Raw genomic sequence first — 554,914 nt, 5'->3', positions numbered from 1 at the left:
CTTGTTATATTGGACAGGATTTAAAATTTGTCTTTATGTTTCACTGTTGGGTGCTTATGTTCTGTGTGGCTTATTTTTGTATTTTGATTTCTGTTTGTTTAGGCTATACAAACTTTTTTAATTGTCTGATGTTTTTAGACCCAAGATTGAACCCTAAGGCCCAGGTGGCTTCTATCAGTTGCAATAGTGGCTTAGTGAAGCACTCCAGTTAGAATTTGCCTAATGTTATGAAAAGTAATTTGCTTGTGTTAGCAAACAGCTTCAGCAGCTGGAAAATGTATTGGAGAGAAGATCCACCCATCCTTAAAATGAACAGGAAGCAGCTTCAGCTCTGACTCTTTGTTGGTGCCAGGTTAAAGGAAAACTCTATTTTCATGGTATTTTCCAACTTCTCCCTTGTCAAACAGCAAGCAGTATGATTGCAGTTCTCAAAGAGTACATACAGTGTTTCCTATTGTTTGTGTTGGAGCCCTCAGGGATTGGATTCTAACAGCCTGTTTGATCTGTTTTCTTATTCCACAGCTCCCCTGTCATTCCTACCCTGTATAATCAGTGTTAAGAGATCATTCTAATGTGCTAGCAAATTAGATAATGATCAATCCAAACGGCTGACAGAAACAGTGTCAGAGGGTGAAAGTGTTTTCTCTTGAAAAGAGTTTTTGTGTTCATGTTCACTCTTGGGTTGGGCATACTTCTTGTCATTCAAGACCAGGCAAATTGTGAGAGGATGAAACAATTAGGTTCGTACCCCATTAGTTTAACTATCACTTGTTCTAGGCATAAATTCATAGGACAGAACATGCATTTTTCTATTTCTCTTTCACGCGTATGACAAAGATCAAATACTTCATTTGTCCAAAATCCAGTTCTCTGATGTAGCTGTTCCTCTTCTTAATTCATTGGCTTATGTTTCAGTTCCTAGACAGTCATGATCTAGTTCACTTTCTCTGCGTTTTTCAGCTGTGTTCTTCAAGAATCACTGCAGCGCTTGTCTGCTGCCTGTCGCACCACCATATATCATCAGTGACCAAGAGTTCTGTAGAATCTTGTGAAATTACTACCAGATCATGTCACTTCTGTACTCATCAAATTTTTAGGGATGTTTGAGATAAAGGTTTCTACTGTTTCTACCGGTGCATCACGTTATTGGCTCATCATTAGTGAAAATTCAGTTACAGATGTTTTTTATTGCAAACTTCTGCACATCCTCAGCTGCTGTGGGCTTCAAGATCTTGGGTCTGTCTTCTCATAGCCTACTCTGCCATGTTTGGTGTTGGCTATAGCCTTCAGCTCTGTTCCAGAACTAAGGTGCTATTTCCCTACAAGATTTAGTTCAGTAGATAACTGATTCCATTCCTTGCATCCTCCCAGGGGATCCAAGTTATCCTTTATTCCACTGGGTTTCATGTGCAGGATCAAGTAGTTGTAGGGTATGCATCCTTGTGGAATTCTCATATCATCTGGTTTTGTTCTCTAGTGTCTTCATTCAGGTTGTCACAGCCACCACTGAAAACTGTACAGAGGTTTGGACGATAGAGATAGTTAGCCCAGGAAAGGTGATTGTCTTCAGAGTATCATTAACAGAAACAACATTCTTATATCTTTGTCTGGCAATTTACCAGTTAGTGCTGGCTTATTATGAAAGTAAGTTATTTTTTTTGTCAGTTTTGCAAGTCTCCCACCCGCTGATTTTGGGATAACAAGTTGTACCCAGTTGTAGCCCACGTCTTCTGAACTTCTTTGCATTGTATATTAAACGTAGCCAACACCACATCTGTAACTATGATGGCTTAGTAGAAGTATATCAGACATCTTTCCTCTATGATTTTTCAAATGTTCAGAGAAATGCATGTTGCAGTCTAAGACTTTTGAAGGGACGAGTTTTGTCAGCTTTAGGAGCAGTGAAGTCATGCATCCTTTGTCCTTGAAAACTTTTTCTTCTGCTTCCAACAAATGAAAAATCCAGAGATATCAAGACTGGTCCTTTACCTCCAGCCAAACACTTCATTTTTGAACTCCTGTTCAGCCTCGAGATATGTTAGGGCAGCCAGATCTTCAAAGGGAATGGCAGTATTACTTTGCCTTGGGCATCTGCTGATCCTAGCTCTGAGCACAGCTGCTGTTATCTTGAGAGCATGTGCAGTGATGCAATAGGGAATCACGAATAAATCCTGCAGTTCCAGCTTGTTATTTTTCCTACTTCCTTATACTCATCAGCCTGGAGTCCACATATGTATTTGTGCCTGCTGGATACTGTGAACTGAATGTAACGTATTTTGTCTCTTTGCAGGTCTCCTACTTCCATGTCTGTCTCTTTTCAAAAACCTCTCTCACAGAGTGTTTCAGTTAAGTAATTCAATAGGGAGGCATAAAACTGTTTTCCACACGTGTCGGAGAGAATGCATTTTGTGGAAAGTGTTTTCTGGTACAAGAGAGACGAAAGAAGAATGGCAAACCATTCTGAATTTATAATAGTTGCACATGAGGGGAGTAAAATTATATAAATTCTCTTCAAGTAGGTATTAGTTTGTGTCTCTCTCTGCTTTTATGACCCTTATATCCATCCCTGTGCTCACCAATGAGTTTCATCAAAAGTGCCTTTGTTTACCATAAGAAAAGAAAATTGCCAATACAATGCCCCCAATAATCATTCAGCATCTGCTTTGGTGGTGAGACCAAATAACGTAACCAAGGCATCCTCTTCTCTCCTACTCGGTGGTGTTGACATCACTTGTAAGTTACAGAGTCTTTTCCATGACAGACAATCGGGCTTGTTAGTTTTGAACGGAGTAGGGTGCACACTAGAGGCCAGAAGGGAGAGGTTCATACAGAGTTCATACAAGCCTTTTATACTGTGTTCAGGTGAGGAGCACATCACAATGTACATATTAAGCGAAGGATATGAGATGCTGTCCCTTCCAGAAGCAACTGACTGGTACTAAGTACATGATGTATTAAGCTCGTATTTAGGTTGTTCATCTTAGCCTTTACAACAGCCTATGGGTAGTGTGAGTGCCATCAGTGGGAAATCATGTTCTAACACTAGGTAGACCACTTGGTCTTAGGTGCCAGTGAGACATACTGGAATTTGCATTCACAAGACCAGATGTTCTCTCAGACAAGCATGTTTTGTTGGATAGACTCCTCATTCTGAGGCCTTGAAGGTCACCATACATATCTGTGATACTTTTTCCATGATGTGGCAGGAGGTTTTGGTATCAGGACCTCTGTTTGCTAGAAGGAATTTCAGTGCTGTGTCTATGGAGTCTCTGTATGTATGGATTTGAATGGCTGGCAGTGAGAGACCATTCCTCTTCTTGAGCTGTGAAGGAGATCATCAGCTTATAGATGAGTTTATAGAACAGCCTGGAATCTCAGCTTGCATTCTCTCAGGCCTGTACCTTGTACTAATATAACAGTTCCAGTCATTTTGGATTATTTGCTGGAAACTAAAGTAATCTGGCTGCTGACTTATTTTTGTTAAGGTTTACTTGATCAAACTGCCAAGGACTTTTTTTCTCAGTCTGTCCTACATTTGCTGCTCATGATAATCCTGGGCTTACTGTTTGAACCTGTATGGGTTAGTTGGTGCTATTTAAATAGTTGGATTTTTTTTTTTTTTTTTTGCTGTTGCAGTAAGTAACTGGCTGGTTGATCCTCTTCGTATTATTTCCTTCTGGACACATTATTCCCGTGGATCTGTCATGAGTTTCTTCCAAAAGAAACTTCTGAGCTTTACTTAAACGTGGGACTTGACCTCCTTTTCTTCTTTCTAGAACCTCATGTTTCTAGAGCTAAGACATCCCTGCTTATGCTAGATATCATAAATGAAACCTTATTTTATCCCTACAGAATTAGGTCTGTCAAAGAGTCCTTGAGATTGGTTATATCATGAGCGCAAAACTTAGCATTCATAGTTCTTTTCAGGTAGAAACCATTAAATAGGAAAAGATATAGGTGAGGAGAAGGTGTAAAGGGGAATGATTGTTCCAATCTTGCCCACTAAAAGAAGCAGGATCATCAAATGAAACTAGCAAATAACAGATTCAAAGAAAAAAGAAAAAAAGTGGTGGTGGTGATTTCTTTCACAGTATATAATTGACAGTATTGTCACAAGATGTTGTGGAGGCAAAAAAGTGTAGTTTGAAAAGGCAAGTAGACAAATTCATGAAAAAGAAATCTATTGGGGCATATTAAATATTAATGTCAAAGAACAAGCAGAACATTTCTAAGCCTTTTCAAATGACTGTTCTGGGGAAGTATCACAATGAAATTTTCCACTTCTTAGCTTGTCTATGAACCATATGCTGTTGACCACTGTCAGAAACAAGGTGTGGGCTAGATGGTCTTGTAGTCTGCCTTTGTATGAATGTTTTATTTTGTCTGTTGCGGTACAGCCTACTAGAATAGCCAAGTCAAGGCTGCCTCTCATGACAGTGGCATGCTCCACCAGCATTTGCTGTGGTGTTGGGCTCTCTAAGAAGTCTTTGTTGCCGACATCTGCCAAGTTGTCACATGCAGCTTGTCTGTGCCTTCACCTGGACTGGTGCTATGTACATTGCAGAGGCTTTCAGAATGGTGAAGGTCTTACTAGATCATAAAAGACAGCAATGTCCACTTCTAGACAGTTGTGATTTTGGAGGAAAGTGGGTTGCTGTACGGAAGTCATCCATAACATGACATTTGTAAATAGCTAAGCACTTTAATATGGAAAAAGAAAGTTAGTTACCACTAACTGAAGCTTTAAGTATATACACACATTCACTTCTTGCAGTCTTTGTCTTCTAAAGTGCTTGAGTGCAAAGCACCTTCAGGGTGAATGTGCACAGCACATCTTAAAGAATTACAGTACCTGGTAACTTTTCTTCTCACTTTAGAGCGCTACTGCCCTTTCCAAAAAATGAGATCAGGTTTCCCTGCTGCCTTAGAGATGAGTAGTTAGGAAACACAAACTGCAAAATTGTTGGATTCCGAGTTTTTTGAAGCAGCCTCTGTGCAGTTTCAACAAAGAGGACAAACTCCACTGAACTAAAGGTGACAAACAAGGCACCAAGCCTGCCACGAGGAGTCTGCTCTGTCTGTTACCTTACCAAAAAAGGATTTTATTGGCACTCGTTGAAAATGAGTTTTCACTGCTGTTTCCAATTTAAAGGAAAGAATCACTGATGACTGTGGAGACCCTGGTGTGAAGTCTTTGCCAGTGGTATTCAGTGAATCATAGTGGTTCCCTAGGGAAAAGAGTATACTTAACAGGGCCTCTTCTCTAAAAGTCCACGCCTACAGTGCACACAATGAACTTGAGAAATCTTACATTCTTTGAAAAGGGATTGCTTCTTTATCTGACCTATTGGACAAAAAATAAAAAATAATAAAAAAATTGAATTGGCCTTAAAAAAAAAAAGATGCAATTATTAAGAATTTTGGGGGCAGTTCAAAATCTATCTTTTATTACAAGAATTTTCATCGTTTACTTGGGGCAGGTGGAGGTGGTGTCATCTCTAAAAGGAATTTCAGCATTGTATTTAGCCTTTTGCCTACTGGCATTCTGGGATGTGCAACACAAGACAAACCCCAAACATTTGTTTAATGTGGTGTCCCTACGAGAGTATTTTAGAAAATATCATTTCACCATAGTTATAGCAATGGTAAAGTGTAGGCTCCTTCCCCCGGCTTAAGAGGAGACAGGTTACTGTGCTCAGCGTAGTTATGTTCAAGTCATAAAGTCTCCTTAAAAAATGCATTGGGGTTATTGATCTAATCACTGTGTCATGAGTACTACCATGTCAAAGTCGTGAAGGGATCTTTGAGAAGTTCCTTTACTACCAAGTCCAAATGTTTGGCTGTCATTGCTCTCTCATTCCACTATTTTCCTTTTTGTTAAGATGGGCGAAGAAAAATGAGAAAGGATTTTTCCCCGCTATTTCCAGTAATTACTATATAGGATTCACTTGATATATTTCAAGCGATTTTGCCTTATTTATGTGACTTTCTGAAAAGTGCATGCTGTATCAGATACATCTACTACATCTGGGGTGTCTGTGCCATTCTTTAAGGTGTGCAGATAGACAGCTGTGAATCTACCAGCAGGGCAAGTGAAGCTGTAGCCATTGCATTAGTGTCACTAGTCACAGATCTTATGCTTCCAGTTGCACGTTGTTTCCCCCATTCAAATCAGGGATGTCTTCCCTCCTGAAAGAGTGTTATCTCCACCATTTCTAATTCTAGAAATTCAATGTGTAATACATTTTGTCTTTGATATCATCCGGGAACTTTTTTTTTCTTGTCTACAGACATACAAAACTCATGTCTCTGTATGTCTACTGATAATTTCTCTTGAAAAAATATCTGAGAATAAAGACTGGTGGCTCTTCCTGCCAAATTGTGGCTGTGCAAGTTTTCTTAGGTCTTCTGAATGACTTGGGTGAGTTCAGGTGACAACATCGATGCAAGACTATTTCACGAGTGTAGCCAGCGCATTGTAACTGCTGCAAAGCCATGCTTTCCCGAGATTCTCTTGTCATATCCTTTATTTTCTCTCTGTTCTTTTTGATTACAGTTCTTCAAATTAGCACAAGAGAATGCTTAGCATAATAGGGGATCTTCAGATCCTAAAGTATAGAGATTTCTGTAACAAGTGTCCTTTGATGGGGAAAATATCAAATTGTGTCACTCAAAGCAGCTTGTTGCAAGCTGGACATCTTCCGTATACTGTTGTTGCAAGTCAGGCTGTCTGTTGCTGCTTTTTCCAAAAAGTGAAGTTTCTTACAAATCCTTGAAAGCAATGGAGATCTCCTAAGCGTGTAGACTACCTATAACAGGGTTTCAGCACTTCAAAAGACAATACATAATTTTGTTTCAAGAAATGCCCAGAACGTGGTTACTGAGACATTCCCCAGTCATTACACTACATGCATTGCACGGATTCTGTAAGTTTTGCACCTGGCTGTAGAGCAAATCTTTGCTTTGTCTGCTTCCTGAAGGTGTTAATAACCTCAGAAGAAACAAGAAATCCTTTCTGAAGAATGTCAGGAAATCTCTGGTTTGATATTACCCACCTGGCTTCTTTCATCAAATCAGGTACATGCAGTGGTCCTGACATATTATTATAATGCCTCGTGCTAATTTCTGTATGTGATGAATGAACATCTGTACACAGCTAGTGAAAAATGTCCGGGTGTTGATAAACCACAGAAGAAAGTCACTTTCGCTTTCTGCCACATGCATAGCCCCTATGTGGAATTACTTCTTGCATCAGTCTTTGTGGACAGCAATGAGGCATCGTCTTGCCTAGCCAGTTAAGTGGAATGAGAGGTGAAAACTATCACCCTGCACAAAGAACGCTACCCCCTTTAAAGGGGGAGAAATAAATCTCTGTCTTCAGAAGATGCTGTTTGAAAGATTGGTATTCCCTGGTGTAACTGAGCAGTGCCAGCATATACCACAGGGAGCAGAGCTCTTGCCTGAAAGCTGTTCACTAAGTCTGCAGGAAGTGGGAAACCATAATGTGTGTGTTTTTTTTTTTTTTTTTTTTTCTGCCACAAACCACAGCTGTAAAGAACCTCTATTCTGTACTAGATAACAAGGTCCTTATCCTTAAGTGCATTTTTCATGAAATCATAGCCCAGTACCGGGGAAGGACCGTCTGCTTGGTTGAATGCCTTCAGACCATCTCTGCCATCTTTCCTGTGCAACCTAGCCCTAGATAAGGATGTTTGAAAAGCAGATGAGTAACTGTTAAATCATAGAATCATAGTATACTGATGTCTGTAATGTTTGAAATTTAGTCTTTCCAGGAAACACGCTGTGACATCCAAAGTACTGTATAATGTTGTTTCTGAAACTATGGGCATAAGTGGTGTTTCAAGTGCAATACTGTTATTTAGAGAAGTGTGAGAATGGCAACCATTAATTAGCAATTTTCACTTGCTGTATTTCTCGCTGATGTGTCTGAAGTCATTTCAATGACAGTCTGTTTCCCAGTGAGTAAAGCTGCCTCTTCTGTTTTGACTTGCTGCATGATAAAAGATCTTACATTTGTACAGGGCATCTGAAGCCTCTCTTCTTAAGAAGACAAAGGACGCTGAGCTTACTTGTTTCTGTCTGTCAGTTGTGGAGCTGTGTCAAGAATGAACCAGGGCTTAAATGAAATAAAAAATGAAAGAAAATATTTGTAAATCAAGGACCTGAAACTACAGGTTCTTTTACTAAATATCGTAGTGCACATGCTAGTTATTAACTTTATACAGCTTTTGACCAATATATTCTAGTGATTTTTATTGTAAAAAATGTTAATAGATATTATTTTTAAATACTTATAAGGCATGTCTTCCTCCTTGCACTTTATTCAAATCTTTGCTGTTATTCTAAACCACAATTAATGTAGGTTGTAGGCAGCCCATACAGCCATCTATTTTTCTTCACGCTTGCATATCAGTATAGTTTTGCAAGTGTGTAGATACCTCCTGTTGGTTCCATGTGCAATGAAAACTGTTTTCTTGATAGATTTAATTGCCTTCCAGCCACTTATTAAGAGAAGACAACTCAGTACTATAGAGTTGATGATTTGCATGCTACTAGAAACACTTGCAGTGCGTAAGGAACCTTTTCTGTTCAACGGACCTGGCCCTAGAGCTGCATCCTGCTCACCCTGTGGTACTGAACCTGTCCTGCTCTGGACCCTTGATGATGCTGAAGACATCTGCACCATAAGACAGTGTTGGCAATGGATCCTCTTCTGCCGTGGAGTGGCTGTAGTGATTTCATTGACAAAAGTAATCTGAGCCAGGAAGCCTCCTTTATTTCTGTCCTGATAAGGACACCCTAGTCACAGGTAAGGAGTCTGCAAACTGAGAGAATGGAGATGTAATCATCATAACAGAAGGATCTGTAAGACATCATAGGACAGAGTAGAACAGAGCCACGATGTTACCAGAGGAGCGGACAGGTATGTTTGTCTTTTATATCTTTCATTGCTTTTGAACGTGGTCTGTCTGGTTTACCGTGTGTACTGACGCCTGTTGGATATGGAATCATGAAGAACAAAGCACCATATCCCAGTTCACACAGCAGTAACAGGAATGCGCTGCTGCTTTTTTGTAAGGACAGTGAGACAGCTAGAGACCATCCATCACAAAGACCAGGGGATAAAGACTCATTTAGTCTGCAAAGAGTGTATTATTTGCTGAAATATCAGTGTATGTTCCTGTATTTGCTGAAGCAGTGTTCCTTGCAGAGCTCTACGTTACACTGTAGCCTGAAAAACAAGGTGTTCAAGTTCAGGTCTAGGCCTCTGGCATGCTGTCAGAGTATGCCACGGAGAAACAGGGGCTACAAAGATGGCCATTTGATCTGCTGTGTAGGATCTTCCCTATGGCAGTGCAGAATTGTGGTTTTTTTTTCACTCTTTCTAACCATTGACCTTTGTTAAAGAGAGGGAAAGTGTGCTGGGATTGTTTTCATCAGCCTTTGTTTGTTCCTGGGAGCAACAAAAGGGAACTGTTGGGAGCTGTATTCATTGTTGACAGCGAAGAGCCCACTTTTCTTTTCCATTGTCTTCCTCAGTTTGCCACCTAGTAACAGCATATAGAGAACTGCTCTCTGCCTCTCCTCCTTCCCACACAAGTGTCCTGAAATGTTTTGGTAAGCCTGGGCCCAGGGGTGTGTTCAGTCTGTTATTAACCCCATATAGGTAGTAGAGTTTGTTGCTGAATTCGAGCTAAAACAGCCCTAGGGAAGTTATTTTGACTGTAAGAAAATGAATTGAGATCCTGTCTCACAAATCTAATTCTCAAATGCAGCTAGGAAAACTGAAGTCTGGAGACAGGAGTAACTGAAGGGAGCGTTCGACTTTGAGGATTACTGTACCCAGGAGGTTACCTGTGTCTTTACTGACTGGACACCCCAAGACACTTCGCCCCTGATCCCCCTTTCCCATTTTTTCTCCTTTCCAAGCAGCTGTTAGACATGGCCCCATCCCTCTGCCACCCCTCCCTGCCCTGAGGAGCAGCGGTGAACAAGGGCTAGTGAGACAGACCCACCTCAAGGGGCTTGCCAGGGTTAATCTGTGGGTGGTTCTGGCATGCTCCAAGTGCCACGTATGATTGTGAAGCTCATGTTCTTGCTCAGCTCTTTGCAGCTCCCCCTCCCTGTGTTTTTTTTTTCCCTTACTAGCGAGAAAGCCCTTCAATTGGATGGGCAGCAGAGCCAACCCAGGGCTCACGAGGAACAATGACCAAAGAACAGACTGCAGCTTGTAAACCAAAACCTCCCCAGGGAATGCTGCTAAAAGGAGATTAGAGAGAATTCCTGCGCCAATTGGCATCTGGATGTCTCCCCCCCCCCCCCCCCCCCCCCCCCCCCAGCGCAGCCACTAAATTTCTGGACTATCAGCATAGTAGTGTAGTTGCAATGCATTTATCTGCTCCCTCCTTTGGCAGGCAAGGGGGAAGCATGGGTATGGAGAGCTGTACAGTAATAAATTAGTGCTGCAGGACTGATCAGAGCTGTACATTTCGTCATGACACCAAAGACAGGTCAAGGAGCCCCAGAGAGATGAAAGGGATACAGCTGAGCGCTGGGGAGTGCCTCTGTCAGAGCACATGTGCCCCAGCCAAAATGTCACCCAGGTTGGCAGGCTCCCTCCACTGACCCACCCTTACTAATCTCTAGCCAGCTGGTGATGGAGGACTCGTTTAAGGTTTTATTAAGATGTTTGAGATTACATGCTACGGCAGCATCACAGTGAGGTGTATGGAAGCAGCCACAAACACGGAGGGCTGGATGGAAGGGCTGCATTCTGAGCTGCCCGCAGAGAGCCCTGGCCACAAGCTATTAAGCAGCTAGGTGTCACTTGACACTCAGCTGCTGGGGACCAGGAACTGGGAGGGGACAGGAAGGAACCTCTGTGGTCTTTAGTACAGGCCTTTAAGTAGTTGTGGTTGAGGGAGTCAGAGAGGCAGCCTCTGAATCTCACGTGACATGCAAGTACTCGAGATTTGTACTTTTGGGAATATCTGTGGCTGAAAATAACATACTTTTTGAAAAGAGTATATTCATTACTTGCCTAGGCCACTTCTGTGAACTTTTTATGAATATCTCCAATGTTTATGGTAAATCTGAGGGGGGTTATTTACCTTTGTGTGCAAGTCTGTGCTGGCAGCCCATATATATTCCACTGAGCATAGGGCATTCGTCAGCTGTGACAACTGTAATTCCCTGATTACTTAAACAGTACTGTTAGAAGTTTTACATTTGAGGGGAGCTTTATATGAGTCTATCAAAATCAGATGCCAGAGGTGATGTGTACATCTGAGGGACAAGGGAAGGGCAGAGCAGATGCACACCAGGCACTGTTTGAAGGTATGAAGGAATTTCCATTCTGGGGCTCCCTGGCTAACCTAAATTGTGCCCATTTCCTTGAAAAGACAATCTGGAAAGGGGAAAGATTTCACAGTGATTGAGTATGCCACAGCAGTAGCACTTTGAAAATAATAAACCATCTAGCCCTTCAACAAGCAACTTCCTTGTGGGAAAAAAAAAGACCATTTCCCCCCAAAAATATTTATTTTTTACAATGTTTTTGAGATTAATATTTTTTTAAGTCTTGGCAGGTGAGGCCTGGGCCACATTGAGATCATTGTGCAGAACAGGTGCAGAACTCCCCAAAGCACCTCACAAACCACAACAGACAAAAGATCCTCAGGATGTATCAGCTCATGAGCGAATGGGCCCAAAATTCAGGTACCCACAGACATCGCTCTTGCCCTGACCCAGAAACCATCATTCAGAAACTTCCAGGAAGGGAAAAGAGCTGAATGGAGACATCAGTCCTTCTAAAAACGGACTCAGCACCCTCTTTGCTTGTATTTGCCCACCCTCAGCAGGCTGACTGGGAGCCCTGCAGTTTGCATTCAGAAACCAATAGCCAGGATCTGCCATCTGATCTTACAGGTTTGGCAGAAGCACAGTGACAATTGCAAGACTCCTGGATCACAGCTCTGAGGAACAAAAGTCTGTGTGTATCTCTGAGTATCTCTTCTCTGAGCAGCTTCCCTTCTTGGTGCATTTTCTTTCTCTGAAGAAAATTCCAAGATTTTCTCCTGCAGGAGAAAATAATTCTTCAGGCCAGTGAGGAGGGCTGAGGTCCCAAGATAGCTACAGCTAGAAAAGGAAATGCTGCCCCATTTCCACTCCCCCTTTCAACTGCTCTTTCTCATTCCTTGCCTTCCCAGTTCAACTACCCCAGCATTCAAATACACAGCAGTTCCTCCACTCCGTCCTTCTCTTCTGCACCAACTGTCCAGCCATTTTGGAGAGTGTGGCCTTCGTGACACCAAAGTAGCTCCCAGAGGGAAGGCGACATTGCCAACAGGACTGAGAAATGTTCCAGAAGAGATTCCCAAGGGCTGCCAGACCCTAAGACCCAGGGTTTGGTGCTCGGCCCTCTGCATGCGTAGTCTCTGACCCCCGGTTCCTTTTGTGTTAGCCTGGGAGCAGGAGAGTGGGTGCTGACAGTTTCTCTCTTGGCTTTGGGCGGGCCAGGGTGCCTTTCAGCTGCACTTGCAGGATTTCACCACCATGTTGGAGAGCTGCTCCACTTTGGGGGTCCTCCCGACGTAGTACAAGATGGTGAGTGGCTCCAGGTCCTGGGGGACACAACAGGGCGAAGCAGACGCCTCAGGGTTCAGCGTGTTGTATAAGCCCAGCACCTGTGGAAACATGTAAATGTGGTGACAAAGCCAGGAATCCATTTAAAGTGGTTGAGGACAGGAAGGTATTTGGTCTAGGTACTTGGACTATGCTCATCAGAGGGCTTTTCCCTGAAATGAGTAATACTCTCATCATGTCCTGACCATGGCCTGCTCCTAAAGGATATCACCTACCCGGGCCTGACCCAAAGACATTTTTCTTTTTAACTTTAGTGTAGTCCCTGGCCAATGCCTAAGGGTTGAAAGAGTGCAAGGAGTAATTCACTCCTTTAATTTTTAATTGGCTATGGGGTATAGTGTCACAATTTTTGCTTATAACAAGGCTGGGTATAACCAGCCCGGGGCTGCATTGTCTTTGGTTCCACTACAGAAATCAGAAGAAAGAAACTCAGTGCTGCTTATTTCAGCTAACATCTCTAGATAGCACTGGATGGATGCCCATCATCTTGAGTATTCACAGTTCCCTCCCAGCTTTGAACTGTCTCATGCTCTTGCTCTCCACTCCCTCCTCCAAGTCATTACACTATAATGCTGGAGCCAGGACAGTGTCCTGTGGGACCGCACTGGATTCCTTCTCCCAGCTGGCCCTGTCCCACAGATGACTGTACACGCTGGCCATGCAGCCTCCACAAAAGAATTGCCATGTTTCTTCCCAGAGGTGGCCACTTTTCAGTGATATGCAACTTGCTGAATCATGGGGCCAAAATATGATCTCACCTGTGCTACTGTGGTCTCGTTAGCATTTCTCTGGGTTATATGACAAGGTCCAGCACCTTGGCTGTTAACTACAGTCCTGGGGGATCAGAGGTTCTAAGGAGGCATCCTGTTCTATCATCCAGATCCATGTAATTCCAGTTATTTTGGTAGAAGCTCTTTGGAATACTGAGCGAAGGCCCTGGCTGTACCACATGGGTACTACATCCTCTGGGGCTGCTGTACTCAGCAGAGTAAGTTAAACAGACTGGTGAGAAATCTGCTTTTTGCCATGTTTTTCCTAGGTGGTGCTGGCAAGCTGTCAGCAGTGGTATTGTTCTGAAGATTGCTCAGATCACTCAGCTGAACTTACTGCTTGAGCATTTCCTTTCTTGATCAAGATGAGAACATCAGGGACCATACTAAATTCTCCTTTCTCTCATGCTCGTTCATCCCAGTATCTATTAGGGAGTTTCTCAGGACAACTAGATGGTATATGTACCACACTGCATGCATATTACCCTTCCTAAATGTTCATTACCCTACCTAAATGTTCATTTACTTGCCCTGCCCAGCATCTGTCCACTCTTTCATTCCCTTAGATCAACTGCTCCCACTCATACCAGTCCTTTAGCCTTAGCGAGCCTTGCTGCTTTGCAGACTCTTAAGCTGTCAAGAATATGTTAACATCTTTCTTGCAATATCATCTTTACCCAGTTAATTATTCTTCTGCCAAGTCAGCATTTTTCCAGTGACTTTTTTAGTGAAACCTGAAGCTAAGTTTCAAGTGAGCTGTTGCATTCTGTGGACAGAAGCACAGGATTCTCCTCTGGCTTTTCTTGCTTTAGCAATGGACTGTCAGCTGATTAGTCTGTCTTCTCCTCTTAGTGCTTCTTCCATTGGCATGCTTTTCTATTGCCTTTTTTTTTTACGCTCTAGACAGTAGTGGGGCTCAGGTGGCACTCTTCCCAAAGACTGCCCAGTGTACATATGTTAAATAGAGGTTATGTGAAAGTTACCTGAAAATATTTGCTTTCTGCTAGTTATATATGTTAATTTCACTGCCTAGTGAGAACAAACCATAGGTCAGGTGGGATTTCTACAGCTGGAAAGGATGCCAGTGCAGAAAGGGGAAGCTTGCTGCATAGCCATGTTCACTTCTGGACATGGACATAGACTCCCCGTTACTTCTGGCCTACAGCTGCCCCTCTAGTAGTAGACAGCAGGTGTGTGCCAAGGCTCAACAGCTTTGCATGACAACCTGACAGAGTGTACAAAAATCCTCTATCCATTGAAAAATGCACGAAAAAATTAGGCAGAACAAAATGACCAGGGTTGACATTTGATTTGAGGGATTCAGTTAACACTCTGGCCCTTACCAAATAGGTACCCTAAAACTCTGAGTCCTGCTGTTTCCCATCTCATCCAAGATACAGCATACTCCTCAACGTTTGGCTGGAAGCATGGACTCCATATTGAGTCCATACGAAGAACATCCCCCCCGCTGAACCACCTAGACTCTTTCCTGCGGTTTCCTTGGAGTTTTTCTACAAGTATTAATCTGAACTGCTTCTGCTGTTTTGAAGAGACCAGATGTGATAAGACTGAGGAAGGAAGGGGGAGTCAGAGCCCCAAGGAAAAGACACTGGATGTACCGTGCTGTGAGTGGTGTCTGCGCTGCGCAGGTACGGACAAGGGCCCGAACAAAAGTTAGCAAAGTAGCCTTTAGGCTCGTGGACCCACTTCCAGCCCAGGTCCTGTCGGAAGTCGATGTAAAGAGGACGCACGCAGCAGTTCTCCTCCAGGTTCCTGAAACACAGCATCAGCACACAGTGAATCTAGAGAAGGGCCTTATATGTGCTTGCATGATGCAGCTTCCTGAAGGGAAGGGCTAGTATCAGCAGTACCCGGTGGGACGCGGTGCTGGCCTGCTCTGGGAGCGGAGGAGCGGCAGAGGCAGGCAGCTCAGCTGCCTGCCTCTGCCCACACACTGACAGGCAGCCCTGCCGCTGGCCCCGGGGGCAGCACCTCCCTGCTGTCCCGCACCCGGGGCTGGCAAGGGGCCGCTGCAACTCGGCCAGAAGCTCACAGTGACTCTGCTGAGCTGGCCAGCGTCCCCTTCTTGGAGGCCACGAGGAGCAGTCAGCTGAGCAGCGCTCCTCACATGGCCCCTGCAGCACCACGGTGACTCAGCACCCCCTCGGAGGACGCTGCCTTTCCCAGAGATGTGAAGTGTCACCACGCTTGCCAGCCTCAGGCCCGGGACCCGGTGACAACGGCAGGATTCTCACTTACCGGAAACAGTAGTTGGTATCCAGGGCCCGTTTCTTCCTCTGGCCCCCCAGCGTTGGGCTCTCCAGGCGATGCGGGGGTAACATCATCAAGATGAGGTGGGGATTATGCAAGTCTTTCTGCTTCTTCAGGCGCCCTAAGTCCCCACGGCCATAGTCATCCTCGTTGTCAATGCCTTCAGAGAGAAATGGGATCCACAGAGAAGATGTCAGTACGGAAGCGGATGGCACAACGAGGCTTTTCATTTAACGCTTTCATGCCTGCCCTTGGACCAAGGCAAAAGGGCACCACTTCCACTTATGCTTGGACTTCTTCCCTCCCAGGGACCCCTTTACTCCCGGTGAATCTGACTGTTGCAGGCCTGAAATAGAGTCTTGTGGGCCACCTGTTTTACCATTTGTAAACTGCTGGTGGGGCCATTAATCCATCCCACTCGCTCCTGGCTCCTGTCCCAGGACAGGCAGGAAGATGAATGGTTTAAAGAAGATGTCAGATCATTGGCACTCTTCAAACAGCCTCAGAAATGGAGCCTGTGGGGGCCAGTGGCTGCAGCCCAGGGCTGCAAGCCAGGAGGTTCCTACTTCTTAGGCCAGCCAAGCCACTGACTCTCTGGGCCACCTCACACAGGATGCCTGACTTCCTTGTGTTCCAGTCACCCTAACTGGAAAGCAGAGCCTCTGTGGAAATCTGAGAAGGCATCAAGCTGAGCTTCCTGGAGAGACACTGAAATACAAAATTACTCCTTTCTGCAGACATGCATGCAAACCCACCCAGCCGGCGCTTCCTTTCTCCCATTTCTAACCTATCTACAAAATGGGTATACCTGTATGATCAACATGCAAACCCAGAGCTGTATTCTTTACAACAAATGTTGTGCAAGGTAAAATCCTCAACTATGCAAAGGAAGACTTTTTTTTTTTCTTTAGACAATCCAGGCTTTCCCTTCTCCAATGGCCTCCCCTAATCCAGCTCTTTATCACCTTTGAATTTGATCTCCAAGACCTCGTGCAAATTCTCCAAGATGTCCCCATTGGGCTGAAAAGTATGGCAAGGGCAGTGTATGCTAATTTCCAGGCCAAGGTTGGACTCTGCAAAGAAAGAGAGGACTCTGTAAGAAACAGCTTTCCTTGGCTGGGGCAGTTCCTGTCACAGGGAAGCTCCACAGGGGACAAGGACTGTGCTGAACTTCTAGGCTGTGGGTCTGTCTCAAAGTGAGGGATGCTATCAGAGCTGGGGCACAGGAGCTGACTTGGAAAGGAGAATGGGAAGCAGAATCTTGTGGCCTCACTTGTGCCAAAAGCCATGCTCCTGATAACCTGGTGTTTCTGGTTACGTTTTTTAGTCTATTCAGCACCCAAAAACATTTGTGAGCTTTGAAGAGCTCCACTGGAAAATAAGTATTTTCAAGAGTTGGCCTGTGGTGTCTGTGTTGAATTAGTTTTGCCGTCCTCAATACCTGTCTGCTATCTGGCTTCTGGTTAGTGTCTGAAGGAGAGATCTGAAAATAAGCGAGGTGGATATGGACAAGTAATTTTACTGGAAGCATTTTTCTCAGCAGCTGCAGCCTCCTGTTTTGTTGAGCCACTGGCGGTCTCATTCACACAGACTTTCCAGAGGCAAGTCTATTTTCATAATAACTTCCTGGACCAGTCATGCTGTGTGGGCCTGACCCAGGGAACATAAGATTCTTATGAAAGCTCTTTTTTTCTATGTTGTGTCATGAATTGAAACATCTGGCTCCCTGGGGCATTGACAAGGTGCCTAGCACCTTTTTTCCTAAGCACAGCATACTCTGTGATGTCTGTCAGCCAGTGTGCCTGCCCAGAGCTCGCCGCAGTTCCAGCGCTGAACTCCAGCCATCGGGACACAACTGGGAGCGCTTCAAAAAGGAGGAGCCTACAAGCTCACAGCTTATCCTTCCAGGGAGCGGCTGCTTGCCAGTGCCTGCATTCCAGTTTTCAGTGGCACCTAGCTTCTATCTGTGAGGCCAATCCAGCTGTGAGTCACGGTGCCTATGCTCCAGCTGTGAATGGGGTCAGTGTTCTTGCTGGGAGCTGCCCCGTAACTATCTGTAGGGCTGCCCAGTGGTGGCAGAGGTATGTTCTGTCTAGGTGTGTCAGCCTCTGGTATTTCCTCACCTTTATACCTGCCAAGCTGTAAACAGCTAAAGAAATCAGGATCCATGCTGTTTTTCCTACTAGATGTGCTCTAGCTCACAAGAAAGTTAAACCAGAGCAATCCTCATTTTCTACGAATTGCAGACGATAGATTAGAGCAGTGGAGAGGTCCCCCTGGGCTTAGAATCAAAGAAACAAAAGAAGTTCCAGCATCTCTCAGTGAAAACAATTTCTTCCTCCACAGGATGAAACCTTATTCCGACTCAGCCCACAGAGCTGCACAGCGGGGACTCCAGGCCAGAGCTAGAAGGCTAGCAAATGTCACACACTGAGGTGGCTCTCCGGGGGAAGGTTTGTTCTCAAGCTGAAAGAAGCTGCTCTCTATTTGAGCAGTGCTCCTGCAAAACCAGGAGCAAATATATGCTCCTGCCAACACTCATCCATGTTTCTGTGGACATCTTGACACCCAGTCGAGGTAAGACCCCTACCTCTGTGCAGGAGCCACTCGCGCACAGTCTCGGTGACATCGAAAGACAGCCACTCAGGGGAGCCCCGTGTCTGCACATTCCTGCCACTGAGGTAGCGCTGCTTTGCTATATGCTCATCCGGCCGAAGGATCTGCGTTAGAAGGAGTGGTAGAGAGAATCAGCCAATGCCATGCATGAGGAAGGAACAGCCTTGTGGCTTTTTCTTCTTCCACAGCTTGCTACAAACAAATTCAGAATGTGGGGCCCAACACATGAGACAGCAGGAATACCCTGGCACATGTGAGAGGAACGTGCTTCACAACCAACCTGAACTCCAGAGATCTACACGGCATCTATTTCTGTGTCCTAAGCAGCTCACCTCTCCCAGCCCATCCGTGCTTCAGGATACATATCCAGAGGCAGAAGCATACAGCAACAGATGTAACGGGTGGTTTTATTTTTGTATTAATGTGTGGGATGTGGGTCTGGATTTCAAAGTAGACCCAGCCGTGGGTAACAGAACACCTTGCCATGGGTCCCTTGCCCAGCAAGCCTGTTGAGTCCTACAAAGTGGTGTTTTCATGTGTCCTCCACTCTTCAAATTCTACCAAAACACACCAGGGCTGATAAGGTTTGGAGAACTCCCCCCCTGTTCTGATATCCCCTGCCATTTCCAGACAGGCAACCATAGTCTGTGCAAGGTACACCTTGCTGCAGCACCCTGGGTTCATTCCACAGGACACTAAACCCATGGAGAAGCTTGGGGCTTGCCTTCTTGTCAGCTGTCTCATCTGGTGGAGAACTGCTCTGACTTTTAAAGCTCAATTCCAGGAAGACCTGAAGAGCTAACAGCCAAAGACAATTTTAGCTGTATTCCTCCTACAAAGTGGACAGACAGCAGCCTGTGGGAATGTGCTGCCTGGATGCTAAACTGTACCGTTAGCTGGGTGGTTTGGCCTGGCCTGAGATCACTTCCAAACCTGAACCAGGCCTTATCGTACCAGGGGAGCCCAAGAGTTCAAACCAAACTCGAGATAAGCATCTACATTAAGGGTGCCAGGAATTGTGCCCCCAACTGCTGGTGAAAGGAACATTGAAAGTGAGCGTTTCTTTTCCGGTAAGCCTGTGACAAGTCAGAGAGCTCCACCCGTTGGATTAGCACCAACTGCATTGTGCTGCGGTAGTCAGAGGAACAAAACTGCCAAGGGACCTACGTGTGCAGATGTGACAGGAGGGTCAGGGATCCTCCACTGGTGAGGGGTGCCTCTTCCAACCCCCTTCTCAGTGCAGCAAAGAGCTGCAGCGAGCACCACACCGGGGTGCTCAGAGCAGCTGGACAACGTGAGTGTGAAAAAGGACAGCACCACACTGTAACAGGGAGGAAAGGTGACTGTATCACCACGTGTGCTGGAAGAAGCCTAGGGCAAGGCATGGGGTTTCTTCTCTCTCTCTTCTGTGGCCTTGCACATGTCAATTGAGGCAGTGATTAAGGAGCCTCAGGCACTGGGGAAGGTGAGGAGGATACCCACCTGGAAGAGCTCAATGCGCTGCTCACTGCGTTTGGAGCTCGGGTTGGGCACACGCAGCACCCGGAACTCGGCCCGGAACAGGTTGGTGCTGTTCTTCTCTGCCGAGGACACGTTAAAGCGGAACACGTTGGAGGTGACACCTTTGGGGCAAATGCCCAACTCATCTAGGAGAAAGAAAGAGGGAAAGACTGAGAACCTCAGGCCAGAGGTGAGGGATCTCAAATAAACAGACTGAGAAAGAGCTTCCCAGCTGAGGCCTGCCACTCAAACATCTCACCACCTTTAAAGTATGATTATATGGTTAAAGGTAAGACAGGATGAATTCACTCAAATTTGCTCTATGTTTGGAGTATTTTGCAAAATCTTCCCACTACTGCCACCATTATTTCAATGCTGCAAACTGGAGAATCAGTGGAGATCAACAGTATTTTTAATTCTCTCTTCTAACTGTTCATTGCACATTGCTGGTACTCCTAAGTCTCCTGCATTCAAAACAACAATCCCAGCGAAGGCAACGGGGCAGCCTCATTTGCAGCTAGTAGGACCCATTCCCAGTCATCGTGGTGGCGTCACTCTGACCCTGTGCTCATGCTGGAGAGATGAAGGTACATTGAAGGTGATCCTGTTACAAACCTTGACGTTGTCTCCTAAAATGAAAGCCAGACAAGTGTCCACAAAGCATGAGGTGTGGAAGACTTCTTGGGAGCAGTGACTGTTCAGTGCGTACTAAAAGAACTGGGTTTTAAGGTCAGTTCTCACCCATGACCTGGAGGAGGAATTCATGGATAGTACCAGATACAGAGTTCTTCAAGGACAGAATAATAGTGCTGAGAGGCCTGCGGAGATCAGACACATGGGCAGGAAATAGCACAGCAAGTCTCTGCCTGGATGTGTGCCTGCTGAGCAGAAAAATCCACTTCGCGGATGCCCAGAAAGACAGTGGGTAAAAAACACAAAGTCCAAAAGAGTTCTCAAAAAAAAAAAAAGAAAAGCTTCTCTTCATTGGGACCATTTTGGTCCCATGGAGAAGGCTGTGATTCCTGTTGCTCCTCTCCTGTTGACCTGTTAGCCTTCAAGGCTCAGCATCATTAAGGCTTTAAGGTTTCTTGCAGATAAGGCACAGCAACTCCTGCTCTACACCCACATGCAGATCTGTTTGCAGTTCTACAAAGCTTCTCACATGACCTCTGGCTGTTGTCCAAGGCAACACGAGGCTCTCATGTCAGCTGATATTTGTGGTTTTTCTTTTCCTTTCTTTTTTATATTAAAAAAAAAAAAAAGAAAAACTATCACCTGTTCCCAGCCACAGTTCCACTCCGTGACAAATAGGCTGGAAGTCCTGGTAACCTTGAAGTTATATTCCTGGAGTTGGCCCCTCTCTTCATAGCACCACTGTCTCCCAAGGGAAATAGATTCTGAAGATGGACTAGTGTGGAACAGTGTCTGAGAGCAGAAGTTCACTTCCTGTGCCAAATTCTGCTTTGAGCAATGCTGTTGCACTTCTGGAGTCATCTCCATGAAGATGAACGTCTTCCTCTCGTGCTACACCCAGATTTGGCAAGCAGGAGCCTGACAGTTTACAAAGATGTGTTCTTAGGCTGCAAAAATTCTACTCAGTAAGCTAATGACCAGATGCTCCCCTTGAGATTTGATTGGTGGTTTTTTTTTGCCATTTCTACTGTTGAATGGAACAGCATTTCTGTACAGGAACATCTCTGCCTGCTATTAAAGACATGAATATTTGGTAGCCTCAGGAGACCGGACCCCATTGCAGCTGCGAGCTGGTATGCTCAGCCCAACAGCCCTGCAGCACAGAGAGTGCACCGAGCCATGAGAGGACACCCACTGTGGGGACTCCACCACTGTGACCACTTCTAGGTTTTGTGCCACAGAAAAGCACAGATCAGCAAGCTCTGATCTCATTAAATGTCCCAAAGCATCTTTGTAGCTGAAGCCTAACATTCATAACTGTTCTGAGTCATAGAGCTAGGTGGATGCTGCGTTTTAATACCCCCTTAAGCTGTTTTGTAATCCTAGCCCTATTAATAGTGCTGCTGACAGCCTGCCCTTCCATTGCAGAGCCGCCTGCCTGTCCAGGAGGGGTGTCCCAGTAACCATCAAAATGCCTTTCTAGATCAGACCAGTGGTCAGGCTAGCCCACTATCTTTTTACAACATTGGCACTTTTATCTGATAATCTACTTAGAGACTGCAAATCTGGTCCTACAGCACAGTGCAGATGAGAGACAAAGTGATTTATTGTTCATCAACTCCTTAAAATGTTTCAGCTAAGAGGTGAGGCAGCTGTGCTGGTAACAGATGGCCATCTCGTGCACTTCCCTGCTGTCTCCACACTGCCACCTACCTACTTCCTTCACCAGTAAGGCAGAGGTGTCTGTGGAGACCTTCCTAGTGGAAATGGTAACGGCTATCTTGCCTTTCCTAAGGAGAAGCTGCCTGTTGCCTTCATACCCTGGGAACCAGCACTCTGCGATGGGGCAGTAGAGCTGCATTCTGTTTCGTTCTCAGCACTGCAAGGTTGGAGCCTGCTTCTCACAGTCTGATGTCCAGAACACAGGTCTCACTCCCAGAAAGCTGTCTGCTTTGGGGAAAAGTCTTTATTTTAAGAGGTCACAGGCAAGTGCAGCTAGGTGATGTTTTCAGGGAATTTGGTCCAGTCCCAGCTCGTGGTGCGTTAACCGTGCTGGAATCTGGACTTGTCCAGATACCAGCAAGGAACAAAGCCTAGAGGCAATATTCCTGCAAGTCCACAACAGTCAGTGGCTGTAACAAAGCCTAGAGGCAGGGAATCCGTGACACCTGTGTACCCATGCCACTCTGTGTCTGACATAACAGGATGCATCCTCACGATCGGGCCCTGCTATTACTGTGGAGCCCAGCCAGCCTCAGAGCTGTTGACGGAACAAACGATGGGACCAGCAGCCTCCTGGAGCGCAGGGTAGGATGCAGGGAGCGTGTTCTTTGGGAAATCCCCTCTTCCTACAACTGCTCTCAGCAAGGTGCAGGTTCTCTATGTGCCACCAATCCCACACAGCTACTGTTTCTGGCCAGCCTCGAGGCAGCTGATCACTGTGTGGTTCCAGTTGGATGTCAAGGAAGGGCAGGCTGGCTGCAGGCAGGTGCTGCTTCAGTCTGTATCATAGCACTGGTACTTCAAGGTGCTTAATGTCAAAGCTGCAGAACTCAGGAGAAAAAAAAAAAAAGATCCTTCTGGAACTCTGCAGGTGGTAGGTTTAGAGGGAAGGGGTGCTTGGCCCAAAGACCCATTGCTTTAATTGCCTTGTCTCTCCTGCTGGCTTGGAAAATGGCATGGTTTTCCTTGGGAAGGAAAGCAAAGCTCTTTGCAGGACCGTTGCAGATGCTTTCTGAGGTTGAATCTAACCAGCAATCAGTGCTCAAGGGGGCCTGAACCCCCATGAGTTTTAGGAGATCCTTGAAGTGAATGGTTGATCAAGAGGGAGCTATTCTCTCAAAGAATATTCCTTATAATTTAGACAACGTGCCTGAGAGGCACAGCAGCAGGAGGACCATTCTCTGAATCACCAAACAGCTCCGGGTGGGGACAGGGACCTGCTCCTGAAAATCCCTCCTTCCTAGAAGGATCAGGCTCTCCCTGCTGCTATTTTTGCTCCTCAACTTTCCTCACTGTTGGGCCTTAAGTCTTGGAGAAGGATGACTTCTGTGAGCCAACAAACTGCTCGACTAATACTTTGGATCTAGAACAGTTTGTGTGCGCGCGCGCGCACATTTCAGCCTTGTCTGTATCATCTTCACAGTTCCCTCAATGGAGCCGTGCTCCCCTTCCCCCCCGGAGGAGACGGGCTTTGGCTCCGAACGTGCTCTGAGATCACCACCTGGCACAGTGACAGAGTCATGGGAAAGTTGAACATCAGCCACTTTTGAAGACACGGGGCCAAATTCAGCCATGGTGTACGAGATGAAACTCCCCAGGTTTGAAAAGGAGCGTGTCTCTTGACACCACGGCCCGTCTGCAGCTCTTCTCTCCTGCTGGGACCCAACTCCAAAGTTCCCCCTTTCTCTTTCCGCTGCCCGCTCCCAGGAATTTAATCTCAGCACAGCTTGGTGCTGTGGTGTCCTAGAGGGACATGGGGCAGGTTCGTTCATTTCCATAGGCATGGAGATGTTACTCTGCATGTGGTGGACAGTGGCTGAGCCTGTGGGACTTTCCTTATGGCAATGTCCGTGCCCACCTGCAGCACCCACTTCTATTGCCCCGAGCTCTCCTTGCACTCACAGACCCTCCCCACTGCCTCCCTGCTCCTTCCCGAGCGCATCTTCCTTCACCTTACCCCTCCACTTTATCCAAATCCACTCCTCCGACTTCATTTCCCACTGTTATGCTTTCCCAGTATCCTTCTCCAAAACACACCAGTTCGTAGTGCGGCTGTATTATTTTGCACAGACACTTGGTTTCCCCACATATTTTTAGAATTTCACTTTAGTAGGTCAAAAACGTTGAAATCTGGGTAAGCTGCTAGTACTCTGTGCGCTTTCTGTTCCTCAAGTCTTGGTGCCTCCTGAACTAAGAGCTAATCATATAACCATATGGAGTGCCGTCTGCTAGAGATTAAGTGAAATTTGTTGCATTACCACATTGTAGCTCTTATTCCAGCTCATCATATGTCAAGATTAACATAAACCTGGCAGAGTAACTGCATTCTGAGCCTGCCTGCACCGAGTCACAGCTCCTCCCCAGAACTGCAGGCATTCAAGCAGTGTCCCCAACACCGCACTACATCACGGGAGGACACCCTGGATGGGGGTATGACTGCATGCCCACCAACATCTTCCAACCCTAAGGAATCCAGAGCACAGACCAAAAGCATTGCTTGTGCCTACATCTGCTCAGCATCTGCAGTCTACTCGGGGTTCATGTCTGCTCACTCTGTCTTTGCATCTGCATCTGCTCAGCTTCTGCACCTGAATCTGCTTAGTGTCTGCATCTGGGCCTGTTCATCATCTGCTCTGCACCTGCTCAACATCTGTCACGTTTCCTCAGTGCCTGTGTTCCCTAGGGGGTCCCCTGTGCATCACTGTCTGCTTTGCACCTGCTCAGCATCCCTGCTATCTTCTGCTCGCTCTCCGATCCCTCGCCGCTGTCAGCGTAACATCCTCCACGGCGTCCTCCATGCAGGAGCCTTCCCAGCGAGTGCCTCGCCACCCTCTCTGGAGCCGGCTGACCGAACAGGTTGCCTGGATCTGCGGCAGGGACGAGCCCAGCCACCTGCCCGGCACCAGGGACCGGGCTCTTTTCCCTAACCCAATGCGCCGCACACACCCCAGGCCCCCTCTGCCTCCTCTCCTGCCGCCTTCCCACCTCGCCCTCCCTCCCCTCCCGGCCTTCCCTTGCAGCTCCCCGGCCGGGGACCCCTCTGGCTGCCAGCGCCCAGCCTCCTCCACCTGCGGAGGGCCGCGCCCCGCGCCCCCCGGCCCCTTTCACCCCCGCACCCCAGCGCGCAGCCGGGCGGGGACGCGCCCCAGCCCCGCCGGGACCCCGGCCCCGGCCCCGAGCTCCCCGATCCCCGGCGGCCGCCGCTCCTCGGCTCCCGGTGCGGCGGGCAGGCTGCCCCCGGGTGCGGCACCCCGCGCCGGGCCGGCGCGCACGGGAGCCCGGCACTTACTGTGCTCGGGGAGGCCCTGGATCATGTCAAATTTATGGATCTCTTTGGCATAGTATTCGGACTCGGTGTTGTCCTGCGAGCAGCTCTCCTCCTTCTCCTCCTCCATCTCCTCCAGCAGCTCCCGGGTGCTGTTGTAGAGGGCCAGGATCTGGTAGGGCACATGAGCCGGCCCCACGGTCTCCGGGGGGCTGGTGAGCCGCAGCTTGCTCAGGATCTGCCCCCGAATGGCTTCCACCCGCTTCTTCTTGATGTGGTCGAGGTCCAAGGTGGTGCAGGAGGACAGCGCGAGGCTCACGGTGGCGAAGCTCAGCAGCGAGAGCAGCACCAGAGCCCTTTGCACGTACATCTTCATGTGCGAGGGGGCGGCGGAGGCCCCCGGGAGAGCCCCCCGGGCAGCGGCGAGCGGGCGCGGGGGACCGGGCGGTGCTCCGGCGGCAGCCTCCCCAGATCCCGCGGGCTGAGGCTTGGCGAGGAGGTGCATGAACTCACCGCGCCGCGCGCCGCTCACGACTTCCAGGAAGAGCTGGCAGCGCTCCGCGGGGAGAAGCGGCGGCGGGCGCCGTGCCTCGCCGCGCCGGGCTCCTTCCCCATGCGCCGCCCCGCGCCCCGCGGAGCCGGGAGCGCCCCGCCGCGCCGCGCCGCCGCACGTGTCAGCAGCGGGCCGCGCCGCCCCGCCGCCGCCGCCGCGGGGGGAGCGCGGCGCCCGCCCCTCTCGCTGCACCATTCATGCCCCCGCCGCCACCGGCATCGCCCCGCCGCCGCCGGCGGCACCGGCACCAGCAGCCGGGCTGCCCCGCTGTCCCCCGGCCTGCCCTCCGCCGCGCACTGCCCCTCCGCCGGCCTCGCCGCCGCGATTTTATACCTCCCTCCCATGACGTCCCCGGGACGGGGCTCGGCCGGGGGGGGGACGGCACCGGGGGGGGAGCTCCAAGCCCGGCCTTCGCCCGCAGCACCGCGGCTACGGCGATCGCCGTCCGCCCGCCCTCCGCCACCCCCCCCCTCCCCACCACCCGCCGGGTCCCGCCGCCGCCCCCCGCACGGCCGGCGGCACCGGGCACCCCCCGAGCCCCGCGGCCGGGCCCCCCGGCGGCGGGGCGGCACCGGGCGCCCTCCGACGTGGCCGCCGCAGCCTCCGCGGCGGCGGAGCTCGGGCGCCCCCCGCTGGAGCCGGGCGGGCAGCGGCCGGGCCGGACCGGGCCCTTCGCGGTGGTCCGCGGGGGCGCCCCGCCCTGTAACCGCTGCCGGACCGCGGTAAAAGCGGCCGAAAGCGCCCCGCGGAGCCCCCCGGCGCGACGTCTGGCCCAGGGGGGAAGGCGGCCGCGGGGCCCCGGCGGTGGCAGCCCCCAGCACCTGCCCCGCTCCGCCCGCCGCCCTCCGAAGGGGGCCAGGAGACAAAATGTCGGCCCCCGGCCCGCCCCGCGGCCTGGGGCTGCCCGGAGTCAGCGCCCGTCCCCTGCCCGCACCCCGCTCCTGCCACGGCTCCACGGGGCCTCTCCGGGAGGTGGGACGTGCCCCGAACCCCCCGCCGGGCCTCTGTCTGCGGACATGCTGGGGGCAGCTGGAGAGGGTCCTGGAGAATTGGGGTGGGCTGGGGGCTTCGTGCCCGCTGGCCGCCTTCCCAAAGAAACTGGGGGGTGAGTTGTGAAGGTGCGGGGCTGGAAACACCAGGGCATGCCTGGGGTCCTGCTGTGGGGTGAGCACAGCCAGCTCCCGGTGAAGACACCGAGTGTGGAAGAGGTGCAGTGGAAGTCCACGGGGCAGCTGGGAGCGTTGGACGCAAGCAGCGCTCCCCAGGGAACACAGGTGTGACCCTTCAGAGAGGAGATGGAAGGGCAAGCTGGACACAGCTTGTGTGTGCTTTGCTTGCGAAGAGCAGTTTGGGAAGATGGTTCCTCAGAAGACTGCGCAGACAAAGGTGGAACAAGGTCTGGTGGCTCTAAGATGACTTCAGGCAAACCAAGACTGCAAATTCTGAGCACTGCCGTTAACTGTCTGCGGGATGGGGATGGGGATGGATGTTTCTAACGCTCATGAGGTGCTTCTGAGATGAATTCTGGATCCTTTTCCACTCTGGGAACTCCTCTAACCGACGCGTTACATCGCTAAATGCGGTAGAACTGATTGCTTTGGACTGCAGTAATCCATTTGCTCCAGTGCCACATGGTGAGTTATTAGTTAAGATGGAGATAAGTGCAGGAATTATAAGAGATTATGAAATGAGTTCCCCAATGGCTGGTCCTGGGCCCAGTTTTCATTAATGATTTTGGCATGCTGAAATGAATGTGCTAATGAAATTGGCTGCTTGTCCAAAGTCGGGAGGCTTTGTCAATACAGGGGAGGACTGGGATGTCCTATAGGAGGGGGTGGGTAATTCTGATGGCTGAGATGGAAAAAATGGGATGAAATTCAATAGCAGAAAATGCGAGATTTTGCTGCTAATGGCTGCGAGCTGACTTTGCTGTTGTGAATTGACAGTGGGGTCTTAGCGCTTGGGAATAGTAGCACAGGAGAAGGATGTGGGAACGGTGCCGGTTCCAGTATCGGGCTGCTCACTTCCCGCTCGGCATGTTACTCTGTCTAGGTTGTAAAGAGGAGGAGAAGAAACTCCATGGTCTGACACACGCTGGAACCGCTGCTGGTGGCTGCAAACAGCAATCGCTAACAGGTTGCACATCTTGGATGTGCTGGAATCCAGCTGGGCTGAGGGAGAGCCTGACAGGGCTACCGAGCGCGTGAGTGTTGGAGGAAATATTTCACACTTGGCAACCCTGCCTGGGGTTTGTCGGTCTGAGCTGGGGCTGATGTAACTCGAACAGCGGCTGTTCTCGTGGAGATCAAGACAGGCGAAAGCGTGGGCCTTTCCTCTCTACCAAAGGCCCTGCCTCCTTTCAGAGGGAGGAATCTTGTGTTTGAAGCTTCACAATGGTTAGGAGGTACTGGCCCAGAAACCTCTGTGAATAACAATATTTGTAGTTTTTCTCCTCCACCAAAAACCCTTAGAGATGGAGCACATATTTTCAAGAGCTTGGAGAAAAAATTGCAAAAAAAATCAAAGTGAGGTGCTTGGAGCTGCTAGGGTGGAGCAGGTCTGGCAGCTACCGTTTGCTTGGCGCTTTGCTTCCCAGTGGGAGCTTAACATTTACAGTGAACTGTCCTGTGCCAAAATCAGGAGTCTGGCTGGCCGCCTCATGCGAGGGGTGAGGAAGAAAGGTGCAGCGCTCTGTGTCACTGCTTGCTACTAGAGGCGCCCCACATCCCATAAATTCTGCAGCTGACTGTGAGCTGCTCGACAAAACCTTTAGCTGCTCTGAATAAGGTTGTCATTGTTCTCTCCCACTGTAGTGCTACCATGTGAGCTTTCCACCACGGCTCTAGCTTTAACTGCATGTGTGTGCACTTGCTTTAAAGGTGGTCTAGGACCAGAAGCATGTGGGAATGCTCAAGTGTGATTGCTTTCCCAGACTCTCCAGGCTTTCTCTTAGGCAGAAGGAGGACTAGACACAAGCTCTATTCATAGGCCCAGTCAAGAAGTAATCAACAGCAAACAGTGCTAGCGGGGGACTCTGTTAGTCCTATTCTGTGTGATTGGATTTGGGTTGAAACCAGATGGATGGAGTCCATGGTTAGGTGTGAGAACTTGTATGTGAAAGGAATGCTTACGTAGTTCTTACTTGCTGTTCAGAGGAGAGGGGGTGGCAGTACTTTGATTTATAGTGGGGACAAAACCGAACAAGTAAGGCAGGGTGAGAGTTGAGAATACACTGGAAAAGAGAAACCCAGCCACCACAGACCTAAGCTGAACAAAAAGCAAGTGCAGAAGGCGGTTTTAGACAGCCACAGAAGGAACAGAAGTTTGTCCTGTTCATTCTTTCTCCTTCTTGGTTGAGTAGGGGCTGGTCTAGGTCCAGGATCAAACACAGAGGAGAATTAGGCTGTTCAGAATGAGTGACACCGACGTTTAAAGCAAGCAAGATACATTTTAACCACAACACAGAAAGAGGGATGAAAACTCTTTCTCCTCTGTTGTCTCCCCCAAGCAGGCAAAAACATACCAGCGTGGGTGACAAAGCCCATTCTGAGGAGTGGACGTGTCTGTGTGGGAACACAGAGAGAAGCAGGGCAGGACAGATTTTAGGCTTCATTCTTTCTACATATCTGTTCTTCTCTCCCAGGGAGAATTTCTGAAGTCACAAGTCAAAGTTCTGGGGCAAGGCTCAGTTCCGCAACTGCTCAAGCGTTTTCTTTCCCGCGTGTGGACTGCTTCCATCACCTCCTTCAGTCAGCCTCAGACTGGTGCCCCTGCAGTGGTCAGCACCCCATGTCTCTGGGAAGGGCTGGGATGTGCTGGTGGGGTCGTGCCTGGGGTGAGGACCAGGGAGAGATCGCGAGGAGAGGGCTGGGAAGGGACAATTCAGGATGAGCGAACCCGTGGGTCCTGCTGTTTTGTGATCTGTCAGCTCGAGGTGGCACCCTTTACCGTTCCTGCCCTTCCTCCAGTAGCAACACCCCACCAGCTACAAGTTCGGGGTCACAACTGCGCAGGGACTGCCACCTAAGCAGATATTGCTGTGGATACAGTCACACTCCTCTTCGGGTGCCATTTTCTGAGCAAGAAGCCAGTTGTGATGGCACACTTGTACTCAGACATCCTGCAGTCGCTAATGCAACCCTGGGGGCTGCAGTCCCTTCCCTCTCCTTGTGTCTGCACAGCCACAGCTCGTCAGAGGAGTGGATGGGAAGTGCAGGGCCATATTCCTGTGTGGTGGAACACGGGGCTGGGTGAGAAGTGCCCACTCTACCTGACGGGTACCCGAATCCATAATCAAAAGAGAAGAGCCAAATATCTGGAAGATGATGATTTCAGAGAGCCTAACCAGCCTGGCTTCAAAAAAGGAAAATAACCTCTCACTTATTGAATTCTTTGAACATGTCAAGGTTTGTAAAGAGAGATAATATCTTTTATTAGACCAATTGATACAGCTGGAAAAAACAGACAAGCTTTCAGGCACAGAAACGCTTCTTGTATGTTTTTTCCCTGGTTATATCTAACAAAAAGTTACTACCTCTGCCTACAAATCTTACTTCACCTAATCCTTAGATCATCACGGTCACCGCATGCCTACTTGAAAGTGCCAGTGAGGAATGGGAAAGGGGAGAATTATTCGTCACAATTTGTTCAGACTTCTTAAATTCTTCGGCCAGACCACGAGCCTCAGCTGAAGCCGAGCAGGCGTACGGGGCGTGTTGCATTGCCTCTAGCACAAAGTATTCCTGCAGGGCTTAGAGCTGTAGGGTTGCGCTGTCACTCTTTGTCGCTGGTAACGGTACAATCAGGAGCGGCCCTGGCTGTGAGGAGCGGCAGCCGCGGGCCGCCTCCTCCCCGCCCCGGCAGCGAAACTCCGGGCAGGGAGCCCGGCTCCGGCCGCGGCCCGGTGCCGGCTGGAGGCCGGCTGGAGGCCGGTTGGAGGCCGGCGGGGCGGGCCGTCTGCCGGAAGCACCGGCGGCGGCGGCGGATGGAGGCCGAGCGGCAGCGGGCGGCGGCGCCGCGCCGGGCGGGGGTGAGCGGGGCCGGTAGCGGCCGCGGGAGGGGAGCGGCCGCCCCTTCGTCCTGTGCCCGGCTCCCGAAGCTGTCCCTGTCGGTAACCGTGTGCTCCTCCCGCTTCCCCCTCCGCCGCAGGTGCCGAGGATGGGCCGCCGGGCACGCCAGGACCTCCTTCAGGACGAGACTGTCAGCAGGAAGAACTCCTCTTCTGCGTCTGCCGGAGAGGTGGGTGTCCTCCCGGGGGAACCGGAGGCGTCTGCGGTCCTGGTCCTGTCGCCCCGGGAGGGTCTCCGTGCCGGCCGAGAGCTGTTCCCTCACGGGGTGCTTTCCCTGTTGAAGTCTGTCCTAAGAGCCGGTACCCAAGTGGCTGCCCTGCCCCTTTCCCCGTGTTTCCTTCCGCAGGATGTGTGGTTTTCACACAGGCTCTTCCCTGAGGCTGTGGTTTCTCAGATCCATGGAGAGTTGTATCAAACAGCCTTGGCGCCTCTCCCTCCCATACATGCATATCTTCCATGGGTATCAAATATGAACAGGGTCATCATTTTGTTACCAGTTTTGCCACCATCCATGGTAGCGAGGCAGAGTACAGGTAAGCAGATGCTTTTCCTTTGGACTTTGCTTTTGCTGGAGCCGGAGTACAGCTTCTGGTGGTCAGTATCAGGTTTGTGCAGCAACATTACTTTTCCTTTTGTCCACACACAGCCACAAACGTCATGCTAGGAGCCAACTTCGCAGCATGAGACTTTGTCTCATGGGCAGTCATGTGCAAACTCAGTTCCCACTTGGCTCTGGAGAAAGACTTTTGTTCAGGTTCTGTTCTGTCGGTACCTCTTTAAAATACAGAAGACTGTATAGAACCCCTCTTTCACGGGAGGGTGAAGCAACATCCCAGAATACCGAGAAAGATAAGATCTGAACCCTTTAGATTCACTCTCTTGCTTACTGCTGCAGGATCCTGAAATCCTGGAAGTTTGCTCTCTGTTGCTCCCCACAGGCATCTCCTGCTGAAAGGAGCATCTATCAGTCAGGAAATGACATGCAGACAGTTCTCCCTTACACCTTCAAATGGATAAAAGGGTCATCAGACTTCCAGCAAGTTGACAGTGGTATTAGTTTGTATGAGATAATACTTAGCTTTTTGCAATACCAGTAGTGTTCTCCAACATATTGCGTTCTTGGTTTCTTTGAACTGCAAAACCACTTTGCCCTGCTGACTACCCTGGCACCAACTGTACTTGAAGCTTCTGTGCTCCCAGCCCTGGGACGGTCTGTCTTAGGAGTGGGTACTTCTCTGATACTCCGTGTCATGACAAAACTCTCACATCGAGTAGTTGTGTCCCAGTCACCTGTGCCAAAATGTGTTTCTAGGGGTTGTTTCCCTGGAGTCCCTGCTATGCTGTTGAAAACACACTGTTACAGCTCCTCTTACAATTACACCTCATGTAGCTTTTTTTTTATTCCCCACTGGAGAGAGTATGCTGTTTTCGCTTTTAATAGGCATAACAGAGAATCATCTCCTCCCACCTATGCACTCTTCTTTCCCCGGTTATATTAGGAGCTCAGGAGGAATCCTGTGAGGGAGTTTCTGGAAGGAGCGAAAGGCCCATGCTCAGAGGTCACCTAAACTCTGTAGAGTTCATCTTCTTTGATGTAGCAGTACTTCTCTGCCACATTAGCCAAAATGGAGTGCTCTGATCTCTAGGGTTAAATCCCTTTCTACAGGCAAATCAAACCAACTCCTTTTGGCACAGTTGTGGGTACTAGAGAATGAGGAAGAGCATTTACAGTAAGTGGAGTAACTGATACTTGCCTAGATGTGATGCGCAGCCTCATCCTTTCTGTTTAATGTGACTAGCAGAAATTATACTAAAATTTTAGCTCCTGCATAGTAAGAAGTTGAATATACCTTCGAAGAAGTTCAGGAGATCTGAGGTGATCCCCCAGGCTGGCTCTGTGCCTCTTCAGTGAGCCCTGTGAAACTCCTGTTAAGCAAGGGACACAGGGACCCTGACAGCAGATGGTTTTGCCTTTGCTTTCTTCCATCTGTCCTTGCAGCACTGGAAAGACCTGATAGGAAATGCCAGGTCTGTGCAAAGCAAATGGAGCTCTTTATCCACATCCAGTAGTAGGATCTTTTGTAATTTAAGCAATTTTGTAATTTAAGCAATCAAATTAACAGTGGGGCCCATAGGTAAAGAAAGCCTTGAAAAAAACAGCCGGTGCTGCACGTGGGTGTTAACCTTGGTTAACCTCCAGATGAAGGCGGCTCACTGTCAGATTGTTCTCTGCTGGAACTGCCCATCCTCATTTATGGACCAATTCCCTGGTTAGAAAGCGACCAAGGCATGTTGTAGGGGAACTGACTGACTGTACCTTACTGCAGTTGTACTTGGTGCGTCTCACATCACAGCCATCCTAATAGCTGTGAAGAGATCATAAAGGTTCCAGTCTTTGGGCATCCCTGGAGAGGACTAAGAAATAGTTAGAATCTTCTGACTGAAGGCAGTGAGCTTTTCAGCAGCAGAAGGGTGAGGCCTTCCACGCCTTAAACGATTCAAATATGTTATTACTGGATCTTAACCACCAGGAAGAAATGTTTGTGTCAATATTCTCCCTTCAGACAGTTCTTTGTTGCTAAGTGTTGCTGTTAACTGGAAACCTTGGAGCTACTGGAGAAGAGACAAAATCTACTATGTATAAGCCTCAGCCTTTTCCTTTGCTTCAGAATTGGAGGCCTTTCATACACGGTCATATTTGATACCAAAATGAGCATTTAATAGATCTAAGCTTGCATTTTCCTTCACCATGGGTTGGCAGCCACCTTTTACTTTTCTGGAAGCTTGGCCTTGGCTTGCCTCCATGGTGGGGTCAGCCATTACAATGGATGTCTCATGCAACCATCTGGTCATCCTGAAACCCTTTCAAGGAACCTTCCCCAAAGAAACTCAAAATAAAATAACTAAGCAAAAAACATACTTTTTACTAGAACTGGCCATAGTGGCCAGTAATTAATTTCATCACACGAGGTTTTATTCCTATTAGTGATTTTGAAGACAAAGAGATTTGTCCTAAACCTTTGCCTATTGACACCTTCATGGGCAGTTTCACATTCAGGATAGTGATTCAGTTCTTGGTAGTTCCTCAAGGTTTTAAAACTATTTTAAGATTCATCTTGACTTCTTATTTTTTTATATTTCCATGTCAATCCACTCAGCTTCCGCTTAGCTCAAGCTTTTCATATGAACATCTCATTTGTCTTAACGTTATGGTCTTTTCTTGACAGTAAGAACCATCCTGGATGTGTTTTCCAGTCAGAGCAGCTTGCTTGAAGGAAGCAGAAAGTACCTGTCCGTCTATCTGCATTTCAACATTTGGGCTTATTACAAGGAAATCACTTTGAAGTGTGAACAACTCATTTAACATAATTAAAAAGATCTTTGTTTTCAAGTCAATATGCAAATCTTCTGACTTGGAGCGTAGATCTTATCAGATTACTGCTGATTTCTTGTTGACTTGGACTCTGTCTTCCAAAAGAGACCCCAAACAATGGTACATCTCATCACCTGTCTGTCTTCTTTCACAATTGTGTTGTGAAAACCTTTTTCCTAGGGCACAGCTGCAATCTCTTGTGCCTTGTAGCAGGCTATATGTCCCTCAAGCTCTATAAAAATATAGTATTTTAGTGTCTTTTGAGTGTCTGTTGTATACATATGGTGTTCACTCTCCCACAATAAATTCCTTAACTCTAGGGGTGTCTCTGTGGTTCCTCTGCCCATATCTCTATTTGATAATTCCCATTCCTGTGTGAAAGCATCTGCATTACCTTCAAATTCAGACCTCTGGCTCCTCAAAGAGCTCAGTGTCAAAAAACTCGTAGCCTGCCATTGACACACAGAGCATTCCTGCCTTTTCAGAAGTACAAGTACTAACAAACAACATTGCAGCTATGTATTATTTCAAGAGGCAAGAAGGAACATGATTATTTGCTGTAATTGGTGCAGTCAGCATCCTCCTGCAACAATGGCTGTGCGTGTTCCTGGCCTTTAGAGCTCCTTGGCAAATTAGCAGGCACTTCTCGGGCACCCTGGGGAATATGCCGTAAATGGGAATTCCTAGAGATAAATCTGCTAGCAGCATGCCAGAACTCTGCATTTCAAACATTCATTTTCAGAGGGGTAATATAGCCATTTTTCCATTGGGAGGCCTTTCCCATCCCTTGGCTTGCTGTGTTACTTTTCGCTCATCTTGATGCTATCAGGTTTCTGACAAAATCAGACAGACTCAAGCTGGCCATGTTATTTGTATAATGGGAGGGGCAGGTCACATAATGAGATCTATTGAAGATCTTTGCTCTCGCATTCTACCAGGACTTCTGGACGCTTGTCTAGAATAAAAGTCAAACCTTTTTCCTGGCTCTAGCATTGCTATGTCCAACAGCCTGGATGCTGGCTTGATGACATCCACCAAAGGAAGTTGTTCAGCCAGGTTTGGAGCTCTTGATGGGATTAATTTGGAAAGCTGAGTGGAAAACCCTTTCATTTAAATATATCAGGATTTTTTTCCTTTTCTGTGTCTCCTCTCAGCAAGAGTGAACTATTTGTTGTTCCATAAGAAATTAGTATGCAAAAACATTTTCATGTTATTCTGCTTCCAGTCAGTTTTCTTTTTATCCTACAGTGACGGGATTCTCTTGGGACTTTGTCCAAGACTTCGTTGGGTTTCTGCCTCTTATGAATTCAACATGGTGTTGTTGATGTCCCTCTGGCAGCACTTTGTAGATCCTCTGCTTTTAACAGGCAGTGTATCAGTCTAAAGGATGAGGGTTTTCCAGGCTATGCTGAGAATACCTCCATACAGGTAAGAGAGGGTTTCTTTCACTTAATATCATGGTTTGTTCAAAATCATTTAAGATCCCTGATGGGCTTCTTCCACATGTTTCACCAAGGCCTGCAGAAAGTCTCTGTGCTCTCACTTCTGAAAGTATGTTCTTCGCGTATTGTCCTACCTAATATCTATAAGCCTGCTTATACAGTTCTGGTCCATGGGTGATACTTAAAAATGATTATTTCTGTGCTGCAAAAATATAGGCAAGGTTTGTGCAGACAGACAAAAGCTCGAGGTGATTCCACTGGACGTTGGAAGGATGTTCCCGCAGGTAACTTTTGCAGAGCAGCTATTTGGATTTCTACCACCCAGCTTACAGACACTCATGGTAGTGACTTCTGGCCACGTTCCTGAGGCTGACATCCAAGCTGCATTTAAACAGTACTCTGGTTATCTAACCCAAGTGAACAAACAGCTACACAGCAGTTGCTGAGGGTGAAATCCAGATGGAAGATTGCTCAAAGAGGAGGTTATTTAAATGCTTTTATTTAAATGCTTTTTCAACACGTGTTGTCCAGCTGGATTTCCTTCAGTGCGACTGTGAGTCCTGTACTGCCTGGGTTCTGTCCACCCAGAGAAGTTTAGGTCATGTTGGGTCCTGCAGAAGCCTTTTTGCTCTCAGGTGGGAGAACGAGGGGCCCCTGGTTGACAGATACACAGTTCTGACAGATTTTACCAGTTAGGTGAATCCGATTTCATTTACACTGCTCACTGATACGGACACTTCTGTACCCCTGCTGCCCTAACCTGCATGTAGCCTCCCTCTGTTCTTGCCACAGTAAGACCATAAGGCCAAATGACAGCACAGAGACCAGGTGAACTCAAATACCAAAACACTTTAATCAGAGATACAAGGAATTTGTAAATTACATGACTTCCCTGTTCCAGAGGAGAGAAGATGCAGTCCGGAAGAAAGGTAGGTTAGCATAGTGGTTCCAGCTATGCTGTGCTTAGTTCTGGTGCAGGGTTGTGGGATACATTATAGTCTCTCCCTGAATGATGTGAATGCTGTTATTCTAGGACTGTATAGAGATTACCAGATTCTTAATTGCCTCCTCCTTGTATTTGGTGCCTAACAAGTGGTTGTTGCTGCTGCTGGTTCTGGCAGTCTGCTCATCAGAAGGTTCTCAACCAGCTCACAAGTTTCGCAGTGATTAAGAGGCTGCTTTACTGCAGTTACTCATCTGCCCCGTAACTAAGCTGCTCCCTTATACAATGGGGTTAACTGAAGTTCGTGCACTTACACAACACTATCGTCAGCTAAGGCTAACTTATGCTAACGGCTACAGCTCCTGCTCCCAGTGGAGGATCTGAATTTGGTCTGAGAAACAGTGGCTCCTGAAAATAGAGGTGGAAGCTGCTATGGAGTATAACCCCCAGCATGACTGGTCTGGCATCCTTTGTGGGCTCTGGCACGGTTGCAGTGTCTGTCCATTCAAACCTTTCTAGCATCCTATGTGACTGAAAAATCTGGGTTTTCTCATGCTACTAGAACTAAGTTTATTCTCCTCTCACTTTCATTTGTAGTTGTGTGGTTTTTTTTTCTTTTAGTATTCCTTTCAAGGATATGACTGCTGGCAGACTTTCCTGCCTCTGCAGTCAAACAGGCATGCTTTGTAGTATTACAGTTTGTATACGCATAGATGACTGTGGATATAAAATCTTACAACAATGGGATCAACTTTGTACTTCGTTCAAGCGATGAAGGTTGCAAAGTGTGTGCTGTGGGACAGCCGTTCACATCGATCTTCCACGCTATTTTACGTAGAGTTCTGTAGCTTTTCCTTTTAACTTCTTTCTCTCTTTTTCCCTCCTTATCCTTCTAGGATGAAGACTCTGAGGAAAAGGTTGACCATGTAAGACTAGAAGCTTTCTAGATAGATGCTGGCTCCTCTGAAGGGGACTAGTAGGACCACCCTATCCATGTGTCTGGAGACTACCTGAGGAGGGGACTCTAGCACTGGAGAATAAGAAAAAATCATGCCTGAGATGCAGTACCTCTCCTGCATCCTCTGTTCCTATTATTGACAGTTCTGTTGTTGTTGTTTTTGTTTTTAATTATCTTTCTAACAGCTGCTGTTATCAGCTGCTGCATCTTGTACTGAGGTCACAGACCTACACGTGGCCACTGGAAAGATGTTCTATTTTCATTTAAAAGTCAGGGCAACAATTAGCTAATGAAGTACAGAACCTATCTGAGCCTACCTAGATGCCCTGTCCACTATGTTTAGCTCGCTCCCATAACATGAAAACTTGTCTTAAGGGATTATGGAGTCCTGCTGGTGCCCCAGACGAGAAGGCCAGCTGGTAGTAATAGGGATGTGTGCTTGTCTATTTCCTGTGAGCCCTTCCTCTTTACTGTACCTGCTCTGGAATGCTTATACCTGTGGTTAATGGGATGGCATAGTGCTTCTTACTACCTCCCGCTACACAGAGGAAAGGAATACACTTATCCTCTCTCGTCATACAGCAAAGCTAAAATACATCTCGGCATTCATTTGGCATTAGGAGACAAGGTGGTGCTGTTCAGAACAAACTACGAATTAGTGCCTGTTTCTGTTAAAGTCTCTGTGCTAATAGTCTTCCACTCTTCTGAGGGATGGAATTGGTGTTGCTGACTTTTCCTGGCTAGAGTAGCTCTCTTTATATGTTAGATAGTTAAAGCATCCTTTCCCACACACTGATTCGTTCTGCTGAAGCACCAGCCCTGTAGTGGTAGTGTACTAGGTCCATTTGTGAAGTTTAAAGCCCAGAAAAGAAACCTGTATTGACCATCTCATTATTTCTGGCCTTGGTGGGGTATACTTATCACAAGGAGTTAAGACTATTCAGATATGCTCAGTTTTCTCTCGGTAGTGCCAGAGATGATACTGTAAGAAAGATCCACTGAGTTTATTAATCAGAGATGGATGGTTCACAACTATATCTAGAGCACTTTTTCATTTATCAGACAAACAGACCTCTTGCGGATGAGTCTAGTTTTGGGGACTGGTCACCCAATAGATTTTTTTGCTCATTTTTTTCCTAATTTTAACCTAAGCCTTCTTTTTTATTTTTTTTACCTCCCTGTAACCAGTCCTTACAGTCATTTCATTGGAACTAATTCCATCTCCTTGCCTTGTCCTAATTCATTGATTCCCAAAGTCTGCTGTACTGAGTGGTGGCTGGTCACATGCTGCAGGTGTCTTCTTGCTCCTGGCTGCTGAATTTCTTCAAAACAATTAAACTGATGTGACTTCTACATAAGCAATTGTTGTTGCTTCACGGATGTTGTGCAATGGTCCCTGGGAAGGAGATTTTCCTTGGTATGAAGTGATCTCCTCTTTGAAACCCCTCCTGTCTGAATAATTCCTGCACCCTTTATTCAGGCTTATGCTCTTAAGCAGCACAGTCACCCTTGAAAGTATTTTTCCACTTGTACATGCCTGTGAAGGGTAACAAAATGGTTAATGGAGCACTCAGAAATCTGACTTGTAACTTTTAATACTTATGACTTTAAAATGCTTCCTAACTTCTATTAATTGTATCGCAAGCCCCTTCCGAACCAACTATTAGTGGAACTTTATAATAAAAAGTGTGATCCAAAACTTGTTTAGTTGCAGTATATCCCTCCCTTAGTCATTGCCTGGCCAAGCTGAAATACTTGGCTTCTTGAATCATCTGTCCGAGGTTGGCCCCTCTGTCCCCCTGATGGCTCATGCAACCCTTTTCTGAACTCCCTTTGGGCTGTGCTGAGTGTTACAATCTGAACTCTTCCTGGATTTGGTCCCTTTCCTCTTGCTGCTGTGAAGATAGTTTGTGGCTGCCCGAATAGTAGCACGCAGCCCCATCTGTGCTGTTGATGTGAACGTACCTGCTGAAGTCCTGCCCTCCAGCCATCTGCCTGCTCTGAGACTCATTTTGCATCCCCTGGCAAACCACTCATCTTGCATCTGAATTTTTGCCAGCTGAATCACTCATTTGGCTGCACCTTCCAAAGGCTGTAAGGCTGATCAATGGTATAATAAAGGGTGTATCCTAATATCTCAGTTAATTTGCAGAGGCAGAATAAGCAGGAGGAGTATGAACGTGGCTGGGAGCCAAGATTTTTGCTGGGTTCTCTTCCTGGCTTTGCCACAGATTTGCTCTGGGGCCTTGGACAAGTCCTTTCTCCAGTTTACTTTAGCTCCTGCCTGAAAGGAGGGATAGAACTTGGTGCAGGAAAACAGTGGGGATTCCCTAAACACAGATCCACGGAGGGATTTAGATCCCTTACCCTAACAGCAAAATCCACTATTTTATCCCGTTTAGGTCCCCAAACTGTGTGGTATGTAGACTATCAGGATGGGACCATGGATCTGTTAAGGTGGTAAAGAGTGACTGGGGACTGCAGTGTGGCTGAAACCCTGCTCTTCTGCGGAGTCCTGGCATCTCTGTGAGAGCTGTAGGAGAGCAAGTCCTTGCACTAGCAAGGAGGGATCCTGGTCCCCATCCTGGAGCTTTGTAGCCATCAGCAGTGGAGCAGGACCTTTTTCCTCAGGGAGCACCAGGGATGGAGGTGTTGATTTTGACATTGAAGCCACATGTTTTATGCATAAACTCAAAGATCAAACACACCATCTCCTTTGCAGGCTGGAAGATACTGATTTTATTCCCCTCTTTCTCCTCCTGACAGATGTATCAAGTCATGTTTCCCACTTCCCTAGAGAATATTATGTCTAATGACAAACCTGTGAGCTGTTCTGGTCTGAGAAGGCTCTCAGTCCCTTCTCTTGAAGCTGCTCTGCTTTGCAGAAGGGAACTGAAAGAAGTTTTGGGCCGCAGGGAAGGACTTTCTTATCTCAAGGTAACAACATTTGAGCAGGAAGACATCTGGTTTAGTCCTAGTGAATCCAGCTGGAACTTTGCTCTATAGTTCTGTTTTGGCAGGCATGCCACAGGTAGCCTTGAGGTGTTTCATGGGCTATAACGGGCAGAACACCTGATTTCTGCCCCGTAACTAGGTGGATGCTGACATCTATGCCTCTTTATCACTCAAAGTTTGAGCGATGACATGCTTTAAAGCGACAATTGCAAAGAGAATTTGAGGATCTGACCTTTCCAGAGGGGCAGTGAAGTCCTTCTGTAGCTCTAGGTCCCAGTGGTTGCTTTTTAGGTTAAGAAGACATGTCAGGAGCAAATGCTTTCAATGAGTGGTTGTTGGAAGAACAGTCATCAGATGTTTAAGTCCCTGAAATGTGAAGCCAGTGGTGGGCTTATTTGGCGAGGTTTGTGTGTTTGCATTGTAAAAGACAGGGTAGATGACACGGATCCCCCGGTGAGAAGCAACCTGCACCAGCTGGGCAGTGCTGCGGGGTGGTACAAGCGTGGTTACCAGAAGCAACTCAAGCCAGAGCCTTTCCAGACTCGAGCTGACTCACAGGGATCCTGCCTGCAGGTGTGTCTGCACCTGTGGTGTAGACATGGCCTTGGGCTCTGTATGATCAGGGCCTTTAATCAGAGCGGTATTTTCCTGACCCAGTTCTTACCCTCGCACAGCGGTTGGCACCCAGCTCCAAACTCTCATTGCTTTGTCTGGTCTGGTCTCAATCTGCCTAGCAGCCGCTCCCCAGGTGATCTTCCCCACATTTCCTGCCTATGGCTCGGAGACGTGGGACGGAGGAGCCCGACACTGGATGCACTCAGCTGTGTGTTCACTGGGGGACATTATTTAGGCAAAAATAGGCACTGTCCAGCCACTCTAGTTAGAGAGTTCGTTACCTAAGAAGACCTAAAAGGACGTGTATAATACTAACACAGTCTCTTGTAGCCCTTTTGGGATCTATAGCTTGTGTGGCAGTAAGATCTAGGGAATGGTGGACAAATAGTTCACATCCCAAAGACGTTGCGGTCTCACTGTGTTTTCTCTAGCATCCTGTTCTCTCTTGTGATCTTCAGCTTGTAGAACAGCTCTCACCAGGGAATAGCTACTTTCTCTGTATGGTTTGTTGCCAGGGTTTGCCTTCTTAGGCATGCAATTGGGAGTGGGGTGGACTGGCAGTAGGTAGCTCTTGAAGTGACAGGCCTTTCTGGGAACCTGGGAGGGCTCTCTGAGGCAGATTTTCCTGTAGCTGGTGCACGTTTTGAATGCCATTTTTGCGTGTGTGTGTCCTGGGCTCGGCTGAATTTGTCCCTCCGTGTCCAAGAGTCTCTGTCCTCTGTTTGGATTCTGTTAATAAACACCCTCCACTGATGGGAACCGGCATCCAGGGAAGCACTGGCTTTTTTACCTGCTTACTTTTTATAGGGATTGCGTCTTTTCTTTTTCATTTTTTTTTTCCAGTGGTCTTCTGGTTGCTTGTAGAAATGCTGGACTCCGAGCCTGTTCCCGGGGACCGCTCAGCTGGAAGTTGGCCAGATTCTCCAGGAGGAATCTCAAAAATGCAGCTGAACTTTTGTTCCCTAATTAGGCCAACTTCCCCAGTGTGAGCCCCAGCACTGTGTGGCCCGGAGCTCCCCAAGGCCTTGCGCTGCCTCTCTCCCGTGCACCCCAAGCGGCTGGCCGGCAGGGCAGTTATTTTCAGCTTTCTGAGGTTATCTGCTAGACTTCTGATGACATCTACTGAAATAGCATTTCTGGTCAGCCATGTTTCCCAGCCTTTCTAGTCGTGTCCTTCCTGCTTGGCTACCTTGATGCGGATTAGGGACAGACCCTGACACTCGCATAGGAAATAATTTTATTGAAAGCTTTTCCTTTTCTTTCCACACATCTATTTCATGCTTTGAATTCTCCCAGACCCAACTGAAGGAAGTAAAAGAACGGTAGGAGTGGTGTAGATGGATGGGAGCGCTTCTGTTAGTAGGTAGCACAAGGTAGGAGCAAATTGGGTGAGAGATGTTTACATCTAGGGGGGATAGAAGGGGCATAGCCCTGTAACTGTGGGTTGTGAGGGATTTCCACCTGGTAATGCCCTGCTCACAGAATCAGATTGTTGTGTGACGCTGCGGTGGTTTCATGCAGGAAAGAGCAATAACTCTTGAGGCAGGTTAAGGTGTCGGATGCTGCAATGTGCCAACTTCTCAGCAGGTACACACGTAAATGGACTAGTTAGCTGGAGCTGACCATTGTTTTAGGGAAGAAACTCTTGACAACTGTTTAACAAAATGAGCTGCTCCATTACCTGCTGTGGTGGATGATGGAGAATATTTGAAGCCCCCCCAAGAAATGTTTGTCTCAGTAGCAGTTTCCCTTATAAAGGAAGGTCAGTGACTATGAAGAATGACACATCATGAAAGAAATGAAAATCCAGTCTTTTCTACTAGGCATTTAAGACATGCAGAAGTCCTTGGAGGGGGTTCATCACAATCAGATGTGTTATTTCTACTGTCTGTGGATGTGATAAAGAGGGCTAGCAGAGATGGGCTGCTCTTTGTAAGAAAAAACTGGGCTTGCCTAGATCTGGAAATTGAACCCTTTTTGATATCATTTGTGCTCTGAGATCTGTGTGGATTGTGAGTGTTATGTAGCTGCTTAGAAGCTATTTGACTTACAGCTCCTTAACTGGCAACAGTCAAAACTAATTAATCAGGCTTGTTTGTGAACATTTGCTTTTCCTCAGTCAGGGGAAACTCTGGCAACCTACTGGAGAAAAGGAAGCTCTAGTCTGGACGTACTCCTTTCTTTCTTTCTGCTCCATGGTCATGACTAGGTGAAAACAGGACACAAACCACACACAAATCTCACCGTGTTTTCATATGGGGCAGACCACAGATCCTACACATTTTAAGGAGATGTACAGCATGACAGAAAGATTGTACGTCCTCTGTTGCATACTGTCAATGTCATTTGAGTCCCTGTTTCCCTGCACAGGGTGCTTGCTGTTTCAAAGGAGTTGTCATGTTGATGAAGGTAAATTAATTCACATTTCCAGACCCTCCTGAGAATCTGAGGGACCCAACGTGTCCGTAATCTGCCTGCGTTGTGGTGGGTCTTAACAGAAACTTTGCTGGATCCTCAGGACCCACAGAGACACAGGTTAGTTGCTTCCGTGAGGGAAGCGATATCCGACTAGCACCTTCAAAACAGCAGACATGATCTGACAAGTATGTTGGAAATTTCTGTCTTAATGAGGAAGCCAAATTAGAATCGAACACCTGTCTGATAAGAAGGGGCCTGACTACAGATAAAGAAGAAGGTAGCGTTTCTGCATTAATGCAAGAGAGATGGAATTCAGGCTCACCGAGCAAGGCCAGTCATTTTTCAAAGGCAGAGATAAAACCCTGATTACGGTGGTAGTATGAAAGTGTTGGGAAGAAGGCTTGGGAAATCCTGCCTTCATGAAAATGGCACTGAACTGAATTTCTGAGAAGAAATAAAATAAGACCATGGCAACATGCCCATACAAGCAGACAATCTGCAGAAACTAAGGTACGGAAAATCTTCTGGAGATAACTGGCAAAACTTAAGCAGAAAAGCAAACCACAGCAAACAAGTGGTTAGTAAGTGGTGTGGTTGAGAGAGGACATGAGAGAGGACACTGTTGTCAGGAGCTGGTGGAGTCTCAGTGTTTTGAATGCTAAATTGCTTTGGGTTCATAGCTTTATATAATAAAACTCTTGCCCAAGATATAGCACATAGTACCAACAGGTGCTAATCATTTAAAGCCCACAGTCTTTTTCATCAGAAAAGTGTGTTCAGGAGCCTGTTTGCTCCATTACAGAAGAACTACATCTGCCATTTCTGCCCTGCTCCCTCCAGGCTTGACATTCTTCTCACTTTCTCCCTCAAGCTCTTGCTTGCAGCTGCAAGGCCCCTAACCATGACCATATTATCGCCATGCACGACGTTGCATTCTCAATTGTAAATTACATTTTAGAAATGGGAAGGCATATGAAGGTAAGTTTATTTACTTGACAAAAGTGCATGTGGCATGTGACCTTATTATGGCACTTTACAGGCAACCGACGAAGAAAAACTATTTATCCTCGGCTGACAGTTAACATTGCCTTTCCTGTTGCTAGTGCTCCTGTGGGCAGTTCAAAAAGAATTGCCTGATTTATTGCAAGAGGAATAGAAGGCCTGTAGGTATACGTGAGCTGTTTGTCAGGGTCTGACAGACATTCGCGGTTGCCTGATGCGTATGATCGATGGGAAAGCATTATAAAATTGGGAAGATGTTGGAATCAAGCCCCTAATCACAATGGAGCCATGTCCTGTGCAAGCACTGGGGCAGTCATTCTCAGCACCCTTTCATCTGGAGTGCCCAGCTTGACTTATCTTGGAGTTAAAGATTAGTTTTGGGGATGGGGTTTTTGAAATTCCAAGTACACGGGAGTGCTCTGGAGATGCTGTTTTCCCTCAGCCTTCTGCCCAAGCTCTTTGGTGGCATGTGTATACCTCGGTGTGCCTTTGCGAGGAGTTGTAAGGGAACATGGGCTGCTGCTGATCTGGGGGATGGCATGCGGGGAGGAGGGAGAAGGGTTGTTTGCATGGGAAGGATCAGCGTGGGAGGGAGTGTGTTTTTGAGGTAGGGGTGTGTGTAATGGGAATAGGGATGTTTATGTGGGCACGCACGCCCATATGTGGTGTGTTTTTCCCCTTTTTCCTGGGCTCTGGGTGTGTCCAGATCAACCGAATTCAAAATGCTCCTTTTTTGGCACTGCAGCCTCTTCTCTGGTTTGGCATCTTAAGAATCTGGGGGAATCATTTAAAGATCAGAAAACTCCATTCACTTGGGCCCCCGAAGGCTTCACATTCTGTGACATGGCCATTCCAGTCGGCTGAGCTCTGTCCCCTGCGGATGAGCCCATATAAGGAGGCTGTTTCCTGCGTTTCACGCTCCCTGCCTGTCCCTCTGCCCTCCTGTGCTCCCTTTGCCGAAGAAAGCTGGTATTTTGGGACTGCAGCTCCTGCCTCATTCCTGCTCCCTGTTTATTTTTGGAGAATGACTATTTTTGCTCCTATCAGGGAGCTATGCAGGGTCGTGCCCCCTCCCTGCAGCAGGCAGCGGCTGCCCCTGGCAGGCTCTCTTCATTTCCCACACTCACAAACAATGCTTCTGCTTCAAGAAATAAACACGGGAGACCCCTACCATCAGGGGTTAGCTCAGCCCCTTCCTCATCTGTGGCAAGAGACAATTTGGCTTTGGCTCGGGGCTGACCCCACCACACATGCAAGCTCCCCTCTGTCAAATCAGAAATCCTCAGGAGTCACCCAGTCTGTTCCCTTTCTTAAAAGCTGTGGGAGCCACATGTCCCCTCTCCATTTCTCTAGCTTAGACACCTTTGCATTGACCATGTTTTCCTCACTTTCAGACATCACTTTACCCAATTATCCCTTCTTCCAATGGTCCTTTCACAGGTCTGTGCAGCTGGGCACCATCAACTGGGAGCTACATAAACTTAAGTTCATCCACGGGGTTCACCTTGCTCCCCTGCTTTCACCACTGCCTGCCACACAAAACGCTGAAGACACTGCTGTACAAGGTGCTTCAGGCAGAGGGCTGAGCCCCAAACTGCAGAAGACGATGGGCAGCTCCCACACGGTGCGCCCAGTCTTTGAAAATTCCCATCGTAAGCCCCAAGCTGAATGCTTGTCTTCTCTTGCCATGCGGCGGAGTGCCACACAAGACAGTGCAAGAACATAGCAGGGAGTGTCTTTAAGCTCCAAATGAACTTTCCCTTTAGTGTTTCAGAAGTGGTGGTGGTGTTAGGGTTTGTCTCCCCTAATTTTAGAGGTCTTTGATATGTCTGTCTGTATCTGAACTTGTCGTCTAACTTCCTATTCTAGCCAGTGGAGAAAAGCAGACACTTGAGGGAACAATTCCTCATCTAAAATGAGTTGTCTAAAATGTGTGCTGACTGACCTGTGCCCTAGCAAACATGTAAAATGCGATGCTCCCAGCTGAAATGTGAGTATAGGTAATGAAGGTGTTCCCCGTGAAACGTGCCTTGGACAGCGCGTCCTCTGCAGATCAAATCTCCTTTGTGTCTTGGGCAAGTCAAAGACACACAGACCTGCAACTTGTCAAGATGTTGACTAGTGGTACATCTTTTGCTTACAAAGACACTTAAAAAACTGTCCTGCAATATATCTCTTCCTTTTATTTATGATTAAACAGCATCTTAACCATTGTCTCTCTGTTTGGTAAGTTGTTACTTTAGTATGTGTGAACATGGTGTCAGAAGTGGCTTGACTTTGGCTTGACTGGAGCTGGCTGTAACGTGTCTCTCCTCTTTATTAAAGGATCCACCACCCAAACCCCCACGCCGGCAAGGAGGCTGGGCAGATGATCCTGTACTGGCAACTACCAAGTGAGTACTCACCTCTTTTTTTATTAAGAGCTTAGGCGTGGATTAACTGAACATCACTGGTTGGGCTTTACTGCCACAGGCATTGGAAAAAAAATTCTGAATCTTGCAGATGGCTTGTATCTCCACTATCCTTATAACTCCTTGAAACCATTTGAAGTGTTGCTCTTGCACGGTTCCACTAGCAAATGCTCTTTATAATTTGACACTTCTGGATGGGCTCAGAAGTGTGTACACATCTCTGTCTGTGGGAGGCATTGTATTCCTCACCTGGTGTAGTAACTGGAAGGAGCCCAAGAACATAATGAGCATGTTAAATACAGGAGCTGGTGGGGTGGGATTTGACTGCCTGCGTCCTTTCCAGGAGAGTGACACATGACAGTGTCCCACTGACAAGTGTGCAATGAACAGTTTGGGATTTAGTGATTAGCCTTGACAGTAAAGGTCAAATTTGTCAATGTGTATGTGTGTATGGGGTTGTGCTATAATGGAGATGGATGGAGATGGTCAGAGAGAAGAGACGGAAGAAAAAACTGTACAAATTGTGCAATGTATGTTGAGAAGCCTGATGCTTATGAAGGACATCTAATAGAAAGGAAATATTCAGACATGCTAATAGAATGGGTATCAAAACTAAAAGATAGTTCAGACTAGGAGGAGATTTCAATCTATTAATTATTTTTTAAGCTGTGAAGTTACGCTGGTGTTATATTTTCTATTCACTGAACTGAAGGCCTCTGCCATGGAGCGGTATGAGATTGCTTGTATACATTAAGGCCTATAGTAAGAGTGTATATGTCTGGACATGTGCTTTGGAGGCACTCAGATTTCTGGAAAAGTTATATATTTTCTTTCCTGGAACCCTGAGAATGGGACAGAGCATCCAGAGACCTGTTACGTAGTCAGTATTTCTTAGGAGGTGAGAAAGGTTGTCAATATTCTGCAAAACAGTACTTTTCTGGGAAAATTATCGCTCTTTGTTTGTCTCCGAAGAATAAATCAGCTCTTTGTAGAACCAAGTAGAAGCTTTATGGAAATGTGATAGCAGAGAACAAGGGTGAATTGCATTGCTTAGGAAAAATAAATCATGTAATTGGTGGCTACGTGAGGGACTGGATAGGAGCTAATATAGTTATTCAGGACTGAGCCTAATGTGCCCTGAAGGACAGTGTGTGGGTTCCTAATGTAATGGCACTGTGCTGTGTGCTACTCTAGGATGTTTTCCATGGTTTAACTTCAGCCTCATCTGATAGATTGCAGTAGCTGTCAGTGATACTTGTCTAGCATCCCAATTGCATGGTTTATAGATACAGCAGGTGCTTGGAGTAAACGCTCCTACGAGGTTGGACACAATTCAGCTGAAGAAGCAGAACAGGAGCTAGGGGGCTGCAGACCTTTCTACCTGTATGACCCTGCCCAGTGGGATGTGAGATGAAGACGTGCCCCTTGCTCTTTCACGCATACAGTATCATGCCTTATCTGACAGCATTCTCTTCCTTTGTATTAAGAGCTTTTATGGAATGCATTTTATGATGGCAAGTCTTGTTATGACTTTCTTTAGGCATAGGAGGGATGAGACTTTTGTACAACCGTTTCCCTGACAGTTCTTTCCTTCAGCGGCGGATTCTCAACAGGGTGATCTCTCTCCCTCTCTCCTTCTCTTCCTCAGAAAAGTCTGAGATGCTGGCCTGTGAGGCTGTCTTTGTGACATATCCCAGAGTAAAGCCCTCATGTGAAAAGTCTGAGTCATCGGCTGATGTCATACCGATGTTGCTGCAGCTTTCTTGTTTCTGTTTTCTCAGGCTTTATCTCCCCACAGCTTTTCTACCAATTTGACTCAGTTTGGAAGCCCATCATGTTGACTTGCTCCAATTTCACTAGGGGAGATGTAACTACACTAGAATAACATGCTTCTCTTGATATATCTGGTGCAGCTATAAGGACTCCTATGCCAGTGTAACTGAGCCTACGCTTGGGAAGCATACTGCTTTCAGTAATTTTAAGTAATTTCAAACTGACGGTATTGAAATCCGTGATCTTTTGCTTAGAAAGGAAGGGTGAGCAGAGTGGCTGCAGTTCGATTTTCTGTGTTGTGTGAATATGTTGTAGGCCAGATGGGATACTGCAGCCACTTGTGAAGTACTCTTGTCACTGTCTGTGTGTTCTCTTCCCTATTTGAGGTCTAAGCTTTTAGTTCTGTTTCTGACAGATTCAGCCAGTTGCAACTGCATACTTGTTGCTTTCCCTGCAGGGATACTTAAACTCTTTTCTGCTGTATTTCTAGTTCAAAGTCTTATCAGTGTGAAATGATGATTTGAAATTGTTCTTTGTATTTCCATTTGGGACATGTTAGAGTAGAATTTCATTTGCAACGTGGTTTCCTGTTTTTTCTACCTTTGCTGCTCCTTTCTAGTCCCTTACCTGCCCAGATCTTGTCATACCTAGGTAAACTTGCAGATATTCTCACCATCTTGCTGGTTCCTTCCATCAGACTAGTGCTGTCTCAGACTATTGCAAGATAAGAAGAGGAGGAGACCCCTTTTTCCAGCCTGTAACTGGTTTTAAAATTAATTTGCACAGATTGTGTGGAAGTAAGATAAGGTAATTTTATCACCAGTCCCCATAGCATAGTGTCAGATATTTAAATTCCCAACTATTGAGCTATTAAAATGGTGTTGTTTTTTTTTTGGATAAATTTTCAAAAGTCAAGCATGGAGAGATTTCTTTGGACTTCCAGAACCTCTGTAAAACATCTGTCATTACTAGGAGTTCCATTTTGTAAATATGGGTAATAATGAGCACTGCAGATAAGTGTCTGAGCAAACCCTCAGACTTGGCCTCTGCTATCAGCAAATAAATGGTGCAAAATAGTGACAGAAGAATTTTTATTCCTTACTGAGAGGGCCCTCTGCAACTGAAGCTGCTGTACTTATTTTAATTTGTACAGAGAGAGAACAGCTCTCTGTGAGAAGAGGCAGTCCCCTCGCTGCCCCAGCAATATTGTAGCCACAGTGTTACAGGAAAGGGGACCAGCCAAGAACCTAGGCAGCCACTTGGGTCCTAGTACCCTGCTGAGATTATATAAATAACAGTAATTACATCAGATTTTTTCTAGAGAAGCAGCTCTCCAACCACTGGATGGAGCCCAAGTGCCATTCTGAAGGCTGTGCTGATGTCCTTAATGACATCAGTGTTGACACTTGTGACAAGCAAAGCAGAGGTTTTATTGTCGAGTTATCTCCTGCATCAGAAGGAAGAAACACAAAGTGCCTGCCAATGGGAAAAGGAAAGGGGAACTCAGTTTTGCACACTAGTGAGGATTTGACAAAGGAGAGGTGCTTCCAAGATCCGTTTAATTCCAGCTTGTGCTGATCTCATCTATCAGACTTTACTTATAGCTGATTATCCTTATAGAATTTCTTCCATTTTTGTCCCTGTTAGTATGTTTCTTTCTTTTTTTTTTTTCTTCTTTCTTTTCTTCTAGGGACACTTCCAGTTTACCTGGGTCCTTGTTCCCTTTGGTCTTGAAACCTCCCTGTGGTGAGCCCCTTAAATTTCATGCAGTTCTCCAGGCAGCAGCTGGGGTTGTTGTGGAATAAACACAGCTCATTTCAGGTGGCCCTCCAAGCAAAAAGCAAGTGCTGCTTTCAGGAGGAAATCCCTTCCAGCGCCTGCACGTGTGTCTCCTCTCTTCTATAGGGATCCTGGCATTTTAGCAACAGGTGCTCCAGCCACAGCTGAAATCTCTCCTTTCTGAGGGGTAGGTCATACGGAGTTGGAATAATCAAGGCTTGTTTAGGAGAATGACCAGAACAATTTGGAACGTGTGTTGGTACAGTGTCCAGGAATGCATTTCACAGGATATCAAGGCCCTGTCAGAAGGAAGTGGATGCAGTTGGGGTGACCTTTAGAGCGGAACAGTTTTGGTAACCCAAGCAATGTGTAGACATGATTTAGGGCTCTGGAGGGTGGGCAGTGGTGAGATTGCACCCTGGAGCTGGAGGAAAGTTATTTAAGAGATTAAGGTTTTTTATGATTCAAGGTCTCTAGAGGTAGCTAAAGTTAAAAACCTCCTGTTTCAAAAAGATGGGCTTAAACTATCCTGTGTTGTATCTATATGAAATGATCCTCAAGAGTGTCTGGTTTATAGAACCTCTGGCCATCCCTGTCTTGCAAGTGGGAGTAGTAAAGTGCTCATGAGTTTCTCTATCTGGCATGGCAGGGGAAAGCTCGTGTCATTGCGTCTGCCCTCTACTCCCAGTCCAGCAATGTTGAGATAAATCTCAGGCTGGGCTTCCTTGTGACACTGCCATGTTAGGAGCAGAGCCAGGCTTCTGCCTGTGGGGAAGACAGCAGCTTCCCTCTGCATCCTGCAGCCATCTGTGGATGTCCTCAGAGATGAGCACAGTAGAGGTACAAAGGATTGAGGCTACCAAGTGAGGGGGCACAACTTAGAAGGAGACGAAAGAAAAGGAAGTCTGATTAAGTTTTGTCTTGAAGTGTCTGTTTTTGGGTTTGTCCCTGCATTGATCTGCAAGGGAATGAGGCAAGTAATGGCCCCTTGGGGACCTTCAGGACTTTCCTCTCAATGTCAGCCGTCATTTTCAATCACCCTCTCCCTCCCAGCCATTAATTTTGGCCCAGGATCATGGGGACTTGTCCATCTATCACTCCTAATTGACACTAAATGATCTGTCAGTTTATTGATGAACGGCAGGAGTGGAATTGTCACAATATATTTTACTTTCTAACAACTCCTCCTGACAATTTTACCTTGTCCATCTCACTCTCCTCACATAAATCTCCATTGGCCTCTCATTCCTTCTCTTGGGCTGTTCTGGTGCCAGCCGCCTCCACACCATCGACACGCATCAAGGACATCAAGATGGCGGTAAGCTGCAGTGTGCAGGCCCAGGGTGGGTTTTTTCCTCTCCTTCTCTCTCCCTCCTTTTTTTTTTTTTTTTTTTTTTTTTTTTAATAAGCTGGATGTTCCAGGAATGCTAACAGGCTCTTGTCCTCTTGTCCCTCCATGTCATTGCTGGGGTGAGCTCTCCTTGGTGTTTCTGTTTAGACTCAGTAAAGATAACTGGCAGAAAAATGAAACTCCCTAAAAGACAAAAGAGTCACCTGAGAATCCCTCAGTAGCATGGCTGTGATGGGGGATTTTTTTTCCTTTTAATCCTGCACAGTGTGACATGCAAGGGTTTCCTGCAAAGGGAAAATGCTAGGCTTATGCCCATACTTGTGTCTTTGCAGTGCTCAGAGGAACCTCGAAAAAGAGTTGGGCTTTTTCCTTCCTTTTTCTTTCTTTTTTTTTTTTATAGCTATATTTCTACTGATGTTTTTTTTTATTAGTGAAGTTTTCTTTGGCTTTTTCCTGAAAGATACTAAGCAGCTGAAGAACTAATAAGGTTGTAAAGTCTAACTACCCTAGACAATGGAGTTTGCATGACAAAACTGGGAGTCGGACATTTTGGTAACAGTCCAGGTAAGCTGCTGAGGTGGCAAAGTGTGCTCACAGTGAAGTCTCTCTGATTTTCCTTCCTTAGTTCTCTGCATCTCCAAGGAATTTACCAGCACATCCACGGGAGACCATTCTTGCTCTCCCAAATATTTTGAGTTTAAAAAAGCAAAATCCTCTTGAAGACAACTTGCAACCAACCCTTTTGTATACATCAAAGCCAAGGCTAAAAATTTGGCCTTTGTAGGTCACCTCTAAATTGACTGTGAAGTCTGACTTAATGCAGTGTACCTGTGGAAAGAGACCTAAGATGATCTGATCTGCTGTTTTGACCCTATTTCCCTCTCTGTCCTCCCCTATCCCCATATCACCCCTCTACTATTCTGAAATCCTTAACCCAAGTTCTTAAAATGCCTTCTTTCAGAACTGTGGCTCTCAGATGATAGCACAAGGTGGCACTTGGTAACAAATACCTAGTTCTTTGGATTTTTTTTAAATTTAAATGTTTTCAGTGAGGCCAATCACAAATAAAAGGACTTTGGCCAGGTCCTACAGACTGAAGAGTTTGTTTTCTGTTGTGGGATTTGGAAAAAAAAAAAAAAAAAAGGCATGCAAGCTTGGGTTCTTTTTCTTTCCTTTCCAGTTCTGTCCCCTTTAGCAGTCAGTTTTTCTGTGTAACCATGGGGATCAGCAGTGTATGTTTCCCTTTAAATGGAAACTGCAATGCTCCTGTAACCTCAGAAGCCATTTGGTGTGAGAGTTGGCCCTGGTGGTTACTGGAGACCGAAGACGTGATCTCTTGGACAGGAGCCCCTGTTCTCAGGGAACGAAGATGTGTGGTGGATACCTCCAGAAACTGCAGCGCTGTTTTCCCACACAGCAGGAATTTGTATTGAGTGTTGTTGTTTTTCTGTTGCTCAGTGGGAGCTCTGAGCAGCTCTGCTGGTCAGCTCTTTACCAGTGAGTGAGTTGGGGAGCCCTGGGAACATCTGTTACGGGGCCGCTGCAGTGAGTAGGCTGAGGTTCAGTGACCCCTGTGAACTCCGTCTGTCCCCTTGTTCCCTTGTGCCAGTTCCTAAAGTCCTGCTTGCCAGAGCTTTCCTCCTTACTTGCTTCTGTTAAGCAAGCCTGTGTATTAGGACATGAGGAGAAAGAACATTTTTTGTTACAGTTTGAATAATGAGTGCCTCATAAGCTCGTTTCAGCTGGAGCTGGTTAGCCACAGCATCTATTGGGTCCTTCTTCCTCCCATGCAGTGCTCTGGGCAGTGTGCTCAACATGTGGGCCAGGCACCCCAGGGAGCCTGTGAGGTGCTGGAAAGTCATCTGTGGGACCATTGCAGGTTCCACACACGTGTGTCTGCCCAAAACCCCACTGAGGAGATGCAGACATACATCCGTGTGTCCCAGTGTCCGGAAGCAGAGGGCTGTGAGGTGCCACGCAGTGACAGAAATAAAGGCTCCTTGTAGTCCTGGCTCTGCTGAAATTGATGGCAAAGCCTGCCTTGGTTTTAGGAGATGTAGAGATTTAACTCCCTGATTTTATCATGACAAACCTGCCTTTTCCAGGCTGCCACAGCCCAGGGAGAGGGGGTATAAACTTGAACAACCAAAGGGAGCCCCAAGGAACGTGAAATGGAATAGGGGAGAAGACAGGCTGTGGTACTCCTTTCCAGCAGGGGCTGTGGTTCTGTACAGCTCTGATGAGTGTTTTTCACTCCCTGTGCCTCTGCAAACAAGCAGTGGCTGAGGCCCACACTTGGAGAGCTGGGAGAGCCGATCAGTTCGCGCCTGTGCGTCACTGTGGATGTGTAACTAGCTGTGCCTTAGGCTATTGAACAAGCTGCAACTCGTGGCTCACCACCCACTCGCTGCGGTGATGGGCACTAAAAAAATACTTGAGCAAGAGCGTACAATGTCCTTTTTTTTTTTTTTTTTTTAAATCATGTTTTTCCCCTCCCTCAGGCCTAGACCTGAATTAGTCAGTGCCCCAGAGGCAAAAGGCTTCGCGTCTCCCTGCAGACCGAGCCAAGCCATACCGGTGGGTATGGTTTGGGACGGAAGCACGCAGGCAGAACGCTGCCCAGAACACAGCCCCTCTCTGCTCTCCCTTTGATCGCCCTGCTCTCTCAAAACAAGACACATCTCCAACACCAGGACATTCCCCCCCGCCCTTTTTTTTTTTTTTTTTCCTTTTAGCAAGAGGGCAGCTTGAAGCACTTTTCTGGCTCCGCGTGATTCACGCCGAGAAGCGGTTCAGACACGCCAGGCCTTGTGAAACACCCGCACCCTCCGCCCTCGGCGCGCCCGCCCCACGGCAACAAGTCCCCTCACGGCCCCGGCAGCCGCCGCCGACGCCCGGCAGAGGGCGGCCGCGGCCCGCCTGAGGCCTCCGCCGCCCCCCGCCGCCTCACGGGGCTCAGCCCCGAGCGGCCGCGGCCCGGTTCTCCCCCCTCCCCGGGGCGCCGCTGCCTCCAGGCCTCGGGGCGGAGCTGGGGGGAACCCTGTGCGGTGAGGTGCCGGTGTCCGGCCCCCCTCAGCCAGCCGCGGCCCCCGCGAGCTGTGTGCATTAGGAGGTTTCAAGGACGTTTCCCCCCATTCATCCCAGTTATGTCCCCTGCTTAAAATAGGTTAACGGTGTGTAATTAAGCACTGCACATTGTCATGCCGCATAAAGATAGCATCCTGGCGGTTCTCTGAGCCCTGCTACTTTATCTCCATTTAGATCTCCGTGGTAGGCCATTAAATGAGAAAGAAACAGTTTAACGGAGATCATGTCTACATTAGACCTGCCTTTCACCCTTCAGCACGGCTCTAGGAAGCTCCCAGCCGGCTGAGCTGGGTGCTGGGGTGCCGCTGGGGGAAAGCCTCGTTTTTGGGACTCAGCCCCCTGGCATTAACACGGAGGGAGGATTCCTGCTGGCCAGAACTGAGCTAACTCAGCGCTCGAGAGTGAGATCGGATTTGTATCTTCTGCCGCAGCACACAGCTTGGAGAGAAATAGGTACTGCGTAGTAGGAGTTGTTTAGCAAGGTGAACTGGGGTTTGTCGGGGGTCTTCTGCCCAGTTTCTCAGCTGTTCGACACCCTGAAACAGAGAGGGGATCAGCAGCTGGCCAAAGCCTGAGGGAATACTCTAGGATTTGGTTCTGTTTGGGAGCACAGACAGCCTTGAAATGAAACAAAGTTTAAAGATGACAGAGTCAGCCCATGTTCTTTGGCCATCCAGAAGCAGTGGGTCTATCAGAAGGAATGAGAGAAACAGAGGTATCACTCTCGCAAAAACTGATGGTCGTTGGTATATAATACAGCGGACAATGCATTTCTGAGCACTGCTCACAAGATTGCTTTATTTTGTTTGCCCTTACGTGAATGGATGTGTCTATACACGCAAAGCCCTGCCATGGGAGGTTCAGGCTGGATGTAAGAAAAAATTTTTTACCATAAGGGTGGTCAAACACTGGAACAGGCTGCCTAGTGAGGTGGTTGATGCCCCATGCCTGTCAGTGTTCAAGAGGCACTTGGAGAATGCCCGTACTAATCTGCTTTAACTTTGGTTAGCCCTGAAGTGGTCAGGCAGTTGGACTCAATGATCTTTGGAGGTCCCTTCCAGCAGAACAATTGTATTGTGTTGTATTCTATAGTTCTTACACAATTGTTCATTTTGTGGATGCTTGTTGCTGCCTTCCCTGTACTGTGCCTCCTGCTGGAGCAAACAGACCAGGGCAGCGCACTTGCTGAGAGCACAAGAAAAAGGTAGGAAATCTATCGATATTGGCTTGAGTTTACAGTCTGGTTTCTTCAGTGCCTGCTTCCACTCATCACTAGAAAGCTGTGCCCTTGTGGTGGATGGGGAGGATGCTGTGTAGCCAGGCATGGTATTCCTACAGGATGAAATGTTGGTCTCAGCATGTTGCAGTTGGCATTGATAAGCTGAGACACTTCTCAGGACTGGGTACCCCACTATACTTAAAGCAGTGTGGTAACTTCACAAAGAATGCCTGCAGGGCTTTCAACAGCACCTGGAGACCAAAGGGACAGGCAGGTGGCTGGTTCTGCCAGTACAGTATCTCCCTCTACTGCTTAGCCCTCAGCTAAGCTTATGAAGTCCACAGGGTTGGAGGCAGAGCACATTTTAAGGGTCTGTTAACACCTTTCTTTCCTTACTGCCTTGAACGTTTTTAACTTTAAGACATGGGGCAAAGCTTGTCTTTTCTCTCAGATTTAGATGATGCAGTAGGGCCAAAAAAGCAAAACATTAGTCAGGAACAAACCAAAAATATTTTGTAATTGTTTTCCAGACTGAAGCAAGGAATTAAACAGTAACATGTCATTAAACAAAACAAAAGGAAGACTCTGTGTTTAAGGCTCCATAAAAAAAATGAAAGGAAATAGTAAGCTGGTTGGTATCTTCTTTACCTAGTAGCTTGGTCATCAAGGCCACATAGGGTTTTCTGCAATTTCTGCTGGCACTCCAGAAATTTCATACCATAAATCCCTGATAGTTCTCTACCTGTGAGCTGGTTTGAAATGCCAGTTTCATCAATTGATGCTGTTCCAAGTCATATATTAACAAACCTCTGTAGTGCAGGTGACTGAAAGCAGATGTCTCTCCTAAACAGAACAGCAGTCATTTCTAGCTCCTGCTCTACTTCCCCTGGTAGTTAAATGCTCTGTGTAAACCACGGTACTGTCAACACGAGAGGCTGGCATCATCCGCTGCCACCTTTGTGCCCTGAAGCATGGGGACTGGGGTATTCCCCTGGAGGGGCTGACAGTGGGGATTTAGTTCTCCCTGGAGAGAACTGTCCTATTTGGTAGGAGAGTATTCTAACACCCAGACTCAAGCATTAAAGCAGGCACTACTACTGTCCTCTCCTGGCTTATGACTTTATTCCCCAAATTACCATTTTCTCCAATACAATGCAGCTATTTCATAATAAAGTAAAGCTATTTGGCAAATCTAAAGATAGTTTTGGAAATGCTGAAACTACACTATTCTAGAATTGTGTAGAAGTCTGAGTGTATTGTACAAAATATGAAAATGTGAGTGAGGGCAGAAGATTGAACCTGAGCAAGGGCATTGGGACCTGCAGCAAAGCTGCCCAGATTTGGAGTCATCTAGAACAGTAAAGTGAATTCTCACTGTGTATGTTTGCCTATTGCCCTCGATGAATCCTTTTCTAACATAACCAGGAAAAGCTGGGAACGTTTTAAGTCTGAGAATGAGCGTAATAGTCTCTGCCTCTAGGACTAACTTACAACTGCCTTCCCATTGGGCCACCTGGATTTCTGCCATGACAGGGAGCTCAGGAAAAAGAAACAGAAATTGCTTACGGGGATAGCAAGGCCCTCTCCTGGGAAGTAGAAGCATCTGGAGTGTTGCACTCTTGCCTGGGGACAGGCAATGAGCAAGGATGTAAGAAGTGTGAGTACTGATGGAAAGAAAAGGGTTATTTGGGGCTGGACAATTATCAAGAGTATGGGATCATGCTAAGAAGAGGCTAGATTGAACCTCCAGGAAATGATCCCACTGTGAGGGCAAGGGTCTGAAGACAGGGTGTGGGAAGCAGTTCTGTGAAGGCAGAAGGGGGAGAGAGAAGATAAATCTTGCATCATCTTTTCATATCTGTCTTTTCAGATACCATCCACCAGCATGAGCTGGCAGTGGGCTCTCTAGAGCCATTCCTTCCTGTCTCCATAGTATCAGGGGCTTCACAAAACTGGGGAAAAGGATGCAACTGGACAATTGCTTCTCACTGAAAGAACGCTCCTGAATTCCCCAACTCCATTGTACTTCTGCCTTGGCATGAACAGAAGGGTGCAAATGTAGCTGAAAGCTTGGGTGCAGATGTCACTTATATGGCTGCAGTTCTGATCATAGCAGTGGATGTTATAGAGCTCAGATCACTGATTTGGTCTCATTTTTAGCTTCTCACAGACTGCAAGCTCCAAGGAGAGCAGTGGAGACAAGGGGCTTTCTCCTTCTCATAGCTAGATATTCTCTGTGTCCTGCTCCTTGCTCTTACAAGAGCAGACTGTTCACAGGAGAACTAGATGAGGATGGTGGCCTGCTAGAACAGAGAACTGATAAAAAGTCTGCCCCATATCACGCAACTGCTTTGAAAGGAGCTGTGCAAGGCAATGAAGCAGCTTCTCTTGCATCTTGGTGTGTCTTGGGACAGTGCATGTGGTAGGGGAGAGCCCCATGTATCCCTTGTCATGGTGCCCTGACTTAAGGGAGGGGAGAATATTTATTCCCAACACATAGAGATGAAACTTCACTCTGCAAAATGGCCAAAGCAATCAGCGAGTGATGGAGTATCTGCTAAAAAGAAACCTGGCATTTAATTAACTTTTCAAAGTGCTGGTTCAGCAACCTCCATGTTTTACATTTTGAATATTGAACAAGCGTTCCTAATCGGAACTGAATTACTTCTGGGCTTGCTGGGGTGGAGAGCAAGGGAGCTGCCATTTGCCAGTGCCTCCCCCCCTCAACGTTATTATTATGAACTCCTGTTAACTCAGCTGGATCAACCCTGATTTACTGCAGCGACAGCGTGTCTGACCTGAACTTGGCCGGCTCAAGTAGGGCTCCTAACCTGCAAAGGCAACCAGATAATCTTAAAGCACAACCAGGGGCAGGAAGAACCTGCCGATCTCTCAGGGGTAGGTAGACAAAGTATGTATTTTTCTTCACTCCTAATGTGCCAACCTCTGTACTCAGGTAAGGCAAGCTTTACCCACAGCTGATGGCAGAGAGGATGAAAAAGGATCTGAGAAACTAAAAAAAAAAAAAAAAGACAACAAAAAAACAGTGTGTGTTGCTCTCACTGTACCTGTGTCTGTCTGTCTTTGGGATCTAAATGTTTCAGCTTTAACCTGATGCATTCAGGGACTTTGGTTCAGTGGTTACTCAGAACTACTTTTTAAAGGAGCGTTGTGTGATATCAGACCCAGGTGCAGGAACTGTTTTGCACATTAAGAGTGATATAGGGAAAGGTGTGCTTTTTTGTAAGTTTTTCTAGCCTTTTCTAAACATAAGCATTTCCTTGTCTTACAGGTCAGGAAAAAAGCGTGCGGAAGAAGTAGAAGAGTAAGTTCCTCTTGTTGCTAGGACTTCTTTTACAGCGTTATATCTGTTTTCATGGAGAAGGGGCATGCAACTCTAAATTCATGTACACCAAGATCTGGAACATGGGAAGGATGCAGAACCTGGCATGAATTCATGTCTTGTGTCCCAGTATGGGTCAGGACTGGTCACTCTGTAGTTCCCTGGGTGTGGAGTAAGGTGACGGCTCTGTCACTCCCATATAATGGAAAGAGGGAGAAGCGTCTGCTTTCCCAGCAGATTCACCCCAGCCACTGCTGTCTAAGCCATGTGTAATAACCTAGGGGTTTGTCTCAGGTACAAGGCTTGTGGGGAAAAAGGGGACACAGGATGCTTTTCTGACCTTGCATTTGAAATTATTTATTTCCTTCTTGTGTTTTGCTGCAGCCATCGTCTCAGACAGCAGAGCCTGGAGGTATCAAGTGATGGAGGAGGTAAGGTATTACCTACTTGACTGCAAGAATTGCCTTCATGCATGTCTGGGGGTTCTCCAGTAAAGTGAGCAGAGACATCTGGTTAGAAATGGCAAGGGAATGAACCACCCTGGAGGGAAACAAATGTGGTAGCTGCTTAAGTTTCCCAGCTGCTGAAATGGGGAGAGAGAGCAAAGGAGATAGAGAGGAGGAGGAGGAAGTGAGCCTGCAGTCTAAGTCTGGCTCTTCATTAAAACAGAATAACAAAAAGCCTTGGGGAAGAAGGAAAGCATCAAGGGGACACTTTTCTCTGTGATTGCCTCCATATGGAGAATAGTGCACTGGGGTAAGAAGAGAGCTAAAAGACCAATAAAAGGGTAAGAGCAGGGATAGAAAGCACTACTGTCCCCTAGTTCAGGTGAGAGCAGGCTCTACTTAAAGTCCCTCTTGTGTTTTATGATAACACCCCAGTCTTGTGCCAGTCAGGACGAGTGCCTGCACAGTTCTCTTGGGGCCTCTGTCATGACAGAATTCTTCATTTAAAGAATCCACTTGCCAAATGCAATATCTGAGGTCAGAAGCTAAACATATGTACTGGTAGGTTATCCCACCCCATCCCTCTACAGGCTGCTGTGTAATCTACTGGACTCCTGACTTAGCACTAGTTTTCTTTATAGTTTATACCACTTACTCTTCTAGCACTGGATAAACCAAGAAAATGCTCAGGAAAAATCCACAGTATGAAGTACTATAAGACTACGGACATAGAAATTCTTTGAAGTCTCTAGGAGGTTCCTAAATTTTCAAGGGCTAAGAATTTTATACTGTGTATAAAACGTTGCATCTGTAAAATATCTTCAAGTGTTTGAAGAATTAGTAGGAGTCACAAAGGATCAGACATCAGTATGGTTAATGAGACTGAGTAGAAGGCTTATTTGGGTCTTCCAGACAAATTAAGCATTACAACATATGACTGCCAGAAGTGGCACCTTTACAGCACTGGCATCTTCAGAATAGACTTAATTTCCCCTCTGGGAAGTTTCTTGGGCTTCATAGGCTTCAGCATACATCACTGAGGCTGATAGTCTGTTCCAAATAGCTATTTGACTGTTTGCATATGTGCTGTCCTTCTCACTGAAACTTGGGCTTATATTCAGAGTACAACTTTCTTTGCTAACTAAGTGTAAAAACGCTTGCCATATGTTAGCAGCATGTGACTTTTAGTGCTCCCACACCTCGGGTAATAAGTACAGAGTAGAATTGATACAGAATGTGCTATGAAGACATGGTAAGTCATAATACACTTATTTATCTCTACCTAACCTATGGTTAATAGTTGATTTTGGATTGTTTGCTAATCAGAATTCATTTTTAGATTATATGTATGTGTTAGAAGGATCCTGCTAATCTTGCTGTGGTTCCTACCCAGGCAGTTTCCAGTACAGTCAGGTACGCTGGGTTGTAGATCTAATTTCCATATGGAAAATCTCTAAATGATCAGTGCATTGCATGCTTGTGGTCCTATTTCTACAGGTAGTGCAAACAGGCTAATTCTGGGAGAACTGCTCTCTGTGTGGGCAGTCAATAATTGCAGTCAAGAAAACTGACGTACAAACAAACTCCAGAACCTAATTAAAATTAATTTTGTGAATAAGCTGAGAGATATAAATAACTGCCCAGTGTAGAAGGCAGGGAGCAGCACTGCGCAGTTGTGCTGTAAATTGAGCCATATAGGCCTGCCTTCACACAGACCTTCCTGGTGTGGGGGTCCTCAAGGATGGGTCATGGTTATTTTGTGCTGCATAATGTGTTAGGTTGTACGCCTTAATAGGAACAGGTGTGGTTGCCTGCTGATTGCTGCTGTCAACCAAGACGTTTGGACTGCCTTCCTTTAACCTGTTAGAAAGGTTAGCTCTACCGTTCCATTAACATTGCTTGTCCCCCATCCAACCTTTTTATTGAAAGAATGAAAGACAAAACTGTGTGCATTTAAAAAGATAGCCTTATGTATCTGAAGTGTGCTCAGTTGTGATCATTTGTATGGCACTAATGACCAGAGGCTCAGAATTTGGAGTCTGTTGGAGGAAGCATTAAAAAAGCATAGGCCCTGGACAGAGCCTACGGTTCGGCATGTGGAGAACGGAGGGAAGGTCACACAGCCAAGTGGAGACTAGGTTTTATTATGCCTTGTAGTTTCAGAAGTAAAACTAGAATTCTCTCACTACCATTCGTACTGTGCATGAAATAGCATCTGATTACTCATCTCCATGGGATTTTGGGAGAGGACAGTTGCTTCACAGACTGTGGGAAGGCTGGGGAAAGACCAAATAACCTGGAAGGTCGTAAGCGGGTGGTCCAGACAGGGACACGCATGGAACCATATGCAGTTCTAGCCATTCCTTGCAGGTGCACAGAGAAACCCAGAAGGTGCAAGTTATCCATAATGCACAATACAGACTGTCAAAATCCTGCAAGTGAAGTAAGTACCTTGGCTCAGGCTTTGCTCAGAATTCATTTTCTTTAATCCATATTTTTTCTTCATATGGGAAGATAGGAATTCATATAGGAATTCTTCTTATCCAGGCCAAGAGAGCCATTTTAAAAAGGAGCCAGTTTTGAGTTTATAGGAAGCAAATAAATGTGTTTTACTAAAAGCACCATTTGCTCCTGTAAAACTCCAAGCTGGAAAGACTGATTTGAAAAAGTGCAGTGTCTCTCCAGCAACAGTTCTGGTGTGTCTAGTTGACGGGTGTTTGGGTTTCCTACAGCACCTGCTCTGAGCTCAGTGCCCATCCTCCTGAACAGACACTGGGACCTGTTAGTACATAGGCATAGAAAATGGATAACGTATTTTTGCTAGGCTGATATGTGTCCAACTGAACCCTGGCATGGTGGGGCCCAGCTCCTCGGCACCATGGGCTCCTGCTTTAACAGGATTTAATGCAGCACAACTTGAGGAATAATAAACCTTCATAAGCAACAAAAAGGTGTTTAATTCCTAGAGGACAGGCCACGTTGAGTCACTTTTGGCCAGGGGCAATTGGGGGCTTAATGCTATGTATGTAGCAATCTGGGCAATCTGAGAGAGAGGAGTTTAAGGGTAATTGCTCAATTTTCTGTCCATGTCAACAGGGAAAATGGGCAGCAGTGACTGAGCGCTGCGCAGCAGGGAAACTGCATGAGATGGGAGATGGGAGACTATCAGCAGAGTTTAAGAAGTGCTATCTGCAGAATGCTATTTCCTTTCCTGCAGCATTCAAGATCTGCTTCTCCCCAGTACAGACTGTTCTTTGTCATAAAGTGGGAGAACAGACAATTGAGTTCACGTTGAAGGGCTTTCCCCTCAATTTGCTCCTTTCTCCAGCAGGACAGTAGAGTCTCTGCTTCTGCTTTGCTTGGGTATTTCATTTGGCTTTACTCGGTTTGTGTGTCTCATTCTGACATGCAGCTACAACGGGCTGTTTCCTGTTGGGGTGAGAAGTATTGGCATTTTTCTCTGCCTCTCCACCAGCAAACTACTTCATCATGCTGGCTAAAAGCTTCCCCTTTGTTCCTTTCACGTCCACCTGTTCTGCACTGCTGGGTTGCACTCCCCCAACGCCTGTATCTTCAATACATTGCCCTTGGACTTTTCCCCTCAGCACTGCAGTGGGGGCTTGTTAGCTAAGATCGGCACCTCTCTGCAAGCTCTCCTTCCTGCACAGACTGTTTCCCCGTCTTCAGCAGTCCCTTCCCCTTTTCTGTCTGTTACTCGGGGGATGCACAGCTCCTAGTACAGGGCTTCCCTTGGAGGACTGGGCTGTGACACGTGCGATTCTCTGTCTGCGGGAACAACGGCTTGTTATTTTAAAGCAGATAGTGTGTGTGAATGAGAGAGCTGATTGAAATGAAAGCCTGACTATGCTATGCAGACAACCTGAACCTGACCTGCAGGTGAGGAAAGCTGCAGGGGGACAGTCACTAGATCTGTGCCCTCAAGGCAAAACCCCTTCCTGCCTGCTGGGAAGCCTCCTCAAGGAAGCAGAGCTAACGGTGAGACCTCTCTATACAATGTCAACTTTTAGAAGGACTTCTTACCCTTCTAGCATGTGGCAGTAGCTCCTTTGCATTTGAACAGAATGAAAAAAAAAAAAAGGAAAGAAAGAGAAAGAGAGAGAGAGAAAGAAATGGGCACATGCCATGGTCCCTGCATCCTCCTGGGGTGTGACATCTGCCTGTCAGGTGGGAGGCAGCCCTCACGGGATATCTGGCACTTGGAATAAATAGAGCCATAAAATACCAAACACCTCATGAACTGCATGCAGATATGCACCAATGATGAAATTGCTCCAAACAGAGCTGAGAGTAAGAGCATGGTGTGGGTTATTGCTGCCTGCATCATTCCTGACAAAGTTTGCTGGTTGCTTCCCCGGAGAGCTGCTGTTTTTACAGAATGCACCAAGTGCTGGTGGATTCCAGGGACTGTGACTGCAAGGAGTTTGTGACGGAGAAAGCAGCTCTACTGGCCAAGCATTAGGCAGAAGGGTAAGAGGAACTGCAGGAACTGTCAGGGAGATGGTGAGTGGGAGCTTCAGAGGCTCAGGAGACAGCACTGGGAACAGTTTGAGCAGAGCTAAATGGACTCAAAGCACTGTGCATCAGTGCAATGGAGACCGAGAGGAAAGCAAGATGTTTGGGACGTTGTGTGAGTGGGCTGAGAGGAGCCTGGGGCAGGGTGACAGAAACTGCTGAGTTTCTTGGATTCTGCACTGTGACTCTGTGTGTGGCGCTGTCAGCACACCGGCTGCTCCCCTTGGCTGCTCCCTTACAGCACTGCCCCGAATCTCTGTGCAAGGGCAGTGAAGGGCAAACTCAGACCAACCTGAAGGTTTCCCCTCTGCTGCTGGTCCAGGCCAGCCTGAACTCCTCCAGGGACTGCTGACAACATTGGGATCTAGAGCCTCTGGTGTTCGAGGAAGTCTCTGCCTTGGCAGGCACAGTGGATGGGGTGGAGCAGATAACATATCCCAAGGGATGTGGCTGAAGTGCTGTTTGGAGTGGCTAACCACTTGTCAGGGGGCAGTGGGCAGTTTAATTGCAAGGGAGCAAGCACAGCTTGTTTGGGGCTGATAAAGATGGTCTGGGTGAGCATCTTCCACGACTAAATTCTGCGACATGGTAGATACAGAGCCATATTGGTCCTGTGATTGCTGAGTCCATAAGTGTAGTTGATGGACTAGGTTTACCTACAACACCCTTTAAGAAAAAGCTCTTGAAAGATGATTACAGAATTGAGACACCATCATTTAAAACTGCCTAAGGCAAACTTCTTTGAAAATTGCAGCAGTGGAGGGACAGAGAGAGAACCGCGTAGCCCTTGATTGTCGTGTCGTTCCCTCAGGACCCGTTCCCCCTCCCCCTTAGTTTCTCATCTGATATGAGAGAGAGCAGCAGTAAGATTCCTCATCTGTCTTATGAAAATCCGATTCTGAGTGGCTCTGATCAAACCCAGCTGGCTGTCAGCAGCGGTGGCCTTGTGTGGAGGGAGGGAGGCTTCTGAGGAGTTGCTGGATGTGGAAATGTCATGGGTGCTGCCGATCAAAGAGGCATTTTTTAATAAATATATATAAGAAAAAATAAAAAAAAACTAAGGATTTAGCATAAAAGAAATGTAGTTTGTCTTGTTTTTCCAGCGTTACATGAAGAGGATGAAATAGAATCAGATACGGCTGCTCCTGAACGTACTTCCACGGGAGCATTTGAGAAGGTTCTTTCTCTGCCACACTAATGCTCTAACACAAAATCACTCATCTCCAGTGTTATTGGGGAGGATTTTGTGCTCCTGAGTTCACCAGACCCTCCCTCGGTACCTCATGCCTTCTCATCTGCTGCCCCACTACCTCCTAAGTGTGTTCCAGCGGGGGAATACTGCAAAGGAGCTGGGAACAGCTTTGAAAAGAGGAAAGCAGATGTTACTGGAAAGGAGGGCAGGGTCAGTACTCTGTCAGTGGGCTGTTGGTAAGGCTAGGAGGTGTCTGGCCACTGCAGATAACCTCAGGAATATGTTGGACTCTGGGTCCTGAGCCTGGCCTCCACTCCGTCTGTCCTATGCGGCTGGTGAAAAACCTGTGCATTAAGAGGTTCCTCGTCTTTTAAAGCTGCCAGTGCCTGGTCTTCTTGCACAATACAGCACAGGCTACTGCCTGTTGAAGCCCAGCACAGAGCTCAGGGACTCATCTGCCACGGCTCCTTGGTTTGCATTGCAGCGAACCATTCCTCGGTTTGCTCCTGGCATTGCAGCAGTGTATCTCTGCATCTCTCTTCATGCTTCCCAGGGGCTGAAACCGAGCAGAGGCTTTGTGGTGGTAGCAAATGTGCCTGAAACCTGTCCCAGCAAAGTGTCACATGAGGCAGAAGTCATATTATGCTGAGCAGTCTGAGAAAGCAAGGCGCTTTATCAAAGCAAGTCGGATGTCTCAGTGAACCACCCGACCTCCCAGGCAGTCCTCCATCTAGCTAGCAATATCCTCAGAGCGTTGTGGCTGAATTAAAAATGATTTTGTCTGATGCCTCTGTAAGGCAAGGCTGGAGGGTCATCACTGCATCTACTGCATGACCCACATACGTCCTGTGAATCCCCTGACAACTGCCCACTGGGTGACTTTTCCCTTCAGCTGCCTAGGTTGTGCTGTTACCGTTCTCTTCTCAAAAGGGTGTTCTGGGGCATGGGACAGTCAGGTTATCCTCTGCTTGTCTCAGCTTTTAAGGCAGCGCCGTGGCAGCTGTGGTACCGCCTGCTTTTTTACCCTGCTGTTTTCATCTCCCTGCTGGCTGATCAGGCACGTACACCATTCAGTATCAGCTCGCTGCTAGGGCAGTTTCAATCAGGGAAAGGTATCCCTATGAAATTAATGTCCCAGCGTCCAAAGATGTATTCTTTATCCTCTCCATTTGCCTGCTGCTCTCTTGAGAAAGCTTCCAAGAGGCTTAAAGCTTGTTTGTGTGTTCAGCAGAAGCTGTATGTGTCCCTTGTTCCTTATGTTTTTTTGAAGATTTTTTTTGCCTGTTGCTTTCCACTTTTTTCTTTAAAAAAATCCTTTTTTTTTTTAAATTCTCCATTTTTCCACTTAGAGAGAAAAATTATTTATTGCATTGAGATGCGCTAATTAAAGCCATTTTCTGGTATTTGGTTACTGAAGTGTTTGATGTCTCTCTGACAAGACCATGAAATGCACGGAGTGTCCACAGGGACAGAATTTGCTGAACACGGTGCTTTGTAAATGAGGGGACACAGTGTCGCAGCAGCTCATGAATATGAAACGCCCATGATGCTACCTCAGTGGACTTGAGAACACAGATGAATCCTGTCATGTGCTAAATGAGACCAATTTCTTTCACTTAACTTCATCTTCAATCAGACCTTCTTCCATTTGCCTGTTTAAAATTCCCCAAACGTGATGCAGAAGGTAACAGCGTTCAGTAAAACAAAGTTTTGCAGCAGCAGAGATATTGTAATTATCTCGTTTTTACATTTTAGGAGCAAGTAACTTAAACTATAGTTTCATTCTCATGCCTGCTTAGCGGCAGGGGACTGCCAGCTCCAGAAGCCGCTGCCCTTTTTGTTCTCTGGAGGTGGCAATGTGCAGACAGAGAGGACAGCTCAGTCCCGGCTGCAGGAACGCCTGCTCTGAGCTGGCCTCTGGAAGACTCACACGGCTGGAAGAAGTGGATCAGACGAAGTGCAATGGAGGCATTCTTTTGGAGGCATTTTGAGGTGTGTCAGGGTTTTGGCTCAGGTGACTCTTAAAGCAGCTCGGTGAGCAAGTAAGTGGCAGCCACACAGCTGAATAACTGCAGGCCTGACCCGGGACATGCTTTTTACACCGATTTATTGCCTGACCTTGAACAGATTCCGTCTGTCCCCACTTTGTCTCTAACAAAGAATTCGGTTCTGTGGGGCTAGGACCAGATCTTACCGTGAGCTTGCAGCACTTTGAGGGACCCAGCCTGCAGGTGTTGCTACTAAACCAAAAATCAGCTCAACCTGGGAGGGGAAGTGCAACTCCACAACCTGCAGGAGCAACTGGGCTGTAGGGTGGTACAGGCTCTTCCTTCTCCTGCTCATCACTTTCTGCCGTTGTTGTCCTCAGCTGTCAGTAAGTCGTTTGCTAAGGGGCAAAAAGGTGATGGTGTTGGCACTGCATGCGCTCTAGCATGAACACACAGAGCCCTGCTTTGTGTGTGACTTTAAAAATGGCTATTCCTTGTTTATTGTTTCGCTACCCATTTGCAGCGTGGATCACCCTCACTTTTCCCCTCCATCTTTTCCTCCTTCCATTTGTATACTTCTGCCTTATGCTATTAATGTCTCGCCATAACTTAGCCATGAAGTTTTTGGGTAAGATCTACCTCAGTCTAGCTATTGTAATAAAAATACTACTTTTAATTATACCCTGGGATTTAGATGTTTGAAGACAGTATATTACAGCTCCCCTGTTAGCCAATAATTGGTCCTGGTGTCTCCTACCCCACCATAACTCTTTGTGGATGCACTGATTTTGGTTTCATTTCTTGACAGTTTACTCTTGTTCAACATCATCTAGGGGACAGAGGGGAGTCTGCAATGGTCATCCAGCATTTGGTGCTCAGTATTTTACATCTCTACCATGAGCTGTTTCTGAAGCTAATATCTTGTTTATTTTTGGGCTGAGAAATCTGTGGGGGAAGGCTTTGTTGTATTGTGTTCCCAGTCATTTTGAGCAATAAGGAGAAGCCTCATCCATTTCTCTCTAAGGTCACTGTACACACTGTTACCCCTTCCACCTTCTATTGCATACGCATCTCTTCTGCTTCTAAAGCACTACCTGGCAGGTGTGCCCACCAGTTCTCCCCTCCCTTCAACTAAAATGAAATTAGGATACTCAGGGGGAGTTGAGTGCTATTTTTAGGAGCATTCTCTCTGTTATCTGCCATATGAAATGGGGATTCACAGTTCTGTCTGGGGAAGACCGTCTGAGGGAGGCTGCATAGGAAGAAGCATTCCCCTATAGCACAGGGCTCATAGGCCAGCTGGAAAACCAAGGTCAGTAATGTGGTTTGTACCCAGTTTGTTTCCCTATTTTAAATTCTTTACTAGTAACTCAAGCTTTATTTTAATGTTTCTCACTGTTATTATCATATCAGTTTGTTCTGATTTCAAAGTCTGCAGGAAAGAATGTGAAAGTGAGAGAAGAAAAGCTGGAGCTGTAAGATTTTCATGTGGTTTCTGAGATTTGCCTACAGTTTTGATAAAAAATAGTTGTTCAAAAATGATATGGAGTCTTCTCTCTTCTCCAAATGCAGCCAAATTGTGCAGAAAGAAAAAGGAAAAATAAAAGCCTAAGCTAGTCTGCAGAGAATCACCTTTCCTTTCCAGGTTTTGAAGCTATCCCTTCTTTTCATGTTCAAAACACTTCGTTTTCATAATGCCCAGGCCGTTTGTTCACTTGCTTGCAGAGACATGGTAGCTGTGAAGGTGTCCCCTTTTGCACACAGGCAGCTCCTTAACATGTAGGTATGTTGTCGAATCACTTCTAAAGCTTACGTACATGGAGACTGAATCCAGGCACAGGAGTCTGGCAGTAAATTGTGTGGTAAGATTCTACAGCAGAAACACAGGCGTGTCAGTGTTCTGGAGAATGAGCTGAAAGCCACGCACTCAACAGGAGGGAAAACAGTGGGTCACAGGGCAAATTACACAGAATGGGAGCTTGTAACGGGCCTTGTTTTTGGAGAAAGCCAAAACCTTTCCCAGCTGTATGCATGCTGCACTGCAAGACTGGGAGAACATGGTCCCGTGAACATTTCTGCAGGTACTACTATCACATGTAAGTAGTCTCACTACGCCTAATGGGAATATTAAAATAAAGAGTATGCCTATATTCTTGCAGCACTGTAGCCCATGTGGTACAGTTGACATAGTGCCATGACTTGAATGCGTTACCAGAAAAAGCTTACTGGAAAAAAAAAAAAAAAGAAAAGAGATGTAAACCCTTAGAAGAGTAACAAGAGTGATTAGGGGGCTGGAGACCAACTGAGGGGGAATGTTGTCTACTTGCTAATAAAGTGAGAAAGGAGACACTTTGCAAACTGTAAGGAGAGAGAAAGGAGAGGGAGGTGTGGCAGAGGGAAGGGGAAGTTATGAGTAACAAGTAAAATTAAGACCCAGATATTTCAGGCCTGATTTGCTATTGATAGCAGTTAGCTTAGGGAGCTGATATTTTCTTATAATTTGCCGTGTTTTTGTTCTGTTTCCTGTCAGTCTCTGACAGTCCTAAAGGGCATTACCTCAGCCTAGAAATGGACAAAATCGCCTGCACTTTGCAGTAAGAACAATCGTGCAGTTGCCTTTGTTGGAGGGGCTGGAAGGAGCCCCCAGAGCATTTCTACTTTTTCTGTCTGTAGTATTTTCAAAGAGTCTATAAAACATTGGAGCCTTGAATTTCTTTTGGAAAGAATTTCTATGTGATTGCCTGCATTTTGGTAATACAGAGTAGAGGATACTGGGCAAAGAGTTTGGGAATCTCTCCATGGAATTCAGTGGCAATGAGATAAAGTCAGCACTGGCACATCCAGGACTCTTCAGGAACCTGCAAAAATGGAGGGTGCATCACTGATCAGAACACTAACTTTACGGTTTTCTCTAGTTCAAAAAGAGATCAATAAAAGGAAAAAACAGGAAGAAGGGACCCCAAAAAGAGCACTGAGTGAAGAAATTCAGTTTGCTGTGAATACCTTCCACAGCTGTGCTGCCAAAAGAGGATAAGGATCTGACCCTCTCCTTTTACAGGAAATGCTGCCTGGTGGCTGAGGGTAGCTCTGCTCCCAGGTAGCTCTTCATTTACTTTTGTTTGCTGAGCAGCCTTCACAGTCTCCCGATGAAAGGGGTGAAATAGATCTGGAGAGATTAGGCTGTTTCTCACTCCCATGCTCATTTGCCTGCCCCTAGCAGGGCATGTAGGCATAGTGCTTGCTTCCTTCCCTTGGGCCAGCCTCACTGGTCTGCACCCTCCTTGGTCTTTATTGCTTATATACAGGGACTTTCTCCCACATTATCTCTGAGCAGCTTCTTCCACAGGTCAGTCTCTCAGACAATGGAGATACTTTCATCCTGTAATTGCATTTTGTTACAAATTTTATCCTGAGCTGGGAGCCCTTGCAGGAAAGAGCTGGCGGGACAGCAGCTTCTGCTGGGTATGTCCCTACATGCAGAGGGGGGCAGACCTATTGCAAAGGCACAGGGACACGCCGGCGAGGCATTTCTTGCACGTACCATCTAAGGGACAGCCTGCGGGCCTGTTGCTGCAGTTTTCCTTTAAACGTCTTTGGGAAGTTCGCCGTAGCCAGAAAGCCGCTTTGCAGGCACCTGTTCCTCGGGTGGCTGGGGAGCTCGAAGGCACAGCTCTGCTGAGATCGTCCAAGCTGTCACCGTCGTTCGCCTCGGCCTGGCTCTCACCGCAGCCGCTGTCCCGCTCAGCCCCTCCACCAGGCAGCCAATTAGTGAGAAATCCCACTGTGTGGCCGGCGCCGAACGGCCGCCGCGACGAAGCCCAGGCTGACCCGTGCCCCGTGCAGCTGGGCCACGGCTGCCTCCCACCCCGGCGGCCAGCGAGCCTGGGGGATGAAGAGGGGACGGCAGGCAGGAGAGGGCAGCTGAGAGCCTGCGGAGCTCTGACAGGCGGCCGGACAAGGGGCTCTTCAGCGAGACCCTGCCCAGAGCGCCACAGGTGGGGACGTCTCTCCAGCTCCTGAATATTCATCTCAGCCTGGGCTGCAGAACTGGGCAAAGTCAGGCCCAGCCGCCTGCTGTGGCCCGGCAGTAACACGGCCCCACGCTGCTGGCAGCGGCAGGAGCAGCCTGCCTGCCCCAGCGCTGGAGAGGCCAGCTTTGTCCCCACCGTGTGTGAGGGAAACCTCTTCGCAGAGCTGACCACCAGCATCTCCACGGTCTGAGTGCTCAGGGACCATGGAGAACTTTAGTAGCCTTCAGTCTTGAAAGGAGCTCTGCGCTGGCGTATTCTGTCCTTTGCTCCTCCAGTTACTTTCCTTTTTCTTCCTCTCTCCTTTTTTGCCCTCTCTATCTCCAAATGTTTACAGGACAGACCAAAAAGCATCTAGTGTTCCCTGAGCCTTGCTCTTTTAGCAGGATTCACTGTGCACCCAGTTTTTCCTGCTCTCCATCCTTCTTTTGTTTCTAGCATCCTTTTTTGGTGGAGCAGACATAGTCCTCATGCTGGGAATATCTAGTGACCTTTATCAGCTATTCCCGATTCACACTGGAAAAAAATAAAAGATTTATGACATTACAACTCGGTGAATCTTCCCTAGGCTTTGTATCAGCTGGACCACCAGCACTTCCTTCCTCAATTATCATGAAGATCACAGGTCTCTGCACAGTCTGAGTCCCAGCCAGCATCTCCTTCAACATGTAGGTTCACATGGCTTCTCCCAGTTTCTGTCTCACGTCTCATTTCTAACTGATTCTAGGAAACTGGTGGCTGAGCTGAGCAAACGATAACGCATCTCATAGGAGGCAAGTTATTGCCAGTCTTAGGATGATGGCAGGTAGGCAGCCAGCTTTTTTCAGCTTCAAGGTTGTCTTCAAATTCAGTCCGTGGCTATTGAGTTCTACCCAGCCTGAATCTGCTTCTCTTGTCAGATTTCTTTTGACTCCAAGCATTTATTACCTTCTTTTAATATTAAACGGTATATTTTTAATCATTGCTAAATAACTGCCTCATGTTTTCCTCTAATAAGAGACAGGCTGTTTCATATCTGTGAAGCAAGGGAGCCTTTGTCTCTAGTGAGAGGAGAGCACAACACTTCCCACTTACAGCTGCTGCTTTCTCTTGTTGCAGACATTCCTGTGATCCCCGACTTGGAGGAAGTCCAGGAGGAAGATCTGGCCATGCAAGTGGCAGCTCCCCCCAGGTAAAAGCACTGCCAGGTGCTCTGGAGGCTCTCATCTGCAGTGCGAAATGGCTGGTGAAATTAAACTCCATTTTATCTCATGTGCTGTGGGTGTCGGTGGCAGTGCCATTCAGCAGCAATTGATGCTGTGTGTTGTGGCAGTGGGGCTCCAGGCTGAACAGGGGAAACTTGTTTCCTACTACACAGAGATAGAAATTACTGCATGTTCTCTCTCTATATACAAAAAAATACATTAGAGCAACACATTTGATATTGCAAAATCTGACAGAAAAGTTATGAGTTGCTTGATTTAAGGTTGCATGTGTAACGAATGCCTCTGGTACACACGTATTTTCACGAACATTTTGTTTACACACTGTTTTGCCCTCCACAGGATATCCTTCTCACTCAAGTGCCTGGTTAATTTGCAAAGTGCAATCCTGTTTGAAGGTGTTATCGCAGTAGTCTTGGGATTAGCTCTTAGGAGACCAGTCAGTTAAAAAAAAAAAAAAAAAAGAAAAGAAAGTTTGGGGTCTTTTATCTTAAAAGTATCAGGAAATTCTTCTTTCTCCTATTGGGCCTATGGCCAAGATCATGGCCTAGGATTTCTGTTGAGCTTTGTCTGGAGAGGTGGATATCTTACTCCTGACCACAGATGCCTCTCTTACAAGTGTGGAGTGGGTATTGTAATTAAATAGCTGTTAATATAATTAAATGACACTTTACAGTAGTGAATCAAAAATGACTTTTTCTCTCACCAGAGTTCATTTATTTGTTTTCTCTCTTTTGGATAATCCCATCTGTTCTTCCTGTATCCATAGTCACTCTGCAATAGAGGACAAGTAATTTTCACGGGCAAACATAAGCAGAAGATAAATTAATACAGGTCTTCTCAGCATTGCATAACCTGCAAAGGGAAGCATGGCATGCCAGTATATTGCTTTCCTACCCCCTGACTGTCTTTGGAGCCTACATTTTAAGAAATTGTATATGATAGCTGTTACTCAGCTCAGACATGGAAATTTTGAAGTCCCTACTGTTCTATAGCTTGTATGGCGAGGCTTTTAGGAAATGCTTTACTTCCCAGCTTTGAGAGTCATTTTGGCTGTTTTGTGCTGAGTATGCATATTTGAATGTTCACTACCTTTCTATTTTCTTTCTGGCCCTTTCATCTAGTTTGTGGATTTTCTCTCTGGCATGCCAGCTTCTCCAAAGAAGTCCTTGTTTGCTCCACGTCCTGTTTTTATGCACGTGTACAACCCAGCACTCAGATTTGTCAATGACTGTTTGTTTGCTGAATGAGATGTGCTTCTGTCTGTGGACACCGACCTCAAGTGTCCATGTTGGGTGATGAATTTGAGATGGGTGTCCCCAAGACTCCTGTTCAAGCCACCATTCTCCTCAGATGTGATTCCACACTTACCCAGGCTTGTGTTTTGCCTATATCTGGTTGCAGTGTGCAGGTGAACCGAGTGATGACCTACTATGACCTGGACAAAGATCTTATGAAGTTTGCTGCCTTTCAGACTCTGGTAAGTGGTTGTTGCTGTGGGGTGACCAGTGCAACTCCCTCTCCTTCAGTTCCCCTTCATCCTTGACAGTGATACTCAGCTGCATAAAATACACAGCCAATGATCCAAACACCTTCTGGTCTGCCTGCAAGTCTTTTCCTCTTAGTTTCTTAGTGTCTGCAGACAGTGTGGATATAGTATCTGTTGCTTGTATGAGGTACCTTGTATGAGGTGCTGTTCTAGATAAGGCTTATATAACTTATGGGTCAAAATATTGTGTCTGTATCTCTAGCAACACCATCTCTGGTGAAACGATGCTTTCTCTGTGTCTGTAAAGCTATGACTGTGTGTGTTTTCATAGGATGGCGAGGTTGACCTGAAGCTTCTCACCAAAGTTTTGGCTCCAGAACATGAACTACGAGAGGTGAGACTTTTCTGGAAACACCAGTAAGATAAAAGCTTCTTATATGTCTCAGATTGTACTCTGAAGTTAGTTTTTTTTTTTTTGTGCGATGGAGGAGAGAGATGTGAGGAGGAGCCTGCGAAGAGAAGCTTGTTAAAGCTGATGGAGGTCTGATTTCCCCAGCAGATTATTTTAAAGGTTTATAGGTCTTTTCTCTGTGTGAGATTATGGCATCACTGTGATTTACCTCCTTCAGTCTTAAAGAGGTAGTAAGGAGCATGTGAAGAGCCTGGTACTGCCACAGATCCCCACAGAAACAGTGCTCTGTTGTATAGTCTTGGTAGCCACTGTGCTCTCTAGGTGGTTCTCCAGAGTGGTACAGAAGAACCAGGCAGACGGCATTTAGGGCTGGGGCACAGGGCAGTTTTAAAGCAGGACAGAAGAACCTCAGTACAAATGCACAGGCAGGAGCTCGGGACTTGAAACAAAGCATTTCTGCAGCCCAGAACTGCAGATGCTTAAGTAGACATGTAAAAGGGTGGAAGATTTCTATGGCTTCTCCTTGTACTCTGCCTGAGAGTATCTAAGCTTAACAATATCAAAAATGTATCCTTTACTGTATTTGAGAACATGAATCATTCTGTCAGAATCTTTAAATTGTAGCATGGACTCACCTTTCATTCTCACTAGGGTTCCTATCCTAGCCAACAAAATCTTTGCCTTCCATGGCAGGGGCATCATTCAGAGCAAGCCACTAGTTTGGGAGTCACCAATAACATTACAGCATGTTTAATCTTTTTCCTCTTGGTAGGATGATGTCAGCTGGGATTGGGACCATCTCTTCACAGAGGTATCCTCAGAACTAGTGACTGAGTGGGAGCTGGGACAGTCTGAGAGAGAGGACCACCTCAGTCTGCCCTAGAGCATTGGCACACCAGACATCTCCTCATACACACATTCACTGTAAATATGTTATCACTTTAATTTTCTATTCATGTGTTTGTATTTGAGAATTAATTTCAGACTGGAAATAAATAGGAGCTTGCTCCATAGGAAAACTGGCTCGGGAGGAGTTTTGGATATTTTATAATGAGACTCTTTGTTCTCCAAAGAGGTGAAGAATTCCAAACACAACAAAATATTTACTTATGGGCAGTCACTTCCACCTCACTGCAGCACCTCTGCAGCTAACTGCAGCAGTCAATCTTTCTTCAACCAAAATTTCAGCCTCTCTGGGGGACCATCTTACAAAGCCACAGAATGGAGTGTGGTTTTCTGTGACAGCTATCAGAGGAGCTTAGGTTGATACAATTTGTTTGCCTAGGACATCAAGATTATCATCTGCCCACAACAGATGCCACAAGTTGTCAGGATATGTACTTTACATTTCATCCAGCAGCCTCCAGCTATCCCTTGCTAGTTTAACCTTTCCCCTGGGACATCACCTCTGTATTGACTTGAAGGAAACAGCATCACCGATTAAACTGCCACCGCTGCTTCTTCTAGCACCTCTTTTTCCCTTGAGGAATCCCAGCCAAGGGCTGACCAGGCCTCACCTGCTTGGCTTTTGCAATCAGATGAGATCACAGTTTTGAAAGGAGATGGCTCCAGGCAGTAGGTAGCTTGCAAAGAAAATACCGTTTATTCCACACGTGAAAGAACGAAGCCTGCTGCTCTGAAACAGGGTAACTCCCTGGTGTGTGTTTCCTTGGAACCAAGTAACCCACTCTCATTGTCACCTCAAAAAATATCCATTTAGCTGTTAATGCCCTGTCCCCACAGAACCGTGGTCATTATTTGCAGGAAACAGTAATATTACTTCTAAGCCAATGTCCTTCAGAGCCTTGTCCCGCTGGAGGATATTGCTATATACTTCTGGGGGCAATGCAGGTGCTGGGAGGAAGGCTTATTGTGTTGCTTTTCTTAGCTTGTTTGGTAGGTCGAATGGAGCGCTGCATTCTTATTCTTGCACCGAGAGAGGACAGCTCAGTACTCTGCAACATTTCAGATCAAAGCTGATAGGCCAAAAAAAATCTACCAGCAAGAGAGAAGCAACTGGGTCCCAGTCTGGGGCCACCAAAATAGAAGGATCATCTGTCTCAAGGAGATGCTAAGTTTGGTAAAATCAGGAAATCTCCCCTCTAACTAGAAAATTAGGTGAGAAAGATGCTTTGGGTCCAGTGTGTGGATGATAGTCCTGAAATCTTTCTATGAGCAGAGAAATCTGTTTTGGTATTTATAGAAACTTCCCAGCTGGGCCAGTGTCTCTTTTTCTCTGACACCCATGGCCCGTGGCCAAAGAGAATTTAGGATTCTTCCTACATTCCTGGAAAACAAAACAAAACAAACAAACAAAAACCAAAACGCTAAGCTTAGGAAACTAAAGTAGCTTAGTAAATTAGACAAGCCCTACAAGCCTGTGTGAGAGGAAAAGAATGGTAAAGAGAGGGAGAAATGGGATGTAGATTTGTGCAGTTCCTATCTCAAGGATAACAGAGAAAGCAGAGTCTCTCTCCTCTCAGTTAAATGACAGACCATCGAGTGTGAGCTCTCTCCCTTCTACTTGAGCTGAGGCACTAGTCCACACTGATCCTCTAAGCTGCTCGCCTGGTTTCACCATATTCAGTGCAAATCAGCCAGTTTTCAGTGAGCACAAAAGCTGAGAGGATGCCCAGGCCAGAGTCACAAGAGTGGGTGAACTACGAATCCAATGAACTACGAATCCAACTCTCTGGCTGTCCAGCCTGAGACTGGGTCTGTGACATGTGGCATATTGTTTGTGGAGTTTTCTTTACGGACTTGGCGAGGTGGCATTGCTGGCCGCTCAGAGCATTAAGAGTGGAAAGCTAAGCAGCATTTAGGACGGCAGCCACTGATGTAGGCTGCACAAATGCTCCAGGCAGGAGTCATGCCAAGCCCATTGCTCCTCCAGCAGCCGTGTGCGGCACCAACCATCCTGCCTCTCTCACCTTCTGCCTCCGAGAGCTGCTCTGAGCTTCCTGGGTGGGCAGAACACCCCTGTGGGGCTGCTGCCCCAGGAGGGAGGGAGGAGAAGTGTAGCTGGGCTGTGCAGCGGTGCTCAGCCCCTTGGAGGCCATGTGGGCGCTTCAGGAATCAAGAGGAAGAGGAAAGCACCCTTTGAAGCAAGAGCAGGAGGGATACGGGACCCCCAGAGATCTTCCTGGTGAAAGGTAGGAGGGTGGGAGGGCGTGGGGAGGGCCATCTGAGGCGGGGGGTGAGCAGGGGGGGCCTGGAGCAAAGGTAGAGGCAAGAGGAGTAAGGAGGGTGGGTGACTGGGAACACAGTTTGTGTAACGTTTGGAGGGGTGTGAGGGCAGAGCAGGTGCTGATGAAGAGGCGGGAGAGAACAGAGCACAAGAGAAGCGTAGTGGGATTTAACGAGCCCTTTGCTGATGAGCTGTGGTGACTTCGTGCTGGAGGAGCTGCTCTAAAGCTGCACAAAATCTCCCAGAGGCGTGTGCCTGGGGCAGAGTCCTGTCAGCCTCCCCCTGCCTCAGGGCCTCGGGGTGGGAGGGAGACAAGAGTGCGTGGGCCAGGCTGTGCCCAGGCTGGGACCTTGGGAGCCCAGCACATACCTGGGCAGAGTTTGAGAGCGGGGCCCGAAAAAAACCACAGCCTCATCTGTTTTAAGGGAAAATTAGTGGCTTTGATCATTTAGTCTGACCTGCTATAATACAGGCCATGGCAGAGTCCAGTGAGATGTGGCCGAGCTTTGCCTGCCTTTTAGAAAGACGAGCAGTATAATTGAAAGTCTTCCCTGGTTCGTTATTCCAGCAGGTAACTGCCCTTGTGATTGAAAATCTGCTTTATTTCTAGACTCAGTTTTTGTTTCATCTTCTGTTCCCCGAGTCTGATTGTGCTTTCACCTTCCCAGTTAAACCGTGCTGTCAGGTATTTCCTACTTGCTCAAGTATTTATGTGCACCGTGATCAAGTTGTCTCTTTAATTTCCTTCAATAAACTTAATAGACTGAGACTTGTTTCCGTGTCTTTTCAATTACTTCCCCAGTTGGAGGAACGGAGGTGAGCTGTCTGGTTCCTCGCCTTTCTCCAGGAAGCCGTTCCCTCTTGCCTTCCTTCCGCAGTTGTGTTTTGGTTGCAGTGCTTGGGAAGTGACGGAGAGCGTGCCTTCTCCCCTCTCAGGTCCTGGTGCAGTCAGGGGAGAACACACTCCTGCTACTCTCCTTGCAGGAAAGAAACAAGGAGGTGCCTCTGCAAGCCCAGGCCAGCTCTTGGTGAAGCACCAGCGTGTGCAGACTGCCACAAAGCTGCTCAGCATTTCTGAAAAGTCCTGTGGAAAGAGTGTGCAGAGGAGGAAATAGCAGGTGTAAATTTTTTTTCTAGGTGTAGCTCTGGTTGATCCTCAGGCATAGTGTGAAGTGAGGGCAGAACTGTGTGCCCTGCTCACATCAGCCATCTGGGCTGTGCCTAGCTGAGGAATAGAGCAGTAACCCTGGTTTTTACCACTTTTATCAAGGGAGCTTCTCCGTGTTTCACAAGTGCTGATGAGTAAGGCTGCAGAGCCATCCTGTGAAGTTTGTCAGCCTCCGCAGACCTGCATCACGGAGGGTGAAGTGTGGTGTAGCAGTGTGCCCTCGAGTTCCTAATTCACATGTGCCTCTCCGAGACCTGGTGAGTGTTCCCCATCTTCTGTTTGAAGGTGGTAATTCACTGTGGAGGGCCTTGTGTCCTGTTTGCTCTTTGTTCTGCTCTGATCCTGCATTGCTGAGGGAATGCTGCAAATCCATCGAAGTGCACCATCAACAGCAAGTCCTGCGTACTGAGCTGGTCTGGGTGTGTGCCGGGGGGTTTGCTGTACGTACCTGCCCACAGAGAGCCCCTGAAAGGCCTGGAGCTCAGCACTCTATTCAGGGCAGACAGTTAGCCTCATCACAGACAATGCAAAAGAAATGCACAAATAATTAAAAAAAAAAGAATTATACGTCCTATCATATTTAGGAATCTTTGGTTTTGTTTATAATAGATACAGTATTTATAGACTTTCTTAGTGGAGATGCCTTACTAGAGTACAGTTTGTTGGGGAGGGGTGAGGGGGTGTTGGGACAGTCTGCACACACAGCTCTGGAAGAAAGTGTAGAAAATAAAAGCTGAAAAAAGGCCAGACCTAGCAACTTTCCATTAGAGAGCCTGCCTGCCAGGCTGGAGCCTCTTAAAGGGACTCTGGCTGGTTGTTTTATTAAGTGTGACAAAGTGACGGGAGGTGGGGGGGCTCCTATGTTAATAAGCTGGAAAGGCGCTGCCGTTCCTCTTGCCGGAGCGTCTCAGGGAAAGCGGAATTAATTCATGGCATATGCTCCCAGCATCTGCTGCGGTGACCTGGAGTGGCAGGAGCACGGAGCGAGGCGGCGCGAGCCAGAGCCCAATTCCCTCTCCTCGCTGGGGCCTTGCTCCCCACCAGCCCCGGCGGAGCAGGGGGGGGCTCAGCCCATGGCCAGAGTCTTCATCTCTCTGACGAAGATGCTCTAGGCTTGGGGGTGAAACGGGGATGCTTGAATTGAAGAGAGACCAAATTTGTCCGAAACAGCCTTAATTCCTCCCAGAGCGCTCCCTGAGCAAGCCCACCCTTCTCCAGCCATCTGGCCTTCTGCAGCTTGCTGTGAGGCGCCGATTCCTCATTCTCCCTCTTGTTTTCCACTTCTGCTGAGTATCCCAAAAGATGATTTGAGCCCCTCCCCAACAGAGAGGACAGAGATTGGATTTGCTGTTAGGCAGGCTCTCATTCACTGTTTAATGGCTCCCAGGAAATAACTTTGCCCACCGTATTTCCCCTCCGACAAGCAGCACCGTGGCCAGGACCTTCATCCAGCTGGTACAGGTGGGTGCATGTGTTGCCTTCAGGCTGCAGCAGTCTTTGCCTGTGCTTTGTGCCCTGCACGTGTGCTTTCCCTCGGGAAAGGACACCCAGAGCCAAACCTCCACTGGCCGCTCTTTCTCCTGCCACATCCCTCCACCTTTTTGGACAACCACAAGTGTGAGCTAGGACACAGGCAGCCTGCATATTGGGGATGTGCTGAGAGAGTGGGGGGGGCCTGCAAGAGCTGAGAGCAGAAATCCCTCACTGGGAAGGTCTCGTAGATACAAAGAGCTTGCTGTGTCTGCAGCACCTTCCAAAGCCCAGGGGTTGCTGAGCCCAGCCAGATGCTCCCAGTCTTTCCTGCACCTGGCAAGCATCCTGATGGATTCAGTATGAATGCTGCACAGCAAGGATGTCCAGAGCTCCCAAGCCCACTGATGTCTCTGCTGCAGTCCCGAGGGGGCTGAAACCATTCCTCTGGGTGTCTGCTCCCTGAGCTGGCCCCAGCGGGATGCTCTGCAGCAAACCTCTCTGGGGCTGGAGCAGCTCCGGGCCACATGGCCCCTTATCGGGCTGCATCTCCTGTCACTTTCAGGACCACTTCATTATCCCTTTATTAGCCCTCTTCTCCTGCTTATCGTTATTAATAATCGCGCTGGATCGGCTGGAGTGCTGACAGCTGCCCCTTGTCTATTCTTTCTGTCTGTTTTAATCCTGCCTGCTTATCTGGAATAAACCTGATCCTTTTTCTTTTAATTAAAGAAATTTGGTCAGCCAGCCCCTCCTCCTCGCAGAGATAGGGCTGATCACAGCGGCGATATGCGGCGAGCAGGAAAAGGGGCAGATTACTGGGTGACAGCGTTTTCCACAGCCCGAAGATAGGGGATGTCGGGGGAGAGGCTGGAAGAGCTGCAAGCACCGGGCTGCACAGCGCTTCCTGGGCACCGCTCTGGGGCTGGCCTCTTAAAAATGCCTTGCTGGGCAGTTCGCTTGAGCTGAAATATTTGTGTTGTCTGAAGGGCCAGGTCACTCGAGGAAGGGCTGTGCAAATAGGTTGGGGGAAAAATTGTTGACTTAATTCACGCTTTTATGAACCCATAAACTCAAATCTGCATTCATTGCAACCTGTAAAGTGACCGGAGTGTGGGCTGAAATGCTTAGAAAGTGTTAATCAGGGGTCTGTAACGAAGCAAAACGCTCTGAAGTGCAGCAGCAGGAGCTTGGCTGGGATCAGCAGGAGCATTCAACCTTAACGCTAGGAACGTGCATTCCTTGGTTCCCAGATGGTTCGTTTGGGACGCACACGCTGCGGTGTTGACTGAACGCCTGTGTACCCTCTGCTACAGAATATGGCACCTGGCTCAGATCTGTAGGGCTGCTCCACCCCTGAGAGGCTGCAGGCCCATGAAGGGGACAGGGCAGAACTTGGTGCTCAGGTGGGAGCACAGCTCTGAAATGCTGTCAAGCAGAGCGCGCTGCTCTCTGTCCCTGCGCTTCCGTTGTTTTTCAGCGTCTCAGCTGACTGCGATGAGCGTTCACCTGCAGCTCAGGTGCTGGTTAGGAGCTGCAGCAGTACAAACCCACGTGTATGGCTAAGCAGATACCTTGAAAACATGGGGTTCATTACCAACGGCAGGCAGGAGCTGTGCATGGTGACAGTCATGCTGTAGCCTCCAGGTGAAATGTCCTCTTACTCCCAGGAAATCTTTTCCCTCGCTTTTCTTCCACCCAAGAAAATGTCGGGAAAATAAACTACAGAGTGTGGCTGTCTTATAGCTGGTTATTGATGGCAGACAACGAGTGACAATTACTGAATTGAACAAAATGTTGAACAAAATGTTTGAAAGACGAGAAGATGCAGAGTTCACTTGCCTAAACTAATAAGGCACTAATAGCTGGTCTGAGCTTTTATTATCTGACCCTGCTCCTCCAGCAAAAGTCATCCCGCTCCAGATCCAAGTAAGGGAAATTCTCAGGATGCTTTTTGGCACTGAAATGACAAGGGACACCTTTTTTGGTGCTGTGGGACATTCTGAAGCAGTGAAAAAGACGGACTTCCAGTCCGTGCGATAGGCTGGAGGCTTGCTTTGATCATCACCCCGATCAGTGAAACTGCCCACGAAGCCAGGAAAGTGCCCTGGGAGACTGCCAAAGGATCTGGTCCAAATCAAGCAACTTTCTCAGCGCTTCGAGCTCCAAAGCCAAAGTGGAGCTAAGCCCCATGGCCTGCAGGGTTATGTGTGCGGGTGGCTCGGTGAATCAACCCACTGAATAAACGGGTGGTAACAGTTCAGGCTGTTGTAGCCATACCTGAGCTAACAGAAAGCAAGCTCCATCTAACCCAGAGGGATGAGAACAGCCTGCACTTGCCCAGCTGAGCACCGTGGCTCCTCTTCCTCAAGGATCTGAGCTGGCTCATTTAAAGCTAGGTCTGATGTAGCTCCTCTCAATTGCTCTGTGCCCCGTGGAGATACTCTTATTCATTTCCATGGCTTTCAAACCTGTGCTGCCTCAGAATTAAGATCCTGTCTGGTCTTCATTTCATGCATGGGGACTAGAGTCATGGACTAATAATGCAATTTCAGGGTCCAACAGCGAGACTGTGACACAGCTAGGAGCTGAATTCAGTCCCCCCAAGCTGCCATCCAGTGCCTCAGCCACCTTACTCCTCCAGCTGTGGGATGTGCAAGGCTGGTGCATTTGTTTATTTTGATTTTCAACCAAAAGCTGGTTTCGGGCTGTGAAGCTCCTTCCAGAACTGCAAACGCAAAATAAAACTTCAAAACAAAATGCCTTCCCCAGGAGCAGCACAGCACACTGCCCACCTGGTGGTACCCTGGCTGAGGTAGGAAACCACGCTCACCTCCTGCAAAAACAGCTGCCTGCCGTAAGCCATTTCTTGTCCCCGAAATACCCAGGGAGAAGGATGAGTTGTTGATGTGCCAAACGCTTCCAGTGCAAACTCTGGAAGCCCAAAGCCAATAGGGCTCTTCATCCTGCTTCCGTCTCCCTCTAAGAAGTCCCCAAATCGAGCTCTTCTGAGCTCAACCCTAGCAGGACCACAGAGCAGGGATGGGAGATCTCCATGCTGAGGGATGCGCAGGCCATTCAGAAAGGCTTTAGTAAGTCTTTTTTGGGTAAGTAGCACATGCCTGAAGATTAACCAAGTAAATACAAATGTGCTTTCTTTTTTTTCCTCCTTTTTTTTTTTTTCTTTTGTAAGTTGCATGATGATCAAGAGCATTTAATGCAGCTGCTGGGCCTGCCTGTCCCAGGGGCTCTCGTCACAGGGTGTCCCAGCCCCGGCTCAGTTTTTGACCGAGTGGGACCAGTTGTGGCACAAAGTCCACGGCAGTTTCTTGTGACATGAGACAGGCACAGAGGGGGCCCTGTAAGGCACCTATGACGTGCATGATATGCAGTTGGGTATGGCCAGCTTTGAGAAAAATGTCACATTAGGCAAATGGCCCTGGAATATGTGTGTGGGTCTAAAACATCCACCTTTAACTTGCCCAATTAATGGTGTTTTTTGCTTACATAGAGTGGATATGTGTCTGGTCCCACTGGGCACACTCCTTTCCTTGGCTGGGGGTGCCTGCACCATACAGAGCGTACCTGTACCCTGCCAGCTCCACGTTTCTGTCCTGTTGGGTCCAGGGCTCTGTTTGGCTGTCTGCACAACATGCACACGCACCAGCGATGGCGGAGGCTGGAAGTATTTATGGCAATTAAAATGTTTTGCCTGGGAGCTGTTTTGTGCTTTTTTGAAGTGAGGATTTTCAGACTTCAAGGTGTTAACAGCCCCTCTAAACGGTTTTGTTTTTTAATTGCAGCAAATGACTATGGAGCCATTAAACATTCGCCTCTCTGCAGTTGTTTCTAAGCCCTTTCAGTCCTTCTTCTATTTATTCTGTTTAATTCAGTCAGGTAGCTTCGGGGCAGTGAAGATCAATACTTCACTTTGATAGAAAAGAGTCAGGTTTGAAACATAGAGATAAAACTGACACATTTTGTATAAATTTAATTAAAAATGCACCTTTAGTGGCTTGTTGCAAGCACAAAGCCAGCCCTCCATCTAGCTATCTCTCTGTCTTTCTCTCTGTCTCTCTCTTCCCTTTCTTGTTCCTAACAGGAAGATCTCTGAATCTGCCTCGCCAACAAAGCGCCTCGTTTTATGATTTTTGTCTTGAAAGTTTAGCACTGAGGGAGAAGGATGGAAGGGATGTGAAATTCTAAACAGACCTTCTGCTCCCTCCCTGGGCCCGCTCCTTTTGGTGGCGGCAGTGGGGGGACGGGGAAGGAGCTGGCTCCGTGGTGGGGGAGGGAGGGGGATGAGGCAAAATGATTTTTATTTTTTTTTAAACCCAGCAGATTGGACACCCTGGGGCACTTTCCATTTGGATCTGTAGCTTTCCTCCCCTCCCGCCCCCCTCTTCTTGCTTTGTTAGCCTGAGAATTATTTTTCTGACTACACGAGCATCCCTGATCCCACTAGGATAGCGCTGGCCACAAGGCACCGTCTTTATTCTCTTTCTTTTTCCTCCCCTGCCCCCCTCATTTCTTCCCTCTCTCTCTTTTCCCTAACCCTGCTGCCAGTGAGAACATTTGTCTTGTGTTTTATAATCTGGCCCCTTCGCCCCCTTCTCCTGCATGTCTCCCCCTCTCTCCCTTTCTCAATCCTGTTTGCCTTGGTTCATTTTTCACTTGAGTGCCTTTCCTCCCAGGCTCCCCTCTGCTCCGGCTTCCCTCTGCTCAACACCAATAAAACACGCACAACACGGGTAGAACAAGGTGCCAGGGCTCGGCGTGACAAACGGCTCCGCGACCGGGGCTGTAAATTGTCCCCTCCTCACCCCCTGACGGCTCCCGGGGACGGGGCTCGGGCGGCGCTTGCTGCCCCACGGCGCGGCACCGTGGGGTGGGGAAAACCAGGGGGTCTTTGGTTGGCAGCCATCAATGGGACAAAGGCTGTCCCAGCTGCATTCACAGGAGGCTGTGGGATTTAGCAACTCCTAATGAACCTCTAGAGAAGGGGAACTTAACTCTAGAGGAACTCCCCCTAAGGGGAACCCACTCAACTCCCTGCTGGGGGCTTGCTGGAAAATGGGCACCTGGGGGCCAGCTGCCTTCCTGACCCCACAGACCGCCTACCTAAGCCTGGTTTTGGGGCCAGGAGCCTCAAGACTTGCTCCATGCTTGCTCTGGGAGTATTTTGAAGGGCATGACAGCATCTTCCTGAGGGTCCCTCTGCTCCCTCTCCTCTCACTGGGCACTGTGTCCCCTCGGAGAGCTGGGCACAGGCAGATGTACCAAAGCAGCGGCAAAAACGGGGTGATTGGGGCAACGGAGAGGAGTTACCTGACTCCTGCCTGGGGCTGCGGCTCTCTGGGGGTCGGCGCTCAGCTGGAGCCCTGGCTCAAGGCAGAGCTGGGCTCTCGTGCAGCTGCAGGGAGCCACACGCAGGGATGTGCGCTTCCAATTCCGCCGTCTGACTTGAGCTGTCAAAGCCACAGCCACTCTGAATTTTGCTGAGGATCAGGGTATGCCCTGCTGCTGGAGCTGCTGGTTTTGGAACACAATGTAAGGCTGGGTTCCTGCCCCATTGAGTCCCGGGGTCATCCCCATTGTTTCAAGCAATTGCCAACTCCAGCAAATGTGTGTGGCTCTGGTACCGTTATCAATGGGTGTGGGGTTCCTCTTCACCTCTGCTTGTGCTAATCCGTGCCAGGAATATATGTGGCATTTCCTATCCTTCTACCTACAGGAGGCTGCATTTCCTGTGCAGGTGAGGAGAATGTGTTTTGTAAAGTGTTAAGTGCTTGAGATTGCCAGCGTAAAGGAAAAATACTCATCTTTACACCGACCTGCTCCCCAGCCCGTACTGGCGCCTCTGCTCTGCCACTCAGGCTGCTTGGCTTTACCAGCATTGAAAGCAGAGAGTTTGCTTGCTAAGTTAAGGCATGATGGGGTTAATGCCACCGGTCCCTCTGCATAACATCGGCTGGAACATCAGCTGAAGTCCTTCCTAGCGAGCGACTGGTGGAGGTGAGCGCTGAGGGTTGGTTTCTCAGGGACTTCACCGTGAAGGAGCGCTGCAGCCGACAGCATGCTGCTGCGTACAGACACCTCCCGCGCCTCCTGTCTTTAATCACAGCAAATGAAAGTTTCTAAACAGGCGGAAGATGCCAGGCTTTTGTGTTCTGCCACCCGAGCTGTCTCTGCGCTGCCGTCGGTGCCGGTAATTGCAGACAGAAGCCGCTTTGTGTTAAAATGGCATCGGTAATTGAAACGGAATTCAGAATCAGGACCCCGCAGGCACCACTTGGTGAAAGAAGAAATAAAGATCGCTTGGGTCACATCGTTTGTAATTTGCGTTTAATAATCGTACCAGGAGGTACGTACAAAGGGAGAGGAGACGTGAGAGGCAGCCCGCTCCCCCTCCTCGCCCGCGCTCTGCCTCGGAGCCTCCCCACGGAGGCCGGGAGCCCGGCGGGGACGCGGCCCTGCTCCCGCTCCCTTGGGGTGGCACGGGTGGCAGCAGCGCTGCTGGCCCTGGGCTCCTCGTGTGGCCAAGCAGGTGCCGTATGCTGGCAGCCAGGAGGAGAGGACTACTGCTCGAGGCTGCATCCAAGTGGATGCCCAAGTTCTGTTTTTATGGGTAGGATGAGGATTTATAGGCCCAGGTGCTGGCTCCTGCTCGGTGGGTCCGGCTGTGCACTGAGGATCGGAGGGCATGTGCTGATTCATAGTTTCTGAGTTTCTCTTGAAATGGGGTTTGGTACCCTTTGATGGGCTTCTACAGTGCTGCCTATATGAGTAAATTCAAGCTGTGTGGCATGGCGCACACTGAAATGTCCCCAGACCTCTTCCACCATGGAACAACATGGCCCCATCTGTTCTCCTTTGGGTAGCAGTGTGCTCCCCTGCAAACCACAGTCGGGCAGGGCCGGGGGGCGCTGGCTGGTGGGGACCCACACCCCAACAGGAGCCGGCACACATTCAGAGTGCCAGAGTTAGAGCCTGGTTTGTGTGCTCAAACCTGGCTGCATGCTCAGGTCTGCTGACCTGCTCTATGGTTTCCCCTCGCTTTGCCTTTGTTGAGCCTTCCTGTAGAGCAAACATAATCCTGATTTCTTCTTCAGTAAAAAAAAAAAACCCAACAAAAAAAACGCTTTTATTTCTTACACCAAACCCAAACACATCAACATAACCTAAGGACTGGCAATATCCATTCACATTCACTTTGCTCTTTGTAAAACCCAGTGATATTCTCAAATCCAGATCAGATGGCCACAAATGCAGGCAGGACCAGTCCGTTCCATCTCTGGATGGTGGCTCTCCTTACCCCACACTCTGAGCACATTTAGGGGAACAAACTCAGCCCCAGTTACCTTGGTTGGTGTCCTGTTAGCCTCGCTGAGAAGGAGCACATGGCACTGCTTGGGCTTGTTTCACACAATGGGCACTTTCACTACCATTGGATTTGACTCGGAGACAGAGGTTTCGTTGTCACCTGTAGTCAGGATACAAGGAGACGTCTCCATTGTCCAGCAGTTCTCCTGTGCACTGCATAGATGCTGTTACCTCCCGGTTTCCCTTGCACACACACACTGCAGTTCTTCCTTAAGCTGCTCCTGGCAGCTCACCATCTCGCAGTTCTTGCCCATGGCCAGGAAGAGCATCATCTGTCAGCTACATCTGGAGCTGCCATCCTGCCTTCTCCCCGGGAGCCCAAGGGGTCCTTATCAGAGGGACAGAACTGCTGTTGTGACAGGAGAAATTTAGGTTGGGGAAGAGAGGTACCTTGGCTTCTGGTTTTAATTGTTATTACAAAGAAGAATCTTGTTAAATTTCAAGAGCCAATATCCTGATCTGTCTTAAGCCTAGAGGAGGCAGTGAAATGCGACTTGTTTTCCCCTTGTTCAAATGTTATCAGTAAATGCCCAGAAGTAAATATGCAGAAGCTTGAAGTCTTGAGGGAGTGCACCTGAAAGAGGTAAAGAAAAGGAGTTTCTGCACTTTGTAGAGAAAGGGAGGCCAAGCCTGGTGTGATTATGTACGGACCCAACCTTTCCTTTCTGCCTGAGAAATGGGATGCATTAGCCTTTGGGTGTAGCAGCATAGCTGCCAAATTGGCCAAGGGGGTCCACAAGAGACACTGTGGGTGCTTTGTCCTCGTCTCTCCAATACTTCCTCTCATTTTATGCATGGCAAAGACCTAGCAAGTATCATCACATTAATCCTGTTCCTTGCCAGCACCTCAGGAAATGCCTGTGTCAGAGTCTTTGTCCTGTAAAGATACCCAAAGGAGCTGGACTTCTACCTATGGGTGGCTTTCTGGCTGGGCACGTGTCCTGCCGTGTTTACCAGCCCTGGTGGGGTGCTGTGGCAATGATCTCCTGCTCTCTTCCCTACTTGGTTCAGCCCCAAAGCCCTCCCCAAACCCTCAGCTCACATTTCAACATCTCTACCTTTTCCCTCTGTGTGAATGGGGACCCAGAGAGCCGAGGTGGCTGGTTACATACTAGGGGATGGAGAAAAGAGAGAGATTGAAGAATAATTTAAATGAGCCCTTCTGGCCTTGCCATGCTTTAGTACCTCTCTGGGGGGGCTCTTTCTGAGGGCCTGATGTTTGGCTCTGACAGCTGCATCTCCTTTATGTTGCACTATTACAGCCCCTTCTGCATGCTGCACAAGCTGTCATTAGGAGGAAAGGGCCATAAAACAACCAGCAACATCCTCCCCTGACCTACACGCCTCCCTCACACCCCTTTCCACCACCCCGCACCCTCACACGGTGGTTTTATTCACACTCCATATGCTTACCTGGGACCCTGCACACCCACACCTACATGTGCTCGCGCAGAGGCGCCGTGCTCTTACTTTCTCTGCTCCCCTTCCTTCCCTCCCTCCTCCCATCTGCTTGCTGAATAATTCCTGGCTAAGTAACTTTCTCTGTACAACCCCCGGGCCGGGGCGCAGGGACTTGTCCCCTCCTCCCCCCTGGCTGTCCGGGGGGCTTTGGAACATGTGTTTCTGGGAGGCAGACACCAGCTGGCTGGGCGACATTTGCATAGTCAGCTAAAAGCCCCTGAGCTGAGCTGGGGACGTCTGGAGGAGCCCGTGGCAGGATGGAGGGACGAGGGATGTGCTGGTCAGCTCGAGGTCAGATGGAACAGATTTCCAAGAGAACGGACAGATGGTGAAAAGAGGCGAGGGGTTGGGGGGGGAGCACGCGAAGGCTTCTACATCAAATAAATAAATAGCTAGATGCAGTGGGGGAATAAGTGACCAATGCGCCTATGGGCATGGCAGTTGCTGTGCTGCTTCCTTCAGAGCCCATGGGGTGGATGGGGAGAGCGTGGTGCCAGGGAGGGGAGCAGCAGACCCTGAGCTCCCCTGGCCACACTGTTTCCTCAGTCTCACCCAGCTTATTGGTATCAGGACTGGACTTTGTGCAGCTCGCAGCACAAGGCACCCTTGCAGCACCAACCTATCCCCACTATTCCTCCCTGCTGCTTCTCTTTGATATTTCATCCTGTAGCACTTTTTGCCCCCCCTTAGCATGTGAACTGCCCAGGCAGGGATGAGAACGGACATATCTCCCAGTGCTGCATTGCTCTGGGTGGCCACAATTGAAGACTACAGGCAAAAAAGGCCAAGACACAATCCCAGACAGGAGTACAGACTGGGAGAAGAACTCATTCAGAGCTGCCCTGTGGAGAGGTCTTGGGGATGATGGTGGACGAAAGGTTCAACATGAGCCAGCAGTGCACATTTGCAGTCCAGAAATCCAACTGTGTCCTGGGCTGCATCAACAGAGGAGTGACCAGCAGGTCGAGGGAGGGGATTGTGCCCCTCTGCTCTGCCCTCGTGAGGCCCTACCTGGAGTGCTGCATCCAGGTTTGGGACTGACAGCACAAGAAAGATGTGAACCTGTTAGAAAGAGTCCAGAGGAGGGCCCTTGCAGAGGGGTTGGAGTTAGATGATCTATACGAGCCCTTCCAACACAAGCCATTCCATAATTCTATGAAAAAGGCACTTTTCTGGAAGAGCCTCCTGTTTTGTCCCCTGTGCCCAAGGCAGACCAACTGACTCCCTGGGAAGTTGTGTCTCTATCTGGCTACAGGGAGCTGCAGGAGGGGTGATGTGCTCTCACCTGGCTCGCTCAAGTCAGAGTCCTTCTGCTTCCTTGGGAACATGGCACACATTGACAGCAAGCACTGGAGAGACCCTGCTTTCTCCTCCAGACACTCCTCTGCCAAACCTGAGGGAGAAGCGGGATGAGGGTGGGCTTGCAGCACTGGCCCCCTCCTCCCTCAGCAGCCCCACCAGCCGAAGCCCCCTGCACCCTCCTCACCTCACCAGGTCGCGCCAACACAGGGCCGCAGCCTGGCAGCCCTTTATCAGGGCTGTGGCTGCAGGTCACAATGGCCACTGTGACATGGCCACCACCAGTCTGCTTCAGATGGCAGATGCAGCCCTCCTGTCCTGCAGGAGGCCATCTTGGAGAAGCCATGCTGTCCAAGGGGAAGTTTAGATGGGACGCTTATCTGGCCAAGCCCTGTGCTGGGTCTCTGCAGCCTGTCTTGTCTTCCTTATTTTTTTTTTTTTTGTCCTGAAACATTTTCCTAGCTCTCTCTCTGTGTATTCATACTCTCTCCCATGTGTCTGCATGCTGTGAAGACCACACGCCAGCTCCAGGCGCGGGCTCTGTGTGAGTGAAGGTTGGTCACGGCTGCAGGAGTCAGGAGCGGACGCCCCTGGCCTGTGGTGCAGCCACCGGCATGAGTGGGGGTGCCAGCATCAGTAGTTGGGGGGGTACAGCTCTGTGGATCTGGAAGGGTCCTGCAGACTTTATGTCCAGAAACCAGCCGCTGGGGGAGCATTGTGGGTGGAATTTAGCGCCATTACTGGCGTCAGATTGGGGACATAGGCCAGTGGACTGTGGGGCTTCCGGAGCAAGTGGGCTTTTGTCCAACCTCAGCCATTCTGTGTTTCTCTGAAATACAGTAGTATTACTTTTAATTCGGTTTGAGGGGATATATATATATATATCTGTAGTTATTTGTTTTATAGTGTTATTGCATGAATATTGTTAAATCCTTTCCTCAGGGATTGAGCATACATTTTCCCCCGTGTTTGAGTTCAAGCAGACATGTTACAGGAGCACATAATGAAGGCTGTCACTAAGGGCCAGCTAGTGAGGATGTGCAATGCCACATCAGCTCCCTAAGTGGATGATCCTACCCCATGTGAAGAGCATCTGTAGATTAAGCAAAACTGGCCAAGCCCTGAGGGCACCAACAGGCCTTAATTGCCCTGAGTGGTCTCACCTGGAGCACCCCCACCCACCCTCTGCCCATGGGCCCATTTAAGCCCAGCCTGGGCTCCTGTTTGATTCTTGAGTCTTGCTGTAGGTTTATGTGTCTCCAGCTGTGTGTCTGACTTATTCTCCTGGATAGATCCCATGCTTGTACTGCAGCAGTCACTTCAGGCCTGTCTTTTGTTGCTTCAGACCTTGATCCCTGGATGGCCGCTGGACCAGGTTCACTGCTTTGCCTTGCTTGGGCCTGTTGATGGGCCCTGCTACCAGTACCTGCCTCTGCCTGTTGTGCTACAGGACTGCGCCCTGGTCCAGGCCCTGCCTGGGCTGATGTTACCCCTGGTTTTGGGGTCACCCTCCCTTAGGAACAGCTTGTCCTCGCTGCTTGCTGACATGGATTACCAGTTGCAGTTGGTCTGGAGACAGCAAACAGGTGAATGTGTGTGGCCTTGCATCCCTCAGCACCGTGTATGCCTGCTGCTCTCCATCTCTGAAGTTTACTGCTTCTCTGGCATGAATTTGCTAATACAGTTAAATTTAGTCCATGATTTTTGCCACTGCTCTACTAAGCCCCTAGTCCATGAAAAATGCATCAAACAGTGTTTTGGAGAGTTCCCATCGTGGCATCCCAAATCTGTTTGTCAGCTGTGCTGAGATTTGCAATTTAATCCTTGTGATTCCTGCTCAAATTTCATTGTTGCCTTCACCTTGTTGTAGTTCAGCTTTATCAGTGGCCTCTTGAAGATGGCATCCTTGTTTTGCAAGTCCTGGTAATGTTTCTTTCTCTTGTAACATTGCTCAAGATTATTTGTAGACTAATCAGCTGGTTTTCTTTCAGAAAAGCATTTCTGATTTGTTCTTACTTTCTCTTGCTATTTGTTCCTATGGTTTGTTTTCTCTGGTCTTGAGTCGTTGACCATGGAGAGTTGATGGGCATAGCTGCTTACAGTGTAGGCTGGTGGTTGCTGGTCAGTAGTCTAGTTTTTTGTGCTCTGAGTGGTAAACTCAAAACTCCCCTGATTGCTCAGATTGCTTCAGCTTTTGTAGTTAACTGTAGGCTTTTTAATGTAAGAACTTCTGTCAGGAAGGAATAGATCTTGTCTTTTAACAACACGGGTTGATTTTCTATATTACTCAGTATGTTTTTTTGTTAAACCATCACTTATTAACAATGGACTCCTCCAAAGCACCAGGTAGTCCTAGCTCATCCCTAGTCCTTTTGAATTTGCTCTAAATGTCTGTCTTGACAGACTAGAGATCAGCAAGCAGCAAAGCCTCTGTAGTCAGGAAATCTTCACGCGTGCCTGGCCTGTTACAACAAAGAAATAGTAATTATTATCATAGCTCACCAAAATAAAATGTACAATTGTTGTTTCTTTCCCTAGAAAGTCTTGAATTTGGTCCTCAGGGCCTTATTTATCACTTGGAAGAATTTTTATATCTCTTGGGATTTCATCCCAAGTTTGCAAGTCCCCATAGTTCTTGAATTCTAATAGGGGAGGCTTTTCTGTCTCTGGTGTAGGCTGATTTGTTATTCTGTACTTCATGATGTTTGTCCTCTAAATAGGAAAGAAATGTTCAGTGCAAGTGCCTCCTGCAGTCGTTAAAGCCTCATTTCTGCTGTGCCTGTGTAGTGTGCTGGGACCCAGTGGGGGAGCTCCCGGGGCAAGCTGCTCTCACCTTGCTCACACATGGGTCAGATGTGCTCCTTAGTCTGAGTGCCTCTCAGTTCTGTGGGACTGAATACCTGAAGTAACATTAGTCAAGTATGCAAGGAAAGCAAGCGGGCTTGTGCCAGCTATCTCTTCCTACATGTGTGCACACATACATGCATGTGCTATGATAAACCCTGCCAGTTTCCTGAAATTGCAGAGCTGTTGAGAGGGTACAGAGTTTGTCTACTTCCAGACTTCAGCGTGCGCTTCCCACTTTGTGGGCAGCTGCTGCCAAATGCCCAGCTCATATTTTGTTTTATGAATCCCTTGCTTCTATGAGGCTTTTTTATTATTATTTGAGCTAAAATGGTTCCATAACCTTGTGGGACAAGGACATCAGCCTGGCTGGCAGCGCATGCACTTTCTTGTGCTTGCACTCTCCCTCCCCTCCACAATTACTCTTCATTCGGCACAGAAAATAAAACATTCCAGCAAAATACGACAGCCCCAGTGAACTGCCCCCCCTCCTCCCAACAGGAGGTCACCGGGGCTTGGACTAGCACAAGAGAAAGGAAGCCCAGGAAAAGAGCTGCTCCCTCTTGATTTATGTGCTGGCTGGGCAACAGGAGAGACCGTGGAGTGGAAGGCAGGCACTACGGGAGCTACTAACTGAGCAATCAAGGCTCTGACCTGAGGAGAAGGTGGCAGGAGCTCTTCCCTTCTTTTCTTGCCACGGGTATACAGGACAGGTTATGTTTGTTTGCCTTTTCACTTTGTACAGAGCAATTGCTGTGTCTCTGCCATAGCCAGGTGTGCCTCTAGCTTGTGCCTCTTCTGGTGTTTCCTCTCTCAAATCCTTTTCATACCTGGAAAGCTTAATGTAGTAGTTTGCTCTATGAATAGACTTAGAAATTATTTTATTGGCTCTTGTCCTGCCCTTCTCTGGGCAGAGTTGAGGAGGTGAATGGAGGTGTTTGATTGCATTCTCTCTATGGTGTGCATGGGGAGCTTGGCATGAACATGCCCATACACATGGTCCATCACCCTCTGTGTGGCTGCACCCTGGGAATTTGGGTTTGAATCCAGCAAGAACCAAAATACTCTTCTGTCCTGCAGCTGTGTGTGATGCTGCTGTTGTCAGAGCTGTGCAAGGGGGGGATACGGTGTCTCCTGGTGTGACAGCTCAGCCAGAACTTGCTCCTGCCTCCAGCCATGCTAAGCTGCCAGCAGCTGAGCTCCCTGTCCTACCAGATGCAAGCTTCAGCCACATGTTCAAAACTGCAGCCCACGTGCATGTCTCCCGGCCCTGGCAATTACCTGCTCTTCACATGCCTGCTGAAGTGTATGCCCGGGCCTGTGCTGGAGTTTGGGAGGCTGCAACTGGAGAAGCAGAGGTGGCCAGGATCTGAACCCATTTTTCAGAGTGGCACCTCTCCAGCTCTGTGGTTGAGCAAATATTCTTATGATCAACCCCTGTTTTTCTGTGGCTCAAGAGGAAGGCGATTACTGCACTAGTCAGAGCAACGGAGACATTTGTTTCTGGCTGTGAGGGATGCTCGGAGGGGGAGGACAGGCAAAGTCCCTCCAGCATCACTAGAGGTCTCTCTTTATCTGTATGTGCTTGTCTGCAGGGCAATGGGAGAAAAATACACTTGCTCGGAATAATTTCTTCATCTGCTTCTTGACATGTCACAGCCTCGAAGAGCATGTGAACCTGGTGAATTCATGGGGCTGAATCCTTATGGCTCAGTTTCTCTGGATGTCAAGCACTTGAGAGTCTTTGGGATGTGCCTTCTGCTGCTCAGCTCTCCCCAGAGCCCACCTCCTCCCAGCACCCTGCTCAGCACCACAGAGCTCTGCAGCTGGGTGGCACCCATTGCCCTCTGTCTGACCACCGAGGCATCTGCTTAGAAACTGATTTGCCAAAACCATAGTCTGAGTTTTCTAGAGATCATTAAGAGCTGGTCCTTTCCTGTCTCCTCGTCCTCTGGCCAGGCTGTTGGCCACAGGTCTCAGCCTTCTCTGCGCATGCCTCTAACTCCTGTGTGATGATGGGTGTGATGAAGTCCTCCAGCATCCCACAGCAAGGAGCACCAGCAGCAAAACCTTGATGCTGCTTGGGTGTCACTGCAAATGGTGTTGCTGGTGCTGAGGTTTTTGGAAGGCTGGTTCTCTGCTCTCTCATATGACTCACTTCACTGTAGCAATGGTGAACCATGTCCTCAGGCAAAAACTTCCTCTGCAGGCTACATGAAGCAGGAGGCCTGTTCAGGACTTGGAGTATCCATATTTGAGAAACTTTTCATTCAGGACACTGCAGCCTCTTTCCCTGTGCTTCCCATATGTTTTTCCATATGTTTTCCATACGCTGTGTGGTGACAGGCAATGAGCTACTGCCCAGTGACTTGAGACTAGCACTTCTTTGATGTCAGTGCCTGAGCCAAGTGCTGCAGTGAATGAAGTTTCAACTGCTTTCTCAATGGAAGGAAAGAAAAAATATTCCTATATTGCTTTATTTTTCAACTGCAGTGGTATGCAGCAGCTGTTACTGCTATGTAGGTGATGCATCAGGACCTCTCTGGCCCTTGGAGTTCCCTGCAGGGCAGTCATTCCCTGCTGCTCCAGGCCCCTCCACCAGCAGAGGCTTGCAGCTCGGAAAGCCCTGGCTAGCAGCCCTTGGCAGCAAGGTGAGCTGTGTGAATCTGGAAATCTAGGTCTGCTGGTGAGAAGTGGGCTTTGGAGCATCCATGCCAGAACTTGGGAAGGTGGAAGTAATGTTGGCAAACGTGTTGTAGTCTGTTTGCAAGTAGGTAGAGTGATTCATTCTGGGGTACTACTGAGTCTTTGGAAGCATTATTAGATCCTTGTCTTGTTTTGCATTCGTCAGCTACCCCCCAAAATATATCCTTGCCAACCTTCCTCTGAGCAGAAATACAGATAATTCAGGACATGACACATGAGTGATTTGAGAAATGTGCATAAACAGCAGGTCTTCAGCTTTCTTGTGATGCATTTGGCTTCTGAACCCAGGAAACCACTGGCTGCAAAAGACTGGTTCATTCATCATTTGTTGCATTCTTTTTATCTTACTTGTTCCAGTGCCCTAGTCTCCCTTACTGTACCAAACACCAATGAAAACAGCAAGGTTGCAATGTCCATATTTTCTGGGAAGGGCCAGTCTCTCAGATAGTAAGGATCTGCTAAATTGACAACTGCTGGATTTGCTGCCTGCTGCTGGGCCTTCTGTGAGGAGCACTGCAAGGTTAGGTGTTCCTCAACGCTTGAGGTATGCGAGGGAGGGAGTTGTTCAGGGCTGGATGATGACAGCAATGCAGAAAGCTGCCTGAATGCACTGGGGGTGCAGAGAAATGATGCAGTGGATGAGGACTGGTCTTCTGTGCTTACTCCTGGATGGGTGAGATGCAGTAGACCTGGACTGGTCTTGCTGGGTCTCTGCAGTCCAGAGAACTGTTGGATGTGGGGATATGCTACTGTCATTTGTCTTTCTGATAGGTTTTTTCCCCCTTGGATAATCCTCCAAAGGAGGAAAAAGTGCTTCCCAGTGCAGCTCTTCTTTCATGTAGCCCCTGGGCACATCTGCAGAACTAGACAGCTTAGAAAATGCTGTGAGAATAGTCAGAGGAGAAGAATGCTTTGGTTTCCCAGGCCAGAAAGCATGCACGAGGTCTTCTGTAATAGCCAGTCCAAACATACCTCCAAAAGAACTGCTGTCGAGCTTCATATCAGATGTTTTCCTTGCCTGTCCCATGACTGCCCAGCTTGGTGTCTGGCTACAGCATGCAGGGTGAAAGATGGTACTTGGGGATACAGAGATCCTGTGAAATTAGTGGGTGGGAAATGGACAGCTTCCATATGGGTGAGAAACTCTGGTATATAAAACCTGAAGGACATTTATCCTGTGCCTCTCATTGACCAGGGGACAGGAAAGATTGAGCATGTGTATTGTGAGCTGTTGGAGGAGGGGGTTCTCACCCATGGGCCAAGTATTTGCTCTCTTCCACCTGTATTCAGTGCAGTGTGGTTACGGATGTGTTAATATGCCTGTTATGCTGGAGAGAAGAGGAAGGAGTGGGGCTTCGGATGCCTACAAGCCTGAATGTGAGTGCATTTAACCCTGCTCTACATCTGTGCGTCTTGGCACTTACTGTAGGTGTTTGCAGGCATGCAGGTAATTATCTGCCTGCATTTCTCTGTGTTCATGTGTTGGAAGGTACCTTGGTCTTTGAGGTTTGAGGTTTCTACTTTGAGGTTGGACTAGATGATCTTGGAGGTCTCTTCCAACCTAGACGATTCTGTGATTCTGTCTGCGTGCCCACGCCTCTGTCTGGGGCTACGGTACTGTGCTGTAACTAGGGATGTCCTGGAGCTGAAGCTGCAGTAGTAATTACAGCAGATAAACTGCTCTGCTCGAGGGCTGCTGTCCCCACCAGGCTGCAAGGCAGGCAGCCTGGCTTCACCACAGAAGTCTATTCATTTTAATAAGAGGGACACCCTGTGTTATTAAGAAGAGTGTTTATTACTGTCGCTGCATGCTGACAGCAGCTTCCATCATTGTTAAAAGGCAGATGGGGGGGAGGAGGGTAGGGAGCTGTGTGTTCCCATCTCGGAGACTAGGACCCAGCTGGTGAGGAGGCAGGGGGCTGCAGGGCTTCCCCGTCAGCCCAGAGAGAAGCCACAATGCAGAGATGGGGCCTTCAGGAAGGATGGGGTGGGAGGGGTGGGGCCATGTTCAGTCTCGTCTCTGGGGCTGAGCAGGTCCCAGCCCAACCAAAAGTCTCCTCTCATGCTGCTGAGGGGCTGGGGGATGGTAGGCAGGGAGGGGAGCTCAGCTGGGGACACTCAATGGGGACAGGACATGCAGGATGCTGCTGTGGCTGTGCTGAGCCTTGTGCAATGAGACCCCTCACCTGGGGTGTGCTGGTGTAGGCACTCCTGGACTTCTCTCTCCTCTCTGAAGGTGTGCTGTTAGAGGAGTCACAGAGCTACGGGGGACATCAGCTCTGCCTTGCCACTATCCTTCCTGAGAAACATGGATGAGGGGAATGCAATGACCTGTAGGGACCCTGGGGAGTGACTGTCATGGTACAGTGATGGCAGTCCAGACACGTCCTCATGGAGCTCTTTGTCCATTGAGGCACCCAACTTACCGGGTTTAGGTAGGCAACATGCTCTCCTGCACAGCAGTAGAAGTTCTCTGCAGTCCCAAGAGGAGCAATTCTGTCCCACCAGAGGAGTGGTGTGGGACTGCTGCTTGGTGGAAACCCTGGATGTCCTAAGTCTTCAGAGTGGCAGTGGCTGACTGATGCACTGGTGATTTAATCCCAAGCAACAGGTGAGTGCAAGGAGGAGATGGAAAGGAGATATGTGGCAGATGAACCTGAGAGTGGGCAGAGGGCTGGTGTGCGAGCTGGGGGAGAAGCTAAAAGTGTCCTGGGCCACCAGCAGATGCTCTGATGTGCAGATCCTGCCCCAGCCATGCTCAGTCGAGGTGGAGAGGTACAACCTGGGGTCTTCCATCCTTGTTCTGCGTGACTTAGTGCCTTGCCCCGACAGATGAAGCCCTTGCTGGTCAGATGCCTCTGGTGGCTGGGGACTGCCCTGGCTGCTCCCCTGGCCTGCATGCACCTGTGCCTCGTTGGGGCCCTCCAGCCATGTGTGACATTAAGGCTCCTCCAGGTCTCGGCAGGTTTCGCAAGGTTGATTGGGACCAGCGCGTGTCACTCTCGGCCACTTCCTCATCACCATAACTCTGGGCTGAATAACAAGAGGCCGAGAATCTGCTAACGCAGGCCCCGGCAGAGTGCCCCATCACTCTCTTTTATTCACCCTGGAGATTTATGCTGCCTATCTCCCTTCCCTTTGTCCACTGGCCGGGCCCTATAAGTCATGTCCCTGGGCTGACACGTCACGTGTGCTGTGCCGCTGCCCTGTCAGAGTGACTGATGCCAGGGGGTGATTAAAAGAGAGGAGGGGTGAGAGGTCAGCAGCAGGCGGCATGATGCGAGCGGGGGATGTAATTATCACTCCCGTGACATACTGCTGGGGGCTTTCATGGATCGTCACCCGGGCTGGAGGTAGGGAAAGAGGTGCTGGAGCAGGGAGGGGGAGCGGATGGACATACAGCGAGTTATGGGAAAAGGGCTCTGTTTTCAAGAGAAAGTAGGAAGTGTAAAAGCCAGTCTGCTCCCCAGAACTGAACTTCCTGCCTCTGAAGGGCAGGAAGGAGAGAAAGGGCATTTGGAAAGCTGCAGAGATCTCTGTTGGGATCAGGAGGTAGCCCTCTGATTGGAGAGGCTTTTGGTCACTAAAGTGCTGCAAGTCCTCTCTGCTGCTGCATCCCAACACTGACAACACTACACTGGCAGGAGTGTCTTCAGGTGTACAGAAATGATAGGCCTGCAAGATCTGCTGGGGCTCAGTTGACAGAATTTGGTAGGCTCAGTCACCCAGTGCTGGCACTGCCCACTTCCCTCTGCAATTCCTATGTCTGGAGTCTTCTGTGGACAAGCTGAGGCTGCCTGAGTAGTCTTCCAGATGCACCAGGTAGGCTATACCTTTGAATTTCCTCTTTCTGTCCACAGGTCTGTTGTGTTCCACAATTAAGGTCTTCCCATAAACTTTTGTAGTTTGAGGGTGGTGATGGGGAGAGCTGTACACAGTGCCACTTTAAGCTTTTGTCTAGTCTTGTTTGACAGTACAGGGAAGGACAGCCCTTCAGACTGAAGGGGCAAACATATGGGTCAGGAGGAACAGATGTGACTTCTTGGTGATCCATAGGGCCGGGATAGATCTTATTTGTGGTACCGCTAGGTTAGGAGGATGAGTGGTTACATATAGATGTCAACAAAATCTATGTAATAAATAAAATGAAACCAATTCAAAATAGACCAAATGTGAAGGAATCAACTGACCTTAGTAGCTTCTCATAGCATCACTATTTCCACACTGGTATAGCTCTAAGGGCAGATCTTCAACCAGAGGAATAAATTATGGTTAGAGGAAATATCACTGAATAAGCTAAGAGTAAATATTATTTGTCCAGTTTGAATTAAAGGATAAGTGTATTCTTAAAGGATAAGTGTCTTTCTCACCAGGCCTGGACAGAACTACTGTCACACCTCATTGAAGTGCAAGGGCTCATAATTTATCATTAAAATACCTAAACTTAGAAAGAATCACGAAACTCAGCGATACCTGGAACAGGCAACCTACAGTTTCCAAATTATAAATCTTGGTCTTTCCTGCAAAGAAGACGACACATTTCTCCAGATTCTTGGCAGTGTCATGGTACATGTATAGTGGCTCTTCTCCTTTTCCTCTCCATTTTGTCATAACCGTGCTGGGAATCATAGATAGGAACTTACCTAATGCCTCATATTATAATTTCCATGCTAATGTGGCTCCACTGCAGATTTTCAGCAGTGTGTTTATTTCTGGAAGGGACTATGTGAGTTATGGGTAGTCTGTGTCACATTAGCAGTGTCATCAATATATTTGCAGATTCAGAGAAATTACAGTAGGAAAATTAATCCAGCCCCAAAATACCTATATGATTCCTTCCAAATGCTTACCTAACTTGGTCTTTAGGAAAATGATGGCGCTACCTCCACCTCTCTAACCACTTTCTTTTAGGACTTTGCTACAGAGACAGCTAAGAAGTTCTCCTTTCTAAATCTCCCTTCATGAAGTTTAAGGGGACAATTTCTACTCTTCAAGGACTCTGCCTCTTTGAAGCACCCTGCTATGTATCTGAAGATGGTCATCATGTACCCCTCCAGTCTTCTCTTCCATCTAGACTAAACAAATCTGCCTTGCTGGCCAGATTTTCTAGGTCTCTGATCACTCTTGCTCCCTGGGTCCTTCTGGCTGGTTCACTTTTTTCTTGAACTTCACTGTCCAGACTGGTTCTTAGCCTGTTCTCCATTGTCCATGCAGTCTCTTCCAGCTTGTCTTCTGTAAATCTATGGTTCTACTATTTTGTGTTGAAACTCTTGATGATGAGTGACCACCATCTGGAAAAGAGAAGAGTATACATCATTGGGAATCAGCTACAAAACTTATTGAAAATTATAAGGGTGGGAAGAAAAAAGGATGAACCTAACCAGTGCGTTGTCCGCTGAGTCATCTCCTATTTGATCATACTGGAGCTGTTGTCTTTTTAGTGTGGCTTAAAGAAAACCTCTCATGCAAAGTACTAGGGACTGAAATAGAACATGAATGGGAAATGGGGGACCAATATTGATATAGAGTTAAGTTACTTGGGTTAAAAGGAGCTGTGTGATTACATTTTTGCAGTTATTAACTCTAATAAGTGGGATTGCTTTCCATTGTGTTCCTTTTCCATAAGGGTTACAGACAGTAGGCATTGGCAGGAACTGTTTGGTGAACTGGAAATTTTAAATTAAGAAGTTCCAGATACGAAATCTGAGCATTTGTATCAGAAACCTTGGTTCTAGGGTTGTTGTAGGATATTACAGCACATAAACTACAAGAAACCCTTCCAAACAAAAGAAGGCAGTTATAAACTCACATACCAAGTGCAAAACCCCTCTTTTCTTCTGTCGTCAAGCCCAGACTAATTCCTCAAAGCTGTTTGGTGAATTCCAAACAGCAAATATACTCGAGAATTAAACCTGAATGAGCAACTCATGAATGGAGAAATAGGTTAAGTTTGGCAAATAGAGTATTTGTGAGATATTACTTGCTTGGCTTTATAGGGGGCTGGAGAGGACAAGCCAAAACACCTGTTCCTAGTCTTTGCACAAGAGAGGTTTCCTTGAAGAAGGCATTAAGAATCTGTTATTCTGGGTCAGAAAAGAGAAGCAAAAGGGGATGTTTTACTGGAGATGAGCTGTGGCAATGGTGATGGGAGGCAAAAAGAAATGACGGTAAACAGAGGGATTGGATGAGAATAGGCAGGGAGAATGAGAGCAACAGCTAAGTGGGAGATACCTGAGGGGTGGGGAGCATGGGGGAGGAGGCAAGTGAGTGAGGCAGGAGAAGACAGCGTGACTGTGTCTGATCTACACTGACGAGTACCAATGTTAACTGTCACCTCTCATCTCCAGACTAAATCACACCTGGAATTGGAGGCAGCAAGGAGCTGATAGAGGCAGCCTTAGAGAGCGGACAAGTCAATCAGAGCGGAGATGCGTGGAGAGACACCAGCTTTATAGGGCTCGGTGCCTTCATTCATCGCGGGATTTATACCTGTCAGCCTCCCGGTGGGGGGAGCGTGCTGGGACTCAACTTCAGCACCACTTAAAATGGGACAACAGACACATTACTGCAATCAGCCTCTGCTCTCCTTTCCTCCAGAGGGTGCATTTTATATTACAGGGAGTTCAGCTGCCTTTGCTACTCGCACTTGAAGCTGAATGTGCCTCCTGCCAGGAGGGAAAGGACTGCCTGCATCTCAGGACCTGAAGGGCTATTCCCCACACAGCTGAAATGCCCCAGACTAAAAGCAGAGGGAGGGCTGCGAGACCCTGGTTTTGTGTCTGCCAGCACATGGGGCAGGGGGAAATAGCAGGGTAACTGCTCGCTTACCGAAAGAAGGCTTCAGGAGCTATGTAGGCTGCTCAAGCCCATCTCATTATCTGAGTCTGCCATGATATTTATTAGAAGAGGTCAGCAGAGGCCAGACCAAGAGATCAGCCTTCTGTGTCTTCTACCCAGCTCTTCTCAAATACCTGCAGTGCTCCATAAAGACCCTCCTCTCCTTTCAAAAGAGCCCCCAGATCAGAACTCTTCCCTGCTGGCTAAATCCTGGGTACCCAAGCTTGTGATACAGGCTTTGAGCTGCCTGATCTCTTAATCCAGCTGTGTGTATTCATTTGAAACTGAAAGCAGCTCCTTTTTGTCGTCTGCTTCTCAGCATTAACTTCTCTTTGATGTAATTCTTGCTTCCGATGCGCTCTCCCTTCATGGGGAAGATTAGTGTGAAATTGGCCTGCTTCTCCAGAGACTGCAGTGTTAAGCCTCCAACACTTGGTCCTTATTGGAAATCCTTAACCCACATCAAGAGGAGGGGGAGGAGGGGGGAAAGGCAAGAGTCCCAGACTTGACTCTGGCAGGGCTCTGTCCCCTCTGTTCCCTTTGCTGTTTTGGGAGCGGGCAGCGTGGGGGTTGAAGGAGGTAGGGATGTGCTCTGAGAGGTGCAGGTATTTTGGAATAGGGATGAAGATGACATCCCAGCTGCTGGGATATATCCTCTCAGGTAGGATGAGAAGAGAAGACAGCAGTGCAGAGCTACTCAGAGCATGCGAACAGTATGCCTGGCCTGGTCTGAGTGACACCCACGGCTGGGGAGTTAAGTCACCAAATCGGTCATTGCTAATCTGCTTTGAAGAAGTAGGCTTGGAGCAGCATTGCCTAAGCCCGTGTGGTGGGGAGAAAGTCCAGGAGACACAAGTTCCCTCTTCTCCCTGGAGTGCTGTGGCTGCAGGGTAGCCTCCTGCTTCATCCGGACTTTCTCCCTCATGACAAGAGTGGTGAGCTTGGTGGGGGTGAACTTCAGCGAGTTCCTGAGTGTCCATGCCTCTGACAAGGATGAGTTTCCCTTACCATCAATGACAGGACGACCTCCTGTGCTCTCCCTCTCACCCTGCTTCTTGTGCTTGCCTTCCCCAACATGGCTGCTTTCTGCTTGTCTTTCCTCATCCCACCACTGCATTCTCTTCAACTTTGCTCCACCAACCGCTTCCACCAGCCCTTGAACCTGCTCCAGCCACTGCTTCTTCCAGCAGCCTCTGCCTCTCTCCTATCCTTGCTGTCCTTCCTGGTGGCTCTTCCTTGCTCCCTGCCCCCTCAGGCGCTGGTATCTCCTGGCTCCAGCCCCACCATCCCCTCCTGCCCAATCCTCCATTGCCCTCCCCACAAGCACACGGTGCTGTTACCTCTGGGAAGGGCCTTGAGCACCCCCCTTGGTTTAGCCTTGTGCTTCCTCTTGCTTGGCCACCCCCCTCCCTCACCCAGGTCTGCAAATCACTCCTTCCCATGTCAGCCAGCAAATTGGTTTATCCTCCCCCCATCCCAGCTTTCATTACCTTGCCGAAATGAAGCGATATCTCCTCGGCGGAGGCTTCCCGTTGCTGCAGCCAGTACCCAAATCATGAGAGCTGGCATAATAAATGAAGACAAAGTGCTGGCGGCCCGGGCCATCTCTCCCACCGCGCCACTAGCCGCTGCCAGCTTCATTATTCGCTTAAGTTGCCGGAGAAAATTACTTAACCCTGACCCGTGTATTAGGGCCCTGTATTAATGCTGCGACAGGCGTCTCTTACAGCAAAGAACAATTTATTAGAGCCGAAACAGGCTGCTTTTCTCTGTCATTTTTCCAATCTGAGCTTTGAACACACATCATTAAACTTGTCTGACTCTCTCCCCTTCTCCATCATTCCTTTTTTATTTTTTTAAACAGAAAGCGCTGCGGAGAATGGAGATTGTTCTGAACTCGCTGAGTGTCTTGGACTTTGCCCCTCCTTTCTCCCCCCATGCTCTTTCCTCCAAACACGACCCATGTCTCCATCTCTCTCTGTCTAATTCACCCTCACTCTCCTCTCTTTGTAGTCACATTTCTGTTTTTCAAACTCTTCCTCCTGAAATTCTCTCACGTTCTCTGCTTGTAGCTCTGCTTTTTTGTCTGTCCCTCTTTGTACAGGTGTCATGTTCTCGTTCGTTCAATGAATTTGGCTGATCTCACTTCTTTTTCTGTGCTGAACTAATGTTCTGGAGGAAAGATGCTGGGAAGTGCATACTCCCTGTGACAGAGCAGGGTCTGTTCCAGATTACACTGCCCTGGGACTTCCTGGGATGCCAGAGATCATCAGAGCATCTTGGAGTTGCCCTAAGAACTGGATTTCAGCACTCCCACCTTTGTCCCATTCTCTCCAAGGGCTCCAGCTAACTACAGTTTGGCCCTCGACATCACCCAGCATTGTGAGCACCAAGAAGGGTTTCAGCAGGACCAGCTGTGTATGTGGGAAGGAGCTTTCTTCTTAATTGCTGAGATGCTTCAGCATGCTTTGGTGGCATTCAATTATGCTCTCCTTTCTTCTTTAGCTGTCTCATTATGAGATCTAGAGTAACTCATGATAATGCAGAAAGATATGGTCAAAATAATCACTGTCCCTTTTGAATCCCATGCTGATGGACTCAACAAAAAGAAGCAAAGGGAAGTTAGATACAGGTGATGGCCAAGAAAGTAAAAATAAATAGGAACGTCGGTCATTTCAGTTCAGTAGCATTGAAGCTGCAGGTACTTTCTTGGTTGGTTTCCCACCTTCCTCAGTTAATTTGCTTTTAATTTTTTCTCTTTGTATACCATCTGTCAACTTCTATCTTGTTTTCTCATTGACCCATTTAATGAAACGATCACATAGATCTTATATCTCTAATATTAAAGTTCTGTCTGTTCTTTTTCTCCTTTTCAGCACTTTTTCCTGTTTGAGAAGCTGTAATCCTCTCTTCTCTATCCCGTCCATCTTCTGGAGTTATCTCAGTCACTGCTTTTGGTTCACTGTCACTACTTGGATCTTTTTCCTCCAAACATCTTCCCTTTCTGTTCCACTTATGTATTCCAGTTGTCCCCTTTCCTGGTCTCATTCTACACTAGTCAGTCTAATTGACACTTCAGAGCCATCGACTGGGATGGATTTAGTGGGAGGCTGAGCAGGCACTCTCCCCTCTTTACCATTTTCCTGATGTGCTGCAGAGAGTGAGAGGATGAGAAGCAGCCATGCAGGCTGTTCCTCAGACCTCATTGCTGCAGCCTCACAAAGCTGGTGCCAGAATACTGTCTGAGGCAGAAAGCAGCTAGCAGCTGAGGCTTTTCCAAGTGCCTGATCATTTTCGGTTTGAGATGTACGTCATTGATTTCACCACTTGAAGACAACCTCAATTATGTAAGTGTGGAACAATAGTTCAGGCTAGGCATCCACAGCCAGAGGCTACCACCAGCTTGCAGCTCTTTATGGCTTGGCTGGAGGATGCTTGTGTCCAACTGCCCAGGACTGAGTACTGCCGGTCGTGTGAGTGTATTTTTTTTTCCAGGGCCCCTCTGGTCAGAGTAGCTGAAGAGCCACGAAGTCTGTGTTGGCCTAATTATCAGCTGTGTTAGACCAAAGCTACCTATGAATTTGGGATCATCTTTATTCATTAATTGACTGATAATACTAGAAATTCAAGGCAGAGCGCTCAGCGTCTTTAGAAGAAGATGACATGACTAACAAATATAAAAAAAACTATAACAGGCTTTCTTCTCCATTTCCATTTTACTGGTGATTTCCATAAGAAAGTGGCAAGTAATGGACTTTGCTGAAGAGGAAAGGCTAAATATACAGATTTCTCACAAATCATTCTGACTTCAAAGTTTTCTAAGTCTGGCTCTGTGCCTACTATTAACCGTTGCCACAGACAGTCGTAACAATTTGCCGTTTGCTGGTAATTGTCTCATGGGGATAAGTGAACAAAGAGAAATTGCTAAGGATCGAATGGACCATGGTGACCACTCTGCCCTCCAACTAGCTTTCCAAGAGACCATGTACTTCTGGGTGTTTCCTCTATTGACAGCAATGAAACTTAGTGCTAAAATGGGAAGGTTTGCCTTGTGTGGAGGGTCTGCTTTGGATTCTGTCTGGATCTCCCTGAGGAGCTGGAGATTACTAGAGCTCAACACATGGTTATGGGTAGATGGGATTAGGCTAAGAAGAGGTAGGAGATCTGCATGGGGTGGGAGCTAGGAGAGGTTGTTTGTGCTACTTTATTGAGAGCTCTGTGTACTGTGAAACCAAACACTACTGTCTGCCTTCATGTTCTCCTTTGTGATTTAGAGGAAAAGAAGTCCATTTACCTTCTAAAAGTATTTCTATTTTCACATCAATTTATTGTGAGTGCCATACTATATTGAGTTTCCTGGAGTCTCAGGAGTGAGACATTCTGCTCCTCTCTCTACCCTAGAGGAGTGGTTTTCATCAAAGGAAGGGGAGAGTTCAGTCCCAATAATGTTTACAGTCTGCGTCTGCTCAGTTGATACTTCTCTGTTGCACCTTTTCTCTCCAGCTTGGAACTTGCCAAAGACCCCTTTGTCATCTCAGAACAGGATTTTTAACAGTCTTAAGTGCAGTGTTGGCAATGGACTAATAACAGAAAAACCCTAATAACTAAAGCATTAACTAATATTAATAATGGGAGCAACGGGTTAGATAGATCACTCTAATTAAGTAGAATCTTTATCATCATCTTGTCCACTACAAATTTGTTCTGGGATGCCAAAGATTTATATTAAAAAAAGAAGGAAAATTAAATTGATGGATTTTTTTTTCATTGCATCATTCACATGCAGGGTAGGAGAAGTTCAACTTTTTATCTGAGTCCCATCCCCTAATGTTTATGTGAGCTGGATGAATTTTCAAGGCTGCTTACCTTCCCGAAGGGGGCGAAAGTTATTTCTAGCAATGTCAGGAATCAAGGGGATTCTGCAGCTATTTGTCAGGGGAGCAATTCTGAGCTGAAGGACAGCAAATTCATGAAGACATACACATGGTGCATGAGATGGCTTGCGGGCTGGTGGGCTGTATCACAGCAGTGATACCTCTAAAATAGGGGAAATATCTTGCAGGGGACACGCATGCAAAGAGTGGTGCAAAAGCTGGATCAGAGTAGTATCAGGGGTAGTTTTCTTCCATCTGTATGTAATTTTAGTGAGCGAGATGGTCAGGAGTCCTAGTTTTTAGCCACCTGTTGAGGAAGCAGCTGAGAGACACCCTGAATGGCCATGCATGACCTCCCCTTGTAGCTTGGAAGGAGGCCAATGTTTTTTACATCTTCTTCTTTGACTACCAGCAAAAGGCATTCAAATGAACTCTCAGCTGGGCCTTTAGGACCTGGTCATCTCCAGTGGGTTTTCAGTTATGAGCATGCAGGCTCTGCCCCCACATAAAGCATCTCTCCAGCCACTGAAACTGCTGATCTTTGGAACTTCTTCGTGGCTTTTTCCTGCGATGTGTGCAGGGGGTCACGGCCTGACGGGGAGAAGAGGGGTGGAGGAGAAGGCAGTGAGGGTGAGAGGGGATGGTTGGTTGGTGCGGCTGCCCTTCTGCTGCAAGTCCCTCCCGAATTCCCTGCCACTCTCCTGCTTAGCCTGATAGTTCCTCCAAGTTCTCTAATCACCTTCTTGCTGTAATGAGCCTCTCATCTCACTGATGGAAATCAGGGTATTTGGTTATGAAAGGGACACTGTTAATAACACGATCTCTCTCTTCCCCACTCCATCCCCCACTCCCCCCACCAGCCCCCCTCCCAGCTCTCCACACAATTCTCTCAATTAACGATAGGCAGAAATTAATTTTTCCCCTGGACTGAAACAATTGCTTGGCGGAGGATTGCCAGCTCGGCTCCAGATAGGGACCTTTCCCAGCAGGGCCCAGAGAAAGGAGGAGAGACCAAGGCGATAAGCAGGGCCCTATCAGCAGCCACAGGACGCAGTAATACAAATGTTATCCTTAGAAATGTATTTAAAGAGGATATGTTTATAATTCGAAGGGGATTGTCAGGCTGCTCCCCTCCCCCTCCCCGCAGATCCATGCTGCCGCCTTCTTCCTTACCATGAAGCGCTCTCAAACCTCCGAAAGGCTTGGCAATGTCAGCACCGCAGGCTCCCCTGGCCGCTGCACGGGGCAGCAGGAGGGGGTGCCTGGGCTCCGTGCTGGGAACAGCCATGGAAAGTCACAGCACCCAGCACGCAAAAGCCAGGTAAGGCAGTGAGCAGGATCTGCTCAAGGGGCGGGGGCTTGCAGATCAGCTCAGGTCCCGAGCAACAAGAGGTAAGGACCAGGAAAATGCACGGTGCAGGAAGAAAGCGGTGGTAGAAGGGATGAGCACCCACATGGAGACAAGGGAGGGGAGTCCTGGCTGCAGGCTGGACTGGAGGGCAGAGGGAGGTTAGGTACATCCTGGGACAGGGATACAGCTGCTGCTGTGTGCAAAGGTTTTAGTAACACTTGTGACTCAGGGATCGCTGTCATCTTGGTTGCTTTCTAAAGCTATGCATTTACAGACCCATATGCGTAAGAGATCCATGTGTCATCCAGGCCCAGACCAACCTACAGATGCCAGAAAACTTGCAGGGCTCCTCCAACAAGTGTGCCCTTGGCTGAAACACCCAGCTCTGTTCATACATGCAGCTAGCAGAACATATTCATCTTCCCCTTGAATTGGGAATGACAATACAACCAGTGAGGCCTTCTGGCACTTCTGCTTGGCTGCTTTATGCAGACTTGTGGCATGCCCTGCAGCGCTATCTATGAAGACCTTCTGCATTCCCGTATTCCAGCTGCTCTCACTGCAACAGGCAGAGAATGACAAGGTGCAAGGACAACAGGAGAGGAGCAAGAGGACCTTCAGGAAGCAAAACCTGCAATTATTATAACTGAAAAAGTCATCATTCCACTCTCCTCGAGGCTTCACCAGTCCTTGTGGGTGATCCCTGCATTTGGCTCTGCGGGCTGTTTGAGGCCCACAACTTTTGAAATGCTGCTTGCTCTTGCTGACGGCAAGCTAGCATCCAGTTCCTGCCACCCGACATTAACGTCCACGATGTTCCAGCGCCCACCAGCATCACCAGTGCCACTTCCAGCTCTTTGCTTCCACAGTGAACATATTTCTTTTCTGAGCATCAAAGAATCCTCAGAGAATTTAGCTGGGCCCCTGAGGCCTGCTGGGAGACTGATGAGTGTCCCTTTGAGTGGCTCAGAGGCCACTGTTATTACACCAGCGATGGCTGGGGGACAGGCAGCCATAGCAAGAACCCAGACTGTTACAGTTATACAGGAGGCAGTGATCTATCGCCAAATAAAGAAAATCATCAAATAAAATGAGTTAGATAAGAGACGAGCAGCTTCATGATCAGGCTTTTGGTTGTAAGACTAGGGGTATTCCTGTAACTTGTTTAGTGGTTCTTCAGTTCCTGTCTTGCTTGCCCTCAGTTTCTCTTTTTGTTTAGTTCTTACTTCCAATTTACAACACTATTAACACCCTGCATACTATATACAAGTGTCCTTGCCATGGAAGAATCCAAGTAAAACTGGTTTCTCTAATTTTTAAATTTCTTTCCCGAGGAACTCTGCATCTGTGACACTTTGTCTCTTGCCTATCACAGAAACAATCACGTTTGCTTTAAGCTGTCTTACACCTATTTGTTTAAGGCGCCCTCTCCACAGTAGATAGGAATTTGACTTGGCCATATCAGCAGGACTGGCCCCTTGTCACAACTCTCACCACGTACCCCACACGTGGTCATTGCTCAGCCAACTGCTTGCAGACACAAATCCCTCATGAATCCTGACTGAGGTTGGATCTGCATCTTCATTCAGTGCTCAGAAAGAACAGACTCTGACATCTGTTGGAGGGAGGCACCAAGAAGGGTCTTGTCCTGTGCAGAGCCTCCCAGATACATTTTTTTTCCACTTTCAGGTGCTATTTAAATTTGGGCAATATTGGCAGTTTGGAAATTGGGCTTTGAAGGTGCCTGAGGGACTGTTCTTACAAGATGAGGAGGCCCAGGCCACCAGTTACACCAATCCACTGGCTTTTTGACAAAGACACCGAGAAAGTGCCTCCATCTGGCCCAAGTATACCTGTTTCTGGTGAGGGCCTGCTCCCTGAGCCAGGGTATGTCCTACCAAAGCCACACTGTCAGCCCAGGGCTTTCCAATGGGCATCTCACGGCTTGAGAGCCAAAGTCTCCAGAAACTCCTTCCGGGTGGTGGGGAGGGAGGGAAGCGTGGTGGTACAGCCTTGTCCACCATGCACTTCTTCACTCCCTCCCTTTCAGCCCTGTCCTTTCTCAATACCCAGGAAAGATTAACTCCTCTCCGCGCGCCAGAGAAAGTTATTATCATTAATGAAGAATTAAAAGGGAGCGATTAATAAAGGGCCCTTATCTGGCAGCGAGGAGGAGGCTGGACAATGGGAGGAAGATGGAGAAAATGAAAAACAATAAATATGAAGCGTAAAAGGAGGCGAGCACTGCTCCCACTTGTTAGATCGCAGCTGCATCTCCTGAGGGGGGAAGGCTCCAAATTGCTAATTACTGCCTCTGAAAAGACCTCGCTCTGATATGTTTTCTGCTGAAAGGTTCCCATTAATGAAGCAGCGATGATGCCGTTTCCCTTTGACTTGCCTTCAATTCCCTCCCTGAGCTTCCTCCCAAGCCGGGAACAATGCGGCCCTGGGAGCTGGCGGCTCCCACAGGCCTCTCGGAGACCAGGCCGGGGGCAGCCGAGTGAGGGGAGCCGAGCCGGCTGTGAAATATGGAGGGGGGAGATAAGGCAAAGACAGAGGAAAGAGGCTCACTCCCAGGAGCCCAGGGAAAATTTGCAGTTATTATGAAGGAGATGAGACAGATTAAAAGCCCTTGTGTTCTGCGCTGCCCTTTTATTTAGTGGCTTCATCTCCGAGATGAAAGAAGTTGGAAATGACTTTCTCCGCATTTTGCTGCAAGAAGCTTCACGGCACATTTTTTGACTTTATTCCTCCCTTTGTCTCTTGTCCCCTTTCTGTCTCTCTCTTTTTCCTTTTAACCCCTGGAAGGTTTTGCTGAGAAGCACCATGGGACCACTCAGATCATTTGCTGGGGTAGAGCAACGACCCTTTTACTCTTCCCGTCCTACCAGGCCATACCTCTCCCCGTGCCAGCTGGAGCATGAGCTGGGCAAAGAAGCAGCAACAATGTGCTGTAAGCATCCCACGGACCTTCCTTTCCTGCTCACCTCAGGAATGTCCCTCACCACCACCATCTCCGCTCCCATCTCTAGTCCCAGAAACAGTTTGGTGCTGGTCACAACAGCCTTTGGGCAGGAAAAAGATAGCTACATGTGCAAACCCCAGGAAAGGCTAACAGTCCAGCTAGGATAAGAGTGCTGAACATTTTGCACCCCCAGAGCATTTCACAAGCAAAATTAGTGCTAAGAAGATGGGTCAGTTCCTGTTGTCCACGCAGGAAAACCACAAACTACACAAAGATAAAACAATTTGCCAGGGATGCGGGATGGAGTTGAACTCAGGCAAGGATTCAGAATTTATAATCACTGTCTCACTTCTCGACTTTGTGAGACAGAACAGAAATATCATAAACTGCTCAAAACTAGATTACCCCAATTGCCCCATTATATTTCTCCAACTCCTATTGCCTTTTTTTTTTTTTTTCTTGTACCGTGAATGAACTATTTCTGGATTGTATTAGTAGTTCTTGTGACTCTTGCAAATTGCAAAAACACTTCTGCTACCCTTAACCTTCTTCCAGAAAATCAAACCCCACCTCCCCCAAATCAGGAAAAAGGCTGCTGACATCTACTGAAATTTAGTTTAAAATGCTGAAAATTGTTTAAAAAAAAATGGACAGGTGAAGTAAAATTTATATCAGTGGCAAAACAGCTTGTTGATCAACAGAACAGCAGAGAGCTGTTTGGGAAAACAAATGGAAAATAAGAGAAATTAGACTGGGCATCTGCTGTTGTGCATCTGCCCAGGACACACCAACACAGGAATGCTTTACACAACTGTTTGTCTAATTTGTTGTCCTGCCCGGAACCGCAGCCAGCACGGAGTGATCGAAATGAAGGGGTAAGAAGCTCTGAAGTGGATGTTTACAGAATAACCTTCCCATCAGGGGAGTTTCTCTCTAACCCAGACATTTTGTAGCTGCTTTATATCCTGAAGCACGAAAAAGGATTGCAGTGGTAAAACAGGATTAGATTTTAGGAGGGATTGGCTCTCAGATCCGAGAGTAAAAAGAAAACCCCTGTATTGGAAATAGGAAACTGACAGGGAAAACAAAATGCTGCAGTCAAATAGAGTGAGTTAATGCCATAGAAAGGGTTAAAAAGACAAAAGCACAGACATTTAGAGATGAATTGATGCAGAGAAAGTAACTTAACTGAAGTCAATAATTAAGAATTGGATAAAAATGATCTACTGAATGACTGTTTTTCTTCTTTTAATATTTTTTTCCACTGAAATTTTTCAGACAACTAAAAGGTAATGAAAATGTTAAAATGACAGCTCAGAACGAAATAAGGGACGAATTGGAGAAATGGCATGGAGAGAACTCGATGAAGCTAAATGGCGATTGTCCTAGAGGGGTGTAGGAATCAGCCACGAGCTCAAGGATTCTCTTACGGTCATTTCTGAAGTATCTTAGCAAACTAGGGAGGGTGCCAGAGGACTGAGGAAGAGCAAGCACAGTACCAGTCATTTAGGGGGGAGCAGGGGGAAGTCGCGATCTTGGCAATTATCACCCTTTCAGAATAACTTCTGTTCCTGGCCACATGACAGAATAGAGGCAGAAAAAAATGCAAAAATACAAAAGATAATAGATCCATGAGCAATAAGCAGCGGTGTAGATTTATAGAGAACAAATCATGTCAGACAAACCTGATTACTTTCTCTGATTTAATTTACAAAATTAGCAGATGAAGAGAATGCCATGTACATAATATATCTGGACTTCAGCAAAGCCTTTAATATATTGCCTCGTAAAATGTTACTTGAAAAATGAACCAATATTGTCTTGAATATGAATGCTGCCACATGGATTAAATAAACGGAAAGACAGGAAACAAAAGGAAACGCTAAGTAAAACGTGAGTGTGGGGACACACTTGGCTTTACTGATGGCTGCTGGTGATCTAGAAAATGGGAAAGATTATAAGAATATGCTGTGACAATATGAAGTGAGGTACAGCTCTTAAGGACAAGGGAATTACACAGAGAGGTTTAACTTGAGAAATAACAAAGTTTCATCCAGATATATAAAATCGGTGTGTCAGCACTGAAATGAAATGGAGGAGTTTTGGTACATCGTTTACTGGTTACCTACATCTTACAATTAAAAAATAAAAATAAAAATCAAGCAGTGCAAGAGTGAGCGCATGACAAGAGCTGCGAACATACAGCTTCTATTAGCAGCTAATGATCTGTAGAGACACGGGCTGGGACTCCGACAACAGGACCTACCAAAGCACAAATCTTCAGAAAATCGATAAGGAACATCGGGCCTTCTATAGGGCAGATGTTACTTTCATTCGCAAGCAGGCCAGAGGTCAGATAAGCCGGTGGCTGATATTTCCATAAATAAGAACTTCATAAACCGACCCATGGCACCTGATAATATACATGCACTAAATCAAGGGATGTGTCGAGATTAGAGATCTGGGTGCCGAGCTTCAGGAAGGACCTCAGACGCTGGGCCATGTGTCTGAAGGTGTTCAGTGGTCACTGGGGTGAAACATGAAAACACGAGGGGATCTTCATGTGGGACAAGTTGTGGTCGTGGTTTGGGGTGACAGTGAACCTCGGTGGCGTGGCAGCAGTCCCAGCACCTCACAGACACCCCCCCACGAAGCAGTGCCACGTTGAGGCACCTCATGTCCACCCTATCCCAAAAGCGCCTGGAAGAGGATCGGGGGACACAACTCCGCCAGCTTAAGCCCAGTAACAGGAGCACTGCGGAGGGGACGCCCCTCCGAGCACCCCGCCATTACGCGGCGCTCCCTCAGAGCACCCCGCCGGCCCCGAGGGGCGGGCCTCGAGGCGCCGCGGCCCCGTCCCGGGCCAACCCCCGGCGCCAGGCCCGCCCCTCGAGCGGGGCGGGCGGGGAGGAAGCGGCCCGGGAAGGCCGGAAGCGCCGTTGCGAGGGGCGGGCGGAGCGGCCGCTGGCCGGTGAGCGGGGACGGGGGACCGCGGCCCGGCGGCGGGGCCGGGAGGGGGCGGCGGGGCCGGGAGGGGGCGGCGGGGCCGGGAGCGGCTCGGCCGGGCCGGGCCGGGCCGGGTCGGGCCGGGCCGGCGGGGGCCCGGTGGGCTCCCTGGCCGGGCCTCGGTGCGCGGCAGGCCCGTGCTGCGGGGCCGGGGGCTGCCCGGGGGGCTGCGGGAGGGCGCCGGCTGCCCCTCGGGGCGGAGAGGCGTTGTGGGGCGGCCGGGGGCGGCCTGCGGCAGCCGGGGCTGCTCTGGGACGGGGCTGCGGGTGTTTGCAGGCTCGGGCCCGGTGGCTGAGTGTGAAACCTTCAGTTTGGGGAGGGAAATCCCGCCCCGGCGTGGCACGGAGGGGGAGGTGACTGTGGTGGGGTTAGGAGTTTGGCCAGGAGCTTAGGACACTAACAGCCCAGGGGTAGGGCGGGCGGGTGGGTGGGAATTCTGCCTGTGGCAAGTGGGGCTTGGTCTTATGCACGCCGTTGTAAGGAGCACAGTGTCCGTGTGTCTTGTTTTGCTGCTGATTTGGTGCTGACTTGCAAACTGCCTGTTTTACTTTTTGTTTTGCTCCCAGCTTTACTGCCTGTCTACTTTTTGGAAGACTTCAGTCTGTTTGCCGTGCAGGCTGATCCCTGTGGCTTATAGTAACCAACACAATCACATGAGGTAGAGAGCTAGTTGCAGGCTCTGTTGCTCTTAAGATGTGTAATAAAGCACATCCCTTCAAAGCAAAAGATGCAGCCGTAAGGCCCTTCCAGACGCAGAGCACTTGACCCAGCTGCCGCAGTAGTGACGTCTCTGCCACCATGGTTAGAAGCGGGTTTTAACTCTTGCAAAAGGAAGGAAGGAGTGAACATTAGCCCAAGAAACAGCAGTTGCGCTGCATTGTTTCTCCTAGGCAGCTCAAAGTAAGTGCGTAACTCAGTTAATGTTACAAAGGCTATAGCATACTGTGGTTTAGCAATGTGTTAGTAGTGACACTTATGTCTGGTGCTAATTGTTTGCTGTTGTTTTTAGTAGGTATTGCCAATGGATGAACTGGTGCATGACTTGGCTTCAGCCTTAGAGCAGACTTCAGAACAAAACAAGCTGGATGAGCTATGGGAAGAGATGGCCCTAAGCCCACGGCAGCAGCGACGTCAGCTTCGCAAGAGACGGGGTCGCAAACGACGCTCAGACTTCACGCATCAGGCAGAGCATGCCTGCTGCTACAGCGAGGCCTCAGAGTCAAGCTTGGATGAAGCTGTGAAGGATTGCCGGGAGGTGCTGACAGCCAATTTCAGTGACTCTGATGACACAGCAGTGGTCAAACGACATCCAGCTCTCAGTGCCACCCTGAGGAGCAAGCAACACTCGTGGCATGAGTCAGACTCCTTTACAGAGAACGCGCCGTGTCGACCTCTCAGGCGCCGTCGGAAAGTCAAACGCGTGACATCAGAGGTGGCTGCCAGCCTCCAGCAGAAGCTCAGGGTGTCGGAGTGGAACTATGAGAGGGGCTGCAGGTTCAAGTCAGCTAAGAAACAACGTCTTTCACGCTGGAAGGAAAACGCCCCTTGGACATCATCTAGTCGTGGCCTTTGTGAAACAGGAGAGAACAGGCCCTTCCTCAGCAAAGGGGGAAGGAAGGAGCGGATGGAGTGCGAAGCTGATGAGCAGAAGCAGGGCTCAGATGAAAATATGTCTGAATGGTGAGATCTCAGTTTCTTCCCTGTGTTAGAGCTAGATGGCTGCCTTGCTTGCAGCTGCTTGTAAATCCTGTGCTTTGCTTTTAGAAGTTCTTATCAAAATTATTCAGTGCTGTTCTCTTTTTGAAGAGGGGAAATCCCTCAGTTACTTTTAATCTGTAGATTTTTTTCCAGCAGCATTTCCTGTTAGTGCTGTACTGATGACCCAAACACTTTGAAAAGTTGGTGAAGTTATTATGTTTCTGACTTATATTATACAAGCAGCCCTCTGAAAAGTCTGTGGCCCTGCTGCTACAAAGTAGCATGCGTGTGGCTTGAGAATTGGCAGCTAAATCCACTGCGGGCACTTCGGTTGTCTGATTGATTTGAACTGATCTTAGATTCTTGTTTTCAGAACTTACCATAAGTGATAGAGAACAGGTCAGATCTCCCATCGTGACCGCTAGTCCTCTGTGCAGGTACTGTATGGACCTCAGTCAAAACATCTTGTCTACTGTTCTGCATCTCTGAGTGGATCTGGAATCAGGTCCTGGAAAGCTAGCTTTGGGAGAAAGTAGTGAGAAGATTAATTCAGTTTCACACGACTTCTTTATACTTACAGGATAGGTCTGCACAAGCAGCGGAGTCTGGTATATCTCTGTGTCCCGTTTTGAAAAACTTTTGATGAAATAAGAAATGTAGAGATGAAAATAAGAAATGTAAATATTGTGGTCTGAGTTTGTTCGTGTGTTGCTCTTGAGAAGTTTTCCCTTGAGTTTCATTTTTAGAATATTTGGGGTTGTAATGCTGCTTCTGTACAAAGAGACTTTTCAGGTTAGAAAAGAAACAACTGCTGAGAGTCAAATGGAGGAGATTTCTTAACGAATGGTGTACTAAAAGGGAATAGAGACTGTCATTGTGTGAGAAGCAGGAGACGTTCAATACAAAAATTGTATTACTTTTCATACACACAATTTTTGGAACTCTGCTGTGGGACACTTTGGAGAAACTTTTCTGTATCCAAAAGGGGGATGTGGAGGATGGATTTATCAGGGGCTGTTAAGCATTATAGTCCAGATGGAAGATCTTGCTCAGGAAGTCCCGAAACTGCTGGAAGCTATAGGATCATACCGAAGAAATAGTCAGTCGGTGTTACGATCTTATATTCTTTCCTTGGGCATCCACTATAATAGGCACTGTCAGAGAGAGGACAGTGAATTTGACAAGTATAATTGTTTGCTCCAGTGTAATTGTTCGTATGTTCGGGTTCATTTAAGTGTTCTGGCTGTCTAGCTGCTGCAGTTTGTCAGAGCGGACAAGTGGCACTTAGTTATTGAGGGCTTTGTGGGTAATAGCTGCAAACTCCTCAAAGGTATTTTCTGAGAGACTCTGAAAAGCACAGGCTGTGATACGTCCTCACTGTCCTGATCCCGGGAACCACTATTGCTTTTTTGGTTTGTATGTGACTGCTAGAGGATGGAAGTAGCAAAAAAAGGTCTTTTTTTCTTGAAAAGTGGCTCTCTTTAGGTTAAAAAGTGAGTACAGAGTGGGCCTTTTCAAGAGACTAGTGGATGCGTTTTTGTTATGAGTTGTTAAAAGCACTTCAGACTTTTCAGGGCTGTTGCTGGTGGTCCAGGAAAGGAAACGCTGAGTAGCCCCTGAATGTTGCACGTCACTGGTGATGGACTGAGAGATACCCTTACTTGATGTGGCAGTGATGGACAGGGTTCCTTGAGGTTTTTTTTTTCCACCAGTCAGAGCCTGTTCCATCATGTCAAACTTGAACTTAAACCAGCAGGCTTTCATCCAGCCTTTATTTGTGCCAGACTTTAAAAGAGTAAGCAAACAGCTTTGTCTGGACTGTTACTTAAGGACCACGCTGAGGATATTGCTTTGTTCTGTCTCAGTTGTCCCTTGCTCTCAAAGTAATTATTGTGCAAGTATCTGCATCAAATGACACTTACCGTCTGCTGCCAAATCCTTGGGATTCTCTTTCTGAGAAATCAAATATTTCTCAGAGTATTTGATGTCTCCAACACCACATGTGTGATCTGCGCTGTGACTCACTAGGGAGGGTCAAAGTTGGAGAGAAACACACGCAACCCTCTTCGCTGCAGACTATCCCTCGCAGCAGTGAAGGATCACGCTTTGGTCTCTGCTGCTCCAAATATAGCTGCTAGCAGAGCGAAACTGGCTGTGCTCACCCTGCTCTTACTCTGCTCTAGCTGCTTTTCCTGGTACCATGAGAGGAGTACTTTGCACAGATGTGTAACAAGGACATACCCTGAGGAAAGCAGAAGAAAATTGGATGCCTAGGAGAGAGGATCATATGGGTGTCATCACAAGCTGAGGGGAGGGAAGGTGACTGATAAAGCTCACGGTACTTGGAAACAGCCCATCGTGATCGAGCAATTTATGGAGTGTTTTGATACTGTATTGGTTCCGTTGCTGTTCATGGAATCATTTTGGTTGGAAAAACGTTCAAGATCATCACGTCCAACCACCTAACACTGCAAGTCCGCTGCTAAACCATGTCCCTAAGCACCACATCCACACATCTCTTAAATACCTCCAGGGATGTTGACTCCACCACCAGGGTCCCTGCCTTGTGTCCTTTGCTTTTCACCTGAGAAAAGAGACCCCCGGTGATGGGGAGTTTCACAAAACTAATGTGTTTTTAGACAACTAAGTTGTACCTTCAGAACTGATGGTTTCTTTCACCTTCTTTTTCCTCCACTCCAATGACACTTGCTTTTCTTTGTTATGTAGGAAAGAATCTCTTTAAATGCTAACATACCAGCATTTTCTCTGCTTTCTACAAAGCCCCTTATCCTAAGTCAGATCAAAAGCCTACTGTATTCAGTAGATAAACTCCCATTCATTGAGAAAGCTTTGGAAATGTATACTTAACTGGGAGGTAGTACTTACAGTTTGCTTGTAAGGCTTCACCTCATCTTTTTTTTGTGGAAGATGTGCTGCATCATTGTGATTCAAGCTGTGCACGAAATATTTGAAATTGCCAAATGTGGCAAGAGGTGAACTGAGAGAAGGAAAGATGTGCAGGAACATGATGAGGGAAAGTGATGTTTCTAAGTTGGGTAATGACACAACTCAAAGCCTAATTTGTAAGTAATTGTGGAAACAACAGAGGAAGCAAGTGATGTTACTTTAAATAGTCATCTGTATATTTGTACAAGGGTGACAATTAACTGCTAAGACTGTTAGAAGTAACCTTCTGTCTCTTCTAATGCTCTGAGATTCCCTGCAGCCATAATAAAGCAAAGGGAAGTTATATATCGAGTGCTGAAGTTCTTTCTCTTGTTGATCTAAGCTGAGTACTCTCAGAATGGTCTGGGTTTAGCTAGAGGGCAGAACAAACCATGGTACAAGAGCTGTCTGACAGATCACTTTGAGTGATGTGCTTGCTAGTGAGAGATGTTTGGTTTGGCTAATCTGCTATCAAGTGCTGTAACTTGACTTTTTCAAACTGCATTGCACTGACCCACCAGTGCTGTGACTTCACTGGCTGATGCTGATATATTCTGGCTTGGGAGTGTAACCAGTGCTGCTGGAAGGGAGCTGTTTTGATGACAGCTTGCAGTGGCACTCGAGAGCCTGGCTACGCTGATGAATTGGAGGCCAGTCTCTCAGTAAAGAAAAAATTCCTCTCTTGGAAGGCAAGTGACAAAGACAGAGTGTTCAGCATCCCCTCCTTCTCCAGCCCAGCCTGACCTTCTGCAGCCCCTCGGTGCCTCTTGTTTTCTTATTTTTATAGAAAATCAATATCTCTCCTGACACAAACAATAGCTCAGGAGAAGGAATAAATGGGGGAAACCTGAGATCTCTGTCCATCACCTCTCACTTTAACTCCCCCAAACTATTTAATTATAAGCATGCTTTGCTCCAGGTGTTTGTGACAGTGAAATTGCTAAATGAGGACCATTTTAACCAAAGATTGGGTGATCAATAACACTCTATAGCAGTAGGTTGTTGGATCAATAGGATTCATTATTTCATGGTTAAGGTAAGTAGCCTCCTTTGCAAGTGGAGGTCATTAATCAGCGCTTACTGGACCTGCAGAAAGGCTTGTGGAGGAGTCTAGTTTGTGTTCAGCCCTGAAGTGTAAAATGGGCGGTAAAGAGGGTGAGTGAGGTCCACGAAAATTCATTCAAGTAAGGCACCGGCAGTCATGCTTATCTGTAAGGAACTAAAGAGCTCTCGTACAACAGGATGCTAAAAGTACTGTTAACGTGATCTGGAATCTTGACTTAATGCGTTTTCCTTTCTCAGGCACCTTTCCTCTGAGGATGCTAAAGCTCTTATGAAGCAGTCACTCAATCCTTGCATCTGCTGCTTGTGAGGACTATTCATCCAGGCTTTCAAAAGGGAAAGCAGACATGCTAAGAGATTTGCCCAGGGTCATACAGTGAGTTGGTAGGAGAGCTAGGAATGAAACAAATGACTCGTGGTTATCAGTCCTTGGCCTTAATTGTTATTGTGTTTATGTGGGAGGGCAAATGGATGGCCAAACTTTGTAATGAATTGATTTGGAATTTGATATTAACTTACATACTGAAATGTGGGAATAATATACAGACCGTTCATCCTTTCAGTTTAAATGGCCTTTCCGCAATGATGAATATGCAGAGTTTATAGATACCACGCATGATGAGTTTATTTGGTTACACTTCAGAGCGTATTTTCCAAGAGTAATAATGTACTCAAGAATAGGTTTATTATGTTCCTGCAGTTCTTTGGGATTACACTTCTTGTGATAACGCATCCTTCTGCTTTGAAAACAGAGGGGTTTTGTGTCTAGTATGACCCAATACCCTTGGAGTGGGCAAGGGATGCTTTCTAACAACGCTTCCCGACTGGGGATTGATTGGGACGCTGACTTACATCTGATGTTCACATCTTCTATAAGGCCTTAGTGCTAAAGGGGGTGGGAAGAAAGTAGCTCCGCTTGTTCTTATATCTCTCAGCTAAATTGGGGGAAGTACTGCCCGAAGTGTCTGAAGATTGATTTAATATCAGCATTAAAGCCATCAGATGCTTGGGACTGACCTGAGCATGTACTTCTGCTGCAAATATTCATCTAGTTTTACAGTCAATTAACGGCTTCCTACACATTAATTTCTAGTTTAATTCATTGGTTCAGGAATTAAGTCTCCTGTAACCGCTTCAGCAAATGCAAAGCGTGCTGTGACAAGGTTGCGTTGAGCAGTAGCAAGCCGTGCTGTGCTAAGGTATTTAGCTGGGGAGTTACAAATGTACCCATTGCTCTTCCCTCTAAAGAAAATAAAAGTTGCTGTAGATTGAAGGGGGCTTTATGTAGCTCTGTAACACATTTGAGAAAAAGAGGTCTGAAATACAAAACTTCGGATGTTTTCCAGTAGCTGTTAAGTGACCCAAGGACAGTTAAGTGCACTTAATTTCCTAGTGAGTATTCCAGACAATGTCAGAGTCAGGTTATTAACTCTAGTACCCAAGGCAAATGCCATTGTATTAATTACTTTTTGATACGTTAGAACTAGACTAGATACAGGATTCTACTCTTTTTCAAGTGATGCAGCATTGCAGATTTAACAGAAAGATATTATATCCCATGCTAGAGCCAGCTACGTATCTGAAATGCAACGATACCTAATTTCTGTGAAATATGTATAGCATATTGGGCTCAGAGAAGCTAGTAAAACGTAAGAAAGTGGTTTTTGTTTTGTATCTGCTGGAATTGTAACATTTTTTTTAGTGTTTTTTGTTTGTTTTTGTTGCAGTGAAACCAGCAGTGTATGCAGCAGCAGTGATACTGGCCTGTTTACCAATGATGAGGGCCGCCAAGGTAACAACTGTCCTGTGATTTTCCTCAAGTGTTACTGGAGAATTTCTATTAATTTATAAAGGCAAAGAAGGATTTAAGTTTGAAGACAGACAGAGAGGGAAGTAAGGGGGAAAGGCCAGTGGCTGAGAGGTGCTAGAAGTTAAGAAAATGATCTGAGAGAGCTAGAAAGGTGTGATTTTGGTAACAGTACACTCTTGTATATCAGATCTATAACATTTAAAATACATAAGAAATGACTATTATGGCAAGGCCTGGAAATAGAAGAGAAGTTTTAGAGCTTTCCCTAGTAAAAGAACAAAGTTCAAGATCTATTGCTGCAGGTGTTTTAGATGTTGTCTACATACCACTACATCCTGAATCTGTTATTTTTTCCTCTATGGGTAGGAAGAGAAAACTCCAAAAAATCAGTTAGCAGTTCGTTAGGCAACTTCTCACTACTAAGAAAACCAGTAATGTGTGATAGATTTTATTTCTGTAAATATCTGTTCTTCCCTTGCTCTTGTGTGCATTAGTTGAGCCTAATACCTTCAATGTCTACTGCAGAAATGATTTCTTAGGGGTTTTGAGCGTGGACTGTATGGTGATTTTATCAGTGACAGCGTAGTGTTCAGTTTCTGGGGGATGTGGTGGAAGTAAGTGCAAAAGCAGTTGCAGTAGGCACATAGGCACTCAGGACTATTACACTTGGAGCAGGTGGGATATAACCCTAGAGACGTGTAAGGCCATGCAGCTCATGCAGGTGTGCACTCTGTCACATCTCAAAAGCTAAGATTTGGATGAGATCTCTTCTGGGAAGACGTGAGCGCTAAAGGAAGTAGAACCAGTAACTCAGTAGGAAAATATTGTTTCCACTAAGTTGTTACCAGCCCAGGTGTCTGTGTGAGGCAGTATGATGTTAGCAAACATACGTACGCTTTTTTTATGATGATGTGTTAGGCTGTAGGGCTGATTTGTTGTGACCGTAGATGGCTGGAGTACTTTCCCTGAGAGCATGAATTTCAGAGATCAGCTTTGCCTTTGCTCAGAAATAACTATTTCCAGCTTCCCATACTTCAAAATCAACAGGAAGGTCAAATCTCCTGTCCCCTATTTTTGCTGATAACAAAAAAAAAAGCTGAAAATTTTTTCAGCTGGGGAGCTGAAATTAGTGAGCACTTGCATGCTAGGTGATGAAGCAGTGTGGTAACTGAAGTGTTGAATTTTTGCCTCACCGCTCAAGACAAGATTGGTGTAGATGATATGCACATATACACGTGTGCATGTATACACACCTGTAAGAGGTTTGTGGTCACCTCTGCTTGTTTAAACAGTTTATACTGTAACAGTTTTGTGGGCAAAAGACGTTTTAACTTATGTTAAGAAGGGTTGATGAGATCTTAGAAAATCAGATGTTGTTGCATTTTCAGGTTAAATAAGGAACATCTTTTTTTCCCCCCTTTTTGAGAATTTCTGGTCATAAAGAAGTAAATAACAGGTCTTTGCTTCAGCGAGGTGGAGAGAACACAAAAAGTATTTTTATTTGTCATAGATCATATCAAAGATAGTTTTCTAGGCAATCCCAAACTGAATAAATTGAAATAGCAATGTACTTAAGTTGAATAGAGCTTTTTTCCCCTTCTTTTGAGGTTATGTTGTGTAATATATATTTGCTGTGGCTAATTAAATGAGTTGTCTTGGAAATGCACTGGTAGCTGGAATTGCAGTGAGTGGAGAATGATCCTAGTGTATAATTGGATTGCAAGTTTCTGTTAAATGCACAGAAGTCTCTCAAGGCAAATGTTGCAGAGGTATCAGCATATGATCCTGGTTGTTAATGTTTGTCTTGTGGAAGTAGTGATTTGAGGTATTACATTGCTCTATGCTCACAGAGCCAAAACTGTAAGGGATATTTTTGCATAAGTTATGGTCACTTAGAGGACCTAGACAACATTGCTAAGTTTTTGTTTGATGTAAGGTGGGTAGGGGTATGTGTATATTTCAAAATATATTTGTCATAAGCATTCTTGATCAACTGACATATCACAGAAATAAAAAGCAGTGTGATAGCTTTGGGTTGAAATGTTCTGGCTATCTTCACTGTTGCTGATTGGAGTTGGTTTTGGGTGCTGCTTCTTCTGTTATGTGTGAGATGATTCATACTAGGATGAGGTTTTTTTCTGCTTTTTTTGGCTGGCAAGGTGTGTGGGTAGGCATAATGGAGTTCAGCCAGGGATAATGTGACTTGGTGAAGAGAGAGAATAACTGGGAATCCTTGTGTCTTAATGATTAAGCAAATGAGAGTTTTCCCCAAGTCAGGTGCCTTAATATTTTAAGGCAAGGTAAAATACCTTGCAATTACACAGGACTGTTTCTTAGATGGGATGCTGAAGAGCTAAGTGTCCCTGCCATCTTCCTGCTTTTTTCTTACACTGCTCACGTGCTACTGCCCCCAGGGGACTTCTGGCCAGGCAGGTTTACCCTGAATGGTGTCCGATGCAGTTCAGTATTAGACTACAGCTGTTAATTACAGTGGCCCTGCTTTATGGAGTCATTTTGGTAATGACTTCTGTTGCTGCTGCTGCTCTAGTTTTGCAGGGAGGTTGTAGTTCTGACAGATTTTAAGGAATTTTGATTGAGCCAGACTCACTGTATGGTTAGTATTTACACTCAGAGTGACCATTTCAGAGCCTTATTTTTTTCCTGTTTGCTGCTGTATTAGGAGACTAGGGATCTGCATCATCAGTGAGTGTGCTCCTTTTGCTTACTCTGTGAGCCTGGTGTCCTGTTGTGAAATCTTTCCTGTGGTGGCCTAGAACACGTGTGCCAAATGATTGGCCTCTACTTCTGTCACAGTAATTACTTCAGAGAAAGAGTTGTGCATTAGACATCACACAGCATTGAACTAAGGTTGATGAGATGTAGCCGCAACAGAGTGCTAAAGCTGCCCTAGGCAGGTCTATAAAGAAGGCTTTGTTCGAAAGGGAAATTTTGTAGACTGAGTTGTATAGTTTAAAGCATTTAGTGAGGCCCCATAGTTACTGCAGATGATTGAAACAGAATACAAATACAAGGTTCTTCAGGAAGGAATTCCTAATGAGACTTCAGCTGTTGTTCCACGTCCAAAAATGCCTACGTGTAGTACTTCGTGGGACAGTCACAGGGCATGTTGGTGTTTCTCGTTGATAATTCCATCCTGTTTCTTTAGGAGACGATGAGCAGAGCGATTGGTTTTATGAAGGGGAATGTGTCCCGGGATTCACTGTCCCCAACCTCCTTCCCAAGTGGGGAGCTGACCACCGATCTGAAGTGGAGCGGATTGACTCAGGACTGGAAAAGCTCTCAGATTCCACGTTTCTTTTGCCCTCGCGACCAGCTCAGAGAGGTGAGCTCCACAAGGAATGACATGTGATCGTGAACTTTTGATGTGATGATGAGTAGATTTTATTCACAGGTGCTGCAACATAAACTGATATTAGTGATCTGTTTCTGTAATAATCCAATTACAAATAGCTACACTGATGGAGAAGACAAAAAAAATACTCTTTATTCCTCATATCAGCTAGCTCTTTTTTTTAGATGGGGACTTTGATTTGTGAATAAAATGGAATACCTACTTCTTGTGGATTGAGAAACAGAGACAGAAATACTGATTTGACTACTGAACCAACCATTTTTCCTGGCTGTTTTACTGGGAAAAATTTTCAGTTTTCCTGTATTTGATTTTTCAGGCTTTCATGCTCGCCTGAATCGCCTTCCAGGAGCTGCTGCCCGTTGTCTCCGAAAAGGTCGAAGGAGGCTTGTTGGCAAGGTATTCCCTTTTGCAAGATAGTTCATTTGTATTTCCAGTGCTGATTATTGCTGAAGTGCTGTTCTAAGACTGCACTTGAATCCTTTTCTGCAGAAAGGGAGCCCTGTACATTTTTGTTTCATATAGTCTTTGATTTGGTTTAACAGCTTTCACTGCTGAAAGTTGATTGAGTAACCAACTGGATTTTGAGACAGGCTTGGAGTGGCAGAGACAGTTGATTAGTGCTAAAATCAGTATGAAAGGAGGTCTGAAGATGAATGACGGAGAACATAAATATCAAGAAGATTTAGACAGTATATAGGGGAAAATAATGATAGCATGAGACTTGTACATGCCTGTAATTTGGGAGTGCAAGGGCAGAGAGGTAAGCAAAAGCTGAAGGAAGGTAAAATTTTAGGTTGGGAAGCAGACTGACATAAATGGCTGCAGAAGCAGGGTGTTTCAGCTGTTCCATTTTTAGTGATGAGATAGAGTGAAAGGGTATATACAGTAATGTTACCCAAAGCCATTGATTTTTTTTTTAATGGACATTAACCATTTTTTTTAGGCATCGGGCAAACAAAATGCTAATCCCATTCTTAAAGGAATAAATGATACTTGCCAGATGGTCTGGATGCTTGGTCTGGATCTTGGAGTGTGGAGTGCAGTTGTGTACTGTAAAAGTTGTTTCTGAGAGTCTGCTGTGCTAGGTTTTACTGGGACGTGGTCTGCTGTGCTAGGTTTTGCTGGGACGTGATCTTGAAGGTACCAGCTTATATTCTGATTTGGCTGGCTTTAGAGAGTTTGTTAACTCTAAGGTGTGTTAAAGGGGCCTGGATTCTAGGCGAGTGTGATTTCTTCTTCAGAAGCTGTTGTCATACTTGAAGATCGTTGTTTGTCCCTTCTTCCTTCCACTCACCTTGCTTAGTTGTAACAAGTGTTTAAAATATGAATCCTCAGCAGGCAAGAGACTGGCTTTGGGTAGGGTTCCTCAGGCCACCTGCAAGTGGCTGGGCCTGTTGGCAGCACCTCTAATGATCCAAATGAGAAGGATAATATTTACTTGTTTAATTCATCTTCATCACCTTAAAGGGATCTTTGTCATTTGCAGCGGAGGTCACTGCTCCCCCTTCCCCATCTCTCTCTAAATTGTAATCATAAATAATGAGTTTCATTCAGAGCTCCCCGCCAGCGAGCTGCTAATTACCAAAAGTACGGCTTGTAATTTACACAGTAATAAACCGTAAATTTAAACATTACGGCACTTTCAGTTAATAATTTTCCTGCTATAACAAATAGCCCATCTTTTACCCCTGCTGTTACTACTCCCCCTAAACTTTGAATGTGTTTTGCTTATGTAACCTGGAGTGAAACTGTGAAAATTCTTAACTGAGAAAACCTTTTACCCTCATCTTCAGACCCTTACCACAAAATGTGTTTCTTTCCTGGAGGGAGCTGCTATGCAGATATGAACAGCTGGTGCTTGAGGCTGTGTGTGTATGTGTACACCAGCCTCAAGCACATACACAGGGCAGTGTCTCACAGGGAAAAACATGCTCCCAGAGCAAGTCCTTTCTCCTAGGATATACGTTTTCTTTATAGATGCTAGATGTCCTCATGTCAGGAAGGGCAAACTTCATGCTTCCTCCTTGTTTCATTCACCTGCTCTTTGTGAACCCTCTTCTCCTTTGGTTGGAGAGGCTGGATGCAGTTTTGTGAGGAAGATTTCTGTTAGTAGGGTGAGTAGTGTGATGTCCTGACCTCTCAGCCTGTGTCTGGCTCAGTTGATGCCAGCAAACTGGAAACAAGCATTCCTCAACCATTTTCCCTGTTCTTCACTGCATCTTTGTGCCGCATACTTCATGCTGGTTCAGTCCTTGGTACACCCCTGTGCAAGCAAATGTAGTAACTAAAACAGTAAAATAAATAAACAAATAACGGCAACAACAACAACAACCAAATGGTCTTCTGCCATTATTAGATAAATCAACTCAGTTGAGGTTCTAAAAGGAGAGGGTGGATACGTTCAGCTGAGAGTGGGCTGGGGGAGCAAGATCTATTCTTATGGGCAGTAGCAAACTTTTAGGTCTGCTCATTGCATGAGTCTGCAAACTTTTACCTGTCTTTGTGTTTCAGGAGACCTCCATGAGCACTGTGGGCACCGAGAGGCTAGGTCATATTGTTAGTGATCCGCGCCAGAAAGAGTAAGGCCCTTAACAGCTGTTGGGTAGAGCTTTGGGAGGGGAGGAAGAACTATGGGGTCCTCTTCCCTTCTGTGATTGAAGGGAATGAAGAGCTTTGGGGTAACTTAAGAATGCAGTGACCTGCTGAATGGGAGACAGTCCTCTGCTGACAGCTTCTCTGTTTTCTTATTTGCAGTTGCTGACTATTTTAGTTACTAGGCTGCCCCAGTATGTTGACGCTGCTCAAATGTCCTTTTGGATCCAGTCATCTTTTTCTTTTCCCCTCTCTTATACTGTGCCATTGTAATAACTGCATATCTCCTGCACAGTGTGAGAAGATTGAGCCTTGTATGTTAGTTATTTAAAAAGCTTCTTTGTGGACTCACGCTATTGTTTCACACCCAGACTATAGAAATGATGCTGACAAGGCAGTAGTGAAATTGCATTCTTTCTTTGGTGTTCTGTCTCCTTCCCCAGTTTGTGTTTTAAAATCGTAGTCACCAATGGAAATAGATGGTGCCTATTCCTTGGCATCTCTCTAATGTTGTTCTTGTTGGGCTATGGCTAGGTAAAAGCAGGAAAGGTGGCTCCTCCTGAGTGTAGTGCAGTGGGTCCTGCCTGATTCACCACCAGTTGGTATCCATTTTTTTTCCCTGGGTTTGAAATTCCTTGTTTTTAATGAGTCCTATTGACGTTTAATCTTTCTCTTTCTCCCTCCATCTTTGTTCTTCTCTTGCCCTTCTGTCCTTATCCTCAACCCTCATTTTTCCCTCTGTGTTCCTTCCTTCCTTGGCGGTGCTCCCACCTGTCCTTCCGACTCTGCCTCCTTCCAGTTTTTGGTTACCATCCATGGGGAAGAGAGATCGCAACCAGGTAAGCTGACTGTGCTCTACCTTTTTTATTTTCTTGGTTTCATTCTCTCTAGAAAGAACAAAGTGCTGGCTTCTGATTTCCCTCACACTGTGGCGTTTGCACGTGAGGTAAGGTAGCCTTGTCCCTTCTTGTTTTGGTAACTGATGTCTTCTGGGCTTTGAATGCAACTCATGTCACTGGCATTATATTGTCTGTTTGAACTGAATAGCTCACAAACTCCTTTTGTTTATCTCCCTGTTTCAGGTTAGCATATGCCTACCTCTCCACTAATGAGTGGGAGGGAGAGTAACTCTTGGCAGGAGGAACTTTGGCCTCACAAAATTCTATAATAATTGGAACATTTTTCTCTTTTTGAATGCTTTGTTTTTCCTTGCTTGGCTCAGGCTTCTACCTGATAGTCTCTTCAACAGAGAATGGGGAAAAAACAGTCATCTGACTAATTAAATAAGCAACTGTAACAGGAAAAAGTAAGAGGTGATTAGCAAGAGAAATAGGCACTTTTGTAATTGTCTGAAGCTCTTGTGTAGGTACTCATACTGCTTTGTATTCTCTGTATGTAAATCTTGCATAGCTTCAGTGGTAGGAGACTTCTTTACTTACAGTGTAAGAGCACAGGTTCCCAATGGCAGCAAACAAACAAACAAAAAAAACAACTTCCAATTGAGCAGTCATGTTGTAACGGTGTTCCTAGTAATGCACACTCCCTTCTGTTCCATTGCAAGTTGGTTTTTGATCGGTGAACACTAGGACTGAAAGTTGTTTTACCCTTCAGGTGACTATAAATACATACGTGGCAAGGAATTATTTCCATGCCTTTCTGCAAAGTAATTTCTAGGCTTTTGTGCAACTGTGCGTTTCTTGTTAATGGCAGCATTTCACATACCACTTTTATATTTTTAAGAATGATAACTCTGTAAGCTTTAAAATGACCTATATAAATCAGCTTTATTTTTCATAACTGAACTTGAATCGGCTGCAGAGAGTTACTTGTGATTCTTCCCTACTGTGCAGCTGTGGTGTTATTTCACTGATGGTAAACTTATAGTCCAATTTAAGGAGGAGCTCCCCAATAACAGAAGCTTTGTTGTACTTAGGACCTCTTCTTTGTCAGAAAGTTTGAAGGCAAAGGCCTAGTACTGAGTTCTAGACTAGCATAAAGCATTTCTGACGAGAGGGCTTCTACAGCTGTGGATTATCCCTATCCAGAAATGCATGTATCAGTCACCCTAGTAATACAAGAACAAGTGTTCTGGAAACTGGTGAAGCACCTTGCAAAGCAGATGGGAATGAATTTCTTGCTTGTGGTGCAAGTTATAAACACAGAGGAGACCCTGAATGGAAGTGTAACATGGGCACCCCAGACTGAAGACCACTCTAAATCTTCTATGTGTACCAAACAAAGCTTTCGGTGTGCATTGTATGAGTAGATTTGTTCCATATCTTTCCTGTAAAAAATATTTTAGAGCTGTGTTTTCTACAGTGAACTGTCTTAAACAGGCTTGATGCCTTTAGGGTTTGTCTAGTGCATGTCTTACAAACAATGCAAGATTAGCCTGACCACACGTGGTTTCAGAAAATCATTTTAAGCAGTTCGCAAGGGAAGCTTGTGAGCGGGAGGAGAAGCTCACTTGCTGTGGAATGAATTGGGAGCTCGTTGTGAACTGAGCCTTGTGGGCCTGAGCCTTCTAGAGATGTTTCAGTGACATGTATGGCCACCGGGAATATTGGCACTGTTGGAAAGTTCTATGATTGCACTGTTTGTAGCAGTGACTTTTCATTCTGCAATATGAACGTGGACGGGGGCTTCACTACAGGGAGGTGAACTTTTTGCTTGTTACCACAAGCAGTGCAGCAGTGGAGCCCTTCAAGTATGCTCTTAGTCAACCAGCATATGTAATAATACGAGTTGGAAGAGGAGTGTTCTTGTGGGGTTGTCTGTTGGGAGAAGATGGTTATGAGTTTTTCGGTTGCACCCTGTGCTAGCTTTTTATCTGAATTGAGAGTCAGTTCTCACCTGGCCTCATCCCTTGGTATTCTGAAAAGGTTTCCTTATACTGTATGAACAACTACAGGGAATAGATCTGAAATAGATCTGAGCAGTTGTATCTGGAGACTATTTCCTTTAATACCTTGCTTAAATAAAATCTCTTGACTTTCCAGTTCAATCCATTATCTCCTCTGTACTCTCTGGATGTGCTTGCTGATGCTTCCCACCGAAGATGCTCACCAGCACACTGCACCGCCAGGTAACTCTGCTCTGTTGGGGTTGTCTGACTTCCCTCCCATACTTCCCTTCAGGAGTACTATGCAGTCTGAACAGTACTCACAGGCCTGGAAGTTAATGCGCTTTTCCTTGCAAGGCCTGTGTTCAAACTTAGCATAGAACATACCAATGCAGCTTAGCTGGCAGGCTCAGTACTCTAAGCACTCAGGATATATTGAAACAGTGTATGACGGACAGGCAGAATATACTGTCTTTTTAGAAATAAATGTGATCTGTTTCTCATTGTGCAACGAGTTTGCTGCGAGTCTGTTGTGTAGGTGCAAATGGGCACAGTATTGTTCCCCAATATTCAAATCAGAACAAGATGAGAGGGAAAGTGCTGACAGACTAGTGTGAGTGCCTTGCTGAGGCATATTGGTATCCTGGGTGCCTAAAATAGACTCTCTGAACAGATTCAGAACTCACCTGAGGTGACCTCCAGTGGCTTGGTATCTTTCTCTATTGCAATTTAGATCTGGTCTGGCCAAATGTTGGGGTTAACATTTGAATCTGCATGGCTGGGGTTAACATGCTCTTTGGGCACCTTTTGCTGACTAATCCTAAATAAAATACAAGTGTTGGTCTTGGAGGTGACTTCTGTTCTTGTGCTGCAGGTGACTGTTTAAAGGTAAGGTTGAGCTCTCTCACTGTACAAGGAGACAGACTTGCTTGGGGGACAGCTCTGCTTACGTGCTTGTACGAAGGACCAAATCTGAAAGAACTGTCTGGACTTTAAGCTTCATGGCTTTTTTTCCCCCTTGTTAATTAGCAAATAGAGCATGAAAAATGTACTGAGGTTGTATGTGTCTAAACGAAAGCTTGGCACCCACCCAGCAAAGCCTCTCCTCCCACTGGCTACTGCAGGGAATTTTGTGATGTCGCACCATGACCTCATGCTGCTGTAGCCAGCATGCTAAAGCTGGAAGGGGAGGTAGGGGGAAGGGAGGGAAATCAACTCTTAAACAGTCAGCTGGATGAGAATAAAAAGAATCCAGAAGATTGTGCATCAGCAAATTGGTTCCTTTCTGTGCTTTTGCCCCAGTCTGGGGATGTTTTGTGCCTGTGAAGCAAGAAGATTAATTGATCTCTTCATCTGCAGTGAGGATAACCTTTCTTGTGTCTCAGGTGTTTCATTTTGTGCTATGCAGAAATTACAGGTGAGACCAGCTGTTTCCTGTTTGTCCTCCAGAAAGGAGATCTGGACAGCTCCTGCCCACAAATTTGAACATAGCAAAGTTCTGCCTTTATGATGATCAGTGAAGGGCTTTTCCAAAACTATTGAGTGTTGCAAGAGATTTCTGAAGCTGGAGTGATCATATTTGCTTGGTTTTACTGCATATATAGTCTAGTTAACCAATGGACATATGCTTGGTTCCTTCCTCTAAGGAGCAGGTGACTGCTGTCCTGACAAACAATATCCCTGATGAATTGTTACTGAATGTTGGCAGAGAAGTTGTTTGTCTCATCCTAGCAGTGACTGCATTTTTAAGTGCCTGTCATTTGGGAAAGCAGTTCCTTATTATAGTGTGAAATGTGCTCATCTTTGGTGGGGTTGGGGGAGTGGAGGGCAACTATGGTAAGAATAAAAAATGTTATATGGCCCCATAATGTGGTGGGGATTGAATTCTTTAGTGCAAGGTGCCTGCTTTATGTAAAGATGCTGCCAAGGGCACAGAAGGAAATCGATTCCTTCACAGGTATATTCTCTTAACAATAGTAGTTCTTTAGGTACTTCAAGAGCTAAGTCCATTGGCGGTCCATTTGCTTACAGGAACTTCAGGTGATCTCTGTAAGCTCTGTTCAACCATTGCCCCGGTTAACCTCTTCCTCTTTTTTCATGGACAGAGTCAATTCCAGCAGTTTGTGCTTTAGTAAGGTCCTAACAGCTTGCATCTTGTCCTCAAGAAACTCTACTCAGAGATTTGTCAGAATGGGGTGGGCATACTAATGCCCTGAGAATTATGTGAAATAGAAGAACCCATCTTAATATTGTTTCTTCAACTTGATGCCAACTGTGTGATGGAAAATTACCTCTCTGCTAATCTTCTGCTGACACAAATGTGTCCAATGGAGTATAACTACCAGGTGGAGTCTGCCCCCTCCAATGGAAATGTTTTCTTTTCCTCTGTGGTGGATTTTGGTGTAGTTCATCTGGAAGTGCAGCATGTCACTGGTAACCCAGTGCTTCATTTAACCAGATCTGTTGCTCAGAATACTGAGCGCAGATGGGGGTGTTCAAGAAAGGCTTTTCAGTGTCAAGGAGGAAGTTCTATGTATGTGGAGGGTTCCTTGGGAAGTCTTATTTGAAAGGCTGTGTGAATTGTACACTACCAAGATTACCTTTCTTGCTTTATGTCTGTGATGAGAAGAGATTTCATTCAAAGTGTGTGCATAGCACTGGGAATTTCACACCCATCATTAGAAGCAGTTCTGTGTGTGTGTGGTGACTGTTATCATTAGTGGTATAATTTTATTTTGTGAAGCGAGGAGAGTTTCCTGCTTTCTTGCAGTCCTCCCAAGGGACAGCTGGTGTATTAATTTGCTGTATTGCCTCCTGGCTGTTCCCAGGCTGTTTTTCCTCTTCATCATGGAATTTTTAATGGCCCTGCTGCCTCTCGGGAGGCATGCAAGGAAGAGTACCTCGGGGATCTCTTCCTTTTTTCACATGCCTATAATTACTCTCCTTTAAGAGCACAAAGCGTTTGCTAATCATGTCTTGTCTGTTAAGGTTTCTGCTTGACGATGCAGGCTGTTAAAAGCAGGCTAGCAGAGACTTGCATGGACAGCCCAAGTGATCCTTCCCCTCTTTACCCTCTACCCATTTGCCTCTCTGGGTGAAAGGAGTGGTCTGTACAGAATTTTCTTCTTTAAGTCTTTAACTCTCCTGAAGAGGATTTTGTACAGGCTCAAGCAGAATGTTATTAGATTCTGGGTATCCAATGGCTCTATCAGTGGAAAGATGTTATAGGTTGTGGGCTGGTGGAATGTTATTCCACTGAGGCAGGATGAGAGTTTCAGAAGAGCCTAGAGCCAATGTTCCCTTCAATTTAAGTTTTAATAACAGGTAGGACAAGAGAGGAAGGTAGAAGATGATAAATTGTCCCTAATGTCATTTGTGGTTTGTCTAGCCTTGAAAATAGGGCTATGGGTGAAAAACTTAATTAAATACTCTGACCGGGGTTTATAAGAAAAGTGGACCTCAGTGCCCAGTGAGATGGCAAGTAGATGTTCAAGATGAAGATTTGAAGAATTATGTTAGAGAGACCTCTGAACAGTTCAGCTAAATCCTCAGAGAAATGAGGACTACATCATTTGCACGCCCTCTCAACTGATATTAACCATAAACCCAGAGGCTTAATTGGGTTTAGAAGCAAGACATGAATCTTGCCTGGAACATGGGATAGAAATCCAAAAGGGTTGGTGATCATCTTCCAGTAAACTGCCAGTTGTCCCAAACCCTGGATTTGTTGGTGCTTTTAGAGTGAAAAGGCTTAAAGGTCTCTAATTCTAGTTCCAGCTCTAGAAATATGCATGTTTAAGTAAATTGCTTTTTTTTTTTTTGCATCTGTGCAGAGATCCTGGCATTTCTGCCTCTTACCCAAGCATGTGGAAGTATAGGGATTGCCTGCAACGTCAAGCCTTTCCTGAGATAGCTGAATGAGTGAATGATTGTTCACAGGTTTGTGTTGTCCCACTTGACCAGGACAGTGTCTTGCTCATTTCATGTGACCTATCCACACATCTTCATCTTCCTGGAATGTCTGCATATAAAACTGTCTTTGCTGTCGACTGCTTTAGGCATCTTTCTCTCCATATTTTTTTTTTTACCATTTAGCCGGAACACTTTCATGTCTTCCTTTGCTTCTAAAGCCTAGCTAATATTCCAGTTGGGGATATAACTGAATTCTTCTGACAGGCATGCAGTGAACAGCAGCTATCAACCTAGTGTCATATGCAGTTGTCTAAGGCCTAATGCTTCCATTTTGGTGAATCCTAATTCTCCAGAGTGAAAAATAAATTCCCCTTGGCTTCAGAATCTTGTTTACTTACTCTCTCTTTCTTCCTCTACGAAGTATGTTGCCATTGTGAAATCCATGTACTCAGTAGGCCTGGCAAACATTAGGGCTGTTTCTGGCACATGTATCATGAGTCAGTATGAAAATAGTGAACACAATATATGGGATCGCATCATTTCTATTCAGAACACTTACTTGGGAAACTAGAAAAAAATGCGTTCCCTCTTGTTAGAATGCTTACTTGGGGAACAGAGTGCAGCTGCATGAAGGCCCATGACATTCAGATGATTAAGAAGTGGACTGACCTGTTAGTGATTATGAAATCTGAAAATGTGCTCTTGCAGTTGTCTCATGAGGCTCTGCAGGGCAGAGGAGACTACTGCAGACAAATATCAGCGTTGTGATGTGGTAACAGGAGCTACTTGAATGGCAGCTTTATATGCAGACTGGATGAGCAACTTGTATTGATTTACAAATGTTTGCAGATCAGACTTTGGTGCCCAGCTGGGTCTATAGTTTAAAAGAGGAGGAGGAACTCTGCTCTTACTATTAATTTTGTGAAGCCACCATAAACAGCCTCAGGTAACACTTCAGGGCTTAGAGGAAGAACCTTTCATTTGGCCTATGTTTGCTGGGAATTCAGCATTGCAACTGCAACAGCTGGGCTGTGTGGAATTCTTTTGGTAGCAGTTTCCTTGTTGAACATTTACTTTAACGTGAGGATAATAGCACCCCTTGTTTGTATGACAGTAGATTAATGGCTACCTTATTTTCACTACACAATCCACATGCTCTGCATCTTCCAGGGATAGGGGTAGAATAAAGATTGTCAGCAGAGAAACTGAATAATGTTGAGATTACAGTGAGAGGCATATACCCCCAGGTGTCTGATAATGCCACCGCTTTCCAAGAAGGCCACAGACTGTCCCAGTTAGCTGTGCAGGCTCTCCTTAGAGGCCTCTGTTATGAGACTGAGGTGTATTTTACCCTGGATTGTGAGTGGACATCATTTTACAATCTAGACTTCTCTTTACAGATTGAGAAGGTGTGAGGGGCCTGATTCTTTCAGTCAGGTTCGTTGTGAACTGATGTCTGCTTGTGCTCTGCGTTGTTTTCCACAGGTTGTATTGTTTGCCAGTCTTAAAACCTACAAATTTTCCATTTTTACATCTATGACAGGGTTAAACAGTAGCAAGCTCGAATGACCATGATAGTCCAACATGCAGTCAGCTTGAACTGTAGGAGTGAAATAGGACACTCCAGTGTATGCAGTTACAGTTCCTTTAAAGAAAATAAAAATAAAACATCATAGAATAAATATGTCAAAGAGAAAAGAAAGGAAGCATTGCTCAAAATACTTCTGACACATTAAAGACAACGATGAATCCCAGCTTTGTGCGTAGCAAAGCCTGCTTTTTCTCCAGTGTGACCTGCATGCAGAATCAGGTACCTTGAGTGCTATGGTACAAACAAAAGATAAGGAATTACCCAGGAAATACGGATTTAGCTTATGATTTAAAAAAAAAAAAAAAAAAAGGCACATCGCTGTCAGAAACAAACTATATTTTTTTAATACAAAACCATTTTTTTCTGTACATATGTAATTTTTCATTCATTAACTACTGTCAGTGAGAGGCCACAGTGTGTAGTTGGATATATTGTGGCTACCCAGGTAGCTGTACTTTGTAGCCTACTTTGTGTCTCCAGATGTGTTCTGCTTTCTCTCTTTCCAGGGTAGAATTTCAGTCCTTTCTGGACTATAAGGTAGTTTTTCTGTGGTCACCTATCAGATCCAAGAGTGACTGAGCACTGCAACTTTGTTTTTACTTATGATCCACCAGCCATCGTCCAAAAGTTATCAGGCAATTAATTACTTGTTATTGTTTGCGCAACATCAAGGAAATTATAGAATCCTAGCAGAACAAATAGAAAGCCAGTAAGGACGGAGTAAGTACCATTCTACTTTTCTCAGTTTAGGCCCAAATCTGTCATCCCACCAAACTCTTTACCTCTGACTTCTTCACAGAGGCTTGTGACAGTGTACCAGCGTGCATTTGCTGTCATCCTTTGCTCTTGGTCTTGTTCTGCTTTACTTCTGAGTCATTTTGAACTGTTCAGAGGAGTTGTTAAAACTCACCTTTCACAGAACAGCTAATTCATTGTTGCAGCCTGTAACTGAGATTTTCACAATTCATAGTTCAGCCTGTCCGATGTTAGGTGGTATGCTATGCATACCCATTGCCTTACATTCCTGGTGGTGGTGTTTCTAGGAGTCTGCTGTTAGACTGGTATTTGCCAACCTATTCTCTTACCAATATAGCACCTGTATTCAGGTTAATAATCATAGAATCATAGAATATCCCGAGTTGGAAGGGACCCATAAGGATCATCAAGTCCAACTCCTGGCACCGCACAGGTCTGCCCAAAAGTTTAGACCATGTGACTAAGTGCACAGTCCAATCTCTTCTTAAATTCAGACAGGCTTGGTGCAGTGACTACTTCACTGGGGAGCCTGTTCCAGTGTGCAACCACCCTTTCGGTGAAGAACCTCTTCCTGATGTCCAGCCTAAACTTCCTGTGCCTCAGCTTGACACCGTTCCCACGGGTCCTGTCACTGGTGATTACGGAGAATAGGTCACCTGCCTCTCCACTCCCCCTTGCGAGGAAGTTGTAGACTGCGATGAGGTCCCCCCTCAGCCTCCTCTTCTCCAGACTGAACAGGCCCAGTGACCTCAGCCATTCCTCATAAGTCTTCCCCTCTAGGCCCTTCACCATCTTCGTTGCCCTCCTCTGGACAGTCTCCAACAGTTTTACGTCCTTTTTGTGCTGTGGTGCCCAAACTGCACACAGTACTCAAGGTGAGGCCGCACCAGCGCAGAGTAGAGCCGGACAATCCCTTCCCTCGACCGACTAGCAATGCCGTGCTTGATGCATCCCAGGATACGGCTGGCCCTCCTGGCTGCCAGGGCACACTGCTGGCTCATATTCAACTTGCTGTCAACCACAACCCCCAGATCCCTCTCTGCGGGGCTGCTCTCCAGCGTCTCGTCGCCCAGTCTGTACGTATAGCCAGGGTTGCCCCGTCCCAGGTGCAGGACCCAGCGCTTGCTTTTGTTAAACTTCATGTGGTTGGTGATCGCCCAGCTCTCCAATCTGTCCAGATCTCTCTGCAAGGCCTTTCCACCCTCATCCGAGTCCACAACTCCTCCAAGTTTGGTGTCGTTGGCAAATTTGCTCAAAACACCTTCTAGTCCTACATCTAAATCATTTATAAAAACATTGAAGAGGACTGGCCCTAAAATGAAGCCTTGAGGGACCCCACTAGTGACCATAATCAGAAATTGAAAGGTGTGTTAGCTACCAAAGAATGCATATTTCATAAAATGTGCCTCAGATACCCTTCCTGTCCATGTCTTAATGAGGTCTAGCATTCCTGTGTGCGTTCTTCTCTTTCTCCCTCTACCAAGGTACCTACCACCTGGAGATTCCCTGTATGCAGATTTACGGTGCCCATAAAGTGCACCAACCACTTGAAACTGACACTTTTACCACCAGGGCAGTCAGAGCCAGTGAGTAATCAATAGGTTCCTGATTTACTAACTGGAGTCTGGGTGATCAATAAGAGATAAACCTGAATGAAATACATGTTACAGAGACAATTTATGACCTCTGAGCCTTTGTGCGTTAGAGGCAGGGCTGATAGATTCAGCATCCTTGCTACTAGTCTCCAGATGGAGTACAATTTGCCCTTATTTTTAGTACAAGAAGGGATTTTGAGATTCTCAGATTTTCTTTTTTTTTTTTTCTTTCGTTCTGTGTAATTTTGAGGTAGAGGTAGATATGGTCTGAGCATGGATCTGAGAACCAGGAGCTCTAATTCTAAATTTAGCTGTAACATTTGTGAACCAGGAAAAATTGCATAAAGTCACTTAGAAATGATTGTGCATACTTTCTTTGTAGTCTGTAGTGATTATCTGCCAAGGATCGGTTAGCTTATATAGTGTAAGCTCATAAAATTAAAAGTGAACCTTTTCTTTATTATGTAATAAGATTATTTGGATTGTTGTATGTAATCATAAAGTCATCTAGTTAGTAATCTAATCTTGTAACAGTGATGCTAAATAAAAACCTGATGTTCCACTTGATTGACACTATATTTTCCTTGGGCTATGTGTGCCTAAATGTTTCAGAATACATTGTAAAACTGTGCCAAAATACTATTTGGCTGCTATCACAACCATGTACAAAAACATTTTTTTAGCATATACGAGGTCACTTACAAGTTAGTCATTTATGTGTATAAACAAAGGATTTGTATGTGCAGTCTCCAGGTGTGCTGGTATTTTTGCAAGCCTTTAGTTCTGATTATGTTAATATGAGCTCCCAGAAATTAAGGATTTGAAAAATTGGCCTTCAGTGGAATTTAACACAGGTTAAAAAATTTTAAACTACTCCTTAATGTCAAATTAAGATGACAAATCTTGTAGAACTTCAAAATTGTAGTTCAGAATACAGAATGGTAGCTATTTTGTTGTTTTCTTTCTTATTTTGTGATTGCATGCTTGTTACAGGTAAGTAGGTAGACCCAGTAGTATTCAAACAATTTATAGTTTTGGCTTGTACAGGAAATTTTTTGTGCTCCCTACACTGTTCTGTATAGCTACAACAGGAAACTTCCTATTTGCATAAATTCAGCTTCTGAATTGTATATATTACAAATATGGTGTTTTTTAAAATAAATTTTGGCATGAGGTGTGTAGCTGCAATCTTTCCCTCTTGCTATTTGTAAAAGTTTTCAGCAGTTGATAAATGTTCAGGAAAAGAAATCAAAATAAGCTTTAAAGACAGAAGCATTTCATCACTTAATTGTCAAAATGTATATGGTTCCAATCTTTACATGATGTAAACACCTCACAGTCCTTAATGGTTTTTATTTGCACAGTAGTTCTGCATTTGTCACATCACATCTGATGCAGAGAGCAACCAAACAACTTGCCTAAGAAATTCTGTTATCTCAGACAAAGCAGGGGTTTGAATCCAACATCATTGCTAAATTATGCATTTGTATTCATTATGGATTGTATTTGAGAAGGTTCTCTGGACTGCTGCCAAGGCTGTCTTTTCTGAATTAAACTTCACTTCTTCCTAAGTCTAGAACTTGGAGGGTTGCTCTGTTCAAGCAAGTCCTAGTAAGGCAGGTTTCTTCTTAGTTGGCAAAGGGTTAAACTGAAGTGGTCATTGGTAGGCTTCATACTCAACAGCTGATATGACTGGGACAGATTAAGCCTTTCAGCTATCTTACAGGTGCAGCAAGGCTATGATGCTGCAAGCCAGATTCAGCTGTTTTCACTGCACTTTCTATAAGGAAATCATCATTTTGAAAATTCATGAAACAGTTTTGCATTTCTAACTACGTGAACTTACAGTTATAGTGGAAATAGTATTCACGGACACTTGGACTATAGGTACTTCGTAAGATGACTTAAGTTTTAAATATGTTGTAAGCTAGTTTCTGAATAAGGGAATAAATGTCTTGTAATTTCTTCAGTGCAACCTTGCAGACATTTTTTAGACTTGTATAGAAGTAATGATAGGGTGTCTCATATCTCTGCTTGATCTTGTCTTTACTTATGCAAAAGTTAGTTAAAAGTGAATACAAAACTAGATCCTTAAAATGCTAGGAAAGAATTATTATTTTGCTCAGTTTATGTTTGTGTGCTCTTAAAAGAAGTGTGAGCATAATGTTATGTTAACAAAAAATCTGAGGAAAACTTCCCTGAGAAGCTCCTGGTTCACATTGACTATTGATTAAGAGGCTGATGCGGAGGAGGGTTGGAGGGATGACTGGCCAGAGTTTTGTGGGAAGGTGACACTGGAACAGAGTTTAACTGGCTGTTGTTTTAATTTCTCTGTAGGCAAGCAAATGTACACCTGGGACCACCATGTTCAAGGGACATCAAGAGGAAACGAAAGCCAGCTGCAGCCTCCACATCCAGCCCAACATCAGGTAACCTGGATTTATCTGTCTGCCAGCATTTCTAAAGTTGTGTCCCTCTTGGGCAGAGTGCCAGAGTCAGAACAGTCAAAAATAGCATTACCTTGATTTGAAACTAAAAATACAAGTGAGAGAAAGGCAACATGTAAGAGAATACCATGTGTTTTTTGTGGAGCATCAAAAGCTGCCAAGTAAACAAATCTTTCATAACACGGCTATAGTAAGTTAACACAACTTAATGGTCCACTGTGCAGGGGCTAATAATCTGTTTTGCCAGAAGGTGTTATTTCCACTGTTCCTAAATTATGCAGTATATGGTAATAAGCAGGTGATTGGTGTACACATTGTGTGCCTTCAGTGTTGGGCTGACACTAGCTGGTGGCTTTGTGCCCTTTTTCAGGGTGCCTCTGGACACTTTGGCAGGAGCAGAAATATGGTAATTTTAATATGATCATTAGTTGAGAAGACCTAACTTGGAGTTGTCTTACTGTTGTGGGTGAAAGTAGTCATTTTTCTTCTTTTTCTTGCTCTGGGGATGTAGTGTTTTTCTATGATTTAATTCTGGAAAGTGATTACTCATCAGAATCTTTAAAAGTGTAAATCCACAGAACACAGAAGGTTTTAGGAGACTGCCTTCTGGCCTTTCACCCTACCCCACCTCTTAAAATATTTTGCCTGCTATCAGTGACTGATGTTCTCCCAACTAGCTCATTAAGAAACTATGATTGTAATCCAGTGACAAAGAATTGGGTGAACTGATGGGAAAAATGGCGATGTGAAAACCATGAAGGCCAAAGAAACTGGTGATGAATAGGGGGAAATGAGGTTTGGGTTTCTTCATTGGGCTGGTAATAGACAGTAGAATAAAGAAGTAAGGAAGAAAGTTGTACTATCTCTTCAGGTCACAGGTCTGGAGTGCAGACTGCCTAAAAGGTTCCATATTAAAAAAGAAGAGAAAAGAACATTAACGATCTGTTGCTCAGCAGAAGTGTTACTTGTACTTGTTATTGACAGTTTATTTAGGATGTCCTTTCCTAGCTTTTGAGCATCCCGTATTAGGGTACTCAAACTTCTGAAGTGAAAGGGTTAGTAAAATTGTATATGGTAGCCACAGAATTTTAGTTCTGAGGTATTAGGTTTTCTTGGTATGAATGCAAGTGTCTCATTATGAGACGTTTTTACCTATCTGTGTATTTTTTGTTCAGTGTAATTTCTGTACTGCATTGCTGGTCATGCTCTATAGGGAGAGCTTCTACTTTTATGCATGCATGTTTCAAAATATTATGTGCATTTTACTTAACTGACTAGGCAAAGTGTATAGTGAACATCTTTTTACAGAGCTGAAGCTGCATCTGGAGTGGAACTCAGCAATGGAATATAGCACAGATGTCTGACAATGTTTTAGGGAGGAAGAGGGAGAAAAACAGTATTGCAAATTAAGGAAGGAGGATGTAGTTGCTGGAATCTGGACAAGCTGCTTGTGCTGATCATCAAGAGAAGAGTGCTGCAGGATCTTTAAAGGCAGAAATGGTAAAGAGCTCTGCCTTACACCCTGTTTATAAACAGCCCCAGCAACGTTAACGGATGGGCAGGGTTTGCTACAGTGCTTGCAGAAAAACTCGTGATAGGGTAACTGAAGCTGAGTCCTAGCTAACTTTCTACAGCAGTCTCTCAAATGCAGCTGGAGTACAACTTGGGCATGTAACTTGGAAACTTCTAAAAACTGATATTATTTCCATTGAAGGTGATCTGACTGCAGAATGACTAAATGTCTGAAGAAATAACACAGGATTACTCTGCAGTAATGTAGAATTAACTGAAGCCTCTTAGACTTGTTAGACGTTGGTGAGGCAGATATAGATTTTTTCTGCCTTGTATACACCTACTCATCTCTATATAAATGTCCTACCCTGAATTCCCCTGTCGCTGAGGAGTCATGGCAGCCTCATTTTCTCACTACAGAGGCTCTGTTTGTGGTGTCTTATTCTATTCCTTTTTCAAAAGACGAAACATGGGTGAATCAGAACGCAAGCCAATGACTGTCACTGCAGGCGTACACAGTGTTGGATTTCTTCACTTTTAAATAGATTCTTAGCTGAGTCCAACTGCTCCCGTCTCACTTGTTGACCAGGTCCTGCTTCAGTGATCTCCTTTTTTGCAACCTGAGTGCCCCATGGAGGTGAAGGACACAGCCTGAGCTGGCTCCATCAGTCAGCAGAACAAATGGGCTTGCTCTGCCGAACATCGGGCCATCTCGGATTCCACCTCTTTTATAGAGATGAGTGATGAAGAGGGGCTCGTTCCGCTTTGCCGCTGTATTAATACACATCAGGGGCCAGCTCCCGGCACTAAATCACGCTACTGCATACATCTGTTATCGGACTCCTCACTACTGTGATGAACAAGACTGCAGATAGAGGCTTCCTCGTGTCATTCTTTATAGGATTTTCCTAAAAGAATAAATAGCTCAAATCTCTGCCAACACTCTCCCCTGTCATTGTGATGAATTTAGCTTCTTTCTTAAACATGCAGCTACAAATCTTCCCCTGTCGCTTCCCCCGCCACCGCCATCCACTGAAAGTTTTGAGTTGAATTTGGCTGAAAGCAGAAGATGCTAATAAAAGGAATATGAGATGTGAATGCTGGCTCCCTTCTAATTGCAGGAGTGAGAGAAGGGAGCTGGAGATAGGTTTATTTGGGAGCCAAGCAAACTAGGCTTATTCCATGTCTTCTCACATGCTTTTATGACAGTAGTTATGGGTTCTGGTAAAGGATGCTTTGTTAGAGACCTTTGTGTAAGCATTAAAAAACATGTATTGTTGTAGCAGAAGTGCCTAGGTCTCTATTGTTATAGCATTAAACTTCCATTATTTATCCACCCTTTGAGACTAATTAGCCTAAATACCACAGCTGTGGTTGAAGAATAACATTTTAGAAAAAGGCCTGGATGTTGAGAGCAACAAAAAAAAAATGCCAGAAAATGCAAAATTCATTTGCACGTCAGGGAGTGACTGTTACTACCAAAAATAAGTTGTCACATGCAAGTGTTGAGAGATATTGAAAATTAAAGTTAGTGCTGTCTGTGCTGCATGATTCAGCGGTGTGTGAGCCCTAAAGCATGAAGCTTCCACAAAGCAAGAACAAAAGTCTGATTGGTGTAGTTTGGCAGTAGAATAAGAAAATCTGGCTGTGAGAAAGACTGGCTGTGCTGGATGAGATGAAAAATTCATCCAATTTATTGACCAACAACCATGCCTAGGGAAGAGGAAAGTCTGTGGTGATAAAAATCCTTCAGACTTTCAGTGATCTAAGGCTAGGGGCTTCAAAACACAAGGATAGTGTCCTTGTGTTCAGTTAGGCTCAGTTTCGGTGAGATATATTTGGAATAATGTCCCCTGGGGCATAGCAGAGCTTGTTTGAGAAATACTTTGTAAAACTTTCTTCTCATTGTAGTTATTCTCTAGCTTGAAAGGGATCTCACGAAGATTGTCACATCTGTCTTCCATTTGTCAGAGCAGACCTCAAGTATAGATGGTCGTGAAATATGTAGTGAACGGTTGTCCAGCTTTCCATTGAGGTGTTCAGCAGTTAGGTGACTGAAGCACACATACACATAGCAGTGCATGTGGTAACTCACATCTTATTCAGGTACTGCAGTGGGGAGTCTGGAGGAAAAATCCTCATAAATAGATTTTGTCTGTCTCGATGTGCATTCATACTTGTAAAATAATTCAAAAAATTCTAAAAGGTAACAACTGCTTCTGAAACTGCATATTAGAAAACAGTCTAAGTAGTGGCAATTTAGTGAATTTTGCCCTTTATTTCTTGATAATGCATTTGCTCTTTGCCATGCTGTGATGGCACCCCATAATAAGAAGCCTGTTTTTTTTTTTCTTTGATCAAAGATGAAGAGCTCAAGTGGGGAGTCTGTTAGTGCAGGTCCTTAGTGTAATATCGGTGGTGATTATTAGTTTAAAGACTTTTGCTTACTTTTTCTTTTTTTGCGTGTTCAGATGGAGGAAATCAATGGGCTACAAGTAAAACACAGTGTATACTGTTATCAGCTGTGTTGTTGTGGTTGTGTGGAAATGACTCACTGTTTTGGATTTGCAGGAGCAAGACTGTTGGGTTCCAGGTCTACTGAGTGTGGAACCTCAGCCATTGATACTATATTTTTATTTAAACTTCAAAGCAGTCAGTCCTCTAGTTGAGTCTTATTATGGCCTCTTTATCCTTCATCCACTACAGAGCAGCAGAAGCAGCTTGTAATAAAAACACACAATTATTACATTATTCTGCTCATGATTCAGTATACTGAGAATGGGAGCAAACTGTCATATTTCTAGGTTTTCTTGCAGTTGTTCTAGAAATTTGGGTTACTGTTTGGTTGAGCTGTGGATCTGCAAATCCTTCATGATAATTATAGCCTGTCCTATTTTGAAGCAGTGTTTGTATTGAGAACATGAGAATGGATTCCGGCCTAGCTTAGCCATGTAGCTTCTTGTTCTAATAGGCTGATTTACCATGTTGGGTATATGTGGAGGTTCATGGTACCACTGGTATTGGTGGTGACCTATATTCCCTTCTTTAACTGAGCTTTTCAACCTTGAAAATTGTCAAGCTTTCAGAGACTTGTTGATTTTCAATAGGAACTCTGACTAAGGGAACCGCTTAGTGGACTGGTAGATTGGAATTCTAAATGTGGGAATCATCAGGGCAAGGATGCTAATGCTATCAACAACCTGTATTTCAGAAGAATTTGGAGGGGGCAGAACTTGCAGGAACTCAATCAATAACACCCTCGTATAAGTAATGATATATATGAGGAGTTTGCTGTGAAATCACTTGTTCTAACTTGTTTTTTTTAATCTCCTTTTCCTATTCTCTTCCTCTGTTCCCCTTTTCCTGCAATTTTATATTCCAGCGACTTTATCTGTGCACACGGATGCTGCAGAGTCAGACCTACCAGCAACAACATCCCTGAGATCCCAGAACTCTGAGTGGACAGGGAAAATACCAGCAGCTGAGAAAGCCACTATTGCTGCCTCCACTAACTTTTTTAAAATGCCGCCAGAGAAGAGCCCCGGATACAGCTAAAAGAAACCATTGCAACTGTAAAAGCTTGCAGGATTTTGGAAGTGTTTGACTCTGGTGTATGTCTTCATCAAACATCTTGTTTGGCAGTAGTGATATCTTCAGTATTGGCACGTGATGCGTGCCATCATCGAGATAGATCTGCGTGCCCCACATATCTAAACGATGTTTGTGAATCTGTGCTTAAAAAAAGGTAATCAGTGTTGGGACTGCAGTGACTTTTTAAACTGTTCTTGCTATTGCTGTATTTATTATGCATTCATCTCCTTCCCTGATGCCAGCTCCTGTGTGCTGGGTTGTATACAGAATCTTTTGGATTTTCAGATCTTGATCTATATTCACCCATGGACATGTTGCTTATTTGCTGCATTTGGCATTTTCTGTGTGAAAGTACCCCCTGCCGCTCAAAGAGGCGAAAGTCCTTCCCCTGCTTTCTCCAAGGCCAGGAAGATTTCTTGACTGGGGAGTTAGGGGAGGGAATGCTAACAAGATGGAACATGGAACCTGAATTCTGTAGTAGCAGAATGTTTTTAGGCCATGTGTGAATGAACTCAAACCACGTTGCTTCTAGTGAAGCAAATACAGTGCTTGTCCATTCAGAAATTGCCCCAGGCTCACTGACAGCACGATCCATTCCTTCTTCCTTGTTCTGAATGTCTTTCGTCTTGCTTTGTGTATTGCATGTTCTTTCCTAAATCTCCTACTGGATAAGGATTTGGAAGAACCACTTGGACATAAATGTGCAAGCTGGTGTCATGGAAAGGAACCTGGGCCCTCGAATATCCTTCAAGTATGGTAGAGGTTATACCAAACTTCTGTTTCTCAGTGTTTAACTTCAAAAGAGACTGTCTGCATTTCCCAGGACATTTTCCATCGAAGTTACCATGTAACTGAACAACAACAACAAAAAAAAACATTTAAAGTGTCACTTGTGTTCAAAGCCTTCTTGGTACTGATCAGACCACCTCTGTCTCATGTTCTTCCCCCTTCAAAAAAGTATTGTCTGCTCTATCTGTTGGAGGTGTCTCCACCTGCTGTTGATTGTATTTTACTCTGCAGCATACACAGAAGAGATTCTGTTCTCTTTGTAATGCTTTCACTTGGTCCTCTGTTACCTTCTCTCTTGCAGAATATACGGATAGTGATTTCTCCCCTCTTTTTCATCTATTCTTGATCGCATTACATGTACTTTTATTGAGTTACTCTGCCTGGAGTTTATTTTGGGCTAAATTTTTAGGATATATACCTGTATAGCATGAGTCAAAGGGCCAGTGGCCTCATGGGTTCCCAAGTCCTTTAAAAATAGGACATATTTGTATGCACACAATTACTTTTGCTTTCCTCTCTGGGTGGAGCTTCCAGACAGGACAACTGAAGCTCGTAAAATTCATTTTGAATGTGGAGGTGCAGTTAGCACTGTTTTTACTGGGTTTTGCAGTGTTTTTAGTGGTTTTACAATGTTTGCCTCTCCCTTATAAATCAAATAGCTGAGGGACAGATTTGATTTCAAAGCTATAAGGCAGTGTTTTATATTTAATTATGTATTAATATGTTAAATGGTCATAACATATTCAAAACAAAAAATTGAACGGCTCAGTCTAAATCATGATTGACAAATACAGTTACATTACAGACACACGGCCTGTGTCTGATCCCCTAATACCTACTTATTCTTGGGGAAAGATGCAAATTGGATTTGTATTTCGCAGCCCAAGCAAACTGTCAGATCTGCCCATGCAAATCCCCCTCAAAATATTATTTCTTTTTAGTGGTACATTTTAGAACTATTTAGAACAGGGAAAGCCTTTTTACCTTGCCAAAGGTGTACAGAGGTCAGTTTGGATTATGGGACAAGCAGTAAAGGCTTTGTGGAATGAGGAGTGTTCCTGTTTTAAAATAGCCCTTGGATTTTTTTATTTTGTACTTTGAGCACTTGGCTCAGTGGTGCTTGAGAGGTAGTGGACGAAGTCTCAACACTTGGAGGGCCTGTGATCTAGAATTTATAAAGAGGAAGGAAACCTGAAAAGTAGTCAATTGTCTATCTTGTACTTGTGAGCACAGTGAAGGCAATGGTGGTCGCATTCTGCTGATAGAGGGCAAATAAATTTTTGGTTTAGAGCTTTTTAACCCAACTTGCAGGGAGTGGTCCCCTGAAAGAGCATTTGTGCAATTCAGTGTTTATCTCATGAAGGCTCTTCCACAACCTCTCTTGGTTTGAGTCTATTTAACAGACCCATTCCAGTTACCAAGCATTTAGTTGAAATTTTAAAACCTGATCTTCTATGTTCCCCTTTTTTAGAACAATTCTGATAAAGCAAGATATATTCTAAGTATTCTTCAGAGTTTCTTTGTGGTGGCAGGACAGTTTACAAGACCTTTGGTGGCAGGACCTTTACAAGAGGTGTTAGGGAATCGACAGCCTTCATCTCCCTCCTGGGAGGAAGGACACCAGACTTCACATGATTTTTCTCTGTGGGCAGTGAAAGATAAATTATCATCAGATTTTCCTATTGAGGTCAGTAGCACTGTTCGTCTGAGTAAGCCCTAAGGTTGTAAGCTTCCTAGGAGGTTCTCCTTGCCCTTAAAGGTTGAATGTACCTGTTGTACTACTGAAGAGTAACTATAGCAGGCCTTGTCTTGATTAATCATGCTTCTGGCTATGGCAGCTTCCTGGGAGTGCTTGGAGACTTAAAGTCTTGTAGCTTCCCTGTCTTTCCTATTTCTATGTTGGAATCCATTTGTAGGTCAGTCAGGCTCTCAACCAAATTTGATTCTCCTGACTGGCAGACAAGCTATATGAATCACATGTCATGTTTCATCTTGTTCCTCCAGGGTGTTTATCTAAATTCATCTTCATACTTCAGTAGCTTCATTCAGTTTTGAATATTTGCAGTATTCTTAAATGAATGAACTAGGTACGTTGCTTCATCCCTTTTCCTCCAAGGCAGATTCCTTAAACCTGTCCCAGGTACAAGAATCTGCATCTACCTTGGTTGGAATTTAGGAGGTTTCTGTCTGCTCAGTCTGTCAAGGTCCCTTTGGATGGTATCACCACCCTCTATCATATCAGCAGCTCCCCCTATATACAGCATTTTTTCCTGTTTTCCTTGAGGGTATGCTCTGTTCTGTTCTCCACATCATTATGAAGATGCTGAACAGCATCGATGCCAGTATTGTCTTCTGAGGCATGCTTCTCATAACTTGCCGCCATGTACACTTCAAACCACTGTTCATTATTCTTTGAGCCTGACAGTTCAACCAGTTTCTCGCTGACCTTTCTTGCTGAGCTGCGTCCAGTCCATAGCTCCCCAACTTGGCTGTGAGGATGCTTTAAGACACTGCAACAAGAGGCTTGCGAAGGTCCACGTAAGCAGCATCCACTGCCTTCCACTCATTCACAGAGCTTGTCATTTCATCCTAGAAGGCAGTCAGATTAATAGGTATGATTTTCCCTCGTTAAATATGGCTGCCTCTTCCTAGTCACCTTCTTGTCCTTTGTATACTTGGAAATGGCTTCCAGAACTTGCTCCAGAAACTTATGAGGGACTGAGGTAAGCTTCACTCGTCTGTCATTCCCCAGGTGGTCCTCAATGCCTTTTTAGAAAGAGGCACGATATACTGCCCTTTTGCCCTGTCACATCATGTAATTTCCCCAGGTTTTCAAAGATTATGGAGACCAGCTCATAATGACATTCTTATGCAAAAAGAATTTTGTGTATGTGTGGCAAGAAGGTGCACATTCAGTGGAAGAGAAAGAGCTGGGAGGAACACAAGTAGTTGTTCTTTGCACGTTTCCAGTAGTTGTTCCAATGAGCTCTAGTGAGGCTTAAGTTCCAGTTTAGTAGGTACTGGAGAGGTGCAAATTAAAAGAATAGATTTACGATTTTAAGATAAGGTGCGGTAAAGAGCGAAGAAGGCAGCAAAACAGTAGTTGGAGAGAAACTCATAAGAGGCTGGGAGTAGTGCTACCGAATGATAGATTTGCTTCATGATTGTGCTGTGCAGAGGTGTGTCTTGCTAGCATTCCTGAAGAATGACATTGAGATGGTTAGTGCTGTCCTTCAAATTGCAGAAGCTCATGCTGTTACTTTGTGGATGTTGTGGACAGCTGCTCAGTGGGCAGAGGATTAGAAGGGAAATAGGTGGAAGGGCAACAATGAGAGTGGTTTTGTCATTTTTTTTTTTTAACACTGTAATCCCCCTCTGCACTGAAGAAAGAACATGCTACAAAAACCAATGTATGTGCCTGGAAACTGAAAAGAAATTATGTAAAGTGGATAAGAACTTTGTTGTCTTCAGGAACAGTTTGTTAACCAGAAAAATTTCAGTGAAACAAAAGTGGAGGCTGCTTCCAGTCATTTGTTCAGAAAATGTACTTTAGTAGGAATATTGGTTATAGTAGTAATACTATTTTAGGAGAATATCAAAGGAGGACAAAATTCTGCTCTCACTGTGATACTGCTTTCTATTCCAGTTTGTGCTTGCATTGGAGACATCCTGCTTTTGTACCTTAAAATGCAGTAAAGTTTCTTAGAGTATAAAACGTAAGGGGCTACTTGCTTTACAGAAGGCAAGACAAGGTTCTTAGGCCATTAATTTTTACTCACTACAAGGACAGAACTTGGCATAGAGAGAGAATGTAGCCTCTTAACTATACCAAAGCATCTCATTGTTTAAGGAAGTAAACTGACTCACAGGCATGTGAGACTGAACTGTCACCAGTTCCTGGAGCCCTCAATCAGGTAACATACAGACTTGTGTTGTGGAGACATAGGGAACCCTCAATGTACATCACAATTTTAATGCAGGTAAAATTCCTTCCCAAGTGCAGACCCGGCTGTTAGTGTGACTTCAGTGTGTTGAGAATAGTGTGCCAACTGGCATACCCAGAAAGAGAATTCTTGCACCACCTCAAAGAATTGGTAGAAGTAGAAAATGGATCGGGACAGCTTCTTTTATGTCAAAGAAAGATGCAAAATATATATATCTGCAGAAGATAATTGGAAAAACTATTGCTGACCCCTGCATGTGTGACCCTGTGTATTCATTGTCTTAAAGCAGAGCTGTCAGTATTATGAGGATGATCAGGGTTTTGCAAAGCTGTCCTCTTTTCCTTGTAACCTCTGAAGGAATGGGATGAACAGCATAAGGAAGGCTGCACTGGGTCAGGCTGAAGGTTTGTCTAGCTTGGCTTGTATTCTGTCTCGCAGTGGCCAGGTTTGGATGTCTAGGGGGTACCTGAGAACAAAGGAATTAGATAGTGAGACCTCCCTTTTACATTCTCTTAGCCACAGTGCCAAGTAACAAACAAGACTTAAACTTTCTTCAAGGCTGGAGAAAGCTTTTGTGAACCTTTTAGCTATGGTATCCTGCAACTGGATTTAATTATATTTTTAGAAGGACAAGTAATCTGACTTCAGAACCTTCAAGTAAGGAGTAACTCATCTTCCTTGGTAGACATTTTTATTATTAATTGCCCTCCGTATTAGGAAATTGCATCTTCTCTTGGAATAGTTCTTTTCCTGGATATCATCATCCTGACACTGTTTCTTGCTGTGCTTTTTTTCCAGCAGGCTTGAGAAGTGCTATTCTTCCTTTACAACTAGGCTTCTTTGTCTTGTATAACTAGCTATACACAGTCAACAAGTACTTGTAATCCATTAACACATGTAAGTCATTATTCATAAGCTTCACACTATAAAACTTGTCATTCAGCCTTTTAATTCCATTCCTGCATGAAAATACCCAGTATTCCACATTCATCTGCATTCAGTTCTAGTGTCTGCACACAGTATTCTTTACAGAAGCAGGAAAACTTGCTTGCCTGTTGCTATTCAGCCTTCATATATTCATATAACCAAACATCATGTTAATCCTTGCTGCTCAAACACAGCGTTATGGTAGTGCTACGGCAGGTATGGAGGCAGCAGACTCAATCTAAAGTTCTTATAGCTGCTTTTCTATGCACAGACTCCTAGAAATAAGAATAATCTTTTTTATTATTATTATTATTCTGAAATGCGCCATGTTTCTTTAGCTGTATTACAGTGCAATTTTGGACTAACAGATTTTATAATTCAGAATACTTAAGAACTTAGTCTCTTTGGTTTTATCAGAAGAGGATCAGAGATGGCTTGCCTGTGTAGTAGAAAGTCCCCTACGGAAGTGGAAATACCAGGAAATAAAGCATTTCACATCTTGAGCAGATGGGCCTAAAAATAAGCTGGAAGCCAAAGTCAAATGAATTCAAGGTAGAAATAGGGTGTGAGGTTTGAACAGTGAGGACAAATTAACCATGGCACAAAGCACTGGAAACTGTAGGTTCTTTGTATCTTCAGGCTTTGGTTTGAAGACAGCAGCAGCTTCCTGGAAAGAGTGTTATAGCCAAATATAAACCACTGGGATAAATACAGAGGCATCTAAAAGTCAGTGAATGGTCAATTTTATACAATTTTCCAGTCAATTTTGGTCAACTTTACTGTCTCCATGAAATGAGAGTTGCTTCTGGTTTAGAATCTTGGAGAAGAAGTCTGGCTTTTTTTCTACATTGTAGAGATCTGTTGAAAAATGGGAGGTCTTTTGGCAAACAGAGAGAAAAACCATGGTGGTGAAAGTTTTATGGTGTTACCAAAAATTGTCTTGAAATTTGCATGGGAAGGTGCAAAGGTGAGAAAAAATTACCTCTGCCATCTGAAGTGATGCATCGTTTCTGCATGCTTGTTGATTTCTGAGTAGTACAATGACATACAATTGTGCAATCCTGAGACACATGATCACTCAGTGGAAGATGCTCCTTGGTGAGGACTTCCTCGTTCTTGCTGTACTGGCTGCTGTTTCAGGGTGGCATTCACCATGTTCATGCTTAGCTTCGGCGACTCAGTTCTTTCATTCAGCTGTGTGAACATTGCACTGGAATTGGAGACAAGTGAGGAAGAGCATTGGTGGGATTATTACCCTGATAGGATAGTTGCCAAAAAAAAAAAAAAAAGCAATATCTTTCTTACCTACTCTAGCAATATGGCTGCCTCTTTTCTCTTCTGTGGCATAAAAAGAAGATGCTTCTCAATAGGAGTGTCTCTGTGGTGGCCTTTAGCTTTCACTATCACACCAAAAGAGCAAGATGGGAGGTTTCTCCCTGTGGAAGAGTTGTGCTGCACTCATCTGAGCGGAGATGTTGTGACTGGAGGAAGTGATTTTCTGGTAGTCTATGCTCTAACATCAGGGAGCAGTGACCTTGTGGAGTGCAGCTTTAAAATGCATCATGCTATATTTATTCTAAAATAAATGTGAAATATAGTGAAGGAATAGTGCCACATTCGAATTGTTGCTTAGATCTTTAAGGTCCCTTCCAACCTAACCCATTCTATGAATCAAATCCCAAGTCCTGGATGTAGTGTTAATGTCTCATGCCAGCACCTCTTGTTGTCCAGCATGGTGTGTGAGTGCCGTGAGCTGAGACTGGTCTGGCCTGACTTGAGCCCCTAGGCACTGCTGAAGCCTTCGAGTTTTCTTTCAAGTCTGGTGACACCAGACAGTTAGCCAAAGTCATCAGTTTCAGTCTAGCTTCCTTCTGTCCCAGACAGCTTACCTAGAGAGAGTTCACAAACAGGTCTACTGCTCAAAACCTTTAAAGAGCCACATTGTACATGTCACAAATGTTGTAAGTGGTCATAAGATTTAACTCTTTAATAGACTCTGGATTCTTAGGACTCTGTTTTGGGGGTAACATGTAAATAAGATTCTTGCTTGTATTATTTTGTCTTAAACATGTATTCTCTGAACAAGGGTCTTGCAGAATCTCTGTTCTGATTATAAAACTGGAAATAAATCAATTTATGAAAGAATTGTTGTATCTGATACAAAGCAAACAGTTGAAAGTGGGAAAAGGTACAGTGACATCCAAGTAGATTTACAGAACTTCAATGTCCATAATTTGCATGCTTCCTTGACAGTTTTCTTAAATATAAGCTGTTAGCTGAGGGTCTGTAGGAAGCTACTATGCTTTTCTCCTTTGAATTGCAAACTCAAGTCAAGGATTTGAGGTAACTCACTTATGTCCTTTTTTTTTTTTTTTGCAATGATTTTGTTTCCCAGTTTGTCATGATGTCATCTCTAGGCAATTGTGATGCTCCCTGTTTGGGTTTTGAAAAGATTCCAGAGTTTCTTAAGTAGTCTCTCACTTCCAAGTCACCACTTCAGATCTACCCAGTCCCAAAAAGGATTTCATTTAAATGAGTAGGTCAGTTCCAATTGATACTTTAATGGATATCCATTCATTTTGCCAACATCCTTTTAAGATTGATTAGCCTCACTCTTTTTTTTTTTTAACCATGGTAGCAGTGGCTTCAAAGATCAAATGAGCAGTGGACTTTGAATTTTTTCTTGCATGTATTTTTGTCCCCAAATTGATAGCTATACGTACTTGTGGAAGTAGGGCTCCTTCTACATTAACTGTTCCCATGAATAAATTGTGAAAAATTAGAACCCAAGCTGATTGAATGCTTTTAAACAAAGATCAAGATCTTTTGGAAACTGCTTCAAGTTGTCAGTATTATGTGTGTCCTTTTTATTTGTTTTGTTTTCCAATTTTTAAAAATGGTATTTTTTTCTCTTTCATCTGCAAGCCACACCTCTGGGAACTGGGAAGTGTTTTTGGTCAAATGTGCTGATTTTTGTTGGCAGGAAGGTGAGAAGAGCTCTTAAGAACAGATTGTCTTACAGGATGCGCCCCGATTTGACAAATATGGTGAGCTGTGGGTAACAGTCAAAAAGAGTCAGATGTTGTATTCCACCTACCTGCATTTTTTCTTTGTACGAAGCATTTCATTTGATAATTGGGATGTCTTTTTTTTTTTTAAGCTGATTTTTTAGTTTGTTTTCACATGCCCTTAGTTTTACATGCAAGTTTGAAGAGTGGGTGGTAACTTCAGTAGGCGGGCTGGCTGTGGGGTCCCATCCAAGCGGTGGCTTTTATCTTCTACTGGTGTTTTTCAGACCATGTTTGTTTTATAATTTTCCAGCTCAGAGAATCACCTGAAACTACAAATAAATACAGGTAGACTTACTATGTGCTCACGGAGGATTTCACACAGCTAAATAAATGATAGTTCAAATCTGGGAGTACAAAATTTGTTCTCTACCAAAGTCAACTAATTTTTCAGTAACAGCAGTTACTTAATTTTTTAATGAAAAGTTGTATAAAGTAGTATATAGAGTTTCAAAAGGCTAAGTGACATTCATTTCATTCAGTACTATTGGGGAGTAACAGGGACATATCTAAAGATGAGAACAAGAGCAGACTTAGGCATACTTTAGTCAGGAGGTGTTGCCATTAGGAAGATGAAACACATGGATTTTGCAGAACACCTTTAAAATTGCAATGTATTGGAAGAGCTCTAGTTGGAGAACTCTCCCTGAAAGGTTCACCAACCTTGCCTTAGGAGTCTTCTTCATCCTGCTTCACCACATACTTTGCCAATGTGTGGCTTTCCCCCTCGTTCCCCCTTTCCCTGGGGAAACATACATTGCTGTTTTGAGAAAGCCAGAGGTAAAGATGCTCTTGATGCCGGGCGTTGTGTGGTGAGTGAAAGAAATCCTGTGATTTCTTTCCCGTCTGTCCAGTGTCACCACAAAAGTTGCCTATAGAGATCAGCAGCAACGTGAGCTTTCATGTGCTTTTTCTCCCTTGCCTGGTCCTTTTGGATTCCCGTGGGATGATGTAGGGCTGTCATGGCCATGCACTCAACCAGCGCAGGGACTGCCATGGGGCTACCCTGGGGCTGGTGGCATTTCCCATCCTCCTGACCACATCACTGGGGATGCTGCATGACTGCAAGACACACGCTTCCTGGGTTTCCATTTATTTAGACATCTAAGCAAAGCGCATTATTTAACAAAAGAAAGAAAGAAAGAAGTGGAAATCTCATGCTTCCATGATGAACCAGGCTCCAATTCCATCAATCCTCGTTAGTCTCTTTGGGGTGCCTCCTGCTTGTAGTAGCTTAGAATGTTAATGGGTTTATTTATGTGCTAGGAATTTGGGTGTGATTGTCACCCTTTTTTTATAGATGAATGCAGAATGACTGAAACAAAAAATAGGGATTCTCTCTAATTTTGGGGGGGCCCAAAATGAGGTACGAAGGAATGGGCAATTTGGAATGGCTTACTTTGTAACCTTTTGTAGATTCAAATCAACTTCCTACTAAGTTCCACAGCAGCTGTGAGTGCTCAGAGCTTCACCCAGCCACAATGTACCAATGAGGTGAGGATCACTGTGCTCCTCGTTGGAGTCCCTCTCTTGCTTCTCAGGCGTCAGAGAGGTGGCAGACAGGCATCTCTCCAGGGCTGGTGGTCACTTGTTTTCATCACAAGAACTTTGTTTTGACAGTTTCAGTCTTTGTTCTTTCTGTCTTTAGCAGCAGATAGTCAGACCCAATCTCCTTCAGTTCTCAGACTTCTCAGACCTCGCCTCCCTAGAGAGGTGTGTGTTCTGTGCTCTGTATGAGGCTGGAGTTCATAGAAAATAAACTGTGTGCTCGTTTGATTTGATGTTATGGCAATGCATATGTGCAGAGGGATGAATTAGGATGGCAGTTCATTTCTTCACTTTTGAGTATTTGTATCTGTAACCAGATATGTGTACATACATATATAAAATTATGCATACATAAATGTGTGTGTATATATATATACATATATTTATTATACATATATAAAATTTATTTTTAAGCTAGGGATTTTTGGTATGTATTCACTTTGTTGGAGCTTTCTTACAGGATATTATAGCTTCCCAAAATATGTTTTCTCTCTGTAAATATCTATGATTCCTAGTTTTGAAATGAATTGGAAAGGAAAGGACAGCCCAAGTGCGTGGTTTCATAGAAGATCTACTTTGAAATAGGTTGTCCACTATGACTTGAAGAAGAGCAATAGGTAGGTGAAAACTTGGTCTTGAGCAGTTGCACTGCATATACTTTTACCTGAACACCACAGGACGATATGACTGTTGACATGTCTTGCACTGACACTTCAAGTGTTGCCTTCTGATTCTCATCCCCAAACTCCAAAGCAATGACTATACAGTGCAAAAACCAGCTGTTTTTTAACAAATGGTAGGCTGCCTGTCAGTGCCCAGTTTAGTAGAGAGTTAAAATATGGGAAGTCTGTGTTCATATTTCTGCCGTAAGGTCAGAGACCATCTTTGGAACCACAATCAATTATCTGACTGAGCTGTATCAGAAAATGAAGGGGAAAAGTATTAAGAAAAGCAGCATTGACTTTTGCCTCTCCTGCATTTTGTTCTGTTCTCTACTTTGATTCTCAGGTTTAAATCTTGTAGAGAAATTAACAACTTTTTCATTTTTTCCCCTTTTCTTTAAAAACAAGCAAACAAAAAACCCTCCTGCAAGTTTTTGTAGGATTCTTAAAGGGGTCTTACAAAAAAGATGGGGAAGGACTCTCTGCTTGGGTAGATAATGACAAAACAAGGGGGAATGGTCTTAAACTAAAAGAGGATTTAGATTAGACACTAGGAGGAAATTCTTCACTGTAAGGGTGGTGAGGCACTGGAACAGGTTGCTGAGAGGAGCTGTGGATGCCCCATTCCTGGAGGAGTTCAAGGCCAGGCTGGATGGGGCCTTGGCCAACCTGATCCAGTGGGTGGCATCCCTGCCCATGGCAGGGGCATTGGAGTTAGGTGATCTTCATAGTCCCTTCCAACCCAAGCCATTCTATGATTCTTGTTTCAGGTGTCGTTCACAGGCTCTGTTCACAGATGAACACCCAATTCCTGATGTAAGCAGATGCCATTAACCGGAAAAATCAGAAATGTCTCGATTTCCTTGAATTTCCACAAATACCACCTTGAGATGGGACAGGTAGCTGCACTTGTGGTATCCTGATTCATGCTATAAAGCATTGTGGACCACATCATCCCTTGCTCACACACTGCACCTTTACACCTGTGCTAAATGGGTACTTTCTGAGCAAAGTGCATGTTTTGCTCTTCAGAGGCATAAGAGATGACACGTAGTGTTGCTGTACACCTTATGCTCTCTCTGCTACTCCTTGTGGGTAAAGAGATGACTGTGCACTGCTGTGTGACTCAGATGCAGCTCTGCTGAAACCCACAAATTTATTTTGGGTAAGCTACATCACACCTGTATGTGTACTTAAATGTAACTGTGGTACTTGTTCATGGGAAGGACTCAAATTCTTGTCACAAAAAGCTGGGAACTGAAAACGCCATACCTGGTGTATTCAGAATGTGAGTTCTCTGTCATTCTGCAAGCACCTTGAGTGTTTGCGGTATGGATGAGTACAACTTCTACTGCTTGTCACTGAACTACTGCTGGTAATTGGAAATTGAAATACAGTGTTCCCTGGAGAGCTTGTCTGTCATGGAGCTCAAGAGGTTAATATGTAGTTATGTGATGATACTATAATTTTATATGCATCTGCAGATATGGGTAATAGACATTAAAGTGGGCATTTACATCCTTATTATGGGTCAGTACTTGATGTCATAATAAAAAAGTCACATCAGAAAAGTATGGGATAAAAATCTGATTATGCCCCTTTTGGAGTGTAAATGGCTTTAAAATTCAAATTGTCACCTGATGGGAGGATCAGGAAAGAGTTAGAACAAGGGCAAAGGGGTGAAGCTGTGAGACACAAGGGGCAGGATAAGGAAGAAAAAGAGAGGCCGGACTAGGCCTTTGCTTGTGCAGTTTATATCCATGTGAATACTATATCCTATTACTTAGGTTTAATGAGATGACACGAAGAGCCTAAGCTTGAATGAAAGGTGGACTTTGCAATGTGGTGTGAAGGTCAGTAGACCCCAGATCTTCTGTCTTTCCACAGAGTGCAAATCTGGTCGGTGCTGGTGAGCCTGGAATCTCATGTGGGTTAATGCAGGGTGTTCGTTTGAAAAACATCATCAAAACTAGTAACAGAGTTTCTAAGGCAAGGCAAAAGCTGAAACTCTCTCTTGGTGCTGTCCTCAATAACTCCACCAATAACTATGCAACTACCGGCCCAGAGCCTGAGGAGAGGGATGGATACTGAGGGGGACTGAGAGAGAGAAGAGGGCAGTGTAGGTTAAAATCAACCTAGAAGAGCAGTGAGGACTACAGCAGTGTGTAGCATGGACTGAATATGCAGGTGGATAGATTGGGATGGTGAGTTCAGCTGCAGTGCACTCAGAGGGTTTCCAACATCTTGAATGTCTGTGGGAGATGAAACCCATACATACAGAAACTTGGAAGGGTGCTGACCTTCCGTTTTGCTGCTACTTTCTTATTCTGCAAAGTCTTCACAGTTGGCTGTACTTTTAGGGACGTTATATTCTTCGTTGAAATTACAGGGGGCAAATGCCATGGGGTGAGGTAAGGTAAGCAGTTCAGCACATCTGAACAGGTAAGCCACCTCGTTCCATTTCCACCCCATCATCTTCCTGTGCCTGGCTGTGGTATCGTTGAACTCCTTGGACACCTCTGAGTTGCATCAACCCTCTACCAGGGGACTAACTAAAAGGGAACAAAAATTCAAACAACAAGAGCAACAACAACAAAAACTTGTTTTCTCCTGGTTTAATCAGTTGATCTGGCTCAACTGATGTGTGTGAGGAGTGCCAGAGGCAACACAAGGCATGAGGGCAGGACTGGGGCTTGGAAGGTGGGCGGGCTCTGGGGGAAAGGCCTGGGAAAGAAGAATGTGAAGGAGCGAGACTCACCCAACTGGCAGCACCGAACTTTTAACTTTGGTGCAGTCACTCACAGACTTGTGCCCACTACCCTGTGTTCTCAAGGGATTCAGCAGCTCATGGCAACTCCACATGGTCTAAGGCTGCAGGAGGTGCTTTGTGGGGGCTGTAAAGTCACATGGAACTGCCTCACCAGGAACTGTGCTCCTCTTCGGGTGTTGTTGTGGTTTAGCCCGGCTGGCAGTCAAACACCACACAGCCGTTCGCTCACCCTCCCCCCTCCCTCTCCGGGATGGGGGAGAGAAACGGGAAAGTGAAGCCTGTGAGTTGAGATAAAGACAGTTTATTAAGACAGGGAAAAGAATAACAACAACAATAATAATAATAATAGTATTAATAGTAATAATGTGTACGAAATAAGTGATGCACAATGCAATTGCTCACCACCCGTTGACCGATGCCCAGCCTATCCCCGAGCAGCCGGCCACCCCTCCACCCCGGCTAGCCACCCCTATATATTGTTCAGCATGACGTCAGATGGTATGGAATACCCCTTTGGCCAGTTTGGGTCAGCTGTCCTGGGTCTGTCCCCTCCCAGCTTCTGCTGCATCCCTAGCCTGCTCGCTAGCAGGACAGAGAGAGGCTGAAAAGTCCTTGGCTTGGTGTAAGCACTGCTCTACAACAATTAAAACATCAGCATGTTATCAGCGCTCTTCTCATCCTAATCCAAAACATAGCACCCTGCCAGCTACTAGGAGGAAAATTAACTCTGTCCTAACTGAAACCAGGACAGGTGTTCCCTATGGGGTTTTGCACCATAAAAAGGTAAGATGGGACATTTCCTGTGAGACAACTGTATATGTTGCCTAAAAAAGGGATTATGGCTGAAGGGAGTTTGTCTGTTTTAGAGAATCCAAAGTGTCCTTGAGGTGGATCGCTTCCTGGGGGGTGATTTGTTTATCTGTGTGGAGTAGTGGGTGATGGGGCAAAACAATGGAAACCTCTTGGCATCTCTCTGGTCTAAGAAGGTGTGTGATGAGAACAGCCTTTCTGGTGAACGAGAATGTTACTAAAGAAGCCTACTGTCCTCTGCAGCCGCTTTCAGTAGAGACTCTGAGATGTTGCGGCCTACAAACAGCATGCTCCGCAGTGTCCTGGGAGGGGTTGTACAGCAATCTTCTCAAGAAAACCAGAGGGTCAGGAAAGTTAGAACTTCACAAGTACTGCAGAGTGAATCTGCAGCAGGCCCCAAAAGCTTTTGAAGTTGCCTAAGGGCCTTGTATTTCTGTGTCCTTGCGCTGGTGGGACACGAGGAAGGCTCCAAGGGGCTGTCTGTTCAGTGGGTCGGTCAGACACCGAGCAGGCTGGTGGCAGCTGCTGAGTAGGGTCTATTCAGCAACAAGCAGGTCCTGGGTTGTGGTCATGTCGCTTGGCTCGGATGGCTTCTGGCTGCCGAGAGAACAGGGATGGAGTTCTCCATCCCCCTGTTTGCAATTAGTGTTCGTTATTAAGTGCTGACGGTGTGTTCCCTCTTCTCGTGTCACTGGTCTTTGTTTGTGTGCTGGGTGTTGGCGCAGGCTCCTGTGCTGTAATGTCTTGCATTAGCTGCTGTTGAAAGAAGTCCAAGGAGCAGTGTGAGCAGCTTTGAGGAGGACAGGAGGGTGGCTTGGCACAGAAGAGCAGGAGCAATTCTGAGGGAAGGATGAAAATGATTTTATTTAAGTGGGAGGCTGGCAAGGAGCAAACAGCAATGTGTCCATGCACATCTCTGGTCTCAAATGTGATGCCAAACTGTTTGATGGGAATAAGGAGCCAGCTAGAGGGTGTAATCAGAGGTGAGCTAGCCGTGGAAATGGTTTGGAGGATTCTTTTAGCAGAGATGGTATCTTCAGGTGGATAGGTAGTGTACAAGGTAGGAAGTGTGGGACCTAGAGGAGGAGACTACAGTTGCTGGAGATGACCATGGGGTAGAGAGACATACATCAATGATAAGAGAACTCAATCTGTATGTGGAGGAGGAGGAGATAAAAAGCAAAGAGAAGAATGGAAAAACATGAACATAACCTCTAGATCCCTTGCTGGTTTGGGTAATAGTATAATAGGTGTGAAGGACAAGAGAATGATCTCTGTCCCTCCCGTGGGGGAGAGAAGATTGATTCCATTGAGCAGGGGTTGTGTACACAGCACCTAGAAGGTCTGAAGGGCAACATCTGGACTAAATAGTACGGCACGTGCAATGGCTGCAATGCTGCAGCAGTGTGTGGGACACTGAGCAGCTGGCCCTTTTGGAGGTCAGGTCTTCCCCTTGTCTGTAGAGAGAACTCGAAGTATGGATCAGGAGATGGTGCGCCAGGATGCGTACAGTTTGGTTATGAGAAGGCAGCATCTTGAGAGCAATTTGCCACCTGCAGCCCATCTGCTCAGAATGGCTGCGAGGATCTGAAGTAAAAATAAAGGGAGTCAATTGTTCTTTCTCAAAGGCCTGGATACCACCTCTGCAGCTTCTCTTCCTCACCTGTCCTTTCTTCAATAAAGAAGTGAAATATTAACTCGGAATAATTAATGCAGCTTCCTGGAGTGTTGCTTGAGTAAAGGACTTGGTATGTTCCTTGATGCAGTGGGAGTGGACAGGGAAGGGTGTCATGAGGCCAGGTTTGTCTCTGTTGGATGCTCTCAGTCACTGTTCGCCTGTGGCCTGACCGGTTACAGGCTGCCTGTGCCTGTCCAAGCCACATTCCCAGGACACAAGTGGCTTCAGGGGCTGCACCAGCTAGGGCTTTGATGTTCTCTGGTCTCCAGGAGAAGAGTGGGATGAGCAGGATTCTCAGGTATTTGTTCATCGCTGGGGTCTGCTGTGTGTGACTGCCTCTCTGTGCGTTGCCATTTCATCCTGTCAGTAATCTGGTGGAGCTTCTGCAAGCATTTCTCCAGAAATCTTTAACAGCACAAATGGCTGCTGCTAGTTATTTTAGGTATTTTGGATACGTAGCTCTGGAAATCCAGAGCTTGCTTGTTGGAGCAAATTGAGGTCACCACCACCAGAAAGATGCTCTGCTCCGGTCACTGCTCATCTAGCCCACTGGGAGTGAGCATCTTTATCTTTTCCCATCTCTTGCTTAGTCTTTCCTGGTCTTCCCATCCCTCTGATGTTGCTGTGACACTGCTCCTCTCCTACAGCCCGCTTTCAGGTGTGGCTGTTTAAAAGCAATCACTGTCAACATTTGTCATTACTCTGTTTCCATTTTTATTTATAAAAGAGGGAGAGAGAGAGAGAGAACGGAACAGCAGCAGTAGCAGGGCAATTGCAGATGAATAATGAAAGGATTCATCATAGCCATACCAGGATATATATATTTTTTGCAGCCAAGCGAGACGGATTCCCATCACAGCTCGGGGACTCGTTCCACACAACCACTCATCTTTCATGCTGGGGGGAAGGGAAAGGTGGAGACAGTATCATTATGGATGTAACGGGGCTCTGAAGTGACTGGTCAAGGTTGCTGCTTCAGTCACAAGGAAGCTGCTTACAGGAATTTTCTCTCCACCATGTATTGCTGCCTGGTGAGGCGGCTGCCTCCTACAGCAGGCTGCCACTTGAGAAAGGGAGGGAGGCTTAAGGTTGGTTAACGGGGAAACTTGCTAAGTGCTCACTAAAGAAGGACAAGACGGCCAGTGAGGAAATAACAGGAGTGAGAAACTTGTCTCTGAATGAGGGACACGCTGATCATTCTTTTGCACCTTTGTGTCTCTTGAGCCCTCCCTCACGTTCACGGTCATATCAACAACCAGCTTTCAGCTTGCCCTGTCCCCTAGCTTTACAAATCCATCCCCGGTGAGCACAGACAGTTTTTCTTCTTGTCCACTTTTAGTAAGTGGGGTGGAGGAAAGCTAGTCACATGGACAATGCTGAAATACTCCGAAGTCCTGAGGGCAAGAAGAGAAATAACTACCTTTTAAAATAAGAAAGGGGAAAAAAAAAGGCCCCAAACAGGCCTGGTTTATTTAGATGTGCATTCAAATCCCAAAAGATCTTTGTATCCTCCTGCCTGCTATATGCCCAGGGGAGCCGGGCCATGCTCATCCTCTGAGGGTGGTGCTGATGCTTCAGCACGGGTTGAGCTCTGCACCCCTGGGTGCGCCCAGCTGTGGTGCTGATGTCCCTCAGCAGTGCAAGAGGGACCCCAGCTCCCCAGCCCCTGTGTGCTCATGGGGAGGTGGTCCAGGGCAATGCTGTTGTCATCCAAGGCAGAGGTGGGCTGTGCTGAGTAATTGTCAGGGATGCAAATGCAGTTACCCTGTCTGCTCCTAGATTTTTGGAAAGAACCTGAGATTTGACCATATATCTTTATCTAGGGAAGGCCTAAAGCAGTCTGGTTCACTGGGCAGAATGTTCTCATCTTCACATGCTGCAATGACCTGTTTTGCTGGTTAGCATTTCCACTTCCAGTTGTGAGAGCACATCAGCCCAAAAAAAGGTACAAAAGAGCTTATCCCAAAGGATTGTGTATTTGTCAGGCCTCTTGGTGTCCTGGAGTGCTTCATGCACCTCTGGCAAGGCAGCAGCATGAGGGCATTCCTGCATTAAATCCTTCCTCCTGTTAATTGAAGAATAAGTGTCACTGGAGGTGATCCAGTTGGATGGAAGGGTGCAGTAAAACGCCACAGCTCAAGTGATCTTTAATAGGGGAAGACAAGCCGATACATTCCTTTGTTGGGTCCTTAGGGCTGTCACGTTGACAGGGAAAAAGAGCTCTGATCTTTTCTATTCCAGACCCTTCTTTTAGTTCTCTCTTCTTTCCTGTATAAAATCCCAGCCTTGCCAGCAGTAGAGGGATCAGGGTAGAGGGATATGTTTCTTAAGCTGTCCCTCCATTTCCCTCTTGTGCTCAGGAGACGCAACACAATATTCAGAAGCTTAGACTTGGTTCATGTTTTCTACCATTCCCCTTCCAACATAAATCTCCCTTTGGGAAACCATTTGGTCCATTTCCTAATATCCTGGCACAGAATTATGACAGATCATTATGAATTGGTTTTTATTCAGTTTGGCTACAGTAAATGCTCTGGAGTCCTGAAGGCCTGAAGAGAAATGACTACCATTTAAAAAGAAAAAAAAAGAAGAAAAAAAAAGGAAAAAGCCCCAAGCACGCCTGGTCAATTAAGATGTGCATTCACATGCAAAAAGATCTTCATATTCTCCTATCTGCCATATCCATTCAGACATTCTACTAGATATAAATTCCCATCCTGATAAGGATCCTTGGTCACTCAGCTCTGAAACAAGTTTTCTGTTGAATATGGAAACCATCATATGGGCAGTACCATAGAAAGGTGCTTGCTTATTCCAAAAAAGAAAGGTTGTTTCAACCATGATAGGTCTCATCCTTGAACAACATTAGTTGATTTGTACAGTGTGTGATTAATAGCTTCTTACCTCTCTTCTGGAGGATCTTACTTTTATATGCTCATAGAATCAAGTCATTAAAAGTGGTTTTACATCTGTCGAGGCAAGGTGTTGTTAATACTAATGGTTAACTCCTGGTCTTGCTTGCATGTAGCCATGTGTTTGGTCATTGGAGAAAAAAAATAATTAAAAAAAAATCAGATTATTCGCACCTGTACTGTACATGTACGTAACAGGGTTGAATGCACAGGTGAGAAGACTTGGGCAGTTCTGAAAATGCTGTGCACTTGCTTTTATTTGTGGTGTTATGGATTCTAAATAGAAAGCTAGCTTTGTCACAGCCTGGGAGATTACCTTGCTTCTTACTTGTTCTTTCTAGGTAGATATAAATTGGTGTGTAATAAATATATAGTATCATGTCTGTGGAGCATAAAGTTCCCTTCTGACTCCAAACACCTTAGCAGTTGGTTTAAGAGGTCTCATCCCTTCTTTGTCAGGGATGTCAAGTCACCTTTGTCTTGGTGATACTTTGACTGAATTCTTTTGTTTCAAGTGATGGCTTTTCGTGACTCCACGTAAGTGACAAGTTTGGGGTCTTCATTATTTGGCCTCCATGTCCGTTCTGTCTAGCCCCATTCTCTTCCTTCCAAATGCTCCCAGCCAAACCAGGAGTTATTCAAAGAGTATTTTTCTGTGATTTTATAGATGTGGCTGTTTGTGATATGTTCCATTGTAGGTCACAGTTTCTGGGCCCTGCCATGTACCCCCACACTAGTAAAGGCTGTAGAACCACTCTACAAATTAAATATTAAGGAGGAAGACCAGTTTGCTATCACAGGGTATCACTGAGATATTTCATGTTTAAATAATAAAGCTAAATTTTCTTTAGCCTTGAACAGTCTGTAAAATAGTGCATGCAAGAAAATCACAGTTCTTGCTGAAGGCTTGTGATGCAGCATACAGACTTTTACTGGAGCTGTCTCCTTCCAGCCATGTAAGCTCTTCACAGCTGGAAATATTTAACACCCTATTAGTTTCTGATGTGTTCTTTAATATATTGGTGATCTCAGTGTTCTCTAAGGGGCCTCAAATTATGAGGATATAACCAGGTGCAGGTTTGCATAACCTGTTTTGAAGTGCTTCACTCTATCTGATGTGTACTTGGGTTATTTTGAAGTTTTCATGGTGAGCATGCAGAGAAATCTGCATAGTGTCCAGTGAGTGGTGGCTGAAGAGCTTTAAACTCCTTCAGCAAGGATAATGTGAAGATCAGTCACTGGGTGGCCTCCTGGAAAAGTTGTGCTTATGTTTGGGAGATGTGAGGAGTGTTCTTTTAGCAAAGCAATCCATCAACAAAGGTGATACCCTGAGCGATTGCTGTAGCCTGGAAGATCATTGTAAACTCCCTTTCTATAGTACTGTAGTCCCTAGAAGGTTCTGTTCAATACTGAAGTCTAGCTGACCCTGATGCTTTACAGGCCTTGAATAGGAGCATTTATTGTCCAGAGATTGTACTGTCCAAGCAGAGATAAGGTGTAGGCCACAGTTAATAGAAGAGAGGATGACAATTGATCTGTGATGACATCAGTGTGAAATAAAAATGCAAAAAAAGAGAGATTGGTGAATTCTTGATAGGTTCTTAGTTTTCAGAACCTGAGCCAGGGCATCCCAAGATACCAGCTAAGGCACACTGAAAGGCAACAGGAAAGATGGGAGTCTGAAGGCATGTATAGGCAAGAAGAGGAACCAAGATATTAAGTAGATGTGTTTGGAATAGAGATCTCTTTGGGGAGCACAGCCCACACTTTGGAGATGTTATCAGGGAAATATGATTTGGATTGAAAGCTGAGTGAAGTTTTGCTCTTTATATCACCTTACTTTGTTATCCACTGTGTGGATTTTTTTCATCCCAAAAGCCAGACTGCTGCAATGACTGCATGCGTGCATCTAGTTCTCTGCGTGCCATACCAAAGCAGTGGGAGCCAGCTGGAGAGCGGTGTCTGCCTGTCCCGAAGCTTCCTCCCTTTTGCTCTTTGCTCCTGTGAAAGAGGCATAATAGCAGACCCACACTCAGTATAGATGCACTCATGAATTGAGGCCTCAGCTGAGGAGATGCTTTCCTGGTGACAGTGGCATGGTGGTAAGTGGTGTCCTGCTTTCTGCAGTCCCCATGCTTTGTGCTCTCAAGCTGTGCTTTCAGTGGGAGGATCCACTTCTCTAACAGCAATCTAGGAGGCCAAACTATTACCTCTGGGAATAGTACTTCCTGGGCTAACGCTACCAAGCGGAGGCAGTTCTGCAGTGTCTTTTCTGGGTGGCTCAGCCCCCCTGGGCTGCTTGCCCAGGGTTTCTCTCTGCTGACTCCTTCCCATGTCTGATGGGATGAGTGCAAGCAAGATATTCCCTTGCTGATTCCTGCAGCAATTAGAAGAATTGGTGAGTTTTAATGATTTTAGCCAGTTTGTACTGTACAGTTTTGGTTGAGAGACTGAAGGCAGTGGTGACGTCAGGGGCATGGAGCTGTTTAATCTGAATTTGCATAGGTCTAAAATGTTGCAAAATGATGATGGAGTTGGTTCAGCTGATATTGACTGAATAGCCATGGTGGCCAGCAGGCTTGGCAAAGCCAGGGCAGGGACTCTGGGTTCTATCTGAGGAAGCATTTGGACTCGAGGAGCCTCTTAGGGACTGCAGGTTAGGTGTATGGGCCAGGTCCTCCACAAAGTCACTGTCCTATGGTTTGTGCAAAAGCTTATGTCCCAGGTGCAGAGCCAGCTATTGCAGTCATTACAAAACAAAAAACAAAACAACAACAACAAACACAACTTTTTATAATACATTCAACCTGAATACATAACATCAAAGCAATATTAGTACCCTAATTTGCAAGGTTGGAGGAGGGGCCAAAATGCAGTTAATTGCCCCCAATTCCTGTTAAAGGAAGTTACCCATCATTACCCCTTCCCTCTTGTCAGTTGCTGGGGTATCGAGGATGATTCAGTGGCAGGGTTCTGGATGTCTCATCAGAAGCCAAGGCATGATTGTGATAGTGAGACTGGAATCACCTGAGGACAAGACAAAGACCTGTTCAAAGGTGCCTGTGCTGTATCCCTTTCAAGGATAGGTAGAGTTAAAACCAACCCTTTGTATTTGGAATTGTTATGGGGTCCTGAATTTGCCCTGAAATTTCAGGGAACAAAGGTTTCTCCTACAGGCTCAGTTGAGTCTTACCAGATAGTCCAGCTCTCGGAAATAAGGCTGGTCTTGTGCTGGTCTGTGCCCAGAACCAGGGGCTGTAATGGGTATGAGTTACCTGTCAGTCCCTGTATTTACACGTGCCCCTTAGGAGAGTGGTGAGGGGAGGAAGAGAGCTGGGCTGCCTAGTTGACCTTGCATCTGTTTTTTTCCCGTTGTTTTTTGTTGTTGTTTTGTTTTTATTCTCTTTGCACGTGCTTCTAATTGATCTTGAAAAGCAGGGGCAGTTAAAGAAGACGTTAAGGTGAAATGAAGCCGTAACTGTGCCTGGAGACTTTTATTAAGTGTGGCAAAGTCCTCTGAGCTGCGTAGAAATTGTTTATTGATTTCGGTATGGCTGGGTGCTCCAGAGTAATCGCCCGCAGAACCGCTCGAGAGGGAGCAGAAAGGGGAGTGCTTTGCCAGGTCCCTGTTGCCTCCTGCCCCTGGCTGCGCTGGAGGTCTCCTCTTTAACCTGTAAATGAGCAGCCACAGCTGGTTAACTCTCATCGTGGCTGGCTCCTGCAGCCCAGTGCTGGGCTCTGCCCTCCTGCATGAGAAACACCCAGTGAAGGGATGTCTGGGGGAGGAGGTGACTTTGGAGTGTGCATCACACAGGTGAGCGTGGCACAGCTGGGACTTCAGCTGCTCTTTGGTTCTTCCACCTGCTGGCTGCTGCATGCGGGATCCTGCGACGGTCAGTGATCTCAGGGCCTGCTTAGCCATGGGACACAGCAGTTTTGCAGACTAACAGGTGTGTGTTTCTTGGTGGTGTCTAGGAGAGGTTTTGGCTAGTATCCCCTGCCGTCTCTGCCAAAACTGCAGGATGCTGAGGAAGGGTGAAATGGCTGCACCTCCTGTGCCTCTCTGCAAGTCCAGGAGAGCATCAGCCCCTTCTGATATTTCTTGTGCTTGTTGTGACAGCAGTAAGGTGGCTGATGTCTGGATCATCAGACACAGAGCCCAGCTTTTATTGCTGTAATTCAGTAAACTACCTCATACAAAGGCTTTTCACATTGCATCTGGGAAGTTTTACACCATCGTCCTGTCGGAGGTGGGGTTTCTGCATGTTCACTTCCCAAGGAGGTGCTGCACACCGTCCTGGCCACACTACTTCTTCTACACAAGGCCAATTAGTTTTTTTTTGTTGTTTCTTGACCAGAGTGCTATGACTAAAGCATGCTCCTAAAATATAGTGGCCCCTCAGTTCCAAGGAGGAAATGAAAAGGGAAGGAATTTTATCAGCATTTTATTGGATAAGCAAGGGAATTCTCTAAGACCCATTGCAGTTCTTGATACCCTCTCCTTTACAGGCAAGGTGCTGGTAATAAGATAGAGGTTTTATTCTCTCTCTCTCTCCATCAGAGTGGTTATTTCTACCACCTGGTAGCACAGGTTGCTTTAATCTCCTTCCTTCTGCAGAAGACCTCAGAGGCCTTCTGTAGTGTGGTCATTAGATGAACTATATTCAAATGTGTATTTGTGTGGAGAGAAAAAGAGGACTTGTCCGCTTGTTAGGGCTCCCTTAGAACCTGCTGAGGTTTAGTAAGAATATCAGAAACTCTGGTGTTAGAAGAAGATGAAATAACAAACTGGGCTACTTTCTTACTTGTCTGTGTATAGGAGTGGAATTATGAAGCCAGAGTTAAGGTAAGATCCTCTTTTGTATCATTGGGAAAAATTTTCAGGAGGCCGTGTAGATGCTCTAAAGATCTGTTTTCTGCTTTGAATGAACATTATGTTTCTTTAATGAAAAAGCTGGGGAAATGTGTATTAGTTTAAAATTTAATTTCCTACGGGCCATAATGTTAATGGAAGGTAAAATATCTCTAAAGTGTTGGCAATTTAACTCCTGTGTAAAGTGTTTTGAAATGGGATAAAATAATATAAATAAAAATTTGCATCTACCTGGAGAGTTCTCTGACAAAAATGATACATGAACATAAGTGTTAGGAACAGCAGTAACACCTTCAACTCTGATCTTTTTGTTCCTTTTACCCCTGTAATAAAGTTCAAAAATGTAACTTACTGTGGAATAAGGACAATGAATTATGCTGATGCTGGTCTGTGTACTTTGGCTAGGAGGTGTAAATGCTGTAATAGAAGCCGCACCAGCCTGCGCTGGTAGTTCAAAGCATACACTGTGTATGTACATCACGTAAACTTTTGTAATGCTTAGTTGCTTGAATGAACTAAGAAGACTGATTTATTCTCTCAAAAAAAAAAAAAAGTCTTCTGGTTAAAGCTGCAAAACCTTCTCTCGTGGCATGAGTTCCCCAAGTGCAAGTTCTTGCTGGTGATGGCTGTTGCTTTACTACTCCTGTTGCTTGTTGGAGAGATTTTTTTGAGCCCCCACCCTTGGGAAGAACAAGCTGCCTTTAAATTCCTCAGTCCAGCACCTCAGACTGAAGGAGTTATTTTTAACCTGCCTTGACCTCTGCTTGAGCAAGAATAAAATAGGGATTGGGCGGAATATGACACAAATCAATAGGTTATCCCAACAGATGTGATCTTTGGCACCGTTTTGCCTTGGACACTTGCTGCAGTAACAAAGATAAATGGTGATTTGTTAACATTGTGATCTAGGGACTGGGTGGCTCAGTGGATCGTGTGGTGACCTCTGGCCTCTGGGTCTCCAGGCTCTGAACATCAAGATGAAATCTCATTCTGATAGTAGGAGGGGGAAAAAAAGGGTCCACAAGGGTTGGGTGGTTTTGGTTCAGCGCTAATCAGAGTGCTCCACAAAACAACCCAGCAAGGACTGAATAGACAATGCCTCCTGGCAAAAAGGAGCATGAGGAACAGAGCAGGAACTGTAGTGGTACGGCACTAGTGGTCAGTTACTGTGGATTATTGCAGTGCTTTTATGGAGTGACATAGGAGCACTCAGAACTACTTTGTCTCTTAGCCTACATATCAAAGAGGACTTGCACTGGGGACTATTTGTGGCAGCTCTCAGTAAAAGGGAAATTGGTTGTATGAAATCAGCTTTCCTTTCATTTTCTGGGACGGTTTCTGCATTTCTTTTGATCCTTGACTGATTACTGAAGGATAGAGATGAGGATCTTTTGTGGGAACTGAGCTGTTGGAAAGAGCAAATACAACTAACCGGGCTAGCTGTGAGCCAGTCATGTCTCCAGTGACCTTGTGCAATCTGTCCATATCTCCACAGAGCCCTGTTGCACATCCTCCGTAGACAGCTTTTAATAAGTTCTCAGATGTGCACAGTCTGTCTTGCAGCAATCCATGATGGTGCATCCTGCTCAGGGTGCAAACAAATTCCTGCAACAGAAGTTCATCCAGAATGTCTGTAAGGATTCATAAACACTTGTCCATGTTGTAACTAAGCTTGTGCAAAGGGCCCTAAGCCACTGTGAGTTCATCTGCCTCATCTGTCGCATAATTCCCCTTACCATGAGGAGGCAGCATGGCAATACCTCATTCTGAAGCTGCACCCTTCAACCTCCTGGCTCTGGAACTCCTTATGGTTCCGCTGACAAGACCGGTGCACTGCTCTCAGGTGCTTTGCCATGCTATGTCCTCTCAGTGTTGAATAAACAAGGGAGCAAAAAGCTTGCACCTGCTGTGGGGCAAGGGATCTCCTGACTGCCTTATTGATGCATGCAAGATGCTTACCCATTCCTCAAACTTTCCCACGTGATAGATGCGAGGTTTACATGAGAGCTCGTGTTGTGCCTGGGACTCCCAAGTCTGCCTCTGTGATGATCCCCTGCAGTATCAGTCCCACTTTGTACTTCGCATTGGGCTGTGTGTTGCTGAGTTATAAGGAATGATGATAATTATGTGGTTGAGAGTAGCCTCTCTCATCATTTTAATTCATTCCACCAATCTGTATGTAGTATGTAAACCAACGAGTTGGAATTGCAGTGGGCCAAGGCAAGCTTCTGCTAGTCTCTCTGTTTAGTGCTGTCTTACCACTGGCAGATGCTCTTGGATCTCAAATAGGAAGCCAGTTTTTAATCCATACATTGCATACCATGTAGGTTGCTCACAGTACGCATTTGCTACTTGAGATGTAATAGAAGGAAGTTAGAAGCAAATAATTTTGTCCTTTGTTCTCATCTGCTCATGAAGATGGTGGGAGACACTGGTTCCTGACAACTTTGCCCAGTGTCCTCCTTGCTTCAGACCAGGGCACATCTCAGTACCCTGCCCAGCTGCTCACACTGCCCCAAACTCCTCATGATATTTGTTCCTCCAGAGGCAGGCGTGCAGCCTGCCTTTAATCAGGAGCAGAGGTTGTAGCCCCCAGCTCTGCCCCTCTATTTCCATGGGGACATGGCTCTCCCCGGCATTCTTACCTGCCAGTCCTTGGGCAAAGGTCTGCCCCCCTCTCTCCTGCAGCCTAGCCCAGAGCTTGTCATCCTGCCTTAGAAAAAAAGGAAGAAAGAGCCAGAGAGAGAAGGCATCAGGGTAGCAGCCTAACAAGACCTAGTTTCCATTATATTTTTAGCCTCTGATTTTATTTTTCCCATTATAATTCTGAATTAACTGTTTCATTGTTTTGTCCAGGCTGAGATCAAGCTTAACCGATCTGGAGTTCCTTGACAACATCCATTTGTCCTTTTCAGAATACGGGAACTTCACTATCACCGCTTCACTCTTTCCCTGAGTTTCATGGGACTTTTAAATTTTTATTTATTTTAAGTATTAAGTGAGATCACTGACAAGATCTTTGGAGGCTCTTGATAAAAATTATCCTGTTACATCTTGAAAACCTCCAAAGATGGAGATGGCACAGCCTCTCTGTGCAGCTTGTACCAATGCTTGACAGTATTCATGCTGGAAAAGCTTTTTCTTCTATCCACTGTGAACCTCTCTTGTTTCTGTTTCTCTCTGTTGTGTATTGACATCCCTCTGCATACCTCTGTAGAGTCTGGCTCTTGATAACCTCCTGGTAGGTGTCTGAATTGAATGTCTGCTGCTAGGTCCCTCCAAGGCCACCTCTTCTCGAGGCTAAACAAGCCTGGTGCCCTCGGTCCTCCCTTGCAAGGCACGTACTCCAGCCTCCCTGACCACCTTGTTTGTCTTCCATTTAACTTGCTTCTATTTGTCAATGTCTCTCTTGTACTGAGGCCCCCAAATCTGAACGCCATATTCAAGATGTAGTCTGACAAGTGTCGATTGAAGGGAAATAATTACATTCCTACTGACTGAGGTCCTGTGAATAGGGCTGAGGGTACTGTTGGCCATTTTTGCTGCCAGGGCACACTGCTGGCTCTTACTCAGCTTACCGCCTATCAGGCCCAGCAGAACTGCTGCCCAACCAGGCATTGCATGCCGTGTACTGCTGCAGTGTATTATTTCTTTCAAGGTGTAGGACTTCGCATTTGTCATTGTTGAATTCCATAAGGTTCATCTTAGCCCAATTTCTGCAGCTTGTGTAGGTCCTTCTGGATGGCAGCCATGCTTTGAGTATATTGACCACCTCCCCCAGTTTTGTGTCAAGTGCAAACTTGATGTGACAAAGCACGTTCTCATCCTCCAAATCATCCATACAGATTTTAAACAGGTCGGGTCTCAGGATGCACCCCTGCATACATCTCGTTACTGACCTCGAGGTAGTATATAGCCATCGCCCTCTGAGACTGATCTTCTAATCAAGTTTTAACCAGTCTGTTGCCCGCTCATAGTAGTCTTGTATCAGTCTTGAGACGTTCTGGGAAGCAGTGTATCTTGCCTTCCCTGAGGAGGAAAATGGACCTGTACTTCAACCCAGCAAATGTTATGCGTATGGGAAGGACACATTTGCCCTGCCATCTTCCTTGAGAGATGTTCAGATAACAAATAAATTGATTTTTTTTTCAGGTCTCGGAATGAGATAGGTAGAGCATTGGTCTTGTTCTTCTTGAGATATATCTGTCAGCATCATCATTAGTGATCCACAGGCAGCTTAAATGCAGCAGTTGTAATTGAAGCTGCAAAGTGCCTCTGGATGTTGAGCGCTTTCTACGGCCACTTCCTTCTTGTGAGAAGTTTGGCCAGGAGCAAAGGAGGTAAGGCTGAGAGAGAGGAAGAGGTGCCCATCCAGAGCACCTCTTTTTTTCTGCTGCTGGCCCCAGGGCAAGAGGGCAGGTTTCAGCAGTGTCAGATGTTGCTTTGCTCAGACCTCAGGTGAGTGAAGCAGCCCTGCTCAGAAATAGGGGGTCCTACCCCTTCCCCTTTTCCAGAGTGCTCCCTTTTCTAAGTGAGGGCATGTGGCAGTGGGGAGCTTTCCAGGGCTGAATGTGACTTTACATCCACTTATGTGCCTTTACATGCAAATGCAAGTACCTCTAGCTACTGCAGTTACCTTTATATAAATTCTTGAGCTCTTCAGAATGTACCTTTGTTTTTCTTACTCCCAGCTTTAGTGTAAGATGACGTGAGGAGAAACGTGCTCAAGGGAAGCTGGAAGCAAGGGATAGGGGTGGTGGAAGTATTGAGGTTCTTGTGGTGGATGTATCTCCTTGGAAACTGAGGTGGAAAAGAGAAAGAAATGATGTGGAGCTCTGAGGGGCAGGTAATGACATCTGTGAAGACAGTATGGAGAGTAAACCAGGCCAGGCAAGTGTTCTTAACTTTCAGTTGCTTTTGCTTGTTTACTCACATTCTTGTCTGATATTTTACATGTATCTGAGTCCTACTGAAGTGTTTGATTCTGCTATATGAAATCCCATTAGCAGTGTTCATTTGTTCTCCAGATAGGAAAGAGAGTGGAAACTGAAAACTGGTCAAGGGATGATCATCATAAAAGAATCGTATAAGTTTGAGACAGAAAGATCTTAGCTATTGAAAAGCTGGTATGTAATGGTATGAGATGGCCAGTGAGGTGGGACAGGGATCAGCATTCAGCCTGGTATGATTAATCCTTTTCATTAGATATATAGAAGAGGAGTTAAGCAGACTTAATTAAATCCACAGAGGATACTAAATTGGGAGCACTGTAACCAGTGACTGTGGTGTGGAAATGCCAAAGGGATTTGGAAATCAGAAACAATGGTATGAAATAAAGGTCCCTGGTGCCAGGAAACATTCAAGTGAAAGCAAACCAGATTGAACATGATATTTGGAGAAGAGAAGCCTGAAAGTCTGCAGTGCTAGGAGGATGTGCAGCCATGTGAGGTTAGTCATTTGGTATCTGGAGACTAGTAGGTTACTGTCCATGGGGGGAATCCTAAGAATGTGTTCCTTGGAGAGACAAATGAGTCTGACTCACTGTTTGTGGAAGTCAGTGGAAATCCTCCCAGAGGCCTCCGTGAGGTTTGGATAGCCATGTAGTCTGTGTCTGAGTGCTGATGGATTAGCCAGTGGGAGTGTGGTCAGAAGCGGTGTGTGCATACAGCTGAGTCCGTGAGCATGCTCTGGAGAGGAGACCTGTGCCCTCTGTAAGGAGCTCTGCCTTTAGGGTGCCCTCAGGGCAATGTAGCTAATCAGTGACGGAAGGGGTCTGAATGGGGTCCAGGTGTGGGATCAGAAGGATTTGGCTGCAGTGAAGGAGCAGAAGGCTGATGGAGGCAGGAAAGGAGTGCAATCCATAACCAAATGCACTATAACCAACCTGCTCTGTCCTCCAGTTTTCCTTTCCCAGCATCTCCAGAGAGCTGCTCAAGCATGGCCACCCTGATCAACACCATCCCCAGAGGAGAAACTTGTTGTGGAGAAACAGAGGATCAGGAAAGTAATGAAGTCAGTGCCAGGGAGGTGTTAATGTGGGTGAGCCAGGCTCAGGACCAGGGCTTCCAGGTTTTAGTTGTGACATTGGACTCTGTGTGTTGTCTATTTAGCATTTGAGAGACAAAATGGAGCAGTAGGGCTCTTGGAGGAGGTTAGCGTTCACCCTTTGTGCTGTTGGAGAATCTGTGTTATTGTCAGGCCTAGATTGTCTTGGGCCATTGCTGCAGATTATGCTGCCTTATGGCCCTGACATTCCTGCTTTTCAGCTGGGACACGTGGTAAATATACCCCTGTGTTCCCCACTAGCTGGAGGTGTCCTCTCTCACATCACCTCACTGTCCAGAGGACTCTGAAAATCCATCCCTTGAAGAGCAGGTCTGCATTTCTCACAGCTGGGAGCCATGAGCACTGTGCTGCTCTGCATGGGAGCAGGAGTGAGCAGGGCCCTGGATGTCCCCAGAGGTGCTCATGCAGTGAAGTCTCTGTACAGTCCTCACAGTGCTCCAGGGAGGCTGGCAGAGGCTGAGGGGAAGTGAGTGAACTTTTCTAAGGGTGAGCTTGTACTCACCAGTCTGGAGAGGCTCTGCTGTGCCTATCCCATCGTAAGTGGAGCAGGTTAAAGGGAATGTATAATAAAAGTGTTTTCATAGGGTAGCATCAATCCTGATGCCACTGAATGTTGGAGCTGGCTGGTCCTGGGCTGTTACACCATGTGGGGAATGCTGTGTGCAAGGGGTGTGTGTGTCTGTGTGTGTATGTTCATCTTTAGTGGGTTGTCAGTCTGTAAAGGTCAGTGAAGGGTGAGGCAGAGCTGGGAAATGTAACCAGGGAAGGAAGATTATCATTTTTCCCTTTGATGGCTTTTTGTATCCTGCAGTGCTCTGTAGCCTGACCCCGGCAAGCTGGGTTCACATGGCTGGTGCAGTTGTTCTGCCTCTGGGTAACAAGTCAGACTTATCTTCCTGTAGCTTCTGGTGCCCACAGCTATCTCCTCATCTAGAGGGGCAGAGGAGGGAGGTCTGGAGAGAAGGTGGTGCAGAGGATTTATACAGAAGGGAGGCATCCAGCACTTGAAATAGACCTAGGTGGGCTGAGATGCACAAGTTATCGTACAAGTTTGCACCAATTATCTGCCTGCTCCTTTTGTGCTCTTTCCCAGGGTGGTTGATATGAGGTGCTCCAGGAGAGCTGGATTTGGAGCATGCAGTCGGGAGGGTAAGTTTTTTCTCCTGCTGGTTTGAGGTTGACTTCAGCCTCCAAGCGTGGGTATTCTTTGCCTTTTTTCCTAGAAGGTGGATCCAGTTGGTGGTGCCTTGGCCAGGTGAGGGGACAGCAATGTACAGTTCTAATCTCGTTCTGTAGGAACGTTCTGTAGGAAGACCATTACCCTGCACTGTGCAGAGTCCTACCAGCTTATGAGGTTTTGGGGAAGTAGGGCACCACATGCTGCAGGTTTAAATTGAATCTCTATTGAGATTATAATTTATATTTGTATCCTAATGTTAGGAGGCAGATTATCCCAAACTACTCTGAGTTTCTTGCAGCAAGTTTTGGCTGCTGTCGGTGAGAGAACAGAGGACTGGAGAGCCTGTATAGATCACCTCATAATTCATACTCCTAATTAATCCTATTTTAAATCTTGCTTAATCAGTATCTTGAGTGCTACCTGGTGGGGGTAAGTCCCATGAGTTAATGTGGTTTCATATGTTCTAAATGAGGACTTGCTTTTTACTGTCATTGAGTGCTGTGCCATGCTCCTATTGCAAAGAAGTGTGTTGCAGTGGTTTCTTCAGGCACTTTCATCTCTCAGCTTTGCAATTTTCTTCTTACTGTCTTCATCCACAAGTTATCCAATGTTAACTGACTGTGGTAGCTCTCTCTGAGAGAGGGCATAGTTCCAGTGTGCTCTTTAAGGTAGTATCTGAGGAAGGGAAAAAAAAAAAGGGTAAAAGCATTTCCCCTAAGAGACAGTGCCTCTGTAGAGTACAGAACATAGGGACAAAAATTCCTATCTATTATCACTTAGTATTTCCTTCCTGGGGTATCTGAATGAGTGGTGTTTTTGTTTTTTTTTTGACACTGCTGTAGAATTAAAGGTCACTGCCATCGAAATGTCTGTTTTCTGTATTCGTTTGGAAATTCCAGCCCTATGGAAGTGCTGAGTACAGTCTGCCCTGCCTGGCTTTGGCTGATGCTAGATTTCACGCTCAATTGTCTGCCTTTCTATCCAGCTTTGTCAGTCTGAGGTTCTTCTGAGTCCACATTTACCTTGATTAATTTAAACAAGGCTGTCATCTGCAGTTTTCTACCAACAGTTTTCAGGTCACTCGTAATATATATCAGTAGTCCTAGCACAGACCCTGGTGCAACTGAGTTTTTGACCTGTTCTTTTGCTGATGACTAGCTGTTCATTATTTACTAACATTTTCAGTTTCATCCAATCTCTCATTTGTGACAGAACTCTCACTCCAAAGGTGCTGTTTTTCCAAGAGTGTCTCTGGAAGAAGAAAAGGGGAAAAAAAAGCATTATCTGAGGGTCTAGACTGTCAGCTGGTTCCCACATCAAGGTGTTTCAGGTGTAACTTGAAAGTTCCCTGAGTCTCAGCAAAGGACCAACGCTTGTTCTGGAGTGATAGAACTGGTTTAATTGGTAGTTGTAAATTGGGCTCATAATTGCAACTCCAGCTTGCATGGACATGGGTATCAGGCCCCTGGGTGAAGCAATCATGGAGATCCCTTTCAGTGTAGCATTTTATTCTTCCCTCAGCCATCGGGGTGAGCTGAGTCTCTTGTATTAGGGACCTACAGAGATGCTGGTTGGAAAAGCTGTGATGTAGTGGGAGGAGGCATGCTGCTCTCAAGCATCTACTCGTGCTTAGGTGCCCTGAGTTCATCCACAGGAAAGTAAAAGGCCACTGCTCCCCGCACTGATGGGAAGTGGGATATGACATTGAATGGTTATCGGAGATAACTTTCTTTGCACACTTTCCCCTTTTAGGAGTCTCCTTTAGGCTAATTTCTTATTGAGAAAGATGAGCACTGAGGAGTTAGGAGGCTGGTTTTGTGGTGGCACTTCACCCATGCGAAGTCACCGTGGAACTGAGGTTTCTCTGGGATTTGTGGACAGATGCACTCGGTGCATCCCATTGTCTAACTCTCGGCTCTCCCCTTGTTCCAGTGCCCCTGGTTCTCGGCAGTGCCCAGCCTTACAATGCTGCTGCTATTCTCCGCGCACTGGCATGTGCTTCCCAGGTGCTCGTACCCTCCTGCTTCTGAGGCTGACCCTGTGATGACAGCTGCCTGGCTGCCTATCAAAGGCTCCATTTAGAGCTGGCCCAAGAGCAGACAGAAAGCTGCAGTGTTAGACCCCGAAATCTGACACAGCATGGCTTGCCCACTTTTCAGTGGGTCCTTGACAGCCTTTCAGCTCATGTCTGTCAGCTCCCCTGCCAGGCACACAAGTTCACTTCCATCTTAGAAGAAGGGGGGAGAGAAGTGACATTTCACTGAGTGGCGGGCACGCCAGGGGATGTAGGGAGATAAGGCAGGATCACAGAAGCAGCTGAAATCCCCAGCGGATATTGCGTTGCTGGCTGGATTGACAGGTTAAAAGTATTGCTGGGACAAGTCTCTCCGCTCCGTCTGTCCCAGAGGACCGTGCAGTGAGAACAGCACTCAATCCTAATGAATCTTGGCCTACATTGGGACCAGGTCTGCCATAGCCTGGCATGAGGACATCCATGGGGAATTTGTTTCCAGCTTTCAACAGGAGCTGCCCATAGAATAGCATTTTAAATAAATAAGTTCACTTAACAAACAACAGCAGTAAATGAACAGAAACACTGTTGTGGCCAGGGATGAAATATTAGCATTTTTCAAATCCGTTTAGTGAAGACAGCCACTGGGCACTGGTTCAGGTCCTTGTGTTAGCAGGCTGTTTGCAAAGCACTAAGCTAACTTACAGCCAAAATCTGTCAGCTTCTTCCTGGAGCTCAGGAGGGTAAAACTTGTCTTAGCTGACAGACTAAGCCTGGTCTAAAAACATAATACCTTTACATTTCTTTCATCCCAAAGTACTTGCAACACATCAGTTAGAGCCCAAGCTTCAAGCAGTGTTTTGGCCACTCCAGACTGCAGGCAGGGAAAGGAACAGTTGCTTTCAAGCCCCACAAAAATACTACATAGGCAACACCAAACTGAGGCGACTTGTTGTAAGAGGACCACAGGATCTTCAGTGATTTCAGATGGTCGTGATGCACGGTAAGGACTCCCTGTCACATCACAGCAGTGAGCACCAGGCCCAACTAGTTCTGACTGGGAGAACCTCCCTGCTCAGTTATGAACTGCTTCCTGCCCACAGCTGAGTTTCCTGGGGCGCTCATCTGTCCAAATGCTTTTCTAGATGGGTCCACCAGCTCTTGTGGGGTGCAGCACAGGATGGCATGGCTGAAGGCTATGGTCTATAGTGCAAGTTTTCCACTCTTGGAATGATGTGACTGTATACCTGGGAAAGAAGAAAGGTACGTGGGCAGCCTTTTCTTTGAGGTCATTTGCTCCAAGCTGTCTGGACCCGCAAACCCGTGCCAGCTCTGTGCTGTGAGTGGTGGTTTCAGACCAGCACTGATCCGGGGAAAATCCCATGCACAGATGCTAAGATTAGGGCTTCTAACCTGGGAAAAGAGGTGTCAACCCACAGGAAAGAGATATCAGAGTGGAATGAGGGTCTTCCCAAGGAAATTAGCTGTGCAATTGGGGTGATATAATGGTGAATGACCAGTGTGTGACCCAAGCTATTACCTGTAGGTGTGGGCCCAGGCAAGTGGGGGGTCGCTTCAGAATGGGAGAGTGCTGGGAAATGGGGGTGCTTTTTCCTGCTGGGTCAGCAGAAATGAACCAAGAGAGTAGACTACTGCCTGGCCAGGGGATTGAAGGGCTGTATTTGCCCCATAAGGAGAGTGCCTGAGGCCAGGCAGGTTACAAGGCTGGGGAGAGGAGGCACGACACCTAAGGGAGGCAGTGCCAGGGAGCAGGTTATAACAGTGAGGCAGAGACATGCTGTCATCCTGCAACTGGTTGGCAAATTGCACCAAGGAGCACTGTGTGCCCTGTTTGTCAACCTCCCCACACCACTCTCCATTCCCTGCCCACTCCTACACGTGGTGGGTGGTGACACTGCCTTTGTTTTATGGTGTGATCTGTGTCCTTTCTCCCAGGTGCTGTGATTCTGCAGTACCTCCTGCCCAGACTATCCAGTCCCGATATCTGGGGCCTGTTTTATGCTTCCTTCCCCCTGTTGTGCTATTCCAGTCCCATTCTGCAGCCCTATTGCTGTTCTGCATGCAGCACTGCCCCTTGTAGTCCCTACTGAGAGGTTAATAAAGACCTACTCCCTGAATTACTTTTAGCTTTTATAAACCAAAAAATACAAACAGCATGTAAGCAGCATTCATTACCTTGCACGCCTTCAGCTGCTTATTGGATACACATCCCCCTCCCTCTAGCATCACTCTCTTTTTTTAATATGTTTTTTTTAATTTGTTTTGATGAATGAGTGACAACCCTGACACCCGATTCGCTGAGATTAATAGAAACGACACAATATTTACGTCGCGCCAACGAGCAATTATCCTGCCATCTATCTTTGAGATTATCTTTCTGATTGAAAACTACTCATCCATGTAATCGGAATTATTTGGAATTAGAAGGGAATTTATGGCCCCTCTCACTCTCCCTCCTATTTGCCTCTGTTGCCATCCTTCTTCCCTCTCCTTTAAAAGGGATCCTTTCTTCTGCTGTTCCTTCCATCCTTCCTTCTTTCAGCCTTGTGGATGGAAATGCATGCTTTGCTGTGCAAGGCATTGCTGTGCAGTTTGTTTTTTTTTGTGGAGACGGGGCAAATCTGTGGCCAGGCAGGCACTGGGGGCTATGAGGATGTAGGGAAGCTTGGGGAGCAGCTGGGGCTCCTCAGGCTCTAAAAGGCTCTTCAGAAGAAGGCTGGCATGGGAAATGGACAGGTGGAGTATGTGACGTGGTGGAGGCTGTGCATGCAACACCACAGCGACAGAATATGTGGAGGCACCTCACTTATCTCCCTTGTTTGTTGCATTTTACAGGTCTTTCTTTACCGCTCTGTTTTGAAGATGCCTTTCACCAGCTCACCACTTAGTAAATGTGCTCCTTCTGCATTTGTTTTATCTAAACGCTTATCTGAAAGTATTTTTCAAGCTATCTCTGTGTAGAAGAGGGACCCATGTTTACGGGAATCTTCTTGCTGTGAACCTTTCTGTAGCTGTTGTTCTTGTTCCTGCTACTTTGATAGTCCCTGGAGACAGCCTGGTGTCCTCTAGTGTGTAGGATGGGGTCTGGAAGTCTCTTTCAATGCTGGTGTCTCCTATCACAATTCTGTCTGTATAGGGCTTGTAGGAAATACTCTTGCTCATTTGTCACAGCTTTAAGGAACTGGTAGGTGGTACAGGACCCCTATTGTTTTTTCTCATTGGGAAGAGCTCTGCCTTTCTGTATTTTTTCAGAGGCACCAATGTTTCCCACATTTGTCTTTATTTGCTTTTCATTCTTTTGCTGGCCCGAGATATAGAGGAACTAACTAGTCTAGTTGTTTCAGGTCATTTCTAGGGGCAGGAGGCACCACTTTTGGTGATTCCAGGCTAGGATGGAAAAATTCTCATATGGTCCCTCTCTTCCCTGGAAGCCCAACTCTGAACACAGTCCTCAATGAAGCATCTCCTACTTTTCCCTTCTTGCACGAGATGACAGTAGTGGGACTATACTATTACATGAAGACACAAGCCTTATAGAAAAAAATCTGTGCCATAGATCAGTCAGCTCTGAGAACTCCTCCATCTCTGCAGACATGATTCAAAAGCAGCACTTGATTTTTTAAAAGTGGTTGTGGCAGAAACAGAGACAGTGAAGTGGATGTCAGGGGATGTCAAGCAGCAGAGACATTTTAAATGGATCTGGTAGCATCTGTGTCCTTGGAGAACCACAGTATGGAAAGGTCCTTGGCTCACTTGAATCCTGACGGAGAAGACATAAGGGAAGCAATGTAGGTTTATGAGCAAGTGCCATGTTCTGAAAGAGAGAGACAAGCTGAGCACTGAAGGAATTTAGCCTGAACTCAATTGCAAATATACTAGTCAACATACAAGCCAGGCTGACAAAGATGTTTGATGCAGAGAGCAGCATAAACAGTTAATGACACAAGGATTTGGAAAGGGAAATGTGTTTTGAGGTACAATTGCTCAGTGAGCTCGAGAGATATAGGCCCAGATGGGAATCCGAGATCCTTCCGCCCAGAAATACCCGATGTTGTTATTAATTAGTATGGAAATATTTTCCTTTCTTTAGAGAGGGCTCTTGAATTGCCAGTGGGATACTGGGGGGATGGGTGTGTGCGTGTGTGGGGTAGGCTATCAAGGAACTATTAATTAGGTTACTTCCCACTGCTGTTGACATGCTGGGGAAGGGGTTTGTTTGTGGGCCAAAATAAAAAGGAGAGGGAAACGGAAAGACTGAGAGCGAGAGGAAGAAAAAAAAAAAAAAGCAATTAGATAGGAGAAAGCACACAGACTGAAAGAAGAGGTGTGTGTAAAGAGGTATTCCTAAGATCCCATCTTCTGCTTCGGGAAAGAGTGAGAATCCAGGTTAGTACCAAAAGGGAAACTCCTTTGAGGTGATAGCAGCATGGGTTGGATGCAGCCATCCAACTGGACTGATCCCGTCCTGTGTTGTCACCAGTTTCCTTGTTCATACTTCAATAAACTTGGCACCAAAGCTTCCTCCTGCCAGACTAGCAATATTTTATGCCAACTGCTGTTATGAAGCAGGACAGAATTTGGATGAGAAACTTCTTCAGTTGTAGGTTACCTGCTGGCTGGGTATCTTACTCCCTTTCCTTTGGAAAGGGATCTATATCAGGCTTGACGAATAATCATAAAAATACTAATTGGAATTTTTGCTTGGCTTCCTACATAAAAATATTAAGTGGTTGAAGCATTATCAAGGTTTCCTTATGATCTCTGTACTGCTGGTCATAGTGTGTACAGCCGTGGGAGAGCTCAGACACAAAAAACAGCAGAAAGTGATAATGTAGCAATGTATCTAAGAAGTAGATGCTGCATTTACAGTTCTGAGAGTGCCAGAACAAGAACAAGATGAGGAACGTGTGTGGCGGCAGTATGAGTTAGAATAAGTGAAGGATCTATTCACAGAGGGGAAAGAAACTGAGCAAGTGGGTTACCTAAAAATATCAGTGCAGGCTCCAGGCTCCCTTGCAGAGGGGAGAAATCAGTGCAGTTGAGATTATTCAGAGAAAGTGTTTTGGAATTGTGAAGGGGGAGGAGTGGCGTGGTAAGACAAAGACATAGCATTGATACCTCATATGGGACCAACACAATCCAGACCTATTTATCCTGAGGTTTGGCTCTAGAGAACATAGCTGTCTGCAGCATTTTCTTCCAAGAAACCTGCCTCGTAGGAAGTTGGATTCTGAGAATGCGGACAACCGACCCAGCCTCCTTGGAGTAATACAGCACTGAAGGGAAGCAAAGGAAGGTGTCCAGGCTGCAGCCTACCATTGCTTCATATCCACACAGTTCCTAAGAGACTCAGAGTGAACAGAGGTGGTTTGAAACAGAGAACGTGGTAAGAAAAGGGAGTAAATCTAGCACAACAATGTGGTTTTCAGTTCCAAGGGTTTGTGCATGACCATTTATCAACATATGAAAGATGACGGTTAGCATATGCATGTACGCTGGGGCCAAGGAAACTTGTCCCTAAATCTGCCTCCAATCACAGAATCATCAGGACAGCCTCATGGAGCCATAGCGGCACATGCCTGCCCTCTTCCTATGCTGCATGTAAGGCAGAGCATGGTCAAGGTGGGACATTCTCTGTGAGGAAGGGTATGGCAGCACAAGAGGAGTGAACAAGGGTAAAGCTGAGCACTGCACTGGTGAGGGATCCTGATTCCAGATCCAGATCTTCTTGGCTTAAAAGTGAAAGTTTTGTTTAGCCTTTTTTTTTTTTCAGTAAATGAAATACAGATTATATTGCAACATTGTTCCTTAGAAAAATGCCTTGTCAGTTTAACCCAGATCTGTTGTTAGGCCTGCTTTTCTAAGGCAATACTGTGTATGTGATTGTACTGGATAAGTTTCTGCAACTTTTGAAGCTTTTATCTAATTTCAAACACATTTTGCACCCAGTCAGAAGTCTGAAAGGTATTAAGTTCATGCAAGTTTCATGAAATAGGTGACAGGTAGAAGAGGAAGACCTTATTCTTATCCCTTAGGGAAAGACTGCAGAATGAGCTCACTCTTATTAGAGTCCAGGAAATCCGCATGGGACGGGGGCTGTCCAAATGCCCCAATTACAGAAGAGTTCAGTTGAGGCTCACATCTCACTGCGTGTGCATCAGAGGATTTACTGGTCGGTCAGTCTCTTTCTCTCTCTCACACACACACAGCCACCCACACACCCACAGAGATTCTCTAGTAACTAGAAAGGTATGAGCTTCCCTATTTCTGAGCATTCATAATACTGCTAATGCATGTGGATTCCCTGGAATTTAGTAAGAGGTGAATAACATTGCAGCCTCAGAATAATACAGTTAAAAAGACAGTCAAACACAAGAGAAACAAGGCACCTTTGTTTCACATCCCTGAGAAGGCTGTGCACACCCAAAATTTCCAGTAGAAGATTCTTTCAGGAGGTAAGTTGAGGTGCAGTTGTAAAAACACAGATGTGAAACTGCTGATGTCTATATTGACTCTTATCTTCTGTCCTCTAGCTTGTGGATGCCCCGTTTTCATTGGATTTGTCGTCTTTCAGCATAGATAGCTTCTTTGGAGATGTAAGCTGGGATAACATAGATCTGGTTATAGTTACATAACTTTGTTCTGTGCAATATTCTTATAGAATCACTCCTGTGAAGTGGGATAGTTATGTTTATACAAAAATGGTACAGACCAGGCCTTAAATTACAAAGTATTGGCAGTAAAGACCATATTTGCATATATACATATGCATGGTGTTTAGTGTCAAAGGGTCCAGGACCTCACTGAGGTTCTGAATGCTGCTTGTAATAATAATAATAACATAGAGGGGATACAAGTCTGGCTGGGGAGTCACCACGGTGTGTCTGTAATTAGTTATGGTGAAAATTATCATTTACAAGGCATCTGGAAACAAACTAATTCTCAGAGATGAAGAGTAACTCCGTAGTCATCTCTGTCATGTCACAGCCTTAACAACATTTTTGTTAGGAACTTCCTTACTTTTTTTCTTGCTCTGTACCACTAAATAAAAGTAATGTTTGAATGGGTTTTGTCTGCAATCTTGTTACTACGTGGACTACTGAGGCTGTCCATCTTCATGTCTCAATGTTTGCAAGGGGAACAGGTAACATTTTACAAGCATAATGTAATAATGCAGAAGCAGCTTCTCTGCATGTTCTGAAGAAGAAGGTGAAACAAGAGTCTAGTGATGGAGAACCTGGCTCAAGAAATCACCTCTGAAGAAGGGAATCAATGAGCAGTTCAGGGCAGGGGCCTGCTTCTTGATACTGTGGCTTTTGGTGTCAAGTCTTACTTACTCTTTGATCAAAGTTTTCCAGAGTGAGTAACAATCTCTCCCGATTACTAGTCAGAACAATAGGTCTGACATAGAAGACTTCCAAACATTTCCTCCCAAACTCACATTTTTGTTAAATTTCCTGTTCATAAAATGGTGACAGAGCTTTAGGAAACCATTTTCTCGGGTGCTTCACTGAGAAAGTGAAGAACAGAATATATATATATATATATATATATAAATAAAATATATTTTTTTCTCCAAACATAAGCTGTTTTCTTGGGGAACTTAAGAAGGAGACATGAAAAAAACTCCACAGGCTATATATTTTCTAACATCCCATTTCTACAAATTTAAAATTGTGAATCATGTCATCTGATAATGTGGCAAAAAGAAATTTCTCCAGAAGAAGAATGCATACAGAGCACAACAGTTCTGGAGAACAGGCTTCCCAAAGAACGGGAGGCAGTCTGTCCTGCAGGTTTCCATGGGGCTTCACCATGTGAATGGATCCCAGGGGCTCATGTCAAGGCACATGATGTATTCAAGAGCAAGAGGTTCTGTTCTTGTCTATGCTAACTTAATGTGTATTTACAGGGCACAGGAGAGCACCACGCAGAGATAACTCAGCCTAGATGCTATTTCATGGCGATCTCCATTTGAATTAGTCTAGCCTGATTCTCATCTGGATGTAAGGTCCCTATGAATGGTGCTTTCTGCCAAAATCCAAATCTGCTCATTCAGAGCGTGCTGAAGTAGCCCTTTAGAGCTCTGTTTTGTTAACACACCCTTACCTGCTACAGGACATAAAAACGGGTCTGCTTCTGCTGAAGTTTGTTACCTATTTGCAAGGCGCTCTGAAGCCACTGCCCTGCCTCACAAAGGCACAGAGGGCTGAATCTACCACTTTTTGCACAGAACTTGTTATTGCACAGATGTCCTACAGAAAGGTTGTGAGGTTATTGAATTTTTTCAATCTTGTGAGCGCAGGAGAGCTGCATGGTGTGTGTTCTGTCAGGGAAGAAGCTACATGTGAGTGCTTTGGATCTTCCTCTCTGTGCACTATGGGGATCCATGGCCTGGCGCAAAGGTGTGCTGAGGCCATGCCTGTGACACCTTCCTCAAGGGAGGGGACGGGCGAGGAGCTGGGCCTCTCCTCCCGGTGGCCACAGGGCCGTAGGCAGAAGCAATGGAAGGGACTGGTTATTCCAGGCAAGGCTAGGTCCTAGTGTGGTAGGAGCATGGACTAAAGCGGCAGCAAGGGACCGAGCAACCAAATGTCTGCTTCTGAAACGTGGACTCGACAGGAACCTTCCTCAAGCAGCTGTTTCCAGGGGCTTTGGGTAAATCCACTGCAGGTTAAGAATGTGAGAGCTGTTTGTGGTGAACTGCTGGGCACCTCTGTGCCCAGAAGAGGCCCGTCCCCTGGGGGGCTGCTGTCTCTGGAGGGTGCTGGAAGCAGGGTGGAAGACCTGGTGTGATACTAACAAGGCCCAGGAGCATGGGTGCAGGCACTGGGTGCTATCCCACGGAGGGGCTCAGATGCATTGCAAGGGGAATGCTGTCCGTGGCATGTGGTGACAAAAGTCAGGGTGAGAGGGGCTCTGGACTGTTGGCAGGGGAACTGTTGGGTTTGGGGTTCCTTCTCAGGCTGTGGGGGGTGTTAAATCTCAACATGTGGCTCAGGCTGGCTGAGAGGGGTAGCTGTGGTGCACTTGTCTGAGCAACGGCCATGTTATACTGGCACTCCCCAGCACTGCTGCCTCTCTGCTGGGACCACATGTGTGGCTCATCTTTCAGGTCCTCTTGGTGCAAAGCATCCCTGGACCAAATCCTCAGTGACTGAAATGAGCAGTAACGCTTGGCAGGGGCGTTGATGGTCCCTGCAGCTTGTTCCCTCTCTGTGGGCAGGGGCGTTGATGGTCCCTGCAGCTTGTTCCCTCTCTGTGTGTGCTCTAGCTTTGCTCTTTCATGTGGGATTAGCTCTGTGCTGGTGAGATGAATTTCTGTTTGCCCGAGGAGCAGAGGGGAACACCAAATCCTTCCGCAAAACCCTTTTTCATTGCAGATACGGATAACTACAGTTAAAGAAAAGGGTCCTGCCCCTTTTTTCCTTCCCTCTCTCCATCCTCTTGGAGAGGAAATGCTGAGTTTTGAGCTGCTCCAGACTGCAGGGTGGCAAGGACTCCCATGCCTTATGGGTCTGGATGGGGAGAGCTTTCAGAGGTGACTGGCAGCCCTGGGATGAAGAAGGACTTGAGGGGTGGGGTAAGGAAGCAGAGGAGACAGCAGCAAAATTGCAGTGAAAAGGCAAAACCCACCTCGCTTATTGCTAAGATGAAGCCCAAGTTCAGCATAACTTGTTTTGGTTAGCTTAGCGAGATATGGGAGAGGGAATTTTACTTGGGTCTGTACATGCTCAGAACAGCCACAAGGGTTTACAACTCTGCCAAAGTCCTGGCAGCCAGAGAGTGAGCTCAGAAGTTACTTTAGATGGCACAGAAGTGAGAAGGCATTAGCTGAAGACATGGATCCTATTTCTTCTGGGGGTGCGAGTGGACCCTGCCATAGCTTTATAATCTGGAGAGGCTACTGTGAGAGTAGTGTTTAGTCTGCTATTTCATGTTTGATTTATCCACAGTGAGGGAGTGTTTATGGTGGCAGAACTTCACTGCCAGCGAGGGAATTGAGGCAGGCCTCTGCAGACAGATTGCAGTGTCTGTGGAAGTCACATGGCCCTCAAGAGCCTCCCAGATCTGGTGGCTTAATTCCCTCGTCAGTCAGGAATTGAAGGTAGAGTTTTGGTATGATCTGTGTGGGAGAGTAGCCTCTCCTGCAGTAACAAAACAGTTTCCAGTACTGTTCCGGGTTATTTATGGTGTCCTGTCTCCTCCTGTCTTGTGGTATATCCCACCTGGCACAGGAGCACTGCCTGGAAATGCTGGCCTGCTGGCTCTTGGGTTCAGAAGGAGAGCTACTGAACAAAGCTGATTTTTCTCATCAGCTGTGGGACACTGTGGTGGGTGGACCATGGTTGGCTGCCAGAGCCTCACCCAGCCACTCCCTTACTCCCCTTACCTCAGCAGGACGGGAGAAAATGAAAAAGTTTGTGGGTCAATTAAGGATAGGAATATCACTTACTAATTACTGTCATGGGGAAGACTCAACTTGGGGAAAAAAATAATTTATTTTTGATTAAAATAGAGTAGGATGGTGAGAAGCAAAGACAAAAACTAAAGCAACTTTCCCCACCTCCCCCTTCTTTCCAGGCAAAACTTCACTCCTTCCTTCCTGACTGTTTTCCCTCCTCCACCCATGAGTGGCACGAGGTTTTTTCTCACTCCTCACTGCCAGTGCTTCTGCCCTTTCTTAACCACGGTTTCCCTGAGGTGCCACCAGCCCGGCTGAGGGGCTCAGCTGTGCTGTGCATTGGGGCTACCTGTGTCCAGCAGCAGGCAGCCTCAGCCTCTCCTCACAGAAGCTCCCCCTGCAGATCGCCACAGCCAGAGCCTGGACATGGACACACAATGCAGATGTGCTGACTGACACTTCTTTGATGGTGTTCTGAGGAGGGTGAGAGCTGTGCCTTCTCCCTCAGACCAGCTCTGGGCAGGGGTAAGGGTCTTTCAGACACAATTTACCTGACTCAGAGATCAGGCAGGTTGGGAGGTTGGTGGTGTTGCTTCAGAGGGGGCTCATGAGGGACCCACTTTGGAATTTCCCTTTATTTTCTTGTTTTGGAGGCTGAGAAGCTTGTGCTGGCACTTGCTTTCCTCTGCAGGCTCACCTGGATGGTGCCAACCACCAGACGTCCTCTGTGTGGATGGAGGTGGGTGGGCAGCCGCGAAGCCACTCAGCTTGTGCCTGAAGGGCTTCTGGAAAGGCTTTTTCCTCATTTGGATATCTGCAGCCAGGAACATCCCCTTTCTTTGAGGACTTAATCTGTTAATTTTTTATTTTAATTTTTTTTTCATATCTTTTTTTATTGAGTAAGACACACAATCAAAGAGTATGTGGCCTCTCCTTGGGGAGGGGAAGAGGGAGCAGTAATAACCTCCCACCCCCATGCATGCCTTTGGAAAATGGTGATGATTTTTCTGGGGAGCTGAACTAACAGTCTGGCTGTAAGCAGTTTAGATCTGGAGCCAGACATTATGGTTAGGCCTGTCTGTGGTTATAATGTAGTTGTTTGGGTTTTGTAGAAGTTCTCTGAAGGAATCTGAATTAAAAACAAAACAAAAACAAAAACCCAGGGGGAACCTGTTTCTGGCAGTCCTGATCCCTCCTATTTGATCTGGCACCAGAACTAGTTTAAATCTCACTTCGTCCTCCTTCTCCTGCTGTCAGAATTGCTATGAGCTTTATTACGATAGTTATTTGCTATAAAACTACCCCGCTTCCTCTCCCTCCCCACCATTGCCAAGGTCATTGAGAACATGAAACAGTATCTCTTGCCTGAAGCCGACCTTACTAGGCTGCCGCGCTGCTTTGAGATTTGTCTGAGTGCACAGCTAATGCCCTGCCAGCACAGGTGTGGACTTGCTGGTGCTAAACAAGGTCCTAAACAAGTGGTACAGCAACAGCAATGAGCTTTTCTGCAAAGCATCCACAACAAGTTGAAAGCGAGAAAGGCGCCTGCCCCAAGTGATGGAATTGACAGCCCAATGTCGGTGAAATGCGTTGCAGCGTGCGATTGGAAGAAGAAGATGGTGGTTTCCAGAGAGAGTATATCGTGGTTACACCAATTTAGGTAGGAGTACGTCCAAGAGAGTCTTCCGTTTCGTTGTGTTTTGCTGGGTGTAAACACAGAAGCTCTTTTAGGCACAGGTCTGCAGTAGAAGCGGAAGTTTAGGAGGGATCTAAGTGAGGTAAGGGTAGACGGGGCTCTATTATCATACTGTGTGTGACAGATTGACTAAAATTGTGTGTTTAAATGTAATCTGGCATATGCTTGCCCTAGTGCTTGCAGGCTTTAGTTAAATCCTTCCAGGTTTTATTTCTGTGCGTATGTGTAGAACGGAGTGCTCACTCTGGATATTCTCTGGGCGTACTTTGATACGTGTTCTGCTGCTCAGGCCAAGCCATTTTTTATTCATTCTTTGTTATTGCTGGTGGACTCGGAAAAACAAGGCAGAGTAGAGTTTTTCTGGACTTGCTCTAGTTCTTGTTAAAGCCAATGGTTATAACCTCTTCTAAACTGCCACAGACACCAAGTGAAGGCTTTTCTCTGCCTGCAGTTTTGGAGATGAAAGAACAGATTTGGGTGCTTCCTAATCCAGGAAAGGTCTGGAGCCCTAACTTGATGTCCTTTGCCTGAAGCAATTTAGAAAACTCTCAAAGGTTCCCTTATGCCGCAGAGCTTCTGGAGCCCTAATCTCCAGCTGGCAGGCAGCGGAAGGTGGTAACATCTTCAGCTGGAATGGCTAAATCTGGTAGGGGACTTCTGTGAAAATCTTGGTCATTTTCACATACCTGAAAATTAATAAAATATATAGGAGCAAAGTTTACAAATGTGTTAACCAAGCAGTGTGACTTACCCTGGTGATAACAGACTTGACATGACAGACAGCATTGTACACACCATCCTGGAGTGTATATGAAAGGTCCGAATGCAGATGTATGGACCCTGGGTTCAGCATCTGCCAAAAGATGGATACTGGTTGCATAAAGGGTTTTGATGTAATAAGAAGGTTGCAGCATTAAAATCAAATAAGGAAATAAAACTCCTAGTGACAATATCAGTTGTTTCCTCTTGAGCATCTGCTGTTTTTCAGAGTACTTGTTTTGTGTCAAAATTCATAGTATATTTAACTACCTGTTAAGTCAAGTCTACGAGTAATACTATGTGTGCCAAGCATCTGGGGATGTTACTACTCAAACTTTTCCTTTTGCATGTCGTTTATGCCTTATGTTTTTGTTTTCACAGTCCAGAAAGTCTTTTTTTTTTTTTTTTTTTTGACATTCATTTCCTTTATGTGAAAAGAGTTATCCTTTTCTAGTATCTTTCTTGGTCTTGTAAGTAGCCCGTTTGAAATCTGTGAAATTTAGACCTCACTAAATCCAGCAGTGTTCTAACAGCACTGTCCTGGAATTTTGGGCTTGCAAGACTTTCAGGGTAGCGTGACTCTGCTGGTGAAACTTTGTTGTGCTTTATGATTGTTCTTCTTAGTTTGTGGCTAGACTTTGAAATTGCAGAGCTGACTTTTAGTTTCTTTTAAAACTTTTATCCGTACCTGCATTCCCTGATATAAAAGCAGCAGTGATTCTGAGCTCCACACTTACGTCACATAAATCAGATGTGCACAGAAGCATCCCAGGGCTCAGGGGAGAAGGGACAAAGATTATCTGTGTGGTTTAATGTGTGGGTGAAGATTCCATTGCATTCCATTGGATTCCATTGATTGGCCCAGTATTTTCAAGCTTGAACTGTTTTTGCTGTGTCTCTGTTTAACTGTGTATTTATTGTATTTATTTTTATCATCTGGAGGAAAGTATATTTTGCATTATTCTATAATGGCGTTTATGTATCCAAGCAAACTCTGCCCAGATTTACATGTGCAAGCCTTAAAATCCTTGTGTTTGAAGAAAACCGAGTTCTGAAATTTTACCTCTGCCAGAATCTGAGATTGAAATACAGGCATATGATGAAAATAGCCCTGGCACGAAGCATTTAAAAAAATACCTCCCCAAAAAACAAGTAGAGAAGACTGTAAAGCTGTACTTGCACTTCACAATGTCTTCTGCTTTCCTGGGGTGCCTCAAGGAAAGAGTTGAGCCTTTATAGACTCTACGAGTCCCTGATGTTAACCTTTTTTTTTGGTGGTTGTTTTTTAAAGTATCTGAGGGTTCTTTTGAAATCTTCTGTCTTCCTTTTTACAGTGTTTTGAAGCGGGCATTCAGTCTTGTGGCCTCTACTGTTGGATGCTTTCCCTGCCTCACCCCGAGTCTGTAGTGGCTGGAACGAAGAGATGTTTGTACACAGGAGGTGATGGCAGTGGGGGCAGGGGACTTGCGTTTGAGGTTTTACCTAAGGGAGGTCTCTGAAATGCTGGATACCCCAGTTAGGAGCAGTTAAGGTCATATCTCCTGTTGCCTAAAGGCAAAGAGGGAGGGTGGAGGAATGCTACCTCCATTCGAGGTTCATCCATACTAGCTAACAGCTGCACACTGGCAGGTCTTCATCATCCCTTTGTCCTCCAGATGGAAAGCGGGTGGATGGCGGACTAATGCATGTCTGATTTTGCTCAGCTGTGAATAGGGGGTGCCAATGATAAGCACTGCACCTGGACCTGGGGACTGAATATTGCTTCTTGGCAACCTGATTGAGAAGTGCCCAAAGCTTAGACATGGGGTTTCCCTGGGCTTCAGTTTGGCCCATGGCAGTGTAATGGGGAAGGGATAGTACCGCTCTACACAAAACAAGGCTTGACAGTGGAATATTTGGAGATCTTTAGACGTCAACAATATAGAATGGTAAAGAACAGTCTGACAGTGGTAACATATTCAGGGTCTACGTGTCTATGCTGTTGTTAAAGCTGAATTTTTCAAAAGTGACTGCTGGATTTAGGTGCCCCTGTTTTAGGACCTTGATATGCTGTGCCTCAGCCTGATTATTCTGTGTACTGAGCTTCTAAAATTCCTTCTGATAGCAGTGGGAAGTATAAAATGTTGTACAGCTCTGAATGCTAAAGCCCAAAACATCTTGTACTATGAGACCAAATGAGAGGGCTGAAATGCAAAAAAAAATATCTTTGTTTGGTCAGGTAAATTTTTATCTGAGGTGGATCATTCAACTAGGTGAAGGTGAAGGACCAGGATCTGGCAGGGAATGGAGGGTGTGTTTCCACACTAGAGCTCAGCCTATCAGATAGTGTTTTTTTTTTTCCCCCTTCTTCATTTGTACGTCTTCATCTGTAGATACGTGCTTTAAAGTGCACTGTTAAGAATTGTTATCTATGTTTTTTTTATACTGGGGGATGTGAAGCAGTGGTAAAAGTGACATGTGAAACTTTGCAGTGCAGAACCTCAACTGAGGAAAATATCTTGAAGTCATGAGTCTTTCCACGGCACTTCATTAGGTCCCTGTCCTGTGAGAAGGGTGTTTTTTTGTTTGTTTGTTTGTTTTGAAAAACGTTTTGGCTAAATCCTACTAGCTTCGACACAAAGCATACTGACAAGGGGCAAATTATTCATGCAGCAGGATTTGGCCCAAAATGAAAAAGTGACTTTTATCTTCCCATATAATCAATAGCCGCATTGATCTGAGACCTTGGCTATGATGCGGTGGGTCCTTGCCTGACTTTGGGGTAGCTGCCCCCGTTGAACTAACTCACTTTACTCCAGCGAGAGCAGCAGCTGCAGTGCAACGCAGACATGCCTAAACTAGCTTAAATAGCTCAGGTACTGTTAGCCACTGAGCCAAAGAACCATGGAGTTCAGCATGGGCTTAGCGCCTGAGGATTTTATCCTGCTCTTTATGAGTTCAGCATTTCTGTAGCATCTCAGCACAAGCAAGCCTAGCAGTGTGTTGAAAAGAAGGCTGGTGGATCTGCAACTCTGCACTAATACTTTTGCCTGCAGAGCTGAGCATGGTGCTAGGGATGTTTGTAGCCGGTACTGCCAAAGGTAGCAGTGTAGAGACAAAACAGCTTTCACTCTCAGCCGACTGTTCTCCCTCTACTTTCCCACCCTTCCCCTGGCATTCATCCGGAGCTGCTTGCCTTTGAGTCCATTTGCTATGAAACTGCTTAACCAGTAAGGTTCTGCTGGGAACTGTGACTATCTAGGAGCATGGAGGACTGGCTGCCTCTTGGAGCAGCTTTTGGCCTTGCCTGACTGTGGATCCAAGAGGAGAACCTGTAGAAGTTAGATACGGAAAGTCCAGGGCCATTACTCCAAGCCACTAATGGGGACCAGGGCAAAAGCATTCCTGATGCTTTATCTCAGGTCATTGCCCAGACCGTAGGCTCCCAGCCCAGCCTCTGCAAAAGAGCTGTGCTGATCCCTGTAACTTGTTAGGAGATTTCTCCTGGCAGTCAGGGATGTGATCGGGAGTGATGGTTCGGTCCCTGAGAGCTCAGCGATTTCTGCTGAGCCAGTAGGCAATGCATCGTCAATACCCTCGGTTCTGTTTTCAGGAGCAGCCTCGTCAAATACTGTTTGTGGGCTGAGACCCTAAGTAAACTGCCAACCTGTTAAATTGCTGACCTACCCACTAGTCCCAGTTTATTCTGCAGCAGAAATACAAACACGCCAGGACCAACCCCCAGAACTCAACTTTGAACTTTTCTTTCATTTTGTCAGAATCCTTAACTTGTTTTTAAAATAACATTTATTTCTGTTAAATTGCAGAAGAGTTGGATGCAGTCCGCCGGTCGAGCTTTCCCTCTCCTTCTTTGTGCATTGAATTTTGTTCACTCGCTTTACATGCCTCAAGTTGCTGTAATGCTGCTGGGAAAGTAATTGCCTTGCACTTTCTCTTTCTGATGCCCACGGGTGACTGTGGGGGACTCCTCCCTGGGCACAGCACAGAGTTAAAAGCCCTGCTTCTGTTGCTTTGCTTAAGACCTGGTTATTTCTTCTCTCTTTTTTTTCTTTCCTTTTTTTTTTTTTTTTTTTTTTTGTCAGCTGCCTGTTATATCAATCACAGAGCTGGGATCTATTTATAGGTTGGGACTCGGAGTACTGTGTCCTAGTCACAAAGAGAGGCAGAGACGCAGAGGGGACTGTCGGCTGGTGCAGGCGGAACCAAAAGATATTTAATCAGCAATTAGAAACACCTGAGGGCAAGGGAAATTCTACTCCAGCCTCGAGCTTCATCTCTCAGCCTGCAGCATGTAAGTACTGAACTTCTACCTTTATTGCATTTATGGGGTTGTTTGTTGTTTTTTTGTGGTTTGGGTTTTGTTTTTGGTGGTGTTTTTTTGATCCATGTATTGTTGTGCACCAATCCTTTCATCTGGACTAAAAATTATGGTAGCATCATAATGTGGTTAAAGGTAACGTAGATTTTTTTTTTCTGTGTTCACCCTGTCAAAGGAAGGTCAGTGTGACCCACAAGGATAGGAGTTGGTTTCAGAACTTTATAGAAATCAGATGGTTACACTGTATGAGAGTTTCTTTTTCCTCTGGAAATAAGCAAGTGAAAGTTTGAGTGGAACGGCTGCGTTTTGGGAATAGAAACGGTCAGGTTTGCTGGCATTCCAAAAAGGTCAATGTATAACGTAACTCTGCTTAAGGGCTTACCAAGGACAGGTGCTATTTATCCCATGCTGGTAAAGGCAAACCTGGAAACTTCAGCAGTCCTGTCTTAAAAGAACCAAGTGACACCCTTTCCTCTACTTACAGCCCCCCCCCCCCAAAAAAAAAAAAAAAAAAAAAAGGCAGCTTCATATCAAGCGTTCTCTTAGCAGGAAGATGAAAATGAAATTTTACTTTTACTGAATGCTTTTGTCATTGAGCAGTTGATGTCTCTCCAGTTTTAAAAGTCCCAAAGCAACCAAAGCCTCTTCGATGACAAAAGAGGGGTGCAAGTCTTTGCAAAGTTGGCACAGTGGCAATCCAAGAAGGAACTTACTTTGCCTCTGATTGCCAGCGAGTTATTTGCTTTAAAGCAGGCAAAATGGTTTGAACAGTGATACACTTTTTGAGTATTTATTTTTAACAGGAGAATGAAGAGAAGCAAGACCTAATAATTACTTACAAACTGTTTTTTATTAATAGCTTTTATCATATATTTTGGCCAAAATACTGGAAATCAAAGAGGTTTTTCTTATTTTGGCCTCAGAGGTTTGGGTTACATCTTTTAGAGAACTAAGTTTTTATTTATTTTTAAGCACAGAAAATATTCCTTGATTTCTTGTGTTTATAACATCTGTCCCCCAAAATGCAAGTATTATAATTTTTAATTTTTATTTTAATATGAGTTACATATGGAATATATATTATAAAAACTTTTTCCCCACCATTGTAATCTTTGAAAGCAACAAGAAGAAAAACAAAGCTTAACTTAAAAATAATTTGGATGGAACAAGTGTCTAATGAGAATAGAACAATTAAACCAGAGCTGTTTCACAATTAAAATATCAAGTGCTAGGAACAGATGATAGCTGAATTGCTTGGACCGACAGTAGAAATGTGACAAGAGGCAGTTACTTATTTTGTTTATTTGATGTATATTTTATAATTCTCAAAGTTTTTGACTTAAGTTCAAGGAACAAAAAATACTGACTACAATTATTTTTAAGTTTTTAATTATGGATATAACTATTTCTTCTTTCAGTTAAAATTCTAGACATAAGGCAGGCTTTTAGGACAATACTGATAAACACAGTGAATTTTCATACGCAAATAATGTTCCAAATGATTCCAGTGAATACGCTGCTTGCTCTGAAGCTCCCCTCCCCCCAAATAAAACAAAACTGTCAGCCTAACCATCCTCATCATAGAAAGCTTCCTTCTGATTATTAAGGCTTTTTGCTTTACCTAAAAATGAATATATTTAAATTATTTAAGCCCCCTTTCTGTTTGTTTTGGCACGAGATTACCTTTATTGCCTCTCTGTCACGATGCAGTGTTATTGTGTAATAAAAGGAGAGTGGATTTTCTTTTTTCTGAAAGGCATTAAAAAAATAAAATTGCTGACTCTGTAACTAACAAAGAATCTATCAAATAGCTGGTCTGAGGTCCTTCTAAAAATTGAAAGCCAAGTGGTGTCTTATCTCTCGAAAAATAAAAATTGACTCTCTTTCCTTCTTACAAATAGACAAATATCAGCATGACTACGCTCAGGAATTACTGCAAAAATTCCTTTATTATACATTTTAGCAGGCATTCCCAAAGAAGTCCTCTGAGTATAAAGCTGGAAAAGGTTTAGTCTTAAGAATTTTTTGGGCTATTCAGTAGTTGTGTCCACATAGCTGCTGGACTTTATCCTTTGCTTTTAACCACATGTGTCTTTTCGCCTGTTCAACCTGCTGTATCGTTTTATTATGCATTTGGAAAACATTGCTAAGCATCTACCGCCCTGTGGTATACCAATCAAAGGCTTATGGGTCCCCTTTTATTTAAGGGGAGGGAAGGAGTTATCTGTGGTTAGAGAAAGACTTTGATGCATTATGTGTAAGGAAGTCTTTGTTATTTAGTTTCTGTCTCACTAATGATTCATTTTATGTGGACTAAGCACCTATGAACCTCCAAAGTGACTGACTTAGTGTAGTTATCGCAGCGCTGTTGCATGATTTTATTTATTTTAATTAATTATATATATATATATGTAAGGAATGAAAAATCTTTTTTATTCATCCCAGTTTATTTGTTTCCTTGATGGCAAAGTAGTGATTGACATGCAGATTTCTTTCTCATGCCCCTCCTTCCATTGCAGAGTACGACACCTCCTGAGAATTATAAATATAACCTGTGCCAAATCTTCTGCACAGGTGTCTGGAGTACAGCATGCTCAGGTGTCTCGCTGTAAGTCACTGAGAATACGGAGTAAACATCAAGAAAAAAATACTCTTCTTGAAACAATTCTGTGTTTTTTTGGGGCCTTCTGAATAAAACCCCCAAAGCCAGCAGTCAGTTATTAAAGATTGTGTAGCTGTCTCTTGCTCTTGCTGTTTCTTACCTCTTTTATCATTTCACCTGTACATCTGTCCATCTATTTCTCATCTCTCTATTTTTACATTTCATTATGCTATGCTTGCTCTCCCGCTCTCTTCTTTTCCTTTCCTGAAGACACATTTCTATCTGGCACAGAAAATAAACTCAGATTGCGGGTAGTTATGTTAATCTAATTCAATCCTCTGTGGGTTAGGAGTGAAATTCTAATAGTGGAGCTGTTGAGGGCTTTTTTGTTAATGGCTTGGGGATTACATTGAGTTAAAGGCTCATTTCCTAATCAAACAGAGAGGGAGAGAGTGACTCCGAATATTTATGAGTCTCCCAGCGCGAGTTAAACATTGAACTCCAAAAGCAGGATTTCAGTGCTGCAGAAAGAGTTAAAACCCCTCAGGGCTGCTGTGGAGGTGGGGGGCGGGGGGAAAGAAACCAGTTAAGCCATCAGCATTTTCAACTGCTGTATAACTTCAGTTTGGTGAGAAAAAATAATCATCTCACAGAGCTAAAATGGAAACTGTAGTGAGATATTTAAAACAAAGTCAAGTGATGCTTCAGAAAGGCTCTCCTTTAGCAAAGCAGGACACATGCAGTGCATGCTGTAGCCCAGTAGAAACTCCAAATAAATACTCTTCTAAATGGGAAGGAGTGGAGGGTGGGCTTCCTTTTAAATCCAGGCACTAATAATACATTTTTAATGTATTGTATTTTTGGTTCTGTTTAACTCCTGGCTAACCTTTTTTTTTTTTTTTTAAAAAAAAAAAAAAGGCATGAGTAAATTAATGCCTAAATTATTCCAATTCTGTTCAGCAGACTGATGTCTGATGGCCTTTTTTTCTGTCCTTCAGGTTAGTTGAAGTCTTGGGTCAAGTAGTTTAGGTGGAGAACTGGGTTCACTGTCACAGGAATGATTGACCAAATTAATGCCTGATTGCTTTTGTGATGAGTTCATCATAAATGCTTGGGTAGACCCTTCTGTTGCTGGGAAGGAGCTATCCTGCCTGCAGCAAGCAAAGGACCTGTGTTGCTAAGTGGGGTGCTGTAAACTAGCTAGCAGTAGGCTTTTTTGCTCCGAGCTTGGACTTAAAAAATCTATCAGACTGTACAAAATTAAGGCTGTGCCATGATCATGCCCCTCTTCTGTAAAGAGGTCCTGAAAAGGAGTAAGGATAGAAACCTGCCGTCTTGTGACTCATTTGGCCAAGTCATGTCTCCGTGTTCCTCAGTTTCCCTGCCTGTAAAATGATATATGGCTGACATCAAAAGTACTCTAAGATCTACAGAAAACAACCTTGTATAAATCCCAAATAGCTGGTTTGCCTATGGCATACTGACTGCAAATCATTGACACAGGTGCATAGCTTGAAAATGAGGTTTTTGTGCTGGCAACAAGGAGTTACCCCCACTTTGCTGGGTTTGGTAGGTTTTTGTTCTTCTTGTTGCTTTGTTTTGTGTTTAAATAGATTTGGTACGAGCCACCAAAAAGGTCATCCAGTTTAGGTAAGGCAAGCAGAAAGAAGGTTAATTTACTCCTCGTAAAACCAAACCAAGTCAATGGAGATGTCCTTCACACTAGGGTCTTAATTTGGTCCTGGTGACCCTTGTTGAGATGATGGAGCTCCAGAGGTTTTTTTTCATAGGTGGTAAACTCGGGGGGGGGTGGGGAAAATAAATCAGTCCCTGTTTGTTTCTGGAGCCATGTGTATTGGTGGTCATCCTTTATATACTAAACTTCGTGTTTTTGCTGACATGTCTATATGGGTGCAGCACCTTGAGGTAAGAATTGGCACCTTGCCCTAGTTGAAAAATTATTTAAAACTGAGACCTGATGTGAATGCCTGAGGCCCGTTTCTCTTTGTGCTCTGTGCCTGGACCTGCTGAGGAGAGCACCATCAGCTAGAGTGTACTTTATTAAATGCATTTGAAATACATAATAACTGTGTTCTTTCCCTCTAATAACTGGCACCCACAGCAGATCACTTTGAGACATGAGCTTTCTGTGGCTGAGCTGGACACTGTATAACATTTTCTTCCAACCTTCCCCTTCTTCCCATCCCAGTTTCTCTTCTGTTTGACTGAACCTTTTCTTCTCCTGCTCTGTTCTGGTGTAGCCATGGCCTAGTAGTTTATACTTGGATTTCCTCTGATTAACTTTTAGGCAAATTACTCTTCCTTCTCCTCTTTTTGTCCTTTCCAGTGCTGTCCTGAATCCTATGAATGGCCTGCTGTTGTTTACTCTGAAGGTAGTTACGTTTCAGTGCAGCTTTGCCTGGCATACATACAGATTATGAAGAACTGGGGAACTGAAAACTGATTTTCAGCTCTTCCACGAGCTACATAACACACTATTTTTGTTGTTGTCCATGCATGCCACAGTTATTTAAAAGATGGTTGTATAATGGTGTAGGAATTTCAGGGAAGCAAACATTTTTACTGTTTAAACTCTTAGAACACATTTTACTTGCCACAATGACTTGAAAGTAATGATATTTTAAAAGTCTTGGGATGCTTGGAAGTCTCTAGGGAAAAAAAAAGGCTGTGTCTTTAGGGGAAATTACCCTTTCTAATGGGATAAAACTCATAACTAAATCTTATTTGAATACTGGAACGCATACGCCAAGCTACAAAGCCTGAACCTCACGTGTATGAGAGGGAAGCATACGTGGCTATTTTTATTCATTAAGGAGCCGCTGCCCTTTCCTTTCCCTCTACCATGTGAGACGCGAATGATCCTGCTCACAAGAGTTTCACGCTGCTCTCAGAATGGATTCTCTCTCTCTTCATAACTGTGTTCGCCAGATCAGCAGGAAATGCACTCCAGAAGTTCTCGTTTCCCCAGCCTCCCGTGATCACCTCTTTGTACTAGGCCTGAGCAAATGACCAGGAGCCACATACCAAAACACAGGCATGTCAGCGACATCCCTCTAAAGCTCACAGGGCCTGGAGCGTGACTTTCTGGGTGAGAAGAGAGAGTATGCCTGCCACCAGGCCTGTCAGACAGCTTTCTTTTTATTTGCTTTACTCTCCATCCTCAGGCCTTTCTCTTTCCCCTAGGACTCCTGAGTTATTTAAATTCTCAGCTGCTATCATTGGCAGCTCTTTCTGCTGCCTCCCTGTAGGTAGGAAGTTCTTCCCTGTTGCATTGAGTCCCCATGGCCTAGGATAGGGTGTTTCAACCTTTCTTTGGTGGTGACGTGAACTCATGTAGATTGCTGGAGAGCTCCTGTGAATATGATTTTCTCAGTCATGCTTCTTGGACCTGTAATCTGTAGCCCTAACAGTAGGGCTGCTCTCAAGTTAAAACCATTGGCTAATGCTTTCTTTGGGTGGGGGAAGTCTGCAAGGATTTTGTGAGTGAAACAAAAGCTAGGAAAAGGTTCCTTGCATCAGGATCCTCTCTAATGCTTCCCCCAGGAGTCCTTCTAGGAACCTATCCCACGCCCTACTGCTTTTTAGGTGGAAAATTCTGTGAACAGCTTCAATGTATTCATGGCCAATCTTTATACCAAGCAATTTGTTTCACTGTTGTTTTTTAATTTTAGCTCTGACACAGACTCTCTGTTCAGCCTAAGGTGAGTCCCTTCACTGATGTGATGATTTGTTTTGCCCATCTTAAATGGGGTTCCTGCTTGCCCACTCTCCGTGGCCTATGGAGAGTTGCATGATCACAGCAAAATGCTTTGTGTTACTGCAGACTCCTAGTACGGCCCAGTGTTTTGCTTCCTGTAGCCCTTATTCCCTTTTTCACAGTGCAAATAATCACTTTTTTCTGTTCATCCTGAGCTTTCTCCCCATCACTCTTGCTCTTTTTCTGCTATATAGGATTAAACTTCAGTTTTGTGTGTAGCAGGCTCTAGCCCTGGGGCTGCAATAACTGTCTGTGCCATCTACTGCCTATGCAGCCCCCTTCAGTGAGTGCCAGCTGGTGCCCTGGGAGCGCCCTATACTCCCTGCACAGACAAGTAGTGGGGGATAGCGAGCTGAAGCTATGGTTTCTTTGGGACAATCTATCCCATGCAAAGAAATTGGATGCAAGGACGCGTGCTCGAAGGGCAATATATAGAGATGTTATTGCTTAGCCGAGGTAATGGGCCATTCCTCTCTGCAACCCCCTGCTCACCTGGCTACGTTACTTCCAGCTCTGTGGTCTCTTCTGGCACGTGGGCTTATGTAGTGTGTGTTTAAGGAGGACACAATTACTGGTGCTGCTGGTGTGTTTGTGAAGGGTTAAACGATGGGGGCTGAGAGCCAGGGCTTCTCCTGGGAAATAAGGACTAGCCAGAAGAATTGATTGTCTTGGCTTATTGATCCTTCAGGAAACAGCACTGAAGTGATAATGCTGTTCCTGCCACTTTCAGGCACTTTGTACCAGCAACATCCTCTGTTTACCTAGAATAGTGCAAAGGCAGAGCTGTTCTGTTGCTAACCCATCCCAGAAAAAACCCGTGCTAGACATGTGTCAAGTTTACCACTCGTCTGTCTGCTCCCAGGGAGATGTGCATGTGCAGGGAGGCAGCTCAGCAAGTGCTACTGCCTTATAGTGGCTAACGTGGTTCTAGCCACGTGCATGGGCTGGTGGTGGTGGGGTGATGAAACATCCCACGGGCTTTGCACTGAAGCTTCAAACCTACCCTGAGAAGTCAGGCATTTCTTTCTGGCCCCAGGGCGGTAGACGGAGAAACACCGACTTGCTACAGGAGCTGCTGCAGGAGCAAAGCTTTCTGTCTGCTCAGCTGTGCCCATGCCTGTAGGTGCATGAATCAGATGTCCAAAGGGCACAGCATGTGGAGCGGCAGCCCTAAGGGTCTGTTGGGTGCTTCTGTGACCATGGGGGGCGCACACGCTTTCCTGCCTGTTTCTGGGCTGTGGGACCCTCCTTGCAGAACAGTGGGCTGGGGAAGCTCTCACACTGTTTCCCCTCAGGCACCAGTTACAGTCAGCTTGCGAATTGGGCTTGGCTCACAGCCGTAGCTAGACCATTGCTGATGACTACAAATTTGGACTCTCACTTGCAGAAATAAAAGGGCAGCTTGTTCATCGTGCTCCATATCTCCTTTTCTCCCTGCTTTGTACTCATGTGCTTTGTACCCTTTCCATTTCTGGATGTGTTGTGTGTTACAAGGAGGCTCGGACAGGTCTCTGCAGCTTCCCAAAGCCAGGTCAGAAGGCCGTGAAAGGTTGGGCCCATTTGGAGTGGATTACAGCATCTTGCAGAAAGCCAGGAGGGCCAAAAAAGCTATTGTGAAACGTTTCTTTATTAAGTCAGGCCAGCTTATATATAGAGATACGCAAATAACTTAGAGCCATTTAATTACCCTATATATCATTTCTATAGTTCATCTTCTTTGATGTTGCCAACAACTTTGCTGCTGTGCTTGATGTTTTACTTTACATCTCCACCATGTGAAAGGAAATGATGAGAAAAATTGCAGCTTTCTTTTAAAAGAAAGAAGTGTCTAGACTGCAAGGTTTCAGGGAGCAACTAGAAAGCGTAAAGCCAGCTACTTTTTTTTTCTTTTGGTTGGTTGGGGGGATAAGATAATATAATTATGTTTATTTTGGGACTTGATCAGTAGTTGAACATTTGAGGCTTACTGTACTGGGTTTAATAATAGTTTGCAACATTGTGTATTATGTAATGTAAAATTATTATCTATTACTTAATAAACCTCATGCTGTGACTGTTCCACTTTTGTTTAACTAGCTCTCAGTCCATGGCTACAAGTTGTGCTGGCAGCTTTGACTGTTGCTTCCGTTTTGCCCTTGTTGTTTATATCGTGACACAATCCCCACTCTTGGGGCTGCTGCATTTATTTACGAGGCCACTTCTGTCCTAAAGACCCAACAATCTGATTCAAGACAAGAGACTACCAGGAGCAGAGGCAGTCGTGAAGTCTGTGGCAATAAGAAAGCTGAGGATAACTGAGACAGGAATTTGTGGTAATGCATTGCTGCGAGTGTGGTTTGTTTTGAATGCAGGTGGCTTTACTTACTGTGCACTTAACTAAAAGATACAGAAAAGAAAGAAAAAAGTATGCCCCTTTATGTCTCTGTGTAAAACCTGACTAATTCTTTGCTTTGCAAAATTAGCACCTCCACTTCCTTATCTAGAAGAGACCTCTGCTACATATTCACAGTATCTTTGTACACGTCTGTGTGTTTTCCTCTTTTTATTCTAACAATGTAGTCATTTTCTTTTTTTAACGAAAAATACTTCTTAGGAAGCAGACTTCAAAGAAACCAAAGGAAGTATTTTTTCATATAACACAGAATTAAACTGTTGGATTTGTTGGCCTTGGCATCATTCAGTAGCAAAGTTATGGGTGAACTCCAGAAGATATCAAGGAATTAATGGAATATGTGGTCTTATCAGTGGAAAATACAAATTGTGGTCTAAAGGGAACGGTCTAAGCCATAAAAGCACAGTAAGGTAAAGAGCAGGGACAACATTCTCCTTTGTTAGTGTTTCCCTAAGCACATGCTAGTGGCCGTTATCAGAGATGAAAGATGGAGCTAGCTAACTTCTTAACTTCACCTGGCGTGGCTGTCCTCATGGCTTCTGTTGTGAGTAGAACTGGTGTTGTCACTCAGTGCAGGTAGCTGAATTATTTATGTTGATACCACATTACAAACATACTGCATTTATATTTTGTTTACACTCGAATGGTTTTCTACAGTTACAGGCCACGTTCCCAAAGCTGTGGAAGTTCCTGGGGTAGATAAACCACCATGAAAGTAGCAGTGAAGACAAGAATGCAGTCAGGGAACGAGGCGAGGCTCAGCACAAATGACGCTTCCTGACTTTACCCTTTCTGACCAGTACTGTGTGCCTTCCCCCAGGCTGGGTGCCTTTTGCAGTGGAATATGCAGGGCATAGAAAGGCCCAAAGGAAAAGAGGAAATGGATTAGAGGATGTGTAACACCAGACTATGCAGAAGCTGTGAGCTTGTTTCAAAGTGTAACATCCTCTGCTCCGCACTGCATAGGGCTGCAGAAGGTTTAGTCACCTAATGGGCTTTGGTTTGGTGGTGTGTTGAGTCAGAAGAGCATTGCATTGCTGTATCACCTGCTGGAGAAGATTTGTTGAGTTAAATGGGAACTATACTATAACACCCAGCAGTTTATTTGCATTCTGATGCTTGTTCTATGCAACTACAGCAATGCTTCCAGCTTCATCTTTCCTATCTGTGAGTGGGGGGGTGTGGTGGGCCTTTCCTTATGCAGTGGAATATCTAGGAACATCTTCCCGCATGTTCCCAAAGCTCTTGGTTACCTGACAGAGGAGGCATTCAGACAAACACAAGATATTTTGCTTATAAATTGAGGGTCCCGTGTGAAAAAGGGAAAGGATCGCAAACTTTTGTGCACTCAGTGGTTACATGGAGCAACCTGCTGCTTGTCCAACGCCTACCTTGTGAGCCCAGAGCACTGAAAAAGTGCCCTGTTATCTGTTGAAAATTGTAGTTTGGTGTTTTGGCTCTTTCCTTCCCCCCCCAAGGATTGCATGGGCCTTCTCCAATGTAGCCATCTGTAAACCTGTGTAAACTTGGAAGCTGTGTCATGTTGTAGTTTTGCTGCTTAATGTATGTCTTCAGTAAAACTTGAGTGAGTGCCTTGGGGCTTCTGAGCAAATTTCTCTTTTACAGCCCAGAAGTCACCTCTGTAGTGAGAGGGCAGCTCTGCATTACTTTCTGGGGAGCAAGAGAAGGCCAGGCAAGGGGCAACGGTGCCTCCTGTCTTGGTTCAAATGTTGATTGTTTTCTTTTACATGTTTCTACTATACTTTGCATTGGTAGGTACTGATCCACATTGGAGTCAAAACCCAGATCTCTTACGCTGAAGTCCTGATAACTGCTCAGACCTGAAAAACTCATGACAGGCCTGGACTGGTGGGGAACCATGCTAGCTGTAGCTCTCCAACCCAGCCAGAAATATTCCCAATTTTCCTTTTTTTTTTTTTTTGAGCCCATCAATAATGTGGGGCAATTATGTGACTATAGACTGATATTGTACAAAAATATGTTTGCACCATTTACTATTTAAAAGTTGAGCCAAGCAGGAATTTATGCTGCTGTTTTCCCATTCATCTGGGAACTGCTGCAACTTCGGTAAAGGCACGTTTCTTCAGAGAGAGGGCTCGAGCTGCTAATTTGACTGTAGGAGTTTATTTCTGGAATGCAGCAGTGTTTCACCAACGGAGCAGCTGTCCTGGAAACACTTACCACACGGGGTCATTTTCTTCTCTGTGTGTAATCGACAAAGCCACCCCAGTTAATCTGAATCTTTTTAAGTCTCCTTAACTAGACCACAGGGAGTGCAAAGAGGTCTGCAGAACTCTGACCTCCTTCACTTCCTTCTCCTATCATTAGGGAAGAAAAAATACTCCCTGCTTAAATGTCCCTTAAAGGAGAAGCCTGTAATTTTTTCTGAGTATGGAAAGCTGTTTCTGTCAGTAACGTGCTACTGATTTGGGGGAAGTGTTGGTCCTCTATTTTCTACGGATATTTTGTGACAGTAGCTCTACCTCTTCTAAGCTTCCCAGCTGTTCAGGGATGTAGAATCACAGCAGTTAGAGGTGGAAAAAGCTTCTTAGCTTTCAGTCCTTTTTATTCTGTCTGATTTGCTTTGCTTGCACAACTTTCTTCCATGCCATGCTGGGGTGACAGTTCTAGAGCTTGAGTCCTTCTGCTACCACAGAATGTTTACTGGTTGCTTGGTTTAAATTCTGTCTTAATTTCTTCTCTTTTTTTTTTTTCTCTCTAGTTTCCTCTTGTTTCCTTCCTCGCTGTTTCCACTCTTCAATATTCCTTGGACTTGAATCCTATCTCTAAATACTCCTTTCCTCAACAAAACTGTTTTTTTTTTTTCCCCCAATAGCACTTTGCATCAGTCTCTTGCGCTGCTCTGTAACTTTTGTTATATTTCTCTTGAAAAGGTTTTGCTCTTTGAGTTCCGTGATTCCCTTCTATGTCTTAAACCTGTCTTCTAAGCCAGGGTGCAAGGCTGCAGGTAGCAGTTCTTTATGGGGAGGAGGACATTCTCTCTCGAGCTTGGAGAAGGCCTTTTTCCAGAGGCTGCCATGTGGTAAGTCCTACACCTGCGGTCCGGGCCAGCCTCTCTGCAGCCATGGTGGGTGCATCAATAAAGCTCTACAATGGAAGTCTGCATCTTCCAAGATTCAGGGACTGCTTCTTCATTCAGGTACTTGAAACTGAGAACACCTATTACCCCTACAGCTGCTGTCTCCTCTTCCCCCAGGCTATGCTAGTGTAGTTTTTCAAATGAGTAAGTATGACTGGGGGGTTCCTAAAAAAATTGACCATGTCATGAAGGATTTCTTCCCCTACCATCAGTTGTTTCTGCAAGTGATTAAAAAAAAAAAGACACCTCCCTGTATTCAGCTAGAATATTTAGCATATTTAAGAATCTAATTTCAGAGTAAGAAAGCTCTAGAAAAATATTCAGGGGATTCAGTGTTTTTCTTTTTTAACTTCCTCTCTTTCCAGGTAAGTGATGGGGTGAACGTAATTAGTCCTTGGTAACCATTATAGAAGAGTACAATCTGTAAAGGTGGTTGTGATTCATTTGGAGAAAAGGCACTATAAATTTTACTAAGAGCCAAGGGGCAGTAAGTTGTAGTAGGAAAGCGAGTCTTGTTAGCATTGGTTTAAAAGCTGAGGTTTGAGAGATGTTGCAGAAAGGAGAGGTGAGCAGTTTTTGAGAACAGCCTGGTGTGACAGGAGAACAACAGTGTGTGGGTTTAAGAGGCCTTTAATAGGCAGTAAAATAGTACATTGCAACTTAATAGAGAAAAATAGAGAAATGTTATCTCAATACTATGACAGTCTCTTCTAATGGAACATGGCTATAGTCACTTGAAATTAAAGGATAGATTTGTTTTATCTGTTAAAACTAGATCGGTGGCTGGTTAGCCAGAGTATACGAAGTTCAAAGAGCAAAGTTTTCCTCTCCTGTTTATGAGCATGTGTCACAGCAGAGTCCATAGCTTGACTTCAGGCTTCCAATGCCCCCATATTAAAAATGCATATTGTAGCAGTAAAGGCAAACCTGGGCAGAGTAGCAGTGGTGTTGGCTGTTTGACGGGCAGCTCCCTTCCCTCATTTTGTAACCCTGATGTGGTAGATTTATAAAATGTATTTTTCCTATAGGCAGCTTACTCTATGAAGCTTGAATAAAATTTTAAAATAAAGCGGGTCTTAAATAAAATAAAAATCAAGACATGAACAGATTTAAATGGCCACTTGTTTATTATAATGTATAAGAAATCGCTTTATAAAAACCATTTGTGATTCTTCTTTGTTGAAGCTTCTAGGGAACCAAAAAGTTCTGGATAGTACAACACAAATGCTTCTTAGTGAACGGTTTCAACAGAACAAAGCAGGTGCTGTATTTGTATACGTTTGTCTTGCTTTCTACAACTCTTAAAGAATCAAAAGGAATCTAAACAGAGTTTAAGGTAGACACACACTGCTTTTGGTGCTGTAACTCCTGTAGTGATCTGTTACCTTCTCAACATCAACATCTTCTAGAGAGACACACAGCCTTGATTTAAAGACATTGTGATAGATTATCCAGAATGCCTCATGGCATGTTGTCCCAGTGGCCAGTTCCTGCCATTTAAAAATGAAAACATGCTCTTTATTGAAAAGTGGAATTTGTCTAGTTCTGGATACTAGGAGTAGTCTTGTCTTACATCCTTTTAAAGCTAGATTAAAGAACTCTACTATTAAATTTTCCCCCCACTTACAATTAGATCAGGTCACTCCTTAGACTATTCTTGGAATTAAATTTATTATGCTTCTTAGATCACTCACTGGATAGTCTTTGTTTCCAGCAAGTACTGGGCTGACAGCATCATGCTTTTCAATTCAGTAATTATGTCTTTCAGTCTCCTTCTGTCTCAACCACGTCATCATTTACCTGCACAAAAATGGAAATTTTAAAAGAAAAATACTCCAAACATAAGTAAAGTATCTGACATTACAGCAGCTGTGAAAATATATTAGCAACGTGGAGACCATATGTCATGTACACCTGGGCTTATAGTAATCTGTCTTGTGGTCAGTTTGAATTAAACTACCCTTTTCGCATTTTTAACTCAGATCATCTCCTCAGTCTGAGCTGTACATTCATGTGTGTCAACTGGTGGAAACAAATTATTGTCCTACTATACATGGCATTGGTGTAGGCTCACCTTGAGTCCTGTGGTGTAGTTTGGGGTTCCATAATATAAGGACATAAAAAAATATTAGAATGTGCCTGAAGGAGGGTCAATGAAGATGGTGAAAGGGCTAGAGGGTGTGACTTATGAGGAGAATTTCTTCAGCTTGGAGGAGACTAAGGGGTGACATCATTGCTGTGTACAACCTCCTCACAAGGGGGATCTGAAGCCGATTCTTCTCTCTGGTGACCAATGATAAGATCAGAGCATCACAGAAAGGTTAGGGTTGGCAGGGACCTCTGGAGGTCATCTGGTCCAATCACCTCCTCAAGCCAGGACACCCAGAGCAGGTTTCCTAGGACCATGTCCAGGTGGCTTTTGAAGATCTCCACGAAGGGGAGACTCCACAGTTTACCTGGGCAACCTGTGCCAGTGCTGCATCACCTGCACAGTACAGAAGTGCTTCTTGATGTTGAGAGGGAGCTTCCCGTGTTCCAGTCTGTGCCCATTGCTTCTTGTCCTGGCACTGGGTGCCATTAGAAAGATCCTGACTCTGTTCTCTGTGCACCCTCCCTTCAGCTATTTATATACATTGATGGGATCCCCCTGAGCCTCCCCTTCTCCAGGATGAACAGTCCTAACTCTCTCGGCCTCTCCTCACAGCAGAAGTGCTCCAGTCCCTTCAGCATCCTGGCAGTCCTGCATTGGACTATCTCCAGTACATCCGTGTCTTTCGTGTACTGGGTGGTCTAGAACTGGATGCAGCACTCCAGATGTGGCCTTACCAGTGCTGTGGAGAGGGGAAGGATCACCTACCTTGACCTGCTGGCACTACTTTTTTTAATGCAATACTGCATACAGGGAAGCTCAGATTGGATATTAGGAAAAAATTCTTCACTGAGAGGGTGGCAGGCACTGGAACAAGCTTCCTATGGAAGTCGTCACAGCCCCACGCCTGTCGGTGTTCAAAAAGTGTGTTTGGACAACATTTTTAGATATATGATTTAACTCTTAGGTTGCCCTGTGTGGAGTCAGGCATTGGACTCCATGTTTCTCGTGTGTCCCTTCTAACTCAGGATATTCCATGATTTTAAGGGACACAGGACAAATGTGGGAATCAACAAGTGGGGTGGGAAGGATGGTGGGATCTCCTCTTTCGGCACCAGATGTGGATTAAAGCATAGATGCAGCCTATGTAGAGGGACTTTTTTTTTTTCCTACAATCTGATTTGTAAGAGCCAAACTCCTAAAGGAGAAAAACAGGCAAGGACAACAAAGTTTTATGCTCTTTGAATGTAACAGGTGTTATCTTTATGAAATTAAAGGGATATCTACACTTCTGCGGGGCGGGGGGGGGGAGAGATGTGGTTCTTTGCTTGGTAATTTTCAAATGAAAATGTTATATTAAAATCTCCCAGAGAAAGAAACTCAGTATGCCCTAAGAGACTTTGGCCTTTGCCCATACTGCATGTGGCAGAATGTAGTTGTGTTGCTCCAGGAAGAATATGGGGAAGAAATCCTGGGTTGGGTACTGCTATGTTCATACTTGCTCCTTTTGCACAGGAACGGTTGTTAAGGACTGAATTATTTCAAGCAAGTTGTGCTCTGAAAGAGAATGAGTTCATATAAGATCAGAACTAGTAGCCCATTGTTAGGTGCGTGAGGGAATGGGTTTGCTTCTGTCTTGCAGGATTTTACAATATTTGATTATTTCTTCCATTGACTACCCTGACCTGCCTACTATAATGCGATGAGAAGGCCACCTCCTTTCATCCACCTTCACTAGGATATTAGGCTAGTCAAAATCAGACCCTGTGAATGAATCTCTTTTTTCCAAATTAGAGTCTTGCTGTCAAGAGAGCAATTTTAAATGCTTCAACAAAGAATTCTGGTACCAGTTGGTAGATATGTTGAATTGTTAATACACTCACTATAGCCATATCCCTAAAAAGAAAATATTTGGATTATGAAATCAAGGTAATGGGGCTTCGTGCATCAGAATTGCAGCTGCTGGGGTGAAATATGCTTTTCTTTGTACTTTCTCTGAATAATGTGATTGTTTGTGATATGGCCAGTCTAAGACTTATGGAAATAGCTTCTCAGCTGGTGTAAACCAGCACAGGTGTGGTGAAACCTAACAAGCTCTGCTAGTGTATACCACATTACAACTTGGCCCTTGATGTCCTTAGGTGGATGTTTCTTTGCTTTTAAGTGGTCAGGTTTTGTACGTGCTGTGGGTAAATACAGGGTTGTCAGCAAACTAATGCAACCCTAAGCATGGTTCTGACACAGGATTTTCCTTTCAGGCTGTACCTACTTGAAGGGAAATACTCCTCAGGTAAGTAGAACACAGTGGAGAACTGAGTGAAAGAGTGAGGGGGAATGGTGGTGACTAGCAAGTCCAATCTGAGCTGACATTACAGCACCTCAGACCAAGGCAAAAAAAAGTGGGCAGGTTGCAAATGTTGGCCTTTCCATGAGACTTGACAGTATTGTATGGAGGCAGGACATCATGAAGCAATGATGTAGTGTTCCTGCTTTGTACCGCTCTGGTGAGACTTTCAGCTCTGGGCACTAGAAGCAAAAAAAATGCAGAGAAAACTTGGAAGGTAGTAAGAGAAGAACAACAAAAATGATGACAGAGCTGGAGGGATTGTTTTTATGAGGGAAGATCAAAAGAACTAAATATGTGGAGCTTGGCTAAGTGATGACTAAGAAGGGAACATGAAAACTAGCTACAACTGTTTGAAGGATATAAACACTGGAGGTGAGCAAACAGCAGGGAGAAATAGTCTATGAATTTGAAAGTCATTTTCAGTTTAACCATGTTTCCACCCTTTAGTGCTCACTTTCCGTTAAGACTTGTGCTTTACTGAGGATGTTTTCAGGGAAAAGCACACTTGAATAGTTCAAATGCTTCAGTATCTACAAGGGAGTTCTGAAATGTAAGTTCAAGCTTAAAATGTGAAATTTGCTTTACCTTGCATAAGTCACCTAATGCTAATCAACAAGATGCAAATTTCCTGTATGGCAAGGCAAATATGTGGGATGAAAACTATACTTCCAGTTTTACATGGTACTTGTGTCCTTCCCCGATGGATTTACTTAGTTAACTGAGCAATGCAGGATAGGTTCCAGCCGCCTTCTATCAGCTTTGCACAAAAGGTGGGGCATTTGCTCTTGTTGACAGGCTGTATTTTATAAGTGGTATGATTTGCATGTTGATCTGTTGGGGGAGATTTTTTTTTGTTTGTTTGACAGTGTTTAAAAGTGACTAGAGCACAAAACATGAGCATGTTACATATATGAGCGCTGTTGGTGCAGTGTTACGAAGCCGTGCAGATGTGCTTGTACGCTGCAAAGGAGGCTTTCTGTAACTTGTTTGTGGGCAATTCATAAGCTTAGAAAGGTGAATTTAGCTTCTGTGACCCCCATGGATAGTTAGTGCAATTGAATTGAGAGGAGTTTTAAGAAAATGTTGTATTAATGGTGAAATTTTCTCCTTCTGGAGGTCTATTTGTCATTTAAAGCACTTGGGCAAAGCAATGGAAGCAGGTGCTGGGCAAGCCTCAGGTGAACTGACTAATTTGGTAAGTCATTTTCAACTTTGGTGATTTGTGAATTCAGGCATTAAATTCTTTGTTAATACTCGTCAATAGACTTGTCTACGCATCTTTCCCTGTTAATGCAGGATTGATGCGTGCTGCTCAGCAAATGACAAGAAATACACAGTCAGCTGTGTAGACACACTCTTTAAGGAAATGCCTCTCTGGAAATGACTGTGTGTATGTATGCATGCATCAATCCATACTGTACACAGAAACTACAGGCATTGACCTATGCAAACACACACCAAATTATCGCTTCCTATAAACAAATTAGCATGCTTTAAAAGGTGAAAAGCTCTATAAAATTGTCTGCCCTGTTGTTTATGGCGTGAGCAGAGGATACACTACATTACAGAGGAGCTCACATTTCTCTCTTCTCCCCCACCCCTCTCTAAATGGACGTGTGCTCCGTCCGTTTCACCATTGTTCCTGCCAGCCCGATCCCAGCAGGGGTTCCCTAATTAGCAATCTCTTCATTTCCAATCAAAGCACAAAGCGGCCCCAAAAGCCTCTCTTTATGAGGGAGCTGAGCGGTGGCTGGGGACGTGGAGTGGGATAATTGCCTTCGCCACTGGCAGCAGTAAGCAGCCTGGCTAATTCATTATTGTAATAACTTTGCTTGTCCTTGGGGAGGGGGGGCTAGGGTGAGGAGGACTGAGCCTGGCGGTGCTAGCTGAGGACAGGGGGAAGGGGGAATCCAGCCAGGATTGAGGTAGAAGATGGGGACAATTGGCAGGAAAGGAGAAACTATTTGAGATTTTTTTTTCCCCTCTGTCCCCCCTAAATAATTTGAGGAGGATGTTAATCTGTGGCATGGCAGACAGTGCTCCCTCAGCAGGACTACTGAGTGCACCCTTCTGCTCTGCCCTTGTGTTCACAGAGGGGGCATCCTGCAAAGGCACGTAGCACATAACGTGGTCCCAGGAATGTCAGGGAGGCTGAGGCTTGGTGGGTGAGGAGGACCCAGGGGTTGTCTTTCAGTCTGAGTAGGAAGAGTTGAGGCTGCAGCCTTGAGATAAGGTTGAATGACTCAGCTGCCCACACCCAGCAGTCTGTGGCATTCAGTGATGCACGAGAAGTCACCAGTCCTTGTGTGGAGTCTGCTGTGCTGTGTTTAGTCCACACAAACAGGAGCTGACACATCTGCGGCAGAGCTTTCTTCCTATCTATTGTCTCCTTAAAATACCTTTAATCACTTACCCACCTTCGTGTGGGCTGTAGCTTTGACTTCACTGGGGCGCTGCTGGCTTCCAGTAGCAACCAAGGCTCTGCCCTTGTGAACAGACCACTAGGCTGAGATGCAAGCAGCTGCTAGGAGCTGCTAAAGGGAATAGGCAGAGGTGGTGATTACTTATTACTTGAAAGTAATATGGAAATGTCCGCGGTGTGGCCCAGTAAGCTGTTTAGGTTGGTTCTTTTTTTTGAAATAGGTGTGTGTTTGAAGTAGGTAAGACAAGTCATATATTTCTGGACCCACTGGTTGTTCTTTTTTTCTTTCTTTGTCCTCATCTCATATTGGTGTTGGCTACACTAATTGGACTGATAGGACAGCTCCTTTTCCAGATCACTTAGAGCTGTTACTGCTGTGTACGTTCACTGAGCTTGTCACTCTGATACTGTCACCATTCACGTTCCTGCAGTGAGATGGCTGGTAACATACCTATGCATTTTACTGCCAAATTTTTTTTCACTGAAAATTATTATTTCTGACATGAAGTAAAACAAAAGAACCAGTGACATCAAAGTGCAGGTGTCAAACGTACAAATCCGAATGTGGCAAGAGCAGTTTCCCACTAAACTACAGCACTGTATTAGTAAACACCCCGTTCTGGAGCTATTTGTGGTGCAGTGGTGTTATGGAGAGGCACATGGAGCAAGTCCTCAGCATGATGAAAATTTCGGAAATTTCCCAAAGAGTTTTTAGCCACCTAAGATGCAAAATGCTTACAGGGAGACAGATGCTTCTGGGGTAGTTGTCTGAGACACTGGAGGCTTAATAGATGTTTGCAGCAGAACTTATAGTTGATTCCTGTGACCTGATTCCTGTGACCAGTGCTGTTTTCCCAGCTCCCTTGTGCTAGTTGCTGTCTGACGGGCTTCTCCACCTCTCAGCCAGGCATTCATCCTCTTCGAGGCTGTGCTGCCTGCAGCCAAATGAACGTCAGCTCAGCTAACAAGCAAGAATAAACGTCCTCTGCCCTGCACCAATGTGCGTGAGCAGTCCACAGTGGTGATGCTAGAGTCCCAGGAGAAAATGTCTTGACATCATTATTGTTATTTTCATGATCAGTGGTGTAGTCTTGGTTGTGTTGTGCTTCTTGCTGTCCAATGTAAACACTATACAGGGAAAGGTTCAGGTGGGCCTGTGAGTGAGCACAATGGCTATCAGGGGATTTCAATCGCTTGTTCTGTGTCCTGCTTCTGGATCCCTTCTGTCTAAGGGTTGTTGTAGCAGTGATGAGAGAGTTGGACAAGCTGTGAGAGGTACAGTTAGTGAGTTACAGCAGTAACAGCACATGGGGTTGAGGTGAACTCATATACATAACCCTGTCTGCTAAAAATGGTATATCCCCATTTGTACATCTGTGGGATTCTCAGTTGTGTGGTATGTCCTACACTTGCTTTGCATTTTTTGTTCCAGCCCCTGAACAACACCTTAATGGTGTGGAAAGTGTGCTGGCCAAGGGTTAGAGCCAGACACACAGTGGAAGAGACTTTTGAACAAATCATTTTCTTTCCTTGTGTTTGCAGCTGCTCAGGAATGAGGATCATCTGGAATCCCCTTCCTGATGCTTTAGGAAGCTAAAGACCTTTTGGTAAATAAATTTGGAACAGGCACTTGAAAGGGCTGAAAGACATCTGACATGCAGCACGCTGGCATAAGATTGATGGGATGTCAGGATATGGGCAAAGATGGATGAACTGGAGTAACGATGGGCAGTTTAGCCTTGACTTCACTTTTAGTCCAAGACCCTAAATTGTTGCATCATTAGCAATTTCTTCTGGGGAGGTAAGAAATTTGTGGCAATGGGCATGAGAAGGAATATTAATGATCCAATTTCCAGCTGAGTTCCAGTCCAAGGCCTTGCTGGGTGACGTGCATTTTTAATCATAACAAACCAGGATGAAAAGTTGTTTGCAGTGAGGCAGTCCTGTATGTGGAGCCACACTGTGTGATGCTATCTCAGACCTCTGCCTGCTGCTCGGAGGAGGCTGTTGCGTACAGCTGCTCTGCTGTAGGCTGGTCTGGGCTGGACTGTGATTGTAGTAAAACCTGGATCGCTTAGGAATGCATCCATGGAGGGAGCCTAGTTATTATCTTGAATGGCCTAAACCTCTTGACCAGAAGAAATCACTGAATTCAATTGGAGCTTCAGATCAAAACTGGCCCCAATCCCAAAAGGGCAGCAATATGATTTCTAAATGTTAGAAAGCCTTGTGCTAACACAGTGCTGAATTCCCTGTTAGCCAGTTTTTACAGTCTTGATGGTTTCTGTGCAAGGGTCATCTCATTTGTTTCTGTTTCTAGGAGGTGATTTCTCTGCCTTTCAGGGGAATGCAGTCTGGCTGAGTGATGTGCCCAACAGCAGCTTTGATCCTTTCAGTCTTGGGAAGGAGCGTGAGAGAATTTGGGAGAACCTTTGAGGTTTTCTGACCTTCTGAGATGTTTTTCATTCTGAACTTTCAGCCACAGAGAGCTCTTCTGTACTGCTCTAGGTGCCCATCATTGCATGGTTCAAGCAGTCAGGAGTTTTTTTTTGAGGGACATGAAGCCCCCTCACCTACGACTGGGTATTCTGTGCTCATTTAGCAGTGGGACGTGCAGCTCTGTCCTTGATACATATTTGCCAGCTGCATACCTTAGCTTACATGCTGATCTTCAAGCTCTGTGTCTCAGGACAGGCTCCTGTTTACCCCTTTACTTTTCCTTCATCTTTTACTCTGTCTTGGTGACTGTAATTCCTTTGTCCGTAGGATTAAACAGCTAATAGTCACACCAGCATTCTCGTCCCACAGTTATCTGGTGTATGTGAGAATATGGTATAGAAGCACAGCCTTTTTGTGGCAGAGGTGTCTGATAACATCTCTGTCAGAAGAATCAGCTTAGCTTTCTCAATACAAGCCTTACAGTGCACGTTAGGCAGGACAGTCATTCCATCTAGCAGAGGGCAGGGGTGCTACAGGTACTCTCACTATAATACGGGGGTTTTGCGAGGAAGAAATACTTGTCTTGCAGCTCCTTGTGTGTGTTTTAAGGCCAGAATTAAGTATTGACTTTCCTGTTGTTCTCACCAACCATTCAGTTGCTCCCCTATTTTTTAGTGTTAACTCAAACTAGGGAAAAAGTACTGCATGTTTGGACCTTGTGGCATCATGTTTTATGTATCTGGGAGAGGAAAGGTGGTTGGTGTTTGATATTCCAGTGCTCTTGCTCGTTATTTTCAAGTAAACAAGGTGGAGGATCTGGAAGAGAGAATAGAAAAAGCCATCCTGGCTTTTTTTTTCCCCATTAAACTGGGAGCTAGTGTTCTCTGGGATGGTCTGTGCTGACACAGCCATTTGTATTCTGTTGGGTGGAGTTAGAGCATTGCTGCAGAAGGATGGGATGCTGTCTGTCAGAAAAGGAATTTCTGAAAGAGCATAGACACCTGCAAAATCAGAGCCAGCCAGGCCACTCGTGTCTGCCCCAGCTCCTGCCTGCCGCAGTGCCAGGGGAAATGCCAGCAGCTTGAAGACTTCTGGTTTGCTTCAGAATAAAAGTTATAGGATTCATGTAAGAGCTGTTTCACCTGAGGAAGGGAATTCACTGAAGTGGGTGAGGAGGGAGTGGGGAGAGGATGGGAGGAGCTGCCTTTCAACATCCACAGTAGATGCTGCCTCTGGCATAAGTGCCCTGGTTGGAGGACAGATCAAGGGGTTTGGACATGTTGTGTGCATGTAGCAAGTCTGGCCCTGAGAGAGGCACCTTTCCACTTGGCAAAGCTGCCTCGCTGCTGCTGCTTGATGCCCAAGCAGCCAACATGCCTCCTCCACAAAAGGCTTTGGTTTGAAATGTTGAAAACTGCAGTTCTGTGTGTGTGAGAGCGTGGGGATTGCACGAACAGTGGTACCCTCCTGCACTGCGTGTGTGTGTGTGACAGGTGGATGTAGCTTGTTGTGATTTTTTTTTTACAATTATTTTTTGGTGAAGATGGATACCATTTGCTGAGATGGGTATTTGTTGCCCAGGCAAATTTCCCAGTGTATTTTCAGCAGCTGTACACGATCTCTGTGTGCGGTAGGTATGTGTGTGTGCATGTACATGCTTGTGTATGCCTTTATTTCCATGCTCCAGCTGCCTGCCTCTGATTTAAGGGCAGGTTTTATTCCCCAGCTGCCTCAGGGCTCCTCTTTTCTGATTGCATTAAAGTCTCCGTAATTCTCCCCTCATTAATGATTGGCATATTTTTACCTCTCACTAAAGGAGCTTGGAGGCAACTCCCGTGGGGCCCTGCTCGCCAAATGAAACAATTTCATCCTGCTCCAGAAACGCATTAAAAAGGGTTTGTCAGGATCTTATCGCTAGTTAGGGAAAGCTAATCAAATTACTTCTATTTATTAGCTGCTGCAGCAATGTGTCATTCCATCAAGTACAGGTACTGGGACAGGCGGGGATTGCATGGAGAGCTCTGTGCACTCAGTGCTTCTGCCTTGTTCTGCACGACACCATCTCATGCCAAGGGAGGCTGCAGGGCCAGGAGAGGCTGTGAGCTTCCCTGCAACAGTGCAGCTGCCACCATTCCCACCAGGATTCCCCTCTGCTGCCTTTCTTTACTCATCTTTTCCAGAGCAATCTCCAAAGTTCCTTCTTAGTAGCACTCCTGAACTTTTACCTTTGGTTAAGTTGCTTCTGCATTTGGTTGACCTCTTCTTGCTGTTATGGGTAACGTTGTGCGATGGACTATTTGTTTTGTTTTGAAATGCTTTGGGATTTATTTATTTTTTTTGCACAAGTTTAACTCAGTATTAAGCCAGTCCAGGAATTATTTGTTATATGGTTTCTCTTTAGACCTGGGGGCTTACTGACAACAGTGGGGCAGGATCGTGGCAATTTGGAAAATAATAAACATGGCATTACTTACTTTCTGAGTTTTTAAGGAAATTTATTTTTCAACTTTTTTGTATTTTTTTTAATCCGTGTGGTTTAGAAAGGTAATGAAATTTGAGGGTCTGGGAAAGAAAACAACTGAGGTTTTTTGTTTTGTTTTGGAGTTTTTTGGTTGTTTTTTTTTTTGGTTTCTTTTGGGGGGGGGGATAGGTTCCAAGGACCTAGCTGGGACCCTGAGAGCACCAGCTGTTGCTGGACTGATACTGATCGCATGAGCAGTAGTAGTTTGTGGAGCAGGAGGTGTGAACTCAAAAGCTCACTTTTTTTTTATTGATTCCACATGTGGAACATGCTTTTCCTACGTGCACAATGCACTTGTATTTGCAACCATATGCGCACCCCGTTCTTGCACATGATCCTAGTCCCCAGGATGAGTATACCTGCTGTGGGCATGCTCAAAAGGGATGCGGAAGCAGGTGCCTGAAATACACTTCTAAACTTTAGAAAATATAAGTACTTCCATTCCTTTACTATTTCTTTCATTTCGAAACTAAGCAAATTCATTGCTTGTATTTTGGATAAACATGAGTGTGCCAGTGAAAATGTGCCTATTTCCATGTAAAACTAGTCTCATATTAGAAGAAAACACAAGAATAAAACCATTTAGCTGGTGTATTTACATGAAGTGAAGTTTGTCTAAATAGGGTTACGGTGATTCACGGTGGTGATATTGCTGTGCACTTCATGTAAACCTTTGCTGTTTTATTTTGTGCATACCAGGAACTTCACCTTAGCACAAAATCCTGGCAGTGGAGTGAAAACGTGCTGTTCCCATGAGTGTCTGTGTGGACATAATGGTGTGCACTTGGGGCTGGCTTCATTCAGGGTAGGTCTGTGCTGGTTTTTAGCGTTTTGCAGCGTATGTACACACGTGCACACTGTCTTTGCGCAGAAGTGATGGTGTGGGTAGAGCTTTGGCAGTGTTCTGGTACTCCAAGCAATGATTTCTGGAGCTTGGGTTGCTGGGGGACACGTAAATCCCCCAGCTGCTATAGCTGTGTTAGTTCTGCGTGGTGTGAGGGGCTGCCAAGCTGCAGGGGCTCTGGGTGCCGTTCCCAGGAGCAGCACCGCAGCAGGATGAGTGGGGAAGTCTTGCCCCAGCAGCCCCGTGCAGTGAGCCATGCTCCAGCATCCTCATTATCCACACAGTTCAAAAGGCAGGCCGGAGCAGTCCGTCACGTCCCACAAAAGGCTGTATCGATTGGTCTGCCGGAGCGTTTCCCGGGGTCCTTTATATCTCTCTGCCTCGTCGTCAGTAATAAAGAGGCCGAGCGCAGGGAGAGTCAGCAGATTCCCAGCTGCTGGGATTTCTTCATCTTCTCATCAGGATTTTAATTAGACACGTCCAAGAGGGCAGCACCGTGTGAGGGCGGGCGGGAGCTTTATCAAGCAGGCCACATCTTTAATTACTGTTTACTGACAGATAACAAGGGGGGGGGGAAGGGGGGTGGTGGCAGAGATGGTTGTAGGGGGAAGCAGGGAAAGGACAGCAGTCCCCAGAGTGTGCACTCAGCCAAGGAGAAAGCCTTTACTAAGGATCAAGTGGAAATTGTTCCCCCTCCCCATCCTGCCATGCTGTTTACCTGTTGCCAAAGTGAGAAAAGTTCCCTTTGCCCCTTTCCTAGGAGGCAGGAGGTAGATCTGAAAGGTGTGAAGCGGTAAGGGCCAGAGATGTAAGGAATGAAAAGTGTAAGTTTGGTTAGAGAAAAATGAGAGAACTGTCTCCTCCACGCTGCCGGGGTCCTCAGCTGAGCTGTCCTGTGCCTTCCCAGCCTTGGGCAGTCCTGTGGGTTTCCTGACACCGCACAGTAGGAAGCAAAATCATTTCCTCCTCCTTCTGTTTGGGTTTAGCAGCCCCCGTGCCATTGCTGTTTTGTCCAAAAGAAACCTTCTGTCTTTCCATGTGTCCTCGGCACTGGTGGCATGAGAGCAGTCTTCTCTGTGGCTGCTGCTCTCACGGACTTCTTCCTTGCTCTTTCATGGGCCAGCTCTCCACTCGATGTGAAATCTTCTCTTCTGCCTGGCCCCAGAACTCACATCTCCCCCCGTGAGGAGTCTCTTTCCCCATGAGGTGTGTTTTGACACCATTTCTCCAGCTGTGCCCTGCTGGATCATACCTCTGTTCTTAACTGCAGTTGCTCGTCACTGATTTGTGTTATCCCTGGGAATGGTGTTATCTCATGGGAACGGAGTCCCCACTGAGCCGAGTGGCTGGGCCTGGCTGCTGTGGTGGATCTGTACTCCCTGGCTCCGCCAGCCCTGTGGGCCCTGGGAGGCCCGCAATGGAGTGCAGTGACCGATATCCTGAGCTGGCAATCTGAGCTCAGCTGCCTGCAGCTCTCCAGAACTTTCCTCTGAAGTTCACGCTGCAGTCTAGGCGGTGTTTGTATCCGCTGGAAGGTAGTCTGATGCTTCCAAAATGTTGCTTCACTGCCCAGCATGGAAAACTGGGCCTGAGCCAGAGCTGGCTTTCCCTCGGTGCCCACAGACTCCCCGTGCTCTGAGCAGAACAAGATCTGGAGGATGTGCTTGGGATCAGCAAGGACTCAGTAATTGGACTGTTGTTCTTTCATTTTGCTACGCAGTAGCGAGCAGATTATAGAGCCCACATGTTATAGATTTCCTGTCATCCCTCATGAATCAAGCTCCACTGTCTTATTTACTGTCGGCCAAGGCCTGTGAATAACATCACCAAGGGATACGCTCTCACGCAGTTGTGCAAACACAGCGCAGAGCAGTTGCATGTGCCTTCGAGCTGTCAGTTCTCCTTCCCCCATCACAACGCTTCAGCAAGGCTTTATGGAAGAGGAGGGCCCCCTGCTTCCTATCTGTGCAGAATGGCTCCTGGCCTGCATGGGAGCTCGCAGTTTGTAACACTGGAGGTGAACCTTTGCTATCCCAATGATATGAAGTTCCAAAAGATATAACATGATGGCATTGCTCCTTTGCAACTCCAGTCATTCTCCTGCATGTGCCAAGGAGGTGGACTTGCAGTGTCCTGGGAGCTGGTTCAGATGAAATCTGTCATGTTGTCACAGCTTGTCAGCAAGAAGAGATTGGTTTGTGCTCAGGGCACAGCACTGGAAGGCAGGACTGTGGGCACGGCTCTCAGTTCCATCGAGGACGTATGCTAAGAAATTTTGCTGCTCTACCTAGTAGTGTAGTGAATGTAACAAATGATAGCTTTGATACCCAAGGGAATGGCATGGAGCTGCTACAGGGGAGGGTCAGGATGGGTGTTAGGAAAAGGTTCTTCACTGAGAGCGTGGTTGGGACAGGTCCCCAGGGTAGTGGCCATGGCACCGAGTCTGACGGAGTTCAAGAAGCAGTTGGACAAAGCTCTCAGACACATGGTTTGATTTTTGGGTGGTTCCGTGTGGAGCCAGGAGTTGGACTCAATGATCCTTGTGGGTCCCTTCCAACTCAGGATACTCTGTGATTTAACAAAAGATATTTTCTCAAGTTTCCCCAAATTTCAGCTCAAGATTTTGAAAGCATGTGAGAAATTGAATCCAACTGGGAGATTTATCTCAGTGAAGGGCTAACTTTTTTTTTTTTTTTTTTTTGGAACTGCAGTGAGACATGGCTACCGAGTCAGCCAAAGTCCCCTAGAAGAGAAGGGAAATTTGGCTTGTCTGCCACAAGCCAGCCTGCTAGCTGCAAAACCTGTGGCCTTCCAAGTGATAAGCCTGGAGAGATGAAATCAGAGGGACTGAGGTGCTAATTTGTTTTTGTTTAGGCAGGTTTATATTTTTTTTCATTGAAATCTAGATATTAGACAAGGTCTGGTGAATGCCTCTTTAAATTGTAAGAGGCTCTGTCCAGGAGGAAGCAATAAAGCTGTTTGCTATATCTATTGTTCTTAGAGCTGGAAGTAAATGGGCTTTGAGTGCAATGTGGGAGATTTCAGTTCTGAGTTACAAAGTTTGTGTTAGCAACAATACCGAAGCATTAGAACACACAGACTGGGAAGGGTTGGAAGTTTTTCAGAGCAGGCTGAAAAAATATCTGTCAACATAATGCTGCTATGGCTGGTCCTCTGTTGGGACAGAGGGACACACCAACCAGCTGACATGGTCCTTGCCTTATTTCCTGTGACTCTAAGATGTGTATGATCTTGTGACCAGCTGATGCAAGCCTGAGATGGATGCAGGTGTGTGTGTCAAATAAGTGCTAGCATCTGTAAGCTACCAGGATAGTGTATGAAGGAGTACCAGCACTCTGCTAACCTTCAGAGGCCTGCCATCCAAATGCTAATATGACCAACCATGATAAGTTTTAAAACACGATGGCAGCAGCAGTCTTCCTTGCTTAAGCAAATTCCTTAGTTTTTATCTTCAAATGTACAGCAGAGATTACTAGCACTGCCTTTTTCTACTAGTACTCCCTGTAAAATTTCAATTCAGCTGTGCATACCGCTGCCTAGCTTTAGTCATTGCTTTACACATTTTCTATACCTCTGACAGATTTGTTTAGGGAAAACTTTTGTCAAAAATAGCATGTGTTTTAAAAGACAAAAGATAGGGGTTATGCTGTGTTTTTGGATTTTGCCTTTCTTCTGTGTAAAAATAAGAAGATTTCATAAAGCTCTAAAATTACATTTTGAAGCCACGCTGGGTGGACAGACAGGTCTGTGTCAGGTGATGGGATATCAGTAAGTGGGGCCACCAAAGTAATGGGAAGACGGGGCAAGGGAGATGGGCAAAAAGGTGAGGAGGAGGAGTGAACAGGCAGATGTTGAACAAGGAAGCTGGGACTGCAGATTGTTGGGGAATGGTGTTTGGGGAGGTGAGATGAGAGCAAAGGAAAGGGTTGGGGTGAGGAGGCAAAGACAATTAAGAGAGTGGGCTGGGATGGTCTGGATTGGAGAAAAAGAGGCACAACTTGGGCTGAATGGTCAGCAGGGCCTCTGACTCATTATTCCTTGGTAGTCATCAGTGTCTGAAATTCACCTGGTGTTTCATGCTGCTCATGTTACTCTTCACAGAGGAGAATGACCCACTCCTGCAGCCCGTTTGCTCCATTACCTTGGAAATAGCATGATGGGTCTGTCTTTTCTGATAACCCACAGAAATGTCATTGTGATGCTTCATGAGGGATTATTATTATTTTTCTGTAAAAGACACAGCAAACTGAAAAGGGCACTCTGAAGGGTGCTAACGCAAGAACTGGAAGGTGAGGAAAGGCCAGTTATACTCTGTACATTTCTGTCAACCTGACTGTGCGTCTTACACAACTCAGGTTTTAGCAACGTAACTCTATGCTATTTCTTCCACAGGACCCCTGCCTCATTCACTGCATGTGATGGACCTACTCTGAGATAAATCAGAGTTGCACAGTGAAAGAGACCATCTGTAGGACCCCTGCCTCATTTGTCAGGTGTGTAGTGAGTGAGACAAGGGATGGCAGGAGAGAAAGAGAAGCTTTTATGGCTGAGGCAGAGAAATTCTGACCTGGCAGTTGACTTTCTCTCTGACCATTTCTGTATGATAGCCTTTAAGTTTTTTAAGCAGCTGTTGTGCCAGTGGCTGTTTAATTGTGCGTTCCCTGTTTTATAGTGAACCTTTTTTGATCCTAAAGGACCTACTTTACAGAAGCACTGAGTGCTTACAGCTGCAGATGAAGTGAATGGGAATCCACTAACACAGTGCTATACAAACACAGATCGCTCAGGCTGTGTGCATCTCAGACTTGGCACCCAGAATTAGCAAACACCTTTCACAGTGGTCCTCAATTATTCACCCATAAAATGGGAATAAAAATACCCCCTCCTTTCACAGGGGTGTGTGAAAATAAATGATCTCAGGATGGTGAAGCCGTTGGACAGTGTAATGATAAGCCCAAAGAAAAACACATGAGGAAATGAGTAAATCTCCAGAGCCATGTTTGAATAATGTGTGGTAAATAAGGCCTGGGGCCACACCAGCCACTCTGAGCAGAAAACAGTATTTCAAATAGCTGCTCTTTGCATGGACACAATCTTTTCTGAGTGCAGACTGAGGTGAGATCCTGTGGGGAAAAATATGATCGTGTAATTAATGTCTGTAAAATACTATGCATGTACCCAAGAGCTAAAAGTGTTTCTCACTTGTAGTAAACACAATTGTGTCATTTTCTAATTCTTAACTGCGTTTGTAGTCTACCCTATTTAATGCACAGGTTTTTCGTTTTTGTTTCGCTGTTCCTGTTGTACTTCACAAATTTATGTGCTGATCAAATTTATGTTGCAGATCAGCTAATTGCAGCTAGTCAAAACCTGTTCATCTTAAATAGTATGTAACCCCCAAGTTGTAATATCCACTGAGGTGCAACTTCATGTGGAAGACAGATCTGACTGTAATTTGGCTTCGTGAGCAAAAATGACACCCAAATACTGCTGTTCTGAAGAGTAAAGGAATCAGAGATAATCTGAGATCTTAAAACTCACTAACAGTAATTAAAAGAATAAAAACCCACATAATTTTCCTATGCAGCAATGTGCAAGAAAGGAGAATGTCACTAGGGCTATGGAATGACTTGAAAAGTCGTTGCTGTAGCGGGAGGAGGAAGAATGACAAAACTTGAGCTCCTAGTGAAAGTACACAGAAATTTAATGCTCAAAATACCTAATTTTAGATGACCTCATTTTTGATGACTGATTATGTACATGTTTAGGAACACATTTATGATGACCGGAATGGTAATGGCGTAGCGTTAAAATCTATTGAGTTGAGAATTTGAATGTTAATAATGCTAGGATGGTCAGTGTCCAAACCTAACACTGGTTAACCTTTCTGTGCCATGTCTGATATTTGCTATATTTCCATGGGAAATGGTATGAATAGTGCAAGAAGGGTAGCTGCGACACATAGCCCTGACATTTTGTTTGTAGCAAACAGAATTGTCTATTGCAAGTGTCTGAGAACTGACCATAAAATCTTTTATATTTTCACCTCTTTCCTTTCTCACAACTTCAAACACCAGAGGAGGATTCATTAGCCTATTTTGGCTGCAGAATGTGATGCCTCTCTCAGCTATGGCTAGTGTCACTGTTGACCAGTTGATGACTTGGAAAGCACTAGTTCCCACATGTACTAATAGTTCATTCTGGACGTTAAGCAAGCCAATCCTATCAAACATGCTTTGGTTTGTGTAAGAGACTGAACGAGAGTTCCTTATGCAGGGGTTTAACTGCTTGATTTTCACTCTTCTATCAGAAAAAAATGTATTATTGGTTTAAAGAGGACAGAACAAAAAGTGATGCCAGGGTACCCAAGAGCAGGAACTCTGACAAAAATCCCTGCAGGCAGGACCTGGCACTAGTGGGCAAAGGAGAGAGGAAAGAGCAATTAAAGGAAGAATCCAACAATCTGTTCTTGTGGTGGTCAGACAGCAAAATGCAGCATGTGTGCTGGGTGGGAGCCATCAACGAGAACTGGTTTCCCCGTGGGACATACAGACCTGGACTATCAAAGTAAGCTGGGGCTGAGACAAACGGATGCTATGCCAGACATGTCAGCAGAGCTGGCCTGTTTTGCATAGGTGCCTGATCTTACTTGGCATGCTTTAAGCTCTTTTTTCTGAATGCCAGGGTGCAATATGACCCTTATGATTTAATCCTAAATGCTGTGTTCTCCCCATATGATGTAACTCTGGGGTATTACTTCTAACCTATGCAAAAGGGAAGACGATGCACAAAGCAGCACGTTGCCAGGTGCATGGCACCTGAGCGTGTCGCCTCAGTCACAAGCCTCTGCTCCTTGCCGGTGAGAGGAGGAAGAGAGGCTGTGGGGTCCCTGCGTTCCCAAAGTGAACTGTCTTTCCCTACAGTTGTATTATTGGCAGTGCTAGTGCCCAAAAACTTGGGCACATCTGCTCTGAAAGCATCATCTTGAGGCATCTCTGCACAGCAAGCACCTGCCCTCTGGAAAAACGGCTTAGGACAGAGCAGGGAAAACGAGCCTGAAAACAAGGGCTGGTGTCCCCCACCCTGCTGCAGCTGTGCAGGGGTAAGGTGAGGCCTTGACACTGTAAAAAACTGTGCGCGCCCAGAGGGTGTGATCCTTACCATGCTCAGAGGCAGGCAAGCTGGACTCTCATTCTTTACAGACCTGCCAAGCGGAAAATGTTTATTTGCCGCTCTGGATCCATGATCTAGGAGAAAAGAATAAAAGTGATTTAACCTCCAGTGTGAGAAAATCACCTGACTGAGCAGGACACAGAGGACAAATAGGACAAAGGGCCTTACCTTGCCCAGACAGGAGGGATGGGGAAAGAGAGGAGAGACACGGGATCAGATTCATTCATAATTATTTATTATTAATCTTCTAATTTTTCCCTTGCTCAGATTCCCCGTTTGCTGGAAGTAAAGGCTCCTCTAACTGTCTCCGTGAATCTGACATTGACTCTGTCTTTGAGATGGGGAGCACCCTCTGGTGGTTAAGGATAATCTGACATTTCCTGGGATTGGCACCCATCATCCTTGTAAATTGCAGGAGTTAAACTGGACAGGAGGCTTGGGCTGGCTTTCTGTCACTGCTGGGATGGATGTGTGGGGCACAAATGCTCTCTCCGACTTTCTGACTCAGGAATCCGAGCTGACCCCTTGGGAAGCCTTTTTGCTCTGTGAAAACAGCTCAAGGTGTCTCTGTTCTCACTGCCCTGCTGTCAGGCAGAAGCTCATATCCAACCTCATCCTGCTTCCTCTTGGTGAGGGGGCAGGTAAGGCACAGTTTGGTTTATTAGACCCAGTAAGCACCAAAGCCAGCACAGGGAGTGCTGTTCCCTGAGTCTGTCCTCTTGATCATGCCTCCCCAAATCACTCGTCTTGCGTCCAGAGCTCTCCCCAGTCCAGCTCTGGCTGTTTTTGCTCTGCATAGGTGCTGAAGCAGAGTACAGTCCATTGCAGGGAGCACAGGAATTCAGCTCAGGTTTCCCTTCTCCTACCCTAAGTGGATTAACAGGCTGAGGGGATCGTCTCTGCCTGCCTGACTCAATCTTCATTAGCTAACATGTTTCACCAGCCGCAGTCACATCAGGGTCTGGAGAGCTGTTTGACAGGAGCGGATTCTGGCCCCAGCCTCCCACAAAGGCTGTTGCTTCTTCTGAGAGGGTTTTTTGACAGCAAGTCTCTGTGAGCTGCCCTGGGAGGTAGGGATGTAGGGCTAGAGTGCTGCGAGATACGCAGCCTTGCTCTGTGCACTGTTCACTTTAACCAATTTGCATCCTCTGCTGACAGAGAGCCCTGAGCCCCTGTGTAACACAGGCGCTGTACAAATGTCTGAAAACATTCTGTGTCTCTGGAGATACACCCACGTGTTTTTTTCCTTATCTTTCCCAACGATGGGAGGATCTTGAAAATACTGGGATATCCCTGAAACTTTTGTTGGTTGGCTGTCACTTCTGTATACCCCTTCTTGGTGCAGTATTTCCTAATAAGCTGCATGCAGCTATCTCCTCTGCCCCTTCTTCTCGGTGCTGCTTTGTGGTATTCGTTAATAGGTGTTGTACCCTTGCACAGGCAGTCATTTATTTTGTAAGTGATGCCACTTTCTCAGTCCAGAGAAGATCTGTTCTACACAAGGAAGCTGTACACTTAAACTTGTATCGATTTTGAAACAATCCATTTAAACTAGTGAAAATCCAAACCACGGATGCTCTCCTGCCAGTTTGAGGATACTTCATTTTGGCTCATTAGATGCCTAAACAGGTTTAGTTTCAGTAGTAATGAGTGCCTTTTGCACCTTTAGAGCTTAAAATAGTCTATTTTAAATTGTACCTTGAATTATACTGCAGTCACATCATGCAAAGAAAGCCTGTGAAGAGAGGAGGCGAACATTGGACGTCTCTAATACCAATGCCACTGGGGGAATCCTGTGCCCAGCAGTACAGAGGTAATGTCACCCATGCACAGGCCTGAGTGTACCTTAGCAGGAAGGAGAGGCCTCCTCCTGGCTGTCAAAGGCACGTCAATGAGTTCAGATTAAACCTTGTATTTCTGCAAAATTGAGACTCTGTGAAAGCACAGAGCATGCTACAGAAATTACTGTGACTGGAAGATCTCAATGGGAAGTGTTTCACAAGGAAGCAAATGTTCTCCTTTTGTTTTTGTAACCTGACAGTTGCGGCAGGGGAAGTTGGTGTGCAAGACTCTGAAAGCAAGGTTGACTGGCCAGGAACAGAGTCAAAATGGACATTTTTCTTTTGGCAAGTTGGAAAGGAAATAAAAAAGGCAAACGAGCATGAAGGGGCAAATGACAATGCAGGCTCTGGAGGATTTGAGAACCTAAAGCTGTATTTAGCAAAATAAGGGATGAATTGGAATTCCCAAACAGCGTGCATTAAAGTACGTAAAATAATAAACCTGGCACTTGTGAACTAGCAGTGTATTTGGTGTGGCCTTGTAAAGATTTTTAAGCCACTACTCAGGTCAAGGCAGGAGAGCTCCCCAGGGAGTCCTGGATCTTCTGTGTTCCAGCTCCCTGGGGAGACCGTTCTCTGGAGCAGTCTCCCATCAGGATTAACTATCAGTGCTTAGTGATGTTCTTCCCAGAGTGGGAAAGAAAGGTCATAGAAACTGAAAATGCAACCTGTTTCTGAACAGGCGGCAAAGGAGGGTGTCTTTGAAAGGCCTAATAAGACCTGTTTCATTGCAGATGGATCCTTTTAACATTGCCTTTTGTTTGGAGGAACATAGACTGGAAGAACAAAGCTATTTTGTTGCGTTTGTGTGTATTTCCTGTATTTAGCGGAAAGCACATTGTTTTGTATGGTGAGAAGCAGACTGGGAAGAAGACAGTCTGTGAGTTAGGACTTGCTGAAGCTCTCTCGCTTTTAGACTCTGTGCTTATCTGATATTGACACTACCTTGGATCACCGATCTTGATGAAGATGATACCCTGTTGTCCTTCAGTTATTACGTTTTCAAAGGTTTCCCAAACTGGTTTATGTATTCATGAGTTATTTTGCTGCCACAACTGGCTTTGCAGGAGCTTGAGCTGCACACAACAATATCCTGATTTGAGGCAGGAAGTGGGGGGGAATAGCATCACTGGGGAGCAATGCAAGGGATATTGGGCAGGGGGAGCAGGAAGAAACTGGGAATGTTGAGTAAAACGTGTCTAAAGCAGTAGTTCACTGTTTGCTCCTGCCCTTTTCATCTCAATCTCTGGCATCTCATCAGTAATGAATTGCAGGGAGACATGAATTGACACAGCACAGGCTGTACCACTCATATAATCTGTTCAGCCCCCATCAATGACCCTTTTGAAACGTTTTTCTTCTGCAGCATTTTCCAACAAGAAATTCAGGTCATATTTGATAGTTTCCAAGCCCTGGTTCCCCTTTGTGCCTCTCTGACCAAAGTCAGGAGAGAAGGATGGTTACCAGATGTGTCTGGGCTGGTCTGTGCGTGTCTGTCTCTACAGCTCTTTTTTTAGTTAGTCGTGAAATGTCAGCTCTGAATACTGAAGGAAACTTGATGGTTCTAGGGAATAAGTCCTCTTCACCTCCCAGTTTGGGGGAACAATAAGGAACTTTATCAGGAAAGTGTACTGTACCTTGAAAAAGAATTCTTGATCTCTTTCTCCATGCTGTTTCTCAATTCAGTTATTTCCTTTTGTTTAATCTGCTAGTCCCTCCCTCCCCCTATGTTTAGGACGTTTGGATGAGCTGTGGATACAGACCAGAAGGATGTGCTTTCTGTGCAGTCAGGATCTGGTTGCATGTAACTTCAGGGTTGCTCTATCAGCTGTGGATTGAATTGAGGTTGTCTATTGGGATTTTCAGGTCTTGGTTTTCTCATTGGAGGTCCTTCCATCAGGCAGGTCTGTTAAACGCTTCCCGAGTCCCTTGAGACACTTGATCTGTGTTTAAAGGAAGCAGCTGAACCACGAGAAAAGAGAAACAGAAGCAGCTATGCACTCAAGCTCTATTGCTCTGAAGGGATCTTCCTGAAAGCTCTGCAGAGCTTGCATGGCACCCTGGGTGCCTGGGGCTCTGTCCCAGCAGAGAACTGCGTGATGCTCTTTCTGGCCTTTCCTGCTCTGAGAGACAGTTGATGTTTCGTGGACGCTCTGGGCATGAATTGTGTTTAACTCTCCTGAGACCCAGGTGCGGAAAACCTCGGGAGGATTCCGAGCAGCCTCCTGCTCCCCACTTCTCTTAAAGCTTCCCCAGTGGACATGCCTGCCCAGGGAGAGCAGGAACTCCATAAATAAATAATCCCCTCTGTCTCTCCTGATCAGCCCAAGCAGCTGTGATTGCTCCTGAACGCCTGGGTTGCTTTCTTCTTAATGGCTTTTAAACCAATTTCACCCTCACCTGATGACCCAGCTTCTCCTCCTATTTTTGAAGGAACAATTTCTTTTAGGGAGAGGGTTTTGGGGGGTATTTAGGTTGTGTCAGGAGTTTGGGGTGAGGTGAAATGGTAGCACTGCAGGTGCACCTATAGTATACTGGCTCCAGTGTGCTTCCCCATGGCTTATTCTGACAAACCTCTGCGGGGCACCTCCCCAGGTATTGCAGCTAGCATTGACCCTTGCTTGAGAGCACTGGGCACACGTGGACACCTCACAAATGTTTAACTCTAGCAGCACTCTAAGAAAGCATGCTGTATTTTTGGATATATTTTACTGTTGGGAGAGCTAATCGCTGCACAGAAGTATTGTGTGCAGTTCTGGGCTTGACACTATAAAAAAGATGTTAAGATACTTGAAAGCATCCAGAGGAGGGCAACAAAGCTGGTGAAAGGGCTGGAAAGCATGTCCTAAGAGGTAAGGATAAGAAGACTTGGGCTGTGAAGTCTGGAGAAAAGAAGGCTCAGAGGTGACTTCATTGCTCTCTACAACTTCCAGAGGAAGAGGAGTGGAAAGGGAGGTGCTGGTCTCTTCTCCTTGGTAACCAACGATAGGATACATGGGAACGGCACAAAGCTGTGCCAGGGGAGGTTCAAACGGGATACTAGGAAAATTTTCTTAACCATGAGGGTAGTCAAACACTGGAACAGGCTTCCTAGGGAGGTGTTTGATGCCCCATGCCTGTCAGTGTTCAAAAGGCATTTGGAGAATGCCCTTAATAATACGATCTAACTTTTGGTAAGTCCTGAAGTGGTCAGGCAGTTGGACTAGATGCTCAGATGGAAGAAACCTTCAAAGATCTATTCTATTCTACTGAGGCATCTGAGTGTTTATTCATCGTCCCACAGTGAGCAGGAAAAAGTTTGGTAACTTAAATTCAGAATGCAGGCTCTCAGTTGCCTGCTCAGCTGACCTATAGCATCTCATCAATGGGTGTTTGAGAGTTGGCCAAATATTTAGGGCTTACATCAGTATTCTTGAACTTTGTATATATAAACTGTAGTAGATTAAAAGATAAAATAAATTAATTAATTAAAAGAAGTGGTCCTATGTAGCAAGTATTGAATCTAAAGGTGCTTGGTATGTAGCCCTGTGCAACCCCTGCAGACATTTATTGCTCATCTGATGGCTGTTATCTTGGTGTGTCTTCGGAGAAGTATTTTGTATTTCTGGAAGTAGTAGTAATGCCTCTGCAGGCAGAACACATGTGCTGGGCAGTAGGATGTGCAAGGCATGTTCTGAACGTCATTACATTGCTGGGCAGTTACCCATGACGGGTACTAGCACAGCCTGGAGTTGTGTTGCAGGCCAGTGGTGCTCCCTCATGGTGCCTTTGGAAGAGGCAACAGTCCGGCTGGGTGAAATGCAGCTTGTCATGAGTATGGTTATAATCGCAAATGAGTTGTGGATTCAACTCAGATGATTCCTGGCTAATCAAGGCTGACGACCTACATTTTTGTCTTTGCTTTAACCACCCTGCTTGACCAATCAGTTTAATGGCTCTTCTCCTGCAATGAGCCCCCGGAAACAACGTGGTTTCTCCAGGTACCCTCACCCGGTACCTTCTCCCTAGGAAGCAAGGCAAGGCCCTCCCAGGTGCCACATTGTTGGCTGGTTTATGGACCTCTATTTTTGACAGTCTTTCTCTCCTGCTGTCCTCATTCTGCCTTGTTTCTGTTTGGCCTCTTGGTACTCTGAAGAAGCGGCAAAGGGGAGTTCTGACCCCAGGCTGTATGGTTCCCAGGAGGAACCTGGTAACAACAACCTATGGAGCATACATACATATGTCTTGGCATACAGCCCACCCTTTACTGTGTTGCTTACCACGAGTTATGAAGTATTGCCAAATGTTGTTAAGCAAGGTCTAAAAGATGAGTGCTGCTGATTTCATCTGACTGTAAATATTTAATGGAAGCTTGGTATATCTAACAGAGGAGCAAAGAGGTGGATGTTGGTAGTCCTTGATCATCACTACAATAAAGGTGCTCAAGAGATGAGTGAAAGACTAAAACTACATTTTCCTTTGTGAGCACAGTGGGGGACCTGTTGCTAGGAGGCTGCAGCACCAAAGTCACCCTCAGACCACATGGGACTGAGGTTTGAGTTTGCCTTAACAATGATACTGAAAAGTAATTTTCTCTAATGCTGCCACAAGAATGGCGAAGCTGGCAACACAGGAAGGATGAAAGCATATTTGCTGAAATCCAGCGACACATATTCGGGTCCATCAGGAGATGGCATTATTGCTACCCACGACTTCTTCTGTGCCTGGATCTCTGAGAAACTTAAAGATTTGGAAGTCAATAGGACTGTTACAGAGACATCTAGGGACCTGTATTTTCACACATGATAGAAAGTGCTATCTTTTGGAGTACACAGGCCTGCTTAGCAGAAGTAGGGCTGATCAGTGAAGCTTCTCCTTTCCTTTGCATAGAAAAGCTTTCTGGTAATCAGCATGTATTTTCTTTTGACTAGCTACCCTTCCGATCCTGTATGTGCATATATTGTATAGCTAAAGAAGACAAGTTTATATGGTCCTGAGTTGCCCTGCCACCCCTAAATAGTGTTTAGGCATGTGGTATAGGTCAGGATTGGATTTTTTGTTCTTTTTCAATTGCTTTTTTTGAAAAAGCACCATGAAACCCTGATCATTCATGTAGGCATAGTGTGTGAATATTAATGACTTTTGATTTCCTAATATGCACTTTATTGCAGGTATCTGAATGAGGTGTAGTTGATGGGACTCGGAAGTTAAAAGTATGTTAAGTTTGGGATAGGGTTTGTTATAACCCTATAAAAGCTATCTAATAAAATAATTTCACAACCTCAGCTGTTATTTCCAATTTGCTCTTGTCCAGAAAGTGAAATAAATGTTGTACAAATAATAAATATACTCAAGAGGGAGTTGTGAGCAAATCTGTGTTGTTGTTCAAACATAAAAGTTAGTACAGAACAAATATCTTCAGCGTGTAGGTGTATTTAACTGAGCTGCTTGGAGGATCCAGAGCAGAGGGGGCTTGCAGCTTTTGTGTTGCTGATACACTTGTCAGAAGAAAGCTGGCCTCTGTCATGTCTGGCTTCAGTCAAACCCTGTAACCCCTTACTGTTAGAAACTGGAATATTCTGGGGCTGGAGGTGACCAGAAGGGCAGTCCTGATCGTGTGATGATCTGTCTTTTTTTTCCAGACTGTCACGCATCAGTTTTCCTAAGGTCACTTGGAATCTGCAGTTTTGTCTCACTGTTAAACACTTATGCACAGATCCACTGTCAGTGAGCTCTTCTGTATTTGGTCTGGCCGACCATGTGAAGTCAGTAATCTTATGTAGAGTGTGCCCAGATGAGGCCAGATGGAGGTTCCTGCAGGGAAAAGAAGGCCTTTAATCCTTGCTTTCTTCATGCCATATACCCTGGATGGAAACCTTTCACTGGTTTGCTTCTTTATAATGTCCTATGTCACTTTCCAAAAGGTCTGTTACCTACTCAGAGAACCCAGCTAAAGAGGAAATTGCACACATACCCACTGTTTTTTGTCACATCGTAGAATTCAAACTGGAAAGCATGGTCCACTGCAGCTGCCTTATTGCTGTTACTGAGAAAAAGTTATCTTGCATGTGTTTAGGTGCATTTCAATCACAGACTTGGAAAAATTATACTCCATCTTCACTGCTTAGCCCGTGTTGGATATGCTTGCTAACAGGTTTAATGTTTTGGTTCCTTAAGTTCCTCTATTTTTCTGGGCTGAGGCACTCAGCATGATCAGTGCGCATGCCAAAGGATGTTTTAATGCTTTCCTTGCAGCGTTACAATAAGTAACTGTTATTCTTTTTGACAAAACATATTTCTTTTGAGCAGCTCAGTGGTTAAGCTGGTACAGTGAATACTGGCATCCTCACGTGGTTAGTTAGAGTGCATGGGAATGCAAAGAGAAGCAGCAAATCATCTCCCCACCTTAGAGGAATGAATAAGCATCCCCTGTTCTCCTGACCTCCCACCTTGGCCTTTTCAAATACAAGACTTGAAGCTGGTGTACTCAGGTAGGAAAGAAAGTGAAGGTGTTTAACTTTGTCCCATCTCCCAGGATGAACCCCCATACTGGGAAAGCCATGGCTGTCATGTCTCTGCTGAAGGATCTGTGGTGGCTAAATAGAAGTAATTTTAAGACTCCTTGATTCCCTGTGTTGCCTCCCTACTCTTGGTAGCTAAGCAAATAGCCCAGGCGCTGCTCTGCGGAGACCTGGGATTATGGCTGGGGAAAGGTTCATTTCTGCTTTGCTGCAATTTGGAGCGAGTCTGGGAAATAGCGGTGAGTGTGCTAGTAGATGATGTGTAGCTGTCAGTTTGGATAAAATCACTTTCCAGTCAATGTCTTGCTTATGTTCTGCTCAACCAAAGTGGCCCAGCTGAGGTTTACTGTAATACATCACAGGAAACAGATCAGCAACAGGTCAAAGTTTGGAGCTGGAACACAGCCCTCCTTTGAGATCTTCTAAGTCTACAAGATCAGTCTACTTCAGTAATTACCTACCTTTTTTGAGGAAGATTGCTGACTGCTTAATTAAACAAGAGCTGGGCAAAGTCTGGCTGACAAAGTAGATTGACTAAAACATGAAAGCAGATAGATTGTACTATTTCTGAGTAAGGGGGATAGAAGTCCATATCAAATGCCCCAGCAAACTGACGATGCAAGAGAGAGATGAAGGCATAATCCCAGCTATAAAACTTATTCTCTTGCCTCCCTCATACAAAAGAAAGTATGTTTCTTACTACGAGGTCTTTGAAAATCTAGAAAATGGTATCTCTTCCCATTTGGTAAAACACTCAGTGCCTGCCTCTTACTCTGGTGCCCTGTTTTGAATTCTATAAAAGTTAATATGGCTTCTCCTAGCTTATCTTTGTGTGTGTATCTGGGCACTTTCATCTAGGATGCCAACAGGACCATGTTCTGCTCTGGAAACAGAGCTTGTCCTGCTATGAACACTGCAAAGACAAAAGCAGGTATGGAAAGACAAAAAACAGCACTGGCCCTCCAAAAGTAGGGGTTACTAAAAGAAAGTTTTAACTTCTCATTGATAATGGAGGGATTATGTTTGTCTTCTCTTGAGGCTCCTAACACTGCTGTATCTGAACATGGAACAGGAAAAAGTCAGAACCTAATGAAAGGTCGCATTTTGGGGATAGAGAACTCTGAGTCAAAGCAGGACAGTAAGGGTTAAGATACATATTCAGAGCCAAGCTGTGCTGCAGATTTGCTCAGATTGATCTTGGGCAAGTCACTTAACCTCTTTATGATATGATTTGACATCTATAGGTTGAGAATTGTTTCCAAGACTAGGTAATGCTTGAAGCATGTCTTAGGATGTTCAGATGGGCAGTTAGTTAAAAATAACAATGTGAAAACTATTTCCTGCTTAAATAGATGTTGAGCTTAGCAGTGATGGTGGTGATGCCTTCTAGATGGAGTACATTGTTCAGGAGACTTATTGAGAGTTTTGGAGGGAACAAAAATCAGTATGGAGTTTGGTAGAGAACAACAAATTGCTTTTGTTGGGGACAGGGTACTGTTTTGTTTAGGCATAGTAAGGGAAAGTAGAACTGAGCCCCAAAACAGAGAAGGTTGTTTTGTCCACATGGATCGAGTCTGTATCTGAGGTAGGTGGAGCAAGGGGATATACATGGGAGTGGTGAATGCCCACCAGTGAGCTGGGACTTGTGCTCACAGGGCATAAGTTTCTCTGCACAGTTACTAACCTCCTTGCAAAGCAGAGGGATCAGGGCATGCAATGCGGTGATTTCTGTGAAGTCCACGCAGTACCATTGGCCTCTGAAGTGTAAAAGGGTTGTCTTCTAAATTCATCCCAATGGTCTGTGTGTAACTATTGTTTCCTTAAATGAATTGGAGGCTGGGAAAGGCTTCTTATTGAGCTCCTCTTTCCCCACCAGACAAGACAAGAGTGTGTATACACAAGTCTGTCTGCTCAGCTTAGCTCTCCTAATTCTGTATGGTTTTTGCCCTGTGTACCTCCTCATTGACTTCCTTGTGAGAATACAATAGTATGGCCTTCATAAAAGGAAAAAAAAAAATAATCCCAAACCCTTGAAAGTAACTGGATATCTCCTTCTGCTGTATTTTCCTTATTCACAAAAAATAACCTTATCAACAAGTGAAATCAGGTTTGTTTGGCATGATTTGCAAGTTGCTCCTATATTAGTCCAAATGAAATTTCTGTCAGTCAGTCAGCTTGCTGGAAAGTTGATCGTTATTTCCATGATAAAAATGGAAAAAAAAAAAAAAGTAAAAAAGCTAATCCATCAAAAACAGCGTCTTGGAAGAGATGGCAAAAGTACAAAAGATGTCTTTGCAATTCTTGCTTTCTATCCTGGGAGGGGGGAGTTTGTGTGTCTCAAAGACTTGGTACTGCTGTGGTTCCATCTGCACTCGGGCTGGGCTCTGACCTAGGCTAGCACTGATGGAAAGTCCTTGCTGCACATTGGGGTCAGTGAGAGAAGAACTGGGGGCCTCAAAATCCAGAGGCTGCCTTATGGTTGTTATCCCACCAGGTTGCGCTTACCAGGGCAGGACTTAGGCCAGCAAACGAAGGCTGTGCTCGCAGGGGCAGCTCACTTTGCTGTTGTGTGCGCCGTTCTGCCTTGTGTTTACCCAAACTGAGGCTTTTGGCTTCCAGATCTGGCAGCCTGAGTCCTTGTTCTGGCACTTTTTTCACAACATGCGTTGGAAGGAAGGCCGTGTCGGGATCAATGTTTCCTTCTTTATTCCTTGTGGGGGAAGAAAATTTGGCGAAAGCTGTGAGAAGAGTGCAAGCAAGCACGGGGGTTGCAAAGGAAGCTGAAGCCTCCTGAAGTTCCAAAGCCAGCCTGCAGGACTCTTGTCCCCTTCCATAAGGAATTCAAGCTCACAGTTTCAGGCACGGCCGGCAGAGATAATTCCTTTCCAGCCTTCTGAGAAAGGAAGAGCCAGGCCTTTGCACAGCTCCTCTCAAGGTGGGGGAAGCGCCATTTGTTCGTTTGCACTGGGTCAGAAGAGATTAAAGTTACATTTCTGTACCACTCTGTAAATACCCACCTTACCCGGGGAGTTCTCTGTCAGCAGCAGCCCATTTCCAGAGCACAAACCCACCATTGTGCTGCCGGTATCAGTTAATTCGGCCCCATGGACCTTGTGCCAGGCGATCACATGGGCCCCTGCTTGCCTCACCTCGGCCTGGATAAAAGTTAAAGAGCCAAATTAAAACACCAGCTGCTGGGCGAGCAGAACCTGCCTGCCGGGCCATTCCCCCCCGGTCTCCCATTCACCCAGAGCCCACCCCAATCCCTGCACAGCTGGGATGCAGCCGGTGAGCATCTTTCCGGAGAAAATCGCTTTCAGTCTAAACCAGCTCCCTGCAAGCATCCTGGTTGCTCTTGGGCTGTAGCCTACCCCGGTCCTGGCCCTTTGTGCCACCACCGGCCTCCCTTGCTGCTGCGCATCGGGACCACCCTGGTGCTGGTTTCCTCCTCCTTGCCTCTCTTTGAGTCAGGAGTTCCCCAGCGTGGATGGTGAGACTCCTTCCTGACAGTCTTGGGCCCTACTCGTGCTGCCCCCAAGCCCTTGTCTTCTGCCTCATTAACATTTAAAGCATCTTAGAGTTTCCACGGTGCTGATGTATCACTTGGGTGTGCAAAGATATGTGTGTACATTTCCATTTGCTTTAATCCTGCTTTCTGGAAAGATGTGTGGTCTGAATTTTGCGTCACCTGAAACACTCTGCTGTACTTATAAAACTGTGGACGGGTCCTTGCTCTGTCTCCCATTTTCTAAACTAAGCATCTGCTTTCCGTAACTTCCTTGCAGAAGCCTGCCACCATAACAGATTTCTCATTTGTGTGATATCCTTAGGCTGCCTTATCTTAAGGGAAGTTGATCAGGGTCACCCAGCTTGTCCCCCACAGCTGGGGGACACACCAGGGCATACCATTGCTTTGTAGGGTGTTTTTGCTGCATTTTCTATAGTGGCTGAGATCTCTGGTAGAGGGTGTAGTGTGGAAGTTGCGCTGACTGCAGTGGAGGAGATGGTTTACAATGGCTGTGACTTTGACCATTCCTCTTTTTGGAATACGATCTGCTTCAAGTTTCTTCAAATACTGATTAGACTAAAACTTTTCGTACAATTTAGTGCTTGCTGCCGTGCTCACAGCTGAACCACAGTGCCTTTTCTGCATTGCTGTACAGGCCCCCTCATCTGATAAGCTCTGGGAGCTCATCGCTTCTCTGGGTGTGTTACATTCACCGCAACTTAGGTCCTGCATCTTGTGTTAAGGAATAACCTTTTAGCTCCAACCTTTTTCTTTTTGTCTGCCTGACGCAGGAGAGTGAAGTCTTAATCCAGGTGTTTATATTTCCCATTTAAAAAGGCCTCCAGTTTATCAGTGAAGGTAATTTCAATATATTTGACTGTCTGATTTCTAAATGTGAAGGGGAAGTGTGGAAGAGGGACAAGCGAGGTTTGCATGAGTGCAGGTGGGAAGGCGGAAGGTCGGCAGCAGTGGCCAGGTAGCCCCTGTAGGACACCTCTGCGTGAGCTGGGCTGTCAGTGCCTGCGTCGGAGAGGTTTGTGTGCTTATGTGAAGGGACTCTCCACCTAGATTCCTGCGTTGTGGCATCACCGTGGTACGTGCAGTGAAATCGTACAGGTGTGAAAACACGCATGGGAATTGTGACAGCCCCCGACCGAAGGCAGCCCGTACGTACAGGCAGAGCTTCCAAAGTGCCTTCCGCGTGGAGAGCTGCGTGTGCCGCGGCCGCGCGTGTGGGGCTGCTCCCACGGCACACGCGTGTGCCCGGGGCCGCACGCTGCCACCCCAGCGCCGCTCCCGGGGGCCGAGCGGGCACACGCGTGGGGCCGCGCCACGCGCGGACAGGGCTGCGGGCTGCCGGGCCGCCGCCGGCCCCGGGGCGCTCACGCCGGCCCTGCCCCGGGGAGCGCGGCGCCTGCGGGCCCGCTGCCGTCGCCCCCCCGGCCCCCCCCCGGGCCGTGCCTCCCCCAGCCGCCCCGCAAGCCCGGCCCCCGCTCGGGAGCCAATGGCCGCCCTGCCGGCTCCTGCCGGCTCCCGGCGTTAAAGCTACAGCGGGGCTCGGGCCGGCCAAATCCCCCGTGGCCGGGTCCTGCGCGCCGCCCGCCTCCCGCCGCCGCTCCGTGGCCGCCCGGCAGGGAGCTGCCGCCTGCTCCGCCGGGCTCGGCCACTTCGCTCCTTCCCCCGCGCCGTCTCCTGCCTGCCTGCTTGTTGGTTTTTTTTTTTTTTTTTTTCTTTCTTTCTTTTCTCTCCCCTTATTTTATTTTTTTATTTTTTATTTATTTATTTTTTTAAATTTTCTCCTCCGACCGGGAATGCTCAAACTGGACTGATGGACATTTCCGAGCTGTGCATCTCCGACCCGCTCGGCTACCACAACCAGTGAGTGTGCCGAGCCGTGCCGTGCCTTGCCGTGCTGTGCCGAGCCGTGCCGGGGGAGGGCAGGGGCCGGCGCTGCGCCCCGCTGCCGGCGGGACGGGACGGGACGGGACGGGGCAGGGCAGCGACCCCCCAGGCTGGCCGCCGCCGGGGGGAGCGCCCGGGGGTGGCCGCGTTGGGCTTCTGCCTCCTGTCCTTGCAACTTGGGGCCGCGGTGCCTCAGCTGGGAGCCGGCTGCCAACGCTCAGCGCCGCGGTCCTGCCGGCGCAGTTTGACTTTCCGTCGGTGCCGGGGTTTTTTTATTAGGTGAGTTACTGCCAGGAGTCTGTAAGGAGATGTGCGTAGGAAATTGCAGAAAGTGGATGCGCTTTCTTTTTTTCTTTCTTTCCTTTTTTTTTTTTTTTTTTTTTTTTTTAACCGAAAAAGCCCGATTTTCACCTGAAATCCCCCCTGGAAATGTACTTTCCCACGGCTTTCTATTCGGGTAGCCTGCCCTGGGAAAGAGTGGAGCGAGCTGGAGGGCTGGCGAGTAGGCATCCCGAGCTGGGACCGCTGGCACATACCTGGGCACCTGCTACTGCTCTTTGTATTCCGAACTGGGCTGCGCCTGCCGATGCCGCGTTCAAAACCACTTTAACGTGCTAAGTTTGGCTCGATCCTTTCGGGGAAGTTAGGAAACAAGGCAAAACCTTTTCAGCGTTTGCATCCAGCTCGCTGGAACGATTCATTTCCCCACGCGTTTCTCCTCTCTGATAAATCTCAGCCTGAGCTGAGTGCCCTTTTGTGTGTTTGCATGTTAATAATCCGGGTGTCACCTACACAGGTTCTGTGGTGTCATCAGAGGTGGGAGTGAAGCAATTTTGTCTGTTTCATTGCTTTTGTTTTCAGCAGAACACCTTGTATTTAGTAAAATTTAAACACTTAAAATCCCCACAATGATACTTACCCCTCTTCTCTCATTACAGCTGTCGTTTACCTGTCTTCTAGTCTCGTTTGCCCATATTCCATCCGTCCTTACACACATTTCTCCTTCTTTTAATCCCCTGCTTCCAGCAGTTTCATTAAAATGAGACTTAGTATTGTTAATACAAATTAATAATCTAACCCATGTGATTTTCCTTTCCCCACTGGTGCTTCACTTGTGGCTGCTCCATTTTGAATTAAAAATAAACAAACAGTTTCTGAAGGGAAATGTATTCTGTATGCTGCTGGGAGTCTTTTAATATTTAGTCAAAAATAGAAAGTGCATTTACCTTCATTACAAAACAACAAAAAACAACTAAACAAAATACCACAATCAAAAGCTAGATCATTATCACTTACTGTGTTGTCTGTTAACTTTTTCCTTGTATTTGTTCTACTTTGGGAATTGAGAAAAGGAACTCAAACAACGTGAAAACAGTAAGAAAGAATCTGCTTGTGGGATTGCTGTTCACCCCTTCTACTTCGCCACGGGCTCTCAGGCAGCTCCCAGTAATGTCAAGGGCGCCTTGCCCATATTCACAACTCTTTGGCTGCAGAGCAGACAGATGAAGGTGGCCCCGGCGGAAGTGCCACTGAGCCCCTACAGCTTTACAGTAGGCATGGAGGGCTGATTTTTGAGAAGAGAAAGTGTCAGAGTGCTGTCAGTTTAGAGAAGTGCTTGGCTTGGTTCTGTGTGCCAGCTAACCTTTTTTTAACATTGCTGAGGCTGGGGAAGGGAGACCAAGAAATATGAATTTAAATATCTTGATCTCTTTTTTTTTTTTTAATTAGATGAGTACAACGATGATGCAGGGAAATATGGCTAAGTCTGGAAAAAGTTATTGAGAGAAGGAAAAGGTATGAGAAGCCTTAAAAACAGAGTATAATTAAAGGTGTGTGTGCAGTGTGTCAGGTGCTGCTTTGATTTACATTTTGGTTTTGTTGAGGTTAGATTTCGGATTGCATTCTTATAGCTGAGGGTAGAGGTTGGTCCAATATATACCTCTTTAGCCATTTCTTCCTCCCACTGTAAGACAATTATATTGTCAACATATCGTGTAAATACAGGGATTGTAGTTGTGTCTGGATTGCTATCTAGTTGTGTGAGCATATTATCCTTATGGAACTGATCTACTCATTGTTCTGACTGCTGGGCTTTTTAGCCACTAAAAAGACTTCCATAGTTATTTTCCTCATTTTTAAAAAAATTGCTTTTAATTACGTGTGCAGCTTTTTTAGCCAAATTAAACCTTAAATTAAGAGTGAATTTAAAAATACTGCAAACTGCCTCTTCTTGTTTAGTTGCCTGTTAGGCTATAGGAAATAACGGGGAGAAGAGAAGTGGATGTGGTCACTCAATACGTGATCCATACAGTTACCTGGAAACTGTATTTCACCTTGCAATTATTGAGAGAGAGAAGAGAGAGCATGAATGAGGCAAAGGAGAGAAGAAGTGCCTCCTTTCACCTTGGAGTTTAAGCACTTAATATTTGTAACAGACCCGCAACTGAACAAGAAGTATCTGAGCAAAGGAATTCACTGTCCCTGATCGTGCTCTTTAGGTTTTGGATTTGTCTTCCTGAAGCAGTGAAGGTTCCCTTTCCTCTGCCTGTGTGTGTTGAGCTGAATGATTACACCAGGAACCTAAGGAAGTTCTGGTCAGCGGGTTGTGTGGTTTCCCTCAGTGCAGGATCTTGCAGTGAGAGTAGGAAAATGCTTATGCCTAATTCTGACCCTCTGTGCATGTGTCCTACGGCAGCTATGTGTTTGGTTTCTTGCACAGGAATCCACGCTTAAGCGACTACTGTGTACCTTTTGGTACTGACCCTTGGGCAAATTATTCCTGGGGTAGGTGCTGCAGCTCCAAGGGAGAACCTTTTGTATGAGTTTGAATTGGCAAACTAACAAAGGCAACGATTTGTACCTGCGGTTTGTCTCTCAGGTGAGGCATATGGCGAGAATACATTAGTTACACTGCGCTGACAACGTCTGTCTGCAGTACGGCGGGAAGGGAACGCGCGTGCAGGCACCAGGAATATGCACCCGGACATACTGAAGATGGGATTATATTCACACAAACGCATGTGTGTATATAGAAATGTCTATGTGTAGCTATATGCACACACATATGGTCATGCTGAATATCAGTGTTATGTGTATCTCATATGCAAAGCTGAGGCTGTTTCAAAGGAGAGTGAAATAGGGCAGTTTTACTTTTTTAGCTTAACTTCCATGTCCCAGAGATTTTTTTCTGCCTCGCTAGATTTGCTACTAGAAATCCTGATAGGACTACAAAACTGCCATCTCTGTTTCTAATTAATATTCTACATGACAGACAGAAACTGACCAAGTAACCATAATGAAGGGAAAATAAAAATCATTGGCAAATAAGGGCATCCTGCCAGATGCTATGTCTCTTACACGGTTTCCTCTGATGTACAAGAAAGACACATGAGTCACTGATCTGATAAAAATGAAAATGATTTTATGAGCAGAAGGAAAAAGTTGAAAGGGATATCTGATATATTTGATAGAGAGACGGAAAGGTATAACACTGGAATTTTAAGTCAATGAAAGACTGAATTCCGGACCCTGCAGAAGAGAATTGACGAAGTTGTTGTCACTGACTCTAATGCACTGACTGAGGAAATGTGACTTAATTTGAGAGGTTACTGGAAATGTCCATATTCTGTGAATGGGAGGAAATCTGAGTCAGAGAAGCTGAATGCAATGGTCTGCTCTGACTATCTCTGAAAATCTGGGATAGGGAGGAGTTGTTAATTGGGGAGAATGGGGAGGGAGCTGTGTGTTTTATTGACAGACTGAATTGAAAAACCTCTGTAAGGGAAATGGCCTAGTTGCGGGGTTCCTGACTAGGTTCCAATCACAGAATGGGGTCTTGGTACACTGAGCGTATTGAGCACAAGGCTGATGAGGAAATTGGTATCTTTACAGTATTTGTATCAACTTTTCCCTCTTCTTCCAATTCCGTTTGTAAAAGTAAAGATGGTCTAATCATTATCAATTATTGAGAAATATGGAAAGATCAATATATTTTAAAAAATAGGATTTTTTTCATTGCATTGATTTGAAGTAATCAATAAATATTGCATTTAGCCTGAGAGGGGAAAGACTTTGGAGAGATTGCATCAGAGAAAGTTGCTGTGACAGAGATTTCACATCCCGTTTTCTTCCTCTCCCAGAGAACGTTGCTCTATCCTCAGTGCCCTTTTTGCTGTTATTCCCCAGCCCTGTTTCAGCTCCCTTTCTACTGCTCAGAATTTCACGTCGTCTGAAATACCCTGTGTTTTTCAAATGATTTTAGTTCAATAAGAAGTTCTGTTGTGCGTTGTATCAGCGGGTCTCCGTGTCATTTTTCCCAGGGCTCAAAGGACGCAAGCGCTCTTAGGGCATGGAAGAAGGGAGAAGGTAAAAGGCTTAAAGCCGAGACCAGATGAACTTCACAATTTCTGTGGGGAGGGTGGTAGAATTGCTTCAGAGTGGAAAAGTAGAAAAAGATGGTGACAAGCCTTGGACCTAAAAGCCAAAATCCTTTCCCCAGCTTCTTCTAATTCCTGCTGCTCAGTTTAGGAGTCGGGGGTTGTAGCAGCTGCCGGTGTTACAAGCCAGTAGCTCCATCGCAGCTTGTGGAAACTGGGAAATTCTTCCCAGTAAGACCTATTTTTTATTCCACAGATCTACTGATGTTAACTTTACAGCCAGAACACAACAGAATTTTTAGTTTGTGCACTCTGAGGAAGTAAATTTAGCATCTGTCCAGTACCCAGCAGTGAGGTTCCTAGGTAATGCTGCTATAGAAACTGGGGGAAAAAAAAGCAAGATCAGAGCTTCCACAGAAAACTGTGAATCAGATGGTTGTTTGTGTAGCGAAGGGACTTAACAAAGAAGGTATTAGCACTACTCATTCATGGTGACCTTGTTGAAAATAGGAAAATCTTGATTTCTTTCAGTCTTCCGAGTATCGGCTGCTTTTGAGTTGGGAATGTAGTCGTCTCTGCGTGGCTTACATGTGCAAAGTGCTTGGTGCCTGCCATCGGGAACGGAACATAGTTTAGTTTTATTTATTACTAATAGTTCTTCAGCTGGTGAGTTTTACTTGTTAGGAATTAAATTGTAGTAACTTACTGTGAGTCTTTGTCCATCCTTTCTATGCTGCCTCTCTCTCAGGCTTTGCCCTGACTCTTCAGAGCAAGATAGATGCCCACGAAATGATCCTTGCCTCTGGAGCACAGTGCACTTTGCTTCTTCCAGGGCTTGCGAGTGTGGCTGCTGGCAGTGACTGTCTGCGAGGAGAAACATGCCTGCTCAAGGTGGAACGCACTGTATATTAATATATTTGTCATGTTTGTAATTGCAAATGTAATTAGCAAACAAGCTCTGGGGGATTGAAGACTTGAAACTTTCACTGCACATCATTTGACCCCATCTTGACCGGACGGGAGCTTGTATGCCACTGTTAACCCTTGCTGCTCTTGCAAAGAAATGCTCCTTTTGGTCTGACTGCTGCTAAGTTTGCCGTTTGGTAGGTGTCTTTTTTCCTTTTTTTTTTTTTTTTTTCCCTGCTATGAGCAGCTTTATACCTGTATTTGCTAATACCTTCTTTTATTGTGATGGCAAGCGCTTATGTTCCTCCCGCAACACACGCGCTAATACTTTCTCTCCTAGCATTTCTGACACAGTCTGGAAAGCATTCTGCAATGCCCTTTGTGAAGAGCACTGTGTACCAGTAAGTGCTTTTGCATACTGAGCTGTTCAGTGCATTCCTATCACCACAGGCAACGTTACTATTCAGTGCCCCTTGCACTTCGCAGAGACAACTTGCGAAAAGCAGGTGGCAAGCTGTTATCACACAACCTGCGATGGCTCTGTGTCCCTGCTGAGCTGGAATTTTCTTGCACTCCCTTTCTGAATGGGGGAGGAAAAAATGGATAAAAAATCCTGTTCATTTTGTGGGATCCCAGCAAATCTCCGTATAGTTACACTTAGGCTGACTTTGGCGTCCTACAAAAAAATATTCCTGCCCCATAAGGATTTAGTGAATAGCACAGAATCCATTCATAAAGTCACAAACTTGTGTGTATATAAATAAAAGAGGACTCTCTTGCTTTTTCATGCAAATATCAACTCGTTTTTTTTGTTTTTCATTTTCAAGATAAGACTGAAGTCGTAATAAAATGGCAGTGGTAGTACTGTTCTTGTTTTGGAAGGGGTTTTTATTTATTCCTGCATTTTTGTGTATGTTTGAGGAAATATAATAACCATAGAGATGGGTAGCTGTTTTCATACAATTTTTGTCATGGCTGTAAGGACATCTCACAAATATTGCATCCTGTTGAAAGCTGGCAAGGAAGAGGAAGCCTGTTCTAGTTTGTTCTTGGTAGGGTGAGAGACACTGAGAACCCCTTACCTTCAGTCCAGATTTTCCTTTTCCAATCCTCAAAATGTATTTTAAGGGTCCTATATTTTTCTTAAATTAGGAAAGTCTATAATGTAGGAGATGGGAGTGTGTCTGGGACCTCCAGTTTAGAGTATCTTGCGTAACAGGAGACAATTTCTTATCATAGCACCTTTTGTTTTGCATTGATTGTCTATTTTACTGCAGCTGTTTTTACATGAAGATGTCTTGTTGCTCTGTGTCTACTCTTCTGAAAGGCTGCTGGTACATATGGCATATTAAGAAGTGTTATTTTCTAATTTTTCCCCTTTTTCTCCTGGCACTTTAAAGTTCCCTTTAGTAATAATGGCCCTCAATCTCCGGTGATGGAGCCGTCACCGTGAACAATGCTGGTGAGTGTATTGTGTCGCTGTCCTTTTACTCAAGAGAAAGGTCAAAAGAACAGCTTTAAAAAATGTTCAATTCTCCTGTTATGATTTTGCATATGGAGGTGGTCATTTTTAGAATGTGCAAACACTTGGGTGAAAATAAGACAGAAATACAATTTTCTATCAGTTGCCGCTGGTACCTTTTTAAAAAGGTGCTGACGTGAACAATCACAAACCAGGTTTCTCACTGAAATTTACACCATTTTGTATATTAATTTAAAGGACGCTACAGAACTATTGTTTAGTGATTTTTATTTTTCTGTAGTCTTCTGTGTAGTTTTTGTTTTTATTCAATCAATCTGACAACTTTCTCATTCTTGGCCATATTATTTATTTCCTGATTTAAGGAATTATACCATCTAGATGAGATTTTCACAGATTTGGTAATATTGCAAGGGAGAATATAGGGTGTTACAGATTTCAGGGACTTGATTTAGAATTCATTCTGGTGCACAGAAGCAGAATTAGCATATGTACTTTTTAATGTATACATTTCCTTTATACTTTGCTTTTTATTTTTTAAAGCAATCTTCAATTTATACAGAAATTTTAAGGAGTTGCAGCATTTTTATTTTTCTTTGTTTCAGAACTATGTATGGCATGCAAATGCCATCTAGTTTTAAACAGTTCGGAAAGTGCTGTAGAGGAATAAGAGGTATTTAATTCTCTGAAACACACAAATTCAGTTCTTCAGCCTTTTTTCAGACTTAAAGGATGTTGCTTCTACATTTTACCTCTGAGTTTGATTCAGTTTGTAGTTTTTGTGTTTCTGCTGATAGAGTTTTTTTGGGTCATTTTTGGAGTCTAGGGGAGTAATGGTACAGGGAGATGCTGAGGCCATTCTCTTGTGAAAGTGAAAGCCCTGCGACCTATCGCCTGACATGCTTTAGTAGACGTTTTTTGTTATCAGATTCATCTGTAGTGCAGAGGTATCTGGATGGATCAGAGCTGTCCCTCCATCTAACTGCATTAAGCAGTGACTTCCAAGCGGTTCGGTTCAGCCCGCAATGCAGCCTGCCCAGGGGCAGGGGCAGGGAGGGGGCCACAGGTACAATCTAGCCTCGCTTTCAAAGCCATAGAAATCCCGACCCGGGGACTTGCGTTTCAGTGCTTGGGCTTCGTGAAGGATGCTAACTTTGCTTCTTGTGGGTTCTTTTTGCTGTAATAGATGGTAGCGAATGTGACCTTCTGAAAATGATGGTTAAGTGCATTGACGTGTCTGTATGTATTACTTTACGTAGATGATGCCAGATGCGTCTCCCTCAGAATAATTGATGCAAGTTGTGTAGTGGCACCTAGCATGCTGTAAAGGACTAGAATGAGTCAAAGTGTGACAGAAACAGTTTTCTTGCATAGAGATCTGTAAGTGTATGAACGTATGTACAGCAGGATATGTGTGTGCGTAATATTTTTAAAGGCATGTGCACATACTATAAGTTAACAGAAAATACATATATGAAATTGATCATTTTATATATAATGACATGTTCATTCTATGCTGCGTTATGTGTATTATTTCACTTGAACAGTTATCTGTACATACCCATACGCAAGTCTTTCTGCATGTGGTTGTGTATTTCTGTGTGAGTATGCATGTATAAATGCATAAAAATTAAGAATAGGTAAGTCTGTCTTCATCACACGGTTGTGCCGAGTCTTTCTTATTTAAAGTTTGTAAATCTTGCGATAGCCTTGCATGGAAGGTGTTCAATAAAAGTAGAATGCCATCCAAATATGCCATACATAACATTTGTGCTTAAAAAATATTTGGTGTTTTTGTTAGGACTTAGTAGGTAAAATAGTTAGTAGGTATATAGGGTTAGGTGTTACTAAACAACTGCAAATAGCTGTTCTGTTTACAAATCAATGCATATTAGAATCTGTGGTTTTTAAAGATAAGCAAATATTTTTTAAAAATAAAATGCCACAGGGGAGTCTGAAAAACAATGTGCAAGACACAGATCCCGCTATAACGTTCTCCAGATAAAGCTGGGCTCTTGTGCCGTAACCAAAAAAATCATCGGTTTGGATTTTTGTTTGTTTGTTGATTTTTAAAATCAAATTTTAGTTTATTTTTTTTTGCTATTCTGGTTATTTTGGAAACTTCTTTTTTATTCTCTTTTCTTTTTTCCTTTTTTTTTCTTTTTCTTTTCAATGCCTTCTTGTTTTTGGAAGGCACAGAATGTAGTTTGCTTTCCTTATGGAATCCCTTGCCCAGAAAGTTATTTGAAGATGGAATGTGCTTTGTGTTTTTCAATACCTATGGTGTTTCTGATCGTTCTCTTTTTATTCTTTTAGATGTGGTTTGTTGTTTTTCTTTACTTTAAAAGCAGAGCAGGTGCTTTTCTTCTAGCAATTACACTTAGGCAACTGTCATTGCAGAGGGAACTATAAGCCCTAGCTGTGGCCATGATCACAGTATCACCGATAATACAGACTGTAACTGTAGAAATCTCCCCACTTTTGTGTTCTAACATGGACTTGTTTTTAAAAGTACTAAAAAACTTAATTCTACTGCCATTTTTAATAACGTATTTATGAAACAAACAAACAAAAAAGCTCTTGCAGTGCAGTGATGTGGTATTTATACTTGCTTTAATGCGCTCATTTTCCTTAGAATTTTCACCCCAGGTGTGCAGGGAAAAACAGATGCAGCTTCCCCCCCTCATTGTTGGTTGAAAGAACTAAAAAATACCTGCTTTTGGATTGTCTGCTTTTTCACAATACCGTTTCTTTGCCTCAGTCTCTGCAAAATGTTATAGATTCAATTCCCCTGTTGGACCAAGAGTTAAAAATTAATTCATGAATAATAAAAACCAATCAGTCTTGTTGAGTTTAAGAAGGATTAGAAGAACGGGTTTTGTACAGAAGCAGTTATATATCTTGGTGCCGATGTTGTTGGACTAATAGATATTGTACTAGGTCCTGTTGGTTATCTGATAAAGGTAGTTGATTTGCAAATAGGATTGTTATCCTGATGACTAACGAGTCTAATATCGCATGGATTAAAAGAGGCTGGGCCTATTATAAGTTCTGGACTCCCTCTTAGGAGATAATTTATTTGGTTCAGAATAGTGCACATTGAAAAGGGACCAGGTAAATACTGTAAAGGAATGTTTCATGATTCCTTGCCTTGGCTGGCATTTTCAAGGAAGGCACCAAACTGCGCTGAGCATCAGCTTGCCCGTGCTGGGTAGCTGACCACAGGGTGATGCTGGGCTGGTGCAGACATCAGGTTGCACTCCTCTCAGAGAATGTAACTGGCAGAAGGTAGGTACAGAAAAGAAAAAATCATTATCATCATGAGGTAGAGGAAGGATGTGCTCCCCAAATTTTGTGATGCAAAACCTGACCCTGTCCCTGCAGAGATACATCACGTAACACGTGAGAGGGGGAGAAGAAGGTGGGAAGACATGGCATGCAGGATTCTTGGGAGGTTAGACACTGATACTCAGCCTGCAGGTGACTGGCTGTTAGATTTGGGTAGGAATAAAGGCAGCGTGGCTGGAAATGTCCTTCATTTGGAAGGACAGTAGTTTTGCTTCCCTTGGTGGGGGACAGACCGGAGGCTTTGCCCCCCCCGCCCATTGCTCCAGCGCAGGTAGGAGCTGGAGGAGCTCTGCAGCCATCTGCAGGGCTCTGCTGACAGTGCGCCAGGCACCTCACTCCTGAGGAAGGGGCTGCCTGGGGACCCACCATCACGCCTTTCTTTTCACAGGCTGGCTCTCTGGAAATGTTCAAATTATTTTGCCCTCTAAAAAGTGTATGCGGGTTTCTCCTGGGCACGTTGGCAGTGCTCTCACTGCTGCATTAAGAGAAGGTTTCCATGTTCATGGACCTTGTGGAGCCTCCAAGGACACTCTCTGTCATCCCTGACCAGTTCTACCCTGCAAACTCCCTTCCTCATTTTGCTGGTACGGATTTGGAAGCTGTCACCACATCCGCAGAGGAGCGATTTCACTGGCTGTGGAGATCTCATGGTAAAGAAGCTTGATTAGGAGAGAAACCTTAGTGCTTCCCATCTTAGTTCCTTGTGGTCTTTCAGAAATACATTACAATCTTTCTGAGTGCATCTTTGGTGTGTTTGCACACTGTTTCCTAAATGAAGCAGTCTCTTGCTTTTCCTCATTCTTGAGTTGACGCAACCGTTTTCTGGTGTCTTAAAATATCTAGTTTGTCACTCTTTCCCTAATAAAGTGACAACTAGAATTTTAGGTACACCTAGGTTAAACATACGTGAAGATGAAGTATCTCCTACCTGGTTCCCTGACTGTGTATCTTTATGTACCTTGTGTAGGTGAGTGGCAGCTGGGAGAATAACTGGGTCATTGGGATCTGAATCACAGTGCTCTTGCCGCCTGAGTTAAGAATCACGAGTATATTGGCTTGAAATTCATAACCAGTTCATCAAGAGAATCAATTGTGTCTCGCCAGGAGATGCAGGAATTTATGTAGCTAATTTCTCATCTAGTCTTGTCTGCATCACAATATGATGAACATGTAGGCATACTTGTTTTAAATACTCTCTTTATCTTTTCCTTTACCAGTAGCTGCTTTATTGGGATTCTTTTCTTCACAGGGTGAATGAATAGCTGTGAGCAGCAAATAAATACAGATTTTAACAGGGAACAATCCATTCAGTTTGGGATTGACATTATTTTGACCCCTGTCCCAAGTCCTCAGTGTCTCTAGTTTCTTCTGGGAGAATGACATCTGACTGGTCTCACTGTAGCTTTGATACTCTCACCAGAGTGCGAGTTAAGATTTGCCACTTTTCATGATACGGACTACTGAACCACGGAAAAAAACCTTTAATAGCCATAGAGAAAAATCTTTGAGGAGGAAGCCATATTAAAATGACTTCTACCTTGACAGAAAACCTTCTGCCGGTAATAATGTAGTCAGTACTTGCTGCCTTCTAGGAGCAACTACTGTGTTAACAGGTTCTGTTTCACTCGCAGCAATAGGTAATTTATATCAGGTTACTTCATCTTCTGAAAGCAACTAACAACCATGAAATGCTGTCAGTGTTGTTGAAGGAAGAGGCTTGTGTTAAGAATTTATATGGGAATCTAGACAAGCAGAAGCCACAAGATGAAGAAACCATCTACAAACTTTGAGTGTGTTTGGGAACTTGCTTTTTAAAATTGTCTTTTAAGGTGCTTTGGATCTGAATCGGCTGTCATTTATACTTGTATAAATGACAAGTAACTGTCAAAATCAGATGGCATACACTAATGTAAAGCTGGCACAAGATTAATATTAGGCCATTCAGCTCAACATCACAGTAGAGGAAGATATCCCTTGAACTGCTATAAGGGATCATATTGAAGGGGGGGAAGAAAGACTAAAGTTTTGAATGGAAGGCCAGGAACTAGTTATTTTCCTTGTCTAAAACTGCCAGGTGTTGCTGGTGCCTCAGATCACCAGCTGCTTCGTTCAGAGTTCAGGTTTCGTGCTTCTAGTGCATGAAATGATTGTTTCAGCCCTTTGGGAATAATTTGGAGTATGTTGGGGAAGGCTCTATAGTGATAATTGGGGAGCAGTTTGATGCATGGCTAAAATGCACAGAGGACAAAATGCCAAATGAGGTGTGAGAGGAGGTGAAGCGTGAACTCGCTGAAGTTGCAAAGAATATTACTGGGCTAAAAACACAGCAGAGGAGAGTAAAGCAGGACTCCAAGGAAGCATTCCAACATGTGGGGGATTCCGGAGAGCTCCAGATGGGAATGTCCTTTGCCACATTCATGAAGATGAAACCTGTGGAAGAAGAAGGCCTGTGTGAAGGAGAAAGACTGGAACATGTCAGCTGGGGATAAGAGACCTGATTCTTGTTTTCAAGTTTCTTTTAAGGTATATATATAAATGCCATCAAACTGAACAGCAATTACATCTTTAGAATAATAGATAGGATCAAGAAAAAAAACAAGGCAAATGTAACAAACCATGCCTTAAGCAAAACATTACTGATATTCCCCTGTGGGTAGGAAATCTAAGTTAAATGCCATCTGATTCTGTAGTGTTGTGAAGCTTGATGCTGCTAGGAAATGTGAAAAGCAATCCCAGGCTATGTTCCACTGCTCTAGACAGGAGATCCGAAGGAGAGTTGATGTTGCAGAATGATCTTGAGCATTTTGGAGTATATACAGGATTCTTCCACTGGACAGTGTTAGAGCTTTGTTTGACTGGAGATGGTGAGCAGGAGGAAAGGTGAACAAGGGCAGAACCTGGGTGATGGAGCTTGAGATCACATTGTGAGGGAGCAACGGTGACTGAAAAGCCCAGAGCAGCAGTCCAGTCACTGTGGCTGCGTCTTGCCTTGTCTAAGGTTTCTATCTGCAGCATAGTAGGAAAAGTCTACTTCCCACCACTTTTCTCATATAAATCACTGAACACACACTGATAGTGCATGACCATTTCTTCCTGAAAAAAGTTGGAATTTGAGTACAACAGCTTTAAGGGAAGGAGAGATCACAGGAGGAGGAAGGAAGATTTTGGTAGCACATTTATAGGTTTCAACTGCTAAAATTGAATGAAGATTTGCCTAAAAATTTCTCTGTGTGAGAAATTGTTTCTCTCCTGGATTTTTTAATTCAACATGCACTGTGTGGCCACTTGACTGGCAACGGGCTTTCCTTCTAATTTGCAGACTCATTTGATCTGTCTCTCTGCCACAAGGAGAAAGTGTTGGTGGTGTCCTTGTGAGGTGAGGAAGAAACATGTATGTAAAGCCTGCCCACGCAAGCATGCGGGTCCCTTCCTCCTGACAGCCCTCTGTCACTGGCTGAATGGAGTCTGCCTCCTGCACCCATGGTGGGGAATCTGAGAGTTGGGTGGTGCAGGGAGCAAATTGCAGTGGGGGGAGATAAGGCATTAGGGCAGCAGCCTCTTTCAGAGGGCAAAGGAGCTTTGAAATGGAGCTTTTGACATTGGAAAGAGCTGCTGTGTGTAATGTCGTGGGGCCCGAGGAAAGTGAACAGCTCCCATGGGATGAGGAGATTTATTACAGTGTGTTTAGCATCCCTGCAACTAGAGAAGGAAGATGCACATCAGCTGCTGGTAGGAGGCCTGTGCTGCACTTCTGCTCCAAGGGAGCGGGGAAGACAGGAGCAGTGCATCATTGTGGGGTGGGATGGGGCTGGAGTCCTGTGCAGCAGTTGGGGTGAATTAGAGCAACCCTGGTGTAGCACGGAAGAAGGAAAGGCTCAGCTGCCTCTTTTGTTGCAATAGAAATACTATGGAATAACCCCAGCAGAAAAAGCTCACGTTCAGTGTGCTGGAAAAGGGGGGAACTGGGGACTACAACCAATTTTTAAAGACTTTTCTGGCCCATTCTATAAACTGTTGCTGGTTTCAAGTCTCAGTGCTGCGTTGCAGAATTACCGCGTGCTGCTTGTTGGCTCTTGGCAGCGTGGTGCGGGAGATGGTTTCACTTTTCTCCTAACTTTTATTTTTATCTGAAGTCCATTCTGCTGAGTGGGAAGGAGGGAGCAGAGAACAGCACATGGCAGCACCTCTTCTGCTCGAAAAGTTCATGGGCCTAGGGCATTGCTCAGTAGTTCCCATTCTCCTTACGTTTGTGCAGTGCTTGCTCTGGCAGGTGTGGGGAAGAAAAAGCAGGTTCTGTGTTTTGCCTGTTTTTGTGGAGTACTGTGCATTGATATTTCATATAAATACTTTATATGCCACTGAACATACGGAGAGTTACGTGGTGCCTACCTGCTGCTACGTGGGCTAAATGGATTTGCCTCTGCACCTATATGACTTACGCTTGTATGTGCATCTTGTGCACACCTCTTGTGTATGTCTGTCTGTACTAAAGCAAGCACGGTTACCTCCTGCACAGCTCCAGCTTGGTTTTCAGGAGGTGCTTCCTGCTGAACTGAGACTCGGAGCATCTCCTTGGCCTGAGAAGGGTGCTGTTAGGACTCCTGAGGTAAATGTAGTATTTGAAACAGCCTGACAGTAGTGTTAACTGATGGCAGGCGCTGGAAGAACATATTTAGTCCCTGAGAGAATTCCTGACTCTGGGAGATATAGATTTGGGATTGGGGCATTTATAAATTGGCATTTATTTCAAGTGTCATCAAGACTGAAAGGTGCTTTGTGGAGGTGAATTGAACATCATTTGCTCTGAAGAGTTAATGGACAGGAAGCAAAATAGGGCTAGGTAAAAGAGTTTAGCATCTGGGAAAATAGTTTTGGAAAGGCTAATCTGTGGTGTTGCCTAGGCAAGGTTGTGGCTTATCCCCTCTTTATTTAGGGATTTAAAGGTGCAAAGTGAAAGATCTTCACAGGAAATAGGAGGCAGAAGGTGAGTCATGTTTCCACGCGGTAATGCTGTACCTCTGTCAGACATGTCCTTTCCCTGATGCGCGTTCTGACGCTTGCTTATCACTGGGAAGGGCAAGGACACGGGTTTTGCCTCCAGCAGCCCAGCTGCTGGGCTGGAGTAAATATCGTTCTGTGGCCAAAGGGGCCTGTTAGCCTCCAGGAGACACCAACCAGCAGCACTCAGAAAAATTAACAGCAGTAAAAGTACATTATACAATTCATCAATCTTTTGTTTTCAGCACTGAAGCAATGCTACTTGGGGCGCGTGGGTTATGGCGGGGTCAGCACTTTCATTAGGAGATCCCTGGTCCCCCACCCTCAGCCCAGCACCGTCCCCAGGGGTGCAGCCACATTGCTTTCAGCAGTGGGTGCAGGCAGCAGCCTGGCATGGGTAAGCGAGGCCCAGAGCAGCCGTTCAGTTCCAGGCGGCGTGAAAAATCAGAGGCGGTTAGGTACGAGTAAAGATATTATAAGTTTCCTCAGTGTCAGCACAGGCCAGTTCTGATTTTAAAAATGAAATATGGCAGCTAATTAATCTAGATCACAGCTTAATCGCCTGTGGTGGGTTTTAAAAAAAACATTTTTGTGTGAATTTAGCACTCATGAAAGTGAGAGGCTGATATTACTGCACAGACCAAAGCACAGTACGGCTAAGCTGCCTCCAACCGGCTCTGCTCAGGCTCCTCCACGGTGGCCAGCGGTAGCCGCTGCTGCTACCTCCGGATCCGTCCCTCCATCCCCTCCTCTGTAGCACCATCCACAAGCCATGTACCACCCAGCACCTCTACGTCTTCTTTCAAGAGCAATGTTGGAGGCTCGGAGATGCAGACCAGCAGCTTTGCAGGTTCCCTTGAGGATGATACGGGGCATTCCTCTTCCTAGGGCAGGGTCGCGGTGTGCTGTCTGCTGCTAGAGGTGTGGAGATGCTGCACTGCCCTGGAGTGCCTGGTGTGAACAGGGAAAGGCAAGGGAGCAGCAGAGAGGGCACCAAGGCAGCGATGGGAAAGCCAAGAAAACAAAGATTTTGTTAGTTTTGTTCTTTCCACCAGATCCGCACCAGGCTGGGACTGGGGAAAAGAAAAACAATCCACCCAATTTAATAGGCTGTGAGTGCATTTACATTTTGTGAAGGTTTTGAAAAGGCGGCACGAGTCCTTCATTGCACGTCTCCCCCATCGTTAGTGAGTTGCTTTCTGCCAGTGTTCTCAATAGATGCAGGTCTTGCAGAGGGACGTGTCGCAGGCACTGGCTGCGACGTGATGTCAACCAGTCGGTTGGCTGAAGTGAGGGATGGCGTGGAGGAAGGCAGGTGCGTGTTTGAGAGACACACAAAACAGATGGACCAAGCTGAGGGTACGTGATGGATCACGGAAAGGGCCAGGACTACGTGAGAAAAGACTGTCTATTAAATTTTGTGGAATGGCTTTAAAATAATCCATCAGCAAAGCGACAGCTTTCTTCTTTGTTCAGTCAGCCTTTTTAGTAGGAGTCTCTTCAGTTAGGAGTAAACCATTTGCTTTCTTCTTCCTCTTTTATTTGTGCATATGCTAAACTGCGGTCCTGATTGTTATTGCAGGTTAGCAAAGTTGAGCAGAAGGTAAGCGAGTAAACGTGGAGGGCAGGGCTAAAACTGGTGTTGCTAATGAAAGTTCGTTGCTCCAAGAGCCAGCACCTCAGCCTGGCACCCATCGTGGCATTGCGGTACTGCTTGTTTGGTGGATACTAATATTCTGATAAAATTTCAGCTCAGAAATTTACATTAGTTCCTTATTTTCTGTTATAGTTTCAATAGGACAGGCAATTCTTCTTCCAATTCTTGAACTTGGCCTGTGTGCTGCAGAAGAGCTGCAGCGTTAGGCATCAGAGACAGATGAGCGAAACAATCCCTTAATGCGCATACGATTTTGAGTAGCAGTTTGAAGTCCTTGTGGTTGAAAGGTGCTACGTATGGCTTCTTATTCACTGTAAATCATCATTTTTTAATATATTTTTTACAGTGACCTGAGTGGATAAAAAAGGAACTCTTCCATTTTGTGAGGTAATAACTGTATCGTAGGTGAAATAAAATACAAAGCCAAAAGCTTTAAACAAAGATGGGTTGTTAATATTAATAAAAAATGATAGCACTGTTTTATATCTGTAACCTTCAGCGATTATCCTGACCTATGTAGGAGCAAATAGTTGGTGCTTAATTTGAATAAAAACATTATTTCTTTTTCTGTCATGTAGATGAATTGAGAAGATGGAGCAGTTATGTTTACCGAGGGCATGGGGATAGTGAGGCCAGAGGGCAATAGAGATCTGAAGAATACGGTTCCCAGTCAGTCAGCGTTACGACCAGCAAAGAAAGTCCTGTCTCAGCATAGCAGCTGGGGAGCAAGCACATGATTTTCAACCTGAAAACACAGTATTAATGGGTTGTATTTTGTTGTGCAATATTTGATCCATGAGGGCCCTGTGGCCAGGAGCCTGTAAAGCAATTTGAAAAATGTAAGGTACATGTAACAAGGTAAGAACTCAGAGAAGAGACAAAGAATTCACAGCGATATAGGATGGGTCGTCCTTTAAAAAAAAAAAAAGAGGAGGAGGGGGAGTTGCACACATCAAAAGGCACTTTGGAATGATTTGAGATACGTACACGTCTGCTAGGTCAGAAACAAGGAGATTCTGGTTTGTCCTCTTCAATTTACCTTTGCTGCTATGCAGCATGTATCCCCACAGCGTCTCCAATCTAGCTGTTTAGTCTGAGGAAGAATAACACATACATGATTTTTAGGAATACCTGTGATTTGTTCTTGCAAAACAGGGCTTTTAGAACCCTGTGGGCACACAATTAACTGTTTCATTTTAATTCAGCCCTGTGGGAAGGGGTCAGGGTCTCTCACTCTGTCTCTTTGAAATTGCTTTGTAAAGAAGATGGTTAGTTAGCATCGACTGAGCATCTGCCATCGAGGCACATTGAATAATCACCCGATCCCATTCTGGATTAGAAGAGAGAGAAATCAGACAGAGCTAAGCACCAATGATTAGTTAGTTTTCCTGCAGCCTGGGGATGTATATGGACTAGGCTCTCACAGTTTTAATTTCCATGATTCTCTGTGAGCTTGTCAAGACAAGGCAACCAGCAATTTTGGAGGGAAAAGAGTGGAGCTGGTATCTCCTTTTTTTTTTTTTTTTTTTTTTTTTCTTTTTGTTGAAATTCTTCTTTTCCTTCATTTGCGATTTTGGGTCACGGAAAGAAGAGAGCATCCCTGAAGATGGCAGCACAGACTCCCCAAACCTAGCTGCGGTGCTCACAGAGAGCAGAGTTGATGCTTTCTGACCTGACAAGAGGGATCCTTTCCCTGTTTCCTTCCTTCTGCAGACACTCATGTGGATGTTTCTGCAGTCCAGGGCTACGTTTTGCTATCTGGTTTGTGTTCCCAGTGAGGGGGGATTATCTCTGGGACATTTTATTTTTTTCTCAAGGAACTGGCAGAATTTTAACTTGAGGAAATTGACTTTTTGTAGCTGTGCTTAAACATAACGGTTGTCCTCGCATAGTTGTCATTTCTGAGTGAAAATGATCTTTTTCTTAAAATACATGGAACAAAATCTAAGCAAACGTATAAAGGAAGAAATATCCTGAAATGTTGAGATGTACTTGTAGCATGAGTTTTGGAGCAAATCTATAAAGATTATGAAGATGTGAAGGGCTGTTATTGTTGCTGGGTTTTGTTAAAAAGCAATTGAATTTTCTGTGGTATTCTGTCCCTACTGATAAATTAAATATATCCCTTGCTCTTGGAAGCATGCAAAATAACTACTCTGATTCTGTCATTCTCCTAATTTCTGTTCTTAAAGAGGCCGAGTGGTCTAAAGCTGGGATCAGGATCAAAGCCCAGTTCCCAGCTCTTCTATAACCTCCCTAGGTGATCTGAGCAAAGACTTCAAGTCTCTGATTCTCTCCCCTGTCTGTAAATTGTGGATCGAAGCATCTCCTTTCTTTTAGTCTGCCTCTGAAATCCAAGTTCTTATGGGCAAATGCTTTAATACGCAGTACACCGCCTAACACTTTGGGTGAAATGCTTTTGCAATGAGAAGAATGCATTTAATAATAAAGCCTGCCATGTCCCAGTCACAATCACACAAATTAGATTGTTCTTCATTTTTGCTTTAGTGGAGAGGAGTTCCTGAAGATGGGTGCCACATGTCCTAAGTCCTTCAGCTTGAATTTCTACAGTCAAGATGAAAGCTTATGTGCAGTGCAAATGCATCTGTTCTACCTTGATACAGGTCACAGAAAGACGAGAGTGTCCCTGTTCATTTGGGGCTGAATGGCAAAGAAGTCTTTGCTGCTTTTCCAAGCAGGTTCCTGTATTTGTATATGTAAACATATGCTGCACGTGGCAGTCCTGATTTTCACCCTCAGATATGGAGGTAAACACATTTTGTAGTTCTGGAAAATATCCTCCTTTGAGAACAGCTCTCAGTGTATTGCACTGCGTGTGTAAGCACTAATTTCAGAGCCCTTTTTGCCCTGGCAGCATCTATATCATACTGTCTGTGCCCTGCCTCTGTTCATACTCTGTGCCAAAGACGTAAAGGACAAAGTGTTCTTCTTGCTTCTCCTGCTTACCTGTTGACTGTCTCCTTTTAAGGCAGATCTGCTGCAAGCTGATCTGGATTGTCTTTGATTTACAGTTACCAGAACCTATTTTCTGTTTTTCTTTTCTGCTGCCTTTTGGAGTCTTCAGAGAGTTATTTTCTTCTCACCCCACCTCCCATTGTTCCTATCTTTCTGGGTTGGCTCTGTCTCTTTAGTGAAATCCAGGGCTTCCCAGGACTGCATCGCGTGCCTTTTTTAGCTGCTTGAAGGTTCATTTCTCCACTCGACTGAGCCAGGCCTCCCCCTGATCTGCAGGGTTGCTTTGCCTCAGATTGGCTGAGCTGTAGCTTTTGAATTCTACCGATGTGAATGCTATGTGCCTCTGCTATTCTTGGGAGCCTTGTAACTTGAAGAAGGGCAATATGGTGAGCTAGTTACTTCCCAGGTCAGTAAGTAGGGCAAAACTGTGATTCAGGTTAATCTCCTGGGCAGTTCTGCATTATCATCCTTTGGTGTTCAGATGTGGGAACCGAGTCGCGAAAGACTGTGTAAGAGGAAGGTTCTGATATGGAAACTTTCCTTGGCACCACTGCCAGAGAAGAAGGCCTGTGGATGGCTGATGTTGGAACTCTCTGTCCTTGGAGTAGTCAAATAGTTTGTGTTCACCATCTATTTGTCTAACGTACTCTGTAACCGCATGGCTCTGTTGAGATCCAAGCAAAGCTCAGTTGCTGCAACTGTAATTTGACTTCCTTGTTTCCTCCTTCACCACTGAATGACTGTGGTTTCAACAGTAGCGTTGTATCTTCACCTGTCTGGAAACTGCCACCACCAGCAGCACCTACCTTCGTTGTGACAGGGCATGGAGCTAAGTCCTGGATGTGTCCTGGAGGCATTTTTCTTACACTGGAGCAGTGCAGATGCTTCTGGGGTTGTGTGGTTTCTTGAAGCTTGAGCCAGGACTGTGTTTGGAAGATGCACACGGTATTTGAAAAATGTAAGTTTATAAAAAAGGGAGGAAGGCGTGTGAAAATAATGATCCCATAAACAGTGCAAGCAAAAGCAAGCTTTATTGAAAGCAGAAAAGCAACAAAAATGGAGGAAGGAGGAAGCTTTTAGTGTTGCAGTACTTGATGAGAGGCCTATTTTTTTGAAGTGATGTGGAGGCTATGGTTTGTTTTTTTTTAAAGCAAATTTCTTGCCCTCAGCAATACAGAAGAAAATTTGATATCATGGCGTGAGAGCATGAAGCCACCTAGACAACCAAGACAGACACCAATATATTTTAGTACATGAGTTTACTGATTTTAAAAGCATTCTTAGAATTTTTCAAGTTCTAGAATTTAGAGTGCTTGAATTTGATGGCACATCTGTGGCAGGTTTGGAACTAAAGCAGTGGGATCGACTGAGCACTGCAGGGCAAATCTCAAAAGAGATGGTTAAAGTCTTATGCAAATATGGGTCAGGTTTGTACTCTGTGGGTTTTATTAGCAGGATGGCTTGGCGTGGGAGACGAAGGTTATCTGTCACCTCCTCACGTAATATCAGACTTGCAACCCTCCCTCCCCACCACTACCGCTTCCCAAAGCTCAGTAGCTAGAGAGGAGGCAAGGGACTCCAAGTGTCAGCCCTCGGGGTGCAGCAGTTGTCAGCCACCCCTCGGAGTACTGATGTGCCTGTCGTACTCCAGCTAAGGAGCATAAAACAGCAAGCACAAAAGCCTTAAGATCTATCTCAGATCTGCTTCTGCCTAAGCCACAGGGCAGTTCGCTGCCTTGGTATCATCTGTGAGGTAACCCTTATGTTTTCCCATCTGAGGAATTTTCTCCTTTCTCCCAGGTGCGTGCTGCTGCTGCCTGGGTGCGTTCCTGGAAGAACTCTGCCTGTGACACAGCAGATCAATGGGCGCAGACCCAAGTCCTCTCTCCTCCCAGGGATCAATATGATGTCGGAGTACAATGCTGGGGCTGGCATTGCCTACTCCTTTCAGGTCTGGCATTGATTAGCAGCAGCCTGCAAATAGAAGTGGAGCAGTGATGCTCCGCAACCTCGATAACCCATCCTCAGGAGCCTGCCAGAGCCAAGGGGCTCCTTGCTGCCACCGCATCCAACAGAGCCATTTCATTAGGCTGTAAAGGTTAATTGCATTGAAAACTGGCATCATCCTCAGCACACGACCATTGTAAAACTCCGGAGTGGTGTGAGGCCTGAAGCTGTCTCAGGGAAAGCAGAGCCCATCTGAGCTCTGAGAAGCTTTGCTGGGCAAGGCTTCTGTGTAGGTCTCGCAGACCTTGTGTCTGCCACAGCCCTCCTGCTGAGGTCCCTGACTTTGCTTTTCCTTTTTCAGCTGTGCTGGTAGGGGGCACGTTTCTCAGCCAAGAGGAGGCTGATGAGGGGATAGTGGTCAAAAAGGCACTTTCTAGTTATGCACAGACTTTGGTTTTCATCCTGCACGCACACGAGCAGTTAATATGGAGGAGCAGCACATACAAACCACAGCTTTTCTTCAGAGCCCAACAGGTAAAGAAGGAGCGCATAACAGCCTGGGAATTGTGGTCTCTGTGTGCTACAGCTTTGAGCTGAGAAGGCACTTAAAATCTTCTCTCTTCTATGCTAACAGTGTGCAGAGCTCAAGCTCTTGGAAGATTGCTGCCTCGGCCCCTTAAAAAGTATAGCTGGGGTTTTCTCTGCTGCAGGAGGCCACGGGTGTTCTTCTAAACTCTAGAAACTGTCACCTGTCCAAAAACCATGGGGAAGGCTTGCTTTTCTCAAGGTTGGCCCTTTGAAAGTTCAGGTGATCAATTCCAGTGTGTTGTTAGACCAGTGTGTGTGTGTTAGCTAGTCACTGGTCAGAGAACGGTATTTTGTGTTTGACTTATTTTTGTCAAAATTTTGAGGGGGATCTTTACTGTGTATGCAGAATGTCACAGTTCAATTTGCTGACTAGAGTTTCAGAAATGAAGAAAATTTTGAGCATATGAGAATTTTTGAGGATCTAAGACGTATACTTTCTCATGGGTAAAGAGGAATTTCTGTCTTTAAGGGATTGTTGTTAAGACAGATTTTCTGTTACCTTAGCACGTCCTCTCATCCTTTTCTTAGAAGCAGCATCTTAGAAAGTGAACAGCTGTAAAGACTGATGTTGGGTTCTGAGATTTGGCTTTGTAATGTGTGAAATGTTTTGAGGTGCTTTTACTGAAAATGTTAAAACAGAGCAGAAGATTGCTTCCTAATCTGATACAAAAACTTTGCAAAACCAGAGTCTTCAGTTTGCTTTTTTTTCTGGCTGTTAGTGATTGAGCAACAACTGGGCTATTAAATCACCAATTTTAGCTTCTTTAATAAACTCTCTCTTCTGCCTCCCATTCAAAGTCACTGTGGGCAATTTTTACCTATTTTTTTTTTCTCATGTCTTGTTGCTCTTCCTTTTCTGGGCTCCACATTTGAAGCTAGTGTTGGCTTCAGAGGGTGAAACATGCTGCCACAGACAAGACCTTCCACCACTAAACAGAGAGACATGAAGACAGAAGGATGTTAGGATGCTGGGTGTGCACAGCTCCTGCTCTAAAGGGATCCCTTTGCCATGCATTGAGTCACATCTCTGCCGGGTTGTGGCTGCCGTGGCATCCCAGTTATATGCTCCAAGCAGCGCACCCGTGCCTAGCATCTTGCACATGACTGCAGAGCAACTTTGTTGGAGTAGGAGCTCCCCATAAAACCTGGGCAGCTGATCACCCACCTTGCCCTCTTCTTGTAGGTTCATGGAACAGGCCCAAAAGAATCCACACGTTTTCATTATGTCTAATTGCTAGTACGTGCCAGGGCTCTGTAGCTCCCCCGTCTCCTCTGCCCTCTGTGCAGGGACTTTCTGCTGCAGCTTGACAGAAAGTGAGTGAAAGAACGGACTTAAAGGTTTGAAGGAGGAAGACGAGGGTAGGATGGGAGGAAACATCTCAGGCTCAGGAGAGCTGTTTCGTGTTTTGAGGTGCTTTTCCAATGTGCTCTGGGTTCAGTGAAGAGCTTTCTCTTTAATACAGTGTGCATTTTATCTCTGCAGACTTCTTGCAGACTTAGTTTAAAGATCTTAGCTCAATACCATTAGTGTATCTCTGCTGAAGGCCCTTTATAAAATTGATTAGAAAGTGGGCTTTTGCATGTGTGTGTGTGGGCTCTAATCTGATTTGAGTCCGAGATGGTATCTTTAATTCAGTGCATCGCGGCAACTAACTCACGAACTTCACCGAGAGTCAGGGCCCCTAATTTGGTTTGAGAATACATTAGCAAAACGAGCTCAGAAGGCCCCTTTTCGGGGAGAGGGGGAGGGAGGTGTCTTGGGGGTGGGGGGGCCTGAGGGAGGATAGGAAGAATTGACTTGACAGAGAGGAGTCGTGGATTTAAACAAGATCCTGGGCATGATATTCCTGCAGTGGTTCCCAGGAAGAAAAGGAGAGAGTAAGATTGATTGATTGCTGGCCTTGCACAAAGCATGGAGAATGATGTGAACCTCAACGCAGGTTTAACCCTTTCTTCTCACACCAATAGTAAGAACCCAAGGTGCTGTTCATCGCTGTTTTTTATCCTCTTCCCATTCCTACGTGCTGCTCTGTGGGCTGGTGCCTAAAGCAGACACTAATGATGCAGAAGTAATGGTATGCTTTTGCTCTGGTAGGTGATCCATACTCTCTGAACTTTTCCAGACTGATCCAACTCAAAGAAGAACATTAAATCACATCTCCCCTTCTTTCCTCCTCACTTCCTGAAACAAAAAAGTGTTAGAAATAAATACACCAGTGCAGCGGTGCTTGCAGTGGGACAGTGAAAGCAGCGTATTGCTGCAAGTGATGAGGAAAAGCCTGCCCTGGGGATCATTAGACTTAGCAGAGTAGATGCATATATCCACTGTCGGCTACCCTTCACTCCTCAGATCCCTCGTTCTGTAAGATAACGTGTTGGGGATTGTGTAGCATTCTGCATCATCCAACAGTTACGAGGAAAGAGAAACTCTCCAGATTCTGCCCAGCCCCCTCTAAATAAAGGATTTTTTTAATTTAAGAAATTGTTAAATTTAATGAGGGAGTAACTCAGACTCTGTTGGGTGCTGTAGAAGATAGGAGTAAATATTTAATTTGAAAATGTAATTAGCAAGCTGTTAAACACAAAATGTTTGCTGTGGTAATTCTGTTTTATGGCTGAGGTCTCGCACATACAGATGTCAGAAAACTCCAAGTTCTGCCTCCTTCAGTAGCAGCAGTGTATTCCCCTTGCAGCTGGGTAGTATGTCTCCTTGATAGAAGCGTAGAACTCTATGGCTTGCTGCCTAGATTTTGTAAAGTGGTACAATTCCGTCTACTGCAAGGGAGCTTCACTCTGGTTCATACCCAGTCTGGCCATTAATACCATATCTGAGATAAATTTTCAAGTATGCAAAGTACTTACAAGTTATGTGTGTAATTGCATGGACGTGGACACAAATGACTAATGTAGTTCCATCTCTGAGTTTGTGAATGAGGTTCACTGAGCCATTGTTTTTGCAGTAAAAGTGCGTGTTTTGTAGTTGCAATTCAGTATTTGTGTTTGAGAATATGACTCTCTCTGTGCAATGCCATGTTATGGTTGTTTTAGACAAACATCAACTATCCTGACTTGAGCATATTGCAAAATATTTGGTACAGTGTTCCTTCTTGATGTGTATTAGATCATGTTGCACGTATACAATATGATGCTATGTTTCCATTCTATTACTTGAGTACAAAATCAACCAAGACCACAGCTGCATAGAGGTCATAACATATTCAGAGAAGATCTGAGCCCCTTCCTTTCAAGCAATGCATTTGGAAGGGGGACCTGACTGCTTTCAGGAGTGAGAAATCACAAAAACAGATACCTCAGAATTGGAAAGCTTTGGCAGTAGGTCTTACTACTGTCATTTGAATTTACAGCTGGCTATATGATGATTCAAATGTCTAGGCTCAGCTGCCTTCCAATAATATTTTTGTTAGCCTTCCTGCAGTGCAGATAGTATCCCCATGTGCTCCATTGAGGTTCCTTTTTGCACCTTCTCTGATGAACTGCTAAGGTCAGCAATTTTATTTCAGTAGCTTGCTCTCATGAACTTTATTTCTACACCAGCTTCTCAATCCAGACAACACTGCAGTGCAGAGAAATAATCCAATTTTACTTGATTATTAATAATTACTTTCAGCTGCTATTTTTTCAGTTGATTGATTAGAATAAACAGTGCTCTGACGGGATACACCAGAATCCATAACCTCCCTTCTCTCTCTACTGCTGCTCCAGCCCTGACTTCTCCAGGTGCAATGTGAAGTGGGGGGTTGTAATGCAGAGCGTCTTTTTAAAATATGCCTTCTTGCTAGACAGCAAGATGTTATTTTTTAACTAGCTTTTACCAAAATTAATTGATCTGGATTGGTGGAAGTCCACAAGGCTTGAATGATGTCTCTGGTTTGCAAGCCAGTGCTTTTGTGAAACAGATCAGTTTTGCACTGTTCAGGGCTGAAGCTGGACAAAACAACTTCATTCTGTGTTTCAGTGTTCCAAACTGACTAATGAGTATAGGTTTGCAGGAAGCATGCTTCAAATTTACAACCTTGCCCTATGTCCGACTGGTTGTGTATCTCTCCAGCAGGGTTTCAGGCCATGAGTCACCTTGGAGGTGACTCATGTTGTAGGGAGGGATCTCATGTTGTAGTCGATGAGGTTTTAGCTGTACCAAATTTAATGGTTTCCCATTTAATTTTTGGAAGGAGCATATCAAAAAGATCTCTGTCAACAACTCGTGGTCTAAAACTCTATCCAGCAGTTCTGCAGGGACAGAGGAACTTTAAAGCGTTTGCAGATTTGTCAGGAACTTAAAAACCTCAGCTAAATTACGCACAAAAAATAGGAAAGTGAACACTGATGTTCATGTTTGCACTGCCTTTGTGCACAGTCAGGAACCCCTGCAGTCCGGGCTCAGTGGCTCCCTTGCTGATCCCTATTCTGTACCAGATTTGCTGTGGATGCCAAGTGGTGAGTAGCACTGCAGCCAGTACATCAGTAGGGCAGAATAGGTGGTTCAGGCATATGTGGGATGAGCAGTGATTTTCCTAAGTAGCTGCTGTCAGCCTGGTGGACTGGAATTCTCTCTGGGGAGTTCATCAGTACAGCATGGGGGGAGTTCATCAGTACAGCATGGGGAATGTTTTTTCTACTTGTAGCCATTTTGATTTGCAGCTTGGATTCCTTAAATTCATCCGGTTTTGAGAATAATGCTATTTGTAGTGTGGGAAGGTGGGAAGTAAGAAAATTGCTTGAACAGGGACCTCTTCTTTGCAAGCAGGGTAATTGTCAGATGCACCTAGAGCTTGTACTATTTATTTGCTTATCATGAGTCAAAGGAAATAATTGGATCATTATTAGACCTTTTTAGGGAATCTGTAGTTGCTAAATTTCCTCTCTGGACTGAATTGCATAGGGTGACTGGCACAAGTGACTGCAGTGTGGTTTCCAGAGGATGCTCTGGCCAGTCACCTGCTGAGGATGGCACCTGGTGACTGAGATGTGTGAAGGGATTCACTGTGCCCCATGATTTGCAGGGGTTGGGTAGGGCTATCAATCTGTGCAGAGGGACTGGTGGGAGAAGAGTGTCTATTAACCTGAGTGGGGATTTCTGAGAAAGCCCTTTACTGGGAAAGATCTGTTCATCTTGCTTTCCTTACCCAGGGACATCTGAAATACAAGTGTATTTGGAGAAGGTGATTTAACATTAGGAGACAAGTCTCCAGAAGTCCAGTGAAGGGCATGGAGTAGCTGCAGTGTTCAACATTCACATGACTCTTCAGATCCTGAAGTCCAATCCCTCTTCAGATCAATAGAAATCCCTATTTAATTTCAGTAGCAGTTGGATCAAGACTTAAATGAAGAGATAGGATCCTGTCCCAATTACTTCTGATTTATTTTGACTGTAGCTACAAAATGCTGGGTAGGGTTCAGGTAGCAGATAGAATATTTATACTAATTTCTAACGATTTTCCTCAGTACGTTGTAAAATGAAGCACTCAGCAGCACTCCTTCTCATGAGTGAATGAGGAAGAAGTTTCATTCAAGCTCTCATCAAAGTGGATAAAAAGTCCAGGTCAATTTTTGTAAGTTGATAGGGAGCCAGGGTTTCTGAGCTTCTGATCACATGCCAGCAGTGATTTCATTGTGATACAGAAGGAAAGGGGAAAAGCTTAAACAGCAGATGGAAGAGCAGAGCTGGATTTCTCCAGCAGCACACAGCTTTCAAAATAGAGGGGTTAAGTTTTTGTCTTCGTGATGCTCCTTGACGCATGGCTAATCCCTACTATGCAAAAGTGATGATGAATACAGGATGTCCACTTCACATGAGTTGATGGCACAGCTTCCATGATACTCTTGAATTCCAGAACTTTATTCTGTAGAGTTCCAACTCTTCGGATGATTTAGATCGGATTTATTTGCCAGGCTCTCTCTCCTCAAGCTGTCTGGCTAAAGAGGATAAGGTAACAAATGTATCAAAACATTTCTATATACATTAGAACATGCATGTTTCTGAGTAAATATAAATAGAGAAAAGAGACCTGCTGAGTGAAGTGCAAGCAGAGGGCTGTCTGGAAGATGTAAGGAGTGCAAATGTTGTTTCATCCCAAATCTGGCTGCAACCTGAAATTTTAAGCAGAGTGGAAATTCTGTTAAAGTTTGTTTTGAGGAAACTTCCAATATTTTGTTTCATTATGTTCTTGAAACAATGCACACTTGGTCAGTCAAACAACACATGAGACAGCACATGACAGGCTAAACAAAGCACTAGGAACAAAGCAAAATTGAACATCCCGTTTTGTTTAGTCTTGTTTCGGAAATCTTACAGTACAAAATATTTCCAAATTTGAATTAGTTTTGTAATGAAATGGAAAAGCATTTTTTAAGAAAATAAGTTCTTGATGAAGAACTTCTAGTGAAGTCTAACTGTGAAGCAGAATAGAAAAATGGGTTGTATGGTGGTGTGATCAGGAGGCAGTTGGTGTGTGAAGCAGCACCCAGGGAGCTGGAGATAGGATTAGGTGGTGTTAGAGATAAGGTTATTGTGTAGATTGGGTCACAGGGGATTGGGTTTAAAGTGGAGTCAGATTTGGGAGGAAGTCAGGACTGGTCTGTATAACACTGACACATTTGTTAAACTAATGTTTTATTCCTCTCTGGCTAGCTTGCATGCAGGAAAATGCTAACTACTCACACTACTTACATAGGCTAAGCTCTGTGCTGCAGTGCTGAAGAAAGATGTTCAAATTCTGCTGATAATCTGGAGTGGAAGCCATCATGTGAGCACAGGGGCTTTATCTGTCCATCGTTCTGGTTAGCACACCCATCTGCACACTCCATTCTTTTAAGCATAGCTGCTGATTAACCCTCAAAATTCTCCTGAGAGGTCATTCAGGACCATATCTGTGCCTTTCAGTTGGTGAAGCGGTGTCTTGGAGTGCTGCAGTGACTTGCTGAAGTCTACAAGGTTAGCGTTGAGGTTGGAATTAGACTATGAGACTTTCTGGCTGCATTGTAAGGGCTTACTACATTATACTTTGCTGCCCTGTGTCATAAGTACAAAACCAGCGACTAGGAGCCATAACATATATATGGGTCCTTGGGCTGTGTTTGTGGCTGGGGAAAGATGTGTTCTAGGTGTAGAACATATCAGAGACTCTGCTTCCAATAGATTGGGCTCTGAGAAAGGATGGGCAAAAAGAGACCGATCTGGGAGAGCAAGGTCTGCAGCACAGACCTGGCCAGAGAGAGGTGCGTGTGGGACACAGGCTCAGTTTGCCAAGGGCAGAGTGAACTGGGAGCTGGCCACACAAAGCAGATGAAGTGTGTGTGTGTGGAGTTACAGATCCTGTCTTTATGCATCACATTGATCTTGTTCATTGTGTTATACTTAGCATTTTGTTTACGTAATGTCAGGGTGTTATATGGGTTTGTTTATTTTTAACTCATGGATGACTGGCAGTTTCAGTCTGGATTTTGTCTGGTAATGAGATGGAAGAGAGTCCAGGTCTGGTGAGAGATTTTTGTCAAAGGATTTCTGGAAATTAAGAGAAATGTATTTTCTTGATTATTTGTATTACCTTGTCACCTGGGAGCTAAGTCCAACACCCCCCCAGAGACATGCTATGCAGGGGGTGATGAAAGGACTTAGTAGCATTTACATGCACTGCTGAATGGCCGAGTCAGTTTTTGATACATGTAAAGTTGCATTTAGAAATTGAGTTAGGAAAAAAGAAGGGGGCCCAAGGTGCATTCTGCTTCATGCAGGAGGATTCTGGGGCAGAGACAGAGAAAGCAAGACTATCTGATGGAGCACATCACATGAACAGAAGAGTTTGGGGCTAGAATCTGTCTCATAACCAGTCACGCCTGACCTCTCTCTGCTGGTGGCTACTCACTGACTTGCTATTTGTGCTCTTTCCCATTGTAGGTGGGGTTTGAGTGAAACCGATTTGGGGATTTGGCAAAGTGTTCCCTGATGTAAACAGGGTTCTGAATCAATAGAGACCAACACCTGCCAAAGATCCAACTCTTACCAACACATCTGGATAACCCTTTCTCACTGTTCCACCACCATGCTCTCCAGAGGCAGTCACATTTCCTTCTCTACTGGAGGAACTGTCAAGGACTAGTTTCCTCCCTGCAGGTTTACACACTGCAGCCCACATCCAGCTCTGGGGCCAACTGAACCCCCGTAGTCCTAGGCTGCAGAATCTGCTTTAGGAATGACCCTGTTTGCCCCGATGGGTTTGCAGTGCTCACTGCTGGCTCATCACCAGCCATTGATTTCCATTTCCCATTGCTCTGAACTCTTGCATGGCTCACACACAGTGAGCTCATTCTGTCTGCTATGAGCTGTCAGGGGAGGGGGTTGGAGGGGATGTCTTTATCTTCTGAGACCTCCCACCGTCAAAATATTTGGCAAAGCTGTGTTGTAAATGGATTTGTGCTTCTGCCTATCCCCATCCCTTGTCCAGGTTGCTCACACCTTCTGTTCTGCACACGTTTGTTCCCCTTCAGCCCAGTCCTGTCTGTCCATCTCCCTCTCCATCTATGCATCTAATGGAGGTTGGTAATCCCGTTAGGTGCTTGGAGCAGGCGCTGCCGAATTTGCTTGCAAACGCCTGTGCCAGGTCGAGTGTCATTGCCAGCAGCGCTCTTGGCGGGATGAAGGTTGCATTAGTGAACAGTAATTGAAATGCAAAATAACATTTTGATCGAGCGAGCAGGCTGTTTATTTATCAGATCAATAGCCAAAATGCCCCATCTGGAGAAGTCAGCGTGATAATAAGTGATAGCATTCCAAGGGCAAACGGAACAAGCACAGTGGGGAGGACACGCGGGCAGGGTGGGCTGGGTCACACCGGGCTGGGGGTTGCTGAAACTTGCTTCTTTTTGGGTCCCTTCTGTGAAAAGGGTAGCCCCCCTCCTTGTAGCATCTGCAAAGGGTTCCAGACCCTCTCTGGATAGAAAGCAAAGGGTTTTTAAACACTAAACATAACAGAGTGCAGACATCTGTAAAATCATGTGCCGTCTTCTCCCTCTCATGCTCTGGTAGACACAGGGCCATGATCGGGGTGCAGACTGCAGATGATGTAGCCCAGTTAAGCAGTGGGGTTTTTGTTGTTTTGGTTTGGGAGCGGAAGGGGTGTTTCTTTTCATGTTTTTGTTTTGTTTTTATCTTTTGCTTTAGTGCATTAAGTTTCCTGTAAAGGTCTGAGCACTCCCTGTGATGGTCTGGAAATATGAAGTCATAGTTTGGCTTCTGTAGTGAACTACTGGAATGGTATTTAGGTGCATTGACATAATGAGGAAATGAGAGATGTGTGAGGGTGAGGAATGGGGTTGTGTGCATATATATATGCATACCCGGTATACGCAGATACCCTGCTGAAGGTAGCCTTTGTCCTATGTAGCATTTAAGCCTGGCTCAGACAGGTGCTGTGTGAAAGTGTAGAAGCAGCTGTAAATCTTTGTAGGTGCCCGACTGCCTTGTCTGTGTTGCTGTGTCTGTCTTGCCTTCTGTTTGCCCATTAGTAGGGACGCTAAATACAGGGAAAAAGAAGTGAAATGGGTTGATCATACAGGCTTGGTTTCTTTTCTTTCATGTTCGAAAATAGTAACAGGGTAAAGGGAAAACTCCCTGGGATGAGAAGATCTATTCATCATGATAGGAAGGAACACATTTATTTATTTTAAACTACATTCAGTTAAATTTTCAGTGATGTCGGTTTGGAAGGAAAGTGTAAGGAATTTAAGGACATTTGGCTTTAGAATTCCTTTTGGATGGGAGTTCTTGTTGGTTTCTAGAGAAAAGAACGTGCAAGATAAGCCAGAGCGATGGGGAAAATGAAGTATGTGCTTGTTCTGTTACACAATTTTCTGTCTAAAGAGTGTTTTGTTGCCCATGATCTCCTTCTCATCTCTTGGTTCAGGCAAGTAAGAAAGCAAGACACCATGGAGCCTGAGGTAGGGCTGGGCTCAAGTGGACTGGCAGGTACTTTGTCAGTCAAAGGAAATGGGGACAGTCTGGAAGATGGATGAATGAAATGGATTTAGAACAAGTCATTAGGGTTCAAGGCTGGAATTTGGGTCAGCTACAACTGGCTACTTACTATATACAGCCTGTTGTAGAAAATCTGCTAAATACCTACCAAAGGTGGGGTTTTAAAGACTCAGCAAAATTGAACCTTGGGGATATCTTAAATAGGTAGCTAAAGATAATCCTCTCTGTTACAGTAGTCTGAGGTGTGCAGAAGGAAACTGGGTGTTTCCAACATCTAGTCTTCTCAACTCTGTGGTGTTTGTTAGCTACAGTTCTTTCACGTACTCACTTTCTTTGCTTGTTCAAGTACTGCACCTTGCTCTTAGTTTGTAGCATGAGCCTCTTGTCTGTCCTTGACCCCCATGCAGTTCTCCTCTTGTGCCTCCCTCCTCACTCATGACCCCACTCACTCTCACTTCCACATTTTTCCAGTGGTTTTGGGAGAACTTCCTGCCAGATCCAGTGCTTGCTCTCACACTGTTATCTTGGTTTAGTTCTGTAGCATCTTAGAAATGGTTCCACGCGAGTTGGGGATTTAAAAAAAAAAATCCAATTGAAAAGCACTAATTGCTCATTGTTATTTTGCATGCTGTAATTTGTGTGGAATTAATTTCATTCAGTTTTTTTTTTCAGGATCTATCTGGTTTTGAGTAATGTTTCTCATGATGAGCCACTTAATTATAGATTTCTCCAGGAGCTACAGGTGGAATCTAGGTAAAGCTTATCTATCCTGACTGGATTGTTTTAGCAGGGATGGGAGAAAAAGGCAGAGTCTTGCTACAGCTATAAGTTCCGAGGTGTAAGAAATAGAAACCCTCCAAAAAAATTAACAACTGCTCAAACTCAGAGAATTCCTAAATGCCTCCAGGCTGGAGAACACATAAGTTCAGATTTTCTCTGAATAAACTTACAGTACCCTTTCAGTAAACTAGTATTCAGAAAAAATATTGATTCTTTAGTCTTTTTTTACATTTGTTTCTAGGATGATGTTCTTGATAAGTGGGTATCTCTGATCCTAGGTCCTTCCTCCCTCTCTCACTATAATTAAGCAATAGTTCTTTGCCTTCCTTTTTGTTCTGCTATTGTTCATCATGAATTGTAGGTAAGGCTGAAGGGAAGGGTGCCTTCAGTGGATATCTTGAAATGCAAGGAAGGGCAGGCTGAGGAATTTGCACTGGTGGCAGTTTTCTGTCAGAAATGCTAGGAGGGTAGTGACTGAAAGAAAAGGTCTATGTGAGATGAGACGAAGCATCAGGCTGGGATGCAAAAATGAATGTGACATGAATGACTGTGATGGAAGTTTTAATTTCCTTGCCTAGCCAAAAAGGTGAAAGCAAAATTCTGACGTATAAGTGTTTGAAGTGTGCTCTACTGAATATGTTGTTGTATGAGTCTCATTCACAAGTGTCTGAAGGACACTGAAGGTACTACTAAGAGAGATATAGATTAGAAGTGCCCTAGACAGGCGCAGTATAAAGAAAGACATTCAAGAAGAAATGAAGGTCTAGCTGAGCATTTCAACAGGGATTGAGTTCCAGCTTTGCCATAGCAAGCAAAATTTTTGAGCTGGTGTGATCAATCTTCCAAATGCAGAAGTATTGGGGGGAAGAAAGTATAGACAGCCTGGAAATATGAAATGTAGAATGACAGCATGGGGGGAAAAAAGGGTGATGGTAGTATTTGGATAAACAGTGAATGGTAAGTGAATCCTGGTCCTTGTTTTGCTGTGGTATCAACAGTAAGTATAAGCCAGAAACAATAGCTCAAGTGCTAAAGCAATTCACTCTGGAGGGAGTGCCATTAGTACACCAGAGGGTGAGGTACTTTCAAAAGGCAATGTGTTAATAAGAGAATGAACTGTTAATATATGTCACACCTCCAGATTAATTGTCACTTCATCTGTGTAATACTTCTTGCCGTTTACTAACAAGAGTGTTGTCCTAAGGGTGAAGAGAAATTACAAGAAGGAGGAGAAGGATGAAGGCTAGCAGGAAATCTATAATGTCTTCTGCCCACGAGAAGGCTTTTTATTTATTAAGCAGCCTCCAGACAGTTCGCTGCAGCAGCTTTCATCAGCGTGAGCTAACTTGGGCTAGAGCAGATCTACCGATACGTAACTGGGCTCTGGTTATGCAACAGGTCAAAGGGATAAAATGTCTCCTGGGCATTAGACAAGCAAATACTATTTGTGTAAGAGCCAGAGTATGAGCACTTGTCCCACATCTCCTTATCTTGCAGAAGAGACCAGCTTGGGCCTCCTTTGCCCATTCCTCTGCAAGGAGTCTGTTCTTCCAGTCTACATGGCAGAACTGGTGTCATACCATGACCCACTTTGGTAGATCTCATACTGTGCACTTCTCCTCAGGGCTGAGCACTGGAGACGGATCTCTAGATAGGCTCTTGCAGCTAGGGAGCTGTGGGACTTGTTGGCTTCCTTACCTATTTGCATTTTAGCATCTTCAGCCTCCTGACTCAAAGTTCTTCTCTTGACCTCCTAAAATTATAAAGCAAATAAAAAAAAAATCCGTATCTGTCTCCAGAGCAGGGGTAAAAGGCAGGCCAAGTGTGATGCGTTTTTACAAAGTAAGCCAGGTCCAGATGCCCAGCAAAGCCAGATGTGACAAAAAGGTTGCAAATGGAATTAGGATGGTGTCACTCGTTTATAACAAAAGGCTGGCAGTTGGACCTTGGTACAACTTGACAGTCCAGGCTGGTGTTCATGCTGTGGAATAGAAGTCACACTGTGCTTTCCACCCAAATTAGAGAGCAAACTCATCAGCATTTTGCTAAGCTGTGGTTTGTGTTTGTTCCAAAGACAAGTATGTGGTATTTGTGTGGGCATATTAGGGACAAATGTCTTGCAAACAGTCTGTCTGGGTCTTGCCATGTTCTACAGAACAGCAGCGTAGCCCATGTAAGCCAAAGGAAGCTGCTGCTAGCAACCACGACAAACCCCTTAGAAATCTTATTTGCACTCTGGAGAAAAATATTTAGGTTGGTTTGAGGTTCCAACTTTCTTGTCCGTTACAGCAAAGCAAAATGCTGTTACTTGAATAAAAACCTCTAAAGCCTAGGCACTGGTAACTTGGCAATTTATGTTTATGATCTGGTGTCCAACATTTTAACTAAGCCCATCACCCGTGCAGTACCCAAGCTCTTGCCTAGCCCCAGAGAGAACTGGAGTTTGCCCTGGGAACAGGATATGTTCCTGTGTGATAGCATATGCCCCAAACAGCTGCCTGGACTGTGGTGGGTACGGCTGAGTTACCCTCAGTGCAGAAGTGGCACATCAGCAGATCCCATTATTCTTGGCCTGTTGTGTGGAGAGGACCTGTCAGTAGGGTTGAGGAGGTGTACCTCATTTGAAGTCTATATCTAGTGGACAAGCAGAACGGGTGGGCGTGCTGAGCCTTTCCTCCCCAGCGCCACGGCGGGTGTCCAAAAGCAGGGAGCCGCGTGTGAGCTGTCCATGGTGCAGGCCGGGGGCCCGGTGGGTGCGAGCCTCTCGGCTCTGTGACATGGACTCTTTGCGTACGTGACCCAAAATTACACAGGCTGTTATTGCAGCTGTCATGCCTAGCCTGCCACTTGGAAAAACGTTATTTATTTCTGTCTCCTGTATCTAAAAACAAACACCTGACAAAATTTGGCTTGTTCCTGGAGCTGCGGCGAGTGTTTGAGAAGCTGATCTATCGCTTGTCACCCAGCTGTGAGTTGCGAAGCTTTCTCATATGGCCTGCAGAGGACACAAAGTCTGTGTTGTCCAAATGGCACCATGGCATGATATGCACATCTCATTTACACATGCAGTGTAAGTTTGTCATCTGGGCTAACAAATACTGATAGTAAAAATAGGCCTGTAACCAAGAAGAGGTGGTATTTTTTTTATCTCTGTTTAACCATTGGTGTTTCTGCTGATTAAAGTCTTTGGTCTTTAGTGGTTGGTCTAAAAATGTCTGTGCAGTCCAAAGTGTGGTTCTGTCACAAGCTGGGACCTGAAGTAAGCAGATTTAGACTGGCAGTCTTCTCAGTTTGAAAAAATAAGAAAGGAAGACAAGCTTGAATCCCCTGTGAGGACTCCCCAGTTGTGACCTTCAGGACTAAAGCACAGTTCCACAAGCACAGCCATAGGGCACCTGGAAGTTACAACCTGTACAGGCATGTTGCCTGCAGGGATTTTCAGTTTTATGGTAGATCTTAGGACTTTAAAAGTTCAAGATTTAATTCTGTCAGGAATCCAGGTCCAGCTGTGAGAACCACCAAAAAAGACCATTTCTGACCTTTTGCATTGTTCCTTGTACCCAGAAAAAATAAGGTTTTGCCTGAGGAGGGTCTGAGAGAGTGTTCCCTTGCTCACTCCTTCCCTGAGTTCATCCTAGTCCTACAGATATACTTCAGCATTCATTCTAATGACAATTTCAGTCTTAATGTTGGAAATGTCTAGCATGTTGAGTTGGTGGGTGTGTGATTTTCTTAGAATATACTGGTGGAGGGACTGGCCTATATGGCAGAACTTCTGATGCCCGTTCCTACCTCCCGCCAGGTAACCGGAGCATAGCACTGAGATAACCTTGAGTTTCTTATTGAAGGTCATGTAATGAGGATCAACCATTAGAGAACATCAGAAGCAATGCCTCTAAACTTTCCTAGCTCCAGATCAGAATATGGAGTGCTGCTTGGAGAAGGTGCAGGGTCAGATACTTGGTTTTGCATCAGCACTGAGAGCTCCTGAGATGGAATTAAGTTACTGAATTCTGGATATCTTAGCTGATAGAGAATCCTTTTGGTGGGGGAAAGTTACCATCTATTACAGAGCTGGGTATTGTTTTATTTGTCTTGCTAAGCAGGTGTGAGAGGTGTGTCTTTTCTTCTCTTGAGTTGGGTGAAGACTTGTACATAGATAATACTAAATTCCTGTCATTTTCTTATCTAGAACTGGGGTAATGAGGTGAACATAGTTACAAATGACTATTTCTGGAAAAAAATAACCTCCAAAGAGGTTAATAAAATAGCCTTATCTGCATGGATCTGAAACTTGTAATCCTTCAGGTTTAAAAGGAAAAAAAAGAGGAGGTAATATTTACTCCCTGGATTTATAACACTAATCTTTCTCCTTTTCTGGTCCTGTCCATCTAGAGTCTTTCTCTCTCATTACTGCTATTGTTCTCAAGAGAGCATTGAACTTGAAAGCACTCCAGCTGTTGTAGAGGAGTAGCAAAAGGTGAAAGGCTAGAGAAGAATTGGAGAAACTTGTAACATTAACTCAACATCACTGCCCAAAGGAGATAACGCTGAAGGATAAACACTGTGAATGCCTAAAGCACAATCTTGATTTGGTCTAAATATGCATACCTACATCCAGGATCATAGAGATCAGAGCATGCTTGTCTGAGGGCAGTTACAGGCACACAAAGGCTAACAATGTTGTGAATGATAAACAGCAGTGGGTTTATGAAACAGGAGTAGGGCAGACAATAACCTTTCTTGATACAATTAGATAATTAGTGGGCAAAATGAAAGCAGTGGATAGACTGCCTCTGGACCATGCATGGGCTTTTGACACAAAGCTGTTCAAGATCTTATTAGGGAAATTAGATCAAATTGGTTTTGATACAAATCCTGTGAAATGAATCATGGATTAGCTGACAGAGCGTAAATGGAAGGGTTAGAGACATTCTTTATCCTTCTGCAAAGGTGGTATCCAAAAGGGCAGTGTTTCAGTTTTAAATAGTCATTTGTGGCCTGGAGGAAAAAGTAAAAGATGTGGTTCTTGAATTTACAGTTGACACACCTGAAAATATTAGAAACAAATCGGAGTAGAAAGAAGTTCTAGGCTGAAAAAAAACAACAAGTATTATTAAAAGGCCTTAGTAAAACAAGTGTCAGTTAGCAGTGTGTGGTTTAAAGGTGGTACTACTGTATGGGTCTACTTTGGAACAAGGAGAATGCAAATTTCATCTTGTGCAGAGCAAGGTGGCAAAAGCAGCTTATGTTCAGAGAGGTCCCGGTGAGACAGTGGGCATCAGGTGATGTGAGCTGGTGGGGAGCCTGATGGCTGGCCAAGCTGCTGCTTGGTCGGTAAGTCTGCCTGGCTGTGTGCTTTCCAGAGCGTCTCTCCCCATAGCGCTGTGGCATTGCTGCAGTGTGCGATTCAGGGCACCTTGCTGCAAGAGAGACCCGGGCTGGTTGGAACAAGGCCAGAGAAGGGCCACAAAGGTGCTAAAGGGATTAGAAGGAATGACCTATGATGAGGAAAGGTGAAAAGAACGAAACATTTAGACCCTCTAAGCCTGTTACATGGGCACAGAAATAGTAACGGAGTTTTCTGTGCCAGCACGGAGGAGAGTTGGATCAAGTCTCTCTCCTTTTACATTCCTATTAAGGTAACTAGAGCTGAGCAAAATGGCTGTTCATCACTTTGAACTCTTTGCAAAAAACGTTTAGCTGCTCTTGAAGTTCAAGATGTCTTATTTCCTTGCCAGGGTACACGCTGAGTCTGTTTAAAAATCACCACAGGATCTCTGTGAGACTTGTAGAAAAGTCAGAGCTGGTGATGTTTGATTTGGTGAGGTTTGATTTGGTGTGTGCTGCCCAGCTGTAGCCAACTACGCAAGCTGTACCAGAGGCCAGAAAAGAAAAACAACTTCTAGAGTGGCGGAGACACCTTAGCTATGGTCTTTCGTCTGTCTTAGTGCTAAGGGCTTTTGTCTCTAAAGCATTTGTTCAAACCTATCCAGAACTTGCTATATATTACTGTCTCCTGGAGAGAAACAGGGGTGTCCTCAGCTGTAAGGATGCAGGGGATGTTGCTCTCCTTGTCTGACCACCAGACAGTCACTGTAACCACCAGCCTCCATAACTGAGGTTGTGAGTTGAGGAGTGAAATGGTCCTAGGAGACTAGTCTTGTTTGTTTGTTTGTTTGTTTTCTCCAGTGGAGGGAGACACCCCACTGAGTCTGTCTGAGGCAATCCCAGCCTCCCATAACTTGCTGGTGACAAAACAGTGCTTGTCTTCAGGTCTATCAGTCCAGAACCAAGGTTTTTTATTTATTTATTTTTAAATGTTGAGGCCTGGACCTATGACAATGGTACTGGGAACTGGTTGCAAACAACTTCTTAATAGTTCCCTGGTTTATGATGGGCTGAGGGAACAGTGCTCCTAGGTAAACTCTGCTGTGGGATCTTGTCTTACAAATGGGGTGATTACACTTAGGAGTATGGTAGGCAGGACTTCAAAAATACTTGTGAATCTCGGACAGTGAGTAGTTGACTGGATATATTGTACCATACAACAATGGGAGAATTCACCCTGCTTCATGCTCCCATAACCAGACATAGCAGTAGTAGCTTTGTTTTCCTTAAACAGGTTTGACTTTGTACTTGTAAAGGGTACCACTAAGACTAGGAAGTGTACCAGGGTGAAGGTGGTTCATTTATGACTAACATGAGGAACACGAAATGTTATTCCCTAGTTGGAGTAGATAAAAGCATGGACACAGAGGACTTCTGTCACCTCTGCTTAACCTTAATTCTCTGAAGTCCTTCTGCTCCCAGTTTTCAGTATCTTGTGTAATATAGCTCAGAATTTTGTTTGTTGCCTCTTCATTTCTTCCCAGTCAGTGAATTCTGGGTGTTTTAAGAGACAGAAGCAGGGATATGAACTTCCCTGACCGAGTCTGACAGTGTAATTCACTTCCTTGTAATGCCTTTTTCACAGTGTTGTCCTCTCTCTGTCCTTATCATTGCAACTTCAACTTCTTTTACCGTGGAGTTCCTCAGTGCAGAAGAGTGTTTTATGGTGGTTTCGCCTTCTGCTTTAACCCTAACCTCAGGTTTCTGTACCCGGCGATCTTCAGGTTTTTACTACATATGCACCCCTCAGGTAGGGAAAGGTTCCAGAATTTGGTCAGCACATTAGCTTTCAGCTTTGCTATGAGATACTAAGAACTGGTCTCATCCAGCAAAGCTTCATCTTCCTTCACACGGTCAGCTGGCGCTACACCAGCAGATCTGCACTCTGTCTAGCTGCCCTGCAGGACTGACGATGAATGCACCTGCAGCAATTATTCCTGTAACTGCTCCATGGCCTCTAGTCCAGTGTGACCCTCTGGGCAAGGCACGGGCATTCATCAACTCATCACACCGTCTCTGAGTGGGACCAAACTCTGGATTCCTCTCAAGTAACACCAGGCAAAGCAGCTCAGGAACGTGAGATGCCTTCCCATACTCTCAAGGTCAACAGTCCTGCTAAATAACAGACTTGGTTGATCGATCCCAGAGATGGGAGATGAGGTCAAACATTGAGGATGAAACAGAGAAGGGAAAATTAAGAGATACTTGGGTCAAATGAGATCATAAGGATGCAGGACTGTGAAGCTGCTGCATATCAAGCATGTACATTCATATCCACAGACACACAGAAATGATGTGTATAACATGTGCACCCCAGCCTTGCTGTATCACTGAATGCTTTGTCCTATCCCCTGATGGGTCTGACCTCCTGGCAGGAGGAGTTGCCACAAGTACCAGGTAAATAGGCTGAAACTGAAATAGAAATAGAAATTACCCACATGACCATGGTATGGTAACTTTAAACTAGCAGAGCTTCCAAGAAGAAAAGTCAAGCATCCCCAGCCAGTCAGAATTCTTTGGACATGTCATCAGGAAAATCACTTGCTTGCACGTATTTAAGTTTTCTTAAAAGTTGTTGACAAATCGTCTTGCTGGAGGGAAAATTTAACCTCTCAGGTTAATACTATTATCTATTTATAAGCATCTGAGACAGAAGAGTAGGCATGCCCTACCCAGAAAAGAAAGGGAAGTCAATTTTCAGCATGATAAAGGTTAACATGAATGACCCACAAAGATCTGTGTTGTGGTGTTTGATCCATGCATTAATGATGCACTTCCACTTGGAAGTGGGCGAACAATGAGACTCTGCAGATTACATTAAATTTTCAAGAAAGACTTGAAGAACTCCGGAGGATTGTAATAAAGCTGGGTACATGGACAGCACAGTGGTAGATGAAGTGCATTGTACCACCATTGTAACCACTGCAGAGGGTTGCATTTCAGAAGGCATTAATTTGATTTTTCATAGATCTTAATGGATTTGAAATTAACTGTAGCAACTCAGGAAAAGATCTGAGGACCTTAGTAAGTAACTTGCTGATACAGTCTGTGGAAGAGATGGAAACAATTTAGGTTTTAATTTGAAGAGGAAAAAAAAAGCAAACAATATAAGGAGTTATATAAGAGATGGGCTGAAAATAACATTGAAAATATGGTAACGTCACTAGGTAATTGATGGCGTGCCTTTGTCTTGACTACTGTCCAGACCTTCAGCTGGAGGAGTGATGGAGTGGTGCCAGTTTCATGCTGCTGAAGAGTTGCCTCATTGAACTCTTTGGGACCAAACAGAAATAGCCAGATTAGAGGAAGTTCAGAGATGGATGATGAAGCTGATAAGAGGTCTGCAAAATCTTCTGCGTGACAAACAGATACATAGATAATGAAGAGCTGAATGAGGAGAGCATAGCAAAAGTACATTTCCTGAGAAGGAGAATCAGGAGGTGTTAAGGGAACCTGAAAGGCTGCAAATACAGCATGCACAATAGAAGTGGGTTTTTTCCTTTGTTCATAGACTGCACAAGTAATCCCTGGAACTCATTGCCATAAGATACCATCAAAATTAGCAGAGTTCTAAAAAAAGACTGAATGTTTGTATGAGCAATAAGATTATCTATGACTACAGTAAAAAAGAAGAAGAGCTTGCAAATTTGGTAAAGATGCTGTTCTTCCATTCACTTTGGAGCATAAGACTCTAAGAAGTGAAAGTTTAAGAGAAGCTTCTCCATGTAGAAGACTTATACTAGTAGGTAGAAGAAAGATTAAGATTAAGCCGGAGGAAGCTTTTGATCAGATGATTTTCCTTCTGTTTCTGATCTCCCCTTGTAGTGATGTTAATGAAGGGAAGGAGTGAATTCAACATGAAAATAACCCAAAGTCTTCTGTATTACAAATAAAAATCCAAGCTGAGCACATCCTTCTTGCAGGGTGTGCTCGTGAACTCTTTGCTTGGAGCCAGGGTGGGGCATCCTGAACTAACCAAGCATCTTTTTCATTTGGCCTGCTACAGAGAGGCTCATTTCTTTCTGTTGTTGTGGGAATACCTGGAGTGGGTGGATTGCGCCTCATCAGCACTGATACCCCTTCCCAGCAGTGTAAACTGTGGAGAGCCTGAAGTTGTGATCTATGTGAATAGCCTTGACTTTCTCCTGGTGTGAGTTGGTGGAAAGCAGGCAGGTGTTTCATAGTGAATTGTGATCATATCCCTGAGAAGCACCTGTGTGGGGCTGAACTGCCTGAGCCAACTGGAGTTGAACTGAGGTGGGAAAGGGAGGGCTCTCTTTTGACCACCCAGGAGCTGCGTTTAGCCAGGAGGCCACTGAGTGCCTTTGCTCTCTCTCTGCAGGCTGCTTGGCAGAATGGCCACTGAGGAGCGGCACCTCTCCTCCAGCTGCGGGTCCTTCATCAAGACCGAGCCCTCCAGCCCATCCTCTGGCATCGACGCCATCAGCCACCACAGCCCGAGCGGCTCCTCTGATGCTAGCGGTGGCTACGGCATTGCGATGGGTGGCCACCCCAATGGCCTGGACTCACCACCCATGTTCAATGGCACAGGGATTGGCGGTGGGTCCTGCCGTAAGCGTTACGATGACTGCGCCAGTGCCATCATGGAGGATTCGCCCACCAAGTGCGAATACATGCTTAATGCGATCCCCAAGCGGCTGTGCCTGGTGTGCGGGGACATTGCTTCAGGGTACCACTACGGCGTGGCTTCCTGTGAGGCGTGCAAAGCCTTCTTCAAGAGGACTATTCAAGGTACGGTGTACCAATTTTTGTTAGTCTTACCAAGGATCAGAAATTCCTTAGGTGACTTTGAAAACCTCAGTGCATGTGTGTGTAGACAAATTGCAGTGCATTGACCTCCTTGTACAATTCACGTATGAGGTGTATGTCTGTGTCCTGACTGCTAAAGGCTTGCTGAAGATGTGCACAGGTACAGGTACAACAGCGTAGCCAAAAGTAGGAGTGCATCCAGGCAAGCTCCAATATCCAGGGATGCTTGGGTGTACTTACACAAGCAGGCTGTGTGGGAGCCTATGTGCCTAAACACACAAATACTCCCTATGTTTCCTATGCTCTCTAACTGGGGGGGAAAGAAAAAAAAAAAAAAAGAAAAAAAAAAGTAAGGACAGGATAATTCACAGAAGTGTATTGGGTTTACCCAGCTGTGGTGGGTTGACTAGAGATAGGCATCCAGTGGATGAGCAGCTGTGTGAGTACTTGGCCGGGTTCAACCCACCACACCAGCACTCCCTTGACTCCTGCAAAATGAAAGAAATGCACGTGTGGGGGGAGCATTCAGTTTAGTTTTGTTCATTGACTGGGCCAGTCATGCCTGACTACATTCCGTCACTGGGGGTGTTCAGCTCGGGAATGGACAGAGCAATACAGGGTGCAGTTCAGCCCAGATCTCTACAGAATCAACTATTTCTAGCTTAATTTCTTAGGTTCCAGATGTGTTTCTTTACCGCTATCCAGCTGTAGAAATAATCACTCTGTAGTGCTCCACTGAGTTTTCCTCTTTCATTATGCCAAGTAGAAGGCATGTTCATCCCTAGGGCATTGGCATCTACTCTCACAGAGTTTCTGTGATTTCTCGTTGTTGAATCTCCTGTGATTGAACTTGTACTTCTGGCTGTTATCACAGACTCTGTCCCTTCTCCGGCACTTGAACCCACTTTCAGTGTTTCTCTTTGGCACATTCAGGTACTAAAGGAGGGACAGGGTAGTACTCTGAAAGCAAAGCTCTAGGGACTTATTATACAGGAAAATACCAAAAAACGAACCCCTCATAGGAGTGATACAGGAGCATCTCTGTGGCAGAGCAGATGATAGGCTTAACCTGGAGAGAGAGGAGAAAAAAAAAAAAAGAAAAAAAAACTAGGAAGTTTTGAAGAGTTCTCAAAAGAATTCAAAAGAAAATGATGCAGAGCAACAGTAACTAGAGCCTGTATCAGCCTTGGTAATACGTCAGCTGACTTCATCCTAGGAAGGGAGGCTGCTCCCCTCCAACCCCCTCATCCCAGCACAGCCCTATTCTCCCTGTGGTTCCCTAATTGATTGTCTGTTAACGTGTAACAGACAGGGGAAGGACGGAGTGGAGAGTTCTCTCACCCTGTCATCAGCTTGGGCTAGCAACAGAGACACCAAAATGCTTCAGTTCCCAGGAGTGGGAGAGCCCGGGGTGCTGTGCTGAGGAGGAGCAATTCCAGTTATGGAGCTGAAGGCTGAGCCTGGGAGGAAATAGCGTAGGACAAAAGTAGGGAGGAAATTGCGTAGGAAATAGAGCTGCACAGTTTGGCTGAGTCAAGGAAATGTTGCCAGGGCGGTGCTGCAGTGCATGATGTATCCAAGCACAGCCCTGGGCATGCAGGCAAAAGGGTTAAGCATCATGTACAAGAGACAATGAGGCAAAAGCATTTCCAAAAGGTATTCATTTGTCAACTGTATTACATTCAGTAGATGTGTTAACTGTCTAGCTGAAGAAATGGGAAAATCTTCATCCAGGCTGCCCAATGTCTATGTGGTGCTTGAAGATGTGCATGTTATACAGCTGCGTTCCCTGATCATATCTTCATGTCTTCTTGTGGTTCTGGTATTTGGGAACGGTATTGACTGAAAGATTTGAGCACAGGGAGGGAGCTCCAGGTGCTTTGGGGATGTAGTAGCTAAATTTGTCATCCAGCTCTTGTGATCTTGGACCAGCCACTCCATTTCCCTGTGCTTGGGTATTGAGATCTGGAAAACCAATTACTATTACAAGAGTACTTAATCTGTTGGCTCTGTTTGGTACCTTTATTTAGCAATAGCTGCTATAAAATGGTTCCTGGATGATTAGACTATCACAGCCTTATCTTAGATATCCCTGATTGTGAGGCAGAATTTCAGGTTAAGTTCCCCCTCTAAACAACAGCTCCGTTCTCCCCCACCCCCTTTCGAATGACATGGTATGTATTGTGTTTTTTTTTTAGCTGCATTAACACGTGTAAAACCTACATGTCCTGAGACAGGAGGATCTTGCAGCAGTCTCTCTGCCACAGCAGTGAGAAGAACAGACACCCAAGCTGCAGACCTCTTTTGAGTTAAAGTATGGCAGAGCCTGGCAGCTCTGTCACTCACTTTCCCTTAGCCAGGTGAGGCCAGGCTGTCCTGGACACAGTGAGATCCACTGCTTATCAAGTGATGGGAAGGAGATAGGCTGAAAACCAGCAGGTACGTGGCTGGTTATCTCTGAGGTCAGTACTACAGCTATGTTAGAGTTTTCCATAAGTAAGATTCCTCCAAAGAGCAGAATTTTTACCAAGACAGAATTCTCGCAGGAAAATGTTGATGATAGGAGAAAAAAAGAAGTCAGGAACATCTAAACCATTGATTCACTCCAAGCTGAACTGGAACAGTTGGTTTTGCCAAACTAAGCCAGGATCGCACACCACATCCTAATCTGCCCCACAGGTTGAGGGGTCACGCCTGTGACATCTCTCCTGCTGTGTGACATGACCCAAGGCAAGGATCAAGGCCTGGAAACCTGTATCATCTCCAATTTGCAGCACTGGCAGTGCTTGAGATAAAAAGGCAAAAACCTGAGACCAGATGATAGCACACACCACGGGGCTGCAGGCCTTTCTCTCTGAACTTGTCAGTTTGTCCCCAGGGTGGACTTACTGTGCTTTGGGGAAGAGTCAGAAATTTTAAATTGACTTGAAGCATTTTCAGTCAACTAGGCTGTCCAACAAAATTTTAAACCTATTTCTCTATCAGTGTATTGCTTTGTGGGAGCTGTGCTTTGGGTCCCCATTAGATTCGAGGGGGCAGTCTGCATTTACCTCCTTGATGGCAGGTATCCTTTGTAAACACTGTGGCCACTGTGCGCATGGTGGATGGTGCAGTCCAGCCAAGATAGGAGAGAACCTGAGTTTCAGGCACCTTGAAGTGTGCTGCTCTTGGTGCTTAAGGTAGGTCTGATTTGAAACCAAGAATTTCATATTAGACAAATGAAATGGAAAAGGTCTGTTACAGGAAAGATAATGTGTTTTGGATGTTTCTCGATTAAAACTTTTTAAATTTCTATTCCATGGAAATCCTAACTAATCCTTTCATCCAAATTCAGGACAAGTGCAAAAGCTGAATTTCTTACAGGATACATATTTTTAATCTAAGTATATTCATTCTTGAAGTAGTTTGTTCAGTAGATAGAACATAATATATAAATCAAATATATTGTCATTATCTTTTGTTCATCGGTCGTTATAACTGGTGAGTAGTTGCCTTTTCTGAATATTAAACTAATAGCAGTGCTTTGTAACCATATGAGCCCTTTATTATTCAACATATTCATGACCACCCTTTATGTATTTTTCATTTTTAAATAGCAAAAAATTAAGGCTTTTTCTAAAATGACCCATTAATATAAAATAAAATCTTAAAATTCAGCAAAATAAATCTGAATTGAGATTTCCCTCTCTGACCTTTGTGAATCAGCTCATTGCGTGCTTGGAACTCATACCCATACGGTGATACAGCAGAACTTGCAAGCATTTATACTGGGGAGAACTGGTTTTTGGAGAGTCAGAGAGAAGAGACATGTACCATCATTTTCTGAGCGGGCAGGTTGCATATCAGGTAAAGTGTCTGCATCTGTGGATTCCCTGCTTGAGTCTTGCAAGCTTCTTGCAGTGTAGCTCCACAGCTGCTGTGCTGAGATGCCCTTACACCAATAAGGGGCTTAAAATGTGGATAATGCAGCTCAGAAGATTTGTGGGGATTTGTAACAAAATCCATAGTCTTCTAGGGCCTCCTGGTTGTTGGTACAGTGGTCAGCGTGGATGCTGGGAAGGTGGGAGCGGCTGAGAGAGTTTGCACATCTTCCTGAGCGGAAGTGTACTCCTGTCCACAGGAGCAGAAAAGGGCCTGTGAGATGCAGGAGGAAGGTTTGCATCCCTGCAGTAGAGGCCATGGCAGTCAGGCCCTGTCCTGCCCCTCTGTCCTTCTCAGAAATGTGCCTGCTGCTTCTCAGATGGGAGTTCACAGTTGAAACACAGGAGGTGTTCTAAGCTTTCCAAAAACTTTTGCAGCATAACCAGAAGAAGCACGGTATATCTAGGATCTGGTGCCTGAGTGCTGTTTATTATCACAGCCCTAGCACTTGGAGTCATAAAACTATCTCCAGTCCAACTCAGCTCTGTTAGTTTTGTTTAATCTTAGCCTCAGTGCATCTGCAGAGATTGCTCTGTGCAGAAGGATCTGTTCTCTGAACCTTCAGTAAATAACGATTTCTGTGTCAGAAACCCCAGTGTCTGTGCAAAAGCACATCAGGCTTAGAGAAAGATGTGTGCTGCCAGCAGAGAGCCCTGGGGCACATCTCCTGCACGCACTTGCAGACAGGAGGGATGACTTGAGTCAGGCTGTGCAAAATGTCCAAGTCCTTTCACACAGAGCAGAAGCCAGGTGTGCCACCCTGAGAAGGCAAACAGTGCTGGTGTTAGACGTGTAGCTAGCCCCATTTGTTCTCACAGTGTCAAGAGCCTTGGCCCTGTTATTTCAGTTTTAATTATATGAAGTAAAATTTTGGTTAATCCAAGCACAAGCCCAGGCTTATCTCACCTGCTTTTCCGAAGTCCCATTTTTTCTATAAGTGATATACACAGATAATAGGCTTTTTTTTTTTTTTCCCCTCAAAAATGGGAGCATCCACTGATGCATGCATATACTCAGGCACCTAGGTCAGGAGCATGTTCCTGGAAGCACAGGATATACCTGCTGAAAATCAAGCCTATTGTCCAGGTGCCTAAATAGAGACTTACAGGTCCAATATTAGAATCTCTTTCCTTGAAAACTGTGGCCTAAAAAAGAACCCCTCTCACCTCACTCAGACCGTCAGAGAGATTTTCCTCTGATTTTCACAACACACCTGTCCTAACATCAGGACTCAGACTATGACGTCTCAGCTAATTTAAGCAGAAGGTAATAGAGAATCCACTGCATGCATATTATCAGTGTTCCCCTGTCCCGGTGCAGAGGAGATTGGACTGGTGCCTGCTGGGTGCCAAGGCGCTGCTGGGCTGGCTCTGCACTTGCCGTGGGCCATTTTACAGTTTTCAGGTTCCTTTTCACTGGGACACCTAAGTGACAAACTTGTCTTTGGAAGTGGAAATAAAAAGGATTCGGACAAAAGTTTGAAAAGTTTGTGGGTACTGAAATAAAAGGAGGTAATGGCTTGTTGAAAGGTCCCATACTTTCTCCTGCAGACTGTCATGTGTAGCTCTAACATGGAGGCACTATACTGACTGCTTGATGGGACTTCCCTAAACCTAGGGTATTTTGCAAGCAGTTCTTGGGAAAAAAAAAAAAAAGGATAAAAGGAAAGAAATGCATGAGCTGAGAAGGCTATGAGATCGATTTCCGTGGGAATTCCAGCTCTCAACCCTCTGGCCCTAGGGTGCCAAAGGAGAGTGGCACCACGCTGCTGGTCACAACTGCAGTGTGCTGCATCAAGTCACTGGGGTGAAAAGTGTGACTTTTTGTCTTGAGTGAATAGAACTTGGCACTTAGCAGCAGTTATCTCCAAATTTGGTCTTTTCCCTGAAATTCAAGAAAAGCTGCAGTGATGTGGCCCAGCAAAACAGAGGAAGGGAGCGGTCCGTGTGCAGCATTTCAGAGCAGGACGGAGGATGCAAGGAAGAGAGAGGAGAGGGAAAGAATGGTGAAAGGGAATGAACCAGAAAGAGAAGAACCGGACGGAAGAATTGGTTGTTTGCTTGTTTTTTTGTTTCAGAAAGCAGAGGTTGAAAAGGTTGTAACTCTAAAGACTTTCATGGTTACTTCTGTTTGATCTCTCCTGAGTTCCCTTGTATAAGATGGAGAAGGCTTTATAGAAAGGCAGGATCAGCGAGTAATTGGGGAGCAGCTTGTGCTTTCAGTGCTATACTAATTTTGAGCTCATCTCCCCTGAGGAACCCTGTCCATAACCTAAGCAGGAGCTGTGGGGGATGTTACCACATTCCCCAGTTCTCCTCTTCCAGACCTGCCCCTTCCGGAGAGCTACGGTGACCACGGGGTCTCTTGGATAACCAAGCTCTGGAGTGCAGTTTTCAGGTGCTCCTATTATGTGTACACTGGAAATTATGTTCCAAAGTGTTTAACAGTCAAAGGTCCCCATTTTACAGAAAATAGGGTAATTTTGCAGTTCTCCAGCATAAAAAACATGATCTATCACTTTAATAGTCCTTGGCTGTTCCTTAGCATCTCTCATCTAAAGGCTTTAAAGTGCAGTTAGACCTTAATGAATCAAGACTCACGATCCCCCCAGAAGGTAGGTTTGGTGCTCATTTCATTTTGTAGATGGGAAGCCTAAGACACAGAGAGCAAGTGATTTGCCCTCCAAGGCTACATATGAAGGCTAGAACAACTCCAGACTCTGATCTTGTCACCAGCCACTTGTGGTTTTTTTCTGAAGCCATTTTTTAGGTAAATCTTGTGCAGTGGCATCAGGGAGGTCCTGGCAGGTTTTTCAGACCAAATGTAAATATTGCCTAAATCAAGGAACACTCTTCTAATAAATGACAGTTCAAAGCAAGGCCATGTCTACTAGATTATCCCATTTTCTGCCCTTTCCTTCTGGGTCACATAATCTACAACTCCGACACACAGGCTTGCCGCACATTTATACTTATGTACAGACTTGTCTGCATGAGCCCTTGTGCACGGAGAGTCGTCTGCAGGGCCTGGCAGCACCCTGAGCTGCCGCAGCAAAGGGGGAGCTCTCTCCGAGCCCCCAGTGCCGGCAGCCAGGCAGGCGGTGTGACCGCCAGCCGCTGGGAGGCTGCTGGAATTTCGATGAGTTAATCTCATCGCTTTATCACAGGGCACTTACAGAAATTACAGGGAGCTGTGAGCAGCTCGCTGTGCTGGCAGCCGGCCCCAGGAACCATAAAAGAAATTGAGAGACCAGAAGAAAAAAAAAAAAAAAAAAAAAGGAAAAAAGTCAGAGAACTTTGTTAAAGTTTTGGAGACGATAGTTTTCTTGGATGAGCTCTGCTTGGGTAATGCTGATTGTGCCTTCCCTGGTGATGTCCCTACTTCCTGCAAAAATGGCAGGTATTGACCCCAGCTGTAGCTTTCCATCCACGCAGTGCAAGGCACCTTTGGGGGCTGGTATAAAGTCCGTTTGCTTTGGCAGCTTTGTCTTGTGTGAAGAGGCACACTGGGGCCTCTAGTATGTACCCTTGTAAAGAGGGCTGTAAGACACAGTTGCTGGTGCTGTCTTCCTTGGGACTGGGCACAGTGTGTGTGGAAGGGGTACACAAGCCTGTGTTGGATGCAAAGGCAGTATGATGTGCCCAAAGGGATGTCCCACCAGTGTTAGGTCTGTTTTTTCACCTTTGTGTACCAGCAATCCCCATGGATGTTGTGCTACGCGGTGGCCGCTGCATTGCCATCTGGGAAGGGGAGCCTGCCCAGTGCCCACCGTCATCTGGCTCTGCTGCTTTAACAGGTGTGATCCCAGCACAGAAGTGGCTTTGTGAGCAGCATACTCAAGTGTGCGTATGGTACCCCGTAACTACTCTGACAGCGTCACAGTTTAGTTGTGATGTAGGCTTCGTAGACCATTCCCAGTGCTTTGTCAAGGAGAGGCATGAGGATGTTGGAGGATCTGCTGACTCAGTAGAGTGACCTTGAACTGCTGGAGAGGGCTGTCATTGCCTCCGGATGCTGTGAGGGCTTAGTGTCTTTGGTGTAGTGTCTGTGTTAGGGGGCAAATTTTTTACCTTGGGACCACCAAACATGAAATCTTATAGCTCTCCAGAACTCTGGTGCTGGCTTTGGTGCACGAAGTGGGCACTGAAACTTAGGAAGGACCTTCCAAAGTGAGCCTGTGATCAAGTTTTATCCCGGTTTATCAGGTTCGTTCCTGCTCTCTTCCTTCCTGTGTGGGGCACAGCAGGTATCAGATCATGAGGTCAGGGCCTGTGTACTCATGAGTCTGTAAGGTGCTGGAGCTCTGTGTCTAGAGCAGGAATTTGTTTATTGCCTTGAGATCAGGCCTGAATCTCAATTTCCAGCTGAGAACCTTGATACGTTGCTGGCTATTGAAATTCAAGTGCTGCACAATGACAAAATTTAGTCTGAATGGAAGCAACTTGTGCAGCATTCCCTGTTCCTGCAGACAAGCTGTGTTTTGGGTGCAGAGGAGCAATGGTGAGAAATGGGATGGCTGGTCTGGAGCTGAGGGTCAAGTTGCAGGTCTTTTGATAAGGCGGGAGAAAAAAGGGGGTACAAGGTTTGTAACTACCAGGCAGACCACGTTTATGCTTTGAGAGTTGCGTTCTCCTGGGGTTTCACCCAGGAGGGGTCGAGCATAGTGAGATAAATCAAATGGTGCTTTCTTACTTTTGAATCCGTGCCCTTTTAATTCAGATGCTCAGTGGGCTTTCTAATTACTTAGCCCCAGAGACTAATCACCACCCCCAGAGTGGTACGTATTACACATTGGTCTTTATGCAGAGGAAGGGAGAGTCTTGCACAAGAGCATAGAAATCCACTGCTGAAGTAGGAACAAAAATCAAGTATCCTGTCCTGGTGCTAAACTCTGAGCTTCCCTTCTAATCTGATGGTATACGAAGTCCAGACCATGTTCGCTCTGCTCTTACCTATGCTCCCTCCTACAGCTCTGACTGAACTCTTGAATCTCAATTTCCTGTATCTGAACCACCAAAACAACCATTCTGCTGAACTGATTGTAGAGTTTAGAAAGCCTTTTTGGAGCTGCTTGTTTTACCTAGCAGCCAGACTGCCTTAAATACATTGTCGTAGTCAATGCATCATTGTCAAGCTTAAGTTTCCAATCCTGCTCCACAGCAAACACTGAATAACCATCTTTGGAAACATCATCTTCAAAGTGAATGGAGGATAGGGACAGCTGTTTCTGTTTGTTGTCTTCTAGGACTAAATAATCATTGGACTACACGTGATTCAGTGTACTTCCAATTACGTCCTCAGATCAGACCCCTGCATCCATGTTCTGGTTATATACTTGGTTTATGATAAAATATGATGTGACCAAAAATAAATTCTGGATGCTTCTTTTCCTGTTTTGTCTTGGAGGCAGTGTTGTGAAGTGATCGTAAATGAAAGGGAATGAGGAAAGAAATGCTGATTTTTCTCTGCAAAGGGATGAGAAGCCAGGTGCACAAGGATTCATAAAGTAAAATCTAAAAGATGTGCATAGATAGCTCGCACTCATTTTACAAGACATCTTATCTATCTTTCTCAATCACTGCTTCCCTGCTGCCTGTGGGGTGTCATGTGGCAGGAGGAAGCAAAGGAGGAAATGCTACTTCTGAGCTCCCTGGTCCCCCGAGCAAGGCAAGAAACAGATTACATCCATCCCACAGATGTTGAACAAGACGGGCAGCAAGGGGAATGTTGCTAGTGTCTGGGTTGCTCCCCCTCCCAGCCCTGGGCTCCAGGGAACAAGGCACGTTATAACTAACGCAGCACAAGGAGTGATGATGTGCTGGGAGGACACTGTGTGCCTGAAAGCCCAGCACTGAGTCAGCCCCTTGGATGGACAGGTTTCTCCCAATACTTACAGCAATATTGTTTTGTTTCATTTTCTGAAATGTGTTTTGACAAGTAGTGATGGGCTCTCAAAGAGCCATCACAAGCCAGCTGTGGTCTCAGTGTGTGTGTGTGTGCATGTACAAATGAGTGAGCAAACTTACAGACCGATGGTGTTGGGAATATTTGGGCACTACAGCCTGTCCCTGGATCAGTGAGGAGAACATGGGTGACCATCTCTGTGTTTGATTGCAGGGAATATTGAATACAGCTGCCCGGCCACCAATGAATGTGAGATCACGAAACGGAGGCGCAAGTCCTGTCAGGCCTGTCGCTTCATGAAATGCCTCAAAGTGGGGATGCTGAAAGAAGGTAAGACAGAGTCAGATTCAGAATCGCTGTCTGTCTTGGCAGCAACTGGATCCAGCCCTTGCAGGATCTCGTAGAATAACTACACACTTGCCCTTTCTGACTTTTCTAGGGTATCTCTTTACAAGACTTTTAAAAGAGTCAGGATCAGCAGTGACCAAGAGGGCAGTCCAGAGAGGAGAGTGGTTCTAGTCAGCACCCTTGTGCTAGGATATTACTTCCAGCATCAGAGCAAATTTGACAGATAACTAGGTATTGGCTGTGCCAGACTATTTCATTTTCTGAAGGAACCCCATGCTGGAGGGTGTTGCTCTCCTTGCCCTCCAGGTCATTTTGCAGTGTTGGGAAACAGAGGTTCTTGCTTGATCATGAGTTGGCTGGGTTTTGGAAGGGAAGGATGGAGTTAATGCAGAGCTATGGCACAGCGTGCTGCAAAGGTCTGCCCATATTCCCACTCAAGAGACTTTCTGAAGAAGGTGGTGAGCACAGGTTTGTCTGGGAGCTGTGGGTCGTCTGCCCTGCATGCTCAACCTGCGTTGTGCTAAGCCTATTGATCTGTTCAGCATTCTCTGAGCAGTGTTCAGCTTCTTTCTTGTGCTGCTTTTCCTCCCTTCCCCCCTTGCCTCCCCAATCCTTGTCCATTCAAGGTGAACCACAGGGAATTCAGTGGCAATTAAACACATTCTTATGGATTGACTTTAAAGCTTTGTTTCCTTTGGGTCCCTCAGGGAGAGGCAGCGAGAGGAGGAGGGGGGAGGAAGGAGAAGAGTTGCGTGTAACCCTCTGCATTGCTGTACCTGGCAGAGCACGGTTCCCTCAGTTTAGCGACAAGGAACAGCAGCCGGCTGTGGTCTGCGCAAGTCCAGCGTGCTGGAGCCAAGATGCCAGCACGCAGCGTGCTTCCAGGTCGTACCATTTTAGCAGCTGGTGATGAATTGCATGATGTCACTTGAGCGTGTTCTGCTTCACACTGGCGCTCTCTCATTTCTTGAGAGGCAAGTTGATGGCAGCCACTGTTGTTAAGAATGTAGATTAGATGTTAAACCCTGTCCCGTGCTTTGATGGATGTATAGTTTCTGTGGTTAAATAACTTCCTGCTGGAGCACAGCAGGTATCAATGGGAGGAGATGCAGACTTCTGTAGTCTGGCCCTCCCTCACGGGGGTGTAGAGATGATAGACAGAGGAGGGAGGCACCTGCTTTTGGAGTTAAGAGAGGGACAACTGAAAACCAGCTTCTCTGCATGTGGTAGCTTTGGGGCTGTGTTGTATCCCCTCACCCACACACCAATCCATGCTAGTGACACTGGCTTTAGTGGGAGCGCAGATTGGTAATGAGAAAGCCTGCTCATATGAATCCCATAAAACAACCCTAAAAGTATGGTGTGGCTCCAGTCACCCTGCAGAGCAGCAGCAAGGGTCCATGCGTGCTGGCTGCCTGTGTCTGTGCTGCCCAGCGTTCACGCAGTTGAGCATCTCAGAGGTGGCAGCTGAGGGAGCAGAGCTGCAGGAGCACATTCTGGCCTGTCTGACTGCAGCCAGGGCAACCTCTGCTCCCAATTGTACGAGTGCAACGCAGTCCAGAGCAGGATCTGAACAGTGGCTTAGCCTCTAAGTTGTATGAAAACTGTTAACTCCTTGCAGACCAGAGGTAGGCTGGAAAGCAATGCAGGTTCATTGACACCATGCTGTGCCTGAACTCCTGAACCCTGGGGGATACTACCCACAGAAAACTGAAATTTGACTCTTGAGGCTGCTTTTGTGCTGAAGTGTCTTTAGTTATTCATATATGGATTGATTGAGCGTCATTAAAGCCACTAGGGAAGGGTGGTTTGCTATTGATGTTAGTGTATCTGTGATCCTGCCCATAATATTTAGAGTTGTGGAATATACAGTATAAAGATTTATTGATAGCAGTGGGATGCAAGAACATGTGACAATATCAAGGGAAGCAGAAGAGTCTACAATAGCAATCTGTGAACAGGAGTCTTGTGTCCTAACACTGAGTGGTCAAGTGATGTAGGACATGCTTCTTTTTCCCTTTTTCTTTTGCTCAGTTTCCCCAGCTGAGAAATAAGGGTCATACTGCTTTGCAAAACGATTGTGAAGACCGATTAGTTAACTTTAAGTGAAGCCTGGTGGAAGCACAAAGTATCAGTATACAGAATTGAATCAATACACGTCTTTAAAAGCAAAATCCAAAAAGGAAGAAAAATGGTTTCACAGTCTTTGGTCTCCACAGAGCCAGGAGTTTCTGGAAAGAACAAATCCATAATTGTTTGACTTGCTCAAAAATGCAGAGTTGACAAGGGATTTTGGATTAGAAAAGGTTCATTGGTTTTTTCCATCTCTGATCTGTCATTCTGTTAGTTCATCTACCCCTTTATTTGCCAGGGCAACAGTGTTCCCTGCTGTATGTTTCTAGTAGTTTGACCATTTTAAAAAATCCCTGATGTCTTGGCTTTCCCAGAGAGCCTACTCTGCACTCGTTAGGATAAGATGTGTCTTGATGCACAAGCTATGAGATATTTTTTTCCTTTCAGTAGTTCCCCTTCCTATTTCTCCTTACCCTTGATTTACCTCTCTTCTTCCTTGGGTTCATCCATGGCAGAAGGCTGTCAAGCCTTCTCCTGCTTGATTGCCAGGAGTTTTGGGAAAAATGGTCTTGTGGTTAAATGAGAAGTCTAGAAACTGATTCCTCTCTTGCCACGTTTCTCCTTGAGGTCCTTGTCATTGGGCTGGTAACATATTGGTAATGTTTCTGGGGAACGAAACTGTCCTTCCTCTGAGGAAGAAGAGTACGATATTCCATCAGTACCTAGTTCAGGGCTTCATGATTTCTTCTTGGTAAGAGACGTAAGATTTTTCTGGTGATTGTCCTTGTACATGATGCATGTACCACATTCTGCTTGTTGGGCATGCGCTGTGAGCCTGTTTTTAGGAAGGGGGGCACCAGTATTCAGTATTCAGGAAGGGGGGCACCAGTATTCAAACGTGTCAAAAACCATGCAGTGATGATTTCAAGCCTCTCCCTTACTCCTGAAATGCTCAGCTGGGTTCAGTGGGAGCAGACTTAGGCCCTTCCCTGGGGAATGCACGTGAGGGTCATTAGGCATGTTCTCTCCTTGCACATGGGCTGCAGAGGGGTGGAAGGCTGGCCGTGGCCCTGCAAGGACTGGGCAGACTGCCCCTAACACAGAGGTGCAGGTTGTTCAGGCAGTGCCAAGTGAATGAGGATCAGGGCAGGAAGAGAGCCGATGGAGCAATCAATAGGTGTCTCAGATATCCAGGCCACTTTCTTTAAGAGATCTCTGATCAATGCATCGCAACGAGGGAGCTGCACGGACACCAGAGCTGTGCTGCTGTCTCAGGTTCTCCAGGCATGACGCTGCGGGGCAGGCGAGACTCGCTGGGGGAAAGCAGGCAGAAAGCTCTGCCCGCAGAGCCCAACTGGCTCAGATGCCCGAGGTGTTGGCCCATCTGGCTGCCTGTCTCTCGCTTTCCCCTTTCATCTGGAGCGTGTCGAAGTTGGAGGCTGAGATTCCTGCAGACTCCAGTTGCAGTGCCCCTGTGGAGAGGTCCTGTCCCTAGAAAACCTACGCTCTGCTGCTCTTGGCCTCCCTGAAGTGCCACCCTGCAGGCAGAGGGAACTGAGGCATCCCCACAGCTTTGTCCAACCGGAGTGCATGGTCTCCTGTTCCGCAGAAATCAGGAAGACCTGAGCAACCTGTGTTACTGCTGTCCCCACATGGAGATGATGTTATCTACAAGGACTCGTAGGCAGTGGGGATGGCCCATGAGGGAAAGTGTCTCTGCATCTTGCAGAGGAGAGGCATTTCTCAGAGATGGGCATCCCTGTCTTTGCTCCCAGCACTGTCTCATGCCCACAATGGCCTAAGTGTAGTTTTTCAGCACTGGACTCTACAGTGCAGGTCTAGGTCTCTCTGGCTCTCTAAGATGATGGATAGAGAAATTTCAGTGGTTTGGCAGGTCTCTCTTAAAATCTCAATATACCTTGTCAGGTATGGGGAGAATATACCCTTGCCATTCACGCTCTAGCTACCCATGGCCTTTCTGTTCTACAGCAATTTGCTTGTCTTCAAGAGGTGGATGTAATTTCAGATGACACATGGCTTTTTTAAGTGGGCTCAGACATTTGATTTTGGACATTGGCTGGTTAAACATGACCTCCCAGCCTTGCCTTCCACACCTCTGCTGCCTCTCTGAAGTTGCAGTCCTGTGTGTCACCTTGCACAACCATGGCCCAGGCAAGGACACGATGAGGACAGTGATGTTAATCCTTCCTTTTTTGTTAGTTCTGGAGTGAGAAGTGTTCTGGGGACATGAGAAGAGAGGTGGGATATAACTGGTGAGGTTCAATGGGATGTCAAGGCCCCTCAATACAGAGCTCCTCCTTGGACAGAAATGACGGATAGGCAAACAGAGGAAAGGCAATACTAGCCATAACAAAACATCGGGGTGCCATTGTAGCCCAACATCTGGAAGGCTTCTGGGCAGCTTTTAGGAGGGTAACAACTGGAGAAGTTCATGAGCATACCAACCGTTGTCTGGGCATGCGGTTCTTTACAGTTTGTGCAAGCCCTGCAGAATATTTTCTTCAATGGATTCCCACATATATTGTTTCTGCAGCTATCTTGTTCCCTGTTCTGTGGAACAGGAAAGAAACTTACAACAGCCTGATAACCCTTGTGCTGCTCAAGTCTCTGCATCTCTGAATGTTGGAGGTGGTTCCCACTTCAATGTATAGATGATGGAACATGAAATCAACAGATTTCAGATGCGGCTGTCTCTTGAATCCCTATTCCTACTTCAAAGACCCTGGCTGATTAGGAAAACCTGTAGCCATGGGAACTTCCCTAAAAAATAGTCCTAACTCTGCAGTTTCCCTTACAAGCTGCAACCAGTGGCTGATGTCGCAAATGCTTCCCAAGGAAACAAATCCATCACCTCTGGGCTGGCCTGGCTCTGTGATTGTATAAATTGGGTGCAGTCATTTAGTATCTAAACAAGGGATTCCTATCACTGGCAATCTCAGTAACTTTGCCTTCATTGCTCACTAAAATTGAAGTAACTGAAACAACAGTGGAGCTCCTTTTTAGCGACATAACTAAATGGAGGGTGTTTCGTTTCAGTTTTTAAGTGTCAGAATCTCTCAATGGAGCAAAGTGTTTCCAGCAACCTCTCCCTCCTGCCCCCATCGCTGCTTCCAAACCATGTGTTCTCGAAAAGATATTTGATTTCAGTGAAAGCTCAGCTGACGTCCCTGCAATATGCTCGGGTTCTTGCTTTGTGCTTCCTGGGAAGGATGAGGGCTCCTCCGGGGACTCTGGGTAATTGGGTTAGTGGCCAGCTCATGTCAGGAAATTAAAAGGCAGCCCCGATCAGGTTGCTGCTGCATGGGATTTAATGGCTTTGTATTTATAGAGTATTCTGCCTCCAGCCGGTGCCAGAAATATCACTATTGGAGGCATCCAAATGAGAAAAAAAAAAAAAAAAAGAATGAAAAATGATTTTTCTTTATTTAAAATGCCCCTGTGTTTAAAAACAGACAGGCAACCTCCCCATTCTTTGAAACAGGATCTCCAGGTGCAGTGAGTGGCATCCTGATGTCTATATCTTCCACACCCAGCTATTTTCCAAGGCATGAGTTGAGCATTTGTGATGCGTCTGGAATTGGGCTTGGTGGTGGTGTGACGCAGAGCATGTGATGACTTTGGCAGGGCAGTGGTAAATCTCCAAAGAGGCTTCCAGTGGATGGGCTGTCACAAAGTGTATGTGGGGATGATGGCACTTGGTGTCTCTTTACTGATCACGGCACGGGTGCATCGTGGACTCTCTCCACACCTTCTGCCACATCCATTGGATTATCAGTCTGTCTAGTTTGGTTTCCCCCATTCCTTTTGAACCATTGATCTGCCTAGATGAGTCCCTATGTTCTTGCCATACCTAAGTAAATCTCTGTTCTATCAAACATGCAGTTCAGACTCTTGATGTACATCAGTGCAGATTCAGAGAGGCATCACCTCTACACAGGTATATGATAAACACTGTGTACTCCATCACCAGAAATTATGCTTGGTGCTCTTTATAACATGTACAGAAAAGAGGAAGCTGATAAAACCACAACCATTTAAGGATGTTTAGATGCCAACCATCATGCTACAAACTTGTAGCATGATCATGTAGGCTGTTCTAACAGTGCAGTAGGTGAGATCCTGTGAGGTGACCAGGAGTGGGTTGGGACTGGATGTATGTCCTACTGCTCTACAGTAACCTGAGGCATGTGTGTGACCATTTTCACTGGTGACCTACATTCACCAGTGACTCAGCTCTGCTGAGATTCTCAATCCCCTTTTCTCATCCACCTGAGAAGACTGCACTAGCCCTTGGGCTGCAGCGTATCCTGGGCGAGGTGGGATATTTACTCAGAATTGCCCAGCAAAGCTGTTCTATTTTAAGAATTAAATATTAGCTGGATGCTAGTTCTGAGTATCGGAAAAATCACTGCTGAGGTGAGGACTTCAGGAGAGCATTTACGGCTGCAAGGCCCAAGCAGAGCTGTGCTGTGAGGCCTGGCCAAAGTGGCAGCACACTGTGTTGGTGGGCCTGAGGATCTCTGTCACCTCTGCAGACCTCTGTCACAAGTTGGCATCTCTCCCCGCACTGGTGGGGACTTCTCCACTGCATCACAAATCTAAAAATTTGGTTCTTAGCCCACGCTGATGCTCCCTTACCTGTTCCAAAAGGCTTGCATTCTCTACCTAAATAGACTAAAATAAGAAACTGGGCTAGGGAAAGCATTGGTCTGACCCTGCAGGGCATTTCTGAGGTTCCCCTGATAGTCGCTGGAGAGAAGTGTCTGTCATCACTCCTCCTCAGGTGAGTGTCTGGAGGGTGAGGCGAATGTGGATGTGCCTGCTTCTCTCTGTTGCTTGTCAAAGGAGCCCAAATGCACAGAAGAAAATTGTCAACGTCTAAAGTAAAGTGAGTTAAATCACACCCAGGGCTTGTAGGTTCCTCCAGGCATAAAACACCCCTTAGGGGATTTAGTTCTGAGCACTGTCTCTTGGAGAGTGAGTGGGGCTGGAGCTTTGCCATCTTTTAGGTCCTTTTGTGAAAGTCATCCATCGTCTTTTCCTGGCAGGTGCTTGCCTGTGTCGTCTTCTTTCACACAGTGCCCCTCAGCCTGCTACTGTGGGGGTGTTGCTGTTGTGGGCAATAGAGCTGCTGTCCTGCCTCAGACTGGTTAGAGGGCTAGGAGGGGAAACCATCAAAGGACATTTGCATGGACCCTGGACACAAGGTGAGAGTATGGTTGTGGAATTTACTACAGAGAGCTGAACAAAGTACTAAGGTATTCTTTATTCCCATCTGCCCTTGAAGCCCTTCTTAATTCCTGGTTTTTCAGTGTGATTCGGGTGAGGTGAGGGGCGGCAGCATGGGAAGGAAGCTGTACGTTTTAGGGACAACAATGGCTAGTGCTGCAGAGACAGTGGAGGAGGAGAAGGGTTAGTTCACAAGTTGTGCGGGTTACACCAGAACCAACCACCTGGGACGTGTAGCTCGCGTGTGTGTGAGGGGCAAGGACACCTTGTGTCACTGCTCCAAGGCACGGGACAGCCTCTGGAACCAGGTATATCATCAGATATTACAGGGATAACCTGTCCCTCCGAGTCCAGGGACTCTTTAGCCAGATGGGCAGGAAAGGAGCTTTTCTACATAACTAGTACATCCCTGAAAATATCAAAGGGAGAGCAGTCTGCAACATCCTGCTTGACCTGATCCAATCTCTCCGTAGGCTCTTATAACACAGGAGATGGATTTTCCGATGCCACAGCCCCTCTCCCCAGGCTAGTTCCCCACCCTCCTGCTGCAAGTGTCACTCCCAGGCTTGTTGACATGCACCATGCTAATCACAGGGTTTTTCTGGCCATGCTGACCTATGACCCTCAAGTCACTTTCCTAGATTACAGATGAGCTGGGGAATTGCACCAGTCATCTACCAGGAGATTTTCCAGGGGCTGGCATCCTTTTGCAGCAGCTCAAGAGCCTAATGGTATGTAAAAGACTTCTCCCCTTCCCATTCTGGAACCTCAGAGTAACAAAAGAGAGCATAGGTTACAGCTTCTCCATCTTCTCCTTAGACAGTCCTGCTTTTCCCCATTGTCTGTTTCTTTCCCTGTCTTAGCAAGCCTAACTGTTATGGTCATAGTTGCTCTGTTTCTTTGATAGGTCTCCTCTTGGCTCACTCCTCCCATTGCCACATCCTTTTGTCTCTCCTGATGTTCAGAGCAACAGGGGAGAGGGAACACCTTGGTCACAATACTTCTCCTTTCCTTTCCTCTCTGGTCTTAGTCTATGCCTTCCAGCTTCCTTGGACAGTGCCAGTCCATGGGCTTCAGACTGCAGCTCCCAGGGACAGAGGTGTCTCTGTTACCTGCAGAGCACCACCCCAGCCCAGACCCCAGGAGAGCAACCAGGCTGGTTGATGCATTGATGCAGAAACTGCAACTCAAGGTATAGGTGGGCAGTGGGCACAGGATCTGGCTGGTGTAACAGGGAAACTGGGCAAAAGCAGTCCCAGGGACATTGCTCCCTGGCCAATGCTTGTCCTGTGTTCCCTTCAGTTGTGTCCTTCTCGGTCTAGACGCACATTGTACTGTGCAAAAACCCTGTAGCTTGGCTCCTCTGTTAGCTCTCTTGGCAAGATGGATCTTTCTGTTCCTATCAATTCATGGGCATGTGATAGGACTCGATGGAAAGTGAGGTGAGGCTAGTAATTTGACACGACAGCTGATATTGGGCCTAGACTGCATTTCCCAATGGCCAGAGCTTAGCTTCACAGAGCTTTTAAGATTATTTTTAGTCCCCAGAAAATAAAAGAGAAACTAAACCTGACTCTGTGCTGTTGCCTCTGCGTACTCGGCTATTTTTACTTCCGACAGACTGGGCCTAGCTCCAGCTTTTAAAAAAAGCTGGAATTATTTTACTTCCATTAAGAAAAAAAACCCAAAGCCTGATGTTATCAAGTCAGCAAGGGGACATCTGATCCCAAAGTTGTCGGGCAGACATCTCTCCGAGGGGCATGTCAGAGAAATGAAGGGAGCTCGAACAGATCAGCGGATCAGCTCTCCCACTGCGGAGGCTCGGTGCTGGCACAGACCTCTCCGCACGAGTGCTTGGAACACGAGTGGCACCCACAGGACACTTCGAAAACTGACAGCCCTCCCCCAGGCAGGACGCTGAGCTGAGAAGTCCTGCACCAGCCCTGGGTTTGCCCTTCTCCCTGCTAGGTCCCGGTGGGCTCAGGCAGGCTGGGGAGCTGTGAGCGTGCCACCGGTGAGCTGGGACCTGATCCCTGTGGCGGACACGGGCCAGCTCCACACCTCGCTCACATGGGGTGGCAGGGGTGTTCCCCCCAAAGGTAAGGGGGTAAGGTAAGCCTTCATTTCTGAAGAAGCAGCTGCCAGAAAGTTAGGTTAGCATGGGGTGGTACTTCCCAGACCTTGTCCTATGCTGTATCGCCTCACGTTGTGCATGTGAGCGCCCCTGTCTCCACTGCTCTAGCTGCCCCCTCCTCACTGACGGTGTCAAAAAGGGCGGTCCAGCAGCACCTGTCATGGTGAGTTTTGTGGGATGAGTGTCTTCTCTCCTGGGAGCTGGACAGCTGTGATCCATGTGAGAAATGGGTTTGTGCAGGAGCTGTAGGGAAACTGCTTTCTCTTGCTGTTGTCTTGTCAGGCTGTGGCACGAAACCCTTTCTTAGTCTTCAGTATGGACCGACTGCATCTCATAAGTGGCTGAACCTTCCAGTTGAAGTGCAGGTGGCTGCATGTTTAGTGTGAAATCTGCACTTGGGATTACAGTGTATGTACTGCTCAGCCTTGCTCCAGCCCTGCCTCTCATCTCCCTTCTCCCCCTCTCACTTTCATTCATATCTCAGTTTACCTCCCACTCCGTTTCTTCTCCACTCGGTGCTTCCCTTCACACTGCTTCTCTGAGCTACCCGCTGTGCCTCCCCACTCCCTTTTAATGTCCCTTAGTGTGTCCCCTTTCGGAGTTGCATTGTAACCAGCCCTCCCCGTCTAAAATCAACCGCTGAGCAAATCATAGAGCAGCAGGCATTAACAAGCCACCTGAATACCACAGCTCAGTATCAGATCCTGCTTTTTGGCTGTGCCCTTTCCTGCCATCTGAATATGACCCAGTAGAGTGTCAGATCTCTAGGGAAAGGCTTTGGCCCTGCTGCTCACCTCTGGACTGTCACAGTCAGGGACTCGGGTTGGAATGCTTTTAGTTGCTGTTGCACTCAGCAGCGGGTGCTGGGATGTGCTATGTAGGGGTCAGCCCGTTCACCGGCTCTGCGGCTGGAGCTGATGATGACAGGGTAGAGTAGTGGCTCAGCAAATGCTGATTGAAAATGTTTGCCTCAAGGAGTGTCGCACAGGATGGGGAACAAGAGGAGGACAAAGCCTTGTTCAAAATTAACAAGCTGAAGTCCTTGGGCAAACAGACCTCTATCTGCTCGGCGAGGGAAGGAGGGATGGAGGGTAAATCTCCCTGCGTCTCTCTTATCTTTTTTAATGCACTTAAGTCCTTTGTGTCCTTATAATCTGATTGAGGGTCCCTAATGCTGCTGCAACCTGTGCAGCCGTCCCTCTGCCAAGCACTGGAGATGGCACATTTCTCCTTGGGAGAAGGAAAAGAAAGCTCTTTCCCCCATTTTCACCCCACCCTCTGCGCTGCTTATCAGACGGCACAGCAAAAGCGTCCTGGAGAGCTGTGTGCTGGTTTCTCCTGGGCTGAAAATGATGTCTCCCCATTCCAGTGACATCCTGCCCACTGGCATGAGGGAAAGGACCTTCCAGTGACTCTTCTTCTATGAGGGTCCTGGGAAGCTGTGATTCAGGATCCTGCAACCTTTTCTGCATTCCTCCATAACCTTTGAACAGTTTTATTCCTGATCCTTAAAATTTTCACACCTGGGTACTCAATTTTCTGGCATTTCCTGAAATTTGTGTTTCTCCTTCCTTCCTGACTATAGGTAGGTGTCACTCATTCAGCCCAGTGTGGCATAGAGGTCTCCTTTCTTATGAAACCAGGGAATGATTATAGTGGGAAAGAAATCACGGGCAGAAGTGTAAATATCCTGCTTCACCCAGGACTCTACTAGTGCTGTTCCTCGGGGATCTCCCTAGATGATCTCAGGTTTGGGATTCCCTGGCTGCCTGAAATCACTCTCTTGGAACATACTAGGGCTCCCAAGAAGAAATTTTGCCCACAGGCTACTTGCTGCAGAGAATGGCGATAAAAGAAGCAGTAGGCAACATTTGCGGAAAAACTGCTGTGTAAAGGAGGAAAGGTGGTACTTATGCTTATGGACATCAGTGAATTCTCCATACAGTGTCAGAAACAGAAAACTGGCAGGGGAAGGAAAGGTTTGATCCGAATTCTCCTATTCTGCTTCGTATCTTTCTATCCACCTAATGTCTTCCATCCTCCCAGAGCAGCAGTTCTTTTGCTCTGGAGAGCTCCAGACCTGCTCTGCAGGGATTCCTGCTGGCACGCTGTAATGGCACTGTTGGCGTGGTTGGCACTGGTTGTTCTTGCTGATGTTGGTGCTGTTTGTCCATCGAGCTGCTTTGGGTGCTCCAGTTGCAAAGTGTCAGGATTTAGGTGTTAGGCAAGTAATGGTTTCGTGTGGTGCCAGTGGGCCGGTGTGAGCACAACACAGTACAAGCTTTCTCTTTTCCATGACATAGAAAGTAAATGTGGCATTGGCTCAAGACACACCGCATAAATGACAGATGTGTCTCTTTCTAGGGTCAAATATTTGTCAGCCAGCTGCAGGTTTTTCAGAGGTACAAGTTGTTCAAAAAGCATCGTTTCAAAACCAATTTGGAGTGTTTGCTTTTAGTTGTTTGTGTTTATGCAGTAAATTGATTGCAAAATATTAATGGCTCAGTGTGATTAGTAAGTGTATCTCATAATTGGTTCCTGTGATCAGACTAGATAAACTCATGAGTGTTTCTAAGGAAGTACTTGTATAATGTAGATTCAAAAATGTATTCTATTTGTTTGCACCTATTTATACCTTGAAAGATTTTTTTGGCAATGGCTGTTTCTCCCAGCAAGACTCAGTTACCCCAGTTTCACAGGAGCTGATTACCAGAGGCAATATGGCTGGCCAGAAATAACTGACAATTGGACAAATGTCTATGGCTTTTTTCACTACTTGTTTTTTAATATTGTATCTTGTCCTGATACAGTACAAGATAACAGCAATTCAACTGCTGTTCCTGTTCAATTGGTTATTGATGCTGCTATTGTGTTTTGTTTTTTTTTTTTGTACGAGGACAGACTGAGAGCTGTTTTCAGTGTGATTCACTGGATTTTGAAAGAACTAACAAATTCTTCAGTGTCTCCCTGCTTCAGTTTTATCATTGCTTTATTATAGTAGAGGTTGTTTCTATTTATTTGGGTTCCACTTTTATTACAATTCCTTACTTGATCAAACCTGAAACATTTTTGTTGAATTCATAGTTCATAATCTATTTGCTATAGATCACTTTTTTCAAATATAAATAGTGAGAGGTCACAGAACATTTAACTTCTCATTTTTAAGAACAATCTAAAAGCTTATTTTTATAACGGCAGGTTTGATTGACATTTAAAGTCTTTCTTTTAAAAGCAAGATCATCTAGAGGGCATTGAGTTCTGAGGCTTTTCATTTGCCCATTTGATTGATGGTGATTCAAGAGTTCGAATGGGTTAATTTTTGTCATCCTTAATGTTTTGAATAAAAGTGAAGCTTACAGCAGTATTGTTAGAGCTGGAGGCAGTTTATGTGGTATTATTGGGATACCTGGGTTCAGCTAAGATCTCAAGTGTTTGGAAGAGAGGCAGTCCCTGGACTGTGGGGAACATCTTAGGAGATTTTTACATCTGAATGTCAAGATTTCCTGTGGCAATAAGGAATGATGAGAATTTATCGTGTTTTATCTGCAGGTGTTCGTCTGGATCGAGTCCGAGGAGGCCGCCAGAAGTACAAGAGGAGACTGGATTCTGAGAGTAGCACTTACCTGAGCTTACAGATCCCTCCTCCAGCTAAAAAGCCACGTATGTATTGGTCTTGAATTGTGGTCCTCTGGCAGCCGCTACATTCCTTTTCATTGGTCTCCCAAAACGTACAATGGAGCAGTTGTCACTTCTGGTTCCCATATTGGTCACCAGAACTTGGTATTTTTTCTTAGGATCATAGTGCATAGGCAGATGAGATATATCTAAGGTGTAACCTAGGTGCTATACATGTTGTACCTAGGCTTAAATCCCTGAACTTTTCTAGGAGATTATAAAATTAATGTAGTGTTTTTTCTGTACTTTTCTCGCATTGGCAAAACTGGTCCTGTGCTTTCTCTCTTCCAATCACCAATAATTCTCCAACAATTCTCTAAGCTTTTCCAAGTCCTACCGTTACTTTTTGTAATTTGTGCCTCCTCCCACCCTTTTTGGACCTACCTGAGACAGTGGCTGACAGCCTTACAGTAGCTTGCTGCTTTTGTCAGCCCTGTACAGAGCTGGTTTGACATAGGCAGATCACTACAGCCTATAGAGCTGCAGCATAGTGTCCTCTTGTTGTGACCAAAGCCATTTCAAGGTCCTGCAGCCTGTATAGCCATGTTCTTCTAGGAGGGCCCTTCTAGAAAGGGCTGTTTTGACACCTTATGTCATGAGAGATACAACAACAACTTCTCCTTTGAAATGTGCAGTGACTAAGATCGTCTCCCACTTGCTGGTGGCAGAGCCGGAGAAGATTTATGCCATGCCTGATCCAACCATGCCGGAGAGTGACATCAAAGCCCTGACAACCCTCTGTGACCTGGCAGACAGGGAACTGGTGGTGATCATTGGCTGGGCAAAGCACATCCCAGGTAAACAGGGGAAATTACAAGGCCTAAGCATGAACAGCAAAGGGAGCTATTATTTATCACTGTGCTTATCAGTTTGTCTGCAAGTAGGATTTTTACATACAGTGATGGATGGAAATTACTGTCACAGAAAACTGCTTGTGGTGGGCTTTCATGGGAAACAAACTCCAATATAGCCCCTGGTGCAGGTGCATAACCTGATGATTGTATGTGTGTGTGCCCTGGGATTATGCAGTAGGCTTTGAGAGGCTATTGTAAAGTTCTTGGTGATACCTGGTATTGAGTGGCACATAGAAAGCACTCGGGGAACAGCCCTTGGGATGGTGGACTGTAGAGGTTTTGAACCCCATTAATATGGGCTAGGTGCATTGTGCCTATAGATGAATAAATGTTACGATAGTGATCAGACTTCAATGCTAATGACAAGGCAGGTACCCACCCTGTCTGTAGTGGGCATTCTTGCCCGCAGACTCAGGAAAGCTTTCTTCTTACTGGATTCATCACAGAACAAGTCCCATTGGGATGGAGGACATACTCGCTATTGTCAATGAATCTCTAGGCTTCTGTGCTGAAAAATAATGAGGACAACTTATTGGCAATGTGACTGGCCTCTGAAGGCTCACTGTCTGTATCCAATTGAGTGTGCCTGTGCAATTGAGTGACATAGCACCAGCGTCTCACACCTGCAGATAGGCTGGGCCCAGGCACAAGGAGCAGACATGACCCTCAAGGAGGTTCTGGGGACATAGATTCAGACTTTGCTTCTTGGCTTTAAGCTCTTGTTGGTGAGGCATCCTAGCATGAGTGAGCAGACAGTTCAGTTCTCCTATGTATTCTGCTTCTCTTTGTCACCCCTCTTTTTCTCTTCGATGGCTGCTCCTTCTTTCTCAGTGTTTCTCCTGTGACTAAAAGGTTAGTGGTATTCTGGGCTATATGGAATAAATCCATAGCAGGACTATAAAGTCTGAAGAAACTTTCTGAAGACAGTGTTTCTGAGTAGAGGTTAATATCAGTGGTGCCCTTCTTACATGAGATCTGCAGGGATTACACCCATCACTAGTGCTGGAATCCATCTGGGGCTGAGTCATCATAAGTGGGGTTACAGCGGTGATTAGGGAACTCAGCCCAGATTGCTCCACTAACCCAGTACTTGGGGTGTTAACAGGAGTGGTTTTAATGCAGTTCAGTTATCCACTATGGCCGTCCAGTAAGGTGCTGCTGTCTGTTCCTCTAACCTTGGCCATTTCTGTTTGCACAGGGTGTCTTGCTGTAGCTCCCGTGCTTGTAGCTGTGGGATAAGTGTGGGATGTTCAGTTCCAAGCTCCTATAGAGTTTGCCATGATGATTATCCCAGAATAGGAGTATAGTAGTGAGGACTCCTGCACTTTGAAAAGGACTTCTCTTCTCCTTTCTGAAAGGCAGGACACACCTGCCATCATCTTAGTTTTCTCTCTGTATTTTCCTTTCCTATCAAAACCCCTGCAACATGATAACAGCCAACAGCCTGGCACAGCTCAGACCAGCAGCAGTATCATAACAGAACTGTGTATACAGGAGAGAGCTAAGGGACTGTTACACAGGGGAGCAGTACCAAGAATCAAACATAACAAAAGACAGTTCATAAAAATGGAACAAAGTACCCTGTAGTTCTGAAACAAGTATGAAATTTACTGAGTTAGGCAGCAAGGGGGCAGAGCAGGGCAGGGCCAGGAGGCTGCGAGGTGTCCAGATTATGCATGCCCTGCCTTTCAAAGACTTTGAGAAAAAACAGACACTGCTTCCTGTGTGTTGGACACAGAGAGCACTGAGAAAGGAACAAAAATCATATATCCCTGCCTTGTGCTCACACTGGAATTAGTAAAGAACTGTGTGATGTTAAAGTCATGCCAACCCTTCAGGATCCAAGATGTTGGCACAAACTTCTGCCTCAAGTGTTTGCAAATAAAATCAGTGAAGCTTAAATCACTCTCCTATGATAACAAGAAAGCATGATTTAATGGTGTTCAGCAAGTGGTATTAGGTCAATGCCCTTATTAGCTATTAGCTCAAAAGCCACACTTAGCCAGTAAGGAGTTGTACCCTTCTGTAGGAGGCTCCCTCCCCACTACTCTCCCTCTCCCTGTGCTAATTGTCTTTGAACAGCATCTACCTTCTCTGCATGCCTTGATGCAGGGAGACAAGACTCCTCTCGAGGGGTGACAACGAAGGCTCTCCCAGGGTAGCTGTTGTGCTGTTCTCACTAGGAAGATGGTAGTACTAGCACGGAATGAAATATGGCAAGTGGAGTGACAGCAGCTGTGTCTGGAGTGGCCTCAGATCCTATAATTACATCTCCCTTTATTACCTCTGCTAATGGCCCTCCAGGATGACAGAAATGATAATAAATTAACAGATTATGAACTCCACTTGCCACAAATTATGTGACTTTTTTTTTTTTTTAATTCTGGGAGCTCCCATTGCCAAACCACTGAAAAAAATGCAAAAAAAAAAAAAAAAAAAAAAGACACATCAGCTGCTGCAAATAAAGCAGCTTTGCTCAACCTGCACCTGGGAAGGAGGGAAACATTCATGCAGCTCTGTGCTGGAGACGGAGGCTATGTGGTCCTGAAATACTGTCTTGGGCTCCTCCTGATGCCTGTGGAGTATTCAGCACCTTTCAGGATAAGACCTGCAGCAAGAATAAAAAGCAAGAAACAGATTATTAAGGGCAAATTCTGGATGCTATGCCATCAAACAGCTCAGGAATGCAAAAGAATTAGATTGTTAGCAATTCCTGAGAGCTATTAGATGGTAAGGCACTTGAATTTCACAGCTGGAGGTTGGTTCTCCAGTGTGACAAACCTATGATAGCAAGCCTGTGATTTTGGCCAGGTAAAATTAGCATTTATCATTCCAGATCCCAAGTTTTATATTCTGGGAGACCCCATGTTATCTATCTGATCTTCCCCTGTCTGTGCAGAGTGCAATATGGTACAGCACAGTCCTCCAGCACTTGCATTCTACTTGTGAAAACATTGGAAGAAGAGGGTCCCAATTCTGCCACGCGTTTCAAATCCAGGACTGTCACTGCAGCACTTGCTCCCTCGCACCCACCTGCCAAAGCTGGAGTTGCTGGCCACCCGAGAGTGCTTCTGGCAGGGGGCTTTGCCAGGTGGGCAGGGCAATTGCAGCTGGCTCTTGTGTCCTCCTTGGCACAGGTAAAGCATGGTCTCTGCTGTGCAATTCCCTGTCTGCCATAGCTACCTCTGGGAAAGAATGATTCACAGAGATGCTGGATGTACAGGCTACTGCTTGGGTTAAGTAAAATTTTTCCACTTTATTCTTTAGCAGAAATGCGTGAGTCATGTCTGTCCTGGATCCTCTCCCTGCACTACCTCACTGTTTCTCAATCTTTTGCAAATTTTTTTGGCAGGCTGCACTGAGGCGATGGCATAACCCCCTTTGTAACCCAGATGGGTAATGACGGTGCAGAAAGGCCGTGTGACTGACCCAGAAACTGGACTTAAGGCAGCAGCCTCAATGCTGGGCTGTTCTCCATGGTCAGCACTAGGAGATAGGTGCCCGAAGGACTGCTTTCGGCTGTCTGCAGGGTAGAGATTCCAGGTGCCAGACTGTGACAGTGCCCGTGCACAGCACAGCCTCCCCTGTGTCAGGGCCGATTCCATCAGCTCCCTGCGCAGCAAGGAGACGTGAGGATACAGGATCCCAAGCCTGAGAGCTGTGTCAACCTGCTCTTGGATTCGGTCAGGAGGGCTGCATTCAGGAGCAACAAAAAAAAACCACAGCACTGCCTGCAGGAGGCAAGGGGCAGAAGGCTGAGGTGAGGGAGGAGGTCAGCACCGCTGCAGCACTCACAGCCTCACCAGTTGCAGGGCTACGTGGAGCACGGGCTGTGCTGCACAGGGATCAGTCTCACAGCCATGGAGCTGGATTTGCAGCTCTTCTCCCCAGTAGCCTGGACTCCTCTTTAGCTGTTCCCTCTGGCTCTCCTCCCCAGTGGTTTATTGATTCTTCCCTCCCACCCACTGCTCCCCTCAGACCTTGCACACACAACACGTGACTGCTGATTGGTATCTGTTAATTAATGTGGCCTGGGGCCTCTTTTCTATTCAGTGGCCTGATAAGGGAAATTGGATGTCCAAGGGCTGCCAGGCCATTATCACCCTTTGCTTCCCCTGGCAACACAAACACAAAACATGGCGCGGTGATAAATAAATACCACTAACCCACCCTTCTGCCTTCCCTTCCCTGGCTGAGATAGTGCAGATAGAAAAAGAGAACCCACAGTCAGTCAATATAGCAATCATCAGCTCTTTTGTTAATTGCCAACTTGATAACAAGAGAAATCAAATGATCATCATGGTGGCTGGCTACCTAGGCCCCAACGTGGGGCCAAGGGCTGTGAGCAGGGAGGGCTGTGGGACAGACGCGTCCCGCTGGGCCTAGCACACAGTGAGCGGGGCTGGGAGGCTCCTGGGGACAGCAGCTAATGAGCTCCCAGGCCTCTCGAGGAGGGTGAGCCCCGAGGTTTAATAAGCATTGGGGTTAAAGCTGGCAGGGGAGGCGAGTGGAGCACAGCCCTCCCAGCCGGGGTGTCCCATTCTCCCACAGCCCTGGGAACCTTTAGACACAAGGAGCTGCCAAAAAGCACAGCTCCTGCCTGTCAGCGGTGGACAGGAGCTGCCTAGAGGGGACCAACGATCTCTGTTTGTGATGGCTGTCGTACAGTGCCTGCCCTGCCTCCTAGGATCTTTCATGATCTGGCCTTCTCACATGCCTGGTACAGAGGACAGAACGGATATGGCTTTCCTTCCTGTACACTTTTTTTGTTATCCCTTTCCCCTTGGGACAGACAGGACTTCTCTGTTCCAGCTTCTCCTCTTTCTCAGCACTGCCAACAGGGCTCTGGGCCTGTCACTGTCTATGTCCAGACTGTGATTGCTCTTTCTGTATCTGGGGAGGTTGCCTTGCTTCACTGCTGGCTGCTTGTTCTGTTGCTACAGTTTCTGGCAGTGCTTTAGGTACTTGAATAGCACCACAAAGGTCTTTTTATACTGCGTAGGATTGTTGGCTGTGAGGGGCAGAAAGCTGATGGAGCTCAGGGAGTGGTGACAAGTGGAAGAGGCTTCTGTTCACAGATATATTCAGCTTTTGACTCTTCAGTGCTCTGTTGTGGTGGGACCTTTTCCTCATGTTGGCTGAAATGAAATTATGCTATGCTTGAAATTCAGGGCTTTGTCATGTCCTCCTATCCCATCAGAAGCCCTCTTTTCTGCTCTCTGGAGCTCTGCTCTGCTCTTTGGTTCAGCTGGGGAGACTAAATAGGCTGCAGTACAAAACTACAGAGGGACAGTGAGCAGGAAGATGTGGTACAAAACAGCTGCTGTAATAGAAGAAGAAATCACTAAAAAGAGGTTATCATTAGCCTTGGGTTGCCATATTCTGCATGTGCTGATTGCCAGAGAGACAGAGGTTGCTTCAGTAAGCTTTTTTTTTTTTTTCTTAAAGTGGCAGGCCAGTGGGGGAGAGTGCTTGGGATGAATCCCAAGGAAATTAAGGAGCCCAGGCTCCTAGAGGCTTTGCTGTACATCCCTTTGACCCCGGCTGTTTCTTGCCCTATCAGGGTTCTCCAATCTCTCCCTTGGGGACCAGATGAGCCTCCTGCAGAGCGCCTGGATGGAAATCCTCATCCTGGGCATTGTGTACCGCTCCCTGCCATACGAGGACAAGCTTGTCTATGCTGAGGACTACATCATGGATGAAGAACACTCTCGTCTGACGGGGCTACTGGAGCTCTACCTGGCCATCCTACAACTGGTGCGCCGCTACAAGAAGCTCAAGGTGGAAAAGGAGGAGTTTGTCACGCTCAAAGCTCTGGCCCTCGCCAATTCAGGTACAGCCCTGGCCCAGGCAGCCTCACGATCGGGGAGTCAAAGCCCATGCTGTTATCTGGCCTGGGAGTAATCTAGGGCCAACTGCCTGAGACCGTGCTCTGCCCGTGTCATACAGCATCCCCAAAGTTCCTCTGTCCACAGACAAGAGAGGAGAGAGGTGGAGGCTCCAAGCTGGAAAGGAGGGTAAAGTAAGGTTTGCTGCCACTACAGCCCCAGCTGCAATCTGGCCCTGTATTAGGGAGTGGGACCAGCTGGGGTTGGGCTGGCTGCTGGCTTCTGGCACTAAAAGAAAGGCTGTGTGCCGTGAGCTCAGATAAGGGGATTCGGGCCAAGCATGCATTCAGCTCAATAGTGCTGGTCAGTTACAACAAACAGGGAAACCCTGGTCCCAGTTTTAAATCCCACAAAAAAAAAAAAAGTGTTGGGTTGGAACTGCCTGGTCTGGTCCTGGAAATGTTCAGTGACAACAAACACTGAATCCTGCCCCCCCGGTCCCTTCCATCTGGATGACAAAGAATAAGATGTGCTGGCAGAAGCCTGCTGTGACTGTTCTGTTTCTTCTTGGGAAAAGGATGAGAAAGGCCAGGGCCCTCAGCCCAGTGTCTCCATGTCAGCGTGGGGAAGGTCACAGCCCTCGGGCCAGCAGGCTGGAAGCCTGTGCGAGACACAAGAGGTGCTGCGTGCTGTGCTGCTGTTGCACAACAGCCAGACACATACTTGCTCAGGAGTCCCTTCCAAAGGGAAACTGGCTGAAGCTACCGTGTGACGAGGGCTCCCTCTACATCCCTGGAGTCTCACTGTCTCACAGCTCATCTTGCCGAACTCGCAACAGAATTCACCCTTGCAGGTCAGCACTGAGTCCAGTATCTGTGCTCAACTAAAGCCATCTTCCAGAAAGATAAGTGGGGAAATGCACATCTTTCATGATAGCTGACTCTAGAAATAAATTGTTCTCTCATTTAAAAAAAAAAAAAAAAAAAGGTACCATATTCCTAATGTGATTTTGCCTGAGTTCAGCCTCCGGATACTGATCTTTTCTGAGCTGCCTCCTGTGATCCCAGGTCCTTTAGACCTGACAGCTTGACGTGATACAGTTCCTGTCCCATAGTTGCATTCCTTGCCTATAGATGTGTTACTTCAAGTGTAAGGAAGTGGTCTGGAACACTCTGTGAGACTGCCCTATCCTGGCTATTTTACAGCCTTCTGTTCCTCTTTGTCTTCCACACATCTTAGCAGCAGCAATTCAAAAGAAAAAAAAAAAAAGAAAGAAATCACTTACAGATCATTGATAAAAATGTTGGGTAGCATCTGTTTTTTACTGATCCCTGTGGATTTCCACTAGAAAACTCCTCCTTCAGGGATGATTCACCACTGATAGCTACTTTGAAATCTGTCATCTAGCCAGTTCACTAATCAATTGAAAGTGTGCTTTATTGATATTGCACAGTGCTAATTTTTTAATGAGAATGTCCTGTGGTGCTAAGCCAAGTGCCTTATAAAAGCCTAAGTCTATTATATCTATGCAGTTAACTTTATCAACCAAACTTGTAATCTCATCAGAGAATGAAATCAGGTTTGTTTGACAAGACCTTTATTCCAAAGTATTCTGTTGACAGGCAGTAGTTGTAATACTATCTTTTAAGTCTTAATTGAACATCACATTTCTTTTTCTTTTATTTTGCTCTGGTTCACACCAGGCTACCACGGCAATTATCGAACAGGACCCAGGAAAGTATATGCATCATTAGAACTTCTCCAGCCATTTTGAATTTCTCAAAAATACCAAGACTTTGTTAATCAATAATCTGCCGTAGATGAGCCTTCACCAGCACTTTTAGAACTCTTAAAGCCCAGTTACCAAGGTCTGCTGATCTCTGTGAAGTTTGTACTTAACAGATGTCTAATATCTTCTTGCATAAACAACAGACTAAGGAGTCTTCATCATCATTATTCTATGATTCCATGATCTTCATGTAAGACAGGTACATAACACGTATTTTTTCTAAACGCAGGACAGAAATACTCACTGAGGACTTCTGTCTCCTCATTCTGTTGATAGTTTAATCATCTCCAGCAGAAAAGAGCACCCCTACAAATGGTTGTTTTTCTTCTATTTCTTAAATATTTATAAAACTCTTCTTTATCGAAGAGTCCTTAGCCCTTTCAGCCCTGGATTTTCTTCCAATGTCCTTCACTTCCCTTATCGATTTTCTACACTTCATAACTTCTGATTCATATAAATTGCTATCTGGTTCCCTTTTTCAATTTCTCATATATTGCTTTTTTTTTTTACCTCTAATTGCTGCCTTCACTTTGCCACTGAAGCAGGATGGGCAGATGGCCAAGGCTGGTCTCTCTCTATCGTGGGATGGTGGCTTTTGGCTATGTAATCAACTCTTGTTAAAAAAACCTGCCTCCTGTCTACCAGGAAGGTCACAGGATTGAACAAGGAGAAGGGCTCCTCAGTGCAGTGACAGGGTGACAGAAGAGCCATACTGGGACGCTTACCTGGCCCATGCTATGAGCAGAGCTGTTGTAGGACCCCAGCTTTGATGCCATCAAGCCCTTCATAGTGCAACAGAAGCACTCCCTGCTGGTGTTGCTCACTTTGCTGTGAGGACTAAGCCCAGTGTAAGACTTATGGGACAGTCTGTATCAGGAGTGGGGGAACACTGAGCAATGACAGAGCAAACAACACTTATCAACTGCTTCTGGGTTCTGCTTCCAGCTCCGTGGAGTAAAGAAACCAAGGTAAGGGTCAGGAGGCACAGGCCACAGCATGTCCTCAGCTGGATGGAAGAGCCACTCTGACTTCACCGGTTTGTTCTAGTGCAGCTAGAAGTGCAGTTCTGTAGGAGCATAAGCCACAACAATCCTACTTTGTTATTGCTACTGAAAGTAAAACATGAGATCTTGTTTTTCATGCAGCTAGAGCCTTTCAGCACACACACAAGGAAGCTAGATAGCGCAAGCTGTATTTTTATAATATCACCTTCACATTCAACCTTGCATTCTTTTAATATGTGATTATTCTTAGTGTATTTTTGACATGGAATAAACTTGCAGAGCCTGCATGTATGTGCTTGCATGCAAACAGCTGACTCCTAAACCATTAACAATGCAGACTACCTCTGGGCTAGTCCATAACTCCCCTGGGTCAGAGGCAGGGTTTAAAGCTGAATGCTTAGATTAGCACTTGTGCTGCCTAGACCTGCCTTCTGCTGCTTGCCTTCCATATAGGTAAATTCCTGAATTTCCCCTATCCCTGCTGGGTGTAATTGCTCATGTAATCCAGCTTCTAGGGACTTTCCTCTCTTCCACGCAGCTCTGTGTACGTTGACCCTTTGTTTCTAGTAATTAAAGCAAATGGAACCAGAAGGGGCAACTCACTCACTCCTTGCTAGAGGAGAAACTGACAGTAGGGCAGGCATTGCTTTGAAGGAGCCGCCCTGCCAGAGCTGTGGCTGATCTCTGAATCCTCAGTGAAATGCCACAAGGGCTCACCTGGTGGGTGAGAGAATCAAAGCAAAGTCTGTCTTTACTAAGTGCATTTCAGAGAGCTGAGAAATGAATTCTTAATGCCCAGAGCAGCAAGCAAGTTTCAACAATGTGATCATCACCCATTTTTTGACACAGTAAGTGTGCTATAGACTTACCCTGTTACCCTTCAGAGACAGCAGCCTCATCTTAAGCATTTCTAGGTCCTCTTGCCTCAAGAATACAAATTGATCAACCTCGAAGAGCCCTCCAGGTTAGCATACAGCACATGTTCAGTTAAGGACAACCTAGAATGGCCAGGGGGAAAAAACATTATCCCCTGGCTCCCCTACCTCTTTTTTTTTCCTTTTTTTTTTTTTTTTATTCGCCAGTACATTTAATGCTGAGATGGAGTGAACAAGGTATGGATCTAGCAAGGGGATGTGTAGCAAATTCTACATTAATGGGTCCTGTTAGGTTCTCGCTCCTCCTGCCAGAAGCTGCAAGAAAAGAGTTAGGTGAGGAGGCAGTGGGCCTTGTCCAGGCTCACACCTGCCCTATATGCCAGCAGTGCTAGAGGGAAGGGCTCCTGCCATATAGCCTCATGTCTAGGCCTGCTGACCCTCAGGGACATGGCCAGGCAGCCTCCAGAGCACCTCAGTGCTCTGGCAGCTGTAAAAATTCATAGCTATTGATTTTGTAATTAACAGTTTATCAATGCCATTGACACCAGCTCATTGATGGATTGCAAGGAAATTAATCCTGCAATGTTATTTCGTTTTTTGCAGTCAGCTGCCAATTTTGAGCTTCTTTCAGGAAAGAGAGGAAAGGCAGGCCGTGATCTTTATTTCCCCAATTTCTCTCCGTCTATATGCCTAGCTTTTTAGGGCTATTAGGTCTCACTGTACAGAGGTTAGGTGGCATGAGGTGGCACAACTTAAGCATTGTCTAATGCACAGCAGCATCAGTACTCAAAAGCAGAGCACCCACCTTGAGCTGAAGCATGGCTTACTGCTTGGTACCTCTAGCACCCACTGGGATCTGTGAGCTCTGATGGGATATGATTACTTCTCCCCCATGTGCCCCTGACCAGAAAAACATTAAATAAGAAGGCTGGAGCATGTTTCTCTCCAAATTCCAGCTCTTGATGCTTCTATCTCCAAAATCACCTCTGCCATCTGGAAGGAAGCACACTTGCTTCCCCTGATTGTGCATTGGAGTTCTCCAGAGGTGCTGCCTATCTGGGGGAAGTTGACAGACTGATTTGGCAACATGCTTCTCCCTCTCTACTCCTCCAAATTAACCTCTGTGGCTAGCTCAGGTCACTGTGAAGACCTGCCAGCCCTTTTCTGGCCTTTGTTGCCTGGTCTCTTCGATACAAACAGCAAATGTAGCAATAATGATTTTTCCTCAGTAGGCTTCTTGGAAGTACAACCCTTTAATATCCTCTAATTAGTGCAGTCCTTCTAAACAGCTTCTTAAACAGCTTTCTTGCTAGACAATATTTTCTCAATTGTTGCAATACTTTATAAATTATGCACCATAAATAAGTATAACTGTACATGTATTTTATGAAGTTCACAGTCTCTAATTTGTGTTGAGCTCTCCACAGAGATGACGTATATTTCTAGAGAGATTTGGGCATTTCAGCCAAATTTCCTCCTCTTCACTGCTGTCAGACTCAGGAACCCAAGCCCTCACGTTTGTGTTGGATGTGTGTGGGCTGAGCCAGCCCTCTGTTACACTGCAAAGCCCAGCTAGAGGGGCAGACGGGTGCAGTTCTGTGTGCACGCGTGCTTATTCTAGCATCCCTTTGCTGCTGCTCCTGGATTCGTTGCCTTGTGGCAGCAATCTTTATCAATAGCTTCAATATTGATTAAAAGTCTCTGAACAATGAAGATGAGGCAACGGTGTCTCCAGCTCTTGTTGGAGTTGTAAGGAAGAAGCAAGTATCAGCGAGATGAAAGGGAGAAAAGCCTTCAGCGATGCTGTCCTTGGGTAGCTTCTCCAGAATAACCTCTCCGCTTGGTGGTGCTTCCCTCTGTCATCAGGACTTACACATGAGTTTTGCAGCCTATGTTTGCCCGTGTTCACCTCGCGTACCTCAGCTCGACCCTGGACAGGGACGGGGTCACTACAACCTACCTTTGCCTCAGAGAGACACCAGGGAGCCGTGCTAGCCTTGCACGCTCTGCAAGCCCCTCCAGCAGCTTGTAGAAACCTAACTGGCAGCCTGAGGGAAGGGGCCTTGCAGGACACACGGATTTCTGTGACGGACTGAAACAGGAAGCTCTCCGAGCAGCTGCTGGCAGTCTCTGAAAACAGGGGCATATGCACAAAGGTGGGGCTAGCAACACCCCTGTGCACACTGGTTGTGACCTACTGGGGCTTTTCTGTCTTGCTGACACCCTGAGCAGCTGCACGGCAATTAGGCAGTTTAGACAGATGAAGCACTATAGCAGTGTTAATTATTCTTAATGAGATTGCTCCCAAGTGGCAGCACAGCAGATGCTGCCCCTTGCAGGGTGACTCTCCCCGGCAGGAGCATGGAGGGCAAGTGAAAGTGCGAGTCGCAAAGGCCCCAGGCTGACCCCCACACAGACTTGGGGTACCAGTGAGGCGGGCACACAGGGCACAATGTGTCACCAACCCCAGCAACAACCTTACTGTTCCTGCACTGCTAGGGCCAGCTCTTGGGGCTCATGCCAAATTTCGGAGCAGCAGCACCTGCCAGCAAGGTATTTTTTCCCCAGTAAGATGTTTTATTTTTCATTTACAAAACAAAACAAAACCAGAAAAGCAATAAAATAAAGGAAGCATCTTTAGCTTAAGGACTGTAAAGCATTTCCCTCCTCGTGTCTGATTTTGCTGTTTGCTTTCTCTTCTCCCTCCCCCCAGACTCCATGCACATAGAGGACATGGATGCAGTGCAGAAACTCCAGGACCTTCTCCACGAAGCCCTGCAGGACTACGAGCTGAGTCAGCGGAATGAGGAGCCCCGGCGAGCAGGCAAGCTGCTCCTGACCTTGCCCCTCCTGCGGCAGACGGCCGCCAAAGCTGTGCAGCACTTCTACAGCATCAAACTGCAGGGCAAGGTTCCCATGCATAAACTCTTCCTAGAAATGCTAGAGGCAAAGGTCTGACAGCCCCAGAGCCAGCCGACAGTGGCCGGGGAACAAACTAGAAACAAAGATGCAGACAATGGAGCAATCCAAACAGCAGCAGCAGCCACCGCCGGCTTTTATCTCCAATCATTTATTATGGAAGAATTATTTAATGTCTATCTGTCGGCGTGACTGCAGAATCTCGTGTACAGGAGGGGGGAAACTCTTTTAATCAGTCACCTGTTTCTCTTTTTTTCATTTGTTTTCTCTGTGGGAAATACCAGAATATGCTCTTGCACTTGTTGAGGCGGTCGTTGGGGCTCAGCCCCTCTGAGCGGTGATGCTCTTAGCACTGTCCAGGCCGCCTGCTCCCCAGCTCCCTCCGCCAGTGCTGGAGGGGGACTGGGGACTAAAGCAGGAAGAGAGGAAGAATGGAGTCGATATAAACTTTATCTGCTGGTGTTGCGAGGGGTCAGATAGAAGGGGAAGCAGCCAGGGTCCTTCATTTTGCCACCTCTCTGGTTCTAACCGCAGGGCAGGTGCTCCTTTGGAGAGGAGCGCTACTGGACCTCTCCTGATCGCAAAGGCTGCCTCCCGGGCTCCTCTAGCGACAGCTAACACTTGTACATACAGGCCCCACTTCTTACCGGGAAAGATGCTCCTAACTGTGTAAGATATTCTGCGACCTTGTACAGTGCGTCATTACGCCTGGCTAGTCCCTCCCATGCACAATCCCCACAGGACCCTGAAGAGGCAGGATGTACGTCCCTGAGAGAATGCAAGTCTCCTTTCCCAGATGGCAAGAAAAAAAAGAGCCTGACGTAAGCTTTTGTGCTGGGTTGACTTGATAATCTCTGCATCCTCTCCTATGTGGTGCTAACTACAATTCTTCTACACTTTTCACCCTGTAGTGTATCAAACCTGCCTCTTCAGCTCAGCTGAGTGCCATTCCCCACTCGTTCCTTCTGGCAAAGAACACAAGGCTTTGTCTGCATGGTTAGCGCCCAAGTATAAATACACCCCAAACCAGGGCTTTCCTAGACTTCATTAAAGTGATAGATCTTTGCCTCCACAGAGACTAAGGCTTATTGCCAAATGCTAGTTAGGAATCAAAGGAACCGCTTTTTCGTGGAGGCAGCTCCTGAGCCCAAGAGATTGCTTTTTTTTTTTTTTTGCTTTTTTTTTTTTGTGGCAGCCTAGGGAAGTAAACTTAGAGGGTGGCATGGAACCCCCAAATCCAATATCCCAATTACTGTCTTCCCCTGCCTCATCCCATTATCCTCAACAGCAGCAGAAGAGCTAGCTAGCATAGATTGTCCCTGGACTTGTTAAGAGGTTCTCTTGCTGATGGAAAATGCTGTATACCTGACCTCGAGATGGTGGGAGAAGTGGGGGAATGTTCATTTACTCCTCTCGTTAACAAGGTTCCTGCTGCATCCAAGCCTTGGTTTAGATCTGCTGTCTAAGCCACAACTGCTGCATTCCCAGTAGCCAGAGGGGCATTTGGGTGACTGACAAAAGCAGCTTGTTTGCATTCTCTGAGATGTTATTTTCTTGGTCACTTAGATCTGAGCCAGCCTGTGCTGATGAAACCTGAATGTATTGTCTGTTTTGTGGTCAGTGGCATAGCGGTAGAGGCGAGCAAAAGCCTCTGATCTGCATTTGAGACACCACGACCTCTACTGCCTCTGTTCCCCTCAAGCTTCTGTCCCTTCCTGGATAGCCCAGGTGGTGTGGTCCCCAGCAGGAACCCTTCCAAATGGTCAAGGCGTGTGATCAGGGAGACATGGGTGCTTGTTTTCTACTGGAGCAGAACATGTCACTGTGCAGGCTCTCGGTGCTGCAGTGTGAAGGTCAGGCTAGCTCAGAGACTGAGGATGCTGATACTGAGCTCTCAGCTCGTGTAGCCAGCCCACTCCTGGTACGTGAGTTAGTTCAGTTCCATCTCCTCTGAGCTCTCCATACACTGTACAGTCATAGCTGCTCTCACCCATTTTGTACTCAATAAAGGAATTCAGTCTTGCTTCAGGCACGTTAGTAAACCAACAGAGACCTAAGGGACAGAAAGCACATGGGAGTTGGGACTGTTTCCATGCTCACAGCAGCAGCAACTACACAGTGGCCTTGTGCTTTAAACAGATACTCGTGCTTCCCTTCCTCATCTCCCTCCCAGAGGCAGCTGGGGAGAAAATTATAGCTTCTGGTTGCGCTGATGATCCCTGTACCCATCTGTGACTGAGAGGGACCAAACTGAAATGCAAGCCATCACTAGAGCCAGCTTGCCATGTGTTGCAACCTGGCAACTCTTTCTGGCTGTGGCACGAACACTCACAAATTTGCTGGGCTGCATGATCGCCTCTAAGTTAGACTCACTTGACCACTGTTGCTTCCTTGCTGAGTCCCACTCAGGCCAGCCACAGCACATTGTGTTTGAACTTGCTTCACAACTGTGCAAAAGTAGCTGTCCCAAAGTGGGCTGAAAAGATCTTAAGAAGCAAGTCCTGTTCTGCGGGATCCTGGCTGGAAAGGTCATTTAATAAACGGTCCTGAGCAATCTGCTCTAAGTCACCCTGCTCGAGTGGGAGCTTGGAACAGATGACCTCAACCATTCTGTGATGCTGTGAAAGGCTCTTCCAGCTTTATTGAATTTGGACTTGGGCCTGCTTTCCAGAACAGAAGGGAGAACAACCTACAAAACAAGACTATGAAGGAGAGCTGTTCAGTCAGTTTCTAGCCCACAGTGACTGCTGGCTATTTAGAGTAGAGCTATGGTATGGAGGCAGCTCCTGTGTTGGCAGAACAATACAAAGATACCAAATGCATTTTTTTTCCAGGACCTTCTTTCTCCATTGCAGCTGCATAACCTTGGAGCCCATCTGGTTATCCCCCATTGCTTGAAGGTAATAGGCTCGGAAATGTTTGCTTCTGAAATAGGATGGGACCTGAACCAGGCAGTAATTAACATTTATTAATCTCTTTACACCAGGAATGCAAACTCTTCCCCAGGAACTGGGATAGAAACACGTGTCTAAATTTAACCCTTAAAAGTCTTCTACCATCTTTAATTGGGAAGCAGGTCAGGTCTCTTGGACCCTTCAGACAAGTGCAGGAATCCCATGCGCCTCTTCCCTTCCCAGGTATTCTGGTCTGTGCATCATTAGTACTAGCACGCTGCCACAACTGAGGGGCATGTCCAGCTACACAGTGAGCTGGGCCTGCAGTGGGGGGTGACATCTTAGTGTAGTTCTCTCAGTGCAGTTTGAAATAGGAAATGAGGCTTCAGCAACTGCTTAGTTCTTTGAGTGCTCATAGCCTCTTACAAAAAAGGTCTGGAGATGTGGAACTTGAGCCATGAACCAGGAAATGGGCTCTGGTCAGTGCTTTTTATACCATTCATTTGTAATACGGGAGTCACAGTCAGCTCCATACAGCTGTCCTTCTACATGGGGCAAAAGATGACAGAGTTTGGGCCTTGGGACACAAATGGTCTCTGTGACTTAAAGAAAAGAAAGAGGTAAGTGTATCAGTGACGATGAATAAGCATGAAGCCAACATACAGCTACTATGATGGTAAAAACAGCTCGAGCCCCTGATTTGCATGTGCGGATAACAGAACCACCTACCTGTCAGCCACTGCAAAAGGCAGTTCTTCCCAAGTGACCAGCTCTTCTCTTTTGGGCACATTCTTCTCTGGGAACAGGGGTCTCTGGCCTGTAATGCAAAATGAGTCTCACGGGGATCAATTAAAAGAAAGGGTAAAATACCACACAGAATGAGGTTTCTGGGGGAAACTTGGGCATTACACCTCGCAGCAAAACTGTGAAGCTACAAGAAACTCCCCTGCAACAATCAGAACCTTGCAGTATTGTTCACGCTAAGGGGGCATTATTTTTCTCTTTGTAAGCTGTCATCTTTTTTTTAAAACAATTAACAAATGTATAAAATAAAATATGATGCACCAGAAACATGTAAGCAGCTCTTAGGGGGGAAAATCACTGAGAAAGACCCTAAAATGTAACTTGTTGAGCTTTTGTTACCGACTGGAGCTGAGAAAAAGTGCTTCCACGTTGTATCCACAAGCTATAATCAATCATATGGCCAAAGGCCACTCTTGTTCTTGTGGCTGGCTTATGTGGGGAAGCTGGGGAGACAGAGGCTGTGAGAATGATGCAGGGAGTTATAGACAGTCAGTGAAATAAACAGTATCTACTTAACTATTATCTGCTCCTAAAAAAAAAAAAGAAAAAAAAAAAGAAAAACCTGTGAAATAAATTGTATTCTTGTGGTACAGGTCATTTCAAACAAAACAAGAAATAAAACACAGAAATGTAAAAACTAACCCAGACAGAGTAATGTTTATTGTGTTTAGGATATGCTCCGTTTTGCCCCTCAGGATGCACGTAGGCCCTCTGAAGGGGCCAGGGTGCGGGAAGGCCTGATCAATGCGTGCTGTGGAAGGGAAGACAAGTCCAAGCCTCTCACTTAGAAGCCCTCATTTTGGTGTTTTCCCATATCCAGAAAAAAAATTCTCAGCAAGCTTCTGAGTTTTTGTAAGATTAGTGTTGCTGAGGGCGGGTTTGACAGGCGCTGCTGTCAGGACCTGGCACGAACCGCTCTGTCTCTTCCACTCACCCATTTTTCCCCACCTTCTGCACTTCACTGGTGCAAGGAATAAACATGAGCTAGTGATGAAAAAGCCTTGAAGTTGTTCCAGTGAAAAACAAAATCTCTAATCATAAAATAGACCATTGGCTTAAGCCCAACGGTGACATCAAGAGTGTTGCAAGCACTGCAGCAGCTGTCCAGTGCTTATAAAGTGGGTACAAGTGCTGAAGTCATGGCATTTGCATTGATCTTGTGGTGGGGTGCTACAGGAGGGCAAGCTCATGTCTGCTTGAGAAAGCAGAAAGAAACGTGCTGTGGCGACTGGGGTATAGACATGAGAAATAAGGACCCCAGGTTTTTATTCTACATCTGAGTCTGTAGCACAGACAGCAGCACCACACCCTGTGTAAGCACTGCCGTCTACATACACCTCAGTCAATGCTGCCAAAGCCCTTTTTGAAACAGTTTAAACAGGCAGTGGTACTCACTGGGATGATTCCTCTAAAACAGGCAACCAAGAAGCCATTTAGCCTGCCCTCAGGAGGAGGAAGAAGAGGAAGAGGAGGAGGTGGCTGAAGAAGTGGTGGCTGGTAGGAAAGACCATGGGATAGAAATGGGCACAATTGAAAAAAAAAAAGATGAGCACAGAGCTGGGGAGGGAGGGGAAGAATTACAAGATTTTTCTGCACTTAAAAGAGATGCCTCCAACCTCCCAGTCATACTGCTCTGACTGTGATGGGCTCAGTCCGAACACAGTCCCTTAGGAAGTCTGCATGTGCATAGTCACGCTCGCCCTTGTAGTCCACCTGCATCTAGAGCCCTCTCCCTTCTCTGACTGTTGTAACAGCTCATAGCAAGTTTGGATTTTAGCCACCACGGTAGGAGAAGTTTAATCCTGACTTTACTTTGGGTTAAATACAGCCTAGGAATCGTTGATCTATGGTATTGAGAAAAGCAGTAGTTTGGGGGTTCTGAAAAGTTGATGTGGCACCTGGAGCTGCTGGACTCAAGGGATCGGTAAGGGTAGTTAGAGGACTATAGAGATCAGCGTCCCACTTCAAACACTCTGAGGGATCTAAACTTTGCTCATTCTCATACTTCTAAAGTAGCAACTGCCTTCCTTACATTTCCTGGGCACCGTTCTGCTTTGGCAACAATCAGGTTCTTCTAGGCTTTCCTTACTATTATTCAATCACTCTGGAAATAAAAAAAATAAAAAGCTTATAGTACTTTGGGAGTGGGAGAAAAGCGGAGGACAATCTGGACAACCTGAAATTTCATCGTACAGAAGAGCTTCATAGGAAATAGTAGGGTGTTGGTTTTTGTTTGTTTGGTTTTTTTGTGAGTAGCTGGGGAGGTTTCTTTACACTGAGTTCTTTAAACTCAAATCAAGTTAGAGGCACGTTTAACTGCTGAGATATGTTCTTCAGCTCCAAATGTTAAAACATGATTGAGGTAGTTGCTTGTGACTACCTGCACCCAAAATAAAAGGAAAACCAACAGCATTTTTCAGGCTAAGGTATTACGCACAGAATGAAAGCAAACATCAGATAATGTACAGAAAATTTCAGCATTCAACTTTCCAGTAACAGAAAGCTGGAGAGTTTGTGCTTTGTGCCCATTTCTTTACAACGTCAGTCTCTCCCACTGCAACCTATTTGAAATGACACCGTGGAAAAACCTGAGCACCTGTGCCTGGAGAACAGGAGGACTAACCTAGCAGTGTGCTAGGGGTGGCTGGAAAAGACAGAGGATGAGAAGTGACTAATGAGCATGGGGTTTAGGAAGCCCAAGGATGGTTCAGCAAAACACAGCAGTCCTGACTCTAACACTGCTGCCAGCCAGCCAAAAGCAACAGCCACGATCCAAAAGAACTGCAGCCAGAAAGTCTCTTTCTATAAGCGCTAATCAGCTTTGAGAGGACCAGCATGGTTATGGTGTTTGTGTGCTTCCTTCCTTGAGGCTTGGGTAAGGCTAGAAATGTCATCAGCCCTGGGAATAGCAGCATCCAAATAATGGTAAGCAGGAGTGAAGTCACAGGAAAGACCAGAACTGGCCAAAGGCTCAAAGCATCATTAGTAGGAAAAACTGAGAAAGACAACAGCTACCACTGACTCATCACAGACTGCTACAGACTTCAGTGCTTCACTGAGCCCTTCTTAAATCTAACCAGTCACATGCTAAGGTTGCTGAAAGCGTTGTGCAACCATCGCTGGGCAGCACATGCAGAAACAGCTGTACTGGTTCAGACCACAGGCACATTTAGGCCAGTTCCCTCACTCCAAAAGTGGCCAGCAGCAGATGACCAGAGAATGTTAAAAAAAAAAGGGCAAGGAGGTATAAAAGCAAGTCTCCCAGACGTTTAAGGATCGAAGACTTCTGGAGCTAAAGTCTCTGCGTTTAATAACCCCTGATGATTTTTCTTACATGAATTTGTCCAGTCACTTTTTCAACCAATACAAGTGTTCAGCCTCCTCAGCAGCAATGAGTTCCTTAGCTCACTATTCAAAGAAGTAGCTGCTTGCCTGCTCTGAACATGCCATCAGCTAGTCTTATTTCACGCCGTTGCAGCCTGTATTAGAAGACACAAAGAACAGTGTCCCGGGCTCACTTTTCCCTAATGTTCACACTCTTCTATGTCTCTCTCAATTTCACCCTTAGTCTTTTCTTTGTACGGATGAAGTGCAGCTGCCATCCTTACCCCCTTCACTGGGTACACACTGCACCAATTAAATTAGGAAAATGTGATCGTAAGAAAGGCAAATGGCTGCCTTGCACCACTTGAGCTAGATGCTTTAAAGACAAAACCCTAGTCCCTATCTGGCACACAGATAGGTTCAGGTCACTCTTCCTGTATCTGTCTACATGCAAACATTCACTCACTGTGTCTCTTGGTTATGCTTTCATTCACAGCACTACTGAAGTTTGCATTTACCTTCAAAATAGCTTTAAAAAAATTAACCTATTTAAACCATATTTTTCTAACAATAATAACATTAACAGATCAGAATCCTTCTGCCTTTAGATGGGTGAGGCCTTTTCCCCCAACAGAGGTTTTTTTCCTCCATTTTTTTTCCATCTGAAAATACGGGAACTAAAAAGACTCCTTGGCCTTCATCTGATCTAATCCTTTTGTTATAGCAGAAATGTGTTTTAAAAGCAGAAGATCTTTAATGCATTCCTTGATGTATTAGATAAAAGATTTTTGGTAATATATTCCTTCCTATTGCACTTTAAAATTTGTTTTCTGTTTAGAAATCCCAGCTTTTTAAAATCATAAGTACCAATCTACTGCTTTTCCAAATGCTTAGAATGAGCACATTGACCACGCTATAAAAAGTGCATTATTCTGATGAATGAAATTACTATGCATTTTGTTCTCTGATTTCAAGAAACTGGCATTACATTTTCAATCAGCTTTATCACACGTCTCCAACTTAACTGCAATTGTTGAATAATAAGAGTCAGGACAGTGATCAGATAAGGAGAAGCCATGACAGAGCAAACTGAAATCACTTTGCCTAAATTGGCAAGAATCAACACAAAACAAGCTGCCTTTAATAGATCAGTTAGAACAAAACACATAAATCATGTTTTTGAGAGGGCTTAATTTACACCATATGCCAATTAAGTCAAGTGCAATACATAAGTTATGAATAATCTCATTGGAGTGAAGAGTGTTGTATTTGGAAGGAAAATGATCTAACTGAAGCCAAAATTATAATCACCTTCAATAATTACATTTCCAGCATTGTAAATTCTTTTCTATTGCAACACTGAAAGCAGTCAATTGTGCAAGTAATTTTCCATTACCATTTATATTATTAAACTCAAACACATTAACCAAACTCTTGTTTATATTTTTTTTGCCAGTGGTTAATGCTACTACAAATCAACGATCCTTTGGGTCAATCTTAAGAAATACAATTTCATCGGCTATTATTCTATCTAATGAACCCCTGTAACCAAGCCCGGGGTAATCACTTATTTCCCCCACTGCTTTTTTTTTTATCAAACCATAAAAATTCAACAGCGTCCTAAGGGAGTGATGCTTATGGGAACTGTATTAGCATAGGCATTATCTTTTCTGGGTGCTAGCCTCAGCTCTGCCACTGCCTTGAGCATTTCTAGCTTTTCTGAGCTGCAGAAAAAACTAAATTGCTACTGCAGCTTCTGTGCATCTCTTCTTTCCATCACAACTTTATGATTTCTCATGATCAGCACTGTGTTTTGGTTTCTTCACCGCTGTGATAGCCTCTCTTTCTCCTGCCTCTTGCCTCCTGTCCTGTTTCTGACACACTGCCCGTGTGGGTGGGAAGACCATCGGTGAATATGCAGTCTCCTGTGCCAGCCGACCACACTGAGCTGCTCCAAACCCCTCTTGGGACATCCTTGTTCACTGTTCTGGATAGCTTCCACTTGGAAGGAGGGTCACCCCAGTTAACCGTGTTTATTGTTCCCCATTGCTGAGGCTCTCCTGAGGTGTGCTGACATTCCAGCCCTGCAAGGAATACAAAGCAACCAAAGTGGATAGGAATGAAGTCCACAGTCCACAGTCAGACTAGACCATGGCAGCTTCCATGGCAGGTCTAGTTAATAAGAAAAACTATGTAGCATCTGCCTTGTCAGTGAAATACCATGCTCACCTCATGCTCCATGGCGCAATTCAAGAGAACCTGAAATTTACCTGCAGAAGCCAGCAAAGCCGTGCAGCAGGGTAGCACGTAGCAGCATGTGATGTTGCCAGTGCTTAACTAGAATAGTGGCATTCCTGTGATGCTGTGTTCATTTGGCAAAATAATTATTAACCTGACTTGAGTTACAGCAATTATAGCAACACCACCATGATCACATTTAGTGACCACAGCAAATTAAAACATTTTATAAATAAATCATAAACACCTTCTAAGTGTGTCTAGGAATAGAATCATGAGAGAAAAAGCAGCCAAAAGGAGAGGACAAAGCCATGACATACGCTCCACAGCTGTGTTTCTCCACTTTTTTCAATCAAGAGACCATTCTGCCTTTTCTAAACAAAAGGAAAGCTCCTGGACTACCTTGTGTCCCATGTACTTTGTCAGCTGTAGATGGGAAAGGGATAAGCAAAACCTCATGCCTGCCTGGAGAGGCAATTAAAATGTTTTGAGTTTACAAAAATTATAAGGTGATTATTGTAACTATCAAAAACTAATGGAAAATATGATTAATAGAAAAGCAAATGTGGCCCCCTTTCTGCATGTCTGTAACAGATACTGCAGGTATCAGAACTGCCATGCTAGCCCAGCAAGCTTTTCTTCCAATTCCACCCAATGCCTACTGCCAGCTCTTTGGGCAGGGGTGTCCTTTCTGTTCCGTGGCTGCTCAGTGCACACAAAGCAAGCCCCTTGCTCTGCTCTTCTTCCCCAAGCCATGTTGCTTACAAATAAATATATCCTGAAAAGTGGCTGAAACCTCAGATAAGTGATGCTTGGGACTTCTAAAAATACTAGGACATGTAATTGGTATGAATGATGCATTCTGGAGTTTGCTGTGTGTTCTAGAGCATGCTGCTAAATTTGTCCTGTCAATTCTCCAGACATTCTCACACAGATAGCAGTAGGATACCTATAACTACCTGACTGCCATGTGTGTTATTTATCCAAACAGAAGGAAAAAATAAAGCACCACAAGCTGTCGGTGAAATACCACGCTAAGTACAAATGCTGTCACCTCCTTGGTACAAGGCTCCATACTTCGCTGGTTGCTTTTATTCTCACAGAGGTCATCCCTCAAATGTTCTTTTCAGTGAGTCTGGCTCTGCACTCTCCCACAGCATGAATCGTTCACCTGGCAGATATACACTACTCTTTTCAAAAATGAAAAGACTCAGACACCACAAACCGCAACAGAAACTGTCTGGGCTATGTCTGTGAGTAGCTGCAATCCAGCTACGATATGCCAAGAGAGAGGGGCTAACCTGGGCTGGGACACTGCCACACCAGGTGAGCAGAGCTGGCTACATGTCCTTCAGGAACGTGTCCTGGTGACTTCCCAGCCACAAATGAGAAATGAGACATCTCCTTCATGAGCACCCATCCAGTCATTGCTACGCAGCAAGTTGGGAACATGTCATACCTTTGAAACAAAAGGGAGAGGAAAAGTATGATATAATGATAACACAGAAAGAACATTCAGCAGTGTCCCTGTATCTCAGTGCTTTAGACTTGACTGAGGGTTCAAAACCCCTTTGCTTCACATTTACTGCAGCTAAGCAGGTTAAAAAATTCAACTCTCTTCTGTTACTCCCCTCCCTTCGCAGTCCCCAGACATCACTTCTTAATGAGAGGGGGCAGACCTAGGCATAATATTATTTCTCTGCCAGTCTACGCCATAGGTATCTGCTTATTTCTGCTGGATGGCCTCTCATGAGGTCATCCTAGGAAGGCTCCTGCTTTTGTGCTCACGTGTATTTTGAGCTTCCAAGGAGAAAAGAGTGAAAGAAACAGGACAGAGCAAAGAAAACTTGACACAGTTTGCTACTTAACTAGTTGGCATAGCTAGCTTTACTGCTTGTTTCCTATTCATCTGGCTGGTAGGAAACAGTAACATGGACATGAAGATTTTTGCCTTACCTTCACCACCAAGCCTTGTATCAGTAACAGTGCAATACACAAATACACTACGCCCTCCTGGCCACAAAGGAGAGAAGCACTCATTAACAATGGAAAACACTAATTTCACCTTGTTCCTCACCTAGTCCTCAATGTGACTGCTCTGTTCCTTCCGTTCCTAGAATGAATTTTGGAAGATTTCTCATGGTTTGCAAGCCAATACAAGAAAAGAAAGGGAAGAAAAATGCATAGCAAAAGGGAGAATATGTCAATTCAGAGCTTTAGCATCAATGGACTTAATCAGACTCCCACATACAGGAAGGGTGACAAGCAGCTGTTACATGCTTTTACTGCATATTCCATACTTCCAGATGGGTCAGTAATATAGAACAGGATGAGGAAAGTCCATCTGAACAAGGCAGGCAAAGCCCAGCACTCTTCAAAGCCAACAGAAAAGCTGAAAGATATTTTCCCCATCAGCAAGAGGTTTCCCAATATCTTCACTGCAAGTTCTGTTCTATAGGAATTATCACCTCTTTGACTGAGAAACAGAATTCAACCCATTGCCCAAAATCTGTGTTTTGATAGCTAGCAGTAAATAATCCAAAACAGAGGTAGCAAGGGGCATTAGACTTGGAGTAAGGATGTTCTGGGAGAGCTGCCCATCAGGAAGCAGAGCAACGAAACTACAGCTACCTTTGAAATGCAGCCTGATCCACGTACACGTGAGCCATAGCATTCTTCCTGGTCCCATGTTCATGTGCTCCTGGTACTTTTCTTTATAGAGAAGGGACGGCTATTACCTGTTGCTGCATCACATAAGAAAGTCTCTCTTGGAGAAGCAGGCCTTAAAGGCAAATGCTTATCCAGACATCAAAAGATAGTGATTCTCTATATGAGTCTCCACGAGAGAGAGACCTGCTGGAGAGACATCTCTCCCAAAATTACCCTTTCCAAGTAATGAAGATGAGACACCTACTGAGACTGAGGTGTCAGGAGAGCAGATGCTGGAACAAACTGCTAAAGAATAACAAATCGCCTGCACAGTGTACCATGTACATCCAGATCTGTAGGGGTCTGGGATGGAAGTGGCTGAGCTGCTGAAAACATGACTTCTCTCATTAAAATCAGCTGTTCTACTGGAGTAATGAAGGGTAGCAAAAGCAGTAAGTTGTTCTAAAAAAGGCATGTGGGGTGATCTGGGAAGTCATAGACCACTGAGCTTAACTTTGAATCAGGTAAATTGGTTGAATTATCAAGTAAAATTAGAATCACAGGAAAGGACTGGCACAAAGAATTCATTTCGTTTTGCTCCAGTGTCCTTGCCCTCTTTTCCACTGCCCCCTCGTACCTTAAAAGTTCCCTTGATTCTCCTGCAGTCTTCTGCCTACATCATTCCTCATTACTTTTTCTGTGCGTGGCTATATCCTACAGAAAACTGCTTTTCATCCTCCCACATTCCACCTACTGCTGTCCTGGGAAAAAGTGCATAAGCAAAATATTTGTATTTATTCATGTAATACCTGTATTTCCATTGTGGGTACTACAACAAAGAGGGAGTAGCAGAAATCATGCCTGATGTCCTGGTAATCCAGCATCAGTCCCTCACAGAGCAAGCTCCACTCAAGGAAGGAAGAGCAGGTGACCTTGAGGCAGAAGACAGGAACCAGCACAGGATCCTTACATGGCAGCCAGGGAATGCATCTAGGTTCCTACCTGAGGGTAAGCATCAGCGGCTGGAGGCAGAGGGCTCTCAACCAGGAAGGCCTAAAGCTGAGGATTGCATCCTGCACTAACCTATGCTGGAGGCGTGGAGGTGCAGAGGCACTCAGCCTGCAGCTGATATGCCCTGAAGGTGCACAGACAGATGCTATTACAGTTTCATTCTGTTTACCATGAGTATTTGCAAATCTACCCATTCTGGCCTAGTGATTACTGACTTTTAGATTAAAGATCACACAGAGCCTAATTAACACGTTACTTTGGCAGGTTTGTTTCTGGTACTGTGATAACTCCAGGAAATCACTTTACTTGAGCAGAAACTTAACAAGTTACCAGTTTTAACAGTTTTTTATTGCTCAAGTAGAGCAGACAGGATTTTTACCTAATACCTCTTCATGCAGTCCAGTGCCTGGAAACACCACCCCAAAGAAGACATGAAAGAGCCATGCTGATGCCATACTACTTTATCTAGTTTGCATATTAATTTTCTAAGTACTTAAAGTTTCTAGCACCTAATTCTGTAAGCACCTAATGTCACTAAGTAGTGACATTAATGAACACATTAGACTATAATTCATACCAATTACCTGTATCACTCTCATTAAACTCACTTCAGTGTTTACTTGGATACTACCGTAGTTAAATTGTTATTATAATTCCTCTACAGATTTTGTTAATATTCTAACTTAACAATTTTCATAAGTATAAAGACTTTGGTTTCTTTTCTAACTTAGAAACCAGAGCTCCAAAATTTTTTCTGAGGCGACATTACCTTCCATGCAGCCACATGATGGCAATACAATTCACTTTAAATCAAACTCCTTAGGTCTAAATTTCCCTTTTTGGCCTTCTGAAAAATTAAAACACCCTTTGCAAGGTCATTGCAATGCTTCTTTTTCACTTTAGTCCCAAGTCCAAGTGGATATAACGATTCATAAAGCTTATGGCCGTCAGGGCCTGGGAAGCATCTGTGTGCTTCTCTCTGAGACGTCATGCACCTGACGCCCCACTAATCCCCAAGAGGCCTGGTGCACCATGGCACCGAATAGCTATAATTACCTCTGGAAGCCAGCTGCCACTCAAGTGACAGAGAAACCTGCAGAGCCATTCCCCCCAGCCCACACTGCTGAGCACTTGGACCATTTGAATACAATATTAAATAGAACAAGACACGGGCAATATGGTATTTTTTGCGAAGCTGAGCTTGTCACATTTGCAAAATTAATATGGTGTGGCAGGAGATGAAAGGGCCACCTTCTCCGAAGAGCTCTCGTGTCTATAGAGCCAGGCAGTGTGAGCCCAAGAACGAAGTGCCTAGCTTTGTAAAACCATGAGTTTTTCAGACTCAAAATGGGCAATCAGCAGCACACTCCAAGTCCTCTGAGATAAGCAGAAGATGAGGATGCAATGACAGAATGGGTGAAAAGAGGCATTTCCCACCACGTCTAAGCAAAGCTTTTTTTAGGTCCCACTGGAGCACTGCACCAACAGGCCTCTGAGTTTCGTTGAAAGTCCTAGGCCCTAACAGTGCAGCAAACCACAAGCACCCGGAAAGCAAAGAGCACTGGGAGCCTCTAGGAGATGCTCTTTCTGGGACCTCCATACAGTGCTATGTAAATTTTATTATCTTTCCTCCTGTGTGACCCCCCCCTGCACTCCGCATGCAAATGGGAGGACTGAGCGCCAGCTCCACGGAACTTAACAGCCTACATTACAGCTAAGTTGTTGCTGCTGTTCAAAGTGCGTTGCTGTCTGGGCAAATTTAATTTTTCTTTGAAAGGAAGGAAACACTTAGGATATAAGAAAAGAAAAAGAAAAAGCTTGTCTTTGTCTTCTTTGCAAAGCAGGCTGAATTCCCTTGGTAAATACCAGCATTATCATTTTGTTTCTTTTGCCTTTCCTTCAACAGAAGTTACACTTACCCAATTTCTCCCTGCACATTCTCCTCTGCAGAAGACATGGCTCAGGACATGAGCCAGATCAGACTTCATTTGAATAGGCCCTACTGATAAAATCCCCAGCAGAAACTGGAAGAATGCATGACATCTGCTTCTTTTGACAATTGTTCAAGGAAGGTGCATTTATGCATACATATACATATGTGCAGTACTGCACGGGTGCCAGCCAGCTCATGTATTCCCAGGACAGAAAGGGGACGGTCAGTATTGGGAGAGTCCACCTTGAGCCTAAAATCTGACCAGGAAAGAGTTTTTGACGTAAACATGGGAGGTCTTCAGATTACCTGCCCCATTCAAACTTGACCTTCTTGGTGGAAAGCCCATTGACTGTGTGACACTGCCCACTCAGCACAGAGCTGTCGACAAGCAACTTTGCAAGCCAGGACAAACAGCAGGCTTTTCTTTCCTCCCGTCTAAGCATAAGGTGGAGTCAGTGACCTTCTCTTCATCCCACCTGAGAGTCCTCTTGGGGAAAGAGAGAGGCCATTTTAAGAAAGGGAAGGTACACTGGGAATCCCGCTGAGTGACAGGGAACAGTTCTACAGCAATTGCTTTGTTTAAAATGCAAAATGTGGATGTGTTTAGAGGACATATCAGCATCAATCACTGTATGCAAATACTGCCTGTGGAGAAGAGCTTCCCCTGTAAGTCACTCCTCACTGCCCTAATCGAGTTAGCGCTAGTGACTGAGGGCATGTCGAACGCTGATGGGCTGCTGATAGCACTGTCCCGGGAAAAGATTAATAAAAGGCAGCAGGAGTGCTTAGTCTGACCAGGGCACAAAGTGAGGGGGGGGGGGAGCCGAGGGGGGAGGACAATGGCATCTTTATTTTTTGAAATCATTGTCCATTACTGCAGACAAAAAAAAAAAAAAAAAAAGGCAGCAACACCTTGCAGCCCTCTTCCACAATCACCAGCAGGCTTGTGGATGACGTACGCTGACATGGACAGGAGACCCTGCTGGCTTGCAGTCTGTAGCTCCCTTCACAGAGGCACGTGGGTCCACAAATATAGGTAAGTAAAGCAACTATGCTGCTATTAAGCTTAGAACTAACTTAACTAGGGAAAATAGAGTTTTACAGAGAAACACTGCAAGGATTTACTTGAAGGAGAAGGGAGACACATAGGCCCTGGCAGTCATCAAGGAAAAACCACCCCACCACTCCTGTGCCAGCTCTGCGAGGCTGATGCTAGCAACCCTGTGATGCCCATAGGCAGTGCCCAGCATGGTGACAGCACGAGACCTAGCGCTGGGCTGCCTGTGACTGCGCGGGACTGGTTGCAGGAGCTGGTGGTCTCTCTGAGCACTTAAAGCAAGGCCCCGACCTGAGCGAGGAGTTACAACTACAAGCAAACTTCTCTGGCAAATGCATCCCCTGGCACTTGCTGGCAGATGTACTCTAAGTATTGTTAATGATAGTCATTAGCATCATTCCCTCCCTTCCTCAGCAGCCAGGGAAGTAGGAGAAGAGTAGGGAGGGTGCAAATGTTCTCAGTGTTCTCAGTGCTGGGAGCAGAAAAAGAGTGGAGCACTATTAGTTAGGCTCCTTTTCAGCCATCCACTGAAACCACTCTCTTCCCAGTCAACTCTTAAGCCTTCTACCTCGCCCCCTTCTCTTAGGTTCCCTCACTGGCACCTTTGCCCCAACACCCACACTTGCTGCTAATAGGGTTTCCCTCTTGTCATAGTCTCTTGTTGCAAAGACTTCTGCCCTGAGCTCCTCTTCCACCACATCTGCCCTCCTGTTATGGTTTAAGCCAGCAGGCAGCTAAGCACCACACAGCCATGTGGTGCTCCCAGTGGGATGGGGGAGGGAATTGGGGGGGGGGGGGGGGGGGGAGGGGGGGAAGGTAAAAACTCATGGGTTGAGATAAAGACAGTTTACCAGGACAGAAACGGAAGATTAATAATAATAATAATAATAATAATAATAATAATAATAATAATAATAATAATAATAATAATAATAAAAAATTAATAATATATTAATAATATATTAATAATAATATATTAATAATAATATATTAATTATATATATATATATATATATATATATATATAATAATAATGAAACTTACAAAGCAAGTGATGCCCAATGCAATTGCTCACCATTCACTGAACGATGCCCACCCCACCCCTGAGCAGCGGTTCCCCCCACCCTGGCCAGTTTCCCCATATAATTGCTCAGCATGATGCCATATGATATGGAAAAACCCTGCAGCCAGTTTGGAACAGCTGTGATGGTTCTGTCCCCTCCCAGCTCCTGGTGCACCCCCAGCCTCCCCACTGGCAGGGCAGTACCGGTGAGAAGCTGGAAAGTCCTTGGCTCTGTGTTAGCACTGCTCTGCAACAACTAAACCATCAGTGCGTTATCAGCATTATTATCCTAAATCCAAAATACAGCACCATACCAGCTACCAGGAGGAAAATTAACTCTATCCTAGCTGAATCCAGGACACCTCCTCCGAATTTGACTTACTGTCCCATGATTCCTGTACATCTGAGTTACTGTCAGCTCCTTGGAGAATGGAAATCTTCTCTTTTATGTATCTGTGAAGTGCTCAGAGCACTTATATTGCTCTATAAATAAGGATAATAAGAATCTAATGCTGACAGCTCCAACAGATGCATAGGATAAGGCCTGCCCATGGAGTGAGATCATTCTGCTTACTGGAAGATTTCATACCAAATAAGCTTCTACCCGAAGTCCAATACCTATCAAAACCCTTCCAAGCAGAGCAAGAGCAAAGCTGGTCCTTCTGCACGCAGTCTTATCATTGCAGCCTGGCTCTCCAAGGCAGACTGAGGAATACCATACAGGGTGTACACAATATTTCTGGAAACACAGTGCAATGTTTCTAGGCTTCTAGAGATGAGATGCATCACTACTACTCAATCAAGAGTGAGGCAGGAGAAAAATTCTTTTGGCACAGTTCATGGTTACACCACAAATGGCAGCAGTATGGCACATACCTCCAGCTCCAATCTACATTTTTATCAGCTTCAGGTTGCTGTTACCTGAAATCATTGCCAGAGCAGACAAGGTGAGTGCTTTCTCCGTTCCTCGCCTCATCATCTCCAAGTCCCAACAGATACTTCTGTTTGCCTCTGAGTTACTTCAACTTGCCCACAGAAACTGCTGGGCCACTGATCTGCACTTGGAGGGCTGCTTGTGTATCATTTGGTGGCCTGGATACAAGACTGAATAAGACATGATACTCTTTCAGTTGTTTTCTAGCCCTACATATTCCACAGCTCTGGCACATTATCCAGGCATGCTACAGCCCGGGCAGTTTTGAGGGACTTACACTGTCTGAAGAGCAGGGAGTTTGCACACTGCATCCCTCTCTCCATCTCTAGCATTAAAAAGCTTAAGATCTTCCAAAGGCATCACCTGCATAGGAGTTCTCCATATGCAGGACCAGCTACCATCTCTATGAGATGATCAACTATCAAATAAGCTTACTATCAGCTTGCCAGTCCATAACTGAAGTTGCTTCTCCAAGGCCCGAGGGCTAAAAACCAGTCAAACCATCATCATCAGTCACAGCAGTCTCTTCAGGGAGCAGGAAGGATGCTTTTTTTCTTTTCTAGTACTCAGTGAAAAGACAGTTTGTTTCTACAATACAAGCTGCTTCCCTACCAGGACAGGAATCAGGGGGGAGCAGAAAACCTGGGACAGACAGAGGGAGGGTGAGCAGTGGGTTCTGGCTTTACAATAGGATGATAAATGATAACAGCGTTAGGAACAAAACCAAACATCCTTCATGCTGTCAGAGCAATAATGCCAGCACATAACAAGATGTGGGCACAGGGCAGTGTAGTTGCTTTCCAGAGAAGCACACAGCTACCAGGTTACTTTTGCTCTGAGTCAACGGACCAATTTGTCTTTCCTGGGTTCCTGCAGAAGAGGGCATGGGACAAAGGGGATTTTTTTCTCTCTGGTTAGCTAAGAACTTCAGATGCTCCACAGCACATTGAGCTCAAAAGGCAGGGCCAAGTCAGCGTTGGATGCCAGTGCAGAAGAACTGTAACAGGATGTGGATTAGAGAGCTCTAGATGATCATGGGCTTCTTCCCACACTGCCTTAGTAGTTACCCAAGGTTACTGTGGGGGCACTGCAGAGCAAGGTGATGGCACTGGGGCCCTAACATAGAAAGGAGAGAAAAGTCCAGAAGATGAGGGCCACAGCAACAAATATGCTTCACAATACTGCCTCAGGTTCAGGATCCCCAGAGAACTTTGCCATCCCTCAGATGAGAACAAAAATCCCTTCCCGGGGCTTACCTCATCTTCACAGGAGGAGGTCACCAGGACAAAAGCAGTAACTGGTGAAGGGAGGGATGCCAAATCACCTCCGTCAGTCTTTGTGAGGAGCAGGATCAATGAGTTATCATCCTGCTCAATGCAGCTGCCCTCCTGCTTTTGTTGTAACCCACAACTTGGCAGTGATGAAAAGATTTATGGCCAGGGTAGAATCATGAACGGGATGGGGTGAGTTGGTCATGCCTGGTTTTGCTTTTGCCAGCTCCCTCTCACCTCTTTGCCAGGGACACAGAAACTTAAGCAACATGTATTGCCTTGCTAAAGACAGCCTACACTCAAAAGCATCAGCAAAATGGGACAAACGTGAGTATTCAGAAGAAAAAGCCTTTGGAGCCAGGTATAAACCTATAAACATACGTCCTGTGAAAAAATGCAATAGAAAATACAAAAACAGCCTGGAAGAGGGTAATAGAAAGGAACACACAAATTAATACACCAGGTAGAACTGAGCACAGCTGTGTAACTCTGAAATTATCTAATGAACTCCTTAAATATAGCATTGTGAGCAGTAGGGTGAACAAATCTCACCTTCCTACTGATTTCTGCCATGTGCTGAATTTACTGTGCTGCATGTAAACGTTCATGAATTCCAATCAGGGTTTTTCCCACTGTTAGGACATTCATGCACCCCTTTTAAAGGACTGCTTTTTGTCTGTCTAGCAAGGGGTGAGGTTGGAAATGTTAACCCAATGCACACACTGAAAAGTCGTCTTCTCTGTCCAGGGAACTTCTTGGGTCCTAGCACATTTAAGATTTCTGAATCTCTTTCAGCAAATCCATTTGGGATAACAGATTCAAAAATTATTGTTGGGAATGAGTGAAAAACTATAGACAGATTGACAGTCACAGACAGACAGCTCGATCACTTAAGCCTTTTTTCATTTGGAAATAAGGCTTGAAGGAATTAAGGTGGTTTTTAGATCTACTGGAAACAGAAAGTTTTCCAGAAAATTTGTGGCTCTTTGAATTATGAGAAGATTTGCATTATGAGAGAGAGATTAAGGAAGACAATTACACTGCAAGAAGGCAGCACTATTTCTTTGGCACCGAGAATTATGAGCAGAGATCCAACTTGGAATTATTCTTTTCAGAAGATAAGGGTGAAGCTTGGAAAGAGCAAGATTTGCAGTAGGAAGAACTGGGGAAAAATAATAAATTGAAAAGGAACAATCTCCCAGGATTTTATGCCATTTGTTTGGGACCCCTGAAGGAAATGAAGAATAGAGCAGCCTTGCTGTTAATACAAAGCCAATTATTATATCAATAGAATTTGCTGCTCTGCAGAGTGAATTCCAGCCACCTACCCAGCTTCTACAGCACAGTAAAATGGCTGAGGTCCCTTGAATTAGTGAGGGCAAAATCAGGCCAACCCAAAGAGAAGAGCCTCCTCTGGCAACCTTGCTGGTCATGTTCAGCATGCCTGTGCATTTCCCCACTGTTGGATATGTGCCCATTTTTCTAGCAACTCCTGACCTTGTTATTCCAAAGAAGAATTAAGAACAATGAAGAAATCTCCTCTGCCAGAAACCTCAAGCTTTGAAATGTTTTGTTTTCTTGATGGGCTTGGCCCTTTCTTTCCTCATACACCAGTCATCTTTTCTGCATCCTGCGTAGCCTATTCTAGTTCCCCTTCTGTGAATATGCTTTCTCCCCAAGTCAAACTGGATGATTCAAATCCCATGCCTGACATGGAAAGCCGTGGAAGTGTTACTGCACTAATACTGACATTAGCTCATGCACTGAAGAGCTTAGCAAGCTCCTGAACTGGAGAAGGAGATGCAAGAAAGGAGCTGGAGAGTAAGAAATATTGGTCCTGCTGGAGGGAGAGGTGACCTACCCTTACTGTAAATAAAACAACAGTTCTGATGGGAGTCAAAGTCCAGGGTGAAACAGTTGTTTGGGGAATTAAGAAAAATCATCCAACTGTGCCTGAGAAAAATTTAGGATGTACAAAAACCTAAGCCATAAACCAAAAGCCAAAGCCATAAACTCTAAAGATGTTTTATCTCTCAATCATGACCTTATGGAAGCATTTTCCACTCAAGCACCAGTGCTCCCCTCCCAGGGACCGTATTCAGTCTTGGTCCACCCACCCCACTACTATTCCTGGGTCATTCCATGCTAGATGGCTGTTCAATGCCACATCCTCTCTACAGCCAAGCACTGAGATCTTCTAGTACCTGCCTACCTCTCAGTCCAGTTCTGGACCTTTCTTGTCATATGAAATGGGTTTTTAAAATGCACATTTAATTTCAAAGAATTTATATGCCACTGAGGAGAAATTCACACCCTCCCCCCAAATGAAAGAAAGAAGACATAAAATCCTGTCCTTGACTTAACCTCTTAGATGCACTGTCTCAGCAAGGATGGAATTCATTCAGCAAGGATTCATTGTAGCTTTATTTCGAAGGCACAAGTTACCAGTGCCTATCCCGGAGGCCAATTACAGCCTCCAGAACTACACAGCAGTATGGGATAGCCTGGTGACCCTTTATACAATGCTCAGCTCCAGCCACTTGTTTGAGTTCTGTGGCGCACCACATGGTTTCCTATGTAGGTTTCCTGGGTTGTTCCACTTTGTTCAGATATGGAGGACCTTTAATTTGTTGCACTGGGCCTTACCAGCAGTGTGCTCAGGAGCAAAGGACTGGGTTATAGTTCCAGCTATCTGCAACGTCCACACCACAAGGCAGCCTCCTTCACTGCACAGGTCTCCAGTAAGCGTTGTTCCCACAGGAGGTGCTGTGTACCCCACAGGAGCACACACAGGGTTAACATTCTTGAATTCCTGCCCAGAGACAAATGGTTTGTGTTGAGGAACTGCTGCTGGGAAGGAAGAAAAAAAAGCCCCTTTTTTATTATTCCGAGGTGCATTTTAATTTGCACAAGCGACATTGTGTCTGTGATGGATTACACGAAGGGAAACATTACAGCCCAGCAAGCTCGGCAAGGAAAAAAATAAGGGAGATATGGGGAGGATTAAAAACAACCTATTGCAATGCAGAATTCTGATAAGGGGTCCATGGTGCCTTCAGAGTGGGAGCAGGTGGAGCTCAGAGTACTAAAAAAGAGAAGGGGCATGGTCTAGGGTGAGGACAGGGGAAAGGTGGTGAGAGCACAGACTGGAAGAAACTTCTTGGTCATCCAGTCCACCCTCTTCCTGCTACCAGCACCATCACAGGAGCCCTTTCATGAAAGATCATGCTCCATCTTAAAATTCATTCTGTTTCTTTTCCTTTGGAAGGATGTTCCAGAATCTCACTTCTCTGATGCTTAGAAACCTTCATTTAATTTCCAGACTAATTTATTCTCAGACAGTTTATACCCATTTGTTCTTGTGCCAACATTGTCCTTAAGCTTAAATAGCTGTTCTCTCTCTTGAGGGTTTTGTGGCTTGATGTATTTATAGACAGAAATCATAGCCCCTCTTTCCTCATTTTGCCTGACTGAACTAGCAAAGCTCCTAAATCTTGTAAAACAGGCTTCCCGTATCACTGGCCATCCTAGTACCTTTGTGTGCTCTGTTCCAGTTCATACCTATCCTTCTGGGCTATTGGTGACTGGAATTGTATGTGCTGTTTCAGGAGCAGTAATAGGCCCTTGGGCAATTGCACAATAGTTCCTCTTGTCTACTGGAAGCATCTCTACACTGAAAATGCCTCCTACCTTCAGAGCTTCCATCAGCACCACGCCAATCATTTGGCCAAGGCCATTAATAGTTAAGACAAGATCAGTCCTGGAAAAGCCTCTTTTCAGCACAATACTTTGACTTTCATCACCACCTGTTGCTGTCGCTCCCTTCCATCACCCTTATGATTCCTCCACTAATCACCATGTGACACCTTATCAAATGATTTTCTGAACTCATGATAAACAAGCTCTAGCTGGTTATCTTGTCAAGGCCAACTATCTCATTGCTTTTAATCCCAATTTCTGTTTTCCTTTCGCACAGGTCCTTTTCCTTCCTTTAAGAGTACAAAACTATTGTACAAGCTAGAGAGAAATCCCTACTGCCTGCTAATGGTAAATGGGTTATGGCACACAGGTAGGCAATTCTGTCCCCTTGTTGGGGGGAGCGATGGTGGGGATCCGCAGTGGTCTCTTTATTACAGTCTTATTTTCTTACTCACTCTTTGGAGTCTCAGCAGCATAACCAGACTCTTTGAACTCCTCCATTATTTTTAGTCCAGTCTCTTCTTGTTTTGAACTAATGTAAAAAAGCATTTCTCCAGAGATATTAATGCCTGGAATTAAAGAAGATAGATTTCTAGCACTTAGGCTTGGAGGCATTTAATAATAATAAAAATGCAACTTGATATGTGGTCTGAGAAATGCCCTAGCACAGCAGGAGAGACTCAAGAAAGCAAGTTGAGTTAGGCAGCCTCTTGGTAAACCAAGGCACCACATTTTTGTACTGTGAATCACAGAGTATTTGAAGTGACCACAGTAAAGATTTATGAGTTAATTTATATGATGCGTCTTATTGTAAAAACCCAGGCATGTCCATAAAAAGGAATGAAAAAACCCCTCCCAGAACATCCTCATTAATAAGCACATAAATAAAGAGAGCCAGGCTACTCCAAAGTCTGTCTAAGCTCCAGTTCAGAGTGCTACTGACCACCTGGAAACACCAGCAACTTCCCTGGAAGCTACACAGGTTCAAGATCTTTTCTAAGCAGAAGCTGAAAGCCTATTGCCATAAACCCTGGAGGCTTTTTCTGCAGAAGAAAGAGAAGAGCCTTGCTGGACTCCCTAAGGTCAGTATAGCTGGGCTCTGATGCACAAAATGAATTGTTTCTCTTGAAAACACTTGGCCATCAGTGCATGTATGTATATATGTGCACAGTGCAATGTAAACACATATCTGTTTGTTTCTCCTGTGCTTCCATAAATGAAATGGTGGGTAAATCTTTCTGGGATGGTGTGAGTACTTGAAGCCTAATGACTCCAACTCTAATGTGCTTAGGTTTTATAATGCTATCATTACCTGTTGTGAATATAAACTCACCCAGGCCTCAGAAAATCATCTAATTTCTTGTACCTTGCTAGTAAGAAAGGCTCTGCTGTTTAAATCCTGTCTGGCTCTGACTAATGCTACAGGCATAATACAACCATTCCCTTGCCTCCCGCACTCTGCCTTCTGGGAAGTCAGATCGCACCCTTTGGTTAGTAGCAGAGGAACAGCATCCTGCATCTTTCCCTGTGGCACCTCTGCCTCAATAGAACTACAAAGCAAAAGATCACACATGCTTTTTTTTTCATTTCAGAGTCAGTAAGGTTAACTTAACATAACTGCTAACAAGAAGGTAACATATTCAAAGGTGGTCTTCAAAAATGTATTTTTCTTTCTTTCTTTTTTTTTTCCTCCATTATCTGGGGCATCCCAGCCCTCTCTATTAATGAAAAGTTGACTGTGATCACGTTTCAGAGCAGAGAGAAACTCTGCTACTCTAAGACTCTAGAAAGGTCAGTGTTAAGCCTGTATCTGTCATGTCACAGAAGTAAGAAATGCCAGTCAACTTCTAGAAAATGCTAAGTGAAAATTTTTAATAAAATAAAGAGTATTACCTCCAAAATCCATGAGTCTCTCTGTGCCTTGCTGTCCTTCTGGCTAAACCTTTTGCAATCAGACATCTTGCTGAGTGCTTAAAGAAAATGTGTCCCTCCTTGTAACATACATCAACTCCACTTTCTCTCCAAGGGGAGTTAAATGTGTTTCTTTAAATAAATTTATCACAGAAAAAATATACAGTACTATTTGGAAAATTCAATGTCAGCTAATTAGCAATTGGCAAATAGGTGTTGCAGGATGGAGAGACTGAATGCAATAGATGAGTCATTCAAACCAAATGCTTTAGGCAGCCCAAGTATTAAGTCCATTTCCTTTTCATTGTTAGTGTCAGTGAAAAAAAATCTGAAATGGGCACCAGAGGTTTCTTGTAGGCAGGCATTCTGAAATACAGTCATTTCCCTCTTTTCCAGCACACCCTAAATCCTGCCAGCTCCTTTCTCTTCTAAGCGAGGTGTAGGCAGCACAGCCTAATTGGTTTCCTCATGTGATGGACATATGAGGGAATCGGTTCAAGAGCTCTGTGATAACCTTCCTCACAGAGATTTGTTTTCAAGACACACTGGATGTGGCAGGTAACATTAGTACAGCCTGGAGATCTCTCGAGAGGAGAAGGGTCCTTTCTCTCAGTGATAGTATTGTAAACATCCGGTCCCCCAAGCAAGGTCCAGCATCCTTCTATGGAACGAAGAGGCAGTTCTCAGCCCTGTTCTGGTGTCACCCAGGTGGGCCTGCAGGGACAAACCTTCTCTCCTGACTCCCGAACAAAGTGCCTTCACAAGCAAGATGACAGTACTGAGAACAGGCAGCAGGGAGAAGTGTTGATGGCCATTGCTCCTGCCACAGTTGCTCTGAAGAAAAAGACTCAGGCACATCCTTTCCCCCACATCAAATGTGGGTGTCAGAAAAATTATTCTACTCCAAATCCAGTGGTTTTCTACCACTGAAGTGCTCTTGCTCCCAGCTAGTGGAGTCAGTATTGTTTTAAAGTGGGGAGGAGATGGCTGGTATCACATAGAAGACTGGGAGATAGTACAGAGAATGCAGGGACTTTGCTTTTCATCTCGTGTGAGCCCTGGGTATGTGGCCAAGGGGCAACTATCTAATGGATTCAAAAGAAGGTGAGGTGGGCTGTGAGGCAGTCCCAGGCAAGCCCAGAAGTCTCAGCTTCACAGCCTTATGCAACTCTGCCAGATTTCAGCCTACTCAACATAATTTTCTGCCTCAGCTTGGAGCCTGCATGCTTACTTACTGCCTTGATACCATAACAGTGTTTTCCCAGAAAAACATGAGCTACAGCTTGTAAACAGTGATTTCCAGCAGTCAACTCCTGAAAATGACAAAAAAGCCATTTTTACAAGTTCTTTCCCTGTCAAATTTCATACTGCCATGAAATAGTGGAACTGTCAGAATATCTAAAAACTGAAGTTCAAAAAAGCTTGATTCAAGGCAATCTTATGTCAACACCTCTTTCTCTAGAATGAAACTGCTGTGAAATAGCAGGGATTTCTAGGGAAAACTCTGAACATTAAATCACTCACACAGGGTTTTTCAACAATGAGACAGCAGAGCAAGGTAGTGGATCTGTCATTTCGGTGTTCAATACGTGCCAGGTCCTTGGGAGGAGCCAGCTGGAAGATTAATCTACTACCTAACCACAGTTCTAAAATTATGTTCAAAAAATATAGGTCAGGCTTCAAGGATCTTTACCTAAAAGAGATGGCCAGTGCCACCACCCTACTGGTGTGTTAGATGCTAACCCAGCGTCCATATGTTTGGGTACAGAGTGAATCTCAGTCACCCTACGTGTCATGAAAGTTATGAGCTAACCCCATAAGTAATGGATGACTTTGCCAAGGTTCAGTCAAATCCTTTACATTATTAAAAACAACAGTGTCAGGTTATGCTTACTGAAGAAGTCTCAAGACACACAAGACTTTTAGAGATTCTACCCAAAACTTTGATGGGACAAAGTTTACGTGTCCATGGACTGCAGTCCTCCTGAAAATAATGAGCTCAAAATTTTCTCTCTTTGGGTGCTCCCAGCCTCTCCCTAGCCTCCTAGAGAGATGCACAGCCTCTACTTTTGCTGCACATTTCAAGAAATCTGACATGTAGAGCACATCACTGCACACTTTTCTGATGCACGTAACAGTGCCTAGCATATTATATAGTCTTTCAGCCCACACGAAGATGCTGTAGGACTAAGCCAAATTTCCACCATCTCCAAGTAACTCTGTCTAGTGCACAGATTACCCAGCCCAGAGTACACCAAGCTCAAAGTATCATTGGTCTTCAGGGTGATGTGGAGCAGTATTATTGATTACAGAGTGAGTGCCAGCACCCATTCTTTGCCTGACAGGACAGAGGGTGTGCATACAAACCATGTGGAATGGGAATGATTTGTGTCATGCTCAGTAAGGTCCTGTATTTCCTTATTGAAAGATGCCTGTGATTCTCCTTGATTCTCCCTAGACAATAACACTAAGGGCTTTAACAAATGAGAAGAGGGAAAATGAGAACAAAGAGGATTTCCTTTGCTCTTTCCCCCAAAAATAATAAAGAGGTACAGACAGACATGAATTGACATGTTCCCTTTGCCACCCTTGTTTTGCCGTAAATGCCTTATTGCAAGAACTGCACTGTAATTAACTCTTGTTTTGTTTTACTATGTATGTATAAAGGCTATTGCTCCTTAGGTGGAGATGGCAATACCCGCTGCAGAGCGTGCCAACTATCTCCTTGCTCATGGGTTCTGGGACCAGCCAATTTCTCTGTGTGATTTATCACTTGGTAATCCATCTCCTCCATCCATTATCCTGCACAAAAATCAGCCCCGGACAGCGGTTTTCTCTGCAGCATAGCAGGCAGAGCTGTCACTTTCCCTGCCCGGTTCTCAGCAGGGCAAGGGAATTTTGTCTTTTCAGATTCAGTAAGCTTCATGGCAATCTGGGTGAATACCTCAACAGTGGAAATAACAGCTCTGTGTACATTAGACTAGAGTGATGACCTGCACAAACACTTCCCTTCAGTTGTGATGGCTTTTCCAACTTAGGGCTTGCCAGCATTTATTTTTATGTAAGTTGGCCTCCATGAACCTTTTTTATTTTCAGAAAGCTACTTAAGTATCAGTTAATGAAGCCTTCAACAACTACCTGAATCAAACAAATCTGTTGCCTCCATGCTGAACTGACAAGCATGACCTACAATGGTTTCAAAAGCTCCAATTGTAGCTTATACAAACATACATTAAGCAATAATTTATGTTGTGAAACAATATGAATAAGCAAAACAATGCATTATTGCATACCAATTTTTGATGCTTGAATTTTGTTCTAGGATTTTTAGGTATGCAATGCACATACAGATCAATACAGCATCTAAACAGTGCACCAGACTTACAATACACTAGAATACCGTAAATAAAAAATATCAATTTCTTTGTATAAGAAAGTGATAACTATATCAATAAATTCAACACATTCTCCTAAAGCTGACATTCATTTATTAGTACAAATTTGGGTTAAGATAATTTCATGAATAGAAACCATGAAGTCAACTCAAGTTTCTTGTTCAGACCTAGTCTAAATTACCAGGCTTTGGGACCAGGTCAGTGCTTCCATATTTGTATGACAGCTGGATGGAACTACTGCAAAGTAAATATTAGCACTGGTGAAGTTTATGCAGAAAAATAACACTGAAAAAGAAATTAAAATTCTCCAGCCTGAAGCTGTGCAGCTCAAAAAACATCTCTAGTCTGCAAAAAGCTCTGTGTACAATAAAGAAAAAGGGAAAAAAGGAAAAAATTATGTCTTTCTTCAAAGGCTCAACAAAGAGCAACTCATCCTTTCAAGAATATGTCTTTCACCTTTGATACAGCTGTACTGGATAGTCTAGAATTTTTCATGTGCTTAGGGAGAGGACCCACAAATCCAAAGAGAGTTCAGGTTGGGGGAAATAATTAATTTCTATTCCTCTCCTTCAACTCTGTCAACCTCACAGGGGGAGGTGCCAGAAAACATTACTGCCCTCCCTCTCCTCAAATTAAAAAAAAAAAAAAAAAGTAGATGAGGAGGTGAGGAGGGAAAGGGGAAACAAAGATACAGAAAGAAACTGGAGAGGGGAGGAGTAGGGATGTGGAGCTGAGAAGCAAGAAGAAAAAAGCATTTGTAAAATTAAAAGGCAGGGCCCCATCAGATTGTGTCGGGCAGGGGAAAGCGTGTCGTAGGCAGGAGTAATTGGTAATCGGAGCAGAAGTGAAGAAAGGGATGATTTATGGGAGCATGGAGACAGGGGTGGAATAATTTTTGGAGCAGAACGGGGAACTTACTGAACGCCTGAAACTCAGCTACTTATCCACTCGTTCTTGTGATAAATTAGCTCTTGTTTAAAGTAACCGGAGCTCCATTTTTCATTCTGATTACTACACTTGATATCTCTCTCTCTCCTTCTGTTTCTCTCTGACCACTGCCCCTTAGCAGGTTCTCTGAGCTGAGGCAATGGGTTTATGGAAACTCTTCACCCCTCCATTACAGTGCTCCCACCCTGCCTTCCAATTACTGTAGGGTTAACTCTTTAAGTTGCTGTGTGTTCCTGTGAGCTGCTTAAAAGTCTTTCTCAGTGTTGACCTGGGAACATATGGAACACGATCCTGTGTTTATGCTATGGTGGAGGGAAGGAGTGCATGTGTGTACTTGTGTGCACACATGTCAGATGCTTGCATGAATGCGGATCAACCACAGTGGTATGTCACGGCCTCCAGCATTTGCGTGAGTGCTTGGCACCTTGGAAAGCAGCAACATATGTGGCCCAGTGCACATCAGGTTATTACTAAGAATGACTTATTTTACAGTGCTACCCAAAGCCACCCCCACTGCCTCAGGCACAAGGTCTCACTGTTCAGTTTACCACATAAATCCATATGAAAATTCAGGTGAGACACAACAGGTAAGACAAACATGTGGCAGAAAGAAGGAGTTGACATACAATGGGAGACTCACCGTAAGGAAGACTGGATGACTTAAAGACAAACTCATCTAAAACACTTTTAAGTGTAAATTGTATGACAAATGAATACTAATAAATATTAACTTTCTTATTCTCATCAGAACCAGTTATTTTCTTTATATTTCAAAATACTGAAGTGGTTTGCATGAAGAGATTTGAAGGAGGAAGTGCTTTTGCCATTCGGTTAAGGGAAGACAAAAGAAAAGTACAAAGGGTACCAGAGGAGACAGATCAGCTAGGGTTCTGCTACCAATGAGTGAAAAAGACACAAAAAGCATATTTCCGAGAATAGCGAGGAATAACACAGAAACATACAAGGCAGGAACTGGCTTGTTATTGCCATTACTCTAGAACTAGGATGTAAAAAGAACAAGAGGTTATTCACTGAAATTAAAAAAATGACAGAGTAATATTTCCACACACAAATAACTATCTGGTGCAATCTTCACCTCAACTGCTATTAACGTCAGGAGCTTGGCACAATTGAAAAGGACCAAGCTGGTGTAAGGACAGAGGTATCTACACCTAAGATGGTTGGTGTGGTTGTCAACAACCCAGCCGCTCCAAAAGAAGCCAATTTCTACATATACAGGCTCAGTAGATGTGACCCCATAGACCAGCTGTTCCTTAACTGCCTCCTGCCTGAAGTCCTTGCACCTTTCCAACTCATTTTATGTCAGTCACAGAAAAAGACAAGGTATCAGGCTAGCAAAGGATACCACATCTGACACATCACTGCAGCATATGACCTGCCATATGGGGCAGTGCTGCCATAAAGTCTTGCTGAACAAATACACTGCCTGCCCACATGGCTCACACTCAATCGACACGCTATCATACATGACAGGACACATTGGCTAAACTGCACATTCAGTTCTAGATCTTTTGAAGGAGCCATATTCTGACAAGTGATCTGCTGCTACTGTCTGTCCTGTGACACATCTTGTCTTGCCAACCTGAATACACTCTTCCAGGTATAGTTCAGTTAAATCACACTGAGCACATTCAAAATCGAGCTAATTCTAAAAAAGCTAGCATTAACTTAACTGAGGGTTCTCTTAGATTTCTGTAGCTGGCAGGTAGCATAACCACACATCACCATCTTTATGCCAGGAAAGATAAATATTACGGATAGGTACTTTTCCAAATGTGAAAACACGTCAGCAAAATATATTCATACTACTGTCTCTCAGTACAGTCTTCTTTCTTATGCGCTTTCAATGCCTATTCTATAAACAATGATCTACACGTTCAAGGAGAGCAGTCCCATCTCCACTGCACCCCTTATTTATAGTACTATAGAACTGGGTGTTACATGAACCACCTGATAGCACTGAAATCCTGCTATTACCTACGTTACTGTGAGAGACATTCTTTGAATAAGTAATTACAGCTTGCGTTATGAGGTGTTTGGGAGGAAAGTCAAAGTAAAACCAAAAATTAGGAGAAAAAAAAAAAAGAAAGCTATAAGAATTGTCATTGCCAAAACCAGCAGGTGCGCAGCTTGTTTGGAAACAATGATGGACACTCTGCCTTGAACAAGTCACAGGCAGTCAAGAGCCCGGCCCTCCTGAACACATACATACAAGTACATAAGCTGATGAGATTCTCACAAAACTCACCAGAAATGCATCTTTGGAAGACAAGTAGGACCACCAGGTGTTACCACCATTAGTATTTTGCCAGTGATGTGAGCACAGCTACATTGTGCAGGCAGGGACTGAAGACCAAGGTCCAGAGTAAAAAGCAGCTGCAAGAGAGGCAACAGGCAAGGACAAGGTGTGAATAAAAGGGTGAAGATAATGAACTTGCATTTTCTTTGAGGTGCGTATACTGCATATCCTCTAACCTTGAAGGGATCCCAGGGGGGTTTGGGAAGGGGATAAGGGTGGTTCACAGTTGTTAATACATTTTTATTATATATTTTATTATATTAAGTAGAGGGCAAACTGATCACTATGACCAGACAAGGACAGGGAGATTAGCCTTACTGCAATGATGGGCAGTTTCTTACTTGGAGTCCGGACAGCTAATCTACCCACCATGTTTCAGACAACGCTCACTTTATCTGTACATGGGAGCCTTATCCCATCTCTCCTTCTCATACCTTTGATAGAAAGCAGCTAGATTTTCAAAGATTTCAGAAAGCCAAAGTGTGTAAAGCAAATGAGCACTCTGAAAGTTTTGCTTTTACATAGCACTGTTGATGTAAGAGCATCTAGCATAGCCTCAGATAGAAAGTTACACCTGAGAATCCAAATCCGTTAGTTGTTTTTTAAAATGCATTTCAACTTCCCCAGTTTGAGGCAAAGAAGTAGTGTTTTCAAAGAAAGGTTCCTCAAAACTGTGGAGCAGGAAACGTAGCTATTTAAATAAATAAATAATAATAATAATTTAGAAATGGATCTCTCAGAATTAGCCTGGAACTGTCAGATCACACAGTAAAAGACAAAAATCAGTGAAAGGAAATGTCTATGCCTGTTCCTGAAAGTCCAGTACATAGCATTAATCCAGGGGAACAGAACTGGTGGATTTCAAAGAACAGTACTCAGTTTTCCCCTACTCTGCTCAGTGTTGATGCACAAGAGCTTAAGTTTTACACCAAAGAATTAGAGATGTCCGTTCATCAGCTTTCACAAGTTTTTGAATACTTCGGGTTGAAAAGCATGAAGAAAGCATGTAAAAATTTTTTTCTGGGGAGAACAATTTGTTGCAGAAACACCAGATAGGATTCTTCCATCCCTTACCACAGCCCATAGAAGGACAACTAGGAAAATAACCATTTTTTCTTTAAGCCAAAGGAGACCCCTTGTATATACTCTCGGTTCCCATCTGTTATACTTGGCATTTGAGATACAGCACTTGAAAACACAAGCAGGACAAAAGCAGAAGTTTCTTTTTACGAAAATTTTTGAAGTTAATGGGCCACAATCCTAACATCACAATCCTTTGCTTTTTTTCAAGGAAGTGAAGTAGACGGGACCTAAATGAGCTCTAAGGCTCAAATCCAACCTGCATGAAATAGGGCACACTAGTAGTTTTAAACTTGCATCCAGAGCAGCTTGGGTTTTGAAAAACAAACATTTATTTCCTGAAGGACTCTCTCTGAATCACGAATAAGACATCAGTTCAGCTGGGACAGTAACCCATGGTACCCGGCCATGAGGTAACGGTGACTGCGTTACTGCAAGCTGTGCGCTGCAGACTGAAGGACTACTCAATCCATGGCCTGGACTGAGCAACTCTTATTTGTAATACCTCAGTTTATCTGGTAATCTAACCCAAAGGTCCACATATTGCACCTGTCTCCCTCGGTGACCAAGACTATCAGGAGGCAAATATGACACAGTCCCTCACGTGCTGGAAAACTCTTCCTGTTTACCCTAGGAGCTCAAATGGGAAAGCAAGGAAGCATTACCTTTGTGGAAATCCTCTTTCAGCCTCTGTCCTGCAAGCCAGCTAGAATTCAGGGGAACCTCCAGCACTCCATGGAAAGGAATAGCTGCTTATTCAGTTTGTTAGGACATCCTTACCTTACAAAGGAAAAAACACACATTTATTGGACAGAATTGAGATTTCATGTCTCCACTTTCTGTCCCTCTCAAGAGTTAGAGAAGTCTTTATTACTTTGTGAACAGTGAAAATTTCACCCCATTTATCTTCGGTGCCAAGCCAACAGAGAAGAACTTCAGTAGAAACTTTTTTTTGAACAAGACCTAAAGTTCTTAGAGCTTCTTCCATGTCAGTTGGCCTTCCAGACCCTACTGGAATTCACATAACCTACCCGATTATTCTGGGGGGGTGTTGTAAAATACCACAAGTAGAAGGGAGAGGAAGGTGGAAAGAAGAATCCTAAGATACAATGGATACATTTATTTTTTTAGGAACTATCGTTGCTCTTTTCTATGCCCCCTCCCCTGGCAAAGGTGAACTGCATATCTTTAGTTAATAATTAACTTGTCATGAGCTCCATCAATATCCCATCATCTAAGTGACAGAGGGAAGGGAGGCGATGGGGGAGGTGATCAGCACGACGTGCCAGCTCTGCCCGCAGCCTGTGATCTCGTCTCGGCCATAATAAATAGGATGAAATGCGCTCCTGATAAATGCCCATGTCATGGAGAGATTTTACCTTCACTCAGAAACAATGTAATATCTCAGCTATTACCCAAAATAATTTATCAATGTGTAATAGCTTTGTGCAGAGCTCAGATAGGAGGGGAGCAGCGCTGCCCGAGATGGATGGATCCTACCTTCTGCTTTTAATTTTAATGCTCGTAGGCAGCTTCACATTAAAGGCCAGGTGTCATATATAGACTTAATGTAAGAATGGAGTTCATGAATTCTAATCAGGAGAGAATCTCCCTCTCTCTTCTCTTGCTTTAGTCAGTTCTCTTTTTTTTTTATTTATCAATTTTCCTCTCTTTCTATATTCCCATTTTCTTTGCCTCTCTCTCTTGGTCTGTTTCCTCCCCCTGTTCTTTATCTATATTTTACTCCGTTTCTGTAACAAAACCATTCAGGTAGCTCTTTGCCACTTTTTATGTCCCAAAACTGTCCCATCACTTAAGAACAAGAAAGAAGAACTGATCTGTTTCAGCCTTGGTCCTTGTGTCATCGTTTGCACCTAGGAGAACAAATTCAACACATGTACCAAGCCAGAATAAAGAATCAGGGAAAAAGAAAAAAAAATTTACAGTAACAATCAAGAGTGGAAAAATACAAACTGTGGACATCAAAATTCATAGTGGAATTGTGTCACTGAAAAGATCTTGGCTGTAAAGGGCCTGTGGAGAAGCTTCGTTCCCTTTCCCAGCCAAATCCCATTCCTTTGCAAAGAAACCTGTTTCTTTAATTTGCAAGAGACAGCACCGGGACATATGGATCCAAAAAAGAGACCCTGGGGCCTCTTTTCCTAACATTTCTAGTCTTCTTATAGCCATGTCAGCAATATGAATGTTCTCCTCTTCACTTTCAACATAATGCATGAAAAAACATTTGGGGCTCATTTATTCTTGGCCTCCGTCAGAGGGACCTGTTCATGGACCTCTGTATGTAAAATGCATTTTTTTTACATACAGCAGTATGTAAAATCTCCAGTACAGCCTACTGGACAATGCCAGGAAGTTCTATCATTAAGAACGTACCATTAGGGCTCACGTCAGAAATATCATTATTGTATCAATACACTACATCAAAGTATGACATACTGTCTGGGTGAGACACCTGCAATCAACAGCAGTGCACGACAGCACTTCTGAGCTCTGCATAAAGAATGGAGCTGTAGGAACGAAGGGGGGAGAACCACTTACTGTCCACAAGGTGCAGCAAGAGACAATAAGGCAGTTAATACAAGCAGCAGACACAAAGATCATGGAACAGGCAGAGACTGCAAAAATGAAACAATGGGCAACAGTTTTTGTTTGCATTCACATGTGAAGGACAGTAAGAGCACTCCAAGGCAATACTGCCCACAGGAGGAGCACTAATACAGCTGCAAACCTTTTTACAACCACTTTGCTGATTTCCAAGTTATGAAGACACCAGTGCTGAGAGGAGTTTGGGCTTTATTTCCTGCTTTCTGTTGACATAGGTAACATAAACTGTCCCCATTGTTGGTTGACAAAGCAGGGATCATGGACTGAATGACTCTTGAGAGTTCCTTCAGAATAAAAGAGTGAGATGGCATAAAAAGGCTCCACTGGTGCTGCTCCCAACATCCCTTTTAGCAGATAAACAGAGGACATGTGCCTCTAAGGGCAGTTCTTTGTCTCTTTTCCTAACCACTCACACATCTCTCTCTCCAGAGCATAAAGAACTTAAGACTCTCCTCCATTTATTCCCATGTGGTATTTAACATCTTCCTCAGCCTATCAAAACTTCACAGCAGAGTTCTGTTCTCAAGCACCAAATTCTCTAAAAGTCCATAGGAAACTTTCCTTTCTTGTTTCTTACCTTCTGCAAGGATTACTCTAAGAACATTCCTATGCTTTCAGCTTACTCCTTCCAAATCTGCAGGTAACATGGTTCTGGAGGGCAGATATATATCAGCAAACAGAACTGTATCATGCAAGCAGTATGCCCAAAACTTCATTGGCTTCACATGGCATCTTGCTAGCTGAATGATGTTTCTCAAAGGAAAAGAAAGGCTGGTATCCCACTCAGAAAAATCCACTCTGCACACTAAGAAGCCAAATCTACAGAACAGGTTAAAAACAAGTTTTAGGAAAAAGTCATTTCATGATCGAGAAAAGACAAGACCTGCCTCTGTATTCAACTTTGTAGCTGTCAGATTAAGAGACGACAAATCCTTGAAGAGCAGAGCTGAAAAATAGGAGGGTGAAAAGCCGAAGTTGTATTGGTGGGTCATAGCATGGTACCTCAAGGTACAGGGAATGTGTGGCTGTTTGCAGGCTGAAGCTCTGGAAACTTCAGGCTGTCTATGAAGATCCCCAGTTTTTCTAGGAACACCTTGCAAAGACTGTCTGAGTGCTCATGCCTCACCAAGCAGGTTTTGCTCCTCTCTGTCTCAGTATAACTGTAGCACTGCAAAGGCAAGGCACTAGCATCCCCTGGTGCAGCAGCTTTAGGATACCCTCTGTGATATACACTTATCTGAATTAATAAGAAAGAGAGATGTTGTTTGAAGGCAGACAGAAAGATAGCCTTACCTTCCCTGAATACCACTCACTTAGTGGCTTTGGCCTGGCTCCAAGCCAGGAGGAGAGCAGCATGCCCTTGTCTCTGTTGAATGAAAGCCCCAGTGCCAGCTGCCAGCCTCAGGCAGACAGTGACTCCACAAGCCAAACTAAGAACTCTAAACTCATTCACTCGTGGTCCAAGATCCTTCCTAACCCTGAGGGATTGTGGTAGAGAAAAAAAAAAAAAAGAAAAAGAGAAAAAAAAAAGGAAAAAAAAAAAAAAAAGAAAGACATCCCCCAGGTAACAGTCCCTTGCATCACACAGCCTGAGCCTAATAAGGGTCTATTGCTGTCTCATTCCATTGCTAACACTGTGACTCTAACTGCCGTGTACTACAAATTAATTCATTCCTTCAGGCCTTGCTGTTCAGTAACTGGCTGTCACAGCAATCTCCCGAGGAGCTAATTGAGAGTTGTGATCCGTGCAGTATTTCCATTAGTGCTGTAATGACAGGCAGCCAGACACACACACATGCATGCACACACACACAGAGCACAGGTTCCTCTGTCCCCACAAAGGGAAGCAGATAAAAAGCCAGGGCCATTTCAAGTGTCAAGCAGCAGCTGGGGGAAATGGAAAACCAGAGGAACAATTTCCATGATTCAGACTGAGGTCACCCAAACTTTGTCTGAATGAGAGCAATTTGCTGGGAGCTCTAAACAAGCTCTTAATTCACTCTAGTGGAGTAAAATCCCTGACATCCTCTTCTTCTGTACTGTGGTACTGTTCCAGAGACTACAAATCCCAGCAAGTTACCTCTTTTTGAAAGGATCTCCCCATTGCATTGTGGGGCTTGTAGTCTCCAGATAGATGCATCTTTAATGAGGATGATTGCAGTCATAGTTGTGTGTGGCACTGTAGAAGCATTAAAGACAATAAGCAATATTAGAGAGTCTCACAGGTTCTGCTTAACAACATGTCGAGGTGTTAATTAGGGAAGAATGTTATTTTATCAGTTATGGTGCAGTTCATTCAGGAATCTGGATAGCTCAGACATGAAGTTTGTTTATGATTTTAGTCTCTTCTTGATTTGTTTATACTTTCATGACTAGTTTCCAGAGGATTAGCAGGAAAACATTACATACAGGACCTCTTGCAACTGTACCAAGTATTGGTAAAGACTTGGCCATATTAAAGGATACATTACATGTCCTGTCTGGATGGACTATATCCTTATGGTTCTCTGGTCTCAGAGGGCAGACACCTAGAAAGCAAAGCACATGAAATTCTGTGCTGCCACTGATGATTATTTAGCAGGGTCAGTTAGAATGTGAGAAACCTGTGGTCTCTTTGGCATTTGTCCGCTTTCTTGAACTAGATCTGGAATTAACCCTACCATATCTGAGGCCTTGTCTGCATACACACAGATGTGAATCCATTTAATTTAAATTACTTGGTAGTTAGCCAAATTGTTGCAGATTAGTTCAGTAGACACTTCTCGCAGTGAGTGCTTCACTAATTTCAAAGCTGTGATCAGTTTCATTGTAAATTAAACAGTTTCAAAGTTCATTGACAATGGGAAACCAAATCACAACAATTATTTTGAGTGACAATGAATGAATCCTTCAAAAATGTAGTTCTGATATCAGCCTTTTTAGCCTTGGGAAAAGAAAAAAAAAAAAGACTATTTAAAGTTTCCCTGGTAATTAAAATGCTGTGACATTTTCAGTATCTAAGCAAAGCAGGATGCATTTGCAAGCAAATAGTTTAAAAGCAATCCATGCAATTACATTAGCAGTCAGACAGATCTAAGGCAACGTTTCTAGTCACCCTTAAATTTAGACTGTTGCATTGGCAAAGGTGTCTCAGGTAGCCATGCACGAGGAGGTAGCTCCTGCTCTCAACAGGGTGAAGATATCCTCCCTTGGACATGGACTGCTCTCACAGAGACTCAGGTTTCCAACAGCAGCTCTCTAGCAAGGGAATGAGCTGCAGGTTCTTCACAGCATTCCAGAGGACACAATGTGCTGCTCTGACTATCACTGCAGTCTGGCTTTATAAAAGTACCTAGGGAAGATACCTTTTCAAGGTCTGCAAAGAGCCTTCAGGGCTCAGATAGAGGATTAAGTTACTGAGGCTTAAGAAGTCATGGCATATAATCTTAGCTTGGTAATTGAACACATGCATGCTCCTGGCATGCGATAAATGCAAGGTCATTTGACTTAACCTAGGAGAGGACAGCATTAAGTGGAATTACCCCATGTCTGCTGCAGGCTACTTGTGCACACAACTCTGTTAGCACAGCTTAGCAGATACACAGCAATTTGTTCAGCTGTACTAAATACTACTGCATGTACAAACCCTGATTCTGCCCTCTTGTGACAGTATGACAGGTAAATGAAGTTCTTTTAAGTCAGATGAATTTGACACAGGAAACAAAAACAAATTCAAAATATTTCACAATGGTGAAGTGCCCCTGGAAAGTGGGTTAAAGTAGGATGTTCTGAGATATCCATGTAGTCTTGGCTTCCCTGTATATAACTGTCTCTCCTGTATATAATTAGGATTTTCCAATCTCAGAGGGACAGAGTGGAAGGCAAGGTATTGGGTGTGTCTGCCTCTTCTGCACACAACCAAACTGAAATCTCACAGCACACCAAGAAGAGACCCTACCAGCACTCCTGACTAACTTCTGAAAAAGGACAAGAGGGTGTCAATGAATAAAGTTCCAAAAGCCCAGGGGTGGACAAGATCCTGGAGTGGTCCACACAGCCAGTTAGAATATGGTGTGTCTTGCAACTTTGTTTCTGGAATCATTCAAGGTATGCCCAAGGAATATGAGTACGTGGACGTAAAGCTCTCTCTGTTATTGATGTTGGGAAAGCTACGGCATAAATTGAAAAGGTCCTGAGTTATGACCAATAACTTCATTGTTACAGAAATATTATGTGCCAGAGTAGCTTTGGCTTCTGTGCATAGTGTCAGCGATGCCTTTTCCCCTAAAATGGGATACCGGATGGATCCAGCAGAGGGGTAGGGGTGGAATGAAGACATACAAGTAGTGATTTATTCCAGACCGATTACTTGGAAGGAGTTTCCAAAAAGCAGTTACTGATCTAGCGGAAATGACATGTATTTCAACACAAATTGATCTCTTCATAGCTCTGCCATGCTGGCACAGTGGTGCACACACGGTTGCATTGATAACTGCATGACAGGATAACCCCAAACAATCTGAATCAAATCCCAGTGGCTGTACTATGTGAAAGAAGCCCTTGTTCATGTCAGCTTTCGACATCTTCATGGTCTCCATGCACAGCATGATTTGGGGATCTGACTGTTTTGCTGCCTGCAGGCCTCAGTGCCTGTATTTCCTGCAGCAGAATCCTGTCAACGCTTCACCAGTTTTTCCAACGTCTCACCAATGCATGAATTTTTTTCTTATAGAGGAAGGCTTCACGCCTATCAAGCTTTCAATGCTCACTGTTCAGTTCAATCATTACTGACATACACCTCACACTGACTTCTCTGGAGGCAAGCTAATGTGGAGATGCAACCAAGTCACTGGCTTCACAGCAGAAAGCAGATATGGCAACTAAAGCCCCTTCACACCACACCTGCTCTGGCTAACCCAGGCCACCCCCAAGGTGAAGTATAAAGTACCTTTGTCAGCTAAGGAAGTCCTGGCAGTTAGTGTTTGGTGGAGGACACCTGTCTACTTGTGCATGGGTCTGCTGTTCCTGTGAGAACAGGGATTGTGAGAGAGGAGGAGCTGTCCTGAAGCAGTGAGCTCATCAGGTCATTTTGAAAGACCTGTTGGGGGATATCTAGTCCAGTCATGAAAGGAGACTATTGCCACCCCTAGAACATGTCAACTGTGCCTTTGTCTTGGAAATTTCCATGAATGGAAGTTCCACCACATCTCTGGGTAACGTTTCACCACAGCACAGTTCTCCTAGGAAGTTTTACCTATGCCTAATTGGAATAGCCGAAGACACAGCAGCTACTACTGGGCATACCTGACAGAAGTCCTATCTGGACTATTCTAAAAATGGTAAGCATAAAATGAGAAATGCAACATTTGGAAACAGACTCACAAAAACAGCATACAAATGCATTTCTTATGCTACCTGAAACTCAGCACTAACTACAGGAACTCCTTCAGGACTTCTATTTTAAAAAGCTCTCTCAGTCAGCAGAACTGAAGAAAGATTATGGTAGTCTGATACTCCCTCTGACAGAATAAAGCTGCATAAAAACAATCAAGAAGACATTAAACAAGGTCTGACTGCAAGCCCAGCTTCCATGGCATTCTCTATTCAGTAGAGCAGTTTACAGAGCAGGGACTTCAGTCTCTGATTATGGCCCTCTGTTTATGCTGCTCAGTTCTCCCAGGTAGTTATCAAGTGCAAATAAGCTCACAGGGGGACACTTGCCTCCTCTAATCCTAATTAATGTCACTGAAACTCATCATTAGCTAGGTGTATGAGGGCAGTTCATACACACGTAACCATCTATCAGGAAATGCCTATTGCATATTACCAAACAAATGGTCTGTTGAGTGAAGAGAGCCTTTTCTTCAGGAGACGCTTCTGATTTAGTTCAAGAGAAGGCTAAAGCACCAAAACTCATGTATCTAACTGGGCTCTTTGCCCTCTTCTCTTGCTAAAGCAAGCAACTAGCTTTACTCTGGTATATGTGGTCTAACATGTCCCAGGTTAATTAGTGTAGCTGTCTTACAAATCATACTTAGAATCACAGAATGATTAGGATTGGAAAGGACTCTGGAAGTTCCCTGCTCCAAACTCAAGAAATGCAGGCCCAGCTTTAAAGTTAGATTAAGCCATTCAGGATAGATTGTGACTACCTCTTTAGAAGATAGCCACTCTCCAAACACTCCCATAATGAAAAGCTGTTTCCTTATAGCTACTGTAGCTTCCCTTATTGCAGCTTGTATCCATTGCCTCTTGTCCTTTTGCTGTGCTCCTCCAAGTCAAAATGGACCTTGTCTTCTTTGTAACTACCCGCTCTACTCAGGTACAGTATTGCAACTACTGAATAGAGAGAAATAATCACTCCTCTTGACTGCACTATCACAAAACTATGCTGCTGTTTGATGTTCAACTTATCTGTAAGGATTTCCAGGTCCTTTTCTCAAGAGCTGCTTCCTAGTCATGTGCATTCTAGCCTGGACTCATTTCAAAAACAGCATTCACTTCCAGACATTCACATTCAGTCCCTGAATTTCTTGCAAGTGATGATTTAGTGGTATTTAGGCTAAATTCATGAATTGTACACCCACATCTCCTACTATTCTTCTTTTCCCAGCACAGTACTTGCATCTTATGGGTTTATGTAAGGTGCTACAACTTCTGCCTTCTATGAGGTTTCATGTACCAGATGTAACAGAACAGCTTGATCATCTGGGATCTTCTACCAGAGTCAAAGGAAGCAGAAGGGACATGTCCTTGTGCCACAATCTCTAATCTGTGGGCAAATGAAAGTGAGAATAGGGGGTTCTGGTTCAGAGTATCTAGGTCAGAGCAGAGGCCAGGGAGTGAGGATTAGATGAAAGGCCAGAAGCTGAGCACTCCCCCACATCCTTCTCACTCTCAGTTTGAATGAACAGAGGGAGGAGAATAAAGAGGACCTGTCTGGTCAAGAGGGCAACAGAAAATAGTGCAAGTCAGGAGAGGAGATCAAAACAGGGAGCAACGAGGAGAAAGGTGATTCAGGAGCCTATTATGTTTTCACCAAGCTCCACTCTTCTACCAGAATGCCTTGAACATGTGTTAGCACTGTCCCGGAAACAGATCTACATTTGTCCTGAATCTAGCTCCACATCTGATTATACCTCAATGTACACATCATCAGATTTTACATTGACTCATTTGATTTCTGGCACTATTTACTTTTTAACTCATAGTATGCTTCTATTCCCTATCAGTGGTTTAGAGCAGATTTCACAGCTGTTAGACTTTAAATAAAATATCTGTTCCACTTAGTTTTATTTTAAACAATTGTTGTGGTTCAAAACAGCAGACAGCTAAGCACCACACAGCCATTCACTCACTCCCCCCAAAATGGGATGGGAGAGAAGTGAAAAAGCTAAAAGTGTGAGAACTTGTTGGCTGAGATTAGGGCAGTTTAATAAGAAAGAAAGAAAATACAAATATAATAATAATAATAATAATAATAATAAAGTGATGCATAATGCAATTGCTCATCACTAGCCAACCAATGCCCAGCCAGTCCCCAAACAACAGTGGCCCCACTGGCCAAGCACTCTTTTTTTTGTTGCTGAGCAAGAAGACATCATATGGTATGGGATATCTCTTTGGCCAGTCTGGGCCAGCTGTCCTGGTTGTGCCACCTCCCAGCTCCTGGTGCACCCCCAGCCTCCTTGCTGGCAGGGCAGCAAGAGAAGCAGAAAAGTCCTTGACAGTGTAAGCACTGCTCTGCAAAAACTAAAATACTGGTGTGTTATTGATATCCTAAAACACAGCAGCATGCCAGCTATGATGAAGAAAATATCTCCGTCCCATATGAAATCAGAAGACCCATTCACACTCTGCAGGTAAGCTGCTTTCTCCCTTCTACCTGTTCTAGTTTCCACTCTGCCTGAGCATTATAATCTCCTAAACTAAGACCCATTTTGTCCAACACTGTAGCTATGTCAGGCAAGGTTGCAAACAACATTAGAACATTACCTCTGGCAATGGCCAGATACTTAAAGAGGATTAGAAGCAGAGCAGGAAGAGAAAGACTGTGTCCTTGGGGCACTGGGCTGATATATCCAGAGATCCAACGTTGTGACCCAAAATACCTTCCCAAGTGGTAATATAAAACACAGCATAGTTTGGGTCATTTCTTCTTACTCCCTGCCTTTGCCCTGGGCATTAGTTCATATTTTTAATACTGTGGAATTCTCTATCATGGTGGTTCTTCCTTTAATTATTCACATATCAATACACTTGGCCATCTATTATGGCTTCTAGGGATCTGCTTGGCCTGAGAATCTTCCATTCCTTGATTTTAGAGTTAGGGAGTATTTTTACCACCTTCCTTCCCTGTGATTTTCATGATGAATGCAAGCACATTCCCAAAACCTCCCAAAGCAAACTTAATACTATCATCAGGACTGTGCTGAGTGCGGAAACATGAGACTGCTACAAGCCCTGTCAGCTAAGCTACACTGCTGCTGCCATATTAGTTTGCCAGTTAGTCAGTGATGCTAGGAACTGGCACCAGCATACGGTAAAGCTTTCCAGGTATAATCTCAGCTGAAGAAAGGAAGGAACTTCTACCAACTACAGAAATTCAGTTGGTAACCTACTTATTTAAATATATCAGTCTGACATGCCAGATGCTATCTTGTAAGGGGACCAGCATTCTGTAAGGATATATCCTTGCCCATATGAAACTATACTCTAAAAACCAGACAGATACAGTAACTGCAGAGGCGAATGCTGCCAACAGGTTCTTAAACCATTGCAGATTTTTAACAGAGAGTTGATAATTTTAGCAGTTTCTCTTTCTATGTTACCCTGCCTTGTACAGATTACTTCTGTAAAAAAAAAACAAATCTATGGAATCTGTTTTGTTTGTTCTGATCTTATATAGCTCACCCACTCACACAAACTAAAAGAACTCCATGGCAGATCTAATATTAAAATACGGAGTCTGAATAAACTGTTCGGTAGGATTTGGCCAATTGGAACAGTATTAAAACAAAACCAATAATTAATAATAGCCTACTGCTTAGTACTTAGACCATACTTTACTGTAGAAGTACTGCAAAAAACATTACTTGATTAATCAATTAATCAAGAAGCTACAAAATTAGCTACATTAACTAATTAATTAATCAAGAAGCTATTAAAAGCCCAACTGAAAGGATATCGATTGCTGCTAGAATATGTTGTGGTGCAATGTTGTGGTGCACAGATAAGAATTTCAGAGATAGATGTAATAGTTCACGGATCTATGTGGTTTCATGTGCATCGATTTGAGATAAATGCCTAAGGTCTGTGGCATGGGAAACCAGAAAAGAGCTAGAATTTGTACTGTCAAATAAATATAAGTCTGAGGGGTTGTTTGAAAAGGAAAAGACCAAGCTATGGCTGAGATCCTGCCTTGCAATGAATTCTCACTCTGAAGAAAAGCTAGGAAAAAGTAAGAGAAAACACACTTTTACTGTATTTATCAGCCCTGGCATCAGATGCTGCATGTATTATAGGTTCTCAGAGACCTCTTGAGATAAGAACTAAAGTGGGTATTTACCAATTAATTAACCTCTGATGGGAAGGCTTGCCCAGTACATGCTGCTCACTCTATGTCTATGACTCAATTCAGTCTAGGAAGCCTTAGCAAGAGCTTTGCTGTTATCCTGTAACAATCTTCAGAAGCAGGGAAGACCAAGAGATGCACCCAAATGGGGGTAAAATGGAAGGAACACAGATACCCTTCCTGTTTCCTCCAAGGGGCACAATGTGGAAAGACATATTGGGACAGGAATGTAATTTCTCCTGAAGGTAGGTGGGTTAGAGATCCTCTTACTCTTTATCTCTTGCTACCATGCCAACTGCTTTACAAACCAAGCTCATCATCCAGCTATACATGTTACAGAGCAAGACTGCAGCTAATTTCAGTAACTTCTCTGATCCAAGCTTTCAAATTGCTGATTTTTTTTAAATTATTATTAATATTTTTTGCCCCACACTGAGAAGGCCAACCAGTAGCAGAATTTCAACTGCTATTAGTACACACAATCTGAAAGCTATGGGAAAGTGTGAGTGAAAACACATTGCCAGCAAGTCTTGTGCAAAATTTTTACAAGACCTGTGGGCTGATTGTTCAGGATCCTCCATCTCCCAATCCTACAGTCAACCTGCTGACAGGATAGTGAATTGCAGCACCTCTAGCACAGAAAGGATACCTGAGACACTGTAGATCTGCTCTACCTAGTGATTCCAGAATATGTCAAGCTACACCACTAAACTGGAGATTAAGATAGCTGCAGGCTGCAATATAGGTGCTATGGACTGTATGTAATCTGCAGGCTACCACATGATGATCACTGCAGTAGAAGAGCAGAGGGGTTACCCGGTCTACCTGAGCTGACCTGTGATAAGACAGGTTTTATGTAATGGGATTGTTGATCCCCTCCCCCCACTTTCTTATTCCAATGTTCACTCCCCTCCCTTATATTTTATTAAATTTCAATCTCTCTTTGGTAATAGCGAACAAACAGAAAATGAGAGCAGAATATTATATCCCATAGTATCACAGCAGTTTGAGAGACAGGTGCATCAGCACAATTGAAGGCGGGAGAAGGGGAAGTTCACACCAGGTATTGACTTCTCTTATAAGGCAAATATATAGAGACAGAAATCTCTTGACCAAGTGAAGAAAGCCCTCAGTTTGCATGGCTCTTGAAGCCTAGTACTGGAGCACCCCCACTTCATTCATCTTAATTGGTATAAAATAGAGCACATTATGGCAGTCAGTCTCTCCAAGGATGAGCAACAGAAAATAGATTATACACCCTGGCATGCAAAGCTGTCTGGTCCCAATCCTTATATCCTATGAAGACAGTGTTTTGGTGCACGTTGTATTGCAGGAGCCATATATGCTACAGAAGGCAACCACGGATAGGTGACGGGTGATAGGTTAGGTGCCTGGGCTACAGCTTAGTGCCAAAAATGAACAGCACCTCTGTGACTCAATGTAGAACAAAGCCTAACATTTTCTATACAAAAATATTTTTCTTTTCCATTTCCCAAATATAAATAAATAAATAAATAAAGCCAATTCTGAAAACCATATTCACAAAGTCTTTTTAGACTAACTGTAGTGAATGTCTATATGGCATACTGCTTGTGAGGAATCTTTCCTTTCCCTGCTAACACTAGATTAGTAATTCTCTCCTTCACACTGTATGGCTCTGGCATCAACTCTACAGTTCAGGAAAACCCCAGTCTCTCTGACTGAGACCACTATTTATACTGGATGCCCATTAATTGCATTGCTTGGAATGATTTGCTGTGGGTTTTCTTTCTTTCTTTCTTTCTTTTTTTTTTTTATTCTAGCAGCATTATGTCGTGATCTGATGATTGATTGGGCCCTGTGAGCAATCATGAGCCCAAGCCTATTGCTGCTAGCTTGATAGAGTGTATATCTCTATTTCATATTCAATAATGATGAATGGTCATGGCTTACATTTATATAGCGCCTTTCATCCAGAAAGATCCCAAAGCGCTTTACAAATTGATTTACTGTGCAAACTATGGGGTTTATTCTCCGCTTCATAAGCTCGTATAAATCCCATTGAGTTACTTGCACTTCATCACAGTACTTGGTATTGCCCAAACAAAGCACAAGCACTCTTTATAATACACCTAGGAGAGAGTCAGGGAGCACTTATAAAAATATGCAAGTGTTCAGAACCTCAGTTTTATGTTTTATCCAAAAGGCAGAATCTTTACCAGCAAAGCATCCACCTAACCCTTAGAAAGTACTACTTTCTGTGCTACTAGCCAGGCTTCTTGCAGCAATGCATTCCTTGGAGAGGACATCTCCAAGGGCTGAGCCAGACTTCTCACATGACTGCACTCTGAGGCAGTAGTTGTTTAAAAGTCAGTTCTTTCTCATTTAAAAAAACACACTATTAAAGAGAAAGCTACCATCAGTTGACCATTAGAAGGCATAAATATAGGCTGCATGGGTTTCTTCTGGATTCAGAAGAAAAAAGCAGAAGGAAGGCTCAGGCAAACTTCCTGGTGATAATTATGAGCAGATATTTAGCCATAGTATGATGCTCTGCACTAATGTTTTGAAGAAAATTACCCAATCATCTTCTCTGTTCAGCTTTGGTTGGGGAATGAAATGCACCAGCTATGTGCCTCTGGCTTCAGCAACTGCTGTTGTCCCCACCTTGAAGACTGGGGAAAAGAAGTTCCCAACCTGTAATGTAGTCTATAGAGCTTCCAAGCCTGAGGGATACAGAGTGAAGTCGTGAAATCATGATGGAGACTGAGGTAATCATCCCAAGGCTATTTTCCACATTCTCCCCTCAGTCTGAGTGCTGTAAAGGAGCCAGAGCATCTCTATGTCCATGACTTTGGCAGAGAAGTAAGGGAGTTGTATAAAAACAAAATTTCTCAAATAAATATGGTGCTGGTGAAAATAAAATGTCAATGGTGGCTTTTACCAGTATGCATGGGCATAAGCTGGACAAGATCCCAAATACATTTTCTACCCCACTGTATCACTTCTGTCATGGCTGCAGGACCGAAATGGATGGTTCTAGCCTGACCAAAGATAAAGTCATGTCAGGTTATCCAATGCTTGTGTGAAAGCCCGATCTCCTAAGGGATTTCAATCCAAATGAAATAGCTCTCTCTGGCAATCCAAAAAGAAATAGCTCACAGATACCTGAAGGTAAAAGGTACCAACCTAGTACTAGATTTACATATGACATATGGCAATATGACATATGACATTATGGACTGTGCTAAATTCTTTATTAACATCAGATCAAAAAAGGAAGAAGACAGAATAAAATCCCTCCTTGAAGACATGAGTATTTTGAAAAATGGGTATAACAGCAACAGTGACAGTGTCAGCCTGAAAGCCCCCCATGTAACGTGAATTCCTGGGGGGGTGATCACATAAGGAACATGGGAGGATTTATCCAGCAGCTTCATAATACGTTCAGGCCAATATACTTGCAGACTGTCCCTCAGTTGTACATGTTCCACATCTATTTTGGCCAGCTCTAGCAGCTTGTGCAATACCAGTAAAATCTCTTTGACAATGAGTGAGGTTTTAAGGAGGCAGTAGGCAGAGATGTCCTCCTCTCTCTTCCTGTCATGAATGACCTGCCTGTTTGACTTGAACACCTAAAAGGAGGTTATAGCATCATAGAATAATTTAGGTTGGAAAAGACCCATAAAATCATCAAGCCCAGACATCACCTAACACTGCCAAGTCCACCACTAAACCATGTCCCTGAACACCACATCCCCACGTCTCTTAAATACCTCCAGGGATGGTGAATCCACCAGTTCCTGGGCAGCTGTTTCAATGCCTGAACACTCTTTCCATGAAGAAATTCTTCCTGACATCTAATCTAAACCTTACCTGGTGCAACTTGAGGCCATTTCCTCATATATTAGGTTACTAAGATACAGCCAGGATCTTCATGGGGGCACATGGCAGAAGGATGACAGACAGTGGCCATCTACTGCAAGAGGCGAGGTTCTGACTGAATACAAGGAAAAACATGTTTACCATAACCAAGCAGTGGAACGTGTTACCCAGAGAGACTATGGAATCTTCATCCCTGGAGATTTTCAAGGCCCAGCTCAATCCTCCCTGCACACATTCCATCCAGCAGTTTTCCCAAGCTCCTTCCTCACCAGTTTAATTCCTCTCATGTCTTGTGTTCTGCATGACATCATGGTTCCTTCTGGCTTTGATGTCACTAGGAGTGGAGTGAGAATAAGGGTGAGACTTCCAGATCTGGCTTGTAAGATATTCATGTTCACACGTTTGGAGATAGAGCGACACAGAAGACAAGATCAAGGCCTACAAACCTAAGATAAAGCATGTGACCGAATCAACAGGGGAGCAAACGAGTATTTCCATAATGAGGACAGGTGCTTGCCTGTTGCAGACAGCATTATCAGAACTTAGCTATCAAATACTAAGAAGTAACTCATGAGCTACTGAAAAAAAAATCCTCAATAACTTGCCTATTTCTGATCATGAGGAGATATTGGGAAAAGTATAATAATGACACTTTGCCATATTTTAAATCCTTACCCCACTCCCTCTATACTATGGACATATGAGTCCCTTAGCCAGTAATGTAAATGCTTTAATACAGACAAAGCACACATTGCTGGCAGTCCGGTGATGGGATTTTATTTTTTTTTTGTAAGTTAATATCAGAAGTTACAGGTTCCACATTTTTACCAAGCAAATGTTTAGGAAGCATGGACTTGCATAACTGTCCTGTTTGGTGGATTTTATAATCAACAAAGAACGACTAACTCATTAGATCAAAGTCAATTTAAGTATTTATGAGGAGGAACAGGCACACTGGTAGAATATCAAGAAATTCTTACAATCTGCAATTTGGAAGATCTAGAGAAGCCACAGAATCATCCCATAGTTATTGTTTGATGCTGGGATGCACTTTCTGCTGGTCATAGATTCCATAACCTGGCAAAGTTCTCCTAGCTGGAGGACCCCAGAGTGACACCACCAAAGCAGGGCACCAAAGAGCTACACAATGCCAACTTACATCAGTTGACTGAGGGCCACCCTGGAAAACAAGCACAAGAAAAGGAGTTCACCCTGTGTGAAGAGACACTGTGTAATCTCACTATTCAGCAAGTAGTTGAAAAGATTTTGTGACTTTTTTGCTCTTAGACAACTTGCTAACAGACACAGGACACCTTATGAACGTTACAGAACAGGTGATAACAAAGCCAGGAAGTAATTGAAAATTAAGGAAAACCCATCGTATTAGTTAAAGCGACAGGGCCAGAGTCCATTTCCTGGCAAAATAGCCTTTAACTTCACATGAAATGCCAGCATAAATGACTTAAATTGAACTTTTACTGGCACAGCAGAAAAGTCAAGGACCAAACAAATGCTGGGGATGGAGATCCTCCTGATCTAGGAGAATCCCTTCCATCCATAACAGAAGTCACATTCAGAGGGGTAAGGATGCCAGGGAAGCCTGCCTTGCCTTTCCTGGCTTTATTTATCCCAAGGATAAGAGAAGATTCTGACAGCCCTCCACAACCATCAACCTACCCTTGTTCACCAGCGCTGAGCTCACATCAAATCACTACTCCAAAAAAGGAAGAAAACACAGCCAGCTGTTTTGGAAATGAAAGCAAAGACTTTTAAAAGCTTTCCAGGAAGAGAATGTGACAGGTAATGCTCAATGACCTTAACTTTTATACACAAAAATAATAATAATTAAGAAATAAGGCATAAATTTTTCAAGTTTTTATGCCTTTGCAAGCAGATGTGTTTGGACAAAATGTAACAGTGCTTAGCATAGATCTCACTGTTCAGCTTCACAAGCCTAAAACATCATTGTATTTGCCTGTACACAATGCTTACCATTTAGCCAACAAACCTTCCATGCTGCAACTCTCCAGAGATGGTGCAACAGGAACATACAGCAGCCAGAGCTACATGTCTGGTAAAGCCCTCATTGCTGAATAGGACATGACAGTATGTACAGTCATCACTAAAGCAGGAAGGGAGTCCAAAAACATGTGAATCAGAGCCTGGGGAAACAGTACTTTACAGGAGCTTGTTACAAAAGCAAGTGGAAAACTACTGTGATCCTGTGTCATTGTTTTGTTTTGTTTTTCCCCAAAGCAAGCAAGTGCCAGAAAGCATGAATCCTACTTGTATAGAAAATCACACGATCCTCTTCAGCCTTCCAGTGTGGAGGAGCATGTTGCACTACACCATCCCCCTGCAATCCTCCCTCCCTCTCATCCACTGTAGATATACAAGGCTAAGTTGATGAGCTGTTCAGCTTAGTGTGAAATGTGTTACATTTTCCCCCCAGCTGCTTCCTGATTGCAGTATTTACTTTTAATCTCCTCTGCCTCAATGCCCGATAAAAACTTTGTCACATTAGATGGTGACAGATGGGAAAGAGAAGGGGGGGATCACTGCAAGGGAACGTCCTGGCTTCTCAATAATTTTTCACAACGCCAATTATGTCCTTCAGTGCTTCCCGGCATGTGCACCCATGTCAGCAGAGAAGGAAATAGAAAGGCATAAATAAAGACAAAACCAGGCACTGCGTGGTTTTAATCTGCAGAATAACATTTCTCATTTGGGTGAAATATTGTTGGATTTTCTCCCTGTGCTGGAGATGGAGACACACACACACATATACACAGAGACACAGATGCAGAGTTCACAACTGCCTGCCTTATGCTTGGGTACTACCCATCCTCACAAGCAGCACCACAGCATTGTGAATGGAAAAGCAAAGGCATTCTCTGCTTTCTGAAAGATATCCATGTACAGCGAACCAAGTATCAGGCTCTTTAATCCAACTGCCACTGACTACATGGGGATCATGTGAAGATTATCATTTTTATTGTATCAGAACAGTTCTTAGAAAGTTAAAGATCATAATGTATCAGATTATGCTTGAGGCTGCTGATAAACATCTGTGTACAAGCCTAATCCTAGATGCTGCTGCAGTTGCCACCTTTATATTCCATCCAAGGTGGTGGGCAACAAGGGAAAATCTATTGAGTCTGAGTTACTTCTTGCTTAGGTCTCCTAGAGAAATGAAACTCAACAGTAACAACATGAATTGGTGGAGATGTATACAGCAGAACCTGAAAGTAATCATGGAAGCAAAGTGGGAGGGCTCCCGGAAGAAGGTTTGTCCAGGAGACAGAGACAGAGATGATCTGGGTTGGGCTTTAGCCAGTACTATCAGGATAAAAAAACTACCTTTTGTTTGCCCTTGCTGTATTTAAGAAATAAGGCTTTATGGATTTTCTTTGTAAACACAAAAAAAAGTTTCTTTGAACTAAGAGAACCACACATGCTTTGGACCACAGCTACTACTCTCTTCTGGACAGCTGTGGCTCAGTCCCAAACCAGGTGAATTCCATTCCGAGCAGAATAGGAGTTCTTCTTCTGTCTCAGAGGAGTGCATAACAGAGCAACAGCAGCAGCTCCAAGGCATGACGGAAGTGTTACAGTGATAAGAAGGGCTGAGGAGCCTCAAATGGAAGAGAAGGGAACGGTAACTTTAAAAATAAATATTATGCTTTGATGATGTTCACAGGTATGGCACATTAAGGCGTCTTCCATCAGGCCAGAACATGGACTGCAGGCATCTTGGTTTAAAGCCAAGACAATGCCCCTGTCCACATTAGATATGAAATAAGATAAGTAGATATGCTATAAAACAAGTACTCTATTGCCTCTCAAATCAGAGGGCTTCTGGGTAGCAACAAATTGGGCATTAGCCAAGGAGTTACTCATTCAGCCTCTGGAAAGAAAAATAAATGTGAGTGAGAGGTCTCTGGGCTCAAGGCTAGAAGATTTAGCAGACATCGGGCAAAGGGCTGTAAGCTACAGAAGCAATGAAGAAGCTACTGATAAAATGAGCTATACTTTATATGAAGCCAGGGAATAAATGGCTGAAGACAGCACAGAAAAGATAAGGCAAAGGGTTGATAGTAGTAAGTTCTTCAACTGTAGAGTTACTCTACTGAAAATAGCTAACTTGCAACAGAAGCATTATGGTCTCAGACAGAGCCTCCTTATGGCTGTGAATGACCAGATTTCAGCAGTCACATCTGTACTTACATGCCTGTCAGTACGGACACATCAGAGGCACGTTTACAGAACTCATTATGCAAAGGAAATTCCCCCAAAAACTCAACTACAGTGGGCTCAGTGATATCTTACTGTGGCAGAGAAAAACACCCTCTTCCCTACAGGCAGACCCAGTGAGAAAACACAAGTTTCTGAAAAACTTGCTGACTGAAAAGGGCACAAATTACCAGCATCAGGCCAGCTAGAACTCAACAGATGTAGGAGCAAGATGTACAAGCCGCTTACAAGCAAAAATTAGTATGAAGAGAAAAGGAATGTCAAAGCAAATAGATTTAAGGAAAAGGACAGAAGAGAGAAACTCAAACCTGAACTACTTTTAAAACTCATTTGCCTTTCCAAAGGATGAGCTCCAAAAACTAGGAACTGTATATGGGCCATACCCGGTAGGAACCTCTGGAAGGAACCTGTGATAGAGCTGCTAGAAATTGCATCATATTTGCAAACAGATACAAGGGACAGTTGCTCTAGTGTGTACCATGTCATAGGGTGACAATTTTCATTGCTTTTCTCATTCCTTCTTTTTATAAATATATCAACTTCAGTCACTTGTGATTGACCAGTTGATAAAGACTGTAAATAACAAAATGTATATGCATCCAAATTGTTTTCATCTAGCCTCCAAATGTGTTCTTCAGCAAAGTAATGTTCTCAGCTCTCCATGGCAGTATTTTGGCAAACTAACCTAAGGTGTTTCCACAGAGAAAGAAAAAAAAAATGCAGAGAGGTATTGCTCTAATGTCATTTGATCTAAAAGTGTACTTCTTCCAGGCAGAAGAGATGAATCACATTTTATTTCTCTGATTCTCTCAGGAGATGGCCAATTAGTTTTACTTGAATTTGTTCTAATTGCAAATTATGTTAAAGGAGTGGGACTGTCCTAGGAATCAGAGGCAGAAGAAACATTTTCCTACTTGTATTTTGGTTTCCTTCTGACTCATATGCAAAGGACTCTTTCACTTCTTTCACCCAAAGTTTATTAAGCAATACTCATGTCACAGCTTCTTCTCCCAGTTTAGCTGCCTTGTCTTGCATACTTTAGCATAACATGGTCAACGGGATTTTTGCCCTCCTATCTTAGAGCTTACATTTAGGTTGAGACTACTTAAGTATAGTGACCGAGAGTTAGAGAATTATTCTGTTTTTCTGTTAAGAAGTGTATATATATATATATATATATATTCATATATTATCCCCCCCAAAAAAAATCAGCCTCTCCTTCATTTAGGCACAATAAAGTTCCTAATGATGGGAGAAAAACAACTGCCAGAAATTCAGTGACCATGTAGCTGTGCACCAGGAGGATTCCACATGCCACCCCATTAACTTTAGTCTCTAGAGGAAAGACAGGAGCTCAGCTTCAATATGCACTCAGCTTTGCTCTGCCTGACTTTCCTTAGTGAACATCACCAATTCCCCGGGGGAAAACTCCAGCTCCTGAAAGTAACAGAAAATTCACTTGGTTTCCCCTAACCACGTGGCCCAGAATAATAATGTACGGAAGCTAGGTAAGCCAACAGTCCAAGTCAAAAATCTGCCTATCTGTTTAACAAAAAGCATTGCAGATTATATGAGCAAGATCATCACTGCATTACAGAATGTAAACATGTAGGAAGGTCTCGCTTGTTTTGCCAGCAAATTCCAAACTGCTCTTGAATGAAAAGAATATAGAGGACCCAACTAGCAACCCAGCCAGCTGTGCACGAAAGACCTATGTCACATTGAAGAGGTATTCAGGAATTAACAAGCGTGCTCTTCCTTTGCCGCTTGTATGAGTGTGTGCAGCACTTATATCTGCAGCTTTTCAGAGGACTGCACTTGTACCTGGCTATATGCTTGTCAAAGTACTTGTCAGCAATGGTACAAGAATATAGCCTACACTGATTTAAATAGTTCAGTGAGTCCAATCAATTTTCCACAAGCATTACACTGCGATTTGCCTCAGGAAGTTAGATAACAATTCCCAACTCATCTTCTCTTCAGTTGTTTTGAATTCTCCATCCCCAGTTTGCATAACTCACAGTAATGACAGGAAAATAAAAAGCGGTGTGCAAGTAAAAGTCTGACCCTTGCAATCTCACAATCAGAGGATGTTTGCCATGTCCCTGTGGGAGATCCCATGTTTTCCAGTATTCCCCCAGCCCCAAGGTACACCTACAGTGTGTACCCACATGGGCAGAGCAGTAGACAGCCCATTGACTCTTGTTGAATGGGTCTCACTAAAATTTCCCGACTCAGTGAAAACTGGGTGGTAGTGGCTCGGAGGCTTACCACAAGCAGTAATATCAGCACTTTAAGTCAGCTGTTCATTTGCATTGTCATTCCCACTCTGGCAACCTGATGCCTGCCTTTCCAACAGAAGCATACGCAGGTTAGAAGGATTAGTGATAACTTCACTTATCTGGTAAATTTTAGATCTTTAATACAGTACATAATAATTCCTGACAAGGATCAAAAAGCAACAGACAAGAACTGCATGCCTGCATCATCCACACTAAAGGTTTTCAGCTTACTATGTGTATATCTCTGGGATTCTTTGAAATACTTGCAAGAGCATCACAAACGGCAACTATGAAAAGCAATCCCGTTGTCAGGAGGCTCAGTGTCACTATATAGGAGACCAGACATTCACTGGAAAGTTTTCATAGAGGTCCACAAACTTAAAAAAAAAAAAAAAAAAAAAAAAAAAAGCTGAAAGCCATCATAACTGTGGTAAGTACTACATAAACAGAGCAACATTTTAGCTGGACTAATGAGTAGGCATCAATATGTGGATACTTTTATCTAGACTTGCCATGAAAGTCTTTAATGCCACTAAGTAAAACTCCTTCTCAGTAAATCCTATTGATTTACAGGAGAATAATAGATATTTACAAAGTATCTATGCTATTTTTTTCACAGCATTTCTTATTTCCTTTAAAAAAGACCAAACTTATTTAGGAAAAAATCCCAGTGATATTTCTTGTGTTTCTTATTCAAACTGCCTGTAACAATACCATATCTTCAGGACAAGAGCATCGTTGTTTCCTCTGTTCTGCAGAAACTTTGCACAGATAAATACTAGCAATATACTTATCTATAGGGGAAAATAACTCCTTATGGCAACAGATTCCAAGAGGGTCAGTTAGAGACCAGTGATTCCAAGGAAAAGCCTTTGGGCAGAGCAGATACCAAATTGTTCCGAAGCATAGCTAAGCAGCTGCACTCTCCTATTCAGCTGTGATTCACTGGTCGCTCAAGATCCACAGAGCATATCCAGCAGTTTCCTGTGCTGTTTCCTCCTGTTCCGTAGGAGGTGATGAGTTGTATGTAGGTCTAGTCCTGGCACCCCTGTCTGCTGATATGATCTGGAGACCACTGGCTACACTGACCTTGCTGTTGGGAGCTGTTGCTTGAAATCAGTTTGGGACATTTCAACAGAATTATCAACTATTTCTTTTTGCATTTTTTTTCCTGGTTACAGTTATGATCTGCTTCCAAGTGCTCCGCTGTGTCTCAATTCCATGCTCTGTGGGTTGGAATATACTGGCTAATCCCTTCAGCAGGTTCAAAGACATTGTTTTGACTCTCCAATTTTCCTATGCTCTGCCATGCAAGGGACCAATACTGAATACAGCCCTAAACCTTCACACTAATGTTGAATAAAGAGGAGTTATCATCACCCATCTGTCTCACAAAAGTTGTCTTCTGATACATGTTAGAACAGCATTTGTAATACAAGCATCCCTGCACCCTGCTCCCATAGAACCAATGAGCAGCGAACCCACAGGTTTCAGCAGTACACAGCAGCAAGACCACTCAGACAAACAGGTCTGAAATACTAACGTTGGGATCTAGGACCTCCACCCTTCACTTTCAAGAAAGCAAGCAAACAAACAAACAACAACTCTTTACAGAGGTTTCAGCAATATGTTTCAACCACATGCTTTTGCTCACAACTAGTTGAGGGGTGAACTTGAGCCCTCCAGAAGCAGAACAGGGGCACGTTGAGCTTCTCAGGGTTTGTGAAGGGGAGGGTAGTGGGTTTCAGAAAGATTATCTTACAGTTCGAACTCGTTAATGAAAGAAATAAATTAACCAAGCTCATTTTTCAGGGAATTCTTGTGTAAACTGGAAATTTTCCAGTCTGTGAGCCCCACACTGTGCTAACCCATAAATCACAGCAAGCAGGTTGTCTGTATAGTGAGAGCAGCCACGTTTGGAGATGGAGCGGGGGGGAGAAACCAGCATATGTTCATGGAGGGAAAAAACATAAAAGCAAAACAGAAAAGAAGAATATCTCCCTTGCCCACCACTGGAACAAAATAAAAGGCTTGGCCTCAGGCACTGGAACATACGCTGTCTCTGAAGAGCCCCCCAAACCAGGGGAAGGCACCTGAAACAGGTCAGCTTTTAATTGAATACAATATTAATTACCGCGTGCACCATTAACGGTTTGTGGGATTTGACTAATTAATGTAATAGTTTCTGAGTCACGCTCATTAAATATGAAAATTACGCCGGTGAAAGGTATTGGTTTCATTATCAATCTTGTATGGACAGGAGGGGAAGGTGGGGGGAGTGAGGATGCAGGGGAAAGATTCCCATAATGAGTTTTTGTGTTGTTAGCTCTCTCCTCTTGGAATTGGTTCAGGTGAGCAGAAGGAAAAGCCAAAGTGAAAAGGAAAGGAAAGAGGTAGGGAGAACAGGAAGCATTGCCTAGTGGCAGGAGCTGGTGGTTGCAAGTCAGGTCCCAAAAGCTACCCAGCTCTGAGCAAATTACACTTTTGCTTAGTGGACAGAGCTGGCTGGTCTGCATGTAGCTCCAACTAGTTGTTGTCAATTCTTATCATAATGCTTAGTTTCCTTCGCCCCCCTAGAACAAGCATAATGAGAGAGATCAATGTCACATGGAGTACTTAATTCATCAACCCATGCAAAGCATGTGGCCGGTCCTTAGTGGAAAACTACAGGGAAGGTAATTATCATTGTTAAAGTCAGCTCCAGACCATGATTACACACTGAGGATATGTTGAGTTGTACTGCCATGGGATACACCCCTCACATGGGGCAAAACTGTTACAGAGGAAGGACCAGAGATACTATATCTCTCATTCCTATCCTGCAATGCAGAGTAGGGGCAGCACTGATGTACTCTGGAGGGAATTGCCATCACACCTATACAGGACGAAGAGCCACTTGCATGCAGGATCTCTGGGGAGAGAAGAGAAAGAGAACATCAGTGCTCCAGGGCCCCCTTGTGCCCTACCAACCACGACAGAGCAAAATGCAGAGGTCACCTTCTAGACTGGAATTAGAGACAATACACAGCTGAGGCAGGAAGAAGGGGAAAAAAACCTCAAGAGTGAGATAAAAGCCTAACGTCACTTAGGAGGACCATTTTTCCAAGCACCATGGAGGGAAGTAGGAGCACCATCCTGTTAGCAACAATGCATAAATGCTGCACAAGGACCTAGGGCAGTAGGAGGAGCAGAGATAACATCAATGCTATTATTTTTGTAGCAGTCCTCTTGACTGATTCTTAACATATTTGGCAAATGCTATGGGGGTAAACAGGGGGAAAGAGGATGGCCTTATGCCAGAAGCTTTTGCATTCGTGCTGTAGGTGTATATCAGCTTGGAAGAGCCAGACACAGAGAAGAGAAATTATCAGGTGGGGAAAAAGCAAGAAAAGGACAATAACACACATGCAGAACCCCACAAACAACTCAAAACCCAGATTTTTCTTAAAAGGGAGGAGACTGACAGTAGACAGTAAACCCGTAAGAAGGAGGAAAACCCCTACACTCTGTTATGGCTTTCATCACTTTGTGTAGCAAGTAATGGCTTTCTGATACTTTTTCTCTCCTTCCCCCCCACTGCCTCCAAAAGAGCTGCCAATGATCTTTCTAAATAGCATCAGCTTGCCAGGAACCTGTGGTTGAGCCTGCTGAGAGTTTGTTAGACTGTGCACAACCAGCTCCTCTTTGGGGTTATAACATACACAGCCAAGACCAGTCTGCAGGCTCCTGTATTGCATTTAAGGCATTACCTGCTGTCCACTGTACCTCTTCAGACCAGTCTCTCACATATAAATGTTCCTTCTTACTCCAAGCTTCATTGCACTGTATGGAGTAGGGAAGGCAGGTAGCTACAATCAGTCATAATTCATACAGGAACTATGAGTGCCATGGGCTCTGAGAAAGCTGTAAAATTTGGAGGGTTAATGGTATAATTCAATCCAAACTCCTGATTATAATGACTGCAGTTCCCTTTGCAACATTATTAACAAGGCTACGTTTGTTCTCTGTAACAGCAACACAAGTAATCACTCATTTATGGGGTGAGGACAAGTTCCCCCTGTGATTCTAATCCTATTCCAAACAAACAAGAACTCTTCTGGTCTGAAACAATGCCATACAGATGGTATCTTCTGGTCCAGGTCACAGGGTTCCACTGAACTCCTTTCCACCTATTTTAAAGATGAGCTTTGCATTTTCATCAGTTCATCAAAACAGTCAGGGCACTAATACCCTACAAGCTACTCTGGAGCTGGCTGAAGGTATTTGGATTATGCTTTTGTGCATATTTCAGGGATCAAGAGAGGATATCATTCATACTACTACCTGTCTTGCCTTGCTAAACAAAGTTCAGCCTACGCTTGCAAAGGTCTTTGTAAGGACCTTTCATCACAGTAGTTAGTATGAAACATTTGGCTCTGGAAGTCTCTAAACTGCTGGATTACCAAACACTGCTGTTCTTCCCAGAAGTATGCAATAGGGCCATTATCAAACAGCATACCACACTACATGAATTTTTGTTCAAACTTTCACCATTGCTTCACGCTGCTACAGTTCCTACGAATTCTGTCAATGAAAGAAGAGACGTCAAGGACTGAAAGTTTCAACAGCCAAAAGCAGAGGTGAGATACTCTCCTCTAGGAAGCATGCTGAAGAACCATGCTCCTTGTTTCTGCCTAGCATTGCAACAGCTTTTACCAGCTCACACTTACTTTTAGCTTCACTCACTATATCCTCTACACACTATTTGATCCTTTTCAGTTTCTCTCATTCTCCATATCTTTTTTCATACATCTATGCTGATGAAATAGGGAGGAGTTTCCAGACTGCAGTCAAACCCAGGATTCTATGCCTAGAACTCCTGGTTCTAGAAAGAAAACCCACACCCAATACAGAGCAGTTTGTGTTAGGGGGAAAGCCTTTGCAGCTATGAAAATACTCATGTTGCAGCTACATAATCGATATAGCTCACACTCGTCTGTGTCTCCCATAACTTTGCTAACATGAGTTCATGAATTTAGCGCTATATACTGTTGAGGTATGTTGTCACTACCTGTTATCTATTACTATTTCATTTTCATTTTAAATGCTTTTCTGTAGCTCAAATGTATCTCTGAATGAAAGACGGTGTTCCCAAATGAACATGACATTAGACACTTTCAACTTCAGTTACAAGAAGAGGACAAAGTAAGAACATGCAAGGTTAATGCTCAGTTAAACTTTAAAGCAGGTAAGCATGGTGATACTGAAGCTGCAGAAAATTAACTTATTACAAACTTTATTTTTGGTATCATGTTAAAGTGGCATTTGCCTAAGCAAAGTTATAAGTTATAAGCACTTTATTCGTTCACCACCAGACACTAGTGGACAAATGCAAACTGCCTTACATTCCACCACAGAACATGGTTTATTCAGATTAAAAGAGGAGAAAAACGGGTCAGTGTAACAGATAAAGAAAGTGTGGTAAAGCTACAGTAATAAACTTTTTTATAAACTTTTTTTCTTACTTAGTAAGAAAGTTTTTCTAACTAAAACCTTCAGGTTTAAAACAAGTGTCAAAGTTATGTTTTCATAAACTTTACAGGGACAGTTTAATTTTTCCAAACAAAATGATATTAAGAAACCAGGAAAGGGATTTTTGAGTTTCTCCTTTCTCATTAAGACTAGCAGTTTCACTGACAAAACATTGTTTATGTAGTTCTTCTTGCCTGAAGACTTTGGAATGGTTTCAAAAGAAGGTATTACTGTCCCACCAAAAACTACAGCACAGAGACCAAACCAGGCATACAAACCCTCAGCTGTGACTGTGGGTCACCCACAGCTAAAGCAGGCACATAATTCTGAACAATAGGATAAAAATAATGTCCTATCATTGAATGATTCTTCACAAGCAGAAACACATCATACTTACTGCTCTAGAGAATTTACAGTGCCAGCATCTGTGACAAAATCCCTAAAAGCAATGTGCTGATAGACACAGCAGGATTTGAGGTGCTTGTATGTACCCAGCTCGGCCTCCTGCTTGCTGGGGCAAGCTGATTATTGGAATTTCAATACAGAAGGGATGTATTGATCACATCATGCATTATGTGATTTATGAACTTCTGTAAGGAACTGTCTGTCCTTGCAAGACCAGGCAGCAGTGAGCAGAGTAGCACGTTCTATCTAAGCCAGATCTCTGGAAAGAAGCCTTCTCACTGCACAAACATGAGATGTGAATGAAATTTAAGACAGGGAAGGAAGCCAAACCCAGTGGGTCTGCAGTCAGAACAGTTTGTTGTCCCATGCAAGCCAGACAAAGCACCATTTGCCTTTTAGCTATTAGCCATATAAGAAAAATGAGAGTTCATTTGTATCCAATAGCTTCCTCTGCTGGTGGGGAAACCCAATATAACAGCCATCACTGGAGCTAACGCATTAGAGGAAACTGATACTTCTTTCAAATGTTTTATTTTTTTGTAGTGTTGTTTTGAATTACCCAACTTATGTTTAACCCACCCCCTAATAGTATTCAGTCTCTGAGCAGCAAATTAAGAGAGTATTCCTTTCCAAGCCGAAAGTCCTTGCACAGGACTGACTGGCAGTTCTCCCTGAACTTATCAACCAGCAGGAGTTGAGTTCTCAGAGATTCGGGACGTGTTTTCTACCAAGCTGAAAAGACAGATTTAGGGCAAGACTCCAAGAATTAGAGGACAGCCCCCCTTACCAGGCACTCGGCAGCACTTTAGTAAACAGAAAGAAGAGCACGAAGACAGCTTACTACCAAGTCTATGCCTGCTCCTGGCAGTAGCTATATGATTGGCCTCTCTCATGTGGAGCTTTCACTCAAGTCAGCTCTGTATCGCATTGACTCACAGATAAACACTTTTGGTGGCTGAGTGTGCATGGAACATTTTCAGAGGTGAATAGGTGGGTGAGAGGACATTAAGTTCTATGCTACAGCTTGCTCCATGTCCCATAATTTTTTCTTCTACAAAATATCTATAGATGATGATGCTATCTTTATTCTTTCATACCAAAAGGGGAGACGTACAATGGATGGAAGTGACCTGAACCAACACTCTTGCCAGTAATTTTGTTCCTTAGCCACACCTACTGGATTTATTTCAACATATCCACCTCCAAGTAGCTTCAGACAACAAATAAGAACATAGCAGATCACTACAGATATCTGCAGAAATAGGTCTTCACATGTAGACTTCAAAAAGATCTCCTAACAAATTGTTTGTAAAGGGCACATAGTTCACCCCTTCTACCAGCTGCATATTTTCTACAGATTTGTCCAGTCTAGTTTTAAATTTATGCCAAGCAGCAGAGATGGTATCACTTGTCTTGAGAAACTGTTTTTCTATCTTTGGTCCAAGATTTTTCTTTAGCTCCAGTAACCCTCCCAAGACTTGGCAAAAGGATCAAATAGTAGTAGGAGCCTGAAACATTCAGCTCGCTTGCGAATTGAATGTACTTGGCCGTCTCTCCAGCCCCTGATCAGTTCTGAAGCTTTTCACTTGGACATACTCACCTTTTTGACCTAAATGAGGAAATTCTGTGTCTACTCAGAGACAAGAGAAAGAGACATTCACAGCCATTCAGGAAAATAAGTCACATAAGGCAGATTCTTTGATTGGAAAGAGGTCCAAGTAACAGCCCTTCCACCTGCTCACACAACAGTATTACTGTTGCAGTAATATATAATAACACTTCACCATCCCACCAGGTGTGCTCTGTTTAGATTCAGCAATCCTGATCTTGTACACTACTTAGAAAGGCAACAGTACACAGCAATACTCTTCTGCTGGAGAAATACCCAGGAATAATCCTCTAATTTGCCCCCCATTTACTGATTTACACACTCCACCCGTGAAATGGCAGCCTCTACCCATAGGGATTCTTTCGGAGAAGAAACAAGAAGCTTTCCTGACTGTGTGCTGCTATCCAAAGACATATGGATCATTAACAAAAGTGAGCATCCAGCCTCACCATTAATCACTGGCTGGCTCAACACCTGCATTCTGCAGACAGCCTTCACTGAAGAAAGTTTGCAGCTGGCCCAGCTCTGGCTGAGCTTCCTTATACCCACCAACTATCTCCACTCTCCATTTGTCAATTGTAAGTGATAATTTCTATTCAATCTGATACATATTATAAGAATATAAACAAATGCCTCTGGCTGTATCACAGCTGCAATCACTTCCCTTTATAGCCATCATTTATTACAGGAGGACAGGTGGCCGTTCAGTGGAATGCCGAAGAGGCTATCACCTGGACAATCACCAGAAAACACACTTACATTTACATTCTCCCCAGGCAGACAGGCAAAAGAGGCTTGTGATTTCTGGAAAAACTTCGCTATGCTCCAAAACTTCTTCCTTTCCCATCCATGCATATCACAGGAGCAAGTCTGAATACTATCAGCCTACGTCATCAGTGAACCCCAGATTTCCAGCTTAAACTTATTTAGAATTTTTGAAAATATTAAAGGTGTAGTGGTGACATTTCCCCCGTAGTTGCTTCTTTTCATGTCTTACAATTTTGATATGGAATACTTGCTTTTTCTAAATACTATTTGGGTTCACTAACATATACAAAACCCTAGGATGACTGCAGATTTGTTGCTCAAATGGAATTTGAAGGAAGGCTTATTATCTTCTGCTAGCGACATACAGTGTTTCATTTCAAAAAGACCTCAGAATTCATATATAGGAATCATCTCACCTCCTCTTAAAACGCTGTCACCTCTAAACAGGAAATATGGCAGGTTACTTCACAAGTCAGGCAGCAACAGTCAGGACAGAAAGTGAACAATATTGCAGTAGCAGCACTTACAGACCACAGAATATAATCAACACATCTGTCAAATTCTATAACAACATTAACCTCAACTATTGAATCTGCACAACAGGACCTCAGTCTTGAACTGCCTCTGCAGGACTGCAATCTCACAAGCACAGGATAGTTGGAGTTCGGCGCAAGATCTTAGTTCAGAACATTCTTGCATAATCACAGTTTTCCCAAGTCCCTACCAACAATGCTGAGAGGAGGACCTGGGTTTCCCACGTTCATCCTAACACTTGTTAGCTTGTTAGAATGTAGGGAACTGGACTTTTGCACAGAGTGCTGCAAGGACAGGGCAAGGAAGACTGGTGTGGAAGAGCTGCTTTAGGATCTTGTCATAGCTCTTACCTCACTCAGTATCCATTATTCTGAAGATTAGAGTCTACATGTATCACAACAAAACGTGCATTATCAAGGTCACAGGAACAGACAGACCAATGGTCCATCAAACCCAACATCCTGTCTCACCAGCAGCTCGCATCAGATGCTTGTGAAAGAGTGTACCTTCTCCAGTTATACTCTTCCAGCACCCGTTCCTTTCAGGAGTCTGTACAGCCAAAGGCTGTATTTAGACCATTCGGTTCATTAGCTATCCATGGACTTGAATATCTAATCCCATTTATATTCTTCGTCCCCAACAAAATCCAGTGAGAATAAATCTTACAGTTAAATTCATCTGGATACTTAGAGCTTTTCCTTCATCTGGTTTTCACATAGCACCCAGTGAAACCTAGAGTCTTTTTCACTAGTTTCTACAACTTTGTAGGCCTCTATCAAAACTGATCAACCATTTTCCATTCTGCACACACCTCTATCCAATGCTGTCCTCCCAATAGATAGAGATGAAAGTTATTTTTTTTTACTGCACAGAATAGCAAAGTTATTATTCAGTGATCCTCCAGTCCATCAGCAATGTAGTCACATTTTTAGGGCACAAAGGTAGGAACCAGACTTGAGATGCCAGTCCCCATTGACTCTATTTGCAGACTTGGGCAAATCCATTTGCCTCCTTTTACCTTTACTTCCCTACCTTCAAGTTAGATATAACACTTTCTTACTTTCAGAATATGATCTGAAGTTACACTATAAATGCCTGCAAAGCATCTTATGAACATGAATAAAGGTAACCATAAATACATTAAATGTAACTTCCCAAATTCCTGTACTGTTCCTACCAAAGGTCATTCTGATAAAAGATGGGTACAACCAAAAGATACGGTTGTAGAAAGAGAGAAGAAATACAGCAAGCAACTCTACCAATTCAGCATATGACCTGGAGATGGAATCAAGTCAGCTTAGAGTAGAGCTTCACACAGGCAGATGGCATGTGACTTTCAGTATCATACATGACTACAAAAGTCACTGTAATAACTCTCCTGCCTGTAACAACACAGCTGTTCTCAATACCTTGGGATGATCCTGTGAAGCAAGCTTCCAGGTCAAGTATGCAGTATGAGTAGGTGCCATCTGTGACCACGTCACTCAGTGGGGAACCACTGCTGCCAGCAAGCTCAGGAGAGCCAATTGCACATCAATGCTTTATTGCTAAAGAGACATTTTAAGAGCAGTAGAGGTAGAAAGCTTGAGGTCTGCCCTTAACTTCCTGAGCCACAGAACAAGCTCTCGGCTTGGTGAACATAGAGCACTGCTGAAAATACTTTTCCACACAGGTATGCTATTGATGTATGTCTGGTTTCATCCACCTGCCAACTTGGGATATGCTAAGGAGAATTTCAGCACATAAATAATAACATTTCAGTCATCATCACCCTGGGGAAACAACTTACTGGGTGCTACAACCATCTTAAGGCCAGAAGTGGTATTTGTTTTCACTTTGAACCTGTGCAGGCCACTAGGATCACAAGTTCTTCTGGAATCCTGTCCTCAGGACACTTCCCATTTAGTCCTGTCACTGCCAGTTTTCTGTCACTGTTTTGAAAGACGGCAAAACAAAGGAAGGTAAGCAGAGTCACATACCACCTCTTCTAAACCCTCCTCTGCCAGCACCTCTCCTCCTTCAGAACTATGAAGCACAACACCACCTCCTTATGCTCTCTTTAGAGAGCACCCATTTAAGCAGCCTGCTGTCCACAAATTTGCTTCATGCCTCTATGAACACACTAGTGCTCTTGGGCTCCGCAGTTTACAGTAGTCAGGTTCTTTCCTTCATTCACTTTAAACCATTCTTCTCTCAGCAAAGTGGAGCACTGCCTTGTTCTAGCACAGTAGGATTCAGGTAGTAACAGTCCTCCTTCTTCCTTATCTATTGTTTTCTGCATAGGCAACTTTTGAAAACACTGCTACAGAGTTTTTTCCAGAGCCTGCCACAAATTTGCCACCTTCTCTGTGAGAGATCTTTTCTCCCTGTTTGGGGACACTTTCTACTACAAGGGTACTGAATAACATCATGTGCAGCCAGGAGGGAGAAACAAGGCCTCCTCTATTTCCACTTTTTCTGCAAGTCCATCAGCCATACATGTCAGCTCTTTGCCTTGCAAAAGGATGCGGAATTCCTCTTCCCAGAGGAAGGAGCTGGGATTATGTTGTTAAGTGACTTGACTACACTGAAAGGGGTGTCTAAACACACAGGTCCCAGGATTTCAGTTTAATGCTTAGCCCAATAGATAAGGCTATCTTCTGTGCACATGGCCATCTTAGCGTCCAAAAGACACACTAGCCCCTTCCTAGAGGATTCACCTTGGAAAGACACAATGATTAGGGACTGAGGATGTAGCAAGTTGCATGCCAGAGATAAAGGCCCTGCTGATGCTATTTTCATGGTGGTAGCTTGCTGAGGCTGTCACTCTGTGAAGAACCAGAGTCCAAAGGTCACTCAGCAGCAACTTCGGGAGAAATCACAATGGTTTTGGCCCCAGCAGTTGGTTAATAAGTGAGATGATATTGCCCCAACAGTTTTGGTATTAAATGAAAGGGTAGAACTCTTCTTTACCTGCAGAGATTCCAGCTTTGAAAGCAGCCAGCAGCAGCTCTGTAGGAGGAGAATTGCATGTGGAGCCCAGAGGTAAGTGAATAGCTAAGCCTGTACTGCCTGTTCTGTAAAATGCATAGCATTGGCAGGGGCAGGGATGCCCCCAACTTAGATTCCTTTGGTTAAAAGTGTCGGGGGAGCCTTAGGCAATGAAAATATGTTCAACGAGGCTGCTGCTACATTGGCTTTTTAATAAAGGTCCAGACTTCCTTAGTCCCTGCTTGAATTTAGATTTTGCAGGAAGTAAACAGAGCCAGTGTCACACTCCTCTTCTGGGGGCAGTGACAACAACGAATACCCAACTGTAATTAAACCAACTCTTGAAAGGAACCTAACTGTAATTAAACCAAACCTAACATGGAATAGAAATTAGTCCTGATAATCGATAAACAGTGAGTGGACTGTGATGCGTGGATTCCACCAATGCCTCTTCCTCTCTCAGGGATCCCCCTGCACGAGTAGTAATGAAGCGGTTTCTCACCTCCTCTGTCCCTCCCTCCCTCCTTCCATCCTTCCCTCCCTCACACAAGACAGTCTTTCAAAACAGCTGGATGGCATGCATGGCTATATGCTGTCTGCCTACATGGCTCTCTCCACCCCAAGGAAAGGGGAAGAGAGGGATCCAGATGCAGCAGTTTTGTAGGCCAGAGGAGAAAGTCCCTGCCAGTGGAGTCTCCCTCCTTGGTGACTGTCTGGACATTGTCCTGGGCATCCTGCCCCAGTTGGCCCTGTTTGAGCAGAGGAGTTAGACCAGATGACCTCGAGAGGTCCCTTCCAACCTCAACCTTTCTGTGATACAAAAACCATCCCATCCAAATGCTCACAGAACAAGCAGGCTCACTAAAGCATCTTGGAGAGGTCTCTGGTTTGTTTGACTGGTTCACTGTCAAATTTCTTCTTTACCCACCCAAGCTGTCTTTTCTGTGCACTGGCTGTGAAACATGTATTTCTAACACAGTATTTCAAGACAGGACAGGTCAGTCTAGCTCTGACTGAAAATTGCTTTGCCAAAAGCACAGCAAATGGCAGAAGCTAAGAACACCACTTTGCTATTTGATTTACTTTCCAAGGGTTTTGAATGTGCCATTTTCCAAATTTATTTTTTCCATACTCTGGTATTTCAAAACACAGTAAGAATTCTTGCCCTGTGACAATTATTTTTTTTTTTACATTCTCAAAACTGAAAGTTCTTGCAGCTCTTCCCCCAAATTAGTAACCTTTTACATAATTACAGTGTTGGGGAACATACCAGCTTCTTGTGGGAACTTCATATTTTTCATTTAGAAAGATTCAAAAGATTTGCCACAGTGCTCTGTAGGGATGGTCGGGATGGTCTAAGTCCTCACCAAGGCTTCTCAGCTGGGCACATGAAAGATGTAATTCACCAGAAGAGTCAAGCCTGTTGAGAAAAAAATAGGAAGAGAAGCACAGGAGCTGTAATTCCCAGAAAGCAGCAGCTAACAGTTAAATCTACATAGCAGTTCTTTTGGATTTCCAAACAACTCAGCCAGCTACCTAGTTCTGAAATGTTTCTATTTTTGCAGTTATCTGTGATAGACCAGATGAGATTGAACACAACACTATAAGGCTACCAATTTTGTGTAGTCTGTAGTCTGTCAATATCTGATTCCACTCTTAAATACTGGTTGGTAGAGCTGTGTGGTTATGTGTAAATTTTCATAGAAATATCAAAGAGGAAAGTCAGTCTTCCTTCATTTCTAGTTGAAAAACTGAGACCTAAAGTAAATATTTTAAACTACAAGCTAAAAAGGCAAAGAAGTAGAACCCCGAGACTGTTTGTTGTTGGTTCTTGTTTGTTTGTTTTGTTTTGTTTTTGTCTGAAGATAATGTTTACAGCAATGAAAACTGCAAAGTAAAACTGGGAAAAGGTTCGGCTCTCCCCACAACAAATAAGCCCCTCTCAGTACTAGAACTGACGGTTAAAAATGTAAGCTACAAGCACAGTTTGATATCACATTGCAGGTTCATCTGCAAGTCCCCAAACTCTTTCTTACTTCCAGGCATTTTCCCTGTTAGGAAAAATACACTGGATGAGACTGAACGAAGAACTTCACCTAATTTTCACATATCTAAATGCAACATGTTTCACTTTGAACAGGCTGCCTGGATTAGATAGAAGTTAATTAAAACAATCCCTCATTTTTTGCTGTTTAAAACTTAAGACTTGGTAAAGGAGGGGTAAGACAGGACTTTTTATTACTCTTAGATGGTGCAAAGAGGACCCATAAATACATCTCTTCTCCCTGTGATCTCATTCATCTTGCTGCCTTCCCCACTCCTCTTTGCCAACAATCAGATCCCAGTAAACAACCTCAAGTGAAATTTGCAACTGTCAGATAAACATTAAAAATGCTTCTCTTGTCCTTTCCCATTGATAGTCCCATTAATATTGTAATAGAACAAAAAGTTATGAAAATGAATGCATGCTGCTTTTGGAAGTGAATGATGCAGACAGCAGCTGTGAAATATATACACTTGAATATGCATAGACAAAGAGATACAGTGCAACCACAAAGAAGTATGTATATACTTACAGCCAGTGTTTAAACATACAGGACCCAGTTCTAACCTCATGCTACTGCACAATATGAAGCAAAACCACTGACTTTTGTCTGGTATAAACTCAAAAGAGGCAAAATCAGAATTAAACTACAGTGATTTTTTTTTTTTGAGAAATATATCAATGCTACACATTTTTTCTGTTATTCCTTTTTTTTTTTAAGCCTTCATTTTCAGTCAGAGGCCAGAATTACAATCTGATTTTGCCTGTTTAGTATTTCCTAGCAGGATGCAAATCCCTAGTTGTACGTCTACTGTTAATTTAAAAAAAATTTGTACTGCAAACTTAAGTGGAGGAATATGAAAAAAAAAAAAAAAGTAAACAGTAAATTCAAGCTCTTTTACTCAAATTTGCCCTTTAGACACATGTGAATTCAAAGAGTACCCACTAAAAGTCTCATAAAAAGAGAAGTCCAGCCCTCCCAATCCTGCAATGAAAATAGTGTGTTTGGTGTCTTCTGTCCATCTGAACCCTCACTGAAATCAACAGGTTTGCAAAATGCAAGATTTCAGAATTGAGTCAGGTTCCAAAATAATCCCTAAACTGTCTTAAAATATCATGAAGTATTGTTCTCTTTTAAATATATATACTAACATACATACATACGTACATACATATATATATATACATGAATTTCCTATCTGGCTTTTACATTTTCTGAATTTTACATTCTGTTGTTTCAGGGTTTTCAGTGCAGGTGAAAGCTTTGCATTACTTTAACAAAGTAAGTTGAGGGTGCTTCTAAAAGCAGGACTTCAGAGGCTGGAGTTTTAGGAATACTCCCAGGTAGAGGGGCAGCTCTAATGGGTCAGTAACTGCAGGGAGACTCCACAGCGACAAAGTCTGCCTGAGAGGTTTTCCTGCTTGATAAAGACCTTAGCTCTCTGAACAAAAACACACTGCCAGTCATATTGTTCCAATTCCCAATTTATTGAGACTTCATTGGGTCACTTTACAATCTCAGGATGCATTTTGTTGCTCCTGGTCATCTATTTGTGAAGTCTCTTAATGTTAAATGCCCAAAATTCTCTCTCTTCTGAACCTTGAACTTTTCAAATGCACGTCCTACGTGCTCCTACTTTTATGTGCAAGCCAAAAGATACCAGGTGGGAAATGCCAACTGGATCTTTCCAACTCATGGTTCTCCACTGTGATTTTGCACAGAAATCATTGCCTAGTTAACTTATGCTTACATTAAGCAAAGGTAAAGCAAACAAACAGAGAGGGATGTTAATTTCATAGCATCTACAGACTGCAAACATTCTAAAGCTGCCAACTATCTTGAAACATGGTGTATTTTCACCTGTTATGAAACATAATTGCAAAAGCAAAATTGTTTTTGGATGTTCTCATCAAAGTCATAAAAAGGTCAGTCAGTCTGATCAGGTTTCAAGTGTTCTAGTGCCCTTTAAACTGAAATTTGTTTCATTCATTCACTCTGAAATACTGATTATGGAAAAATTCCGCTTTAGACTTCTGCTATTTTAATCACAGATCACCAAAAAGTAATCAACTTCTGGAATTCATATTAAAATTTCATCTGAGTGGCAGTCAGGTTAGGTGTGAGAGTCTAGTTGGATGAAATTAAAAACTAACATCAGACTGTAGGAAACTTTAGTTTAAAGTAGATGAAAGCAAGTAAGTGTACTGCAGTCAAGAAATTGGGATAGTCAAGAGGTATGATGTGTCCTTTCATAGGCAACTTATTCTACTGAGTTAACGTAAATACAACGACATACGGCTGGTCACACTTAAAGAATATTTCCCCAAAACACCTCACAGGAAATGTTCACTCTTTGGTGCTTTTCCTTGTAATTTATATCCGAATAATCTTAGGGTTGACAGCACACTACACTTCTAGCTAGACCATGGTCTTATAAACTTACAGGCTACCTTTCACAAATCACCTATGGATACATTTCATCAGCAATATTTACTGGAATAGTATATATAAAGATGTCAAGTTGCCTCAGTAATAGTTTGTTCACAAAACAACTTTCTTGTCTGAACTCCTTTTAGATTTAGACTCAAGATAGTTTACACAAACTAGTTGCTTATATTTGTTAATATAGAGTTTAAATAGCTGTTCATCTTCCTGTGTGGTTACCTCCCCTTATTTTGCACACCGGGGGAATCTTACCATTATTACTAAAAACTTCTTTTCTGTTAAGAAGAAAAGATAACTGCTTACTCTGGGGTCTTGCACACTTACCCCACCATTAGCTATCTGCCAGCTTCAGCAAAAAAACATTTTTCTATTCAAGTGTTCATTCAAGCAAGTCAGTTGAAGTACCATGGAGCACAGGATGAAAGAGCTTTCCACTGACTTGCTCTCATGCTGTTATTTGCATGAGGGCAGTGGGGCTATAAAAAGTTCCCTTCCTCATATGGGATTTTACACTTATATAGCACTGGCCCAGGTAAGGAAAAAGAGACAAATTAGGAGCAGTCTGCTGCTGGACATGCCCAGGAGTGATAACCATGAGACCCTGTCATGGAGGAACTTCAATGAGCAAAGGCTTCACCATTCCTTTGTTGAGATGGAAATGCAGCCCACAGCTCCAACACAAAGTTCACTCTGCATCTGACACTCTGTTTGCAGTTGGGTTCTCTTGAGCCTCGGGGAAACAAGTGCGATTGAGCAGAGACAGCATAGGGCAGAGCTAGAATCCTTCTTCCATTTATCAAAGCATCATCGGAAAGCAAGCATCAAGGAAAATAAGCACTATGATGATCCACGTATTAACTTCCTGCCCTCCAAGGTCAGCATTTCTTAAACCATCCAAGAGATTACATTCTCTGCACAGTCTCCAGCCATTTAGAAATGGATGGCAAAGGAAAGTAAAGCTCTAATGGGCTGAAGTGTCAAAGAGAGCTTTTTATTTAAAGAAGTAGAGAAAAGAAAAGAAAATGGATATTTTAACTTTTATCTCAGAGTTAGTTAATATTCACACTTAACTGCTGAACTGGCTAAATTCTTTTCTTTTCTTAAGGACCTTTATAAATTTCATCATTAATAAAATCAGACATTCAATTAGCAGGGAATTTCTGATTGCTAACTGAGATTTCCCCCCCAATAGTTTCTCTTTTTTTCTCTTCCTACTCTCTTTTTATTTTCTCCTCCTACCCCTGTGTCCCCCCTCCCTTGAAAAACCAAGGGAAAGTGAAAACTGACTCCATTAACCTCTGTCATTACCTAAATCCATCTCTTAATTAATATGAGTTAATATGATTAATCAAAATAATGAGACAAACCTATTAAATTAGGGTGTTTAAATTACAAATGGAAGTGGTAAAGGCAAAGGGACTGATAACGAATAGCTGCAGTCAGAGATGGGGTTAGCTCTTGAAATGATATGTGACAATCAGTAGAGACAATCGAGAATGAGGGGAAATCAGCAAGATCTGTGTGAGGAAAAAGCTACATGCAAAGAATGATGTTGCTCAAATGCCTGGTAGTACTTCCGAGGATCAGGTGCATTAAGATAATATTTTTATCCTCAGCATGGTGGAATATAACATAGGTAACAATATTATCATCAAATCTTACAGCTTGCTGTTAGCTTCCATAGGGTTGGGTGATACAGATTTTACCTAGTTAAAGGTTACCACTAGCTGTTTGCTAGGGGTTCTGTGGCATTCCCGAGTCATATTAACACTGCCCCATGGAGATAAGATTGAATGGTTTGTACAGTTCTATACTGGAGGCACACAGCCTGAGCAAGAGCCTGCAGTTGCAGTACTCCTTCATCTCTGATACTGACTTTCTTTGCGACCTCAGGCCAGCGCCATGAACTCCTTTGTCTTGCATACTTGATTTAGACACACCACCACTCACACATGCAGTTCCATATTTTCTCTAAACCGTAAATCTGAGATCCTGCAAGCTCTGGCACTGTGGCCCTCTGAGTGCTGAAGGCAAGTTATACCAACAATGACTTTTCCCCAGGAGCTTACCAAAGGTCAGAGTTTCCCACTGGATTTCCATCATTCAATTACCTGTTTGAACTACAGTTCCAAAATCTGTTTAACTCTTGTCATAGACCTCCAATTAAAGTGAAAATAATGTTACTATCATAGGTCACTGTAACAACAAAAGTTATATTCATTCTGGGAGGTGATTATGTGGAGCGCGCAGTCTCCCTTTGGAGAAATCCATTAACAGTTTCTATTTCAGTCAAAATCATCAGCAAAGGAAATATATGTAGTACAGGACTGATACAGGCAGAAAACTACACTACAAACTGCTGCCAGAACAGTTAGACATCAAACAGAGGGAGGTGATGGTATTAATTATCATATTTCAAGCACTAAGAACCCCTAAATCTAACAAGAAGTGAGTTTCCTAACAACCACATAGACAGAACATTTCAAGACCAACCCCATCCTTTGTATCTTCTGTGTATCATTTGTGGGCTCTGTATAAAGCTGAGAGCAAATTAGGAGCTGTGGGCGTTAATAAAGCATATAACTGATGAAGACTCCATGTAATATAAGATTTATAGACCATTTTAACCATTTTAACATTACAAATGTTCAAAGGAGCTCATAAAGAAGTTCAGAAACAGCATTTCCAGCGCATTGTGTGGGAAGGCACAAGTACAGGAAGTTGAGGGGCTGAAAGGGAACAGGACAATGAAATTGTCTGCACAGGATGGAATGTTGAGGACACAATAACAAAAAGAATATCATAGACACTCCATGTTTGGAGGAATGATCAGGAGGTACCAAAGTGTATAGTACATCTGGTGTCAGCCAAACACAAAGAGTTTTTCAATTGATGAAGTGAACCAATAAGCAATGTTTCGAAACAACCCCTTCCAGAGAACTGACCTGTTGCTCATGTGTCACCAGATAATTACCACCTTCTTGTCAACCCCCTTGAAAGGCAGAACAGCTACAGAGACAAGGTGCTACTCCACTTCTATAGCCAATGCCTAGCTTAACAGACACATAGCCAAAGACTGTAGACACACTAATTCACAGCAGGAAAAAAAAAGATGCTTTTCATTGCCATATTTTTCTTTTCTGAACAGAAGTGTCCTAAGGCCGTACTTATGTCAGCACTATTTCTCACATTTTTAAGTAAATTTCTTTTCCATTAAAGACAAGGAGGTTACAATATAGTCCTCTAACAAGAACAACAACAGCAGGATCTAAACAGTGTAGACGGTATCTGATGGTCAGGCCATAGGACAAAGTTAGCAGCTAGTTCTAGGTGACCGATGTAGCATGAAGAAAGAATATGAACTCTTTTAAAAACAAAAACATGAAATTAATTTTAGTGTCTTTGGGAAGAAAATGTACTAGTGTGCTATTGCTCATTTTTGTGGAGGAATGAGTCGATTTCTTAAAGTACAGTTTAGGATTTAATTCCATCTCTGCATACACCTTGCAGCAAAGGTTTGAATCTCATAGCCTGTGTTCAACTTACAGTACTGCCTGTCCTCCCTTCTCACCTAAATGAAGATGGGACTAGAAACTTGTCCTTAGGTAAACTATTAAACCGAGAAATAGCCATGTTCCTCCCAGTCCCCTGTCCTCCCCTACGCTGCCAGCACCTGCTGCTTGTACAAGAATCTCCTCGAAGGGCAGCCACCAGACTGCCTCATCTGAACAACAACTAGCAAATGCCTACTGCCCACCTTGACAGAGAAAGTCTGTTGTTCTTAACATTTATCAATTCATAATTCACACAAGTATGAAGAGAACTGAAATTTCAGCTTCAGCTTTGAAACTAGATTCCCCCTCCTGAGCAGAAGAAGCATAGAGGGATGTGCCAGTCTCTGCTCCCCAGTAACCGCTGGCAGGACTCAAGGGAATGGCACAAAGCTGCGCCAGGGGAGCTTCAGACTGGATATTAGGAAAATTTTCTTTACCGTGAGGGTGGTCAAACACTGGAACAGGCTTCCTAGGGAGGTGTTGATGCCCCACGCCTGTCAGTGTTCAGGAGGCATTTGGAGAATGCCCTCAGTAATCTGCTTTAACTTTTGGTCAGCCCTGAAATGGTCAGGCAGGTGGACTCAATAATCTTTGGAGGTCCCTTCCAACTGAACTGTTCTGTTCTGTTCTGTCCTATTCCATTCTAAATGATCTAAAGCTGGAGTCAGGAGCTCAAAACTCAAAAATTTTCCAAAAGTTCTGCAGAGTTGCTTTACAAAAACTGCACTGTGCAACTGACATTGACTGACCTCTTATTCAAAAGTCATGAAGACCAATCACGATTGCCAGTCCTGTCATCCTGTCTACATTCTGGGAATATGGCTACGTTCACTCCGATTCCTCAACCAGTAATAGAAGATTGTGCAGTGGAAGCATTTATCTATGATATGGATGGTGAACAAGCCACAGAAAGATTCAGGCCCCTCTCCTGTAGGCCTCCTGGCTTTGCAAGTGCCACCAGGAGTACAAAGCGGGTGCTCAGGAAACTCAGCAAAATCCTGCAATACAGCCAGGGATGTCTCTCTGGGAAAAGGAATTTTTTTTCAAAGTTGATCTTACTCCTTTGGAGATATTACCTCTAGGAGTGCAAGAGAAGTCTTTGCATCCATTTCTGTAGACCCTGAGTGTACGTCACTGCAGTAGTTTCTAATTACCTAATGGTCTGTTCAAGCCCTGGCTTCTTTGCCAAGACTACTGTCAAGGAGACCAGTCAGTGCCAGCCATGATTCTGACCCAGATGTTCAATGGTAATACACTAGGACAAATTTACTCCAAAGGCCAAATAGCTATTTGAGAATGTTTTCCAAGCAGTAGTGGAGCTGGATGAAAACCAGTGCTGTAGAAGTGGTCTTGAACTCACATGAAGCAATACCAAGTGTCTGGAAGGAACAAATCCTTCCAGGTACAAACAAACACCACAATAATTCTAGGAAGTGGAAGGAGCTGAATCAGCAATCCAGTCAGATCTCTTTTGATAGCACTGATTGGCAGCCCTGGTCCACATGAGCAGAGAGGAGAAGTGGCCGTGTCTGAAACAAACAGCTCTAGGAGCTACTCCAAAACAATGAAACTGAAAACAGAAAAAGCAGAGCAAATGTAATGGCAGGACTTGCTTCCACACAGGCCAAAATCCTGAAGCTCACGTCTACACATGAAAGCACCACACATCAATCAACAGCTCCACTCCTCCCCCATGCAGAAAGGAAACATGCAAAGGAAAGGGTGTGTGGTCTTTTGCAGGCACGCACTGCATTCAGGAGAGAATGATGCAAACCTGCCAATCCCTTCTATGATACTTCATCTGCCACACACTGCAGCCCAAGTAAGGAAGACGCTTGCAAGAACTCAAAAGAGAGGCATGGCTTAAGCAGCTGTCACAAGTCTGCCCATGCTTGGGCAACTATCTAATTATCTCCCTAACATCTCCCTCTCTACCTTGTCAGCACCTTATTCATAGAACCGCTCTTCGTTGTTTTTTTTGTTTGTTTGTTTGTTTTGTTTTGCTCTTTGGCATAGCCACTTTTGTTGGGAAATACTCCTTTTGTTGAACCTGAAATGTTTTGCAGGACAATACTGTCCTGAGTCAACCTTTGCTAGCAAAGGCTCCCTAATTCACAGTGGACAATACAGAAGCCTTCATGTAGAAGGAGACCTACATGTATATGAGAAATTTGGGTTCAGGTTTCTAGTCTGCGTTTCTGGACCAGAGACTTGAACTTGGCTCTCCCCCAGCATAGCTGAATGACTTGATTGGTGTAATTTCTTCTGGGAACAGTCTCTCCTGTTGGAACTCTTTCACTCTGAGTGAATTAATAAGTGCTTCTTTGCCAAGGACTCAGTCCTACAGTTGCTACAGTACTAGGCTGTGGAAGATCCCAGATCAAATCTCTTGTCTGCTCCAGTAAATATTTGCAGTATTCCACATAAGAATATTGACCACTTGGATACTGGCTATCCTACAAAATTTTTCTTTCCCTCTGACAAAGTTTCACAGAGTACTGGTTTAATCACACATGGAACAGAAAATATATATATATATATATTAATCACAAAATAATTTGTTGGATTTGAGAAAATGAAACATACTGAGAAAAATTATGGTCCACAGAGACTCTGGTAGACTTCGATTTCTGCCACAGACACATTACTTTCCTGGCCAACTGTAAAGTTGTTCTAGTCAAGTACTGCTCTGAACCGAGATTACAGAGGTCTTTATAAGGCCATTCTTCTTGCTTACGCCAGGTTCATTAGCAAACAGCAAGAAAGAGCTGCCATTTCTTCCAGCCAAATTAAGATGAAAAAGGAGGGCCAATGGGAGTAGAATGATCTGAGAAAGCCTTACAACATTAATGCTATTAAATCATTGGTGGTGCCATTACAGGAGAAAGAAGGCAAGGGTAAAGGGCACAAAGTGTTTGCAAGGGTCACTGACCCCAGTCATAACCACTGTAGGAATACAGGGTTACTGCCAGGAAAGCAGCACTAGTATTTACAATAGGATCAGCTGTGGCCTCAGCTCTGTGTGAAGCCAATTCCATTGGATGCACAAAAACAGAGTAGGGGACATAAACCCATGTCCATAATGAGAAAGAAACAGGATGGTGCTGCAGTTCTTTGGTGAGGGCCACACACAAATCTCTGGCTGTTCAAAGAGCAGAGCTGTTGCCAAAGCAGCTGCTTAGTCACCTGAAATCTTCTAATGGAAAATCTTACTATAAAGACCTCCCCTCAGCTTCCGCATACTGTTCTTTCTCCTCCATGTATCTCATATCTTCTTGTGCCTGTTTTTCTGTTCTCCAGGTTAATTCATTTTCATCCAAAGCCTCTGAATATTTCCAGTCTTTCTCCTCCCTTGGATCTGCAAACCCACAGGAGCAAAGAGGGGTGAAACAGCAGACCTTTTTATTACTTGGACCTACTGAGACTTCCTTAGCACTCTTCATTTCCCCTATCTCCCCATATTGACTCCCATCAAGTAGTCAGCAGGGAAGGCCAAAAATAGCTTACTTGCATTCTGGGTTGTGGAAGAGGGATCTAGAGCAGTGTGGATCAAGCAAATTCTTAAGAATAGTCAAACAAATCTCTTAGTGTAGATTGAAGGACCAGAAAAAGAGATTTAAATACAGCAAGTTGGCTAGAGTTGGCAAGCTGACTGAAATTGGCTGGTTGGAAATAAAGTGCAAGCTGTTAACAGAAGCTTTCTTCTCGTGACCATAAACACACTCATGGCTGCGGAGCACAAGAAGGAAGAATGTTCTTGCAAGTTACATGTAAGACATCACTTGGTCACCCGGTTTGTTCTTTTTGAATACTGGCACAGAGAGACACCACAGGGTTGTCTACGACCTCAGTATGACTCAAGGACAAAGACAACAGGAATCTCTTAAGCATGTTGTTAGCTTCATAGAGTTATAATTAAGGGCAACAAGACTATGTGGATGATCTCCTTTACTCTTCAGGCCACATAACTACACTTTGAGCATAATGGTGATAAGTTAAAATGACTTTCATTAAGGCACTGGATGGCACAGGGGATATCCAAAGTGAAAAACGTCTTTGCTAGTGTTTCCATTAATTAATCATTCTTACTATTGAAAGAATTTACCTTATTAATGGTGTAAACTGCTCTAGTTTCCAGATGCTTGTTCCTATTATTTTAAAAGGGTCCTCTGATCATGGTGTTGAAAAAGTACACCTGGTATTTTTTCTTCATGAAGGTATATCTGCAACATGTAAGTCACTTCTCAGTGTTTTTGAGACACTAAACAGAGTTTTCCTTGCTCATTCCAAGTCATCTTGGTGCCTCTGCTGCGCTCTCTTCATTTTTTTTTCCTCCTTTGAAAATCTCTGATACTAGAGCTATGTGCTATATGCTACTTTAAGTATGCCAATGCCATTCATATAGATTAAAAATCACTCCTACTAACTGTTCCTGTGGTCAGCTGTAAGGAATGCAATAGCCTTTTCTCAATATATCGCTACAGAATGGAGGATTGCAAGATACAGTACTTACACCCAAGTGTATTACTTTGTATATGACTGCTAATGCTAATATATATTTTCTTAGAATTAGACTTTCCTCTAGAGGATAATCACTTCATATAAAGTTTTTCTCTTATTTATCACCATATCATTCTTGTGACATTGCAAATACTAAAACTCAGATGTGGTTTATAGTTACTTCCCAGTCATGGATGAACCTGTTGAATAGCATTGAACTCGATATCAGTTCTTGCTGAATCCCCTGGATACTCTCTCATTCAGTGATATTTCCTACAAATGATGCCTTTGAGCTAACCAGTTCTTAAGCCATTCAACAGACACTCCACTGATATCGTGTAATGCTAAATTTTTAGCCAGACTATCATGCGGTATTAAGGTAAATGCTTTATTAAAGTCTAAGTACATTACGTTTACACAATTGCCTTTAACAATCCATTTTTTTGAGATTACATTCTTAAGATCAAGTTTGTTTGACAAGACCTAGCTTCCATAAAGCTATGTTGAATGACATTAATTATATTCCTTTTCTTTAGCAACTGACTTCCCTATGAGATTTTCCATTGCTTCTTTGTTATTTTTTTTTACTTCTGGCTTACAAAATCAGGGCAGGATGAAGCCACAGCATGATTGGGAATGGAATGGGAAAATTTCAGAAGAGGAGATGTGCGGTGATGTAGTTCCTCCCAAAGGTTCCACCAAACAGTACACGCAGGAAATCACAGCCCTCTTAGCTGGTTTCTGTTCCATACCCAAGGTGAACCCTCTCCAGGTGATATCATAGTCCTTGAAATACAAAAGAAATCCCCAAATGGAACAAAAGCTAGTGTCAGTAATTCAGAGATTTCCTAAAGACACTGACTTGCTCATTTTGAAGTATTTTCTCATTCTGGAGTTTTTTTAACACTCTTTTGTGGTAACCAATGGACTGGAGAGGCTTCTGGATCCTCACATGATACACAAGCATATTGTTCTTTACAAATATAAGGCAAAAATATATTATGCATGTGTCTGGTTCTGCAAAGGTTAAATAAACTACACAGAACTCTGCAGGGCTTTTGTCTAGCATTTACAGGTTTGGAAATCTCTTCCCACCTTGGGCTAGATTAGGTGATCTTCTACAAACAGAGAAACCCTCCCTTAAGAGAATTAATTGGTTTACATTAAAAAAGTAAAGGGGAAAATCACAGAGCTAGAGAACTGAAAAGGGATTTCAGTTCTGAAGCTTTGTAAAACCTTTAAAGTTTTACACTAGCAAACAGGAGTTGACAACCTAGTATGACCTTGCAGCAGTCACATAACCCAGTTCTATGCACAGGGGGCCCCCATCAGTCAGTTCAGGACTCAAGACTCTGAACTGCCTTATAGGACAGTGGGACATTTGAAAACATAGATAAGTGCTTTGGGGAGCGCTGAGAAAGATACAGGACTGCAGAATATTGGTACTCATGCACCAGACAGCCAAAGAGTTTGGTGCCAGATTCATCCCCTGTACACAGACCTGTACTCTACAGACTGTCAGCTCTCACCATGTTCCTCAACCTCCTCCAGTTCCAGAGGACTTCAAGACTATAAAAATTCATGTCATCAGGTGGCACCTGTAAGAAGCCTGATGTCACAGCCTGCCTTTCCTACCTCTCCTCTCTGTAGTCTCTGCAGCTTTTGGCAATTTCCTCGAGAGGTGGAGGAATTCAGGATCTCTATTTAAAAAGCACTACTCAGTTGCAGCTGGATACTCAGCACTTTCACGTCCATCTGTCACTGTATGTCTACACAGCAGAGTTCAGGAGCAAAACCTTCCATTGAGGCAGAAGGAAAAATAAATAAATAAATTCAGGGCACATTCACAAGTTACAGAAAGTCATTCACAATCTTGCTTGAGTTGGCAACTCACCTGTAAGCACCTAAGTGTACAAGCTCTTCATTGCACAAAATAACCAGAACTGCCAATCTTCTTTCTGACTAATACACCAGCCACGTTTTGCATTTTCCACTGCTGTCCAGGGATGTGTTTTTTCCTAGTTTCCTCCAGACTCCCTCAAGAACAGCAGAGCAGCTCAGACCTAAGAAGCCAGAGAGCACAGAGGGCCAGAATGAGAGCCCCGGCCCCGGCCCCCGGCCCCCAACCCCGGCCCCCGGACCAGGCCCCCGGCCCCGGCCCGGCGGCACGAAGCGTGAGGTTTTGGTGCCCCTCTGTGGCCGCGGCCGAGAACAGCAGGGCCCGGCCTGCTCTGCCTCTGGGGCGAACGCGGCACCGGGCTCGGAGGTGAAAACCCCTGATGGCTTCGGACCCTCGCGTTTCTCCCCAGGAGCAGAAGTGCAGAGCTGAAAGTTTATTCTGTTTCAAAACGTGATTGAATAAAAATGGCAATAAAGATTAATAAGGTTTTTTAGGGGAAAAGGTTTTAACACCGCTGCCTTTTATTACGGGTAAAGGAAGCTCCCAAACTGCTTGACTGGCCCAAGGAGTCCACCCAAGGGCAGCTGCCTTTTGCCTTGGGGCGAGAGAGAGCCCGTTTCTGTCAATGGGGGGCGTTTCTTCATCAGAAAAACAGCAAGAGCCACCAGTGTGATTTCCTACAAACCCCTCTTTAAACACACATTGGGAAAAAAATTAAGGGCAAACAGCATGTAAAGACAAATTCTGCTGACTGAACAGCTGACTGAAAAGAGCTCCAAGCATTAACTGAGACAATTCAAAGAGAGTTGTGGAAAAAAAAAAGACACCAGCAATACATATTCACTGGGGGTACCCAGCCTGGAAGCAGCAAGCCACTGTCTGGACAAGTTGAGAGCACAAGGAGTAAGTCAGGGCTCACGGTACAATGCAGGCACCCAGTGTATGGGGGTACAGACATTTCAGTGTGAAGCAGAGAGGTAACCATCCTGGCATTGTTCCATGAATATTTGCTGCTCGGACCTGGTACCAACTGCAGAATGGCAACAGTTTGACGGTACTGATTTATAAAGATAGAGAAATTCAGGCTAAATTCTGCTATGACAACAGAAGGGAATGACCTGGCAGGGACAAGAGATGGTGACACAAAGCAAAGGAGAATGCATGCTCCATATTAAGAAAACCTGAGCAGGCTGTCTCCCTTGGTATGAATCTGTTTAATCATTTTTATGAATGGCTAAAGATGAAGGGACTCTGGAGAAAACAGTCCTGGGCTGGTTTTTCAAACTGAGGTTTTGCAGCATTTTTACCCTTTATCACTTGAATCCTTGCACCCTATTTCTAATCTAATTTTTGGCCAAAAGAAGATTTCTAACGTGAAATGGGCTTCCTAAGTCTTATTCTCATGCTCTGCAGGGGAGAAAAGAAAAGAAGGAAAAGAAAAAAAGAAAAAAAGAAGGCAGAATTAACTTAGCAAAAAACCACACTCCCCTCCAGGCAGAAAGATGATGAAATTATGAATGCCTAGCTTTCAGCAACAGTGGGATGGAGATTATATTTTTTCTGTTTTCAGTGCAATATGTGTATGTGTGATCTACTCAAAACACAGAACTACTCAGAACTACCTTACACCAGATCACAACCTTCAATAGCCCTTTTAATCCACAGCATGGTACCGGCTCTTCCCACAGGGTGACTACACACAAATCCCCTCCAAGAACCCTCTAACAAGCAGCTATGATGTCTTTGCTTCAACAGTTTAAGACAATAAGGTACCTGCCCCTCTCAGCAGCCAACAGCCACCAATGCTGTTGCAGGACATACAGAATAGGATGTATTGAGTACAAGCCACCAGTACCAGCAGTTTAAAATTACGTGAGAGTGCAAACTGCAAACTACAGCTGCTGAAGTGCAGAAGCATATTCCCTATTGATGTTCTGAAAAGTAATCTGTTTAAAATTCAGCTTGAAAAGGGCAAGCAGTACAGGTGTTCTCTGCTGGCACTTTATGTTGAACCACTAAAATCATATAACTAACTGCCCAAACATCCAGATTTGTTGCTTGTTAAAACAAGAAACCTTATTTTGATAAGAAGAGCCTTTTTTCTTAGTACAAAAAGATGTTTCGGTTTATTCAACTAGTTTAGTTCAAAGACATGCTCACTGAAAGCTGATAAAACAACTGGGAGTTGAAAACCAGGAAGGCTTACTTTTCTCTTACAAAACATTAAGAAAAATAAGGTATGAGACTGTATATCAAGTTAGTTTCAAATACTGAAAGACATCAACAAACAGAAATAATCTGTTCAACTCCCTAAGTACAGATAGGTGGCTTTTTTTTAGCATCAGATTTAACCAATAAAATATTTTCTTAAGCTTTAAGTAAGACTACCTTTATCATTCAGGATAGATAACTAATAAAAATATTAAGCTGTTTTTCCATTGTAATTGGATTCCAATTTCAGTCCAATTAGATCTTGACACAAATTAATCTTCTGATAAAAATGAACCCATGATTTTCTAGTATAATAAAAAGTAAAAATTAGGAAACTACATCCTTGCTTGACTCAAGCCGATACAGATATAAGTAGTACATCTCCCTGGTCAGGAGTAGTAGTATACTTAGCATACTGACCTGTATGTATTTACCAAAAAAAAGAGGGATGTGGTGATCACCAAAATAAAATTAGTATTTCCTTAGCAATTTAAAATGTAACAGTGTATGACAAGATTAAAATAGATTAAAAATCACATTTCCTGTTTCTAATATAAGTCTTTGATCTGAATACATATACCCTTGCAAAATCCTGTAATGGAAATAAAATTGGACAAAGAAATTGGATTTTAACTGAATTTGTTAATCCAAAGGACAGGATAATGAATCTGATGGATTACATTAATCTTCCTCGAGTTACATGGTGCTCAACAGTGAGAAAATTCTTGACTTGCAATGGATTTTCCTTTGACTTAAACTCTTCCTTATGAAAACAGAAGTTTAGTTAGAAAAGCAAACCTGAAGCCTTCCCCTTTCCTTACTCCAGGCAGTTGAGAAACCTTACTAAGTACCACCATTCTTCCTGATCGGTGACACATATGAGAGACAGGGAAATATTTTTGGCCTTAGGTCTATGCACATGAACATATTGGAAAAGAGGTCTCTCCTACCTGGCAGACTGATTGCCCAGACTGCTACAGCTCGAAAGGATTCCCCGAAATCACTCAAATACAGTTTTCAGATAGCTGGCATTTAAAAAGAAATCATAGTGTTTCTAAACGTTAAAAAATACCATCATACAACTCAAAAAGCTGAGATTTTAATTGAACAAATAAAAAGAAGAAGAGGTACTGCATTTTTCAAATCACACTGCAAAATTATAAATTATATACTTGTAAGACTAGAACAGGGTAGAGAAGTGAACTTCCAGCTTCCAAAAATTTCTTGATTCTGAACCCTAAATTGTCAAACCTTTACTAGTCAACAGGCTGAGTACTGCTATTGTAGCTCAGCCCTGGATTTAAGATTTTAGATCAAAGATACTGTTCTAGTGAAAGGTTCAATACCTCATTTACAACCAGATGGAAATATTACTTTCAAAGAATTGTTATTTTTGTATCCAAACTGTTGTTTTTTAGCAGAAATCATTTTCATTTCTCCACAGACTCAGACAAGAGGGAAAAGACTTCCTAACAAACATCTTCTCTAAGGAAGGTAGGGGACATTTAGAATCAATTCAAGTAGAAGGTATCTAAGCACCAAAAGTTTGATTTTCTCTGAAGGCATCAATCTTATTAGTTTACTCATCTCATTCCCTAGTGTTTTATCTGCTTTGTCTTTAGACAAAAAGCTGTATTTTGAATCTATTGAAATCATCAGAAAAAGTCCCACTACCTTCTCCAGGGTCTTCAGCCTATACACTTTGAGGCAGAGCACACAACGCTGCCTTGTGCAATGCCACACACCCTGTCAGCACTAGAAATAACAGAAACCTCTTCTTGAGATAGTTCTAAGACAAGAGCATCAACGTGCTTGGGAAACAATACAATATAGTAGCTCTTTTTCAGACATACGGGATTTAATGCCATTCTTTCAGTTCATGACAATGAAATGTTTAGTTGCACTGTTGCACGCCAGGCTCTGTGGTATCTCCAGCAGAGAGTGGCCCATTCTGGGATATGTTCCAGCTGAAACTAATGGGAACAAGGGGAGCACAACAGCTCAGAAAATCAGGCAACTTCTTCAGAGCCCAGCAGATTCAGATGCAAGTGGATGAGCATTCTCAAACTTTTTTTACTGGTAAGGATGTGCAGTCAAAACACATTGGAGATGACTGCTCTATAAAAATAGACTCAGTATCCCTCAGTGGAGCCATTTACTTTACTACAGACAGATTCTTCTCTTAGGGACCCCTTTGTCCATTCTACCTATGTACAAATACAAGCAGATACTTAACAAAAGCCTAAATATATTTGTTTGTGCTACTTCGGTAGTAATTGCATTCAGAGTGTGATTGCCAGAAGCTTTCCTCTGACCCTTCTGAAGACTGATCTCATGTCTGTAGTCTTTTAAAAAGTTTTTCTGTCTTTGATGTTTTGTCCAAGTGAATCAAAAAACTGACTAGATGTACTGGTACCCTCAGCCACTGTCATCCTTCTGATCTATTGAATAATCTCATTTCTTTCCCTTTTAACCCTCTTACAGTACAAGAGTATTTGTTTTCCATCAGCTCTTTACCACAACTCTGTACGTGTACAAGCCTCTTTTTTTTTTTTTCTTTACATGTTTCAGCAGCTTCAGCAGCTTTTTCTTAATTTTAAGCCTAAAGTCTGTGAGCAAATTTCGGATGGGTATTTTGTGCTCTTTTGCACTCTCTTCTCTCAGGGGTGACTGATCCATCCAGTCTTAATTCCACAGGTCAGTAGGATTTGCTTGACTCACTTGCAAATGACTTAGTACTTCCACTCATAGTGCCATCACTAAATTTTTTTCTATCCACATATTTTGATTTTGTCAAACCAGCTCCATTGGATTGATGACAGGAACATGGATCTGTCACAGAAAGTACCCATAAATAGTTTAAGAACAGCTAACAGTTAGCAGTTTAAGAACGGTAGGATTTGTCCTGCTGTAAAGTTGGAAGAGGTACATCTACCCAAGACAAGCTTGTCGATCATGTTGAGTTGGAAGTTCAAGAACTGACTTTGCATGATTTAGTTAGATTTGCTGCAAGGCCAGAAAACTTCAACTGTGGTCAGGTCTACTAACATTTTATGGGCTGACTTTTGCATGTGTTCTTCTGATTGATGTGCATTTGCTGTTTCCAAGAAAGAACAGATGCTGTCTTGGGGTGGTAGTTCTGGCTGTATTCCATTTCAGACACCTGCCAGCCGCTATACTGGAAGAATTTTCTCTCTGAGGGTGAACAAGAACGTGTATGACAACAAGAAATCACTTTCGTCCCTTCCTATAATCCAGGAATCATCAAAGATAGGGGAGCCGTTGAAAAAAGACTACCTGGGACAGAGTCAGGCAATAATCCTGGACTAGCATGGTCTTTCCTCAGGTCCTGGAAAGAGAATGGAAAGTATAGCCTGCCTGTCATTTCACTGACCATACTTTACTCTCTTCTCTGAAACCTAATCAATAATTACAGACTGATTAAATGCATTTGCAAACTCCCTCTGTCAGAATTCAACCTGGGACATGACAGTATTCTCAGATGGCAACATCCCGTGAAGAAAAATAAAAATCAATGACTATGACCTTTCTGGCCTCTGTTAAGGACACTACCTGGCTGCATTTTGCATTTTAAATTCTGTTTTCCAATAAGGTTAATTTTTTAATGGTACTCCTTCTGAGACTCTGGGGAATCATGGGACTGCTTTGCTTATTCTCCTTTGGGAATCTCAAGCTGATCTGCCATGTTCTAAATCATTTCTCACAGTCAGGCCCTATTAATCACCAGGACTTTGCACAGCTGGGCATCATATTCTCCGTTGATAATTCCATATATTTCTACAGGGCTGGAAGGATCTTCAAATGCTTTTAAAATTATGTAACTAATCATCCTTTTCACACAGAAATCAACTCAGGTACAAACAAACTATAACAACTTTCAGGATAGGGGTCAATATCTTCAGTGATTCTGCAGTATATAGAACTATGGGGTCCCCGTTCAGCCCTGTGGTTTTACCTCCTCTATAGAAGGAAGTAAATCAAAAGAATAATGCGCACACATATTTCCACCTGACTGAGTGTGTATAACCCAAGTGGATGGAGGATGAAGAATTAGCTTTTTCTTCTGAAAACAAGCCGGAAACACAGCTTTAAAAATATTTAAGACACAGAGATGGTTCATAGGAATGGCAGCTCCATGGATCCACTTCAGAATGCCAAGACATCCCAGCATCTTTCACATCCTGCCTTGAAAGACTCACCACCATGCTCCTTGTCTGCCTTCTTCCTGCTCAACAACAACTGTCCTTGGAAGGTGTAGTGCCATAACACAAAGGAGAATTCCATATGTTCTCTGCATTCTGGCCTGATGAGGAACAGATACTGTTGAGCCTCAGGAGTCAGCTCACCCAGTGACAGCAGCTGCTGAAATGGGCTATGTACTGAACAGCTGTACAACAGCTATACATAGCCATGTTAAGACAAAGCTGTAGCTATAGCAGCATGGCCAAAGAAGTGGAATGACTTCACATGACCCTATGCAAACATGCATCCTATACATCAGACAGCAGGCATCAATCTCTCTGACCTCTTTGACTCAGGAAGGAGTATGTCAAGTTCGCTTCCCATAAAAAGTGCTCAGTGCCTCTGTGCTGTTAGGCTGGGGATGAAACACTGAAGGAGCCACACATACTTACATGCCATGCATGGAATGAAGGAAACTCACAATCTCAGGCAGACTGACACCTCTGGAGAACAGCAGAGCAGACCATTTAATATAAGCATATTACAGTGAGTGCACACTTGGAAAGAAGACAAACACTCAAGAGAGAGCAGAAGTAAAACAATACAATGCAAATTCTTTACACATCTTCTAACTATCGGGAAATCAGAAGGGCCAAGCAACAAGAGAATGAGCCCTCTGCTTCTACAGAACAAATTATTTCCGAGCAGGCTTGAAAGATAAGGCAGTCCAGAGCATTATGGATGAGAGATATTTATCTTCAGGTAACTAACAACAGCCTAACTAAAGGCATAACCTTAGCTGCCAGCAACATCTCCATAACTGCTGGGAGTCATCTCTACATACAATGAATAAGTAGATTTTAGAATCAGGAAGGCAAACAAAGGAAGTCCAAACATCCAGTGCAGTTAGCAGACTTTGCCAAGAGCCTGATGGATCACATCAACTCTATCCCTCCATCACCATGGACAGTATTTCTCCTGCTCAGGGGAGAAATAAAATGTCTACATAATGTGGGTGTGCAGGGGCTATCCTTCTCCGTTCCTTTGAACAACTTTGCAGTATGGAAAATTTGCTAAATAATAGTATTCAATTCTAAAATAGAGTAAGAATCCTCCCTCTGTTTGGGATTCAGTATCATTCCCATTGCCCTGTCTATGGAGGTCACCTCCTTGTTATCAGTTCCCACTAATTAAAAGATTAGGAGATCGGGAAAGTCACCCTGAGGAATCAGTTATTACTAGCAGTAACAACAGCTGACAAAGTGGCAGGCACATATGACAAAATGTCCTAACCCCCTTCTGTCTACACAGCCTCCAAGTTCATCAGAAGGGACTGTAAGGGACTGGACACAACACTTAGCATGATCATTTTTGCTTCTATGGCCTACAAAATTCATTTCCACTCTCCCAGTGAATTTACTGCTAATGATGTTTCATCAAGAACTGCTTTCCAAATGACTGGCGTATGCAAGCCCATGTTGCCAGCAGCAATCTTCACCCTCACTAAAGCAATTATAATCTCAGTTCATTCTTCGATGGCACGTACACATGCGTGATGAAGGCCTCTGCATCCAATTGCTGGGTCACTGATTGGCAATAACATATGAACCCATGACAGATTGTTTCTTTTCATTTTCAAGGCAGCACCAGATACTTTATGTTTAGACTGCATGGCTTCAGCATTGTGATGGTGGCATTGTCTGTTCCCAGTGCCATAAAGGAGACCACGTGAGCCTCCAATTGTTTTAACACTCGGATAGCGTTGGAGAGGCTCTGGATTTCTTCTGCTGATGCTGTTGCTCACACAAACTAACAATGCATCCTCTATCTAGCCCTGCAATTGTTTCATTGATGCTATCATGTCAGGGAGCAGAAGCCACGGCTTAGGCATGAATTAAGAACTAGGACTCCCGAGGCAAAGCTCAAACACCTTGGTGGAAGCAGTAAGTTCCCCTTGCTGCTCTGAGGATCTGAGCCTCTTCTTTTCCCTAACAAACTTTCCTCTCTGGATTTCCCAGTCACCTTGCCCAATTCGACATCCTACTCTGTGATTCTGTGAGCTTATTCCATGCAAACCACTAGCCCCCAATGTTAAAGACTTCTCACAACATTAACCTTTCTTGAAAGTGCTTTGAGAGTCATGGATAATAAGTACTATGAATTGCAAAATACATTAAGTGTTTTGGAATCATTTCCACATGACTTGGTTGACAGTGGGCCTTCTCCCTCACAGTAGGGCTCGACACCTATTATAAAACACTCTTATAGTCACAAACTACCTCAAAACAATTTCCAACATGAAATATCCTGTAACGTTTTGTGTTTGCACCACTCTCAGCCACAACTACAGGAACATTCTTGCAGTAACACACATGGGAAAAGAAAGCAGATTTCCTTGCTAGACATGAGCAATAACTCATAAAACTCTCAGTAGCTATAAAGAGATTCCTGAGAACCACTTTTCTTACACCAGACAATGACAGCTTTACACCAAGAATCATGCATGGGGCCAAAGTCTGCCAACCTGACATGAGTGGAGTTCCAAGCACTCCAAATGGAGCCACTTATGACAAAGCAGAACTGAGCCTGTTCAAACATCAGGGAGACCTGAAACAGGACAGCATCTTAAAGGCTCCTGGCAAGAAGTTTACCAAAGAGGAAAAAGATGCTCTCATAGCAATAGAAAAATAATGAACTGTCTAGATCAGGTAAGTATGCTCCTGTCTATACTCTCATAAATTGAAAACAGAAATACTTCCACAGGAATTAAAAATAATAATAATAATAATAAGTAGAGTTCATCAATCTGAAGACAATAAACCCCTGTCTCCCACTTTACTGCGAAATATCAGAAACATAAACAGCTTAGCACAAGTAGTTCTATTACTATCCAGGGTTGATTTTTTTCAATGTAAAGTTCTTTGAAACAACCAGACCTACAGACACCCAGCTTGTTCATCTTCACCAGACTTTCTAAGAGGACTGACTGACAGCCTGCTTGGTAGAAAGACTGGCAGTCTTCCATGATAAAGCCTTTATGTCTGGGTCTTGAAATTAATAGCTGCAGCCACCGAACCAAAAGAATTTTGTTCTAGTAAAAACTGTCAAGCTGATAACTCTGGAGACTGAGGTGTCTCATTTATTCACAGAACAATTAAATTATAGAAGGCACAGGGCACATTCCTCCCAACTATGCCTTTCAGATGTTACACCAATAAAATCCTTGTTCTGAGGCATTTCTGTTGGGATGAAGGTGGATTTTTTCATGGCTATGGATGAACCTGTCAATGGAAAGGGGCAATTAGTACAAATCCCTGACTGTAGATGTGCAATGGGAACATCTGTCTCAGCAGGAAAGACTGACATCCAAGACATTTTGCAAAAGCCAGAGAACAGGCAACAGATGGCAGCAATTTTCAGTCTCCAGTGACCAGCTTGGACTCTTTTCTGGCTAGCAGCTGTGAATGGCTCAATTATCTGGCCAGTTCCCTCAGACTTCAGCATCTATCTAAAGCTAAGAGAAGTGCACGTTTGGTGAAAATTGTTTTTTAAATTATGTAATATAAACAGGGCTAGTAACATCACTCAATTCCCATCAAGTTCAATGGGAGAGCAGGGATACTTAACTAACTGCTCACAGGCTCCGACCTGTGTCTTGTCCAGTGGCCAGACTGGTGATGTACCTGCTAAGTTAGAAGACCCACATTTTACAACAGGGTTCTGTCTTTCTACCAGGAGTCTGACAGAGGTACAAAGAGACCAAATAGCCCAACAAACAGATGATTCAGCCTCCAGAAAAAAAATGCAGCAATTTTTTTTGCCTCTTATTTTGTGCACCTGTAATACTTCCTGTACACGGAAACACACAAAAGCACATAAGCACGAGTACTCCACCTACCCAATGATAAAACCAACCTACTGCCTGAAGACCTCCCCCCTCCCAAATCCACCAAGCAAAACGCAGGCAAAGAAACATTTAGGATTCCTGGCAAACTACTCCTTTCCCAGCACACACTAAACAAATCCTTGCTATCTAACAGGATGAGAGGATGAATTAACATAACCACTTCTCCACACAGCAATTAGCAAATGAAATCAAAACAAAGGAAATGTCCTCCATTAATCTTTCCCTGCCAAAGAGCACCCGACTGCCATATAATCCACAGCAATTAGCCAAATAATGGGAGCGCAAGAGATTTATCTTGAAGCAGGAATTAGGGAGGGCACGATTAATGTACTGTACATCAAGAGTACAGGCAAAAGCTGGTGATCCCTCCGTGCAGGGTTGTTTGAGGAAGCTGCAAAGCTTAGTAGCCTGGAACCAGGTCGTAGCACATACCCCCAAAAATTCCCCTTTAACACATCCTGTGTAAGCCTGACTAGCAGTAGTTGCATATGGTAGGATCAGAGTTGTACCCAGACTTTAAAATCTCAGTGGTGCACCTAGGAGCTTACCACTATCTTCAGTTAAAAGAGGCATTTGGAAGGAGGATTTGAAAATAAATAAATAAATCAATAAATCTGCAGGCATGCAAAAGAGGGTGCAGTAAATCCGTAGAGATACTGATGGTATGTCCCAGCTCACAAGCAGGACCCACCTGCTCCACTGGGCTTGGTACTATTTACCAGGGAAGTTATAAGCCAAAACTCAGGACACGTGGTCCCTTTGGCAAAAGACAAAGCAGAGTAACACCAGACTCCTGCTTTTAGTATTCACACCTACACTGTCTCTCCAATATTTATTCTGCTGCTTAACAGGATGATGAGAAATATTTTGCAGATCTTATTTTCTAACTGCTGCATGGTCTTGCTTTGGGCTACAGAAGAGCTGTCATGTTCTAGCCAGTTTGTTTTCTCCAGAAGCCCACGAAACTGAATACCAAACATGGAACAGCTTGCAGGGACACCACAAAGCTCTTACACTCACATTTGTATCAGTAATAGGGAGAAAATGAAGAGACAAAATCAACAATACAGAGAGAAACAATCTTTGTTCTAAATGCTGCTGTTAGGCAACATGAGCCTAAAGGCATTTGGCTTCTTTAGCAAAATTAACAGGAAGTAAAAAAAAAAAAAAAAGAGTAATACACTTAAATATTACAAAGCAATAAACTTAAACATTACACATTATGATAAACACACAGGTTTTCTATCATCCAACAGGCTGGCACAGAAGAAGACATTTAAGGAGATTTGCAAAGATGAAGAGCTGTGCCAGAAATGTCTGCGCCAAAATGTTACTGTGGGACAGTAAACAATTTATAGGCCTGTGACATTAAATGCAATAGGACACAGACTCGGATATGGACTTATCCAAAGACTTATTTCCAGGATACTTTCAACACTACAGAAAATGAGACTTTAGCCAAAAGGAATAGGAAGAGTCCAAACTCTGCCTACTGCTAAAATCAGTGCTGAAGTGGTATGCAAATACTGTCTTGTCATCAACATACCAGGCAAGCCAACAGGGAACTTGGTTTGGGCAACTGGTCTCACATAGATGTTGCTGTTATTGAGGCTTTCAGGTATTCAGAGAGCTCAAGAGAAATTCTGAGGGCTCTGTAATGAGATAAATTTTTAAATGATCCGATTTAATCATAGATGTGAACTTTATTCTACAATAAGCCTAGTAACAGATACAGTACTCCTCCACTAATACACGGCTTCACAGATTCTATCAGCTGCCATGCTGCTGCATCTTTTCTGTGCTCTAGACCTGTGTCTGATGTCTTTCACACAGCAAATATAATAGAAATAAAGTTGATACAGGGTGGATCCACAAGGCATTCTTGAAAAAGCCTGCATGGACTCACATTTCTACACCTGTGATCTTTCAGTTGACTTGTTTCAATACAACAAACTTGATTCCAAAATCCAGTCCCTCTCCTAGTCCCAGTATATCATACTTGTAATCAGGAAAAATCATGTACCTTGCAGGTGAAGAATATTACTTGTAAGTGAAAAAATATTCAATCCATGTTCATTTAGAGGAGTTACTAACATTTCACACCATGGTTGAGACTCTACTTAGGAAAAACATTTCTGTTTTCTTTCCCCTTTACTTCATCTTTGTATCTTACTTCTTTTCTTTCTCCTCCCTTCCTTTCCTGTCCCCTCCCTTGCTTTTTCTCCAAAAAATCTTTTCTGTTATTCTGTCCTTTAGGCTGCACAAGAAGGACATGTTCAATCCTGAACTATATTGTATAGATCTTTTGTATGTGCTTAGCATACTCAAGAGTGGGGGTGTGAGGTAGCAAAAGCAAGGGAAGCAAGAAGCTACATGAAACTTCAACTCTCTTGATGTTCTCACAGCTGTAATCCTTCCCATTTCCCTGGAGTTTTATCAGCTGTCCTAGCAGGGTCACTTTGCCCTGGTTGTGGCTATTTGATACGGTTTCCCACAAAATCAGTTGAGCTGTTTCTCTCTCTCACATAGAACTGCCTTCACCGTTGTTCTCATGTGTCTCTTTCCTTTTTGAACTGTTAATGTACTGTGCTTCCTAATCATCGGTATTTTTACAAAGAAATGATATAACGGAACAGAGGATACCATTTCTGGTCTCCTCTTTCCAGCATACAGCAGTCATTTACCAAGTCCTGTGGACTAATGAATCTTCAACTTGTTTGCTACTTTCCAACAGATTACCATGTTCTTGCCACCTTGCACTGGGGATCCTTCTAAATGTGCATGAGAATACAACAGCAGGTGACCCTCGGTGCTGCCTTCTGGGGCGTCCTTAACAGCAGCAACACAAAAAGATTGTGCCAAACTGTTCATCCCTTAAGCAGACCTTTCCACCTTCTCCCAAAGTCTGTCTCCTGCCCATTATGGTCAATACATTCTCATGACACAGATCAGCACAGACCCGCCAACAGAGCCCAGCACAACTTCATCTAGCCACTTACAGCAGTTTTCCTGCCAGCATTTGTTTCAAGGGAAGGGAGAAAAGAATGGCATTCAGCCAGTTTACTTGCCCAACTGCCTCACAAAATGGAAATGGTGGGCAGAGCCTCCAAGAGGGTCAAGTTATGGCTGCAAGGTAATCTTTCTAGCTGTTTTTCTGTAAGCAAACCAGTGGCAAAGAAGCTGTTGTAATAAATTTTTAGTCACTGGGGTATTAACAGACTTTTCCCACGACCCATTCCTAAATCATATTTGTAATGCCTGTCTCATCACTTAGACCAGCCTTTGTTTTAAGTTCCAACATTGCTGGCTGAAACTCTTTCAATATGAGTGCTCTCATTGTCATCCAAATATAAGGATGAATTTCCAAACCTCCTTGTTCACACAACATAAGCAACAAACACGGTGGAACCCTGGCAGCCAGAAGAGCATGGCCTGGTGGTATTTAGTCGGGCCTAGGCTGAACAAAGCTACAACCACACAAGGAAGTCTTGATTGTGTGTACTTGTGCCCCTAAGCAGGGACGTTGTTGTACATTAATTTGACAGCAAGAAAATAGAGATCGGTTTAAAAAGAAAGCTGTATGTCACAATTTTCATCCTAACATACAGATTTGGGACAAAATCCTCATAATACTGATTGTTGAGATTCTCCTTTGTGAAAGTGTGACAAATCTTATAGTGCACGGGGGGGATATTTTTTAACAGAGTCAACATACAGATGGATGGGTTTTTAGAGAGACAGAGACAGAAATATATAGATTTCAGCCAAATACAAAGAGGGAGAAACTGCCTGGAAAAAAATAACTGAGAGTAACTCAGCACGGCTTGGTATTGGGAGCTGAACTTGCAGCTTTGACAAGGCTGACTTTAAGGCGACCTTCAGTGGAGCTCCTTAACAGTGTATGCTGGGCAATCGCTGGTAAATCTTTATTAATTTTAATTGGCGGCACCCATTTATAAGAACCATTAAAAAGGATAAATTGAGCCCATCCGGCGTAATGTCTTTTGTTAATTAGTTTGTCAGCACTGTTTTAATATCCCCTAATGACTTCATATTTCAGGCCTGACATTAAAGGAGACGCTGTGAGAAAGGAAATGGTCTTATCACCGTGTACATTTTTTTCTTTTTTTGAACAAAAAGTGTCCTTCCAGGCCTGACCAAGGTTAGGTGTCATTTAATTCAGACAGACAGGTACCACAAGACTTGGAAAGGCCCTATCACCCTATCCAAACTTCACCTTGCTACTTACCAGCATGCTCTGCTGAGATTTTCTCTCTTTAGAGACCTGTACAACAGCAGAAGAAATTCAAAATCATGTGTCACTAAATTCCCACCCTCCATAGCTTGTCATGGACATGTCTCCAGTCTCAAAGCACATCCATGTGAGAAAGATAGGGGAGAAGCCTGAGAAAGAATCGCAGCAATGTCTCCCTTAAGTACAAGCAAGTTAAACCCCAGAAAGCTGAAGGTCTTTTGATTCACAAGGACATGCACAGCACCAATAATCCAGTCTATCTTGGTGGACACAGTCTTACACGTGAGAAGCTGAAAGGACCAAATGCATCAGCAAAGAATGCTTCATGTGCGTTAAATGTTGAACTAGATGATCTTACAGCTCTTTTCCAACCTAAATGAGTCGATGTACAAAACTGATTTGCAAAAGAAGATGAAGAATAAATTATTTCTCCAAGTATGATGCTTGGGCTGGAATAAAGAGAAGGGAGTAAATCTGTGATTTTGGTTTCAACAGTTCTGTCCTTCCTCCCTGTCATGGTTTTGACTGGGACAGAGTTAATTTTCTTTGTAGAGGCTCACACAATGCTGTGTTTTGGATTTTTTAACAAAAATAGTGGTGATAACATACTGATCTTTTTAGTTGTTGAAGAGCAGTGTTTGCCAGAGCCAAGAAATTTTCTGCTTCTCATGCTGCCCAGCCAGCAAGGAGGCTGGGAGCGCACCAGGAGCTGGGAGGGGACACAGCCAGGACAGGAGACTGATCAAGGGGATGTCCTACACCTTATGGCACATGCTGAGCATGACAGTAAAGAAGAAAGGAAGTAAAGAAGGAGGAAGGGGGGACGTTTGGAGTGATGGCATTATGCATGATGAGCCCTGCTTTCCTGGAAGTGGCTGAACACCTGCCTGTTGATGAGAAGTAGCAAATGAATTCCTTGTTTCGCTTTGCTTGTGCATTCTGCTATTGCTTTACCTAGAGAACTGTCTTTATCTCAACCTACGAGTTCTCACACTTTTACCTCTCTGATTCTCTCCCCCATCACACCTGAGGAGAGTGAACAAGTAGCTGGGTGACACTTAGCTGCCTGTTGGGGCTAAACCACAACACTCCCCTGTGCACATCTTGTATTTCTTGGAATAGCACACTCAAACTGCAAGCTTGGAAGATGGGAAAGTTGGATCCAGTTACCAATGTTGGAAAAACATGGGTTTTGTACTTCTACTAGATCTTACTAATATTTTAGATATTTATGTCTCAAATAGGTTATGCAGGTGTTTTTTTTTAAGTTTAATTTTATGTTAGTTAATAAAAGCAACTTTTCTTCACTATGAGGGTGGTGAAGAACAGGATTAGGTTGCCCAGAGAACCTGCAAATGCCCCATCTCTGGAGGTGTTCAAGGCCAGGTTGGATGGGACTTTGGGCAACCTGGTCTAGTGGGAGGGGTATCTGCCCATGGCAGAGGTTTGAAAATAAATGGTCTTTAAAGTCCCTTCCAACCCTCTATGATTCTGTGGTGACTAGCTCAAACTTGTAATCCTCTCTCCAGAATGTGTGTGCACTTGATAAGTTTTATTCAAATAGGAAGCGTATAAAGTAAGAGTCAAGAGAAGGGTCAACAGTAGCCGTAACAAAAGGCAATGAAACCTATTATTGTCCTGAAGTTTCTTTTATGGGGTTGACCATGTTTTCTTAGGCACCACTGTCTCCCTCCTCTCAGTTCTGCCCCATATGAATGTCTCTGAGCTGAGGAATGCTGGAATTATTCACCCAGGGAAGCATTTCCTTACTGTGGGGTCTGTAGCACTGCAATTTTTATCCCTTCTTAGTCTTGACAGTGCTTGATCAAACAGATTGGGAGATCCTCAAATAATGTTCACTGTCAGTGAAGGGCTTTGTCTTGAGGGATAGATTCTACTAGTTTGTTTTTATTGAGGATTTCAGTTGGCAAGCAATATGAGGAAAGTAACATTCTCCACCAGTTAACATCACGCCTGATGCTTTGATGTCTGGTGTTAGGTAAGTTCACATGAGGGTGAAGTGAGTAAGACAGAAACAGATCATAAAAAAATTAGTTTTTCCTCTGTCTTACATAGCTTTGTAAACCAGGAAGAATTTCAATAATTTTAAGGTGTTTGCAATTACACTGGTAATAGTAAAAGGAAAATTAAATCTTTAGCTGACAAAATAGTATTATCTTTCCTATGAAACTTCAGGGTAACCCATAAATGGCTCTTTATAAGCACCATACTGAGAACTGTAAAGAGGCATGTTCCACTTTGCTAGATCACCTTTCTGCAAAAAACAAACAGGTAATAACTGTAAAGACTGAATCAGTTATTAGTTTTATTACTGAGCAAAATCCTTGCCTCAAAGTCAACGGACATCTTGCAGTAAAGGTCTGAAGAACTAACAATTTTTACTTTTTCCATGAAAATTTAAGGCTAATGATTTCACCACTTTTTTTTTTTACTTTTTTTTTTTTTTTGGCAGATGCAGACAGCACTTGAATATTAAAAGCTGCTCTGTGATGTCCCAAAAGCCATCCTACCATCATTGCAAGACTGTGCCTTATTTCATGTTTCATGCAAATTTAATTTTTTTCAGGGGACTGCTAAAACCATGCCCTATGTGAAGCACACAGTAAAAGCCTGCCTAGGGTAAAATAGATATTCACAGCAGGATGAACACCTCTTTGAATGAACTGCCTTTGCAGCTAAATAGAAGTCTTATGTTTTTCCTCCAACCAGCCTGTCTCTTGTGCACTGATGTGCTCTACGGAATTCAGCCTTTCATAATCAAAGCTCTGTGCTACACTGCCAGTATAGTTGGTACTTACTCTCCATTTTGCAGCTCTGACAAATACAAATTTACATAATAGTCTTTCATTTCTATAAAACACCATCCTTCATGATGCATATAGTTTCAGTTTTCACAACAGAGCAGAAACTTGTATTTCCACTGTCCCAGTATTTTCAGCTTTTGTTATACAAAAAAATTATCCCTTCATAAGTTTCATTTTTGCTACCTAGAGAGTGATGAGAGATTTTCTTCGTATGCATTAATTAAATGACCACTGAAACTCAGCTGGGAACTGAGAAAGAAGGAAACATATATTCCTAGTTTTGATTACATGTAAAAGCCCTGGAATTATATCTACCACTGCCAAAATGTAGCAAACTTGGGCCTAGGACTTCCAGTCTATTCCCCTACATGTTGCAACATTATTTTCACCAGTTGATGTCTTTCCTCATTTCATATAAAACTTTCTGTCCTCCTGTACCTCATTCTTGCTTCCAGTCTTCAAAATTTAGGTATCTGATAATCAGATTTCCAAGTACTAATAAAATTTTTATATTTTCATAGAATAAAATTAAAAAGTTTCAAAATGCAGAGCTCTTGACCTTAATAAACCACGCAACTAGCACATTTCAGGTACTTTAATGAATATTTAATACTTTACAGTAAATTGCTAATAAATCTATTTTTTATCTGAAATACAGCTTGCAAAATTCAATCCCTCAAACACACAATTTAGCACCTAACATGGCACCCATTACAATAACCTGACTAGTCAAAAAATTAGCCTATACTGTTAATTTTAGAAGTATGGATGAACAGAACTACTGGCAGGCTCAGTTCATGACATCCAGACCCTGTTCATTCCAGCACAAGTTCCCTGACCTCCAAGCTGGTTCTGGCCTCTACCTGCCAGGAATCATTGAGGAATTTACATGGATTTATCTGTGTGTCTGGATTATTTAGTATATATGTTGAAAATTTTCCTTTCCCTAACAGGGGATAAAGCTGGGGGAAGACAGAGATCACAACCGCTATTTACAAGAACACCTTTTTCTTAATAAAGTTAGTAGTAGTAGTAGAATTAAGCTGCTACTTATAACAGCAGATAACTACACACAATGCATTCCCTTCACACAGTTCACTCTTTCACACACCATGCACTAACTTGCAGTTTCTGGCTGGAGCAGCAGCTGAGAGGCCAACCCCAGCTGTCACCTCACAAGTGGAGGATTGTACTCTCAGTGGCTTCCAGGCAGGTGCTCGGAGAGCGCAACAAGGGGTCCCTTGTTTCTGCTGCTGTATGTATTTACCTGTAGTCCTTGTCTGCAGATATCAGCTACCACAGCCTCAGATGTGGTATGAGTCATGCGACCTGCTGTTGATCCTGTTGTTTGCCCGTGGCCTTTGACAGATTTGGCTGACTCTCATGCTAATTTATCAATGCTTGTGGATTCGATAGCATGACTAGCCTCTGGAGCTTATCAGTTTTTGGGAGACTTTCAGACATGACCTCTCAGCATATACTTTTCGCCTCTTTCACTTGCTGTCTTCTGGTGCCCATTTCCACCCCCCCACATCCGTTAAATGCCTGCAGAACCGACTCCCTCAGAAGGAGCCTTTACAACACACACACACACACAGGAGTTTTTGGCACTTCTGTGGAAAAGCAGAGCTATGAGGCAGGATCATGTGAGCTGTACTGCTATTTGCAGTAGATCAAGGAAAGCCAACCAAAAGGAGACCTACCAAAATTAGAGTAGAAGCTACAAATTGTATTGTTCACAGTGCATATGAATCTTTTTTCTTAGGGAAACAACTAAGAACTATAATGGTAAAACAAAGGTAATGTTGCTCAAGTGCTTTTTTATTAACTGTAGTGAATTGTCTCCCAGCATCTGATAGCTCACCCCCTTCCCTTGTCATCAACTTTTATTCAAATAAAGCCATACACTGAATAATCTGGATCTGGAGCCTATGTACAACTAGTTTCTTACATGTGTTTTGTATAAGAAATAATCTTACTTCTGCTCTTTAGCCAAAAATCCTGTAATTTTGGAATAATATTCTTGCTGAGAAGGGGGTACTGAATTGCCACTAGATGGCAGAGAGAGTCCCTACCTTTAATCTCACCTCGGTAGAAAAAAAAAAAAAAAAGATCACAGAAGCCCTTTGAAAGCACTGAAAAGGTCTGTCCCTGTCTTCTCCCCACTGCATCATGGATGGGCTTCTCACAACAAGCAGATGATAACTGGGCCAGGGCTAGGTGAAGTGCCCGTAGCCAGGTTTTACGTGCACAATTTAACACAGATTGATCACTATGTTTGGGGAGAGGTGAGGGAGGAGATGCTCTCAGTCTGAACTGTGAAAAATAAATGGTGGTGCCAGAAGAAGGCTGTAGGAAAGTGAGTGCCGACATCTGCTTCGCTAGCCACACAGTGAGACCAGTGTCAACAGAATGCGCCTCTTGCTTTCTTTGTCAGCAGCTCAGCTTCCCAGGGAGAAGAAAATCTGCCTTGTGCTACATTTCACAGGTTGTGGGGGCTCCCATGGCTCAGTACTGCACCAGTCCTTTGGTCAGGGGCACAACCTGTTGGGCTGAGTGAGGCTCCCTGCTTTCCTGACCTCTTAGGTTGGTCTAGACACAAATTAACTTAACATACGATACAGGATGAAGAAGAAATTTTCATTCAAATTCATGAATTTACAAATTCATTTCCATGAACCATTCAGCATACGGACACAGACTTTGTACAAATGGCCAAAGATTGAGATAACTTCTGCACCCCAGGCTCTACGCCATGTATTTGAACAATTTCAGCATTTAAATTCATGAGCTTGATATTCTGCCAACTGTCTACCATCTCTTTCACTTTAATGGAATTAGAAAGACATGAAGCAACTTTACAACCTTAAAGGAAGCCATGACTAGTGACCCCTGTCTTTTAGCATCTAATGTCCTGTTTATCACTGCCCTTCCCAGCTTTGCACACTGTTTGGCCATCACAACTGAGCTGAGCTTGTAGCCAGGAAGATTACTTTACACTTAAATTCAAAATGTTTTCTGTCCTGCTCAGTTCTGTTCTGGGGAAGTAGATTAACCTATTTGGTAGTAAAAGTCTTCCAAGTGAAATTTTCATCTTTGCTTTTCTACCTGAACCAGCCCTGAAAATCTCCCACCGGTTCCTTGCTAGTATCCCCCCAGAGAGTCTCACGAGGCCTACTCCCACTGCTCTGTCTCTCTTCAATAAGCAGACAATTAACTTCTAGCTTCTCAAACTGCAGCAGAAGATTATGTAAGAGATCTCCTCTGAGAAATGACCTTTTTACCTCTGTTTTGATGCTGGAACAACTTCATGCATGTATTTTATGTTCCAACAAAAACATAAATTCTAGATGGCTAAGAGAGTCACAACTTCCCTCCGGACTTCTCCCTGCTGTAATAGTGCTACATAAACAAAAGGAGAAATGAATGAAAGAGAGTCTGCTTGAAAAGATCCTTTAGAGGAATAAAGATGGTTAATTAAAACAAAAATAAATGTGCTAATGTTTTCTAGACCTGAGAGGAGACCGGCATCTTAGGAACGGTTGGAGAGGCATCAGATCCTCAGGATAATACTGGCACATAGAAAGGAGTCAGAAAGGCTTAGAGACAACGAAATGTACATTAAAGCAAGAAGAATGATGTTCTTCCTGGTTCTGGCATTTATTTTCTTGGGCACCACTCATTGAAGGGAGGGAAGTATTTGCTGAGTATGTAGAAGAATTTAGTGGGTCTGAGGTGCTGATTCCTCAAGCCTAGACACTTAGTGTGCTCATGCCAGGAAAAGTGAAGAAACACTCCAATTCAGTGTACTTAACTCATAATACTTTAACAATCATCAGTGACATCCTTCAGAAGACAGCCTGCACAATCCCATCAATTGGACCAGGAGAGGCAGTGAAAAATCCACTTGGAAAGCATCAAAGTGTGTGGACAGTCCCCACACATTTTGAAGGAGATAGTTCTTTCAGATCCAGTTGTAGCTCAGACAGCTCACAGAAACAGCTCTGCATTTCCCCCATGCAGAATATTAGGGTACTAAGCAATACCTTTCAGAAAGATTCACTAGCGCAGTTTTTGCTGTTTATTCTGCACAGAGAACTCATACAAAACTCTCTGCCCTCAGGGTGATACAGTAGTACAAGTTCACTCACATGAACTCATTCATGATCTGAGCTGGCAAAAAAAAGACAGTTCAATTGTTCAAAAACAAAGTATTAAAAAGATAGGAAAAAAAATTCACATAATTGATTACCATTGTTTGCACAGTTTTCTAGAGATGGCCTAGTTACATGAAATACAAATAGCCAAATAACTTACATGACGGTAGAACTCCCACATTCACTGACGGCTATGCAGTGACATTGATCAAGTCCCTCTTCATGACAGAATAAACCTGATATTGCCCTCATCCGTGCAGAAATAGCAAAGTGGGAATTGCGGATTTTTCTGTAAACTGAAAATCAAACTAATTCAGCAGGAACACTTTGTTACAGTCCATCCAATAAGCATATTATAGATCTTAAAAGAAGGAGGATTCACTTTTCTATTCATACACATCATTTATTTACTAAGTCTTTGAAATCCCTCAGAATCTGATGAAGCACAGGTTGGACAAATGGACTGTGAGTTACACTGCGAACTTGCTGAACTGTCAGACTCAAGGGGCTGTGATCTATGTCACAAAGTCCAGCTGGAGGCCAGTCACTAATGGTGCACACCAGGGGTGATATTGGGGCCAATATTAGTTAACATCTTCATTAATTGTCTGGACACTGGGATAGAGTGCACCCTTAGCAATTTTGCAACTGATACAAAATCGGGAGGAATGGCTGACACACCTGATGGTTGTGTTGCCATCCAGAGGGACCCTGAAAGTCTGAAGAAGTAGGCCAACAGGAACCTCATGAAATTGAAGAAAGGGAAATGTCAATCCTGCACCTAGAGTGGAATAACTCCATACACCTGTACAGGCTGGAGGCTGACCAGCTGGAAAGCAGCTCTGAAGAAAGGGACCTAGGGATTCTGGTTGAACATGAGCCAGCAATGAGCCCTTGTGGCAAAGAAGACCAATGGCCTCCTGTGCTGGATGAGGGACAGTACTGTCGGCAGTCTGAGAGAAGTAATCTTTCCACATTGCTCAGCACTGGTGAAATCCTACCTGGAGTGATGTGTCCAGTACTGGGCTCCCCAGAACAAGGGATATGAACAAACTGGAGCAAGCTCAGTAAAGAGCTACAAGGATGATTAAAGGACCAAAGCTCCCGTCACACGAGGAGAGGTTGAGAGAGGTAGAGTAAACAACTGGAGAAAAGGCAGCTCAGGGGGTATCTTATTAATGTGTACAAATCCCTGATGGGAGAAAGTAAAGACAGAGCTAGATTCTTCTTAGGGGCATCCAGTGACATGTCAAGAAGCAGTGGGTGCAAACTGAGATACAGGAAATTACATTTAAGTATAAGAATAAACTTTTTCAGAGTGAGTGTCCAAATATTGGAACAGTTTGTCCAGAGAGGTTATGCAGATAATCCTTGGAGATTATCCAAAAATGTGACTAGACATGGCCTTGAGTAACCTTCTTTAGTTTTGAACAGACTTTGGACTATATGATCTCCAGGGGCTCCTCAATATTTCTGTGATTCTGTGAGCCTATTCTGGACTTTATCTCAAGATTTATTGCTTTTAGTAGGTAGTAATCTCCATGATGTGGATTGAAGAGAAGATACATAGGAGGTACTTCCTAGAACACACTATTTCATCATAACTTTATTCAATGGCCCGTCTTGTTCTCTAGATTTGTGTATTCTGGCTGATGCCTCCCAGTATATTTGTATATGCATGTAAGCATTCAGCAGTGTCCCAGGTTCAACTTTCTGAGCAATCACAATCTCATACTCCCCAACTGGCAGGTCATGAAATATCCATGTAATGTTGATGTCTAGCATAGTTCATGTCAATTCTGAACTCACTGCACCCTCGAAGGTTATTCAGAATGTTCAGGACATGCTGAAGTGCTTTACAGTAGTGAGACACAATCCTTGTTTCAGACTTTTGTGGCTTCTTGTGGGTTGGATGTATCTCATGCATACCTGGAACCAGAGCCTTTGGTTCCATTTTTTTCCAAATGATTTCATATGTGGTTCACACATACCTGAATCATCCTGTAAAATGATTCTGTAAGAGTATGCAGTAAACAAGGGCAACCAGACCTGATTTAAAAGCACACAACTGTTCAGAAACAAAGCACCAAAGTAAAGTAATCGCAGCTGATGTTCATTTGTGGATCAAATCCCAACTAGACTGAAGAATGGATATCCATCTTTGAAGCATTCTGAAGCTGTACTCCCCTAGGACAACCCAGTTAGCTACATCCTTCCTTGTCCTGCTTAAGTAGCAGTGTGTTTACTGCATATGAAAAAATTCTGAAAGAAGTAGATGTTATCTTCTTCATCTCAATCAAAATTTTCCTGGTGTAGTATTGCTTCAAAAAACCTAAATCCTAGAAAGACTGTATTTAAAGATGCATAAATGTGAGATCTCATAGAATTTTAAATAATTTACAGTTGTTACACTGTTAGGAAATTTTATTTTTATACTACTACTTATAAACATAAAAACATGTTTCTGTTTCATCAGTGTGACTCAAGAAATTAGTGTTATGTTGTTGTGAGCCCAGGAACTGAGGGTTTCTCAAAATTCTTACTATGCACAAGGAATCAACAACACCCAGCAACATAACTGTGTCACAGGAAAAACAAAGCCAAATGAAAACTGCAAGTGCAAAGCTTCTGGCAGGAGCTTTGCACAGCAGAGGGAGCAGCTGCCCTGAGTCACTTTTTTTCTTTTCATCATACTTTCTTTTCCCCCTCTTCTGTTGAGGAGGGGGAGTGAGAGAGCAGTTGTGGTGGAGTTTAGCTGCCCAGCAGGGTAAAACCACCACAGGAACAGTGAGAGCTGTGGGAAGGAACACTATAATTTGCTGTAAAAACAGTATCTTCGTTGTGTCAATGGTTTATGATAACACATAGGGTTATGGTTTTTAGTTCCTAAGATAGTTTGTAGAAAGCGTTTTGAAAGATTCTCTTGAGAATAAGACATGAGAGATAAAAGGTGAACAAAACATGTATGACTTAAAAATGAGTAAAGAATCCTTGCTCAGAACGGGACCCAATAAGAGCTACTCAGTCACCTGTGAAAGAAGTAACTACTTGATTTACGATTAAAAGCAATGCCTGGATTATTTTCAATGAACAAGACCACTTAATCTGCAACAAATTGCCAGACTCCAGAACGGCAACACGTAAGAACCAAATTTATCATAACCACATCATATGAAAGCAACCTCCACTTTTTAGAGACCAAGGAATTGATAGATGTTGCCTGCAGCATCAACTTCCTCTAAAGAGCCACTTTTCAAGACAGAGGGCATCAGTGTCCTCAACAAAGTGAGTGAGAATGCCTCCAGGTATGGCTGCTACCTGTATCTGCCCTGCAGCTGGCCACACACTCACAGCGGGTATCCTGGCACATACAGCAAGGGTACTGACTACCAAGAAGTAAAACAGGACTCCACACACTCAGCTCTGAGACAGGCAACAACCACCTCTTTGAACAAAAGTACAAATTGGCCATCACTGTAACCCAAGTGACCAGAAACTCCACATACAACTGGCGAGGCTCTGGCCCTTTGTAACAGCTGGTCTCAATCCAAGAATAAGCTAGGCATCCATAGGGATGGCTGTGAATTGGCCAGTTTCCATCCCTAAACACAGAAAACTGCTGCAGTTCAACCCACAAGTGTTCTTGGAATCTGCTCACTATGGCTTTAGAAGAGGTCAAATAGAAGGTGCTCAAAAAAATATTTATGCTGTGATCGCTCTGGCTGCTTTACTTGGGCAGCTAACTCTGTGTTGTGACAGGACAGCTGGGACATACAGATAGTGAGAGTCTGATCTGTATCCACGTTTAAGTACTTGTGTTTCATGCAAGCACATGAACTGTACAAGAGGAATTTAGGGGACATAGCAGCTGCATTCTGAGGAGAGATTTCTCTCCTTTATTTGGAGACATGCAGGCTGTGGGGGATATAAGTGAGAATTACAAAATCTTGAAGGTGGTGGAGAAAGAGCAGAACTGTTACTCACCAAACTTTGTAATATTAGAAGTAGGGGCACTCTTTCAAACTATGTGCAAGATAGCTAAAGCAGACAAAGTAAATAACTTTTCTTTACGAACAAAGCAAGTAATGAATTTGTGGAATGTGCTGTCACACAAGATTGAGCAGAACAATAATAGCAGCAGCCTTGACGAAAAGAGCAGACTGTACGAAGAGGATTAATTTATGGGCAACAGCTTCAAAACAGGTAAGGAAATAGGCACATGTGTACCTCATTATTACCCTAAATCCAATGACTGTGGATGCTAGGGAAGAATGAGGGGAACGCACAACAGGAAGTGTTCAGGATCATGTCCTAGCCCTAAATAGGATCGCCTGCTGTTACTGCCAGAGGTAGATATACTAACCTAGATGTGCCATAAGTTTGGCATAGTAAGGCACTTGTAACACTTTTATGCTTGAAGCCATGGCTGGGGAAAAGTCATCAAAACCACAGGCCTAAGAGCCCTGCCTCCCTGTAGGAAAAGCAGTTAGTATAGCAATCAAAATTACAGTGACCTGTAATTGCTGTCATACCACATAACATACTTGAAAATATGTGTAGAAGTTAAAAAGTGATAGCATAAATTTTGGAGTTCTGTTGCCCATTAGAGCACAGAAGCTAAATTCAGAATGGTTTCTGTTATATCTCTCTAGCTGCAACTACTGCATTTTTAGGAAAAAAAAAAAAAAAAAACTCCTTTGTTTTGTTTTCCTCTATATGCAGTTCCTGTCCATAACACTCCCTGCTGCAGAGGAACTGTTTTTCGTGCCTGTTGTAATAGGGACTTCTCCACAAAACTTGCATCCAAATAAGCTTGCCTTATAACTTCATAAGAGTCATCTAACAATGACCTAGCAATGAAAAGTCTGTCCCTTTCTCACTGTATGAGAACACAGATTTTTAAGAGAAAAATCTGTCATTTGCTAGCACTCAGACACATGCTGACTTCCTCTGAGCACAACAAAGTTCACCTGCTTCCTTCCTTCTCCATTCAGATCCCACAGCTGTGACAGCCGTGTCACTAAAACACACAGCACGTGTGCCACACATCCTTTTACCTTCCTCTCTCCATTTCTGCAGCCCTGAAGAACTGAAAGGAAACAAAGCTGGGTAGCAGCCATCTGGATGTATCCAAGGCCCCACCAAAGGCTCATGAGACCTGACAGACTTGACAAACTTACTGCTCCTTCTAGGTATTAAATGCCTCTTTTCCCAGAATTCTTCACAGCTACATGTGCGTTTATATGCTGTGCATCCCCAAAGCCTTCTGGAGCACAGGATTTGCTGTATTACTTTAACTACAGGGCCAAGTGCAATGGCCACTGCTCTACACATAGAAGAAAACTTGACACAGCAAACTTAACCAACTTCGTACTGCAATGGATGGGCAGGGGGGGTTCGGAATAAGCTTGTGTCTCCCTGGGAAGAAAGATAAGAGAGAGAGAGACTCCACTTTATCACAGTGGAGCCCACTCATTTCTCGAGTCTAAGGAAAATGTCTGTTTCCATTCTTTCTGAAGGCAGCCAGGCCAGTGAGAACACACATTTTTTCTTACGAGATCTAGAAAATATGTCCATACACTAGCTCATTTCTTGGTGTTCCAAATTTAACCTGAAATCATAGTGTTGTATAACACAAGAAGCCAAGCACTGCCCAGAGAAATAGAAGTTTTGTCCAGCTCATGCTTCAATGGGAACTGGACAGCTGGAATTTGTCTGTTAAGTATTTGGTAGCAGGATTAGTTACATTGGTCTGATAGCCTAGAAACTGAGTCCTCAGAAATTAAACCAGGAAAGAACCTATTAAAACTACCCAATTCCTCCACCTGGCATGATGTGGGCATAACCCACTCTCTACCATTAGGCAGAACCCATTTTGACAAGGTTGCTGAGCTAGCAGAGAACAGGGCCGGGTGACAAAAGTCCTGTCCTACACTAGAATCCTTCCCAGTGTAAGATTCTGGAGCAGTGTCAACTATTCTAACACCAAGAGCAATAAATGAGAAAGTTAGGTTCTCAGCAGAAGAAATAGTTGATCTTTGCCAAGATCAGTTTCTTTTCAAATAATTTTTCCTCACAACTGAGCTATTCATAAGATGACCCTCTTCAACCCCTAAGTAAAATCATACAACCATATGATCCTAAAGTTGTTCTGGCTGTGGGAAATGGATAGCTATGTAAAAATATTCCAAAGAAGAAACAAACTGTGAAATGGAAAATAAAAACAGGATGTCATTAGAAACACGTTGAGAATAGCCAGGCCTTGGCATCAGACATCAAACTCACTCCTTGGCATTAATCATCAAACTTCTGTATAAACTGATGTATAAATTTCAAGTTTTATAAATTCTAGGTGAATCATATGTCAATTATTAGGAATAGCTTTATTTTTAATTTTCCTGAAGAGGAAAAAAATTATGCACATTTTCATTACTAAACCACTAGATGTCACTCTTCCCATTTTTTCTCATGTCTACACATCTGTAACATTTTCTACTCCCAAAAACTGCTAAATAATCACAGTAGTGATTACAAATGATCAAGTATGGCACAAAGCCTACACAAACACAGCCTCTTCGTAAGCCTGGAGAAAAAAAAATCTACTGGTCAAATACCCACGGGTCAAGGTGTTTTGGAGCTGAGGCTTAGATTCAGCACCACCTCCAGTTGGAGAGGGTGAAAAGTATATGTCCATAGTTACAGGCACAGACTTATTAAACCGTTCAATGAATTTTGAGTTCCAATGCTAACAAAATTAACAACCTGGGCAGAAAGCAACACCTCTTGAGCCTTTGCAGGCTCAATGCTCATACCCCCGGTATACAGGTATTAGCCCTGCAGTGTATTACTTATACAATATTCCCTCAGTAAACTTATATTTTAGCCCACAGCCAGAAAGTGGCTTCCCTCTAATACAGCTCAATGTGACCAACATTGAGGAACCAGTGCTCTTTGCAGTACACCTTAACTCCCATGTAAACCCCATCCTACCTCAGAAATCTGCAGTAACAAATTCTCTCCTCTGCAGGAATAGATGTCACTGGGTAGCATAAAGCACATTCAACAGGGTACCTACAAAGATACAGTACATAGTTAATGTATAAGTATCATTGCCAAGAGAGTAGCAATTTTCAGCAAACCAGGGTAATAATGAAAAACTGCTCTGTCCATTTATTTAAGGATAGGACTGGGTTTGTTGTAGTTTGACTGGGATTCGCTTCAAACTACTTCTTTATGTTGTTTTCAGGTCCTCCTTTGGCATCCTAATGTGCCAGCTTTCCTCTAAGGAAGGAGATATATACTGCAAACAAGGAATGAAGAAAAACTGATCCATTGGTAAAATACAAGCGAGCTATGTTCTGGATGGCTTTCATATTGGGAAGTGCATTTTCTTTTCCTAAGGGCCTATATGTTATATTTCTGGGAACTAAACTGGAGGAAGTTTTAGTTCACTCTGAACTCAAGTGAAGTGCAAACTAAGACAGCAGGGCAGTCCCTCTGGTCCTTTTCTTATGCCATGACTCAAGAGTTTGCAGAGGTTCTGTTTGAAGAAGGAAATGCTGTGACTCCTACAACACTTTTCAAAGAGTTTTGACCTCTTTGAATGGGGATCATCAGGAACACACTGCAAGCAGTATCCACTCACCTTCCAGTTTCCTCAGATTTCCTGTGCTTGTCAAGACGGGAGTGAATGTTGACTTACTCTAGAGTGAATGTCTAATACATCATGCAAGTAAGTGCTTCCACTCTGCAGAGAGCACCAAAAAATACACCATCGTCACATTCTGTCAGTAAGTTTGGCATAACGGGGCTGTGAATACATTAGTAACAGTGTGTAAAAAAAAGAAAAAAAAGCACATCAGGAGCCAGGAGATTAACACTGACAAGAGAATGTACCGTTATTAATAGAAGTAACCTAGCTTTTGAATGAAACATTTTACTAATATTCTTCTAATAAACTCCTCAATGTAGAACAATTCCTTTCAGTTTACGACATAATAGAGCAAATGAATGTATTGCAGTTCTAACTTCAAAAAAAGGGAAGATGGAAGTCTGATCCATCAAAATTTGCATTTCCAACAGTAAAAAACAAACTAAGCATTTCCTTAGCAAAACTAATTCCGTTCCAAGTAATTCTCTCCAGTCCCCAAGATTCATCTTGTTATAGGAATTAACCCACTTTCCAAAAACTATTGCAGAGAAGTCTTTCCAGAGGGACCGAATTTTCATTCCCTTACCATTTATGTTGCCTAGAAACAAAAGAAGGCTGGCTTGTGGCCCCATCAAATCTCTGCTCTGCAAAATCTTCCTGTGTGATCTTGACCAAGTCACTCAAGACAAGTTTACACCTCACAGCAGAGAGCGCTGCAAAGTTTGTTCCCAAATCAGGAATGCACGTGGCATGGCACGGCTCTACCAACACGGGCCCAGAGCCAGCACTGGTACATTTCAGATACCATTGCATGGAGGTGGTTCTGAACCAATCAGCTGGTTCAGTCCACTGCACAAACTGTTGTAGGTCAATAATCACACAGACAGCTCAGGTCTCTTTTCCTCTTCAGTAAAAGCACGTGCTCAGGTTCTCTAACTCTTTTCTCCATTTGCGGAATGTGAAGAATAGCACTCTCATGTTTTGCAAAGATGCTGTAGGTGTACCGTCAAGAAAACAGGTGAAGCATGGAGACAGCACAGTACCAGAGAGGAGGAGGAGGGAGGAATGCAACACAGATCTCTAAAGCCTCTGGAGCACTTGAAAGTTTCTTTGGTGCAATAACTTTATCCACGGCTTCAAGAAACAAAGCATCTATTACTACTGAACCACACAAATAAAACTGGGAACACTAAGGATAAAGCTGTGAACAGCAAACTGCTTAGGACCAATTTTACTGAGAAAATAATTAGAATTAATCAAAAAATTCTTGAGAAAACATCTCTGTTCTTGCAAAATGCCAGTTTATTGAAATTGGTTGAAGAAAAACAAATTTCTGCTAAGAAAGGTTACTCGGGTTCAGGGAGGATTTTCTGATCAAACCAAAAGGGAGAGATGCCAATTTCAGAATGTCCTGACAATCTGTAGGGTCAAAGATAGGAGAGACTGAAGTTCAGATTGCATGCACACTGGGACTTGGCACAGGGAGTGAACCTAAGGTTCCAAATAAGCTCCTGACCTACCACACCTCTGGCTAGCTTGCGAGAAGTGTCTTTTTTGCATGTAGTTGAATGCTCACTTTCACCCATAGAAGAAAGCCTCACATTGCAGTCCAAGGTCACTACACCTATTTGGATGTGAGAAATGTGTGCTCAAATTTCTATTCCACATGAAGCACTGGTGGGATTTGAATGTTGCTCCTCCAACAAACCAAATACATAGCCTGAGTGTCGGCGCATTTGTTATTCTGGTTCCAGTTAAACCTTCAGAGGTGTCTGGTTTTGTCCGTCACAATGCAGAACAGGAAAAAGGGTCTTATGGGAGTAGCCCATTTCCTCCCCACCTCTAGAGAAATATCAGATAGAAAGGAAAATAAGAGTTTTATGATAAAAGAACTTCTAGTTTTATCTAAAAGCTCACTGGAGAAGGTAATGAACTTTAGAATCAGGTACACTTATTTCCAGTTTATGTTACCCAGCTGTTTGGATTTTGGTTTTGATGTATTTGGTTTTTTTGTTTGTTGTTTGTGTTGGGGTTTTTGTTTGGTTTGTTTTTTGTTTGTTTGTTTGTTTTTTTGCTAGTGTAACTTCAGACTCTAACTTCGCTATGTCTGTTTAGCACATGTCTGTTTAGTCTATTAACTGTCTTGGGACTCCTAAAACTGGAGTTTGCCTCTCTTCAGAAAACAAAGCCTTTTTCCTTCCCAGCTAGGTAGAATACTTAATACCTGCTAACTATTCATATTCCTTTCACAAAATTTGATGTAAAACCATTTCAATCTATGGTCTTTCTCCGAAGGAAACAGCTGAACTTCAGAAAGCATCTATTCTTACCATTCTTGCACTAGGCACCCAGGTATCAAGGTGGTTTTTCTGTTCCCTCTCTGGATGAATTAATCTTCAGATGCCACTTCTGCGCACAACTCAAACTCTAGCTTTTGGTCTCACACCTTGCCTCTAAGCTGGGGTGGCACAGAAGCAAGATGTTTGTCCCAACCTGAAATGCCATAGCCAAGCCCTGTCTAAGTTCCTTTCATCAACAGGGTTATTATAAGAACAAATGAGAAACTCCAAATAAAACAAATCCATTGTAAAGTTCTGATCACCATGTACAGTCTTGCCTCCTTCCAGCGAGTCCTATCCTTTCAGCCTTCTTGCGTCCTGCTGTCTAGATCTCTACATGCAGGAAGATGTGTGGCTGGTGTATTATTCACCGTGTGACAGATGGGATGAGGGGTGCCATGTGACAACGTGCTGGGTTATGTGACATGGCAAGGTCAGTCAGTTGTGTTACAGCTCAACAGGCCAATGATAAAGGAAGATAAATGCACAAGTTTCACAAGTATTTGCTGACATTTCAGTAGTTGATTGGATTCATGCCTCTTTCCTCTTAGATCTGACCTACCTAGGGAAAGTAATCAGTATAACTGCACCTGAACAGGGAAAACCTGTGCAGTCACTGTATTGGCCACTGATGAAGTCATTCTTAGCTGCTCCCAAAACAAGGGCTGTTCTGGCACTGTTATGCCAGTCAATCGCCCAGACAGACCAAAGGTTACATCGGCTTTGCAATCAAATAACAGAACCTTTGTGGTTATCTTTAGAGATATTCCTGAATAGACCTGCAGCAAAAACAGAATTAGGGCAAAGGTAGAATTCCTGCTATGAGCAAGATCTACTGCAACATACGCGTAATGCTTGGCAGTACGCTGACCTCATAAGAGTTTCCTGCACAGCAGACAATTTCATTGCACTAGATAAAGACAATTTGTATAATCAGGCTCAAGGCAGTACAGTTGTGAGCTGGAGAAAAACTAAAACAAGATAAAGGAAACAACACACAAACAAAAACCACCACTTAAAACATGACTTTCAAATCTCTATCTTTAACTGAAAGTAGCTTCAAAAAAAAAAAATCAAACAAAAGAGGTAGTTTGCATAATCTGTAAAAACAATATTAGTAAGAAAATTTCCATTTAAGCCACTCTGCTCTGATGTTCCAGCCTGATATACACCATTTCTCTCATTTAAGTGCAGTAACTGGAACCCATGAGGCTGTTTGTATGAACAAAGGTCAAAGTTTAGCTTACTTTACCATCAAGAGAGCCCTTCAAATCAGCAAAATCCCTCCCCTCTTCAGTGAACAATACATTAGGCCATTGATTTTCAGTCAGAGAAGAAAGGGCCATAAGGCATTTTACCAGGTCATATAGGCCCTTCTCCCTCCTCCCAAAAGCAGGATCAACGCTAACTAAACCATTCCTGACTGAAAACTGATGAACAGTGCTTGAAACTTTTCAGTTTTCCATTGTCCTTGTGGAAAGTTTTTTTTCTAATTTCTAACTCTCTCATTACATTTTAAACTTACATCCCTTCTTGTTCTGTGTATCATGGAAGTGCAGAACACACCTATTTTCAGTGGCCTTTTCTGTGCCTAAAGACTGCACCCTCTCAGACTTCTCTTCCCGTAAGTTAAACAAAGTCAGCTCCCCATTTACTCCACATGAAAACCAAGGGTCACATAAATACATTCACAGAAGAGTGAATACAAATAATACCATACCTTACATAATTATTTTGCTTAGAAAATCTGCAACTAAGAAGCTGTAGAGGTTTCCTCCCCACCCCTTCATGGAGCACAGTGCTCTGCTAACCTGTCAGGCCCAGGCCACCCCGGACTCCCCCCACACATCCCTCGCAGCCCACCAAACCCCAAGCTGGCCAAACTCGCTTCCTGCCCTGCGGCCCCTCACTTCCTCTCACAGCTGCCACCAGAGTCAAGCCTGGAAGAAAATGGGAATCTCCAGGAATGCCCCATGGTTTTCCTATGAGTGCAGGGGGACCTGTGGTACATTGGAGCACAGCTCTCAGGGGAAGAACCCCTCACCAAGTATGCTGCAGGCTGTCTGGTGTCATACAGAGGCTCTGGGTGACTCAGGCCAGTGGAGAACATCAGCTCAGACAAACTTAGAGGTGCCTCTGAAACAAGCATTCTGAACATACACACGCAAATAAACAGAATATTAAAAAAAAAAACACTGAAGGAAATTGAATGTTTTCTGATAACAGCTTTAGAGCCACTTCAACTCTGGGAAATAGGTTAAGAAAGATGCTGATTTGTCACAAGAGGCTTTTCACTGACTCTTGCAGGCATGTAGAAAAGGGAACCCACTCTGAAAGTTTCAAAAAAGGAAATGAGCAGCACAGAGAAGTTCAAATCACAAAGAGGCCAAGACAGCACACACCCTGTCCATGTTATAAGCAACACAATGCTACATGAAAGGCTCCAGTTCACACTAAGAAACTGTAATATGCTAATTAAACCATGGAAACAGTGACCTAAAATTGCCATCAAGAACTAGAAATCTCTGGTAGGTGTTTTAATTGCTGTTATGCAAGTTCGCAGAGACGCTGCTTAAATAACAGTCTGATGCTGTTGAAGATTTAAAATAATAAATAAATAGAATTACAGCATAAACAGAAATGATTGGCAGAAATCAAAAAGATGAAATATTAATCAAAATGTAGAAGACATTACAAAACAGAAAGCATTATCAGTCACTACTGTCCGTGTTTACAGGAACAAATTTTGGACCCCATGTAACAGAGACAAAAATCCCAATTTGCCTGTAACAGCAGAGGAAAGATTTTTATTTTTTTTTGCTCTCTATGCTACTTGAAGACATTCATCACATATTTTGTATATGGAATGGTCTGGGTTGGAAGGGACCTTAAAGCCCATCCAGTTCCAGCCCCCACCTCCCACCAGACCAGGTTGCCCAAAGCCCCATCCAGCCTGGCCTTGAGCACCTCCAGGGATGGGGCAGCCACAGCTTCTCAGGGCAATCTGTTCCAGCATCTCACAATCCTCGAGTAAAGAATTTCTTCCTAACATCCAATCTAAATCTACCCTTTTTTAGTTTAAAGCCATTACTCCTTGTCCTATCATTCCACTCCCTGACAAAGAGTCCTTCCCCAGCTTTCTTGTAGGCCCTCTTAGGTACTGGAAGGCTGCAATGAGGGTCTCCCTGGAGCCCTCTCTTCTCATGGCTGAAACAAACCAACTTCCTCAGCCTGTTTTTGTAGGAGAGGTGCTCCAGCCCTTGATCATCCTCACAGCCCTCCTCTAGACTCATTCTAACAGGGCAATGTCCTTCTGGTGCTGGGGACCCAGAGCTGAAGGCAGTGTTCCCGGTGGGGTCTCATGAGAGCAGAGTAGAGGGGGGAGAATCACCTCCCCCTTCCAGTCCCTGGTTGTCGCAGCCACAGTAATCTGCTGCCAGCAATGAGAGGCAGCATTAACATCCATTACACAGCCGTGCCACAGGTAAACAACATTCACAGACAAGGAAATGTCAGCAGCGGAGACAAGGCAGCGACCATCTCTGTCCTCTGCTGTCACCCCACGCACGGTCAGTCCACACTGCAGGGACCAGCTAACTCAGCACAGCTGAGCTCTGTTCTTTCCCAAACTAAACAAGCATAGTGCTATGTTTATTACCTTAAAATATGATCTCCTGCTGTCGCAATGTTATTTAAGTGATGGCCAGAAGGGAGGGACGCTGCCTAATAATTAAACTAAGACAACTGAAACAAAAAATCCCCTGATCAGCCTTATTTTTGAGGCTTGCTGATGATTATAAGCTACATTTCCTCTGAGTGTGCATTTCAAGGCATTAAGATACATGGATAGTATTTCACTTCTATTATAACACATTCATTTTAATTCTTCAAGAATAATTCTTAAGATTAATTCTTTAATTCTTAAGAATAATTCTTAATGGGCCACAATGTTAACTAATCTTAAAATAAAATATATATATATATGGATGCCAAGTCAGGGTTATTAGCATGTCCCTCTGACAGAGGGAAAAGCTGAAGTACAGAAGGCCATGAGAATGACCAACCATGAATTAGTGACGGAGTTCAAAATTGAAGACAAGCATCCTTGCTTCTATGGTAGCTGTGCTTAAATTTCAGCCAGGGGAGGCAGCGCAGCTCCAACAGAAGCATTTAAAAGCGTTTGCGCTATCCTTTCCCCAGTGCTGTCACTGGAAGTACACCTGCCACTCCACCAAAATGCAGGTGCTGTCCCCCGTATGGCACTTGCACTGCCATCTATGCCGGGCACACTTCTGGCCCGTGTTTGGAGTGGAGCGAGGGGAGGAAGGGATCCTGGAATGGACATGTTGAACTGGGCGGACAAAACATGTCTGCTCAGGGGCTGTAGTGGCTTCCTGCCACAGGCTCTACAGCCTCTTAATATAAGGAGTCAACTTCCACCAGTCTCCACTTGCACACAGGAAAAGGCAAAGACAACTGTAACAACACTAGAAATCTACTGAAGTGATAAATGAGCACTGCTCAAAGTCCCCACACAATAGAAAATCCTTACTCAGAGAAGAAGTATGTGTTAAGTATATGGAAGTCAATGTAGGTTGCATGAAGCATACTGGTTGTCTGTTTTGGAAGGCTGAAGGAAGGAAGGATGCAGGGGCATGGATTTAGCTTAATTTTCCTGAGAGAAAAATCACTTTTTGGCAATTTGGGCAATGCTGAGTTCAAAACAGATGCTGCATTCAAGTGTTGTGCCCTCAGAAATAATCTCATGTGAACATCTGCCCACAGAACGTTACAGGAAAAGTGGCATTTCACTCTGAAATCCTCTGGCAGTCCTCATAAAGGTTATACCCAGTTCTCAGGACTTCAGATCCCACAGCAACCATCCCCAGGATGTATTTCCCTCCTTCCCTACCCTGCTGCCAAACAACAGCCCTTTGTGTGGATTGCTAAATGCGAACATTTCAAGAGGCCCCTTAGCAGGTTCCTCAACAGCTGACACATTACTGTGTATGTGCTTCTTTTACTTGGCGTTCAAGTTACAAAACATCTTTATGCTACAGCTTCCATAAATGCATTAATGGCATGTGGGACATTAATATGACATGGGTGGGGAGGAAACGTGGCTAGCAGTCCTGCCCATGCCATGGCTGGGCTCTGTAAGAGGAGGACAGAGTGGTGCTGGCAGCATGTGGGGACAAGGACGGGCTCCCTCATCTCCTGCATTTTGCAGAGACCCCTTCTGACTGATGTTTTGCCATGCCACGGGAGGCTGAAACAGAGAACCAGGTTGTGAAGTCAAGGCAAAGCACCTGTACATTTGCTTGCGGTGCTCCTCCAGGCTGTATAAAGATGAATTTTTGGCTCTTCACAGGCAGAAAACATCCTACAGCGGCCTTCTTTGAGAGGGACGGGGTTCCCACAGCACGCCCAGAGGTGGGCTGTTGGGTCCCCACCAGGAGAGCCCTTCCCTCACTGCCTCTTCATCCCTCGACCTGGGCTATCGTAAGCCAGAAGTACCCCAGCTCCCCTCTCCGCCACCCACAGGACTCTACCTGGCGGCCCCACCCGACTGCCGCGTCCTCCAAGCCCACCTCCATGAGGAGATCCATGAGGAGACGCCTCCCCCTCACCCCGCGAATCCCCCCGCCGCCCGCTGAGGGCCCCGCCGGCTCCATCCCCCGCCGCTAACGGCCGGGGCCGCCCCTGCGGCGACCGTTAAACGGCCCGCTGCCCAGCGCCGCCCCCCCGCCGGCGCCGCCCCCAGCGGCTCCATCGCCGCCCGTTATCGCCCGGCCCAGCCGGGCCCGGCCTTATCGCCCGCGGGCAGCGGCAAGCGGCAGCAGCAGCCCGGCCGGCCGGCCGGCCAGCCCCGAGAGCTGCCGGGGGCGAGGCGGGGCTGGGCGGAGCGGGGCCGGTCCCTGCCCGGCCCCGCCGGGGCGCGGCGGCTTTGTTACCCCGCATGCAGCGGCAGCACCGGCCGGGGGGGCGGCCGCTGTCTCCGCCCGCCCCGCGGCGCGCTCGGGAGGGCGGCGCGGCGGGGGCGCCCAGGCGGCAGGCCCGGCCCCCTCCGCCCCCAGCCCCGCCGCGGCCCGATGCGAGCGGGCGGCCGGCAGCGGCTCCCGGCGCCGCCCCGCCGAACCCCCGCGTTGTGATCCGCCCGGCGGCGAGGCTGCGCCGGGGGAGGTGCCGGTCCCGCCCCCCGGCCGGGCCATGCGGGGCGCGGCCCCCGGCGGGCCGGCGGCGGGCGGCGGGCGCTGAGAGCGGGCGGCGGCGATGCCGATGCCGATGCCGGGGGGCGGCGGGGCCGCGGCCGCCGCCAGGCGCCCCCCCGGCCGGCGACGCGGCGGCGGCGGCGCGGGAGGAGGAGCAGGAGGAGGAGGGCGAGGAGGATCTGCGCGACGGCGGCGTGCCGTTCTTCGTGAACCGCGGCGGGCTGCCGGTGGACGAGCCCACCTGGGAGCGGATGTGGCGGCATGTGGCCAGGATCCACCCCGAGGGCGAGCGGGTGGCGCAGAGGATCCGGGGCGCCGCCGATCTGCCCAAGGTGAGAGCCCGCGGGGACCCCCAGGCGGCGGCCGGCCCGGCCCGGGCCCCGCTGGGCGCACAAAGGGAGCAGAGGCTCGGGGCAGGGCCCCGGGGGGCTCCCGCGGGCGGTGACCGAGGCCCTTCGGGGCCGTGCCCTGCCCACGGGGCTGTGTGCTGACGGAGCAGCCGCCTGTCGCGGGGCCTGGCCGTCAGGTAGCGCGCATGGGGCTGCCCTGAAGCGGGGGGCCGGCTAGGTGGTGAGGGAGTGAGGGAGTGAGGCTCGAGTCCAAATCCTTGAGGTGAGAAGGGAGGTGAGGCGTTGAACCAGAAGAACCCGGGTTTGGGAACCGTTTGCCGGCGGAATTCTTGCACAGAACCGTGTCTGTGGGAAAAGGGACCCTTCACGCCCAGGAGTTGTAAGAGGAGTTATCTAACGCTCACAGAGCCTGTTGCTGGTGTAGGGCCAGATGTGGTTTCCGAGCGTATCCCTGGCCTTGCTGTGGAGAACTCTATGAAAAGAGGAACCGATGATCGTTTCTCCCAACCTTGTGCCGGACTGAATCATTTGCATGTGAATGCTTGCGATAGCTGCTGTCTGCTGTTGCACCTCAGCTGGAGAAAAAGCTCCCCTTTCCATTGGCATCCTGTGAACAAAAGGCACTGCAAACACTTGGTGTGTCACTCCACTGACCAGCTAGGGGAGTATTCCCATCATGCTATTAGAGGAAATTCAAATACAAAAGGATGAAGGATTTTCTGCTCAGGCTTTTTATTGCAAGGACTTAATTCCTTGGGATGGAAAACTGAAGTAAGCAAAACCATGCTGTTATACAGCGCACAGGCAATCAGTACCGCTTTCCACAAGGAACTCTGGAGAAGTGTGTGATCTGAGTTCCTTTGTGCCGTGCAGTTATGTGGCAGCACCCAGAACAAATCTTGAATCCTGATTATGGTCCCTCTTCTAACCCCACAAGACTTTTCTTTCCCTTTCAGATTTCCTTCTCCTCAGACTGTCCTGAGCCTGGGTGAAGGCTGAAAGCATGTTTCTGATCAGTCAGAACATGCAGTACTTAATTTCCTGACCCAAAGGGCTGGTTTGGTAGGGGAAAGGGAAGAAAAGAAGCTCACAAACAAGCGAATGGTGCATGAGGGGAGGGAAGTACTGTGTTCAGTCTCTGCTTTGGGTCTTAATGTGAAGTACTTCTGCTTTTGTTCTCACTTAGCTGTCTTATACAGTCTTAGTGCCAGATGGTTACGGTTAGGGGACATAAGCAGTATGAGCTCCTCTGGAATAACATGACATTAGTCTGTCTATTTTTGTGTGTGTGTATCTGCTAGCACCTCTGGGAAACAGATCTATGAACTCTAGTCGGTGCTCTGCAATCTGAGATGCCATGCCCGAGCTCACCAGGCGTACAGATGAGAGGATGCTGGATGCAGGAAACAGCCAGGATGAATGAGCTGTTATCCTAGCTCCTTTCCCCTCTAGGGGTGTATTTTTATCTTTGAGGTTTGCTTATATCACTATGCATCTCTGTGCCATTAAGTTTCTTTGCATGGCTGATGCAACAGATGAGAATTAAGAGCAGTGAGTGTACTCTGCAGGGCCAGCTCCTCTGAAAGGCTGAACACTCTCCACATGCTAGAAGGCAAATACGTCTTTAGGTGTTGGAGTCGGACTGCGGTTTGCCTAGTTCCAAATTTTTGCCTTGAAGAGTGGCCAGTATTGGCTGTTGGGGAAAGTAACTCTTTAAAGAGTTGTCCATAAATTAAACTTAATGCCATAAAATGATGATGGCACGAGGCTGTGATCAGACATAGAAGTGTTCACAGATCAGCTGCAGGGGTTGTGTCTTTCACTGAGTTGTTGAGAGCTCAGAGATCTCTCAGGGGTCCAAGGTATCCTTCTGGTAGGTTTGGGGTATCCACCAAGCAAGCTGAGCCAGGTTGGCAGGATGTAGTCGACTGGCCATGCATGCAGAGCTTGAGAGTGCCAGCCTCTTGTAGGTTGTTTCCTTTCTAGCTACAAGGTGTGGTATTGCTTTGCTTGGAGCTGCACAAGGAAACACAAAATGATGTGCACTTGCCTCATTAAGAAAGGCTGGATTTTAAATGCGGCAGTTAGGAGGGCAAAGACAGGAAGTATTGCATCTAACGGGTATAGATGGAGAAGCAAAAAATCCAATTTCTTAGTCAGGCTAACAACTGGGATTGGTATTGTTCCCATGTGGCTTACAAAAGGGAAATTAGGGAGGAGTTCAGATACATAAAAGCACCATAACAGAAGCTGTTGCTAAACGGGCTGGCCAAAAACATACCTCTGTGATATGGATAAGGGTGGAGCTTCTTTCCTCTGTCCTATCTGTCTTGTCTCATGTACAGTATGTCCCATTTGGTACGTGAAATCTCTTGTTCTCTGGATCCCCTTTCTGAAATTGGAGTCCCAGTCTTACGCATACGGCCAGCCCGGCCGCATGCATGAATCTAGGATTGGGGTGTGATGCGCCTCTCCACACAAGTGATGAGGGACTAAAGACATGTTCAAGCAGTCTGCTAAGCCTGGCAGAGGTATGTGCTCTGGGAAATCTGGGCTCTCTTCCTAACTCTCTCTCCAGCTTTCAGTGCAACTAAAGGGAAAGCAAAATAGATGTGATTTTCCCTCGTTTCTCTTCCAAAGTAATTCTTCTTTGATTTCTGGAGGATTGTGAGGACTGCCTAGTATTTATAGCCCTTCTGAGATATGCAGTGGATAGTGCTGGCAAGAATAATGTGTTAGCGTGTCCAATCCCATCGGTGTGGGTTTGAGGGATGGAGACTTTATTCCTCTCTTCTCTTGCCCCAGTAAAATGCTGTAGACCTGATGCAAAAGAAACTGTAGCCCAGTCTGGGCTGCAGGCCCAGATCTGGGAGAGAGAGAGTGAGCACGCTGTACTTTCATCAGTTTAATTACTTGAGGTGCAGGCGGCTCTTCGGCATTAACTAGTCCCCTGCTGAACTGGTTGCCATTGCGCTGTGTCAGTGTTACGCGGTCCTTTAAGGAACAGGAGATCTGGGGGGTTGCAGTAGTAAATGGAGGAGTACCTGACCAGAGTCATTAGTTGTGCTGTCAACATGAACTCCATCAGTCTGCTTCCACTCAAAAAGCATGAAAGTCTCCACCGTGAAGAAATGAAACGAAGTTAAATAGTCAGGCTGTCCTGCTTGATACCTCTCTCATTGTTTCTGCCTGGAAATGATTTCCTATGACTCAGTGTATCAGCTCACAGCATCCAAACTGACTCAGCTCGCACAGTTCCAGAGACGGCTCCATCCCTGCTCTGCTCTCTGGAGCCTTCCCTGCTCCGGCTGTGGCTGAACAAACCCAGTTTCATATCTGCTCCTGCTCTTGTGCCATTTTCTGCTAGTGCCTCCCCTTGCTCCAGGCAGGGTACAGAAATAAGGCATTGGAAATAACAGGTAAAGTGCTGGGAAAATGGGTACCAGTGGCCAAATGATGCTATTTTGTTTCCCCAAAAAAGAAAAGGATTAAAAACATGGGGGAGAGAAGATTGACAGGAGACTGAGCACTCAGTGTTTACTCGCTGATGGTGTTTGGAGATAGCTTGAAAAAACAATTACAGGTTACAGTTTCCAGAGGCAGGGCCAGTCCCTGGCCCCTGTGCTGTGCTGGCACGAGCAGTGTGTGGCCATGTGGCAAAGCAGGTCGGGGAACAGCTCAGACTGAAACCTAGCCATGCTCGCTGGCTCGGCTTTCAGCTGGTTCAGGCGGCCTGGTTCACTGGCCACCTCTGCCAACCCAGGGCAGGGGAAGATGGTATGGAAATGAGTGGCCGCAGAAATGCCTGTGGAAGGTGATGAGTGGCTAAGCAGTGCTGCTGGCTACAACTCTGCAGCCAACAGTGCACAGCGGAGTGGAAGGCCCCAAGGGAAGAGCTGGCTCTGACTCACTCTTTCTTAGGTGGGGGATAACCCATCTCTGGGGGAAGTCTGAGCAGGAACTGAAATGCTAAAAAGCAAAGTGCTGTGGAAAGCTGCAGTCCGGTATCAGATGGGTGTGTGAAAGGCAGGAGCTATCCTTCAGAGGGAAGATGCCGGCTTCTGTCTCCAAGCCCGTCAGTAGCACCAAATTTGTGCCTTTTCCATTATATTTGTTGAATGAGTGTGTCGTCAGGGCTGTCTGCCATCCAAGCTTGCCTGTCCACTGTAGCTGAGCAGACAGGACTTTTCTCCTTCCTTAGACACATTTTCTCAGCTGCCGACAAAGCTGCAGTTATCCCATGTGGAGCAAATGGAGAGGAAAATTGGACTGGGCCCATAAGGCTGAGGCCTCAGAACAGGACAGCAGTCTGAATGGTGGACTTTCGGAAGTCATTCTCTGACTACGTAATTCGAGACAACAGACACTGAAGGTGGGGAGTCGTTATGCTGTCAAGCCTGTGTCTTAGTCAGTGCCAACTCACCCGAGGTGCCAGGAGGCAGTAAGGGACTTGTAAGCCCTTGCTTACAAGCCTGTTCCATGCTCCAGCGGCTTTGGGGAAATTCATTCTCACCTTTTGCCTCCCTCTGTCTCCTCCTTGTTTTTGTTTTGTGCCTTCCGGTTTGCATACTCAAATGAGCTCGAGCTCTCTTGGTTGATGGCATTGCTGTCTCACGTTTTGCCTTGTCACTTAATTTATCTAATTCTTCCCTGGTGATGCTGCCGAAGAGTCGGACCCTTTCACGCGGTTTCTCTGACAGCTCAGTGGTGTTGCCAATTTCTGAATCCATGCCCAGTTATCAGTATGGGAACATAAATCTACCTGGTGTGGCCACTTCAGGCAGCAAAAAGGGGCTGGTTTTAGAGGAACATGCTCTGTGTAACTACATGACACTGAGTTCAGCGAGAAGCAGGAGAGGTTTGGAAGTGGTGATTTATGTTCTGGTCCCCATTTCAGATTCCCATACCGAGTGTGCCTGCGTTCCAGCCGTCCACCCCCATCCCTGAGCGCCTGGAAGCTGTACAGCGCTACATCAGGGAGCTTCAGTATCCTTTACTGTTACCTTATTACATATCTGAGACACCGAGAGCCGGGTCTCAGACGGACTGCAGTGTGTCACCTCACTGTTAAGGCATAGGTGAGCTGTGGTGGAGGGAAAACTGCCTCTCGGGTCATCCTACTCGAGCACTTGTCTCTGTAGCTGTCTTAAAGAAGAGTTGGCAACCCTGCTTTTGTGCATCTGTGGCATCCAGCCCCTCTGTATGGGCTGTCACCATGGACTTCTGGGAAACGGAGTGGAAACATGTATACAGTGAGGAGGGAGAGAAAAATAGACAAGAAAGAAATACAGGAGTAAGGAGGGACTATAAATGGGAGAAATGCAGGATAGAGAGGAAGGAACTTTCTTGCTTCGGTGTTGTATTTGTAGCATCCCAACTCTGCTGTGAGAATAGTAAGTAAATAAGGTTCTTCAGAGAGCTTTTCTTCAAACTCTCCTTTCCAAGCTGTCAAGCCCTTAACGTCTTGCCTCCAGGTACAATCACACTGGGACACAATTCTTTGAGATTAAGAAGAGCAGACCTCTGACTGGGTAAGTGCTGGCAGCCTCTGCCACATTAATCCTTGCTTTAAAACATTAGGGCCCTGCTGTACCCACTGGCCAAGGTTAGATGACAGTCAGTGCTTTCAGTGCTGCAGCTCTATCCTGCTTTAGCTGACTTCATTGTCTGTTGCCTGGGGTCCGGCTGGACAGAGCTGCGTCTGGCCTGTCTCAAGGACAAGGGTAGGTTTTGTTGTCATGAATCAGTAAATCCAGTAAAATAACCGAACTGTATTTCAAAGATGTACAGATTCTGCCTGCTTTTAATTGCAATATAACGACATGAACTTGATGGATTCTGAAGCTAGGTCCTGCCCTAAATGAGCCTTATAAAAGCCAAGCATCTTTACAGGGCTAACTTGGTAGTACTTGTGAGTGCCTTTGCAGTATCTAGGCTTGCAAAACTCCTGCAGTATAAACTGAAGAGTTTATACTTTGAAGGAGGAGGGGAATTCTGACTGCAGACTTCGGAGAACTGCACCTGATAAGCTCCTGGAGATAAGCACCAGATGTTCATTGGTTTTATCAGCCAGCGTACTGAGACTCTCTCAAGACTGGCTTCTTACTCTTGGTCTACTCAATAGGTTTATGTGACCCCAGATGTCTTGTGTTGTAGTCAGTGCATTGTCTCCTCCGCAGTACTTGCTGAATGGAGAGCAGGGTTGTGTGATGCCAGAGAAGAGGCCTTCACTGCCCTTGAGCCTTGTGAGGCAAATGTTGTCGGCCCTTAGTCCTTTGAGCTGCTTGTGGTCACATAGGTGTCCATCCAGAACTTACTAAGCTGAGAGCTGTTGTCTCCCTGAGAACAAGGTTGGCCACATAGGCAGCTTTGTTGCAACTCACTGAAGGAGCAACTTGTAAGCAGTGACAGTAAGTGGTGGAGAGCGGGTTTGGATTTCATAGCTTCCTAAGGAAGATGCACACCTGTTCCCTGTCCTCAATGGGCCTTTGCCTCTCCTGGAAACCCACCCTGCATATATACTGCAAAAGGGCTGAACTGGCCATACTTGCATAGTGCAAGCCTCCTAACTCTCCTTGTCCTTCCCTTGTCCCATTCCACAGGCTGATGGATCTGGCCAAAGAAATGACCAAAGAGGCCCTGCCAATCAAATGCCTGGAAGCTGTGATCCTGGGAATGTATCCTTTCCTCTTGGAAATGTGCATGCCTGCCCATCCCTGCATTTTCTCCTCTGCTCTCTTATGATGCTTCAAGACTGCTGATAATATTGTCATCTAGCCCCACACCCGTTTTCCCTTCCCAGTTCTCCCTAAAACTCCTGCGAATAAAATCCAAATCCAAGCAATCCCCTGAAATAGCCAAACTAGTTCTTCAGAGTTGTTCTTCCCTCCCTAAGAAGGGTGGTGCTGTTCTGGAAAACTCTGGAAGCAAGTAAAAGAGAAAGGAAGGATCTAAGGAACACATAAAGGGGGCAAAAATACTAGGTAGAGTTAGTTCAGGAGGTCCTTTGTAGGTAACATTGTTCCCTTACTGCAGCGTTGCCTGCACGTGTTCTACACTAAGATAAATTAGGGATCCTCCCCAACATCTAATTATGGTGTATGTCGCCTCAGTATTATGTCTAACATGCAGGTTTCTTGCCTGTCAGCTTAGGCAATACCTTTATTAATTCTTGGCTTGTGCCTTCTTAAAGAATACATCTTTCCCAGCTACCTTCCAGGCATTACCTACGTCACTTGGGCTATAGTTTGTTGGTGGACAGTGGCAAGACCACCTGGAGGGGCATAGATGGCGAGTGGTTCAGAAGAGTGGTCTGATGAGTACTTTGTCCTGGAGGTTCCTCAGTTTCTAGTTGAAATTAACAGCTAGTAAAACAGATTAAAACAACCTGATGAATAATGCTACAGTATTGCAGCTAGGTCACTACGGAATATAGCACGCTAAACGTGTTAGTATTGCAACTTCTGCGTCACAAAATTGCCTGGAAATTAACTCCCCATTGTTGACTGCCTGATTTCCCCATGAAAGCAGGACAGCTTGCAATGAGCTGGACTGTTGATTTGGAGAACAAACCCTGTCAATGTGATGCCTGAATCAGTGGTGAGTGTGCTGAGCACGCTGGCAGGGTTTGGAGCAGGCAGGAAGTATCTTGCCACACAAGTGGTATCACTGGTTGTTTCCTGAATAGTGGCTGCTGTCAGTTACCTCACCAACAACATGACCACGCTGGACCGTTTCCCCATCAGCTTCAAAACCCACTTCTCAGGGAACTACTTCCGACACATTGTGCTGGGGGTGAACTTTGGGGGCCGCTATGGGGCACTGGGCATCAGCCGACGTGAGGAGCTCATGTACAAAGCACCCGTCTTCCGCACACTAAGCGAACTCATCTTTGACTTCGAAGAGGCGTATCGCCGCTGCTGGCACACACTCAAAAAGGTGAAGCTGGGCCACTGTGTGTCCCACGACCCACACAGCGTGGAGCAGATCGAGTGGAAGCACTCCATCCTGGATCTAGACAAACTAAGCCGGGAAGACTTCCGCAAAGACCTTGAGAGGCATGCCCGTGACATGAGGCTGAAGGTGAGCAGCGAGGGTGGAGTAGTAATTTGCTGCAGCATCCGCTGTCTTGCGTGGCCTGTGGCATGCTGGTGGAGTGAATGGCAGGGGGCAGTGGCAGGTGGTGGAGTGGAGGGTGAATTGGAGGCTCTTCTGCTTTGTTGTCAGGCTGGTTAACTAATGGGCACACACACAGTACTGCTGTTGTGATACCTTGCACTGTATATGCTCCTTGGAGCTGTAGCTGTGATTGTAGCTTTTTTTTTCTGTTTTCTGGCTTTTGTATATTTGATTCACTTGCCTTGCTTTTTTGTCTTTTATTCCCATTTAATTAATAGTTGCTAAGCTTCGTGTTTTCCAGTTACTACTACTATAGTTTTTCTGCTCATGGTACTCCTTTTTTTTTTTTTGGTAGATTGGCAAAGGAACAGGGCCACCATCTCCTACCAAGGACAGAAAGAAAGATGTCTCCTCCCCGCAAAGAGGTCAGGCCAGTCCGCATCGGCGCAACAGCCGTGGGGACCGACGGTGCGTGGGGCTGCTGGTCTTGAGACTTATCCAGAGCATCTGCTTTTTGGTGGCTTTCTTTTTGTTCTGTTTTGTTTTTTTGACAGACTGCCTTGCTGGGTTTTCTTATTTGTTTTGGTTTGTTTTTTTGGGGATCTTTCTGATGACTTACTGGGGTTCTTTTTAACAGGGAAGACTTCTCAGACCTGCATTAGCAGTTCTTTTGTAGTCTCTGTCTTTCTGAGTTTATCACTGCTTGGGTGGCCATTGTTTTTTGTTGTTGTTGTTTATTTCTGTTTGTGTGTGTGTTTGGTGGTTGTTGTTTTGTTTAGGTGGGGAGGAGAAAGGCTGCTTAAATAGACAGTGATTGTGGTACCTGGTATTTATCCTTGCCTAGGGGTCTGAGTTTGGATAGCTCACAGACCTGTGCCCCAAAAAGATTCCACAAATTAGACTGTTTTCTTGAAAATGGTCTGGGATACTGGTGTGTTCCTCCTAACCTGAGTTTTCTTCCTGTGAAGATTGCTGAGAAAGTTACTGAAGGTTAAAGAATAATCTTGCCTTCAGTAGCATAGGATAAATCTGAAGCTTTCCTGTATGCTTCTCCTGTGCTATTTATTAATAGTTCTTAACCTCTTTGCTCGCAGGCCGTCTGGTGAGAAGAAGCCTACTGATTCCAAAGCCATGCCAGACCTCAACGGGTACCAAATCCGTGTGTGAAGAGAGCTGTGCCTTGTGTGCCTGGCTCCACAGACTTCTTGCTGGCCACAATTGGGACCTGCACCAATTCTGACAAAGGGGATAGGGGAGCAGGAATGGAACAGAGTGCTGGTCTTCCCAGGTACTTCCGAGTGGGCCAGTCCCAGAGCTGGATCCCATGGGTCCCGTAGGGTTCACCTGCCTGTTTCTGGGAGAGGTGTCCATCTTAATTCACTGAAACAAGTATTTTTTTAAAAAAGAAATAAAAAGATCTGTACATTTGTGGGAGTGTGCTGCAGGGAGAATAGGAAGTGAGTGGGATCAGCGAACTTGTTATCGAATTTTTTGGGTTGACAGCACATAGATGAAGCATCTCGTCAACAGTACTTCTTCCCTGTCTGCACAGGAGTCTTGAGCCCATGCAAGGCCCACAGGGCTGAGGGAGGAGTGATGCTGGAATGGGATGGCCCCTGCGTCTTGTGCAAAAATTCCTGGTTTTGTCATTCTGCACGCTTTGTTTAGCATTGCTCTTGTGAGAAGGCAGAATTTGCTCAGCCTGATGTATTGATCATGCAAGGGCCTCTCATCTGGGGTAATCATATCTTGTATGTTTGATCCTGCTTATTTCAATGCATTTCATTGACTCTGAGATGGTAGATGGTGGGATGACAATCCTCTTCACCCATTGTGATGCTGAGGAGCTGTTGCAATATGTCCTTTTGTGGTAAAGTGGGTCAGGATATGCCCATGCCATTGCCACGTGAAAACAGGCACAGAGACATCAATCAGCAGTGGAGGCAGAGGGAGGCACGGGATGGTTGGTAGCCTGAACTTTGAGTCATCCCTTCATCGGTCTTCTATTAATTTCTAGTGATTGCTACTGTGAAAGCTCGTGGAAGACATTTCAGTCACCAAGGTATAAGTTTTAAGAGTGAATAGCTAAAAAGGATTTAATGATCTGAACAGGTTTTACAAGCATTTTTCCTTTCCGCAAGGGTCTTTCTCCTCTCTCGCTGATGGTAGTGCTAGAGTTACAGGCACCTGTTGGTGGGAAGCCCTGCTCAAGGAGATTGCCTTCCTACCACTTCAGCCTGGAGACTCCTGAAAGTTATTCCCCCTCCCAGTCCCAGAGCTGTGCTTGTGTTCTGGCTCTTCCAATTGCTGCAGTATTTAACAGCACCACTTACACTAGCCTTCCCCAAATGGCTGGGCAGGGCCTCTCCACCTGGTTACAGCCTTGATTCTGCCTACCCTTCTTTTCATAGGAGTGTTGTACTACTGATTAAGCTGTGTAATGCTTGTCAGAAATCTGGAGTGTTGTCAGGCCTCTCTTTTGAGGCCTAGGGCTTGGACACTGGGGTTGCCAAAATCAGAACAGTGTGGCCTCGAAGTGATCTGGACACATGGATCCAGGGGATGCAAAAATTGAGCCTGGGAGTTGGTGTCCTGGAAGGAAACTAAGTCTTGTTTTATAACAACACGGACAAGGAGCTGAGCTTTCTGAAATACTAAGTATTTAATTTTGTTAGAACTGGGCTTATGCTTTCTTGTGGACTTGTTAGAAACATGATGGAGCTTAGCTCCGTCAGTACTTTTTGTTGTGGTATAGCTGTGCCATACTCATATAAGCAGTGCTATTTTGGTGGTGGAGAATGGGCTCCTATCCCCACACAAATCATCTCTTCTGTTGAGTTAAAGCAGTATTAATCACTGAAGCACCACCCACAAGCGATTTAAATGAGGCCTTACAAGTTCCTAATTGTAAATCCCTAATTGTCATATCCATGGAGTTATATCCATGCCATGCAGTCTATCCTTTCAAGCTCTCTTAGTTGTCATTAGTTTTCGGCTATGCTGCATGACTAGGAGGACAATCCAAAGGGAGATCAACAGCAAGTTAGGCTACCTAAGACAAGGTAATTGCAAAAGAAGAAGCTTATTTCCACAGTGCAGTACAACACCTGTCCCCTCCCTTGCGCTCCAGCTACATGCAATAATTTGAAATTAGATGTCAGTAGCAAGCCAAGCAGCCATTTGAATGCATCCTCTGATCAATTTTGTGGCTGTAAATGATCATTGTTAGTATCCAGACACTAAATATGTTGTTAGCTGTAAAGGTACCGCAGCTAACTTTAACTAATAGAGGTGACTTGGAAGCCAAAAACTGCCTTTGTGTACTGTTTGCTATGCAGCAGACTGAAAGTTCAGGTGCCACTGTGAATCATATAATAAACGCAAGCAGCAAAGGAGACTGCATGTCAGGCTTTATTAAAGTGGATGAAATCTAGGGGGGAAAAAAATGTAATAGTCACTTATTTGAAACTGGGATGCATCCTCACCATGACTTTGGTTAGTTAAATCAGAGCAATTGGAAAACTCTTGAGAATAATTAGTAGCTTCATACAGAGCACATTCAATAACTGGACAGACCTGAGCCTTTTTAGCTGCAGAGGAGAAGTGTGTTGGGTGAGAGAAGACTTCAAAAAAGATGGGGTAACTGAGGGGTCAGCTGCATGCTAATGATGCTTTTTTAAGAGCAGGGCAAAAGGGATGTTGAACAGTGTTGGATCAGCAGAGCAGAATGGCTTAAAACAAAATGCTTTGTTTGACCTGGTAATTAAGCACTTTCCTGCAGGATGTAACTGAGGCCAATAGTTTAGAAAACCAAAGGAAGTGGATGTTTAAGGAATGAATGACAGGTAGAGTTCAAGGTTTCTTAATCCACATCCTCAGCAGTCACCACCTGTAGCCAGACAAGAATATCCTCTTTTGAGATTTAGTTGCACAACTGTGTACATTAGGAGGCATTTAATTCTTCTTATGCATCTGGTATTGACTTCTTAAGATGGACACAGGAGCAGAGCCCTCTGCTAGGGTTACTATTTCAAGCCTTCTTCTATTTCTCCGTGTGGAAGAAGTTCTGCCCCTTACTGTCTCAGTATCCCCAGTTTAATAGATGGTGCAAAGAAATGGAAAATGACCAATTTTCTCCCCCCCCCAGCTCTATAACGAGATGAATAGCATCAATACAAAGCTTAGCTTCATTGCTAACAAACAAGACTATTCCCCTGTGATACAGAATTAGTGCAATCCAGTTTTATGCCCTAAGGAACTTGTGGGTACAATGAAAAATGAACCCTGCTTTTGCACTTCAGCTCCCTCATCCAGCTAGCCTGGCTTCTGGTCTGTCTGCCTTTAACTGTAAGAGGAAAGGCTGAAGGCATGTCTTTCTCACTTTTGCAGTCCTGACAGCTACAGAGAAGGAATGAAAATAAGTAGGGGGTATCTTGTACTCCATAGTGCCAGCAGGACAAAAAAGATGGCTCTTGAGGAGTCCTATTAATTATTTAAAGTTAAATATTAACATGATTGCTCACGTAGCTCTGGCCTGTAAACTTCCACTATTCAGTACGTCTCATCTGATGTCTGTTCTGCAGTACAAGTCCCTCTGAACCCCTTGCAAGGGAACAGTGACCATGCACTGAGAATGGATAGACACTGCCTATGTTGTATGTGAAGTCTAGGTCAGCTTTGAAAGACTCGACTTCAACAAATGCTGGCCTACTACTAGCAAAACTATTTTAAATGTAACATAAACCTTGAAATAAATAATTTCTCTTTATATTTTATGTAGACAAGTCCCTTGATAGCTGGCCAATTGTAATTTTTTGAATGGATAAAAGCATCAGTGAGTAAAACCAAGAACTTTCTGCTGTGGTGTCACACTGGCATCAATATATACTGAGAAGTAGGATCAAGACTCCATCAGCCTGTGACACACTAGCTTTTTTTTTTTTTTAATTCTAATGTGATGAGCTAAATGAGTCTTTAGGAAGTTAAGGTATGTTAGCAAGTGTTTTAGCTGGGAGTGGAGTGCTTTTATTTAGTTAACTATGACTATTTCACCTGTGTGCCACTGTATGGGTCAGTACAGAGTATGCTTGGATGCCTACCAGAATAAATGACTCCAGAACTGTGGTTGAAACATAGTTTGTGTTCATACAGTAGCTGTGTTGCTGTTTCCTGTTTAACATGATTTTTTTTAATTATTTTTAAGTATTTCAGGTGAAAGCCTTAACCAGGTGCCTGCCCCTTAAGGTGGGCTCACGTGTGGTGTTGTATAGACTGAAACATGACTGTCCTTAAAATTGCAGATTTTAAGAAACCATAATGAACAGAAGAATCCTATTGTTGCCAAAGGGCAAGAGTCTGGATTAGATGGGCTTTACCCTGCTCCAGTGGTTCTGGCTAATTACTTTAGGTGGCTGCTTTAACCACTTGCTCTTTCTAAGTCAAGTGTTTAAAGCAGCCCCAATGATCAGGTGCCAGACACGAGCAGGGCATGCCCTGTGTCCCACGCGTACTGTGTGTGTAAGTAGGTGAAATAACACCGTGTATTCTAGTGGTCTTACACTGTTGTCCTGTCAACATTAAGATCTTCATTATGGAGTTTATAACTTAACCTAAGAAAGCAAGTGCTATTCTAGCTTGGTTTTCGCTCTGCCAGAGCAAGGTGGATATGGTCCTTCTGCAACCAAGCTGAACTCCTTAGGGAATTTACTATTCTTGTCTGTTTTCTGAGCAGGTGTTTACCTGTATCACCAACCACTCTCCTTCAGTGATGCCCTGGCCCTGTCTGCTCAAAAGCAACTCAATTTAGGCCCAGAAGGCTACTGAATCCCCTGTGATCTCTGCAGAGCAGAGTTTCACTCCAGGTCAGGGTTGAGATGGTGCTAGTGGGACCAGAGTGGTCCCCTTCCATGCACATCAGTATTCTACTCTAGCACTGATAGGGTGCTTCAAACCATTGACATCTTTATCACTGGTACAGCTCAGAACTAACTAAGAAATGGAAGGTTTCTTTCTTTTAAAATTATATCATGTGTGTCTTTTTGTAATTAATCAGTGTGGTTCTGTGTCTTTATGTAGCCAGCACAGAACCCTTATTTAGAGTTAGTTCTTATTGCACTCCCCATAGCCCTCATGTTGATACTTCTTCCTGCTTCCTTTGACACTTAGACAATAAAATTCCCTCTGTACTGCTCTCAGCTTGTGCAGAGAAAACAAGATGTCTGTACTGTCTTTCTTTCTGATTTAAGCGTTCCCTTTGTCAGTCAGTTTAGAAGACAAAACCACAGCCTTGAGTGATGGTATCAGACAGATTAAGTATAGACGTCCTGTACTTTTGCAATATTATGGAAAAAGGACACGGAAGAACCCTCATTCTCCATCAAGCATGTGACCAGGTAAGCACGTCTGTATGCAAAAAGGCAGTTGCCAGAGAGTAAGAAGTATGTATGTGGCTGTGCAGCAAAGGTTAAAACTCATCTTTTCCTCCTCAACAGCCATCTGCCAGGCTGTAAGGAAAAAAGCCAGTGGATGAAACAACATGTCTGTCTGTCTTGAGTTGATCATCCTAAGGGTTAACACAAGCCTCTCCTTCCACTATTCCACTCTTCAGCATATGATCCAGCCTCCTTTCCTGGCCAGAAAAGCAATTCTGCTTAAGCACTGTAGTGACCTTCCAGACTAATGACCTCACCAGGACTCCTCAGACAAATGCTGGGTTAATAAAGGACAGTCAGCTGCAAGGTTCAGTGTATTCCCCCAGCAAGGGGGATCCAACTTTATTCAGGCTATCATCTTTCAGGCATAACATACCCCCTCCCTCGAGGGAAGTGAGTAATAGCTGGGACTGGGGCCAGGACGTAGGCAAGCTTACAGCATATGCAACCGTAGAGGAAAGGAATAAACATCCCCTGCCCTGTCACTCCAAAGAGTATGGCACATGCAGTATTCCCTCTTAGCCAAGTTAATTATACAAGCAATTTCTGTCTCGAGAGAAAGTAATTGCACAGTACCTAGTAGGCGGTATGAAGGGATGAAGAAAGTAACCACATCATAAGACTTTGAGGTCTGTGCTCAGGCCCAGAAGATGATAATACAGCAGCAGAAGGTGGCTTCTTGCTCCATGTTCTCCTGTTATTGATCTTTAAGCATTTAATAAAATGCTTAAAGACTGAAGTGCTGCAATTTCTATAAACCTATTTCAAATGCTTATTTGAAAATACCCTCTGCCCCATGTCTTACAGATTTCACTAAAAATTGGGTAACTTGAAATCTCTGTAGACATATGGGTCAGGTTGCTTGCTAGACAAAGAGTGAAAGAGGCAGAACTTGGCTACAGCTGAGATTAAAATGAGATACTCTGCTCACTCTTAGGTCAGACTTTCCCCCTGATACTGACAGTTCCTGCAATTCTAGGTTTTTAAGTCGAGATTACACTACTGGGACCTCACTGAAAAACCTGTGTTGGGGAAAAAATATACAACTCAGTTAAGCAGTAATTAAAAAAAGAAGTCAGCTACTAGGCTGAGAAGCCCAAGACTGCAAAACTTAAAGATCTCACATTCATAGAAGCATACAGAAATCCATTTGTGAGAAAGTGGGACTAAGCCTTAAGAGCACTATCCATGCAAGGACTGCAGGAGTATGGAAAGCAAAGGAACATGACATGCTGTGGCTAGCAGTCCATTAGAGACTTAATTAAATAGTTGAGTTGGCTTTCCTGACTTATATTTTTATTTTGGCAAAGAGTGATTTCTACCCTAACTCTAACTTTTTTTTTTTTTTTTTTTGGGGGGGGTGGCAGGGGAGGAGAGTAGCTTTAGGATAACAACTGCATTTGATTCCCAGTGTCCCAGTGCAGGAGCAACACCTGAAAGTGGACAGTAACTGAATAAATAAGCTTAGGACTATGTGGAAAGCTTTTCATCCATGAAAAGAAAAATCAATGCAGACTTAAAAAAACACAAAACTAAGTAACATTGCTAAGGCTTGATGTCAAGTCTTTTCTGTGTATAAAAGGAAAGATTGCATGGAACAAATGCATCTTTTGTTGTAGCACATGCCAGCTTCTAGCCCAGTCTTTTACCCATTTGTCACCTCAGCACCTTGAAAGTTGCTGTGTGTCTAACCGAAGTTAAGAAAAGTTTTCCAGCTCCACTATACAGCATTCCTATTCCCTTAGAGCACAAGAATGCGCAGGCTAGATCTGAAGTAAATAAATAAAAGGGAAAAGAGCTTCAAGACTAGAATGAATTTTCAGTGGAAGCTGGCAGATAACTTGCCATAACAGAAGCCAAACTTGCACAACTGACAAAAGGAAGGAGCTTGAGGCATAACGGGCATCTGTGTTAGCATTACAGCAGGCAAGTTCGCTACAGAAACTTAGTATCACGCTTTGAAACATGATGCAGTACCTCCGATGGCAATGATCGGCCAGCTTGTGCATCTCAACGTGACAGAGATACAAAAAGCACTACAACCCATGCAGCTACAGTCTGGCAGGGAAGAGGTCACAGACAGCAATTCAATTAACTTGCACAACTGGAAGCCTACTGAAAGGAGATGGCATCCCACAAAGGCTTGTACGCTCCTCCTTTAGATGAGCCACAAAAAGGCTTCATCTGCATTTGGATGAACCATAGATGTTTGCAAAGTCCTAACTGTACATTCAGCAAACATTCATTAGTACGGTGGTAACAACGGGAGGAAAAATTGCACTCTAGCAGAGCCCTGACCTGCAGACTGTTTGCTAAGATAATCACTCTCAAAAATCATTAGGGGCAGGACGAGTACCTTGATCTGCTCTTAAAAGAGTATCTCCGAGATGCACAGTTTTTCTCAGAGCATCTAACAGACTAGAGAAGAGGAACTACGGTCCTTTGATCTCCTGTGCTTCACAAAGCAGGTGGCACAAAGGGCACTAACAGTAAATCTTGATATTTTTGTTTTGTTTTTATTTAACAAGAGTTATTCCTATCTAAGTGTTGGTTTCAGAGCTCCCATCCCTCCCACTTAACTCGTCAGAGATGAGGGGTGGGGAACTCACTATCTTATGGCTTGACACTGTTAAAATGTTGAGTTTATAATACGACTTACCCCTAAAGAATTCACCCATAGCTTCTAAATGAAGAAATAAACAAACATCATTAACTTAGAAAGATAATTGGATCTGGCAGTCATGGGAAAACAGCTGCCAGAAAGATACCTCATAAGGAAAAGGCATAGAGAAAGAAGACCTCAAGCAGCAGCCAAGGTTCATTTATTGGCAAAAGGACAGAAATTAGAGCAATTACACTGTTTACCACTCTCCCATCCCATGTATTTTGGAGAATTGATTATAAAGGGCATCCTCCTGAAGTGATGAACTTACGACTCTGAGAAAGTTAAAGAAGTTGGACTTCCATCTAAATGGTGTAATTAATTACAGCCTAGCAGCTGTGGTGCAATTTAAGCTGTTGTCTAGCTAAGATACTTTGTCAAATCTGTGTTTGCCTCTACAGCTGCACGTCCCTGCAGCTTAGGAGACTGATTACAGGGTAGGTATGCATGCTGCCAGTGGTCTCTGGCATCCCTTTCCCTAAGTACCAATCTCCCTGAGCTCTCTCTACAACACTACTGAGAGTATGAGGTAGATGACCCTACCTCTGTAACACCTCTTTCTGATTGTAGATATTCCTGTTCGTAATCGTTTACAGGCCTCTCTGTAATTTATCAGAAAGCTATGTTAATTGCAAATACTCAGACATTTAGGTCAAGAAGCAGTGTTAAGAGTCTGGAATCTCTTAATTCTGCTTCCCACCTCAAGGTGGTTGCTCATTACCACAGTCTGTTATTATGTCACTATGTGATACTCTCAAAGCATCAGAGATGCATTATTTTCCCCCTACAACTATGTAATAGTTGCCATGTTAGTGGCAGGGACTATTTCCATCCATCCCACCCACCCACCAACTCCCCCTGTAGTCTCCAACAGCCAGAGGCACTCACAGGTCTCCCAACTCTGAATTGCTCTAGAGCAGCTATTTCTCTTTCCTGAAACAGGGCAAGTCTGTAGGGTCTACAGCAGAGCTACAGGGACAGTAATCGAAACAACCACAGCAATCAACTGTAACGGTCCTGCATTTCTGCAAGTTTCACCGGTGAATGCCGAAAGGAAACATGTGAGCCAAGGCTTTGGGAGCTGCAAGACTCTGAGCTTTTTAACCCTCAGAAAGAAGAAATGGAAGATTTGCAGGCATTGTCCTGGGGTTTTTAAGCATACGGCTCTATATCCACAGTGTTCAGCAGCTTAACCATTCCAAGTCCATACCATAAAATTTCATGTATTGAAAGTGTTAGGCGGACCTGCGGAACAGATTTTCTAGCAAAATATATCTAGAACCTTAAAGCCTCCCTGACAGATGCCTTCGTGCAAGATACACAGAAGAAAAGTCCAGTCTTTGGTCTAAATGAAATGGAAGAAGCACTTGTGATGCTCGAGCACAGCTCCTATGCCTCAGGTACATCACAAAACCGGCAGGGTGCTTGGGCAACCAGCTCATCTGATAGCGTACAGTGCACACGGGGCAGAGGGCCAGCAGGCCTAACACACACACACACACCACACCCTTCATTAACTGACAATCAGACCAGGCCAGCAGTTACAACCAAAGCAGAGGGTCAACATTTTAAGTGACAGCACTGTGTCACAGTGTTTTTTTGTTTTGCTTTTGATTGGTTGTTTTTAAACCTTCAGGGTCTTCCCAGTTTCCCTTTCCAATGTTACCAGCTGGTGGGAGTTATCTGCTACCTGGCTGCTTTCTGGCAACCTGCAAACAGCCTGGCAGAAAAATAAAGCTCCTAGTTGCACAGATTTCCCTTTCCTCCCCTCCTTTCACAAATAAAACCAATTATAAAATCCAAGTTAAAATACCTACACAAATTAGTGCAACTCTCAAAAAAACCATCCCCAGAAATACACAGCTCTGCATCCCTCCCCAGGTACAAGCACACCAGTGTTAGACCAGAGCTGTTACCTGTCAGACGTAAGCCAAACAAAGCTACAAACATACTCACCCCCAGGTTTCTGTTCACTTATACAGATTCCTACACGTTATCCCAGCTGGTACAGCCAAAGCCATCCACACATCACCAGGCAAATACCACACCATGTGGCAGGGGCAAGGATATGCAGCTCGTATGCAGTCATATGGGGACAGAACATAGCCCCCACCCCTTGTTCCTGTGGTTCACAGAAATCAGCTGTAAAGGATCAGCAGCATTTGCTTTTCTTTGGAAAAGGGGAAGGGTTCTTGAATGCAACCCATTTTGCAAGATAACCTGAGGCCAAATAGACCACCTCTGGGATCTGAGGATGCAACAGGAGACCCACTTCTTCCCTCTTCTCACCCTTCGTTACTACTATCTTGTGTAGCTAATTCATTTTCTCCTCTTTCATATCCCAGCCAGAAAAGCCTTGTTGAGCAAGTCCTCAAAGAGTTTAGCTACCAGTAGCACAAGCTGCCACAGTTACTTTGTGGGTTTTTTTTCTTAAATTAGAAACATTTTATTCTTCAATAAAGAAAGTAACATTTAAAATACGAAACTCCCCCAATGTGACACAAAAAGAGGAAATGATATTTCAAGTCTTTTTGTACGCTCTCACAAAAACCTGACTGAGGCAGGACAAGATTTCCCGGCCCCATTTGTGAACAAAATGTTAGAAATGTTTCTGTCAATATTGCTCCCATCTCTTACAGCAAAATCGAGCACCAGAAGTCATGCTGAACTAGGGAATCTGCCCTAGGAACACGTACAGTTCTGTTGTATTTGTGCTGTCCAGGTCACTGCTGAGAAAACTACACTAACCGGGCATCAAAGGTACACTGGGATCCGAGTGACTAAATCTGCCTCCAAGGACAGAGCCTTCCCCTCCCTCCCAACGTCTGTCAAGAGACAGGAGTCAGTCCTATGGGTTCCACCTAAGCACGGCTAGCTCAGAAAGCTGGGAGCCTGGCCCAGCGGGATGCCGCAGGTTGGCTATTTGTCCCGAGAGGCCAAACAAAACAGGGAGGACACAGAAAGAGAAGGGCAAGTGAGAATCTCTTCAGCTCTTTCATTTGATGGCTCTGCTTCCTCTGATACACGTTCCATTTTCATCTCTCTTCGGAGCTACAGACTCCTGGGGTCGTTACGCCTTACAAGACAGTTTTCTTCATCTGACGTTCACTGGGATGATCTTCGCCCTACAAGTTTCCTAGGAACCATTCCAAGACTGCCAGAAAGGAAGGGAGTCTTTCCCAAGGCCTCTAGGCTTTTGCTGTGGATCTAGAGCTCCTGTGGGTGGCTCTGTAGAACCCCTGGCTCCATTCCAAGCAATCCCCTTCCCTGGACCACTAGACACAGTAGGGAGCTTCTTGATGAAAGGGCTCAACTATACATTTTTTTCTGCCAGCAATGCAGCCTTATAATTATTAAGTAAAAGCAATTTCTAAGCAGTTAGCAGAACCGCTGCTCCCAAAGGCAATACCACTAGTTCCCAAAGGACCACGCTTCATAACCTATCACCCAGGATTTAAAAGAAACATTGTTTTGGTGTGAAAGAATATTGGTGTATACATGCCCTGCTGCTTGGTAGCAATGAACTGAACAGAAGTAGACAGCATTGCCTATTGCCCCAGTCCCTGAAGATCTTATCACAGGACAAATAAACATGGGAGTGAGGTTGGTTCCTGCGGCACTAACACATCTGCTAAACAAAGCTGTGGAACAAGGATCCCTTTAAGAGATGACAGTGTCTCAACATTACCAGAAACCCACTGGAAGCACAGTTCAGGCTTGCAGAGACCCACAAAATACCAACACAGGAAGGGCTCCAACTCTTTCATCCCTGGTTTTTATGAGGGTGTTAACGGGAGAAAAGGACTCTTAGGGCATGACAAAAATAAGAGTTTTCTTGCAAGCAGGTTGTGCATCCAGAGTCTCAAACCGCTGCATTCAAAACAGCTTTTCTTTAAGGAAAGGGGACCATCACTAACCCTCTCTGAGGCTGGAGACCTCCAAGCCAAAGCTAGCCAGCAGGCAGAGATGATCAGATGAACAAAAAGGATTTGGTAAGCCATTTGCCATCAACAAGACATCTTCAGAGAGAAGGGAAAGGCGGCCAAGTAGCTTCAGGACTCCATCCCGGTACAGCCTGCGACCTGACAAAGTGGAAAGAAACATCAGCTGAAGGCTGGTGCTGTATGTTAACTCTACAGACTTTCAGAGGGATGCTTGTCAATGGTTTCTGATCCTTTTCCCGATGAAGGAAGACATCCTGCACAAACTTTGCATGCACCTTTGGGTCTAGATGTGAAAGCAGTGAGCATCCTGTAATACTGCAATTCAATGGTTTCATATGCTTGCAGGTGCAGGAATCAAGAATATGTTAAATTCACCAGGCAGTTGCTTACAGTGGAATGAAAGGAGCTTCCTATAAACCCTAGAGATAGCTTCAGATTTTCCCCTGAGGAGGAATTCATCCCTTCACTCCTCACCTCCTCCTCAAAGTTGACTAACATAACGCAAACCATGTCAGAGGCAGTTCCTGGATGCACTTACATGTAGTCTTTCATCAGCTTAACTGCTGTGTCAGACAGTAGAGAGGTACCATCATTGTAACAAGTCACCTCCTTCTAAGGACAGTGTGTGGTCTCAGTCAGACTGGGAGTCCAAGCCTTGAACTTAGGACTCAGCACTGTTTGTTACCAGGAGCACAAGTAGACAGACAGACAAAGGAAGCAGAATGCGTTCTCTTCTGGCTTCCTTAGAAGTCTACATGAACCTCATCTGAGCAGCCTCAGTTTTCCCACACCAAAGACAAATACTGTCTTCTTGCGATACCTGAACAAATGTTGCTTCCCCTTTGTGCATCACTTCCAAGTCACACCTTGTAGACCTACCCCAGACCAATGAAATGCTCTGTCCAGCACAGAGCTGCATTGTTATACCTCACAGCCCTCTCCCAGCACCACAGGGATAATCCCTGTATTGCCACACTCACCCCCTCTGCTCCCATCTTCCACAGGCTCTGCTGAGTAGAAGATATAATCAACGGTAGCACCAAGTCCCATGGGCATGGTTGTGACCTCTGGGCGTCCCCTCTCTGGCAGGAAGTGGCTGTAGACAGAGGTCAGGTTGAGGCCATGCTGGATAACACCTGAAGACCTGCACATGAACAGCCAGAATTTACCAAGAAAGGAAAGAGGACGATGCAGTGTTCGGTGTTGCAGTCACAGCTGAAGTTGGATGTTCCTTTGCTGTTGCAACTCTCCAAACTATCTGTGTGTTTGAGAACACATACAGAAAGACAGCCTTTCTGAATTATTCACCCCCCTTGCACTGAAGACAAAGCAGACTACAAACTTACCTTATCTCCAATACCCTGTCCTGTCTATGCCCTTCATTCTTGGCCTCACCAACCTGATGCTGACAGCACAGTGCCCAGAAGCTGGGAAAACCCTGGGTGGAGGTGGATCTGGCTGTTCCAGACAACCCTCCTTATTCTCTTCCACCCTTACATTTATTTCGGTCTTTACTTTAGTCAGATTTTCAGCACTGAGGAAAACGAGTCAGGGTTTGAAGAGCAGGACCACTGAAGGTGCATTCAGTTACCTTGGGATGAGTGGCTGGAGATCTGGGTCATTCACTACGGCTGCGTGCTTGGGCCAGTATGCAGGGCGGTCTGCAAGAGAGCAGAGAGATTCCAGACAAACCTACGTAAATACTGGAAAAGGCTGCTCATCCCAACTCTGAGAAGCTTCTCCTGAGACCAAACAAATTCTTTTGCCCAAGAAGAGCAATAGCTTCTAGTCAAAGGCACCTTAAAGAAAAATACTCAAAGGAAAGCCCAGCTCTAAGACTAACAGGAACATCCTGAGAGCAGATCACTGCAAACAACTGAAAAGTCATATTCTGTCCTGTTAAGGACACGTCCCTAAAGCATTTAATACTATCAAAGCCCAGAGTAGTTTAACCTTTAATCTCAAGTTCATTTGCCTTAGCCTACAGCTTACACAAAGGACAACTAAGAAAGGCTGAACAGAAATGGAGAGCAGAAACAGCCATGCCGCAAAGCCCAGGGATGAGGCAGTGCCTACTGGGTACCAGCATCCAGAGACATCTATGTTGCAGCCATTGCGACATGATGGTCTTTTCTACTGCAACAAAAACCTTGAGGTGGTGAAAAAAATGCCTTTGTCAAGCTCTTTTGGATGCTGTTGCTGAATCTCCGTGCATCTCAAGGAACACTGTCAACACTGCAAGACTCACTATACAAGGACAGTAAGACTGTCCTCTGAGTTCTGGTGGAATCCATTAGTAATCACGCAGCCACAAAACGCTACCCTTCTATCTTGACCTCTTCTCACCAGGCATCAGTTTTTCATCAAAATCCAGCTAGGAGAGTCATGAGCTGAAAAATAACCCATTAATACCTGGTTTAGCATCTGTCACACCTTCCAAGAGGACTAGTTGTGGTGGTCGTTCACAGGCAACATCGCAAAAATGGAACTGGAGCAGGAAGTCCCGGCTGTACTTATGTCTGCCTGCAAACAGAAATACAATTTAAGGGAATAAAATGTCTGCAGCAAAGTCACATCTACAGAGGACATCTACATACTATTTAGACCTCTTTAGTCTGAGAGATTTTCGAGCCCAAGCACCCTTATGCCACGAGAATGGGAAACAATCTAAGCACAGAACAGAGCAGATACATCAGTGTAGAAGAACAGAGCATTTGACTAATGCATCCATCATGGTCGGCACCTTGATTAGACAAATTAAGAATGTCCTCTCTGAAACTCTACAAGTTCAAGGGATTTTTAGGCAGACTGGCTAGCTTGTAATTTGAGAAAACTCAAGTCTGATTAAAAAGAAAGAACAGTTCTGCAGATCAGGATGGATGCAAGTTTTACATTCAAGCTTCCAACAAAAGCTGTTTAGCATGGGCTCAATTTTTTGAATCCTCTCTAGAAACAGTCAGGGATACATTGTTTTAAAGCGAGCTCTTGGTGATTTCTTAACAGTAGTATGCAAACACTGCCCAAAACTGCTCATACAAACACATGCAGCTAAAAGCTGTGGCTGCTGAAGATCATTCCCAAACGCAGAAAAGCTAAAGTGTGAGAATATAAAAGAGGTATGGAGGGCAATGGTTACTTGTAAGGGACCATTCAGCTGTTGACTAGAGAAAGATGCCAGAAATTGGGCTGCAGCAACAGACTCCAGAAAAATAAATTTAATTCACGTACCAAGAAAAAGGATAGAAGAGAATCATTGCTGACTGCCTCATACAACACACGCCTCAGCTACTCAGAGAGTCAGCAAGGCCCATAGACTCCCCAGCCTTAGCAAACATGTTCCCAGTTCACACCGGAGCTCACCCAGTTTCTTTGGCTGGCACCGAGTAACATATTGGCAGTTGTCTGTTACACCCAGTGAACATGGCCACAGTGGGGCCACCAGTTTCCGTGAATGCAACTGCTGGGAAAAGTCTTCCTGACCGGACACCTGCAAGGAGGCAAGAAACAGGAGGGGAAATATCAGTAACACATAGCAGAACCTTTGCAAGTTGCAAGCTATAGACAATACATGTATACACACTCACCAAGAGCAAAACAGGAGAATGCCCTCATAGAAAGACATTAAATAAGCCATTTAGAACGTAGCGCAGATATTATAAACCTTCAGCTCTGCAGGATGGATACAATTAACTAGAAGTCTCATGACCAAATATATTTGGCGGACATCCATTACTGAGCTGATGACTTAGCTCGAAAGCCAGTAATGAATTTGAGCACGGATACACATTAAGAAGTACCCACTGGAGGAGTCTAGCATAGGTGCCCATTTCACAAGCAAAACTGTTTTCACATCAAACATCTACATAAAATTTCAGTATGTCTCGGTGGAGTTGTACTCCCCTACACTTCTAGTCACCTAGGCACAAAAATCCCATAGCAAGGGAGAATCAGGACCTGAAATTAAGTGTCTGTTATCACTGGTTTGCCTCAAGAGAAACGAAAAAAGGTGAGTTGGAAACAACATGCACACATCTGTCTGCTTCTTTCCTCAGCAGTGCTTGAGGCATTGAGGATAAGTCCTGAATAACTAAATTTAATATCGAGACTATTTCCTCATGAGGGATAAAAATACAGCCGTGCATTTCTCCAGCGGCACGCAGCAAAAAGCTATGCAATCCTAGCTCTGGCTGGCACCTACCTTCCAGGCTGGCATCCCGTGATAGGAAAGCTGACCATTCCGGATGAATTTGTAAAGTGGAGAATCAGGTACAGAGTTCAGGTCTCCACACAAGATGACAGGATAGTAGCTGCCTTCAGGAGTTTTTGCAATCTTGTCAATCTCTGCTAGGAGCAAGGCCATCTGGGCAAGCTTGATATCTCCCCGCCGGGGATTGAACAACACGTGAGTGTTGGCCACGCACAGAGGACTGACTGCCTTCAGATCCAGACCCTCTGGGAGCAGAGGCTGTAGCAGCAACACCAAGGCCACGTTATCCCGATTGAGGACGTCCAGGCCAGGGCGGAAATACTCTATGGGGCTGACGCTGATCAGCTGGAACCTGCTGTCCTTAAAGCACACTGCACAGCCGTCGGTCTTTCTCCCAGTCCTCCGTTTATAGAAGCATGCAAAGCCTGAAAAGAAACCATCATGCATTAAAAGCTGATCTGGTCACAACCTTAGGCTCTCCCTCCATCACTGGAGAGTTCAGCAAGTCTGTGCAGTACAAGAGGCTCCCACTACAATTTTGGGAGAATGCAATTCAATCTGGGAGACCTGTCCAGAAGGATGATTTCTCCAACCCCTATGCAATCCTATCTTGCTAATTTTCGCACTGTTTTCTACAACAGAACTTGGCTATAACTACAAAAATCATCCATCACTGGCCAATAACGCAACCCTACTTGTGAAAAGCTGGTTGCTTAGTTACATAACATTTTACATTCCCTGTCAGCATTCCTTAAGGTCTCAGCTCCCACCAGCTATAAGCAATGTTGGGGCACATAACAGGATTCATTGCTTGGGAGGCATGGACTCCAACCTCTACTCCTTTGGGTACAACATTTTGTACAACACAATTGCTCCTTTCGTAATGCCCTGGGTACAGCATTATACCCAATTCTGTCCCAGTAATCACAGTTTATCATTCATAATCGTGAGTCTTTTCTCTCTCTTTGCCCTTCTAGGACTCACTCAATTTTGTTACTCTGATCTGTCAAATAGGAGAAAGATCAGCTAGAAAAGAAAGGGTGAAGCTCTAGGCAGACAGCCCAGAAGTAGGGCCAGCAGCTGCTCAGAGAAAAAGGAAGAAGAGTTCTATGAAGACTGAGTGCTTTGAAGACATTAAGCAGAAAGAACTGCTTGGCCAGTCCCATGAGTTGGGAGGTACAGACACACAAACGCAGGACGTACCCATTTTCTTGAATGTTGGTTCCAGCTGCTCCCAGTAATGGTTCTCTTGCACCTCCTGGAGACACAGAACCTGGAAGGAAGGCAGAGACCTCACTCGCTCCACCAGTATTTGCCAGTTACCTTGTTTTGGGGAAGGAAGGAAGTGCAAAAGTGCACTCACATACTAACCCTGCAAACAGAAAGGCCATCACTGCAACTCTGTCCCGTACTCCCCAGCTAGAGAATGACAACTTTCTGGGTCACATTAGCTTATCATTCAGTTATGCAGTGATGAGGTAAAAGATCCTTCATCACGCCAACAGAGAAAGTCACGAAGTCCTCTCCTATGCAGGCTTCACCTCCTGTGCTGCCCTGCAAGCCTGTCCCTTCCCTCCCAAAAATGCATTACCTCTTCTTCCACTTCTGCTGTTTACAAAGTTAACCCCTGCTATCAAAGTATTACTAGTCGCTAGAGAAACACAGTCAAAACAAAACAGGCACCCAAAAAATATATACTCGAGGCCTCAATTAGTCTCAGAGGAATCAGCACTGAGTTATCAAGTAGCATCTTCCTAGGACTTCCCCCACCCCTATTAAACAAACAAACAAACATGCTGTTAGATCAAACAAGAAATTAAAATTCTGGTGATAGCGATGTGGAAGGGGTTCAGTCATACTCACATCAGGATCCCAGTGCTGAATCTCCTGTAAGAGGTTTGGAAGGCGGTAGTCCCAGTTCAGGATGTCTGGATGACAGTGTAGGTAAAGATCATGGCCCTGTTCCACCAGGTCCTGGGCCAGGATGTTGTAAGACATGACTCGAAATTCAAAGAGAGGAGTATTTTTTGAAGCCTGCTCTAGCTCACAAGGCTGGACAGAAAGATCCTCCCAGTCTCTCCATAAAATTTCTATATGCAGGAGACAAAAAAGCCAAATTACAGCCATGTTGGGTACCCTCCTGATACTTTTGTTTCCCTGAGACCCAGAATACAGCCAATCTCATTCTCTCAGCTTGAGCAAACCCTCACCCACTTTGGGTTTTGGGTGCTTTCTTTGGATTCCTTTGGATACCTGTCAGTGAGGATGGGTTAACAGAAGACCAGACTGAGCATACTGAAAAATTCAACCAACTTTTGGGTGCTTTCTGTACTTTTCAGGCACAGTTCCTGGGAAACTAACATATCAATATCCAGACAGTCTAAAAACAGAGATTACCAGCTGAAACCAGCCCAGCCTCAGCAAAAACTTACTTTGTAGCTTTCACTAGCTGATCTTGTCAACTCTATACAAACTGATACAATCACTGTGTTACAGACAGTAAGCCCAGACCCATTCACCTTACCCAGACACAACAACCTAACCAGGTTCCCTACAAATACAAATTCCCAACTAAACATTAGATTCAGAGCTGTTGCCACTGACCGTGGTAGGGTACCTCCTCCAGGAGAGGACAAAATTGTACTGCATCCTGAACAGGCCAGGCAGGGGGCTCCACTGGCACCATCTCTGCACCACCTGCTAAGCTCCATGCCAGCACGGCTGGGTCTTCATGGTGTCCTCCTACACCAACAGGGGCACAGCCAGCTATCTGGTGATCTGTCTGTGGCACCACAGCTGCCCAAGGAGCGCTGCCTACTACAGCCACTGTCTCCTCCTCTGGTAATTTTTCCAGTTTAGTCACTGCATGATCTTGTGGTTCTGAAGAAGCCAAGGCACATAGCTCTGTAAGCTGCTGACCGGCACACCACGTGACTTCTGGAGCCGAATTCAGGTCGCTAAGGCTACTCATCAATAGCTCTGAACCTTCTAACCAGTCGCTAGTGAGTGTAGCTGATACTTTCCCCACTGCTGGAGCACTCTCACTGGCTGGCAGATTCCCTGCTCCTTCCTCCAGCCACTGCTGGAGTAGAGCTTCTTGCTCTTCCTGGACCGACTTTCCTCTGGTTGCAGCAAAGATGCCTTCTATCTGGGTGGACGTGCTCTTCGCCAGAAGCACATTCTTTCGACAGGTAAAGAAAGCATCTGCCATTAAAAAAAAATAAAATTAAATTAACATAATACAAATGAAAAGCCTTTCCCACTCTTTTTTTTCCAATGCATTTGCACTGTAGCTCAGTGCAATACAGCCATTCAGTATGACAACCCAAACAAGTGACTCCCCTGAAGTAGTTACAGTCTAAATAACTTACCCTGCCTCTTAATGCTAGGCCACAGTCCAATTCTAGTTATATTAGTCAAAGTCACTGTAACTGTACAGCACAACAATGGCTTTACCAACTCCACAGAATGCAGTTCTAACTTGTGCAGCACCACAGCCAAGTTAAAAGGTGCTGTGGAAATTGTACCTGCTCTCAACAACACGTGTGAAGGCACGGCCTATAGAAGTTAGCTGATGGGGTGCACGGGTTACGAAGCCAAGTGCTTGTAGATGACCACTTGGAGCAAGTTTCTTTCCAGGGATTCAGTAAAAATGGTAAGGTAAGAGGCCTTAAAGTAGTTACATAAAATAAGAATGTGCTACAAAAGAAAAACTGTTCTGTAATTAAGAGATGAAAAATAAAGAAACAGAGGGACAGACATCAACAATTAAAAGCCTTATTAGAGAGAATGTACGCACAGAAGGAGTCCTGGTAAGGATTTTAAAACACCTGATGATTGATATATGTGATTAAAAAAAAGATAATCTGCTGTTCACATAACACTCTTGGATATATTAATGTCAGTGGTGTACAACAGAAAAAGGCAGGGACTCTTTTCACCTGTACTGACATCGGAGGTGACGCACTGATCTCTTGCTAGGAATCGTACACAAACACCGGGCCCTGCTGTTGACGAGCAATTCCCTTTGTCTACACATCACTTTTTTGCTGAGGTACCCCTGCAACAGCCGCCCCGCGCAGTAACGTGCAGGGGTCAGCAACACCTCTGCGCTTTTACTGCCACCCCCTGCGAGGACAGGCCCAGCCGGGGGGCGGCTGCACGCCACCCAGGCAGCGGGGCCGGGAAGGCCCCTGAGGAGGCCGCCCCCAGCCCCCCGACACCCGCCCCGCGCTCCAGGGGAAGGCCCCGACACCTCGGGGCGGCTGCAGGCCGCTCTGCCCCTCTCCCGCACCGGGAGGCCGCCGGGGCCCCGCCGCCGCCCCCCGCAGCCCGCTCGCTGCCCGGCGGGAGGGGAAGGGGCGGAGGGGGAGCCGGGCCCCGCCGCTGCCGCCCGCCCGGGGCCGCGTTACCTCGCAGGGCCCGGAGGAGCCGCGCGGCCGGCAGCAGCACGTAGCACAGCACGGTGCCGATCATAGCGCCCGTGCGCGGCCCGGCCTCCTCCGCCGCCGGCCCGGCCCCAGCGAGGCGACGCCGCGGCACGGCCCCGCCTCAGCCCCGGCCTCACGGCACGGCCCCGGCCCCGCGCCGGCACTCACCGCGCCCGGGCCGTCCCCTCGGCCCGCCGCACCGGGACGCGACGGGGCCCGTCCCGGGCCGGGGGTGGTGGCACCGGGGCCGGGTGACGGCGGCCGGCTGACCCCGCCGCCCCGGGGGCGTGTTCCCGAGCCAAAGGTTTCGCCCTCTGTTCTGCAGCAGCCCGGAAAGTCAGTAATAACCCCCTGGAAGGCAGCCGGTGAAGTCCCATTTGCCCCTGCAGGGTTAATTACTACGCTGCCTTACAGGATTTGCAAACCTGCAATCGGGATAGTCGGGGTTTTGCGGAGGGCAGCGTCTGCGTGGACAAACCCCACTGGGAATAGTTTAAACCAACAGCGCAGGAGCATGTTCTCCTGCAGCGTTTTGCTCACGGCTTATCGCACGTCTGCAAAACCACACGGCCTCGTCGTCTGTGAGCAGACAGGGAGCACCTTCCAAAGCTGAGGCCTGCCACATGTTGAAACTGGGCAATTTCAGGTGAAAGAAGTCCTGCTTGAAGTCCACCTTTTTAATATTTTGCTTCGTTTCGCATTTTACTCCGCACAACATCCAAAGGCAATCAGATCAAACTGAGCACCATTTCAGCTCTTTACACCAAACGCACATATTTAATGCATTATAGTAATATACAAAACTGTAAAAGCTAACTCAGCTAAACTGCAATAACCTTTAAAATCACACTTGTCATCTGCTAGGGAGCATTTCAATCCTATACCCATAATGCTTATACCTCTCACTTGTTAGAGATTGATTTCTGCTTCAGGTTAATGCTTCTAAAATTTTCAGACAAAACCTTTGTGACTCCTCTGGTGTTTCCCCTTCTGCTTGGGAAAGACACACAGCACACCTCTGGAGAGTGATCTCACCAGAGATGATCTTCCAAACTCTCTTATCAATGGGCTTTTGCAATAAATTCAACAAGACTCGCATCATCCCTGCCTGCTGTGCCGACCAGTGCTGCCAAACTGTGCCCTTGATGGTCACCTGCTGTTGTCTCTCCGGTTATCCTCAGACAAACACTTTCTGAGGGGCGACCTGTCTCTTACACTATTTGTGTATTCTGATCAGTACAAAGGGCGTCCACAGCTAGGACCTGAGCTGATGTTATTAAGTACATAAATAATAATAATCCAGCCAATGTCATTCTAAAATCTGCAGTTATAAAACCCCACAGATCGTTGTTAGCAAGAAGCACACCGACTACTGCAATGCAGTGCTCTGCTTTGTGGGGTATTTTCAAAGCAATAGGGCAATAAGGTCTTTTTCAAATTGGCAAAGCAATATTTCCAATACCTGCATCTAGAGTTTTACATGGATCACCGTGCAGCGGCATCAGAGCACTTTCTTATTTCTGCTTCTTTGAGTTAGGACCGGATGTGTCATTGAGGGGGAAATTGAGGCACAGAAGCAGTGACCTGTCCCAAAACCCACAGATGTCTCTGGCAAAGCACAGCACTGGACTGTGGTCTCCCATATCCTGCTGTGGGAAGCAAACCTCTGGAAACCATCATTGGTGTCTGCCTAAAGCAGAGGATGTTCTCCAGAGGAAAGATATGCGGCAGCAAGGGCTAGCGACCAGAGAATTTAAAACAAGGCTGTTCTGTGAGAGGAAAGATCAAAGAAAGCATCTGAAGGTCCAGCCCAGCCCACATCAGCCTAATTGGACTGGAATGGGAGAAGAACACTGGCCAGAACCACAGACAAGCATCTCAACAGCCACTGTAGGTTGGCCTATGCTAGAGAAAAATATTTACAAACTTTGGCAATAAAATCAAAGCTGACAGCGGTCATCTGCTTTGGGGTCAAACCTTCCACTGTTTTATGCAGCATGTTTTGTTCTATATATAAAATAACCCTATCATAGCCTCTAATGACTGGACTAGTTGGAAGGTTTATGTAGAACCTAGGGAAACAAAAACACTAAAAATAACCCACCCCTAGGGAAATGGACTAAATGTATGTACCATGTGTGCTTAACCTTTATCAGAAAGCCTCTTGCATTACAATTTTGGTTCTAGCCAAAAAGGAAACTTTACGGAGTCCTCAGTATAAGTAATGCAAAATAGTAAGTGTTGAGCCAATTTTGGCACCAACATCAGCTGGTGGGATGAATGAATACTTGATTTGAGGCTCCCTTAAGTGCTGACATGTTTACTAGCCACACTGTTACAGAATATATGGGGAAATTATCAGTAGAGAAGTCCGAATCCATTCAAGACAAAGAGGCTGACACACTCGTTTTACCCTAAGCTCCTTTAAGACTGCATGTGCTCCAGCCTGACTTTCTCATGTGAAGCTGTACAAACCGCAGCGCTAACCCAGAGGGAGGGAGATCTCTCACCAGAAGCCTGGCACCACTCTCCAATACGCCTGGGGGTCTCACAGCCAAAACCTCATCTGCTCTCTTCTCCGTTACCGGGTGCTGATGCGATCCAAGCCCAAGCAGCGCTGGTTTCCCGAAACACCCAGAACCTGCGGTCAGGATGCGGAGGTGAGGTCACAGAAGGGCCGAGGGCACCCAAGGGAGACAGGGTTCTCTTAACACTCAGCCAGCCCCTGCCAACACAAAACGTGCTCGTGAGCAGTATAAATTGAGAACGTCAACCTTACAACTAGCACCATTGCTCTTGGAGGCTTGTCAGTTGTAGCCAAGCAGCTGTGCTTCGTGTGCATACCTTAGAGGAAATGGCAGGGTCCTAGGAGGTGGCTGCAAACCCCTCACTGACAGAAGAGAAAAAGCAAATAAACCCTCAGCTCACTGGTGGTGGCAAGGAAACGTACCCATGGAGAATGAGTCTGAGAAGGACACAGGTGTGGTGCTTACTTACCAGCTAAGTCAATTCAGAAATAGTCCGAAGTAGCCAAAGGCAGATCAGTAGGATCCGAGGGGGGGAAGGCAGCAGGAAGGCACCACCACAGAGAAATGGGGTGAGCAGGGACCTAGGGTGCCGATGCCCAAAGTTGACGGCTGCCATCTGGGAGCAGGCTGGTAACAAGCAGTCTGGCACCTTGCTTGGAGAACAAAATGCGCCCTAAGCGAGCTGGCCAGTACCAGCTTCCAAGCAATTATGCCCAGCTGCCCTTAATTTCCCTTAATTTCCACAGATGTCAGAGCTCAGCACCATGTGAGATGAGATCCTATTTCAACCCTCCCTTGCCTAGAAGTATGGGTAGGTTTTGAAGGTAGCAAGATAATTCTGTGAATGTGCTAACTAGAGTTAGGGTCTAGGTTTGTAGCATTTTGGCCTGATTTTCTAGCTTAACTATTCCTATGCTGCTCCCTCATGAAGTTTTATACTTGGCTGATTTAGTCACAGTGTGAGGCTTTTTGCCCTGATAACTTTCAAGGTATAGTTAACTTATTGAAGTAAAGCAAAGAAATACTGAAAAGCAATTGAGATCTTCTTAATATGCACCAAGAGTTACTAATTATGTTAGTGCTAAGCATTTTCTTTATTAATAAATACAAACACTTCACAGAAATACTAGGAATTGTGTTAGTAATTCTTTTGTCTTCTTTAATTGCATAAGTGCATATTTCTCAAATTTCAAAGCAAAACTTCTCAGTACCAGTATATGTGGGAATGCTCATCCATTGTACATGCTGGTTTGAGTGTTCATTAATAGTGGGGGACTTTTTTTTTTTTTAAATAAATATTACACATTTATTTTTGGTAATTACTGTGCTGCCAATGCTACCAGCAAGTTCTTCTCAAAATTCAAAGCCTTTTTTGTGTTGTCACTTAGTCACTATAAGTTAATTTCTTATTTTCCTTTATAATACAACTACTTTAAAATAATCAAATCTATGGGACAACTCTCTTTGGTTCTTGTTTCTGTGTATTTAAATAGAGCATAAAACAATTTTTCAAGTGTTATGTAGTAATATTCCTTGATGATTGCTCTAATAGATGAGATCCTTTCTCAGGATGTCTTCTATTGTTTCAGAATGGCATTTGACTAAGTATCCGTTCTTCTTTTTCTCTAAAGATAGATCTGTTTTTTTTGGATCCAGCAATAATAATTTACTGTATATGTGGGATTAGGCCCTTTTAGATAGCTTTTCTGCAAACCAGGCTTCTGTTCTTGGCTATAAACTCCTGAAATTTTTACTCTGTAAACGGGGTCTGACATAATTAGTTACCTGCTATCAAGCCCAAGTAATTATATTAAAGTTAATATTTCTTCTGTTTTTTGGACAGTATTCATTTCAAAAATATTATTATTAGGAAATATCTGGTCAATTAATAGTTGGCTGCTGTTTTTCCTTACATATGGGATTTTGTAATTCTGGGAAAAATGCTGGCTGAATCTGACTGGTAGAAGCAATGAAGAGATTGGTATAACTATTAATCCTGCCATATTCTAGAGGCAAAATGTTGTCAAAATTTCTGGTTGTTTTGCTTTGCATCTTTTGGTGGTCGTGGCCTAAATTATTCACACTAGGAAAAAAGAAATCTATATTTTCCCACAAGTATCTAACATCTGTTTATAATTTATCTAGAAATCTTCTGATATCCACATTGGCATGACCTAAAATAGGAGATAAAAAATTGATAACCTTGACTAGATGACCAAGTTAGGACACATGCAGTTTTTTCCAAGCCTCATTTCTCATTTTTTCAATAGCTAACAACTTTTAGAATATTGGCTCCTAAATACTTTGCTTAAAATTTGCTTACATACAAAATCACATGTATCTTGTAGCAGTTTCTTCATAGATTCCTTCAACACTTTATATTCCTAATTTAGTGTATAGCCATGTAGTTTGACACAGCACTGAATTAACTCATTCTTAACGAACGTAAAAAGTTGCTTAAATCTAAGCATTTATATTCATATCATTTTGTCTGCATGCTGCAAAATGCTATGCTCCATTTTTTGTTGCTCCTGCTGAGTTACTATTCTGATGTATTTCTCTGCCTGACGTTCAACAAAGAGCTTTACTATCACAGTATAAGCTGCCACTGGGATTTATCATATATTTGTACAACACAAGAGGGAACAAAATAAAATGACATCCCCAGAGAATAGGCATTGTTAACCCAGCAAAACAAAAGGGTTTTGCAGGCATCTGGATGCATCCCATATAAGCCTTGCATCAAACCATGTAGTGATGTCCCCACCTATCTCCTGATTCATGACTGGTCAAAGCTGTGCCTGAAGAAAGCTGACCAGAAAGATGTCTGCAACCCCAATGCCTCAGAAAAGGAGAGGGTGATAAAGAATCTCCAGACCTGTCAATTTCCACTGCATTGATTTTCTCAATGATGATTGAGAGTCAATGCTTTTTGAATATCTGCCTGAATAACCCCCTAACAGCATAAATATCTGAATCAGTGTTATCTCCTACAGCTCCACAAGGATTCAGGGACCACTTCTGGATTTACCTTGCAAGGCTCATTCCATGCAGTGTGGGGTTGGCTGACACTGGACACAGGACGGCCCCATTATCAGATGATAAAGTCTGGATGGGCTTTGCATAGCGTACAAACAGGCTGTCTGTTCCCCAGAGTAGGAAGTTTGTGGATGGCCAGCATTGTACGGTCTTTGAGGAAAGGAGGGGATCTGTGGGTACTATCATAGTACTCCAAATCTGGGTGAGTTCTTTACATGGGATTTAGACCTACTTTTTACCTTTTTTTTGGCCTTTCTCACGCTAAAGTAAACCCATCATTTGAACAAAGAAAGTCTGACAGAAGGAAAAGGCCTTAATGAAGGAGCTGCAGGGCTGGCTGAAATGCTGTGATGTGGGTGCCAGCTGGCCAGTTTTTTCCCTCAAGCAGGTCTGAGTGAACAGCCAAACTGCAAGCTCCACGTCACACATCAATGCTAAATGACACCCAGAAGGGCACAAAATGACAGGTCAACCACCTGGAGCTCTAAAGGGAAGTAAGGAGTAAGGGAAGAAGGTGGTAAAAGCAGTGTCAGGAAATCAAGTAAAGATTAAGGGGGTTGGGGGGGGGAAAGTAGTTATTTACCAGGAATGATTTTGGCAAAACCACTCTTGATTCTGGTATGCATTTACTCCTCGTAAAGAGGAATTTTCCAAATTCTCCTTCTCTCTCACTGTAAAATAAATTATGACCTGTAGGCAAGAGAAGCTGTACCACTTCCAGTGGCTCTGGTTACACTCACTCCCAATGTACAATAGCATTCAAACACTTCTGCCCTGCTTGAAGAGTCCAACAAAGCATTCCCAGCCTGATAGCACAGGCAGCCAACAGTGTCCTGCCAGTGCCTGGGGAAGTGTGAGTCAGTTCAGGAGAGCTGAAAGGAGCTGGCATGGCTTTGGCTTGTAGGTCTGTGGGAAAGTGGGATGGAGACGGGAAATTTGCTGTTGCCTGACAGACTTCAAAACTGCGGAAGGGGAGAAAGGCAGCTCAATGCGGAGTGAAGACGTGAGCCTGTCCCCACGCCAGAGCCAGCACCACATGGGTACACGGCACGGGGAGCGGTGGGCACAAAGCGGTGCTGGGGAAGGAGCACGTTTGCAGCTTGTTGAAGAGGGGTGCAGACTTAAGTGGAAGCTGTGGGAAGTTCTGTCACCTACTGGAAGTCACAAATGTGCTGGCACTGACAAAATGAATCTGCTTGGTTTCATGGCAGACCAGAATGAAGAGATGTCAGACACCAGTGAGTCTCCAGAGCCTCTGTCACTGCCTGATGCCTCAGCAGAGAAGGCCATGCAAGGCTCTGACACTGACCTAGAAGTTAAAGGTGATTATTTTCCATTCATCTGCCCTCACTAGCTTTTCCCCTCACAGTCAGTGCTGTACCTACCAATGGGTATGTATCAGAAGTGGAGGCCACAGACACAAATAACCCTGGCAGAGCCCTGACGTCCACACCTCATCTGGCGGTTGAGAAAGGCAGGGGGGATGAATTTCCCTCTAGGAGCTCCCCCCTTGACATCAAGCATCTTCCTTCAACTCCTGTGTATAGGCCATGGCTGTTCCTTTGTGCCTTCCTCCCTCCTCTGGTCCTCAATAACCAGCATTACCAGACCAGCTAGCTGAAGCCAGGGCTGGGCCTCAGGCCCTGTTTGTGTGCTCCTGATGAAACACTGCATACCAGCTGTGGTCTGCATGCCACAGATTTGCCACGATTGTCCTAGACGGTTCTGGTCGCTCTTATCTCCTGCCCAGTGAAGTCAGTCCTCTGGCTAAACAAGTCTTGCACTCATTTTTGTCACAGTAGGACTTGCCTATAATTTAGGAGGAGTGCTTTTTGATTTGTTATAAATGGAAGGAAAATTTTAAAAAGAAAAAAAGAAACATAAGAATGCAAGGAAAAAACTTTTGTGAGAGGCCTCAGTTTGAACTGGAAAAATGGTTTTGACGAGAAGAGAATTTGTCTTGAGGTCAGACCATTGGAAGCATATAACAGCATGGAGAAATATGAGCTCTAAGTGTGGGGTTTGATGAAGGAATTCCAAATGACAGGTTTTTGTGGAAATGCAGCCGCCAGCTGCATTGATATGTCTCACTGCAGCTGTGTCAACAACACCCAGTGGCCAAGTTACGAATGCTGGGATTCTTTCTGCTATTCGTAAGCCAAGATGTTCTGAGCTGCCCTAGCTCTGCTGGCAATATCAGCCGTATGCTTCAATTAAAATTTAAAAGAAAAAAAATGATGAAAATGTTTTTGCCTGATGTCAGAAATTCTCAATTACACCAAGAAAGCTTTAGTCATATTGCAGACTGATGAGAAGCTACAGATGCCAAATGGAGAAGCAAGGAGAATACATTAACTCACAGAGGTGTGGGATAAAGGGATGGGGAGAACCAGAGGGAGGATAACTTTTAAAGACTGAAACCCTTCTGTTGTTGCATAGTGTTACTTAATTTGGCTCCACAATGTAAAACTTTACCTAGGACCTGAACCAATGAGTCTGGCATAGCTTGTTGATAGTTTGGTTTAAGTCATGAATCAAGACCAAAAAAATTAGGTTCTCATGAAGGCCAAGAGTGAGAGCTCAGTTGAGGTGGCTGCTTAGTTCTCTGCAGACCGCTGGCAGGCTATCCCCATCTCCCATGTTGTCGTGGATGCTGAGGCAAGAACACCTCTGCTCCTCATCTCAACTTTCCAGCATCGGGAAGTGTTACAGATATTGGGGCAAGTCCTATGCTTAGACAGAAACGCCAAGAAACCTGTGTGAGAGCGATCGCTTTGGGGAATTATTACCTTATACTTGTCAGCTATTCCTTGTGCATGGGACCCTCTGAACCCAGAGGGAGTCAAGTGCTCGGGAGAAACAGGCTCAGAATATGGAGGGCAAACACTGAATGCGCCACTCATCAATATATATTTTTTCTCTGTAGATCCTGGGAAAGCCTTTGCAGGTGTTACGGGTGCAGAGCTGTATCTGGAAGCATGCAGGCTGATGGAGGTGGTGCCTGTCTCACACTTTACTCAGAACTTGGCCAAGCCTTATATAAACCTGAGCCATCATGGTCTAGGACCCAGAGGTGTCAAAGCCATTGCTATTGCTCTGGTGGTGAGTAGCTAGTAAGATTGGGGCCACCGCTGCCAATGACAATAGGCATTTTAGGCCTCTCTCAGCCTTGGAAGCCACCACTGAATATACAGTGCGGGAGAAAAAGTCCTATCTTCCACAAAGGAACCCCAAGCCTCCCTTATATTTCCCTGCACAGGAAAGCCTTGTGTAGCAACTGCCACCATGTGCTGGAGTTACCCCAAATTTTGCTCTTGCAAACTGATGTTCTTCCATGGGACACAGGTCCCCAGTGCTCCTAACCCCTACAGGACTAGAGGTAGGTCTGGAAGGACTGGTATCCCCTACTCAGAGTCCTACACAAAGATGTGCTTCACTCACCAATGGACAGGCCCAGGATGCCTGTCTGGGGAATTTGGATCTGAACCTGGCTCTCCAGGCTGTCAAAAAGCAATGGAAGGTCCTACCTACTCAAAACCTCTCGAAAAAAAAGGTCCCTCTTTTGTATGCCATCTTCCACTGCTACAGCTATACCTTGTCTCCTGACCACTGTCCTGCTCAGGACCTGCAACACCCTGAGGGGTTTGGAAGAATTGTCCAGTGTCTGTTGAACTGAGGAAACTACCTGCTTCATTAACTTCTCATGTGTCTTTTATGTGTCTCTGTTTACCTTTGTGTCTTCCCAGTCCAATGCAACTGTCACCCGCCTAGAGCTGGAAGATAACTGCATTCTGGCAGAAGGAGCCATATGCATAGCAGAGATGCTACGAGAGAATTGCTCCCTTCAGGAACTGGTACCCAACCTGACGTAGTGAGCCAAATGTATTGCTCACACAAGTTCAACCATCTGAGGAATTTCATGAAAGAAAACCAACTCATTCCATTCCAAGTTTTAACCAAATAACAGTTGCTTCCACACACAAATATTCACATTCTGAAAATCAAGATATTTTATGCTCATCTAGTTTTTAAATGTGCAAGCTTCTGAAAAGCGGAAGCGTGCATGTGATGAGCCTGGTGAGGATCCCAGAGCCTGGGAGCCTGGAACTGTTCTTTTCATTAGCAGATGTGACAATAATTACCAGAACTAGGTCTTTCTAGGTCATACTTAGCCAGTGGAAAAAATGTTTCGGTCAGGAACTTTTATTCTCCAGCATGATATGGGGAAAGTTTTGTAAATAGATTAAGGGAGTAATGCAAAACTTTCAGATACAGATCCTTAGGAATGTTCCTTCACTCTGAATCTGGGGTATGCAAAATGCATTTTACTAGGCCATGGGATCTGTGTTGCATCAGAAAAAAAAAGATTCCTGGCCAAATGCCTCTTGGTTCACTGAAGACAATGATCCACGTGAAACTGATGGCTCTAGGACTCTGTTTCTGCTACGAAGGAAAAGGGATTAAACATACCTGTAACTTTTATTAATTACTGCCTGGCTGGCATTTCTTTTTTTTGCTGGTCTTGCATTATTCCTTTAATATCTTGGGCATTAAGGACACAATAAGGCTAATTCATTTTCTGGGCTCATCCTCCTTATCCTTCCTTGTTTCCTCCCAGAACATCTCCAATAACCACCTAGGCACAGAAGGAGCTGAAGCCATTGCCAGTTTGCTTTTGGACAACGCATCCTATCTCTATGCTCTTCGGCTCTCAGGTGGGCTGCATGCACCCAGTGATAGCAGTGGAAGTGAAATACTGTGTGTTTCATTTCAGTCTCTCATCCCAAGAACATTAGTCAGACTCTCGATTATGTCTCTGACAGGAACCCAGAGTGACAGTGTGGAAATCTAGATTTTTGTGACGTGATCAAAATAAATATTTGGCCTGCTAAACCTCCAGCACCTCTGAAAACCAGTCCTGTATGAGAAACTTAGACAATTGCTGTGTCTCTCTTATATCTTGGGATAATTTTGCTCTGTGGATTGGAGTAATGACTAACTTATCAAAGCCTGATATGGGCCATGATTAACTGGATGCTCCACCTAAAAGCTCAACCTCCTGCCGACCCCAACACAATGCCAAGGGAAAGATCAACACATTGTTAACACACATTTTCCTCCGCAGGAAACAGCTTTGGAGAAGAGGCTGCATCATGCCTTGCTGAGGCATTGATGGTGAGTTACCTGCAACCCAAGGTCATTTGCAGCCCTGGCTGTGCAGCAGACTCCTTGTCCTGAAGCTGCTGTTCACTTGGCATGATTTCACGTGGCAATGCCCGTATGATTTCCTGGCATAATTCTGCTAAGTGCCTCTTGCTTAATTCAGAAATGAGGGAGGCTGGGAGGACACAGAGAAGGAGAGAGTGAATTAACATTTCCTCAGGACAGCTGTGTGAGTCTGGCTGAGAAACAAACCTTCAGGGCTGTGTGACAATAACAGAAGAACATCTGGGTGATACCAAATTTTCAAGACACATAAGTAGCCCAGCTTCATAGCATTTTGCAATTCTTCAGCAAAAAGAAGAAGCTTGACTTCTCTTCTAAGTTCCTGTCTCAAAGTCTCTGCAGCACTGGCACCACCAGAAGCTCCCATGAAGCAAGGCTTTGGACTGATAACATAAAGTGCTCTTGGTTAGGATGCAATGGTGAGAGTGAAATAGGGGGCAGGAACAGCTGCAGGATGTGCTGCAGACCAGACATGAGCTGTTTAAGGGAAGTATGCACAACACAAAGCCCCATTGCTTTTGCTGTCTTGGAAAGATAATTGCTGTGATGTTATATGCTTGACAAAGCTCTGTCTTGGGGTACACAGTGCTGCCATCTCCATGCTGATGAACCCCCATGTGCTGGGGATTTCAGTGTGTTTGATATCCTTCTGTTTCATCCTTATGTGGGGGCCTCAGCATGGCAGCTGGCTGCAGCTGGCTGGAAGATTTCATTCTCCCTGCACATTTGTCTCTTCTCAGGGCAATTACCAAGTGAAGAAGCTGGATCTCAGCCACAATGAGTTCTCTGAGAAGGGAGGACAGCTCCTGGGACAGATGCTCGGTAACTTAATCTATTACTCCCCCAGAGCCAGGAGGGCAAGCACGCTTACTGGGGGACACGATGGGGTCAGCACAGTGAACATGTATTTCCTTCTCCAGCAAAAATGTCCCATGCCATGACCTGGTGGGTAATACAAAAGACTGGACTTAGAGCTTCCTGGCTAGTCCACCTGCTCACCCTCATCAGCACAGGTGACTAGCAACTACGTTTGACTGCTGTATCAGAACAGAAACAAAGGATGAGAAACCACAGTGACAGAGCAGTCTGTGTCAGAGAAAGGGGAGCTGAAAGAGAAGTCCCTCGGGGAGTTTAAAGCAAACGATTACATTTTACTGAAATCCAATAGGATCAGAACTGTTGTTTGTTTAAACTTTTGATCACAAATTTGAGGAACGATTTTTTTTTTTTTTTAAATAGCCCAAACCCTAATGGTTTGAGTCATTGTACAGCAAGCAGCAAGGGAAACAGATTATAAAGAAATAAAATAAAGTTGCCTTATTTAGCTGTTCAAAGTAAGTTCCAGAGCGTGTAGTAGCCCTGGAGAGGGAAAGCAAAAATAACAGTAAAAATCTTTCAGTAATCTCAGGTGCTGTTAGCGCACTGTGAAAGCCTTGTATGAATACCTGATGGCATTTCTTCCCTCGGCATTTCCAACATACCTGCTATTGTAACAGCCACGAGCCCATGACCAGAGCATCCTGTGTGCCTTAACCATTCCAGTAACACAAAGCTTTCAGTTTAATTAGCACTTTCCTTCTCCTGGTTCAGTGTTTCCACTGATATGAACCTGCTTCTAATTGCAATCAATGTCTTTCAAAGATGGATCAATTAAAGCTGCATTGAGGGACACAAGGCACTGTGCCCTTGCCTTGGACAAGCCTGCAGGGAACCCAAGCATCAGTGCTAAACCTCGTGACCTTCCCAGCCCAGAAATATGCATCTCCAAACTAAAAGGCCTCACACCCCTTCTTTCATCCCCTCCAGCTTACTTGAGGCAGGAGCTGTGGAGATTATTGCAGAATCTGTTACTTTTCTGTGTTCTTTTTTCTTTTAGAGGAATATTTTTAAGCCAGCTAAATTCACCATCTGCCTCCGTCCATCCTCCCATCCACGGAAAATCTGGATGAGAAATTCTGTCTGAGAATGAGAAGCGTTGGCAGCAAGTCCTACCCCTCCCAGTGTCACAGCAGGCCCAAATGAATTCGCACATACCCTGCTCTAAGTAGAATTTACACTGTGAGGTGTGCTCTGCATGTGAATTGGCACTGGCACATATACAGCTGGGCACAGCTACTATAGGAAGCTGAATTCCTCTCCTCTGCTAATCAAACACAGGCAGAGCAAGTCTTGATATTTTAGATGTGGCAAGGAGAATCCAGATGTTTTTCACAGTGAGAAACACAGACAGTGTCTACTGGTATAAGAAATCCTTCCACTGTCTTCCTCCCTCCCTACTTCATAATCCATTCTTTGATTAAGTCGGAAAAGGCTGTCTTCCCTCCCTGCTTGTGATCAGCAGCCCGTTCTCTGTTCTGTGGATGGAGTGGAAGGGAAGACTCTGTAGGTACAGGTTCCCCTTACAGCAATTAGTGAAGGCCACTGCTGAATCCCCAGCAAACTTTCTCTTAGCCCCTAACTGTGGTCAGCGTTTGTGTCCAGACCACTCTTCATGAGCTAACACCTCCATTTCTCTCCCTTAGCCAGCAACATGGCACTGGAGATTCTGGACCTGAGCTGGAACCACCTGAAGAGGAAGGGGACAGCGGCACTTGGCACAGGTCTCAGGGTAGGAACACTCCTGTTTTGTGCCACCCTGGTTGAAACACTGATGGGGAACGCACATCCCTGAGGTCTGAGCAGGCTTCAGTAGCTCTAGCAAGGCTCATCCTACTGACAATAGGAGTCAGGGCCAGGAGAAGAACTAAAGCAGTGAGTAGGTCTGGTGACTCACATGGATGGAGAGACCCTGGTGACATTGCAGAGCTGTTGGGTTCACTGGGGCTGGGCTGGGTGTAAGTTAAGAGATGCTTCTGCCTCATCCAGGCAAGAAAGGGTAGAGTGGTACACATGGTGGGCATGCAGCAGCTGAGATCTTTCTTCTCTTCCTGGAGGGCAACGGTGCACTGAAAATCCTCAACCTTTCTTGGAACAGCATTGGGAATGAGGGAGCACAGGCCCTAGGAGAAGCTCTCAAAGTCAATAGCGCGCTGGTTCACCTGGACATCAGCAACAACCAGATCAACAATGAGGGAGCCAAGAAGCTCTGCAGGGGCCTTGAAGTCAATGGAAAACTCAAAGTCCTGAAGGTAAAATAAAGCCCAGGGAGGGCTGGAGGAATAAATGGGGGGAGTAGAAAGATCTGAGTCAGGAGGCACAGAAGACAGAGGTGAGCTGTCTGAGAACTGGGAGAAATGAGTATTGTTCTGGCTTGAAGGTGAACAAAGCAGCAGGAAATTCTATCCTGTGAATTTCTGCCAGGGCAAATAAGTTGAACCGTTCCCTCAAAAAATCCCCCAAAGTCAGGCCTTGGCATAACCCCACATGCAATATTACCCCAAAATAGTTGACTCCTGTCATATCTAGTCTCAGTCATGTGAGAGCCTAAGCATTCAGCCGGTCTGCATACATACATAAAACATAGTTGCAAATGTGGATTTATATGTAACACATATTTCAGTGTAAGGCAAAGGTTCAGACTGAAGTTTGCAGGTGGGACAGAGCATGCTTTTCTCAGTGTGTTAATGATTTGCTAAAAATATATTCAAACACAGGATAAACTTCCATTACCACACCAGATCAATGCCACAGCACTATGTTGAGGTACTAGTAGTATTATCCCCAAGGAGTATTATCAAGTCCTGGAAGAAGAAAGCCAAAATTGCCTCCTAGTAAGCTAGGGATCAATAATCCTGAAAGGGGGCAAAGCTGAATGAACAGTCAAACTAGCTTCAGAGGTTAACCTTGAAAGCTAATATGTCTTCTCAATCCAAAACCATTCTGTAGGAATTCAGCTCAGAAAAGTCAGCTAGCTTATGAGCTGGATTCTCAGCCAAATTTAACGTCACCATCCTTGCAAATTCCCCATTCAGATGAATTCTAATAGCAGGCGCATCTTCAAATGCAGTCCATTGCCTCAGCCTCTCCCATCACATGGCTGAGCACAACCCACATCAATACGCCCCTGCAACAGATGTAAGGGACCTGACATGTCAAACTTCACCCGTGGAGGCAGATGGAGGCTGAGACAGCAATGCCACTGGAAGGCTGCAGTGCAGAGTTTTGGGTGACAGAGACAAGAGGTCATGAAATAAAGAACAAACCCATCCCAAGGGACAACAGTTATTCTACAGACCTACTGAAGGACGGGAAGAAAGGGTCACTGCTAAGGTTACAGCATGCCTCCTGCACGAAATCCTCACTCTTACTATGTCTGTCTACATCTCTTCTCCCACAGATGGCCAATAATCCCCTGACCGTGGAGGGTGCCAGTGCGCTGGTCATATCTGTCAGAAAGAACCCCAATTCCATGATGGAAGAGATCAACATCTCAGTAAGAGCTTATGTGCTAGAAAGCCTCAAAGTCCCTACACTATACATTTTTAGGAACTGCATAGATCCCAGAGCTGCCCTCTTCCAAAACTGTTTTGAGACTTGCTGCCTGCTTCAATTACGCACAGTCACTAATAAAAATGGCAGCCCTTCTAGGAGCCAGATGGAAATTCTAGGACTCCAGCCTAGCTCTGGAGAGAGGTGCCTGTAGTATCACCATGTTTCACTCCCTTCCATTTTGCAGTAGCAGAATAAGAACAAGGAATGAATTCACAGCGGAGGATGAATTCTCTTCATCCCATGAGCTGTCTCCCTCCAGGGTAACCTGAGATGCTAGATACCGTAAAGTGCTTTGATACTCTGTCAGGATGTAGAGGAGCAGAAATATACGGATGCACTGAAAGCAAAGTGCTTTTATTAAAAATAAATAAATAAATGAGCACTAATGTGGAATGAAAAAAAATCAGAGAGGCCAAATCTTAGTATGCATTTCCCTCTGTAGCTGGATGGTGGTGTGACATATTGTCGTAACCTCATGTGCTACTTCTAAAATGACAGACACAGAAATGCTTCTAAGCCCCTGAGTGAGGGCATGGGCTGCACCCCACAATGGGGAGAGACCTGAGCACGAACTGGTCTGCTCCCATTCCTGCCATCCATGCGGTGGTGCTTTACGGGAGCGAAATCAGGCTTCCAGGCCTGCAAGGACTTACAGAAAGTGTCAGTGGCCTCAGGGTCCTCCAGCCACCTTTGCGAGTGCTGTGATTAAAGGAAGGAACGTTTTCCAAAAAAAAAAAAAGATTTGAGACTTGAAAGATAAATAATATGTTCACACTTGAAACAAGCTAAAAATATTTCATGGGCAGTTTTAGAGACTTAGGTAACAGGTGGTATCCTTGTCCTGTGGTTACTGTATTAAAGAAAGAAATGAAAACAAAACAGAATAAATAATATTCAACTGTGGTCTTTCCTGAGAGTATTGAGGACTTGCAACAGAGATCATGTGAAGAGTGGGTATTCCTCTAGGGCAGACATTTTTTTTCCTGCATAAATTAACATCAAAGAGAATTATTTGACAAGTCTGCAAGGAGTCAGGCCTCATTTTACATAAGAAAACTAAAACAGGCTGTGTGTGGATAAAAGACTTCATTATAGCATACATGGTTCTATTAGTTCAATTACTAATAATCTAAACAATTCATAAACTTGGAAAGAGTAATATATTTTGGTTAAATTCTGAGCAATCAAATTATTGAAATGCATTTATTTGAAAGGAGCCACCCAAGAAATTTTGAGGCAAGGAGTTAACTAACATTAAGGGTCTTAAATACAACCAAAATCTCACAATGTATTTATGATTGTCAGGGTTAAGTGATGCTCTCTTCTCCTTACCCCCCAAAAAGTCTAAATTACCTGGCATTTCTTAAGATAAATAGTCAATGGCATAAATTACAGTGACAATGTAATTACAGTGACATTACAGGATCCCGATCAAATGTTTGTAGGTAAATGCCTCATCTCTCTGGCACACTTCCTTCCACCTGTGATGTAGGAAGTCTTGCATTTCAGTTCAGAATATTTGCAAATACACATTTCCAAAGATCTGCTTCTGTCTTAAACCTTTAAGAATTTAGCAAAGGTTTTAACAGGAAACTTAAGGGAAGACATAAACAAAAGCCTTTTCTGCCCCTTTTCCCAGTGATAAACGTTTATCTTGATTTTCAAAGAATGAATAATTAGTGTGTCTGTAGGAAGAATTTCAAATAAGGATCATATCTAGAAACTTCTGCATGGGTTTGACAGCACTAGCAAAGGCGAAGCAATAGAAAGGCACGTTTTTAATGATGTAGTTTATTGTTTCTGACAACATTTCTACGCACAACTGTTCCCCACATTCCTTCCATAATCTACTCTTTATAGAGCTTCAACTGGCAGTTACTGGCTATCAAATATTTTATGGGAGGCATGAATCAAAGCAGCTAACATATCCATCTTCACCATCATGGTACAAAAGAAAATGACGTTACTTAGCAGCTGCCCATGTGTTGTTTTTTCTGAGCTGTTGGCTGACTGTGTCAAAGACGCAGAAATACACCACCCGGCTCCCTCCAGGTGACCCTAGCAAGGTTTGTCAGGCCAGGCTTGCTGCTGTGATGTGCAGCTTCTGAGGTCACACTGGTGGTCTGCTGGCTTTCTGCTGGGGACAAGGCCAGGCTGGCAAGCCTTGGAGAGAGCTGGCTGCAGGCAGAGCCAGCTTGGGCTCTCCTGTGCTGGGCTCTCAGGACTGAGACACTCTGCTAACCTGCATTCTGCAGGGAGCTCATCAATGAGCCACTCTGCACCCATAAAAGAGTTGATTCTGAATGAAAGCTAGTAAGCCCAGCCAGACCCAGACTAGTTCAAGACTGTCCTCAAGCAATTGCAATCAAGACCTCACTGCAATGTAGAAATCTTCAGCTAAAAAGAAGCTGTAAGAATTCATTAGGATACTTTATAGACACACTTTAGGGAAAAAAAATACTATGCTTGATGCCATGGGAACTCCCCACAACGACATAAAAGAGAAGCTTTCATGACTTTCCTGATATTGAACTGCCTTGAAATTTCCCACAATTAAATATGTAACTAACATAACATATGAACATATATTTCCCTACCATCACGGATATGAACAAAATCAAAGCTACGTTTTCAAAATATCAGTCAAGATGAAAGTAAATTTGTTATAACTTAAATTTGGAAGAATAAATTATAGTGACAACAATATTTTCATTGATAGTTTACTTTCTAACATCACAAAACCCTACAACAAGACACTGTGCTGCTGCCCTTTCTGTAAGTACTAAAACAGAAAACTGAGTCTGAGGTCTTATAGGCCTTGGCTGTTTTGTTTTTTTTTTTCATTTTTACAGAACTCTAAGACAAATTTTTGGCCATTAACTAACACCTAATGCCTCGCAATCTGCATCTCAACTGAATGGAGAGGAGACCCATGTAGAACTGTCTCGGGGTGAACAAGAATCACCCAACGTTAAGAGGTCTTCAGTGGAGATATTTATCTAATGTACATCTACCTTGCATCAAATTAATTTCTACATAAATTAATAGATCATTTTCTAACTCAAACATGAGAAAAGAGAAGGGAGAATAACACTCATTTAGGGTCAGGCTTCTGTGGGATTCCTCAAAGTGAAGAGATGGGAAATGGCAGCACCCTTAGGAGAGAATGCTTACTGTTGACTGTAGATGGATTTGTTAATGAAAGCAAGTCTTTGTCATTCTCTGGGCATGCACGCTGACTGCAGTCTCCTTCCTCCTATGAACCAGAATGTGTTGGTGAATGAAAATTTCATCAAGTTGCTGGATTTTGTATGTCAAACACGTCCTGAACTAGATGTCATCTATGGTGAAGTTGAAGGCCGTATCTCCAAGATCCCCAAGCAGCATCCAAATCCTATGAAACTGATTCAGGTGAGCTACTGAACTTTGTCCACAGCTCCCCTGTACATGGTACACAAGCCCCAAGCACCTGGAGGGAGGGAGGTTGGAAGGGGTAAGCTTTCTTCCAAGTGGGAAATTCAGTCAAATTCCTTCAGAAAAGTATATTCATAATCACTACTGCACATTCACTTATCTTATTCCATGCAGATTGACAAAGCAAATCCTTTGATTTTCAGAAGATGAATGCCTTGGGATCTGAGGGAACTGGTCTAAAAAAAAAAAAAGTGTTTTTTGATTTGCATAGTTGTGATTTAGTAATGTTAATCGCATACCTTTGTATGACATCATTCATCCACATAGTTCCCTTTAAAATGCGCATCCAAATTATTTCTTCTACAGCTGAGAATACTGACAAAGAGAAGCTGTACAGTTTGACAGTTTTCAAAAAGCAATGGCAGAGATGACAATATAAGCAAACCCTAAGTGCTGTAATCACTGAACAGTGTTGTCTGCCATTTCCATCTGAATAGATGTTTGCTAGCTGCGGAAAACAAACTGATGGATTTCAGGTTTGATCCAAAGGAGCGTACATCCTGCTCACCCAGCCCACCACAACAGCTGACTCTCACAGAGCCCTTTCCTGACAGTTGTGATTTAGCATCAGAATGAATGCGCTTCATAAAAATAGGCTATGGTAATACAAACAAAAACTGTTCTAAATAGAAATGACTTAGCTTTTTAAGGCCTGTAATTTTTACGGATAGCAGCAGATGGTGCTGTCTTCCTTGCTGGGAGGCACTGGAGCACCGCTGAGTTAGGAACACTTCTGCTTTACCAGCTTCATTGTGCTTTTCTAGCTGCTGTGCAGATTTTTAACTAATTGGGTGAGATGTTGCTGTAGACATGGCTTCAGATGAAATTAAGTAAAAGTTTGGGCTGTTAGTTCACATCAAACAGTGCCTCTGTCATTCACGGCTAGCAACACACTAGCATGCTTTGCAGTTTTTAACAATAGTTATGGCACTCAGATGTGTTCTCCTTCAGGCAGACAGGAATTCAAAGAGCACTAAAGTGATCAGGAAAGGACTGTCCGTAGGTTGGACAGCCTAGCCAAGCGCCGCTGGTGGGATGAGGACCAAATAAGCATGCACAATTATCAGAAGAAACAGCTTGGATAAAGGTTTACTGCTGAGACTTGTTTCAAGGCAGAGGGTATAACTGAGAAGAATGGGATTAGCCTGAATAAAAGTTTTTTCTTCTGACAGTGGCTGCATAAGGAGTTAAGGACTCACATATATCAGAGATGGGCTGAGTAAAGGCAGGGTGACAGATGGAGGAATAAGGGGAGAGCTCGTGGCAGCCATCGGCGGCTGTTTCAGCTCATGGTTGTGCCTGTGTTTTCTCTCTGCTTCTCTTAGAAATATTTGAATGAGCACAACGTGCGACTCTGGGACTTTTTTCAGAAAATCGACAAAGATGGAAACATGAAGATCCCTGTGACAGCCTTCCGGAGAGCCATGCTGCAGGTGTGCCCCAGAAACCATGGCCAGGAGGCTCTCCTGACAGGGTACTGCTCTGGGAAAACCCCTCTGCTGCACCATAGCCACCAGTCAGCCCTGCTGGTGATGTTGTTCCGACTAGAAGGCTAAATTCGCTCACTGCAAAAGTTGAGCCCTCAACAAGACCCAACAGAAATCCTGTGACATCCAGTAAATACTACAGAGGGCATCAGTGATTATGCATCAACTCTAGAATATCACAAAAGCTTTGTAAATTAGAGGCCAGTTGTTTGTATAGGATATGCCTACAGGATCTTGAAAGATAACTTTGTCTTACTGCTATGGGAAAGTGAATAAGAGACATTTAAATCCTTGCCCCTACACACTGAGTAGACAATTCTCTTCCTGCCAAAACCACCATGGTGTTTGGATCAGTAGTTCTGGTCAGCTTTCCATGATGCTATTTTACACCCTTACCAAAAAAAAAGAAAAAAGAGGTATTTTTATCCTCTCCAACATCACTCTGGATTTTTACATCCCATTTTTTTCTATGGAGGAGTCTATCTCCTCACCTATTAAAAGATGACCAGGCCCCAGTCCAATATGGAGGGTTTTTCTGCTTTAAAATACCGAGGTTTGCTAGCATTTCTCTTCTTCTCTTAGCAATCAAGCATCCCACTGGATCAAGTCCAAATTAGGGAACTAGTGCACAAGCTAGACCGGAATCGGACAGGGATTGTGGACTACAGGTGAGTGAGTGACTCCACTTACTGTCCTGTCCTATGCTTCCTTTTTAATTTGGCACAATACCAAGTAAACACAACCTTATTCACTTTAGGAGGTGAAGGGACATGTGTTTTTGGCCAGTCCTGCAACATGACCACACATCACTTACCTAAGAGGAAGGCAGATCACACAACACCTTGTACGCTTAGAAGCCCTACTGAGTCAAACTAGAAGTCAGTATTACTTTTCTGTTTTATAAACCTGCTGTGCAAGCGCACGGATCTCAGAGCTGAATGGCATTTTCATTCACGCTCATAAGCCTGTGTGAGAATCATCAGTTCAACATTGTTCTCCCCCTGAAGCTAGAGTACGATTTGCAAAGACAGCATATCTGTATCTTCAGACCTTTTCCTCCATCCTCGGGACTCTACTTTTTTTCTTCTCTCTGATCCTTCTTCTTAGGAGACCTAGTTTTCCCTGGAAACCCACCTTCAAACTACAGAACTTTTCAATCTCTTGAAAGCGCATCTTTCTTAGTGCCTGTAGCAATCATGTCCAAGTTCTGAGAGTCTGAGCAGTCAGCAGCAAATTCCTTGGAGGTTGTCAGTCGCTGCAGGCTAAGCCGTTTGTCATTGGACCACAAGTTTCCCCCTAGATTTGCAGTCAGCTCTGACACGTGACTCATCATCTGAAAGCCCTGTTAACCATGGCCAAATATTCCCATCCCTCACTACATATTGATGGGTTTAAATGTGTGCTGTAGTCTAGTTCTAAGGCTAGAAGCAATGGGTCAGCTTTGCAAATCTTTTCACGTCTTAGCTTCCTAACGTCTTCAAAGAGCAGCTGAGAAGTGAATGACTTTGTTAGATCCAGTCTTTATTCCTTTGTGTCTGTTGGTGCTGTGCTAAAAGCATCTGTTCTCAAGCACTACATGGGCCTTAGCCTGGTTAAACTTGAATCGGAGGTTACATGGGGTTCCCAGCTACTTTAGGCACAAATTCCAGAACTGTGGCTGAGCAGCAACCAAATCAGGAACTGTTGAAACCCAGAAGACAACAAAGACTTCACTTGGTGCCATTAATGCTGCTGAGTTGATATGTAGGGGAAAAAAATTAGATATCTACTCCTTATGTGCATTTTAGCACTGTAGCATGTGTGTTAGTGGTAATATTCACCTTGCAGACAAGAGTAAGAAGAGTTGTGACCTTTGCTGTCCTTATTGTGCCCACTTCAGACTGGTTCCTCAGGATCCTATCAGCAGCTTAAAGACATCTGACAGGCAAGATTCACTTTACTAGATTAATACTTTTTCATCTCTTTCTTTTGAATTAGTCACCTAAAAGAGCAGAAGCCAGCACAGAAGCCTGTGGAAGGGGAAATGAAGGAAGAAGAGAAGGAAGATATGTAAAAATGAAGCAAGGAGGTATCAGACAGTGAAAGGTAGTAGGAGAAACACTGGAAGAAAGCTAAGAGTGGCCCTGGGCTTGGGGAGGTCTGATGCTGGAGAGCTCTGATAGTGTAAGTTATTGAATGTGGAAATAAAGTTGGTGTTCCACCGCACAGCAGGTCTGGTCCTTTTGGGTAAGGGCAGAACAGACTGGCTGGTTAGCAAATCTATCTCATTCTGCATGCTGACAATGCTGAACTTATTTTCAGAAACAGAGCCCAAAAGCTGGAATGGGATAACCTAGAAAATTCATATATTGTTATTATCCCCTTTAGAGGGAAAGCACATGGACAAAGACTGGAGCAAGTGCCCTGCAGACAGTCCCTACCAGGCTTAGCTGCTTTGATGCAGGGACCTTCGCAAGAAGAATTAAATTAACGTGAAACTACAGCTAGTGCTGCTTTAAAAAGTTATGGGTAATAGGAATTTTATTAAATAGCTCCATGGGAAAAGATATGCTAGAAGGGTGGAATTCATAACTGATTTTAAATGGCTCAGATACTGAACTGCTTTTTTTAAATCAACATAAAAAACAAAGAAAGAAAGATTTCACCAATCCTTAAGAAGTAATGAAAGCCTTGCATATACTAATATTTATAAATAAATGATAAAAAATATCATCAGAGAATCATGGAATGTCTTGGATTGGATGGGACCTTAAAGTTCATCTAACTCCAACCCCCCTGCCATAGTCAGGGATGCCACCCACCAGATCAGGTTAGCCAATATTTACATGTGCAGATGAGCAGATCCACAGGAAGTACATTTTGTCATGTGAGCAACTTCCAACATAGGCTATACCACAAAGAAACTAGGAGAATTGAGACATGTTGACCAGTGAGAGGAGTGGAGAGAAAAAGGAAGGATTCCTTTCACTATCCATTCATTACGACCTTTTCACTCTCCATCCATTCACTACATGATCTTTAAGGTCCCTTCCAACCATTCTATGATTTATTCTATCAATTTCCAACTGGAAAAAAATCTTCCAGTTAGAGTTCAGGTGGCTCCAGTGTCTCCTGAGAAGTCAGCCTGACTGTTGACGTGAGGGTGCTGCTATGGCTGCTCAGTAGTCATCTTCAATACATGACTGAGTGCTAGGCTTTAACTCATTACCCCAGCAAGTCTCTGTCCTCTGACGTCTGTGACAATCCCCTAGCTACTCACAAGTCTATGGACATTTCTTGTACACACACACACACACACATTTGTCTTTCTTCCAAGCTGAAGAATGCCACCCATTCTATCATTCCTCATAGGACAGACTCTGATGGTCCTTGTTTCCCTTCTCTGAACCACTCCCAGATGGAATATATGGGAATCAGAATCAGAAATGCAAAAAGCATTCAAGACATTGGGGAGTTTGCATGGACATAGCACTGTGGGGTTTGTTGTTGTTGCTCTCTTTTCCTTTCCCAATCATTACTACCATTTTATTGGCTTTCCTCAGCTGTTACTGAGCACTGAGGCGAGTTTTCACAGAACCATACACCAGACCTGCAGGATCTTACTCCTGAATACCGAGGCCCACCGTGGAGCCCACCCTTTTCTACGTGAAAAGCACGGAGAGGGGCGGCATGCCTGCCGTTTTACAATCAAGAGCACTTACTTATTCCTAAGAAAGAGCTGCGAAGACACCACTCCTGCGACAAGCACGGCCACTCCTGCAGGGCTTTGCGACTGCCCGCGCTGGCCACCAGATGTCCCCTCAGCACCAGCGGTGGAGCGGGGAGCGCGGCCGGGGGCCTCCCCTCCCTGCAGACACCAGGCCCCGACACCCAGCGGCCGTGCCCGGAGTCCATTTTCAGCCCCTCTTCTGAAAACGGCTCCCTGGCTTCTTTCCTAAAAAAAGAATGCTAAATATCATGCCCTGGCATCTCTTGGTGCCCACATTTGGGGCGTGTACGGGGAGGTGTCCCTGCTGCAGGACGGTTTGGGGCCCTCTCGGCCCCACTGAGGTGCTGCAGGTGTCCACAGGCCCGAGTGCACTTGCCCATCATTTCTGGAAGGGCTGCTCTTTAAAACTCACAGGTCATTTTTGAGCCCTTCTCCAGCGGCACCAAGCTTGTTCACCAAGTAGTCACAATTCATTGCCAGCATAAAATATCTATGTGGTTCTTTCCCCCGCAACCCCAAGAACTCCCATTTTGAGTCTCTTTTTCAGCCTCAGAGGCATGCATTACAAACATCAAAATGTGCAGGCTGAGAATAAAGGCTTGGGGCTATCAGCATGTTTGGGACCAGCTAACGATTTTGTATTTGTACAAAAATTAGTGGTTTTCTGGTTTTGTTTTTGTTTTTCATGACCGGCAACCACTGTCACCTCACAGAGAAGATGATTTACAAGATCCCAGATCTTCTTCCAAAATGAACCTCTTGGCTTATCAGCACACAGATGCTCTATGAGTCAGTTAAGCTGGATCAGAGGTGAGAAGTTTCTCACCGTTTCTAGACTTGTGTGGAAAAAAAAGACTAAGATTGGCTTTCTGGGTACCTGACAGCAGAGAGAGAGGGCTGTGCTCCACTGTCCAGAAAGCACCGTGTTTGTTCTGCAGCTCAAGGGTGCACTTTTGGGGGGGGGGGGGGGGGGTAGCACGTATACACTAGGAAATATCTTCATCTTTTATTCCTACAGCATCTTGGGTTTGTCTTGCATATGTTACACATGAATCTTTATCTCATGCACAGTGCTGTTGTGTATTAGTCATGCATTACTATTCTGCTTAGGTTTGCACAGAACTGGCTGCCCAACTAAACTGATTTGTCCAATTATCACCCTTAAGATTCTAGATTAGCTACAGCCATCAAAAACACACTCTCCTGTAAGAAAACAGCATAATCAAATATAGATGGGTACTGGCCTGCGGCAGATGTGACTTTTATTTATTCAAGTGTCCACTTAAACTCCAGATTCAACAATGATGTGGCAGCTAGGTTGTACCTTTATACCACAGAAAACCTACAGGGAGACTGGATGGTTTCTTTCATGCAGAGAGAGATGAAGAATTTGTGCCCAAATTTCTAGCTCCAGAAGGGTTTGATAAGTTAAAATTATCTACTTCACCAAATGCACAAAATCAAAAGAGAGTGAATCTCTGTGGAGGATCTAGGTGAAACCTTATGTCCTTTTGTGTGGCTTGATGCAACTAAAATAGCAAAAAGATGGAAGTGCCAGTGAAAATTTTAATTCTCCAAATTCACATGCAAGCAAGCAGTGCAGGGGAGGGATGTGGTTGCAGTTCATATTGTTGCAGAGTCTCTCTAAACACTCTCGGATCAATAAAGCTTTTTTAAGCTTGGTGGAAGCATTTGTCCCCATGCTGGCATTTCAGGGATGAACTGAGGTAGGTGCTGAGCAGGGATGGTCCGGGAGTGGAACATGAATTGCTCGGTTGATCCCACACCTGTGAAATGGTGCAGAAGGAAATGTTTTGGCTGCCATAAATTAAAGCAGCTCTGAGACTCATCTAACATACTTCAGGAATTCAGCCTGCCAGCACAAAATTGGGCAGTGTGGAAAGCTGGCAAAACAAAATCTCTGCATATTACATGGGCTGAGAGAGTGACACAGCTGAGTAACATTTTCAGATCTCTTAGAAAGCAAATAACTACCATTAAGTAACATGTTTTGAAAACACAGCATGCACACCACAGTATTTAATGTGCTAGCTAGTTTAGATGAACCTCTGGATCTCACAGGGAAAATCATAGTTCTGTTACGGATCTCACCTAGCAGAATGAGGCCCAATTCGGATTGATTTCCTAGTGCCACTGAAATACCTATGACAACATAGCATTGCATTAAAAAAGACACTGCTAATAAGAATCTCTAGAAATCTCAGAGTAACTATAAAATCTAATGCTATATGCAGTTATCTCAGCTTGTTCACGTTGAAGATGTTTGATCTGTCTAGCTGAACTGGCCAAAAGGGTTTTGGCTTTACTTTCAAAGAAGAAATCTCACAGGCTGCAGAAGTGTGTACACTGATACCAGTCTTCATCTTTAAGCTTGCATCAATAGTTCTTTGTTCCAAAGGCCTCCCATCCATATAATATCAAAAGATGTTCTGCATTTATCAGTGGACATAAGCCTTGTGCAAAGGGGTGTCCTGCAGCTGTGCACAAAATCCAGCATCATGGGACTGGAAGCATGCAGTGTACACTGCAATGGGCAGTGTGGCTGAGATGCTTAAGTTCCCTGTCTACTCAAACAGTAAATCCTCACCTGGATATATCAGCAACTTTACAAATCTGAAGAGGTGATGGAGATGGTTACATCAGGTACACATGTGCAGAGAAATACAAGCAGGGTACTGGGATCAGCTGTTTAACATCTTTGTCAGTGACACGAACAGTGGGATTGAGTGCACCCTCAGCAAGTTTGCCGATGACCCCAAGCTGTGTGGTGCAGTCGACACGCTGGAGGGAAGGGATGCCATCCAGATGGATCTGGACAGGCTTGAGAAGTGGGCCTGTGCGAACCTCCTGAGGTTCAACAAGACAAGTGCAAGGTCCTGCATCTGGGCTGGGGCAATCCCAAGCACAAATACAGGCTGGGCAGAGAATGGATTGGGAGCAGCCCTGAGGAGAAGGACCTGGGGCTGTTGGTTGCCGAGAAGCTTGACATTAGCTGGCAACATGCACTTGCAGCCCAGAAAGTCAACCGTATCCTGGGCTGCATGAAAAGAAGCATGGCCTGCTGGGCGAGGGAGGTGATTCTCCCCCTCTGCTCTGCTCTTGTGAGACACCACCTGGAGCACTGCCTTCAGCTCTGGGGCCCTCAGAATAAGAAAGACATGGACCTATTAGAATGGGATCAGAGGAGGGCCATGAGGATGATCAAGGGGCTGGAGCACCTCTCCTATGAAGACAGGCTGAGAGAGCTGGAGTTGTTCAGCCTGGAGAAGCAAAGGCTTTGGGGGGACCTCATTGTGGCCTTCCAGTACCTAAAGGTGGCCTACAGGAAAGCTGTGGAGGGACTCTTTGTCAGGGAATGGAGCGATAGGACAAGGAGTGACGGTTTTGAACTAAAAAAGGGTAGATTTAGATTGGATGTTAGGAAGAAATTCTTCATTCAGAGGGTGGTGAGGCACTGGCACAGGCTGCCCATAGAAGCTGTGGATGCTCCATCCCTGGAGGTGCTCAAGGCCAGGCTGGATGGGGCCTTGGGCAACCTGCTCTGGTGAGAGGTGGGGGCTGGAACTGGATGATCTTTAAGGTCCCTTCCAACCCAGACCACGACTCTACGATCAGAGCCTTACCGCTGCTGTACAGCACATGGAGCAGCCCCCAGGCCTCCCCAGGCCTCGGGGCTCGGCCCTGGAGGTGCCGATGCTGTGGCAGTGCAGGCGCAGGATGCGGCCCCGCGCCCCAGGCACCTCGCCGGCTCTTCCCCCGCTTCCACCGCGCAGAGGGCGCTGCGCCCTCAGCAGTGGCTGCCCAGCGCATTCCCGGGATGGAGCCCAACCGCTGGAAGGAAAAAAGTCCCGCACACACACCCTGAGACAAAAATAAATAAATAAGTAAAAAGACGAAAACAAACTGTGCGCTGAGGAAAGCTGCTCTGAACCCCTTGGAAATGCCGCCAGACAGCAGGCTGCTGAGGGTGCCTCCGGCCCGGGGGCGGCGGCCAGGCATGGCGCAGGCTTCGAAGGCCGCTGTCCCGACAGGGACCCGGTCCCGACAGGGCCCCCGCCCCGCCGTGGGGCCGCTGCCCGCCGCAGGCCCCCGCCGCCCCCGGCCCCCGCAGCGCGGCCCCAGCGGGGCGCAGCGCGGTGGAAAAGCCACAAGGCGAGCTGCTCTCTGGGGGGGTGGAGACAGACACAGGCGGAGTCAGATCGCAAATTCTTGAACCTTTAACATCCTTTCTGTAATTTGAAACATACTTGTTCCCATTCCAGAACCCTTTTTTTTTTTTTTTTTTTTAAATTCCTTCCTTGAGGCTGTGGAAATACGTTCAGGAAAAAAAAAAGAGAGAGGGAGGGTGAGGGAGAGAAAGAAAAGAAAGGAAAAAAAAAAAAAGAAAAGCAAGGCCACTGCTTATCGGAGGCTCCAAAACAAAACAGAAACGTGAGAGCTCAGCCCTCCCCAGCACAACTGCTGGCGGGCTCAGGTTTCCGTGGCAGGGTCACGGCTGCGGCAGCTGGTCCTGCCCGAAACCAGGCGACCAAATCCTGTCTGCTCTGCAAATGGCAGCTACCTCCTCCTGCTTCAGCAGATCTCGGTGCTGTGAGGAGAAGGAGCCGTGAGCTGGGCACTGATTTGTGCCTGCTAACCTTCAGGGGGGGATCGCCTCCCCTGGCTTTCCTGCCCAGGCCAGCCCCTTCCAGCCACCCCCTGGTTTGCCCCAGGGAAAGGGCTCAGCACCCCTCTGCTGTGGGCTTCAAGGCCCCCAGCTACTGCGGCAGGGAGACGGTTCCCATGTTTAGGGTGGGGTGTGCACATATGGGAGAGGAAAGCTGAGCTGACGCACGCTGTGAAAGACTTTGGATGTCACTAATCTCCCCAAATGGCACGAAGCAGCGTGCGGCGCTCTTCTTGCATCAGCCAGGCCGTGGGACCCACTCCTTTCCCCCTGGGTAAACCACAGCAGGTGATCGTGCTGGTGCAGCAGGGCTTTGTGTTTGCTTTGTGTAAGGAAGCAACGATTACCAGGGACACCAAACACCACCCCAGGTCAGAAGTGTCCTGAAGCTGCTGCTGGCACACCAGCAGTTGCAGTGCAGCTGCCGTGCCAGCGCTGGGCCGGGCAGTGCTGGAGCAGGGCCGCTAGGTGGGCAGCAGCAGCGCCTACCCCGCTCCCGTCCCACAGAAGGACCTGCATCCCGCCCTTTCAAACTAGAAAAACAAAGCAGAGGGGAGAAGCTTTCATGTTTCTTTGCCATTATCATAGGTCTTGACTGTGTTAATGCGGTATCATGTTGTTTACATGTGTATGTATATGGATGGGTGTGAGCAACCCTTAAAGAAGGCGTGAGGTTTTCCAGGAGAGAGTCAAGCGGGCACATGTGCATCACCGGAGGCAGCTGGATGACTGCCGAGCCGGGAGTCACCTCTGTGCGTGGGGGAGAAGTCATCCAGAGGGAAGGGCAGGGACTCAGCGCAGGACACAGCCCCAACCTGCTGTACTCCTCCCTGTCACAGCCACTGCTCTGCACAGCCCAGACATTTCTGTTTCCTCAGGTGTACAGCTGGAGGAGAAGGACCAGGACTCTGTGGAAGGTGGGGATGGGGCAGATACTTTTATCTTTTTGGAAGGGACAGAGAGACACTTCAGGGTTTCCCCACAGCCAAATTGGGCCTTTTAGCCACATGCCCCTTGTAGGATGGCTGTAGGTTATGCAAGGAACTCGTCTCCTTAACCCAGCTCCTTGCAGTACAAGTCACTGATACTCTGCAGATTGGCAGGAGACACCACAAAGCCCATGTGTGCTTAAATATTTCACATCACACAGCACGTTATTCTGGCTGCCTGCAACACTGCAGCATTTGGACTCCCTCCCTCTGAGGAGATAAAGCATCTTGATAGCTTAGCTGTGTTTATCCAGACACCCTCAGGACAGTCTTTGTCTCTGAAGCTGGAGAGTTGGAGCTCACTGCATCATCCCGTTTTTTGAACGTTGTCCGCAGAAAGGAGCCATCCTGCTCAGGGCACCCCCATTGTCTCTGTGTCCATCCTTTGCCCTCAGCCTGGATTGCTGCTTTTTCTAGCCAATACAATGTAACATGGTGTCCTCTTTATCACATCTCTATCACTTTTTGGAATATAAGCCCTTGATACAAATACAAAGGCTCTGACTTTTTCCTAGACATCTTGGATACCAAGGGGTTATTAGTGCTCTGTTCTCAGGCACCTGTTGGCAATTGCCCCCTTCTCTTTACTGTCATGCAAGCCTAGTTGCAGTTGCTGTTAATATGAAACAAAACTTCAGTTAAACATGTATTATGCTAAGTTAATTGCTTTGGGGTGACATTCTAGAGATACATGTGACTCACTGAACTAGATGACAGACTAAGTAACGAGTTCTTTTTCCTGGTCAAGTTTTTAACAGCAGGTTTCTCCTGCCCTCTTTACAGTGAACCCTGTCTCACAGGTGGCACACGAGCCAAATGAAATCTGTCCCTATAAGGATTGCTCTCTCCTGCTAGTTTTTACTCTATCCTAGTCCCACACAGTTAAGTCATGTCCAAATAGCTGAAACAAAACTGTTCGGTCCCCCCAGCTGAAAGATTTTGGAGGACGACACCTGGACTTCTTGTGGACATTGTTAATGGACGAACTCTGTAGACAGAGCTCCTATCCCAAGCCAGATAGTGTGTTAAGAGGTGATGGTGAAATATCAGCACTTGTCAGCTCACCAGAAAGGAAAATGTCCCAGCCCATGCCCTTCCTCCCCTGCTGCTTCCCTGTACTCGTCACAACTCCTGGGCACCATATGTGGACCTCTACAGGGCTCATGATCTAAAGCACGCAGCATGCCAAAGGTATGTGGGCCAGAGCCAGCCTGCAGCTTGTAGCCTTCGCAATGATAGGCATCTCTAAAGGGATATTAAGTGCTTCACAAAGGTAGCTGAAAATTCCCCTTACATAGGGAAATCTCCGTAAGATGCTAAGCTAAGGGAGGCATCCTACCCATCTGGCCATGCTGCAGGGACAGGTGGCATTTGGGCCACAGGCCAAGAGCTCCTTAGCTGTTCAAACCGGGGACCTTCATGTCTTCAAGAGTAAAGGAAAGTAAGAGAAGCTTTTACCCATCTTTGCCCCTGTATCAGGCCCTAGTCTCAGGGGATGTGGCTGGGAATATCAGCAGGCAGACAGAAACCTTCTGTTTTATAAATATCAGCTTGAATCCAGTTGCCCATTCCCTATTGGGCTGGTTATTCATTGCTGAGGTGAGTTTGAGGATGGGACAAAGACGGCAAGAGAAAACAGCCCACACACAGGGGCAGAGAAGAAGAAAGGACTAACAGGACTTGGAAGAAGAGAGCTGTACCTGTCTCTGTTGACAGAATTTTGTAGAGGCTGAGAGGAGACACTTTATAACAGGCTGAATGGAGTCATAGCAGTGCTGGGAGATGGAGGGGTGCAAACGTGCAAACATATGCTCTCCATGACTTCACTCTCCGTGAAAAGCAGTGTGAGCTGCTTCACATGAGGTGAGCACGGAGGACTGCTTTAGTAGCCTCATCTTCTCTGCTAACCTCTAGCAACTGGATCCTGTTGAAGAGAGAAGAGCACATAAGCAAACCTGAAATGAGGATGAGACTCCTGAACTCAGTATGACTTCTAGCTGCTTGTCCCAAACACAGCCTGTGACTCTGTTCCAGGCTCTGGAAAGCCCAAAAATGAAGGGATACAGGAGGTATCTTCCTGTATCCCTGCACAAAATGGAAGCAGGGTGGTCTCTGGATGACGGCAGGGTGCAGGGAGGCAGGGATTTCTGAACAGCAGCCTCCCTCTTGACACTGATTCGCAAGGAAACATTTTGTCTAGCAAGTCTGTTTCTCCCTCTTATTCTTTCCTTGCCTTCAGAAAACGGTGCAAATAAAGCTGAGCTGCCTTGTAGCTTGCGAATGCCTGTACTATACTGTACAGCACTCCCAGGAGAGGAGTAAAAAAGGGTAAAGGACTAATATACGTATTTGCAAGGACTTGTGTCCATGCCAGAAAAGGGTGTGATGCAGAGTCCTGCTCCAGGTCCATTCCCCAGCCTTGTTCCCATAAGCTGTGACTTTTGCTAATTCCAGTCCTGGGGCTAGAAGAAAGTAAGACCAACAGTTCAGTTCACTCTGACAGGCCTGAGCCCTGCTTAAAAATACGAGGAAACCTCCTGAGTCAGCAGCTCACTTGCTCCTACTCTTGGAATAGCTGAGATTCCCGGACACAGTAACTTGACTCTGCTCCTGGCTCAGGGCAGCCACTAGCTGAAAGGCAAAATAAAATCCCCTCCTGGCCCATTAACGAGGCCTATTCTGGGTTCAGGAGAAACCAGTCTGACTGATGAACTCCCCTGGCTCAGGGGCTCTGGCTGGGGCTGGGAGAGTTCTTCTTTCCTTATTCAGCAGACAGGAGGATGTTAATGGAGAGCATATGGGAGGGGAGGGAGCACTGTGGATATTGCTGGAGAGCAGCCAGGCTGAATCAAAGCCCCAAGCAGCCTATTCTCCATCCGGGCAATGCTAAAACAGGCCATGGAGAGACAAGAAGTCCAGCTGTGATATGGGGGAGTTGGGAAAAAAGCTCTCTGCCTTCCCCAGCCTTTTTACTCCCACTCCAAACGGGACAATGGCGCAGCATTGTCACAGTCCCGTAGGCACAGTATTTACAGTGGAAGCCTTTCTGGGCAAGAGCGTGCCTCAGCCAGGCACCCCATCCTGAGAGTCCTGCTATAGATTTCAGGGAAGCAAGAACTGCCTCTGTGTTTGCAAAGTGCCACCTAATTTATGGTGCTATAGAAATGATGAATTACAGCAGTGCTACGGGCTAGAGATGGAAAAGCCCTGTTAACTCCTCCAGTCCATCTCCCGGAGCTGATGCAGGACTGCTGCCTCTCACACATTTCCTCAGTTTCTGTCTGGACATGTTTTGAACAAGCAAGCAACTGAGGTTCCCAATTTTTCCACTTCTTAATTCTGCTTTAAAAATAACGCCCGATGTGATTAATGTAGTATGGGTTACCCAGCTGCTTGGATATGTCAAGCAGGACGGAACAGAGTGCATCAAAGGCAGCCCACATCTGCCTTACCTTAAAGACAAAATGGAGGACTTGATCGCAGCTTGAACTAAGAAGCCTCGCATTAAGTAGGAGGGCAGTTAGAATCAGCTCCTGTAAAATTAGGCGTGTCCTTTTTGGCTCCCGCCGCTCTGTTAATACAGCCCAGACTGAGGCAGATTTTGGGCATCCATGATGCTTGGCCTTGCATCATTCACCAGAGCTTAATTAACGAAGGAGCCTGGCTTGTTTAGCCTAGCAAAGGGGGATATAATTGCTATCTATAAATAAATACTTCAGGGGGTGAACACATGGGGAGGAGGAAAGAGCTATTTAAAGATAAAGGACAATGCTGGCATAAGAACAAATGGGTGTAAACTAGCCATGCATACATTTAGGCTGAGGATTGTCAGGTTTCTAGCGCTCAGAGCACTGAAGCTCTGTGAAGGCCTCCCAATGGGTTTAGGGAGGCCAAAAACCATGCTGACTTTAAGAAATATACGCATTTACTGCAATGATTGTATGATATGGCTGCCTGGGCAAGCAAGGAGCTGGACCAGAAGCCCAGAAGGAATGCCCTGAGGTTCTGCGGGCTGCTCCAAGTACGGGAGGAGTTTTGGCTAACCAGCTGCACGGCCTGGTAGGAGCAAGGTGGGGAAGAACTGGAAGACTAATAAACGTGAGAAATTTAAACTCAATCTTCATCGTATTTTGGGCAGATTATGAATCCAGGTCAAGCTGGAACCTGATACTAACCCCTCTCCAATGGCCGTGCTGGCTGGCTTTGCTTAGGGAGGGTTGTGGGGGCAGGAGGAGAGAATCAACAACAGTCAGGAAAAGAGTCTGTGATTAGTTTGCGTGAAGACATACACAAGGGAAAAGAAGAAAAGAATTGATGATTGATTTTGCTGCAAGCAGGTTGAGGCTGGGAAGCCCACAGTTCTCTTCTGCCATTCTCAGAGGCAAAAAGATTTCATGAGCCAGGGACAGCAGCCATGGGAATGCCTTGTCGTGTTCTCTGGTGGAATAACAGCTCAGTCTGACCTCAGGCTGAGACCAATATGTGGTGCCCTGCACGCAGGAATCCTTCGCTATAAAGCCAGTGTCACACAGACACTGTGTGGGTGTTTTCCCTGTGGCTGTCCTGCAAAACAGCCAGAATAGGAGACGTTGACCCTTGACTAAGGCATGCCAGAGAGGCAGATGTCCAAATCCTACCTGCCTTATCCAACTGGAAGCTATAACAATAAATCACATACTCCAGTTTACACCAGCAGCATAAACAAGGTAATGGACCTTATACCAGAGGAAGATGTGTTGTAATATAGCGCTTTGTTTCATCCTATTCCTGCTGGGAGAAGAGGGATGAGGGACAGCCTGCAGAGACAAGACAGCTATACAAGTGGCACATATCTCCCTTGTATTGGGGGAGTTTTCCTGTGGGAATCTCCTGCCTGTTTGAGTTCTCTCTATGCTCCATAAGCACTGCAAAGCAAATTTAGCAGAGACCAGAGAATCTATCTCAAAATGCCTTAGGGGGGACAGAGAATAGGGTATAAATGGAACTGCAGTGATGTCTCTTCTAATTCTTGTAATCTGTCACCCAGCTACGACAGTGATAGGTGCTTTAGAAATCCACAGACAAACTGAATATGATTTGATCACATTAGTGATGGCCCATGCATCAAGAGATTCAGAGGTTTTATTCAGAAAAGCATTAAAATAAAGGTGGTTGTACTTCCAAATCTCTTTTGTCTGGGAAGAGGATATCTCCTAAGGCTGGCTTTACTCCTGACATTTCTCATTCTTTGCTTTCCCTCACATATCAGAAATACAACACGAAATGCCTTGTCTTGCTGTTTTCATAATACTGCAGTCAGCCTCAGCAGGAATCCGAGACAAAGAGGGTGGGAAGTGATGAGCTGAGTCAGGTCTGAAATATGGTTCTTTGCACTGGAAGGACGTAGACGTGGCTTCTATTTAAGTCACTGGTTCAGGTCTTCGTGACACACCGTGGCTCTTGACATCAGCTGCAGGGTTTCCATCCAGCTGCTAGCTAACTCTGGGTAGTAGCCTAGGAAACTGAGAACTGCATGAATGAAAGCAACAACACACTGGCTGGGGAGCAGCGCACATGGGAAGCCTGTCCTGCCGCTACTTGCATTTTCCTGGCTGTGTGAAGCTTAGGCATTTTTCATCCTCCAGGTCTCAACTTCTTGGCCTGGTAAACTTCATCAAGTGAATCAACTTTAAAAAAGACGAGAGAAGATGAGGGGAAAAATGATTTTCCTTTGAGGGGGGCTTTTTCCCTTCCTTCCTTCCTTCCTTCCTTCCTTCCTTCCTATCTTTTCTTTCTTTCTTCCTTTCTTTCTTTGAGATACAAACCAACAGGTTTTTTCCTTCGACCTCCCAAAACCAAAGAGAATTTATGGGTCATTTTCACATTTTTAACTGACATTCTAATTTTCTTCACAAAAGCACTTCAAACATTGAGAACCTCAATAAATCTCGAAAGCACATGGCTAAAAGTGTTCACACAGGCTGTAAAATTGTAACTCTGGATTTGTACAATTCATGCTTATGGTCACTCATGTCAAGCTTTAAAGAATCTACCACTTCAGCCATCTCAAAAAGGCAGTAAATCTAGATTAGGTATTGAAAGTGCTTAGGGAGTCTGGGTATTTGTACCAATGAAATGCCAAAATATTTTACTGACATGCTCCATTTTTTATATTCTTTTACTAGCGGTTATTTTTTTTTTTATGTGTATATATATATATTTATGCTGACAGTTAAATTTTGGCAATTTTTAGTTTCAGCTGGCTAAGCCTCCTCCAGTCAAAACAAGAGGCTGACCAGTTTCACAGACATGGCACCCTGGGCAGAAGACAGTGGAAAACTCAGATCTGTGCATGCCCGATGTAGTTCAGGATACATCTTTTGAAGCTCTGCAAATGTCACACAAAATTTCTGGCTATTTCCACAGGAATGATTCACTGGGGGGCTGTTGCTAAAGAGTCTGTGCTAGTCCCCAGTGTCCCCATGCAGGGCTCGAGGTTGTGGCACTGTTGAAGTGAAAGGGGTGACTCAGAAGGGAATATTTCTTCTGTGTCAGAAGCACTTTAAAGCACCCTGGGGGGGTCATGCAGCTAGGAGAGTAAACTGAAGCCTCTGAGGGATGTCCACCATATCGTGCAGTTAAGAGACATCTAAATCTGCCTTAGTACCCAAAGCAATATAGCTGCATTCATGTAGCTCTCTCACTGGACTACTTACGCTCTCTTTTAAACACACGCACCTACCATTGGTACATTTCTTTCCTGACCCAAATCAGCTCTCCTGTCTAATTTGAACATCTCTGGATGATACTGCTTGCTGCTACCCAGGCATCACCAGTGGATCTCTCCACTGGAAGGGTGCCAGGAGCACGTTTTATGGATGGATGGCAATCACTTAGAAGAGGCTAAATTCCTTCTGGATTTACTAAGAAGTTACACAAAGCTGGTGCATAAAAGATTTAAATGTAATTAACTAACTCAGACCAAACTCACTCAGCATGAAGGAAGAGTGGGAGCATTCTCAGTGAACCCAGCTCCAGTCCCAGGCACTTGACATCCCCACACCAGGCAAAGGATCCTGATGCAGTTATAAACGGCTCGTGGTGCTTTAGTCCAAACAGTCGGGGCCCTGATCCCCCACCTGGGGCTCCCCCCACCCTGCGCATGGCCCAGGACCCCATTTCATCCCCCGGGGCCACCAGTCCCTGCCCCAGCAATGCCATAGGATGCTGGTCTCCAGCTCCCACAGCCTTGCCCTGCCTGCCCACCCTCAACTCGTTACCGTCCCTATCCCCGTGGAGGTGCCCAGTGCCTGGGGTTGGGCTGCTCTGGCTGACCCCAGCTGCCCTACACCTGGTGGGGGTGTTGGGATGGGCTCTGGCTCTTTCCTCCCCATTTGCTCACTTCAGTCCAAGTTGCTGAAATGAATCATCAGATCAAGCAGTAGGTCACAACTGAGGTGCTTTCACCAAGCAAAGTTGGTCCATGGCCAAAACTGCTAACCAGAGGCTGCGCTGGGCTGCAGGGGGCTTCAGATTTGCCCTATAGATCCTCCCATCCCATGCTGGGCTGAGGAAGATGATTTTAGCTTTGCCAGCCACATCTAGAGGGACATGCTGCTCACCTAATGTTACATATCAAAGCAGTGACACAGACAGAAGACAGTCAACCATATTCAAGGCCTCCAGTATCACAAAAATGGTTGAACAGCATCATGTGCTAGTGACCCCGAGAAATCTGCTCCAGGAGCAGGAGTCTGCTCCAGGTCTCTCAAGTGCTGCAGTAACATCAACAGCAACAGACTTGTCCCGTATAGAGGCAGCCTTTTGTGCTTCTCATGGCACTTCTGGGTACAATTAAAAATAAATCCCCAGTGTAACAGTGGTACAGAATGTAGGGTGCTTGTAAGGGATCTGTTTTTACTTTCTGGCCACAGCGATACAATCTGGGTCAGTATGGATGGCACATATAGCCATGTGGAAGATTTCTTTCCTTCCAGCTGCTCCTCATTACCATTTGCTTTTAGTAATTTCAAGGAATACTGCAGCTACCCTGTCCAAGTCTCTGTCAGGCTTTCTTCCAGACAGAGGGATTCAGGTGGCTTTAGTTGTTCCATTTTTTTTTCAAAGAAATTTGAGTTCTTCTAACACAGTGTAATAAGGGCACTGTGTCCCCAGGAGGGACTAATTCTCATTTCCTGGCCCAGTGCTTGAAGTAGGTAAGTTACCAAAACAATTCTGCAATCTGTGGCTACCGTTGCACACTGGAAATGGCATTCTTAGGAGAAGGCTAAGCAATGAACCTCTGTTTACAAAGGAAGTTCAGTGAAGTCAGGACTGGTCTGCCCCACGTGAAGTACAGCGGGGCTCCAGCAGTCCCACTAACACAGCAGGAGTGGTGCCATGGGCTGCTACAGGAACCAGCCGCGGACATCCAGAAAAAGTGAGAGAGGCACCAGTGGTGTCAGATGCCCGGGAAGGCCAGGTGCCATCTCCTCCCGCCGACCGCTCGGGCCGCCGTCTGGGAGCGGTGCCCGGCCAGCCATCTTGCTCCAAGTCAGGCTCAGAACGCTACGTTTGCCAAGCAAGAAGGAACAAAAATGTGTTGAGCAAAAGATTTAATTTCCCAGTGTCTACAGGGAAATCAACAGACAATGGGAAGCAACATAAAAAACATATACATGAAAGACTGTTATTTAAAACCAGTTGACATAGTCATTTTCAATGGAATCTGGCCGGCTCTAGCCAGTATTTAATTCAAAAATTCCTCAGGAATGAAGGTCTTTTGCAGGCCAGCTTTATTTGGCTGAGGTTGGGCTTTGCTTTTTCCCACATCCCGCCTGCTGAAGTTAGAGGTTGATGGCATGCAGCCTGATCCCTCTGCCTCTTCCTGCGACGGACGCATGCAGCCAGTATCATCTCTTTTTTAAATTGTCTGCTGAAATGGCTGTATGCAACAGCTGGAATGGGGCAGAGAGGAACAGCATAATCTGCTCTGCTTTCCGAGAACAGAGCCAAAAATTACCTGACAGAAGATGCCGTAAGGAAGCAAATAAGCTAAAGTAACCAAGTACAGCCCAGAATGTGTTATGTACAGCCCCATGGCAGAAACAGCCCTCCTACACGATATCTCATAAGCCCAAAGTGCTGCAACGAGAGGCTTTAGTGCTTAGTGCACAACAGCAGCAAGGCACTTGCTGCTAGCACTAGACATTGAAAAATAAAACAGTGACATACGTAAAGAACCTCTTCAAAGCACTGACCAGAAAAGATGAGGTGATCGCTCTGTACCCTCTCAGATGTGCAGTTGAGCTAGGGGCACACAGAAACTCTGGCTTTACAAATGAGGGATAGAAAAATTCGTCATTCAAATGTTCGCCAAGGCATATAGCAGGCAGAGAAGATAGCAGGCTGATGAGGTTTAGGTATTCCCATTGTAAAACCCTTCACATGACAGTAGTACGGCAGCCCACAGGTAAATAGCACACCCCGCAGCACTGCTCCTCTCTCCCATGCATCCCTCCTGTCTCCTGGCCCTCAGCCTGCTGAAGCCAAGGCATTGCCTCTTGCTGGCTCCAGCAGGCTGGGGGGGCAGTCGGATACCGCAGCTCCAGATGTGCTCTGCCTATTCTTTGCGACTGTTCACCAGAAAAACAAAAACCCTGTGTCGCTATGGAGACTGTATCTCCAGCTCCGATGGGCCCAGCGGGCGGCAGCAGCCTGTGGCTGTCGCAGTGCCGAGGCCTGGGCCTGTGCCGGCTTCTCGCTGCCACGCAGGCCCTGAACCACGGGGCTCAGAGGGGCCAGGACATGCCAGGACGCCCAAGGAACAAGGCAGTGGTGGACCCAAGGGTCTGGGTTCAAGATCTGGTTCCCGGAAAGGTACGTTAAAGGCAGACTGAGGTGAATTTGGAGGCACGCAAAAGCTGCACCAAATGCTGAGAGTCTGCGTGAAGGAAGCTGGTAGCTGCTGCTGAGGTGAAAACATTTTCAGAGGAGTTAATGATTGTGGTTACAGAGCTAATACTAGGAACAGTGGAGAAACTAAGCAAGACCTTTATGCAGAAGGAGAAGTTTTTTCCAGGAAAGCAGCGGAAATGCCATCTTTTGAATCATTTAGAACTTCTAGCTTACTTTGTAAAGGAAACAATCCGCTGCTGGTCCCCAGGAGACACATGAAATGAGACCAATTAGGGCTTCTCCAGCTCTAAATACTAGGACTGTGCAAAGACATACTTTATCCTTATTATCTTTGAAAGTGAAAATGAATAGGGTGTGTCCCAGCTGAATAAAAATCAGGGCTTGCATTATGTAAAAGCTAGAGAAGATGATCTACTCTGTCCTTAAAATTTCGGAAAACACGAGCACAGGGTTACCAGATGAAGGGGAAATATCTGTCCGTGAAGTCCAGCCTTAACGGTGCCCACCTGATGAAGCCTCAGATGCCAGGAGAATCCCAGGTAACCCACCTGGCAGGGCACACTGCAGGAATTTTCTCAAACCAGGGGAGTGACCCTAAAGCATGAAACTCCTACCTGTTTTAACTGTGCTTTGTATTCACCATATCTGACCATCACTACTTTCCCAGGTAAATAACATTAGTGATCAGGGATCATCCAGACCATTTCACAGCTCAGACTTAATTATCAGATCCAGTTTCAATCCTGGTATAAGATGGTACATCCTAATCAAAACCACAGAAATCACCAGAATTGTAATGTTACTTCTGACTCTTTGGCTCTGCAGCGAGCGGCAGGACAGGGATTCACAAAGTGCACACAGTAACCCCACTAATAAAGGTTAGATTGTGGGGTTTCCAGAAGAGCCATATGCTGGGTTATCCCATGGAGCAGACGTAGATGCGCAACCTTCTAGATGTGCTCACCAGAGCCCTGGGAAAGGTCTGGACGGTTGCCCACTCTCCTCTACATTTTTTTTCCCCAAAGCAGTTTTGCTTCATTACTGCTCAAGAAACTGAGAACGGCTGTTGACAGGAAGAATCCCTATTAGCAGAGACACCCTCCTGGAGGTGGTGAGGAACAGACATTAGGCTGCTGTCTAACTCATGCACCAGTCCAGCTGGCCGGGGCTTATTCCTCGTGACATCTGCTTTCAGAGGTACTACCATCCATATTAGATTCCGTCAAAAGCCATTTTGCCACCAAGCTGCATCACTTCCTGGGACATGTGTCGCTGCAGGGGGACAGACCACCATGCCCCATTCAACATCCTGAAGAGACAACATCCACCCCAACAACAGAGACAGGGGAGTTACAGAGCCTTTGTTCAGAAACATGAGAGGTCTCCCCCGCCGCGGAGATATGCTGCATTTGGCTGGTTAAAATGAAACAAACTCATAATTTGCTGTTACTGGTGACATTTGCTCTGAAGCTGTCTAACTCCAGACAGTGTTCCCATCAGAGCTCAGACTCAGAGCTGTCTGATGGGTGGTACCTGCTCAGAGGACGGCAAGGTAAGGAGATGCTACAGGATGGGGTGCTGAGAGTTCAGCAGGTGGTGGGGCACGATCCCACAAGCCAGGGCTGTGTTGGGCACGTGGCTTAGCTAGAAGACTCGTCTTGTTTTAAAAATGGAAATTCCCTTCCTGGTCCTGAAAGAACGTGTAGCCCTGCTGGAGAACCGTGGTGTTAATTTATACTCCAATTTGAGCAATTTCATTTTGCTTCCTAAATTTTCCATATCATACATGGCTGGATGCAGCATCCCGCTACTTCAAATGTTGCACAGTGTTGCTATGCTCTGTTAAATAACTTCCTCCTTCCTTGCCAGAAATAGCTACTTTTCAATAGCAAGTGAAGAGATACTAGTATTTATAGTTTCTAGAGCTTGATGTTGGGATCGCTGGGATATATCAACATAAATCGATGGTTTGATTTTGCTGTCTGGAGAAGAAGCAGTTAATAGGGAGTAGCATCCAGTACGGCCAGTTTAGCCAGTCCACCAGTACCTACCAGGAAAAGGAGATTTCTGCCCAACCACTGTCTCCTCTGCCCTTCCTGCAGGTCTTTGCATTCAGACAGCCTGCGAGACAGAATTTTGGAGGCTGAAGAAGACAGGGTACTTCTTTAGCACCGTTGTAAGCCATGTTTTAGACCCTGTGACTGAGCACTGAGCTGTTTCAGACTTTCAGCTGGGTGCTGATGTCCCCCTTCACCTGGAGTCAGCCTTCTGGACCATAAGGGAGGCGAGGAGAACAGTCAGAGCTGCTGGCAGGGCTATCGGGAGGGAATCGCTGCTGGCAGGGTGTCTGGGGAGGTGGATGCACGCGGCAAGGCGGTGAGCGTGCTCACTCGCCCTGGGGCTGATTTAGCTCAGAGGTGGTACGGGAGGCCTTGGCCCCTCTCCAGCTCCAGCCTTCCCGAATTGCATCACGGGTTAAAAGCAGGAGGACCGAGGAAAGCACAGCCTTGCTCAGCCACACATGGAAATAAAGAAACATCTACAGTAATGAGGGGAATCAAGGGAAAGGAGGTGAAAGGAAGGAGGGAGATAGGAAGAGAGGGAGGGAAGGCGAGGATGGCAGGGGATCCTTTCCAGCCCTGCTTACAAGGTGCTGGATAATTCATGGCTCTTGTTTACACTGCTCCAGACCACATCACAGACATTCCCGGCTAATGGCTTCCATATGGAGCAGCCATGTGCTGCCCAGCCTCCCCCTCGCTGCGCTGGGGTCCCTGCCAGCAGAGGAGTGTCTCCCTCCAGACCTTCCCACCCTCCCGCCTTGCCTGCTGCTATCACTGGGAGGATTGGTGCATGCGCTGTCTCTCCCCAAGACGCTGCTGTCAAGTCTCCGTGACCCAAGAGAAGGGGGCTGGGATAGACCTCGGGGAGTGGAAGGCCCTGTTAATGTGGGGCCCGCGGGATGCACGTGGAACCCGATGCAGGGACACCCAGCCGTTCTGCACGAGCCCAGCCGGAGTCCAGCAAGGATTATTAGCTCTGGCGCAGCATCAGCCCTGCTGGACCTGGGCTGCTTCCCAACAGGACCACTCGAGTGTCTCCACATCGCGCGTCCCAGCACTCTGGGTTTGGGAGGGTTTATTAGCTTGGGCGCCGTGCCAGACGTGAGCTGCCTTTCGTGCATCTCGATAGTGCTGGGGCTAAGAGAGCCTCACAGCACTCACAGCACAGGGGGAAGACACCTGCTTGGCTCCAAAGGAGCCCCACCAGGTCTGGCCATGTCGGTGCTAAGCTGGGCTTAATGGGCCCTGCTGGATCCAGCAGGATGTGTGCGAAAACTCTCAGGTGTCTTTGCACCATGGAAGTGGACTAGCCAGAGACAGTAGCAAGGAGGGGCTGCTGCAGAGCTGGATAAATCGCATCCAGAAGATCCAGCCCTCAGCTGGCCCAGAGGTCAGCAAACGAGGCCTGAAACCTGAATTCAGACTGTCATGACTGTGCAGAAAATTCAGTGAAGCTGGATTCAGACCCAGGCTTCCGAGCCAGTTACAGCTAATTTATTATTGTGAGTGTCCCGCTAGGTGTTGGAGGTGTGGTCGTGGGTTACAGGGAGAGACACCGGGAGATCAGCCCCTCGCCCTGCTCTCTTTGTTTCTGCCTCTCCTTCTCTCAGCGAAGCAATGCATCCCCAGCATCTGTCGCGTCTGATCTGCTCAGAGCTCCAACGAGAGGCGGGCGAGGAGCTGAGACGGGAACAAAACAGATTCCCGGGCCGTGACGAGGAGCTGAGATTCCTCACTGCGCCCCGTGCGGGTTGCCCTGTCATAAATCATCGTTTGTCAAATTCAATAAGCATCTTTAACACAAAAAATGACGCTATCTCCTGGGAGCCCCAAGTGCCTGAAATTCTGCACAGATGTGGAGAAACCAAAATATGAGGGAAGGGGGGAGGACAGAGGGGGAGGAGGAAGGGGGACAAGTTTTGTATGGCAGGAAGGGAATTTTTCCCCGTGCCCTGCTCCCTCCCTGTCCCTGCACACACAGCCGTGCTGTGTGCGCTGCAACATAGAGCTGGCTCCGTCTATGCACGTACAGGTTGCGCTGCACTGTATCGGTGCCTAACACGCTGTGTATAAATAGGGATATATGCAAATACCCACGACAGCCATTTTGTGTTCCCCTCGGGACCACAGTGCCTATCTCCAAAATGTAAGATACGAGCCTCCAAAGCTGCTTGAGATGAAGGAGCACACAGAGGATTGAGCCCAGCGTGCAGAGCAGGCACCCCAAGGAGGCAGCTCGTGCCACGCCGTCACATTTGCAGCGCTCTGCACCCCAGGCTCTGCTCTGCTTGGGGGAGCTCCACCAAGCTGGCCGGCACCTAGGGTGGGCAGGGATGAAGAGGGATGGCCTCCTGAGGATGCACAGCCGGGCGCTGGGGCTTCAGCAGGCTCGGTCTGGGGATGGCACAGTGCTCTGGGACCAGCAGGGTCCTGTGCGGGCTGAGCCTTTCCTTCTGCTGGCTGCACAGCCACTCACACCCCTGTTAATGGATCACGCAGGCCGCTGCAGACACCTCTCTAGCCACCTAGCACTGTTTGTCCCTTCCGTGATATGTATGCTACAGAGCAGCCATTTTAGAAATAGTGAGAAGCTTCCCAAAGCCTCTTACAGAGGCTGTTTTGAATCCCTCTATTGCCAAACCAGGCGGATACCCTGGTGCCACAAACCTAATTGCTCAAGCTGCAGAGGGGCGGTATGAAAATACATTAAAATTCCAAATCAGTATTTAAAAGATCTTCAGTAGATAAATATGCCTTGACTTTGAAGGTCAGAGTATTGATCCATGCGGAGGCTAGAAGCACGTACTTTGAGCTGCACTTGTGATCTCCCCTTTGCTGTTATTATCATTATTGGCATTATTGTTGCAGTAGCGACACCTCAAGGACCTATTCACGATCCAGCTGCCATTATGTTGGGGACGCAGAATTCAAATGGAGAGACGTGTGCTGAACACCATCTAATGTGCAACAAAACCACCCCGAAATGTGACAAAACAGGCACAGAAAATCCTTGTGAGGTGAGCTCTGTGCTGCTGCGGCCGGGCTGCTTGCACAGCCTCCTGTCCCTGGGACTGCAGCTGCAGGCGAGCACGTTCCTGCGTGGCAGAAATGCAGGAGCCCTGCCGGTAACCTCGCTCACGGGTTTCTGCCAGACGGGTTTCTGCAGGGGCAGCGTGAATTCCTGGGAACTGGGTGGTTGCTCGGGCAGCTACCTATGGATCGCGTTTCTCTAGCAGCCCTGGTTAACCTGAATTCACCCAGGGAAAGCGAGCTTGGGTGTGCCTCCGTGTTCTGCAAATGCACTCCACAAATCCAGCTCGGATAGCATGCCTGGAGAAAACTGGGGAAAGGCACACTGTGGTATTACACAGGTCACTTACTTCAGACATGGAAGTGATTACCAGAAACTGGGGTGGGGGCAAGTAATCTTAAAGAAATAAATCAACCCTCTCCCTCGCCGTAATTCCTTCGCGACAGCTTTCCAGTGGGATAAAGCTGTCGGTTTTTTACTCCGCAGGGAGATACCAGAGTCTAACACTGCATTGATTCAGGTCTGATTCTTGCCTCACTGCAGTCTTAGGCCAGGTAAATTCTGCTTGGTGAGAGATATCAATATTCTTTCTCAGACTGCTCCCAAGGAACGAAAGCTGAGGCGATTCTGCTACCTACACACCTCTCCCTTGACACCTTTTTAACCCTGTGATGAGTTGCAGTCCAATTCGCAGCATTCATGAAATCTCAGGCAAAATCTCAGGTAATACATTTCATGAAAAGGAATGGCTGGATAAACTGGTGCAACCCAAATTAGTGCCTGCACGGAGGGGCAGGAGGGCAGACATCCGCAGTGTTACAGGCTGGTTGCAGGCAGCTGACCAGCCCGCCTGCACTGCTGCCCAGTCAGCACACAGGCAGCTCACATATGTGCAGTTTCCTACCCAAATGGGGTGTTACAGAGGTGTACAGGTAACAGGGCTACTGTCCAGTTTGGGGAGAAGTCTCTGGGAAATCAAGCACCACTTGATTATGGAAGATCCTTTTGTCAGTGGCACCTTCCTGAAAATTACTGCAGGAAGGGGAAGGAAAAGCTGTATGTAAATGTTTTGAGCACATGGCTCTACAGTTAATGAACACGATAGCAATATAATACACATACCCATGTATCTGCTCATACCTCACATTTCTGCTAACCCTCTAGGGTACCGGCAGCAGAAGTTCACAAAAACAAAGCAAAGGTCATGATGCTGACAGAGTATCTTTATTGCTAGACAACTCCCCAACCCACCCGTGATAAATTAAGGCCCTTATTCCTGCTTAACCCATAACCTTTGTAGTAGACCCTGAAGGTCATCCATTTCAAGTTTTCCAACCTGGGGCTGGGGGCAGGTAAGAGATCCTCATTCAACGGTCCCTTTCCTTCCTGCCTGACGTACAAAGCAGTTCAGATGGCCTCAGCGGTGCATCCGTACCCCCCACGGCACAGGCACGCAGAATACTTGCACAAACGCAGGGCGGCGGAGATAAAGCTGATAGTTTACATGCGACACATGCCCAGACGTGTTCCCTCCCGGTGGCGCCCCCTCTCCCTTGCGCTTTACACATTATAGAAGAATTTTATTCTGTAGTATGCTCTGAGGAAGGCGGCATTTTGCCAGATTTCAAAATGGCCTCATTTATCACCTAAATCCCCTATGAAAGCTAGGGAATAAGGTTTGTAAAACAGCCCAGATTAATGAGGCTGCATCTACATCTTAATAGCTTTTGTGTGTGCACAGTACTTCTACATGCATTCGTGCGCAATGTGTATTTCTGTGCTTCATGGGCTCCACTTACTCCTCTTACCCGGTGTATCTGCATGTGCTCGTGTTTCTCTCTCATTCTGTTTTCTGTGCGCAGCACAGAAAATCTCCTTCTGTGTCTGTAACTGCTCATGCCACACACAAGTGAAATCCTCCCTGTGAGTATCTCTGGTTTTGCAAATGCATTCTGTGTACGGCATCTATGTACGCCTGAGTTTTGGTATCAGGATCGACTGGTATGCTTGTCTGTGAGTTAAAGCCACCACTTCGGTGCTGGCTCCTTAGGCAACGGAGGCCCATATTTCAGCCCTGTGCTGGCGGAATTTCATTTTGCTGCTATATATAAGAATTCTGGTGAAGTAATTAACAGGAGCCTCCAGAGGCCCGGTTATGAAAACAAGGCTCCACGTGCCTGCTTCAGAGGAACCTTGTACTCCTTGCAAACTCCTCCAGGCAAGGAAGATATTGCAGCTGCAAAGGGAAACAACCCAGGGCAGGGAATGGCGAGCACCGAGGTCGGTTTCTCAGTCCTTGAAAACAGCTTTAGCAGAAAGCTGGAAAATGCAGCAAATTAGAAAACGAGGTTCCAGATGGGATCGCAAAAGAAAAGGGCATCAGCTCCATCTACAGTGATTAATTTTTAAATTACACGCCAAAAAATAACTCAAAAAGCATTTGACCTATATCAGTCTAGTGGCCCTGATCATCTCTTATGTGGGACACGGGGAATACTTGGAAATTCCCCTCACAGAGTTTCCCCTATGGTTCTTTCTTTGCAGCTTCTCCCTGGATTTCTTTTTTCCTTTCCGTACCGATTTCTCCTTCCATCCCTCTGACGAGGAACTGCTGCTGCTGCTCCTTCCCTCCCCTCTCCCTCCCCCTTGTCTGCTGTCAGCCATTTCACTTGGCTTTTTCTGCTCTTGCATTCACCAGAGCTGAATTCAGTGACAGCCCCTTGGCAATTTCCCTTTGCTGGTGACTCAGGTAATTGGATCTGGTGCCTTGGGGAGCTGCCAGGCATGATGTCACAGCTCTGCAGAAAAAAATACCCTATGTAATTGCTTGATACACTAGCTAATGTCTCATCCCGGTGGAGGGAGGAACTCGGGGTTTGGGGGTTGCCAAGATTTCTGAGACTCAGGGCTCTGTGGTTGAGGTGAATAAAGAATTATCTTCGTTTCTTGCTTACACAGGCTCTTGCTTGTTTACTACAGGCTCGTAAACTGCCCCCTGAGCAGGGAGTCCGAGGGTTCATAACAAATACCGCAGTCCCTTTATGAAAAGGGAAGGACTGCGAACCCTTCATTAAACAAAAGAAAATGGGAGTGAAACATCAATATAGCACAAGAACAAACAGCTCTACATACTATCGTGTAACCCTGCATTGGGGACTATTCTGACCTTTTAAGACATTTCCCTGCTAGCATTTGAATGCACTCGGATACCTCAGTTCTTCCAGGCCGGCAGGAAGACCTCTCTCTTATCCTAGTTGCAAGGAGCGGATCTGGAGGACAGGCATGGGATCAGAAGGGGTCAGAGTTAGTCTCAGGGTAGACATCAGAGTGTATCTCAAATCATTAAGTGAAGCAGCATGATGAGAATGAGCTAATGGATGATTCTTGCTAATACACTAATAAAATGGAACTTAAGATTTCTGGCTCACCACTGCACTGCCCCATCTTGCTTGGAAAAGAAACTCTCTGGAGTTTAGTATTCAGATGAAATTGACTGTTCCAAGTTCTGCTTTTCAGATGTTTTATGTTGATCTTCCTTCTTTTGTAGACTGAAGGGAGTCCAGCCAGGAAGGATCTGGCAGGGTGAGATGTTTGGGCCTCAGCTCTCTTCCCACAGTTCATCTGCAAAGCAAAAGGCTGAACCCGCCGCTAGAGGTACTGATTGCTTTGCCAAGAGGAGGGGATGGGACTATGAGAATTCAGAGAGGAAACCTTTGATTGTCTCCATTGCATGAAACATTTTCCCCAAGCAAAATTGGGACCTGGATGCGACAAAGTACTTGCAAACGCTTCAAAAGACCTCACAAGAAAATGGAAGCTTAGTGGCAGATCTGACCTGTTCTGGAACTCCAAGGCAAACAGATGGGTTTGCTGCAATAGTGCTTTTGTCCTCTCCACTGCTGCAGCTGAAATGATGTTGAGTAACCTGGAAAACTCAGCAAATCCTCAGGAATAATCAATCATTTTTAGGTAGGTCACATGCTCCTGCTAGAAGAGATCAGTCCCGACTTTCCACCGTGCTCTGTCCAACTCCGCAGATGATAATAACCATACCACTGAGCTGGTTCTCACACAAGCACAAATATCACATTTCTGAGCTCTCTGTTGAAGCTGTTTGTTTAGGCAGGTCACCAAAAGCTGGGTTAGCTCTCCTGCTGTATTCTCTAACACCCTTGTGTTTCTAATCCTGTCTGCCCAGGCCATCCCCTGGCCTCCTGTGGCCTCAGTGAGGGGATGAAGTTTCCAACTTTGCTGCTTTAGTCCAACCCTCGCAGAGCGACTGTTTTAGTTTTCCCTTTAGATTTAGACCCGTGCAGTACATAGGATGTTCTGGGGGGCTTGGAAATGATTCTGACTGAGCCTGGAATAAGGGCCAGGGGGGTCAGTTCCCATTTTTTCAGACTCTTACCTCCTCACAGTCTGCCTCCCAGCATCACTGTGGTGTAAGGGAATCTAAACAGTATCACAGCTGCAGAAATCTCCCAGGATGATGGTATCATTCTGCTTCTAGAGAAAGTGTTAGGGGTCTTGCTGGGGAGAAGAGGCCAGCTATGTCGAGCCTCTCTTTAGGACCTCAGATAACCACAGTGTCTTTATCTGGCTTGTCCCAGTGACTCCTCTGAGCCCCCAGCAGCATGGCTGGTGTCAGCAGGACGCAGGTCAGCTACCTACCAGGTTTGTTAGGTAAGAGCCTTTTCAACAGGTGAGGGACCAGCCTTAGAATGACTTTGAAAAGGAAACAAGGGGGAAAAAGGCAAATAATCTCATTCTCACTCATTCTCATCGCAGTTACTCTTTTCATGACTTCTGCTGTTAGGGAAACAAGGCATAAACGGAGAAGTGATGTGCTCAGGTTCAGGGGAATCTCTCTCTGTCCCTCATGTCTGCACAAGGAGCTCATGCCATTTCTGTCAACATTTCCAGGACTGATATACAACTTTTCCTGGTTGTGCATCCAAACCCAATACACTGACATGTATGATTTATGACACAGTACACGAATCCATTGTTTTATCCTCTCAGATTTCTTACTTGGCTCTCCTGAGATGCTCAGGTTAGTCATTCATATTTTAAAAGATCTCTTGCTTCTGATTTCTCTTCTTTAAATCTCCAATCAACCAACAGAAGCTGTGTATGGATATAAGGACTCGGAAGCTAAAGTGACCCATGAACAATCCATTTATTTATCACTGTAAAAAACACTGCTGTGTCATGACAGGGCAGCAGCATAGCAGAGAAATTTGGATGCCCTGTTGTGGACTACTGAGAAGAGTGGAGCACTCAAGGGAATACAAGCTAGTCCCAATGGAAGGAGCGGATCCAAAGGCAGCCTTGCCAACTGCCCTCAAAACCATCTTAGGAGTCTCCAGTCTGCCAGTCTGAAGGCAGGGTCAGCATACAGGTGGGGGCACAGAGATCAAACCACCAGATAGCTAAAAAAACAACCTGGCTACACACTTAGCCCTAGGGCAAAGAACAATTGCAGCAGCGACTGCCTCGGCAAGCCCAGAGATCAAAGAACAAAGCATTATTAATTACTGCCATTATAATCATTAGCAAAGTACCCAGTAGTTCTGGTCATGGACCAGTACCCCACCATCTTAGCCAGTGTGCAAACACAGATGAAAAGAATGGGCCCTGCCCAGGGAATGCAGAGCTTAAATATTAAACATGAGATGGCAACAATGGGAATGGAAGGAACAAAGAAGCAAGAGTGTCACAGGCAAAGGAATCCAGACCAATTGCTGTGTATCACCAGGGCAGCTACTGAATTATCTGGCAACAGCCAGGGTTGCCTAAATATCTTTACTGAGGTGGTTCATACAAGTGCTACATATCCGCGGGCTGTCTTTTGAAGCATACCAGCCAAAGACACATTTAAGTTATTCAAAGAGAGCTCTCCACCTGGAAAAAGGGCTAGTTAATGTCTGGACAGTGCAGGCACCCTGCAATGCCCTTGCCACAGCTCCCAGCAAGTTTCCTGCTCTAACGCTGCCCAGGCCAGCAGAGGCTACACACAATTCCTCCCCGCTGACTGGGGTGAAACACGTTATTTGCTCTCAGAGTAGCCCCCATTGTTCCCATGTTCCAAAAGTCACACCACACCTGGCACTACTTGCTCTCCAAGGAGCGACTGAAGACTGAATAAACTAGAAATCAGACATTTGAAATTAAAATAATTCAGTTGGAAGGGACCTCCAAAGATCATCCACTGCAGCTACCTGACCACTTCAGAGCTGACCAGAAGTTAAAACAGATTACTGAGGGCATTCTCCAAATGAACACTGACAGGTGTGGAGCATCAACCACCTCTAAGCAGCCTGTCCCAGTGTTTGAACACCCTCATGGTAAATATTTCCTGATGTCCAGTCCGAAGCTCCTCTGGCACAGCTGGGTGCTTTTCTGTTTGTTCTGTCGGTGGCCGGGGAGAACTCTACAGCCTCTGACGGCCCCAGAACTGGTCTGAGGCTGTATCACCAGTGGAGAGGGTGATGCCTCAAACACAGTGAGACTTACCCCAAGCCACACAGCCAGCAGTGGCACTGGAACTTGAAATCAAAAACGACACGACCCAACAACGTTGGGTCTTCTGGCACTGGGCAGAGTTCTCCTGCTTTCATGTGATTCCCTTCTAACCACATCTGTGCAGAAGTCCTGCTTAAAGCTTCCTTTTAATCCTTCTGATCTCTCAATATTCTTATCTTGTATGGCAAATTTATATTTTGCTCACTTTCCCAGTGCTCTAACAACCTCCTCAGACAGTGATTTCTTTCATCGTTAAGAGGCTCCAGCCACTTCTTGGAAATCTCTTTATCTTATATATCTCTGTATCAGGTCATTGGAGAAAGTTTATTCCTCAGTACCTGAACACCTCATAATCTTTAAAGTACTTATGACGACGATACTCTATGAAGTAGGCAAATTTTACACTCCCCATTTTACAGCCAGGAAGTGGAAACACAGAGGGACTGACCATAATGTTGCCTTAGCTGAGCATTCATGCTCCAAAAGTTAAGGGTTGAAATAATGAGACATTTTTAAACACTAACATTGCTGTCAGTTTTCTCAGTTGGATTTCTGAAATTGTTCGGGGGTCAATTTTTTTCCCCAGCTTTTATCTGCTGTCATGAGGATATAAGTGTGTTCATTTAATGAATCCTGAAAGTCTCATGACTCCAGGATCAATGGCTTGAAGACCTGCACAAAAAAGAGACTATACTGTGCCTTCCAACATGACCACAAGGAGATATCCCAACAGCAGCAAGGAGTGCTACTGTCTTGGTAGCTCCCTCCACACAGTGGCCCAAAAGGAACCGGATTTATTTAATAAGAGAAATGCTGATTTGCATGATACTGCTTTTTTTTTTTTTTTTTTTTAATCAAATGCTCATGTGCTCTCCCTAAATACAATCTCCACTTGGCACTGCTAGAAGCAGAATAATTAAGTTAGCTAGACCATTGGTCTGACCCAGTAGGACACTGCCTATACTCTTATATAGTTTGCGAAAACAGTAAAATCCCTTATATGTACTAAATCCACTGCTACTGGATTTGTTTAACACGGGGAACTTCAAATCCAGATGAAAGGATATGTCATTTTTGGTCATAACACAGGCACTGCATGGTGTGTAATGAATACAGACCACAAGTCTGCAGCCAGTCTCCATCTGAATGGTCCCAAATGAAGGGCCGTATAATTTCCCTCTCTTAGTCAAAGGCTGCAGGCTCTGTCCCTAAGTGATTAACTGTCGTGCCTGGACACCAAACTACCTCAGCAGTGGTATGTAGATCTCTGTATCTGAGTCGGTTTATGGGATAAAAATCAAAGCTGGATGCCTAGATAAAGAAGTATTTAGAGCCCACATGATCATATGAGTTCAAATGATTGTGCATCTCTGGGAACAAGACTATTAAAAGAAGGAATGAGGAACTTTCTGAGGCTGGCAAGCACCTCAGCTGACTAACATCAAAAGATGAACTAAACTGCTCACCTAAAGCACTTCAGAGTCAAAGAAACAGAATGGCACCCCAAAGGACATTTCATCCCAAGGCGTTTCACCCCACCTATCTCAGAAAGTAGCTTAGAAACAGGCAAACTGCCCTCAGCACAGACTACGGAAGACGCCTAGGTGACAAATTTACATAAGGTCCTAGGGTTAGGAAAGCTGATGCCAGGTGAGGGGTATGCCACTCTGAATTTTTAATTTTGATTTCTGTTTAATAAACTTCAAAATACCACAAAAGTCCAGCACACAGGAGAAAATAACCCTGTGTGGGCGAATGTTTACAAGGCTAGATGGCATGCTATGTGGCTGCTTAGCCTCACGTTAGTGCTGGGCAAACTGGGAATCAGTCAATGAAGTATGAAAAGATGGTGGCACGATTGATACCAAACAACACGACATTGTGGAATGTCTCGTCTAAGAACCTTAACATTATTCTTGATGAGCTTACAGATATGGTTGATAAAGTAACTGGTACTGATATTACATACTTTGGTTTCTGTAAGGTAGCTGACTTTGTCCTTTCTGGCATAAGATAAAAAAATAGCACTACACAAATCAATGTTGCCCTTACCAAACAAATTAAATTCCCACTCAACTGATATATCATTAAAAAAGTAATGGTAATTAAGGAATCAACGTCTTATGTAAGTTATCCTACTGAGCACCTAAGAAATCTGTTTTGGGCATAAAACTACTCAATATCTCTATCAATTAACTAAAAGAAAAACAGAGAATCAATGTGCGTGACAGAAGAATCGGCAGAGAAGTAAATAACAATAGGACATGGTAGCTCCATCTGGAGAGCTTGGTAAGGTGGGCTTCTCTGAGTGGGTGTCTGGCTACAGTCACGTGCAAAGTCATCTATCTAGCACCAGAACTTCCAGAACGGGACAGTCTCCAGGAATGCAGGGACCTGGAAAAATATTTAGAGATTACAAGAGGTAACCAAATACACACATTTCAGGAAGGATGTTGATCAGCTGGAAAGATTTCTGAAGCATAACACAGGAATAACGTGAGAGCTGTAAAACACATTCCTCTAGGACAGATTGGGATGGTTAATGTATTTATTTGGGGTAACTTGATTGCAGTCTCTAAGGGGGCATATAGGAAAGTTTTGATGGTACTTGACTATATTATTTGTAAGAAAAAGGCATAACAATATTTGGAGTTTTGAATCAGGCACTAGGCAGGTTTAGATAAAAACACAAAAAGACTTTAACAACAGTGAGATCAATTTTCTTGTCTAGGCTGCAGCAGATTTTCTGCCGTCCTTTAACTCGAGAGAACTTAAAAATAAGCTTTCCCTCAACCCTGGATTATCTGTTGCATGACTGACCTGGGAACACCTGGTGAGGATCAGTGGTTTGTGATACACACAGCACAAAATGTCCTCTGAAATCTTCATTTTCTTCAGCTGGCCAGTAGTGGGACAGTAGTTAGTGCTACAGGACTTGGGGAACCAAGTGTCCTCATGCCGCCAATTCACTAAACAAGGAGTAATGGTCAGAAAACAGACTGATTTCCCTTTCCCTTCTTGGGCTTCACCACACAACCTCTGCCCAGCCTGATGAGGCGCTGCCTATCTTGAACCACAACCCCAACCCAGCTGCCATGGACGTGATGGGCGTACATAGCAGAGCAACACCCAGCCCATTCCCTTCCCTGCACTGGCTGGTTGGAGCTGGCAGTTATGTGCATCAGGAAAGTCACTCAGACCAACTCCGTGTTCAGTAGAGAGAGAGAATTTCTAAGAATTTTTCTGAGTCTTTCAACAAGAGCTTCTGGAGTAAGTGAATAAAGACCCATACCTTAGGGCTGAGCATTACCCTTTCGTAGCCATGCCCCATGCCAAAGGCACCTTACATCTTTGTCCAGAGGTGCAGACATGGCTTTAGGATCCTCATGTTAGGTCACAGATATTGACCACAGTAATCTGAGATATGGAGTTCTCCTACTTTAATACATCAATAGCTACTTCGGTAGCAACATCTACCTCAACCACCCGTGCCAGAAGCAGGCCCTGCGTGCCCCTCACTGCCCTATTTGGCCAGGGAGCAGGGTGCCAGAAGTGCAAAGGCTTGGAGCTTTCTCACAGCCACGACTTGTGCCCTTCCCTTACTTGTTGGGATGATAACACAGTGACAGCTGCCCCATGGAGTCACAGAGAAGCTATTTAGGAGAGAAAATAATAAAATTGCTATATAGGAATGCATCGAGCACTTGAAAGTAACTCTGTATGTTTGTGTGTCTACTTGCTTTTAAGGGTGTTAGCATTTCTTGTGTCCAGGGGAAAATATTTGCATATACTTGTGTATCTCTCTTTTCTCTCTGAATACCCAATGAGCACGACATGAAGTGTGTGTGTGTGTGTGTATGCAGGGATTTCTTCTGCTCCTTTTATATTTTATAGAGGCTGACTGTGACAGCTGTGACTGCTGATTTGAAGTGACCCCAAGTCAGACACCAAGCAGCCCTTTGAAATAAATTCATCGTTGCATTATTCTGATTCTGGGATTTGATATGGGTTGCTTTTTTTTAAGTTGTTATTGCTGTCGATGTCACAAGCTCCAGCGCACACACTTCAGTTTAGTCTCCGCTGTCGGTGTGACACATGCCACTCAAAATGATGAGTTTGTGGCTACACATTTTGCCAACAAGAACTGGAACACACACCAAGGCAAGAATCAATCTTTCATCCCTAAGACTGGCTGCAGCAGAAAACCTGATAGCTGCTGCTTCAAAAGTGCTTAATCCCTTTTCCCCTGAAAACTTTCTTGACCCATCTTCCCTTCAGTTGCGCAGACTCCTGTCTTATCTTTGTGTCTCCTGATATGCACAAAGGTCAGATTAAAAATCTGGTGCCACAGACAACAATATATTTCCTCCTCCAGAAATATTATATTTGCATATCAGTTCCTATATATAATGTATTAAACATTTTCTTGAACATCTTTCTTTCCACAGTGTTGGAAAGGCAAAGCTTGATGCACAAATCTCAGCACAGTAGCTGCACAAAAGTGGGCAGCTCAGGAATTTGGAAGCCCAAGCAGGCTCTGTCCTGACCCCATCCACATGAAAGCAGGAGAAAGTCACCTCTGGTCAGTGGGGGAGAGGGGCTACATCATCTTGAGAGACAAATCAACAGCCTCAGCTTAACCTGTTCATGTACACCTACACTAAGATAGTAAGAAATGTTATATAGGGCTATTGAAACAAAAACAGCCTTACAAAACTGCTGTTTAATAAGAACATCAAGCAGAAAAATCTCCTCTTGGTCAAATAGTTAAGTAAATAGAAGGTAAAGATTGTAGGGCTGGAAGGACTCTAAGAAATTGCTCTTGTTCTAAAGCAGTATATCTTAACAAATATAGAGCTCTGTCTGATCTATGCTGAAAAAATAAATAAAGAAAGAAAAGGATGCTGCTTGCCTTTACTGACTCAGTTTTTGGCCATTTCTCTGTTAATCAGAACCTTCCAAATTCTCGTCTTTGAATAGGACCAGCACAGACCTGCATGGAGGCTCCCTTTGAAATGCTAGCCACCCATCCGACAGCAAACTACTTACTGAGAACTCCTCCTTAAAAATGTATTTTCCACAAATTATGCTCCTATTTCATAATGATTTAATTTACATTGCTTTCCTGCCATATGCCTAGACGAAGGTCAGATGAGACATTGTTGAAATCCTACAGAAATCCAGACATAAACACCTATTATTTTGCCATTCACTGTTAGGCAGTTACATTGTCATAAAAGGATTTAAATTGCTTTGACATTATTTGTTCTTAACAAATGAACTCAGGCTGTCCTAGATTACCTTGATACCCTCTAGGTGCTCATGAATTGATTATTTGATAATTTATTCTGGTATTCTTTCAGATACTCAAGCTCTCTGACTTGCTTACAATGTCAAAGGCAGCTTTTGCCCCTTTTTAAGCCGGGTGCTTCCCTGCCCTCTATTAATTCTCTTTAACCTCTTCACGCATGTATATACCGAGCAAGTGATTAAGTACTTTGCTCAGCAGTGATGCTGTGATCAACCAGTATCTCATACTCCACTGCGAGGCATCCCTTGTCAATTCACTCCTGACGTAGAGGCCTTTTGTGTATTACTGAGTGCCGTGAATTGCCATGCCTTCTGAAACAGCTTTTGCTCATTTATTTCAGAACAATAGTTAGGATTTAGTTTCTTATTTCACTTCTTCAGAGCATACAGCTTACAGACTCGATTTCACTACTTCAAAGTGCTCTCTAAGTGTAGTGCAATATAGCCTGTGAAACTGGATCTTGCTAACATGAAAATTCACCAAAGCATTTTTTCAGTCGAATCCCTGACGAGGAATGGGGACACGCCACGATTTTGCAAATCTTCATCAGACTTCATGTACGGAACAGGGGAAGAAGTTTGAGGTGGATTCTAATAGCAAAAATAAAAACAGGTGGTCCTACCATAGGTGAAACAAAATCCACTAATAGTTTATGCAAAGAAAATTTAGAGAAGTATTTTGTCCATTGATAAGTCTAAAGTGCTGCAAACGGCACTGCCTGGCTGGCACTGTGTTGGAAGAAAGCTGGGCAAGAAGGCTGAGCAGTCACTGAGCTACTGTTTAATGGCCTGCACTGTAAAATGCTGGTTCCAATGTATGCTTTATTTAGATTTTTATGTCTTAATTTTAATCTACAGTGTTTTCTAGTATCATGAACCAATTAATGATTAACTACCCTTTTAGAAACCTTTATGACACTGACACTAAAGCAGTGCCATGACACTTCCAAGAATTACAATCCTATTACAATCCTATTAAGCCTCTTGGACAAAAGGTTTGTGGGGCTTCAAAAGGTTGTGCAAGGGAGCGGAGATATTGCTCTCCTTGCCAGACCCCCTACTCTGCCATTAATATAGGCTCGCAGTGGACGTGGGGTCTGCCTGGGATCTGCAGATACCAGTACTGTTCCTGCTGGTACCCTGTGAGCTGTGGCACGCCCTTGGAATGAGAACACCACTGCAGTGCACCAGAGAAAACATCCTTTTAAAGTTGCCAGATGGAAACATGAGAAAGGCTAAAGACTACATGACATAAAAGTCTCGTGATTTGGGGTGTGATGCCACATGGATCACTGCTGCCATCAAGTCAAATGCTCTTTTGAATGCCATTAGAAAACAGCTGTGAACCCTGCAGCACAGGGCTTTATTTTGCTTATATATTGGGTGGGAAGCCTGCACAGAGCTAGATGGGCTGAAGCTGTATAAGCAGGGACATTACCTATATAAGCATCTCTGGTTGTACTGCACCGCTATTCCCTTTTCCGTGTGCTCATAAACTCTCCCAGCAGAGTATCTGAGAGCAGAGTGATGCATCACAGCCAGATTTTATTTCCCATGTCTCAGGAAAGGTAAATTTTTTTTTCTTCATAACAACTGATTTAATTGTCATTTTCAAGCTGTTTCTTTCCTCACTCCCTCTCTCTCACTGCTTTAGCTCTTTTCACTCGTGCTTTTTATCTTTTTTTTTTTTCTTTTCACCTTCTTGGTTTTTCTTTGCTGTTTTCAGATCTGTCTTCAGAAAAGCCAGAGAAAGGAGATCTGTATCTTCAAGCAGAGTGATCTGTAAAGCCATGACCCTGCAGTGGAGAACGCCTTGTCTTTCATTATCCCAGGGTTCAGAGGAACAGTGCTATCAACATGCAAAGAAAGAGGCTTTTCTAAGACATTCTTGGACAGTTTCACAGAAGGCCTTGAAAATAAATGTCAAGACCTAGAATTGATGTAGACAGTACTGGGGGGAAGGCTGAAGCCTTTTGGGCCTCTTCAGATGACTTCTTTGAAGGCTGAGGAAGCAGCAATCCTTGACCGTTTCATGTGAACAAACATTTTTACCAACAGAAAGGATCCATTTCAAAGGCTCTCTGAATATCACCAGTGTCTGAGCTAAGAAAGTTACGCTGAGGTGAGTTGTAGCAAACACTGTAGACAGATCCAGAAGGATGAACACAGAAGTCCTCTCCCTGTCTGTGGGTTTGGAGAAGGCCGTGTGTCTGTGCTGCCAGCACCTCCATCCAACAACCACGCCTGAGATCTCAGAGATGGGTAGGTGCAGGAGAAGCAGTTCTTTGTGGGCCACTCTGCTACCTTGTTTGTGTACGGAAGGTTCGACAGCAAGCGGTAGCTTGGAAGGTCTGGTCGCTCCGGAGGTGGTATCGGTCGGACTGGCTGAACAACAGCACTGCTCAGAGCAGAGCAGAGCCTGACCTCTTCAAACACACTGCTAACATCTCTGGTCAGCTGCAGCCGCTACCAGGCTCCCCTTACCAGCCAGCCCAGCCATAGCACACATGGGCCTGACTTACAGGTGCTTTACAACATGTCTAAGGGGTCCTGTGATACCAAAATGCCTTAAATTGGAGAGTGGGGGGATGCTGCACAGCATCTTTAGTTCCGGGTGTACTTTCTTCAGTTTTGTCAATGTTGAACTTTTGCAAGAAATACCCCATGAATTTCCACACAATATGAAGAACAACACACTCTAGGGGCATAAAAATACTCTTGATTAACCAAAAAGCATGATTCAGATGTTGTAACTCAGTATTTTTAAGGACAGCATGCCTGTAGCTGAAAGTAGTGGATGGAATCATCCATCACCATACACGGCTTTCACCATCCATGCAGGCACACTGTCAGAGCACTATAATGCCTTACTGCAAGCCAAACGCAGCTTCCAAGTCTGCATATGCAAGTAATTAGGAAACTCCATGTGTGCAGTGCTTTTTTCCCTCTGTTTTCTACAGTACCTAAAACGTTATAAATTAAAGTTAGAAAAATTTTACTTGATCCCACTTAAATCTGTCCCTTTACAGCCAGTACAGAGTGGCTTCTTGCAGCGAAGCCTCCAAGCACTTCTCCAGTAGCACGTTCGTTGTGTCCTTCAAGCTTTGCTTACACGTGGTGTAATGGAGAATAACCCCATCCACTCTGAGCAATTTAAAATTTACTTATTTCTCCATTGGTGCACATGGGGTTTCTTATCAGCTTTCTCAAAACACTTAACGTGTTTATCCATATCTGTATTTGACTATACATCCGTTTGTCTACGCCTACATCTGTCTACATGAGCGGACTTCATATGCTGAGAGAATGTTTCTGTGCTCACTTGGACAGAATCGGATTTAAATCTGCTACTGACCTTACACTGCTTATGACTCTGGGGAAATGGTCTCTCCCTGGAAAAGGTCTTACTGAGTTGAAAACTGTGTTTTTTGAGGATGTCAGAGAATCCCCCCTTCCTGACCTGAATCTGCCCTAAAAATTCCATGAGGTTGCTTGTTTGTGAAGACCACCTTCTGCCACGCTGGCCAAAACCACTTCCCTGCCTGCTGGGCCTCCTCTATCTCTGCCCATTGCTTGCCTCTTCTCTTAGAGTTAGACCACGAGCACTTTGGGTCAGAAACCCTTTTTCAGTACCACGGTATTCTGCGCTCTTAGTCCCTGGTTAGGACTCTGAGGTGCTACTAGGAAACAAGTCATGGTGCTGCTCAAGTGCTCTGAAACCTCATTTGGCAATTTGTAACTCCAAGTTTTGCATCCCAACAGACAGCAAAGAAAGAGGAGTAGGGACACTGGACTCTGGACTTACTGATTTCATTATTAAATGCTATTATGACTAGTTATTCCTTTAAACTAGTTATTCCATTAAACACAGAGATGTGTTTAATGTAGGAGAGAGAAGAAGACAGGTCCCATACCCTAAGGCTCTAACAACCTAGATCTGAGCAGAGAGATCTGAAAGCCTGAGTACATCTAGTTTGTTAAGTGTCAAACAAGGAGCAGGAAACAAGGGTAACTGCAGCATCTGTGGGAGGCGAGTACCTAAGGCAGATAAAAGGCAGGAGAATAAAAAGATTTAATAGATAAAAATTGGGCGAAGGAAAACACAGGATGCACACGAAGCAGCAGTCCCTCCCTCTGCAGTCTGGCAGGCTGCAGAACAGTCTCAGACGTGACGGGGCCTAATTAGAAATGTCCTTAATTTCAGGTAATCCTGGGCCTCAGAAATGGAAATTGCTCGAGACTGCTGTCTGAGCACATTTATTTACTGTTTAAAGGGCACGATCCAAGACTAGCCCTGCAAGGAATGCAACAGATAGATTTTAAGCATGCTCCGACTTCCTAATGTCTCTCTGATCGGAAAAAAAATGGGATGAAACGTGCAAGCACAACCAGAAAACCTTGTACGCAACCACCAGCGGGGCTCGCTGTAAGCAACACCTCCATGAGTGGGTGATGGAGCAGCTTCCCGGCAGCGAGGTGGCTTTAGCCCTGCAAATGCAGAGACACGGAGAGCAGCTCCTGCTGGAGCTCGTCCCATGGGACCGGGCACTTCGGCCGCCCCGTGCACGCCACAGCCGAACAGTCTGGCTGCTCGCGGCCAGCAGGCTGTGTTCTTGGTCTGAGCTGGACCAGCCGCTGTTCCCCGCTCCTTTGACGTGTGTGTGTGTGTGTGTGTGTTACATGACTATAGAAGGAGCAATCAGTCAGCTCCCAGGAATCTTAGCAACAGCCGCGTCCCCAGAAAAGGCTTGCAGCAGCTGGAGCGCTGATGACTCAGCAGCATGGGCTCTCTGGCCTCTCGCTGATCCCTGGCAAGGACGGCAGCCCCGAGCCCTGGCTCCCTTGTTTGGGTCAGTGCTTTCTCGCTGGCACCAGCAGATGAATTCCTGGATCCTGCTGGCCTTGGCGTTAGAAAGCAACCAAAAATGAGCCGAGAGCTGCAGCCAAAAAAAAAAAAAAAAAAAATTTTGTTCTCTTTTTTCTTTAATGACAAATTAAAAAAAAAAAAAGAAAAAGTATAAACCCCACAGAATCCTGCTAGTAAGTTATAACGGAGGAGGCAAATGACAGAGCTTAGCTGTGTAGGGGAAGATGGCCACAAGCCAGGAGACCCGCAACCCTGCCGCCCCTCACAGAACAACACAGAGGGGTGGGCTTGGGGCTGGGCTACAGACTGCCCCGAGCATCACTAGAAGGCTTGTTTTTTTATGTAACAAGAGTTTGGGAATGCAAGGTTGAGTAACTCCGCTGACATTTCACCTAGTTTCAGCCACTAGTGCAACGAATCCATTTGGCCTCGAGTTGTTTTTGCCTCCGAGGAAAATAGGTTTGCACGGCGCAGCCTCCCCACCCTCCCGCCGTAACTCCCCGGGGCGGACATGGAGGGAGATGGGGATTAAAGAGTCATGGGTCGGGAACACAGCGTGTCTGTGAGCGGCGGGAGGAACATGGCGAGGGGACGGCGAGGGGACAGTGAGGGGACAGCGAGGGGACTGTGAGGGGACGGCGAGGGGCTGGCGAGGGGCTGCGGGCCACGCTGCCGGCGGGCGTGAGGCCCCTGCCTGAGTTCTGGGGGGAGAGGGCGGGCAAGGAGGGGTGGCGGGAGCAGGGGCTGCATGTCTGGGTTTTTTTGGCAAAGGGCTGCCGGGAAGCTTGCTGGTCTGCTGCCAGGCTCCGGCGAGCTCTGCTGGTCCCTCCCTTTCACGAGCACTAAAAATTCGCCCTGAAACAAAAACATGCATGTGTGTGTAACAATCTGCCTTCTCAGCAGCACCGCCACCACCCCGGCATCGCTGGCCTCATTACTCGGAGCAGGAAATGAGTAAAACATAAATGGCTTGGAAGGAGCCAGGAGGGGCCGCTTCTCTCCCCCGCTCCCTGGCAATGGCCGCCTATCATTACAGTTTAATCTTGGAAATGCCAGACAGCTGTTGGGGTTGCTAGGAGACTGGCACACATTATGCAGATGTCGGGGACCTCAAATGTCTGCCGGAAATTACAGCTCATGTTGTGCGAGAGGAGACGTGCGTTTCCCTGTCTGGGGAGCCCAGCGGGAGCCCTGGGCCCCCCCCCCGCGCTCCCCACCCCTGAGCTGGGGCTGGCAGCCCGAGGCTTGACAAAACCCAGCGAGGACACCGGCTCCAGAGGGGGAACACAGATCACAGGCGCAGGAAAATACCTCAGGAAGGGAAAGACGGCCAGAGGGAGGGGGGCCATGAGCAGGCCTGGACGCAGCGCAGCTCCCCGTGCAGGCCCCCGCAGCTGTCCGGGCAAGGCCCTCTCCTTGCAGCAAATTGCCCCGAGTGTTTTTAAAATAAATGCCACGCGGCACATTTATTGCACCAGGTGGGGGGCGAGGGAGGGTCCCGCCAAGCATCCGTGGAGGCTTGGCGCCGTCGCAGCAGCCTGCTCGTGGTGGTGGTGCAAAGTCGGTGTGGTCAGGGCCTCCTGCCGCCTAAAAATCCACGCTCTTCCGAGCAGGGAGACTCAGCAAAATGCTGGGAACGTGGGAAAGCGATCTGGGTGCCCAGCAAAACAGGTTACAGGAGGGTATTTTAAGTGTAGGAGAGCGTACGAGCGTTCAGATGCCCTGGGGAATGTCTGCCTGAATATCCGAGCAGCACCTAAACTGCCTCGCGCAGCAAGGAGCGCCGTGCCACATGGTGCGATTCCAGCATTACTCACCCCCAGGACTCAGCCTCTTCCCCACCCTGTTACATATGACCAGGAAATTATAGCCTGTGCGGCTCTGAGCCTGGCTGAACGGCTGCCATATCATATGATACACAACAGTGGTGTGACTGATGAAACAACAGAGCAATGTGTTTTTACTGAAACTCTGATGCTTCACAGAATAGACGGGCTTGGCTGGGTCAGACTGTCATTTGGTGTCTTGAATGCATGCTCCCTCTTGCACTTCTTGCCATTAATTAAAAATTCTGGATAAAACTGAAATCTTAATCTTCCTTTATGCTCGTTTCTCACTGCCCTCCTTTTTCTTACAGCAGACTCCATGGCCAGCCTGTGTGTGGCTCAGACACTACAGTTCCTCAGTCTTTCTTACTCCATCCATCCCACCTGTGGACAGGTTTTAATTTTTCTTCACACTCAGCAGTCACAAGATCTTTCTCCTACAGCCATCCTATCTATGGCCTCTGTATCTCTCATCTCTAGTATTATAACATTCACTTCCCAGGTCTGCTGCACACCACTCCTCCCTGCCAGGACACAGCGCATGCAGCCGCAAAGGTCATCGCTGCAGCATACCATATCGTCTCATTCCTCTCTTGAATTTATCCACTACTTCCTTCTTAACTCTGAGCTTAAGGAACTTGTTATATCAAAGGTCACCTGTGCAAGACTGCTCATCCATCTTTTCCAGTATGTTTCTGCCTGTCTCCTCCACTAACAAGATATGTCCTTGCCTGCCCTGTCAGTCTCCTCACACTCTTTCATGCCACCTCCCCACTACATACCTCCTTTTGCTCCTCTTTTTGCAGCAACATCTCTACCTGGGTCAGCTCTCTGCAACTAGGGTAGTCCGATTTCCTACAGGTTTGTGCTTCACTGAATCTAAGCACCCCTGAAAGCCTTTTCTTCCTGCTGGGTATTTTTAAGAGATGTAGCCCATGCAAATCCTCTGAAGTCTGAGAATATATGAGCTCCTCCTACTGCAACCTTCTCCTGAGCTGAAGAAAAGGGTTTTCTTTTCATTTGGCTTCATATTTTAACAAAATTATTTCTGAAACAGCTTGAATTTGCTTGAAGTTGAAAATTACACACGCATCAGACAGACATATGTTATCATACACACATGCTCCCCCATACACAAAGATCTTGTAATCACATAAGCCTTCTTTCTTTCCAAAACCAGACATAAATTGTAGCTGCAAAGCCCTGTGCTTCTCATTACACCCCTTGTGCTCTATGTTAATTGTTTTTCTTCCACCGTTCCTCCATGTTTGCCTTTTTAGACCTTCTACTCCTAAGGGCAGGGACTGGTCTCTCCTCTATGCCTGGAAAGTGTTAAGTGCCTTACGGGCATTATAACAATTTAATTAGTTAATAAGTACTAACAATTTGCATTAGTATCATGCTTCCTGCCATGTCACATCAGACTACTGCTCCAGCCAGTCAAACATTTCCCCCTTTCTCTTGGTGCCCTGACTTAATTGTCACTGTAGCAAGGCCAGGGCCTGGTGTCTGGTAGTGGTCAGTGCCACCGTCCCAGTCTCATTTCACACAATCTGTCTAAGATTTTCTCCTTCTAAATTCATCCTCTACAGTATCTGAGCTCTTACTGTACTGGCTAATGCAGCCCAGTAACACATGCGATGAAGTGAGACTCGTCAAGGGATGAGGGCTCTGCAATACTCCCAGCATCGCACTATTCTGGGACAGGCAAAATAGAAGGATGAAGCAAGAACCCGCACTGACCCCAGTCCTCATGGGCCTCACAGCACATCACACAGGAAACTTTCCTGCAGTGGTTACAATTGCTAGTACCTTTATCTTTCTTACAGAATCTGTTTCTTCTTCAAAATATAATAGTTTCTTCAATAATACTGTGCAGTAGCAAATTCCACAATTTATCCTGCAGCTTGCTGCTTCAAGGAGAGAGAATCTGTAGTGGATAACATCAAGTGATCTTTCACATCCTGTGTCAATCATATTGAATTGCAAGGAAAACTAGGAGCCTCCTGGAAGGGTTTGACGGCTTTGCTGTGGAAAGAATCAGGAATGTGAGACTTGGGTGAAGAATTTCAATTAAAAGGAAGCCAGGAAGACCTTTGAGACAAGGTGGACACCTGCATTATATTTTAAGAGATATCTTTTATTTATGTATCTTATACCCCATATCCCTGCACAAACCCTTTATGTCTTATATTTCAGCAGAGAATCCTACACTTAGAAGCTGCAGATGGATGATTTGGTACAACAAATGAACCATTCAGAAGGGAAGAGATGGGCTTCTCCTTAAACATTGTTCATATATCTACTGCTTGGTCTTGGAAGCACGCCTGTCATCCTGCTGAGGAACGGGAAGGCAATTTCAGACAACGGAAGCAGCATGGGGAAAGAGATGGGACATGAATGCATCGGCATGTGGGAGGGTTGCTGGGAAAATGGAAAGCTCGCCATAGCTGGGCGAAGCCAGGAACCGCTCAGGATATGCAGCTGGAGGCCGTGGTGAACATACTGCAAAGGCCTTCTACCGGGAGGTGGCACCGGGCCTGCCCCGCTGCTCCTGTCACAGCAGCTGGCCCCCGTTGGGCACCGCAACCCCAATAGAAGTTATGAGGGACTGAAGACCCTAGAGAAAGTCCAGTCCACCGTACGTGCTGCCTCAGGGGCTGCGTGAAATTAACAGCTGGGAAATGATGTCAGAGCTGCCATCGGTTCTATATCACCGCTCTAGGGCAATATATAAGAAGAATGTGGGTCTTGCTACAGGCATGCTTAGGCCATAGGCAGGAGACCTGTCTTTTGGGACGACGGGTCCTGCTGGAGCACGGCCTGGTCAGTGCCTGAGCTATCTGTTGTTTACAGGCACTGGCTCCTCACAAACAAATCAACTAAGTGAACCGAGTGGGTGATAAAGCAGAGCAGAGAACTGCATTGTCCTCAGAGTCATAAAAACTCATCTCTTTTACAACTGCTGAGTGCTTTGCCAATATCATGCCAAGGTGAGAGTGGCGGGGGGAAGGGAAAGATATTGAAAAGGAAAATAAATGGGCCAGGTAAACAGCGCTGCCGCCGCTGCTGCAGCCGGGTTGTCATGGCGACCGGGGTGAAGAAGAGGAGGAGGAGGAGGCGGGATGCGGGCTGATCGATAGGCCTGCGCTGGCTCATCTGGCTTCCATCCACGTGCAGCTACAGAGGGGGAGAAAATCAAAGAGCCACACACGGGGCAGACAGGGCCGCGGATTCGATACCCGGCAGCAGCCCGGTCGATAGCTTGTTGGAAGGCGGGTAATTGACTCCCGTTCTGCCAGCAGAAAGCGACGCGGAGACAGAGGTGTGTTTGTTAGCTACTGATTCGCAGCTCTACTTTATCGGCCGGTTTGTTCATTTAGCTGATTTGTTTGTTTGCTCGAGATCCCCTCTTCAGTCGGATTTCTCACTGTACCTGTCAAAGGCAAGCACAGCTGGACCGGAGCCAGCACCGCCCTCCAGTTTCTCAGTCACTTTCCCTCTCCCGTCCTTCCTTTGGTCCTGTTGGTTTTCTAATTGCACACTGACAGAGATTTTGATGGGGGAAGCTGGAAACAAGGACAATCTTTTCTTTCAGGATTTCTAGAGCTTCCTTTTCTGCCTGGGTCTGGGAGCACTTAAGTACAGCTCCTCCAGGGATGGTCTACCTGAGCTCTAGAAGCACAGTAGCCCCTAAAGAAATTAAATCGTTCTACTTCTGCACTTCGCAGACCAGGTGAAGCACAGGCAGAGATATGCAACTGTCAGTCTTGTAAGTCTGCCATTGTCCAGAGGAGTTACTGCTGAGGGTGACCAGGTGTTGCTATCAAAGACGAAAAAAAAAAGCAAACAACATCGGAGAGAGGTGTATCAGAGGAAGGGGAGGGAAATCAGGGCATGCTGAGAGGAAAAAATAACAAAAATTAAAATAATTTTTAAGAAACACATACAAAAAAAAACAGTAGGATGCAGAAAAAGAGATCTCTGAGAGAAAAGCATGTACTCGTGAAGCACTGAGATAACGTAGGCTGATTCTCCCCTTCTATCTAGACCTGGGCACGGAGCCCTGGCGCAAAGCACCCGCCTGACCTTCAGGCAGGCAGTGCTGCATTTATAAACAAGCCCGTACAATAAACCAAGCTCACCCTCATGCTGATTAAGCTTCTGCAGGCATTTCCCAACAAAACATAGTGGAATTTGGGTGGTAAAAACAGGACTTGTGTTTTCTATCTTCTATCAAAACAAGCAGCCCAAGACTCCCTGTCACCTCCCCGGGGCACTAGGAACCTAATTGACTTAAGCAGGAACAAAGCGCTGCCCCTCTGTGTGGTGCGACGCCCGTCGGCACAGAGCGGTCCATCTCCACTCCGAGATGCTCTGGGTGGCAGGGACCATCTGTTTGTTCTATGCTCGTCTATTGTCCAGCTTGCTGGAGTCCTGGTCTACAATGAGCATTTAGGCACTATGGTAATAATAAGAGTAGTAGCAAACATTGCTGGATAATTGGTACTGCTTTGTGGAGCAATGAGCCCCTTAGGGTACTGCTAAGAAGAGGCACACCAGAAGTATCACTTCCTTCAGTTCTCTAGATTTTTCTTGGAGCTATCCCATCCAAATGCTCTGCAAATGCAATTTTATTTAGCTTCTGAATTAAAAATGAAAACTCATTTGCTTGGAATTCGGCATCTCTTAGCTGGCAGCAGTCCAGCTCTCAGGGCTTGTGCTTTTCGGGTCTGATCCAAATCCCAGAGAAGTCACTGAAAATCTCTCCACCGATTTTAGTGAGTCAAACTACCGCATGAGGAGTAAACTGCCATCTCTCTATGCTTTTCTTTTTATTATTATTTCCTTTTCATGCTTTGAAGCACTAGCAGGTGTATCTCACAGAAGCTGGATGTAAATCACAGTGGGAAGAGGGGGGCTGCGTGCGCACAACTGCTCCCCATTGCATAACCTGCAAGATGCAGGCTACGTCAGGCGATGCTAACAGGGTAGGGACTGCAGCTCTTTTCATTCCCCAGTACGTCTGCCACTGGAAATATTTACAAACCACCCAAAGATGCCTCTGTGCCCTGTAGAATATTTTCCTTCAGTTCCTTTGTGAGTGGGAAGATAAGAGCTTCCTAACCTCTGGGCATAATTTATGGCAGAAATAAATAGCAAGATGATAGAACAGCTCTAAAGTACATTATTGAAAACGTTCACCTCCAGAGAGAGCAGGCAGGTGGGTGAGCCAGAATCAAGTCAGACTAAAAGCCTTAGAGGAATAGTAGTATCTTCTAGTCATAAAGGAACAAAAAGTGTTTGCTGCACCTGCAGACTGTTTCCTCTCAAGAAGGAAGCTGGAAGGTTGCACAAAATATTAAACAAGCAATGAAACAGCCTGTCGTCAAATTTGTGCTCAGGCAAAATAAATAAAAGGACATATATTATTCTACGTTGCTATCAAGCTAAATGCCTGGGCTACCTGCCAACAAGAACAACTATTTGCTGAACCCCTCCGCACAACACGGATGAGCAAAGAAAGGGGGAAGACACGGGAAGAACGGGATGGGTCTCTTACGCGTCGGTACGATCCCAGAGAGTCAGCGCGGCGAGTCAGGCTGGCTAGAGAGCAAATTCAGGGGCCTGACCACTGAAACATAGTCTACATTCTGGCAAGAATGAGGTAACCCAAACATGCTGGAAGCATATATTCGCAAGGGGAATGATGCAATGCACAAACAGCCCACGTCTTTCTTGAAAGGGACCTTGAAGGTCTCTCGGGCTACGTAGGAGCTGTAGGAGGGCATCTCACCTGCCTCTGCGCTGGTGCACTTTCACAGCTGTATACACAGGCCTCAAAAACAGGGTCCCTTTAAATTTCTGGTCGCCTACTAAAATGCCACTTTCTAGGAATTTGCCCAGAAGCATTCCTGGCAGGGAACTGACGCCTTCGGAAAGCAAGACCAGTAGGGTTAACTCAATCTCTATCAATAGTAAAGCACAAGATTTTGATAACACAAGGGCTCCTGAATCCTAAAAAGCAAGAAAAACAACTGCAGTCCTACGCTACGAATGGCATCGATGCTTCAGTTCTGCGCTGCATACCGTAATGCTTACCTAAGGCCTCAAAACAGGGGTCATGAAGCAAATCTGGGAGTGTTTAACTGAGTTGTCTGACTGGCAATCTGTGGGCTGGGATCACACTGACAATTTCCTTTGAACACCATCTTTGCAACACAGGAGCTGAGGAAAGGTGATTCAGGAAGCCCTTGAAGGCCATTTGTTAGTGCATTTCTCTAGCCACAGGCTCTGCAATTGCCTTCGTGTCCAGTGAGGAGGTGGGAGGACAGACTGGAAGCTTGCTTCTGCCTGTGCCTGCTGGTCATCTCAGCATCCACAGGGCACGCCACCACTGTACCAACAGTAGGTCCTTTAGTACTGGAAAAACTGGATACCTTAATAACCTGAGAAACTTTTCTAGGGAAAACACAGAGAACAAAGAGCGCAGAGGAAGATCTGCTTCTGCAAGAGCAGCCAGTGGGCAGGCGAGACTGAGATTCTGGGCTTTGCAAAGACCTGCTAGAATTCATAGAAATCAGGACAACGCTTGGGAGGGTCGCTGCCACTCCCAAAATCAAAAGCAAATCTAGGAATTGTGACAGTGGCTTAATTCAGCCCCAGGGGTGACCTGTGAGTACTCAGCACGCCCAGCAGAAGGTCTGTTCCAGTGCCAGAACACACAGCCGCCTCATCCTGGGAGTCCTCCTTTACAACAAAACGCGCACACAGCCTCCAGTCACCGACTTGACCTTAGAGCACCTTCAACCTGAGAACCCAGGCCAATGCCTATCAGCAATATAATTTAAATCCTAAACTCTGGTGCTGCAATGATGCATTGTTTTATGATTAATGAATGCCATTAAACCAGAAAGCCTCTTCATCCAGCAGTGAAAACTCAGGAGAAATACCAGAGTCAGCCACAGTCAAGGGGGCTGAACCAAGAAGAGAAATAAGTGCTTGTGGTTTAAGAAATCTGACTTTCAGTCTCCTTTCAAGATTGCTCCATCCTAAATTGTTAATCCACATTGATCTGCTTTCAGAAAGTTCGCAGGGCTGCCTTCTGCCTGTGCAGCTCCCCAAGCAGGAGAAGCCAAGCAGGGACAGGGCACCACTGGAGTCTCTGGTCCTCAACACTGGTGCTAACCTGCCTCCTGTTCCTGGCAGGAAAGCAAAGCCTGGACGTTTTGCTGACACTGCCTCAGGTTCATTTAGATACAACTGATCAAACAGACAGGTTAATATAAGGAAGGGGAAGGAAGCATGCAGCCAGCGGTAACTCCAGCTTAGCCACGTATTAGTGTGCTCTACTGTCGATGTAATCCCACACATGCAAGGCTTTGTGCTGAGCTAAGCAAAGTTAGCTGCTTGTAATCAAAGTGCACTTCAGTTAGCTCACCTGCAGTGAATGCTGGTGATTATTTGGGGCTTTACAGCGCAGATAACCTCATCAGTGGTCACAGATGGTTGAGTCGAGACTATGCTTGAATATAGACAAGAACTGCTATATAGGCTTTGGGGGCATAGCAGAGCAGAAAGTGAAAAATGTGCTGATTAAACACTTAGATTTCCAGTCACTTGTGAATTTGGACCTTTTTTTTTTCCAGGTTAGTGACAAGGATGATTTCTCATGCTCTGTGAGAGGCCAACTGCTCACACTAGCAATGTGGCAGGCAGAAGAGCCTGGGGAGAAGACAAAGAAAAGCAGCTCAAAGCACGAGGAGGCTGGGGAAAAGCAGGGGCCAGGCAGCAAAAGCCTGTGGGGAGGGTACACCCCTAAGCAGTGAGGACTGCAGCTGCCTCAATGCCCGTGGTGCCACAGGGATGGCTTTAAAGCAGCTCCAGTTCCCATAGCAGCAGCACCTGGCAGAGCTGAGGGTCGGGATGCAGCTCCCGTGGAGGAGAGGAGCCAAGCTGGCTGCCTGCCCCAGCCCTGCCAGCGGCAGCTCAAAGCCCCTGTCCCAGGGCAGCTGTGCAGTCCCCAGCCTGGGCTCCCTCCTTAAGCAGGAAGGCAGAGATCCCTTCACCTCAGCCCCCACTATGAAAGACAGATCAGCTGAAAAGCAGCTCCTGCTTTGCAGCAGTGCCCCAGTCAATTTTTGGATTCCCAAGAGAAGAAGAGAGAGGCTGAGCTAAACCTCAGTGTCTGGCAGGACAGGTGAAAGGGCCAGCGAACATCCTCAGCAGAAGGGTGCAGAGGGATCCTCACTCTCTGACATATTACCAAACAAGTGCTTTTCCTTCCCCTTGCGCCTGCTTTCTGGCTCGTCTTTTTACCTACTACAGCTTCTCTGCTGCTGATTTTTGTTCTCACCCTCCTTTCTGTGCTCTAGCAAAATCTTCTGCTTTGTAGGCATGAGGCCAGTTCAGGCTGATGTTTACCAGCTCTAGTAGGGTTCACTTTCTCACTTGCACAATTCACACCTTCTCCCAGAGAGAAAGAAGTGAGAGGCTGCCATTAGCAGGATTGAATGTCAGACACCTGAGAAAGCTGACACTGAAGAAGTGATGGAGGCAGCTCCTAGCAAACAGGTGGCTACATCATAAAACCTCTTACACTTGATGCTAACCAGCCGAGCCTGGCAGCCTTGGTGGAAAGGCCAGGGGCCAAATGGGTCACAGAGAGTGAAGTCTCTGTTGTCCCGAGGGGTTCTTCTACGGCTGGGCTGAAGCGTGCTGCAGTGGCTGAGTGCACGCTCTCACCTGTGCCTGCTTCTACTCCTTCTCTATCATCCTCTTATCGGGGCTGAGAATCTCACATCTTTCAGCAGAATTCATTTGACGTTGAATGCAAGGAAAAAAAATACAGGGAAATTGTTAGGCTCCGAGAAATAAACATTTTCAGGAACAATTTCATCTTACTGACTGTGGAAATGTGTGACAGATCTGAGCTCAGGCAAATCAAGCGGACCACTATCCATATTTCATTCCGATATTGTGAGAGAAAGCAGCAGCAGCCAGAGAAATGGAAAGATCGACAGTTAATTGGAAATGTTACATCTGCTGTTTATGCAAAAGGCATAAATATTTATATCCTGAAGGCTGACTTTTAGGTTCGCTCCTCAGCAGGAAGAGATTTACATTTTGAATAAAGACTTTTTCCTTCCCCTTCTCAGTAAACGTGAGCAGTTTATTATTCCTTTAAACAGGAATCTTTAGCCGAGTTCTCCAGTCCCATTAGTTACATGCAGATTCCCTGGGCTTCGACAGAAATTACAGGTGTGTGCAGCCTGCAGCATCAGCCTCCCTGCTTTTAGACAGAAAGAGAGGGGTGAGGCTGAGACAAAAGGGCAGGAAGGGAGATCGCAAAATGAGAAGGCAGAAGATACAGTGACAATTCAAAGGCACCTGAGATGCTGAACTGCTTTTCTAAATCTGCTTTTAGTAAGAAAATAGTGAAGGTCTGTACCTTGAAAGCACAGAAAAATTGGACAACGTTAGCTGTTGATACAGAGGAAAGAAATACTAGGAAAATTTAATACACTGATATATTGGAGTAAGCAGCCCTCACAACAGTGTGATGAGTGAACGAGCTAACAAAGCCATTTACGCGTGCAGTGATCCTCGAAAAGTCAGGGAAATGTGCTGAAATATGGCAATATTACAAACAATGTCAAAAAGTATGTTATTCTACGAAGCATCGTGTACCTTATCTGGCCTTCAGACCTACTGCTTCTCTGTGACTCTCCCTGCCCTGTACTTGGTGAGCCAGGCTTCATACCCCTCCCCGTACCGTCCCATGCTGCTGTGCCCTCATCTCCCATGGTCTGCCACCCTGCTCCCATTTCTCCTCTCATTTCTGCCTGCTTCCATCCTTGTCCTCTGCTTCAGGCTTTGCCTGCTTTCCTGCCTGCCTTCTCACTGCTTTTCATTTCACCACTCACACTAAGCTCCAGCATCCACCCTCTTCCCTACCATTTCCCAATTTGAGGCTTCCACTATTACTCCAACTATTCCCATCAGCTTCTGCCTCCATCTGCTCTCTTCCCCCACTCCCAACCTCAAACTTCATGTTTGACTTAGTGCATTCTCAAGAGACCCCCAAATCTTTCCATCTCTGTGCAGATGCTGAAGCTATTTGCCTCCCTCCCTTCTACAGCATCACTTCTTTCTGTATTTTAATCGTTCTCTCTGATTATCTGTAGAGTTAAAGCTAAGAAAAGAGTTACAGAAAACACTAACAAAACACCCAGATGAGATTCAGGATGCTGTGGGTTCCTCTCCTTGGCACATATCAAACAGACTGGCCCCTGCCTGCAGACCAGAGCGCAGGCAGCAATGCTGCCAGGCAGCCAGCAGTTGCTTGAGCTCCAGCCCTGGACATCTTAGTGCCTCTTGTCCCCTGCTTAATAATAAAAACTGCACCTCTTGCAGGGACTGAGGAGTCTCCAAAGCTATAATCTCATTATTTGAAAGCACTTGTATGGGGAATGGGTGTGTGGAGCCTGCTGCGGACGAGAGGGCTACCTGACTCGAGTACTGATTTGTGCCTTCCTGGCACAGAGTTATCAGCGCAGAGCATTCCCGCAGGGCCAGCGGACCAAGCCAAAGGTATCGTGGAGTTTACTTTCGCACCCTTTCTAGCCATCACTGGATTACTTCCAACTCCTTCTCCTTTGTCTCCCAAAAAAAAGTAAGGAAGGAAAGCACCAGGACCATGAGAGGCTGTTTGTATTCTCCCCCTGCTTTGCCCCTTGTTTCTGAAGTCCTAGAATTTCAAAGCAAGATTTGATTTCAGTTTAAGGGAATTTTTGTGTGTGTGTGTTAAAATGGTTTGTCCTCTGGGACTATTTTTCCTGGCTTCCATCGTTTCTGTTGCCAAGGCAACTACAGCTGGCTCAGATGTGCTGCTGCCATGGCAACTGTCTGGTCCTCCTTTCAAAGGATGCAGCGAGACAGGAATGATATTTGCATCCCCAATGCTGCACAGAACAAATCTCTTTCACCACTCCTGGGGAAGACATAAGACAACTGTATAAAATCAGCACAAAATCCAATCTAAATCCTCTCGGAGAGGGTTTTAGACAGCTGGTGATATGAGAGAGCTGCAAAGAAATTGGGCTTGGGGGTGAACTGGCACTTGTCTGGCATTTTCAGAGGCTGTTCTGGGCAAAGCAGTACACTTGGAAATACCCCTTAGAAATCACCCATGTGGGAAGAACACGAGATTTGCCAGGAACAGCTAATTCATGTAAAAACTAACACATTTTCTGTAAGATCTTTGGGGAAATTGTTATCTGTTAAGAAATGCACGGTAAGATACACCTTGGTATTTCATCCCGGAGAACAGATCAGAGCTTGCATTACGCGTGGTTGTGTGCTGGGATATGGTCAGCACAAGTTGCCTGCGTCCCTCTTAGACAAATACTGCTGCAGACTCACAGAAGGATCAATATTCCCTGTAACTGTTTGATCTTCCACGCTGTCCGTCTCCCACCACCCTGTCCACACACGTACCCACCCAGCTGAGGAGGAGGAGGAGGAGGAGGAAGAGGTAGAGGAGAAGGAAGAGGAAGAGGAGGAGGAGGAGGTGCAGTGCCAGGCCCTGGCACAACAAAACAGCTCAGCCACAAGCCTCAAGAAGCCCTGACTCAGCCCGCGTGTCACACAGCGTGGTACCAGAGGGGTATTCCTTTGCAGTGGCACCGGGCAGTCGTGTGATTTGTTTTGTGGGATGTCTAATGCCTTTATTCTTGAATTTAACTTCCTTGTGTCATCTACATGTGCCAGGCTGCGCTTTGTTCTTTGTCTTCTTGTTTGTTTCTCTTTCTTTGGTCTTGTTGCTACTGCTGGGACGGGTGGGAAAGGAAGACACAGAGAGGTTTCTGTGCGAGGCTAGCCCCGTCCTCTGCAGTTGTCTTCAGCAGCTTCCCCAAGGACTGTGGCGTTCACAACAGATACCAAAAGACAACAACTGTGCAACGGAGTACTGTGGAGAAATGAGAGTATTTCCTTGGGGAAACAAGGAGTCGTCCCCTGTATTTCATATCACCAGCAGCCAGCCCTGCCCTGTCCTGTTTTTTATCATTGTGCTGGGCAGGACGTGATCTGCTAGAGGGGTGCAGCAGAGCCTGGCTGTTTTGCCCTGCAGATGTGCGCCATCCCTGCTGCCTTCCTTTAAAACAGCCACTACCTGAACCACTGAATTCCTGAACCACTGCATGGCTCTGAGGTGAGGCACCTTTGGTATCTTTCCCATCAGCAAAGACCAATTAAAAGCAGTGCTGTTAGTAGAGAGGAGTAGGAAGGAGCAAGAATAATTAAGAGCAAAGATCACCACAGGCTCCAGGCAGCTACTGCTAATTATTTATCTGCAGTGTGTAGGCCTAGCCTCTCCTGTGTCACAGGGCACGGACAGCGCACCTTATTTTTGAACCATTTTGCCCTATAGAGCTCCATCCACTTCCACTGCTGTCTCCAGGACTTATTTGGTCCCATTAGCAAAGAGAACATTGTAGACAGGCACAAATAAATCTATTCTACCACCGAGTGTCAGAGGAAGATCATTATCCTTACTGTGGAGCAGAGGCATGTGAAGGATGGGGAACTTGCCTAAATGCAAGTTGTCCACACAAACACAAGCGCTGGAATTAGGAGGCCTTCTGCTTAGCCATCGCGTCCCTTCACAGAAACCCTGGTGTCTCATCACTTCATCTTGTGCCCAGAGCTTTCAAGCAGCAAAACACCTCTGCCATCCAACTGCAGTAAAAGCCTCAATGTGTAACTAACAGATCTTGAGAAATTTCTGGATAAGGTACTAAGTTCTGTGTGGCTTTCCCTCAGATATTTTGGGGATATTCAACAAAACTAACCTTTCGCTTCAGAATGATGAAATCAATATGCTTTGCCATCAGTTATGTTGGAAGGAGGACCATAATACAGCTCTCCTTCAATTACAGGAGATGGAATCAATACATTTCACCTCCATTTATGTGGTTAAGGTCTAAGTCAGCATGGCCCACCTTTTATTTATGGGGGCGGCCTCAATACAGTTCGCTTTCATTTAATGGGGAGGAACTAATATGTCTTGCTTTCGCTTATGGGGGGTGGGAAGGAGAGAATCGATACAGCCACCATCATTTATTGGGAGGAATCCACAGATCTCACCTTGATTTACTGGGGAGATCAATACCTCAACCTTCATTAAAATGGGTGGTGTGTTGGACTGAATAAGGCTCACCTTCTGGAAGAGCAGACTGACTGAACCTGGCTCGCCATGTACGTGGAGGTGATTCAGTGACGGCCTTCATGTATATGAGGGTTGGACACCGTGTGGCTCGCCAGCTAATACAGGTTTGTACACAATTCTGCTCACTGTTAGGCCTGGAAAGTCAGGGGCAGGTTCGATACAGTGGGGACCCTGCGTGGCAGGCCTTCCTGCCCCAGAAGTCTGTCTGTGCTTTCCCATGCATGAGAGGGGCAGGTTCAATACAATTTGACTCTATTAAAGCATGTGGGAGCCTGGATTCGGTGTAATATATCTTCCTTTACAGGAGACGGTCTCAAGATAGTTCTTCATTTATGCAGAGGTAGATTCAGTGATGTTCTTCATTTTCAAAAGCCGGATTCACTGTTCCTCATCTTCTTTTATAGGTAGCTAATATGAACTGTAAATTAATTGTAGGAGTAGAGAAATGGCCATGATGTATTCCAGGCCCACATTATGGCAGTCTAACTCAATGTCGGGGAAGGAAATGCTTCTCTACAGCTCCTCAGAGCACAGTGAAGCAGAGGAATTGAGTATATAGGTATGAAGAAAGGGGAAGATGGCAAGAGGCTCCTAAGCTACTTTTACACAAAGACTGCTGCTGGCATGATTTGTCTTTGCAGCATCGCACGGTCTCTGTGGAAGTAGCTGATCTCACTGCATTTTAGAGCTGCTAATTCAGGCCTAAATCTTGCTGTCTTTCTCTCCAAAAGACACTAATTGCCATTTTTTCCTACCATCCTCCCTCAAAAGAGCTCAAAGCCCAGCTGAAAAGAGCGTGGCCTGTTCTCCCATCACCTGCTACACACCCACCTCCCCAGGCCTGTCGGGAGTGCTGAGCAGGCCGCGGCGGGGAGCCTTTCTTATTTCGGCTCCTGATTTGTTTGCAGCTCAGATTATCAGTGACCAGAAGTAAATGCTACTTGACGCAGCCAGGGGGGTTGCATGATACCTGTTAGGGGGCACCGGTACGTTTCCTGGGGGAGATATGTCAGAACTACTTAGGGAAAAATGTCAGCCCAACTGCCCACCTTGCTGGGTTTCTCAGCAGGGAGCCCGTGGACTGAAAGGACCCCAGAGACTGAACTGCCCTGTCACTTCTCATCATGTGCAGCAGCTGCACAGCACACAGCACCTGCAGCTCCCATTTCAAGGTGAAAAGACAAAAAGCAAATGGAGGACGCTTTAATAACACCACTGAAACACACTGTGTTGAAAATATGGCAGTCCCTGCTGCCCTCTCCTTTTTCCTGCACACCCAGGGGAAATGGGTAAGGGTGAGGTGAGGAACCAACAGCAGACAGGTTTTGACTCAGACCCGCTGCTTCTTTTGGCTGATGAAAGCCTGCAGCAGATTTCTAGGAGGCAGAAGGTGGAATGTGCATTTTCCATCCCTGAAGTTGCAGGCACATTTGTTTTCATCACTGCAGCGTATCTGCATCGCTACTTCTCCACGCTGGCTGCTTGTAGCGCTGTACTTAGAACTGTGCATGTCTCTGTGTCAAGTAGGGCTTTTCACAGGCTGTCCTTTTATATCATACTGGGTCAGCTAGATAGATAGGCTGAATACGAGAATGCCTATTTGCACGCAGAGTATTTCTATGACAAATAGGTTAATTCCACAAAGAGTTTCATTCTGTTCCAAGCCCTCTCATGTCTCTTACATTCTTGTCCTCAAATACCCTGCCTCTTCCCTCTTCTTTTTTTTTTTTTTAATTCTAATTTTAACGTTAGGCTTTCTGAATCTCCCTTTCTTTATTCCCCAGTGCCCAGGCTTTGCCGCCTATCTCCTTTCTATCTCTCCCCAGATTCCTTCTTTACAACGCCCTTCCTTAGACCTCCAGGTAAGCTTCTGTCTTTTGTCCAAAAATTTGAACATCCTCCAAGCTCAGTCACCTCCACAGACCCATGTAATGCCGTATTCTATCCCTTGCTAGTCTAACAGAGCCATAAATTAGAGAAAGAGTCATTCAGTAGGTCAGCCTTTTTCCTTAAAGCTTTCTGGGAAACCTTCAGCAGCTATGGGTGACTGCGCGAGTTGTGCTGCTACTGAATTCTTGAGGCCCACGGCACGGCCAGAATCTCCCATCGCCGCTTAGATGAACTCACGGACTGTGATTTGGACAAGCACCAAGCGCATGGAGGAGATCCAACAGGCTACCTCGGAAATTATTGCAAATTCCATCCAGAAGTGGTCTAAAGCATGGGAAGGAATAAGAATGCCCTCCTTAGGGCAGAAGTGTGCCTTAATTACAGAATGCAAGAGACCACACGGTATGATGATGGGCTTCTTAGAATAATCAGTATTAATATCCAGCTCTTACATGCTGCTTTTTGTTAGATTTCAAAATGCTTCACCAGTGGCACAAAAATGACGATGCTTGGCCAAAGCCAGCCAGTGGCAGGACCACAAATGGAAACCAGCTGTCCCTAGCGTCCCAGGAGAACACGCTAGTTTCTAGCCATGCTTCCTCCCATAAAAGGCATAAGAAATGAGTCCTGCTCCTCGCACCAACTGCACTGTGTAAAGGAGCGGGAGGGCAGGTATGAATTGTTGCAGGGGTCCCCCTCATTAAGTATATATATATATATTTATCTGTTTTCTCTAGTTTTGGCAACCCTTCTCCCAGGCAGAGCTGCTCGGGGTACGATCTCCCCCTGCGGTCCGTGATTCTGCATCAGCCTACGCCAGCAGCCACTGCAGCCCGGGCAGGAGGAGAGGAGCCCAACCTGCGCAGGGAACAAAGCCAACTGCCACTCGCTCCTGACTTAAAGGAACGCCAGCTCCTCTCCTTTGTCTCTCCTTTGTGAGCAGAGGAGTGAATTTGGTGCAGTGATTGAAAGGTGCTACTTCGTGATCTGCAATGTATTTTAACACCTTTTCAACGTGAGGTGACCATGCAGGCTTTCTGCACTCTTTCCATATCTATTTGATTGTGCTTTCAGAAGCTGTAAACAGGGACACAATAACAGTCTTCCGTCTGCACAGAGCCTTGCTCTGCATTATTCATACATTTCCTTCCCGTTTCACACACTTATGTCAGTCCTCATTCAGGCAAAATTCATGTTAAATGATTCACGCTCTCTTTCTCTATATGTGTCTTTCTCTTTTTCTCTGTCTTTGAAATACGAATGAGAGAAAAATGCAAAAAAAGAACCTGCGGTTAGACTCCTCTCTCTCTTTTTCCTTTCCCCTCCTCAGTCAGACCCCAATTCTCAACAAGATCTATATCTGCCCTCTTGACTTCACTGTCTGATGCAGAGGAAAATGGAGCAGAGGAGATGTCACTGTTAAAAAGTCCCATCAGTATCATCCAGTTATGCACTGATTAATCCTAATTTCTGAAATTAAAGAAAGAAACTCCCGTCTATGTATCCTCTTTGCCCCTGTCAGAGATCTGTACTATCTCCTTTTTCCCTTGCCTTGCCTTGCCTTGCCTTGCCTTGCCTTGCCTTGCCTTCCCTTCCCTTCCCTTCCCTTCCCTCAGGATTTTTGCCCTGAGAAGCCTCCCCACATATCCTAGGAGCATCTTAGAGATCTTAGTGGCAATTGCTCCAGGGCTTTTCACTTGCTGGGTGCTGTGAAGTTCTGCCTTGCCACTTTCATTACTTGATATTCATATGGGATTAATAGAAGGACGAGCAAGAAGGCATGGCTTGCGGCATTTGTTATACAGGGATGAATCCCAGCTTTGTGGTTTATCTTTTTTTGACTTGCATGATGCAGCTGAATGCCTTAACCCACAGTTGCCCGCCTGTGACTCTCCAGCACTGCATCAAGAGAAGACCGAGGTGCTGATGATGGGTTGAAGGGAGCGACCTGGGAGAATGGCAGGCCTGACAGAAGTCTCCCTGATGGCTGGGACCTGTTTTCACTGGCACATCAGTTTGCACCACAGGGAAGCTGTCAAAGCCCAGGATGACTTTAGATTACCGTGGCATGACGGTGTCCAGGAATGCATTTTTCTATCTTAACGTGGCTGAAAGGTTGCAACCATCCCTCTCAGAGCAGCAAGCCCTGCTGTCATCCGCGCATTGTGTCGTGCTCTGCTCACCCCAAAGCTCTGCACCAGGGGCCGTGCTCTGAGTGCACGGGGAAGCTGAAAGCAGTGCAGAATGCAGATGACTGCCAGTGAAAGAGACTTTCTCACTGGGAACCACCAGTGCCAGCCAAACTGCAGTGGGTGGCCACTGCTTTTCTTGGGGAATGTGAAATGCTCCTTTGGTTCGACAGAGCCCTGAGTGAGGCTTGTGAAACTGAGAGACACCCACCTCCCACCGAGACCCTGCAGCGCCAGCCCCGGCAGAGGCATTGCCACCGCGCCTCCCTGCCCGAGCGAGGGGACACAGAGCTCCTGGCAGGGCACCCCCAGAAAACGAGCCCTAGTGTAGGGATTTGTTTTTCTCCTTCTGGTTCTGAAATAACATTTGTATTTTACTTTTAATCTGTTACCTTTCCCTGGAATTGGCTCCTGTCGGATGCTTACGGGGAAGGTGGACACAGCACTGAAGACAGATGGGTTGAGTATGAGAGTGCTTTTTGTAATATAGCTTTCAAGTACAGAATTTTCCTTTGTAATGTTTGTAATGTTGCTGAGGAATTCTCCTTCGTAAGGATTTTCAGTGTGCGTACTTGTTATCCAGAAATGGAACGAGCGTGGCCTTTTGCATTGAGAAAAATGAAATAAAACAAGCAAAAAAAGACTGACATTAATATTTCTCCTGATTTTGATAGTAAATGTTCTTTCATCTTTCTCATATTTGTCCTGGTTAGACCCTCTGAAGCAATCTGAACACTTCCCTGTGGTGCTTATGGCTTAGACACCTGTAGGTACATCACGGTGCCTTTCCCCATTAGCCAATTTTTCTAGCAGCACCAGCCAAAGGAAGCTGTCTGCTGCAAAGGAAGCTGTGTAATTGTGAAACTGTGCAGCAAGGCAGGCCAGGAGGAATGGGAATCATTTTATCCCTCCCCAACTCTGCCCCTCTCTGTGCAACTTCATTTTCAGAGCGATGATTACCCTGACAGCTGGGTAACCTCACTGGGCTTGCCCTTGCTGGACTGTATCAATTAGAGCCAACATCACTGCTCGTGACGCACGTTTCGCAGTGGCTTCTTGGCTCAGTTCAGGTGTGGGATCCACTTCCACGGGATTGCACCAGCTTCATGCCTCCAGCCTCCAGCCCAGGGCAGGGCAGTTTCCTGGCCCTCCTTCTGTTCTTTTTTGGAGAGGGGGAATGCTGACATCTTCCACGCTTCGCCTCCTTTCCCCCTCTCCCTTTTTTTGCATCCGAAAGCCCTCGAGGGACCCAAATCCATCTTCCACACTCAGCAGCAGTGCTGGGGAAGGGAAGGAAGGGGGAGGGCGGGCTGCAGCCTGATTTCCAGGGGGACTGCACTGCTCATCAAAGGGACTGTATCCAGGCAACCCGCTTCCCCTGCCTGAGACGGGCACCCGCAGCTGGGGCTTCGGAAAGCTGAGAAGGAGCTACTGTAAAGAGCAGCTACGGGGAGGAGGTGGGGACGGCGCGGAGAGGGAGCCGTGTTATTTTGGGCAGGTTATTTCTGCCCTGGCATCAGCAGGGCATCCAGGCTGCTACAGTAACCAACGGAGCCACCCAAATGCTCCTCTCCGGGTCCCCGCCAAGAGGAGGGAAGCGCGAGCAGGTTCCTCACCCCATGGAAGGGCAATGGGGAAAGGCTCGCCATGCCTCGCACAGGAGCAGGTCGGTTCCCCAGCTGGGGAAGGAGGACGGTGAGGCACAACCCCTCCTCCTGGGGGCACAGTGAGGATATGTTCTGTACGGCTTGGAAAGCTCAAATCCAGCACGTGAAAGTGCCAAACCCACAAATGCACAGGCAGACACACTGCCACGTGCAGGCAGAGATGACACGGGCCCTCAGGGTCCCCCGTACTCAGGTCCTCAGCAGCTGAGCACCTCAGCAGTTGTTACTCTACTTACTGCCTGAGCGATAGTCGCAGCGCTTTCTACCAGTGCGGGGTATGGGTGAGTTTTAGATCCTAAGCTCCTGTTTTGGCCATATTCCTAGGATTTGGTCCCAGCTTAAGACCTCACCTGATTCTCTCCCAGGCAGGAGCCAGCACAGGTTGTGCACAGCTCCCCAGGAAGGCCTCTCCACGCTGGCTGCCTTGATTCTCTTTCTGCAACTGAGAGCTGCCTTTCTCCAAGAAGCATCCTCCTCCTCTTGGTCACCTTTCACGGGAATCACAGAATGGCTGGGGTTGGAAGGGGCCTCCAGAGATATCTAATCCAACCCCCTGCTCAAGCAGGGTCACCTGG

General features: G+C 45.1%; 8 protein-coding genes and 3 long non-coding RNA genes across 43 annotated transcripts; 8 read left to right on the top strand and 3 right to left on the bottom strand.

Annotated features, from left to right (window-relative positions):
• Window positions 1-11,546: 11,546 nt before the first annotated feature.
• TGFB3 (transforming growth factor beta 3) lies at window positions 11,547-26,108 on the bottom strand. The gene is made up of 7 exons (XM_040560526.1): window positions 25,468-26,108; window positions 19,806-19,969; window positions 18,298-18,427; window positions 16,673-16,780; window positions 15,696-15,867; window positions 15,056-15,209; window positions 11,547-12,707 (listed from the first exon to the last, which is right to left on the bottom strand). The coding sequence occupies exons 1-7, from the start codon at window positions 25,946-25,948 to the stop codon at window positions 12,549-12,551; spliced, it is 1,368 nt and encodes a 455-aa protein (XP_040416460.1). The 5' UTR covers window positions 25,949-26,108; the 3' UTR covers window positions 11,547-12,548.
• A 4,852-nt stretch (window positions 26,109-30,960) lies between these two features.
• Window positions 30,961-76,046, top strand: IFT43 (intraflagellar transport 43). Of its 2 annotated transcripts, XM_040560527.1 has the most exons (10): window positions 30,966-31,025; window positions 31,145-31,234; window positions 37,720-37,749; window positions 47,097-47,164; window positions 59,684-59,716; window positions 60,119-60,165; window positions 73,020-73,092; window positions 74,528-74,603; window positions 74,944-75,006; window positions 75,797-76,046. In XM_040560527.1, the coding sequence occupies exons 1-10, from the start codon at window positions 30,981-30,983 to the stop codon at window positions 75,905-75,907; spliced, it is 636 nt and encodes a 211-aa protein (XP_040416461.1). In that variant the 5' UTR covers window positions 30,966-30,980; the 3' UTR covers window positions 75,908-76,046. The 2 variants fall into 2 exon arrangements, with proteins under 2 accessions (XP_040416462.1, XP_040416461.1); XM_040560528.1 differs by lacking the exon at window positions 37,720-37,749 and having other exon boundaries at window positions 30,961-31,025.
• Window positions 76,047-115,453: 39,407 nt separating this feature from the next.
• On the top strand, window positions 115,454-166,577 carry GPATCH2L (G-patch domain containing 2 like). 14 transcript variants are annotated; one of them, XM_040559087.1, is made up of 12 exons: window positions 115,454-115,540; window positions 116,142-116,475; window positions 116,588-117,255; window positions 123,009-123,073; window positions 126,258-126,434; window positions 126,781-126,860; window positions 128,976-129,043; window positions 129,856-129,895; window positions 132,056-132,141; window positions 142,090-142,181; window positions 147,094-161,183; window positions 161,762-166,577. In XM_040559087.1, the coding sequence occupies exons 3-11, from the start codon at window positions 116,597-116,599 to the stop codon at window positions 147,264-147,266; spliced, it is 1,440 nt and encodes a 479-aa protein (XP_040415021.1). In that variant the 5' UTR covers window positions 115,454-115,540; window positions 116,142-116,475; window positions 116,588-116,596; the 3' UTR covers window positions 147,267-161,183; window positions 161,762-166,577. The 14 variants fall into 14 exon arrangements, with proteins under 14 accessions (XP_040415021.1, XP_040415024.1, XP_040415013.1 ...); XM_040559079.1 differs by lacking the exon at window positions 129,856-129,895 and adding an exon at window positions 129,948-130,002 and having other exon boundaries at window positions 115,472-115,540; XM_040559078.1 differs by lacking the exon at window positions 129,856-129,895 and adding an exon at window positions 129,948-130,002 and having other exon boundaries at window positions 115,472-115,540; window positions 116,585-117,255.
• Window positions 166,578-170,841: 4,264 nt separating this feature from the next.
• Window positions 170,842-327,249, top strand: ESRRB (estrogen related receptor beta). Of its 3 annotated transcripts, XM_040559093.1 has the most exons (8): window positions 170,842-171,256; window positions 197,545-197,712; window positions 286,020-286,429; window positions 296,486-296,602; window positions 309,627-309,737; window positions 310,388-310,549; window positions 316,170-316,439; window positions 322,816-327,249. In XM_040559093.1, coding segments are annotated over exons 2-8 (1,317 nt in total). In that variant the 5' UTR covers window positions 170,842-171,256; window positions 197,545-197,710; the 3' UTR covers window positions 323,061-327,249. The 3 variants fall into 3 exon arrangements, with proteins under 3 accessions (XP_040415027.1, XP_040415026.1, XP_040415028.1); XM_040559092.1 differs by lacking the exons at window positions 170,842-171,256; window positions 197,545-197,712 and adding an exon at window positions 243,116-243,215; XM_040559094.1 differs by lacking the exons at window positions 170,842-171,256; window positions 197,545-197,712; window positions 286,020-286,429; window positions 296,486-296,602 and adding an exon at window positions 305,882-306,042.
• Window positions 312,197-441,574, bottom strand: LOC121071097. 11 transcript variants are annotated; one of them, XR_005820381.1, is made up of 9 exons: window positions 360,644-360,699; window positions 360,258-360,356; window positions 358,755-358,996; window positions 354,422-354,549; window positions 346,354-346,467; window positions 344,846-345,011; window positions 333,583-333,740; window positions 328,752-328,823; window positions 324,212-326,732 (listed from the first exon to the last, which is right to left on the bottom strand). XR_005820381.1 is itself a non-coding variant. In XM_040559095.1 (6 exons), the coding sequence occupies exons 1-6, from the start codon at window positions 371,984-371,986 to the stop codon at window positions 313,141-313,143; spliced, it is 723 nt and encodes a 240-aa protein (XP_040415029.1). In that variant the 5' UTR covers window positions 371,987-372,070; the 3' UTR covers window positions 312,197-313,140. The 11 variants fall into 11 exon arrangements, 7 of the variants coding, with proteins under 7 accessions (XP_040415029.1, XP_040415034.1, XP_040415036.1 ...); XR_005820380.1 differs by lacking the exons at window positions 344,846-345,011; window positions 346,354-346,467; window positions 354,422-354,549; ... (1 more) ...; window positions 360,258-360,356; window positions 360,644-360,699 and adding exons at window positions 391,198-391,347; window positions 416,239-416,344; window positions 432,920-433,000; window positions 441,472-441,574; XM_040559095.1 differs by lacking the exons at window positions 328,752-328,823; window positions 344,846-345,011; window positions 346,354-346,467; ... (1 more) ...; window positions 360,258-360,356; window positions 360,644-360,699 and adding exons at window positions 312,197-313,214; window positions 313,640-313,791; window positions 371,864-372,070 and having other exon boundaries at window positions 326,645-326,732.
• LOC121071098 lies at window positions 429,629-436,178 on the top strand. The gene is made up of 3 exons (XR_005820383.1): window positions 429,629-430,132; window positions 431,009-431,121; window positions 433,176-436,178. It is a non-coding gene; the product is annotated as an uncharacterized LOC121071098 (long non-coding RNA).
• Window positions 441,575-442,198: 624 nt separating the features above from the next.
• VASH1 (vasohibin 1) lies at window positions 442,199-456,812 on the top strand. The gene is given in 8 exon segments (XM_040559077.1): window positions 442,199-442,240; window positions 442,242-442,463; window positions 447,379-447,467; window positions 447,956-448,012; window positions 449,084-449,158; window positions 450,182-450,563; window positions 450,955-451,067; window positions 451,694-456,812. Coding segments are annotated over 8 exon segments (1,053 nt in total). The 3' UTR covers window positions 451,767-456,812.
• Window positions 456,813-462,113: 5,301 nt separating this feature from the next.
• On the bottom strand, window positions 462,114-475,419 carry ANGEL1 (angel homolog 1). 4 transcript variants are annotated; one of them, XM_040559071.1, is made up of 11 exons: window positions 475,271-475,419; window positions 474,784-474,914; window positions 470,448-471,047; window positions 469,707-469,933; window positions 469,047-469,116; window positions 467,835-468,268; window positions 466,997-467,123; window positions 466,049-466,159; window positions 465,228-465,297; window positions 464,617-464,780; window positions 462,114-463,774 (listed from the first exon to the last, which is right to left on the bottom strand). In XM_040559071.1, the coding sequence occupies exons 3-11, from the start codon at window positions 470,812-470,814 to the stop codon at window positions 463,605-463,607; spliced, it is 1,740 nt and encodes a 579-aa protein (XP_040415005.1). In that variant the 5' UTR covers window positions 470,815-471,047; window positions 474,784-474,914; window positions 475,271-475,419; the 3' UTR covers window positions 462,114-463,604. The 4 variants fall into 4 exon arrangements, with proteins under 4 accessions (XP_040415005.1, XP_040415006.1, XP_040415004.1 ...); XM_040559072.1 differs by lacking the exon at window positions 474,784-474,914; XM_040559070.1 differs by lacking the exons at window positions 474,784-474,914; window positions 475,271-475,419 and adding an exon at window positions 472,442-472,587.
• On the top strand, window positions 474,986-494,663 carry LRRC74A (leucine rich repeat containing 74A). 4 transcript variants are annotated; one of them, XM_040559073.1, is made up of 15 exons: window positions 474,986-475,253; window positions 479,052-479,162; window positions 480,767-480,942; window positions 481,587-481,694; window positions 482,459-482,555; window positions 482,966-483,015; window positions 483,807-483,888; window positions 483,987-484,079; window positions 485,589-485,674; window positions 486,000-486,194; window positions 487,343-487,438; window positions 490,765-490,908; window positions 492,297-492,404; window positions 493,041-493,126; window positions 494,436-494,663. In XM_040559073.1, the coding sequence occupies exons 1-15, from the start codon at window positions 475,226-475,228 to the stop codon at window positions 494,509-494,511; spliced, it is 1,536 nt and encodes a 511-aa protein (XP_040415007.1). In that variant the 5' UTR covers window positions 474,986-475,225; the 3' UTR covers window positions 494,512-494,663. The 4 variants fall into 4 exon arrangements, with proteins under 4 accessions (XP_040415007.1, XP_040415009.1, XP_040415010.1 ...); XM_040559075.1 differs by having other exon boundaries at window positions 492,297-492,445; XM_040559074.1 differs by lacking the exon at window positions 474,986-475,253 and adding an exon at window positions 475,262-475,790.
• A 16,804-nt stretch (window positions 494,664-511,467) lies between these two features.
• Window positions 511,468-520,952, top strand: LOC121071537. Its single transcript, XR_005820678.1, has 3 exons — window positions 511,468-511,701; window positions 517,430-517,557; window positions 520,382-520,952. It is a non-coding gene; the product is annotated as an uncharacterized LOC121071537 (long non-coding RNA).
• A 16,353-nt stretch (window positions 520,953-537,305) lies between these two features.
• LOC121071304 lies at window positions 537,306-542,971 on the top strand. Its single transcript, XR_005820516.1, has 3 exons — window positions 537,306-537,468; window positions 537,562-538,687; window positions 541,829-542,971. It is a non-coding gene; the product is annotated as an uncharacterized LOC121071304 (long non-coding RNA).
• Window positions 542,972-554,914: the final 11,943 nt, after the last annotated feature.

The sequence above is a fragment of the Cygnus olor genome, chromosome 5, assembly GCF_009769625.2.
Source record: "Cygnus olor isolate bCygOlo1 chromosome 5, bCygOlo1.pri.v2, whole genome shotgun sequence".
NCBI lineage: Eukaryota > Metazoa > Chordata > Aves > Anseriformes > Anatidae > Cygnus > Cygnus olor.
This window is presented reverse-complemented; position numbering and strand designations above follow the sequence as displayed.

Excerpts from the sequence above, each read along its gene's own strand:
- TGFB3 (XM_040560526.1), bottom strand. The coding sequence starts at position 25,948 with ATGCACCTCCTCGCCAAGCCTCAGCCCGCGGGATCTGGGGAGGCTGCC. Across the intron at positions 19,970-25,467 it reads CCAGGGCCTCCCCGAGCACA|ATGAGTTGGGCATTTGCCCC; the intron begins GTAAGTGCCGGG and ends TCTTTCTCCTAG. Across the intron at positions 16,781-18,297 it reads CGAGTGGCTCCTGCACAGAG|AGTCCAACCTTGGCCTGGAA; the intron begins GTAGGGGTCTTA and ends CTTTCTTTGCAG.
- IFT43 (XM_040560527.1), top strand. The coding sequence starts at position 30,981 with ATGGAGGCCGAGCGGCAGCGGGCGGCGGCGCCGCGCCGGGCGGGG. Across the intron at positions 37,750-47,096 it reads CTGAGGAAAAGGTTGACCAT|GATCCACCACCCAAACCCCC; the intron begins GTAAGACTAGAA and ends TCTTTATTAAAG. Across the intron at positions 75,007-75,796 it reads CAGAACATGAACTACGAGAG|GATGATGTCAGCTGGGATTG; the intron begins GTGAGACTTTTC and ends TCCTCTTGGTAG.
- GPATCH2L (XM_040559079.1), top strand. The coding sequence starts at position 116,597 with ATGGATGAACTGGTGCATGACTTGGCTTCAGCCTTAGAGCAGACTTCA. Across the intron at positions 117,256-123,008 it reads GATGAAAATATGTCTGAATG|TGAAACCAGCAGTGTATGCA; the intron begins GTGAGATCTCAG and ends TTTTTGTTGCAG. Across the intron at positions 123,074-126,257 it reads CAATGATGAGGGCCGCCAAG|GAGACGATGAGCAGAGCGAT; the intron begins GTAACAACTGTC and ends CTGTTTCTTTAG.
- ESRRB (XM_040559092.1), top strand. The coding sequence starts at position 243,166 with ATGGACATTTCCGAGCTGTGCATCTCCGACCCGCTCGGCTACCACAAC. Across the intron at positions 243,216-286,019 it reads CCGCTCGGCTACCACAACCA|GCTGCTTGGCAGAATGGCCA; the intron begins GTGAGTGTGCCG and ends CTCTCTCTGCAG. Across the intron at positions 296,603-309,626 it reads AGTGGGGATGCTGAAAGAAG|GTGTTCGTCTGGATCGAGTC; the intron begins GTAAGACAGAGT and ends TTTTATCTGCAG.
- LOC121071097 (XM_040559095.1), bottom strand. The coding sequence starts at position 371,986 with ATGAATATCTTACAAGCCAGATCTGGAAGTCTCACCCTTATTCTCACT. Across the intron at positions 313,792-326,644 it reads CCTTTTGCAGTGGCTGACAG|AGGTAGCTATGGCAGACAGG; the intron begins GTAGGTGGTTCT and ends ATTCTTTCCCAG. Across the intron at positions 313,215-313,639 it reads AGCAACTCCAGCTTTGGCAG|GTCTTATCCTGAAAGGTGCT; the intron begins GTGGGTGCGAGG and ends TTCTTGCTGCAG.
- ANGEL1 (XM_040559069.1), bottom strand. The coding sequence starts at position 472,319 with ATGATCGGCACCGTGCTGTGCTACGTGCTGCTGCCGGCCGCGCGGCTC. Across the intron at positions 471,048-472,255 it reads GCTCCTCCGGGCCCTGCGAG|ATGCTTTCTTTACCTGTCGA; the intron begins GTAACGCGGCCC and ends TTTTAATGGCAG. Across the intron at positions 466,160-466,996 it reads GTGCCAGCCAAAGAAACTGG|GCAGACATAAGTACAGCCGG; the intron begins GTGAGCTCCGGT and ends TTCTGTTTGCAG.
- LRRC74A (XM_040559073.1), top strand. The coding sequence starts at position 475,226 with ATGGAGAATGAGTCTGAGAAGGACACAG. Across the intron at positions 480,943-481,586 it reads CCATTGCTATTGCTCTGGTG|TCCAATGCAACTGTCACCCG; the intron begins GTGAGTAGCTAG and ends GTGTCTTCCCAG. Across the intron at positions 492,405-493,040 it reads TCCGGAGAGCCATGCTGCAG|CAATCAAGCATCCCACTGGA; the intron begins GTGTGCCCCAGA and ends TTCTTCTCTTAG.